A 576,716-nucleotide genomic window follows, 5' to 3' on the forward strand; every position below is an offset into this window, starting at 1 on the left:
TAGATCGGCCTCTGCACTGTCACTGAGGTCAGAATTAAGGTTTACTGTGATCTAGTACCAAGGTGAGGAATGTGATGTGTGCACATCCACATGTCACAGCTATGTGGCACATTTTGTATGGGGCCAGGTCTCAATGTTGCAAGGGTGATAAGTAGGAGTTAGGGCATACTAAAGATATAACCAAAGTATCCTCTGTGCATGCTTTTAATGCTGTCATAACTTGTCTTTATCTTTGTAGGCATTACATAGATTTTAGTATTTTCTTCCTACTTGCTACCTATTTTTTAAATAATTAAAAATATACTCAAACTACTTTATAGAAGGTAGAATTCTCATCCTGAATGTAGTGCTGAGCTACCATGAAAAGGACATCAGTTATGCACCAATCTTTTCAATAATGCATAGGGAAATACTCAAAGAGAAATCCACTCTCTCCCCCACCCCCACCCACAAAAAAGAAAATGCCAACAACTGATTGCTGACATTTAGCAGACACACACTGGCACAAAGCATTCCCCTGAATGCTCACACTGTCGAATGAAAGAACATGAGGGAAGGGAAAGAAAATTCCAATATCAATGCAGGAGCAAATCTCAAAGTGCATGTTTCAGTTCTCATTTCCATGCTACTGTAGAGTAAGACAGAGGCAGCTGCAACATCAGGAAAAATGTATAACCACACAAAGCAACAGTAAGGCTACAAAGGAAGATCAGAGAAGTAAACATGCACACACAATAGTCAGAAGTAGATAAAGGGGAACAAGTCCCACATTAAAAGAAGTTGTTTCAAGAACAACAGGCCACACTGCCCTGTGGGTCTATTGAGTTTATCAAGCAAATGCCATTGCTCCAGGATTAACTCTGAAGATTATTATAAAAAATCAACTCTCTCCCTAAAACATTTGCTTCTGATTATATATGGAGTTTCTAGTATCCATGTTTTTACCATATGAGCTTCTTTAAAAACATTTTAATCTGTACAATTTAAAGTGCTACTGGAAAGAAAGCTGTCCCACTTCAGAGACAAGATTCCACCCAAATGCCAAATTCTGTTATAACTCTACAGACTATTCGGTAATTTGAATGCAAGAAAAGAAACTTAATTTGACTACGTTTTGAGGCAATGTAATACTCATGCAGACAAGACAGACTCTGTCCTTGCTATCACTGGTAACAGTAAACAAGCCATGCAATAATACAATAATACTAATAACAGTGAGTTTAAAAAGTTCTCTTATTTTCTAAGGACACAACTTCTGTAAATTAAGCCACTGTGAAATCAAACACTTTTATATTCAACTTGAATAAAACTGCACCAAATTAAAAATACAAGGTTACTGGATATAGAGAAGAGAAAAAAAATCAAATAAAGATTAAAAATTCATGAACCACAAAAATAAAACCTCATATATACCACAGAGAAAGCAATCAGGCTGAAGGTCTTCAGTACAACACCAGGACTGCTTCAGAAAGCTAAGGAAGCAAGTCATTTCTTCTTGTAAGTGAGATCACAGGACTTTCCTTTTTCCCCAAACAGAAACAGGAACCTCTCACCAGGACCAGCACTACTTCTGATCATTTCCCTATTGGCTTATTGGCTTAGCAAAGGACTCCAGCTCCTGTCACTGACCAGTGCAGCCACCTCTGAGACTTGGACGCCCTCCAGGGCGGTTCCACAGTAGCCCCAAATGGCTGTCATAGTCTGCCTCCCTTTTCTGCACCTGGCCATGTGGCCGTGCAATCAGCAGCTCAGGGAGCTGAATAAGCTGAAAACGTCATTTTTGGTATGGGTGGTTTTTGACAGATCAGCCTCGCTCCCGGGGCAGCTGGGTGAAAACAGATAGTGGAATCACATCCCAAGGTCCATCTAGCAGGAGAACAGATAAAGAACACATTACAACAATGAAGATTTCTATCTTAATGGAGCATTTGTTTGTAAAGTTAGGCCAGAAACCCAAACTGTGAGAAGCAATTATTCCATCTCCAAAAAAATGGCAAGTGTACCTATCTCCCTTCCCTCAAATCGTTTTGCATGAATTCTACTGGCTCTGCTTCCTACAAGGTTACTCTCACTCCCATTAAAGCCCATTCGAGCTTTCCTGGTGAATAAAACTAAAAAATAAAACCCAGCCCACACCATACTGAGCCCAAATTTTCGCATGCTAATAAGATACAGAATACTCATAACAACCAAACCAATTACTTAGAAGAAGGATTGATGTGAAATTCTATTACTTGCTTGCTCCGTTAATGATTTAAACATAAATCAGTTCAGAAAGCTGAACCAGCAGAGAATTACAGTGACCTTACAAAAACAGTTAAGGTTAGCTTAAAATAACTGCTTATCAAGTCTATTCTGATGAAAAAGGGTTGAGGGCAATTTATGACTACTTCAGTCGGCAGATCCTCAAAGGTGACAAAGCTGCTCTCTGTTGCTCCCAAGGCAAAGGTTGGAGACAGAAATCTTTTTAACCCCTGCAGTAACATCCAGAAAATGCTGCATATTCTCAAGTAAGCTTTTGTAGCTGATCTATGATCTAAATTGGGGCTACCATGTGGAACCACATGATACACTACATTTACATGGTCTTCAAGCAAGTAAGTGATCTACACAGCACTTAAAGATTTGGTAAAAATATGCAGAAGAGATGTTCTAGATATACCACCTGAATTTTGTTTACTTGCTTTAATTGTTGTTATTCTGTATTACACTCTGCACTCATCACAACAAGGTTTCCCACCCACATTTAAACAGTTAAGCTAGAGACCCGAACAAGAAAGAAATACAACATGCCAAATATGGTTCATATACACTTTTAAAGTGGAGAAAACATCTAGGAGGATTTGTCCCTCACAATTCCTTACTTATACTATCCTTCCAGATTCACAGGGATTGCAGCAAACAGTTGAGCATCTATTTTAAGCAAGGAGTCTTATATCATGCAAGAATTTATCAAGCAGCAACCCAATCCTGCCAAAGTCAGGATTTGAGCCTTCACTCAGTGTCTCCACTAATCTCTCTGAAAGATACCATCATTAGGCATGGCCCCAATCAATCTTAAAAAGAATCATTAGCTAGATCCAGAAATGCTTACCAGGCAACAAAGACAGAAGATCAACCCCAACAATCTTGAATTTGCCTGGCATTTGACCATTTGAATGATTTGGCAGGATAGAGAAGGGGTGAACGTCACAGGGAAGACAGGGGAAAAGACTAAAGGCAGGCAACAGTAAGCACAATCAGTACGGCGAGTGAGTAAGAACTACCCTGTCTACAGGGCCCTTTTTAGATGATCACTGCATAGCAGGGAAATATAAACATTGCTACAGGTTTGAAATAATAGGTTTGCTAATTCCTATTTTAGACAATATGACAGTTTGAATATAACTTTCAATTATAAAGCTAACTTGACGGGATTATCAAATCTCTGCAGAGGACGACACCTTCACATGTTTTTGAACAAAGACAAAAGAATCTGACATAGACTACCCCAAAATGTTCTCAGGTCAAAGCCCTCTACAGAAAGCAATTAGTGCATTCCCGAGTACTGCCCTTTCACAGTGCCAACACAACTCTTTGTGTGATCATGCAAAATGTCCCAGGTAGCTCTACAGCACTATATCACATTTCTGAATTCCCACCAAAATTCAGGCAGTGGTCTACATCGCTCACTGCTCCCGTCATTAATGTCCTGGTCCAACCTGCCTCAAGCGCTACCTCACAGATGTGGGCAGTTTTTTGCATGGACTGTGCAACTTAAGCCACTTAAGTGACTATAGCACTAGAAAACCTACTCCTGAATTTCTTGATGGGCATTCTCAAGTGAATCTGGAGACAGCCCAGATTTTTAATTCGTAGAACTAAATTAAATCCGGGTAGCGATTAACCAGATATCACCGAGCGCCAATCTTCCTTGCAGTGTAAGGAAAGCAAATCTAATCAACTCATCACATCAATTTGTCCTGCGCCAACACAGACCTTTCCCCTTCTTAAAGCAGCGACATTTCACTTCTGTAGGCGCCTCTGGCTAGTTTTTGCATCACTGTAACTGTTACAAGACAACCCTGAGAAGCTCAGAAAGAATGTTTGAAGTAGGTAGATTTGGATAACTTCTATTTTAGATAAAATTTGCTTAGCATGAGTAGCCGCACACTTGCTTAGCATGAGTAGCTAAATTTGCTGAAGCCTTAGGCCGTGCTCCTAGTTCGGTAAGAAAGGGCCCCAGAGCTGGCGCAGGCTGGAGAAATAAGGGAGTTACAAGCAGTCTGCATTCCTGTGCCCCACTCTTCAAAAGGGAGGATATCGAGGCTCTAAAATAAGGCCTGCTTGGGCGCCAGGACCTTGGGAAGCAAAGCCTCCTCTCACTGTTGAAACAGTGTTGATTAAGGGGTCTGGATTATGTCCTTTTTGTCAGGACCTTGGGAGATAACACCTACTGACCTAGCTGGGGCAGTGTTAATTGATCAGGACCTTGAGAGGCAGGGGTGGGACCCAGGGAATGAAGAAATCACTAACCAATCAGTGTAAAAGGGAAAGTCGCAAATCTGGCAATCTGTTTGTATAAATGCTACTTGAAAAGTTGGAGGGTGGTGCTCGATTTGTGGGAAACCACCGAGCACCCAGGCTTGCGCAACTCTAAAATAAATAAACAAATGTCTCTCCTGAGTGTGTAATTATTGGCTTATTGCAGACCGGGCAACAAATCTGCTTTTCAGACAACATAACTACACACCTTCTGCTGTGCCACATGTGTGTTGGCCGATATAAAACACGCTTAATTTGGCCCGTAAAACGGTTACTAACGGTTTAAGAAGGCAGACAGGAGCGTCAGTGACTCATCACCACAGAGGCGGCAGCCCCCGGCGCGGCCCGGCCCAGCGGCAGCTCACGGCCGCCCCGGCGGGTGAGGCCGATGTGGGCGTCGGAGGCACAGGAGGGCGCCAGGGCTTGCAGGCGCCTCCCGCAGGGCGGCCGCAGCGGGTGCGGCCCGGCCCGGCCCGGCCGCCCAGCAGCACTTTCCCCCCTCCCCGCCTGCACGGGGCAGCGAGCCGGCGGTCCCCGGCGTGGGAGCGCTGCCGCCGCCGCGGGGCTGGGGGCGCGAGGGCGTGGCCTGGCTGCGGGGGAGGGGCGGGTTTGGAGCCATTGATCGGTTGGTGCTTTGAACATGCAACCCCAGAGGCCTAACGGCGGCTGGGTAGCCGGCGGCCGTTTGCACGCGTTCATAAATTGAAGTTTAATATCGTGGTACTGATGTATTTATTCCTGTTCTCCCTGTCCACCAAGAACAGCAAAAAGACACCGCTGTTTAGTTTGGGGTCTTAAGAGCCCCCACAAGTTACCTTCTTTCCCCATTTTACTTGTTTTAGGAATTAGAGCATGGAAGAAGGGAATCCCAGTCCTAACCAGCATATCTCGCTTCCCACCGTTTCCAGATTACTGTTTTGGTGTAACAGAGGAGTGCTGAATTACATGGTTACTAACCGCTGACAGCACTCCTCCTCCGGTTTATCCCTCACAAGTGTATGGAGACTATGAGGAATAATTAAGTTTTAACGCATTTCGTGACGCACGTTTTGTATTTTGTGCTAGGTATAATGACTGATCCAGTCAGTCACAGACTTTTATGTTAGGGAGTTGTGTTGGCATATTAAGCCAGATGAGTTGTGTAGGATTAATCTACATGGTAGAAATAAAATTGGCTGTCTCATAGGCCTATTTTATACACCACAAGCAGCAGTTTAACCGATTTGGCTTACATTGTCACAGACTCTTTGTGTGCAGGCTTTGCAGGCTTTTATTAAGGATGAAGTAAGTAATGCATTACTAATCCAAAATCCCACAGGGTAATTGCATTTATTTAACTCATTGAGGTTTAGGGCACACACAGGCAGTTTATCAGAATGTAGCCATTACAGTTAACAACATTACCACAGCAAACTGTTCATTACTGCCTACTGCATGTGCATTATACTTTCACATCCAGTTTAAAAAGTCATGTTAAACACTCTGTATCTGGTACAACAAGTTTAGTCTAAACCATCAATGGAAAGATGATCAATAATCTCCGTCTACAGGATGGAAATAGGGGGCCGGGAAGCTTCAACATCTGCAAGCTCCCATTGCCGTTTTTGTTGTGACAGTGTAACCGCGACATAGGTAAAAGAATTGACAAGGCCATCTCATCGGACTGCTTCATCCTGCTTTTTGTCCCTTTCTCAGCTATGGCTAATTTATGATGCCCCCCCAAAAAAGCCCAAAACACATAAGAACCTATATATATATATACTGGATATAATAATTCTAGTGACAATGGTAGAACTTTCCAAACCTAAGGATATACTTAGATTATATCCTTAGATTGGCTATCTAGTTAGTTATCCTACATTCCAGCTGATTGCCATAATCTGTGTTTTTCTGCATCACTGAATTATTTACGTAAAGTGGAGCTCCTCAGACTGAGAGACTCACTTCACATTGCCACAATGCCTCTTGGTTAGCACATAGGATACAGGAAAGCTGCACATAAATCCCTGCTTCAAATCAGGCTGAACAGGGATTTGGAAATATGCTTTATGACTCTAGGATTACAGAATGGGCTGGGATAGGGTGTGTGTGTGTGTGCGTGTGTGTGTGTGTGCCTCTCTCTCCAGGGCAAAGATTGGTAGAAACAGTGTGTAGAACACAACCACATAATGTTAAGTTTGTATGGTAAATTAATTAAATTCAACGTTTTTCAAAATAGCTAAAAAATCAGTTTCGTGATTCAGTTATAGGCAGGTATGGTGTATGTGAGAAAATGTAAGGGTTCACTGACTGAGCTTTGTTTCGCTCATTCTGTGTCTCCTAAACCTATTTTATAAATAGATCTTTTTTTTTCTGACTCTGGTGGTGTCTGAATTGCAGACTGAAGCAATGCAGCATTAAGAAAGGTGTGAAATTCTTCTGAATGTCTTAAGTGGAGTGTTAATGTCAAAACATCATTTTGCCATTAAAATGCCAATAAATTTAAGTAAATACATACCCCAAACAGCAACATCCACTTCAAGTCATTTGTATTTAATTGTACTCACTGGACAAACACAAAAAAACCAGGCTTTTTGTCTTGAAAATACAAAATACAAAGTATTGCAACTTTAGCTGATATACTGGCATATCAATATTGAGATAGGTAAATTTCATATTGCCAGTTTTAAAAAAAAGTGGATGTTCCTTTATTTCATTTCTCCATATCCATATAATTCACTACAAGGCAAAACCTTTTTTTAAAAACTGTAGTGTTAATTATTACCATGGAGAAAAAGCTTTTTCCAAAGTTTTGCCAAATTTGATTGCCTGGTTATAGTGATCCCTAAATTGGCCGTGTTCACATGGTTCAGTAGTCAAGGATAAGCAATATATCAAAATCTCCCCTTTCCCCCCACCCCCAAAAAATCTTTGCAACATTGACTGGCTCTACCAAAACCAAGAATTTAAAAAATCAGAATGGGAAATAACAACCTGCTCCCAGGCACTTTTCTACCCAGCACACAGCACTGAAGTGCTTCTGTGACATAAAGTCAGTGCTGACACATGCTGAATTTAATCTTTGTCTGACAGAAAGCAGGAAAGTTCCTTTTGAAATAATTTTTCCTTCCATAAATATACAACAACACTGTTGTATTGATATTCCCAGCCATTGTTTTCACATTTGCATTATCCTTGGGATTGTACCAAAATAGTCATGCGCAGCCAGTGCATGTAGTTGCCAGAAAAATGTATTAATAAGCTTTTATGGATGCAGTAGTATAAAAATAGGCATGCAGGCTTAAATAGGTATTTATGGACACCATAAAATCATAGCTTTGGGATCAGAATGCAACAGAACATATTAAAATTACTTTGTTTTTCTATTTGAATGAAAGAGAATAAACATTTCCCTGAGCACCCAAGAACCAATTAAAAAAACATAACTTTTCTAACTTTATACAAGTAAACTAGCTGGGATTTGTTACTGCTGTGTTTCACTTTATTGATTACTAAATATATTATTATTCAGAGATACATTGTAAGATGTTAGTAAATGTAGCTGTTAAATACAGTCTAGGCTGATATTTTTAACTGGTTTTAGCCTTTATGACACTGTGATGTGCCCACCCTCATACCAGCGTAGGCGCTCTGTGGCTGTGTGAGCCGGATCAGGGGACTGACACTAAAACCAGAGAACATGGTTAATCCTCTGTCAGGTCTGGTCCCTGTCCAGTTCATCATACAACTACACAAGTACATGTGCTGGTGAAAGGGAGGGGGTGATGCAAAAATGGAAATAAGGTACTAGAGGTTTACATAGGAAGACTTCTTCTTGGTATCAGTGTTGGCTTAAAATACCTATTGAACTACTGCCTGATTTAAATAAGCATGTAGACAAACATTCATTTGGGGAAAAGCTGCCGTCACATGAAATGTTCCCTTCAGCTGCTTGTGGGAAAGCTGTTAAACCCAAGCTGTTTGGTTGTGCTCTGATACAGATGAGGGGTGTTTGGGTGCTCCCTGGGGTCAGTTTACCTATGAGGCAGGGACTAGGAGTGCTAGCCTAAATGTTTGAGTGTTTGGCAAGGGGAGAAGGAGGAAAAGCAGGGCATCCTGCCAGTTGAGGTCTGGCGTGCCTCCGGCATCCTCTGACATTTCGTCTGCTCCATCCCGTACTGCTCCAGGAGTCCTGGGCACCGCCTGGCACCACAGATTATCCCCTTTTCCGATGGTTACATTGCTGCTGTTGTTTGCTCAGGCTCAGTCTTCTGAAAACTGGTTGTTCATCAAATTCAAATTCAGTGTGGAACAAATCCAGTCTTTAGGCTGAACTTATGATGTTGGGGCTACATTTACATGTTTGCAGCAGAAATGGCTAGGGCAGTCATTTAGGAAGCTACTGCTTCAGCTGTGCATTGCTGCTGCTTAGCAGCTTATTTCTCCCAGCCTCAGACTCAATGAAAGAAAACACATTCATTTCCCTTGGCCACTTCAATACAAATTCAGAAGCTTAAATCCCCTTTGTTAGTAGTTTAAACTAAGCTGTTGGGCGCTACTGATGTGCTAAAGGTGGGCACACAGGTTTCATTACCATTTTGATGCAGATGAGGGGGGAAGAGGGTGAGGGGGGAACAGGTGAGGGGGGAAGAGGGAAATCAGCATTACCAGGCAACCTGAATTCTTTAAGACCACTGGTATTTAGAATTCCTCATATTACACTTGCAAATCTTGTGTTGCTTTTAAGGCAGACAGATGTTTCTTTTTTTTTTTCTATATCTTCCTGCCTAAATATAGTTAGGAGTTTAGGGTCTTTAATAAGTGCCACAAAATCTCCTTGAATCTTCTTCCTGCCACAGTGTGAGGCCTGGGGTGCTGCAGTGATGGGGCTCAGCCGTGCTGGCCCGCGGCTCCATGCTGGGGCCACACAGCGCAGGGACGCAGGGCAGGATGGGTTTTCTGTGCCTGTAAAAGGGTCTATTCCTCTGCAGAATATGGGGCTGGATTGCTCTTCATCCAGCACAGTCTGTGGGTGCCACTGTTTGCCCTGCAGCTGACATGCTGGGGTCCCATGAATGCAGGGAGAGCTCAGCAGCGCCTTTGTCTGGCAGGCTGGTGCCGAGCGGGGAAGGCACAGCTGGACGAGCAGCCTTCAGCCGTGTCCTGAGAATTTGTCATGGCCTCTATTTTCATGTTGGAAATCTGGCAAGTCTAGGATTGCCTTATCTTTTAAATTGCCTCATCCCAGGTCAGCTAAAGGGTGTCCATGTTCTTAACAGCCAGTGACATACAGACGTTACGATTAGATGGTTGAATGTATCCTTCTAGCATTAAAGTTTATGAACTATCTAAAACTCAGCTATACCTTAAAGGGCTTAAAATAATCAGTGCTGACTGTTGTTACTTAGATAATTAAAAAGTGTAATTAAGGCAATCAAAGAATAGCACAGTGACTGCTAAATGAAATTTCAAATGCTACCCTACAGCAATGTTTCTATTACATTTAGTCTACCATTTTTATAAATGCTCATAAAGATATGAGGCATAGTTTCAATTCTATTTTGTGAAATTGTCTGCAACCTCAGTTTTATTCAGAGGAAATAATTAACTACATTCCAGATTTTGATCCTTAGGATGTCATGACATTAAAGAATTACACCAAACTTCCAAAAAGGTGAACAACTTTTCATTAATATTTTTATAAGGCATGCTCTGCTTTATACACAATCATACACAATCTGCTAGGATTGTGAGTATGAAAGTAAGTTCACTGCTAATTCTATTTTGCTTTAAAATACTGAGCTATAAACTGGGTTGGTTTAGGAACTGCTTCCCAACCACCTCAACTTTCCTTGCTGCACAGACAACAAAGTTTAGAAAGGGATACCTGAACATCCATCCCACTGCCTGTGTCTCTGCGCGTGTATGTAATATTGTTACATTATTATTATTAAAACCTTATTTACAGTAAGAATTTTTAGAAGTAACTGCCTATTGTTCCATATTTGGAAGGATAAAGTAAAACAATTGAAGTCAAAGGTTGTTTTGGGTGAGTGAGAACATGGAATTTGACCCTAGTCCATGGACTGAAATAATACAGACAGAAATGCTAGTGGCTGGTGGCTAAAAGGAGCTAAAAGAATGGCTCATAATGTTCAGAAGATACAAGAACAATGCATGACAACACTTTTTTTTTAAAGCTGTGTTATATCCAAGAATGTTGACATGCTGATTTGTCCCAAGCATGTCTTAAATGTATTATTAGTTTTGACCAAACAGCTATCAAATTTTATGGAATTCCAGCATAATAAAAAGTATCACAGAGCATCATAAAGTGTGGGAGCTAACAGCCTTATTCAACATAAGCAGGAGGTAACAGATTTTTTATCACAGTTTTTATTGTTAGTGAACGGTGCTAGCTGTTTTCCTCCAGTTCTGATATTGTAGAGACAAAATATGGTTGAAGGGAACCCTAATGTCTTTTGAAAATGACAGAAATAATAAACTGCTGGGCTGCACAGACTTACGAGTAAAAAAAATAGACTAGTTTTTTGTACCTGCCTGCTGGATCCTCTGCTGGCAGAAAATCACGCTTTATTTTATAAATAGTGCATAAGATAGAATGTGTAATAGCTCTGATGAAATCTTCCCTGCTACTGCCACTGCCAATTAGCAAAAATACATGCTCCACATCCAGCCTTGCTGAAGCGGAAGATGAAGCCATATACTGCTATGCTGGTTTCAGACAGGGTTGTGTTAGAGAAGGAAGCAAAGGACAGGATGTGTCATGGTAGCCCAAATATTGTCTATAGCAGACTATTCTTACCTCTTAAAAAGTACTATCATGAGCTATTTTTGATTACAGCTGAGACTTTGGATTCTAATGTGGCAAGACTGAAGTAAAACCACATAGTCTCCACGGCACAAGTAAGACTAAATCTACATTTCTGTCCCCACAGCTGTGCCTTGTGCACCTTGTGGAATAGCTCTGTATTGCCGTCGCTCTGGTTTGGCTTCTGACAGCTCCTGGGCCGCAGGCTCATGCAGCCTGGCTGTGGACCACAGTGGCGCCTGCTCAGAAATGGCCAGGTTGATTTATGCTGTTTGGTGGGAGAGGCAATGGGTGTGTGCAGGTAATAGTTGCACATGGTAGTTGATTACAAATAAAAGGACATCAGTCTTGCCTATGCAGGCAACTCTGGGTGTCGAGGGCATGTTGTCCCTGACTTCGATGTTCGTAGTTGCTAGGAAGATTGGCCGTCCCAGTTTTGGTCTTGGCACGCACTTGCCTAGGACCCCAAGACACTTCTGCAGAGGTGCATTTAGATGACATTGATCTGGAGGAAGCAAAGAAAAGAGAAGGGAAGGCTGTGGCTGCATGCTGGTCAAACTATAGGGTCTGTCTACTTGTCACAGAGGCCAGCTTTGATTCTGATTGTTGATCCATGCATTGTCCTTCCCCAAGGAGACTTTGGTGTGGGCTTCTCCAGGGTTGTAGGGAAGATGTCACTACGAGCAGGGTAGCAGTGCATGTATGCAGGCCCTGCCATGACAGACTGGGGTGACTTCCAGGGGCAGGAGATGACTAAGCTGCTCAGGGGGATGTTCTGGCTGGGCTATCCAAGTCTGGCCAGGAGCAGTATGAAGGCCAGAGGAAGGGCTCGAGGGAATGTGAGCACAATATTGCTTCTTTCAGCAGCAACGCCAGTTTCTGCTGGTTTTAAGGTTGCTGACAGTGGTCTGTGCAGATCCTGTCTTTCAATACCCAACACAATATTTTCACTGTATAGGAATCCTGGGTGCCTAGCTCAAAACTAGGGATTTTATGCCACAATAATTTGTCTGGGAGTTAAGTGTGTAACACCTTGTAGTGGTGGTGAAGTGGTTCACCTCTGGGTGACATCATGGCAGTTGCTATGAACATTTCTATGAGGAAAATTTTTCTCTCTTTTGTTTGAAAAATTCAACCCACACTAGAATAATCTGCATCAGAGCAAATCTAATCTGGCAGTGTCATAAATTTGGCACCCCTGTATCTGCAGTTTTGCCCTGATAATTACACTACTGAGTAAGCAGAGAGAAAAGATCTTTTAAAATACAGATGCTTCAAGTATTCCCAGATCAGAGCTTTCTTTTAATTTATGCTTCTCCAATAAAAGAAATCTAAGATGTTGCTTAAAAGAATGGAAAATAGTTCTATAGTTATATCAGTAGTTACAGTTAAAGCTGTATCTGTAGCAATAGCTTTAGCTATATTTTTTCATAACATACTACTGGTGGGTCATGGGAACTGGTCCAGTAGACTGGTAAAAGAAAATGTTAGCTAAGCCATTTGTCAGTTTGATAAAGCTTTGAATGCAGGACACTTGCCAGTTATCTTCTCTATGACTGACATTTTCCTAATTCCATGCAAAGTTATGCATTAACTGTGTTTGCTATAATCTCAGTGGGCTGCTATTATTCATTTATTTATTTATATGCATACCGAGGCATCAACTTCCATCAAAACAATATGTTGTTACTAGAGCATACTTCTTAATGCTCATGGGTTTTTACAGTTTTGAGTTACTAGCTTCTCAGAATTTCTGATTCACCTTCAGCCGAAGGATAGCATATTTAATAAACATTTCACAAACCTATTCCAGTAATTCTATGTGTGGAAAAAATTGTACATATGTAATGTCTTAATTAACATTTCACAAACCTATTTCAGTAATCCTATTCGTGGAAAAATTTATACATATATAATGTCTAGCCCTAAATATACCTTACGTTAAAATCAGCTGAAGGAGGAATTAAATTTATTCCAAGTCAAAAAATACATATAACTGTAAAACCCTGATGACTACTTCAGAAAATAAACTTGCAATGAAGTAGTCATTAAAAGAAGATGATCTGAAATTTGGCAGGATGATAGTCTTGGTATTTAAGATGTGCTTTTTCTGTCTCAATGACAGAATGTCTAAATTGGCAAAGTTATAAATTGCCTACAAACCTCTGCTCTTTTTTTTCCCCCCTGCTGGTAGTTTAGTTAATGTTGATAATAATCCCCTTAACATATGCATTTTAAGAAATTTATTACTAAATTAAAGCAAAAATTGTCATGAGATAAGTTGTTTTAAGCCTTGATATTTCAGTTTGCATACAGGATACTTTCTCAAATCAAACTCAGCCAGTACAGAGATACTGGGAGAGTAAATGTTTAAACCAATAGCTTTTCCTTTTCTTTATCTGATGCTGGAGACAACAATAACTATGACTCTTTTACAAATATTTTATTACAAACAGGTTTCTAAATTTACCATTTGTTTTCATAGACAATTTATCATTCTTTTGAGTTGTATTATCAGGTTTTGCCGTCTCCACTTATTGAGTTATTACCAATCTCTTGTTCAAAGTCTAAAAACCATAGCTGCAAAATATTAACCATCCAAAGATTTCCACTAGACTCACATCTTGGAAACAATTTCCGCTATTTAATATATGAGCTTTGACATCATTTTTTAGCAAAATAGATGAAGAAAGATCTTTAGAATGTAAAGCTTTGTTGTTTTTCTAATCATTTTTCATAGTTTAAATGTTCTTTAACCCATGAAGTTCAGCTCTCCTGGGCAGAGCAGAAGCAAGTATTGTTGTCCTTTGATCTGTTGAATACAGTCAGCTTCACAATTTGGATGTGACAGGAACAGCAGTGAAAATTGTAACACATGTCAAGAAGAAAATCTTTTTGTTAAAAATCAAAAAACAAGCTACTGGTTCCAGATACTTATAAACACTCTGGTCAGTGTGCTCTTAAAAATCTTTTTGATAGTTTCAACCCTCTAATTCTGTGGCACTAGTTAAGTTTATATGGCTTTTAAAATGTGGTGGTGATTTTTAAGGACAACTCTTTCACTTGAACTAGACCAATTTATGAAGACTAACAGCAGTGAGCATAATCCCTTACAAGTTCATTTTACCACTATTGGTCAATAGCTGTGAGCAACTTGCAAGAAATAAATCTGTCCAAATTAATATACTGTGGAGGAAAAAATGCATAAATAGAACCCACAACTTTCTTTCCAGGGCTCATTCACATGAGATTGTGCAGGTTATAGGTCTAGGGCAGCTTAAGCTGATCAGCTCCTGGATGTTTTTCTTCCCATTGCCCTTCCTGTGTTTTCATACTCCCTTCCATGTGTCAGCATTTCATTCTCTTGTAGACTTGTCATGTTTCAGGAACCTGATCCAGCTTAAAATCTAGCAAGAAAGTGATGATTTTTACTTCCTCCCCTTAAATGAGCTTAGCTTGTAGTTGCATGAATGGTAGTGCTGATGCAAGGAAGGCAGTGGGAATATATGTGGGGGTAGGGAGGACCATGGTAGTCTGGAGTTAGATCAGCTTAAACTGATTGGGCACAGTATCATTAGTTGCACTGAGCTCTGATTCTGCACACTGCTCATATGACACATTTGTTAGCTTCTGGGAAATACAGATTTTGTAACGTCTGTCTGAAGGCATACCAAGTTTACAGCTAAGTTCATATGCACTTCTGCTGATTTGCAGTGCCTGCTGTTTTGGCAGTCTTCTGGCTGCCATGCTGTCACTGCCTTGCATCCTCACAGGACTGGCTGGTTAGTTTATCCATGTGGCCTCTACTGTTCTAGAGTTGACTAGATGTCACCTCCTGTTGAAACAGTTTCTCTGCAGTTGAAAGTACTCTAAATTTGAGGGTACACTGCATGGCCCAGCGGCACAGCTTATATAGAGCATTATACCACCCATCTCCTTGCCTTCTGGGAAGAGGTAAGTGTTCTTTTCAACAGACTCCATAGCAATGGTCTTTACAAAGCTGTCACTATAGTGTTGGCTTAGCCAAGTCATGTCTACCTTGCAGTATACCTTGCAATGTGGGACCACAAGAAAAGATCCAATCCAGTCTTCCAAGAATGTCCAGCACTGGTTGCCTTTTGTTTACTATTATGTAGTGCTGGACCAGATCTTATTTGTCAGACACTTCTGCCTGCCTGTGGTTTGGAGAAAAGCAGAGGACTGAGGTGCTGCAGTATGGAGATGATTCCAAGATAAGCATGAACTCTGATAACAGTCACCTAAGAGCCAAAGCCTCTTTGCTAGGCAAAGCTCTGACAAGATTACAGACAAGAATCAGACATATAATACCAGACAATCCCTGGTCTGCCAGGTTTCTGGATGGGACTCCCTCCTTTTGGATGGGAATCTCTCTTTTGACTGGATCAGATTTGTTTTTGTTATAAAAATTTGGTTTACTTTCTATGATAGACTCTGGGTCTTTTTTATCCCTACCTAAAATATTGCTTATGTCAGAGGAGGGATCAGTCTTGCCCTGTGCATTTAAGGATTTACTGTACCTAACCAGGTCACCACAGAAGAACCATTCTTTCCTGTTCTATTTTTTTTTCTTTAACATCATGCTTATGGGGAGCTGAATGTAGGGGTACTTTGTACTCAGAACCATGACCCCTTCTTCCTGGCTGCCCTATGTGCAGTGCAAACTTAGAATTATGATAATTATTTTATCTCAAAACTTGGTCAATGCTCTTTTAAGACCATACATACAAGATTGTTACAGACTGCATTGTAAAGCTCGGTGAAATAGTGTGGTGAGAGCCCTTTAAGGCTTTGCAGCACAAAAGCCTAATATTTCAGCAGGACAAATGGATGGCCTTGTGTGTCTGTAGGGGCTGGTGGGTTACAAAACTAAGTGATTCAGTAGTACTGTGCTTACTGAATGCATAAAAGTGTGCACAAATACTAAGGCACTGGTAAGGTGACAGACTCAGGTCACTGCTACCATGTAAGATTTTCAAAAGTTGTTGCAACTCCATTCATTTCACTGCAAACTTTGTGCAAGTCTGCAGGGGGTACAAAAGGAAGCTTTTGTGCATAAAAGTGCTCTATTGTAATTCTAGCATCAGGAGAAGAGTAACTAACTTCTTCATTTCAGAATGGGTAGCTTTGGCCTTTTATCCTTGAAGAATGTCAGGTGGGACTATCCTGGTGAATGAAGTCAGTGTGTACCTTGCTGTTCTCCCTTTCAACTTTTTGAAATATGCATTTGGTATGATTCTTGATCAATGACATGTCTTCTGACATAAGGACTGCCTGCAGAGGTGCAAAAATGTAGCAGGTAAACTCTTTTCACTCCCACTTCACTGCCCATCCTTTGTGATGATAACGTGACCCTTATCAGGCATCCAGCATCTGGCAAATTATAGGAGAGGAAAATAAAAAGAATATTTGCTGAGCTACAGAAAGCAAGACTGGGTAGCACAGCAGTGGCTGAGGGTTCTGGAGAACGAGAAGAGCAGAGAGGCAATGTGACCACATTGCTGGCAGGATGCAATGTCCAAGGAGACTGTGGCACAGGACAGAGAGGTATGGTTAGGCTATGGAGAAATGTAATTTATGGAAATTGTGGTAGTCTGAGAACTTTCTGAAAAACATGTAATGCTTCCCCGTTGTTTCCTTTGGAACACTCCCCTGCCTTATCTGGCTGCATCTGATGTTGCATTGATCTTACCTGTGTAAGATGCAAGTTTTGCTAACCACAGCTCTTTCTAACCACAATTTTTGCTTAGATTATAGCATATCAGAGCTGCCAGAGCTGCTGTTTTCTGCCATGGCTTTCCAACTCTCAAGTGTAATCAGGGAGAAAACTTGCAATGATACCTTCCTGATTTGAATGGCCCAATGACCTTCTCACTTCTCTTTCTCTCAGGTAACAGTTGCATTGGACCCACATTATCAGGTACTCCTTCTGGCAAAAGTTGCTTTTAGGGACTCTGGCTGGACTATTTAGAAATAGCAGTATGGCCTGGATTCAGAATACATGCTTTCACCAAAGAAGGAATAGCATTCTGGCTGCCTCATTTTACCTGCGCAGCCACCTGCTCTGTGCATTTTCAGTGTAGAAAGGATTCTGTGAGGTTCGACTGACTGAGAAAGCACTCTCACATAATTGTTCTCCCTTTTCTTTCCTCTGGAGAAGCATCTGGATCTGTGCAAATATCATCCAAGTTATGTTAGTACCTAGCTATATGACTCGCATCTGCAGGGTGACAAGCATATCATTCTACTGTACTAGAATCTCCATCAAATCCTTACTGAAACTTCTCTACCACCAATCCAAACAGTTCACTGAGACAAGACTCATCTTCCTCCAGGACTTTATACTTGCAGGACTTTCCAGCAATCACTTGCTGCTGCTGCTGCTGCTGGGCTACCAGATGTTGCCCAAATGTTGTTGATTCTGGTGCTGGATCCCCACATCAGGCATCTGAAGAACAGCTAGCAGTCTTATTTTTAAGGTACAATTTAATCATGTTTTTGAAAGATTAAAAAAGAGAAGATACCAGCTTTATGCAGCAGTGTGGCTCTATTCCGTGAGAACAAAATCACTATATGTGTATCACTATATATATTTCAAGGACGACAATGATACTGGGGTCAGGTGTCCACTGTCCTTAGGAGTTATGGCACTTAGGACATGCAGGACTGGATCTGTCCTGGGAAATATCTTTATAAGACATTGCTGTTAATAAAACATCATTTTACTGTGGAAGCATTCTGAAGTAAACCATAGTCAATTGAGATATCAGTGAATGTAGAATAACTTAGGTTTCGTGCCTGGCTATTGCTGCTAATTAATACCTTTTTGAAGTACACAAGTATTTCTAAAGTCTCTCTAAAGTAGGAAATGAATGTCATACTGTATGGGATTATTATAAGCCATTTCTTTGGCTCACAGGATGAATATAATCCTACATTTAGGATTACACACCACATTCTGCTACTGACTTACCAGAAATAAAAGCAGATAATTGCCTATTGGAAAGTGGCAGGACTGGAAGAGCTTACATTATGTACTGAAGGTTCCCAGAGTGTTTGACAAACTACACAAGAATTGCTCATTCTCCTAGTCCTGCTTTTAGCTAACTTGAATAGAAGAAAGTAGTCTTTGTTCACAAGCGTCTTTCTTCAATATTTCTTAATACCATAGATATTTTTAAACAGAGATAAGGTGAAAAATAATTATTCCAGTTGAAACTTTTGGTAATAACAAATTCTAGGATATAATGATTAGTAATGTAACTCTTGCAATGCTTGCAAAAAGGAATTGCAAAGGATTTTAAAGACTACAGGTACCCATGATCTCCATTGTACATCTGATCCAGAAAATGAAATGCTCTCCAGGCTTAGGGAGATATAGGCGCAGCTTCCCATTAAGATTAATTCTAACCTTAACATTTTCTTTATGTCGAGGTTTCACAATCATGTTAGTCTGATCTCAATACAGACCAACCAGAACAGGGCATTGCCATTCCCCTCTAAATGCTCATCCTTGTAGTGTTGGCCTCCTCCCCACTCGTGCTGAATCTCCTAATGGTGAATACGGCATCGAGCCTTTGCGCTTGGGTCATGTGGTGGAAAGCTGGTCCTCACACACCCTGAAGAGCAATAGCAGGTGTAAGGGGGACCCCAGTCATTCCCAGGCCCATCTCAGGGGAGGGCTCAGTCTGAAAAGGCTCCTCTCCGCACCTGGGGGTCCCTGATGCCCCGTCGGAGCAGCAGGGCCCTGCCAGCCCCCCAGGGTGTCCTGGAGTGCCGGGCCCTGGGCTGGGGGCAGCCAACACTGCCAGCCACAGGAGAGGTTCTGTGGCACTGCCTGGACAGGGCTTTCCCCACAAGGATGGGGCTTGGCGTGGGGCAGTGATTTGGGGTGCCAGGCTTATTATGGGATGTTTGGGGGGAAAGGGGGACTGGGGGAACCAGTGTGGGAAAGCAGAGGGGCAAGGGGAGAAAAGGGGCCGGTGGTGTGTCACTGGGCCTGGTGAGCGGCCACGTCCAGCCCTGCCCTGCCCTGCACGTGCCCAGCTTCAGCATCCAAAATAGTCTATTCCTCTAAAAATCTGCACATAATGGAATGAGTTAAGTATTAAGAATTTAGGCCAGTAGGGCTACCTGCAGATAATAGAGCCCTGAAACTAAACAAACATCTCGGGTTATGTGGAAATACTTAGTTTGGTATGCTGATAATTTATTTAAGAAATAAACTGTAGAGAGTGAGAAGTATTGGGTCAGATTCTCTCCATCTGAATTTCATAAAAATTCCTATCTTTTGTAGGCTTTCAGGCTTAAATCTCAGGCTGACTTTCACTCCCCTGTTCCCAAGTGCTACCTTACTGCAAAAATGCTTACCATCAATTACTTACAGGAAGTATATATCCAATGCAAAATGTTTTTATTGTGAGCCACAGGTCTCCCTCTGCCTCTGTGCAGAAGCATGCTTTGATGATGCTTGGTCTGGGGAGCTAGGCATCTAACTCTGCCAGGTTTATGAACGGGGTAATCCAAATCTGGGCATCCAAATTTGGATTAATCCCCAGCAGTTTAGGCCTGCCTAGCTCATTCCTTGTTCATTCGGCCTGTTTTTAATTAAATGAAAAACACAGGTCAACAGTGTGCAATGATTTATACAGGAAATAAGGTGACCTCGATTTTAGACTTTTCTCAGTCTGGAGGAGGTGGGAACCAGGTTGGGGAATATCCTAGGATGAGGCCAGTCCCTGCCTCAGCTGCTGGAGCTGACTCTCCGCTGCAAAAGGGGATTGCAGAGACAAAGAGCAAGCAAGAGGCAACCCTAACTGCAGACTGGGAATGAAAAGACTGGCTCTGAAACAAATGCACATTATTCAATCAACCAAATGTCCTCATTTTTCTAGGCTTATTTTGATATTGTATAGGGAGAGTAAGTGTATAGGATGAGGAGTTTCAGGAAATAGTTCTTTATTCTTTTTGAATATGGCATTAAAATCGCACAGGTGCTATGTAATTATTCACTTACCTGGGAAAGACTGTAAATGTTAGATGACAAGGGGCTATGCCATGGATTTCTTTATGGAATGCTAATTACTGTTAGTAAGTTTGATTCTGTGGATTATCTGCTGTTGTTTCTGAGTATTAATCATCTTATTCAGCATTTTCTTGCACAACATGCAGAAAAAAAAATGACCCCTCTGAATGTGTGATTTTCTTAGATAAAATCCAAGCAATCTTTCTTTTATAAAAAAGTGTTTGCAAACAGTTGCTGTTATGCTTCTTGGACAGATGATTTCTATTAAAAACAGTTTGGCAAACATATGGATTAAGTCTTGCAGCTACCCAAGAACCCAGTTCAATTAAAGTAAATGGCAAACACATTGATTTTAGTTGTAGTGTAAGAACAAGCCCAGGACAGTAGGTAAAACAGCAACATTTTAACAATTAGAGAGAACATAATGATTGAAAACAGATGCTTATATGTACAGTGACCTTGGACTTTAGGATTATTATTTTTCAGAATTCTATACAATGAGCCTAAAAGAAAATAATACTTAATGATTAACAACATTGTCCAATCTCAAAGCACTAGCATTTTACAATAGTTTTATTTGCTATTTTAAATCAAATTTAAAAGAAAACTGTAATGTATTTCATATATTTCAAGCCTCTTATCTTATTGAAACACTTCTTAAAACACAGCTTTTTCTAGCTCAAAGCAAAAGGAAAAAAGGAGTTAAATCTCTTTATTAACAAACATACTATCAGAGACAGTACAGATTCACTAGGTGGCAGCATAGTTAGTAATTTTCTGAAAATCTACCTCATATTCCATGTATGTTTTACATACATTTCCACTATGTTGGATATGAAAACAACAAACAGAAAAGCAGCCTTCTAGAAAGCTAATATTAAAATAAAATTATTCTAAGTATCACGTTGTTTCAGAACAGGTGTTCACTTAAGGATATTCTCTGTATCTGAGATAAATTACATATGTGTGTTATGGTGTGGTAAAGATCCAGAATGTAATAAGGAAAAAGAAATTCCTAAAAAGGAGCCCTAGGCACCATAGCTCTTAATTGAGTCTGTTGCAGGTGAAAGCTGAATTGCAGCTTTAGCATGCTTAAATAAATAAATAAATAAATAAATAAAAATTAATATTCAGCTGTTAAAAGGCATTAGAGATAATATGATTTGGCCTTAATCAAGAGAGAAATTTAGTCAGGATTGCATCTCAGGAAATGTAACCACTGCCTCTGCTCTGCAGAACCTGGTACAGGGCAAACAGCACAGTGCCAAAGTGAGCAGAGAGGAAAGCTTACCTCCTTGGCTGACCATTTCCCAAGCTAAGCTGGTCCTGGGAGCTTGCAGCTGCAGTTGTCATGTTGGGAGTGAGTTTGATAATGGATCTTATCTGGTTGTAAGATCCTCACTGATTTCATGGCTTTACTGTAAATAACAGATTTGTTTTTTTCTCTTTAGAGGAGAAACTAGGTTAAAGCCTTCCCAGCAGGGAAAAATGGATGTGAAAATACACTGGTAAATGGACTGAAATAATTCAGCCTGCTTAACTTCCCAGATTCAGGTGAATCAATTGGCCCTTCTCGTCTCTATATACACCTTACAATCAACACCTGTAAATTCTGAATGGATAATGGTGATTTATTAAAATGTTCTGTGAACAAGCTATTTCCTGGTACAAATCAAGATAATTATCTAATAATCTCTGTTCTCCAATGTTTTTTTCAGTCAGTTATTCTTAGTGCTTTTCAAGCATGTTTGCACCAGTGCTGCTAGTAAGTCCTTTGGAACCCAGTCATGCAGTACTTAGTCAGGTAGCATTTTTATTGTCTGTCTATTTTCTCCTCATTAGGGACTGCAAGATCACTTACTTTATATTTTAAACTTTAGGACTAATCTTTGTTCCACTAAGTCAAGTGTTCTTTGTTATCAGTTTTTCCAAGGTAACTTTGCAGTGTACATCAGTGTTTTTGTGTGGCTTTGACAACTCTCCTTCTGTTTTAAAAGGAAGAGGTTTGGTGGATGATGGATAACAACACAGTCCTGAACTGAATTTCAATGCTGATATTTAATCAGAGGGATTGGCTACCACTCACAGACTGCTTTAGCTGTGCACTTGCTGTTTATGATTTCAGCATTATCCCCTGATGAAATTACAGTTGTGTTTAATCAGGATTGATGTGTACTTTCATACTTTTGGCAAGCAGAAAACCTATGACTCAGAAATTAGGTGCAATATGTTGAAAACATTATTGTTTATAATGAAATGGAGTAATTTTGTACCTTTATTGTACTTGTATATTTTTCAGGAGGTAGAAGTAATGGAAAAGACTGTATTCAGAGGAACTCTAGTAACTAATTCAAATTAAGCATAATACAGTTTAGTAATTAGTACCATAATTTCTGAAAGAGTTCGGTAGAGTATAAATAAAAGACCTAAATATATCTATTTATTTTTATAAACTATACATCTTACAGTATGATATATAAATAACTATCATTTATTCAATTCAGTTTTCTTAAGGAAAATTGTTACTTTCATCAACTTTTTTTGCTGAATATGAACTAGATCAGCTGTTAAAATTTCAAGCCTTGATGACAGTCTCACTGAAGTGCATGAGAGCCTTGATACTGCTACCACACTGGAATGAAGTTTGTCCAGCTTCTTTGTCTCTCCTCTCAGTAATCAGGACTTGGACACCACCTCCCCTTCTGTGACTCACAAACCAACATGCTGAGGTGTCAGAATATTACCCATGGGACTGATGTTTCTTTCCAGCAAGGGTAATAGGAATTAGGACAGAGCTAGTGGTGCACTAAGTCCGTTCCCTGTCATGCTTGGCATCAAAACTGTGTGTGCATCAAGTCAGCAGAAGCAAGTGTGCATTGACAGCCAGAAGGGAGCTGTTACTGAAGTCTTTTGTGATGAAGAAGAGAGCAGCAAGGAAGCACAGTTCCTCTCTCAGCTATTGCAAAAGCATGGTAACTGCACACCATGCAGCCTCAGAAAAGGCTTGCCAAAAGGTACAAATCTCGAAATCTCTACAAACAATTTGGATTAAGAAACATTAGACACATTCACACCTGCTTTCAAGCTCTGGAACTGTAGCCCTGCAAAATGTCAGCTGTTTAAAATAAAAGCAGTTTTTTTCCTTTCGGTAAACATCTGTTTGGAAATGATAAACTTCTTTTTCTGTTATGAACTTTCCTGTTTCCTCTATCCATTTATCTTCCTATTAGATGAAATATACATCATTGATTACCGCTGTACAATATCGATAACTTATGGTATTATTTCATTCTTAGCCTTCTCTCCTTGGCCTACAAACTGAAGGTTTTTCAAACAGCTCTAAATACAATGACTGAACTTTAAAATACAAACAAACTGAAAACCAACAAGAACCTGCTAACAGGAACTGAGAGCTGGGAAATGTATCATTCTGCTTTACCATTAAATACAAGAGACTCTTTCATTTTCAATGGAAAGCAGTCAAATTGAAAAATGTGAATGAAAGACAAATCCCTGTTTAAGTATCTTGCATGATTCAGAGACCAGTGAAAAGCAATCCACTGGACAAGAGTCTTTGAAGTGAGATTTGATTTTATGAGATATGCAGCTATAGATAAAGTATTGTATGTGCTTGATTTGGATCAATCCATAAATTAGAAGTCTCAAAGATTAGGAAAAAACAGTGTAATTCAATCAAACATTCAGATCAGGAAACTGACAGGTGTTTCTTTAGAAAACAGTGAACAGGAAATCAATGAGGAATTTACCAGTATAAACACATGTTAATGTTTGATGTGTACTTCAAACATAAGGTTATGATCCTGGCAACCAGTTCCAATTCAAGTGATATTTCTGAAGTCAAGGGAATTATTTGTATAAATAAAGGTACTTGACTGTGTCTTAGGTTCTGTATTGCTGTATATAAAACCAATGCGACTGAAAGCTACACTCAAACCTTTGTAAGGTATATTGAATGGAACATAGAATTTTCCCCATAAAGTTGCTGCAAAATCATCAATGGTGTGGAAAGTGCTATACAGTATTTCATAGTCATTCTTAAACAACTGCAGTAAGCCCTGTTACAACACAGTGAAAGTGATGAAGATGTTTTGAGGGAACCTGAGAAAACAATAAAGGTAAAGATTATAGAAGATAAGAAAAATACGATATTTAAATTTAGAAACCAAAGGAAAGTCATATAGGCATATCAGTACGGTGCTTGCAGCTGTATTGTTATAAACACATTTTATATTGATAAAGTTCACCTGGAAAGTTTCGTGTATCCATTTTGAGTACTTGCAATTAACTTAAATTGATAAAAAAATGTGTGTAGGCTAGCCTGTAGGAAGACAGACTAAGATTAACTTCAATTTACCTTCAGTGTTTTTCCGTATCTTTCACACAGGATAAATTCTGGCTTGCTAACTCAAGATGAAAAGTGTTAGCTAATATCTAAGTTAGAAAAAGTACCAACCTTGTTCTCTAATGTGCACAAAACCTAATTCTACCCTGCTCTTCTCTCAGTAATCCTCCTGTGATGAGTAAAACAAAGTTTACTAAAAGTCATAGCTCTAAAGGCACTGAATGCGTGTTTAGCAGTAGCTCTCCATGTTGACATACTACAGTAAAGTCAGAATATCCTTGTGCCATTCTTTTGGAAGAGGATTAAGCTAAACTACATAAAGATCCCAAATCCAAATAAATGTATCTATGTACAGCTTGTCTGTAAAACAGCAAATAAACCTAAAATTTGTGTCCTCCTTGTTTCACAAAAGCTTTTCTATGCAAATGTGCCCCAAGACTGGACTTTTAGTAAGTTATCTTCATACTACAGAGATAAGGCTTCAGCTGTCTCCAAAGGTCAAAAAAACAGAGCTGTTTAAGGGAGTCCAGTGCTTTAAACATCTTCCAGAACATCTTGTAACAAAAAGGCTTTCGGATTTGCAGAGTTCACGCATTTGTAGAGCTCATATGCATCATTCCAGGATTCGATGTAGGTAGTTTGCCAGTACTCCTTACATCTGCTTTCAGTACACCATGGGCCTAGTGTAAAGTCTGAAAAAGATATCTGTGAAGAATCCTTCATTATTCTAATCGGAATTTGTAAATTCTAGCTGGAATCCTTCATTATTCTAATCGGAATTTGTAAATTCTAGCTGGAACCATTGCTAGTAAAAGCAGGTACAAATGATAATGGTAGTATTTTGCACAGCTGTGAGAGACTAAGTAAGGCTGAAGGTAGTGGAATATCAAGCTTCTGTTGCCTATAGAGTTATGTTCTACAGACACAGAATAGCTCTTCTGTGCAACTGGTGTTCCAGCAAATCCCTTTTCCGCACTGCACAGCTATTTCTTATCTAAGATTTGCACTGAGAATGTCATGGGAGGCTCATTTCCCTCAAATAAATGAGTTCTATATTTATAGAGTAATTTCTACTCTAATGCACTCTCAGAGCACTTCATAAAATTGGGATATTTCCTATACTAGCATAACTTTAGCAATCCGCATTGTTCCCTATTATCCAAGAAATGGCTACTCAGAACAGCTGAGGACAAACACCGTTCTGCTGCTCCTGACGCCATTGCTATTGTAATATTTTTATGTTTAGTACTTCCATTTTTGAGTATTGTCTTTTCATCCTCTTTTATGCCACAATGCTTGTTTTCAACCCAAACCTCTCTGCTCAATAGTATGTGGGAAGACTTGGACTAAGAAACCTCTGTGTTTGATGATGAAAGTTCATTAGTCAGTATGATCCTGAGGAATTCTGGTAAGGGAGATTCCTCTGTAAGCTGATAATAAACAGCTCTAATAAAACTCACACGAATCAATCAGGCAAACGTGCACATTGCTCTTGAGAACAGGCAAAATCACCACTTGCTGCTAGTATGAATATTGCACCCATGCACTCCTATCATGGAGTAGGACCCTCTGTGCCATTGGTGGATGTTACACAAACACAGGAGAAAAAGATGCTCCTTGCAGTGGGCTCTTGAGTTCCAATGGTGCTGTCTATAGTGTCCCTGCTGCTCAGTCTTCAATCCATCGCAGCCTCCAACTCTGCAAGATCACAGTCCAAGCTTACAGCAAGAGACAACAAACAAGGAAACCATAGGGAATGTGCCTGGTGAGCATGACTGGCACCAGTCTCAGCATCGTCAAGTGTTTAAAGATATCACATTACTACTGAGAGGATTTTAGTTTAATTTAACTGGTTCATCTTATTTTACCAGCAAAGTTAGTATTATTATCTGGATGATTTTAAAATTTATTATAAATCAGAAGCAATTTTTTGCTAAAGCTATGGGTTTAGGCTTCCCTCAGTTGGAGAAACTGCGAATAGTGAGACGCTTCAGATCCCCTGGCAAATAAACTGTATAGCTGAAACACAGCTGATGACTGAATGAAAACTGGAGGTTCTCATGTTTCGATCAGCAGTGTACAGCTATGCTATGTAGCACCTATTGGTGAGAATAGGAGTGCTATGACAATTGGAAATTGCAGAAGGAATTTAAATAGATAAAATGCAATTTTTCATGCTGGAATTTAACTAGGAGAGCAAGGTTAGCATCAGTAGTTTTCTGTGTTGGAAAAAATATTAAAAATGGAATGTCGTTATCCCAAGTATTTACATGAAGGCTTTCACTGACAGATAAAATAAGTACTAGTTAGTACCTCCCTCGGCCATCCTATGCACTAAATTCACACTGAAGTCGACAAGAATTTGGGTGCAGATGGGTACATAATAAGCTGTCTCGTTATGTATAAATTACTGTAACAGAACTGCTCTCCTAAGGAAGATGCTATCCAGCTTTGGTCAATCTGTGAAGAAAAAAGATATTTTCGGAAGAGATGTTTAAATAAGCAAACAGATACTAACAAAGTTCCTTGTGCTTCATTTCAACACAGAGAATGAACTGATATTTTGGCAAACTTCTTCAATGGAGGCTTCAGCCAGCCGGCTGTGTGCTCATCTGCAGATGTGCTGAAGCAATTAACAATATGCTAAGGTAGTCAAGCTCATTCTGCACAGCATTTTGTTCCAGAATCTCTCCTTTAATTTAAATACAAGTTAGGAAAATTGATTAAAAATATCTTTAGAATATGAGTTTTTCTGAAGCACTTTTCTCTTAGCATCAGATTAACGTGTTTTGATAAGGTCCCTTTCCATCTCCAGCAGTTCAGCCAGTAAAGGTATCAATACTTTCCAGAAAATAATTCCTCTCTATTTAGGATGTCAATAGAATAAATCCTGAGAGACATATGGAAATTATAGATATCCGGCTCCTTTTTATCAAATTTATATGCTAATAGCCATTTACACAAATTTAATATTCATAAATGAATATTCATAAACAAAACCATTCATAAATGAGATTTGAGACAATATTTTGTTAAAATATGCTTACTGGTAGATTGATATGATTGTTATATAATAATTAATAATGACAATTAAAAATTAATTAATGGGTCCACTGTTATTTTTCCGTAATGTCTCATAAGCATTTTATGCTAAGAATTTTACTGGAAATAGGCAACAGATTACATGTTTGTGTCTAAATCATCCTTAACAAATATTTACATTACCTCAAGCAGAACAGAGAGGAATGTTTTAAAATAAAAAATAGCATCTTTATATAAAGGTTTGCCTTATCCCCCAATTTTTCCTTTTACATTTTAGCAGAGTAGCTACCTCCACAGTCTCTTCTAAGACAATTTTTGACACAAACTATGCTGACAGTCTGCTGTGTTCTGGGTTACTGCTTCAGAAATTAAAATGTTGTTTAAGGGCTTCTCACTCATGATTACAAAAATGACAGACAGCAGAATGAACTTTTAAACTGGGTGAAAAATTTCAAGGGTTTCTTTCTATTTAGTTTTTCAGCTAGGACATATCTTTTAGTTTGATTTGCTTTAGCATACAATCCTCTAGAAGTAACACTATTGTACCTTTACAGTATGTCTTACTTGGTTCCTGTGGGGAAACTTAATTGCTTGAGCATTGCAGACATTCTTGCCACCAATGTTATGAAAGGGTACTTTTCCTTGACACTTCCTTCAACAAAACTTTAGTATAGAATCATGGGAAAATTTTGTTCAGAAGAGACCTCTGGAGGTCATTTAGTGCAACCCTTTGCTCAAAAGGCTTCAAATAAAGTTGAGTTTTGAAAATTTCCAAGGATGGAGAGCCTACAACCTCTCTGAGCACCTGTTTCAGTGTTCAATCACCTTGGAAAATGTATTCCAAGTTTTTATCTTTAATAATGACAACAAAGCTATATAACAATAACAGCTTATCTTTTTCCTTACTATCAATAACAACAATAGGTTCAAAATACATTACTTTTCAGAACTGTTTGTTGTTCTGGACTCAAACATTAGCATGATTTTAGTGTTTCTAGATGCAAAGTGCAAGCATGTACACATTTCCCTTTAAATTATAAATAAGTACTGTAAGTATATCAAATGCATGTTTGCTGCAAAATACCTGCTACACATCAGGTCTGAATGTCCACTTTCATTTGATGAATCTGACCCTTCCCCAATTGTTAATTACCTTTAAGATATATTTTACTATTAAAAGCTGAGTTCCCAATATTTGCCTTCTGGTTTTGAGTCTGCGGAGTTACTGAAGTCACAACTTCAGGCTTTTCTTTGCAACAGCGAAGAGTCAAGTAAGTATGAAACAGATTTGTTCTCATCTTAGGGCTATATAATCATACAATCTTTTAATTCAAGCAGCTGGACTTTCAAGAAATAGAGCAAAAATCATGAAACTGGTCCCAGAACTGCAAAGGTTGGCAACACTGAAGCTGTGACTCATAAAATGACAGACAATTTTCACGCATGTCAGAGTGACTAGAAATGTAAAGACAGAAAGCAGAGGCATGCAGCTATGTGCCTGATGCAAACACTTTAAGCAATGTTTAAGATCCTTATTTTGACCATGCTTTATATTCTCCCATCAGTAAAATCAGACTGTCTTAGTTAGCTTGGGCAGATTCCCCACTGTAACCTACACCCAGCTTTGGTAACTCCCAAGAGATGCTTAGCAGCTCCAGAAAAGAGCTCCATCAAGTTCAGCCCTCTGTTTCTCAGGAATAATACAACTTAGACATTTTAATAAACAACTGTTTTAAAATGACCCTTTCCCCCCCTCCCCACAATTGTAGCAACAATAATTTGACATTCAGTATGCTGGCAATGTCTGAGATGACACAAAGTACCACGTCTCTTCTAACAGCCAGGAAACTTTATTTTTCTGAGAAGCAACTGTTCTGCTTACAGTCCTCCAGCACTGTGGAATATTGGACCTTAAACAAATTTCTGGCTGAGCATTGACTAAATATCACTCACTCAGGATACAAGAAAATTTCTGGGAAAGGAGGAAAACCCAAATGTAATGCAGACAATATAAAACTGGGTGATTATCAGAAATACTTACAGACTTTAAGTGATTAGATTAATTTGAGGATAGAATATAACTTAAATTGTCAGAATTACGATAACTACTTTTTTCAAGCAGTAGTTATTATATGTATAAAAATACACTATCAATATATATAAAACCCATATCAGAAAAAACAACACAACATTTTCTAACAAATTGTGAAAAAAGTAATCTATTATGGCATATTGCCCTGCATGTTTTGACAAGGCATATGCATACATAAGTATCTCTCATTTAGATCCAAATGAAGGGGTTGGCATGAAGTCACTCTGTCTTCTTTCCTTTAGGGCTTAGCACATTTCTGCCCTGGTTCAGAGCACCTCCTGAGGAGGGTACAACAGAACATCTGCAGACCTCACTGCTGAGCTAAACTGCATTCTGAAAATTACAAAATTGCAATTTTTTTGTAAAGCTCATATTTCAGTAGAGCTTTAATAAGGATTAAGACTCCAATGTTATTATTTATATAGCACTAAGATCACATAATCTTCATCGAGTCAGTTTAGCAGGACACTGAGAACGCTGCTCAAAAGCAAATACATCAACGTAAAATTGAGTACATGGGTTTTTCAGTTGCATTATTCACATGTTTAAAGTTAAGTATGTCTTGAAATGTCTTACTTAGTGTCAGAAAACTCAGCATTTTTAGGAGGCTCAAACAATACATGAGTAAGACAAGAAATATTTGGGATCCTGAATTTAAAGGGATTATTGCTGTTGATATCAATAGAACTGGGATCTAATTAAGAACATTGCTCTCTGACTCCATACAGTAGCTTCAAAACCACTGAAATTTAAAAAACCAGAAACACAGTAATCCCTCTTCTCCAAAAATGTAATTTAGGAATTAAGCAGTAAACTGCCAGTACCTTCTCAAATCTTCACCGGAATTAAAAAAAGGGAGAGAACAGTGGCAAAAACTGGACAGTAAGAGGACTGCTGAGATAAAATCTGCAGGGACTAATCTTTTATACAAGATTAAGTCCCTGAAATACCAAGTAAAATTGACTGTAGATTTGTGTTGTGTTGGAATCAAAATGTTGGATAAGGTATAAATACAATTCTCCTAATTATTCTCATAGTAAATGTTAATTTCCTGATGTCATCAATTATTCTGCTATAATATCACATTTGGCAGTCTTTGTTACGGAATTATTCATAGTTTTGTATTTCAGAAACAGGCATGGAAAGTAATAGAATAACAAATCACAATGTATTCTTCATAGAGCTCAGAAATCATGATTGACTTCTTACAATACGTTTCCATTAAGACCTGGTGTTTAGCATTTTGTGCACCTTATTTAACTGTTTGAATAAAAGCCAGTGCTTGTCTAGATCCTCAGTGGGACTCAGTTACTTGGGGGACCTGTGTCATCACATTACACCGGCAGACCTTTGAAATACCAGACTAGACTTGATATAAACACATATTTTTTCTAGAATACATTCCAGTGCTCCACCAACTATTATGTGGCATCCTTAAAATCTGCCTTGACAATCTTTAAGCATAACGGGAATCTAGAAAGATGACTTACTTTGTGCCAGTTTTCTATGTTGAAGCTGTTTTAGCAATTTTTCCTGGAACACCAATAATTTTTCTGAAGTATTTTCTATAAAGTAAACATTAAGATAGAGCTCTTGAATCAAGGATGGGCAATAATGGTACATAATCACAGTGGATAAAACACTAATTGCTATGGGAGAGGTGCACCTTCTTTGAGGCACTTGTCACATTGTAAATTCCTGTTTTAGCAAAACATGTATAGCTGGTCATGTCACAAAAGGCTTTTAAAACAGTCACTTTTTCTTAACGAAGCAGAACTATTGCCCAGTTCTGGTGTCTTTTTTTGTCTAGAAACAATAATATTTAGGAAGCTAATGGGTAACACTTGAAGGAAATTAATTAGATCTTTACCATGATAAGATTTAATTTATTACATGGGCATGGCTTTTTTTCTATGTAAGTGGGATATAGAAGGATTAACTGATACCTCCCTTAATGATGCATTTCAGTAGTGGTATAAATATTCATATGAGAGACATCTTAGTGCTTTTTTTTCTAAGTGTCTTAGTGCTTCATGTTTTTTTCCATAATGGTAAAGAGGAAAATTTAAGATGGCGTGAAACGGCATGAAGTCTGAACTCACTGTCTATCACCACAACTAAAATGAGCACTGATAATTACAATATCTCATGTATAAAATACTTCTGTGACATAATTTAAAATTGTGAAGAAATGATAAATTTTCTATTATTGGGATTTTCCCTCAGTACGGCAACAATACTTTTCCCAAAGATAATTCTGCTTCACTTGCTTCTAATTTCATTGGCTGATCTGTAAGTCCCCAGTGAATTTTACACAGAGACAATATGAGTAGTGCTCATGACAGCACTTGTATGTGACACTTGTTGTTATGGAACGAGGGTGTTAAATCACACAGCACATTGTTTTTCTTTTTTCTTCTTGGAAATGTATGATGAAAAGATGGCAGTTCTGCAAGCCATTTTCTCTTTTACTGGCATTACTGCTGGCATTTAAAATGTTAAAGGAATATATAAATGTACTAAATGCAGAGACAAGTCCTTATGCAAACGAGGAAATATGCTACCTGTAGTACCAGCATCCCACCTACTCATCTTAAAAGAGCCCAAACAGAAGAGCTGTGGTTTTGATTCATGATAAAGTATCAGGAAAACTTTCAATGCACTTAAAAGCAAAGAAGAAAAATTGTATTCTGAAAACAATTCAGTAACTGAATCATGTGAAAAAAGATTATGTTTTCTATATATTTGCACATCTTAAAAAATTATTCCACCAATACTTTATTTGTTGAGGACTTCTGCTATAATGGACATAAAAGCTTTGGCCTTGATTTCTTGCAAAGTTTATGTACATATTCCTGCTAAGCGTTATATCCAATGTAGGAAGCATAATACAAAATGCATATCTTATAAGTAAAATCAGGTTTAAGTAGGTGCTTGCTGGTTTTCCTTTCTCCCTCCTGTTATGCTATGTATATGTCTGTTTAATTCCAGAAATATGTAGGCTTTCAAAATTTACCAGCAGTAAGGAATTAAGCTCCTGCCATCAAAGTCCGTCTTGGCCTATAAACTTCCAGATATTATGTAGTTGATAATACCTGAAGTATAACCTTGATACTGTCTTGTGAAAGTTGAGTTCTTCACTCAGCCCTTGATTGGATCTGTACTTGATTTGAACTCTCCAAGTGGATTTCTCATCAGGCAGACAAGCTCTAGGATCAATGAAACATTGATTATTTGGCTTCCCTTCCACTCCATGACTTGATACCAGTGCTTGATACCATTGGATACCAGTGCTTTATCAAAGAAGAAATAGGTAGGACAGATTGAGGGGCTAAGTGTGTCCTGAAGCCGTATAGTAAAAAGGAACAAAAATCATTCAATAAGCAGTCTTTTTCCTTTACACGGTAATCTCCATCTTCGTTTTCCGGAGAGTACCGCAATTTAAAGATGCTAATTCAAGAAAGTCTCCCAAATTTTTGGCTAAACCTAAGCCAAAGCTCTTAAATTGCACTGAGTTAAATGATAAATTGAAAAGAAAAATCTTTATGGAAGACACTCTTTTTCTTCACTATCCCATACATTAAACAAAAGTTCCAGTTAATATATGTGTAATTTTTTTCACTTTATTCAGAGTCTCTTCAGCTCTGTGTACATAATAAATAACTGTTGTATTCTAGATTGAGGATTTCTATGTTTTTATTAGTTACCGGCATTATGTTGGTTATTCCAACATATGCAGGTATTCATAATATATAATAACACTTCTATTCAAACACTTCAAATAAAGACATAATGAAATTTTATTACTCCAGTAGAACATGTGTTTAAGAAAGCCATATTTCTGATACTGCTTCAGGAGAGATTAAAAACCTGGTAAACTCAAAACCATGTTTTATATTTAAATTGTTAACAAGACAATAGATAGTCCAATGCATTCTTATGTACAAAATGCCATACATACTCTCAGTGCTGAACAGAGAGAAAAAATTGACTTTTCTACATACAGAAACTACCAACATAAGTTTTTAAAAGGCTTATTTTTAATGTAAATACATTTTCATCACACTTGTAGAGCTGAATGTTGAACTCTGTCTATTCATTTTAAAAAAGTTAGACCATGCTAAAGTATGAAAGAATTAAGTTAAATTAGAATTCTAAAGTATTGTCGATAGCTCGCAAATCATTTGGAAGCAGAGATTTCTATCCGCATTCTCATTCCTTTCAGAAACTGTTCAAGATAAAGCTCAAACCAATAGACAGTAAATTACATAGCATTCAGTGCTATTTAATTTCCATTAATGTACACAGTGCCAAACACCAAAATCCTTTAATATGACTCTAAAAACATTTTCTTGGCCCTCTGTTTCTTGACTTACATTGCTATTACCAAATCTTTGCACTATAGTTTTGCCAAACAGGATCTCACTGTATAGGATGTTGCGCAGATGCAAACCAAAAAGATGTTGTCCGCCATGAAGAGTTTCCAGCAGAGCAAAGAGATGAATACCAGGAATCAGTACTGGTAAACCTGAACAGTAAATTGTTTGAGCACTGCAGCAACCTAGATGCTTTCACATTTTTCTAGACAATATAGAAAGAGGTTTTACATGGGTCTTGGAAGGAGACCAATGAAGTAACTGTACTAATATTTATGATGAGCTCCTGGTAGGATTAGCGTACAAGGCATCATGGAAAAAAAAGAGCTAGGTACTTGCTAAATATCTTAGCAGTCAGCTAATGGATGCTGGCATCAGGGGCCAGGAGCTGACATATCAGTGTTGCATGTGACAGGAGAAGCAGGGTAAAACATCTCTTCTAAACCTCTCAAAGTGAGGAAAGGTGTTTTTTGTTTGAAGAGACAGAGAGGGGGAGGCAGCGATAAAGTCCCAAGTTAAAACAACAGCTATGCTGCATCATTCCTGTTTAATAATAATTTTACTGTCTCAGTTCAAGGGAAAATACAGTAAAGCATGAGAGGTCTTTTTGTGTTTTCTGGAATTATAACTATAGAAATATCTACACTGTTAACTTCATTTCCTGCTGGAAAACACTGAGATGATTCACATCTTTTATTACTGAATTTTAGTTACTAGCTCATATCTTCTGATTCCATGTAACAAGTTTGTGATTTAATCTTAAGCCACTTTGTATTCTTTGTATTCTAAGTATATCTCTAAGTACTTGCTTAGGTGCAGATATGAGTTCTTAGATTTTGTATTGTTCTGGACAAGAATCCAGAGCCAGATATCTAGACATACTTTGCAGCAGAGTGTACATTCCATGTTTATTACTTATTGAATAACATGTCAGTTATTATTACCAAGGAAATCCTGACATCCTTATTCCCTGTTTAAGAAGGCCAAATTCACACTGGGAACACTGAGCACAATTGGAGTTTTGACAGATTCAAGATTTACTTTATGCCTCAGAATTAGAGAGATAACTGTTTTAGACTAATCTTTTGGTCTCATATAACGTGGAAGGTAAGCTAACATGAATGGTTCACAGTATTATATTAAGCCTCAGCAAAGTTAAAAACTTACGATGTGGTTTATTTTCACTCTGATGGCCCAGGTTTTTTTGGCCCAGTCCTTCACCTCTGGTGGGGATCCTTTCAACCTTCAATTACATTCAAGTTCCAAACTCACAATATTTCAAGTTTGTCTCCCTTAATAGCATGGGATAGTTAAATGGCACTGTTCTGTAGACAAATTTCTAGCCAAAGTTGGAGTAGAAATGAGCCTGGATCTTAGAACAGCTTCCTGTCCAAAGGGGAGAACTAAAAAACGCCAGCCTTCTCCGTAATTGCATAAAATTTACAGAAGATATGCTTATAGTTTAATCCACCCAGTGCCTTGTTTATTATAGCAAATGAATGACTTTTCATATTACGGACTGAAAGATGTAGGCTGGAAATAAAACTGGAATAATACGGCTAATATCCCTGCTTTCAAATAAAAGTATTCCTTGCCTTTAAGTAAATTAAAAGGGAGGATCTCACTCATGAGGCTAATTATTGGTTCATGCTATAATCTCAGAAGCAGCTACCTTCATAATTAACACACTACAATATTTTACTGGGCATTAGTAATATCAGTGTTGACTTTTGAAGCCTGAAATATTGGTCTTGAGTTTGGCTAACTCTCCAGAGACTTGCAGATGATTGAAATGTGAAGAGCCTTTGGGCCTTATTCTCTTCTTTTCCATCGTAAATCAGGAGTAAATCTCTTAAATCAGTGGACTTCCATCAGTATAAAACTAGTGCAAGTAAGAAAGGGAGGGCACTCTCTCTGAGAATACACTAATAGCATTTTCAAAGAATCTAGGCAACACATGTAAGAAGCAAAGCCATATGTCATCTGTTTGCAAGACATGCCTCCCAACTGTCTGTCACTAGGATGGGCAGCTCTTGTTGTACATAATCCACAGCCATCTCCCACAGATCGTGTTGCCCACGCTTTTTAAATCGCAGTTGGCATATTTTTATAAATATAACTCATGGCTCATGTATAAAAATAATAAAATCCTGTATTTCAATAGCAGTGTGGGTTGTGTGCACCTATAGCAACACGTATAGCATATGTGTGCACATATAGCATATATTGTGTGCACATATAGCAACCACAAGCAAAAGTCTATTCCAGAGATTCCTCTCATCCAGTAGCACTCCTGAAATGAATCCTCTGGCCTATTTCCTCTATCCCCCAAACCATTTTGGCTCTGATTGTTGCCTTCCTAGGATCTTATTGTGTGGGGCTATTTGAGTGCATAAGTCATCTGAGGACCTCTTTTAAATGCCAGCACTTCCAAAGGGACACAGGGTACCTGAGAAACATCCTACAGCATGACAATATGATTAGAAAAGAAAGTGTTGCAGAGAAAATGAACAGAGGTCACTCTAGTGAGAACTGGACAGATCACTTTCCTTCAAGTGTGGTGAACATAAAGATTTTACCTTTCTAGGGAGAGTGCAAAAGCAGTGGTGAAACTGGCTCTGGTCCACACCATGCCCTTGGTCCACATTCCACGAACCACTGACAGCTCAGGAGGATGAAGTTACCAAAGTTATGTCCTTCAAGGTGACATTTTCCACAAATTCCAGAGAAAATTCCTGAAATTTTATTTCACAGACATTGACTATGACAGGGTTTTGGTGGGAATATATATCATCCTTTTCTTCATCCCCACTATGATGCACAGTTGGGTTTTACAAACTCTGAGGACAGTAAAGTGCGCATCTGCCTTCAGAATAGCCTCTCACTAGCTAGTATCAAATAAATGTTACGTGTTGGATAGATCGAATTACAAATTTAGTAATGTCTGAATGAACAGACACAAATCTTCCACTTGAAAGTGATTCTGTGCTCCTTGAATCAAAACGTGCTAAACAGCTGGAAGTGCAATGTTCAAACTTCTGAAGAATATTACTTTTGCTATTTGCTATCTGGGGTTACTGGCATGTACATCTTGTTATGAGAAAAAGGTGATATCTGAGGATATATTTAAGGGAGAAGCCACTGCAGCCATCAGGCAGGAATATAATCATTAAAACATACTCACTGACACCAGACAGCATGCTCTGCACTGCACAACCACATGGACAGAAACTGCAGGCACTTAGGATTTGAAGCCCTACTGCAAGAGGCATGGAAACTTCTAAGTCACTACAATCCTGTAAAAATGTTAGTCATAGCTCCTGTCTCAAGGACAGCAGCACCTTAGATCAATTCAGACATGCAAATGCAAATTTCAGATTTTTTTCTGTCTTTTTAGGTGATATATTAGTAAAATGATGATAAGTAGTATGAAAGGCAATGGCAACTTTGAAGTCTAACCAATTTTATATAAGGAAATAAAAACAGCCTCCAACTCAAAACTTGCTTCTGAGTTCTTTTCTGTTTTTGTTGCTGTTTTACAGTTATATTTTCTCTACCAATTCTTTTCCGCCACCTTTGCTGTGTTCAGTAACAAGGGATACTCGCTAAACGACACCAAAGAATGCTGAATGATTCTCTGGTAAATATTTTCCGATCTTTCAGGTAGAAACGAGAAGAAAATGAAGAGCAATAGAAAGGCGGAATAGATCCTCTGCACTCTTATTTTCAGTCACAGTGATCCTAACTGCTTTTAGTGTGTGTAACAACAGCGGATAGCAGAAGTCAAGGCAGAAGTGCGTGGTGTTTTTTCTTTTTCTTTTTGGCAAAAGATCTGCCCGGCTCACCAACTTGGCGAGCTCCCGCGCAGGCAGCAGCCTGCCGCCGCCCCAAGCCCACCCGCTGCCTTTGCTCGCCCGACGGCGGGGCGCAAGCAGCCTACACGGGGCCGTCCCTGGCCACGGGAACAAGACAAAAAAAAAAAAAAAAAAAAAAAAAAAAAAAAAAAAAAAGCTGAATCATAAAAGTGTAATTGCCTCTGAGGCAAAAATCATTACGGTGAATCACCGCACGCTCCCAAGGCTCCCGTCTAGCTCTCGCACGAGGGGAGCGAGGCTGCCCCACATCCTAGGGCCGAGGCGGCGCCCCCTCGCCGCCCGCAGCCCCCGGCAGGCGGCTGTCCTGGCCGGAGGGGCCCTGGCGAGACGCGCCCGCGGCCACCGCCCCCGGCTCCCCCTCCGCTGACTCCTCCTTCGCGCCCGCCCCGCGGCCCCGCAGCGCGCCGGGGCGGGACCGGGCGCCGAGCGGCGCGGGCGGGCGCCCTACAAATCTCCCGCCCGCCGAGCGCCGGCGGCAGAGTGGGCGCGGGGAGGCGCTGCGGCCGCCGCGGAAGAGCGACGCCGCGTTCTGCCCCGGAGAAGCGGGCAAACTTCCTCTGCCCCGAGCTGGGCAGGGGCCGCGTCCCCGGGGCGGTTTCTGTGGCGACCGGGCGGCGGCCGTTAGGTTTCGGGGCGAAACTTTGCGAGCGGGCGTGAGGCGGGGGTTTCGCCCGGCGCGGCCGGGGGGCTCCGCGGCGACGAGCCGGGAAAGTTTTCCTGCGCCGAGGAGTCGCCGGGCGCCCACGCCCCCCTCGGCGGCTGCCTGGCGGCCCGTGACCCCTCCGCAGCTCCCGGCCGAGCCCGCTGCTATGGCACCCGCCCGTCGTCTCGGGGCGAGCCGGGGGAGGCCGCCCCCGGCCGGCAGTGACCGCCCCGGCCGCCTCGCCGTGCCGCCCTCCGCCCGAGCCTCGCCGCCGACGGAGCCGGGGAAGGGCGAGGGGCGCCGCTGCCCGGGCACCGCCTGAGCCCGCCGCCCATGCCCGGCCGGCGCCGCGCAGCCCCGTGGCTCCCTCCGCCCAGGAGCGGCTGAGACCTCGCACCTCGCCACAGGTAAGCGGGGACGGGGGGGACGGGGGTCTGCCCGCCGCCCGAGGCTGCCGCTGCCCTCCGGGGCGGCGGCTGGTGCAGCGCAGGGCCCCTCGCCCGCGGCGCGGCGGGCGCGTCCTGGCCTCACGGCGGCGTTTGGGAGGGGGCCGGGCGGCCCGCGGCGGCCGGGGCAGGGGCAGGTAGGGGGGTGTGTGTGTAGATGTGTATATTTTTATTTTCTTCCAGAAATAGACTTTCTGCCTCCCGAGCGGAGCCAGTTGGCATGTGTAGAGGCTGCCTGCCTGCGTGCAGCTGCTACACCCTCTTTTGTCTCGTCTCGGGTCTGAAATACTTTCTGTGCTGCCGTCGCCCGCCTGCCGCTGGCCGGGAGTCCTGCCTCGGCCGCAGTCTCGCCCCCCTCGCCTCTCCGGCCCCCCGGAAGTTTCCTCTTTTCCCCTATTTCCGCAGAAGTTCAGTTTTTTTTGTTTTCTTTTCTCTTAAGCTTTGTGTTTGCTTTGAGGAAAAATGGTGGTGTGTTGACTCTTTGGAAGGATGAGAGGCAGATGGGATGGACAAGAAGGATGTACTGCTCCCTTGCATGCAAGCATAACTCACTGCCGAATAAACCACTAGTCGAGTAGACGTAAGCTTGCTAGTAAGGTATACTCCGAAATAAAAGTACTGCAAGCAGCTTAGGTGCAAAGCAGATACTCCTAATTTCTTTTTAATACAGCCATTGTTAGTGTTTGCACTTGAATTTGGTATGTGTGCAGTTCTGCGGGTCTGGAATTGCAATACCTACAGCTAGTTGACACTTCAGAATAATTGTCATTAACCGTTGCTAGCCTATTTTATGCAGTGGTTATAAAAAAAAGTGTCTTCACTGCTTAAAGGCAAAGGTATTCAGACAAAAGCATTCCTTTAATATATTGTGTGTAAAACAAACTACAAAGTAACACATAGTAATGTAGTGGACCTCTACTTTATCATGCTTATGGGACATAAGGACTATATTGTTCAGTCATACTCTACTAACAAAGATTTTTGTATTTTCTGGCTTACCCTGGTTCTAGATCAATACTGGCAACTTGCTATTATTTCTGTGTAGAAAGTAGATGGCTCTTCCAATCTATGTGATGGAAATCAAATAAGTATCTAGAAACAAATAACTGGTGCATTTTTCCTTTAATTGTTTCTATAATGCTCTGTAGGAAGTAGAAAAACATTTAAAGCAGAAAATTATATTTCCATTGAATGGAAGTTGAATTATTTAGTAATGAAACTAGACAGTGTTTTAAGTTTGGAACATCTTAATGTACTTCTCGCATTGCCAGTAAATGTACTTCTAGCAAAATACTTGTTAGAATGTAATTATAAGACAATTTTTAGTAATTTGAATCATGGGTTACAATTAGATTTTTGTCTTGAGCACAGCAAAACACCCTTATGGGGAAAAAAGATATGCTGTGTATGCTAAAAGATATGTTAAATAATAATTTGGAAAATAAAAATCATATATAACTTGTATTTTGTTGGCATAAAAACATTTTACTTTTTGCTCTTTTGTTGAATTGCAAGAATTATCCAAATGAAAGTTGGAAAAAAAATAATGATGTAAGAGTTCAGCATACTAGGATTATTTTATTCCATGTATAGAAATGGTTTTGCCCAATGTAACCTCACAGGAATTAGAACAGAACTTCATTTTTATGGAAGCTCTGTAATCAGAGTATAAGAGGTGGTCTGTCTGATTATGATCTTGCAAATTATGGGCTAAGCAAGCCCTGCTCCCGCAAAGCACTGAAATGTATGCTGACCCTTCAGCAGGTAGGTAGTTTCAACCTCCATCCCTAATGATCACCTATGGTGTGAGTTAATTGCATGTAATAATAGTGCTATTAACTTTAGTGAAACTGTTTACTGGCTTAACTGCATTACTGGACCTTTGCTGGACCAAGCTCAGTTTCAGTGTGTTCTGCTTCCATTTCCTTCAATGCTGGGTATATGACACAAGATAAATGCCTGTGCCATATACAGGTATTCACATCAACCACAACTTAGTAGTCTTATGTTCTTGATTCATTCATACCCCTCTGGGGACAAAAGAGGGAAATAAGAAGTGAAAATTGCTTAAGAAGTAAAATTAATACATGGAACAGCAAGAGGAGACTGCTATTTATTGTAGCTTGTTCAGTTCCTTCACCAGTGAAAAGTCTAACTAAAATTCCTGAAACTAGACGAAGGTATGGTGTTTAAAAAAAAAAAAAAAAGAAAAGTGAAACCTAAGGTTGCCATCATGAAGAGTTTCCTATTTTTTACACAAGAATGCTGGCAGTCTTGTCTGTGATAGTGGTGGAGAATGCAATGGAAATAAGAGCTTGGATAATCCCAGCTAGTGATGATTTCTACATTTGATCTGGTGCCATTGTGTTTTATGAACAGCTCAATTACTTTTAGTTTAAAGGTGTTTGACCTTGTGACATTGAAACAAAGGGTGAATTGCAATTCGCTGTCCGATCTGCAAGATGAGACACTAAAAGTAGGATTCATTTATGAAAACATAGGCATCTTATGCCAGTTTAGACACCATACAGTGTCTGAGACATCTGCATGAGGCTGGCAAACAGGTCTAAGGAGAACCTGAACATTTGTAGACTGGCAGCTGAAGGCCAGGTAGAATATCCTATGACAATGTTTATATTACAGTTCTACACAGAAGCCCTTAAAAAGGCTTGAGTCTGTTCTCCAGAGACCTTGTAATGAAGACCTCTGATGCACAATCAGAGGATGCAGGAAGACCTCTGAATATGGCCTTAATACCAGGATTGCGGGAGGTTCATACTTGCTGCCCCTTTACCAGCAGAATCTCTGTAGTACTTCCTGTGCTACTACCTGGATGATTGCCTTTAAATAACTCATAATGATATTAATCAATAGCTTAAGAATTGGAAATCTCTCTACGAGGCTGATATGTATTTTAAAACAGAAGTGTACATTTTCCAAGCCCCCTTGAAATAAAAGGGATTTGCAGACGGTAGTTGAATTAGACTGTTTTTGCTGCAAAACAAGAATACTTAAAAGGAAATGTTTCTAGTCTCCTCCCTTATTGAGTAACACATCACCCACACAATCTTTGGGTATTCAGGTTCTTAACAACTGGATTGTAGATTGCATGGAAAGGTGAAATGCTGACAAGAGCAGTGAATGAAACTACTGAACAGATGTTTCGCACAGCTGTTATCCCACCCACTGGTTTTACTAGCTCTTGGGTGTCCACCTTTTGTGGCATTTGAGAGAATAAGCACTGTTTCAAACTTCCATATTGGGACTTCAGTCTAGCTGTACAGCAATAGATCATTATTCTAGTGCATCATTAACCATTTCCTCATGACAGATTTCAGTAACTGGATTATATGCATAACTCCTTTTCATATAAGTGAATCTTTCTGGGAGCAGCTCAAGTGTATCTGATGGCTGAATTCAGTATCAAAATATTCAGATTATATTGCTCTCTTAGTATAAATTAGATTAATTTCTCCTACCAGAAGATTATTACAGGATTAAAGAATTTAAACTTCCTGATTTCACCTGGATACTTTTCCTTAAAGATTAAGTATTCCTTTTTTGCACAGCTATCCACATTAGATGGATATCCTGTAACAAAGAACTATTTGTAACCTTTTATCTGCACCAGTGACAGAACACATTTGTATCACTCAGTATTCTTATTTTGGTCTATTCAGGGCAGAAATATTGCAAAGAGTATTTGGTGCTTTTAAAAATAATTCAGTGGCCAGAAGAGAGGAGAAAGAAGGATGTCTTTTCTCAGAGTCTCTGCTCTTCCCTCTTTCATGTTGGGGAAAGTTATTTTTCCTTTTCTCTGTGTTCCAGTGCCTAAAAACTTGTTAGAGAGGAGCAGAGTTGAGCAGAGTTACCTATCCAAAATTAGGCATCTGTGGAACAGCAGCAGTGAGATGTGATGATGTAGCAGAGAGTTCAGGAAACATAGTACTAAACTAGACCTGTGGAAAATGGAGCAAAGAATGACCTTTTGTTGTATTCAGTTTTTGAAAATTCTTATGGGGACCACAAGACAGCTGTCAGTTTACTGTCTTGTATCTGTTTATATCAATATTTCACTATTATTTATATCCCACTGGAATTTTAGTCAGTTGTTCCCTTCATTGGGAGTATGACCATTTTCCTCAAATTAAGTAGAAACCATGGACATACTTTTCTGCATTGTTTTTTAATTGTAACTCTAAATCTAACTCTAGCTAAATGATGCTCTAACTCTAGCTAAATGCTGAAACTTTCACTGAATCAGAGAAATCATGATTTCATCTCTTCAACTTCAGATGTACTAAGCAGGTTTTAAAAATCAAAGATGTAAAATATAATTTAAGTCACTTTTCATTGCAACAAGTTGCACTACACAAAAGTAGTGACAAAGAATAGAAAAATCTTTTTATATGAATTTGCTTTTTATCTTAGCTTATTTCACAAACACATTTGCTGGCTGAGCATGCTAGTGCTACCGTTCTGACATCCATCAATAAAAAGCTTTACAATTTGAGCTTGTAGAAGCTGCATCTTTCCACGAAGTCATTCTGTCTGTAAAGTAGGGAGGGCATTTCCACCGAAGGGTTGATAGTTTGAGCGTTAATAGCCTATTACTCCTAGAAATTAATTAGTGGCACTTAATTCTTTAACTCGAAGTAGCAGAGGTTTGTGCTTTGATGCCTGTGACGTATGCTGGGATCTGTTGCACTAGCTCAGAGAGTGGATATGAAATCAAAACAAGCTTTTTAGAGCTTCACAATGATAGTCACAATACTTTCTTCCGCTAAAGGGAATTCCGAATGTCATTTTAATTTTTGACAATTTAAACCACCATCAAAGCAGATTAATTAGGAGGCAATTAAAAAAACTTCACTTAGTCTATTGAATCGGGTGCGATAGTGATAATATTAATAGAATTTGATTTTTCTTCCATTTTCCATCTCAATGCCTTTGAATAAATGGTTCTGCTTATCTGTAATCAGTTGCCTATTGTTGAAGAACAAACTTGGATCCAATTAATATTATCACTTATACTTTGCTAAATGTTGAATTAAAAAAAGTGCCATTACTTGTACCATTAACTTTCCCATCCATCTAGTTGAACGTATAAAATTGCAGCCCAAAACAATGGAGTTTTCTCTCTCCTGCTTTGTGTAATACAACACAACAAGGGCATCATGTATCAAAGTATGTAAGAAATATACCAAAAGGTACGTTATAATAAAAAAAAGTTCCAGTTACTAACTTTTTGTATGCTATTGTCAAAAAGCATCTATTTATGATTTGTTAGGATTCAGTGTGTGAGAAACTGCAGATAAATGAATAGCTGTAAACCTTTTTAGTAGGATATTAAGCCATCTTCCCATGCACTGGAAAATTCATAATCAAGAACTACTTCGTAGTGGTAATATTTGCTCTGCCTCATGCAAGTTTGCAGGATTTTTAGGCAAGAGTATACTAGCCTAGTGATTGACTTGATCCCATTACTTTTCTCTGCACAGAGAGACACACATGCGCACACACACAGTCTATCTGTCTATCCTTTTCTCATGCTCAGATATGAAATACATCATGTGTTGATGCTGTAATGAGATGTACATCTGATGTGTTATGTCACGGAGAAGGCTGGGAATGGTGTCGCGTGTTGGGGCACCATGTTGCTGCAGCTAAGGAGCTTCCCTATGGAAGTGCTCCTTGGAGCACACACGAGGCTGTACCACAAGATGTGCACAATTTAGCGTTTTCAGCTTCTGTTTTTTGCATGATCTTGTGCTGGGTGCCCTTAGTTTACAAGGTATCAGGCAGCCTGCTGGACTGAGAAGAAGAGATGCTTTCTAGAACTGTGCTGTCCTTGAGACATGGATATCACAGTAGGGTTGTTTGAGGTGAGAGTCAAATGAATAAGCTTGACACAATGTGTTAGACCTGGCAGGTGTGTACTTCTTGCTATAAATTACTGTCTATTTAATAGTTGTCTTGTTTTCGCCTGAGGTATAGTTGTATTTCTGTAGAAAGGAGAAGTTAAATGACAGACAACAGGCAAAGAGGAATAAGGAAGAAGGCAGGGAAGAAGGGAAAACATGAAGGGAGAAGGAAGAAGAAAGAAGAGAAACATTAAAGAAAAAACAAAGGCAGAAAAAAAAGATACAGTAAGTTTTTCAAGCTGAATGATATTACATTCAGTGATTTAAACTATATAAACTCAAACAATAAACTGTACGTTCTGACCCAAATATGTAGTGATTCTTCTTTTTCCAGATATTCCTATCCTTTGACTCTGGAAAATGAAGAGATTAATTCTTGTCTCCTTGATATGCATTTTAAATGGTTTATTTTGTCTTTATGGTGTATCAAAATACAACAACCTGCAAAAATGATGTTTAACAGTTCTTACAGAAGATATCCTGTAAACAAATGAGTTCAAACACTGACATAGGAAGAAAGGAAGCTGGGGAGTACACTTTGCTCACCAAGATAGAAACTAATAAAAGTGTGTGTTTATTGCCTTCTGAAGTACTTTCAAGTTAGGTGAGCTATTGTTTCCTTTTACAAACAAACTAATAATCTGAAACCAAAGGTTAGCGCTACACAGATCTATCTAATCTGTTGTTGTTTCATAGAGGACTAATAAGCACAATAAGCGGAAGGGGAACTGTTCCTTCAAAATGGTGGATAATAGATACTTGATTCTGTTCAAGTGAATACTTAGCTACCATACCTGCAGAGATTTTTTTCTGGTATGTTTTTGCTATATGAGTGTTAGTAACCTAATGAGGCAAAGGCCTGTTCTCTGGCCCTGACGCTAGCTGGAATGGTCTGGCTATGTTCATATTTTAAACTCTCCTGGCGAGAAATGGTCACATCCGAAGTGCCTGACTAGAAGTATTTCCTGGACTGAAGTAGCCCCCCTGTCATGCTCGGGAGTTGCTTGAGAGGATGCTTGCAGACATGGCCACAAATGTCCCAGGTATCACTCAAATAACATAAAAGAAAAACAGTAAGCTTTCCACAGCCTAGGTCTATGCCCTGGCACTTGTTGCAATCTTTTTCTATCAGCCAAAATGATCTTATTAAAACTGTATTGATAGATGTGGAATTGAAATAGAAGTAAGATATTAAAAGTTATCTTTGGCAGCCATAGTCTGTTTTAATTACATTTATTATGTCCGGTTTCAGTTCAGTATCACAATGGTAACTTTGGTATTACAGTAACCAGAATTTGGGTCATTCTGTTTAGTTGCACCAAATATGTGGAATCAGTGGTGGAATGTACTGAAGCACTATACTCCCAAATGGATTACAAGAGATTTACCAAACAATTACAGACTCACACACAAAGTAAATCTCTAGCTGACAGTTCTTTAATGTTAAAATTATTGGCAATGTAATAGTAGCCTGGTACAAAAATCACTAGCAAATGTTAATAATAGAAATCCAGAGACCTAACTGACTCTCCAGTGGAAGTAAAGGCTTGGCCGTTATTATAGTTTACAGACTTTAGAGCAGTAGAGTCACTTCACTGCCAAACTGCTTTCCCCAAACTCCCCTTGTGACCCTACAAAATATTTGCTTTGTGCTTTGCCAGAAAGAAAAGAAAATTATTTTCAAATTACTTTGCAGACTCCTATTCTGAGTTTATTTCCATTCTTTTACTAATTCAATTTTATTCTAGGAATTGGCTCTTTAGCTGGTGACCGTGGTAGAATATCTACAAGGTCCTACATGATGTCGCTGAAATATAGTTCAGTAGGTTATATTATATTAGAAACATACAAATTACTGTTTTCCAATCCAAGCATGCAGACAGTATACATACCAATAATATTACACACAGAAGCATTTACTAGTTAAGAACAAGCAATGTCGTGTTTTACAGAATTCCAGTTTGTAGTTTTGCATTATCTTAGTTATTGGCTTTAGAGTTGAAATGGTAATATGGAAAACAGATTAGAGCTAAAACTGTGGTTCTTTTTCATTTTAGTCCTTAATATTGTTAATGTTATCATTTGGTTAGATTTTTTTTCCTGCAGCATCTGCAGATTACGACTAGATACCATTGCATACATATCTAATTCTTGTAAAAGAGGTGCACTTACCACAGAATCGGAATTGGAATATGAGGGGCTGAGCCCAGACAGAGTAGTATAGCTTTCTGTTCATATTTTCTACATATTTTTACCAACGTAAAAGGTTCTTAGGCTACCTTCATAGCACGCAAATGCATTATCATTGTGTGTTGTGATGTGACTTCATGACATATGAAGTTCATTGTTTTTCTTACCCTCTCCAAAGAATTTCGAGAATAGTTAGCAATTGTTTTTGTGGCCATTTTTGTCAGTATACATATTAGTAGGTGTTTGCTCCATGTTAGAGAAGGCAAAGTCCAAAAATGGAGCTCCTGTAGCAGAAAATGAGTAAAATCTATGTGATCCGTAGTTTCTGCAGTCATTACTTCCAGAATTTTGACCTAGTCCCAGAGAAAACTCTTATTTCTTGTGTGGGAATATTCTTAATTGTTGCTAGAAGAAGTTTCATTTTGAACAAGGCTTGTCATCTTTTTCAGGTTCGAGCCTAGGAAGAAACTTTTGGTTATTTTCAGCCCAGAATATTGAGTGCTTTGAAAATAAGGCCTGACACATTGCTTAATATTCCTTGGGAAGCCAATATCAGCACAGACCTCAGATTATATATATGTAGTTTTTGTTAGACCTTATATTTGAGGAGATGGACTTCAGAATTCAGTTCCAGGCTTCTTTTCCTAATCCAGTAATTCTTGTTGCACAGTCGAAGAAGCATCTACTAGGGAAAATGGGGAAGATAAATTAGAAAAGACAGAACGTCCAGTGCAGCAAGCTGTGAAATCAGATGGAGAGAGAGAGGTTGGTTAAAAACTGAGTCTGGAAGAGTGATGGCCCTCAGAGAGGGTGCTGATGTTATGGAAAAATTTGGATTGGAAGATTTTTGTGATGAGTCATTTGCTCTGGAATTAGTTGAGGATGTTGCCCTTCACACAGTGAGACTGTGTTTGGGAATACCCATGTTCCCAAGGGTGTGTGGCTGAAACTCTTCTAACATTTGGGAGTTTGGAGGTTTTTAGACTGGACCTCTTGCTTGGAGGTTTTAGTAATGTTAATGTGTAGATTCTTCCATTGCTTTATATTAATGATCTTGTTACTGAGTTATGCCTAACTGCCTGGATTCAATGCAGTTGCACACATTCGGTGGCTCTGTGCTGTACAGAAAACTGACAGAAACTCTAACAGAGTTTGTTACACTTTTTTTATTTAAAAATTTATGTGGGCAAATACGGTTCATTTCTTGACAACTCTTGGACTGCAAATATCATTGTTCTATGAAGACAAAATGTAGAGAAGACGATAGGCAGCAACCACAGACAGCAATTATTATGTATGTGCAAGCACCACACTTCTGCAGATAATGTCTTAGACAAGAATTAAGGAGACATATCTCTCATCTAAACAGCAGGAAGTATGACAAGTGGATCTTACCATGTTATGTGACTAGGAGCACATGTGACATTAACATCATAAACCTGTGTATTTTCTTTCTCTCCTTTCAGTAAATCCACAGGAAATGATGAGGCCAGCTGTTGACATTTGCCATGGCTACCAGTTTAGCAGAGAAGGAAGTGGCACTTGTAACAGTCAAGGCTTCAGCAGTGACAGCAGAGACTTTACAGCATTGGAAGGGCCCCAGAGAATGGGTCTGGTCTGCTTTTGTGCGTACTCTTTTCCCAGAATTTGTGTCTTTTGATACTCTTTGCAAATACTCAGCTGAAAGACTTCTCTATCCACAGCTTCCTTGCACTGAAAGATTGCCCTTGGCATGGTCACGTGCCTGTGTGTACTACTTCTTGTCAGCCTGCATTTTGGCCATGCTTCTGCCTTGCAGATAGCTTTTAAACTGTAATGTACTTGGTGATGTGCTAACAGGATGTTTTGCCCACATGTGCTGGTTCACGATATGGAAGATAGACAGGAGGAAGGGATAGTAGCAGAGGTTGTTGACATGGACACCAAGATCAGGTTTTCAAGATCTTTGTTAAAGATCTTAAAGCAGTTAGAATATCAGCTTTTAAGAACAGAGTGTGTCATCACATGATTGATTGACCTCAACCTTGAAGCTGAGGTTCTGGGCAGGTTTCTCTGATTCCTTGTGCCTAAAATCTCATCTTGGTAGGAAATCAGCTTCTCAGACAGGAACATCAGTGAGATGAATGTGATAGATATGCATCAGGTAGAATCTGTAGACATTTCATAACTGTGTTGGCTGGAGTGAGATTTTCTTTAAGAAATAAAATTTGAGACCAAAGATTTGTTCAAAACAATAGAAATGGTTTAAAAAGTATTTAAAATCACTGACACACACATCATATGTTAAGTCATGGGGCTGGGATTAAACAAGCTCATTGTCTGTGTGCAAAAGCTAGAGGATAAACTTTGTTAAGTATGACTTACTTTATACAGGTTTTTTTAGGAGACCTATCAGTCTTGGTGACCAGACTGTAAAAATGCATAATAAGAGCCACAGCAGAGATCTGAAAAAGAGCCAAAGAATCCATCCTGGATTTTCTCACCTGAAAAAACAAAAGAATATAAGAATTAATGTCATGGCTTGGGAAGAATGATAAAACTGAAGCTGATGAATGGCTTATGTTAATCATTTTGTATTTGGCTTATGTTTTAGTTTCCAGTGTACTTTATTGTCAAACTGTTTTTATTGCTCATTCTCAGCATAGGTTTTATTTGTTTTTGCTAAGACATACACTACATATTTATAGTGCAGAAACTCTCCCCCTTCTGTCCAGATAGTTCATGAAAGAGAAGCATGGAAAAAAGCATGGCTATGTAGGCAAGCTAGTGTTGCATAATTTGGATGTTTATCTGAATGTACTATGGCTCTTCTTGCTGGTCTGACAGTCATTTCTGTTTTCCTCAGGAAAACCTGTCTTTTCTTTCAATATTATCTTGGGAGGAGAGCGGATGATTTATGAAACTGTTTCCCCTCTTTGTGTACAAAATATGGGGTAGTGGATTTGCCTTGTATGTAGATTTCTAGGCCCTGGTTGTGTCCAGTGCTCCAATGAATATTACTAGAAGCACCTTAATGCTGTGTCCCTACTTTATAATGTGAACACAAGGCACCCCTTTATCATACAGATACAGACAAGATACCAGTATGTATTCCCACATTGAGAATCTTATGGGATGATGTTACCTGAAAGGTCTAGTAACAGCTCACTTCTATTTCTCTCTGAAATAGTCTTCTAAATTCTTGAGGGATTTTGTGTCCCTACCATGTCCTCTTCCCTCTTTTTCCATCTCCTAGGAGGTCCGTCCTCTCCTCTTGTGCTTGATTTCTCCCCTTTTGCTCTTTTCCTGCATCAGAGAAGTAAATGCTTAGGGAAGTAAATACTATTTAGATTAGCTTCTCTTTAGGGTTCACATAGCCAGGAACTGTGCCGACTGAATGGCTCCTACAAAATTATTTTCAAAAGCTGTTTAACTTAAGCAAGTCAGCAAAGACATAAGGGCTTGGATTCTCTGCTGTCATTGCTCACATTTTGCATCAGTATAACTCCTTGGTTTCAATGGAGTTTTAATATATATCATAAAATTGGTGGAGGATTAGATATTACAGACTAAGAATTCAATGATGCAGGCCAAAAATTCTCTTCCTACTGTAATCTCAAGAACATTGTAAATAGAGACTTTCAGTTTGCTGACTGTTGCTGTTGGAAGTGTGTTGAGGTCCTGACCACAGAGAAATCAAAGGCAGAATTCCCATTTATTTCAACAAGATTAGGATTTAATTCAGTATGCTAGCATACTAGCTAGCATGTACCTAGCAAATACAGTGTGCTGACATTTACGTGGCCCAAAAATGTCAAAGATGTTTTCTGTAAGTCATGCCTTTATTACACAGACAGGGCAAAACAACTCACAGGAGCTAAAAGGGTTTTAGTTAAAAGCTGTGACAATCAGTTTCAGTTAATAAGCTGCCATCCTGCAAACCCCCAAAGCTTTCTGGAATGTATTTTCTCCAAAAGAGACATTGTAGTTTATCTAAGCCATATTAAAGTGGGGTTTTTTGTTGTTGTTTTAAAGTCCTTAAACTCACAGTTTATCATTTGGATTTTAAAATGTCTGTTAGATAATTTCTAAATGATATATCTAACATGTCTGACTAGAATGAACTTTGAGAGCAGGAGAGATTTTTTCCATCTAATTTCTTTGGTTATATTTTAATATAATGTTACAAAAGCATATGATAGGTTAATCAAGATTTTAAAAATTTTCATTTTCAATTTTCTTATTTGTGGTATTCAAACTCTTAATGGGGAACATAATGGGGAACATGTTTCTTTCAGTCCAGGATAAATATTTTTTAAATGAAATGACTCAACACAGATATGAAATGATTTCTGAAGCCGGTAAATCTCAGAAGGTCGGATGTTCATTCTGCAAAAAGCCGACCATTCATGAAAGCCCATATCTCTCACTTCAAACAATAATAGTAAAATCTCAATAACCTTTATATCCCAATGTGCTTGAGCAATAAACTGGGAGAATTAGGAAAGGTTATATAAATGTGCTGAGAATTTACTTTTTTCTCCTTTCTGGTTGTTCAATCCCTTCTGCTGGGATGAGAAACACTGTAATTTTCTGCCACTTTGTATAGCCTGACCTGCCAATTCAAGTGAGGGTAAGAGGTGCCTAATAAGGCATCCCTCAGAATATGCTCCGATAGCTCTGTTTTGAAGAAAAACTGTTCTTTCATCTACTCAGTAAAGTTCAGTGATCCAAGAAAAAAAGAAAAAGAAAAAACTTCCTCCCAAGTTCAGATGTGAAAAGAAATAACTGAGCATGCACGCTTCCACTGGCATGGTGTCACTGGATACTGAACTGCTTGTGTGAGGTTATTGCTGTCTGTGCCGCAGGTAAGAATTTCAGTAGCTGACAGGGTGAATTTGGGCTTTCTATGAGCATCAGTGTTTGTGATTCACTAGGCTTAAAGTGTCTCATTGTAATAAATGGGTTGAGAACAACCAGTTGTTTAAGCAGTATAAAGACCTGCATTCCTATGCTGGATGGTTTATACTGTTAAGGTAATAGAAATACACTAAGTTTGTAGGGCATTTCTTAGGTGTGTTGATGCAGACTTGTATGCCTAAACCAAATACAGCAGTATCTAGATATAATATATGCAATCATAGCGGTCTTAAAGAAACACAGGCATAAGAACCTGGCGATGAGGGTTTTGTTACTGGCTCTGCCACAAATACTGTGTGACTTCGGAGAGCTTTCCTGATTCTGTCTTCCCAAAAATGCCTAGGCATCCAATTCCAATATTATTTTCCTTCCGTTGGAGGGTGTGTTCTTCAGTTTCTTTTCCCTCAGTTTGCTTATCTGCAGAATAGAGATAATTTCATAGGAGGCTTAACACTCATAAATACTCACAAGGGTTTTCTGAGATCTTTGAATGAAAGATTCTACACGAAACCAAATCAGTATTATATACCCTGAGCAAAAGAGTTCTGTGAATGTTGGTGCCTGAGCCAAATTTGATGGCAGAAGACACTTTAATATGCCAAAGTGTATTGGAAATTGAAATATTTGAACTGAAAATAAAATAACAATTGAACTTGGATACATTTTAACAGTGGAAAGAATTAATTCTTAGAGCAGCTTTTAAGAGCTGAGTTGTCTCTCCTTTACTTAAAGTCAAGACTATGTTTCTAAAATACCTACTCTAACTCAGGGAGAAGTTACAGGCTTGATGCAGAAATTAGAGGTGAGTTTCTGTGGTTATGTATGTAGCATTCAGACTACAAAGGTCTTTTCTGGCCTAAAATATCCATGGTTTTTATTGGTGGAAGAGTCATATGTTTGCAGCTAAATAGTGTTTTTCTCTAGGGAGATTTAAATTCCATCAAAGCTATTACTTTGAAATGTATAATGTAAGCTCATTATTTTGACAAACGTAATGGGCTACATGTTTATTTTAGGCAAGTATCTCCAGCTGCATTGATAAATAGATGTTGGGAAAATTGGTGCTGAAGGGAGAATGCTGTTCCCCAGCACGCAACTTCTTGGATAAAATTTAGATTGCGCGTGGTCAGTGTAGTGAATGGAACAAATGTATTTAAGTAGGTATAAAATTTCAGAGATGCTCTGTGCCTTCAGTGCGGTATTTATTCCAAATAAGGTTAGTATCAGTGAGTTTGCCTAACAAATTCAGTATGTGAGCTAATATGGGCACCATGGATGGCTGTATTTATGTGACACTCAGTGGGATTGATTAGCCTGGGTAGAACCTCATGCTGCTACAAGTATAGTCTGGATGAGCTGGTCCAGATGTCTCTCTGTGGGACTGCATAATTTAGACAAATCCTGTGAATGCAGAAGCAATTGACATGCCACCAGTTGTCATGAGCAAGGTTTCATGTACGAAGGTGCATACAAACACTTTAGTAATATTTTTGATGGCTTGAACAATGATTTGAATTGTGTCTCATATGACACACAACTGGATCATTTCAGCACTTTCTGAACTATTTTTGAATTGGAATAACAGTCTTTCTTCTTTTGTCTTCCTTTGCAGACTGTAGTAAAATTGACTTGAATTACATACTTGATCTAACTTCAGAGTTAGCCCTGCACTGAGCATGAGGTTGGACTAGATGACCTCCAGAGGTCTCTTCCCACAAAAATCATTCTATAATTCTGTGATTTAAAAATAAGTGTTTTTGATTTCCTTAGAACAATGAGTTTGCTTGCTTCAGGGCCACATAGTTGGAGAGATAGGATTAGCATGTTATTCCAAATGAGTAAGAGTCTGTAAACTCTCTTACTGACTACAGAGATGAGGTTCCTTGTCTATGTCTCACTTCTGTGAAAGCTGTGACTTCTGCTCTGTGAAAGGGAGCTGCTGCCTGAGTTCCTTGTTCTCCTCAGTTCATCTGGAAAGATGGATCCTGACTCCTCCTTGGAACTGAAGGAACAATAGCCCAAAGGTGGGCACTTCTTTTGTGTCTTAAAGACTCTTGTAAGCAGAAGAAGAGTATTTTCATGCCTAATGTTATCTAATATTGCAAGAAGTCCATCAGGACTACCTTACCCATAGCTTTTGATAGATGAAGCATCATGTGTCATCTTTGTATTACATACCCTGGCTTGATGTTTGACTGAAAAGGAAAGATATTGCTGTCAGGAGACACCTGCCAGTAAGAGGTAATAGCTACTTGCTCAGCTTGTTTAGAAAAATAATATTGGTCAGAAAAAGAGTTGGTTACTAGTGCTGGAACCACAGCATGACTAACTGCCAAACTTGCCTTTCATGAATAAATCTGTGGTGAAATACTGTAGAATGTATTTTATCATCACAGTGTCCAGCATCAGAGATTTTGGATGACAAGGTTCAGTACTTTCATGAAACCTTGGGGACAAGTCCGATTGGAAAGGCAGGGAGACGCTCTGCGTGCTGGTTCGACCTATGGCAGAGGCAGGGCAGTCAATGAGAGCTCTCCTCCTGCCCCGGGGAGATCTCCCTCTGAGCTGGCTGTGTTGCATGTGGTGAGCAGGCTAGCACCCTTGGTAGCCCTGTGCCTGGAGGGGCTCCCTGGGGGAAGGAATGTGTCACCGTAAGGGACTGCCTTTCCCCCTGCCCATGCTTCTTACAGGCTGCCTTGGTGGACTGAGTAATTATGGTTGGTTTTGTCTCCTGTTAAGCCTCAGATGTGAGGTTTGGAGATTCTGTCCCAGGTAGTGATGACTAAGGATCATATTTTTGGAGAAAGGGCGTTTATAACTTCTTGGAAGAAGGGCATTATGACGTATATGTTTTGTTCGTGGTGATTTACTGGGCTATTCCAGATGCAATTATTCTTCTTTGCGAAACTGGAAGACTCAGGAGAAGAAAGGTTAGACCTGACAGTTGTCTAAAAAGGTTCAAATTAGGTGATGATGTGATATGGATAACTATGTAATGAATGAAGTATTATTTTTAGACATATTCAGTCTCTCTAATATCTCATATAAATACTATCTTAATAAATATTTGGCTTAAACAGAAATATATACTTTTTCTAAGCAAAATAATGCTTTGGCTATTTTAACAATGAACATGTCAAGTACAAGCCAATGCTGTGATAAAATTCTTTTGTCATGTTTATGGGATAATTAGCCAGTTGAAAAAGTTTTCAGCTAGCACTTGCTGACAGTACTAAGAAAGAGAATTACTATGTTGCTTATTTGTTTGCTAGGTTGCTAGGTTAGGCTAAAGTGGAGGTAGTATCTCTTACTTCATATTCATTCACCTCACAAAATACCGCATAACATGGTGGTCTCAAAGAATCATTGAAAGTTTGGCTGTTAGTATCAATGGGACCAGAATTTTGTGTATGTAATTAACTGGGATAAATTAAATGTTCATCTTACACTCCCCTTGTTCCCCCAAACCCTCAGGGGCTTTAACAAAGCCTATGTATTCACAAGGAGTCCAGGGTCAGGCCTGAAGTCTGATTTGCATGGTTTAACATGAAGCAAACTTTGCTGTTTTTTAGATTCACAGCTCAATATAATTGAACAGTTCTTTTTCTGACATATCTTTTTTTAGAAGATAAATCTTTTGTATGGGAAATATTCACAGAATATTGTGTGAAACACTCAGAATTATCCCCATTCTTTTTTAAGTGGGTGGTTAATAATGGAGAACTTATGTGTTAGTCTGCAAAATCTGTATTGTATAAAGAAAGGTTTTGTGATCTATTTTTTCTTCTTTAAATGATAGTTTAAAATTTTGGGCAGAACAGATAATTATTCCTTTTTTGTGTGTATCCTGTTCACTCATGTTATTGTAGAGTCTGAACAAAAATTGTCATCACAGAACTCGTGTCCCAGTTATACTGACAGTGTGCATAGAATATATATGTATATAAGGACTTGTAGATTTTCAAATAACAAGTTAAAATATTAAGATCAACTTTGCTAGATATTTCCCCTGAGCCTCATTCAGAGGTCAGCCAACCTGTTTCTGGTGGAATTTTCACAAAATCTTCAGGCACAGGAATGTCTCATTCAATTTAAGCCCTAAGTTATTCCATTCTGGCAAAATTACAAACAAGAATTTACAAAGGAAATAACAAAGCAACAATACCTGTCAGCATTTTAAATGGACTTTGGAAAAGGAAATGCTTTCCTCTGTAATGATACAAAATACTATTGTGAATCGTAGAAAATCAAACAGGGAGGGACTTCGAGGGGTCATTGAATCACTCCTGTGGCCCATGGCAGAATAAGCTATACTCACTACTGGATCAGATGCTGTCAAGCCATCATGTTTTTCTCATATCCAACACATAGTTAAAAGATCAGAGCAGTTTTATGCATTAAAAGTTGTAGTTCAAGATATATTTTAAAGCAAAATACTTGAAAATAATTTAATCTGCAGCTACTTAGTTAGATCTAGATTTCATCTTTCCTATGAACTGAAGGTATCAGTAATACCATGCAGGCTGAGGTATAAGAAAAAAACCTGAAGAAGCAAAGTATCTTTGGTGAGTAATCTTGAAAAATATCAGCAGGGAGAAGACAAGAATTGCCAAAAAATGACAGATTTTCATAACTGTTTCTCCTTTATAATGCTCAGGGAAATGAAGGCAAGTTATATTCTGCATGCGTTTTTTTTCGATGAACTATGGGAGATTTCATCATGCTCAGTTTGACTTTAACTGCAAAAGCTGTTCTTCTGGAGTATGTCTAACTGTAGGTGAGTGATAACAATGGTTACATTTTAAATTAAAATGCTAATGGCAGAGAAAGCAGCAGATTTTACAGAGAGAACAACAAGCAGCCTTAATTATGGAGACTGCCAAAATTGTCACAGTGATTTAAAAATAGACATTCAAGGTTTATACTTCCGTGTAGTTTTTCTGAAAACCTAAGAATTTACATTTAATGCACATAATTTAAATGAAGGAACAGTCTACAGATTTTAAAATATTTATTTCTTAGTGTATCACTAGGCTTTGCAGTCAAAGATACTTTGACTTAATAGACTACCCCAAAATCTAAGCTAATGTCAAAACAGTACCAAATAGTAAGTGGCCTTGTTCGTACCATATTCAACTTAATAACTCATGTGTTTATGAAGAAGCAGTCCATGTCAATCACATAGAGCTATGCTAAAAGACAGCTCCCTTTGGGTGAATGTGGAGAAGCACTGGGTCTCAAAATGTGAGGATGGACAGGGAATAATTTTCTCTTGCACTTTAGAATGCAACTTCCTCAGACAAATGGCAAACCCTGATGCTAGTGCACGAAGGGCAGGGCTGTTAGCTTTCATGAGAGCCCTTCAGCTAGTAGCTGTTCAAAATATAGCTGGTTTTGTCTACACATTGCAATGACACATTTCAGTAAGTTGCTTAACCAGCATCATGCCATCTGGAGAAACTAGCACCTGTGCGAAGAGAAATATAAAAGTGATGTTGCATCCAAGCCAATAGGATCTGTTTCTGCAGTTTCAAGGCCCAAGCTAGCACCTTTGCAAGGTGCTTTGCTGTGGGTTTTATTAACATTAGCTCAGAGTTCAGCTTACTGCACTTCATTGCATGATGCAGTTATGCCCTGTGGCTGCGATTCTGGCTTGTTTTGAAAGTTGGAAACTTTCTTTATGGTCTTCTGTAAAGACCATAAATATATTTTGCAATATATTTTAGCTTTATCTAAAAAGCTTTTAGCTTTATCTGAAAGTTACAGTTTAATCATTATTTTTGTTTATTAATTGAGATATCCACATTCACTGAATATAAACATGAAGTATGAAGTAATATAAACACAAAATTTTATTTGTTTCCATTTCTGTTAAAGCTATATCACTGCTCACCTCCAGCATGCATTAATTTGGTAGAGCTGCTTTAACATTTAAAGTTAATAATGATTTCTTTTTAGCCAACCAACTGTCCAGCACAATGTGTGTGAAACTCAGGTTTTGGGACAGGTGAGGGAATCATGAAACAAAAGGCAAATTGAAGCAGGGAGAGTTAAGGAGACTAGTGAAAATCCAAACTGAGCTAGTATTTTAACTAAGTCCTTGTTCTCCCCATTATGTAATCTCCCTTAAGTTGGTAATTTTTTTTAGTGTGGTCTACTTTACACTATGTGCATATAGTGACTTCAGTGTTTTGTCTGGTTTAAGGTTGCTTTGGATGAGGCCTGTATGACCACTCTTGGACAGAAAGTATTTGTTAAGGCACATAGGCAATGTGAGGCTTTCACTAGAAAGTTAGAATATCATTCTAACAGCATTTGAGGATGATTTCAGTAAAAACTAGTGCATGAGTTTTTGTGGTTACTCTATAGAAGCAAGCAACTAACCAACCCTGTTTCCAGAGTTTGGAGATGTATGCTAGCATACAGACAGGCCTTCTGTCAAGAGAAGGCTGGGAGCAAGCCAAAATATGGCTTTTAGTTTGCAGAAACATATGACAAATGTAGGTTAAAAAATATTCAGAGAAAATATTTTGCTCTGTGGTCATACCATACTTTTGGTTTTAAGTGCAGTCAGCTCACTGAAACGAGCATCAAAATCTACCAGAGAATTCAGCTTTTCACTGATTTTAATGTCAGGAAGAACTTGTCAGGATAATCAATACATTGTAGTAGAAAGTAAAAATTTGGGAATTCAGGGGAACTACATTAAGATTCCATTGTGATAGAAGTATATACACAGATGTGCCTTGAGGAGGAAAGGGGTTTGGTCTCTCTGTAATATCCAAAGCTGGGTGGGCTAACAGCAATGGAAAGGTTCTTTTTATTGAACTGATTAGGAAAATAAAGAAATGTAAAGAAGTGAGGAAAATTAATTAGTTTAAGGTGTAAGAAACAAATACTTCTCTTTGAGACAGGGACTGTTTTGTTTTGTATGGCATTTGGTGCTGAAAGGTCCTGATTAATGAATGAGCAAATAGGTACTACTGTTACTGCATGTTACCTGCTGCTAATAATTTATTAGGTATTTTCAGAAGTTAAAGGTGAAAGAAACTTTACACAGAAAGGCTACTTTTAAAAATGACTTTACCACTTCTTGGCCATGTGCCTCCTGTTGATTGATTCTGAGTGATCAAAGTGTTGATCCTGCAAAAAAACCTAAAATACAGGCTTAGAAGTAATCATAGAGCTCAACTGTTACATTGTTAAGTAACACTGTATGAAATTACACATAAGATTAGTTGTGTCAGCTTTTGTGGAATGACACAATTTTTCCCTACGTGATGAACAGCCAGGTGAAAAGCTGTAGTGATCCTGGCTTAGTCCTAGGAATTCTTGCTAGTTTTAGCAGCCTTTAGTCACATGAAAAATTCCATTGATTTTAGTGGAGGGAATTCCGGGAACTTAGGTTCACTAAAGGCATTCCTTTTCTGTCAGTGATGGACAAGTTCTGCATTCAGTTTTCAAGATCACAGTTTTGTTCTACATGCAAGGTGCAGGACATCTGGAAAACTTATTGTAATAGTTCTGTGACCTTTAAAATGAAGAGAAAAGTTTATGCAGGTAAGTAGATGTTTACAAATTCAGCTCCCTGTAGAAGGTTTAAGCTAGATTTGCAAACATAGTATGTACTTGTATCACTATAGAAATAAGAATTTAAGTTGCTGTAATTCCTGTGGGTACACTAAAATAAGCCCTTTATTTTTTTCAGGTTTATGAAAGAATCAACATTTTAAAGTTCTATAGTAATTATCACCATATTGTTTAATAAGCCAATTTAATGCTGAAGTGTGAATGTTTAAGAATGAATAATGAGAATGAATCTTTTAAGATTTGAAATGGACAGCCTCCAAAGACTCCTCTAAGCACATAAATAATAAACCATGGTAGTAATTATTTTGAAATGGCAGCAAGACACACATCAAGTATTACCGATGAGAAAAAAAAAAGTCTGAATCACATATAACATTCTGATCCCATTTACATTAATGGCAACCTCCTGTTGCTTGAACATAAGATTTAACCTCTTATTATGCATTTTCAAAGCACATATGAGGGCATTCAGATATCTAACTGGTAAGACAGATGACCATGAAAGTTACGCTGAGCTTGACGAAATGTAGGTGAAGAACAGATAGAAAACCTGGAAAGGAAAATTAATCCTAGGACTTGCTGACTTCAATACTTCTTCCTCACTGAACTTTTTTTCTCAGATAAACGTTAATGCGTATGGTAGTCCAAAATTAGTTTGCTAAACAAAGTTTGGGCTTATCTTCAACGTGATGACATTCCTTTATGTACCTCTATCTTTCTTCTTATGATAGGATGGATTGCTCTTGTGTGTCAAATGAAACCTGTTCCAAAATCCTAGGTAGTGTTCCAGGGATCGCTGGGCTAAGCCCTGTCAATATGGATAATTTTTTTTTCCAAATGGGAGGTATAGTATAGGGCACATAAGAAGACCTTGGCATTGTGCAAGCGGTATTGGTATGACCATAGGATTGAAGGCATATCTACATTAGTTTTAAGCAAACAGGCTCTGGTATTGATAGTGATGGCAATTTGAGCTCAGCAACTGACACTCAGTCTCCCCCAAGGTTGCGTAGATATCTGGCCAATTAGCCAGTGCTTCTAGTTTCAGACCCCAGATCAGTGGTGGGTTTAGCTGTGATGGTTTAAGATGTTAGTTCTGCAACTGTCTGTCCCTGTCTTTGTCAAAGGTCTCTTCCTTTGATGGAGCAGCAGGGGCATGAACACATGACAACTTCTCAATTGGTACAGTTTATATTTTAGCATATTAGCATAAATGATTAATGAAGATAAATGAAGCATTCATATATTCCATTGCAACCTGCAGAATCTTTGGCCAAGGCACATCTGATTCTGCTGTTCTGCTGATTCTGTTCTGTTTTGGTGCTACAAGGCTGCTCTGAGAAGTTCTGGAATTGGACACAATAGGTAAAGCATTTAATCCACTGGAATTCATGCATCAGGGCACTTCCCCTGATAACAACACTCAACCTAGTTGAGCTGAATCTGGACCAGCTAAATCTAGAAGAGCTCCAGTCACTGCTCTGGTAGCCTTGTGGACCTACCCTACATATCAGTGTTTCTTAATCATCTTTATAGTTATATCTGCTTTTATTTTTTGTGGTTTTATTTAATTTTTTTAATGAATCTTCGCATGATGTCTTACAGCTTACCTGTCATGCACAGGTCACAGCGTGAGAAACATTACAGTAGTTCGAAGAGCTTGTTGATGCCAGCTCCTAGCATTTTTGGCGTAACAGACCTATTATCTCAGATCTTATAATCCTTCTAGTAAAACTGACATCCTAAATGGTTCATCTCCTAGATATGAAAGAATGAGGAAGGTTAGATAAAGTGAATGAGGAAAGCATGTAGCTCAGATAGGCTGGCAAGAATTAGAGGTATACAAACCCAAGTACAGAGAGAGTTACAGGAAAAGGGGAAGGGAAATGTGTAGACCTGCAGCTCTCCCCAGGGAGAGGACAGGGAAGCTTGGCAATATAATTTCAGGGATCCTTGGTGACCAAGTGAGAGACAGTCAGATCCTCCTTGAGGAAGGAGGGAGATGCTGGCAAGTCCTAATGGGAAGGTGACATGTAGGGAGATTAAAAGCTGGGAGTAGAGTAAGGAGAGACACCTTACTCTACAGAAGCAACAAAAGCCATTCAGAGGAAACACCTGAAAATATGCTATTATTTGTATGACCCATTCTTAAGCCTCCTCAAAGATTTGATATTCTGCAAGTATAATCTGTATCATACCACATGTTGTAAAATGTATTTTTCTTAATAAACTTAAGAGCACGTTTGCATCCTTACCCACAGTAAATAGAATCTTACTCAAGTGAGTAGCCCCACTCAATTCCACTTGAACTGTTTGTAATAGAAGTAGTAAGGCACCGCCGATTATCTGTAAGGGCCACAGAATGATTTTCTGTGAGCTATGGTAGTACTTCCATGGAGAACAGAATGTAGATCACAGCAGGATTTCTCCTGCAGCATAGTTATATCCCATGTGAGTCACAGCAACAGAATTGAGTCAGCTGAACCAGCAAAGTGCTGATTACGTCAAAGAATGGCTGCAACTATTTCAGACAAAGAAAGACAAAATCATATTTTGAATTACATAGGTGGCAAGTCTATCCCTTATTGAATAATATGTTGAAATTTCAGTTCTGTACTGATACCATGTCTGTATTAATTCCTTTATTATAGGGAAGATTTGTTCAGCACCTTCTTCTTTGCTGGGTTAGGGCTTTTTTTTTTCCGTCTCAACAGATGTCCAGAGAGAATGTAGATGGTCTGTAATGCAGCTGTGGATTTTTAAGAAGAAAGGGCTGCAGGTGCTCTATGTTTGAATTCATCTTCAGATGTTACTATTTTGATAAAGAGCATACGGACACTTTTTATATTGTTGCCTAAGTGCTTTTCCATTCCACTTTTGTGGAATCTTGAATTCTGAGACATTATTGAAGACAATAAATCAGGTATTATGGCTTAATCACTCACACAGATGCAACCAATGAGAACATTTGTACAAAAGACACACTGTTTGTGTGTGTGTGTGTGTGTGTGTGTGTGTGTGTGTGTACGTACATTTATATAAGATTTCAAAAATTCCACGAACATCAGGAAAACCATTCTATTTTCCTACTTCTAAATCGCACTGAAAAACAACCTGAACTCTAAACCTTCTGATTCTTCACACCAAATGTCCCCTGAGATTATAACTGATAAGAAAAAAAACCAACTTATTCATACTAGCTGACTGGAAAAACTTGTGAGAAATACACTGGGAGGAATGAGAAGGAAAGGGAGAGAAGCCTTGGTCTGGTGACTGAAAACTGGGGTGTAGACCGACATGTAGGATATGGTTTTGTTTGCCATCTGCACTCTGCCCAAGAGGGATGATTTCTCCTGGCATTTCATGGGGTGACAATTGCTGTCTCAGATTTTCCACAGTTATTTTGATCTGTGTAAAGACAAAATTCTGCCTTTTTGGCCAAGTGATTCTTTGCTGTGATGAGGCCACTGCCATCTTAGCCTCTTCCACATTTACATGGGTCTGAAACATGTCCTGACTGAAGGAAATCAGCTACCTCAGAAACTGCCAAGGGATTCCTAGCCAAGGGTGCAGGGAGAGCATGATTCAGGCAATGTCAGCGTGGAGGACTTGGACCTGTCTCTGAAGATCTGCTTCACGGATCAGTGTGACTATTTAATTCATCTGGCTGTTAAAATAACACTTCAGCATGAAGACTAAAGCATTTCTCAGTAGAGATATAAACGGCATGGAGAGAGATTTGGTGACTCCCTACTCCCCATTTCTGCACTCTAGAAGTCAATGAATGTGAGACTTGGCCATTGACTTTCAGTAGCAATCCACTAAGGCTCTAAGAGTTTTGGAGATCTGAACTTACTGTTACATGAGGACAATAGGGCTTGGCCATGAGAAGTTAGGAAGTTAGGGGAATTTGCTAAAATATCTGGAGACAGCTAAGCAATGTTTCTGGCATACAAACCAGAATTTTATATATATATATATATATACACACATATGCATATACATATACACACACACACCCCCCACATATATATTTTTTTCCTTCCTGTAATTTTACCTCACAGAACTGACTTCTAAAAGTGTAATCATTTTTATTTTTAAAAGACAGTCCATTTGGTTCCTGCATTTCTAATTGTGGTTTTCAGCATGTGATCTTTGGACACAAGGGGATTGGAAAGGGAGAGTCTGTGTACAATTTCTGAGAGACCCATGAAAGATGACTAAGGAAAAGAAGTTTATATGTATTAATTCTACAGGAGGTTGTACTGGAAGAATTTTAGATATCTAGAAACTGGAGAAGTTTGGAAATCACTGATCTATAATATAGCCTAATAAGAATATTTTGGTAGCTGAATAACAGGTGCTAGGGCTTGCCCTTTTCTTTGCTTTTAATTTTTCCAAGTCGTTTTGGTTCTGGAAATGGGAATTTGATCTTTGCCTTTTGGCTGGCAGTTCAATAGACTTATACTGCATCATGGAGTTATCTTAAAGTCTTTTCCTGGAAGGCAAATATGCTTTGTTTTTCCTTTCCAAGTTTTATGGCTGGATGTTAGGACTAGAGCAAATAGTTCTAAAGTGCTTCTAACTTAAATGCATGTTTTCTGTGTACTGCAGAGTATATCAGGAGACAACACGTATTAAAAATCTGTACCTAATATAGTAAGTTTCAAATGGTGGGTTTTTGAATGCTCCTGAAAACATTTTTTCCTGTCTTTTTCTGTTTTTTCTTTTTCTATGTGACAAACACAAGTTACAGAGTCTAAATGACCACATTGGCCAATATGCAAGATCCACAAAATTAAGAAAAGTAAAGTGTTTCCCTTTTCTAATTCTTCACAGTTGTTACAGCAACAAGTAAACCAAGCAGGAGATATTTAAAGAGATTTTTTTTTTACTTGGCTATATTTAATTTTTAAGTGTGGAATCAAGGCCTCATCAAAGACTTCACCTTGCTCTGAGTTAGAGGATTCTTGTGCACTTGTGTAGGTCTGAGGATTCAGTGTAGCCGGCTTCCTCTCCTGATGATGTGTCTCAGGCTAAAAATTTATTTCAGAGCACTTAGAGCCGGAGTGCTCAACACCTTGCAGTATTAATTCCTGGCAGTTTATAGGCTGATTCTGCACCAAGGAATTTGGTAATTTTGGTGCTGCTTTCACTTGGAGGTCATATGAGGTCCTTAGCAGTGAATGATACTGGCCTCAATTTTAAATGGTATTTTGTAAGTTAACATGTAGCAGATGCCAAGTATATGCAAGTACACACATATTTTATGCAAATTGAATAAAAGTAATTTTAATCTGGACATTGATCACGAAGCTGAATATTGCAACCATTGTCAGGGTTGGGAAATGGGAATGCACGAAAGTTAACAGTTACAGCTTGGATAGGTATAGAGAACTACTGCCAGTGCCAGAGGGTATTTGTGACAATATTTAGGGGTGGCTGAGGGAAAGATGGCAGCTGGAGGATCATGAATTTAAGCGTGGCCCTTCATGTCTATCTAGAGATGGCATCTGTTGTCACCATCTTTTTTGCTTCTCTGCTGATCTTCCCCAGGTGTGATCCCAGGCTGGGAGCCCCAAAAAAGGGGAGAGAGGGGGTATTTTCGTAAGAGTTCCAGGAATACTTTTCTAATGGCCCCAGGTAGCACCAGGAGCTTCACATGTGTGTGATCTTCTGACTGCCTGGGAGGAAGAGGCAACAGTGCTCCCACATACATGATTAATGTCCTGCGAGGAAGTTTTCCTGGCTGGGCTTCTATCTAGGATAAAAAATATCTTTCTGACATAAAATTGCATTGAAACTGAAGTATAAAAAATAAATAACCCCTAGAGAATATCCTTTCAAAACATCACTGTAGCTGCTGTTTGAAAGTCCATTCTTCATAAAACCCAGTGAATGAGAATATGCAAAAATTTTGGCAACCAGGAGTAGCTTTCAGTGAGAGAACAATGGGCTACATTAAGGGAAAATAACTGGTCATTGCCATAAACATCTTCAGCTCTTCTAAAATATCTGCTCTATTTGGGCAGCAGATTTTCAGCTCTTGGCAAGCTTAAAGGGTGTTCCTCAGCAAAGAGAAGAATTTGGAAAACCTCAGAGGGCAAGCTTGGCTGCATCTCTGTGACAGCTAGTAATACATGCATCTGAAAATGGAATTGTTTACATGTTGTATGAAAGTTCCTTATGAGCAGTATGATCTGTGGAGATCAAATCACGTTTCATAAAAACAGTTCATGATTTTTAACCAGAGAATGTCATTCCTCTGCGAAGTTTTTTTTTTTCTTTTGACAGCAGTTGTATGATTTATAACATGAGTCATTCTGTACATGCAATATTTTGGTTAAAAAAATCACTTCTACATGTGAAACATTTCACTCAGACTCAGTGTTGACAATACTAAGAAGAGCTGCTGCACAGTTTCTTGTTCATCATCTTTTATATATAATGACTGACAAAAATTTGAAGCAGGACTGAGCTAAAATTGAGGGTACATTACATGTGTATCAGAAAAACATTTTCCTAATGAATACTGTTTGCCAAAAATGCAGTTTAGATTCAAAAAAATAGTTTGGGAATCCTTATTGAATTTAGCAAGTGGTTTGGGCTTAAAATAAAAACAACAACAACAACAACAACAATTGAAAAACAAAAGTTGAAGCAGCCAAAGCAGTTTGTTTTGGTGTTTTTGAAATGAAACCTTGTGATTTTTTCCTCTCAAAAGGATGTTTTTACTCCAGACTTGCCCTACAAATGCGCTAAAAATAAACATTTCGAAGCTGGTAATAACACACAGAAAAAAATCTTTTGCTTGACCTAGAACTAATTTTGCTTGGTTATGATTTTGCTAAGAAAGCAGAAAGTTATTTATGTTCAAGACATTTTGCATATCATTCCATTTTTAGTATCATTGCAGGGGTACTGGGCAGAAGATTTCCCAGCATGAGGGCAACTAAAGATTATGAATGCTGAGTTTACATGTACGTTACTGAATGTATCTCTAGAGAATAGTTACAATTTTGAAAAACCAATGTATTATTATAAAAAAGTCATTCTTGCATTATGAATGTCATCTTTTCCTGTGTGGTGGTGTCCACTTTTATGTAACTTCCCTGTGTGCAAAGAAATTGCTTCAGAACATTCACAGAATAAACTTCCCATTCACGAGTGAACTTCCAGCTGGGTTAAAGTCAATGTAAATTTGACAATTGATGTTCGTAATTAGGATTTTACCCTGTAGTCTCATGGCCATCCTGATTCTTGTGATTAAGCTATCATACCTAATTTATTACTGTCAATAATGTTTTGGAAATCCAGATTCCATTCCATGTTTGTGGAATGTCTGAAAAACACCCAGGCAGGAACGTGAAATGTGAATGCCGTTTAAAACAATTAAAAAATTGAACTAAAAAAAATAAATTTGTTGTACACTGTGAGAGCACATTTGCAAATTTATATTCTCAAAATTCAAGAGATCTCACCACCAGTGTCTTTTGACTGCAGTGAAGTTACCTGGTATTCATAATCCTATTTCGTGATAGAACAACAACTTAATATCCTTTAATCTCATTTTATATTCCTTGCACATTCAAAACTTCCATAAAAGCCAATCATGATTTTATATGCACTTAGAAAAACAGGACCAAGCCTCTAATTGTGCATGAATATTTTTTCTAATTCAGTTTAAATAAATGATAGTAGAAATAATCCTAATAGACATTTCCAGATCAAATTTTACTTGCCTTACTAATGCAAAGTTCCTGTTGAGAATTGTGTAGTAATAAGAGTGGCATTTGCTTAACCGTAAATCTTTGAAAAATCTTCTGATACATGACAGGTAATTTCAGAGATAAAGAAAGAGAAAGAGAGAAAAATCGTATCTATTTACTCTGCATTCTGTTTGGAGTAAATTAATTTGAAAGGTTCTGAAACAACATTGACTGTGTTACAGGATGTCCTCCACACCAGAAAATGAGATTAATCAGTCATTGCTGCATTAAATGAAAATGAATTAGTTGCAGACAAAACACTGTACTTTCATTAGTAATGTCAAGATTGAAATGTGAAGATATATATCTTCACCTAAATGTTCACAGATAAACAAAATAATTAAATTCCCTGTTGTGCAACAGATACTCTCCTAAGTACATGATATTTGATTTACAAGAGTACACAGTAGGTTCTTTATCTGTATTTTGTCTGCGATGATAGGAGAATTTCATTTTTGCTAATCTGGGGCATCTGGATTCAGGCAGTGATTCGAGAAAACATTTGTGTTTATGCTTAGAGCAAAGAGTCCATTTAAGTCTCACTGGCTGCAAGTTTATCTTAGTTTGAAGAATGTTCCCCTGAGGAGTATAGTACACAATCTGATCTCAAAATTCGGTTAGTGTCAGTCAGGATGCTTCCACTGAGGTCACTTCTGTTCAGTGACTAGAACTGAAAGAAAAGCTTTGCTTTGTGTTTTCAAATGAATTTACTAATGAGTTTCAAAGCAAACTGAGTTCAGAGTATTTGCTTTAATTTCTGAAATGTTTTTAGCAAGAGAAAGCATTTAAAAATATCTGTTAATTCAAAATGCTTTGAAATATAATTGACTTAGGTCTTTGCTATCAACTTGAGGAAATGCAGAGTGTGAGAGAATGCCCTACCACATTAGAACGGTAGTTAGTGAAATATGTACCCTGCTGTGCGTAGGTGCCAACTCCCTCACAGCTTGGGACACCCTGCTGTGTGTAGGTGTCAAGTCCCGCACAGCTTGGGAGGCAACAGGGATGTATATACCCTGTGTAGATGTCAACTCCCTCACAGTGTGGAAGACAGCAAAGAATCATGTTCAATGTGTCTGCCCCTTGCTCTATGTAAGCCCCATAGAGCTTACAGTTTAACGTGTAGATCTTCAGCTACTCTTAGTTCATGCTGATGGCAGCTGGGAGTGGAAGAGACAAAAGACTATGAGAAACAGAATTTGGAGTGGCAAAGGGAAAGTTTTTGTAAGAATTGCTCTCATGGAGGACAAAATTCTTGGAGGAAGCTAGTCTGAAAAGATTGAACCTGAGATAAGGGATATATGATGGGAGACAGGATGAAGACAAATTAAGTATAACGAGAAGGCATGGGGGCCTTTCTCTTCACCCACATGAGAACCAAGCTGTATTAAACAAATAAAACTAATCAAAGGAAACAAAATTTCGTATTTCATGTTAGAAATCGAAAACTCTGTGTGCTTCAAAAGATTAGGTATTTACTGCTAGTATGCCTAGCTATACAAGCGGAAAACTAAACCAGTCATTTTTTGTTATGGAAAAGGCATTTAAGGAAGACTTTGTTTTCTGTGGTTGGTTTGCTGTGTAGCTGACAACACAAGGCTGTCTGCATGTATTGCAGTCAGAGGGAAGGTAACAGACTAGGCATACCACAGCCATCATTCACCAATGCAGTTTTTACAGACGGTTTCGGAAAATGATTAAGATTCTGCTTGCTTTATAACCGAGTTGGATAACTGCTACTGGCTTAATTGTCATAACTGGATAATTGTTCTGAAGCCAAATTTTGAAACAATGTTCTTTCTGTTACACAGTGGAGCACTTGTATTTATGCTTTCGTAATATTGTTATTATTGACTGACAGTCTAGAACATAAGGTGTTGCGTATTCTCTGTTACTATGGAATTACCCCTTTATGGGTAGGAAAAGACTTTGAGCCTTTCAGTGTTTGCTGAAGACATCTGTATATTCTCCCTCTTACTTATTGTGTTAGCTGTTAGTACATGGTGTCTTTAGTATTTGTGAAGAACAATCTAAAACATTTTTGGTTTATTTTTTTACAGTTGTCATACATGTAAAGAGTTTAAGAAAATCTATTGAGATGAAAGTGAGTAAAAAATAGGGCAGCTTGGGAAAAAAATCTCAACCCCCTAAACAAGCCAGAAGCAAGCACAGGGATAAAAAGTATGAAAAATGTAAGCCTTTTTCAACTGTTTTGCAGGATCAAAAACAGGGATTGCAGAAATGTCCTTATATGAATTAAAATCATCTCTCAGTAAAAAGTAAATTGTGCATCCTTCTGAAATGGCTAAAAAGCAGAAGATAGTAACAGTGCTGGACTACAGAAATCTTAAAACCTGCAGTCAATTTAAAAGAATCAGCCTGATCCTGCAATACTTACTTATGTGAGCTCCTCAGCATCTCTGTGTGAATCTTTTACATAGGAATTTCAGCAGGATTACATTTCAGGAAAGACCTACATGAATAGGAGATTATTAGGACCGAATCCCAGGTCATGCATCTGGGAAACATTCACCCCCTTGTACCACTGACTATTTGATTCTTCACTTGTTTGTCAAGACTTTAATTCTGTTCCCATGTTTCCTTGCAACTTTTGATGGGACCAAAGGCTGCAACCCACCTCTTGTTCCCATTACTATCATTATCTCAGAAATGGGGGAACATATATTTAGAACTTGAGAAAGCAGGAGCAGAAGAAATAGCCTGATACTTGAATATTTGTTTTGTGTTGCATGAATGTGTAAATGAAGTTTAATATTCAAGTGCACAATATAGGATAGAGCATTTTTTTCAGATAAACATGATGTTTCACAATTAATGTTTTTGCATTTATTCATTGTAATAGACTTCAGCTTAAAAATAGCATTGTTTGAAACAATTTAGATACTTTGCAAAGAGCAAATCCCTCAATTATTGATTGATATCAGGTGCAGTGATTTTCTCTTTTTTAATTTTTAATTCATTTGGATATTGTTAGCATCAGAGCCAAACAGCCGTGGCCCAATTCATAGCTGGAAACTGGGAAGCTCTAATGCTTAAATGCTAAAAGCTAAACCTTTGTTTAATTGCAGGTTCAGGGCCTAAGGGTAAAAGTGTCAATAACTTCTAAGTAATTTGGGAGCTCAAGTTTGATTTTGAATGAAGGTTCCAGGTAACTTCTGAAAAAGGTACTGAATCACTCTTTAAAATTTTGCCCTAAGCTTTTTTATGCATCAATTATTCCATATAGAGGAAATGGATATTCAAATTTTTAAAGTGTTTTAAACTCTACTGATGATAATCTCCTGATGACATAATTTTTATAGCTATATTCCGGACATCCTGGAACATGACTTTATTGTGATATTGACTAAGAGCAGGTTCTGGTATATTGGAGTCTGTTTATGATTTTATGGATAAGAAACATGAATCAGGAGCTCTTTGCTTGAAACAGCATATCTTACTGATCCTTTCCCTTAGCCAGTAGAGTAAATAAATATTTGTCATTAATCCACAACTAACGTCAATCCTCAGAGTTGGCACTGCATGGATGTAACCTAGTTACATTATCAGTGAAATAAAGGTTCTTAAAAATTGAGCTTTAATAGCACCACATGTGCTGTCAAAGGGAAAGGATAGGAATAAAAACGTAGGTGAATAAAATTGTTCTGAATAACATATTCCTGTTGCAGCCTATAAAAATCTAAATCTGTAAATCCCTCCTTAGTACACATGCTGAGTTCCTATGCGCCCTTCCTTCATCTTGTTCTTATTGTCCATGTCTTTTTTAAAGCGATAGGTTTCTGTGATAACTGATTCAAGGAAGTACAAGAAGCTGATGTGGGGCATATGGTTAGGCATTGCTGAATCAGGGGGTGCAAATGGAGGACAGCATTCAGTATGAAGGAATGGGGAAGAGTAAACGTTGCCTGCACTGCAGAAAATCAGAACAGGTTTGGATTAATCATTACAGTGTGTATTAGGAGGAGGCCAGGGCAAGCCAAATTCAATTGAATTTCAGCATGTCACAGCTCTCCAAGCCAGAGTGTTTGTAATTAAATTCAAAAATCAATGTTAATGCTCAGCTGGGTCACACAGCTCAAATCAGAAGATAATCAGGAAGTGCTAGAAAATTGAAGGTTTCATAGAAATATTCTGTTGGCTGTATTGCACTTCATCAATGTTCTTCAGTAATGCCTTTTCAGAACAAGTACTACACTGTAGTATAATGCAATTAGGACCATATCACACTCAGCAAGGACAGGTGTCACTACGCTTATTCATGAGTATAACAACAGTAGAATTGAATAGGAAAGGAGTAGGGTGCTGTATCGTGCATGGATTGTGAATTTCAAACGTAGAGTAAGAAGCTGCATTTATAGCTCTACTTCTGGCCACCTCTGCTGTCTAGCTGACAGAGGTCTCAGGACTTGAGGCTTGAATGTCCTAGCAGTTCTGAAAGCAGTTTAGGTGACATCATGGTCCTGCTTTAGGAATTACATGATTTATGTCATACTTCAGATGATAGAAGGAAAACTAGAATCTCCTCACATATGCTGATCCTCTGAGAGGAGGGTCACACAGTATGGTATTTAAGGCACCAGTGGATCATGGTGTCATGAACACTATTACTCCTTCCTGATGTTTCTGTAATGATTTTAGTATAAATGGGAATTTTTGGTCAAGAAGGTTCTGCATGCATGAGAGTCTTGTTTGGTATGATGTAGGAGATAGAGAAGCAATAATTCCTTCTAGGCAAATTTAAGGATTATTTAGGAATCTGTCCCACTGGTCCCAAAGCAATTTTTCCTGTTACAGAATCCACTAAGATTCTGATCTACCTCCATTACCTCAGGAATACACCAAGACACTTCCTATAAAATTGATCATATTTTTCCTTCTCGGGTGTGAGGGTTTCTGGCTGAATTTGTGGGTCTGTATATGGATTATGATCTGAAAAGTTAGGATGAGAAAGCACAGGTGAGTATCTGTTTTCTGATTCCAGTCAGCCTAAATAAAGCAGACAAATGTCAATCACAGTGGTTCTAATTCTGTCTCCCTGATTTTAGCATGGCTGGCAGCAATGACCTGACTGTTGTGCTACTGTCATGGCAAAGGCATGTAGTGGCAGCACTTCTCTTCAGAGAACAGCAGGTTCAGTATTGACATTGACTTTTCCTAGGTATATGAAAGGCTTTTTCTGTGCAAGGGGCACAAAAGGCTGCCTCATGTTATCAGTAAGTAACTAACAGAACTCTACTGTATCTTTCCATGATTTGGAAAAGTGTGATATGGAGATGGACTGTCCAAATGAAATATTTAAACACAGCTTTAAGTTGATCTGCAATGCTAGAGGTATTCATGTTTGCAATCAGCAAGTGATCAGAAGTCTTCTAAAGATACTCAATAAAGCATGATAACAAATGAGGATCTACCACAGCAACAAAAATATCCACATGTTCTATCTTATTTTCTAACAGCATTGCAACTATATTTCTGGTATGTGGTAAGTATCTTATCTTTGGATCTTTCTGTTCCAAATTTAGCTTTCAAGGGCTACAGCAGTGTGTCCTTTATTCTGACCCATTCTTTCGCCCACTCAGCAACTCAGCTGTGAAAAATTGCAAAAAACTCGTGGCAAACATTTTGTCAAAATCACAGCTATTTGAAAGGCAAAAGCATCAGAGTTGGCTGGAATTTGGAACACTCCCAGTTTGAATGTGCCCGGCGTATAACCACAGCCTGTGATATCAAGAAAGAGCAAAAGAAGCAGCATGCATATACTGGGGTAACCCAGTTTCTTTTTCAAGGGAGCCAGCTTACATAGCTGTCTGAGGCTTAGGTGCTTATGGACACTTCAGAGTGCTATGCACTTCTTTCACCAATTACTGATTATACTGAATCATTACAGGGCACTCCATGACTTCTGTGAGGACTGTAGCAAGCCCTATATTGTTGTTTTCTTGTTGGTCTTAGTGATGTTGCAGGATAATGAAAACTGAGGAAGAAATGCAAAGCCCGAAAGATGCATCTGGGAAGAGGTCATTTCAGCCTCTGAACAGATGATGGTTGTTCCTTTCTATGAAGGAAAAACAATATGATGTGGAAGGAGAAGGAGGTTCTTGTTCTGTAAAATCATATCCTCCAGCTGAAACAGGAGGATACAATCAGCTTCCAGATGTGCCAGCAGCTGCAAGTGTATCTCACTAGTTAACTCCCACAGACCCTACACATTTCCTACAAATCAAGCAATTCTCATGATGAGATGCTTCTTTTAAATTCCCTTTTGGTTTCATTCTCATCTGTCATGTTTCTTTCTCATTTGTGTAGGTCATTTGGTTCATTTGATTTTTCCTTGCCTCCTACCCTACTCTCATTTGTTATCTTCATTTTTTGGCATTTGCATTGGCTGAATTACATTCTGTCTGACATTCCAGGGTGTTTGCACATAGTTGCCTGATCTGGTTCATCTCTCTGCATGCTCTTCTGCCTCTTTATTCACTCTGGGTGGTTCTTAATGTTTGCAGCTCTATCAGCCACTATTTCAAATGTTAAGCTCTCTTCATGTTGCATGGAACTTTCTCCTTGTAATATTTGCTCTGCTAATTCTTGGGCACATTTTTGAAAAAGTAATGTTTGTTCTTTTACTACTCGATATATCTGGCTTCCTATGGCTGGATGTCGTTGCTGCAGTACTTTCATTGCTTTGAACAAGCGCTAACTATTTTCCTCACATTTTAGTCTTTTAATGAACTCACTCACATATATTTAAATACTAATCTGATTACCTAACCCATTGACTTTGCTCATGATTTTCCAGCAAGCACCTATTTTGGAGAATTAAAACCCTCAAGGTTTCTGCAAGGATATGAGTAAGCTGACTTAGTATCTGTCTTCAGAATTGGCCTGGGTTAGGACAATATCTTGCAACACTGGAGAATGGGTATACTACATGCGCTGGTTGTTAGCTACAGTAATCCTGATGATCTCAACTGTTCTGTAATATCTCTTGTATTTATTTATTGCCTCTTATTTTATACTTATGTTGGCATTGGTACTGTCTTTGCACTGGGTGGAACAGGCGTTGATTGGTTTAAAAACAAGTGTGAGACAAGTAGAACCATAAATAGGTATTTGTTAAAAAATACTCTAAATTTTTTTATAAATTCTAATAAATGTTATCAACTATGTGTGGATATTTTTCATTTTGTTTTCAGTTGTTGTTTTAGCTGTCTAAATAAATATATTAAAAGTAATTTAGTGAAGCATTGCTAGCCTGCTATTAAGAAATAATTAACTGGTGACATTGTATTTTACCCGTTCCCCTGTACTCTGAAGTGAAAGCTGTATGGTAGACTGCTGGAAGCTTCTTACTGCTCAACCTGTAGCTACATTTTCAATTTCTGTTCCTTTTCCTATTTATTCTTCTTGCTTTTCTTACACATAGTGGATAATTTTCCAGTAGTTAAGTAACCCACAATGTATCTGTTACTACACAGTAGTCTGATGAGAGAGTTTTACTGACCTTCTTTTCTCATCAGCAATACGTCTAGAAACTGGGTTAACGTTTTAGACACAAGAAACTGACCGATACCAGCAAGTGCTCTGTGATGGGCTGAAAAGACCCTAGAGCAGTAAGACCTAAATACAAATTTTACATTAACTGGAAAAAAATTGGCTCTGTATTTTCTCTTTTCTTGACTTTTAACTCCTTATAGAAACCATCTCTTCGTTGTTTATGCTATCTATATTTGCATCACAGGTCAACCAAAAGTTTTAAATGGGTGCCTTAAGTAACTTCAGTGGTGTATATTTAAAGTGCTTTATTCTGAATGTTAGGCTGGCTTTGTGTAAGTCAGGAGGATTTCGATTAAAACAAAACTGACATATATCTTTGTAATAAACAGTGACCAGACCCAGGCTAAAGAAAAGTAAGTAAAATATTAATAGCATAAGGTGCTGTAGCAATAGCATTTTAAATGAAGACCTCAAAGATCAAAAAAAAAAGTATGATTTTGCAAGTAATTTGTGAAAAAATTGCAACATATAATACATGTTAATAAAAGTTGACATCCCCTGTTTAAATTAAACTATTATCTGATATCAGTCAACGTTGACATCTGTTCTGATGATATTGGCCAACTGGGATCTTGTTTTAAATTACATGGGGTAGTGCAAGTATGTTAAAACACAAATGTGTAGACTTCCTGAATGGAGAGCATTAACTGAGCAACACACTAGATAAGCTAACATGCGATCCACAACACATCCATTAAGAGATCTATCAAGAGATCGATTAAGAGAACTAGGTCATCGGTTTTTGGCTACCAGTACCATTTGTCATTCCTTATGTATTAGGAGTATTCTCATTTTCCTCAGGCCTGCCAACCTGCTGTTCTACTAACTCTCTGTTATGGAGTCAGTGTGTCATGGACATAACTGGAATAACTGAATGGAGCTGGTTTTCTGCACATAGCAGGACAGGCACATGCTGATTCATAGATGCACAATGAAGTAATAGCAGCTCTGTCATATTTCAGTGGCCTTGATCCCAGGGCAAAGCTGTGTATATTTGAAATTTAGGCCAATAGGATGGAGTGTAGATGTCTGAGGTGAGGCAGACAGACCTTGTATGAAAGCAAGATCTTATGAAAGAAAGTTTTGTGATAAATGTGAAGTCTGTGCAAACAAAACCTGGATGTTCTGGAAGCAAGTAGAACTAAGGAGGTGGCATAGGAAGCAGTTCTTTTACTCTGTTTCCATGGCTTTAGTGATTGTTTGGTTTTAACAGAAAGGGAACTCCCACAATGTGGGAAACAGGACAAAAGCATGGGACACTTTGCTGGTCTCCTTTGCTTTCAAAGGTTCCACATTCCAGATTTCTTTTGCTGCTGATACTTTTTCTAACAATTCAAGCAGAAAGATGCTAAATTTTTAGGGATAGACTTTACTGACCTGTAAACCATTTCAGCCAATAGCTTTCCCTCCACCTTCTATTTAAGCATAAGTTGAGTTGTTTAGGGTAAAAGAAAAAAAGAAAATTGCTAAGCAAATTATGTATCTGTGCAAGTAAATTCTGCTACTAAAGCTCCAGATACAATTCTGTAAATGCAATCCACAGTGTTTCAGTGTGCCATTCTCCTAGCATCGCATTATTGATAAGTTACTTGGCTCCCAGTAGATTTTTGCTGTTTGCGGTATCCCTAGTTTTGGGCATTATAGTGCAAAGAGAGTGGTTATTATATGTCACTATAACACAAATGGCAGTGGGGATGGGTAAAGATAAAGAAGAGAGTGTTTGTGAGGGATAATTTACACACCAGAAATGAATTCAAGCCTTGATTTTGACATTGACATAATTTTATACATGTGCAATATTGGTTTGTTGTTTCTCATTACTTGAAACTGCTTCCTTTATGTGTACTTTGTAACTAGTGATTACCTGTCAACAAACTGAGTAGCAGTATGAATGCTTGTGAGTTCTAATGATGCCCCCATGTGGATGTCTGACTAGTTCACTCTAATGTGCTATTGAAGGTGTGGTGGTGTTTTACTGCATATTTAATAGTGATTTATTTCTGTGTCATCTATCAGTGGGCAAAAAAATGCCTGTTTTTGCTAAATGTGGTATTTTGTGAACTATGTTTTCCATTCTCTATGAAACAGTGCTTTACTACACTTTGTTTTTCAAGAGGCAATTCCTGTATCTAGCATTTGAAACTATTGCTGACATATTGGGAATACCATCACTAAGCAGTTTACTTCTTTTTGTGGGATTCCTGAGAATCAAGAGGATTTTCATTCTGTTATCAATGCCTTAATAATAACTATGATGTATCCTGGTTTAATTGGTTTGCTAACACAGAGTAACCTAAATGTTGTGCACAGTTACATGATTTATTCTTGCCCCTGTGGGTGAAATTAATTATATACTTATCCGAGAGTCCACCTGCACCACTGAATCACTGAAAGTTAGTGTAGAGCTGCTGGAACTGTCCTTCCAGGGTCAAGTGACAGTGGAGGCTTTCACAGTCACATTTTTGGTCCTAGGTGCTTATTTCTGGCAAGTCAGACACTTAACATCTTTTTTGTACCTCTGGTATCTGCTGAGACTTTCAAATGGGACTGAATGGTGTAGGTACCTAAGTGCTCTTCAGAGTTAGGCTGTCCTATCAGTTGGCTGTATATGAAAACTTGATCCTAGGTCTCCAATGGTAAACAGAGAACGATAGCTCCTGCAATTTTGAAGATGTATTTTTTACAGAACAAGAAGTATTTTCTAGGTCAGAAAGAAAGCTTTGCTGGGGCCCCTTAGTTGTGGAGCAATTAGCTTTGATTTCTTATCTCATATATAAATTATTTAAGCCTTCTTTTAGCTATCTATGTCACTTTGTTCCTGATATTACTTGATATTACAGTCACTGGACTGTTAGGCACTGGGAAATAGTACTTGTTAGAACGTGCTAATTAACATGATTAATTAAGCATGTACTGTAGATGAGGACATTTGTTTTATGTCGTGACAGCTGGTCACTGCCTACATTAAGTGTATGTCTAAGCTGGAGAATTTGCTTCTGACTATGTCAAGCTAACAGACTGCTAGTTGAGCTAGATAGTGTGAGTATAAACGGTAGCCCAAGCGTTGCACCATTGTTTGTGCTTATATGCCTCCACACCATGTGCCTACCACTGCTTTGCTCAAAAGTGATTTGGGATTTTGCACGCAAGAACTGAAGAACAAGCAAGCTCCAGTGCTTGTAAATGAGCATTTTGGATCATGTTTCATATTTGGTTTTTATTAGGAAACTGATTTTATCCGTCTTCTGGCACACTGAGCCCCACAGTGTTTAATCATGCCTTTTTTTTTGCAATGGATGACAGAGAACAAGCCCTTTATTCTGCTTTTACACATTCTGCCCTTCAGAAACACCTAGAATCCTTTATAATGTTTATTTTATGATTTGTGGTTGATACCTGATCTACACTCTGATCTGCATTGCGTAAGCTTGGCTCTAAATTCCTATTAGTTTTGTTCATTTTGTATTTTAGTTCTAGGGTTGCTGGGCTATAGTATTATCTTGAAGCTTTCATTTTCTTACTCCTGAAAGAAACTCCTTTTCCACATTCTTTGTAATGTCTAAAATATACAAAAAAATGAAAAAAAGGGAAACTGTAATAAATATGTACACACCCACATCCCTCTTCCACATATTTTAAATTAGATTGTGCTCCTAAAGTGATTATTTTCAATACAGAGGTTTTCTTTCAATTCATACTGCAAGCAGATAGATTGTGTGGCATAAAAGATTTAAAATAGACTGTTTCATCTATAAATGTAAATAACCCAGGAATCTTTTCTGTTTGCTAAATACAAACCAATAATGTGAGCTGACAAAGGTATCTAAAATAATTTTGAATATTTGGCTAAGTAGCCAGTGTCTTTTTCCAGTTGGAGTACTGATTTTCACTAGAAAATGGATTTATGCAAACTAAAGTCCTAAAATAGCTTAGAAACAGATTTTGTCACTTTAGTCGTAAAGGACAGCTATCACCTTACTCAAATTAGGCTAAAAAAAAAGGCTAGCTGTTTTTTAGTAGAAGAACTCAAACAAAATGGAAAATGCAAGCAAATATAAGCAAATACATGAATATATCCAGGTTTATTTTTCTGTGTGCATATTCCATTGTTTTCTTCTAGGAAAACAATGCAAGAACGTCATTGGTTATTAGCCTGCTAAAGCACCTTTTCTTGAAATGTTACAAAGCTTCTTCTCCTTTTTGTTTTCACAGTCTTTATTTAGCTCCCTTTTGATTTTTTTTCCAGTTCTATAGTGTATTTTGGAACACGACATGACACATCAGTGCATAAGAAGAGAAAATTGTATGCACAAATTGAAAAGTTCTCAGTGTACCTTTCTGTAAACAGGTTACAGTTCTCAATTTATTGATAATTTCTTACAGTGAATTCAGAAGTTTCAGTAATTATTCCAAAAATATATATCCCATGCCTGAGAACTCGTGCTTTCTTGGTGTCTCATCTAGGACATGAGCTAAGCTGATACAGCTACTTAGAGAAGAATAGCTATGAATTTTAGAAATCAGATGCAAAGATGGTGAGGCAGGTGGGTTTATGCTGGTCATGCGTGAGACAGGTGTTTTGTGGCGGGTGAAAAGAACATGTTTGGTTCATTGGATGATGATCGAGAAGTTGTTGTAGGCATAAGACCAGGTGCCAGCCTCCTATTACATCAGTTTTACATTAGTAAAATTCAGGAACTCCTGTAGACTCACACCTAATTTACTGGAGCATATCAACAGATGTAGTTGAAGGAAGCACAAATTTAAAAGTGAGTGCAACGGGGCCAGGCACAAGCCTGTAGAACAAATCTAGGCCAAGTCATGGAGCAGTGTATTGAAAGCAAAATACAGAAACTCAGGTTGCTTTCTTTACTCTTTGATGTGTGCTCTGTGCTTTTGTGAGTGGCTAAGGAGCTCTGTGTAATGCTTCCAATATTGAAAGTTGCTGATTTTGCACAGAATTACAATATCTGACCCACTGAAAGAATCAGGCTGAAGAAGTAATAGCAAAGAGAGTAAGCAGCTCAGACATTCGTCTTTATGCAGTACTGCTCAGTGTTCACCTTGCTTTTGACCCTGGAATACTAGTTGAAATAAATGATGTGTATGGCAAATAATTGAAGTGATGAAAGAATTCAAAAGGGATTTTTGGTTTGTGTGACTGAAAGAATGCAATCATGGCATTCCACAAATGTTAGTAACAGGCACCCTCACTTAACTAACTATGATATTTATCAATATTCATGAGTTTCTAATTTTTAGTTCAAATTCCATAGTTAGTTATTGGTTCACAATTTCAAGTTACTTTAAAACCAAATAAAATTGCAGGTGATTTCAGAACAGAATTTTGCATTAATAAAATGGTAGGATCGGGTCTCTTGTGGCTTGCTTCCAGTTTTGGCCCCTCTCAGTACGAGACAGACATTCGTAGACTGGAATAAGTTCTGCGGAGGTAGTTGGAGGCTGGAGCACTGGCGACATGAGGAGAGGCTCAGTGACCAGGGCTGGTTCAGCCTGGAGAAGAGACGGTTTTGGGGGCCCTAACAGCAGCCCCCAGGACCTACGAGGAGGTCATCAAGAATTTGGACCCAAGTTCTTCACAGTGGGGCATGGTGTTAGGACAAGAGACAACAGGCATAAGTTGCAATAAGAGAGGTTCAGACTGAGTATAAGGAGAAACTTTCTCCCCATGAGAATGAGCAGGCAGAGGAGCAGGTTGCCTGGTGAGATTATGCCAGCTCCGTCCTTGGAGGTTTTCTAGACATGACTAGAAAAAGCCCTGAGCAACCTGATCTGACTGCAGGGCTGACCCAGCTTGGAGCAGGAGGTTGGACCAGAGATCTCCTGAGGCCCCTTCCAGCCTGAATTATCCAGTGATCTTATGATCTTATATCCACGTTGCATAAATGAACCAGGGCTCTGACCTGCTGAGGCAGCTATCATAGAAAGTACAGTGCAAAATTTCCTTTGAAATATCTAATGGCACTCTACAAGCTCACTTCTCTATGCTTTCCAAAGGAAGGAGAGGCCTGCATTCCTGCGGATGCAAACTGATCAGCTGTGAAAGTTCAGGTAGTGATACTAAGTCCTATTCCTCCTTGGAATAAGTCCTACTTCTCCTTAAGAGGTTCGTGTAACAGTAATAAAGTGTAATTTTATAAGACTGGTGTGTTTACCAGTTTTTTTTTTTGTTGTTGTTGTTCTTAATAATAGTAGAGGAGTAGAGTTTTTTTTATCTGTAGTTTTTGTGAGCTGGAGTAATTTGGTAACCTGTCTACTGAGTCATTATGCATACACTTAGTATAACAGCTTGGGGAAGGCTAGATTAGGAAGCTGGTTTATTTGCAATCATACTTGAACTTTCCAAGCTGTGAGAGTTGTGCTTTAAGACAAGGAAGTAGACAGTCATAAAGCTCAGAACAGGAAGTGCCATGGCCCAGGCTTCCTAATTAAATATGATAAATGTGATCCCAAACAGATTTGATATATTCACTGGGAGTATAACAAATACAGGAAAATAATCACTTGATACTGTTTTTGCCGTCTGAGTGTCCCAACCTATAGTAAAAGAAGGGAGCTCCAACAGCTACTTGCCACTTTTGAAAGTTGAGTCAAAGTCACTTTCATGAAAGGGAACTGTGGCTTTTTGTACATAACAAAGGTACCTCTTTGCATATGCTCCAAGCATATGTGACGGTACAGTTACAGAAATATGTACCAAAATGAGAGCTGTTGATTTATATAACTCTCATAAAAGCCTGGATTTGTTATTTAAAAATTCTTTTTCTCTTCTTAGTGTATGTTTCAATATTCAGCTTTCTATAGTGGAACAATAAGCTCCTTACCTTTTGTTCCCAATGTGTATTTGGTTCATCCTCCAGATGCATTCTAGCTCAGTGTTTTTCTATCCCTTACAATTTACGGACCCCTGGATTCCTTAAAGCACTAAAAATTTTAACTTTATATAGAAGTGTCTATATATAATGTGCTGACATGCCTTTCCTAGTTATCTTTCCTAGATTCTTTAGAGGTAAGCGATGGACCCTTGTGGCCTTGCTTGGACCAGTACAGTACAGGCTTGAAAACCACTGCCAGACCAAGGTGCTTAGATTTTTTAGGTTAATGGGTCACAGTCAGACCACAAATTTCCTCAAAGATTTTGATGTATCCTTAATACCAAGCTTTTGTTTTCAACTTATGAGTGCAAAGCTTTTACTCTTTAATATGTTACTGTAAAGCAACTACAGACCATTTGATGCAGCTGCATGATGCACCAGTATCCAGGAAACCTCAGTTTTTAATTTCTTCTATGGACCTTCTGCTACTGCTGTCACAAGATACCCCGGTGTTCTTGCACTGCATGACCCATGCACCGCCTGCCCTTTTTATGCTGTGAAACTGTTTGCACGATTTGGCCTACTTCCATAATCTGACTGGCAACTAGTGGCGGTTAAGAGAACATGATTAGTCCCTAAGCTTATCCTTTCACAACCTAGAAGAGGCAACCTTAAAGGGAATTTGAACCCAAAGGGTTTGTTTCAGCTGGAAATTTCAAAGCTTTAATGTTTTAAACAGGCATGCAATTTTCTGTCCTTGGCTTTTGATAACATAACTTGAAAATCTCAGCTGAGGTTATGAAGCTTTTTAGTACCACATTTCATGCGCTTTCATCTCACCCATTGTCAGTTAAAGGTACACTCAAAATACCTGTAATCATGAATACAAAAGATGCCTCTTGCTTACTTCTCCTTTTTAATCTGTTCAGTCAGCTCATTTTTTGAGAAATAGATAGGAGGAGAGAAATGCATGATAAGGTAGTCCCATTGATATGTTAGGCACTTGGGGGCTGCTTGTGAAACTACTACTAAATAGAAATGTAATTTGGGATGATTTTTCTGCTTCTTGTGGAATTGCCCTCTCTTTGGCTGTTGCTGTGTTACCTCTACCAGAAAGATTAATCCCTTGGGGTCTATAAAATTGGTCTAAAAGAGCAAATTTTTGCCTTTGAGGAAGACTAAATTGCATGAAAAGGCAGCCTCTTTGCATAGATAATGCATAGAGATATATTAGACATCATTCAACAGCAAAATATAGATGTATTCTGTCAAATACAGCTTAATACTGATTTTTTTGTCCTGTTGTGTTGCCAGTTCTCTTATTACATTATCATTTGCATTCTGGATTTTAAGAAATATTTTATGGGTAAATAGTCTCTCTTATACCTCTTTCATTCTGGGTTTATCAAAGGTAAAGGAAGCTTTTCCTGATGTTAAAATTTGTCCTCTCGTTAAAATTTGGAATTGAATCTCTTAAACTATAATGAATACTAGCAAGAATGAATTCCAGCAGGAAATAAACTTCCTAGTCAGCTGAAATAATAATACAGGAGATGCTGTGGTCATATCACCCAGGTTCTGTTACACTTTATTTCTTACAGCATTTAACCTTCATTCTTGGCTGAAACACACGATTCGATCTTTGCAGTTTTACGTAAAGCTAAAGTACAGCGATATAGTATGTACAGTCCAGATAATTCCATGTAAATAAGTTTCAGTCATTTTCCAACCACTAGGTGTTCCACATATTTTTAGTAAAAGAAGTATTCATGCAAACAACAAAGTTTGTAAGTCATAAGGGACACTGAAATGTATCCGGGATAAAACAAATAATATTAAGGAAATACTCTTCTGGTATTCTTCAGGCTGTCTCCTGTCTTTGCTGCTGGTACACATTTAAAATTAAATGTAAGATCTCAGTATAATTTAAATCACTGTATTTGTGTTCAAATGACTAAGTTGTAGGTAGAACTAATATCTACAAAATACTGTACCAAAATAGTTGAAAAAATCAGATAAGGTTTCAGGCACCTGAAATAGACACATCAAGCTTCAAAGCTAACTGCAAGTTGACAACAGTTGCTGAGAGCTTAATTAGTTGCTTATCAGTTAGACAGTCTCTGAAAAGAAAAAGTTAGTTTATACCAGTACAGTTAAGTTGATGCTAGTGGTTTGAGAGAAGAGAGAGTTATTAAAGTGGTGAGCTCTTAAGGAGAAATAAATAGTTCGTAGCTTGTGGAACCAGGAGAAGTTAGCAGGAGCCATTATAAGACGCTATAAAGCCAGTTCCTTCCCCTGAATGTTTGCTCTTGTGCACACATCTTTGGTTCTCTAGGCTGCCTAGAGTAGAGCCATTGTGTTAAGAGCTGATGTTGTCTGAATTACTGTTAAAACAGAAATCTCTAGTCTGTAATAGGTTCTTGCAGTCTCTTATACCTGGGCTAATCACTGAGTGAGGCCACAGGGCAGTTTTTCAGATCCCATTGTGGTACCTCCCACCCACACTGCATCTGCTTAGCTTGGGTGGACGATTCCTACCTTTGAAAGGCCTCTGAGTGAGTCTTATCTGCCATGCCTAGCTGTGGATGTTTCTAGGCTGTTCAAGTTGCCTTGTACTCTGCAGCTGTCTGGAGACACCAGCTGCTCTGGCAGGTGCCCAGCTCACCTGCCTGCTGCCTCTTTTCCCTTCTCTAGGCTGGCAAAGTCAGATATGGGCAATGTTAGTAGCGTAAATACACCATATTTATGTCTGATCATCAGTGGTAACCTGATGTACTGATGCAAATACAGAAAATAGATAAGAGTGATTATGATCCACATGTGCTAAATTACACAGTTTGTCTATGGTAATTTACCTCCGCCTTACCTTTGTATCACACGGTGAATCTAGTGCCTCTGTTTCTTTGTCGATGTGTGAGTTGTTTGGCCTCCTGACTTGGTTAGGAAGACACTTCATTTCTTTCTAGGTAAATGCACATCTAGTGGTTACTTACAACAAACTCTTTTCTGAAAGCTGTTTTTACCCTCTCTCTTAAGTTGACAGCCTTTGCTTGAGCATTTGAGCAACATTTCCCCATATGGAAAAGTGGTAAAGGAGAATCCCTTCCACTCTCCCTGGCAGCCTTGACTTGGGTGGCCAATGTAATGGAAGAAAGAAGCAGGTTTCACTCCAAATCCCAGACTGATGCTTCTTTTATTATTATCTATTTTACATCTGGGCTCCACACTCTTTCCTGCATGACTTTTTTCCTCTGACTCCAGTATTATCTTCTTAGATGGGCACCACCTCATCTAAGCCTCTCATGGCTCCGTACCCCCCATATTTTTCTGGTCTCATCCAAATCCTTTCCTCAGGCTCCTTTTCTTTGTCCTTGCCATACTGTCCTCTGCAGGCCCTACTGAGGCTCCTGTCGGACAAATCTGTCTGTGTGGTAGTGGCTTTTGATGGGTCCTTTCTATCTTTGTATTAGGGGGCACGTAGCGACCTGTTACTCCATCTTTTATTGTTTTTTTGTATGGCCACTCCTAGAAAGCCTTCCAGATGTACAGGACTGTGCTTAGCCTACAGCCTGGATTAAAGGCAAAGCACATCTTGCTGAGGGCTATTAAAGAAGTTACAATTAAAGCATCAAGAGCCTGAGTCATTCTCTCTGTGCTAGCAATGAGGAGAGGGAGCAAGGGAGAGAGCGAGTGGGAGCTGCTTTACTGGATCTCTACTGAGATAGACTTTTCTTGGTGATGTTTGAGTGGTTGACAGAGCTAGTGTCAGGGCCACTTTGTAACAACAGCCCAACACAAAGCAGTGTTAATGTAGAGGTAAATCTGGGCCACTGTCCCTTTCAAGACTAAAACCATTTACTGTCTAGGCTTCTGGAACTGATGTTCTTGTTGAAGATGAAACAAATAGAACAGCTATAAGGTTGGAGAGTCAGAAGCTTTAAAAAAAACACTCAACATTTGTTCTTGAAAAGAAGCTTTACAACTGTGGTGCCTTTATATCAGGAAGATAATTATGTTTTATAAAATGAATTACAGTCCTATGCCTTTCTTTTTTCCTGCATTCCACATCCATTTTACCATTATTTGATTCATTTTACAGCAAGTGTGTGTCATTCGCAGTGCCACTAAAAAGAATTGTGCCTGAGCTCTTAATGTAATCTTACCTTGCTTCCAAGTCAAAGTCTTCCAAGGTTTGTTTGTTCAGATGCTTGAATTCAGATTTTTTAGTAATACTATATGCAGTTGTTACATTAAGTTCATTACTGAGAACCAACAGTTGTCACTGGTACTCATTATGGCTGTTGTATGGTGAAACTAAATAGATTTGCAAAATAATTCAGGTGTATCTACAATGTCACTTTATTCTAAATATAATGTTTTCCGGAAAAAGGTTCCCATCTTAAATGCATTTCATTGTAATGAGTTTCTGAAAAGCTGTCTGTATGAAATTGTCTTATACAAATATGTCTGTATGAATACCATTGATTTTATTACATGTAAAAGGGATCAAAATTCAGCTGTTAACTGAAGCTGTAAGGAAAGGAGATGTAATAATGTTGATGTGACCTTCACAAATACAAAAGAGACACTTTCTATGTATAAAATACACTTGCATCTTGTGCAGTCAGATTCCCTCACCTAAGTCTAAGTTCTGATACAAGTGAAGTGGGTAGAGGAACAGTGGGCTAGGGGAACAATCTGTTGTTCGCTTGAAATACCAGAAGGAAGAGAGCCAGGTGGCTTAAGGGATCTCACTTTCACTCCCACTTTAAGAGATCTCAATTTCTCTCCATCCTTAAACTTACTGGAGAACAGTTACTAATGAAACTGAGATGTGTTTCTCCTGAAATCTTTGTAAAATCTGCGAACGAAGAATTTGCTATAGAAACATACCTCAAAATGTAATTTTTAGGATTTTTTTTTTTTTGTCTATACTTTCAGGGTTAGAGGGGAATTCATACTAGAGGAGTGTTTAAAATATTTAGCAAGTGGATGTGAGCTTACTGTGCTTACCCTTTGCATCAGCTGGTGCAATCCAGGTAGCGGTGATAAGCATAGTGCTGACAGGCAGAGCTTGGATTCAGTACCTGACATTCCTGGGCTGTTTCTTGGCAGCACTGAGAATGGACAGAGTGGGTTTATGCCCACCTGTAAAATACCACGTGAACAGGGAAACCTCTTATCCCACAAAGATCTGCAAGCTGCAAAAGAATAGTGGAACCAACTAGATTATATGGTAAATGGTCTATTCATTTAGGTAAAGTGATACTATAATTCTATTAATTTATTTCATAGAGAAAATTAATTACTTTTAATTGAATCATAAAAAAATACAACAGCTTTTATGATGGATAAGTCCTATTTATTTCTGCCTGGGGATTCAAAACATTGTTTTACAGAAGAATGTTCTTTTGTTTTGGCAGAAACCCTTAAGCGCATAGGCATGAGAAAGTTTTGTTTTCATTTTTTAAAAATACCAAACTCACAATAACCTTCTTTGGCAAATTTTTAAGCTTTTGTATTTAAAAGAGTTGTCTTGGACTACTGAAATTCCCCATATAGCATAAAAATGAAAGTTAATTACAAAGCTTGAGAATTACCAAAGTGTTTAGGAATACAAAACCCCAAACTACAACTGAAGTTTCTAAGATTTTGGAATAATCCTGTGAATTTTTCTTTCAGAAATTCAGAAGATAATGTATGCATCAATACCTGAGGTCTTTACTCAAGGTCTTTCCTTTGTATCAAAACAGTTTCTCACAGAAAGAGGGGGAACATTCTGTCCTTTAATTAGGATGATGCAGGGAGGGAGTTTGGGTTGCCACTCTTTCTGCCTGTCATCTGATTTACTGCTTAACAGGTAGTAATGAACACTGGATACATTTTTTCTGGATTAGTGCTTCTACTTGGCCACATGTCTCAAACTTTCTATTAATTTCATAATGAAGTTCACAACTGGCAGGTTTGACCAATTCTGTTCTTAGATATTTCACGTGGCAGCTGCATCTTTGGGAATTTATTATAATGTCCAAATATACAGCCCGTCTGTTTCTCAGACCATAATATAGCTCATCTTTTTTGCATGTGTGTACTGCTAGAATTTTTTAAAGAGATAAATATTTTCAGATAACTGATTCAAATTACTGCCTGTAATTTGCAGGCAGTTACCAGTTTGCTTTGCCTCTGCTTTTCTGCCTTTCACTTTATTCACCCTGTCAAGCTTTGGCTTTGTCTGCCTGTTAAACCATCTCCACCTTTAAGTAGAGCCCTTTTATCTGCAACAGAAACCATTCTTTCTCTCTAAGTCTAGTAAGGCCACCAAAGAGAATGTAATTTTTTCATACCTTGCTTATAGTATCTTAACTATACTCTATAATATTATATAGCATCCATTCTAATAATCATTAATAAAAAGCTCAGAAACTCTTTTACAGCCTGATTATATGATGCTGTATAAAATAAAATTTAATAATCCTGAATTTTTTTGTTTCATTTGTTAATCCTACTCATACTGAACTATCAGATATGACCTCCTCTTTTTAAAGCCATGCTGTTTAATGTTTCCCATATAGTAGACAACTAGTTATGAAAATAAGTCTAAAATTAAAAAAATTTTTTCATAAAATGATGACGCTTTGAATTGCTGAACTTGAAATTGGTGAAAAATTGTTACCTGGTAAACTAAGCTGAGCTGCAATGTTTTATAGTCCATGAAAAGCCAAGTGGGGGTGAAGAAGGATCTAGATTTGCGTAAAGAAAGGTTGAGCTTTATTAGGAAAGGCAAGTAGTTGGGACTCAGATGAACTGAATAAGCTTAATAAAAGCTGCTTTAAATGATGGAATAAATATATATTAATGTATGCTGGATTTCTACAAGCAAAAATCTCTTAAAGAGGATATGTAGCATGATCTGTATTCACCATAATTGTATGTCATAGAAGTTTTGAAAAGTGCTACTAGCTAAAATGCCTAAATAATCTAAAGCTCATATGAGGCAATAGTATGCTATTGACTTTCTTGGAGACCCATTTAGAGGTAAGCTAGATACAATGACTTTTGAATATTTTCATCTCTAATCCTGACATACCACCACTAAGATTACTGCCTTTCTGCTAATATCTGCATCATTTATGGAAGATTTATTACTTATATTTACAGTGCTAAAAGTCTCCTGGCCAGTTTTTTCAAAAGCCATATGAAAACTGCCATTATGTGGAACAGTTAAAATGTGGTAGCTTTTTAAAAGTCACAAATATTTTACGTATCAAAAAATATTTACAGATTAACGAAGTGCTATTCATATGTCCACACGCAAGCTTGCATAAGTATTTCTGCTTTGCTTTTTTTTTTCAGGGCATAGTATAGAACTATGATAGCAACTGGAGGAGTCATAACAGGACTGGCTGCCTTAAAAAGGCAAGACTCTGCCAGATCTCAGCAACATGTAAATCTTGCCACATCACCAGCTTCTGAGGAGAAGAAACCAGTTAGACGCCGGCCCAGAGCCGATGTAGTAATTGTCAGAGGCAAAATCCGACTTTATTCCCCATCGGGATTCTTCCTTGTTTTGGGAGTGCTTATTGCATTCTTGGGAATTGCAATGGCCATCCTTGGATACTGGCCCCAAAAGGAACAGCTTCTAGGATCTGAAGATAATCTATCAATAAATGAAACTCAGGTCCTAAGAAGCCAAGGAAGCATTTTACTTCGTTTCTTTGAACAGCATGTGAACTCAGATAAGATGAAAATGTTGGGTCCTTTTACTATGGGCATTGGAATCTTCATTTTTATTTGCGCAAATGCAATTCTGCATGAAAACCGTGACAAGGAAACAAAAATCATTCACATGAGAGACATATACTCCACTGTAATAGACATCCACACCCTGAGAATCAAGGAACAAAGGCAGCTGAGTGGTGCCTTCAGTGGCTTGTTGGGGGAAGGAGAACTCAGGCCCGGTGGGAGCTCATGTGCATCACGGCTGGCCGCAAACACAATTGCGCCTTTCTCTGGCTTCAGGAGTAACTTTAGAATGGATAGTTCTGCCGAAGAAGATGAGATTACCCTAAATGAAGATAGGACCACTGCTAGCCTTCTACCACCTTTGCTGTCTGAGCAATCTGGTTCAGTCTTTGGACTTTGCCCTCACTCCAGCAAGGCTTCAAATGACAAAAACACGAGCTCTATAAAGTGCGAAACAAAATCCATTGTATCATCTTCTATTAGTGCTTTCACGCTGCCAGTAATTAAACTGAATAACTGTGTTATTGATGAACCCAGTATAGATAACATAACCGAGGACTCAGAGATCACTAGAAGTCGGTCTAGAAATCTGTCGATGGATTCTCTAGCCATTCCATTAACTGATACCAATGAATCCTACAAACCAGTCACCACCATGCTACCACGACATAATTCGTTTGTGGACACTCCATCTGATCCGTTCAAATCTTCTATGACTCTTGGACCAAGCACAGGAAAGCTTTTATCACCTGGTGCTGCCAGAAAACAGTTTGGGTCCAACACATCTTTGCATCTTCTGTCTTCACATTCGAAGTCCCTGGACCTGGACAGAGGTCCATCTACGCTCACTGTCCAAGCTGAACAAAGGAAACATCCCAGCTGGCCCAGACTGGATCGAAGTAACAGTAAAGGATATATGAAACTAGAAAACAAAGAGGACCCAATGGATAGGTTACTTGTGCCACAAGCATCAGTCAAAAAAGACTTTACTAATAAGGAAAAGCTTCTTATGATATCAAGATCTCATAATAATTTGAGTTTTGAACATGATGAGTTTTTGAGTAACAACCTAAAGCGGGGAACTTCTGAAACAAGGTTTTAATATTTAAATTACAATTTACAAGATATCATACTGTATTTTTTAAAAAAACATTTTGACAAGTGTTTCCTTTTCAGTGAAACTAGTACAAGCCTGATTTTAACTAAATGCTTGATAGCACATTAAAATTGGCTTGTGTGAGCAGAGATCTTCATCTTGGCAATGCCAAGAGTTTTTTGTCTTAGTAACATACAGCTGCAATACTGTACATTATCATTGCTCAGATAGTTTTGGTACCACTGATTCCATTTTTTTCCAAGTCACTATTCTTTCTGTTCTATATAAGCATGTTACTTTTTATCAATTTGATTCCAGAAGCCTGCATTAGAATAAAAGCTCTGTTTACCTCTAAGTTCTGTTTATTGAATGATTGCAAGATTCTAAAAATGGTGCTTGCAATCTAGAATGGGAAATGAGCACATACTGGAATTGTCAAATTCAGGCCCGTATCCTAGCTGTTGTCTTTTACCTATGATATGGTAACTACCAACCTGCCATTATCATTGTGAGAAACTTGTTTACATATTGGGTGGGTGGATAGAAAAGAGTAGGCATAATTAAAACCATTTTTGTGAATTCATTGTAATTGGTCAAGTTGAATACCAGTGTTGTGAATTATTAAGTATGCTTTGTATGATAATCTTTCTACAGTCATTATAATGTAATATTGTAATTCCAGGAAATCATATATAAAATAATCAAGGAAAAGAAATCTGAATTCTGGGATTAGTTATCTAAAGCATTTTGATTGGCAACAATTTTAAAATCCAAATATACAGATTCAATTAAAATCATAGGCACAAGATGAATGTCAGCATGATTTTAGAAACCTGGTGAATAGTAAAATGATATTATGACATGAATCTGAAGAGAATAATGGAAAATGAATATATTGCCTCTTATTACAATAGCCAGAAGTTTTATAATTAGATCTCTATGTTTGAAATAATGAAACAAAGCATACGATTCAATATTTATACTAACACAGTATGAAAGCCCCTTGACTAAATTTTGACTTAGATATTTCACATAATCATTAGCATGATGGCTTACTGGAGGCTTAGCTATGGTAATTTGCATTACAAGACTTTGTAAAAGGAAGTGACATTTAACACAATGTTTTTCTTAGTGAAGCAAGCTTTGCAGTTGGCAGTTGTAGGGTATTGCTGAAGAAAATAAGAATCTGAATGTGTGTACCAGAAAATTTTCCTGTATTTCATTAAGGCATTTAGACCGTGATACTGCCATGACAGCCATGCTGGAGAATATGACTTCTAGTTGCATGGCTCACCTACCAGGATATTGGTCTTAATTTGTCGTCTTTGATATAGTCAGTTAATCTAAATGCTCAGGAATTATTTTAATAGCTTTTCCCCAAAACAATCAAACATGTTAAAATGTTACTGTACTTCAGCTGATCATGAAAGATCAAAGATAAAAATACCCTCTCTGTTTTTTTTTTTTTTTTTTTTTTTTTTTTTTTTAATATATTCAGCTCCACATTTCAACTACGTGATGTTTGTGTGTCAGGAGCATTACCTGCTCAGTGGATTGAGGCATAGTGTTACTTGTTAGAACCTCAAGCCTATATATTGTAACAGAGTGGCTAAATATTTTGCTATGAAGCTTTTAAAAACTTTCTGGTTTGTGTTCTTAAGACATTTGCTATTTTTTGAAATAAAATCAAATGTATATGTATATATCTTTTGTAAGACATGTTTTTCCTCTGTAATCTCAGATCCTCCATATCAAAGCATAATTAGATATCATAACATTGTGTTTTTACATTTAACATAGTGTTTAACATACTAGCTTGCTGCTAGATATTTGGTTATGATAATGGATTTCAATGACAGTGATATACATGTAAAGGCTGATTTTAACATATTATTTCTAATATTAATTTTTTTGTACGTAATATGAAATGTATTCAGAAATCGTTTTGATATACAGAAACTTGCCATCTTGTTCTTGTTAAGTTTTGGCGGTAAGTATGCTTACAAAAATGGAAAAGACTATTAAAAACGAATGATGTACGTTTTTCTTTCCTGAATAGCTAAATTAAATCTTAGCTTAAAAGACTGTTTTTTGAGTACTATCATATCTGAGAGCAGTAGTCCTTTTGTAAGTATAGCAGGGCATGAGTTTTTAATTTTAACATAGATATGTGGTACTGAAAAATGTCCTCACTTTAGAAACAATTATTTTCCACTTGGGAGACCAAAGTAAAACTACTGGCTCACAGCAAAAAATCAGAATAGCACAGTACAGTACAATGAAATTCTGTGGTTGACAGACTGGCTACAGAAACCTTCCCAAGTCACCTCAAAATGGAGCATTTCATTCAGATAATAGCATTCACTGTATGTCCTGGAAATAATAAGCTCATCTATTACATTTAAAAACTATATTAAGTAACAGGATAAAACTTAAAAGTGGTAACCTAGCTTCCAGTAATTTTCAAATCTCAAAACTTTAAAGATGCATGTCAAATGGTTCATAAGGCAGAAAGCCAAAGGTGCTAATTCCACCCAGAGGTTCAATATTAAAAAAAAGTTGGCTATGACCTAATTTCTGCCCAGATATACAACCATAAGGTTAGGGATCACTCTGGAAATGTAGGACTTAGCATCCTTGCATATTCCTTGGGCATTTCCTGCTCAAGCTTGAGTCTGACAAGCTTGTAGATGTTCAAAAGGCCTGAACACTAATCTTAACATATAGAAGGCAGAAATCACATTAGGACAAAGGTGCCTGAACCCTCTGTAAAACGTGGGGAATTAAAAACCTTACAGTGGTGCAAGGTCCATGGCAGTATCTAATCCAAACAGTAGCCTTCTGAGTTGGATCCAGCTGGGCAGTAAAGACCTGGTGAAGACTGGAGTGTGTCCTAAACCTCAACTCTATCTTTAGAGCATAAATATTATCTTCAGTCTGTTGCTGAGGCAGAGGGAGAGGGCATCTCCCTTCAACTCTGAATCTCTCCTGAAGTTTAGGATTTAATTTCACCAAAAATTTTTTTGTTTGCAAAGCCAGACAAAGAAGCTCTTGCACCTCTGTGATTTAGTTCACAGACTTTTTTTTTCTTTTGAATTTGATTTATTTTTATTATAGATGCTCTATGCAGCTCCACAGTAGGTTGCTCTGGTACCACTGCAGCTTAAAAAAGAAGCTGGAGAGAAAAGTTTTAAACTAGTCTTGTCATCACAGAAAATAATTGTATAGTTACACCATAAAGCTATTTTTTGCAAAAAAAAGTTAAACCTTAAATCTAGCATGGCCAGAGGAAGATCTTGTGGTAACGCATCCTTTGTATGTATTAACTTCATCAAGAAATCATCCAAAGAGTTCAACTCCTTCCTCTCCCTAAGACTATTATAAAAGATACATTTTCTATTTCTCAGGGAAGCATCTTAATCATGAAGCTATAGCTTTGACTGATGTGATGATCTGTCCCTCCCTCCTGGCAAAACTACTTCACTGTGCTCATTTATTGGGCAAGATTTATGGTGCAATAAGGAGCATGACTCTGTAGTGATTAGTGCAGAAATGCATTGTCTCTTCCAGGATTGCTTCTGTATTTTCCATGAATTAGTCACAGGGACTGTATTCTTGCCAGGTTGATATTTTAACTCCTGCTCCAGTGAGCCTGGTTTAGTCTCCCTGTGAGCCAATGAACTGAACTCTTGCATGTGGAGCAGCCCTGAGTTCAGTGGCGGGGACCGGCGAGTACCCCAGCTGCTCAACAGCCTCTCGCTCGATGGGTGCGAAGGTGCAGGCATGGGTCTTCTCAGCAGCAAAAGGACTTTACTATGCTGGTCTCCATCCTGATGACTGCTCTAACCCTTGGGCTGTATAAAGGATGGAAAGGCGAGCTGGTACCATCAGTCTGGTTTTGAAAGAAAGTGAAATTTAATGTTGAAAACAGCACTTTTTTTGAGGATATCAGTTTTGGAGGTAGGCATCTACATCTGTCCTACATGTATTACAGAGTTAAATAGTTTTTGTGCACAATATCAGAGCACTTTTCTCTGACTGAGAGCTGATTTTACTTATATCCTCAAAATATAGCATTACTGGTCCTTAGTTTCTGCTGGGTGAAATTTGGGAAATAGTTTTAACATCCAACAGAAGTTTTTTCTCTGAATGGCTTTTTAGGTAGCTGGCTTGCAGAGTTTCTGGATTGCTTTAATCTTACACTTTTACAGACAAGTTCTTTCTTTCTAGAAGTCTTTCTCTGACACTTTCCAGAAATCTCTGCCTTCGTCTTCCCGGCACTACCTTTTTTTGTAAATTTGCTTACTAAATGGGACATTATGCTGAGCAGTATAAATGGTCTCTTACAAAGCAGGAGTGCTTCAATTAGTATAATTTAGCTATTCAAGGGCAAGTTCATGCTCTTTGTTTGAACCATTTAAATTAAACTCACAATCAAATTAATTCCAGTTATCATACCTATCACATGTTTAACTTTCAGTTCACATTTATTAACTCTTTCATCAATGCTCTATATATGGCAGTGTTAAGTTGTTTTGTATTTCAGGACTCAGTATTTCAAATTATCCTCAGTGGAGTACTTTATGCATTCAGTACACCCCAAATTTTAATAGTGTTACTTGTCTGAATGACAGCTGACAGAACTGCAATCTTCAGTCTGGTAAAGAATGGAAATCTGACAGTTACATTACTTTTTATTTTAGAATAGTTTGTTGAACTTGAAATATAAAAATCCACTGCGTTATATCAAAAGCAGTGTATCTAATATGTTCTCTTGGTTCTAATTTTGGCAGGTAATGCCAGAATCACTGTAGAAAAAGAATCACTGTAAGTATTCCATAAGAAAGAATCATAAAAACATTGTTGTCAGTTTTTATTCTGGCTAGTGTAATTATTTATGACAGCATTCATAAGAACATCTAATCCATTTCTGAATCCCACTAAGCCCTTTATTTTACTAATACTGTTTTTGCAAAGAACTGCAGCTTAATTAATTGCCAATAAATATGCTTCCCTTGTCAGTTTTAAACTTTTATCAGCACTTTAATTTCATTGCAACTGCCAATTGTTCTGCTGTTAAAAAAAAGGTATAAGGACTAACCTGATATCTATTGTAAATATATAAATATTTCTGTTTTTTTTTTTTTTTCTCTTTTTAAACAAATTCTTCCCACAGCACACTGGAGCACATCTCCCGAGTTATGTTCCTCTGGAAGGAATCCCATGTGTGCTGTGAGACTGCTCTGTGATGTGAACCATTGTGTCGTACGTGGGGACAGAAGTACACTACCGACTTGGAAAGAGCTGCTAACTTAGCTGCACCCTTAGTGTCTTCTGAGAATCACATTAGCACAAATGTACATTTTTGTTAAGTTCATTAATAAATGGTACGTGGTTAGTTCCATGTCAGAGCCTTGAAGAACTGCACTAATTACCTCCCTGAAGCCTGATACATCCCCTTCCAGCCCAGCTCGTCATGTCCCTGTTTCATGGTTAATATTCAGTTCATTTTTTCTCCTAATTCTCTTCTTCTCCAGATTAGCGAAAAATTTCACATGTGCTACCATAGCAAGTGCTTTGTTGAAGTCACAGTAGAGGAGATCTACTGCATATTATGTCTAGAAAATTATTATTTCAAAAAGAGATGTGAATTTTGTGCAGTATGATCTATCTATGGTAAATCCACACTGCATTTTATCTTATTACCCATTTTCATTCTTGTCTTTAATTCCTTGCAATTTTTTTCTGAGTCCTCCTATACTGCCTGGATCGTACTAGCAGACCTGTAAGTGGCCAGATTACTCCTCCTGTCCTTCCCTCTCCCGTTTAATAAATACATATAAAATGTTGACTATTTTTAATACATTCCCCCTTCCTGTCAGCTCTGTAGATTTATTGAAATTCCTTACTACAATATCCACTTCATGTGCCAATTTTTGCAGGATACTGTAATGGAGATTATGTGGCTTACCACTGTGCGAGCATTCAGGGCTTGAATTTAGCTTTCCCATAGGTAAGGATTTACACATCTTCCATTTTCACGATGTCTTTCTTCCATTTTCCACACTTTTCTATCTCCTATTTCCAGATTTCTTTTCCTACTAGCCATTTTGCTTTCCTACCTCCCCCCGACACCCCCCTGGACATTTCTAATGTAATTATCCTAGCTGAAAAATGAGGCAAAGTGTTCATAGAGGCTATATCTGGAATACAGCTCTCAATGTTTATGTTCTTGGGGGGAGGGGTTGTTTTGTTTTTAGTTAGGTTAAAGCGTAGCTGGGCAGGAGAGTTAATAATTCCCAGTGTATTCCCACACATAGTGCCTGCTCCGTTGCATCCCTTTCCCCAGTTTGTTACCTTGCTTGTTCTGTTTCTTTTGGTATTGCTTTAGTGAGGTTGTTATTAATCCAGCTAGGTCTGGCATTGTCCTCAAAGGCTTCCCATACTTGAAATGCGTATGTGTATGCTGTTGATTTAAAAAAACATCAGCCTTACTGGAGTCAAATCCCCAACCTTCTTGTCTTGCTGATTTTGTTAACTAGTTTCCTTCCCTTATCAAAATTTATTCTCCTGAAATCAACACCTTCCTTGAAGTCCCACGGTAGTTTATCCTTTTATTTAAAGTTAATTGGATCAGCTGATAAGTATTTGAGTTTCTAGGAGCATCTTGTCTGTGGTACACCCAGTGCTTACCAAAAGCCAGTCAGTGTTTGCTTCAGTGATTGCTTGTGGCAGACATCTGTTGGCTAATCTGTCTAGGGATATCTGTGCTCAGTTGCCACAAGCACCATTTGTTCACAGTCTTTCTTTCTGGGAAGGTATGTTTTCTACAAGGCAAAGGTAAAAATTCAAGGCAAAGACAGCGTTTATATGAAGACAATACTTACCTTTCTGGTAGTAATAATCAATATACCTCTGCTTTTTAATTCAGTCCTCTTAGGGAAAAGCATTCCTCTGCCTTTTAATTACTTATTTTGACTTTCTGGAGGCCTTAAATATTTATGCAATGAACAACTTCTGAAAACTGTGTCAAAATTGAATATCCAAGGTGAGAGCACATTAAGTTATATAAATGAATATACTATTTTCAGTGTCATTCTTTATAATTTCCTTAATATAGTACATAAAATTTCATTTTTAGTGCAACTGTGGAACATATATTTCCACTCAACTGCCCTCGCTGAGACATGGTTTGCTTGTCTGTGTAAGCACAGTTAGTTTGGAAATGATCACAGTACAGAAGCGCTTCATATAACTCCTTTCAGTGTGCACTTCTTTGCTTTTTTCAGAAATAGTTACCATTTTGACATGTTCTATTCCACTTCCAAGCAGTAGTGTTTATTGTTATTACTGTTTTATTATAGTCACAAGTTTTTCAAGGGTTTCAATACCATCAAACAAAAATATATGAATGAAAGAATACAGAGAAGATTGGCTGTTATATTACATGGAGGGTGTAATACAATTAAACTCATCTCGTTCCTACAAAGATTTCATTATCATTTCAACAGACAGGAAGCATGCAGGTATATGGTGTGGGCATATTACATTATCTCCAGCAAACAAGTGTTCATTATTACCTCTTTATGGGAACTAGGGAAAGCATTAGATTTATAACTTAATTAAAAGGCAGAACTCTTTGAACCTTGTGTAGAGGAGTCGGATGAATGGCTTAGGAGAGGTTTGGAGTTAATAAAATTGGATACATTGGATTCTCATTAAACTATACTTTTGAAATCTGTATGTGTTATAACTAACACAGAAATGGAGGATGCATATTGCCACAGAAGACAGTCCCACTCTTTCTTCTAAGGAAGCAAATATACTCGTTTCTTGTCCAGTGACTTTTTGAATGAATATTCGTATGCTTTAGAGTATTACTACCTATCTCACTGTTATCTAGACTGGCAGTTTTGCAAAGTTTTCATGCCTTGCCTTTACGCATTTACTTTATTTTAGTCTGCATTTTTATTTTGCAGGCAGAATAGGTTAGGCCATTTCTCAAAGTCATTAAGAACTCTGTGACGTTTACATCCACACCTGCTCTGCTTTACAATGATGCTTTAGTCGCTGGTCTCCTACTTGGTTTAAGTTGACTAAATCTTGTGTGCCAACATAAGGGACAGATTCTCCCTCCCTTCCTTCTTCCTTCCCCTTCCTACCTGGTCCTTAAGCAGCTGTGGTCAGCAAGATCAAGAACGTAACCAGCTGAAAACAAACGCAGCAAAAACAGCTACAGCAGTGGCAACAGCAACTATGAGATATATACGTTTTAGTTTTCAGCTGGATCAGGGAGCTGATCTGCTTCAGGGCATATCTGTGTAGGTGCAAGAATGAGCCAGACTATTCTGGCAGCAGACTGGTTTAAGCTCATTGTGAAACTCTTCATAATGTCATCGTGACTCAGATGAGTTATGATGTTGGATGGCACTATGGTCTAATGGTTTCTAGAGAAACATAACAGACTGTCTGTGGCTTCTAATATCAGTTTTGGCATTGCCTTCCTGTGAATCTGTGGAATACCTTTCTATAATTTTCTGTCTGTATTTACTCTTGTCATGTTTCAAACATCCAGTTTCTGGGTGAATGTTTATTAATGACTGCAACTTTTATAATAATCAAAATGCATTCCTGAAAATAGAAAAGAGAGCTAAATTTGCTTGATTTTTATTACTGGTGAATCATTTCTTCAGCATCACTTCTGATTCCAAAGATAGGCATGGGTGCTTCTTATGGCTGTGTGTCTACAATGGTCGGTAACTTTCTCCTCCGAGACCTGTAGAGCTTAATTAGCTAATGTTAAAAGTAGCTTTCCAAAACTAAGGCAGATGGAGAAAAATGTATCCCTGAGCCCTCGTGTATCTTACAGTTTTCCAGTAAATATTAAAAAGATTAATTTTGCATTAAATTATTTCATTTGAATCAATTGTTAAATTGTGTATATGTATATATATATAATTTTTACACATACACACCATACACACATAAATATTTATGTATATACACACATAATGCTTTCAGTAGGATCTGGAAGCTGATCTGCTTCATGGCATGCTTGCATAGGTCAGGTGTGAAAGGCATGAAGGGTCAGAGCCGTGTTAACCCATGTGTACCCTGTACTCACTGGATGTTACTTCAAATTGCGTGTTTTTGAGGGATATGGAGCTCAAAAAGGGTATAAAGCTAGATAGGTATGCTGTTACCTGAGATCTCTCTTTTCTGGTTTGGTGATCCATGACACACTCACAGGATCTCAAGGTCTGTGCAGTTCCTAAATTGGGTAAGAAATACTCAATTCTGTGCTTTTGAAGATCTTCCTAACTCAGTAGGAATAAACAGCATGGGGCACAGTGATGATACCTGTGCCCAAAATACTGGGTTGCCTTAGTCCGCCACGGGCTAAATGGAGGCAATTGCAACATAAATCATCACATGCAAAGGCTTAGAAAAATGAGAAAATTAATAACGAGATTAAAGAGACGGACAAAGGAGGCTAGCATCCTAAGTCAGAGGATGCAGGCTAACACATGATCAAATTCTCTCAGATTTTTTTAAAAATAAGGTGATGTCTGCTGATATCTCAGCAAACATAAAAAGTTACTGCATTGTATCAGAAAGAGAGCTGTTGGTGCAGGCCATCTTCAATAGCCCATTAAAAACAGTTCTGCTGTTATCACACACTATTACTAAAAACAAAAAAACCCCCACCCTTAAAAAGAATCTTTAATATGAGCTGTTAAAGATTATTAAAACACATGTTTCAACACTTGTGTAAAAGAAACAGGAGAACAAATCGTAACTCTTTCCTTTTGACCTCCTGAAGTGAAACTTCTGTGCTTGCTCAAAGACAATGAGGGCTATTGGACTCTATGACATATGTTTTCAGCATTTTTGAGGCAGGTATCTCAAAAGATCAAGAAACTCCTTGCAGAGTCCAATCTCTGCGAGAAAATACTAGATCAAGGCCTTGGAGGGGAAAGCATGGAAGTAAAATTGTTTCTGAGCTTTATGATGCAGAGGAGTCTGAGAAGGAATAAAATCAGCTGGCGTGGTGAAGTCTGTGTTCAAGCTTTTCTTCTCAAAGCCTGACAGGACACTGTCAGACCAAGTACATACAATCCAGCAGAAGGAGACCAAAACAGAAATACCTACTGAGAGAACCGTATCGAAGTCACTTTTTTAATAAAATAAGGGATGGCCTCGCAGGGCAGTGGCCCTCGGCCCGTGCAGCGCCCTGACACAGATACCCTTCTAGGCAATTTAAATAAATGAATTCCTCGTTTGCTGCAAAAAACAGATAACTCTTTACTAACAATCAAGATTTACATGCATTTTTTTGCTATATTATTCTCCCATATGCTCAAGATATCTGCGACTGAATAACTTCTGCTCTTTTTACAGTGTAACCAATCAGCTTTTTTCCATTAATATCATTTCCTTGAAGAATTTTGATTTTCCATGAAGAAGTGAATACACTTGTTAACATAATTAGTAAATGTGAAGCTTTCTGTGTGATCATACACCCTTTCCACTTTCTTTTCTTCTCTTCTCTGACATCAGAAATGCTTATCATCATAAAGAATATGTGTGTTTTCGGGCATGCTGATACTGGCTCTACCATCATAGTTAGGCTTTGGCTGCTTCAAAGGCACTTAAGTGCACCTATTATTTTATAATGAAACAATGATTTGCGAGATAAAGACCAAAAAGTCTGTAAAAAATAGCTAGATGAGCCCCAGACATAGTCCTTGCTTTCAGATATGATCAACAGATGTATCCATCTCCCTGGAAGCAAGGCAGTGAGATTGCTTGCAGAACTCCATGGCATAAAATATATTAGCCTGTCTCATGGGTAAAAACTTGGTTTGAGGAGAGAAAGACTGTGTTTTTCACTGAACTGAACAAATAATTAATCATAGTGTAACATTATGTTCCAGAACATTGTTCAAGCCGTCTTTTGATAATATTGACACTTAAAATTACTTTCACCACAGGAACTGGGATAAGCAAAGTATGCACTACTCATGGCAATACACAGGTCATAAGCATTGTTCAGCTGACATTGATTTTCATACTTGAGTATCTACAGAAAAGAAAAGAACACCATTCAGTCAGTTTAAATGTCTTTGTGTTATCTATCTAAGAATAATTTATATTTTCATAACAGTTTCAGCACAAACTGCCACATACAGTAGGAAACAGAAGGTATGAAAAGGACATTAACTTTCTTAAAAAGTGAAATTCAGTCTGCTCAAGTTGATAGATTCTCTGCATCTATTTGAGGTCATCCAGATTAAGTGCTATGGGAAGGATGAAGGGATCATTTCTAAGCTTTCAGAAACCTCAGATCAGATGTAACCAGCAAAAACATTTACTTGAATATCCTCCTAAACAGCTCAGGGAATGCTTTAGAAAAATGTTTTGCGTTTATTATCTGTAGATAGATTTCTTCCTAAATGAGAAACATTATCTGCTAGTATAAAAATTTAAGTTATAAATCAGTTTAAAACCGTACATTCTTCAAGGACAAACATAGCCAATATTTTAATTCTTTTCTCATTTCCCCTCTTAAACTAGTATAGTACTTTTTCTTTTTTTTCAAGGATGCAGAAGCAAATGGTGTCATACACGAATAAAAAATAAATGATTTTTCAAAACCAGTTTCTTTCTGATGAAGTTTTGTCACAGAACATGTAGAAATTGTCTGAAATTTTAAAGGATTCTCATCTCTTGTCAAAAAGTACAATCCCGAATGAACTCTGAATATATTGGGTAGAGTGGAAAGACATATAAATCACCAACTGAAGGAATCAGATGCATGTCATTTTAGAGAGGGGATAAATTATATGGACAAGTTTGAAATAAGGATTTCTCTGCTTTTCCTATTTATAGAACAGATGCTGTTGAAGAAATTTGTCTTGGACGACTCTTCACTGCACACAATAGCCTGAAATACATTTCTTTTTAGGTTTTTGGAGCTGGCCAGAGGAGTTAAAATGACAGTATATCTTCATAGAAGTGTAGGTTCTCCATACCTGTTCATCAATATGCATCTGCTCTATTTAAAAAGGAGTATCTCCAGGATATAAAGGCAAGTGTTTTTTTTAATTTTTTTTTCATTCCTCTCCAATAGTAGCAGAAAGCATAATAACTAAAGCTAACAATAAAACTATTGTGATAATAGAAGGGTCTAAAATAAGTTGACTACCACTTAGTTATTTCATATATTCTGCTAAGTTGCACAAGAGTAATTATATTTGGTACCTTAGAAATGTTAGGCACATTAGGAACCTTGCCACGGTGAAAGAAGCTTCTATAATAAGCTGGAATAATAAGCTTTTTATCAATATTGGGTACAGGTCTTCATGTACTCAACCATATCTCCAGCAAATCCTGTAGCTTGAGACAACAAATGATTCAGCTATTTATAAATGATGGTTAGTGTCTCTTAGCATTGATCAAAATGTGAGTTTCTTGCCTTTCTAGCTAATGACTTGGAAAAAGATGACCAACATCATAGAATGCAAGCAACAACAAGATTAGCAGGACCCAGACCCTAAAACCATCATTTCCACTTAAACGTGTCCCTCACCTTGAATCAGTGTATTTCAATTTACAATAATTTTCTTTAGGATCCTTTTGTTACTCAAGGCTGTGGACATCGTCCTAAAGCTTTGAATGCAGTATTTGCCTTTTTCAGTACGAAGAAACCATCTGTTTTCTCTCCTACACAAGTAATACTGACAAAGGACATATATAACTGCTGTAGCATTATCTAAAAGGAAAACAATATTTGCTTTCTCCGAGGAACATAAATAACATATTGAAAAGTGTATGAACATCCACAGCATATATGTAGTTGGATATAGCAGAAATTTATCTAGTTGTAGCAACAAAAATTCAGTTTTCTCTTAGTGGGAATTGAGGTTTGTATTGTCTTTTTTGTTAGCACTGTCACCACGCTGTGTTTCATGTCACAGGGAATGTTGGCTTTAGCAGAAAAGTAAGTGAGAGGGAAATATTTTGCCCAGCAGACCCTCTAAATCCTTCCTAGCTCAGCCACTTGCTATTCCAATTTATGTCCTTTAACTAAGTGACTTTCTCTCCTGACCTTGTCCACTTGGACATCCTGTTCAAACTGTGCCTGTTTTCAGCAGGAACAGCAGTGTTAGTTGCTCACTCAGGGAAAAGATTCACTGAACTGAGGGAATGCAGCCAAACCAGGGCCATGGTTATTGCATAAAACTCGCTCAGGGCAGTGTGCCTGCTAGTCTGCTTTTAACTCTCCTTCACACAGTGAAGAGCATATGACCACGTCATTCTGTTTTCTCTATTAGTTCTTCTTCCTCATTTTCATTAAAAATGTCCTCATTTCAGCCACTTACAGAATGGCACAAATAAGGGGTGGAAAAAAAGATGTGCCGTCTCTCTTAACTAGCATTTCCTATTGCACAGTGCATTCCAGCTTCTGGTTCTACTTTATGCAGATATTGGGGCTTCTATTCTACTACTACTAATATTCATGGCCTTCTTAATATCCCACCTCCCTCTTCACAGGCACATGACTGATTCATGCTTCTTTGACTTCCCTGCTGATTGCTTCTTTCCCACATCCTTTTCATCTTTTAATTACAAGGAATGGCTAAGCTAATCTTTTTCTATGTCATTCTACCTCTGTTGCTAGGATCTCTGCTTATCCTGCATACGCCTTACTGTGAGATCACAAGCTCCAAGATTTCCTTAGCTCAAAGGTGCCACAGAATGCACTTCCAGACTGGGAAATAAAATAGTCCCTGTCACAGATCTCTTTGCAGAGTCTCAAATATCGTTCCATTTTGCTCTTAGAAGACTGAACGATAGAAACAATGTGGCTTCATAGCACCTAGAAAATGTTAAACCCAGCAGTTTCTATTGGGTGCACTGAAATATATTACTGTGGACACTCATAAAACCAAGGCTTGATGTTGATGGGAATATTTCTAAGCATTCACAGAAAGAGGCCTTATGTACACACAACAGGCCATTGCTCACATGTGAGCTGAAAAGGACAGAAGACTCTTCAGTTAATTTTCAAATTTTTAACTTTCGTTTGCCTTAAATACTGCATGTGAGAGAAAAGCTGGTTTGCTTAGTATTTAGATCCCTTACAGTGACTTGCCTGGCACTGACTGACTTCCTGGGAAAAAAAAGAAAGAAACAGAAAGCAAAACTCAGTAACGGTCATGAAGAAGGTGCCCACAGAACGGCTTTCTCTCCTCCAGGGGTCCCATGGAGAGCACTGGCAGTGCAGGACAGGTGCTGCAATCTGACCTCAGTTTCATTATCAGTATTGATTATAAATGTAACAAACATCAAAGAAAAAAGGACATCTGAATGTTTGGAGTGTGACCGGAGCTCTGAAAATACTGACCTCAGGGGACAGAGAGAGGCTGGTTGCTTCAGTATTGGCTTTCCTATTTGGTACCTTCATCCTTGCTGCCTTAGTATGTGGGCTGTTGCTTCTCCTTCACTCGCTGGATGAAAATAGGACAACAGTCAGAGAAGAATAAGAGTGAAAATAAGAGAAATAAACGATAAAATCTCAGAATGGAGTAACTGAAAATTAGATGTTTCTGTGAAAATGCCTATTTTGAAATAGAGGAGGATGGGGATTCCTTTATAATTTTAGTTCCAGACTAAACTATTAAATAAAAGAATAGTTCAGCAGTTTTTTTACATTTCTTTCCCTAAGCGAAGGAGCACGGAAATCTTCACTGCTCTGGGTGTCTCGTGTCCTTCTCTTCTCCATTTCAGCCAATACATTTGCTTAACTCAATATACATTTTTCTATAAATGCCTAAGCAGGCCACAAACAGAGCTGGCCATAAAGTGCTGTGGCAGCCAGCTGAAAAGAGAGAAGCTTGTTGTGCCATGAGTGCCAGGAAAAAAGGAGGGAAAATTGCCAGAAGGGATCAGAAGTAATGGACACGTCTGCAGACTGGAGGGAACAATGTCCTTTTTTTTTCACCTAAAGGTAGGGTACATCCTTAAAGTCAGAAAACAGGTACTTGAGGAAAGAAGAAAGGAAAGAGAGCCGTTCTCCTGGCCTTTCTATCTCAGAAGCTCAGGGACAGACATCAATGACAGCTGCACGTACAGCTTGGAAACCAAGAAAGGGGCTTGAAAAGAAGTGTGCCCAATTGGCATATTCTTGCAAGTCATCAGGGTTTGGTTTGCCTTTTATATCAAAGACTGACATACATGAAATTACCTGTCACTCAGTCTGTCTGATGTTTCCTCAGCCTGCAAGGGCTGAAGCTCTGCGTGTGGCTTCAGTTCTGCACCCTACACCCCAGGTGCATGCTGCGGCTTCCCGATCAAGGCAGCGAGCCTGGGAAATCAGAGAAGCTACATCACATTATTGCAGAAGCTTGGCCTGAAAAAAATCAATGTCAGCAGACAATTTCAAACCTAGAGATAGCAGAAGTGCCTTGGGTCTAGGCTGCCCTAGATTATGAACCAGGTGGGAGGCTGGTGACAATAAACTGGACAGGTTGCTGAGCAAGCAAGAAAGCTGTCAGAGGAGTGACTTTCCAAATAAGAGGCACAAGCTGACCCAGAATAGAGCTAAAGGGACTCTGTCAAAGATAGTGGCCCAGTAGAGAAATGGAAATTACATACTTTGGGAAGCAGGGGATTGAGGGCCATTGGAAAGAGTCCTGGAAAGCAGCAGAAGCCAAATATCAATCTGCTGTAGCTGTTTTGACCATGTGGCCAATTGTCATAATTTAATTGTAAATCTTGCAATATTTGGAGCCTTCTCATGAGACTATTTTTCTCACTATTTGTGAGAATTTATATTTTCACAGCAGGAGAAAACAAACCCAAGATGACAACTCCATTCTTAAACACCTCCAGCCTTCAAAAACTCATGGAAGTGTGGCTTGAGTGTCTCCTGCATGCTCAGAAGACAGAATATAATGGAAAAAAATAAAATCCAACTAAAAATCATTTGTAAAATATTTCAAGGCTTTCTAAGGTAGTCTCTTGTGGTTTTTTTTTTTAGCCTTCACCTGGTTTTGAAGACCTTGGACTAGAAAGAATTGAGGCTAGCTACAAAAAACCCTCTGCTTGAGGAGGTTGGTTCCTTGTAGAAACAGGAAACTGCTTGTTGAGCTGTACACACTTGAAGAAAAAAATAGTCGTTATCTACTATGGAGAAAATTATAAGCATCCCAGCGTTGATGCTTTACTTTGAAGTGACAGATGACAGGATTTGGCTGCAAAGAAGACCTGTACTAAGAATGAGTTAATTCAGGGAGTGCCAGATCAAAACACAGAGCTGTTGAACAGAAGAAGGTGAAATCTGAGAATGTCCCCATTGCATAAGACTCCTCTTTCTTTGAATTATTGATCCCTTATTTATTGAACCTCTCTTTGAAATAAAATAGTGTGAAAAGTTGGCTTGCGAGCTAGGGAAAGAGAAGAGCATTCACCTCCCTGGTGTAGATCTGTCTGCACAATTGCAAAGATAAGCCGAAACATTTAAATATCTACAGACCTTTGGCCTTACGAGATTTACGAGTGGGATGGCTCAATATTTGAATTAACACTACCTGGTATGCAAGAACCCTCAGGAACCCTATAAACTAATATGGATATAGTATTTTGGGGGCTAAATTCTGCCTGAAATCAGACATGGGACCCTTAGAGGTGCTGTAACATTGGTACTTGCATTTTTCATGCACAGAGCAGATAGCCAGCCTGCAAAGAGGCCACAGCCTGAGAAACAAGGGGCTCTGCTCTGCTGCTGTCCTAGCTCAAAAGTCAAATGTCTGCTTCAGTTTGTGTTGGTGGTTGGAGGCTGATGTCAGTGGAGTAGAGATGTATTGGCTGCCATTTCTGCATGCACAGCTATGCAACCTGGCCCTCCTTTGCATTTGGCTCCTAAAAAACTGCTAGCTGAGCTGCTGAATATCATCCTTGTCCACGCAAAGTGCCATGCTGCCTTCGAATGGCAGCAGAGCCTTCAGGCCTCTGTGGGCCAGGAAAACACCACCACAATAAAAACACTTGTGGGACCCTGGGGCAGAGAGGGTTATGTACGTACTGTCTCTCGGGTGAGTGATGTTGGAATGGTTCTTACGTTAAGAGTGTAACTTATGGGATAAGTGAATTTGTATTTTGATTTTCCCTGCAAAATGAAGAATGAAAGAATGTGCTGTTTACAGAGGAATCTGCTCTCGTCGTTCGAAGGTTGTAACCGCAAATATATCCCAAAGGGAGCCACAGGATGAGGGCTGCCTTCCCACCTGGCAGAGCCCTGGCCCATGCAGCGTTTCAGGCTCCAGTGGCAAACCCCGCAGGGCAGGGTTTCACTGCGAGCAGGCTGTTAGCTGTGGCTGATTGAACTCCATCAGGCTGGTTGAAGTAAAAGTTCCAGGAAAGAGGGCAAAGCCTAATTTTTTTTTAATAAATGCAAATTTAAAGGTGAAGAGGGAGGATGCTGTAACTAACTAAAAGTGGTAGCTGCTCCATTTTAAATGTATGAAGGCCTTTGACAACTTATTGATGACTAAGAGCCTTCCCGAAGGAATAGAAAGAGAGTGTTAGGCTGTTGTTGTGCTGGCCTGCTTCGTAATATTAGAGAATTTCCCTTCCACATGTATCAATTATTGCCCCTTGTTTTAGACCAATGAGGAATTCTGGTGAGATCTTTTCAGCCTCAAGAGAAAAAACAGCTTCAGCCTGTCAGTCAAGGCAGAATTTTATTTAAAAGGTCGTGTTTGAGATCTGGGCAATGAACAGTCTGATTACCCAACCAATAGCCTATTGATCAGCAGTTCCCATGACGAAATGCCTTTCTGTCTTTTGGGAACAGAGCTATTGGGTTCCTTTCTCAAAAGCTCCCTCTCATTGCTGTTCTTCAGTGTTTGCTTTTGCTTCTGCATTGATGACCTTATAGCTTAGCTGGATGCATGTGCTGATCTGCTTTAGCTATCTAATTGCTGACCCTATTCGCTAATTCTGCTAACCATGATTAGGCAGCGTCTATAGCATCCTGACCACTAATCTCAAGCAATACACACCAAAGAAAAAGGAAAAAAAAGTGTTATTCCTCTCCTTTTCCACATTTTCTCAGACAAATGAGCATTTGCACCACTTCTGCAACCTCTCTGAATATGAGTTTTAATGGCTCAGACACAAACATTTATGCTGCTAAGATCAAGACTTGGGGCTATACTTCTGTTAATCTCAGCAGAGGCCAAAGATCTGTTCTTAGCCCCTTTGGCCCGTAGAAGGATTTTCGATGTTAAGTGTTACACCACCACTGCAACAGAATCTTTTCCATTCTATCAGCGTTTTTTATCAGAAGCCTTTCTATAGTGCTGAGCCTCTGGGAATATAGCTGGAAATCACAGCCATACCACTGGAGAAGAGCCGACGGATCTGATGTCACACAAGTGCAGGAATCAAAATTGCCTATATATAGGTGAAGTCAAATTTACATGGTTCAGTGTAATTTTTTTTAAGGCAGCAGCGAGAGCCAGGCATCTAAATACCTTCAAAAAATTGGATCTTGGTTGAATTTTGTTATTTAAACTATGCTCCAGAATTTGAGCATAAGCTTTGCATGAGCAGGTGGACACATTTCCTCTGTCTCTTTAGCCAGGATGCCTCTGTACAGTAAAGACTGTACTAACAACTCTCCTGCTCCTTGGCAAGAATTTCTTCCCTCTATATCTGACCTGTTCTACTGGCTGGAGCAACCACACAGGCCAGAGTCTGGTTTTATCTCTTTACAGTCACATCAGAGGTAACATGATCTTAATGTAGTTCTCATACCTCCAAGCAATACTGTGCATGAAGAGCAGAAAATCATTCCCCACCTTTGCTAGTTGCTACACAGTCTATTGTGCTGGAAAGACACATTTCTTTCCTGACCAGCTGCTTGGCATTTCCTATCGGCAAGAAGCTATTTTTGCTAGGGAAAGTTTGCCTTCGTTTCCCTTCTGCTCATATGAACTCTTTTATGTCTGACTATAAAAAAAGAAGGGTTAGAAGTCCTGGTTTTGGTGGTGTTTGCCAAGTGTTGTGTCGTTCTGTCTTGTAGGGCTACATATTTCTTCAGATGGTTAGTGAAGGCAAAATACAATACGGAAAGAGTGCATCATGAGAAACATCCCCCTTCTCTGCCCCAATATATCGCATGAGTTATTCCCTCTTAGGGCATCCGAGGAGCTCCTTTGTGTTCTGAGAATGTGTTTGGTTTTGTTCCATTCCTCCTCCTTGTGTTGGTGAGTAACACTACATAGTATTTAAATCGCGAGCAGTATAAGCTGCCAGTGGCCTCTCAGGCTACAAGATACAGAAATAATAATAAAGTGATATAGAACTGAGAGAGCTGCATTGGTGACTAAAATAAGGAACACTGGAACTTGCTGGCTTGCCAGTGGCGGCTTCCGATTGCTTCTGATATTAGTTCATTGTTGATAACATACTTATTAAGAAAAGAAAAGCGCCATGCTGCAGCAGAATTTTAAAGAAAGCTGGCAGGAGCATATAGTGCTAGATGGATTTTGCCACTCAAGCTACATGTGGGTAACAGTTGGCAGTGGGTAGTATGCAGCAATTGACTTTTACATAAATGAATGTTATACTAGAATGTTGATTGGTAAGAACTCTGCTTCCATAAAGCAGTAGGAACTGTTTCTTGCTGTTTTGGGCAAAAAGGTTTTGTATAATTAGAGCTGTAATTAGAAATGCCAGTCCTAATGATCTGTTGCCTACTTCAGTTTGAGGACTATGGAAAAATATTCACTTCTGACAGAAGTGTGCACCCACTAATTACTTGTGAGAAGATTTGGATGGAAAACAGAGCCTCAATCTTCTAGTGAAAGGAAAACCAATTAAATGAAAAAGTGAGCCATTATGTTATTCATTTCTCTGGATAATCTGTGCCATTATTGTGATATCACTGTTACCACTCAAACAACATTCCCTCATTAGTAGTATCTGTTCTCATTTTTATTTATTCTTGTGTCCCTGAATTAGCTCTGCCATTATAAGAATGCTGAATTGTAGGAATAAATTATACTATAATGAAAATAAGACTTGGACCCCAACTGATTAATAATACTGTCCAGCTTTTCACAAATGATCCATAGAGGTTAGGAAAGACAGATTTTAGGATTATTTTCCTTGACAAGTTTGTCATTTCCTCTTGAATCAATAGGTTTTGCTGACAACCATATAAGCTGGCTGGCATGCACTGTCATCAAAAACTATCACAACTTACTAGTTACCCAAAGAAGGAAACTGAAGCCTTTTCCTTTTCCTTCCATGCAAACATACATGCCTGCATCAGCTATACTTGAAAATAAGAACTAACTTGAAAGTGAGGTTACGTTGCCTAATGTCTTTACATTTAATAAAAAGAAACACAACTCTACAGCATATCTACAGCATACAGCATATCTAAAAACCTAACAAATTTCTGGAGGAGCCTGTTTCTTCCAACTGGTAAAAAAAGGAAACCTCTTTAAGGATTATTCCCCTTAATTTAGGTGGTGCAGGAATTTAGAACTTCTTTGATGTCAAAGGACGCATGATTGTCTTACTGCTGAGGATAGCACTGTGGCAACAGTTCTGTCCGCCCAACACAATTTCATCACCTTGGCTTTATCCATCTATAAGTGTAGCAACATAGTTTATAAGTCACAACATGGCATTTTTTACTAGAATTAGAATTACAGTGACCGACACTGCTGCACTGCCTGGGGAAGCAGACTTCATCAGCTACACTGTTGCATCTTCCATTGCTACCACTGGTTACAGCTTTATTGAAAAAAGCACCAATTTAAGCTAAATGTATATGGTAACTGATTATTATGACATAACCTTCAGCAAATATACTAAATTCAAGAATAAAATAAATGGTGATAATTTTCATTAATTTGACAAATTCTCTGACTCCTTTCCCTAAACAATAGCATTCTGATGTCTTAAAAATTAATCCTGGAAGGTAAATCTTGAATATTCACAAGAAATTATGCTCAATCCTCTCTGTTTTCCAAAAGGCGAGGGTGAGGGAGATGGATACAATTTCATATTGTGCCTCAGGCCAAATGAAGCTTTAAACTTGCTCATGGTAAAACATGATCTGTTCATCTATAGGAGCACTTCAGAGACTGAAATCATTACTTCCTTAGCTTTGTATTATTAGAGAGTGCTGGCATTTCTGTCAAGGGAGTTGCCTGAAGAGCTAGGTCCCCCGTTAGGCACATCCTACTGTGAATACTGCATAAAAGGTGAAGTAGGCAGTTGAATTCACTGGGCTGTCCGCAGTTTAATTTTTTTTTGCTTCATCAAACGGACATTCATTGTAACATAACGTTGGTCTTTGCTGAGAATAGTGAACAATGAACATTTGTGGAGAAAAGAAATCAGAATGGAAGACTGATATCTGAGCTGTCTTATTGCACATGCAGAGTATTTAATGATTTTATTTTTATTCTTAGCATGATTGCTTATTTATGGGTTAATTTTCCATTTATTACTTTTTCAGAACAATTCCACTTATGGAGCTCAAAAACCATATTCATTTTTCTTCACAGTTCTTGGATGATAAAAATACAATAGGAAAAGCAAAATTCATATTAATTTTCTGTCACTAAGAACATATGCCATATGCATAGGCCAAAGCATAGCTCTTCTTCCTCCTCCCACCAAGAACTCCATATGAGTACAAACACTACAGGCTTCATGATACTGTTTAGGTGATATTCCATTTTCTATTCCTAAATTTTCAACTTTCATCTTCAAAATCTGCTTCCTGCCATGGGGTATATATTAACTGTTTCATAAAATATGAATTTATATGGTAAGATATCGAGTTAGAAAAGAAATACTGGCCCTCCTCTACAGAAGCTTTTCTGTCTCCCAGTGCTGTATTGAGCAGATATTCACCTGCTTAGCCACTGCTAATACAGAAGGAGGCTAGTCCCAATTCAGTTCTGTTTGCACCTGTGTGTTTAGTCCCAAAAGGACTAAAAAACCCTTCAATCTGTTTTTCTTCAGCTGTTTTTTCCTTTAATTTTCTGGTTGTTACACAATGTTTGAGACATTTGATTTTTCACCTAAGCTGGTGTTCTTAACAGAGCTCATGATAGTTTGCAAATTTCTGTGTAATTTGAATGGTTAACTTTGAAATTTCATAATGATGTTTTTATTTTCTGACTGGATGACAGAAACCTTCTAAACAGGAGAGCCACAAAAAGCAAGTAGTGAATTATCTTATTCATACACAAGAGTTTTGCTGCATGTGGAGACACTGGCATTTTATGAAGGACAGTAGTTCCCAAACCTTTATGCCTTCATGCAGCCAAAACCTAATTTTTACAAATATTTGCATGATATCTGCGCATTACCCGGCAGATCAGATTTCAAACACCTATACCAGATGGTACACTTATGAAGCAGTCCTAGTTACTGCTATTCAGATGCTGCTGTAAAGTGCAGCACGCCCCACAAACTGCAGAAAGGCAAGTTGGCTGCCACTGTGGCCAGCAGAGAGAGGAAAGTGTGACTGGATGCAAAGGCTGAACTGCCCTGGTATCTTCTGTAAGGCTGCTCTCTCTCAGAGAAAATGCTGCCAGGTCCCCATGGGGAAGTTTGGCCAAGTTTGTGATCTGGTAGACAGCTCCGAAGACCCTTTCATCTGATACATTTCACAAGTAGTGAATTCCTTGTGAAAAGATGAAGCAGCTTAGCCAACATCTCCTTGACCGTAGCACATTCCCGAAGTAAATTGGGAAAAAGCTGTCCCACGTGAGTGATACGCACAAAGTGGTCATACCCTCTGGATGACTGATTAAAAAATAGTTGTGACACCAGAACCATCTTTTTTTCTGTAACTACCTCTAAGCTGGACAGAGTTGCTGCTCTTTTAAGGAACAAGAGCTAATTTCAGTCTCATCATTATTCATGTAATGCTCTCTTTCATTTTATATGAGGAAGGATATCCTCTTAAATGAGTATTGAATCTCTGTGAGTATTTTACTGAACACATGCATAAAATATGGTAGGCAGAGCAGAGACTAACCCAAATTCCTAGTTCTTATTATTGTGTGGCATCCTCTTATAGCATCTTGATAATGATATTTTTAACTTTTGCTTTGATTTATGGCTGACTAAGGATCTTAATTAACTTTGGCTTGATCATATCTACATGTCTGACTCACCTACCATATCTAAATTTAAAGTAGCTACAACTGGCCTGAAGTACTGATGTTGAGAATATGTTGATGTAAACCTCTGGCATTTCTTGGATATGTTAACTTAAGGCATGAAATATTGGTAGTGCAAAATTCAGTGAATTGTGAATATGAGCCTGACTTGTCTTTCCAAATTAAGAGTACCGAAAGGTTTAATTTGTAATATGTATGGTGACAGGTAGCATGCCAGAAAATCAGGTTAATCGTTAGGAATAGGTCGGCAATCTCAGGTTAGGTGCCTGCCTGTGTGGCTATTGTTTTTTTCTTCTTTGGAAAGCTCCTCCTCCAAGGAGCAGAACAAATTAAATCAAGCTTCTTTTGATAAAAAGTCTGTTTTAATGGGAAAGAAACAAAACCAAACATTTTATTCCCAAATATTTAATGTTATAAAATAATCTTCCTGATGAATATTTCATAGGTGTGAACAACAATCTCCATAATATGTTTCAGAGAGAATTAGAGAAGTGTAAATTATGTACTTAGAAACTCCATAGTGTTATCTGTTCCTGGTAGGAGATTTACGGCTCTGATCATAATGATTAATTTCAGTCCTTTGCAATACAATAGTCTCAGAACTCTGACGGTAATTATTGGCTTTTCAAATCACATAAAGATTTCGGCAAGCAATATTTTTGTCAATATATTCACCAACTATTTTCCCTATGTCTCAGAAATTGTAAATGATTTTGGATTTTCTGTAACACAATCAGGTTGATGTAAATATTTTCAAAGATGCTTACTGAATGCTACTTCACTTATTTTAGCATTAAAATAATCAGAAATGCTTGACACAATGGAAAGACCTTTTGTGCTAAATGTTCAATATCTGATGCTATGGCTTATTTATTCAGGATCTCATTAAGAACCTGAAAAGTTTATTCTGGATGAAAATTTCTCATTTTCATTTTCCGTTTGATTATTTCTATAGAATTATGATAAAAGCATTCTCAGATTTTCACAAGAATATTTTTATAGATATGCTTTTCGGTTTCATTTTTGAATGAGTGGGAACCTTTTTGATGTAGATCTCACTGAATATATCCCTTTTTAATTCTGTGCTATGAAACGGCTATGATAAGGTTTCTACATTGTTGTATTCAGGTGTATAGTGGAATAGAGTCATACTTTTAACAGTCACTAGCATAATGTAAATGAACCAGACCTCCTAACACCATAGTTCTGGGATTCTTGTATGTGTTTTTATTTCAGGTTAATACAGGTTGATTAGATTAATTAACCTGTTAGTATAGGTCCTCTCAGTCTTTCTTTCAGTCAGCAAATATTTGCCTGATGCCTCCTGAATATCCTTACGTCTTGAGCTCAGGTAACATTTTGGAAGACAGTACTGTTTAAAATGGAGAAGCAAACTCCTCAACACCAATTAAAACTGCCAAGGAACTTGTCCAGTTAATCTAAACCATCAGCAACAGAGTTCAGATAAAAATTTCCACTTTGCCTAGAAATGCTGTCCTCTAGAGGGCCCAGACTCTGCCTCCTAGCTTGTCCTCCCAACTCCTGTATGTTGTTCATCTATTTTTTCCCATCCTGTTTGACATCTGGATTAATTTCTAATCGTATTTGTCACTAAGGCCCCATTCCTGCAAAAAATCTTCATAGCGAGCCCCCTGAGCTGCCCTTGTTCTTGTCTCAGGTCATATGAAATGCTGCAGAAAGATTTAGATATGGATGCTGAGACAGGCCCTTTAAAGGGGGGGGGGGGGGGGGAGGGGAGAGAGAAAAAAAAAGAAGATGAGGTAGGGTGGTTGTAGCTTCTTCAGGATAAGGACGTCTTTGTAGAAAAGAAAAAGAAGAATATGACTGTGAGGTGCTTTTATACATACATACCTCACCATTATAATAAAGGTGTCTGTGAGAGTTTACGGCTTCCCAGTGAAGTGAGGTCACATTATCTGTGTGATTCAAAAGGGGCTGACTTTATAAACGCTGTCCACTTCTCTCCTGGCAAAATACAAAGGGAAGCAAAGCATGGCATCTACACAGAGGAATGACATGCGCTGAAGCAGGAAAATGAAATGCTCTCTCACTACCTTGCTGCTTTCCCTTCTCCTCTACCCATCGCATTTTCAGTAATTCGTCCAGGCTTTTTGTCAATTTTTTTTAAGCACTGAATCAGCGATCACAAGACTTTTTCCCCACTGATACATTAACGACTGCTTTTGTGGCTTCCCAGGAGTGTTCGGCTGCTTCCCCCTGCTCTTTCCCCCCAGCCCTGCTGCCCCAGGAGCAGGCGGTGCAGGTCACCTGCTGCTCTGGGTCAGGTTAGTCGAGACCCGACGAGCCTCGGGGGCTGCCCCGTGGATGGGGCGCGACAGATACCCCGAGGAGGGGGGCCTGCGCTGGGGCACCTGTGGCAGTGGGACCCATTCCGGGGGCAGGATGGCCTGGTTTCCCCCGGCTGTGTGAGGAGGGCAGCCGGGGTCCGGGAGCTCATGCCGACCTCCAGACACGCTTTCCTGAGCCGGAGCAATTCTCCAGAGCAGCTGGAGAGCAGAAAGTAATTAAACTAGGGGGAACGCTATATGTGAGTCAAGCCTCCAGTTGAGATTATCCATCTTTTTCAGTAAGTATTTCTAAAAGTCACGGGAAAAAAGGGCTGGCAAGGAGTTTACGCATTTTCAAAAAGAGAGCTTAGTGAGTAAAAAAACAATGCTTTTTTTTTTGCCTGACAGAGCCCAAAAGGGCTTAAACAGCTTGGTTACAAAAGGGCAGGTTTAGCATAGGCAACCTTTCCCTCCTGAACAGAGAATAGGATTTATTAATTAGTAATTATTCCTGTAAAGGACAGATTCATACTGACAGCAGTAATGAAAAATTCATGACAGCAACTTAGCATTTCTAATCAGCTGGATTACTATATGGAGACTGCCAAACTTCGGCGACTAGCCAGCGCTAAGAACACAAACAAATATCATCGTTCCCATAGTAACTAGGATCACCTTGGAGATGATTAATACCAGTCTGGCTTACAATGGGTGTTCCAAAGATATCAGTCTCTGCTGATTTAATTATGACCCAGTATAATGTAGCTGAGCATCTCAGAGGAAAAATAACTCTATATTTCACAAGTTCTTCCTCCTACCCCTTGATGGTGGTCCAAAAGGGATTTTCTTTTATTGTATTGCTTGCTGCTGAGAGAAAACAGAAAACCATATAACTCACATCCCAGAGTCACACATGCCACACAGAAACATAAATAGAAATACTGAGGGCCATTTACGAACTTCTTCCTTTCTTTTTCCTTTTTTTTTTTTAATCTTGAGAAAGCATATATTGCACATATCTGTGGTACTCAGAGCAAAACTAACTGTTGACACTTTTCATACTTAATCAGAATACATCAACTAGTGCTAGGAAAAATTTTACAATCCAATCCAAAAATGGATTTTTATGAATGGAAACCTATTCCAAGTTTTTACCCGAAGTAAAATGTTGTTAATTTCACAAAAGTTTTTCTGTGGAAAAATCAAGTTGACATACATTTTAAATCTGTGGCAAACACTACCACCAGAAAACTTGGGTAGTCTATGAATAAAACACTCTTTGTACCTCAACCTCATTCTAACACTTGTGAAGTCATTTAATGAAACATGAAACTTTCAGTTTCACCATGAATAAGAACTGAATATCAAATCTTACACATTGATGTGTATTCTAAAACATTTAGAAATTATCTGAAAGTGCTATAGATGTACAAAGAACTTCTGTTATCACTGAACTAGCATAAAATTCAATTTTCCTCCAATTTGTTCCTAATGATCAATTTTTCATGTACCTTCCCCATACATAAAAAGTTTTAAATTTAACAGTGACTTGTAAGAAAGGTATGTTTACCAATATGAGCTCTTACTGTATCAAACATTCTTATTGATGCCAATAGTCAATTTGGTTTGAGATGCTATAAAATTTTCTTCAGTGCTGAGTAAAATAATAAGTAGTTTTCAGTGGCTTTGTGCAAAATATTCCTGATGCATTTTGTTCTTTTCTAATGTTAAAAATGTTTCAATACCAACCTTTTTTCAGAAAACTGAAGAGAATGAAAGTATTTCTCCCCATTCATGAACTACAGTTAGAGAACATTTCCCCATTAAGAACCAGAAGTGTATCAGACTTGATTTTCCTCCATGTCTGGATATGGCCTTAAATGTGTCAATTAACCTGTGAAAAAAGAATAGAAACACTTTGAAATAGCTGAATGTCTATGTTCAGTTACTTTCAGCTTTTATTCTTTAGGAGTGAAACAACTAAATAAACCAGATTGTGGGAAACTGGCAGTTCCATAAAGTAATAATACCAAAGAGAGGAGCATGGAAAGGTATTAGAAGATTCAGCTTACTATACCAATAGGTCTGCAATGGCCTTACAGAAAAAAAGAGAAATTGTAGAGAAAGAATAACAACATCAAATTTGAAAATGCCTTTAAAAGATAAATAAATCTAGCATTAAAGAAAAAAATAAGAAAGGTAAAGGTATGAAAAGATATGCAATGAGAAAGGTTAAGAAAAGCTGAAAAAAATAGTTTTAAAGATATGTCAAGTCTTAAGAGGAAGACAAAACATTTGCCAGCTATTCAACAGTAAAAGAAAGACATTAACAGATGAAGGAAAGAAGTCTGAAGTAATTAATGTCTTTTTTGCTTCAGTTTTCACTAGAAGGATCTGCCACCAACAGCCAACTTATATAAATAATAGGAGAGTAGAAAGAGTAGAAGTTCAGGCTAGATTTGAGAGGAAAAGCTTAGAAGGTGCTCCGGTTAGTCACTTCAAGATATTTTCAAATTGTTTAGGCAGTTCTCAGATGAGTTGCACTTGTCTGAAAACTAGGCAAGACTATTTCAGGACAGAGAGTGGTTATCTGAAAAACTGTGGATGAGGGGTAAACTTGTGAAAGGATGGAAAAGTCTAGATATAGCTGTCTTTAAAAATGACAGAAAGGGGTCCAGAGGATTGCAGACTGGTCAGTTAAACTTCTCTCTTGAAAATTCTGGAATAAATAATAAAAGTGTTGGTGAAAATTAGAAGATAACTAGGAAATAGATTTTTTCGAGAACAAATCATGTCAGACTTATCTAACCTCCTTCTAAGACAAGATAATGTGTGTTGTGAGTGGGAGAAAATTAGTAGATGTCTTGTATGTTTTGACATTTTTCATTACACATTCATACAATCCATCTAAGATAATTTGTTCTCACTGAAACTACTCGAAAGCTGTATGAAAAACTGGGTGCAAGGCCATACTAAGTATTGATGGTTCAAGAGAATCATAGACCAACTAAAATGAATCCAGCAATGAGGACAATCATCGGGAAAGACTGAAGGGGTTAAGGTATTGTGAGTGAGAGTAGCATTAGAGGGCAAAACAGAAGTGTGAAAAACAAGTTACTCTACTGCTCTGGTATGTAAAACATTGTTGGATAAGAGAAGAACTGCTTGTGCTCAGCGCTAGGTAGAAGAATCAAGGCTGAAGTAGAATAATTATGTCTAGTAATTGGATGAGGTCCACTAAGGCCAGCCACTATGAACTAGATAATGAGAGAGGAGTTTGAGGAGCAAGGCTACTTGTACCAAGGTAACCATATCACCAATACCATATGAGGCCAAGATGGCCTAGGTTATGGTATCAAAAATATGAAATTTGAGTATGATGTAGCAAAACTGGGACCAATGAAGAAAAAGTAATTAGGAGCACGTTGTTTATTTGAGCGGAGTTTGGGCAGAGAAAAGGAGGTGCGCAGGTGGCAAAAAGGTGGGCCTGAGCTCAGAAAAAATGGAGAATAAAGTATGAAATCAGTAGCAGAACAACAGAGGACACCTACTTGATGGTAGGAGCACAGACACTTACAAATGATCGGAAAGCCGACCGGTGAATGCCAACTTCACTGGGATGCCAGAGGGGAACCTCTGGGACTACCTGCTGGACTCTCCATTGAGTTTATGTCCATAGACTTGATGTTGGGGAAATAATCCTGCACCTTAATAGTTGTAATTCAATTGTGGCTATATATGTGATTCATCAGATTTAAGACCAATAATTAACAGCTTAATTGTTGTACATAATAGTCTGCATAGTCATATAATTATGAATTAATATCAGTGGTATGTTTTTAGCTAGCTTCATTATTGATTAGTTTGCTGCTTTGCCAATTTCCTTGTAGTGTGTTCATTAATTAATAAACATCTTAATCAGCTGGCAGTTACATCTCAAGTCTCCAATCTATAAGGGAAATGTCAAACCTTGGCAGTAATAGGCATCATTTTACATGAGAAGAAACGACTAACAAGTGACGCAGCTATTACTGTCAAATACTTAAAAATCAGCCACAAAGGCAGCAGAACGATCTACTGCTAATGTCTGCTGTGGATGGAGTAAAAAGTAACAGGTATAAATAGAAGCAAGGAGGATTTCTATTACAGTTAAGAGAAAAAGATTGGCTAGCAATTGGAACAGATATGGTCATGAATAGCTGTCCAAAGACAGCATTTCTCCAGCTTTTTGAAAGTGTAAGTTCCTTTTGGCTCATTTGCAGCCATGTGACCCCTTGCACTGAAATCATATTCACTCCTCCTCAGGAAGGACTCCTCTATGCCAGTGTTTAGTGGTAGTTACCAGCTCTCTGCTTCCCACGAACATTTGCAGCCAGTGGTCACAGACCATTCTCACTTCCATGCCTTGGTGGAGAAGAGCTGCTGCTGACTGCCCTGTGGACTTCTCTTACCCTTTCCATGAATGTCTCACTTTCCTGTCCTCCCTACCTCTGTGCCCAAGGGGTCACTGCAGGAGAGACACTGGCCTGAAGAGTTGTAATGGAGGTTTTCTGTAAATGGAGGTTTTAAGAAAAGGATACTCAACATCTGTCAGGAGTGATATAGTTGTACCTGTTTGTACCATGGGGCAGGGAGATAGATCCCAACATTTCTGAAAATCCCTTCCACCTTTATTTTTCTGTATTTCCACGTGAACAAGATGAACTTGAGGATATCATTCTTCATTGAACTGGAAAGTTCACCGATGAATAAGTAAACACTTATCTCAGTAAAGGCTGTAGGTCCCTGATTTGTATCTTTCTTCTGCCCATCAATTTTTAAATTTAATTCTATCCAAATGCTGGATTCTCTGAGGGAGAATGAGACTGGTTTATTCCTGTATTGAAAGCGTTCTAACTTCCTAAATTCAGTTCCTATCATTAGTTCCCCTGCTCCTGCTAAAATTTCAAACTAATAAACTGTTTTTGAGCAAGAATGAGGACCAGATTCTTTCAACAGAAAAGAATATATACGCTGAAAATTTTGGTAGATGTCTACATGCTGCTATGAAGTATACCAGACTACATAAATCTTTTTCACTAACACAGCCATTGATCTAATTTTGTGATTTGGCATGGGAGGAGGGGGTTGTAGATCACATCTGATGGTCTCTGTTCACTGGTCTCGCTTCATTTATTTCAGATGACTTGCTCTGATTTAAGCTAACATGATGAGCCAGCTGTGTGCTCCATATCTGGAGCTATATTTAAACTTGTTTTTGCTAATTTAAGATTTCTAACCATGCCTTGAGGCTTGCAATTTATCCTTGAAGTGTTTAATATATTCCTAGCTATGCAATAAATGGATAGGATGCTATAACAAACTCATGATCCCACTGCAGTGATTTGTTGTCGGTGTAGAGTCAGAAAAGAAGAACACTAGTTTACTCTTACTTCTTTTAGCTTCCACTGGGACAAATCACAAACATTCTAGCTTTATAAAGACATGAACATTTGTTCCTTGAACTAAATACAGAGGAAGTAAAGCTCCTCGCAAAATCATGCTTTTACCATTTCATACTCCAGCACAGAAACCCTTCAGAAATTCTCATTCCCCCTTTTTTACAACAGAAAGAACACTTCCTTCTCTTCTCCCTCCGTGTTTTGAAAATCATGTCATTTATCTGTATAACAGTGTTTCTAAATGTTTACCTTGAGGAGATATAGAGAACACAAAGCAGTACTCAAGAGTGTTCTTACAAATACCTTTTTGAGCTGAAAGTCAGAAATGTAATTCCAAAACTATATCTGGCTAGAAAACATAATACTTTCTGACACCTGAGTTCTAAACTCATCACAAGCCCCCTTCAGTACCTGTCCACGCCCAACTGCTGGATGAATTGTTGTTATCAGTCACATATCTGTGAATGCTTAACTTTGCTGACAAGAATAGCTCCATCGGCTTCAGCGGGCCCACCCGTGGCAGTAAAATTAAGCACATGCATAAACATTTCTAAGCTTGCCACAAATCATGCTCTGCTCAATAGTGCTTAAGCAGCAAACATTTGCTTGGTTAAGAGTCTAATGATGACATGACACACTTTATCAAACTAATAAATTGCAAAATCTTGCTCATAGCTTGCATGTGCAAAGTTGGAACACAAGCAATGATTCTTTTCAACAGAGCCGACAATGGAGCTGGCAATCAAACTGGAAACACAAAGCATTTCATACTTTTATCAACTGGATCAAAACTAGAGGTCTCCTAATCAACAAAAATTCCCATTATGCCCCCCCGCCACTTGCCTCATCCAGAGATCCATTTTTGAAAAGTGGCTGTATATACACAGTGCCAATTCTTGAAAGAGCTGAGTTAGTATGTCCTTTAATGTACTACTACAGAAATGTTTTCTCTATTTTCTCCCTGCTCCAACTGACGAGACTGGTTCCTTGTCTTCTATAGCAACTATTTTCGTGAATACCTGTGCTTAGTGTCAGAAATACCACTATGCTGTGTCAGAAATACCACAGAAAAATTCAGTAGTCTGTTCACATGTTCCTGACAGCTCCCTTGCTGAGTAATGGGATGATACTGTACTGATCATAATTCAAATTATATGACAAACGGATACGTACTGTATTAAAAATAAATCAAGGCCTCTTCTTATCTTTTTTTGGATTTGTTGAATGCCATACGCTATTTTAATAAATAGAAGGAAAACTTCTTAAACAAATACACACACAGGCCAATATAAAAATGCCTCCCAATGTCTGATAAACTCTTTCCATGTAAGTATGATTTACCAACTGAATTTTGAATGATTCCTCTCTATCCCAACAATACTATCAGCTAATGCTTTGAATGCTCCAAAGAGCAGTGCCCAGCTGCTTTCAAGGGGCTTAGATAGATGCTGTGATCCACTCATGAGAAGCCTCACTGACTTAAATGAAGATAAGCTGTACTGAGGCAGATGCCAATGATCAAACTGTGGCTTCTATGGGAGGACCTTTTATCGACAGATCACTTACTTGGAGGCAGAAACAATTTGTTCACATTTTCTTTTCTCAATGAAAACCATTTCCCCATAGTATTTTGTATTCTTTTGTGTCCTGATACTGCCTACAGCAAAGCCTGTTTATTCACTGATAGAGCTGATAAGGACTAGTGGTAATCAGTAGAACATGTTTAAATGTGTGGATTTTACTATCTGAAATTTAAACATCTTATTCTAGAATATGTTTTATCCATGGATTCAAAGTTCTGTATTTAAAATGTAAACTTAACTAAGCTTCACAAAACCACAGACCAAAGTGTTACCATGCCCATAAGCCCTACTCACATACTACCTAATAATAAGGCTATATGTGAAGGATTAAAGACCTGTTCTGCAGAAGAAATTGTTGCACATGGCTCCAGGCATATCTAGTGGGATCGCACCATGAATCAATGCCACAGCAGGGAACAGAACTCACTACTCCTCTCTTCTAGCCTCCTAATTTGCCCACATTCAACTGCCATTCTAGGACAGCAAATAGAAGTAGAAGGCTAGGTATCTTAGAGATACAGTCCTACATAAATACAGTCTAGTTTCAGGCCAGGATTTTGATTATGTGCTCCTTCTTGTGGAGACACACATTGGTAATAAACTTTTGGCTTTGCTTCTTAAATAGCTGGTAACTGGTAATACCCACCCAGTATTAGAAGTGCCCTAGATCATCATATGGACTGACAAATCAAAACACAAGTGTAAGCCTGTTTCGAAGGGGGAAAATGAAGAATGATGGTTGTTTTTTCCACTCATAGAGCTGTCAAGGTACATATTGCCTTAAGCTGTCAGGGAAATTCCTTTCCTTCTGTTTTTACACAGTTCACCTGCATAAATCTCAGTGATTATAAATCTGTGCAGGGAGGTATGCATTTCAAACTGCACTGTTACTTTTATCATACATGAAACTGTACAGAAACTTTTCTGCTGATAATCAGAAGCCCCATTACAGGAGGGCTAATAAGATTTCTGAAATGTTAAAGTTATTTGCATTATTCATACAGAACAAATGGAAGCACCGAAACTCTCAGCTCACTGTGGAAGCTTTGCAGGCTCCAACAGATAGTGTGGTTATTTTTACTCAGCAGTCGCAGGATTAGGTGTGTCAAATGAAATCAGTATATTCTCACAAAATTGTGACATTGAAGGTATAAGAAAGGGGCACCACAGCAGGTTTCTCAACAAAGACTGCTTGAGTAGTTAGATCCCTGTACCCTGCACTTGGTTAACCAGATCAGCAGTGGCAGTTTTGCATGTATTTGTCTCCTTCTCCACCAATCTCCTGCTCTTCATTGACCTTAATGGTCCTTAGAGAGGAAAGCGTTCTGAATTTCTCTGCTGGAAGAAATGATTGATGGCCATGAAAACTGACAGTGCTCAGTACTTCACAGATGACATTTAGAAACTTTAAGAATTCGATCCCTTAAGAATGGTAGAAGAAAAATACCTGGTGAGAATTGAGTTGGGCTTATAGTTAAAACCTTTTCTGGGTGAAAGATGCTTGCAATACCTTTACTTTTGGGACTACCAGTTGCTTAAGCAAGTTTGGTAATCTTGGTCCCAGTTTGTATTCTCCATGTAGCCCCACTGCAGAATTGCAATGAGTATAATATAAACCTCATCACGATTCACCCCTGTTTAGCTGCTGTTTGTATTTGCTGGGCCTTGACTGAAGGATGATTACTCAAAGAGTAGTTGAGGATACCAGATTTTTGCTAGAAGGAAGATGCCAGAACTTGTCCTCCTATTTCCTGGAAGAAGTAATGCTTTTCCCATGACAAAACATGCTAACTTCTCCTGAGAGTAACCCAGTTAATCCATCACTCTGTAAGATAGTCTGTTCTGCTTCCAAACTATGTAACGTACTTCCAGAATACAGCAAGGGGAACATAATCCAGATGGTCTCTAATTCCTTCTCACTGCTTGCCAGAGCAGCAAAAATGATGGTGTCTTGTGATAAGGTCAGGCAGGCAAAGGTGACAGCCTCAGCTGCTTGGGTACAAACTGGCATCACATTGAATGTACAGAATATGCAGCCCCGGTCCTGGGCGTCAGGTATTGCCACGTGGAGGCCCCAGCAATGCTCCCAGCTCTTACTCACCCAGCTCCACCACCACTGCCTGGCAGGAGGCTACTCAGCTGCGCCGTGTCAGTGCTGGTCTTGCTCACAGGTGGCCAGACCCATGGGAGGGGGGAGAAGAGGCAGCAGGACTTGCTGGTTTGCTGGTGTCTGTGTTTTAATAAGCTATCTGTTACTTATTTATTTAGTTATTCATTCATTCATTTATTTTATTTTTTTATTATTATTCTATTGTGTTATTAATTAAAATCAATTATTTATTTAATAATTAAAAGGCTGAAGTCTCTCATTCCTAGTTCAGCCAAACCCATCTGTGTTATTACCGAGCAGAGCAAAAATGAAGTAATGCCTTCAAGACATGGTTTATTAATAGTGCCGTGCTTTATAGTGAAATGCTGGCTGACAGTGTTTGCTCTTTTACTACTATCTTTGAGTCATTTCTTTTACATCCTCCTCTCTTCTGCCTCCACTTCTCTTGCTCCACGGGAACTTGTGGATTTCCTCAAACAGAAAATTGACAGAATACTTGTCCTTCCCTTTGCCTAATCTTGTTGCCTTCCCTTACTACAACCCTCTTCTCTCACTTTCCTGACATACACAGAGATTTCTTGGCTGCTTTCCTTTGCTTGACTCTTCTTCACTTGCACAAATCATTTTCATCTCCCCCTTACTACTTGTTTTTATTTCTTTTGACGCTTTTTCCTCGCTAGTCAAACTTACCTTAAACTCTCCGGTGAGTCCAATTCCCCTCCAGTGCCTCCTGCCCTTCTCCCATGCATGGATCGGCTTTTTGGCTGTCCTGTCCACGGCGACTCCTGGTCCTCAGACCTCTCCATCTGGCTCCTGCGTCTTGAATTCTACTGAGGCTGCTCTCAATAAAGGTTACAAAAATGTTCTCCTTAAACAAAGCTGAAAACTGCAATTCTCTTTCAGTACTGTGAAGGTAGCTCCTGCATGTTGTCACCTTTCCCTCCATGTTTAAACTGGCCCGTAATACCAACCGTATTGTTATCAGTGTTGCCTGTCCTGCTTGAGAAGCAAAGTTCCCTAAAGTCACCATTAAGCCCTTCCTACAACTCTTCTTTGCTACGATGCCTGCAAAACAACGTTGGTTAGATTGCTGGTGTACTGAAATCACTATCTTCTTTGGTAACTAGTATTTTCTCATTGTTTCTGTATACTCCTCCATCACAATCTACCTGAAACCTGGTGTCTCGGCTGTCTGGGGCAAGAATTTTTATGCATTCACAAAGCATATACCACAATGGACATTCTTTAGTCCTTCACAAGGGCTATTGAGCACTACAGAAACACAGTATGCAATTAGAATAACTGGAGCAGTAATTCATGTTAGTTTTTTGTTTAATACAACTTGAGAAGGCAGATTTCATTCCTGATATTTTGTCCTATGGCTGCTTTCTTTGAACTCCTCCAAATTAAACCAAACCCAAAGTACAAACAAGAAACCCTTCAGGTTGCTTGCTCATTAGTGCAGAATCAGTTCCTTTTGAAATTTTGACATTGAGAATTTGAAGTAACTAAACACAACCCCCAAAAGGTCTAATGTGATTTCTGAAACACTACTAGCACTTGTATTGGTCACACAATAGAACAAACAGTGCTTAAGGCCTTAGTTCATTATGAAAGCCTACGAAACAGAAATATATATTCCTCCCATGTTGATTAATTAGTTTGTTTGTCAAATTTTGTAATGCTTGACTAGAAACATACAGAGCGTTTTCTCATTTATGCTTGTGTCTTGTTAACATTTGCCCAGCGCTAGTCAACGTAGTGTAAATTTATTTTTTTACTTTTTCTAGAACTTTAGCCAATTTGAGGCCATTATTTGAATTCATTTACTTTTTCAGTCGAGAGAGCAGTCACAGTACACAAATGGAAGAGAATCAGGAACTGTTTCTAAATAGTTCATGAGGCTTTGAAGTCTGCTGCTTCCTGAGAACCCAGGTCCGAAGGGGATCCAAGAGGGTGACAGATGCCTACACCTTTCCTATCCAATCTCTAGCTCAGCTTCTTGCCCACATTCCTCCTCCTGGCTACTTCCCAGCGTGGTCCCAGGCACCTCGGACAATTGCTGTGGCCGATGTGAGCGCCTGCTGCTTCCACCCCATCGCACCCACTATTGAAACAGGCAGGCCAGAATAATCCAGGTACCTGCAGGTCACTTTCTGTAACATTTGCATTTGCAACACATCAGGCCCAATCCCTCCCACTTTATAATCATAAAAGCAGACATTTCATTTTAGAAGTGAAAGGCTTTAATGTGAGCTTTGTGATTACCCTGGGAGTTAGCTGGACTGGAATGTAAAGAAATATACATTCCTTTGCCAAGCAAGTGTAAAACGCTGCTGTATCAGCATACTCATTGTACGTAATCATGTACTTTCCCAGGAACAGTTATGCTTTGGTTTGGCTTTTAAACAAACTTACTAACCAAAACTGCAGATGTAGCTTTGTTCTAATATTTAAGAGGCCTAGTACTGTAGGCAGTGTAAAATCAGGAAAAGACTGAGGAAAACTAATGACAGAGTCTAGTTAATAACTCTCCTACTGAAACAACTAAGAAATTACAGTTAGTTAGTAAAAATATTAAGTATAAGCCACTGTTAAGTAATTTCTGACATTGACCCCGTCTGAGGTAGAGACTGAATTACTGACCATTATGGTATGCTATATACAGTCTTAGCAGATATTCAGCAGCATGCAAGTGAGAGGAAGAATTATAGACTATTACTTTGATACATCTTCTGATAGTGGTTTAACTCTAACCTCATAAAATCAAACTGTTCCGGCATTAGGAACAGGGTGACACACAAGAAAAATAATATAAGGAAAATAACTCTACTTTAGAAGTTCTTCCAGTCAAGGACTGACTTCTCTGCATGTATCTTTGTAGCGTCTGCAATAACAAAGCCCTAGTCCTGAATGACAATCTGCAAACACTGCATTAATATTAATAACAACAACAACAACACCTTTGGAAAAAAGATCTAATCTTATCACTCTGTTGCATTGCTTGTGTCAGACTGTTTCCTTTCTCTCCTGAGACAACATGGCTGTAATGACTTGTTCTCTTTCCTGCCTAATAAAAAGATATACATCATGACTGCAAGGTCTTGTAATAATATAGTGTCCTATTTGGAATACTTTTTTTAAATCAGGTGAAATCTTGGAGAGTTAATGTCACATTCAGGGAAGAAACTACGGAATTCCTAGTTAATCATGTGCCTCATGTAATTAATTTAATCAACAGAGATTTCATAACATTTTAGTTATAACCAGTACCACACTAAGAACAACCTCTGATTTGACAACTTGCAGAATTTTGCCCAGGACATTTTGCTTCTGCAAAGTGCTATGTGTACATTTGACTTATATTAATTGTAATTAGAAAGTGTTATTTTCCTAACTAATAGAAATGTTCCACAAACATTGGGCTAGAAGTGCTGCAGGATGTGTTTTGCCATATACTAAAATAAGTGTCATTTTTAATTTACACTGGGTTGTCCAATCTATTTTGTTGAAAGTTTTTTTCTTTTCTGAAAATGCCCAACCTAATCCACTTCTCTGCACATTTCCCCTCATCACAACAATCTGACCTCACATACATAGCTAACTTCTCAGCACAAGGCCTCTCCCAGATAGCCAAGTGATGTGAACCATTTATTTTTTATTCCCACAGGCAATAAAGGCAATGCCTTTAAAATTTAAAAGGTACATGTACAGTTACCTAGCAAAACCTTAAACCTTATGGAGCAAGGCTGAGATCTACACTGTTTGCTGCAAGAGTAGCTGTTTCATTTTGTATCCAATTTATTCTGAGTTAATATTTAATTTTCTATTTTAGGAACTATTATCATAAGCAACTATTGGTTTTTTGTTTTCAGGATGAGGATGGATGCAAGAGATTTACAATTTTTTCATTCCTAAAAACAGCGTCAAGACTTTTTTGAAACATACTCTTCTTGCATAGGGCTATTTTCCTTGACATCAAGCAAAGTACAGTTTTAGCAACCATTACAAACTGTCATTCTGTCCCACTCAAGCAATAATTGGACACAGGCAAATACAAATGTGAACTCCATTTTTTTCTTTTCACTGATATCATTGTTGATGCAGCACAATGTATATAGCTGGCTTTTCTATAAATGTGTTTTGCTGTGGGGTATACTTTCTCACATGTGGGTGTGCATTCATGTCAAAATGGAAAAAAACCCATATTTGAATTTAGTCTGTAAATTCTTTAAAGTTAAATAACCTAAAAATTTCTCTTTGTACAACAGCAGTGAAAGAGAAAAGTACCATATTTCCTTGGACTCAGCATATGGCAGGGTCAAAACAGAGCAAAATGGGATTCATTACAACAAAACAGACCTTCCTCTTCCCTGAATTGATATGGTTACCTCCATTTCCTATAAAGCTTGCTTTGATAGTCTCCAGACATACAACCATATGTGGAGGGAACATATTATAACAGGTTACATAAACCTGGCATGAAATGTTGCTTGGCGTAGGCAGAATTTTTTCAGAATTATTTTACAACTTAAATTAGCCATTGCAACTTAGGTAAGACGTTTCTGAGATGTAGCCTTAGGATTTTTCTGAACATTATTCCTTCGTTGACCTGAGGGAGCTTGATAAAAATACACATGACCTACAAAGAGATTTATTCAATCTCTTCTGTTTGTCTGGGGGCATTCCCCCCCCCCACCCCCCCCGCAAATTCTCAGTGACAGTAAAGGCAAAAGAGTTAAATACATATTTCCTATTCCTCCTTTCCTGGTGAAGGAATTAAAGTAGGTCAAGGTGTGGAAATGAAACATATTGCTTTGATTTAGGAAGAAATATTGTGACTATGCTCTTGTTTGCTCTGCACATCAACATGCTTCAAGGCTTAGCTACACTGCAGCGCTTTCTATAACCTCCCTAGCATATCAGTGGTGACTGATTTATGATCAAGTATGAAAGCCATTACAGACTCTGAGAGTGTCATCTACATTATATAGTAGACTGTCTGGTTTTAGAAAAGGGACAAATTAATTAAATGCTCCCAATAACTTTGATATATCAAAAAATGTTTTAAAAATAAAGGCAGTCCTTAGCAGTGAGCGCAGGCAAAACACAAACGTGACCTGCTTTTTGGTGCTTACTGTAGTGTAAGAGCCTGATTCAAAGCCCATCTAAGTTCACAGACATTTTTTCTTTATCTTTAGTGCGCTCTGGCTAGGTTCTAAGTGTAGAAAATAAACTGATGACTACAACTTTTTCCCTTAAATATATTGTTACTGAGTATTCAATATCTGAAACACCCATACTTAATGTGTCCTCTGTGTCCTAAAAATAGTAATGTGTCATGTGTCCTTGCATGCTCCAGAGTGCTGATCCTTTTCACTCTTAGAGCTCCAGTTTTTTCTTGCAGGCTGCTTATTTAACACCTTGTAGTACACTTCCTAGGTACCAGCCCTTTTGCAGATGACCAAAAGCTGTGTATGCAATCTTAGGGTTGATAACATGAAAATACATCAGCATCTAGGCACTTGGTGGAATTCACAACCTTAAGTTAGGTGGTCAGACTGCTCGGTGATTAGAGAGAGAAAGGTACCTGTGAGTCAGAGTTTTAAAAACTCCATAGACCAGGTTTACCATTATTGGGGAAAATTCTGGGATGTTCGGAGAGCAGAGTTACAGTGGGTTATTTGCCTTCTGGAGCAGGGGAAGGTTTTCAGCTTGTCTGGATTCAGACCGCTGCACACCATGGATAATGAGTACATCCAGAGTACTCTTAAGACTGGTGCACACCAAAGGTCCAGTGTCCTGTTAGACAGTAATCAACAGAAAATGCCTCAGAAAGAGTACAAAAATAGAGCAAATATATAGTATTACTTCCCCAGGTCACTCTCCAAGTTTCAAACAATTCACAGCTTAGTCAGGTTTGGTGTCTTTTTATCTGGTAGCTGTTAATGGATTTCTCTCCCATGCACTTGCTCAATCAATTGTTACACCCAGTATAGCTCCTTGTGAATCCAGCCACTCCAAACAAACAGTGGAGTCTCCAAAAGGGCAATTCAGAGCACCTCAGATAGGAGCTTCTCTGTCTAATGATTAGAGAGGGATCCTAGGCTCAACTTACACAGCATAAAAGTTGGTTTCCATCTTCTCCCAAATACCTTGAACTTGACTCTATTCCATTAAAATCCATGGTAGAGGACAAAGAGCAGCTCTGACTGCTCATGCTCACCTCTGCTTCAGAGAAGACACCATGCTCTGCACTACAACCCTCTCATAAGCACACAAGTCTTCAGGCCTGAAGATCAATGAGGTGGTCCAGCAGGGACAAAAGCATAAACAACAGATTGGATCCCTGTGGGATGAGATGGGAAGGAACACCTTCCTGGTAAGAAGTCATAGCTTAAGCACGTCACTTTGTTAACATCTAGTGTAAGCAGAAGTCTGGGAGTGCTTTTGTGTGACCCAATTTCCCCACAGTGCTGGCTGTGCTTGGTGGAGAAAGAGGGTGACCTAACTACATCCAAAGTGGCACAGTATCTGAAAAGGGGTGACCATACTTTCCTGTGCCCAACAGACCAAATTTCTGTTTTGCTCAGGTACAGATTGATTTTGCTATGATGCTTCTGGATTAAGTAGGAGGACAATTCTGAGATCCAGAAATGCATAAATTTTGTTCTGAGAATCATCTTTTGAGAAATGTTACCCTCTTGAACTTGCAAAGCTGAGCCTCCTTGCTCCTTTTCTCAGAATCTTTGGCCAGGTGTTAGTTAATAACATGCTACTGATGATTTTGTCCTAATAAAACAGAAAGTCTTCCTGGTCTGCAAGGACATAAAACCCACCTCCCAGTCCATGCTTGCAGACCTGAAACCAGAAGGGAGGTGCATCAGAGCCTCTGAAAGGCAGGAGCAGCTGCAAACTCACTTGCATCTGCCCTGTCTCTCCTGCCCACTGGGAACTGCTTACCTGCGTTCAGGCTTTCTCTTAGCTGTCTTTCCACAGCTGTCACTTCTGCTTTCTATATGCTCACATGGATTAGCATGCATGATACAGGAGATACTCTGTTTTTTTTCTATTGTATTTGTATGAGTAAGAATTTGCTAATGATGCTGAGCAGAAAAGCTCTGAACCTTTTACACCTCCTCTGAAGATTCCCACTCCTTTCTTATTGTTACATTTCCCAACATGTATAATGAATTTTGATGGAGACAAAATTGCATTGACCTAAAATCATTTATTCTCTATAGAAATGTTCATCACTTACATGCCTTAATTTCAGAAGTAACTTGTGTAATATTTCTCAGAGCCTCTTTGAAATGCAACAAGTTCTTTCAATAATATCTTTGGAGAATAGATTGATTTTAATAATAAGAGATACTGATATGCACTGAGAGTCAGGTATGGCTGGTACAAATGATTTTTAGAACACAGACAAATAATTTAAGTAACACCTTGTGATAGTAGTGGCTTTGTACAAAATTATCTCACATTTGCAGCCTGTCACTAATATTAACTACTCCCGGTCACAGCTCTCCTCTGGCTTCTGTAGGGTAATTGCTATCACTGTCTTAAAGAGCAGAACATATTTTGGTATTATTACCTATCATTGTTTTCTTCATAATACATTTTTTACAAGACTGATATTGCAAGGATTTTAATGCAATGTAAATATACAATTTAAACTGTATTCAGAGATGCTACTCTTAAAACTCTTAAATTTGTTTTCCTACTGAGGTATCTTTGTTTCAGAGCTGCAGTAGGATCTCACTGCATTTCCTGGAGGAAAAACATCCACATGGTCAACGCTATTATCACAATTGGCACTAATTGGGAGCCCTTGTGAAAGTCTGAGCAGAGACCAGGGTTTTAATAAGCAACGAGTCTGAAACACCCACTCAACACCTTGTGTCAGGCTTCTCCAGGGCAGTGTTAGACACATTGTCATGGCAATTGGGAAAGTTTGCACTGCAGTGCTTTAGATAATTAGAAGACTCGAGTCCCTGCAATTGCTATTCTGGAATCTTTCACCAAACCCTTATTTTACATAGCTTTGTTTCTGAGTGAAAGACAAGCAATGTTCTTTCACCAGAGATAACTACAATACAAAATTCAGCAGCTGCAGTGCATTGGAGACTGCTAATTAAATAATTGATATCATCACTCAGTATTAATTAGTGAGTTTCCACATCTATACACACAATGAGCTTAATCAAATCTTCAGTCAACTCCTGCTGTGTCCCTCTTGTGTCCTGCAAATGGTTCAGTGTTTTCCTGCTTATTAATTCTTTTCTTTTCAATTACTTCCTAGCAAAAGATTTAAAATGTCAGAGTGCAGTGGACTCTTCAGGAGCATAGTGCACCACACAAGGATGTTCTTCTGCAGAAATGCTCTGGATAACCAACCACAGTGAGGTCTGTTGTGTTGGCTGTGTGAGTAAAACCTTTTTTTCCCAGTCCCCTACATTGAGTGTTGTTTCTTGCTACATGAAAGGGGAGTGATGTTGTCCCTGTGGATGGATCAATCCAGGAATAGGATGGAGTATGGCATTTCTAACACTGCCTGAATAGACTCAAAAGCAGAATACAAGGATAGGGAGATGTAACCAGCAGTCCTTCACTAGCCAACCCCTGCTGTGGTGTGGGAGGTCTGACTGGGGAGACAGAGGGAGCACTTAGAGCATATTTTATGAGAAATGGTGAGTACAACTGACTGGCTGAGTGATGTTGTTGGCTGTATAAATATGTTTTTTAAAGCAGTAATTCAAACACAAGCTTTGTAAAAGCATCTCTAACTATTCTTGGTTTGTTTGTGCATGTGTGTGGTTAATAGCTCTTGGCAGACAGAAAAGGAAGCAGAAGAGCCTTTTAGGAAGAGCCCCAGAGCTCCCAGCCCCAGACAATGTGCAACCTGCCCTTCTCCTCTAAGGGACGGACTTGGCATCCTCACCCTCTGGACAGGCTTGGCTACCCTCAACAAGAGCCTTTCCAGCTCCCCTGTTTCCCACACCCTATCACACTGCTGGTAGCACAGACACAGTCTGGCTCTGTTATTTGTGCGCTCACATAACTTGGGCACGGCCCCTGTCTCCGAGAGACTCTGATCCCAAAAAATGTTCCTATGCACAAGTAAACAAGAGTCTGGGAACAGCAGGGGGAAGACAGCAGTTAATAAACTGGTAACAAAAACGGGTAATATAAGCAGAGTTTTTGTTAGGGGATATTTTTAAGGAGGTTTTTTGGGGTTATATGATAAAAAGCTGGTCTACACATGTGCGCACACACACAGAGGAGTCTTGAGAAGCAATGGCAGGTGGTGATGGCAGTGGGGTGCCGTGTGCACATATATATATATTATACACGTGTTTGTGTATGCCTTTGTGCTACTGGTTAGACCTGGAGGCATGGAGTTGCGGCAGCCCTGCCTCTGTTGGGCTACTGGATCCAGCCTCACTTAACAGTATTAGTAAATTAGGCATTTTTGATTACAGTGCTCCTGTCATTTTTACCCTCTCTAAACACTGTTTCCATTCTTTGAGGGTGTGATTGTATATTTTAATGCATATGTTATAACAAGATACATAATAGAAGTGTTTTTCCCCTCACCATATGAAGAACAATGTATGGAGTAATAGTTGATCATTTTTCTGTCTGCACCTACACTCATACCTTCCACATATGTTGGCTAAAGTGAGTGCAGGAGATTTAACTATCATCAGGTACATTAAATCCAATGAGAAGTCATACATTTAGTGTGGTATGAGCCAGGCTGATTCATGTGTGCTACCTATCAGCTGACATTTGCCTTACTGGGGCTGGTCTGTGAGGAAGATTCAAGGAAGAAAGAAGCACAGACACAGCCTTTGCTCAGAACTATGTTTGGCTTCATGGTAAGGGTCACAAAGATTAGCAGGAAAGTTGGAGTGGGTATAGAAGAAGCGATACGTGCTTTCCCCTGGTATTTGAAGTTTCTCTTAGTTATCTATAGTAACCAAGTATTTTACCTCTACTTTGTCTTTAATAATAGTAATCATACATAAAATGCTGCAGTCCTTTCTAGAGCAATGCAGCAAAAAATAAGACTCTCTGATCAATCCAATTGAGTGTAAAATCAGCAGTATAGAAGCTAGATTCTGTTTCATATAAAATTAATTATAAAAGAGCTTTCTGCTGATTAAATATAAATAATGTTATTAACGTTCAGGCCCTATGCATACACAAATAAGGGCAGTCTTGGCACAGCATCAAAAACAGAGCTTAAGAAGTTTACTTCAAAATTAATTTTTCTCTTCCCAAACAGATCCTTGACTATACTGTGCAAATCAGATGGAGCAAAACTAGAACTTTTTTAGCACATCCCCTCTTCTTGTGACAGAAAGACATTAAGAGGCAAAAAGCTGATTTCTGCGTCAGGTACTTTCTCAGGTGGAATGGATCTGTCTGGGTTGAGGGAATATGGCTCTGCTGAGTTCAGCCTAATGTCTGTGACATGTTGCAATGCACAATTCACAGGTAGCTGGCGTGAGAGTGGCTCTGAGGCTGCTGTAAACATGTGCCAAAAATCTAAATCACATTAGATCATTCTCAAGATCTGCAGGACTGTACATGTGCCATAAAACCATTTTTGTCCTGCCCGTATCTTCCAGCCTTAACCTATTTATTGTCAAGTCCTGTTGTGAATCTGTTTAGGAGTTTTCTCCATGATGTTTCTCATGCTTGATCAACTTCAGTGAGTCAGTATTTTCAGAAAGAAAATGCCAGTTCCCTCAAAGTGCTGCTCTTTCATCAGAAAAATATTTTCCAGTTTCATAATTCTCCATCTCCACAGTAGCCTGTGTTATGAAAATCCAGGCCTCCAGACTCATGCTACCTGGGCAGCCCAGTCCTACTAGAGCTCTCCAGGCTGCCTGCTCTCCTGCCAGTAAATATACTGCTACCCCCATGCAGCTTGGAAGAACTGGATTTGTTTTACTAAAATTACTATTTTGACTTTTTTCCTAAACAGTTCTTTTCTCTGGCCACTGACAGACAAAATATGTCCCACTGAAATCCAACTAACTGGGCTAAATAGCCGAGGCTTAATTCACTTGCCCCTAGGAAAACTATAAAAAGACACAGAAAAACAGTGTTTATGAAGGTGCAACTTCACAGAACTTAGCCCAAGTACTGCCAGTAATCATAAATCAAAATTGTGGAAACCAAAGGAACAGCAGGAATACAATACAATACAGTGAAATACAGGAATTGGTTTTTATAATATGATATGCAGGAAACCTCAACTGCTATCTAGCCCTAGGAAAAGTCCACATGGAAAATACTGAAGAACGTGGCAAGACTGCAAAGTCATTCCATGCACTGCCCAACCAGGAAGTCAACTTATCTTAATGACGTATTGCTTTGCTGTGTCTTTCAGGTGTGCCTGAGTGCAGCCTCAAGTTCCTCATGCTATGTGACTCAGGCCACCTCTGGGAGGATGGTTTACTTAGCACATGACTTTTCCATCTGAAAAACTAGAGTGGATTGCAAGATGTATGAACTGTAGAGAAGGAACTTTAGCCTGCTGGGAGAGCATGTGTTGCTATGTTCCAGAATTTCAGCTTTGCTGGTCATTTGCACAGCTGCATTTTAAAAACTTGCAGGTATTTTTTTTTCTATATAAGTAGAACATTTTAATATCATGCTTTTATTTTGACTGTATGCTAACTCATGCCTGGACCCCTGTTCCTTTTTGACTGAATAATAATAATGAGATCTAATACAGCAAGCAATCTAGAAAAGAAATTTTTGGTTATTACACTTACCATATTAATAGAACAGCAGCTTCCTTGAAGTCCTCTAAGATATCCTTGCTGTTCTGAGACTAAAGAATAATTAACATTTATAACCCAGAGAATTTTTTTTTTTTTTTTTTTTTTTTTTTGCTTGCTTCAGGACACCTAACTTCAGCTGATATTTAACATCCTTCCAAGACATAATGAAAAACTACTTTTCTGCCATTTCCCCAAATATATGATATTGATATTTAAATAAGTAATCCAAAAAGAGTAAAAGGACTTAGCTATTAAATAGGCTTTGGGTCTTTTGAATGAATATAAGCACTGTATAGCAAACACTATTACACTCAAACAGTTGCTATCTGTGTCACTTCAAATGTTCCAGTCTGTAGCTTTCAACACCATCATAGCAAAATGAACTGGATGCTATGATTTCCTTAACAATATTTCATAAAACAGAATAAAGTCACTGTCACTAAAAGTCAGTTAACAAAAAAAAAAAAAAGTGAATATCTGAAAGGAAACATTTACTACTGGTGATAGCAGGAATACTTGCTGTGCTTGCCACCTCTCACTCTGCCCTCCTGGTGGGTGCAAACTCCATCCTCCTTCCTTGTTCTGTCTGGATTACAATAGCAGTTACCCAACTAGTATTTACAAACCCAAGGGCAATTGCAAGCCCAGAACTGCCATCATGAACATAGCAGTAGGACCCCACGTAAAACTCTGGAAAGTGCAGGATTGTTTCTTGTTGCTTTGTGTGTATGCTGTTGCTTACTCACCTACCGGGTACAACATGAGAACTTTGAGCAACAGATAAGAACTGGGTAGTTGTGGTCTTCCAGACCATGACAAATGAAGTGGATTCAGGGAAAAATTGCAGATGTTGTCAAGATAACACTTCAAGGGGTTGTTCCTGCCAGGGAGAATTAAATTTCCCTGCAGTGCTGGTAAAACAGATAGATAGCTTTAGTTTGTATTCCTGACCCAGCCAGAATGGTAGAGTGCACTTGTGACAGTTTTAACTGCTGTGCTTCAGTAAAACTGATCACAAACTGTGAGGTCATCAGTCTCTACAAAATTGCAGTTCCTGCATTTAGGCCTCCTAGACTTGCTAGGTCTGAGATGTTCGGGAATTTTTAGGACTGAGCCATTCTAAACAAGTAAAACCTGATCTGGCTCTAGTTCCCCTTGCTGCCAGGGGTGGTTGTTGTTAGGAGACCTCTTGTATCATTAAATGCTTAAGACTGAGGTCACCTGGTAACTTGGTCTTCTCCTAATTCTGTTTTCTTGTGGCCCTCTGGTTGTGGTGCTACAAAACAAATGTTAACAGCAAGTATGAAGAAAAAATCTTGTAAGAACAAAACTAAACTAATTTAGTGAGACTCTATCTGTGAAATTGCTTTCAAAAGCAGGTTAGCAGCCTTGACAATTCCCAGAGATGCAATGACTGACTTAAATCAGAACTGAAAGGCACATCCTGTGAGACACACTCAGCACTAAGATTAATTTCCCTTCAGTTGTTCCCTCAAGAATATCTGTTAAGTTTTCCAAAACATGTTTTGTTTCTTGTCTTTTGAAGGTGTGAAGTAAGGAAAGGGTTTTGAGGATTTGCAATTGTTCGTGTACTAGATTTAGGGTTATGATTTGTTCTTCTATTAGATAATTATTTGTCCTTTGAAGCGAAAGGAGAAATCTCCCAAGTTAAACCAAATGTTGTTTTATACTGGAGAATATTATACTATTGGTGACTGAAGATAGCTAGAAAATATACAGCTAATGAGAGTGGCAGAAGCACAGAAATAAAATGCTAATCTACTTGACAAAGCTCGTGCTCAGTTTCAGAGCCATATTGAAGTTTGGAAATTCCAGGGTGGCTGGGCTGGAAGTTGGTGTTGACGGCTTTTGGTATTTCTCTACTGAGTACCAAATATGAGAAATGTAAACACTAAACAGTAAATCAAGTGTTGAAAAAATAAACAAATATGGAACAGATGGCCAAAAGATGTGTCCAGCTGGCTCATGACATTGTCAATTTTTCTTATTTGAGCAATAGCCACATGCAAAGTGGGTTGTGTATTGTACTGAAAACGTATTTTCCAATGTCATACTACATCCACCTTCTCCCACAATACTAAACAGGCTTTGCAGAAAAATCAAAGGCAAAGTATCTCTAACAAGATTTTATGCAAGCAATCAAATAGATAATGCAAATCTCTACCTTTCCCTGCATCACACTTTCTTACCAGGAAGCCACTGAGTTTCAAGATGCATTGCGCCATTGGTGGACTTGCACATCCTTAATATCATTTGTGGGCTGTACAATTCTGCTCTCTGTATCATAAGCCTACGGACAGTGAATGCTTTCTGCAAAGCCTGTGATCACTTGCACGCTCTTCACTTTCAGTAGACACCACACAGACCTTCCCTGGACACATTAACAGAATAGGTGGATACACTAACCAGCTAACTAACGTTGCCAGGGTGCGTCTTTGAGGACAGATCTCTTTGTTTTCTATAACTGTTGGTGGTGCCTGCATTTCAGGGGCCAGAGGGTTCTGAAGGTGATGCCAAGCCATGGCAGCTCCCAGGAAATTACAAAATTTCTTATGAATCTTAGTATTTGTACTATTTCTGTGGTGGATTCCACAGCATTATCCAGGAAATCAAGGAACTTCCTTATAAAGACTAGCTATTTCTAGGTTCTGATATGGTACAGACTACTACCAGTTATAGATCGACTTGATTTTTTTTTTTTTCTGCCATTTTTAAAAAGGTATGATGGTACTGAAAGGCAGATTCTCATTCCAGATACAGCTAAGTAAATATGGTGTAACAGATTAACATTTGGCCTACTTCTTTTAGGAATGAATGGGATGGTCCTAGTAAGCATGTGATCTGATTTACTGACCGCAAGTATAACCACTAAGAAGTAGTTTGCTGTGCTGAAACTTGTTGCCTGTGTGCAGAAGAAGGGAAAGCAAACACTAATTGTTCCCATGACATTTGCAAATGTCACTGTATATTTTTTTCCTCAAAGAAAATACAACAGAAGATCCCTTACAGAGATCCCTTCCAACCTAAATTATTCTATTATATCATGACCTGTACATTAACAAAGTTTCTGAGGATCGATATCAAAAAAATGTAAGGTCAACAGTAAGAAAACACAGCTACAGTGTAAGTAATGGCCACTGTAGCGCCCTTCTGTGGTATGTTCAGTTCTTTTGTCTGTTACTTTAATTTAAAATGTGATTTGGGTTTGGCTTGATCAATAAATGAAAAGTGCAGTCTTCCTCAAAAGAGTTAATTGCTTACTTTTCCATTAAATTAACATCTGAGTATTTTGAGTGACTAATTTTGTTTATGATAAACAATTGCATAGAAAGACTGGGAGACAGACACAGTACATGTGATCTCAGAACAGATACAGCAAAGGCACTGGAAATACAGACATAAACAGACCACAGTGGATGTATCCAGTTTGACTTCAAGCCACTGTCTGCAGTGCTGAAGACTGTTCCTAAATCACTCCTAAAACCGCTTCCTCCTTACCATCTCCACTGAGAATGAATATGTGACAGCTGACTGATGCAAAAAACCACAAGTGTTTTCGACTTTATAAATATCCATTCTCATCTCTTTCCTATGAGCTGATAAACAGATCCAACCTTTAGCAACATATTTAAACCAGTACTCTGGATGAGGAGCCCTCAGACACTCAAACCCAGTCCCTCAGAAAATTCCTCTGGTCCATTGGTGTCTTTCCTAGTGGCTCCAGGCAGGATGCAGGACTCTGGCAAACATAACACCTTGCTCCTGGCTGTCATTTTCTCTCAGCAGCCCTCCCCCTCCCCCTATCACCCTGGTGTGTGTGCGTGTGTGCATGTGCATGCGTGCTGGGAAGGGTGGAGGGTATTACAGAACACTTGTGTACCAGTAAATCCCTGTCCTGCCCCTTGACTTGGGGAAAAGAAGTGTGTGAGTTGTTCTGGAGGTGCGAGCAGGGTCTTCTCCAAGGACAGAGACCCTGGTACTTGTTGTGGAGCATCAATCCCTGTTGCGCATGCAAAAGGTATTGGTCTGAGCACACATAGAGAATATGGCACACCCTATAAACATTGGACCCTCCAAGCTCACACGCAACAGTGTACTATAATGCCTCTATACTATCCTCCTCTTGTACCAGAAAAAGCAATATATCCAGAAGGGTTGTACTCAGATCAGTGTGTACCAGATCAGTGGCTTCCAAGCCATTCAGACTGAAGTCAACCTTCAGAATTTCTCATGGATTGCCACATACTGCCACCTCACCACTGAAAATGCTATACACTTTCGTCACTTAATACAAATCCCCAGACCGACTGTAGACCATGTACCACCACTTCGTGAGCCATTAGAGCCATGAAGATCACAGTCTGGGAATCACTTCTGCAAAGGCCAGAACCTCAGTATTGTGGAGTATGAACCCCAAATGTGTACAAGATAAAGGCAGACAGTTTCAAAAGCTATGCATCCCTAGGCTAAAACCCTGCAGTTTTCCCAGCTAATCTTTTTTCCTTGCATCTCTGTTGACTTTTTACTGGGAATCCTGTCAATATCTGTAGCTAGCTGACCAGCAAACAGACCTATCTTGATACAACGTACTGTGTTAAGCAGAAAGCTTTCAACTTTCCACTATGTATTTCATATGTTTTGGTGGCATTTAGAATACAAAAATAGGTACAGACAATACTCTAACACTCTGAAGAGAATATAGGCAGGGGAGAAAAAACAAGATGATTTGTAAATGCACCAAATCAAAATGATTCATCTCTTATTTTTTCTTGCTGATAAAAATAGTGCCTTTAAGACTTATGCTGAATACAGAAAGTGATTTCACGCTTGTGGGGTTGTCCCCCCTCCAATTTCTACTTAGTGATAAATCCCTAACTTTCAGTTTTGGTTTTTACTTTGCACTCTGAATCACTGTGCTCAGTTTTTCTCTCTGAAGGTGTGTGTAACAGTTAGAGTGAGCAACTGGTCACAAAAAAAAGACAGAAAATATCAACTTTCTGCAGAATGACTTACAGAAACTAGCTAGGCGTTATTTTGAAAAACCTACTCTCTACTCCTGCTATTTACTAGTTCAAAAGGTTATGTAAAAATTATTTTTCTATTATGTTTATGGACAAAATCATGGAGTCTTGCGTTAGCTTCTAAACTATTCAGCAATAAATGCTGCTTCATAGAGTAGAGCTTATTTTGCTGATTGAGATATCAGCTTTTACACTTCTGTTTTACATTGAAACATTTGCTTTTTGATGAGTTTGTTTCATATTTTCTCAGGCTGTTTCAACTACATTTTACAAAGCTTCTGCTGCTAGAATATCAGAAAACAGCTTCTTGCAGTGATGCAAGCTTAGCTTTCGTTCTAGTCTCAGCATGAGAAGATGTTGGCAAGACAAGTCAAATAATTCCCTGTGCATTTCTTGGAGGCTTCCATTTTTTCACAGCAGGGTAACATTGCTTTTGTCTGCAGGGATGCCTACTATGTGGCGTAGGTCTCTGCTGCCTCCGCCAGCAACTGAAATGGGGAAGACCACATTCTTCTAAATTAGCTGTGTTGATTGCACTTTACTGTATGTTCTGCACCTGAAATTTGTGTTTTGTCTCCCTCATACTTCCCAAAGGTGTTTTGCTGGCAAAGGTGGAAGACTCACAGAGGAGGGCTGCCTGCGAGGGGCTGCCTGGCTGACTGGGATCTCCGTGGGAAGAGTTAGAGGGCTCTCAGATTGTTACAGGCAGGGAACTCTCCAGTTCCTAGCGAATCTGTTCAAAAACTCATCAAAAAGAAATGGTGTAACCTCAGCAGTAATACTAGTGTCAGTGTAGTTATTCAGAGCAATTTCAGGCACACAGATGGGACTGCCTTATGAAAGACACTGATGATAGAAAGAGAAATGTGTGTGAAGAGCAGGACAGCCTCCCTGTGTGGGTGGCTGTCCGTATCCATAGGCTGCAGTAAGTCCCTGGTGAGATCAATACCAAATAGGCTTCTAATTGAGCATGAGTTATCACAAATCATGGATAGTCTTCTTGGTGGGTTGCCTAGTCCTTTGAATTATGAGGTGCCATCAGTGCTGCAAGTATATCCTTGATATCTCCACTGGAGCAGTCCTCTGGTTGTGAGGAAGTCTAGGTTTCACAAGGATCAGGCAGTGCTGAGGTGGCAGAAACTTTCAGGCTCAGATTACATCTCGCTGTGTTCAGTCCCATTGCTGTTCTCAGCACCGGGGGCACTGAGAGATGGAAGAGGTCAGTACCTGCAAGGCCACTCATGCTGCACACCTTGATGTTGTGGAATGACTACAACACAGCGTTACCCTTTTGAAAGGACCTTGAGACACAAACTGCTTACTGACAAGGCTAACTTACCTCATGATAATTCACTGAGATGAACTTCTCACTGATCGTTTGCTGGGATCTCTGTTTCCCACACATGAAATCACCTAGGAGGACGTTCATGCAGTAAGATGTCGCAGCACCATGCATCACAACAGAATGATGAGTAACATGGCTCTCATCACCTGAAATGCCCAAAACACTTTGATGTCATGTAATTACTGGATGGAATGATCAAATATCTTAATGCTGTAATTCCAGTCATTTTGTGAAATGGCTGGCATTTGTAATCATTGGGCAACATATATAGCACAATCATTTCATGAAATTGCTATTTCACTCCATTGATTCAGGCAAGCTTAATCATTTCCATGGGCTGCTAGGACATAACTCCCTACTATTAATCCTGCAGATACCATCCATACTACCACTGTGCAAAATGTGGATCCCCCATATGAGCCCAGGTGGTCCTACTGGTTTGTTCCAGTTCTAATGACTTTTAAACCAGGGTCTTTCCCTACAGTCTTCCTGAGGCTGTGAGTTGTCAATACTGGATTGCCATCCTTCTTAAAACACAGAGATTATGTACACCCACATGCTGTGTGACAAGCAGAGGTTTTTCTGGTCACAACAGGCTGTGGATGCCTGATCTCTCTGAACAACATACCTGCTTTCCAGTCGCCATGGAGATCTGTGTATTATAACAGAACCGTCTAGGTGCAGTGATGATTTTGGTAGTGGAGTATCTCAGAGGCAGTGGCTCTTAGCTTGAAGACACCAAGGTCCTTCTCCAGATAAGCTCAAGGGGATTTGCCACTTGGAATCGCCTACAGTGAAAAATGCATAAATGACTAAGTGCTCAAAGAAGAAAAGGAAGTTTGTTATCTGCCACTGACATACTTCAAGATGCATCTTTACTACTGAACCTCCTCCTCTCTGTTGGTGTGCCTGCCCTTTGATAGGGTACCAAGAGACCTGTTCAAGATAATGAAGCATCACCACAGGTATAGATGAGAATGTTCAATGTATCTAGTGTTGTGAAAAATAGAGTACTGCCAGGGCTACACTCTCAGAGTCAGTTTAGGTTCCCTGCAGTCACACACACAAAGTCTTTTGGGTTTACTGTGAAGCACAGAATCCTTAAGTACACAGGAACCAACTCTTTATTCATATAAATCCTCCAGACAGTCAGGAACTGAATGAAAGTCTCCTAGATCAATGTACCTCAGGACAGAGCCAGCTATGTGTGGAGGGATGGAGGCAGCATATCTCAGACAGATAAAAATTCTTTTTTGCTTACCTAATTGATTTGCCTATCAGTGGTGACTTTTCTGTGGTCAACAGCAAAAGAAGTCAGATCACATGATAAAGCACCTATAGTGTTACTACTTTGTTCTTTGTTTTGTGAAACTGATGACAAAAATTTAAAAACAATTTCTCCCAATTTGAACTGCTAAAGCTGTATTTGTATAAAATGCTAAATACTGGCAGAATTCCTCAGCGTTGGCTCTGTATTTGTAGTCCTCAACAGAAGAGCCATTTAGGAAGAATTTAGGAGTCTAACTAAAGATTTGAAAGGTTTAACTGGTAGACTAAGATAATACAGGTACTATGATGCTGGTGAAGCACATTTTATTCTTATAGTGCCACTCCTATAGTGTTTAGGCGAGGAAGGGAATGCTGGAAGAATAAAACATTCACTGGTATGACAAATTTGGAAGCAAATGCTTTACAGATTTAAGCAGATTTCATGCACAAAGGAGATTTTCTACGTGCAAAGTAGTTCATATACTCATACATTGGAGAAGTCAAAACTTGGAATGCTGCCAAGAGATTTCATGTTATTTTACTATTGTAATATGAAGGAGATACAAAAAGTCACATTAGTATTATACTTACGATGAGGCATTAAAGCTCTTCAAAATGCAAAGTACTGAGGGAAATTTATTTCATTTATATTAGCAGTAATATAAAGCATCACAAAAACTGTAACATGAAAAGACACTGATTTGTTCACTATATTAAATACTAAATGGCATAGCTGCATGTTTTAAATCTCAAGGTAATTTTGAGTATTTACATAAATGGGATCTGATTAAACCTACAAAACCAAGAAATCAAAAATAATGACTGAAAAGTAATCAGTAACTCATTTCCCCATGTTTAAATATTAGAGCAATACAGCTTAAGAATCTGAATCATGCAGTTAAGTGTATTTCATCTCACAGTACTGGGCCTGAGACATACAATTATCATAAACACCAAATATAATTGCACATTTAAAGAATACAGAGACACTTTGTGAAGGATCATCTATTGCAAGTACGCCTTCAGCAAGATGGTATGTATTGGATGTATATAATTTCATTCAACCCCAAAGATTGCTATGCTATTAAGTGTGTAAAAAGGCAAAGCCTCCCCACTATTCCTTCATCTACTAAACAGTTCAGCCTTTTCACAGTTTAGCTGGAAGGAAGAGACATCCTCCATCATTTGCTAATTACAGAAGTGCCTCATGTAGCTCCCAGTTTATGCTAAACATAGTAGCTGCTGTTGTGGTTAATTGAGACTGCGGTTGGAGGTGGTGAATAACTAACTGTATGTGCTGGACCTCCACACTCCCAGACCATACAGGCACTGCTGGACTTGTAGTGTGAGCATTTCCAAAGTTGTGGTAGACTGAAATTTGATACATTTTGAATTTACTCAAAGTAGAAACAAGATTTTGATTTTAAGTCAGGTATTACATACAGTCTACAGTCTATTGGGTCATGAAGGCATATACCCAGTTGAAAATATTTTAATTAAGGTTATTAGGTTTGGAAATTGGGAGGATTTTAGCACAAGAACCATTTTGGAAGAGTTTTCTAATACACAAAATATCTAAGTACATCTAGTTTTAGGATGGCACTTAAGCAGTTATTAGAAGACTGCATGATGTGACTGCCTGAGACTGCAGACAAAGCAGGGGACTGGCCTTGATGAACCAGTAGATCTGTTCCAGCTTTGTACACCCACAGGAAATATACTCTGAAATAAATCCAACATCTTGAAATTAGGCATCCTTCCTAAGAATGATAAAAGATTGAAATTCTGCCTGTAAAAGTATTGTTTCCTGTTCTTTCAGAATGGCAAAAGGAACAGTAGAGCAATACTGTTTGTACCTTTGGAGGTGCATAGCCAGCCTCAGGTTGTCTCCAGGCTTTATCAGTCATTGATAAATATATATGAGTGGACTAATTGCCATCCTATGCTAGTAATTGGAGATCGTAGCAGTTGTCTAATCTAGTAATAATGTAATATGTACAGAATCAATCCAATACTGCAAATTTGAATCTCCAGAAATCTGTGGTATGTAGATGACTATAAAAATTCCCTCTTATTTTCCCTTATTTTCTTTAGTGCAAGCCAACAAGGGAAGATTGATGCAATTATAATGCTGGAAAATGCTGAGGAATAGTAATTAGAGAAACAAGAAGGATCTGGTTGCGAACAATTGTAACACATTAAAAGAAAATCTGAATGGTTTGTTTTAGTTCTTTCTCATTAAAAAATAGTTCAGCCAGAACTGGCGCTCTAGTGAGATTGCACTTTTACAGGTGTTTTCACAGGTTAGTAGAAAAACAAAATAGATTTTAAAATCATGTCAACATGGAGGCAAATATTTGAAAGAGATAAACTAGACAAGTTAGAGAACAACTCTAATGAGTTTCTGTTTGAACAAATAGCAAACACATCTTCTACAATTTTTTTGCATGTGGATTTAGACCCAGAGTTTGATCCACAGTTAAAATGTGAGTGGTTGGATTAAAATATAAAAAATTTAAAATCTGTCTGCACTATTCTTGGTACCATTTGGTACCATTCTTGGCTTTCATTCTGCCTGTCTTAGAAGTTGGAATGCAAATTGTGAAAGCTGAAGTTGTTAGTCTGTGACAAGGTGGTTTAGTGCATACACACGTGTGTGCACACACACACATGCACATATACCCCAGGTGCATATCATTCACAGTGGTCAGCAAAGGCATACTGAATTTATCCTCACTCCTTCAGTACTATTTCATGGACAAAAATGTAGAGATGTATGGAAAACACTCACTTTGAAGAAATAAAGAGATGAGTGAGTGTCATGTGATATCATAGGACCTTTCTTTGGATTTTACGAAATGAAGGAGTTTGTAGGTTTTTAATAAACTTCAGGCTTTGAATGAGAAATAGATGAAAGACAATGTTCATAAGGTTAAAGCTGGCAAAGTCTGAATGATTATCCAGTTGGTCTAGGTTAGCTGGTGTGTCTCCAGGACTGTAGTATATTACCTAAACTCTAGGGCCTACAGATTGGCTCTACAAACTTCAAGAGACAAGCATTTCAGCTGGCATTCCCACACTTCCTCCTTTCAACCCAGCTAAATCTATGGGTGGAACTGTAAAAGAAGGAATAAAAACACAGATGTTTTTGATTTTTCATGTGGGTCAAACTCTCATCTCCCAATCAAGGAAGAACAAAGAGACTCTTTAATGGTTTTGTTCAAAGAATGGAGGGAGATTCAGATCAGTTTTTATTTTATTTGAGTTTTTTTCTGCTTCTCTACAAGCACTATCTCAATTCATTATTATATTCCTTGAAAGATTCCTATATTACTTTCTCCCTTTTAAATCCTAGTGTTTGCCCAGTCACTATCTGCCCCTAGCTAGGCTAAATGCTAAACAGTGCCACAAAACCTGCTTTGAAATGATTTGATTTGTGAAAAAGGAAAAAGTCAAAGACCAGAAATCACGGTCTAATTGCCTGGGTGTCTTTACTGGATGCAGGAAGCAGCAGAGTGGCTGTCGTGGCTTTTCTCCCAGGCTTCTCTTCATCAAATTCACCCCAGGCTCACAGCACCTCCTTGACATTCAGCTTCAGGAATTGCTGCTGAGCTGCATCTCACAGTTCAAATGAGGTTCTAGGACCAACGCATTTATCTAAAGTTGCCTGAGATAGCAAAGGTCTTCTTGGGTCTTTTAAAGAGTTTTAAGTAGGCCAGTCTACAAAAATAGCAGGGACAAAATGGATGGTTTATGCTGCAAGAGCTATGTTGAAGGATCTTCAAGACTGTAAACAACATCATGATCTGAAAGATTCTAGAAATGGTAGAAATGCTTGTGACTGAAATCACCAGAATGTGTTTGAACCAGTTAATTTTAACTGGATCATACTGTTGTGTTTTAATGTTGTTTAATCTGAAGGTCACTGAATAAAAGTAAGAAGGGAAGGCTGGAAGGAGCAAACCTTCCCACCACTGCTTAAGGGCTTTCCTTTTTCAGAATAATTTGTATGAAAGTGAAGTAGCTGGTGATGCCCTTGCAAATCATCCCATAGGATATTTCAAATAGCTCATATGAAAGAGGAAAGGAAAACAATTAAAATGAGAGAAATCTGTATGAAAGTGCTTCATCTGTGCTTTCTTTCTTTCTCCTTCCATTCTTATCTTCAATTAAAGTTGTGACAGTGGTTGTAACAATAGAAGTTGCCCTTTACGTGTTGGCACAAAATGTTGAACAAATTTTAATGTTGCAACAGTTCATTATGTTTTTCTTTGGTGGATGTGGGTGCAGAAAAGTCCTGTTTTTATTGCTAACCTGTGTATTGGAACCACATTTGATCAAGTGGTCCAGTCTGTAAACTCTCATTACAGCTTCTCGACTGTGCCATAGTCTATGGACAGGGCAAACAGCTAAGTGCTATCTCTATAGTTACCAGTGCAACAGTAGCACAAAAAATAAAGGTTTCATTATAACCAAATACTATGATTTTGTGTCATATACATTACACAGATTTGAGGAAAAAAAAGAGGATTTTAAAGATAAAGAGAAAACAAATCCTCATACTACTTTAACCCTGCTACTTGAGAGTGAGCAAGCAATATTGACAATAATCATGGGATAAAGATTGAGGAAGTCATAGAGGCAGACTCAATGTAAGTGTTCAAGTGTGAATTAACAGTTGCATTTTTGTGGTTTATCTTAAACAGGAGATCAGCATAATCATAGTACTCAAATGCCCTTAAAAATGATGACTCTGTGAAGCTTCAGATAGTATTTTTGGATGTATATCAGAACCTGCACATCAACCTTCTGAAATCTGCTGAGGATCAAGAAACTAGAAGAATTGATTTAACAATTGCTGTCTAAAATAATTCTCCATACATTTCTGTCCCGATCCAATATCGGGAGGGTTTCGTTACGATCCCAAGGACGAGATTAAGACACTAAATCTGGTCAAATATTGTACAACCTTTTAACTTTACTTTCCACTAAGTGGAGAGAAAAGGTGGGGGGAAAAGCGAAGGGGAGGCGAAGGGAAGAGGGGAACAGAACAAGGGTATGGGGAAAAGATAGAGAAAGTTGGAAAAGGAGAGAGGAAGCCAGCTACCACCACTCCGAGGCCGATGATGTTCTGCTGACTCCGCTCAAATCACAGCTCAAGCTGGGTGCCTCCGACGAGGGACGAGGAGCGAGGGACGAGAGAGGGGGCGAGAGAGGGAGCAAGAGGGGGGGCCAAACAAAGAAATCCCTCGGCAATTATAGCTTTTTCAAATTAAGTTTTCCCACCACTCACGTGGTAGTTCAGACCAATAGTAATATTTGGGTCTGGGGTCTCCTGCTCCTTATTGGGTCTCATCACTGTCCCTAGGTAGGCCGTTTACTGTTGCCGTTTGTGCTGACAGGTGTGTCTCCATTCTTGGGTCCAGCCATTAGCTCTCAAGGTCCTGACAAAGAAGGTGATAACTCCAGCAATTAGCACTGTTTCAGCAGTGCACAGGAATGCAAATTGCTGGTAATGCCCTTATCATTCCCGCCTGCACCAGCTCTGGGGCCCTTTCTCACTGTGCTAGGGAGTGCGGCCTAAGGCTTCAGCAAATTTAGCCACTCATGCCAAGCAAGTTTTATAGAAGTTGTGCTAAAAACGGACAATAATTTACAGTCCAGATCCCAAAGTCTCTGCCCGATTGTGGTCTCGTTCAGTGCAGGCTCGGTGCGTCCTGGGTGGTCGCAGGGAGACCATCTCGGGGGTCGCAGCAGCCCAGTCCTGTTTCCGCCAGGGACAGATGGCTTGTTCGGGGTTGTGGCCTGCCTGCACCCCATGCCCCAAGAAATGTTTAAGGCAAAAAATTCATTCATCTGTCCGCCACAATTTCCACGCCTCATCTCCATTTCTGTTTTTTGAAAAAAAGTTAATTCAGAAGTTTATATTTTTCAAAAGTTGGAAAAACAGAACCAAGTATTTTTCTCTGGATATTGCTGATGAGAAATAAGTGTTTTAGCCTATATTTTCTCCTTCTGCATCCAGTCCTGACTTTTTCAACAGATGTTGAGAGGGAAGGAGAGTGTTCTCTGAGAGCGCGGAGACTGGAAGAAAAACCACCAGCTCACTAAACGCCAGCTTAGACACAACATTTAGACTGTTGTAGCTGTGCTAGAAAAGATTTTTTTTAAAAAAATTATATATACATAGGAGTTACAGAGCAGACAGCTGTTGATGGGTTTGGATTTGAGTGATGCAGAGTTTGAACATCCCACAGAGCACGGGTTTTCAGCTGCAGTGAAAGAGCTTGGCGGCCCATACCGGTACACAAGCTGAGTGGCAGAGCGGAACTTGTGAGGAGTGTTGGGCTGTTTAGCAAAAAACTCCTCTCCCGAAGAGTCTCCTGGCACTTGATCTTGCCTAAGGAAGTCAACAGCTGATTCCCTGCGATGCTCAGATGAGCCTCCTCGCGGGATGCCCGCCGGGAGCTGCTGCAAATGGGTATTGGAGGAGCTGGGGCATGGCACAGGTGTGCTCTATTGGGAGGAGAGAGCTCAGACTGCGTGCAGGTCCTCCCTCCTGCAGCACCGGTAGTAAGCTATACGTTTTGCCAGCAACTTATACACTGCACATATGTGTTGCTTTAATGTTTTAGGCTCTGCTCTGCAAACACAATTGTCTTGTCCCTGTGTGCTGCAGTTAATGGTTTAATAGGTAGGAAGACAGTAAGGGCAAATGAAAAGGCATATCAATGCTCCATGACCCCTGTAGAGAGTTACATAAACATGTCCAGATGATCCCAGAAGATGCTCTCATTAGAACAGAAATTAGAACTGGGGAGACCTAAAGACTCTGTTTCTATAAACTAAAAAGTAGCTTCTAGAAATAGCTTGGATTATGTGGAATCAAGGGTTAAACTAACTATGAGGAATCTGCTAAAAAGAGTTTATGCTATTTCTACCCATTTAATCAACAGTTTCAACTGTAGTAGAGACAGACGTGCCTTTTAAAGCTCATATTTAAAATCTGATTTGGAACGGAAGGACACAGAAAAATAGCATAGCACAAGGCAGAAGGAAAGACGACTCACCTCGTGAGAAAATTGCTGTGTATGTTGTATAAAATCTTTCCAGCTCCATAGTAAATATTCTCCTTTAAATGACAGTGCAGCATATTGATCAATAGAGAATTGAAAATGCTACAGTAATAAGAGACAAAGTACAATTTAGCACAACAGGAGCAGACAGGAAATTGCAGATCTTCATAAATTGGCTAAGGAACAGCATTATTTAACTAACAGACACAGAAATCCATTGTAGTGATGAATTACAATGAATAACTTTGAGAAGTAGTAGAAAAACATAAGTATCTAGAACTTCCTAATGCTGTAAAGCTTCTGTTTTCCAGTAAGAGAAAGATAGAGGCACTTGGTTTTCTATCAGCCATATTTGCATCATGAATCAAGAGAATTAACTTGATACATTTCCTAAATCCTTCATTTAATCATGGAAATGCTTTACCGCATCTGAGATTTTTTTTTCTTATCCCAAACTATATTCATTACAATGCTGTTTTTTAAATGCAATGTACAAATCATTCTTTTACACTTGGCTCATGGACACTGAAAAAAGCCCAGTCAATGAGAGTAGCTTGCTGAATGCAAAATGTAGGATCGAATTTCTTTCATGCTTCAAAAAGTGATATTCAAATACCACATGAAGCAGTAAGCGCAATATGCCTGATGTGTCTTTCTTTAAACCTTGAATAGCTATTCTTTGGGTTATTTTGAATTTTTAACTGGATTAGGCTAGTATGCTTTGCTTTCAGTCATGTCATCAACCTTCTGTCTTGATCCATCCCTGCGAAGGTGCAGATGTGTTTTGCTATATATTTGAAAGTGTTGCTGTTGAAGCGAGTCTGCCTTAATGCCATTTTTCAAGAAAATGTCTTTTTGTTATGTAATCTGAAAGACAGATGCAAGGCAGAATTCCATTCTTCTCTCCCCAAGCACAATCTGCCTTTAAGCTACAAATCAATCCAACATGCCTCAGATGTCTACCTCCAACTGACTTCTCCCTTTAAATGTAAACTGCAGATTCCCAAGGCCTGTTACTCTGACAACCCTATAATGCCATCCTTTAGACTGTCCAAGCTCTGTAAATCTTCATTCCATCACAGGTTGAACAAGACTGGCCTGTTTTCACTGTTCAAGATTATGGGAAGCTGTAAAAACAGCTTCCATAGTAAACTAATCAGATTTTAAAATTGTTTCAGTGTGATCCCAACAACCACCCATGGCATAGACAAGCTATGGTTTTAACATCTTATTTCACTTGCAGGATAATTACTCAGGGCTGTTTCATATCACCAATTTAGGAGGAAAAAAACGGGAAAAGCCCATTAGTTTCCGCAGTGACCACAGGTAGGTACATGTACGCATATGCAACATATCAGGTTTTGGCAGATTGTCTTTCAGCATCTTTAAATATCTAGCATTATGGTGAGCAAGCACTTTCAAAGTGTGGTGGTGAGAATCACCAAATTTGGACATATGGAAAAGCATGCAGGGGAGTACATGCTTCATGAAGCCAAGTGGTTATCATTTTTAACTTGATAATGTTCCTTTTTAGACACGGTTCCAGGATTTCTGATTTGTTGCCATGAAACAGCAAGATAACTATTGTTCTTAGAAATGGTAACCTACAAAAATGCTATTACTTCTCACAATAATTAGCAACTACAGACTATATGTCCAATGGCAATTTGTGATATTTAGAGGGGAAGGAGAAGGTTTAGTAATTTGGTGTGTTTGAAAGTAGAGTGCTTCTTTCAGCTTTAAAGGCAATGCAAAGGGAACACAGTTTATTTTAAAAGGGGCTAAACACATGTCTTGCAAGCAACAAACATGATGTGCTGTTTCCATAGAAACAGAGGTTGGTATTATTAAAAGAAGTAAGCCATTCTGTAGCTGGTTCTCCTGAGGGACCCTCATTTACAGCTGGTATCAGGTAAACTGTGTATGTGAGTTTTACCACCTGTTGTGAAAGCTCATTAGATATACCTGTTTAAGGCTTTAGAATCCCTCTGACAATTCCTGAAGAAACTGTGAGGATTACCACCTACCTATAGTTTCATCTGGACTAGTTTTTACATTAAAAATTAAAATCAAAGCTTCCTTTGATAGAGCTCATCCTGAAGGGTGCTGCTTGCCACTGTCCTGAAAGAAGAGCAGAGAAATAATTGTGGGCCAGTCTCAGAGCCAGAAATATTCACCTTGTGTTGAAGCCTCAAAGGTCTCTATGCCTGAATAAGGGGAGTCAGAGAAACTTTTGAAATTGGAAGAATCATGTGGTACTAAAAACAAGAAGCATCATTTCAGAAAGATACTGCATCTTTAAAATTATGCGTATAGCTATCTACCTACTCATATCTTCTGTGGTTAATCCAGCTTTTTAATGCTGTTAAGATACTTTTAAATATAGTACTGTTCAAGTCTTTCTTTTCTGCCACATCTATGGATTTAGATGCACAAATGCTGTTAAATTCACTGCTGATCTTGGCCTTATCAGCGTTCAGTGCTGATGGACCTAATGGCACAGTGGATAAGGTATGAAAAAAAGAGTAACCACACCTCTGTGCTTGACCACAATATGTTAGGTGCTGAAAAGCCAGCTAAACATATCATGGCAGATGTAATTTGATGTGAGTGTAATTTCTCTGCATCTTCTGCGAATTGAGTAACTGAGTTGCCCAGGCTTTCACTTCCATGGGAGGCCATAGGAGTCAGCAAGCTGTGTAAACTAGACCTTTTTACAAACCGTGGACTTGATCATGGGAGGAAGCTGAGCTACTTTTGCAGACGCAAGAACTGCAGGGCCATCGTCCTATGGCAACTGTTTCAGGATCTTGATATAAAAAAACAGTGGTGGTAAAACTTTAAAAGCAGTGCGGTACACTACATGAACTGGAATACTCCTTTGATTCCCTACTTTTTGGCCAGCCTAAGCCACAGTTTTATATTAATGCCTCCAGGGCAGGAGGGGTTGGCAACACTCTGTCCACATGCTGATTATGGTGCACAGGCTTCATGTTTTGATGTTGCTTCTGGAAGCTTTTGCTCCAGTGTGTTTCGAGCAAAGGAAGAGTTGCTTTGAAGTATCTGCTGCAGATATCAAGCTTTTTCTCAGTGCAGTCACCCATCACTGTTCCTCAAGCTGCCTGGTGCAGCAGGAGTCATCTCTTATGTCCTCTGACATCAGCATGACAACCTGAAAAGGAAACCACATGGATCTCTTCAAAGTGCTAATTAAAACCGACAAAGAAGAATACAGGCTGAAGACTGGGTATGCTAATGTGAAATGGTAAAGCTTTCAGGGCAAAAGAAATTGAGCAGATAATGTAACTACTGAAAGAACCTGAGACCTGCACTTGCTCTGCATTATAATGTCTGCCTGAACTGAAGGAAGGCGGTGAGGAGTTCTGCATGGATGTTCTATGTACCTGCTGGTACCTGCCCTGAAACTGCCCGGTATGGGTCAAAGGGAATGAACAGAAAACGAAGAGAAATAAAGGTCCTTCAGGGAGCAGGAAGAGAACTAGTTTTTAGAAAACACCTCTTTACATTTTGTGAGGTATGCAATCCCAGGCCAAATCTTAAATCACACAAATACCAACCTGAAAAAACAGTATAAAATATTGTCCAAAGAGAAAAAGAAGGTGAGCAAGCAGCAACGGTTTGCAGATAAGTATGGAGAAAAACTAGGCACATAAACAGAGCTTTCAGCAGGACTGGAGAGCTAAGATGGGCTCAACTGCATGTGCTTGAGGCAGCTGGATATCTAATCTCGGAGAAACACAGGCAGGATGCAGATGAACAGACCGGGCATGTGTTTAACACATTTCCTCTGCTTGCTCTGTGTCTGTGGGTAAATGAGTAACACTTCCACCTGACAGAAGCTGGTGTGATCTGCTTTAACCAGCTGCTGGTCGCAGACGTACAGAGAGGAGAGAGTCATGCGAACATGAGGCATAGCTGGCTGAGGCACAGCTGGGCTCTCCACACTCCTGTGGAGGCAATGGAGAAAGCACCCTGCAGGGACCTGTGGGTGCCCCGGCTGCAGGCTGCATGCCTGGCAAATTATGGGTGGGTATCAGGGGTATGGCACAGGGGAGCCTGGGGACCCCGGCTAGCCCAGCGGGAACCACCAACCTTCTGCAGGGGAAATGTCTGTGCAGGTCTGCCTTTGAGAAAGGTGGCATACAAAAAGAAAGTATGAGAGAAATCGGCCCATGCTTTCAAGAGAAGGCCCTTCATGTTTAGTTTCATCTAAGAAAGTGATCTTAGGACAAGGCGAAGACAAGCTCTCTAAAGAAACACAGTTTCATTTTTCAAAGCTAAACACTGTGAATGTATATACCAGAACAAAGCTAAGAATTTAGAAAAGCGAGTATTTGACATTTAGGGGAAGCCTGCACAACATTAATTATTTCACCTAGTGCTTATAAATTATGATACATTTTTATGATATATTGTTTTTTACATCCTTCCAGTTCAGCACAAGGTTCTGATGCCACTGACAGCTTTTCAGTGTTTTGTTTTCATCTTGTTTTTCAGCAGCTCACCAAATGCTGTTTACCACACACTACCTATAACCTCCTTGAAAGTTAGAATTAGTGGTGTCTTTATAGGCTTTTCTGCACTTCCCCCCACTCTAGTATCTGAATATTTCGTAGACCTGAATGCATTTCTGCAACATCCAGGTGAGATAAGAGGGAACTGTTATTTCATGTTTAAAATTGAGAACCAAGACACAGTAATTAATTTCCAAGGAGGATTTAGGATGTAATTTCTAGCATCTACTTTTAAAATACCCTGCCATTTTGTTCCTGAGCAAAGAGCCTGGCTAGCTAGTCAAGGAAGAATGCTGACACGAGGAATGTAGATTCAGCACTGTTTTTCCAGAAGTGGGAGGCCTCCATTCCGCTCAAGATTCACAGCCATGAATCTCTGGGATTAAATGATAGAGCGCAGGAACGCTGGAGTTGGTGCCATTCTCCTTGTGCTCTGTCCAGAGGTGATACCTGTTGTCTGGATTACAGAAAACAGATTCAAATCCTTCTTCTGCCTCACTAGATTTAATTTGATCAACCCTAATTGGATCTGACAGGACTGAAATGGAAAAAAAAAAAGAAAAAAGCATATCATGAAACCACTAGGTATTGTAATGCTTGTAAAATTTTTGGAGAAGGGGTTTCGGAGAATGTCTCTTCTCTCCTCACTTACCTGCTGCTCTCCCACTGCTCTGTTCTTGCTGTGAAGCTGGGACCTGCTCTGTGGATTTTACAGAACCAGGTTTGCTATGAACCTCTGCTCTCCTTCATCTCCTCCAAGTCATGGTATTTTCAAACTGAGCAGAGACCCCTTCTAGCATCCTGACTGGTTCCCTGCACTGTGGGTTCAGGGGAAGAGAGCCAGGTGCTGTGACTGTGCAGGGAACACTCCCTTCTTTTCCAGGGTGGGATAAGTCTGGAGAAATGACGGGTTGGGGTCGGGAGCCCTGCAGGTTTGGACAGTGCTGCGCAGTGCTGGTCTGAGACCCCAAAGCAGGGCATCAGCCTAGCACTGCTGACATTTCAATGCCACAGCAGTACTGATGTGCAATAAAGCCTATCATCAACGAACACTTATACTATGGGTATTGGTATATCGTCCATCATTAATGTGAACTCCACATCTTCTACCTCAAAGTATCTCCTGCTTTAAATCATGGGATTTAAGGGATTCTTGCCTGGAGAGCTCTTATGAAGTTCACTTTGTATAAATACCCCTTCACCAGACCAGGGATTAATACCTACCTTTCCTGTCTCCCTGATGCTCAGCCTTCCTAGCCAACACCTCTCCCTGTTTTAAGAAGTTTTGAATCAGAGTTGAGCCTATTTTGTGAATGCAGCTGAGGTTAACCTATGGAGAAGGAGCTATCAAGATGTAAGTAATTCTCTGCATATATGCAATAAAAAGTAGAAGGTCTAGCTATCCATACTGGATAGATGCTATACCTCTGGATGGTTTTTTCCACATCCCCCTTATGAGTATGGGCCAGAGATTTTGAAGTCAAGAGAATGCAGTAATCCTGGATGCCCAGTCTATAATACTTAGGATCTGATTTTTTTCAGGGTGCTTGGCATTACACGTTGAAAACCAGCTCTCGTTAACATCATTTGAGCCTGATGTGCAAAGCTGGAGTAACCACAATGAAATAAGCAGAGTTACAGGTGAAGATGAAAAGAAAAACAAGCAATTGGGAGTCTCATGCAAATTCTCACAAATAATTCCATCTGATGATTTTGGAGACAAAAGTAGATGTGTGAAAAATTACTTTCAACATAAGCTAAAGCTCCCAGGTATGCAAATGGAAAATCCCATACTCCCCTGCATGATTTGTTGCATAGCAAAAATCTTGTCTATATAGTTTATTTGAGTTTTAGAACCTGTAGTGATAAAGATTCTTGAAGAAGATACTTTAAAAAGAATAAACTAAAAGTAAAAGGATATAGTACAGCATGACTACAAGTTTGAGACGAGGGACATGGTATTACGAGGTGTGTCAAGAAACTGAGAAAAAGGACCTAATTCTTAAAAGATAGTTGTAAAAAATAGAATTTGAAGATTTTCTGCAGATTATTATGTGACATGGAGTTACACTCAGCCCCTGCACAAGCCATCCTTGGGACCTTGGCTGGAAGAAGACACAAACAAACATTTTAAAATGCCCACAGTGAGGGAAATGTCACTTGCTCTGCAGTTTTCCGGTTGTCCCTTTGCATCAGTGCTTTTGGACTGGAATAAAAATAGTTTCACTGGTAGAAGTGTGCTACAACAGGTGGAGGCAGCCTCCTGGAAAAAACAAGTGGTAAAACAATGTGTTTGGAAAATGATGGTATTTCCATGACAGGGTTATGCAGCAAAAAGCGAAGTGTAACTAAAGCAGGACAGGCTCGAGTGTTTTATTTTCTAGTACAACATGGAAAGACAAACAGAGCAGATAAGCCTGGGGCAAGAGTCTTGTTAGGATGCAAAAACAGTAAAAGTGATCATCTGAAAATAGCATCTTTTTACTTCCCCAAGTTGTTCTCTGTGTGATTTCTGCTGACTTCTGTGACATTTTATAAAGTTTGTGTTTTATTTTGTTTTTCAACAATGAAGAGCACGGACAGCAACATGAGCACAAAACTGTCTCTCACTCATCTGTAATACTTAATCATGGGTGCAGACAGATGTATTTTCTACCAGCACCTGAGGAAGAGATAGATAAATAGAGATAGACAGAAAAATAACACGCTCTGGGCCCGCACTTGGCTGCTCCTGACCACTGTTGGGTCAGGAGTTGTGGTCTCCTCAGACCTGAGGTTCGCACATGATAATTGCATCAAGAGGAGCCAGGTTAATAAAACCTACTCCTTAAAATGCTCGAACTACCTTATTTTGATTGAAGCAAACTAAGGTGTGCTTACACAAGCAGTTCAGACACCAGGTCTTATGGCAATAATATTTAGTAGAGGACCAGTCATAGGAGAAATGAGGGCTAAGTGGCTCTTCCACTTTTCCTACTGCCACAGCTGGATTCGGAACAGAACATCTGCTCACAGCCAAATCACGCAGTGCAGTTTCATAATTAGTTATGTCACTTTCAGAAAGACCTGTGCCTTAACAGCCCGAGTTAGGGTTTTAAGGCTACCAATTAATCAATCTGGGGGGATATTTTTACACAATGATTCTACCTGAGTCACTGAATAACAGAAAATCCATCTCCTTATATGTCCTCATCTCCTCATATGTCATTTTTACAGCACAAATCTGCATTTCACTACCATGAGAAATACTCAGAGAGTTAATGTGGTGTGACAGTAGTCCAAATGAAATTAATCTGCAAACTGAGCTTGTAGCTTGAGGTTGACAAGAATTTCTTCCCAGCTGGAAATCTCTTAGGGAGAGTTTCACAGCTCACTGGTTCAGCTGCATGCCCCATTAAGCATCACTGACTGATATCAGTGGCTTATCAATCACCAGAGTCTCAGAGATTGTAAATAAATTAGGTATGGCACAATAATGACAAAGTCCTTGGGGGGTTTTCTATACCTTCCAGTCTGCTTTGCTTTGTAGTGAAACTTTAACAGGAGTTCAAAGAAGAAGTGTGGAGAAAAAAGAAGTCAGAGTCCAAAGGGATGAGGGTACTTTATTGTCCTTTCTCTCTACTGATTCCTTCCATAACTCTGGAGGAAAGTGCTAACACACCCAGATTATCAGAGCAACTGCTCTGTAATTGCAGCTGCTCCTATAGCAAAGACATCCTCCTTTGGTCTGAAACACACACCTTCCTTTCATACTACAGGCAGGTGTGGCTAGAAACTTGTCCTGTTTTCACATGTCTAGTTGAAAGCAGAATGTACTGCTGTGATGCCCTAGCCATTTCACTTGACCATGATTAAAGTTAACATAAACCCCTGCTATCTATTGATTGAAAATGATGAAGATGCTCTTTCTCATGCTCTCACAGATAAACTATCAACAATGACTTTGGCTTCTGTGTCAGCAACAAATTAGGACCATTTAATTTCCTAAATAAGAAGTTGTTTTCCTGCTTAAGCATGCTCGCTCGTATTGATCACTTTACTCTTTGCAAAGTATAATTTAGATAGATAAACTAAAATGAAAAGAAACCAAAAATGGAAAGTTTCACAAGTGCAAAACAAAATCTATCCTTCCACCTTTTTACTGCTTTAAAGTCTTACTTTCATGCTTCTCAGACATTTAACTGGAAGTCAAAAGCCAAAACACTTCAAATAATGAAAATATTCTAAGTGTATAGCAATGAAACATTAATTACCTGTTTAGAAAAGGTCAGAAGTCTTAACCCACCTCCCCGGATATCTAACAGTTTCTTGCTTGTAAAGGAATTTTATGGACCTTAATATAAATGAGTTTGAACCTGGGACTCTCCATTTGCATACTTACATTATGGACCTTTAATTTCAGAACATGAATAGAAATGTGAACCTCTAAGGTGCAAAAGTCGGGGCAATGCCATTCTAGATCAGTGACAATGGCTTTTTAGGGAAAATTGAGCTCTGTTGTGTGTCAGCAAGCAGAATGACCACTGACCCGTTACCAAGTTAGTTTACATGCGGACTAATGGCTAGCCAGGCTATCTATCAAGAATCACATTTAATAACTGAGAAAACATGCTGAGTGAAAGAGAGTAAATTCTGATGTCAGTAACTGATTCGGTTTATTATATATAGCTTCCCAATCACTGCTTAGGCAAGACTTTCTTATCTACAAAGTGTATGCTCTGCACACTGACATAGCTGCATATCTTTGAAGCTCAATAACATATCATTTTATCGTTCTAAAACCAAAAAAACAAGAAAGAGTCTTAAAAAAAAAAACTGACAAAAATTAGGTATGATAGAAATGGATGGACCTGAACTGGTTTAATCTTTGTATAGAGAGCAAATTTTTAATGTCATTCCTAGTTTCAGTTTGAATTTTATGCTTCAGAATATTTTTGATAATATCAATATACTCAAAATTGAAATGATTCGTAATTTAATTCAGCTGGGAGGAAAGAAATCTTAAAAAAAGGCATTTTTTCCATGGCAAAGATGAAGCATGTTTTGAAGATCAGTCTAGAAGATCTGAATAAATAAGTACCTTGAAGTACTTGAAACTTGATACTTGAAACTTGAAACTTGAAGTACTTGAAACTACTCCTTTTACCTTTAGTGTTATTTCTAAATGTATCTTCTTTCCATGAAGGAGGTATGTACGGTGAGTATTAACGCAGGTAGTATATGCGGATGCAGGTACCTGATACCATTTTTCTGTTTCCATACCGAATGTGAAAGCCCATCCATTTCAAGAGTGGACACACAGTCTCACTGTTTTAAGCATGTTACTTCTATGCTTGATATTGTGCAATGATAGCATCTGTCCCAGTGTTTTTTGATTCTAAGGCAAAGGGATGTCTCTCCTTCACAGCACACAGAAAACTGAAGAGGAACTGAACCGACTCACCGCAGGTTTTCACAGCAATAATCACTTCAGGAAGCTTTGATGAGATTTTTCGAAGCAACCTACCATGATTGTGCTTCTAACTTCAACTCCAAATGAACTCACTTCAAGAAACTATGAGCAAGTGAATAACAGAAGTTCAAATTCACATGACTGCCTGATAAAATAATGTGTGATTGCCATGAATAAAGCAGCCATTCTGAGCATTCATTTTATGTAATTTAGATACACTGTAAATGTCTTTTTAAAAGTCTCCCTTTTTTTCCTAAAAATATATAATTGAGAAATACTTAAAAATGTAGCTTCAAGTGTGACATTACATTTTGCTCCAGTTATATTTACTACTTTGCAGAGGTTCTTTCTAAAATGTGCACCTGCTTTCTGGTAAGCATTGCAGAAGCACTTAACATTTGAAAAGTTCTTCCACATAGATTTACGTTTACATTTTTTAAAGGATAATTAAATTTAAAATATTGTTAGGAACTATTTTCCCATTTTTCATGGTTATTCTCTTTAGGCAGTAGAATCTCATTTATCTATTCCCAATAAAGGCGATATAGCATTTTTACATGTAACAGTCCATTTCAGTTCATCAAGACTAGATCTCCTGGTGTACTGGAGGCATGATTTATCATAATTGAAACACAGCTATAATCTCACCTATTTCTGTCAGTTATAACTGATTTAGAAAAAGCAATTGGAAATCAATGGTTGGGTATTTGAAAAAAGGACAGGAATCATAAGCCATTGGTGTCTGGTCAGCCTAGATACACACAGGAAGCAGTAGTAGTGATGCTGCATAATCACACCTGGAAAAAAAGGCCAAGCATAAGTATTTACATATGTGATTCAGCAGAGAGAATCGAAGACATACTTCTGTGCCCACTGGGAATATTTCCAGCCTGACTAGCATGTCTGCAGTGCTCTGCTCAGGTCCCTCTTGTAGAGGAAGCAGATAGATGTAGCACATTCTTTGCCTGTTTGCTGTTAAAAATTGCAGAAATGTAGTATTTTCACTGCATTTTGGGTCACACATTTTTGTACAGGCATCCACAAATTTTGCCTTCATATGTTAAAAGTCACAGTAGAGATGTACTATTCATCTTTGCCTATCGTTCCCTCAATCCTCCTTTAAAAACTGTCCGAGAAGAAAGAGAAAAATCAAGAGCCTTTGAATTTTGCTTCAAGATGACAATAGAAATTATGAGAAGCATTTGAATTTCAGTCACTTTGGCATAAATCTGGAAAAACTTCATTGACTAATGGAATTACAGTGGATTTATATCAGCGTAATTGAGTGGAATCTGGTCCTGTGCATTGCAATGTAGGCTGATCTTTTCTTTCTAAGTAAAAAATTAAAGCTCACACAATTACACTATAACAGTATACCGAGTATTTTCCTCTTTCTAAAAAGAATTAATGGCAGGTAAACTTGCATACACTGCAAATAAATAACAGTTTATAAAAGTCTGGTACCAGAAAGTCATTCAATGTCTCTTTGGCAAATATTTGGAACTGGTTGCTAACACTAATATCAAGTGAAATATTCCAAGGTACAATCTGGGTGAAAATGTTAGGCTGTACTGAACAGAATTATTAGACTGTCCATCATTATGTCTTCAGATGGGTTTATTACATTTTGTGTATGCTTGTTTTGCAGCATTTAGCTGGAAACTTTCCTTGGGCAGTATTGATAATGGCATCCACACTGCAATGGTCTCTTAATCCTCACAGTGAATTACAGAAGTAAGAAGCTGACAGAGCAAGAGGAAGAGAAGAAAAAAGACTGGAAGTATTTCTTGATAAAGGGATGCCAAATGTTAAAACTATAATTGTTTGAACTTTATCTGTTCTGTTCCAGGGACATATTAAATATTCTGACTGAATCCTTTGCTATCCTGCATCTATAAATTATTGAATGAACTTTTAATTATTAAATATTGGCCAATATTAACTACTTAATGCAAAATAATATATGCAAGTATGGCGTATATACAAGGAAATTTAAGAAACATCAGTATTTTCACTGAGATTTATATTGCACGAAAGTATTGGTCAATTATTATACACGTGTGTATAATTTCATTAAAAGCTGCTGTGCATCTTTCCGGATAAGCACAGAAAGACCTGTTTCTGCTCTGGCTTGGAGTTTTTTCTGAAAATCTTTTATTAAACTGTTAATTATTTCTAACTGAAAGCAGCAACATGTTGTAAAACATTTATCCTTTGCTGGAGTCCAGCCTACACAATTTGTCATCCATGCAGGTGAATGAAACCTTAAAACCACTTAAGTAAGTGCAAACGCAGAGAACCGGCTCCTAAAACTTACTCTTTTACTCACTTTAAAATCAGCATTCAAAGACAGGATGTGGCTTGGTATAAGAATCATTTCATGACTACTGATCTCAAATGCACAGACGTAAGTGCACGTTGTTGAAAACATATCTGTTCAAGCTTTTTTTTCATTGACTGAGTCAAGGCATTAGCCAGTGTGTGTCACCCTAGGAAATTTTAGAATTTAGTTGGAAGAAAAAATCTCCAAATGAAAGCTCCAACTGAGAAGTGTAGCTTTTTGGATAATTTCCATCTTCCTTTCTTTTTCAGCAGAAAGTTAAAATAAAATGTGGAAATTCATCTTGGCTTCCCATTAGTTAGCAGCATGATTAACAGAAGTAGTCTCAATCCAACCTGTGTCACATCAACAGATGTATTCCCAACACCACAGGGGAGCAGAAGAAGAGACAGAATTACCTGTCTGAAATAGAAGAATATCATGATTTATGTACTTAACTATACATTCATGTACAAATATTTTAGTATATACTTTACTACACCTAGAATGGTACTTACATCAGTTGCAAGCGGGATCTAGCCCCTGCACCAGAACTTGCAGAGATGTGGTACAGGACAAACTGCAGCCTGAATTTCATTGCCCTGAATATCTGAATGCACATCTAGTCATCTCGCAAGCTCCAGTCTCAGAACTAGATGGCATTTCTAAGGCATAAAAAACCAATTCAAACAGTCCCAAAGAAAACCTCAAACCAAGGCATGATCCATTGACACTGATATCAAAGGCATGGGAATCCTGTGTGCCTGAATAATCCAGAGATCGTAAAGAACACACATATGCAAGGAACAGATTTGATAATAGACTGCAGTTCTTGGGAGCCCACACAAAACCTTAAAATTGCAAAACTTGTACAATGAGGCAACAGAAGACAGTCTTTATTTATTCATAGGAGGAACTTCTCTTCTTCTATACCTCTTTGACAAATCAAATGCAAAGGAAAAATAAGATTATCATACATTAAAAAGTATCCTGAAAGTCTTGTCAAATTACACAGTTCACAACTGGCTTCCACAGCAGTTGAACCATGAACTCCAGTTTCGGCTTCCTCTGACAGATATGTAGGGAAAGCCTCAGAAACCAGTAAGGGTCTGATCAGTGTGCCTTCACACATGCCTGCACATGCACACGCGTGCGCGCGCGTGCGCATACATACACACACACAGACACACACACAGACACACACACAGACACACACACACACACACACACACAGGGTGATCATTTCTTATAGGTGGCAGGGATGAAGATAATTCATTCTACTGAAGTTGGCTCTGCATTGTAGTCTCCAGTCTGAAAAATACACAGCAGTAATCTGCATGTCCTCAAATATCCTTGACATGCCCATTTATTAAACAACTTGTTTTCTAATAAATGTTTCTGACACACCCATGCAGTGACAGTAGCCTCTTACGTAAGAACAGTAAAAGAAAATAAATATATTTTAGATGAATTTCATCTTTTTGACAGTTACTAGGAGTAAATTAAAAAATTATTTGAGCACCAGCTGATGACACAGTATTTCAGATGTAGCTGCTGGAGCCCATGTGTCTGTTTTAGGTTTTTCATTAATGTTCATTTCTGTAGCTCACATGGCACGCTCATCTGCTGTGAATCAGAGTGATTTAGTTTTCGAAAATACTGCTCTGTGTGACTGGATACTCATGATCTTGTTTGATGATCCTGTTTAATCAGTGTCCAAATGTAACAGAAACAGGATAAATTCTAGGAGCTTTTCTAAATGTTGTGATTTGAGGAGGGATTTCACTCCTGAGTAGGACCTATACCAGCAGGCTGGCTAGCAGCTTTGTCAATCTTCTATATCCTGATACAGTGTAGGAATCATCTTGGATTAGGAAAAAGCACACCAACTGCTATTGCATGTACAGCATGCTTACTTGCTTTTCTGTAGGCATGCCTTTTTCAGGTCCTTTTTTCTTTTTTTCTTTTTTTCCTTTTTTTCAGGTGCCTTTTTCAGGTCCTTCCCTTAGGTACACCACCTAGCCAATACATGGTCTACGGAAGTTGTTCCCAGTGGCCCACAAAAGCTTGTATACCTTTCTCCTCAATTTGCTGGATCCACAGTAATCCCAATAGCATGTCAGAGATGCTGTCAAAAATTTGAGCTATAAGTGGTATCAGTTCAGGTCATAGAGATAGCACATTGGTAAATTAACAGGAAATAATAACACTGGTCTTATTATATATCACATTAAATTGAAAATGTCTGCTTCTCTAATTTTGATATCTCCCCTTTCTCATCATTCCACTCCTTTCTTCTCTTCTTCTTCATTTCCCACCCCTGCTTTTCACTATACCCTCTCGTAAGTCCTCTTCATCTTCCTTTCCCCTAATTCCTCAAAACGTAGTCCTTCTACCTACCCTTCCCTTTCTTTTGTAACAGACTTACACTTTAAACGTTGTGCCTATTCCCCTCTCATGAGCCCTTGGCATGCAGTGGTTACACTACAGCTAAACACAAAGCTTTACCTGCACTGATGAAGTTTGGCTCTGTCGAGGGCTCCATGGAGACGTTGCTGTCCCTGTCTCCATCTTGCCAAGTTTCTGGGATCTGCCATCCCTTTTTTCTTTGATAAAGCAAGACTGACAAAAAGATAGATGACTACTGGTTTAAAGGGATTTAGTGCAGGCATCTGCTTTCAGAGACCATAGCTTCTGGTACTGACTTCATTCATACAGCCAGAATTGTTATCTTATTTAGTTTACAAGAATCTCACGATACTCAAATCAGCATCAGCTAGTGGAGCTGATGACCCATCAGAAATTTAAGGTATCATCTTGCCTGCTCTTTTTCTGTATTTATATGTGGCATTTCATTCTGTGTCAAATCTACAAAAGATTGGTAGAGTTAAAAAGAAAGGCTAAATAAAATACTTAAATATTGTACAAAAAACTTTCTAAAGCCTCTTTCATGATCCTGTTAAATAGTTCTGATAACAAACCAATTTAGAAAGCAAGGCATTTGCAGTCAGATGAACTTCACCTAATCAAGTAACACAAATGTTTGAACTCCTGCAGCTATGAATCACTAAGCAGTATAGCTGTGTTCATTCAAAAAACCAATCTGTAAATGCATATGCTGCTGACTCACCTTCTGGACAGTATTTCATAGCTACACTATAACTGCAAGACAATTTTAATTACACTTCTGGGAGCCATAGGAAATGTTTAACATGTAAATCTCACTATATAATATCTATAATGCGGTTACGAAGCCCAGTGTTAATGCTTTGAGAGATCCCCAAGATACACTGATTCTGACCTCAGGTAGATAAACCAACCAGGACATTGCAGCTGCCTATAATAAGGCAAAATAAACAGCTGAGCATTTCTCTTATAGGGTCCCTGTCTAATGTAGATACCTGCCTGATCAACTCACCAGTGCAGAGGTCCCTGGACCGCTTGGCTCTGGCCAGTCCCTAACCAAGTTCTTGTAAGAAATAATTTTGGTATGAGCAAACCATGTAAAACTTCAGTTAACATATGCCCATGGCATAATAAGTGTAACTCCAGCCAGTGCTATTACAATGAACAGCTATTTTAAATAATTAAGAGCAACTGTCATATTTTCTGAACTCTCTCTCCAAAGGAGAAAAATGAACAAATGAAGCACTAGCGGTAATTAACAAGACTTCTGTTAATTAAATTCTGTTTCAGCTGCAACTCATTTTGTCCCTCCTGCAAACGGAAATTTGTTTCACAGCCAGATCTGCAGCAAGCAATACTATAGTAAACACCCTGAATTGAAATGCCAGTTGTCCTTATTGCAAAAGCACGTGTATAACTCCTGAGTATTCCAAAAGCCTATTGAGCAGCAGCTTTTCTAACACAAAGACATTTCTTCTGCAGTCATGTGAAGTTTTAGTAAGAGTAGCCCATACAGACTAAAATTCGAACCCTGCAACAATTTATGTGGAGAAAGACTTGTTTCCATGTGATTATCAGCAAATATGCATTTCCATAACTTTATCCATTAGCCTAATTATGTTACATGAACTGATCTTGTATACAAGTGTAAAATATCCTGAATATTTTTTTTTTCAGAATTCCACTTCTGGTTCCACAGAATGAATCAAGGCCACTGAATTGACTTCATTCATTATAGCTGCTCATAAAAGTGTGGGTATATTATGAAATCTGTGTGGGTTTACAAGTTATCCTTGCCTATATGTGTATATGCTATCAGCTATTCCAGAGACAAAAATAATTTCAAAAAGACTAAACAAAGTTGTTCTTGTTTGGGGAGAATTTTTGGCTTTGAATTTCTTCCAAATTGCAGCCAGGCTGTTTGCAAACTTTCTGAATACCAGAGAGGGCACATTCAAGTGAAATCAGGCATAGGAAACTTTATTTCCACCTAAATAAATTGTAGATAGGTCAAAGAGAGTATTTGCCTTGAAGTACACGAGTCAAGCCTCCTGCCACTCTCATAGCAACATAATAATGCACTTCTATAAATATCAGGAAAGCAAACTTCAGCACAAGCTCCAGCAAGCACAGAAGTTCTTATCTTTCTGCTTCCATTGCTTTTTGTAATTGTTTATTTTCACCTTTTTTTTTCTTAAGATTTTCCACACTTGGGTTCTACTGTGTGTCTTAGCAAGATGATTCCTAGAAAAGGGCTTTTCATGAACACTGCCTTCATCCGGGGGCCGCATAACTCCAGGTCATAGAGATGGTTTTAACAAAGATGTCTAATGTAGCAAAATAACTGCTAACTTAAGTGTAATAGTCGTTACTAACAGTGGACAACAACCTTGTTCAGGGAAACAAGAGAGGAGACACTTCCTGTACTGTACAGTGTTGCAGATAGACAAACTAGAATAAGCTGGTGGTGACCAGTGAACTACAAGACACCCCCCATGTCTTGTCCTTTTCACTTCCCCATCAGTCGTCTTGGACTTGTGCAAGATAGATAGATTAGCCAAAAAAATTGCCCCACAACAGAAGTGTCATCCTGGGAGCATCTGACTTCAAGACCAACACAACTGCTGCAACAACCATGAGCAGCAAAAAGCTTGAGCGTGATATGCTGAACAGCTCCTTACATCCTTCAGAGAAGATCTCTGGAAAATGTGAAAGACTTCTGACACTCTGATATTCTTCATGGATTATAAGATTTAATTTTCATAATCCTGAGCAAGCGACAGGAACACACTCGTCTTCCACGGTGCCTCACAGGCAGCTATTTTCTGTCTTCATCAGCCCTTGTTAGGAACTAATTGTGGCAGTGCTGTGGCGGTGGACTTGACAGCCAAAGCTGCCCAAGAGGCTCACTGTTGCAATCCTTCTGCCTCTCAGAGCTCCATCCTCAGCTTCCTGCCTGAGGTGCCGAAGTTTTTATCTCTTTGCAGTCCCTGACACTGCTGTTGTTAAAGGACAAGGCCTGAAATGATCATCGGAGAACTGCACTATTGCTCAGGGATATCCTGCAAGCTAGCTCTGGTGCAGTAAAAGCTACAGCATTAGTGTGATCCTCCACCTAGATATCTTCTCATCGAGGCTAATTAACCTAGGCAGATTGCTGAGTTAACATTGCTGTACTAATTTTGGTGGCCAAGGTAGCTTAGATGTGTTTTCAAGGCACTGAATTATGTTGTGGAGACATGCCCAGTGAAGGAGAAAAGAGAAAATATATGAGAAAAAAAGAATTACGAGGGATGAAGGAGCACTCTGCTTCCAAATGCCATGATCAATATCACTCAACGGGACAAAGAACAAGAAATACAGTCTTCCATTGTCAAACTCACCACACTTTTCAGGCAGATAAACAAGTGCGTGAGTCAATAGAACTGCGAACAGAGGCACTTCCTAAAGGTGGGGAAAGAATGAGTTTGGAAGGGAGAAAACATTTCAGCTTGCTGAATCAGACTAAGGGCAAGATATGACCTTCAGGAAAAGATTTTTATAAATAGGTTCTACTCTGTGTGAGAAAACAAATTAAACTTTTCTGTTACTATGGCTGAGCAGTAGATTTCTACAAAAAATAAAACTATATCTTTATACCTCTAAAATTACAATAAAAGTTGATCTTTCTTCCTAAAACTAACAACAGAATGTGACAATTGGGATTTTTCAAAAAAAGAACTAAACTGCTAGTTTTTATCTGGTCTCTATTTTTCACTTTGAGTAGGAAAAAAATTGGTCTTCAGATGGAACAATTATACCACAAGAAATAAGCAATCAATAAAAAATGCACTTCACTTTCCAGAATGATGTGTTACAGTGAAAGGGCATTCAAACTGAGTTTTGAATGGTATAATCTGTCAAAGAATTTAGGGCCTGATGATGTAACTGCTTACTCATTTTAGCAATCCCATCTGCTTTCTTAAGTGAGTACAGGCTAGCAGGACAGGGGATTTTACCTGCAGATTGAGAAGTGGGCTTTTAATTCCTGAAAATAAGATCTGAAACAAAGAAGCTCAGAGTTTTTACTAGCATTACACAGACAAAATTATTCCTTTCCTTTCTTAACATGGTCAGGCATGTGATTTGATAAAGATCTAGGGGGAAACTTTTTTCTTTCTGAAGATTCTGCCAGTAAATACTACTTAATTTGTAGAGCACTTAGCATTTTCAAGGTATTCATTTCTATAAAATAATGAATCAGATTGTGGCAGAGTAATGTCTGGGTTAGAGCAGCTATTGTGCATTAAATTACAGATTACCTGTATTCTTGGATAATATAGACTTTTTCCTCTTTTTTAACATTGTTTCAATCCACCTGAAATCCATTTGAAAACTGATTTGGAATCCATTATTTCTATCTACTCATCAGCTAGAGAACTTCATCAAATATTCTATAAAAAGCTTAACATTCCTAAGAGTCCATTTCCTTTCCATCTTAATACCGTATAAATCTTAATAATAGGACTTAAACCTTAAAAATGCTAGTAATGAATGTTGACTGTTTATTAATACAAATACCTTGCATTTCAATAACATCTTCCACTGAAAGATAACATTCCCACATTTTAAGCTCAATATTACACTTGTCATAGGGAGTAAGTGCAAAAAGGGGCTTTCAGGAGCTAACCTCTGTAAAAAAGAAAAAAAATCCACAAAACTAGAAATCATACCATTTTATTTGCAGTTCTTTGCTTCAACTGAATTGAAATGTTTTCACATTATTGTAAATGCAAACATACTCAGTCATTATTATCTGTCTTGTTACACTTGCTCTGAAATCTAAAAAGTAAGAAAAGAAAGATTTCTATACTAGTTCTGAACATGATCTTTAGTCTAAAAATGAATATGTGAACCCTCCACACTATACAGAACATTATTCTCTCTTTGTTCTGGGAAAGAGCTAATTCTTTTTTGTTTTAACTTTCATTTCATGGGCTATGATTCAAGTTTCCAACCACACCACTTCTTTAAGCTGCTTGCTTTATTAAGGCCATAGAAAGTCTTGAAAATAGAGATTGGTCATCAAAAGTGTACAGAAGTTCACTAAGCTTTGCAGTATCTTATGTAGCTTTAAGTAACGCAGCAGAAGGATTTTTTCTGCTTTTATAAAATTAAGGCGGCACACTTAAGATTCATTTAAAATACATTTTGGTTCTGGTACTTATTCCTTGGAGGTAGACCATCCCCTGTTCCAACAAGGAAATGCACTGAGTTTATTCAAAATGCCTACGGGTGTGACTACACAATTCTTTGGCAAGATGAGGGCCTTAAATGTGCTGGATAACTGAAAGTAGCCTGGAAAATGGGACATTAAATGAATATATAAAAATACCAGGATGACATATTTAGTAAGTTTGCAATAACGAAAATTACAACATGTGCTGGACTAAATAAAAACCAAGCCGTGTCACTCATCCTGTCATAAGAAACCTACTGTGGGCAAAAGCAACATCCACTCACATTGTCTAGTGCCCATATACAATTAAGGAACTCATTCCAGTTTTCAAATATTGTTTGATTTGTTGATGATTTAATCCTGAAATAAAATTTCTCTCATTTTCTCCAGGCTATAGAGAACTTCACTTGCAATTATTTCCCTCTTACAAGATGGCCACAGTTATTTATTTTGGTCTTTTGTGTCTGTCTGGGATTTTTCATAACAGTTCCATTCTGTTAGAGGAAATTCTGCCTCTGGCAAGAATGGTAAGGAGCTTACAAATGACTGTTCTTTGATCCATAATCCCCGCAGGCAAAGGATGCTGGTCAAATGCACCATTCATAGAATACATGCCAATATAAAAACTGCACAGAAGAACAGAATAGAATTTCTAGTTATAAAGAAAAATGCAGACAAAATTTCAACACAAATGACCAAACTATAAGTAACAAAACTAACAATCTGAAGAAAGCCTTCAGTGCAGACTTAAGTTTATGCAGTGTAAGTAGCTCCTGACATTAATTCCAGGTATAAGTCTTAACAGGACCAAGATCTGAAAAAATTCCTCCTTTCCTGAAGCATTGATGCTGCTTGCATTTTACATATTTACTTGTTCTACCTATTAGAGCATTCTTATATCCCTGATTAATTGCTAATTTACTGCACAAATATACCTAACTAACTGCAAACCATCTGCCTAAAAATCACACCCTGCATTCCATTCTTCCTTTGATGATTCCAGGATGTGAGTATGTCTCCCCTGCAGGTCCATAAAACATTTTAGATCAGTTTCTCTGCAAATCTTGTTGCCTTATTTATCATTCTGGCCACAGAAGTTATATCTGTAGATCGGGAGTCAGAGTCATCCCACCACAGTAGCAAAGTGATCACACATATTCAGTCATCACAAAAATTCAGAGCACGAATGTTCCCTCAGACCACACTGCTTTTAGCATGAATTAAGCTCAGTCCATAATGTGTTCATGATCACTAGAAAAAAAAAATAGGATTGATGTAGGCATACTTTAATTTTCAAAACAATTGCCTAATCAATTTTACTTTCATAAAGTAATGCACAACTCATATCAAATACTTACATAGCATTACTATAAAGACATATGCAAATATCATGCAGTGAGTGGCTGGTCAGTAATAAACAGCCTACTGGTCCCCTGAGAAACATAAAGCCATAGGAGAAGACAAAGCCTACAAAGCAGGACAAGTGCTGAGCCTACAGAGAGATGTAAGCATAAGAGCTTTAAAGTGTATTGTACAATTGGATACTCAGAAATGTCTTGACAATGAAGAGGAAAGGAAATAAGTTACTAAAGGTGGCTGTTCAGGCAAAATACGCAGTATGAAAGCAGCCATAATGAAGCCAAGGCAAAATGAGAATTGGGAAGATTTTTGAGAGGCTCAAAGAGGAATTTGGCAGTCATGTCCCACTGGTTTTCTGTAGAAGATAAATATCTTAATATGTTTTTGTTATATTGAAAGTATCCGTAGGGTTACCATACATCTGGGTTTCCCTGAATAAGTTCTCCTTTTCAACCCAGAAATTTTGTTCACATAAAAAAGTGGGCCTTGGCCTCTTGTCTGCAATTTCCTACTGCCCAGCAGCCCTGATGAAGGAGTAGCTTTGGCCAGGCTCCAGACATCTGGAGATCCCAAGAGACAGACACTACACATGCATAAATGAATAGCGAAACTGCTTCAGCGTTTTATGTGTTCTGGATGCACTGAACTCACTGCACAATGCTGTCTGGCACATGTATATTCATCTATCTTTAAGTGATATGGATAGAGACATGAAATCACTACTTCTGTATTAATGAAGTACAGTAGAGGTTTTGTTGAGGTAAACATGGGAGGATATATGTAATTTAGGGATTAAGTGATCCTCTAATGAGTAAGGAAAAGCATAAAGAAATCTGTTTGTCAACCCTGCAATTCACTGTAATACTCATAGTAAAAATGAACTGGATTTCTAAAGCACACATGAGGAAAGAGGACCGTTATCCTGCTTTGATTAAAGTCAGCAGTGAGACTCCCATTGACTTCAGCTGACTAGCTGCAGTACGAGGAACTCAGTGCTACTCTTACGACAATCAAAGGAAAAGATCATTAGTATCTGTTTCAGTGATGAAGAAGGAAGATGGGTAAGCTGAGGAAGACCATGTCTTTGCTCATGATTGCCCTGAGCATCTGTATTCATCCATCCTGTCAATCTGTCAAGCAGAACCTGTAGCATTTTCAACCACAAAGCAAAACACTTGAAAATTGTTGACTTTTGGTTGGTTGGGGTGAAGAATGGGGAGGATGGGGAAGATGAGAGCAGAAGGAGGGTAATCATCCATTAGCAACTGGCATTTGCAAACCAGGAAAATCTGACAGAAGAAAAGCAAAGGTTGGAGATGGTCAATCAAAAGAAAAGAACCACCCAAGGGAACAAAGAAAATGAGCAGAGCAGGTTATACGCAGGAGGCAGAAGAAAGCTGTGGGAAAGACAGAAATTATTCAGGGGATGAGATAGAAACAACACTCAGCCAAGCAGGGGAGTGCCTGTTCTCAAGTCTCCAAAATGTTCTTAGCAGGCCTGGAACAAGCCACCTGTTTCATTTTTTTCCCCTCTGTCTCTCTCCTTTTTTTAAAGTTTCCTTTCTATCTAGCTTTGCTGTTTTTTGTCAACATAGAGACTCATTCACACTGTTTATTTTCAATATACATTTGCAGAACACATCATTCTTTGATGTCATCCTGCAGAAACAGCTACACACACACACACACACACACACACACTTATTGCAGCCCAGTGTGTTTTAAAAATACCTTACTTCCTAACCTGGGAGCACTAGAATGAAAAGAATAGCCAGAGGGGAAACCTGGGACTTGTGTTTCAAAGGGCCGCTTATTTATCAAGAAGGATAATTGGACATTTTTCTTAAAATCCTTTCAGGTCAGGGACAGTTAGGTCATTGTGAAGAGGTAAATACAGTCAAAAGATCTCTCATATGCTATTAGTTTGGTTAGAAAGGCAATTGTAGTTTGATTCTTTGGCTCTTGGTAGAAATGCTCAGTGAAGCATGATGTAGAAATTCAAGGGATGTTTTTAGAAGATTCAATCTCAAATCTGAGAATTGCAAAAGGAGACTAATCTCAAACTCTAATGACAAGAAAACACAAACTAAGAGAAAATTTTAGTTGGTCTTGACTGCAGCCTCCTTTGAGCTTCCTCTGTAGACTTATTTCATATAGATGTATTTCCAGATCAGTTCACAAGGGGATAATGGCTTACCACTTCTCATGCTTTTCATTTAATAAATATGTTTGGGGTGCCAGAAGTGCTTTCCAAGTGGAAAAAAGAATTTATAGAAGAACAACATGTTTGAGATTGTGCCTTTGGTCAGGAAAAGGCAGAATTACAATATAACAGTGCCTTAACAATATAACAACCTTAACCACCAGGAGGTGCTGAGTTCAAAACTGGTCTTACCTGCTCTCAGGCTTCAGGACAGTTCCCTGAATCCTCTAATTTGCTCTGGCCTCAATTACACAGTATGAACCACAGTGAGAATATGGGAGCTCCAGGCTGGAGAGGGTCCATTTTGCCTTCTGTTACATCCTTTTAAATCTGGACATATTAGTAAAATTCCCCTGGCACAGGATTTGGGTAAGAAAATCATCGTCTAGTCAAGGAAACAGGGCAGAGCAAGTGGGAATAATGTGGAAGATGGCCCCACAGAACCATGGGGCACGGGTGGCAGAAACAAACCATCTTAACCAAAACAGCCCTCCGGTGCTGCCCAAATTACCCCCGAGAACCCCAGCATCCCCCGGGGCAGCACAGAAATGGGAGATGGTCGTGGTTTGGTCAGCAGCACTGCTGTGAATAGAGCAAGGCAGCATCAAAACCAGGGAAGGGAGCCAGCCCTGCCATCATGGAGGTGACCTCCCCACTGCCCCTTCCCATGTGGGGCTCACACGTGGTCCCCGACTGCCTCTGTGCACAGATCAAGCCAAATTGCCCCAAAGTGACCTGTTCCTCTGGATGTTGGAAAGGCCAGTCTGCTGCTTGCTGTGGATATTTTCATTCCAATTGGAGAAATGTACCTGTTCGTGCTCACCAGTACATCCAGTCCCTGGGTGTAGTTAAGAGTCTGTTCAAGCTTTGTTTTAAACAGTGCAATAAATTAGCACAGCTGTTTGATTCAAAACAGTCTGTTTACTTGCCCAAATGTCACTGTGTAAAGATTACAGGATATTAAAACATCTAAAAATAGAAAGCGTGTCAGGGTAGAAAACAATTAAAACGTGGTGCATGACCCTGTGCTGCCCGTTTCTATTACCTGTGAAATGTACCATGCTCATCCTGCTTCCACCTTGCCACCCTCATTGCTGAACTGCTCTCGAAGGGAAGGCTCAACATCAAAATCAACATATCCCCTTCTTGTTCTTTTGATGAGAGTAGCGAAAAAGGCGTTGGAGCCTGCCGTGCTGGGCCTCCCTGCTCGCCACAGTGGTGCTGTGTGAGGGTGAAGGGCTGATTCCCCACTCTGCAGACATCTGCTGTGTTTCAGGCACATGCAGGAAGGTTAGCCTGAAGGGTCCTGTGATCACAGGATAGAGTCGAGTTTTTCGTATTTATCACTGCAGCTCTTCAAGAAATCCGGTCGATATTAATTCTCAGCAAACCTATAACCTTTTTTCATTGCATTATGGGCAAAGTGGTTAAGTTAAAAGGAGATTAATTGAAATGAATGGTATTACTTCACGTCTGACATAAGATGCACTGTTAGGTAGAGTCTGGAATGTGTCCAGTGACTCTGAGCATTGTTCAGATCTGACACTGGATTCGGTCTCTTTAATCTAGAAAGAAGCACCGTGACTCTAGGCCCCTGAGAGGGGCTATGACGGGGCTCTGCCTTGGTAGCAATCTTCCAGCACAAAGTAAAAAACTGTGAGAGGCTCTTAACATAGGCCATAAGACAGGACCCTGACAAGGAAGGGACAAGAGCAGCAGGTTAAGGAAGGATAAGGCACCTCACTGAAGAGACTTCAAACAATGCTGCTGGCCTTACAGACCTGATGAATTTCTAAGCTAAATTCTCAGGGCTTTCAAGATTTCTCAGGCCTAGCTTAATTTCCCAGGTTTTGTCTAGATGATACCATTATTTATGTGACAGAGCACTCCCAGACTGGAAGGGTACCAAAGTAATTTAAAGGCTATTCTACCTCCTGGGCTGTGAGCTCTGAGCTAGATCTCTGACAGTCTCAGCATAGATTTCCTCTTCCATGTTTCATGTTTTACAATGCAATGCAAGAAAATGTGCAGTGTGAACTCCACTTTCTGTCTGGCTGCAGATGGCTGGCTGCAAAAAATGATTAAATAAGAAGATACCACAAATTTTGTATTTGAGAGTGGAAACTAGCAAAAAAAAAATTGTGGAAAATATTTTGTAAACAGTATATCTGGATGTTAAATTTCCCATAAAAACTCAGCACATCTACCACACTTCTGAAAAATAACACCTGTCGCAGTCATACCTTTCTTTTTTTCCTTCTAGTTTAATCACACCTTGTTCTCCCCCAGCTCATTAGCAATGCTTATCCTGTAAGAATACTTGTAATAAGCATAATCTGGGAATTTCTTCCAAGGAGAAACTTGCTCCATTATCACCATAACAGTAACCAAAACATAGAACAACAATTAAAATGACTGTCTTCCTGGGAACTCCTGGTGCAAGTAAGTGAGCAGGTTCTAATTTCCTTGAAGTCTTCTGGTTGAATTTATCTCATCTAACTGTAGCCATTCAAAAGTCAAATCATTTGTAGCAACTAATTTTCTATGGAATCCTCCTTGATCTACTAGTGGAGAGAGAGGGAGAGATATCTTAAAAGCATGATATGTTAGGCACTGATTTTAGGGATGTATGGTCCCCATTGGAGGGGTACCTGTCTCTCTCCATTGGCTATAGAGGACCTTAGAAAATAAGCAATCTAAAATGTAGGCCTTTGATCTGACCAAACCAAGAGTATTCTGGCTCAGGATCCAAATGATGGGTATATGAAGTGGTCATCCTAATAATTAACAGAGGAGAAAAACACAAATTTAGCAAAGAAGAGTCATATTTTTTAACCACAGCATACAGGTCGCCTTACGTTGCACATAAGACAAACTGAACCTCAGGTAACTTTCATAAGATTAACAGTGCAAAGATAGTAGCAAAGCCTTGTAAACACATGACGGAATCAACTATGCTAAATAAGGCAAAGCACAAGGGTGGCATAAAGTGTGCTTTGAATAGGAAACACCACCCAAAGAAAAACACAGGTCAGTCTTCAGGACACTTAAGGAAGAAAAAACAGGGTCAAGGTCAATCAGAGTAAGGGCAAGAGTTGACTAATAATGACCTTTTCTCTGTCTGGGACAGCGATACTTCCCAGCTGATATTCAGTGAGCTGAATCTACATGATAGGAGGGAGCAGCAGTAGCAAAGTCTCAGCAGTGGTATCATGAGACAACTTTGGCAACTGATCTAATCTGCATTCAGAGCAAAAGTGCCTCAGTTCACTTGTGCAGTCACTGCACTGTCAGTAACCACAGCACATGGCTCTCCATGAATTCTTCTCCGTCTTTGCATAAGCTTGGGCAGATGACGTCAGCCCTTACCTATATGTCCAAGCGCATCACATAACTCATAAGGAAAGGGACAAAGATGCTAATACAGCATTGTGACGAGGATGTAAAGGCAGTGAAACAACATTTCATGCAGAAATTTTTCTTCTACTGTTAACACTGCATTATTCTAGTTAAAAGAAAATATTAGGAAAAGATAGGAAAAGATCAACACATCTGAAAGTAACAGTGAACTTCATTTTGGACTCCTGAAGTATTTGCAAATGCTGATGAATTCAGTCTTACAGCATAGTTCTGTCAAGTCAGTACTATCCTCGTTTTACACATGAGAGAACAAAGGTAAAGAGACTACGCAGGTATTATGTTTTGCCATGCTCAAGGCTGCCTTTGAGATTTGCAGTGGATCTTGAAAGTTTTGCTACAACACACTATCAAGGCACTTTCAGTCACTGAATTCTGGCACTTAAAACTTATTTTGATACAGCAGGTAACTAAATCAATAATGGCATATGGAGGACTATCTGTGTTGAACAGAACACCCATTTTAGAAGGGACATAATTTGCATGTGGTTTCATATAAATGAAAGTGACATTTGTTTCGGAAGGTGAATTTTAGAAGGCAAAATCTGTTACTTGTGTTACCATAGAAGGTAATCCCTGCCCTCAAACCCTTTAAAATCCAGCTAGAAGACAAGATGCTGATGGAAAAGTACAAATGGGTGAGAGAAAAGAAATAATGAAGTAATGCTGATCAGCATGTCAGACAGAGACCTCAGCACATCATTCACCCACACCCTAAATCCCTAAATCTTGTGAACTGTGCATTTAACTTGACTTTGGACTCTGCACATCAACCAGAAGAACCTGCTTGGAAGCCCATAATGCTTTTTTTTCTCCACCTTTAAAAGACTTCGAGAGTCTATCATGACAGGAAAGAATCCAAACATTAGAGCAATTCATCCTTTGAAAGCTTCAGATGCTAATCATGCTTTCATTAATAGTATGTCAGTGATATGGGGATTCAATCAAAATTACTGTGATGATTTCATGTTAATGGGTATTTAAGCAAAATGTAAGACATTAATCAAAGATTAGAGAAATATATGCTAAATTATTGTGATATATGTATAACTGAAAAGAAGTGTTCAAAGGGAAAGACATTTCTTTCTTTGAAGAACAAAAATTTAAACCTAGACCAAGATAGATTCAAGATGAAAATATGTTTGAAGCTGCTAAATGACTGCTTTTGTTTTCTCTCTGTATTTTTCTTCTCCCTATGGGAAATAAGCATTTTGACTGGAACAAGTATTTGGAACCAGTAATTTGATGCTGTAAACTGCAGATCCAAATAACAGTTAGTCAGTCAGGGTAACCTTGGTACCTGCTAAAAAAGGAATTACCTTCCAAGTTAGAAGAACTTGTTATAAGTCCTCTGTATTAAGGCCTAAAACTTGTAAACATACCTGTGATGAGCAGTGCCAGTGAAACCTGACTTAAGGTTGAATTTAACTTTAAGTATCAGGTGTCTCAGGAGCAGTGCGTAAAGAAATCAGATGATGCAAAGCAGAATAATAATTTTGGACATATCCGATAGTGCCTTTGGCTGTTTCTGTACCAGGAGAAAGATCTAACTCAAACTTAAATTGTTACTCTGTGGATTCAGGTCCTTTTGCTGGAAGGGACATGAGTGGCAGTCTTTGCCCTGTGTCCCGCTGATCCCTAAGGGCCAGAATGGGCTACTGTAAAAAGCTGATGCAGAATAGAACAGCTTGAGACTTGTTCTTTCTTGTGTAAGACAAAGATCATCTTTGAATTACAGAGCCCTAAAAAACAGTTTCTACCTACTTCTGCCTTTCTTAGCTTTCTTGTCTTATGACACAGCTTATTTGGGCCCAAGGTGAAGTCACTCTAGAAAGGAAAAGCTTTGTCCTGAAGGCTCCCCATAGGCCTGAGCACTGAAAACATACTGGAAAAAGAGTAGCATGAAAGGGGAGATATTTATAGCGCTACCTTTACAAGTCTCCAAGCCTCTGCCTAAGCCTCAAACAGAGAAATGAGGTGGTGGGACATGAAGCTAACACCCTTGGCGTGCAGCCAGCTCCCACCCTGCGCCTACCAGCATGCGGGTACCCCGTGCTTTTTGGCCATCGCTTCCCATACTCACACAGGGGGAGAAACAGAAAAAGTTGCATCTTATTTTTCATGCAAGCTGTTTCATTTTTGCCACAGAAGAATGCCCTGATTGGCCATTTTTTCTTCCATGTCTGCACTTTGCTGCACTTTAAAGATTTCTGGTAGCTTTCCAGGGAAGATATTCTGGTCACAGAGGCCGTGTTTTCGCAAGTCCGGGCTCTCTCCCTGCGCTGGACACAAACACTGCTCTCCCATTCTCGTTTTTAAGGGTGCCACTTTCTTGTCAGAAATCCAGACCCACGTCCTCAGTTTTGTGATTTGATCTTCTTTTTCTAACAGGTGTTTTCCATTAAAGCCTGTGATCCGTCCCTAGTTTATTGTCTAGTGGCTTCCTGACAAATTCGCTTGCTGCCTGAGTCGAAACAGCGTGGAAGCCCCTTAGTCACTTGTGAGCCCGCTTGTGGTGAACAGCTCCAAAGCCTTTGTTAGCAAATCCATGGTCAGTGGAGAATTTGAGGCCTTACTTCTACCTTTGGGAAACATCTTCGAGAAAAACAAGATTTAGTGTCACTACTGAGAACAGGGGGTATTTTCTGAATGCTGTCTAAATTCCATTGCTAAATTCATGAATCCACTTCAGGCAAATTAATAGCTGCTATTTTGTTTACCGAGCTTGAAAGGACTGAGAGCCTGCAGTGACACACTAGATTGTGTTGATCTCATTAGCATTTCATTAGTCCTCTAGTTGTTCTCATTAAAATCTCAACCTCATGTTAATATCTCTGCCTCTTTCCTGAGAGAAGTAAGATGGCTCAGATGCAGAGAGTTAATGGAGATAGGCATTTTCCTTATTTCTGAGGTACGCTTGCTATGGGCACTTGCTGAGCCCTGTCAAGCTGATATTTTTAATAATACACTATGTTCTTATTAGTCCTCATGTCTGTGAATCACATTGAGCTGGAAGAAATTTCCAGCAGTTGTAGGCTCCATGCACAGCTTGGTATAACTTTCCTAGCAACAGGGATCTAATGTGACATGGGTTTGTGAAAAATTTATGCCTCTAAAATCCTGCCTGACCTTTCAAAACTTTTGTGTCTGTGTAAGTGTGACAAGCACAGGGGCTGCGCTGGCTCCTCAGGGGTCCATCCTGCTCACGCACGGCATTGGGAGTTTTGCCCTCCGTTTTGGCTCCGGCGACGTCAGACTTTGCATACCAGATGGCAATAGACTCTTGCTCTTCTGATTTCTGGAAGTGTACAAGAACCGTGCTTTGTTCTGATGTCCCCATGTCCCACAAATGAGGTAGTAAAGCTTGTTTTTATAACTCCTACAGCTTCTTCACCTGGACACATAACGTAAGAATATTCACAGAGGCAGTACAATTCTTCCACTGCCTGTTGTGAAGTGCACAATAGCTAAAGTCCTCCTCCTCAAAAAAAGTCATTTCAATAAACAGAAGATAAACATTTTCCAGAAAGGGAAGAAAAAATATGAGGGAAGTGGCCTTCCTGTCTTTATGATATTGTCCGAATATCTGGAAATTCAGGCAAAATTTTATAAAAGCAAGAGTATTTTGGAGTCTTTTTGCAGCAATGCAAAATGTCTGTTAAGACTGGATTTGGAAAAAGAAGCCTTTTAAAATGTTTTAAAAATGCCTAGCGGAGTCCCTTACTTTGGCAAAAATTTCTTATGGCTCATGAGCCTGCTATCTTTGCTGAATTTTCTGTGAGAAAATATAGCGGGGTATTTTGTAGGCATTATAATAAATGGCTGCCTGGTTGGTACTGAACAACAAGTTTAATGAAGAAAGATGGCTTCAGACTTCTTCTTTGGAGAAGAATGATACATTATTATCTAACATATTTCTCACCAGGAATAATTTGTGGAGTTATGAGAACAATTTTGCCTTAAATCTCTCAGAGTTGTAAGCTTTTAACCTGTAAAGAGAGCCAGTTACAAATGATCCTCCAAAATCTTGACTATAGGCTGTTTTTCTTACTTCTTATTTTGATGACCAAATGCTTGCAACCTCTACCCTGGGTCTGTCAAATGTGAACTCTCTGGAATAAAACTGTTTATATCTTGTGAGAATAGATTTTGGTACAAAAAGATCCTGATCTCTAATTGGGCTTTAAAGTGTTTCTACAATAACATTAACAAAAACAATAAACCCTTCATGGCTATGTTTGCAAATAATCACAAAAAATAGTTATTTACATTACTCAATAGGGAGTCATACCATGAACGTGTACAAGTTCAAAAGACAGGAAACTGCGAGAATAATGACATTTAACATCACATGATTAAACATCTATCAGCACTTATGGTTTTTTCTTCTTCGCTCTGCTACAAAGGATTTGGAAATGTACATGAAATTTATCTATAAACACTGAAATATTAGAATCAGTTCTAGCTGTTATTGTTTAGAAAATGGTGAACATAATTCTTCTAAGTTTCTGATAGTTGTTCCATCACTCTTTATTAGAAGGTCATTTTTCCCCCCAGTGAGTAACATTTTAATTCACAGACTTCCACTGATTTCATATTTCTGTATAAATAAAAGACATATTGCACTTGAAGGCAGAGATGAAAAAACCTGCATGACAGCATCTGACTGAATGGTATGAAAAGCCATGAATGTTTCAAAAAAGTCTGCAGCTGAAAGTGGGCAATTGAAAGGTAGTTGGAATTTTTTATATATATAGATATATATATATAGATGTATAGAAATACAAAGTGAGCCCTTTGTGGACTCCAAATTATATAGAAATGTTCCTGTAACACTGAATATAACAGCTGAGACACTGGCAAACTGATGTTCTTTGGAGCCAGCCATATATCCACTTATTTTGTCAAAAATAGCTTGTCAAATTAGTGCCAGCTGATTTTTAATTCTATAACATTTACAATGTTAATAACCATTATGGCTCTATTTGTTGGATGAGACATTCAAATCCCTTCTCATACGATATGGTAGTCCCCTACATGGAGTTGTTCCATCTATTTCAGTCAAACTACTTAGGTGCCTAGTCTCAAGTCCACTGAAGTAATTCGAAAGAATTTTTTGAATTTCAGCAGGATTCAAAACAAGCCTGCAGCAAGTAATTACCTGCAAATGGTTCATAGTCTGACCCACAGAATTCATTTAGCATTCAGCCTAACGGTTATTTAATTAAAAAGCTCCATTAAGGTGTAAAATAAGGAATATTTATCATTAACTGGCTGGATTTCATCTGAAAATACACAAACTCAAGATTTGAAGAGTATTTGACTATTGTCTCTACTGGCTGATAACTAAGCCTAAACATCATCCTTTTTCTTGATGTATGCCTACAACATTGTAAGCCTCATCAGACAGTCCAGAAATACTCATCTACATAAATCTTTTTATGTGGCATAATTTTCATGACAATCCTCAGCAATCTATTATGGTGCTTTGATTTTAGATGCTCAAAAAAAAAAAAAAAAAAAAAAAAGAAAAGATATATGGTGTGTTAAACCTTCCCTTTGGTTTTGCAAGGTTTATAAATTAGCTTTCCTGTCGATGGTGAGCTCAAATGCTACCCCAGGGAGTTCCCCTCAGTTTAAGCAGGGTGGCAGAGGTAAAAGACATACCCAGTAGACAGCAGCCTGTCTGATCAAGCCACGCATCCTTACCACCACATCTCAGCAGCCCTGCAACTGCCCAGGCTGAAGAGAAACATAAGAAAATTGGACCACACGGGCCATGGATGGAGGCAGGGTTTGCCTCCCCAGAGGTGCTGGGAGCAGGGCTGGCAATACCTTCTCTGCCAGCTCTCTCCAGTTTGCTCCATTTGGGGCAAAGTGCCCTCATGGTCTCACATGCCGCCAGGACTGGAGGGGCCATCTGAGGTCCCCATCTGCTTTCTGCTAGCCCCAGGTCTTTAATAAATTAAACTCTGGGTGTTGATGCTGGAGTTAAGACTAGATGTCCTTGTTGGGAGTGGGTAAAAAGAAAGAAATTCTGGATTCAATTAAATCCTGATCACTTTATTAACTTCATCAGTCTTAATGAAGGCAGTGGGCAAGGTCTGGATGCTCTTTATCTTAAGCTTTTAAACCCTGAAAACTGACTACCTTGTTTATTCACTGGAGTTGCTTTAGCTGAGGTAGGATAGATTTAGCAGTGCTGAAATTAAAATGTCTGCAGCATCTTTCATTCATACATGTTCATGCACGCTCAGACACTAAGGATCGATCCATAGATGGAAAGATGTGATGACCCTGAAAGTCTCCATATCTGACTTTCAGACACCTAGTTCCCTGAATTCTTGATGTTAAGAGAGGCTCCCAAACAGAAAGGGATTTCAGACAGCCATTCTGCAAGAATTAGCCAGGAAGAAAAGAGTGTTTTTGAACTCCAGCCTCTCCCAGGACTCTCAGCATCTCCATGCTGGGTACTTCTAGAAGGAAGAGTGGTTCCAGTTTAAAATGTGGGACTGAATCCCATCAGGCTAAGGACTTCCCAGGTCATGGCTGAGTGTTGTAGACACTAAGAAAACACATAAAAGCAGACCCAGGCAGTAGCACCAGCTCTTCAGGCCACATTTTGAGTGAAAATGGCAGCAGGTGACTGGCCTTAGGTGCAGATGCTGTTGATGGTGTGTGCTCTGCACATAGCTATCAGATAGGGTTTCAGGGCAGGTAGTGACCAGTTTGTCAGTCATAAATTGGCATAGGAATGAAATAAGCACTGAGAAACTCTGCAGTACCATCACAGAGGCACTTGTGGGCAGCACACTGGACTCCAAGGGAAGTTTTCCAGTATTTGCAGGGCTTAGGGAGTGAGGCATGAGTTCTTGGGTCTGTGCTCCTGCGTGTTGGACTATAACATTTGCCTATGTCCCACTTGTAGCACTCATGTACCTGAACTAGCTGCTAAATTTGAAGAATGCCTCCATTTTTTCCAAAGAACAAGGATTTTCTACCTTTCATGCTATTCTTCCTCTCTGTGCTCTGCTTGATAAATATAATTGTTCTTTGGCAAAGCTGCTACAAATCACAAAAGGCAGAAAGCTGAAAGCCTGACCATTAATGAAACCAGTTCATTGATTTCTGGTGGTACATAGTGTTCCTGAATGCAATTAATTTATATGAACAGTAAAATGGATTTTGTTCTCTAATCTTATTCTGTTGTTTCATGAAAGGCTAATGTGATAGAATAGATGGGAGCAGCGCTTGTTTGAGGAACAATGTTTCCATTTCTGAGTATTTTATATCATCACCACAGACATAATGTAGGTTCTAATAAATAGAAGAAGCTAGGCTTCATTTAAAATGTTTCTTCTGCTCCTGTGTTAGTGGCTTAATTAAGAACTAGCTTGTCTATGTTAAAATATAGTAGTTAATGGTACTTACCAAAGCTTCTATTCCTGCCATACTGAACTGGAAAGCTTGTTCAGTTAACTGGAACTCAATCAACTTGACCACTTCACTGGGAGAGCTCCTGGGGATCTGGCTTTAATCTAATGATAGCAAAATGGCAATAACAGAGGCTTAATTAAAACAGCATTGGCATAAGCTGCACTTAAACAAAATACCTATTTATACAGTGTTACCACCATAAGTGGTGCTTCAGTAAGTGTGAACTCTAAGCTTCAGTCTACACTGCCAAGTAAAGTTTTAGATCCATCTAAACAAAAGAAGATGAGAGTGTTTTTTGTTTTTTGGTTTTTTTTCCCTTTTTATTTCTTTAGTCCTCATTTGTGGCATATTAAGAGTTTTCAGATTCTATTTAAATAACCTCATTCTTAGGAGCTGTGACACAACAGCTAGTTTTAGAACAACAAGCTGTCAGCTAAAGTGACAACAAGAGAAAGGTCATATTATTGTAGTAAACTGAGGCAGCTGAGCTCATTGTTATGGGCAGGATCTCACAGTGGTTAGTCAAGGAGGGAACTCACTAATGTGAGTTTGTTTTGGTGTTGTTAAAATTCCACCCTGCTACATGTCAAAATCAGCTATTACAGCTAATACTACCATAAGATGCTACACATTTCCACTGCATAGGGAACTCAACTCTGACTACTCCAGTGTTCATTTACAGGTGTACACCCAAATCTGCAGCTTACCTCAATATTCTTGTCCATCTACAGACACAGTCCTCCTGCAAGAGCTGCCTCTACGTGAAAGATACTCTGCCAAAAGCAACACCTCCCTTTGGAAATCTCCGTGGGGCTGATGAAAAGGGATGAATCCATTTCCCTGTGTCTATCCCCCGTGGACCTCTCCTCCAGCTAGATCCCAGCCTAGCAGAGGTCTCAGAAGGACATTTCAGCAAAGGAAGCTGCCTTCTGCTTTCATGCAGTAGCCATAAATAATACTTGAAAAAGGGAATGAAGGATGCATCTTATGGCCAAGAATTTGCATCAAATAGAGGACTGGATACTCTGTTTTCTAATCCATGTTCCTTCCCCAAAGAAAGATCAATCACACCTAAACCACTCTGGACAATTGTTCATCTAACCTATTTTTTTAAATGGAGATTTTATAAACTCTCTCAGCAAATCTTTTCAGTGCTTCATTCTCCTAAAATAAAATTTAAGTTATATTATTATTACTGTAATGACTCTAATTCTCTGACCATGCAATAAGAAGTTATCTGATAATTGACCCCAGGCTAAGAACCCCCCTGGAGAGCTCACAGTGCAACAGGAAATGTACCTAGAGATTTCATTTTAAGAATTCTTCCTTTCTTGATGTCTTATACAAAAGATTAATCTAAACAAACCTTAGGGAGATTTTTATTTTTTTTTCTTACCCTCAGACATTGCTTCAGAGATTTGGAATCTCACAAGTTTCACTTCATTTGAGCAATTTTGCCACTTAGATAGGCAAACGAGTAGAAAGCAAAAGAAAGGAAAATTTTACTGACTTACACTGTGCCTGCCAAATAACTTCAAATAGAATTTAGAATTTAGCACTGACGCTTCAGTTCTCTGACAGAAAAAAGACAGAGCAGAATGAAAAAGGAATAGAAAAAGAAATATATGTCAAAAGTAAAGAGGAGGGGGCTGAGGGCAGCAAAGAATGGGATATGGGAACAAGAGAGAAACAGAAGAGTCACAACAAGAAGAGAGAAAATAAGGGAGACAAGACAGGGATCTCAAAAGCTTCATACACTACTTATGGGATTCAAAATTCCTCAGAAAACAGCTTGAGAACCAAGGATGGAAAAAATATTATAAAAATATTACTTAAATGTTTTCTGTGTAAAAGCTACACATTTTATTATTGCTGGAGAATCATGCAAAGAGGATGAGGCAAAAGGAGATTGGCAATAGGCGACTGCAGCAATCTTCGCAACCATATCTATCTTCTGGATATCTCAGTCTGATTATAGGACTCACATGCCAAACACTCAAGAGTCCTTTAATTCTCAGTGGGAGATTTTCATCTCAAAAATCAAATCATGAGCACCACAGATTCTAATATAAAGTGCTGAAGGAAAACGTCTGCAGCGTTTCTACTCAAAATGAGTCACTTCAGGACATTTAAGAGGGTCCACATTTAAGGCTGACTTTGGCTTTTTGTGCTTAGCAATGATGAGATAAATGGCAATTTAACAATGAAAAGCAGATGGAACCACAGGCAGAGGAAAGTGAATTACAGCATTACTTCCCAAGTACAGCTCACACACAGACAGTAGACATTCAGTACCACATAGGGAAGTTTGAAGCAGGTAAACAGAACAGATATAAAACTGAATGTGAAGAACTTTACCTCTTATTGAAGCTTAGAGGATAAATGCTTTTGCTCAAATGAATTAATCTTTGGAAAAGGGAGTATGACACACAAGAAATAGTTACTGAAACGACTCCAGCTAGAAAGAGAGATGAAATGTTGGAAGGGAAGAAGAGGCCCTTGTGTATAATTCCGCTCTGTTCAAATGTTCCCCCAAGCACAAAGGTTTAGACACATGGGCTGGGTCCCCTCTGCTCGCCGTAGAATTATTTTTATCTATACCCGCTGAGGATATGGCCCACACTTTTTCCCCCTTTTTTTAATAACTGCTGTTTGTTTTTTTCCTGTGGTTTCCAGCAGTGGCATACAGCTGGCTCTCAGGCTGCAATGTTCCTCAGCACTCACACCTTTTGTCGAGCCCTCAGAAAAGTTAAGAATAGGAATTCCAGTAAAGCAGCTTTGGCTACTATCTGTTAACCATTTCTGCCTTTCTAATTTACAGTGGTTACCATTAAAGGTTTTTAATAGCCAGCATTAATCTTTATGTGCACAGTTAACTTTATTAGTTCCAGAGAAGCACTTTGCAAAACGAATAAATGTTGACATTTTCATAGCGACCTCTGTGTTATTTTGGAGATTCAAATGTGCAGCTCATGATAGACTTTTATTCTCAAATATTTTTATATTTCCTTTTCCTCCTTTCTCATTCCTGGAGACCATCCTATGCAAGTTATCTAAGGGCCAGAAGAAAATTCATCGTTTTCGTTATTGGGGAAAGCAGGCTTTCTCCTGTTTTGATTTTCTTTTCCTTCTTTGTGAGATAACTTGAGAAGAGTTCACACTGGCGTCATAAGGTGAGGTAGGCAAAGTCAAGATGTGTAGGCAGTTGTCTAATTCCACAAAAAATGCCTTCAATCTACTCCCATTGTAGGCTATAGGCAAAACTCCTGTTCACCTCAAAAGAAGTGGCTTGGAAAACCAGAATCGCCAATGCTTTTATGGTCAAAATATCTAGTATGAAAAACACATCTCCTGAGCCAAAAAAGCTATTAACTGATTAATTTTTTAAATGATTTTCATTGTGTTAAAATTGATGCAATTGTCTTTGGTAATTTTATAAACCAGCTGTAAAAAGAAGAACCAGAAAATGCTCACCACTATAATGTGTTTGTAATATAATTTTCATCTTAGGTAAGTGCTTTGCAAAGTACATTTGTGCTTTCACCCAGCATAGGGGTTGGCCACAGATGTAGTTTGATGCTCCCCTAAATACAGTTATCTTGTTCTGCCAGCACTCTGAAGCATGCACCACATGCCAAAGGGAAGGATGAGAAGGGACCTCTTTTCTTCTCCAGGCCTTCACCTTCCTGTGATGCACGCAGACGCTCACCAGCAGGGTGGGATGTGCATGGAGGAAGGAAGCACCAACGATGTGCCACAGACTTCTGGTGTTGCCCAGCTGCCCTGGTTATGCTATTATCTTTTTTCTTCTTATTGCTTATAAAGAAAGCTATAAAACCATATCAAGATATTAACTAAAAAGTGAGTGAACTAGTAACTGAAAAACTGCTTTTGTCATAAAGGTCATGGCTAAATTGCTGGCAGTACTCTAAAGAGCTTAGCTTGAATCTCCACTGCCATCAGCAACACAGTTCACTAGAGTCAAAGAGAATTACTAAAACGGATCACTGAGGGTAGTCAAGGGAATAGAGTGCAGTAGGTATATATATTACCCTCCTCCTGTTCCTTGGCTCGGCCTTTGTTAGAATAGCTGCTGGCTGGTTTGGAGAGGCTTGACTAAGTATGATGAAGAATGAAAGATCAAAATTAGAATAGCAGACTATTCGTTTCCCAGGTAGGAGAGAACAAAAGGCTCTCAGAGAACATTGCCATTCGGCTGCAGATGGCTCAAGCATACATTTCCTTTTATTTTGTAATATTTGCAAGCTTAAATAGCTGTATGGTAACTTTGTCTCCTGGCATATATGTGAAAAACAGAGCAAATACCTGAATGAAGTCAGTCCACTCTCACACCCAAATATGTAAAATATAGAAGAATCACAAATGTAGGCCAGACTCTGAACAGTCGTAAATCAGTGTGATCTCACTAACATGAAGACCAGTGCCATTTTATCAGCTGCTATAAATTACCTTACTTCAGCAGACATCACTCTTCGGCCCCATTTCATATTTTCCCAGTCTGTCGGTATGTCAGTCTCTTTGCTGTTTGTTACGCTAGCCGTTCCAGGCTGATGAATATGGTGTTATAGCCAGGCAAGCAGCACCATCTTCACAGGGCCATGTCAGTGGGAAGGGAGGCCAAAGATTAATTCAGAATAAGCAACTTTATATGCCAGTCTTTTCAAACCATTCCAATGGTGTCCTGTGATCTAAGGTGTGTACGTAAAATTTTGTAGGACCCTGGAGCCATGTGTTACCATGCACATTTGCTAGATTAAATGGATTAAATCTTTGGCTACAGGCACAAACTGTGTGCACTTGTTTAGAATGAGCAAGTCTCACATGCTTTTGCATAGAGGAGGCCTACAGGACTGCTGTGTGCTTGGACAGAGGGACTGTATTCAAGTCTAGCCCAAATAGGCTGGAGGCCTCCCTGGGGCATTGGTCAATGTGCATTGCTCCCAGTAACGCTTGCCAAGGCATTGACCCAACAGTACAGTCTTGTCAGGGTGGGAAGTGAGAAACACTGGACCAGGCACAATATGATCCAGATATGGCCAGAATAAGCAGCTGTGGTGGCATATAGGGTAAAAAAGGATTCAGATGGAATGCAATATACTGCATTGTTTGATCCTAGTATAAAAGAAAATCAAGACATGACAATGACTGTAGTGGATTAAGGGAACACCATTAGGTGTTACATCAATGATGTTGTCACTGGAACATGTGCTTTAACTCCTGATCTGATAATTATTAGGATAAATGTTCTAGCTCTGGGCTTGTATGCAATAATCCTGGCTAAAATTTTGGCACCAAACCAAGCCTATGGCCATTAATTAGCAGCAGCCTAAATGATGAGATCTCTTGAGTGCAAATTTTCTTGTGTCAAAGTTCTTGAAACCTCCCATGCCTCAGCAGCACCTGACAAGGACAGCACCAACAATGATAGGGACCATGGTGATCACTGGCCTTGGTGACCACTAACAGCATGGATGATATAGGTGAATGTTCTCTGGTATGTAATGTTGCATAGTAACATGCACAGATCTAGCTGTGCATATATTTAAAGGAAATCATTACCTCATCACTGATATTTCAGGACCAGACATGGAGACTAAATGTTGCAAATTATTTATCCAGCTCTACTGCACAGCCATGAAAACAGCAATGAAATATTTGCTGAGCTAAAACTCTTCTATAATGCATCAGCAACTCTTACAGTATAACTAAAGACAAGACATTTCCTTTAAATCAGATATTTTATGGGTGGTCTTTTTTTTTCTTTTTTAAGTACCTCCTGGGATAAACATTTCCTTATGTTATCCCCTAGGAAAATTCCTTGACTAGGTGGACCATATGCGTCACTTAGTCTAGCACTGTTCACAGTGTTTGGCTATGCATCTCTCTCTCTGGGCTGACTGCGTGTGCTGTGAGCTGAAGTGAAAGCCACGGCAGCAGGCCCGCGTAAGTCATGAAGGTCAGTCCAATACATAAACATACAGGAACTTTAAAAAATCCAAAAGTATATGTGAGGAAATACCTTCCAAAACATTTTTAGGTATAAGTATGCTCATGGTCAATGAGATGTTAATAACAAAACTCAGTGCTATAAAAGAAACACACACACTGAGTACTACCATTTTGACATAGCTCACAAAAAATTACAGACCAAAATAACTCTTCATAGGTACGCTCATTTCTTGGCCTGTTAGATTGTCTTCCTTACTCAGATTTGTTTTAATAACTATGCTTTATTTTGACATTTTTAAAGATTTCTATGACATTTAGCATATTATCTGATCTTCTGCATTACAAGCTGTCACTGAAGAGATGCTGTGCAATAAAGTTAAATCTAAGGTGACAGACAGGAGTTGGGTTTTTTTACCTGTAAACTTCAGTTTTATGCAAACCCTATTTCTCACTGCATAAAACTCATGTCAACAGATTGCTGCTGTAAATGTATAGCAAATTTTTCAGGTTTTTCCCTGGGCCTATAATGGTTACCCACACGAAAAGTGTTAGTCAGAGGTGGCTTTTGCTTTCCACTAACTATCCAAGATCATCGCTGGGTTTTCCTGTCAGTTGTTTTTTTTTCCCTTGCTTAAAATACCCTTTTCACCTGAAAAAACTAACCTAAGCTTTTCTTGAATCAGCTGACTTTTATTAATATAACTTTACTGGCTAGCAAACAGATTGGGCTCCATTCTCCACATAATCACTTCCTATGATAGAAAGCTATTCCCTCTCAATTTTCCTTTCTCCATTCTAAGGTGAGCCTTTCTCAGTACAGCTGTCCTTCCCTCAAACTAATGCATCTGATTATCCAAATCTTTTATCACAGTTGTCATTCACCTGTCAAGTCTCTCCAACCTACCTGTCATTTAAGAAAAAAAGGACACTCAGTTTTGGGCAACTCATAATGAAAGAACTGATTAGAGAATAAAACTAGATCAGACAGGAAATTCCTTTCAAAAAGTTTCCAAGCATAAGGAGAAGAAAATCCTGTTGTGAATCCAAATGAAACCAAGACCGATGAAAATGCCAGAAATAACAGATTGCTTGATGTTCAAAGCACTTCTGAGAAATGTGAAGGACCCATGCTGAAGTCCCAGTCCTGCCTATTTCAGATGAGGACTTTCCAAGGTACTTACCTGAAACCTAAACCATCAAGCTTTTGTCAGTTTTAGACTGGATTTCTGTCCCTCACCAAAATCTGAACCTTACTAATTTTCCAAATAAAACCATCAGATACATTTTCATAAAATGGCTTGATGCTGTAGTATTAAAATATGAACAACAGCAACAGAGCTATCATACTAACTCTCAGGCTGTTTCTCTGAAATACCTACAACTCTCATTTAAATAGATGTTCTGAGAAGACAAAAACTCAAGGATTTGCAATGAAATTCTCTTTCATCCAGGTGACTCCCAAAACACAATCTTATGCCCTCATTTCAGGACTTAAAAGAGATTTAAGATGCTAGAAAAAGAGTCGTAGACAAGATGAAATACAGCTGTCCAGGAAGCACATTTGCCTGAACAACTCAATGTACCTTATTTTGGCAGCTACAGCTCAACAGCTGGCTGCAGCTGGCATGAGGGAGCTGGACGGTTGTGGAGGGATCAGTCTTCCCTCTTTCTTTCCCCTGTCTGTGGCAGCGAGGCATATGCAGAGGCTCTTCTTAGAGAAGCTTCAGCTGCCACTGGGATAATGGTGTATCCCCAGCTCCAGCTACTCCAGCTGCCAAGGCTGGACAGTGGCATCCTAGGATATTATATACAGGTCTCTGAAATGGGGTGAATGTCACCATTTATAGGCCATGCTGAGAGTTTTCTTTTCAGTGTCCCCATGCCTGCATCAGCTTCTTTTTATTAGTTCTTCATAGGATTTGATGAATTCTTTAGTTGAGGTGTCTGAGGTCCAAACTGATCTCCTACTGGAGACATAAAATCTCATGCCAATTTGATGAAAAAGCTTAAGAACCTGCATTATGAAAGAAAATCACTGAATCTTTAATTTCATGACGATACAGACTCAAAGTATTCAAGGTGGGGTAGGGAGAAAGACAGGGAGAAAATACGAAAGATATCCATGAAGACTGTAGCACTGCACTGCACAGCTATCAGAAGTTGAAATATGCGTCATATTTATTCAAGTACTCTCATATTTCAGGTCTTCTTCAAAAGGTGAAAAAAAGTTTGTCCTTTGTCCATCAGGCAATCCTCCAGAAAGAAATACGTGTAGCTTGAAGGGGAGCTGGCAGCAAAGGAGACCATGTCCATCACCCCCAGAAGAGCTGGAAGTGGGGGTGGCTCCCATATTCATTCAAAGCCTGATTGCCCTCAGCTCCCCCTCCTCCACGACTGTTGCCATGAATCAGGGCCTTTGACTCTAAATAGGTACAAGTATAATGTGAAGCACCTTTCAAAAGAAAGGGTTTTTTTTTTGAAAAACGGCAAAGACGGCTTGGCCTGATATTTGGATAGATGTGGTACATGAATGCCACCATCGTGAAATTAAATGACATATAGAAAGGAAAAATAAATGGATAATTATGCACAAAAGATGTACCTGGAAGATTATCATGGAAACCAAGGTTATTTTAAGAACAGAACTTCCTTGAGATCTTCTTGAGTTATTATTAAGTCTAACCACAGTAAGAAAATGCAGTTGAGAAGTAGTGTAATTGGGTACATATGGGTAGCTATGCATTCAATAGCAGTGAACTTAAATCAGCTTTCTTACCTGTGAACTTAAATCAGTTTTCTTAGTAACTCAGAGTAATTAGGGTAATTGAGTATGCAGTTTATGTATGAAAATAGGATCCAAGATGGCTGTTCCTTGTGCATTTTGAAGGAACTGCTGTAAATGAGAAGGAAGCATTCCAGGTTAGACCCGTATCTAGCTGTAATGTGCTATGTTAGTTTTTGTTTTGATTTTAGTTCCTTTTATCTGAGAAAGAATACTCTTGGGATGACTGAAGGAGCTAAAGTGTTTCTGTAAGCAAAAGAAATGTGATCATTTATATTATCAATCTTTCAGAAGGAATCACAAAATCTAGATCGACCCATTCTTTCACACTGTTTCTCTTATCTCCCCAAGATTATGTCAAGGCTGGACAAAACCTATGCACCTGTGTAAATTTTCAAAAAGAAAATATGTATTGGTATTTAATCAGTCCAACACATCACACAGCTCTTTCTGGAGCAGAGTACCAGCTTGTCACATCAGGCTATCTTTTCTTCCTTTTTTCCAGTTGCCAAAGAGCTTTACTTCCAGTTCAATGAACTTTCCTAAATTGGTAACATTAGTGATTTCCGCAGACTTTTCCCTCATTCAGTTGCTCCAGACAAAGGGATCAAACACAGTTACAAATAAGAGCCGGTTTACAAGAAACAATTTTTCTTTGAGCACTAGGGGCCAGACTACAAATAAGCTAAGCATTCCTGTTGTAATGGATTATAGGGGTAAGATTACATTGATCAGATTTTCAGAAGGCCATATATAAGGCAGACAGAACAGTCTCTGGGGCCCTTGCTTTAGAAAGCAACATTAATTAAATAATTAAAAAAAGCTCCAGTTTTTGTTTGATATTCTTTAACAATATTCCGTGTAAATAATTCACATCTGGCTGGTGGAGAAGTGTAGGTCACCAAGGATAATCTTTACTATTAGTGAAACATCCCCAGATCAATCATCCTTCAGCCTCTGTGCTTTTTCAGACAAGGATTTTCCTGAGCCTTTTGCGGTTTGTCTATTTAGTCACCTGCAATGGATTTCTTTCAACTGGTGTCCAGTCTCCCTGAGAAGCCCTGTAAACTTCTTGCATCCATACCTCCCTTGGGAAGGACTCCTTCATGGCTGCTACGTGCTGCATGAAGAACCATCTTATTTTTTTGGTTTTGAGTCTCCTTCCTGCTGGATTCATTTGGTGGCCTTTCTTGTACAGAAAAGACAGTGAACAATTGATCCCTATCGTTCTTCTCCACGGCACTCATAATTTTGCAGACCTCTTTCACGTCCTCCTCAAGTTTATCCTCCTTTTCATTCCAGTTGACTCAATCATTTCTCATATGGAAACTATTTAATTCCTCTGATCATTCTTTCTGCCTTTCTCTGAAACTTTTCTAGTTCTTCTGTATCTTTTTTGAGCTGAAGGGACCAGAGCTGCCTACATTATTTATCAAGTGAGAGAACCTTGAATTTATGCAATGGCAGAATGCTCTTCTTTGTGCACTGATTCTTTCCTAGTAATCCCCAATACTTGATTAGCTTTCTGGACAACTATTGAGCACTGAACTAATGTTTTCACAGAACAATGCACCATAATTAGTATGTTTTTCAATTCAGAGTCCCCATGAAGCTACTCCCAAGGGCTGCAAGACTATCGCACTGTCACGGGGCAATTGCTAACCCTTTCCTTTGTGGCAGATATTTTGTGAGGTCTCTTGCATTGGAGCGAGAGAGATGGAGATTTTGCATTCATGTGAATATGTGTGAAAAGTTTTTGTATGGAATGGAGTGTTCTGTCAGAAACTTACATCCTCATTCTAATACAGAGGACTGAATTCCATATTTTTCTCATTGTTCCCTGTAAGCTGTTTCTTTTTTCATCAGCTATTCTATAGACTATAGTTATATAAATTCTATTCTAATTCTGTTTTTACCTGCAATTTAAGTGAATACTATTGGAGCTAAGGAAATATCCTATCATTTGTTCTGCATTACTCAGCCATCAGGTCATGACGATCTAACTTCCTTACAAAAGGCCAATTTTCCTTCTAAAACACACAAGTTAAATCCTCATGAATATATCATAGAGCAGAATCAGCTGAAAGTATCTGTGCTGCTGACAGTAGAACGGGAAGATATTGATGTATTTGGCAGTCAGTCTTTATTTCATTCTCTAAGCTTCTTAAGGGATTCCTGTTTCTTCTCTCTGAAGAATTTTTAAGGAGATTAATGTAGGTGAAAACACTATCTCTCATTTGCAATTTTTAAGAAATATATTGAAATTGATTTAGTGATGGCATTTCCAGTTCATAATTTCTATAAATTTCCCTTGTACCATATCTTGTAAATAGTTCCCTTTCTAAAAGATACAATGATCATTTATATTCCTTAAAGAATTAAGGCAACCTTTTAGATAAAAAGCCTTCAACTTAAACATGTACTTATGACTAGACTGATGTAAATTCCCATCATGCTTTTCAGAAAAAGGACAGTAGCAGCATGACTCTTTTCTATGTATGTGGATGGTGTTTTCTAAATAAAACGTAATAGCAATGCATGCAGTGCATGCCATACTCAGTACTAGGGATTTTTAACTCCAGTCTTCATTATTTAAGTAAGGTAATTGATAAACTAGTTAAAAACAAAGCAAGACATAGAATGTCTCCAACATCACCTAGCAGTTGTGGGTACTTCAGCTGTCCACTTTTGGCTGACCTCAGGAATGAGGTCTCCCATCCAAAAGAAGTATATCCTGCTGGATCTCTTCATGCCAACTAATTATAGCTATTTGTCAAATAATCAAGCACTAAGAAACTTCAGCGGTCATCAGAAATGCCCTGAAATTCAATCCTTTCTTTCAAACAAAACAGAATATTGATGTGGGAAAACTGGGTCATTTACTATCAAAACCCTCACTTAATCTAATCTTCCCTGCCTGTATGAAGCCATGTATATAACAGATAAACTGCCAAAGTATATCAGTCCTAAAACACCATTATATCAAATATTAATAGCACCATCTTTCGGATTTCTCAAAACTCAGCAAAGATCCATACCGGGATGAGCTGGAAACAGGCAAAATAGGAGAATTTCTGAGAGGAAGGGAAACCTGTGGAACAGTTTGCCTCTTCCATGATATCCCCAGCTATCACAGGTGTCTGCATGCAGGCATACAGAAGTTTCAAAATTGATTAAAATTGGTAGCTTTCACTAATTCCTAAGAGTTATGTAATCAATACTAAAAGAGCATTTAAATCTAAGTCTTCCTGACTTCACTGGAATTTGTGTATATAGGCTTTTCAGAAACTAATGACTTTTTCAGTTGTCTAATTATCTGCATCACAAAGTAACAGAAACAAAATGTATTTCTCAAAAAGGCATATGAATTTTCAGTAGTCAAGTGCACTACGCTGCTACAGTGGGCCAAAGCAAAAGTCTGTGCATTTGCACAGAGGTCAGAAGAAACCATTGTGTCAGCTACTGTGACCACCTCTGCAGCAAATCTCATTACATTTCACTCAGTCATCACTTTGCCAAACCTCCTAATTAGTGTTTGTCTTAGCCTGTCTACCCGAGAGAAACTGAAACTCCAATATAACTTCAGCTTCTGACAAGTGGTTCTTATTAAGCTTTTCTTCAGTACATAATATAAACCTCTGGCACTCTCGATTTTCTCACGAGTAAGCCTTCCACTGTCATTAAGTTACTACTAAGTCTTATTTAAAAACCAACAAACAAACAGACTACATAGATTGGGGCCTGAGGTCCTGTTAAGGCATTTCTTTGGCTTTTAGTTAACTTTTCATAGATTGGGGCCTGAGGTCCTGTTAAGGCATTTCTTTGGCTTTTAGTTAACTTTTGTAGCTCTTCTATGTATCCTCTCCAATTTCCAAGACCTTCTTCTAGAATATCTACAACAGAAGTGAGCACTGTACTCTGGCATCAGTCTTACCAGTGCTGTTTGTGGAGGTATAATAACTTTCCTACCCTCGTCATGTTCCCTGTTTATAGATCCAAGGATCACAGTTAGACTGCATCCAGTGCTAATTTGCATTATGATTTACTTATATTCACATTATTGAACAACTTCAAGAGAGGACAAGGATCAGACCTAAGTACGTTCCTATTCCTAATCATTTGCAGCTTATAAACAAGTACCACAGATTTCACAAGGCAACTCTTTTCTTCTTCTAATCAAGCATCAAGCATCAAAAATATGAGAACAGTTACTTTACTTAAATAGGGGACAAGAAATTTCTTGTATCTTGTATTTCAGTTGTCTTCCTCAAAGCAGCCTTGCTCGCCTCTACAGACTGTTGTAGCACATTTGCTGTTAGCTGTGCAACAGCAAGTTGTCCATAAATTTCCTGCCCTAAAATTTAAACAAAGACAGGAGCTAAAAATATGTGCTGCAGTGAAGGATTAGTGTACCCCTCACTGCTTATCCCAATTGTTTTCCCATACAATAAAACTTCACCATATCAAGCAGTGGAGGAGTTTGAGGGACTGATTCACCAGGGCCCCCATCTTGCATCAAGAAAGTCAACAGAGTCACTGGTGGAGCTCAGTGGAAGAAACCCCACCGTGTCAAACACAGAAGTTTGTAAAATGCACAAAGTCATGTTTTTCCATTGAGGTTAAATTATTATAAAACAGAATGGCAACTTTTCCTTGCAGTGAGGCTCCATATCTGCCTGTGTCACAGACAATGTCACCTTCTAGCAAGATAACTGTCTCCAACAATAAGATTCAGAAATACCCCAGCTTTCAAACACATTTCAGAATTAATGGGAGGTAAAAATGTCTCCTTCCACATGGGTTTTCAGAGTAACATCCTGATTAGCATGAGAGTGGCTTTCTTTTAAGTGGAAAGTCTGCTGTTTCCCTCATTCATAGAATTTGCATTAAATAGATGTGTCCAACAGGAGATAAAAAGGCGGAAAAACAGTCAGCTTAAGACATTTGCAAACTGTGGAACAAATACTTGACAGATCCATTTGAAGGACGAGGAATGGAAAGGCAGCTTTGTAGATAAATTTCTTGACAAGTTTTATTTTTGAAATGGTTTGTAAGGAAATATGACTGTCTGTAATTTATAACATTTCATTATAAAATATTTCTGAGTGTGTAATGAATATCTGCCGTGCCTAAATATCCTCAGAGTGTCACTCCACAGTCCTCCCACACACACCATTTCAGTTCAAGGCAATAGCTTGGCAAAATTTCCATCAGCTCCAGTAGGAAAGTAGCTCACACAAGAACACAGGATTTGACCTCTAGAGTGTAAGTACTGTGAGAGCTCCAAACGATCTCTCCCATATTCCTGGACACTGCAAGTAGCCTGCAAGGGCAAACTCCAGTTATTTGCATCAAGTCCATCACAAAAGAGAACAAACTAAATGCTAAAGCATATTTTACACCATGTTTTTCCTCTTTTCTTTAGATACACCAAAATAAATTTTGTTATGGGACACCGGTTTTGAACTCTTTTCTTCGGTTCATGAAAGGGCTTCATATTTTGGTAGAATTCAGGATTTTTTTGTCTCATTTTATCAACATACATTGTAGGCTTGCACCTGTATGCAAGGTTTTGTGGTGAAAATGCAGTCTTTGGACTCCCCTGGAGCTAGTAAGGGAGAAAAGGAACAAAGACAAGGGAAACCAGGGAGATAGGGAGATAGGAGTAAACATGTGGGTTTTTTTTAAGTGGAGCTAAGAGAAAGACAGTGTTGTGACTCTGGCAGATTTTTTCTTGTCTCTTTGTCTATAAAGATTGATCACATTTGCCATGTGTCCTAAAACAAAAATGTACCATGAATTATGGAGGGGAAAAGTATAACATTTAGATAAGAGAAGATAAGGGTGAACCCAGGTTTCAAACTCCCCTGCCTACTTCTGCATAGTTTCAGATTATTTGGATTCAAGAATTATCTGTTTCTCTATAAGATAGGACCAAAGTCTGGGACTTCTTGCACCTGCTGGTTTGGGTCTTGTCCATTTAGATGCATTGAAGAGCAAAAAGCAAAGAACTTAAACATTGGTTTCAGCAATGCCCAGAGATAAAGGTTCACATTTCAGCTGTAATGATCCATCAGCATTATACACACACACACATACACAGAAACACACACACACACACACACACACACACACACACACACACACACACGCTAATAATTGCATTCTAACAAGGGCTTTAGTGTAATACCAGGCACAAATAGATAGGCTCTGATCTGAACAGTCTAGAATATAACATACAAATTGTGGGATATAAATTTCATCTCCAGTTAGAGAGAAAACTCTTTCATAAATGGAGGGGAGGCAAATACTAAGCTTTCCAGTTGTCCAAAATGTGTGTTTCTCAAAGCACTGTAAACATAAAGCTGAAATCTGCAGTTCTGTGTATGTTCAACAATAGATATGCTAGTAACATTGTGATCTAGAAAAAGTGACAAAGAATAAAAATTACCCTGAGTTCAGCCCAGCCCTAAAGCAACACAAACCTTCTCTTGGACACTATAAATGAGACATATACATATCTACTGCAACTTTAATATTTTTACAGCAAAAAAACTTAAAAAAACACAGTCTTGGAAACAACAGACACCTGAGTAGTAAGGCAATAATTACAAAATACAATAATCCCCATTTCTGAAAATCCCGGTAGCACAGTGTCCTGTTAACACAGCCTGAAATTACAAGACATGAAAACAAATATAGGTTTTATTTCTCTCTAGAAGGACTATTTCTCTTACCACCTAGATGTATAACATTACTTAAAAAGAGAAAAAAAAAACACACCAAAAAATACCAACACAAAGTTTGACACCAGCTACTCACCCTGACATAAAATAACAAGAATGGAGCTGTGTATATGACTTAACACGGAAATGACCACAGAGCAAATGCAATGTGGGAAAAGAGAAGATTTCCAAGACAAATAAATAGAAGTCAGGATTCTTGGCTACTATCAATTTTGCAGTAACTTGGCATGTCCTTGGCTAAAATACAGACTCAGGACCATACAAGCGTCCATAGTCTTTCAGTCAAAGATCTGCCTGTGGCCTATTATCGGAGGGAGAATACTGAGGAAAGTAGCATATCTTAGAGAAATAGGGTGTTTACAGAGTAATACACCCACCACTTCCAGCCTCTAGCTAGCCCCTTTCCAAGGGCTTCCTGAGTTGGAGTGGTATGATGGTTATTGTGTTTAGCAGCCTCTGACAAATCTTCTTCCATCAATTTGACTAATCTTTTTTACGAGCCCATTTAATCTCTTGGCCTCCAAAACCTCCCGGGGCAATGAGCTGGCAATTTAGTAACATTGCATGGAAAATGTTTCCTTCTCTTTCTTTTAAATTTGTTTCCAGACTCTTTAATTTAATGTTTCCTTAACTTCGTGCTGTGATGAACAGCATATAGTTGTTTCTTGTTGACATTCTTCATACCAATCTTCCCTTTCTAAAACTCTGACATATACTCTGTCATCTTTTCTAAGATGAAAAGATCAAATCTCTCCAACCACAGAAGACATGCCCTACCTCCAATCACTGTTATCACCCTCTGTATACTTTTTCTCTGTCTTCTCAGAAACAGAAGTGACTAGAATTGCACACAACACTCAAAATATGGGAAACACAAGAGATTTCTTCACTGGCAAAGAGGTGTGCTCCATTTCTGCCTCTTCTTTTCCTAATGATTAAAAGGATTGTGATTACCCTTTTGGCTACTGCTGAGTGCTGAGCTGATGCTTTCAGAAGCTTTCACAAGGCCTACAAGATCCCTTTTCTGCCTGGTAATAACCAACAAGTTCTGTCATCACAAGCACATCATTTCCCCCTTCATCTGTATCACTTTGTATTTGATCCAGCACTTTTTAACCAGTCATTCAGCATCTTGTGATTTTTCTGAGGCAGTTTACAATCAGTTTCAGTTGAGATTACTTTGATTTTTCCATCGTCAGAAAATGTTATCATGTCTCTATTCATTCCCTCTTTAAGAGCACTTACAAGTCACAGCATAGACCTGTGTGAAACTCTTAAAGTCATTATCTGATTCCTCTATGCCTCTACAAATATCTGTTCTTTATGCTATTATGGTGTCACCTAGCTTTGCTAGTATGGAATTCAGACTTACTGATCTCTACTTTCTCAGATTAGTGGCTGTTTTAAAATATTCACATATGTGCCACCTACCATTCCTTTCATATTGAAACTTCTGGTACCTTTGGAACCAGTGAAGTTTTGATTTTGGTAGGAGTGCGATTAAGGAATAAAGTTCTCCTTGTATCTTAGTTTTTCATCTGTTAATTGGATGCTCTGTAGATAATGATGTGAGGTATAATTAACGTTTGTAAGTTCACAGCAATTACTTATAACATTTACTAAGCTCATTTTAGTATTATCCTTTATGTGGCTGTCAATAGGCTGGCAAAAACGTATCTTATGTTAATGTGTTTTCTGTAGTGATTCTGTCTGGAGACTGCTCCATCCTTTCTGGCTGTAGTGATAAAGCAGGGCTACACCTGTTTCCACCTCTTGTTTGAACACACTGCAATGGAGCAAGGGTGACTAGTCTTAGTTTCCGAAGATGATACTCTGGTGCTGATATGTATTCAGTATAATGATGAATTTGGCTACAGCAGAGCAGAGGTAATCTTGTCATTTTAATTTCTTGAAACCTTTAGGAGGCAGTTTCCCTCACCGTTAGCAAAACCAAGAAATGGAGTTTGCAAGCAAAAGTCTTTTTTTGGTGGTCTACTGCCATTATCCTCTGATCATGCACCAGTTTAAACTCCTCCAACATACCAAACTGCTTGTTTTGATGTTCACACAAAGACAGTTCACACATTTGATTTCCCACATAAATGAGACTTAAATCAAATGTAAACAAGAAGCAAGTCACTGGAGAAAGTCACAGCCCGAGTATGCAAGAGGAAATTTCATGCTCAGTGAGCATCGAATGTTAGAAAGTTTTCAAATGAAATTTTTTTTGCATGAAGGATATTGCCAAACAACCATTCCCTTCAACAGCAACATGTTTTAAAGAGGAATGTGCAGTTTTAATGAGAGCCCTCCTGCTGTTTCACTGCTTTTGACTATTAAAGACAGTTTGTGCTATTAACATGGTGCTTGGAAATGTGATTGCCTCAGCTTTTGTTTATGACCACGTAAACTTGCTACTTTGTGAGCATCGTAGAGGAATAGGTTTCAGCTACTTTGCTTTTGCTGTGTGAAGAATTCTAATGGATATTTTTATTTGGATTTTGTTTTTAAAGGGTTGTTTTTACAATAAATTGGCTACTTTTCATAGTGTAAGCAATACACATTAAACTTCACATTTTAAAGGCTTTTTTTGAATGTCATTTTCTCTTAGCTGATGTTTGCTGCTGACAGTGATATAGCCTACAGCAGTAAAATTCAAAAAACTAATTTCTGGTAATATTTAAGATCCAGACACTGAGACACCAGAAATATACCTAGGAGTTGGAAGTTCATTACTATATTTTAGATATATGACTGTTTTTCTGACACTTAATTTGTTATCAGTGTTTTCAGTTACGGTGGACCATGTAAAATCCAAAAATTAATACCTTAATAAAAGTTAACCACACTAAATCTCACAAAGACACAGGAGCTCTTGTGAGAATGTTTTTCACTTGACCATTACTCATTAGAAGAATAACCAGGTTCAATTGCTTTTATTTAGCCTCAAACACCGATATTGCTGAAAAAATTTATAAGCTGCCACAGCTTTCAGCTTTCCAGGTGCTGTACAAACCAGATGATAATGACTGTTCCTGTGGAGATTCATTTGAGCCTGTACTCAGTTTATTTTCATTCCATTTGGATCACCTCTATTTTGAACTTAAGCAGTTCTTTCCACACATGTCTTTTCCTGGCCATGCATTTGTCTATCAGGGTAGAGGCCTCCCCCAGCTTTCAAACTCAGGAAGGCAAAAACTGATTTCTCTGGTTTACCTTCCCACCTATCTCCTTGCTTTCCCTTAGCTCTTTTCAAACATCACTATCCTCCTCTTCTTTTTATGCCATCTGTATCTTCCCCAGAATAGAGCCTATTTTAGAAAATGTACCAACAACCCGAGCCTTTCTGCCTGTCTCTGTCCTCCTGTGAGTCTGTCAACCAGCCAATCCCATCTCTGGCTCCTCTGATTTCCAAACAGTTTTCCAGGACATCCAAAATGCAGAAATCTGATTCACTACTTTCCTGCCTACACTGGAGTATCTTGATTTTCTCCATCCAGTTCATACATCAGACAGCCTTACCTTCAATGCACTGCACAGGGTTTTATAAATCTCTGCTACTATCTTTACAATTTCAACCTTATGAACCTGTCTTTTCACTTTCTTTCCTTCTCCTCTTCTAATTTTCATTTGTACCTCTCCACAGACTTAAAGTGGAGAGGTACAACTTGCCACATGTTCACATATTTTATATCTTTCACAGTCTCTTCAAATGCATTGCTTACTTGAAAACATCTTACGTGTATAAATTGCACTGTAATTTCATCCATTAATTCTTCCATTAGCTTGATTTTTTTTGTCTACTCACTGTTGAAGGGATGCAGGGTATTATCTTTAGCAATATCTTACTTCTGTTTTGTTTCTTGCTTCTTCTATACAGTGTTCTTTGACTTAAACTCTTCTAATTAGCAGATAACCTAAAATATACAGCATATTCATAAAAGTGCAGATCTCACCCACACTCCCCACGAATGTACTGGTCTGTGTGAAAAGGCTCCAGTTTTGTGGACTCAGTATCCCCTCCTCAGCTTTGACCCCAAGCATGAGCATCCTGCCTGGGAGCACCAGCCCGGGCTGGGATCACGGACAGCAGCACGTGCCATGCCGTATGAGAACAGCGGCCTCCTGGACTGGCGATATTAACTCAGCACGACACTGAATTATGTGCTGGTGCTAACTTTGAGTCACCACAGCTAGGTTTAAATCGCTGATGAAGAATAATTTCCCTCAGTAATAAACTCCTGGGCCAGCCCACTTCATTATCCCCTGCTAACGTATTGTGAGAGCAGCAATATAAATTCCATCGAGAAGCCGACAGCAGAAGATGCGCAGTGTGGAATTTGGGTCTTCTCTCAGAAAACAGAAGCAATTTTGCTCGGCTCAGAAGTCCACCCCTGAAGTGAATGTCCCAGTGATCCTCACTTGGCCCCCTTCAGTCCCCACAACAGGATGGACTTACCTGGCTTGCTTCCAGGCAAAAACCTCACCGGAAGATGTGCTCCAGCCTTTCATAGCTGCTCCTTCCACAGGACCAGACCAGCCACAGCCCAAGGTCTCACCCTTGGAAATGCATATGGGGTGCACATTGTGTCCTCAGCACCAACTGCTTTGCTCTATAAATCTGCTCCTATTTGGCCATAGTACTTACTAATATAGACATAGCCTGAATGCTAGTAATAAAGGGAAAATGAGCAAGTACACTGGTTTTCGGATGTTTATTCTCCTTTTGAGGCAAGAATCTTTCCAACCCTGAAAACTTCCTTCTATTTAAAAGGCTGAGACTAATTACTTTAATTTTTTTTTTGGTTTCGGCAGGAGATTTAATGGGACTCAAAGACAAGTGCATTGACATGAGTAAAAAAATCAGAAAGAAAAACAATTCTCTGTTCTGAATAAATAACCCCAGCTAGAAAAACCTTCTGCGCTGGGAGAGAGAAAAATAATATTTCAGTGCAGATCTGAAATAAGAGCTGCACCAGGGAGAGGGAATGTAACCACAAATTAAATCAGCTCCTAGGGCACTTGACCTTTACTGGGTATTATCAGCTAAGATGCAAAAGAAGCTGGATAAATGCTACGTCCAGTTCTTTCATTTTCTGTACTAGCCACAGTTATAAGGAAGGCAGCAATCAGTAGAGTCACCCCCACCCCCAGCCCCTTTGGAGCAAGTTTATTCCTTACATGGCTCTGCAGTGTCTCTTCTAACCAAGCAGACAATAATATTTACACTGCGGGGGGGGCTCCCCAGGGGGATCCTTGCATATCTCCTCGTCGGAGAGAAACTCTCCGGTGGTGCCTGAATTAAGGCATTGCAAACAAAGACTTTGAGACTTCTTCCTCCTGGACTTCCAGCAAAAACCCTCTTAGGGGCCCTGAAATGAGGAGCAAATACAAAAAAACTACAGAACAGATGCCATCAGCATCAATGGCAAGGGAAGATGCTTGTTCTTCAAGCCGAAGGGCAGATGTGCCATCCCAGCTGGCATTCTCGGTGCGGAGAACTTGCTAACATTTGCCAGCAAAACAGCCATGGGATTTCTGCTCACTTCATACCTTTCTTTTCCAGGGCCACTGGGCTCTGCTCTCACCAGCCACTCGGCCATGTTTCACGGCACTGCTTTCAAGGGCTGGTTGTGTTATTTCTTAGTGCCACCAAGTGGCAGAATTTAATAGCACTATTTTCAATCATCACTTTTGACCAATGAAGAAACCAGAGTTGACACCATTTGTATAAGCAGGAAGAACAAAAGGACCTTCAAACAGATCAAGGCTCCAAGATTTTGTGAATTAAAACAAAAAGGGGTGTTATCTGTCTTGAATGCTAAATAATGCAGTTAGGGGACAAGTTAACAACCGAGCAAAAATTTAAATGTGTGAAAATACACAAGTCTCTATGCAAACTAAAATCAAGTGCATGCTAAAAACTACTGAAAGGCAAAAGGGGGCTTGAGCACCTATTTAATTTTAAGACCATCTGTTTTATATGTCTTGCTAAACAGGTATGGATTGCTGAGCTGGAACCAGTATGAATAACCTTTATTGGTAATTAGCTCAGTGAATCAGTGTGTGGAAGCTGAAATTTCTGATAGGCTGGTGCTACTTTCCATTAGATCTTAATGGCAGAAAAAATATTCACCTGTTCCTCGTACAATGTATCTATGAAATGGTGCAAGTCAGCTCCATATTAAACAATGGCAGCAGTTTCATAAAGCACTGAACTCTTTTTTCAAGCATTTAATTTTACCAGGCCACTGGAAAAATCTCAACAGAAGATACCGAAAAGTAGCCGTATGGTGTAGCCATCTGAAGTAAATATCTTCACAACTTTTTCAGGTTTGTTTTAAACTTGCCTGTGAATACAGAGATGGTGTTATAGAGCCTAGTGCCACACCAGATACTATTTTCTGGGTGGATTTTCCTTCCATTTTTCTCTAGATCTATACAGAAGTAAACACAGGCACATTTCTGGAACATTAATTTATATTTGGAGTAGTCTGCAAGCAGAATGACCTAGAGCACAAAATTGTTGATTTCAATGCAAATGTATTATATTACATCTAGCAAGCTAATTGCAAATGTTGTAAGGATCAGACGAGGAATTTCCTAATATAAATACTGCAGTGAAGGCTTTCTTGATTGGAAGAGCCTGAGCAACCTTTGGGAACAGAAGAGTTTCTGTGTAATCTATTTTTGAGCAAGAGAGGGCAATGCAGCTAGCCCGCTGGCAGTTGGAGGAAGAGTTGGATATGTGGGCACAAACAGATAGCCTATTCTCAGGGAATTCTCAGGGAAAAAGAAGCTTCTCATTTCTGGAGAATCTGTGTAACAGCTTTCCCTCAAATCCATTCTTAATGTAAAGCATTGGGCAATTGTGTACTCAGGCTGACTGTTTATTCAGAGAGCTTGGGGGCAGCTCTCTCTTTATAAATAATGGTATAAAATGAAGTTAAAAATAGGCTAACTATCTTCCTGTTTACAAAGATGACAATAAAATGTATCACGCTATAAAACCACCACATCAGCACCATTTAAGGGTAGCTCATTGCTTGGAGAGCAGCCTGAACCCTTGCCTTAACTCCTGATGTGGGTTAGCATCTGAGCCTCCGTGTGGGATGGCCTGGGCTAAGGGATCCAGCCAGAGCAGACAGTCATCTTGGCCGCCACAGAGGGCAGCAGCAAGTACTTGCTGTGATTTTCCCGTGCTTGCTAGGCCGTTTCCCTTCTCGTATTCCTTGAAGAATACATGACGTCCATTCCCAGAGGACATGGCAGATGTGCTGTCAACCTAGGGGACCACGTAGGGGTTGGTGCTAACAGATTCTCATGCAAGATATGGCCTTTAAAAAAGCCAGTCAGATCACAGAACAGCAAACAACTGAGACATCTCAAACTGAAGGTCCTCATCAATCCCACCATTTTGTAAGGCTGGCTTTAAAGAGTGTTTAGATACCCGTTACTAAAAGATTAAACTATGTGGTTATTATGAAAATATGCTAAAGGCATAATCTCGGGAGAAAAAAAATGTTTCAATTTAATTTAAATAAGGAGGCATTAATGTTAGGAGCAGTTCATTATCTTCTTTAGGAATTTAGTGCAGAATTGCAAGACTAACACTGTGTTTACATACTCAGTCTAGCATTAGATTTTTTTTCAGTAAGTTGATGGTAGAAATAAGACTTCCCAGCTTTGTAGCAGCAGCAAGACATAACAGATGGAGAATATAGCCTCCTTTGCCTGTTATACCTCTGTTACTTCAGTGATCACATAAGAAACCAATCAGCTCCCTTGCAGAGAATGCAGAAGGGTAACAAAGGGGCTGAAAGAAGATGAAGAAGATACCCCTAAACCTTTAATAACCTACAGGGAACTCACTTATTTACTATTTTATCCATCCTAGATTAAAAGATCCATTGTAACTGCATTATATCCCTGCACATTTCCCAAGCAGATATCTTCCTACCCTTTTCCTCTTAATCCATCATGCGCCTTTATAAAAAGTGCAAACTTATCCTGGGGAAATTTTTCTGCTGAAGTGCAATCTATCCAGCTAAATCTCTGTTAACCTGACAGCTTCTTCCAATTAGTCCTTCCTATTTAAGCACATGCCCTGTGTGCGACTGCAGGCACATTCACTTAAGATGAAGAAAAAAGTGCAGTAGACAAGCTTGACACTAATATAAATACATGAGTGTCTTTTCTTCATGCATAAAGATATCACAGTTCAGCTTTCAGTTGAGCTTTCAGTTCAAGGGGATTTAAATACAGATAAACTTACACCAGTACAATGTCTGTTTGCAGTAAGTAGAGGAGAGGTGACATTAACACAAAGTAGAAATGTCTTCGAGCATCATGTACCTTTATCTGGATCACTAGAATAATAAGATTAAGAGTGATTTCAGTGTCATTCTAATGATGATAACTTTTTATACTGACACCAGTGTTAAAAAGAGACTAATAATTTGCTAACAAGCATGGACTGCATTCTTGCTCAGAGAAATACAGAGCTATAGTGAGCTTGGCCTTCTGCAAGATTAGAAGGGTGTAGCCTGCTCCCTTCCTCCCAATGCACTTTGCATCATTGGTCCAGCTCTGTGTAAAACAATAAAACCGGTTCTGTACATGAAATTCTATTAGAATAGATTCTTCTCAGTCTTTAACCATTAGCACTTCTGCTATTTATATCTCTCCCTGCCAATCTCACTCTGTTCCAAAGGTACCAACTATCTTCTCTCTCAGGTGGTCTAAGAGACAACATAATCAAGCTGAACTTGTCCTCAAATAGCATTAAACAATTACCACTACTGTTTGTTTCAGATGTCTTGTGTCATAAGAGCTTGTCTAATCTTTTATTTGATGCAACAATGTAGTTGGTGGAAAAAAACATTTCTCTTACAAACTTCAGCTGTGATATCTAAAACATTATGAGAAACTGTATCAAAGCACATAGAAATGTTATAAAACATATTTTACCCGATGACAGATTATCTCTAATTTAGCTAAATATTACTGTGACTTGTCTATTTAAAATGCACAGCTTTCCTCTGAAAGCACTGAAGCATTGCTTCCCAGTGTGAAGTATTTGCTTCACATCAAAGTCCTTGGTTGAACAGCACATAGTTCAGCTGAGAGGCCAACCCCTTAAGCAAGAGAGATTATCACCATTTCAAAGAAGGCTAGTTATGGACCTTGTTAATTAGAATCCAGTCAGAGAGAGATTCTCATAGATGTTCTTCAAGGATGAGGCTCAAGACATGAAACTTTACTCCAACTATAGTAAAGGGCAACTATTAGAAGGGTGGTTGTTCAGACCTCAGGCCAAGGAACCATATTTCTATCTTAAAATCATCACGAGCATTTAGGATACCAAAAGATGGCCATGCCTTTCCACACTTCTCTTGACAGGAAAGGAAAATGTTGGCTTTACACAAATAAAAGAGAGCATCCAACTTTCTTCATATGTTACTATATCATAATCTAATATACTAAAAACAGAAAAAAAGATTGAAGACGCATGTCAGAAGCATTATGAGTCATGTAAACATAGGTGCCAAAGATGATAAGTTTAAAGTGTCCCAAATTAGGCATTTCAGTAGTTTGTCTCAGAGCAAATCACATGTATACGGATCTAAATCAAGCACTGACCTGCTTTTCATAAACAAACACATCAGTTAAGCTTATTGCCATATGCTTACTTAGCTAATTATATCAAAATCTACTTTCATCTTTATAAGGAAATGGACTGTGTCATGATAACACGTAAAGTCAGACTTAAATTCCGTTCTGTTTACCCATGCAAGTAACAGAAAACATCTTGAAAATTGCAAAGCCAGAATAAAATTTAATTGGAGCGAGAAAAAAAGAAAAACAAAATCAAGGACGCAGAGAGGCTCACAAACTATCAATGACTTGAAATGTGCTCAGCTAGGGGCTTGGAAGTATTTCCCCTCCATTGAAAAAGTTGAAAATAAGACAAATAACTGCACTTTGGTGTTCAGGAGCAGAATGGGAAGACTTGCATTCACGACTCTAATTTATATTTTGAGTAAGTTGCCCTGCTTTTAGCAAAAATGAGAATCAAGCCAAGAACATATGTTTGACCTCATTGTTAAGCATGCAGGTAATCTCATTTTCACCAGAGGTGTGTCCTAAAAGGTCTAAGGCTCACATGAAACACTGCTCCTTGTAGAATGGCAGTGGCCCCTGTGCAACAACCAGTCCAGGAGATGGCTAGCTAAGAGCAAAACAGACTTTCCAGCTTTATCAAGGCTTTATGTTTTGATATCTTTATTTATTCTGAGATGCCACTGGATTTCAGAGAAAAACTTGAGTACCTTGAAAGCTGTTTGAAAAAGGAACGTTCCAGGAAATCAAACACAATGATAACCACACTCCCACATTGGTACCTAGTACTCCTGCAGCCTTCAGAAGTTTAACACAGACCAACTTTATCCAGACTTCTTCAGATTAGGAGGCCATTCTAAAAGATTTGCCAGGTTGTCATCTCAACACTTTTGTTGTGCGAGCTAAGTAAACCTGGACACAGACTGGAAGTCTGCTAAAGGAGGCTTGTGATTTAAAGACTGAATAATCTGTTAGCAATTTGAATATTTTTCTTGGGTGAAAACTGTTGAGCATCCCTTGGTTTGTGCAATGTTTGCTTTAATATTTTAGGCTTATTCAAAGCCATAGCACCGTGAGTGAAATTCACCTCTTGACAGTATAACCACTGTCTTGAGTGACTTCAGCTAACCCATTTCACTTCACAGCTGAGACAGGAAAAGGCATACACAGTTTGACATCACAGCTCAGCTGATGATATAGGTGAGGTGATTTTAAGTCAGTCATTTATGACCATGAGAAAGCACTCCTTGGCTCCTGTGGCGTAGGCAAACTGACATCTTCAGAGAAAGACTGTGCAAGCCAGCCTGGGCAGTGCTGCAGCTCTCTTGGAGGCAGAAGGTTGCCAGTCACTGCAGATCTAATTCAAAGTATAATGCGAACCTGCGTAAAGCAAAACAGCCAGCTTAGCATCTAGGACAGCTACATGGATTCTGGCAGAATTAGAGCCTGAACATCTTAAATACTGTGAATATCTCCTTCAGGAGTCCTTGATTTGAACTTGAGACAGTTCATCTTGAGGGGCTTTTACCCCAGAGTTGGTCTCCTGCAAGGATCTAACAGAGCTGGAGTCGAGGAGGAGACACATCAGTTTGCCTCACTGCTCATGCAGGATTTTTCCAAGGGAAACAACTAGAGAGAGGGAGCTTGTTTGGGTTGTTGCACTTGCTTGAGCTGCTCTACCACCATGGCAGCCACGTTCGTGGACTGAAGCCTTCAGGTTGCATTGAATGCATTTGAGGTGGTTTTAAACACACTTTGGAAAATCTAAACTCTCTTCTTTCTACTTTCGTCTGGCTGAGCTCCTCTGTCCGGACACCTGCACATATAGAAGTGACTTAGATTACAATTTTCTTCATGTCTTCATTTAAATAATTCACACACACTGAACAGAGGCAGTGAATATTAAGTATTTTAAAGATCTCTACAGTCCCTGAGAGAGAATTACAGGATATTTCTTGCAATCAAAGTGGGGCTGGCACTTTCCTTTGTCAAAACTCAGAAGAGGTAACGTGTGAGAACAAATGTTACAAAGGCAAAATATTTAACATAACAAACTGCACTATTCCTTAAAAATGTACTTCCTGTTTTCCACATGTACAAAAAAGGAAGGCCATGTTTTCTAGGTCTGGTATAATGCAGTGTTTTTCTGCACCTCTCCTTCTATACTGTTCACGTATAAGACACTCCATGCTGTAGAGGTTCCTATAGCAACGGAATAAAGTCTTTTACAGCAGTAGCTGTTCTACTCCCAGGTATCCTTATCAGCTGGTCATAGCTTAGCTTTAAAAATTAAGCTTCTTGTCTTTATAGAGCTGCACATAAAGAGTGAGAAGCCATATTTTCCGCTTAGCTTACATGAGTAAATAGTGATGCCTCAACTTCAATTAGCAAACGGAGAAATGAATACAGGAGTTTAGTAAGTGCCAGAGAGTGCATTACTGTGTCTGAGTGCTTCCTAAACTTTAATGTATGTATCCACATATCACTTTCCTACCCTCATATATTTATTACCCTCATTTCACAGGAGACAGGGAAAAGACAGAAGCACATGGAGAATAAGGCCCTTGACAGAATCACACAAAAAGGCTGTGGCAGAGCAGATGTTGAGTGAAGATTCCCAACTACCAGGATATTGCCCTATTTGGTATATCACCCTGTGCAACACCAATGAGATGGAAATAATCATTATTTTTCAGGTTAGACCCCTCCCAACTATGCTATAATTAAAATCAACTTCCTTTCCTCCTCCTTCATTTGATCATTCGTGCAGCCCCCAGTGCCTTGTTTCAGAGCATCAAGCTTTTCCTTCAGCACTCATTTTAAAGAATCAGCGCAACTCACTCTCACCTCTGCTGTCACCACCACTTGTTTCCTAGTCTTATTCCTTTGACTCTCTTCCCCTGCACCCAGCCCTCCACGGAAACAACTCTGCTAAACTGCTAAGTACATTCAGTCTCAGTTTTCCAGTGACTCTGTGAAGAATGCCTATTGCCTAAGATTTCACCGGTCCTTTTTCACAAATAATGCTTCTTTTTTATCCCTTACTTCAAACTGTTGTTTTGTCCTGATTCACATAATATCTCTTTAGGAGAGAGAGCAATTCAAGTTGCATTTGTTATCTGCTGCATACATTTATACTACTAAGAAAAAAATAAAAGCATAAAGGATCCAGATGTCATCATTCTTGTTTTGGGGAATGAATGTAAAAAGACAAAATTTACAATGCTCCCAAAGAAAAAATAAGTGCTTGTTCTTTGTCCTTCACTAATTTATTCCAAATTCAGACTGTTACTATAAACTAACACTTATATTCATGCAAGAAAGCAATTGTTCTGTCAAATCAGTCATTAGGAGGCAAGAGACAGAATTTCTGTTTGTTCTAATACAAAGATTTTCCAGGGCTGGAAGACTGAATACAAAATGTGCCAGCCAGCACACAAGCAAGCAGAGCTGGTCCAGCAGGAGGGAGACAGATTTTTCCCTCCCTAGAGAGCAGTGCTGTTAAAGTTCTCCTGGAGTTTATCCTAAAGAAGGCACAACTCTGCCAGGACCAACCCAGCCAGGGTCAGAGAATTTAAGTCAACATTTTGTTCCAATTTTAAATGTCTTCCTTGTTTAAAAGAACCTTTTCTAAAGCTCTTGAGGTAATACATTGTGAAGAAATGGCTCTACTTCGAGTAGAGGTGGTTTCGAAGCAACTCACTCTGTGCCGTGCAAAATATTTGGTTTCTGACCTGCAACTCTCCAGGTTAGAATTTCCCAGCTTTGAAGAATGCAGATGTGTAGTTTCAGTGAGGTGTTTTTGTGGGCCCTCACTGACCTTATAAAATGCTGAGACCTTTTATTTCCCATGAAGTCAACATACCAAAGTACCAAGCATGCCCAGTGGTTGAATTTGTGTTTCTTAGCTTCCCTGAAAACCACAGCAAAATCAGCCAAAGACCCAAGAGAGGAAAGAGGAGTCTTTAAGAATATAGATTTTATTTAATGGGCTATCAGAGCAGATACGTTCACATTAACATTTTCACCACAAATATTCACTTTAATTTAACTCAGCTGCTCTTCTGCAATTCCACAGAAGATCAGTTACCGAGCAGAACAAGGCATTGAAATGAGTAAATAAAGCAGACAGGTTCTGCTGCTGTCACATTACTTCTGTTTTGTCATGCTGCATGTGTCACCAGGGAGCAAGGATTACTTTAATTACCAACTGCTTTAATTTCAGATAGTTATTACAGAAAATTGTGAATCGCGTTAATTTACTTTGGCAGCATGACAATGGGATCACTTACAGTCCTCAGAGGTGGCTCGGGGAGGCTGCTGAGGGAGGTGAAGAGGGAAGGAATGCACTTTCACAGATTTTAATTTCAGAGGGGGTGTTGTCATTCAAAATGCTGCTAAGCTGGAAATGAGCTGAGTTTCCCAATGTAGTCTATCAGAACTTCTACACTGTTAATCAGCAATCCAAAGACATTCATTATCTTCTGTTTCAACAATTTGCAACTGATGCAGCCAGTGGGAAAAACTTTTATCCTTTGACTTCTGCATTTCAAAATGTTATTCTGAACTTTCAAAAATCTGTGTAGGCTAACTTAGAAAGCATACCCTCCCCTGCCTAAGTCATGAGAAATACCATGGAGAAATATAACTATATATGCATAGTGGTTATAGTTTTTTTCAGACTTCCATGTTTGACCCTCTCAGTGAAAAGGTATGGAGCTTAAATGGCGTGACCCAATACAGCTGCACAACGCTATGTTGCACACTTCTCTCCCCCTCCAATGCATTGCGTCTCTTTAAAGGTCAAGCGAAGTTCTAAATTCAGGCAGATACCCCTAGTTTTATGTACCCTTCCTTTATTAGCAAAACACCCTATCTCCTTTCTACTCTTTGCTGCCCAAAGTTAAATGCTAGTTGTTTCATCTCCATCAAACAGAAAAACACAGTAAAACTATCAGTTTTGATTTATTTGCTTTTTTAACTCAAATGATCTCAGCAATCCACTTTCCATTTCAGTCTCACGGACAGCTGAATCAGCTTTAGCAAGGAAATAGTGAATAAATGAATGAGGACAAAAATCTCCTTAACTGGGCTTCTGTGCTTGAGATAATGCAAGGGGAACTCTATGCTACCCCACAGAATGCTAACAAATGTCTCCTGAGATTGCAGAACATTAAGGGCCTTTCTTTGTTGACACAAGCAGCATTTATCTAGGCTAAAAACATCCTTAAACAAGAGAAGTTGCTAACAAGGATTTTTTTTTATCTTTTGGACCTTAAAGAAAGTCCAAATTTCATCCTTTTTAATTCCTCCAAGTTAATAGTTATTCTGAACCAATTCAAACACACACTGAAGCTTCTGGAGATGAAGAGACAATCAGTCATCGGAAGCACTCTCTAGCTTTCTTTTTTATTCTTGGTTGGAAACAGGAATAAAGGAGGGCACTGGCTTACAGCTCTTGGAGTAAATTTCTGTCACAGCCCAACAGATCAAGACCAGGACAGTGACTGCCACAGCCCCTTGCCTGTGAAACCAGAATTACCTTTCCATTCACTCCAAGTTCATTAGGACTCAGAAGGGACCAACCATCTCCAGGATCAGATATCAGAAAAAATCGAGCGGTGAAAGGAAACAAATATCCCTAGGTGGGATCAAGGTTGCGTGGATCCCAAGGAAGCCAACCAGCGCTGCTGAAGACAGTAAGGCAAGAACCCCTAAGAAGACAACACAGGACTTTCTCCTAGGGTAGTCTGGTCATCCTTCCCATCCCATACAAGCTCATCTTGCTCCTTCCAGTTCCCTTTCCAGATGTCCTTATACAAATTTCACTCTCTGCAAAGAATGACATGTCTCCAGTACAATAACTAGGTTTCCTGGGTGAACACAGAACAATTCAAACAGTGATGAAGGAGCCCTCCCACAGCAAGGAGCTGCATACCCTGGGTGCTGCCAACTGCCAGCTCCCACAAACCCCAGATGAATGCTGAATTTGGCAGAGCACTTGTGGCTGTAGCGCTTGCGCAGGTGGCATGTATTTTGGTAATGTGTTCCCAGTTCTTCCTTTAAAAGGAATGAATGAAATCCCCTGAGGGAAAAGGGTCGATCCTCCTCTGAGAGGCCATTGAATCTGTGCAGGAAAAGACCTAAGAGAGCCACAGCAGTGGGAGCGGTGAGGCAGTGAGAGACCTGTTTAAGCAGAGGGGCTGCTCAGAGGGACAGAGATAACGTGTCATCTTAGGAGGAGACCATAGAGGACTGCGTAGAGTTTGCAACAGCTCAGATCCACTGAGCTGGCTGAAACCAAGGCAGAAAGCATCAGTCCTGCAAAGGGCAAGGGGATGGTTGTTCATAAACATTTTATTTCTGTTTTCTCTTCCCTAGCCCCTGAGTTTTCTCTAAGTAAAATGTTAATGATCGCTACACGTTTTCTAATAGCACCTGGCTTTTTAAAGTTCGAAACTGTTTTTGTCTTTTAGGGGTGCTCACAGTATGCAAAGGTCCAGGCAGTTCCACTGCGAAGTATTCGCCAGCTCCTCACACGACTGAAATATTTGAACCCATTTGAGTGACTTATACCAGCAATATATGTTGAATGCCATCTTCACAATGCACAGCTGGTATTTTCACCTAAACACTTCCGTAAGGCAAAGCTGCTGTCTTGTCATCTCAGTCTCCGGTCTCCTCGGACAGATGCTGGAGGCAGCTGACGATGTTTCATGCGAACATACCTGGGTACCAGGTCTGCGCAGTGATGAGGGAGGCCCGGGGCGCAGATGCCTTGCTGAGGCCCAGGCACACTTGTGCTTAGCATGTCCCTGAAAGGAACATGCAGAACCAACGTGGAGTTACTAACCTGGCCCACAGACTTGGCCCTATTTCAGTATGGAGAGCCACTGTCATTTGGCAACTTGTCAAAAACACGTCCATAACCCTTAAAAGGCAGCCAGAATTTGCTGCTTCTAAATAGCTTCTATGACAATTACCTCAACTCTGCAGTCACAGAAAGGTTTTCTGGCTGGTTGGCTTGTTTCTTTCTTTCTTAAACTGTTGCTGTGAGGACAAAGAACATGTTTGCTTTCTATGTGGTTTTCTTTTTTCGAAGCAGAAATAGAAAAAAGATCAAAAGTATTTCAGAAATGATAACAAAATGCACTTCAGAAAACACATTTACATTTTAAGGCACCACTTTAGAGAGAAAATGTTTCAAAAGCAGAGGCAATATAAGTTTGATAATAACAAATGACACAGGTGCAAGCCACAGGTATGTTTACCATTTTCTGTGTAGTTTCTGAGACAGCTTTGAATGCAGGCTATTCTTTTATTTGGATTCCTCAAAATAGCTTCAGGCAGTCATAAATATAAATTGAACTCTGACTCCCCAAAAAACTAGTTGGAATTGGTAACTTAAAATATTACTCTTCCTTCAAGCAAGGGTGGATTGCATGGGAAATGTACCACATCTGCTGTGTTCATTCTATACATCTATTGTCTTCTGCAGATTTTTAAAGATTATGTCAACCAGAAATACATCCCTTGAAAGCATTTATCTTTTAATAAACACTATGATGTCTGAGAAATGTTAATTTTCTTTTTTTCCCCTCCAAGTATTCAGATGCTCTTGTACATAAGAGTCACAGAAATAATTTAATTTCAAAAATGCCTTTTTATGCTATGATTGCCAGATATCAATGTGAAAACTGGATTACAAACAGACTAAGCAGATGTGTGTATTTAATCCAAGTGCAGCTTCTATTGGCTCCAAGATATGCACTTATTTTTAAAGCATGTTTAGAAAGCTGACACCTTAGCTTCATCAGGTAGCCCTGGTCACACTGTGAGGTCTTGAAAATAAGGAAAACAGTTTGAAACACGGCTTTGTAGCTTGGCTAATCACTGATGTTGTTCCCCTGAGATCAACGAAGATTGTAAGGGTGCTGGATTGGCCTAATAGGGCCAGATCCTTTACACTGTTTAATGGCAACAGAAGCTTCCCTGCCCGCTCTGCATGATTGTGCCTTGACCCAAACATAAGGATTGTCACCAGGGAATGTACATTCAAACTGTTCATTAGTCCTTCTTTTTCAGTCAATCCACAGAACGAGAAATAAATGCCTATTTCACAATCATTTTGTAATACAGACCCCAGCCAGAAAGGCCTTCTGTGGAAACGACCCCTTCCAAATCTCAGTGCTATTGTCCCTTGATCCAAGAACAGACATTGTACTACTTTGGGACAGTATTTGATCAAGTACTTGCAGTAAATTGCCTGACTCACCCCAGCACTAAGATGTCAATGTGCTAATGCTGCCCTGAGAATTTATTTGAACTGTAAGAGTCATCCCTAAAACTTTCTGAATTGCCCTCTGTATTATGACCTGCTTGCCCAGAAGTACTACAAGAAAATTTGCAACATGATCCTTGCAAGGAAGCTATAACAGTATTTTATCCTTTTTTATTATATTTCCTATACACATAATATTGACAAACCACATAAAACCCTGACGTTACCATATCCACCAGCACACTTAGGAGACATTAAATACACTCTTCGGCATGGTAAAACTTGCAAAGTCAGAACACAAACACACTGGAAATGTACGGCAGCTTTTTAAAAACATGCCCCTTCATTTTTCGTGGAAAAAGTTAAGAGTTATCCTCATCAGTTCAAGTGGCCTTTGCTATTTTTGGCACTTGAAAGTGACAGCAGGATGATAAATTCCCCTTCCTCAGCTTTCAGGGCACAGCATGAGACTCATCTCTTCACTAAGGCAATATCCTAATGGATTGGTAAGGTTATTCTGACACCTCTCAGAGTCTCATCCTTCCTAAGTAAGAGCTTCTGAAAGGGAGCAGAGAGTTAGGGCTCACAAACATGTGCAAACACATCCCACACTGTGCCATCATAAAAAGATCACAGAGATTGCAAAGAGGAGCTTTCCCATTTTTTATGGTAGTAAATATGTCCTCACAGATTCAACTATGTGCTGCAGAGAACCATATTTTAAAAGCTGAGAGCTGCTTGGTGAACTAAAGTAAAACAAATGGGTAAACTAAGGGCAGTTTTTCCTTCACAGAATTAGTATGTCAACAGAAGGAGAGCCAAGAAAGAGGTATGAGGGAATTTCCAGGAATGCAACTACCACTGAAGAGATGAGCGACAGGCTCGTTTGTGTTGCCCTGTGGTGGATATTTTCATCCGTTGTCTCCCTAACATGACGGTTGGAATCATGTCAATGCCAGGAAGCTTCAGAGCCACCTTGCATGGGATTGCAAGCAGGGTGACTAAAACTATCACAGGAAAATGGAGAGGTCCATGTTCTAGAGACAGGCAAAAGTTTTGGGGAGCACTGACTTTGCTTTCAGCCGTCAACTTGGGCCTGGAAGCAGCTGTGGGAAGCAAGATCCTCATGGGTCTCACTATGAGAGGAACAAGTACAAAATTAGGGCAGGGTTAAAGGCAAATTTTGCCCTAAGAGCTGTGGAGTGGTAGCAGAGTCAAGTGTGGGAGGGCAGAGGGCCAGAGCTCTCTTCATGTCCACTCCTCAGGCACAGATTTCTGAAGCTGAACCTCTTTCCCCAAAACCTTTAGAGGGCTGATTTCCCAGATCTTATGTGACGTTTCACTCTCACTTGTGCACTGTGCCATTTTAAGATGTAGATTAAGTGGGTAGGGACACAGAGGTGCACAAAACAAGGAATGCCTTAAATGATAATGTGGAATTATCCACATGTACTGTATTTCTCAGTACATCTAGCAGACGAAAGTAAGAACAATCAGCACTGCTTTGAGTTCTGATAGATACCTGAAGCACATTCAAAGAGTAACGTGAACATATTTCATTATGGTGATCTAAATGTGAAATTATGTGCTGCATTCCCAGCTGATAACTTGTTAAGGAAACTTGTTCCATTATAATATTCAAATGGTTTGCTAAATTGGAGACCGTCTTTCATGTAATTACCCTGCATCTTTGTCAGCCAGCATTTCAAATACTAATGCAAATTCAAAAAGATTAAATAGAAGTTGAGTGATGTTTGCTACAAAATTATTGCTGCTAATAATGACATAATAAACCACTCGCTACAATAAATATATTTTTAAGAGCTTTATCACATAATCTTGCCAAGGCATGGGATTTCAAAGACTGACTTATCAAATAGCTTAGTTGGTAGCTGCTAGATCAGAGAATGGAGGAAGGAGTTTATCTCTTGGATAATGCAACATGTACATAAAGGTAGAGCTCCCCTTAGGAAGCTGACACACTAATTGCAGTCTTTTTAGTAGAACAGATCTCTGCAGGCCCAGAGTTTATCTACAGAGCTGATGGCTTTCAGCTTTCATTGCAGTCATGAAAAAATTGAAGGGATTATTTACTAATTCAGAAAACATGTGTCTAAAAGCAACTTATTAACCAAAATAAATCTCTTGTAAGACAAACTTTAGTCCTTGACTACTTAACTGTGTGTAAATAACCTTACTTACTCTTCAGGAGACGTACCAGAAAAATTAGATGTTAATAGTGGAATGGCTAACACCAGTGCATGGCAAAAAGCTTTAATTAAGCATTAAAAATACTATTATTTTCTTTACCTGTAAAAAATAAAAAGGTGATAGAGATGGGGAAGGTTCTGCAGCAGTTATTACTGAAGAAGGTTACACTTCCCTTTAAACATTCACCTATGAGTGATATTCATACCGTGTCCGTGGCATACATTTACTTTATTTTGTTTTGCACATACAGAAGCCATACCTGACCAAAACACTTCCTTAAGACAGGTAATAGGCCTGCAGCAAAGCTGGAAAGAGAGAGAGAAAAAATTTAAAAAAACCCCAAAATCAGAATCTAATCCCTATCTAGGAAACCACACAGCTTTCCACTAGCTGTCATATAATAATGATGCAAATGGCAAAGAGCAGTTGAAGAGGAAAAGACCTATAAAAGTTGGACAAAGCTTGAGAGAAGACAGAAAAGTGTCAGGTCAGGTGTTATCCAAAACCACAGAGAGATGTCCAACTCTTCTTGGAGCTCCACCGTGAGAGAAGGAATGCATTGCTATCATACGCCCTTGCTTAGGGAAGTCCTGCCAGGTACAGCTCAGCTCAAAAGAAGAAAAGAGGAACGGTAAATGAATGGCTAATACTGGGCAGTAACCTTTCACAGTAGATCCTAGTCTCAAATATACTAACTCACCTGGTTAAAGCCTCTCACAAGTGGCCCTTTGCTCTTTATCTTGTTCCTCTGGAGGAGCTGTCTGTCTTGGAATTACCTTCCAGAACTTTTAATGACATTTCTGATGCTTAACAAGAGGGCAAGGATGTTTTGAGACAGAGTTGGGAGGCTTGCCAACAACCTAGGGCTTTTTCTTTCTTTTGGAGCAGTAAAACAGGTTCAGCAAGTATTGTTTTCCAGTTGCTGCATCCTGCAGAAAGTGCTGCTTGCTATCTCACAGACCAGCCTGAAACCTGAGAATTTCATGGGGTGAAATGACATCCCCATCCTCAAATTTTCAGGTAATTTTTGCACAGGAGCCAGCACTTTTCTAGGGGCTAATGAAGGCAGCAGCTCACCAAAGAGGTACTGGGCTAGGAAAGTACAGAAGATTTTGGCTGGGTTCTCTTATCCATCAGGGAAAAGGATTGGATGAGGGAGGCATGCAGGCTGCCATTTGACTATACTTCAAGTCTGACATGGTTTCATGAGGCAGAGCGCAGTCTCAGTTCCTCTGCACCAAGAGTCCTTTTCCTCCCCTTTGCTGCTGCTTGTGGGCAGAAGTTGGAGAGAACCTGAGCTCTGGAGTCCAGATCTCATGTGGTCGAGGTCAAATGAGAGATAACTTTAATTCCCTTGCTTTGTTAAGTGTTTTTAGTTTTAGCCCTCATGTAAGCCATGGTGAGTAAGTCCCAGTACTCAAGTAGATGACTGGCAGTGAATGGACGAAAGAACTGGGGTATGATTCTGGGTTGGGATTTTTTTTTTCTTTTTAATACTATTGATTATTGATGAGCACATAAGCATCACTCCTTCGCTTATGTACACTACTGCCAAGCGTGCCTGTAGTTCCCAGACAAATGCTTTGAGCTGTTTTGTCCTGCTCTCTATCACACACACTGCAAAGCACAAAAAATGACAAAGATCTGCCAGGCTTTTATACTAGGCTATGTAGCACAACAAGTATTTTCCAGATGAACTTAAATTGGCATAACATCTTCCTTTAGTGTCTGCATTCCTTTTCTGTGCGTGATGTCAAGACGTAGCCTTTGAATCCCCAATAGTTTTTGCAGTTATCCAAACCATTTTATGTCAAAGCTCCAGAAACATTTAAAAGCTTCTAGCTGCTCTGACTTCTAAAGAAGAAAGCCTAATTCAATCTCACTGGGGCCCTCACTCATTCTTTCTTATGTTGCCATAACTCCAGTCCTTAGAGGCCAAGACCATGAATGGGGGGGGGGGGGGGGGTAGTAACAATGAAACCCAGAGATGGCTCATGTTTTAGTCCTGTTGAAAAGACTAAAAAAATCTCTCTCTCTCTCTCTCTCTCTCTTTTTTTTTTAATAGAGCTCTTTTCAGCCCAGACAATATCTCTTTGGTGGAAAGACCCAGCACTCAAATGCTTAACCCCAGAAACAGCAATGGGTTATTCATTCAAGTGAGGGTGCTATTTACAAGCTCTGTGACTTAATAAGGCAATAGACCAAGCACACATGCATTAATACACTGTACTGCACAGTAGAACTTTTTTGCTTCCTCATACGTACTTATGAAACAGAATTATCATATTCTGGCTAAGCACAACAGCACTTCCCTGACTCAATTTAAAAGAAAGTAGAATTTTCATGATGGTCCAATCAAGATGACTAGTGCATGTGAATGGGTTCATATCACAACTGTCTCCTCAATGATAAATACATACAACACTAATTGCCAGAGAATCGCCATATGTTCTGTAAGATTTTTCATGTCCATCACTCTAAGGAAAAATGTATTACAAGATAGAGCAGATTTTCTGCAGAGTTTCCACAAATTGCTCCCCGCAGGGGTTTCATTTTTGTAAGGTCTTTGATGTCACTCTCTAACATTGCATTTATAAATCTGAAGTTGTGGACAAATTGTTACCACCATTTAGAATTCAGCAATTGCTATTTTGCCACACACAAGTGTTCAAGACACCCTAGTGAGAGCTCTTCCTTAAAACACGCAACGACTATGATAAATATTTAATGCTTTTTGATAAATGCTGTTATCTTTTTGTTTTCCTCCCCAGAGGCACACTGACCAATTCATTGCTTCAGGTAACTATAATGTTAGCATTTCTTAAGTTTTCCTTCCAGTTTGTAAGTGCAAGGAATTCAGAGATTGTCACAAATATTAATGAATCTATAGCTAGGATCAAACCAACATGTATTTAAGTTGGACCAGAGTAGATGTCAGTACCCAACAACATATAAAAACTGCTTTTTCAATCCTATATATACACATGTAATATGCACATGCATACGTGGAAGTAGGAGACTGTCATAACCAAAGTGAGAATCTGGACTTGCTGAAACTATGGATTTATGTTCTGCTTAGAATTGTTCTTGAATAAGTCCAGATTTACTCCAGCTAAATAAATGAGGTTATTTTGGATTCCCACAAACTTGATCAAGACACAAACAGCTCTAATTGTTTCATCTGTACTGAATTTCCAGGGAACAACAAGCTCTGCAACTATGTTTTATGGCAGAAGATAGCAATTTTGGTTAATGAGAACAGTAAAACGAACAATTTTTTTGGATAGAATGCAGAGAGAAAACAAGCAGACTACTTCTAAATTAAAAGCATTGAGGATGAAATTCTTGGCATGACTGGAACAGTGGATAATTTATAGCTCTAGTAAGAAAATTCTGGCAAGAGCCTTTGCAAATATAATTTCCTAAATCTTGGTTCAATTGTAAAATATTTTGCAAAGTTTTAAAAAGTGCAACTATGACAACTTTTGTAAACACTATCACAAAAATACTGCTCAAATGTGTAAGTTTCATCAGTTAGACTATTAAGGCATGTTTAAATATGATATGCAGAAGAACAGAATCATTTTGCAATGTGCTCAGACAGAGTAAAACTATGATTATTAAAGTAGAACGAACCCCGAATTTGTTCAGTATGATAGCCTTGAAGACTGTCTAATTTCCTCCTAGATAATGTCCATTTAGTTCAGAAGCTAAACTGGATTGGTCTGGTGTATTATCTAGTTTACTAGTATTTTATCTCAAAACTTTTCCAAGTTTTCCTTTCACAACCTATATATATGTACATATATATTTGTCCCTACTCTTGGCTATGGTGCAATTGACAGGACTAGATAGTGTATACCCAGGCTAGGCACGTGAACCTACATCTAAACACTAATGCACATAAATTGCTTTTGTTTTGAAGTTCTCCTGTACTACATATTTACCCAAAAAGAATTCTACACTGGGCTTCTAGATCAAGAAGTACACTTGCACTGCTTTACCAAGCTCAGGAAGATTCAGAATTGTAACAATGTAAGAAGATTATAATAGCCACATAGGGATAAATTAAAATTCCACGGGCATTTTCCTTCTTGCACATTGGATTTTGTGACCTTTATATTCTAAGCACAGTAGCTATAGATTTTCAAAAATAAACTGAATTGCGGCGCTTCAGTCTAACTTCCAAACAGACAGGTTACCATGCACCGAACTCTGCTGCTTGAACTGATTGAGACACTAATAGTGAGAAAAGATATGTGGCCTCTCAGAGTGATACTATGCCAGGCCATGGCACAACTATTCGTGGAGCCCAGGTTTCATTCCTGGCACAGGTGAGGACTGCTCAGACGGGCAGAGGTTCTTCCACTCCTTCCACCAAAGCGCAGCTCTTGATGCTTCTCCCTCTCCTGACTTCTTGCAGACTTTTTTTCTCTCCATATCCCATTCAGCTTGAGACAGACATCCAGCACAGAAAGTTTTAGGACAATCCATTTCAGTTTTGCAAAGTTTAAGGAAGTAAAAACAAGGTTTGTGCCAAGAGAAGTCTTTGGTGACTTTAGCACTGAATAATGGCACCAGCCTATTACAACTTATCACAGAGACAGAGACTGCAAATACCTGCACTGAACCTCTGAGCACATCCAATATAAAATAAATCTTCCTGGAAACCAGAGCCAAATGAGACTGAACTAAGCATTTGTGCGGTTAATGAAATTTCTGTCTCTTTTCTACTGCTAAACCCAATCTCACCATTTCTTAAACATTACATGTGGTTTACTATATCTATTATCATAAACATAGTATTTTAAATGCTTTTAGAATGCATTCACAAACAAGTACTTGAGATACTTTAGAGATTATGGGGCCTGGAGCTCTTCGCCAGCAGTTCTTAAGGCCCACAATCCATGCAAAACATCTCCCTTCTGATAGTTTTAATTCTAGTGCGCATGGAAGTAATTGAATTTGGGGTTTTTCCAAGGCAGGAGGGAGTGAAAAAGAGGAACCAGAGTGACTTTCAGCAAAACCAGCCAGATCAAATCATACTGGGATTTGCAAGTTAATTTATTCGCTTCATGTTATCTCTCATTTTCATCCTTCTTAGAGCTTGCTTCCAACTGGAAGTAAAATTACAGAAATGCAGTTAAAGGAAAGTTCTTGCAAGACATCCATTTTGCAGGCTCAGAGAAGTCAGAGAGTTTGAGTTAGAGTGAGATAAGCACTCAGAAGAATGAATGCCTATCTGAACCAAACTTTCTGAGGTTTTTCATGTTATAAATAAGCATCTTAGCTGCAATCATAGACATAAGAAAGCAGACATAAGGGCTCCAGCCATCAGGCTTCTATTTTGGACTCCAGCACAGTCCCTCCATCTGACCTTTGGCAACTCACTTAGCCTCTCCTCCATGAGTCCACTGCATGTAAAATGGAGGTAGCAGTATTTACTTTTCCTTCAAATATTGGTCTATGCTGTCTAGTCTTAATGTAGCCAGAACAGAGACAGCAGTTAACTGCTTAATATGAAGAATTCCCTATCTCTGTTGGGCCCCAAGACGTTGTTATAACATTAAAAACATAATTAGTGAGTAGTGTTAGATATTGCAAACCTATTCCCTTCCTTGCCTGTAAAGGACTTTGTTTACAAAATGCTTTTGAGTAACAAACCATACTTAATAAAGCCATTCAGTAGAGACTTTAGAAAGATGTATTTAATTAAAAAGCTTTGGTGGAAAGAAATTCATGCATGTTGCTTTGAAGGAAAGGTTTATGTTTAAATTGTCCTAATTTGATGCAGAAAGTAAATACTAGCAGTGACTGAAAAACAAGAAAAAAAAGATAGAGGAGCCATTGCTAGCGTAACTCATGGTTTCAACATTAAGAGAAATAACACTGTGTTCATAATTGAGTGGAATATCTCACCTGCTGTCATACATTTAGGTGGAACTTCTTTGAAAAGGTCTAAAAAAAAGTGCAGAAAAGCAAAGTTGCTGTGTTTCATATATGCAAGTTCATGTCTCAAAGTGGTAGTTGCCAAAAAACTTAGAGAAGTCCAAAGATTGGCCTGAACAGCTGACCTGTGAATGCACCAGTTGGAAGAGATCTGTGCTGGATTTCTTACACTCACTGAATTCATACCAAAATGTGTTGAAACTTTTTTGTTCTAAACATTTTAACTGCTTTGGAAGTCGATACAAAGTAACTAGCAGTTAAAACTAAATGTAGCTTAACAGAAAGTTTTCAGACTTTCTCTTGATTTGACAGACTCATTAGAGGACAGAGTAATATAAAGCTCTTTAAGACAGATGTGACAATGACAGATGAAGTTGCTGTTTCAATATATGTAGCCAAAATTTCGGAGTGGGGATACCATGAAATACAGTCCTAAGTTTCAGCTCCTACTACCTGTTTTTAGACTGTATGTAAGTCAATAAGCTGAGACAGGAATCCATTCGAAAATATAAAGCTGGAAAAATTATGCCAATGCAAGTGTTCAGAAAAATCTGTTTGTTTTAAAGCCAAGACCTTAGAACATCGAAATAGATTTCCCAGCCCTTGTCACCAGTTGCATGCTTGAAGATGAAATTCTGTACTAACTGTGGTGCATTTTCCACTCAGAGGTAATGAAGTAGGTTGATGCCACTGGGATAAAGAAAAAAAAGCACATTGTCGGAGACCTGTAATTTACTGCCAGCTTCTTTCTACAGCAGTGTCAATCTCTGAAAGCAATATGCACACCTCGTGGGAGCTGACAAAATTACCAAAATAAAAACAAGAAAATGAGAACTAATAAAAGGTTCTATCTAATGTCAAATTTTATCTAGTTCTCTGGTTTTTCTTCCCAAAGCATTTTTAACAAACATTTTGTCTTCACAGAGTAAGCAGCTTCAACAAGAGAGGGTGTGCTCTGCTCCCTCCTGCTGTATGACATGGTAGCTGGTGAATTTTCATGAGAAGGGCAGTGAGGATTTGGCTGTTCTTGTTCTCAGGAGGGTCTAGAGGCCAACTAGTTACTAGACTACAGCCATAAAGCTTTTTACCTCCTGGGGGAAACTAAGTCTGCAGCACAGAAAGCTCGTGTAATCTCCACGGTTTGCTTTGCAGAACAATTTAGACATTGCCCCAGATCTACATTTTTCAAGATGTGTGTTTCTTTGTGAATCCTTTAGGATTAAGGGTAAAGTCTAAAAACCCCTAATATAAAATCTCAACTTGTTTATGCTTTTACAGCAAAGTGTAAACCTAACATTGTGAGCTCATTTTGCCCTTACTAGTCTCTCAAGTGACAGCAGTTCAATCCATAAAAGATTACTGAGACAGCTAAATCTGCACTTTAAGCCATGAAAATCTAACAAGGCAGTTGTCACTGTGTGTGCTGGATTGGAGTGAAAGGCTTTCATCTCCTTGCATCTGTTACTGCAGCATCCTCTTCCTGGCTTTGACAAACACAGTCTTGCCCTCTCCCCTGCCTGTCTCATCCATTCAGAAAGCACCTACTAGGAATGCCTTCTAGACCAACGATTTGGTATCTCATCTTGCAATCTATCTGTGCTGCTTCTTCCTATGCACTATCCAGCCTTGGCTACTTCTTTTCCTCTTTCAGGGTTCTCCATTTTCTATCCTACCTTGTGGACCTTTTTTCTAATCAGTATCAAGAGACCAATAGGCTCCCGGGGCCAGCCTGTGTCGCACACTCATGAAGTTTCCAGCTACTGCACTTCTAAGTATGAAAGGTGGCATAAGAGGGAGTGCGTAACAAATTGCCTCACTAACCCCCTTTGGATTAATTCTTAAAACTCCCCTTGCCATGATGACTACAAAAAGTCACAGTTACTGTGCTAAGTCCATTGGTTATTATGCTGACTACTGTGGTCTTTTGCTTCTTTGCACGCACCTGACTGTCAGTTATATCCTTGCATACTTGGGTTATACAGTCTCTGAAGCAGGCTCTTTTTATTTAGCTCTGTTTAAAGCTTCTGGAACAATGGTTGTATGCTCTGTAATCAGCAGTAGATTAATGCAACATAACAAAATATTTTCAACTGGCAAAGCATGCTGTGTTTATCAGTGTTTGTGTAAAAAAGCAGCGTGACCCACCTATGACATCTCTGAAAAGTAAAGGCCTTGATATTTTTCAGTAATACTTCTCTTTGTAATACTAGAGAGCAAAACCAAAATACTCCATTTTCCACAGCAGGTATTTCAAGAAGAGATTAAAATGAGAATCAAGAAGGGCATTGCTTCATGCTCAGGGAACAACCCAATAAAGAAAATTAAACAATAAAAGTGAATGTGTTACTCTGTTGCTCACAAATTTACCAGATGTTGGATATCATGACCGTGATTCGGCTCACAACTGTCTCATATGTGTTTTTAATAGAAGGGGACCATCTGTCTATATGGAAGCACATAATTGATTTATTTACAAGGAAAGGCAGTTTTTTACTTTAAGATTTAAATACACTGAACCTTGTAAGCTACACCATTTAGCTGTATTATTAGGCTCCATTTTTTTCTGTCTAATGTATTAGGAAAAAAGCCTTCTGACTTTCTGATGCATTTAAATGAATAAAGGGAGCCATGAGGGATAGCTGGAGGCCTAAAAACTAGAGAACACTTTTGTGCATACTTACATTTAATTAAAGAGCACCATATGCCATCAAAAGTACTGTTGGCTGAGTAACGTCCCCTCTAACAGATGTGAATACAGACATAGGGTAAATATTATGTAGGAAGACATAATAGTAACACAGCCCATTGGGAAAGGAGAAACCTAGTAATATGAAAACTACTCTAAGCAGCAGTGTGCTATTTGGCAAGGAAATAGGCTTGCTCTGGAAAATATCTACCCTTCAGCCTTGCAGAGAAGAGCTCACGAGCCATCCAAGGTCTACCTATTAGACTTATCTTAAAAATACACAGTCCCCCTTTAAAGCACACAAACACACTGGGCTTTGCATTTTAATCTCAGAATGAAATCAGGCAGACATACAACTGTTTGTTAGTACGAAACAACCTGTATCAGATGCTTCCAGCCCATTCACTTGCCCTTGCATCCCATGCACATGCCCAGCTGGCTCTCATATCCATCATCAATGAGAAAGCTGCCGCTAGCAACCAGCCCATGCACCAAGGATGCAGGCAGAGAAAGCTGCACCAGGCAATCACCAGCACCTTTCCCAGGCTGTCAGCAACCAAGCAGCACATAAGAGAGCATTCGGGCTTTTCCAAACTCTGCTGGGAGTGGTATAAAAACAGCCTCAATATCAGGAGAGCCATTCCTCTGATTATTGGTATTTTCCTTCCTTCCACTGCACCAGGCCACGGAAGGGACAAAAGCCAAACAATTTAACTGAAAAACAAGAGGATGAGAAAACAGTAAAGGAAAGTGAAACAAAAAAGAAAAAGGTGAATGGAAAAGAAGTGAGAATGAAATCATGCTGGGCAGTTAAGAGCTGTCTAAGTTTTAATGTTAAGTCTTATCATGTGAATTGGAGAGCCAGTGTTGTGTGGAGAAACCATGTGCTAATAGAAAACAGGAAAAAGGCATATAATGACCATTAAATCCTTGCTTATTTGTTTTTATTACTATAATATAAATAAAATAATGTATTATTTAGCTCACTTGTATTATTAGTACAGTTTAATAACATGGATAATATAGCTTTAAATCCGCCTCAGTTACTGTGAGATAAAATAACTATTAACTGAACTAATACAGGCTAAAACACGTTTGAGCTACAAGGTTCAGAGATGGTCAGTTGCAACTGCCAAGATGCAATATTGGCTGAGCATAATTATTCTTTCCTGCTGGCATGGAAACATGCTTTCAGCTGCTTTTGGCTATAGTCAGTTAGGGTCCAGGCTAATTAAGGCAGTAGTCAATCCCCCATTAATGTCAATGGGCTAGCTTACAGCTTTAGAAAATGGTTGTAGTTCAGCTAGCATATGTATTCGACAAGAAATTAAGCTGGAAGAGGATGTCAGAACTGCATCTGTCCAGAGAGATGAGTGGATAAAAGCTACTAACTTTCTATTGAGAAAGCTGATGCTCCACCATTTTGACTGATGTCATTCCAGAATTTCCAACTCTGAAAGCATCCTTCCTAAACAATACTGTATTTGTCAGAAACAAGCTGTAAGAAATCTTTTCATCTCCTTCTCTGAAAGGATGAGTAGCCTTATGTAGAGGAAAGAAAGTACTGATGCAGCATGTCTTGGCATTAGTAAGTCTTTGATACAGTCCCAGTTTCTGTGCTCACAAAAAAGCCAGGAAGAAAGCCTATATGAAAGAGTATAAGGTGGTTGCACATGAATATGTTAGCCTATCTGCTTCAAATAAGAAGGTCATTCAAGTCATATCACACAGAAGTCTGTCCCAAGACTAATTCTATTGCATATCTTTAACAATAACTTGGGTGATGGGTTAGCATATAGGTCATATCAAGATGAGAAGAATAGCATACATATGGAGGACAGGATTAGCATTTAACATGAACAATTGGAGGAATAGTCTGACAATGATAAAATCAAAATCAAAAGTACAAAGGACCATGCTAGGAAGCAAAACTCAAAGGAACCCATACTAAATGGGGAATAGTTAAGCAATGTCCCAGTGTTGGGGTTTATTGTGGCTCAAAAACTAAAAAGAGGTAGAAGACATACTGCTGCAGAAAAGGCCCTTCTGAAAATCTACCAGCATCACCTTTACCTCTCCTCGGTTATGGGGGAAGTGACAGTGGCTCTTCTTCCACTCTTTCCTACATGTTATTTCTTCTACAATCCATTCTACAGCCACATCTGAGTTTTCTCTTCTCCCAAACAATGCTCAATTATTTCTCTCTAGTGGTCTTCCTTCTAGAGGAATTCCTTCTCAAAGAGTTGTAGGAAAACCCAGACCTACCAAATCCTTCCAATCCTAGCAAGAATTTTCACAGGAATTTATACAAGTTGGACTTCTGTAAGACTCCTACTACTTCTTCAGGCTGTCTCCTTGGCCCCTTCTTGAAAATGCTGTTTTTCTTCCATTTTGCATGTGACTAGCCCAGTTACCAAGGTATTCCCCCTCTTTCTGAGGCTTCAAGACCTCCTTCTCCCACCCTCTTTTGTTGTCCCATTGCTTACACCCAGACAATTTAAGGGTATCTAGCATTTCCTTTATATCCAGGCCACTTCCTGCTTGATCCTGTGGGATCAGCCTGCCTGTTCTTCTTAGCCAGACTTCTATTACCAAGTTTGTCCCTTTTGAAGGCCAACACTTACCAGATGCAGCAGGCAGAACTAAATGAACATTTTTGTCCAGACTGAGACCTATATTAGCAAAAAATGTTGTAAGACAGAAAGAATTATTGTACTCTGCACAGTGCTTGAGGCCTCCAGCTGGAGTTTGAGTACTTCATTCTCAGAAAGATATGGAGAGTCTGGGCAGAATTCAGAGAAGAATAATCACAGCTATGAAAAGCTTGCCAACATGAGGTATACAGACAGGGCAAAAGAATTGGCTTTTTCTGAAAATGGAATGAAAGCAGATATAAAGCAGACTACAAAGTTATGGAGTCTGTCAAAAAGGGATGGTGATCGACTGCTGTTGAAAGGTAGAATAATAATTGGCTTAATTTGCAGTAAGGAAAATTTAGGGTAGATGTTAGGAAAGTCTCACTACACCACTCACTACATGGTAACCAGAGAAGGCAATAACTCAGGAGGTTATTGGATCCTCCATATTAGAGGATTTTGAGAACAGGCTATTTTGACATGTTAGGACCCAGGTGTTCCTGAGCCTGTCTGAGAGGAGGGGTATTGGCTAGATAGCTTCCTGAGAACTTTTCCAGCTCTGTATTTCTTTTATTTCATAATATAACTCACAAACACTGACAACCATGATTAAGGTGAGAATTATAGTTGTCTAGAGACTGTACCTAAGTGAACAGCAAAGCACGGTGTCCATGCAGTCTTGAGAAAGGAAGAGATAAGGGAAGAAACGTTTTTAGGCAGATAAAATAAATCATTCACCAAGTAAAAGAGCAGACATCTAAACGGAACAAGTTACCAGACAAACTGAATGTCCATCTCAACCTCTCTTCAGCAAGAAACCTGCAGAAAATGGTTGATGACAAAGAGGAAAGAACCCTTCCTCTTCACTTCAGCACAAGCAAACTAGGAATTTAAAAACAGAGAAAAGCATTCCATATTCACTGAGACAACAGGCCAAGAACAAGACAGTAAGATTACCTTCTGAGAGGGTTTTAAAATAAGCCTAGTTTTTCCTAGTAAAATTCCTCTATAAAGTATGCTGCTAGCCTGAAAGCTTCTCAGTACACTGTGATCTTTTATAAAGGTACAGCAAATTACTTCAATTAAGTCTTTTTTATCCTGACAGTGCTGACTTGGTTTTGTTAAACACAATCAACGCTGACAGGGAACATGCTATTTAGGTAAATTTCCTTAAGTTATACTGGAATGCTGCTTATATCTGAGCAGGAGCAGTCCATCTGTATTAGTTTTAGTATTACTTCTCCTTGTGAAGACAAATTGCATCCAGAGCAGGGTAGACTGAGTACTTAAAACTTGCTTTAGAAATTAACTCCGACGATTTTGGTAACTAGCATTTAAATTTGGTTTTCTTACAGCCAGCATACAGAATTAGCTTAATGCAAGCAGCAAATATATTTCTTATCCTACTACAGTAGGTTACTGCTCTTTCACCCTGTTTTCACCTGAGCTGGTAGCAAATACATCCAACCTCTGTTACTATCTGGAAAAGTAAATTATTTCTGAGAAACAGGCCTCAGTTTAGCAATCAAACAACAAAAGGACCTTTCTTTGCTTAGGACTGCAACTGCCCAACAGCCAACACTGCCACCATCTCAGGCTTTCTCTCCGGCCTGAGTCACCAAGGCTTCCACTCTTTGTCCTTGGATTACCTTCTGTCTTCATTTCTTACTTTGTCCTCACTCAGATAGACAGTCCCATTAAACTACATCCATTCCTTTCATTTGTGTCCCAGAGAAAACTCCTGATACCTCCTGGTCCCGCCTTTTCCACACTGATTTGTGATATGGCAGATGTTTCCTTATTGTTTAGCTATTACCACATAAAGAGACAATAAATTATTGTCTCCATCGCTCTGATTACATGGACTTCATCTCTGAGTCTGACCAGGTTAGGTTCAGGGAAATCTGCCCACTGCAGGCTTTCTGTGCACCCTGCATGATGGGAACCTCAGGAAATGCTTAGAAAATAAAGCTGTTTTCCTTGCTGTGAATTTGTTAACACAAGATAAAATCCTAGGTGCACAGCTGTAAAATGGGAATCACTAATCCCCACATTCCCAGGAGGCGTTGAATTCCCAACACATCTAGGAGAGTGCTTTGCAAAGTGTTTGGGGACCCTTAGACAGAAAACCCTGTTACAACTTCAAATGTTAGTATTATGACTCTTTGCCAAATGCACAAGTACTGCAGAAATATAAGAACATCTCTCTCTAATGTTGATTGTTACCCATTATCTGAGTATCCCTGAGTGCACTGTGCTTCTACAGATCTACTGATTGAAGAAGAGTGCTAGATAATAAATGCTGTTGGAAGCTATGGAAAAATCAGCAGGTTGCTGTCACATGACTAACTGTAAGTGAAGACAGATAATGCTACCAGGGTAAAAAACAGCAAGAATGGAAGGAACAGTGTGTGGGAGAGAGATCAGCGTAGGTGATGGTGGAAGAAAATGAATCAGAGAATTTAAGTGTGTGTACTTTTTGCTAATTTCTACTTTGCTTTTCAGTATACAAGAGGAGACACAGGCTGTAACATAATTATAGATGATTGTAGATCTGTAGATGCCATGTTGTTTCTGTTGCTGTAAACAGTAAAACTGTCCAGACACTCAAGACTGATAAATCATAGTCTTTGGATCCATGCACACACACATACATAGATAAAAAAAATATCACTAGGTAGACTAGGCTATGAATTTGCAACTACTCTCTGATTACTACCCAGGCATATGCACACTAGAAAAGTGACTAGCCAGCAGATGTTGACAGGGCAGGTAAAAGTTTGCACATGGGCACATATGCACAGAGTAGCCAGAGTGCTAATAGTTCATCCCCTTGCTTACTTCACATGCTGATATTTTCAGTCCATAGGAACTGAAATTTATTTGATAGCACACTGTGATTCAGAGTCCTCTGTATGTTTAGCACATTAAATATACCTGCCACTCTTCCTGCCCATCCCATTTGTTTGATCTTCATGACATATGTGACCTCTATTTCTCTGAAGAGTCAAAGTACTCAAGGTACTCTTACAATAAAGATCAGATGTCTCTAACAGGGTACACCCTGACCAGGCTACTGCAGGGAAGTTAAAAGAATTCCTCTTATAGATATTCACTGTGGAAGAAACTGGGGGGATTCTCATGCTGGAAATCTTTGGTAGGGAAGAAGAGATCAGCAGATGTCTGAAATTTTAAGTGGCTGTAGAAGAGGTTATTCAACAAACTGTCAAAAAGAACACTAGCATACCTCCAGTATCCCCCCAAAAGTTCACCTAGAACTCAAGGATGAAACAGCTGAGGTACCAACAGGAGTGTGCAACTGCTCATTTAAAACTGCCTTGGTACCTCAGAACTGGATGCTGCAAAAAGGACACCAATTTTTAAGAGATACTTTGGGAATTCTAGGGTAAAGACCTGGTAAATATGATGTATATGCTAGGCAAATTAGTAGAGATGAGAATAAAAGGAATAAAAGGACAGGATTACTCAATTCCTAGATAAATATAATCTGATTTGGAAGAGCCGACATGGCTTCTGTAAGGGGAAGTAATGTCTTAATCTTCTGAAGAGAGCAAAAGAAAATCTTTGTAGTTTCTTGAACTGCAAGTTAGCTTTTCTCAGCTTCTGGCTAGGCAACATTAAGAGATCTGCCCCAAAGTAGCGGCAGACTGCAATAATTTAGTCGAAACATTCTTTTACAGAAAATATTGATTTGTCAAAACCAACTGCAATTCAATGAAAGGTTTTCACAACGGGTTTTGAAGCCCAGGCTGAGTTTCTGTTCAAACCCCAAATGCTTCACCGCCTTGTCACAAAAGAATGCTCTTACCACCATTGGGTTAATGCTTAATTCTACTCTAAAATTTAACATTAAAAAGAGAGGAAAAGGGAGCATTTTCAAGCTCAGATTTTACAAGATAAGAAAACTCTGTCCTCACCCTCCCCTAATCTTCAGTCATTAAACATTTCGTTGCAATTTAAAGAAAAAGATATCTCATTTCCCCTCACTCTCATCCTTCAGGATCAACTATTCAATCAACCTCTTGAAGTAGACATGCAAATCTTTTCTGGTCATGTGGTCTTGCCCTCATTACAGATACATTTGCTAAACTTTTACTGATCAGCTCTTACAGCGTATACCAAAGTTTTCCATATAAATAGGGGTCACAATCAAAAAAGGCAGAGGAAAAAGTGTGGTACCAGATCCTCAAAGCAGAAGTATCTTTTTCAAAGAGGGAACATTTCTCTGAATTATTTCTGCTTCTTTCTATTCTATCAGTTTGCACCTCCTTTATGCTACTGCCCCAGGTCTATGCACTTAAATGCTCATGCTAGAGAAGCTTCTGCCTATGGGCAGTTTTCTGACAAGGATTGATTTTGTTTACCTTAACACCCTAATTAATAAAAGACCTTACAGTGCATTCCTCATTCACGAGAAATTGCAGATGTTATTCTGTTAAAACACTGCATAAACTTCCCCAAGGCTTCCTCAATAACTATTTTAACCTATCAAGCAATGCAGGATTAAAAATTATTTCTTTGGTCTTACACAGTTACAAAAGGAGTCTAATAAGTAATTTAGTATTTGTTGATGCCAATGCCAGGGAAAAGCATATGGTTTTCTGGATATGTTACAGTATAAGGAAAAACATGAAGGGCCATCTGCCTTTCTCGGGAGAGAGGGGGAGAAAAGAAAAAAGAAAAGAAAAAAGATCATTCCATGGCAGCAGATGGCTACAACTCATTACCGTGTAGATGTACAGCATGGAAAGTGGGATGATAAATTAACTAGAATTCACCAGGAAAGTGTGAAGGAGAATGATATGTGCTCACGCCATTTTATTTCATGTCACATTAATTGAGTATTAAATAACTGACAAAATGCATTAAACTAATCATAGCTTTTGCTAACAGTAGCAGATAAGCTGAAAATCCTTCTCACACAGGGAGAAAATATTTATTTCCTTATAGACACTGTGACAGAGCTTGTGGCTGTACACACACACACACACACACAGAGCTGTCTAGCATCACTTACTTGCCGTAGTATTCATTTCACTGTAAATTATTTTCATGCAAGGTTATTTTAGGCTTTAATACAATAAGTTTCTGATGAAACCAGACTTCACCCCTATCTAGCTAGTAATTTGTCCCCCTGATGTTTGGCTGCAAAGAAGCCAAACTTCTTGTTTGGGGGGACTCATGGGGGAGATAACAGGTTGTGAGCAATCCATTCAATAGGAAGGGGCCATGTACAAACTGCTACATTCAATTCACAGCTCAGTTTGTTATTAGGGCATTTGAACAGTTTAGCTTACTTCACAGGGAAAACCTACATAAAATGCTTGTCACAGTTTTAATAAATAACTATAAAAGATGTAGGTTACAGACAATACCAACACACACTTAATGTGGATTTGGGTTTTCCATGACTATCAGTTCTATGAAAACCTGGGCTTTTTTCAAGTGTGTCAGGTAAGTACCTCAAAACTGAGATACGCCAGATCCTCAGCCATTTCTGAAAAGCAGTTGAGGAATCATGGCCCATATCACTTTTATGGCACACAAGTAAACACAGACAGCTAACAGGTCTTAAAAAAGCACCCTGATACATCACTTTTTCACCTTGCAGAACCATGCTACAAATTTAACAACAGATACACATCTGTGGACATACAGCCGCTGAATAAAAGGCAGCTTTTGCATCAGTGCCACCCAGTGTTGGGGAAGAAAAGCTGTGATATTGGCAGCGTTCCCCATCATCCACGTTGGGGCTGCTGCCAGCTCCACGCAGCAGCAAACCCCCAATGGCAGGTGCCCATGCACAAGTGCAGCCCTGTGCTGGATTAGCAGGGTCTGAGTTCAATCTTCCCGAGGAGGTACAAACCTTATACAGACCTATCTGGCTGTGGCATACCCAGCTCTGCTTTACTGTTGCCTGTTGAGCTAGCGAAGCACCCCAGCTGGCTCTCCATCCTCTTTTACAAGGGGTAGGACTGTGGTTAAACTGTGACTAAAAACTGTGATGTATGATAGGGTATCAACAATGTTGCAAAGGAATATCAAGAAATATTAGCTAAACAAGAGGCAACAAACAGTATAACACATTTGAAATCAGGCAGGTTAAAAAAAACATTAGCTAAATTTTTACAGACCTTTAAAATGCAGTTCCAGCATCAGCTACAAAATGGGGTACCAGATCAATGTTGAATCTGGTCCAGTTTCTAGAAGTACATTTGAGCAAGTTCCTTGTTTTTTTTTTTTTTTTTTTTTTTTTTTTTTTTTGTTATTAGGTGAAAAATGACCTGTTAATGACAAAACTCTCATACAGTGACCTGACATCACCAGGGGCTTTATGACAAGATAGAGAACACAGCGGAACCACTGCACAACTATTCCCTGTACAACCTTGCTCTGCCTTTCTGCGATATCAGAGCAGTGCATGGTTTGTTCACCACTGCCTTATCTGCATCTTCTAAATATTGCACTGATTTCCTTTCTACTGATCAGGAAGGAGAACATGCCAGGAGACAGCCGTGAGCCATCAGGCTTGTTTTGTCGTATCGGGTTTGTTTAGAAGGGTCTATTGAAAAAAAAAGAAATAGTTCCATTCAAAACAGTGCTGCTTGAAGTCTCCTGCAGAGGGCATTAATCACGTAGTTTCTAAGGATCTATGATCTGCTAACAGAAATGAGAATCAGCTGTATGAAGTGACTGTTCTGGACTGGGTTATGCCAGCTACCGGTGAATTGATCAGTGCGCTGGAACTGGTGAAGCTGTTTACAGAGCAGTGATCAAGAACCAGCCTTATTAAAGGTGAACAGTGAGCAACTCTAACAAGAAAACACACACATACACACACGTTTATTAGAAGTAGGTTAATTTCCAAAAGCTGATGAAAATTTTACTAAAATTGGTTTGTGAAAAAAATTGAATATTTATTAACATAATAAACATCTCACATACTACGCCTCTTAACTCTCTTAGCCAACTTCAAAAAGTTACTAGGGAGAACAACCGGTGTGATTTCATAAGCCTTATTTTCTTAGGGAAAAGACAAAAAAGGAAAAAAGAATAGAATTGCAGTAATCAGCTCATTTCACCATGTAAAAAGCTGTGGTCAAAGGATCATGAAGAATCTTTTTTTTTCCTCCATTCTCTTGAAATTATACTAGAGACAAGAGAGGTCCGCTCAACACTAAAGCCTATATCTAGATGTTTTTAATTATAACATATTGGAAGTATTACTGTTCAATAAATATTTTTATTTTTACTTGGAAAGAAGGCTCATACACTGGTACCACTGTCAGATGTGGAAGAATGTGATTAACAACAGGTGAGTAGTAACTAAACAGACATTTAAATAACCTGCACTGAACAAAAATATTTTAAAAATCAGGAAGCCTGGAAGAGGGCTAAAAGTTGGCCAAGCAGGCCTTTATTTTACTGATGCTAATTTTCCATAAATCTTAAGTATAATATCCAGGAGACTAGAAACCCATTACTGTCATACCAATGTTCAAATGATCTGGCCTAGTTAGAGGTAAGAAAAATGAACGCAAGGCAGGAAAAATGCAAAGATTGTTCAAACAGATAAAGAATTGGAATATAAATAAGCTGCTTAGCATGGCTTATGCAAAATAGCTATTACTTTTTTAATGAGATTACAAGTTTGTTTGATAAAGGCAACCACAGCTTCAATATACTTAGATTTTCTAAAGCACTTGAATTAGTAACACACAATGTGCTCAGTAAAAAGTAATCACTTTTCTATGTCAATAGAGCACATGAGAAATGAATTAGAAATTGCTGCAGAGATCTTAAAAGTCGTATCCATGGGGATTCACTGCATACAGGGCTTCTATAGAAGCTATGGTTAGACTTTTGGCAGCAGAGCTCTATTAACCTGCCACCTCACTGGGTGGAAAGGGGGACCTTCGTAAAGGGGCTCATTACCACCTCTGTATGACTTAAACTGTGCCAGCATCCCCTTTTGTGTGCCCTCACATTAAACTAGATCAGAAAACTGATCCAGCTTAAAAATATTCTAGTTGCCACCTTTCCCTCAAAAGAAATAGGTGATGCAGCTTTCTCAGCTGGATCAATTACTTGCACGGATTCACCATGCTTGTACTAGAAAAGCAACAAAGTAGAAAATACACAAAGTAGAAAAAAAAGTAGAAATTCATATAAAGTCACCACTCCTAGAATGTGCAGGTGATCAAAGGCTTGGTGGTGGGCAATAAGGAGAACAAAGCAGTTATGCTCTGTGATCTCGATCATTTGTGAAAATCTGGGCTTATTACAAGAAAAAAAAAAAATCACTGCAACATCTCCAAAGCAACATTTTACATCTAAGATTAAGGATCAAGGCAAACAGGTCATCCCTACAGAGTGGAGGATTGGGTCCTGGAAAACCACAATCCTGTAGAGGACTAAGATATGGAGCAGGTAGGCAATGCAGCAATTGCTGTTGAAATGCTCCAGCAGTGATGGCTAGTAAGCCCTTCTGATGAGTGAACAGCAGAGTAGCAAGTAGGAATAAAGATGTAATTTTATGTTTATGAGTAGCCCTGGTGACAGTTACTGTATTGCAGCGTTTGGAATGTGCACATTTCCAAAGGGGTCTTTATAAACTGGAGAGCATGCAGAAGAAGCTGCAAGGATGTGTCAAGGACTGTGGAGAAGGGAAATCCTACCCTAAGGAATTTAAAGATCAATCTGTGTAGTTTAACAGAAAAGAGATTGAAAAGTGATCTGATTACAGAGTATAAGTACTTATACAGGGAAAAACATCAGGTCGCAAAAGTCTCTCTAACCCACCAAAGAATAGGTAATAACAACCAGCAGCTATAAGCTGAAGCATGGCAAATTCTAAATTAGACAGGAGGCAGGCACTTTAAATCATGAACAAGTTATGGAAGGAGACAGAGGAAACATCTCTTGATGTTTTCAAATCAAGGCTAGATACTTTTTGGGAAAACAAGCTTTAAACAATCTCATGGACTCTACAAAGGAAATGGAAAGAAATAAAGTTGCCTGTAATAAAAAGGATACCAAACTAGCTGAACTAATAGCCTTTACTGACTTTAGACTGAACGTTGAAGGGTTTTGGTGTTTCAGCAAAAAGATCCGGGAGAAAGAAAGAATTCTTTTAGCATTTAAATTTAATAAAATTAATATACTGCTCAGGAAACTTTTAGCTCAATACCTCAGGAAACTAAAGCCCTTTTGCCATTCAAAAGGTATCTATCTCTGGCGCAGCAGCCCCAGCTTACCCAGGCTCCCAGAAATATCCTGTCCCAGCAGGGCCAGGCTTTCAACCCTAGCTCAGAGAGAAACAGGACCCTACAGGACCCAGTGACCTGCTACTGTCATTACTGAGCCCTGAGCCAACCAGCTCCTTCTCTTCCTACCATAACTATAGAAATATTGATTTTAAAAAATAAGCCAAATGGGTGTAGCCAAGTTTCAGTCTTTCAGCGATCTTATTAGAGTGTTTTCCCTGAGAAAGAGCAGTCTCAAGCGTGCCAGTTCCGCTGTCATTTGGCTGACATGCGCTTTCGCAATGTGCTCTCGTGGAACGTTTTCACTTTGGTTACCACCCAAAAGGCTCTCAAACACCTGCAACAACTAGTTTCTTTTGTTTACTGTGGTTGAGTCTTCACAGGCAAATCTTACTCCTACTCCTCAGCTCCAATAGTTATTTCATCGCCTTTATATATACCTAATAAAGCTGCCTGGAAATTTTAAGAGAAAGTTTTCCTGTGGGAAATATGATTAAATCAAAATATTCTACAAGAATGTGTGCCTTTAGGCCAAAAATAACAACCCCCAAAAAAACAAAGGAAAAGAAAAACTGATGAGAGTTAATGAAAGAAATTTCTTTCAACAAGGTAGATGTTCATCAATTCTACTGTACTTTGGTTTTAGAAATAAAAGTCATTTAAAGTTTGTATGAATTCCTTTGTGTTCATGTTTTATGAACGTAATCACAATGACAGAACTGAAATAAGAGCTTTGGTGCCTCTAAAATTAATGTTCCTTAACTTCCATTTCACAGAAAATTAAGTTTTTACTTCTGATTCAAGCCAAAAGGAACATTTTGAAATGGCAGAGTTTTCCATGAACCAAAACTGAGCTTTCACCAGGTCTGCCCTGTGCCACAGGACTGGCAACACCAGCAGGGTGACAATCAGTTACTTGGTTTAGGTTGATGACAAGTCAGTGACATTTCAACAAAGCTCATGAATCCATTTATTTTCCAAAATACACCCAAGCTTCACAATCACCCAGGAAACCATCTGTTCCTGCACAACAAATCCATGCCTCGCCCAAAGCTTCCAATTTTCTTTTGGCTCTGATAGACAGAAGTGTGATGACATGGCAAAGGCACACATAGCATCATCCACTTCAGCTGGGGATCTGCATGGATGCTGAAACCCTGCTTTTTGAAACAACAGTGCACTCACAGTCACAGAGCTCCCCTCAGCTGTACATAAACCTGCCACCTACCCCAGACAACAAACCTGAGCTCAGTGCAACCGTGACAGAAAATGTTTAGTTTTATAAGCAGCAGCTTACTGCACATTAGCTGAACAGAGGCAGAGGACAAGAGAACTGTTAGTATTACTGATGCGACCCTGTCCGTTCATAGATAGCCTGACAGATTGTTTGCAATTAGCTAGTCTGACTCACTGCTGAACTGGCTTACCCAAATTCAGTCCAGTTTGGCTGGTATCTCTCAGAAATGTTATCCTGTCTCAGATTTTGAAATTGCTAGTGACAGATTCTACTACAGTCCTAGGCAGAAAATGAATTGCCTTCATTGTTTAAAAGAAAAAAAATATATAACTTTGCTTCTACCTGCATTTGTCCTGCCTCAACATAGAAACTAGTTTCACATGTACTGCACTGAACCGCCATTAACAAAGTTTTGTTCCTCACGTAGGTACTGTGATCAGAGATGTCATCTGTCATTTGACAGACAGATTGCACAAATGTGGAGGATGGAGAACTTTCTTATTCTTCAAGGCAGAAACTTCCCAGTCAAAAGCTGTCTGCTCTACAATCCATCATCTGTCTCTCCCCAGAACAATCAGGTGTGACAAGCACGGTAACTACATACTTAATTATCATCCGTGCCTCATGTTTGATAGAAAAGAATCTCAAGTGCACATGGAAAACCAATTAAAAAATCCAAATGACCGTTTTGGTCTCATACTCACATATTTAGTTCCCATTAACTTCACTGTGAGCCATGGAGGTGTATCAAAGAGAAATACTCCCCAACTCTTTCTGTAATGTCACAGAGTTTGGAATTCTGTGACAGATTTTTTTCATTCAAACAGAACTTTTTGGTTGCTCAAGGTTTTTTGTTTTTTGTTTTTTTTTTTAATAAGAACATCAGTTAAGAAGTACTTTTTAAAAGGCTCCAGAAAAGTGTTCAAAATGTTACAAGATTTCTTTGTGCACTGGAACACTAACATTCATCATAGTCTAAAAAAAATGAATTAATTTTGTATGGGCATAAAAAGTTTAAGGAGTTTATTGATCACAGCTGACAGGTATCTGTACAAGGAAGGAATTTTATGGTGACAGATGGGCATATAATAATATTAATATCCTAACCACCTGGCTTTTAATCCATGCTTTTCATCAGTATATCATAAAGCACTTTACAAATGAGGTCAAACATCTAGCGGGAAAAGGCAGAATGAGATGTAAGGGTTAGAAACTGAGGCCAAACAAATAAAAACAAGAAATAAAGCACGCTCCATTTGTTCTCCTATTAATCACAAAAACAAGATGATTAACAAAATGGGGAATTTGCCTACAAGTACAACATTCTCCATCACTTGTCACAGTGGCAGGATCTCACACCAAATACATTATAGTTCAAAGAAAATTACAAACTTAATAAAATGCTTACTAGGCAAGGTTCTTTGCCTTTTGAAACATAGCAATACTTCCTTGCCTTGAAAACCTACAAATCTACTGTACTTTTCATTATCTCCAGCCTACCCATCTACCCAGTTAGTCAGACAAATCTTGTACATCCTCGCTGGATGTTGAGAGAGAACTGCTCTCATAAGGTAGTTTGCACTTTGAGCTCATGGTCATGAAATGACGCAGACTTTTTATCCATGTCATATCAAGCAGCTGAAGCCATGCAACTGCCATGCTGGATGTTACTTGATACCTTCATTAGGAGGATTTGATAGGACTAAGAGCGGATGTTCAGGCAGACTGACCATCTCTCCAACAACGGGAAGCATGTTTGTGCTGGAATTCAAGCACACAGGCAGGTCAATCAGGGAAGTGCTCCTGTGTGCATTAAGTTTCAAGATGACAACAGTTTTCAAGACCTAACATTTTTAGAAATCTGATGGTGCAGAAAGAGGATACTGGAAGGGTAATCTTCTGTTTAAAACACTCAGTGCACCATAGACACAGTTCTGCCATAGACTGGCAGCCAGATCAGAAAAACTGAACAGCATGAATACCTCAAACCCAGTTACTTACTTGAGTTGTTTAAAAGGTACCCAAATTCCTTGGCAAGCCTGGCCCCCAAATCAACTATTTTCAACTTTGCTAAAAAAGAATAAAAATGGACCCTGAATTTCTCTCTTCTGCAGTTACTTTTTGGGGAAAAAAATGTTGTTGCTACAACATCCATTGTCTCACTTGCTGTCTCAGTGGCTCAAACTGAAAACTCTTGAGAACATATACTACGTGTATGCCTAAAAGGTGCACCTTGTATATATGACACAATTTTCATCTTGATCAAAGCACTTTAGATCTATTGTTAAAAAAAAAAATCCATAAAATGGATGCTTACTATTCAGATTGGCCTGCACAAAATTAGCAGATGAAAGAACCCCAAATGCTCAAAGTACAGCAGTCTTACATATTGCGCCCAACATATCCAAAGGTTTCAAGCCCTAGATTACTTCACTACGCACTTTTAAACTTTGTGGTTGAGTAACTTTGCAACTGAACTCCAGTCCTATTAGGAATCACAGGGCTACACAAACAAACCAAAGTCCAAAAAGTGATAATGGTCTGAGCAAAGGGCAAAATGTGGATGCAGGAAAAAAGGAAGAAAGCAAGTTAAAATAAGCTCCACACGTACAGATCTGAAGGAACTTACTCAGCAGGGTTGTTGCAGAGGAAACTGAGCATGGGTTACCTACTTTCAGTGTTTGTGAAGGAGCTACCTGGTTGCATTCTCTTTGCTGGGATTTTTGCGCCTGTGACTTTACTGCTGCTGCTGCTAATCGCCTACTTCAGGATCAAATTATTAGAAGGTAGGTCAGGCAGGACTCAGGGGCAATGAGTGGGTACAAAGACAAAACTCTGTGTTCAACAGATTACTCTTAGGCTTGGGCCAATAACTAAACAGAATAGAATTCTGATAAACAATTTTCTCAAGTTGTGCTGCATTTTAACTTACTTTTCAAATAGAAGATGGTCTATAAAAAATTGTTTAGCTTGAATCCTCACTTAAATTCCATAGTTTTACTGACTGTGCAGCATTCATTATAGAAGGGCAACAAAACTGAAAAAAAAATGGGTGGCTAAAGTAGAGATCATTTCCCTCTGTGCTTTCACTGTGCAAGTCTACAGTGTGACAGTTAACAGCAATTGCACCCTATAACTCGTTGGTTATTGAGTACATCTGTGTTTTTTCAAAGGTATATATTTGCTTTTACTTTGTATTTAAATGTACATTTGGCACATTGCTGTTTCAATTTTAAAAGCAGCTTATACTCACCTCAAAATCTATCTCCAGAGTAAAAGCAAAACAAGAAACCCACCCAGTTTCAGATATGTAAATACATGGTGAGCACAACACATTTAGATACTGTAAATCACGGCTATTCAAAAAATCTGACTGGTGCTGCACAGAAAAGACACTGGGATACAACTTTAGCATGCAGGGAATTCCTTACAGGAGGGAAACCCCTGTATCTCAGACTATGCTATTTTAATGGAATGATCTTCACGTCTTCTGGGTTTGAGTCTAGATACAGCTTGAATCTGAGGTGTAGCAACAGATTCATCATTCTCATGTCAGGTTTCCAGCCTTAAACAAGAACTGCCAAGGTCTGCCCCAGGGCACATGCAGCTCAGAGTCCTTTACATTTTTGGGGGAGGTGGGTGGGGTGGGGGGGCAGAGGGGCTGAGAAAATTATCTTCACAGAAAACAGAAGATAAATTCCCATTATCTCTGATGATACAGGGATCTGGAGGATGTGGATTAATTCATTTAAAATGCAAACACTGAGACAAAGTAATAATACAAAATATCAGAAATGAAGGGGTTAGACTGGCCTGTGAACATCAGTCTAGCCCACTGTGGTCACCCCCAACTCTTCTAAACTGAGAGTACTATGAAAGAGCAACACAGTAAGAGGAACTATTCCAGCAATCACTAAAGCCATCCAGTTTGCTCTGAATGTAAGTGCCATAATATGGCACTGAAAAGAACAACTCATGGCAAAATGCTTTTGAATTTTTGTACCTGGCCCTATCTCACTTCTGTCAGAAAGCTTTGCTCCAACTGCTTCTGACTTCACCTACATCTAAGGACATTGTCAAAATCACTGCTACACCAGTCGTGCATACCTGAATGACTGAACATGGTCAGCCCTTCCAAGACCCTTTCTTGCAGACATGACGTTAAGCTTTTTCCTGAGATTAGCTGCCTTTTGAACCTAGAAATGTTGGGAAAGCTAAGATGATATCCTAGATTGCCTCTGTAAAACCAGGTGCCTCTTGATACATCTTGATTAGATACCTGTATGGGCCAACAGCGCATAACATAGGTATTACAGGTTTCAGCTCCAGTAGTCCACCCATGATCTTAAAAACAGAGAATTGGCTAGGGCAGGCAGAAGGAAAATCCTGACCATAGGATCTGCAGATGATAAATTGAGACCTTCACCCAGTGCTGGCCCAAGATTCATCAGCCCAGCAGGAAACGGCCAGATTTACCCAAGCAACACAAGGCTGGGTTTTTATCTTGCCTTTATCTGGACGCCAGATCAAGCACTATAATTCATACATTCGTAAAGTTTGTTCTACCCTGCAGCCTTCTGAAATTCTGAAAATTGGGCAATTTAACACAGTTCTAAATGGAAGAAAGGCCACATGTATTCAGATATGTAGAATAAATCACTTTCTATTTTACGTAACATCTCCAGGCATCTAGACTTGAGGCTTTAACATGAAGGATGGGTGTTTGTTTGTTTAGCAGCACACACAAGTAAGCTTCAGGCTGCTAAACTCAAATGTTTCCTGTTCAAGATGTGCTTTTTAGATGCTGAATTAATCAATTAGGGAAGCCTGTTCTGCATTCTTAACTCAGCTCTGCCTTCACCTCCCTCTAAGGATAATTTATAACTGCTCACAGTTTTTCACACAATAGCAAACAACAACAAAAAATAATGTGGTGCCAAAACATCACACAATTCAATAAATATCAAAGAGGAGGATGCCTACGGGTTGATAGTTCCTTCCTGAAAAATGCTGTCTTGAGAAAACCAGAATGGAAGCTAATGTAATTATGGCATTAAACTTGGGATAAGAGCAGGGGTTCTCCCTTTTAGCAAATAATCATCTGTGTCTATTTGCCATAGTTAGACAGTAGCTATTATGAAATAAAACTGAGGTACTACTGAACTGATTCTTACCTGGCAATTGCTTTTCTATTCCAGCTGAGATCTAGCAAAATAGGAAAAGCAGGCAGATTACAGATCCCATGAATTCAGGTATTTTGGTAGAGGCTCAGATAATATTTTTGTTGAACCGAAAAAGAACATCCAAAAAGCCTCAAAGACGTTCACATTCATGCCGTGTGATCAACTGCTGAAACTAACTGGCCTGCCCTGTCTTAAAGTGACCGTATCCTCCTTAGCTGTGCTTTCTGTATGTCTGTGAATATTACATAAAAACGGATGTTAAAAAGTGCTTCTGATAAAGCACAGAATTTTTAATTTTGGATTTGTAATGAGTTTAAGATGATTCCCTAAATTTTCCTAGATCAGCAATCAAGGTTTTAAGAGAGAGAGGTGAACAAACCATTTAGCAGACAAATTTGTCAAAGGAATCTTTTTTCTTTCCCCCTTTCGTAGCTAAAAAGGATGACTGAGGCAGATCATGTGACTATGCAATGCCTCAGGGAAAAGATTAAATTTCCAGGCAATAGGTGTCCTGGGTGGGAGTCTCAAGAGGAAGTGAGACAAATTCCTGGCTATCTGATACTTTGGGCAACTCAGCCCCAGCTATAGCTTCAGGCCCTACCTTTGCCTGATTTGAGACTGCCAGTCAAACCCATCATTTAAGCCTCCAGCCAACGCACACAAACCATTCTGTGCAGCTCTCTCTGTACAGGCAAGCTAACATCATGTGATCCTGTCAACTGAGTCAGAATCAGTTTTTAAGATCATCAGGTGAGCCAGATAACTAAACACAGGTAAGCCTGAGAACTTAGGTCAGCACTCTTACAAAACCTCAGAAATTCAGTAGGCCTTTGGTATCTATTTCCCTTAAAAAAAAAAAATCCCAATTTACATTACTTGCATGTGTTGTTTCCTTGTCAGCCAAGCACTGTTCCTTTTTCAATGTGAAGCATGAAAAGGGTTCCACATAAACATACCAAAAGCCATCTTGTTACTGTCCTTCCAAAACCTCTTAAAAATAAAACCAAACCCAACACAACAGCAGCCTTTCCTCTGAACAACTAACAACATCAAGGGAAGCTAATATCCTGTGACAAAGCTTTTTATACAAACTGGGTGGGATTTTTTTTCCACTGTTTCCTCATCCCTCTCCAAATACTCTTCCAAGCCTCTGATGATGGTGTCCTGTTTTAAAGATGTAAAGGCTGTGGGGCAGGGATCATTCTTCTGTTCTGTTTGTATCACACCAAGCACAGGGAGGATCAGTCCAATGATCAAGGCTCTTATGGCCCTGCCACAGTAAAATAGAAGGCTAATTGCCAGTAAAAGGCTAATTGCTCTCCTTGAAATTGTTAAAGGATTTTTTTCTGATTGAAAGCTGGTGGAGGCAGATGAGAATAGAATATTTCTGTTGATGTCAACAGACCTTGTGTCAGTGCTTCAATAGGCAAAGTCATAACCCCTATTTCATACTCAGAAGACTTTCCTCTAGAAGCACAGATAAATTGTTATTAACTTGCTACTTATGCACCTTCAATTTAATTTGACCAGCTCTTACCAATGCACACCAGCTCCTTTTCTGTATGAAAATTCACTACTGGGAAGTACTGCATTCCTACTGAATTTTTTGTTGTTTGGTTTAATTTTCAGTTAACAAGGAACTGGCTATGGCGCATGACGCCAGAAACGCCCTCTTGGATTACCGTGTCCAGTGCCAGAAACCGAGAAGATCTGGAAAAACAGAGATCAAATACAAGAACTGAGTGACATTTAAGGGAATCTCATGCCTCGGGAAGCAAGCCAAAAACCAGCACTCAGCTCTGCAGGTTTAAAAATAACCAGCTGTAGATAAATGCCATGGGGAAAACAAAATGCAGAGAAGTTAGTGCTGTGCTGTACAAATGAAACAGCTGCTGCCGTTCAAAAAGGCCTTGTAAAAGTTTTGCTTTCTCACAGGAGACCCCGTAAGCAGTACTTCGTTGAACTCATCGGACACCAGAGACTTCCTGCAATGTACTGTATCAATTTGTTTACCTGACACAGCATTTGGGGCGGGGGGAGGGAAGGAAATGACCTTGCTCACTAGCCCTTCACTAGCCCACTGAGGAGAAAACTCTGTATAACAAGCTCCTGAGAGAGCTGAGCAGGCACATGCAAGGCAGACAGTCTTATTACACTGAAGACGTAGAAATAGCAAGCTCATATCAAATACTGACATCTGGGAAAAGGGTGACGGAGGGGAATGGACTTTTTACTTTAATTAGCTTTTATACTTTGGGAAAAAGTATAGGTCTTCTAAAGTATGTTTCCCACAGAATTTGGGAACAAAATACAACAGTGATATAATAGGACATCTCCCTGCTGTTAGATCATGCCACATTCTGAAACCATGAAAAGATACAATCAATATTTTGGAAAACAATTATTTTCATCTGAGTACAATCATTGAATAAATGGATGATTTTTCAAATAACAAACATAAACATGGAATTTCCTATCATTTTTTCCCATTAGCTGTAAGTGTATAATTTTCAGTGCATTTCAGAGTGGCTGAGGCAGACTGCCCAAAAAAACAGAATGCAAACTTTCTGAGTACTGTTGCATTTTGGCTTCTCTGGTTCTTACTGTCAAGTTTAAATCCAAACTGACCTGAATGTCAGGACTGTCAGCAAGTCAGTCCTTACAGGGAAGAGGGATGAGAAGTGACTGACTCCTGTCCCTAGCTGCTAGCAAGTGCTGGCTGCAATTACCATTCATTACAGTTGCTTCTCATTACCCCTTCCTGCAAGACCAGAGTGGATAATGCCTTGTCTGAGATTACCTGCATTTTTGCACAATTTAGGTTCTCATAGCCTTTTGAGAACTCCTTTGAATCATTTTGTAAACCCTAATGAGGCATGACCACAGGTTTAAGAAACACAGTAGTTTACCAAAGGCTTTGATAAGAAAACAAGAGTCAAACATCAATTATGCTTACTATACACAGCTGTTCCTCTATCACATTTTAATAATATTCTATTTTTAAAAACACTTAGTTCCATCATATAGTTCTACATCTATGCAAATAGCATACCATACGTGGCACTGAACAGCTAAAGAGCCAATTATTTATTACTTGAAAAAAGCTGCTTGAACATTTGTAAAGAAAAAGTAAAGGCTGGGATGCTGAAATTCAAGTATCATTAACTAGATGTCTAATAGTCTCTATTTAGGCTACTAAATAAACTACCCGACTTTTTAAAGTGCAGAGTACCTTGTAGTTCCACTTGAAATCAGCAAAAGGTGCTGGGTGGAGAAAGCCAGACCTCTTTTCAGAAGCCCTTGTGTTTTTGACCTGAGCAACAAAAGTTAAATACAAGACAGACATATGGACTTTGACCTCAAAGGCAGCAACCCTGTAACAGAAACATAGCAAAACATGGAACAGCAAAGACAGTAAAAAGAAGCTTATCTCAGTTGGCTGCCAGAGAAATCTATGGTTCAATTGCAGGGTTCCCCACCTCTAGCTGGAAATTCACTCAAAAAGCCCATTAACAGTTTCTCTGTGCATTTCAAGATGCCCCACCTGAACTTTGTAAGATTACGCAGGAGTTCTTTTCAGTATCTTGCAATCGAAAAAGCTGAAAAAGGCTTTTTTCTTTCTGACTTTACTCTTCACATAAACTTGTTCTTCACAGTCTGCAGTGCTTCTGTTCCTATAAACTTCACACAAAAACTTGACAAACAGAAAATAACATACATGCTGCAATTCACAGAGCAAAAGGAAAGGAGCACTCCAAAGGCAGCTCTCAAATTGGAAATCACAATAGCTGCCTATCACCTGGATGTTAAATGGATCTTACATTTCTAGCTACCCAGGCCCTTCAGGAGCACCTGCTGCCTTACCTCCTCTCAGACCTAGACACTCACATTACCTGGCTGTCCTTGTACAACACAGTCCCTAGCGGGGCACCATTTCCCTGTGCCTAGTATATCCAGACTTGCATGTAAAGGTGAAGAGTCTCAAAAGCTCTTAACAGTGGCCTAACTTCCTCTCTTAGTGAAGTCAGCTGTTGTTACCTTAAATGCTGTCACTAAGCATAGGTCAACCAGATAAAGCAGCCTTCACTGAAAGATCCATCACGATCCCATGAAAGTAGTGGTGGTGGAAAAGAATGTGATGCTTTGTTTCATTTTTAATATTTTTAAGCTTGTATGTATGTGATTATGTAAACTATTTAAGGTTCACTAAAAAAATGCTGAGTGCCAATTATTAGGTAGCATCAAGAACATATAGAATCTTAATAGTGTTAATGCATACATTTATTATTGATCATATAAACAACATATTCAATCGAGAGAGCTTACATGAAAAGTCTTTTCTCCTGGTTACACAGATAATGGCTTCTTCAGGGTCAGTATTCCTGTAAGCTGATTAAGACAGAAATTTTTAAGATCAAACATGCCTCAGATAGCACAGATCTAAAAGTTAAGGCCAGATACGATGTCTGAGGTGAGAGATCTGTAAGTTTGTTTCTAATGATCTACCTCTGCCTCCAGCTGTATCATCTGAAAAGCCAAGCTACATAATCAATCAGTCTGACCTACTGGCCTCCAGGCATGACTCTGCTCTGTTTACCATTCCACATCTATAGGCAATTTTTCTTTTCAACACAGTATGCTCCACAGATCAGCTGCCATCAATGCTTTTTCCCCTCACTCTCAACAAAGCACATAACAGAACGTACAGAGCCTGCCCTGACATGCCGAGACCATGTCTTACTATACAAGTGATGACCTCTTGCTATTTCTCTGCACTCTCCATCTATCATCAGGTCCTTTTTTTTTTTTTTTTTTTAAATATAAATTGGAGTAGCTCAACCTCGGCAACTGTGGGAGATAGATCTGGGCCTCTCTTTCCCAGCCTCTAGACTTGCCCTGCTGCATGTTTAACAAAGCTAGACTCCTGAAAAGAGAGGGAGGGAGGGAGGGAGGGGAAACAGGCCAGAAACCACCTGCTGCCTCCCCCCGGGGGAGCTAAGGTGGTATCACCATGAGGGGCAGCAAGGTAGCAAGAGAGAAGCACAGCTGCTGGGAGGGAGTGAGCTATCCAGGTTTTGGGGATCAGTCCCTGCTGTAACTTCATTCAATGTCTGTTTTATCAGGGGAAAGGTAGAATCAGGCAGAATCAGTTCATAGGCTTGATTCAGCACAGGCTGCATTTGGGATCTCACTTAGACTGTAAATTGTTTGGGTCAGGGACAGTCCTATTCTTTTTCCTGTATCTGAATGAGTAAGAATCATATCACTCCCTGGTGTCTTTGTTCAAGCCCTCTGCCCTGTCTAAAGCTCAATTTGGTACTCCTGGCAGAGAATTTTTACCTTTGGCTAAGCAAGATGGTATTTGTTTACAGAAAAAGGATATCAGAAATACAAATTACTCACTGACTTCCCTATTAGGATACTATTAGATATTAGGTTCTTTAACACTGTGTTATAATTCTTGTGGTTAATATAGTGGGGCTAAGGACTGTAGGGGCTACTGGAATAGAAATCCCTCACTGCTTGATCAGAGTTAAACATATAAATAATTGGCCCTACAGGGCAAAATCATTTCCAGAAGTATATTTTTTTAATCGTTTACTCATTTTGAGTGTCCTACAATTTCCTCAGAAGCAGCTGGTAAAGATCCTAGAAACATGCAGGACGTACTACCAACCAATTCAGTGCGCTGATTCCAAAGAACATTTCCTATTTTCCTATGTAATACTTGGATCCTAGTAATTGCAGCTTTCTAAATAGATAAGCAAGGAAAAGGTGAATTGTTTGGCCATGCCAATGAAACTATTTCTTACTTGAGTGCATTAACTGCTGTGATTATGGATCTCTTTCAATAACACCTTTAAATATTTTCTGCAATATACTCTTTCCCCTTCTTTTATTGAACAAAATCTACATAATCCATTGCAGGCAAGTTGAGACAGCTGCTACCTAGAGGAAAAAAATATTTACGTTAAAGAAACATGCTGCCAATAGAAAAGCAGTGATCTTGGATACTGATCAGATATTAAAGGAACTGTCAAACTCCCTAAAATTCCAAATGCCCACTGCCCTCCCACACCAAGAAAAGATTGGCCTCGACCACATGTCAAAACATACATACACACCTAATCAAAATTTAGCATGTCTTATTACAATGTATAATTGGTTTTGTTGATTTGACAAAATGTTTGAGAATACTGTGATTTAAAATGTTGAAAAGTAGTATTACTGTGTAACGGTATTTTAAGTAAGATAAGACATAATTAAAACAGAAAAACACTGGATGCCTTTGGCTCAACTGCTTATTGAGCTGAAATTGCTAACATGTCGAGTTATCTGGCATCCGAGATTCAGTAACACATCATGAAGATACTCAACTCCTTGCTGCGTTCATTCCCATTACTGAATATTGTCAAGAAATCTGTTTTCATGCTGCCTAGCCAAAGTTATCTTACATCATTTCCTTGATTAAGAAAAATGTATATTTAAATATCACTATTGAAGATAGTCTTGATAAACTGTAAAAGGAAGACTTTATCATTTAAGATAGAGTCTATCATTTGAAGACTTCAAGAGAAGTCTTGATAAACTGTAAAAACATTTCCTAAATATATATGGAAACAGTGATTGCCAGGAAATAGTTTATCTTCAATTATCTTTATAAGTGAAGAGTCCTCTGTCTTCCTCTTACCAGGAATCACCTAGAAAGTAGGATACTACTTCCTCCATTTACAACCAGCAAGCATGTTTAAAATGGCTATCTTCTTGCCTATCTGTGATTGCTTCCTCTTCATGTCCCAGAGCAGAATTTAATGTCTTAATCTACAGTAGAAAAGACCAAGAATGATGAAAACTCTGGAATAGCTTCTGTCTGGGGAGTATCTAAACCAAGAATGACTGCTGGGTGTCTCTTCTAGTACCTACAGTGGAGACATGAAATGAAGCTAGCAGAAGACAGGTGTGAAAGAAATGAAACGTGGTGTCTTTTCCGCAAGATAACATGAAATGGTGAAAATGCATACCACGCAAAGTTTTTAAAAAGTAGTAAGCAAATTCATAGAACAAAAATTTATCAGGCCAGAAAATACAAAAGACCACTCATGGACCAGAAGGTTTTAGAAAAATGCTGAAAGAGCATTCTGGTAAAGTAGTACTTTCTAGTACAGTATTTTGTTCTTATACACATCCCTAGGCTGTCATTAACCTCAGTCAAAGACAGAATTCTGGAAAAGTTAGTCATTTACCTTGGCCCAGTACAGCCATTGTTATATACTTACCTCCAAAACCCCTTGTATGATTTCTTTCATTGCAAACAGAATAAAGGAACACTCCAAGCATTAGCAACATTGCTAATGCTTGTAATTTAGTATTAATATTATTAATACAAGCACCTGTTTTCCCCAGTGCAATGTAAAAACCAGAACAGCCTGAAAATCAAAATGGATTCAAACCTTCCTAAGTTGTACGGTCAGGTCAATAGGGTGGTGTACCAGCTGCTCCAAGTAGTCCACTTCCACAGTAAACATGTCTAAAAGCTAAGAACTTCCCACTGATTCTGGCTAAGTGCATAGTTAAGGATCATTCTGATCTACATCAGATCTCAGACTCTGACCCTTGTCTTAATACTTCATTTCATCTAGAAGATTTCTTTCATGGCCAGGCTGAAAGTTGTCATTCTGCTCGAGCTCTCCAGTAAAAGAACATTTCAAGAAACAATTCATATTGCAGTTGCTCATAGCTTTGGGCAATAGATTTGTTGGTTTTTGAAACAATCTGTCACCTGAGTTGCTTGCTTGTCCTTTATGAAACCTTAATCCAGGAAACAATCTACGGAACATTTCCAACATTTGTTATGAACCCTCAAGTGATCACAATTAAAATCCTCCCACCATATATTAAGTATTTTTATGCAGGATCCACGACTCATTTTTCTTAAACAGTAATTTAAGCAGAATTAATTACTAAAACATCTTCTCCAGGTTTTCATTAAATGGGACTGTAATTATCTTTGAAATTGCTTACATACTGTAAGACTAGCTTATGAAGTGTCTTGACCACAATTTCTTTTGCTGCATGTGTTGCAATATTTGCTACAGATATAAAAAAAACCAAAAAAACTTATCAGATTTGCACAATATTCTAGAACATTTGCATAATTACATACAACTAGAGTCTGTAAATCTTGACTATTTTTAGGATTGGCCACGCTTGGGGGCTAGAGTTTTTCTACATGTCAAAGATGGTTTAATTAGTATGTGTTTAATTAATGGAAGTGATAGCTATGCACAAACTATGCTGACCTAAAGGCACCATTCACTTGTCCCTGACATAAGGTTCAGATTAGTATTTGAAGAAATACATCTCTCAGTGAAAGTAATAGTTTAAGAATAGTATATTTGCAATTTGAAGGATTAAATACAATTATATTAAAAACAACAGTATTGATCTAGTGTCTTACAAGTCAAAGATCCAACTCAGTACGGAACTGAAGTAATATGCTTTCTTCCCACTAAGCAAGTTCTACAACTAATACTATACCACATCAAAAACACCTCAAAGATTTTTATAGAGCCTTGTCTTACCTATTTTTGTATGAAAAATTAAGACATCCCCTTAAATGCATATATCTCCATTTTGACCTCCTCTTACCTATGCATAACATGCTACTTTCTTGACAGTCTCCCTATTCATGCAGTGTTTTTGTTCTTTTCTCGTGTTCTTAGATGGTTGGGTTCTTTTCCTTTGTTTGAAAGAGAGAATATCTTTATTTTTGAAAAGCAGATGAATTAGATTATCTGCTATTTTTCAAGTTAACATGGGATGTAATTAAGAACACCTATATGCATATATAAATCAACATCTTAGTTACTGTTGATTTATGTTATTCAACTTATATGAAGCCAAATGTAATACGAATTAGTGTTAAGCACGCATGCTGACAAATGGCAGCAAGCAAAACTGAGAACAGCACCAATAATAAATACATTGTTCAGAGGAGATAAAAAAAGTATTGAGAAGTATTATGATTTGGTGTTGCTTGAGGATCACAGTGCACCCTCACTCAGAGCTGTGAAGAACCACCTGCAGACTGAATGGCATTTTCACATGCGGAGTATTGTCCAGTGTGTTTCTGGCATCTGAAGATTTCTTTTCTGAAACACAGAAGCCAGGATGTTCACTGGAAGATGTCCAAAACACATTGATACTTTAGCAAGAGTCGGAAAGTCATGCCATCCTTCAGGTAACCCTGGAGACTGCTTTGTACCAAAACCCTACTTTTCAAGATTCTGTGGCCTCTAGAACTGCAGTTATCTGAAACTGATTTGCTCAATTGCAGTATCTTCCAAATTTATGCCTGAGTGCCAAAAGTCAAGTAGAGAATAAACAACTTTATTTTATAAACAGAATTACAGAAAGAAAAATATCACTTAATAGAACTTCAAGCTGCTATAAATCTAATTTGGCATTTTAACTATACACAGAGTCAACAGCGGGGAAAAAAAAAAGAAAAGAAAAAGATACTGCCCAAAATAAAAATATAATCCAACATCATTAACAGGTTTTCTCAATGGCAGTATGCATCAAACAATGTTACTGTCTTATTACTTTATGAATGGAATCCATCACTCAGTTTTGCTCAGCATCCTAAAAACCTGCATTAATCATTAGACAAAGTATCTGAAACGTATACCTTTTCAGTAACAGAAATGTCAATTCTAACATGTAGACAGTGATGTTTAACAGAAAGCGAGTATTCCACACGTATTCAAATAATGGAAGTGTTGAAATTTGGACACAGTAAGAAAAAAAGCACTAAGGTTTTAAGCTGCCTAGGTCATCCCTTGTTGGAAGAAGAGAAAGATACTTTGTTCTTCTTTCTTTCCTTATCTGGAATGTTGCAGACTGCAAAGTGTCTACAAAGTTGAGCATTGGCACCAAAGTGCAAAAGATTTTCAAAACACAGTGCTCAGTCAGAAGAAATTTCTGCGTGCTCCTTTTCCTCTACAGACTGCCACACTATCTCTGTCCCACAGAGAGGAGGAGATCCTTAAAACAGAAGGAGTTACAGAGATAGCAGTATAAAATTTATCCAAAGAAATATATTTTGTCAAATTTTAGGAAATGTTTTACTGTTATAAAAAACTTTGTTATGTGATACCATATATGTTATGTGATACCTGAATAATCTGAAAAAATTCTGTAAATTACTCCAGTAAGAGATTTCACTTGAAATATTTGAAAAAAAGAAAAAACTATATCTAAATTAGTTAAGATCCTCCTTTCTGCACAATTACCACCTGCTCCAGTGAACAATGCTTACCAGATTATAATTTTTGTTCACTTTCATATAATCAAGAATCAGCTTCAAAAAATGGCAAGTATCTATGCAAAAAAGATGAAACCCTCTAAAACTTCATAAAAAAAAAATCTAAGATTGTTAAGAAGTGGTTATAAAAAATAAACAAGTAAGACTGTAAGCGAATATAGACCAAAGATGTTAAATTCACGTTTGGTATTGGCATTTCAGTCTTGAATGTCTGGTCCTCACTGCTAGGCTTGGTGAATTCGGTAGAGTAGCGATGGCTTGGAATGGTCACAGTTCTTCATGGTCATGATCATGGTCAGTATTATTTTTATTTCTGGAAGAAAAAGGAGAGGGAAGATGATTCATGAGGAACAGTGTGAATTTCACATCAGATTCCAGATGTCATTTTGCCTCTAGAGGGTTGGGGGGGCAGGGGGGGCGGAAAGGGAGGGGCTCCCCTCTCAAAAATTCCCATGATGTTTTTACAGCACATCTCTCACAGTTTACTGAAAATTTTAATCCACAATCTAGTGAATAAGTAAAAATAAAATTATTCTTTCAAACAATAATCCTTGAGAATCCAAGTGTAAGATTTCTCACTCTTATTAGAGACAACAAAGCTCTACAGAGATTATTACGGTAGTTGTAGTCAGGGCAGAGTTTTCATTACTTTAGAAACAAATAATCAAGATTCATGGTATGATTCAATTGCCTAAACACAATTATCTAGAACTATTTTTGCAATCCCATCTGGCCTCCGGTTGCTGCCCCAGGAGGACAGAGGTCTCTGGATGCTCCTGTGTTACATCTGCCAACTCTGTACGCAAGTTGCAGATATCCAAGGCATTTCAGATGGCCTGTGTTTAGCCAACTAAATTTTTTCCTAGATGTTTAACTGAAATGCATCCTTCAGTCAAACAAGTCATCAGGTCTCAAGATACAAGAGTAGCATAGCAAAATGTCTTCATATTAGTCCTATTTCACTCTGATAAGCATTTCAGATCAAGAGCTGTGAAGCAACTGGCGAACTTGGATAAGAACAGCTGACAGTGGCTAACACATTGCAAACAACACTCCACAATGTATATATTTCTCCAGTGAGCAAAGCACACCCTCAACAGATGGAAAGAATTATTTGAATACCTTTCTCTGAATAAATTTTTACCAAGTAGCAAAATATTTGATGAGGGAAGAAAATCAACTTTTCAGTTAGTCACTACTGTAGAAATGTGGTGCAAACCTACCAAGATTCTTCCTCCCATGACACAGTCCCTTCATGAGAAATGTTACTTACAAAACTTACATGGGACAGATTATGCTGAACACTGATCTGAAAAACACCTTTCTTCTGGAGAAAAACCTCCAGGCCCAAATCCAAATATGCTAGAACTAAAGAATATAACAACTGAATGAGGACCAAGTAAACTGACATTCCTTCAAATACTTCTTTCAACTGATAAGAGGCTTTAAAACTTCAATTTGCAAAGCATTTAACTCCTTCTCACAGAAAATGATAAAAAGGTAAGTATTTCAAAATGCTTAAGATTGAGAATTATCTGACTGAATGAAAATGTCCAAGTGGGCCCTTTCACTACTAGGAACTGCACATAGTCTTCCCAATAAAATAAGCAAAATGTAAGGCAAGGACTGTAATTGTACCAGTACAAAAAGAAACATGACACATGCTTTTGCAGAAATAGCCCAAACTCACTTAAGATAAACTACAATAACTTGACCAAACATCACAGGAAATGCCATAATGAGAGTACGGACATAGAACTGGGAGACATTTAAAGGGAAATTTGAAATTTAAATAAAAATTAATGTGGGAGTGGACTTAAGATAAAGTTCTTACACTTAAGTGCCTATTCTATTGCACCAATTTGTGATAGCTAATACCAAAAAGCCCCAGTATTTGTCAAGCTTGATAGAATGCAGAGTACAACAGAAAATTGATGCTACTTTTTCAAACCATGTTATTTATGCATATATGTTATTAAATCTGTTTCATATTGCAGGCTTACCTGAAGTACTTGCTTGATTGCAGTTTGATTTTACTCGTCATCTTCCTCAGCAAGTTCAGTTTCTTTGTGCACCACTACTCTTGTGACAGACATGTCAGGGTGCTGTTCTTTGGCTTCTTTGATTGCCTGTGCCAGGGCCTGCAAACATATTTGAAATATGTACTTCAATGACTGCAAAAGATATTAATATGGAGCTGAAGGGTGGACGAGTTGCATTGGAAGTTTTCATAATAGTTGTTCAGAACTCTGAATTCCTGAGCTTGGAAGGTCTCAGCAAAACAAACGAACAAAAGAACAACCCAATAAAAGAAAGGTTTTGTAAATTTGCTGAAATTTCCAGAAAGTAACAAGTAACTATAAAGTCAGCCTGTAACTTTTTTTAGTTCATTCCAGGGGAAAGTACTCCTATACCACAAGTTTTAAAACTTCTGCAACAGATTTAGCACATAAAGACAGACAAAGCAGGAACATACACAGTACTAAAAGCGAAAGCTTCCCTCAGTTTCCTGAATAAAACATTCTTTGCTATCCGGTCCAAGTACGTTGCTGAAACTCTAGGAAAAGACCATAACAGAAATTTCTTTTCCAAACAAGAATCTCCTCTTCCTCCTGTTACTAGTTTAAGACAACCTCTCTTATTTTAACTCAGGGAGGTATAAAAATAAATGCCAGTCAGTTTCTTTTTAACCCTTTCTCCACTTTTTAAGAAATTTTATCCTCTTAAGAGATTTGTCAATGCATATAAGGCTTCACAGCTAACCACAGAAGTGCACCTCTGAGGCACAATATGCAAAAGAGCTCCTGTTCCTTACCTTGATCTGATATTTATTTCAGTGAGCTGTATTATGGATGGAACAACAAAAGAAATCATGAAGAAACTGGAGCTGGAAAAGGTACTACATGGCAACAGTAAACTCACAATCAGCTTAGTCTCAAGCACAACCTAAAAAAATATACTAGATGCGGGAAGAAAAATATGATGCAACAAAAAGATGCATCTTAGTTTAAAAATACGACAAGTTCCTGAGCCACAGGCGGTAAGTTAGAGAAGAAACAATGAACTCTGAAAAGAAACTGGAAGAACATCAACATTTGCCACCTAAATGATTAAAAGAGAATAAATCTGAAGATCTATTAAGGAAATGTACAGAAGAACACATAGTGCACTGGTACAATACTGATGTTTGCTCTTGTATTAATTGTAAAAATTTTTTTATTAGTTTGTGTTTTAAGGTATACCAAATATAATCTATGTAGTACAAATGAGGATTTAAAAGGAATTGGCTGTTCAGATTTAAGAATCGCTGTTTTTAATCAAACCACAAACAATGAAGAAATATTTAAGTCTCTCATCCCTAAATCACAGGAAGTGTAAGAAGCATTTGTATTCTGAAACTCAAATTAAAATCTCTCTTCTGTACTGAAAACTGGTTAGTGACATCGGAGGCAAAAAGCCAAAAAAATGAATGTTGATTATATACTCTATGAGTCTAGGAACTTCAGATCCACTGAAGAGATGGTGGCAGAGGTTTCTTAAAACTGTTAAGAGCAGCTCATTGTGTTAAACTTCGGTGATTTTTTTTTTTATAGTTTCATTTTTTATAGCTTCATTTTTTACTTCATTATCAATTAACCTTAGATTAAAGAAGGGCTAGGAGAACAGTTTTACAAAAGCAAAAGTATTGTCTGACCTTTTCAAACATCATAAATGCATTAAAGGTGTGTCAAGGCAGACACAAGACATGTCTAATGCTAAACAGCACCGTCATTTAATTACAAATTTCAAGAAGAGATTGAACTTGTCACGAGCCACTTTCAGGAGGCACATCAAAATCTGAAATTAGATTCACTGAAACTTCTCACTATATTACAACTGAGAAGTTAAATTAAACCCTGTCGATTTGTGTAGCTACCATAAAGTCAGAATTGGATTCACTACAATTTTATGCAGAAGGTAGGCTTTTTAATTTGTATTATTCCACTGACTGTTGATTGACTTTGTCACTCCGAAGAATAGCTAATTGGACTTTCTCAAATTTTTGTCTGTGTACTTCTCAAATTCAGCTAGCTTAATTGGGCAGGTAGAAGTGATATTAACTCTACGACCATAAAAAATTGCAACTGCTTTTGTGCTGATAAAGATCAAATGTACTTATGTAAAGCTGTAGTGGATCAACAATTAAATTTGTTTCATTATACACAATTTATACATACAAATCAAAAACTTATTTTTAATTCAAGTAGTTTATGCCTTAATATATTTCAAAGGTTTCACTCAAAATGAACTTTGCATTCAGATATTGCTGACACAAAGCACGAGAGACACCTGCCTATCTAGATTAATGTTTCAAAATAGATTATTGTAGTAATGCTTTTCCTCCCAAATGGAAATAAACAGCACTAAACAGGTTGGGCCCATTCCAGAAAAAGCAACCTCTTTAAAAATAGCAGGAAATCCACTCATGTGATCTGTAATGCGAAGTTACAAATGTTGTTTTTTTCCCTCAGTTATGCTCTAAAGGCTCCCCATTCACAAAACACTTTTGCTAACAACTTAGCTGCAATCAACAGCCTCAGCATCTGCCTGATTCTTCATATTCAACTTCTCCACCTTTCTCTTATTTCTGAAAGAGCTTTTAGGGGCCACTAGACTGTTAATAACACATTATAGATGTTAACAGCTTACATACTCACCTCATCATGGTCAATATCTGCATCTCCAGTAATGACAATGCGCTTCTCAATTCTTGTTTCTGATACCCCACCTTTTACCATCTACAGATGGCACAAAAACAAGAAAACATCTTTACGATTATTCCATATAGCCAGGAAGAGGATTCACAAAGCACTCCTTTCTACTGTACTGAAACAACCGAATTTCTCTGTCACTGGACTGCAGTTAGTAGTAAATATTCTTGGTCTTAAGTTAAGTCATCCTTTCTTTTTTTACTTATGCTGTTAGTCACATTCTAGTGATGGATAAGAAAAACTTGACAAAAAAACAGCAAAGAGTTCCTTCTGGTTTCAGAACTGAAGTTCGAACACATCTAGAAGGGTACACAAATGGGAGTTCCAGCCTCCTCCATCAAATAAATCTGGCAACAGATAGATTGCAGGAGTTGTCTTTGGTTTCCATCCCTCTAGCATGGACCTATTCTCAGTCTCTGAGTAATCCCATACCATCATATACAAAGACGTTCTCTTTTTCAGTTCTGGAGTTCATGCACCTTAGTGTCATATTGTCAACATATTTTACATCTCAGATGGAAATAATTGTGCTTTGTTTCTTCATATCTCACTCTAATGATTAAAACATTAGCTTAGCTTAGAGAAATATTCTAAAAAGAAACAAAATTGTATGCTTTTTTTATAGGCCTGTATGACAGAAAAAAACAAAGTAGTTCTTAAGAAACACTGACCATATTAGAAAAGTTCCAAGATGATTCTTTTAAGAACACCATTAGAAAATTTTAATTTTGTCAGGCTCCTATATCAATAATGAAAGCTCATGAAGCCTTTTACATCAGTGATCACCAGTCCATAAGAAAAGATGAAGATCTGCTACAATATAGTCATCCCAGTCATTTTTGAGAAGAAAAGACTGAAATAATTTTTTGTTAAATGTTTCCTTCCTAAAAGAAACATTTTTTCCACACCTGAACTTGACAAGAAAATTCCTCTTTTTAATTTTGAATGGTTAAAGCACAATTTAGTCAATAAAGACTTCTTAAAATGCTGGTGGCTAATAAATACAAAAGCAAGTAGGAGACGGAAGAGGAGCTGTTGATTAATGTGTCTAATAAAACATCACATTTTAAGTTCTAAGCTCAGTTTCTTTTAGGTGACTTTCATTTGACAACTTCCCAACATCATCTCTCCAATGTCCTTCTGCAAATGCAACTCTCTATCTTTAGAATGTTTGGTTGCAAAATTAATCCACTGAGCAGTGAGTTACTGTTCCATTCCGTGATGACAGGAAGTTTTCTTCTGTTGGGGGGAAAAAAAATACCCCAAACTTATACCTTACATTTCTCTTCTTTCCCTTTTCTTTACTGTAAATAATGCTTTCTGCAATCTTCTTGGAAAACTGTTAAGCGTTCAAAGACATGAGATCAAAAATGTATTGTTGGTGTATGCCTTTTAAAATTTTAGAAATACTTACGTAAACGATGAATAAAAACAACACTTGGTAGTTCTAACACACGGTGAAGGGTCATATGTGGAGGACATAATTCAGCCCCCCAAAAAATTTGTTTGCAAAAGTAATCTAGCAGCATGATCTGTTTTTAAATGTCCTTTAAAGCTCGCAGCGCAAGGAAGTACAACACCAAGGCTGAAAAACCAATTGTGTCAGTATATCCTTATGACAGATTCTATTAACAGGGCTCCTGCGGATCCCAAACAGCTCGATTTTGTTTTCAAAGATTCTACACAGTATCAGTGAATGCCAAACACCAGAAGTAAGACCTATATGAAGCACTGAAATACCTAATCACATTTTTCTACCCTTCCCGGTCCTGTTCCCAGATGTTCTCCCTTATCCAGTCAGACTTCTCTGTTCAGAATTTGCTTTTGGAAAGTCAACTCTTCTCCCCATATGCCTGGAATGAATCTAGTCCATTTTAAGTCAGCTTTGTTTAGCAGATACAGAGGTTTGAGGAGCTACATTCAAGATTTTTGGAGGGTTTTTGTTTCTTTTTTAGTTCAGAGAGATATTATCCATTTTACCTTTGTGATGTGTGTAGTTGTAGTAGTAGAAATTGATTCTGATGTAATTGTCTGTGCACTCAGCAGCATACCAGCATTGCCACCTGTACTGCCATCAAACTGCAAGAAGAAGAAAAATGGTATTTTCATATTTAGGCATTTAAAAACTTTGTTTTAACTGGAGAAACTTAATGCAGTTTTTATTACTAAACACATACTTAATTCTTCAGTTCAAATGGAAAAGTTAGAAAATAAAATCTGAATAGAAGCCATCAAGTTTACTGAGTTGTGTAGACTTGTTATGTTTTACTCTTGGACAAAATTTATGATTAAAGTTAAGTGTTCTTTTCAGGAGCAATGAGATTTAAATCAAATTCCCAACACTAAATAAGGTTTTACATTTGCAGACAAGCAATTATAAAGTAACTAAATTTTTATTAATAAAAAGGGGGTGGGTGGGCACTGCGAGAACTGTAAGAGTAACAGTTATTGCTTTTTCCTATACACACTTCAGTTCAACTAATCCAGAGTCAAAGCATAGTCTTAGCTGCCAGAAGAAAGCATACGTTTTTGAAAAGCATTTCTTGGGCATTATATCTCTTTAATTTGAGCTAGAAATGACTGGAATAAAATTCAACTTGCAAACCATATAGCAAATCACCCAGCCACTATACCTGTGGAGATTCGTATGTGATGGTTTTAGTCTCTGTTTGAACAATTGGAACTTCCTTAGTGGAGATTTCAGTTCTCTGTGCAGCATCTGAAATGGTTACCATCTCTGTTTTCACTACTGGAGGCTGTGGTGCAAGAGACAGAAATAATCAAAAGACATGAGGAAAAGGTTTGTGAAATGGACCAAGAAAATACAACCAAAAACCCAGGAAAAGCATAGCAGTATGATAAATATTTAAGACTGTTTCCCCAATCAAAAAGCAAAATAAGCAAAATAAGACTGATAAACCAGTTTTCTAGTTATCTTATCTACCTGTGGCAGGGAAATCTAATCTCCTAATAGCCTGCCATAGTTCTGTGTTTCCACTAACCACTAGCAAATATATAAGAAAGCAATTGCTAAAACTAACCTGCAACACAGGTACTTAAAATGTGTGAAACAATCTCAGTAGGAAAAATCTTAAGCTTGTGCAAAGGTTCCATCAAACAAGTTCATAGCTATTTGAGATGGATAAGCCTCACACTAGAATTCACCTGGGAAAGTATATATCTTAACTAGTCAAACTGCAAATAAGGACTAAAAATTCAAGGAAATATTGTAAAACATTTTGCTTTTAATAGCTACTACTTTCTGAACAGACAGACAACTTTGACTTCCAGTTTTTAAGCAGCCTACATTCAGTGTAATAAGTCAGGATATCAATGGCTTCTTCTGACCTTAAAAAAACATTTTACCCGTTTAGAGGTTTGCTAGTGGTGTTCTCTGCAATGTCAAAAAGGCAGTGATTAACAAGGGGTCCTTAAGCCAGTGAACTTGTGACTTATATTATTGCAGCAGATTTTCAAATATATTCAATAACTTAAAAAAAACCCCAAACACACAAGTAAAGCCTTTTCATCTTTTTCTTCTAGATGCATCAGTTGCTATCTCCCATTGATTTCAAAGGCACTTAGGAGAAACTCCTAGACACTTATCTTTATTTCACACACACACTTGCACACACAGAAGGCTTTCTCTCCTTCTAAAAGACTTCACACTAAGATAATTACATACGCATTCCCTTTAAATACAGTGCTCTTACCCATCCAGTTCCTAGCCATAGTTATTGTAGTCTCTAAACCCGTAACACTTTTTCAAAAGGGCGGGGGGGGGGGGGGGGGGGGGAGGAAAAAAAAAGAAAAAAAAAAAAAAGGAAAGCGCAGCAGCAGATAATAGAGGGGAAAAAAGTACAAAAATTTGTGACTGACATTTTCCAGTTCATTTTCTGATCACAATTACAGGTCACAGACACGTCAAAAACAATTGACAAATAGACAAGACGAGACTTAAAACATTAAAAACATGTAAATAATAAATATATATTATGTATGTGCATATAAAATAAGGGGAGATAAAAAGGAGATGGCAGTCTTCGGAAGGTTTGCTTTACTGGTGATTTGCATCCAGTTCTAGCAAAAAGCCAGAAACCATAACTGAAGGAGACAGATTTTCTCTGCTCTCAGTGGTTTCCCCTTCCAAATGATCTGAATCTTGCTGAATGCCTGAAGAACTGGAAGAATAGGAGAAGAAGAAAGCCAGGTATATTTTCACCCCGAGAAATCTCTCTGCTTAAACTAGTTGTCAAACTGTTCTACCATTTACCTCTGAACAACAAATTATTTGTGGTGCAACATCAATGTCAACATGAGACACATCTCCATTCAGTCTGAGCTGCTCTTCTTTTTCTTCACCTAAGTCTTGCTTCATGTCCTCTGAGAAATTCTTCTCTTCTGTAGCTATGGTAACTGCATTTTCCCGGACCAAAGCTTCAGCTGTAACTTGAGCTGTGTGCTCAACTGGTACATTTAGTTTACTGCCTTCTGTTGTAGCTTCTACATGCTGCATTATCTTTTCTTCATGCTCTTTTTTTCTGTTCTTATCTTCTTCTTCTTGTTCTTCCCTGATGACTTCCTCAATTGCCCTATGATGTGGCTGGTATTCTCCCACCTCTTCATCCTCACTGTCACTACTACTGCTGCTGCTACTATCTGATGGCAATGATGATGAGTCCTTTTTTGACAGGTGCTCCACCTTACATGTTTCCCCAGCATCAGTGGCAACTTGCATTTTCCCTTTGTTGGTTTCATCTATGACTACTGTTTCTTCTCTCCCAACCTCTGCCTGCTTCTTCTCCTCCACTATGTCCAGAGTCTCATCTGAACTCTGCACAAAAAACACGGATGAGGAAAAACAAAAGTATAGTATATGAATAAATTAAAATGACGGGAAAAAAGATTAACTGATGGCTGGTTCATGTCATGTAGAAGACAAAAGATGGTTGTGATGGTTAACTGAAAAGGGAAGGAAAGAAAGAATGAAGATGGATTGGAAGCATTAGAGCCAAATTTGACTACGGAAAAATCAGTAGAACCTTATCAGCATCGCTGACTCCAGTGCAAGGCCCTTCTGCTCTGGAACCATGTCTCTGTGAAACAAAAAGCAATCAAAGGACACAAATCAATGCATTTTCTAAACAGCAGGAAACACAAATACTATCCTATACAAAACACAGGCACATCCCTTTACAACAGCATAGCAGTCTCAGAGCAAGCTTTAAGAATGTATATTCATGAAACTAGACAGGTACTGTGTATTCATTGCAAGACCCACAAAGAACTATACTCTTTTCCTTCCACTTCATTAAAATATTCTACTCAAAAGCAGGCCAGGATTATGGACATTAATAATTAGGATAAAACAAGATAATTATGAAAAATGGGAAAAAAGCATGAATGCACTAGTCGGTCATGCTACTGAGGCAGTTATCTCACATCAGGAATTAATAGTAAATAATATTGCTGGAAAACAAAAACTTATTTAGCAGTCTACTATCAGGTTATCATCATACACAGTAAAAAGACTTTATTGTAAGGTTTTATTAGTTCATCTTTGGTCTGTTACTATCTGTTAAGTTTGATAAAGTAAGAGGGAGACTGTTTAGGCTGGTATGTTATTGAAATAGCAATATGTGATTACTAAGATGATCCCATTAGGATTCAGTGTGGAGCTCAAACGGTGAAGTTAAGGAAACAGTATTAGTATTTCTTCCATGACAAAATGATGCGATGGATATCCCAGAAAGCCCATCATACATTAGATCTTCAAACTACATAATTCATTTTTAGAAAATGGTTTGCAGCAAATTGCAAGTTCAAACAGTAAAAATAAAAATGAACACACCATCTGCGACTTAATCCTAGCTTTTACTGCTAGTTTACCAAGCAAAGCAGCTATGGAGTCTAAGCCAGCATTCCTGGGGAAGCTAGACCAAGAACCAATCAGTATTTCTTAACTGTTGCAAATAAAGAATTAAAACTTCTTAGCTGCATCTTTCCCCCCTAATATAAGCAAGCAGCCCACCTCCTCTGACACAACAGAAGTCATATGCCACCTTTGCGGTATTTTTAATGCTTTGTGGGTCGCTGTCTAAACCTTTAAAACAGACGGTGGTCTAATCCACAGCAATAATTCTCCTGCCCACCCGCTACTGTTTTGGGGGCTGCACAGCGCGGGAGAGGCGCGGGGGCGGATGCGCGGTGCCCCGGCCCAGAGGAGCCCGGGGGTGCCCGGGGCTGGGGGGGAGCGGACAGGCACCTGGGGCAGCGGCGCGGCGGCGGCCTCGGCCTTCCCGGCAGCGCCCTCTGCTGTCCGCACGCCGGCTGCGGCGAAGGAAAAGCCCTCTTTACTACACAAAATTGACGTTATCTCTTCTTCTAGGCTCTGGACAAGTTAAGAGAACGGAAAGCACAGATTTACACAGCGAAGGCCAAAGCAGCAGCGACCTACAAAGGAAAGGTCAGGCAAGAAAGAAAAAACGACAAGGAAAAGGCTTCAGTTCAGAGAAATGTGTGAGCACACAGGAGAAGCTGCACATACTCCAGCTAAGGCGAAAACAAGAATATGGCAAGATGACAGAAAATTACCGACTCCCAAAGAAATCACAAAACATAGCAGTAACCTAATACTGCATGCCCACCATTTGCTTTTTATTTCACGCTATAGGAATTAAAAACATTAAGTGGAGAAAAAAAGCATTAAACATTTTGTGATTTTCAAAGCACAAGTTTACTAATTCCCTATTTAATATTGGGATTATCCCCTTCTGAAAATCAATTCTTAACACCTTCTAACCCCTAATGGTTCAAACCTTCAGGCAGAGAGTAGTCAAATACATTTGCTTTGAACATTACATAGCCAGAAGGCTAAGGCAAATTTATCCATTATAACTTTTAAAGGTTGTTTTTCAAGTTACTTAAAAACAAACAACCCCCCTGCCCCCGAAATCCCACTTAAGCAAATCTGTATATATTAAAGAATAATTTTCAAAAAGCCTTGCCCATTCTATTGGGAAAATCTGCTTTATTCAATGTTACTTTAAAGCATAAGTTATATTTAGTCTCATCTACTTTCTGTAGTACTATGAATCTGTGTGGTAAAACAATAAAAAATGTAAAATTTGTGTGGGCACAACCCTCTGAAAAAGTTATAATTCTCATTTCAGTTTTCCTTCCATAAGCTCCTGTATCACACTACAAGTAGACAGTTAAAATAAAAAGCCAGTAACACAACGAATACCTAACAGAGATAAAACATACATTTTACTAATATTAAATGAAATACATTTCTATCTTAGAAAATGGTAGTGCAGACAATCAAGGCAGAAGCATATTTCAGAGGAAAGCCAAAATGCAGTGCATATAACTGCAGTACATGTAGAACTACTATGTACTAGTATTTTGGAATCTGAACACTTATTTAAGTAACACTATACTACTGTGTGCATAGTACTACATGTATGGCATGCAGAACAGACAAGAAAAAGAAAGAAGGACCTATACCTATATTTTTCCCCTACAATAAAATCTAAAGTATATTTTGAAAGTGGCTAACAAAATTTATTTGAATGCAAGTTGATAAAATCTGCCTTATGCTAAATTTGACATCCATTAGAGCAATGTGTTACCCTCACTTCTTTCCCTAGTTCACTACATCCAATAAAAGTTAATCTATTAATAGCTTACAACAACAGGCAAAAAAGTTCATAATACTTCTTCTATTGTACTCTGACACCACATTTACTCTAACCACTCAAAAGGGTTAAAAAGAAAAAAGATCTTTATTTCTGTATGTAGCCAGACTGTGTGTCTCTCACAGACAGGCACATACCCCACATCTATTTCCTTCTACACCATCAGTGTTTTCTTTTTTTTTTTTTTTCTTTCTTTCTTTTTTTTTTTTTTAAGTCTTCTGATTTAAAAAAAATTCTTTTAAAAGGAAAACACTAATAATAATTTGCCTGATAACACAACCCCTGTTCTGTGATGCAGCATTTCATATACATTATTAAATACGTAGATAGCACTGGCAGTCTTCATCAAATTACTGTATTTACAGTCATATATATGTATCATCCTCTGTAGGTCTTTAGCTTCTTAGCAAACAATCGTCAGGCACATATACACACACACTAACATGAAATACTGTTTATAAGCAGCAGCAGGTTTGAGTTGAGAAAATAAATAATATTGTTGATTCTGGATATCCAGAACATATTTCAAGTATTTATTTGTGACATCCATACCAATGTGTCACAGTTTTATCATAATTAAGTCACAGATGCTGTGCATTTAAGAGGTACGGTGGTAAAAATGAGATTTATCTAAAGTAACATTTCTCATAAACAGAAAAAAGACTTATCGGCATGTATTTTCACTGGAGAAAAAGGAAGGAAAAAAAGAAAATTAGCAGTGGTATCCTTGCATGCAGCAGCTTTACTCATGTCTGTTGTCCAACTATCTTAAAAGACAGGCATGAAAACATTGCATTCTAGCAATAAGACTGAGCAATGTCCATTACTAATAAGACTAAGACTAATAATACTAATAAGGCTGAGCAATGTCTACGAATACCAGGCAAGTTTATCATAAGTTGGGGGTAAGTAAGAACTTGAACCCCAAATTCTCCATATTCATCAACAAATAATTCCGGAAGAAAATATGCTGTTTTCCAAACCTGGTATTTATAAATGTTACTAAAAGAGGAGTAATGGCTTTACAATCTATTTTCATTCCAAATTCTAGGTGGTGGAAAACAGTTCAGAAGTGATGTCAAAAAGCAACATCAAATTGCTACCCAACATCATTATCATACTGCTAGTAACACCACTAACTTTTATACTGTGCTTTTACTACGAGAAAAGTCAAATTAGCTTATGAAGGGAGAAAACTTCCCCCTTTTCATGGGTGAAAAAAGGTACAGAAGCATGGACGTATTCAGAACCAGGCTGCATTTGAAACAAAGCTGTTTCTATTACAGCTTTATTGATTTGGATAATGACTACATAATGAATACATAATTGCAATGCAAACAAAAATTCTTGTCTGTGAAGTGTCAAATAATTTCAAAGAATGCAAACAATTATTTCCATCTGGAATGGAAATATATTTTGCTGTCATCCTAGTCACATAAAATAAATACAATAATTTTCCTGTGAAAATTTTGGGTTTTTTTCAAGTGGTAGCCATTCAGAACTTCACACCTGGTTTTGTGTTTAAGCAAAATGTTGCTGGCATTCACACATATCCAGATCTTGGTTTACAACTTAAACTTTTCCTTTCAGTACTGGCATAAGCAAGTTATTTCCATCAGGAAAAAAAAGGGAAAAGAAAGAAGTGCACCAGCTAGCCCACAGCAGATAAAGCAAAAAGGCAGTAGGTCTCAGGGCAGCCACCTTGTCAGTCTCCTCTGGTTTTGCTTCAGCAGTCCATGGCATTGCAGTCCATTGCTTCTCCTTCACAGGCAGTGTTTTCACTTGGAAAATGTAGTCTCCTTTTTTCTATTTGGTTTTCATTTTGTAAAACCAGTGTAAATCAATGCAATGAGACAGACACATACTATACATAAACATAAAACCAAACTGGTCTGAAAGCAACACAACATAGTAGATGAGAAAAATAGAGATAAGAGTGCAATACCTGGAAGGGCCTCAACTTCAACACAAAGAAATCAACATAGAAAATACACAAAACCACACAATAAAAAACAAGTTACACTTTTATATGCATGCTTATTGTAACAGAAAAAAAATTGCTATTAAATGAATCAATGTTTCTGGAACATTTGAAAGATTGACTAACATTTGTGTCTACTACACAATATATATACTACTACACTCAAAAATCTGAAGGATAATTGCTTGGCAGCAACTATATTTTTAAAAACAGTCATTAAAGAAGTAACTGTGGTATCTGCACACACATGCTCATAGTTCGGAATGCTTAAGTCTCTTGTTGAAATAAGGTCTTAAGAAGGAAAATTATTTGATACCACCAAGGAAGCTTAATCTGAAAGTACACCTCTCTGGGGCCTGAAGATAATGCTGAACAAGTATAATGAGATTAGTATAACAATACATTTTGGGGGCTGAGGGGGGTGAAGTAACAAGGAAAAAAGGATAACAAAGGATAAACTGATTGCTTTTAAAGACTGATTTGCTCTTCTACTCAAAGAACTGGCAAATAACTCCTTGTAAAACTAGAAGTTTCAGAACAGCAACAGAAATTTCTTTGAGCAGTTTTCTGGCCACAGACATTTAGGATAATATTTTTGGAAAACCGTTTTCCAAACTGTTCTTTTAAGGTTCAGTCATATAGGAGATGGCGGGGGGAGGAGCAGCTAAAGATCTTTTAAAAGAGGTTTTGAGATCAAGGTGAATAGATTTTAACTACATTAAGTGTTTCTTGAAGAAGTCAACATTGTCAAATACTGGATCACATAGAAGACCTTCTGAAAGAACATGCACCAAGCAGCTGCTTATGCACAACCTCCCTAAGAAGAGTTAAAGAGGCAAATGGAGAGAAAGTTTTACTGTCATTGTAAATTTAATTTCATAAAATCCATGTAAATCAGAGCGGATTTTAAGCTTTACTTAACAGAGCAAAATACAGCCATTGCTTCAAGTTTTTTCTAATGATTCTAGCTCACAGCTGTTCTCCAGAAGAAAAAAAATTCCACATATTACTGAAGTCAGGTCCAGTGGTGAGCAGTAAAAAGTTAACGTATACTTATCATAAACAAGTATTACATTAGCTAAAAAGGAAGTGTTAATGTACAGGACAGAGTACATTTACTAGGTCGCCTACAGGGTTGTACAGAAACGCATGCAGACAAGTGTGGGCTGTGACATACCCCGTGTGCCTGCAGGGACTGAGGTGTGATACGCCGCTTTTCCCACTCATTTGGGCGTGGTTCAGGCGTGGACTCCATGAAATTGCGCTTGAGCTCACTAATGCTAGCCTGGTGTTTCAGTAAGTCGTCCTGGGTCTTATCCAGGTCCTAGCAACCCGCAATGTAAAACAAAGTAGGACAAAACACGACAACAAAAGCAAACTTAACTGTAAAAAAGAAAAAAAAAGGAATCAAACCAAGGAAAGTGCCTTGCGTGTGAAGAGCCAGTCTTCTCTGAAGTGCCTTAAAATAAAAAAAGTTAAGGCTATAAGGGAACTAAGATTTTTTTCTTTTTATAATGAAGGGCCAGTCATACACTATTTCATCCACATTTTAATGCAAAGGAAAAATAACACTGTGAATGGTTATTTAACAGAGGGCTATTTTGTTCCAAATATGAAGCTACTAGCCCTTTGAAGCAGTAATAATTTCCAGTAGTTGCTTGGTTTCATTGAAAATTTGTAGACGTGGAAGCAAACGCACTGTGATACTGTGCAAATGACTAACATTACTGAAGGCAGTTGTAAACAAGAACAATTTAACACAAAGAGCATTACAAAAATGCATCATTTCTATTACAAGCTCCAGAAAAAAAAAAACCTTATTTCTGTGTAGACATTATTACAGGCCCAAATATGCAAGTATCTAACACCTAATTAACTTCAGAGGGACAACTTATTTTGCCTATCATGTAGGCTTATAATTGTTAGAAGAATCAGATTTAAAGACTGCTATCTGTCAGTAACACATTTAAGAACCTGACTGCAGACAGAGCAGTCAAGCAGGGATAGTCCTTGTGTATGGCAATACTAAAGAGACGTTTTCTCTAAACTGCACCTGCACAGCCAAGCACCAAAGGGGACGCCACAGTGTAAATCTCAAGTTATATTTTATGATTGCAGATTTCATTCTCTCCTTTTACCCTATCAGGTATTATGAAAAGCCTAGGTTGGGTATGTACACTCAAACACAAAAATACTTGTTGAATATCCAGTGGTGAAATTCAAGTTTAAGCCTCATATCCATTTTTAGTATGGAATTAGAAGATCCACCATTCACTGAAGTTTAAAATGCAATATCATCAATGTAATCATAATTATTGCTGAAGTTTTATGAAAAGAACGTGATTGGATATAGTAATTAAGGAAAGTATCTAGCTTTGTACAAAGATTTCATATACTTAGTAAAAGAACATTTTGAAATTTTACTTCAACAGTTTGGAGAGGATTTCTATGTTCTTCAATGTTTACAATACAAAGATGTGTATTAAATAATGGAAAACAAATTAAAAGAAAATACACACAACCCCCCTCATTTTGTAATTTCTTTTGATTGGCTTGTTCAGCACCAGTAACAGTTTGGCGCTGCAAATTTATTTCCAAATTCTGCAAATATTTACACATGCACTTAACTTTGAATGCTAAGAACCCCCCTTCTGGCAACTCAGTAGGTTTATATTGTTACAGGACCAATGCTTCACTTTTAAACTAGGACTAACACACAGGGAATGTTAAATATGTCCCCCTAAAGTACCTATTCGTTGAGTGGATTAAAAAAATATATATCAAAGAAAATCCACTACACAACTGAAGCTAGTAACAATTCTGATGACATCATTTTAAAACCTATTTTGGCTTGAGACAAGGCACGTTTCTTGGACTTGTTGAAAGCAAAGTTATGCAATACACACTTTCAGTGCTTTAGTAAGTTATACACAAGCAAAGTTTGAATAGTAATCAAAAGCTGCAAAAAGCCAAAAAATGTATTAGTTGGGTTACTGTGATCCATACATCTCCTTAGGACTAATCAAAAACAATGATTTAAAAGGACTATTCTTTTGTGACAAAGGGAATTATCTATAGCCCCATTTGGATGAATAAAATAAGCTAAAGACAGGATGCAATTTTCTGCAGTTTCTTTAGTTACTAGCTTATGTTATTAACCACAAGTTAAATGACACTGACTGTAACTACAGACAAGCTACAATAAAACTCTCCAAATTAACAGACCATATGAAAATTCTTAAAATAAAAATCTCTACTTCAGTAACAAGTAATGGCACCATACATTAAAATACTGTTCAAGGCTCTTTATTGTTGCTCATCTTCAGTGAGAACCAACCTTTAGGAAGTAAGATTTACTTCCATTTCAAAAATGAAATAAATAAAGCAGAGGTTTTATAAGTATTTAAAAATCTGATCCTAACAAAACTTTCCCAAAGCTCCTAAATCAATTAGTGTCAGAGCCAGAATTAGTTTTTCAATGCTTCTATCACTGCTTGTGCCTTATTAGCTCCATTTACTCAGGTAATGTATTTGATAATTGTTGATTAAACTAGTGGAAACGCAAAACCCTGCTCAAAAAAGATGCACATGTTTAGTAGCAATGTATAAAAATGCATTTAGGATGATGAATTGGACCACTGTGTTTGATTTATCTAAACAGGGCTATTATTCCCAGTTGTCACCTTGAAAACATCTAGCAGAAATCAACAGAATTCAACATCCAAGCTAAGGGTTTTTCTTTTTTCGCTTTTTCTAAAACTTGAAAACCAGAATTATAACATGCAACATTTGCACTTTTCCCCATGCATTTCATGCACTGTGTCCATAACAGCCTGCAAGTGACCTCCCATCCCATGCAGCCTGGCAGCCCACGAGAAGGGAAAGTTTTCCTTATATTATATACAAACCTCCAACATTAAATTGCTATGTCTGACATAAATATTTTCCCCGTCTACTCTCACGGAATTGTTCTGTGAAATTAAGCCACACAGACAAAAAAAAGAAAAAAGAAAAAAAAAGAACACAAAATGTATCACCAAGTAAATAAAAATGACCCTTAGAATCAGACAGTTAAATAAAGAAAATAAAACGGTAAGGTGAAGAGGCGCTATTCAGACAAAATCCCCAGAAACTTTAAGGTGCTAACAAGGCAGGCAGCTACAGCCAGATTTAATTGTTAAAAAAAAAAAAAAAAAAAAAAAAAAAAAAATCCACCTTCTGCTGTGCTTCCTCCTCTTCAGATTCCAGCTATGTGAGCACGTGGCAAATCATCAAGAAAAGTAACCGTTAACATATGCTTATGGAACAACAGAGGCTTCATCTCATTGTAAATGCAGCAAACTATGTACTATATTTACAGACCTTTACTTTTTCGGCCCCAGATGTTGCTGAAATTATTAAGCGACTTTGGTCTTCCTTCACCTACATTGTTGTAGAATGGCTGAAGTAATATTTGGCATAAGTGGAATGAAAAATGGAAATTTTACACCATGTCCCTTTTTTTGTTGTACTTTTCAGTGCTTTTCCCATGGACAGATGAAATTTAAGAAAGAGCAAAGAAAAAAGCTGATATGTATAATTACTACGGTAAAAGTCTTAAACCCTTTGACAAGTTGATGGGAAAATGGAATTTAATGCATGAGCTTATTTTGGTAAAACTGTCTGGGATTCAAGTCAAACAACTAACTATTGTATTTACAAACTGTCTGGATTACCTTGAGAATGTTGCTATTGGGGGGTGGGGGGAGTGCACTTTTTTTTTGGTGGCCCTCTCCCCCCGCCTTTAACGTGACTATATTCTTCCTCAAACTGCACTGCACTGTTAGAAACGACAGCTGATCTTCTCATCAGACCTACGAGGATTCTGAATGCACATTTAAGGAAAGGCATTCTTTAAAAAGCAAACCACCTCCCAACCTTCCCACAGGTACAAACATCAATTGCCAGTCTTCGAAAAGATGCATTTAGAAATCAACACTATGCAAGATCATAAATTTGAAGAGTGGTTTACTTATTATATGTATTGTTGCATTTTAGATTTTGCGTGAATGCGTAGTGTGGTACATATAACTTTTATTCATCTCTTGCTTATTTGGGTTGTTATATTTTATGCAACTCTATGTTACAGGTTATGGATTGAATCAGGTCACAGAAAAATTGAGATCTTTAAGGTCATGTTTTTTCATTACTTTAGACTTAGATTTGTGTCTTTTAATGACATCACATTCAGGAAGTATTTAATAAATACATTGTATTGATTGAATCAGTTTAACAACCTGTATTAAATATAACTTAGAACAGGGCCCCCTCTTTTCTGATTCTATAATATTTTGTTTTATATTTCCTTTGAAGATTGAACCAGCTTTTCTAGCACATGGTGTGGTTCCGATAACATGCACAGCAGACGCAAAGACAGGAGGCATTTTGTCAACCACTCCAGATGATCAGAGCAATGTATTAGTGTAGCTGAACTATCTGTAGAGCAATTTTAATGGTACATTTCAAAGAATGTTCAGACTTCAGTAATTAAAGTCTGACATGTAACCTGCAATCCAGTCTAATGAACCAAATCAGTCTCCACCTTAACTGTTGCTAGAGATTAATGAAAGCGGTTGAAAAAAGTGCTTTGGACAGATTCAACTTTGCACACACCCATGGGGAACAGAAACATCTGAAATCTGGAATTTAAAAAGCTCATTTTAAAGCGTTCACAGTTTTCTGAATTTGGACAGCTTTTAGAGTTTCAGTTTTCAGATCTAAACAGAACTTTTGAGACATGTGTTTCAAAGTCAACGTACTGAGGCGACATGCATTTTAACCCCACGAATAAGCTGCTACTGCAAGTAGCACAACAGACATAATGTTACCAGGTGTTTTATTTAGATGTCTGTTATTTCACTGCTTAACATTTTGAACTATAAAGTAACTCTACCTGGAGCTCAGTATCTCTGTAACTGGATAAAGTTATGCATGCTGCATGAATTCAGGCAAAAAAAGTTAGGTATCTGTTGACTAAAAACACCTTGATAATATTACAGGCTATTTTTGACAAATGAGAAAAGTTACCATGATACAAATACATTTGTGTCTCTGTGTGTGTATAGGCACACATGTATATATACATAAATATACACACATACACACAAGGAAGCGTGCAAGACTGAGAAATCTCTGGGAGAACTGCTTTGAAAGCTATGTGCAAGCGTGAACCTTTAAGCAACAAAACTACACACCTCCTCTTCCTCTGCTTTGTCATTCAGGTCATTGTCATAAGAGATGCTAAATGAAGTGGCCTTAGGCTCCAGGTAGCAGAGGGACAGAGCAAGAGGAAGGGAAAATGTGAGTGATAAAGGAAGAGACTGGGAAGCAGAGAAAAGCAGCACAAATATAAGGAGAAAAGAGGGGATGAAGGAAGGGGAGGTAATAGGAACATAGTGCTGGAGGCCAGGTGGGAGGAAAGAGATGCAAACATCAGGAAGGCTAGGAAAACTGATATAACCATCCTCATGAAGCAGTGAATGGAAACTAAAAGGAAAGCATCTGATAAAGCTGAATGAGACACAAAACTCGGTATTTTTGTAGTCTGTTTTATGGATCCTTCCCTCCATTACAGGAGGGCATCGACTAGCTAGGGGTCTCATAGATTCAAAAATATTATTTGGTGAAGCTATTTCTTTTTTATTATGATCTAGTGTTTCTTTCATGGAACTGCACTCCAAGATGTCTGGGATGGTAAGGATGGGCTCCCCAAAGGGATCTTCCTCTGAAATATCTGAAAGCATGTCCTTCTCAGGGATAGGTGACAGGTTTGTGAGATGGGATGACACACAAGGAATGGGTAGTGATGGTGGATGTATGTGAGTGAGCTGAAGAAATAAATTCTGTGAATGGTGGAAAATGAAAACACAACAAAATGCAAGTTTGTAGGCACAAGAAGAGGGGAAAAAAGAAATTAGTAGTTAGTGAAAATTTTTACTTAGAAACAGGGATAGCTCTAATAATGCAATAGAAACACAGAATAAAAACAGAAAATCTCCTTGTGTTTTATCAACGGCCAACCTGTTTACTTCCATGGATTATGAAACTGAACCCATTATGCATGTTTTGTTCTCAGGCTGTGAAGAACTTTGCACTTCTGAACTGTAATAGTCACTTGCAACAGACAGGAGCAGACAGACATTCAAAGCTTTGGCAGAAAGGTCAGGGGGCAGTGCAGTACACGAAAGACAAGCTGGCACTTTGATTCTTGGATTTACAACCATCTCCTCTAAGATTTAAACAGAGCCAAAAGAGAAAAGAAATATCTGCTTTACGAGGAAGAGAAAGCTGTTCATAGCATTGGCATGTGTAACAAAACCTTATTGAACAGCTTCATGGAACAACTTTCCAAAATACTGCTCTCTTGTTTCTTCTCTGGTGAAAATATTTAAAAATACCACTGCTTTGGAACCAAGGAACTATCATTATTTTACCAAGCCCAAAGAATAAAACAATAATTTGTTTAACCATCTTCCTCCCATCAAGAAAAAGTGTGCATGCGTGTGTGTGTTGTTCCCAGATTTTGAAAGAAATATATGTAGCTGCTGGTATTTGTTCCCTTCCTACACTTGAAAGAAGTGGGAGCATGTGAACTGCACTAAGAAACTGAGCAGTCCCAATTTCATCCCTAAGAATCAGATGGGTAACTGGAAAAAAAGTGTTTGAAAACAAAATTGCTTTTTAAATATGAAAGAAAAAGTTTTAGAGAACTGCCAGTAAAAAACCTCAAAGAGATTGATATCTAAGAGAGAAAAGCAGCAGATTATAACCACAGTCCAAGGTATTAGCTGGCACTTGGAAGGTAATTTTTACATGAAAGCCACACAAAATCTAAGTTTAAATTTGTGACCTATTCCCTCAGTAACTCCGACAAACAAGTAAATTGTCATTTTTGCAACAGAAACAGACCACAAAACTGCTCAACTTTCCAGAAAAATCTATACTTCAGTTCAATATGGTAATTTTTAAAGGATGAAATAGTTCTGCAATGCCTACTAAACCAGAATATTGCTATCATAATTATTTAAAAACAATCTAATATACCCAACGTTATAGAATGTACATGACTGAATATGCTAGCAATTTTTCTTTTTTTCTTTTTTCTTTTCTTTCTTTCTTTTTTTTTTTTTTTAAGTCTGAACAAACTGAGAAAGAATGGAATAAATTCTTACTTATCCTTCAGAACATTTTTTCATGAACTCATGTAACCTTACTGAGATATCATACTAAAATAGTAACAATAAAAGAGAAAACCCTAGAAAGATTCAATGCCATACAAGCTTTCATTCTCTTTCACTTGTATATACATGCATTAAGTTAACCATACAAAAAATATTTGATTTATACTTAAGTATTTAATACAGTGTTCCATACAACTGAAGTGACAGGCACCAGATAAGGACATACACGCACACTTCATTAACAAAAACTCTAGTGTGAAAGTCAGCCATACCTTTCCATCCTGAATCAATTCTAACTGTGGAGTTTTGACTGGGCTTCCACTTTCTTCTCTGCTGCCTTCTTTTAACTTGGCCTGACCAGCACCTTCAATGTCAATGACTTTATCTCCAGCAGGCTCCCCTCTGGCAGTAGAGAAGTCTCTTAGCAGACTTTGGTCTGAGATACCTATGGGAGCTATTAAAGAACAAAATAATTTTAGTTAATTGGGGTTAGTTGGCAAATTTTGTTTTCCAGACTTAACAAAATGATTTTATGGTGATGTCAGCAATGAGGAATACAGGCTAGTTACTGAGGGAAACAATGTTTTTCAGCTTCTTGTTATATAATGCTCTTGCTATATAATGTACACTTACCATGCAAGTAAGTATACATTATACCCACAATATCAGAGTCGAGTAGATATTTAACTATCAAGTTTTTGATTATTCTTGGAAGGCAACTTGAAGATATTATTCTTGTGACAGTGCAAACCACCACAGCAAAAAAGAGAAACATGCCATACATGAAAGTTTTGTGGAAATTCACTATTTTGAGAGAACTGTTTTAATGCAGTATAGAAATACCTATGCATGTAACTGGCATAGTATTTTTGCTGCAGAACCTTAGCAAAATTAGCATTGTAGAAACAACAGTTCAATGAAAGAAAGACTTTTTCCCTCTATGCTAGCAAATAATGGAAGGAGGAAATTAGGAAGGAGGAAACCACAAGACAATGAAATACCTTAAATCAGTTTTTTCTCCTGTTTGGTTCAACATAGCAAGATTCATGGCAAGACAACTTTTTTTCTGTTTTTTTTTTTTTAAATAAGAAAGGTTGGCTCAGTCAAAATAGTAGTAATAAAGTGCCAGAAAATCCATTAAATTAGAAAGTGATAATAAGTACAACTTTGACACAAACTTCATTCATTTAGCAATCTTCTGTAGTACCTCCATAGGCCCAAGAGGTCTTGACTTTACAAAGCCAAAGTGTGGAGAGTTGAGAAGGAGAGGTGTCTCTTTGAGCATCTCTGAGGGATGTCCTCTTTTAAAAATAGTACCAGACAGCTCTATGTCAGAGATTCTCACTTATGGTGCAGAGAGGCCAAGGCCAGCTAATAGCAACTGTAGGCTTCTAGATGTTAGGTTTCAGGGCTTAAGTAGTAAGTTCTGCAACTTAAGCTTCTGATCCCTTCTTGGATGGCAAATGGAGCATTTGATGGGTATATGTCCCTCTCAAGGTCCACAAGGGCAAGAATAAATTCTGATGAATCAAAGTAATTTAGGTTGGAAGGGACCTCTAGAGGTTAGCTAGTTCAACTTCCTGCCCAAAACAAGTCCAGTGAGACCAGGTTGCTCAGGTACATGCCCAGTTGAGTTTCAAGCATCTTCAGCATCTTTTGAAATAAAATTTTTCTTACTTCTAATTGAAATTTCCTGTGTTCCAAGTTGCATTCACTACCTATTGTTCTATCACTGGGAACCTCTGAGAAGAGTCTGGCTCCATCTTCTCTATACCTTCCCATTATGTAGGTGTAGACAGCAACAGTATCTCCCCTTAGCCTTCTCCTCCTAAGGCTGAACAGCCCCAGTTCCCTCAGTCTCTCATGTCATGTGCCCCCAGCCCTCTGACCAGCTTGACGGTCCTTCACTGGACTCACTCCATGTCAATGCCCGCCTTATATGGAGGGGGGATCCAAAGCTGAACACAGTACTCCAGATCTGGCCTCAAGTGCTGAACAGAGGGGGATAATCATTTATTACCAGCCCTTGATGCACTGGCTATGTTCTTGCTAATGAAGCCCAGTATACAGTTAGCTTTCCTTGCTATAAGGGCACACTATTGACTCATATTCAACTTGTCCACCAGGATCTTCAGGTCCTTGTTCTGCAAAGCTGCTCTGCAGCCAATCGGCTCCAGTCTGTCCTGGGGAGAGGGGCTATTCCCGCACAAGTGCAGGACTTTGCGCTTCCCTTTGTTGAACGTTGTAAGGGTCCTGTCAGCCCATTTCTCCAGCACTTTGAGGTCTCTCTAAAAACCAGGGGTAGGGATGGGGAAGAGAGATGAAGTAGAGAAGAGATGAAGTACTCAGCTCAGTAGACAGGAGGAACTGAAATGGCACTGGACAGGCTCTCCTTTGCGTGCCCACAAAGGAGAGGCAGGGAACAAGCACACCCTCTACAAGTTTTCTCCAGTTTCAAGTGGCAGTATGTAGGTATGCACACAGTATGAACCTACATCTGGACTACTGCCTGAAGAAAGAACAAAATAGTTAAGTTTGATTTTGAATGAATGTAATTTGAAACTGTTACGGCCTGCAGATGACAACACCACCAAGCTGCCTTAAATGCTGCTGGAAATGGCTGAGAATACCAAAGCAGTGTTTCCAGAAGAGTTAAGAGTCTGCATTTTTCCTGGGCAAGCTACTATAAGAATTATCTTCTCTTTGGACTTGCCTAGGATACTAATCTCATGTTTCCTCCCCTCAAGCATTTTAAATGAACAGCTATATTTTTCACCCGCATATAACTAGAAAAAATGATTATGCATGCCTCACCGGATACATGTAATGTACATTTGTGAAACAGAGGGACGATTATAGCAGGCATACAGCGACGTGAGAAATCTTCGGAGTTCACTATATATAAATTTTAAACACAAAATTTTTGAGAAAAGATGTCTGGGGAGTTTGAAGCAAAAAAGTTGCAACAAATGTAATATAATTCTTATTCTTCTTAGTTTGTAATACCAGGGAAAATCACTTTAGGCTGCATTAAGAACATACTTTTAAAATGAGTAGTATCATTTTGTCAGCCCCTCCGAAATCAGCTATTACAATAAGAGCAAAGGCATCACAGCACTGCTGTTATACGGAACTTTGCACATTCAGTTTGCATTTAATGTTTTACACAATGTGTCATATAGATGCAATACACAGAACATGCAATATACAGAACAAGCACCTTCCCTCAGAAAAACCCAGCACCAACCAAAAAACCCAACAAAATGGAAGAACCAATCCTTCCTAGCGCTTTGGCTCATTTGAGATGAAACCAAAGTTGATTAAGGGAAACAAACAAAACCAACCAAGACCAAAGTTTGACTTTTGCTCAAAATCATAACTGAGAATGCTCCATAAGGGTGAAAGTTCAGGCGTGAACACACACATGCAGATGATGTACAAGGGATCCCCTAAAAGACTTGCTGAGGCAATCTCCAAGAGCTGTGAAGAATTCTAAGTTACGGAGGCACAGGAACTAAAATAAACTAATGCGGACAGTAACACACTGATGTGGTGACAAGTCTTTCGGTTGACAGAAGGACCCATCACCAGCTACTAGTGAATGTACTTTGGCATCTTATTTTTACATAGGACCCCATAAGACTATTAAGGCTATGTATGTATGTTACAGTCTGCCCATTTGTCCCAGCACAGAAGAATGAAGTTTTGCAAGAATAAAACTCTTAAGTAAGAGATTTTGGGGGAAGATAAGGTAAATTTAGCAACTTAATCAGAACTAAATTCACATCACTCTCAGATTTCACTTTTATTCTAGTGAAGTCTTGTACACCTGAATCTAATGCAAGCTTCACTTAATGTTTTCTGAAGAGCTTTTCTTCCTTATATTTGTTCATACAGGTTATAGAACATGTGCTTCTACATCTCTCAACAAGCTGCTGGTACACCTGCCTTTGAAAAGCATGCCTGTGTGCCATAAGGAAAACTGGAAGGTGTTCCTGCTTAGTCAGCGAGACCAAACACCAGTAACCATACAAGAATTATAGCTATTCAAACAACTTCAACAGAAAATTTGTGAACTAAACAAAAGTAACTATTAAGTAAACTAGGACAGCAATATACTGAACAAAAGGATACAAAAATCAGAAGAAATAAGGAGACTGCTTGCTCTGCCTTATCTTCTTTGGTATAGAGGAAGCCCTCAGGCCAACCTAGAGCCCCAAAAATGCCACTGATCAAACAATTCTCTCAACAGCATATCAACTTGCCTATCTATTAAAACAGTTAGGACCAGTGAACACAGATGCTATATGTCCAATATATAATCCTCCACATTTTCATAGAAGTGCGATATAATTTAGGCAGTGACTTAACTTATTGTTCAGGTCAACTAAAATTGACATACAAGTAACAGAAGCAGTTACTTATCACATCACCCGTCAGAAACTGAAATTCACAAACTTCTGTTAATTAACATTCCAGCCATCCATAATGACATTTTTGAATGCCAGTCACATCAGAGTGACATCATGTAATGAAATCATTACACTGCATAAGTCAGTCACTGAATTTCATACCTCCATCAAGGCTTCTGGAAACACGTTTGCTTGAAGTACGCTCAAAGTGCGGAGCTGGTCTGTCTATGAGGTTGCTAGCCTGTCGCGTCTGTGCTTGTGTACGTCCACTGTAGCGGAACTTTGAACCCAAAGTTAGAAACTTTGCTTTTGGTGGCTGTTCTGGTGATATAAGTCTAAAAAGTAAATACGAAAAAAGACAGTTAAAAAGGTTTTGTTTTATGTATTTAATGAGGTACTTTAAAGCTACTTATTATATCATAACTTTACTTCAAGAGGCATGATTTGTGCACCTCAAGAAAGAATTCTGCCAGATGCACTGAGAAGAACTTCCAAAACAAAGTATACTATCTGATATTTGCATTTGGGGTTGAAGTAATGCTGAAAATCGCCCCATATTCCACATTGTGACTAAGTAACTGGGATTCTCATCTTTTGGTGCTATCTTGGTTAAATGCTATTTTTTCTGGATAGCTGAGGCCATTATAGGTCCACGTAAAGTACCTCTCAGATCTTTTTGCTTAGAACATTACTTATGGTAGTAACTACACATTCCACTTTCACTGTCCTTCCCATATTCTGAGGTACAGATAAGGTAGCTGCTATTCCTCAAAGTTTGGGAATGACATCTCGAAGCTGCACAGTAAGTTGTACCAAGTAAAAAAAGATTGGGATAGTTCCCCACAGATGATTGTTGGTGACCCAACAGTAACAAGTTTAACAAGCTAGATTCAGATTCCAGTTTCTTTACAATGTCACTTAAAGATTTATGTAAGTTGATGCTTGCTGGATATCGGGGGGAGGGGAGGAAGCATATCCTGGGGCAAGGGTGAAGAAGAGACTCAGGTATGAGCACTATGAACCCTAGGTTCTGTGCTGACTATATATGTTTGTACCCAAGTGTTGGTGTCAATGTCAGAGAAGGAACCTAGTAGCAAATTTTGCCAGACTTGTTATGGTGTACTTTGCTTCTTCCCACCAGTTTTTGAGACTACATAAATTCGAACAGAAAGGTCCTCTCTATTTCCTTATATTTCATTCAGTAAAAGGACTTCAAGCTCTTGTTCAGCCTGTCCCTCATAGTTTGTACTTTCTGTTCTAACATCCGAGTCATCAGCTTCAACACAGAGGGTACTGATTGCTCCAGTGCCATCCTAGGTGATAGCATCAACTCAGTCATCCCTGCAGGATCTTTCCCATTTCAGCTGCTCTAGAAAGGTCTTTGATGGTGCTCTCTTCATCAACATAATGCTGCAAATATATGCTTATCCAGGATGGGAGTTTCCATGTCCTATTCTCCTCTCTATAACACTGAGACAGTACTCCAGAAAGAGCTTCTTGACTTGAGGATTTGCAAAGAATGAGAAGCTCACTGAACATTGGCTTCTTTCAAGCAGAACAAGCAACTGCTGTGCCCCTTGTATTTAGGGCAGCACAGATGGACAAGCGAGACAAAGCATGCTGACTTTGTTCTACTCTTTTGAAGCATTTTGCACAGTGTCAGAGGGATCAGATCCAATACACATTAAGACAGTTTCCAAAGGTGGGTTCTGAAGAGTGACAGTCATTCTAAAGGTATTTCAGAAAAACTGAAGAATTTTCAGATATTTAGCAAAAAGAATGGTGAAGTGAGGTGGAATGCTACTTTTTTCTCTAAGAGAAGTAGTTTATGGCGTTGTCAGAGCACTAGCCAGAGCAATCCAAATCCTGCATGCCTGAGATGCATATGCATATCATAATCTGTACCAACATATTTTTAAAGAAAGCAGAATTTTGAAGTCAGACTAACCCACCCTTCTGCAGGAAGGGCACTTCTATAATAAAATTACGAAGTATCTAGAGCTTCACTTCCATTGCTTGTGTAAAACAGCCTTGTGCTGTCTCTGTGACAATTTCTGCACAGTGTTTCCAAGTATACTTGTTTCAAGTATATTATGCATTAAGAGAAAGAAGGCTTAGAGTGTTTTTCCAAGGTTCTTTCTCTTTATTTCCCAGTCTTGGCAAGGCTACAGCATTAACTGCTTTTTTTATCTTCCACCCTGCTGAGATAAACTTTTAATCTTTTAATAAGAAAAAAACAAGAGAACTAATTACTTCCTGATTAAGGGCAATGGAACAGATTTTTTGTATTACAAGCTTAATTACATAAAATAACTGAAAACTATGCTTGCACCATTTTAAGATATTCTGGAAAGACACTAAAACAATTACAAAAGTTTCAAATAGAATATCATAAACCAGTTATAAACAGGTTTCTGCTGCCATTCATTAAGATCCAAAGCTGCAGACTAAGCTTTCCTCAAAAGATTAATGTTGAAACATAGTCCAATAGTATTTCTTAAAGCAAATTGTTGCTCTTTGAAAATATTACTGGCATCTTATAAGACTGAGCCAATAAAAGCGAATCCAATGCATTTTAGTTGTCATTTTCATTATAGCTTGTGTACAAATTTGATAAATAATTTTTTATATTATTTGGGAAATCAATCCAGCATATGGAGATGGATCTTAATGTAATTATTACTTAAGGAAAAACTGAAGCACTGTGAAGGCAAAATACAATTTTTATACAGCATCTTATGATGTTGCATAAAGCATACTATGAGATCTGGAAGCTAAAAATATACATCTGGATGCATACTATTTACTGTGGTATCATATGCAAGCAATACATATAAGCTCTGAAAAAAGCTACAGTTTCTTCGACTGCAGCAACTGCTTTCTGCTGTTTATCTCTGGAGACAAATAGAGCTGGATTTATTTTACTGTTTTTAAATCGGGATGGATTCTGAGGATTTTCTGTCTGATGACATCATTGGAATATATGGATTTTACAGAGCAGCTGAAGTATTTGTTATTTCATTTCTTGTTATAATGTCATTCCTGATCAGGAAAGGCTACTTCTGATTGGAATGAAATCCAATTAATTTTGTTATTTCAGAATTTCTATGGAAAGATTACCTAATATGAATTAAAAGGTACTGAAAAATCTAATATTTGCAAATGCTAGTTCTCAATTTAGGATTTTTGACTTCCATAGGATTTTTTTCCCATTTAGGTCTATTTTGTTACTGTAAAGTTTGAAAATAAAGTTGCCTAGCAAAGCAAACTACTGCATACATTATTTCAAGAGTGCTGATTTAGCTGACTGACCTTCTATTGCAGACAGAATTGCATGCCATTTGTGGTAACAGACTTCATACTTTCCTAAAATTTGAAACCTGCTTTGGCTGGTGAAGTGGTGGACTATATCTCTTTACAAATTTAACTAATGAAGTCTATCAAAAATGAAAAAAAATCTTTGATAAACTTTTCAAAAAAAAGTGCTTCTAAATCAATTATTTAGAGATCAATTGTCAAGCTCTGTACAATTCTAACATTGCATTCGAATGTATTCTACATTTGGTGAAAAACTGAATTGTTAAAACTGTTCAGTGAGACAGTTCCACTAATGAACTGCTTTTAAAGCACACTCATAGATGGGCATGCATAAGAGTGAGTGCACAGCATATTTATAGACCTTGTTATTGAGTGTTTGATAAGGGGACTGAAGACACTGTCCAATTTTGACCTCCTTCAACAATTTTCGGAGATTATACATTGAAAATATGACCCCAACTATTATTATATATAGTATATTGTGACATTCAGTAAGACCTCACATCCAAATGTTCATTTGGAACCAAATGTACTTAGGTATAGCTATAGCTGAATTCTCCATCCAGCCCTTTCTTTCCCTAAAACTCTTTAGGTCTGTTTCACGTGAAATTTCTCTTGCAGACATCATTTGGTTCTCAGCATACCCTAGTTTTAGCTATTGTGCTGAACAAACCATATCCCACCTAACCCCAGTCAGAAATCAGAAAAGAGCTATCATGTTCCCCAAGTTTTCCAAGGGTCTCTACCTAGCAGATATGCTCAGCTCAAACCTAGTATGCACCAACAAGATTGAATCTATTGTAGAATACAATTGCTTTTTATGAATAAAAATCAGGCTACTAAAGGAGAAAACTTACTTCTAAAATATACTGTAGTTCCCAATTTGGAAATGAGAAACCCTGATTCAATGCCTATTCAATGAGTAAGAGATTCAGCCTAAATCTGTGACTCAGTCTGCACAGGGGCACACATTCCTCATTGAGGCTGTGCTATTGTAAAAGTTGAATGAAGATTTTTCAGATTTCTTCTGAATGAAGGAAGTAGAAAGAGAAACAATTTTGTAGCCTGATGATAGACTGCTCACTTGCAAGTACACCATAGTTTCCATGACCACTTCAGAGTTTCATACCTATCGGTTACCGGATAAAATGCAGGGAAAGTTATGTATTATTACATAAACAAAAGGGACTCTGTTCTTTAAAGTGATTCTCTGTTCTTTAAAGAATGAGAGTAGACTCAGCCCAGTTTATAAACAAATACAAATTCAGCTGTCAGCATTTACATACTCAGCAGAAGATTCTGAAAAGTGAATGAACGTTGCTGCCAGACCCTGAGAGCTTCTTTTGAAGGAGCATATGGGCTTTGTATATGGTCATTCTGAAGAGGTGAGCTCTTAGCAAGTACTGTATATGGTCACTAGTTTAGTTCCATATGATTATCACTCTGAAATTTTAAATGAAATGGTTAATGCAACTTGAGATCTAAGCAATTAATGATTTTGCATCAATGATTGATAGGGAGTCTTCTGTCCAAGAGGTGTTACTGGTCTGAAAAATTAGGGGGAAAGAAGAGAGAAATCCTCCCTACTTTCCTCATATCTTTTCCGAAGGCAGATATGAGCATGCTTGGCAATGGGGGAAGCAGAATATTATTGTTTACCTGAAGAAAGTATGGTGCTCCACACAAACTTTCCATAACCTTTTAGCAGCCCGATGGTTTGGCAGTTTGAACCCAATAGTGCTCTCAAACTGTTCCAGCTGGAAAGAATCCACAAATTAACACATCTCCTTAAATTTGCTATTAACAAGTAGGCAGCATTCACACAGTTCCACTATTGAAACAAACAGTAATTCTCCTTTCACAACATTTCAAAAATATCAGATTTTCCAGCCCTTTAATATAGTTATATTGCCTGGAAGGGTAATAATCACATTATCATTTCCTGTACTAATGACTCTTGAGAAAGCTAATAATACTTTAGTGTTCTTTGCTAGTTTTCTGACTAGCTGCCCAATGTATTTATTTTTAAACTGCAAGAAGTAAATGCACTGCAGGTTTTGCTACACGTTTTACCTGAATTTAATACAAGTCTGAAATCCAAACTGCAGTATTAATCTTATCTGATCTATTTCATTATATAATAATTTCTTAGCAGAAATATTACATCTGTGCACCATCAGGGAGTGCAACAACAACATATGTGTCTGAGAACTACAAAACTACATTATTTTACTAACTTGTAGCCTTCAACGTAAGTCACTTCATCTTTTGAAATGAAGGAATTATCAGTATTGATGCAGCTTCTGTCACGTCATGTAAAATCTGCCTACACTAAAATATTTTATTGACTTCTCCACTTTAATAAACCTCCTTTCTGAACAGGATCTGAAAATAGCTTTGTGCACACACAGGCAAAAAAGAAAGTGCATTGAGAAATTACGAGTTCTTTATAAAGTTGTGTGGGCTAATAATTTGTTTATTAAAACTTCAAAAAAAATTGAGAAAGTATAATTAATATACTTTTAAAAGATATCTAAAACTTGTCTCATTTTTTCTAAGTGCTACAGTTGATTTTATATCAGGATAAAGTAGCACATTCCTTTTATATAAGGCTGCAAGGGGAAAAGAAAAAATAATAATGTGACTCGCCATTTAAAATTTTCACCCATACAGATCAGAGTAGCAGACGATACATAGGCTTCCCAAAGTATTTCAGGAATAAATTTAAAACCTTTTCTCAGTCTAGCTCTGAAATGCCATTAGTTTTATTTATTCTTATAGTAAAAGCTACCTTATACATTTTTAGCATAATTTTAAGAGCATTATGCAGTTCATTATTTTGTTTTGTATAGATTTCCAGTTAAAATGTGCTCAAAATGTAACCTCCCCCTCCCTCAGTGACTCCCATAAACTTATTATGGCATCTGAAAAGCAAGATGAATTCACAATTTCCATACTGTCTAATAGAAAGAGTTAAAGTTCTACAGGACAACTCAGGCCTTTGGTTACACCCATACAGTAACTTAATGCTTTGACATTTAGTGAACAATTATAGTCAAGAAACAGAGGCTGGCTCTCCCCCGGTACTGTGGGTTTGTATAGACAGTATGACTGTGGCAGTGTAATTAGCTTTTCTTGTAAAAATAAGTTACAGGCACCTGCTAGCAAAAGAAAATAGATTTGCTGGTTGGTATGCATTCACTAACCAAAACAAGTAAGTACTAAATGTAAGTGGTAGAATCTGAAGAGGAAAATAAAACACTCATTCCCAAGCTTAAATACTGCTCAAAATCCACCATAAGCTTGTCAGGACATCTGGAAAAAATCTGAAGATGTCATCTTGTTGATGGATAGAACTGCTCTCACAAAGCAGTAAGATATGAAGAAAGGCATTACTTACTTCTGCTGGCCTGACTTTGATGTAGAAATTACTTCGCTTATAGGAAATTTTCAGAATTTTTGGCCAAGCAAAGCGGTTGATCCGGAGTCTGTCTTTGTAAATGAGCAGTCCATTAGCACATACACCTAGCATGATATCCACACCTTCGGAATCCTACCACATGAGAGAGAATTTCAGAAAAATAGGTTTAAGAACATTACAAACAAGTAATCATTTCTGGCATACCTTGAGGGAAGAATGCAGCTCAGGCTCGTTTCATATTGAGACCTGAAAGACTGTGACAACGAGGTTCTTCAAGCAGAAATAGCCAAGGAAAGGCTTAGGACTTCAGTAATGGCTTTGGGCACTCTATCAGCATATGCCACAGTTCTGGGAAACTCTTCAATATTTTGTCAATAGGGACTAAATTAACAACTTACAAGCAAGGGAAATATGGTGGTTGTGCAACTAAATACTTCAACAAATATTAAAAGGAGAAAAATTAATAAAAGGGGCTTTTCCAAATTAAAATATTCTATGAAAATCAGAGCAAGTTGGTGATCATGGTGATCTTTCACATATACTTATTATTCCAATAAGGATATAGAAAGCAACAGATAGTTGGCTGAAAATGCCAACAAAATCACTGCAATCAAGGTGCTGGCAGGCAGGGTTTCTAAGCATTCTGTTCCATTGACAGTGTTTGATCTGAGTTTAGGAGGCTACAGAACTAAGCACTTACTGAGAAGGCTTGGATACACTGTACCACCACACAGTAACACAGGAGAGCACCATGTCCTCCCAAACAAACAAATCAACCATATGAAATGCTAACATTGTATAGTCATTAAAAAGTTGCTTCACTGGCAGATCTCCAAAAGCTGCAAACTGATCCTGGCAAACAGCAGTACTAATTCTTGCAGCTACTTCACTGTAGCAAAAGAAAGTTCCAAAAAACCTCTAAAAATTGGGAATTCCTTACAGCACTTCAGACCAAGCGAATTGTCACACTGCACTTGGGTTAGAATATAAATGTTACAGACATATTTAATGTATGTGGAGAAAAATAACTGTATTTCCTTCAAATATTTCAAAGAGAACACTGGGAGAAGTCCATGTAAAATTGCAAAAACAAGTGCGCAAGAATACCTGTTTCCATACTTAGCAGAACTGAACAATGTTCTCCAGTATTTAGAAGTCTTGCTTTTCTTCTTTTTTAAATAGAGGACTGATATTTCTCATGCATGAATTTTCCTAATGACTAGAGACTCTGGGTGTGTAGGAGAGGCTGGGGGAGTTCAGGCTTTTTTTTTTTTTTAACTAGAAAAAAAATCCCACTAGAAATGCAAATTTGATTCCACCTATCAAAAGGCCCACCTCCTATCCCTTCCCTCTCCCTGTTCTTAATACTCATGGTATTACAAAAATAATTACAGATTCTTTTAGGCTTTACTTTGCGTCCCCAAGTCTCCTTGGCATCAAAAATTTGACGTTTAAATTTAGCTACGCTTATGAATAAAATATACTTTCCAGGCAGCAAGTAGAACTATGCATTAAATAAATCTAGACTGAAAATAAACCTTATGAATGTTAGATCTGTAAACTGAATAACTATTGTGACTAAGAGATAAAAGACTTATACCCAAGAATGGAGGGAGTGAAAGTTTTCAATAAACTAATCATATAGACTATGTCTTTAATAATACATATGTCTATCCTAAAACAAACAAATAAAAATCCAATACCTTGGCATGATGTAAATCCACTCCATACATGGAGAGTCTCTTGGCATTTTCTAGGAATTGAGAATCTGCCTGTGCTGGAGTCAAGCCCCTAAAACCATTGAATAAAATTTGAGTTAATTGACAAAATAATTGAGCATCATAGAACTCAGTGAAAACCTGAAATTCAGTCATGGATAAAAACTTCAGTTTGGAAGGCAGCAATAGTCTTATTGCCCTAAAGAGGGATTGTTCCTTCAAAGCATATTGTATTCCTTTAGTAGAGATTTCCAGCTACTATTTCTGAATTATTTTTTAAAAAAAACGTGAAAGAAAAAGGCTCTAGATACTTAGCAGAAGACTTCCAAAGCAACAATAAACTTCATTTTAGTAGTTTTACTTATACTTTTAAGAGAAATTTACAAAGTAAGTGCACATTTCTGCACCGAGGGAGAAATAACCCCATGCACCAGCAGAGGCCAGAGGCTGACCTGCTGGACAGCCTATCTGCAGAGAAGGACCTGGTGGTCCTGGTGGACAGGTTGACCACGAGCCAGCAGTGTGCCCTTGTTGCCAAGGCGGCCAGTGGTATCCGGAGTTGCACTAGGAAGAACATTGCCAGCAGGTAGATGGAAGTAATCCTCCCCCTCTACTCAGCCCTGGTAAGGCCGCATCTGGAGTGCTGTGTCCAGTTCTGGGCTCCCCAATACAAGAGAGACATGTTGCTCCTGGAGCGAGTCCAGCAAAGGGCTAAGATGATGAAGGGCCTGGAGCATCTCTTATATGAGGAAAGGCTAAGAAAGCTAGGACCATTCAACCTGGAGAAGAGAAGACTGAGAGGGGATCTGATCAACATGTATAAATATCTGAAGGGAGGGTATAAAGGAGAGGGAGCCAGATTCTTCTCAGTGGTGCCCAGTGATAGGATGAGAGGTGACAGGCACAAACCAGAACAAGGAAGTTCTGCCTGAATATAAGAAAACACTTTTTTACTGTGAAGGTGACTGAACACTGGAACAGGCTGCCCAAAGAGGTTGTAGGGTCTCCATCTTGGAGATATTCAAAAGCTGTTAGGATAGGGTCCTGGGCAACCTAGCTCTAGATGACCCTGATTGAGTAGGTGGGTTGGCCTAGATGATCTCCAAAGGTCCCTTCCAATCTCAGCTGTTCTGTGATTCGGTGAAATGACATAAATGTGACAAAGCATGACGATTTATTTTATTCCCACTGTATCTGACACACCTATGTGTTTTGTGTAGCTCAACTACTTTCTCTTCCATTTCTTGAGTTTGATTGGGCGCAAATTGGAATCCACTGAAATAATCACTGCGGTGCTCCTCTGGGTCATGATTGCCTAGTTCAGCTTGCAGAGTATATGAACCAAGGAGGGCATGAGTCACAAATGAACATGGCAGTCGACCGGAAGCAATATCCTGACGAAGCTGCAGGCACAAGAAATATCTGCAAGACAAAGAAAACAAGCAAACAAGAATAAAGAGTTACCAAAGGCAAGATTTATAGGAAGGATGGCAGAGTTCCTTCACATACCTGTGGTCACATAAACAGATTATAAAAAGTGAATGCATTAATAATTCATTACACCTGATTCAATTTTAGAGCATTATTGCCACATAGTAGATTGACTTCGCATTTTTAAGAGTCAGCATTATTTTCATAAATAATCTGAAGAGGAAGAATTCTGATTTCCAGTGCCAATAAAAAAACCAACCAACCAACCAAAAAATTCCAAGCATCTAGCTTGTAACAGAAGCTGACTTAGGAACTCCATCTTTTCAAATTCCAGCCTGCAGGTATCTAAAGTTTACAAATACAAGATGACTTTGTACTCCCTGCAGTTCACTAGCTAATCAAGTCGTAGAATACACACAAGAATTCTGTATTAGTGCAGCAGTTCACATTTGTTGTCTCTAAACCATGCATGTATATGTATTAGAATTTAATCTTTCAAGTACTGAATATAGCCTTCTACCACATATATCAAGTTAATCTCAACAGACAAGCTCTTCCCAACATATAAATTTAAAATTGATAAGTCTATAATTTTAAAACCTAAGAAAATTATTTTATAAGTGAAGCTAAAATTTTAAAAGGAACTTACCTTTAAGCTATAATCATAAAAATTATTTTATCAGTTGAACATGCAATTTAAAAGCCAACTGCCTCACTGAAAATGATTTTCAAGTTAAACATGGATAGCTTCTTTTAAATACCCATGACTACCAAAACATAAATGCTTTGACTTTTTGTAGTAACGTATCAACTACAGACTTGTGTAGCTATCTTATTTTATGTAGAAAACTAATCAGATGTGATGTATAATCACATATACCCTGCCACAATGGACTTAGCTAACTCTGTACCAAAACTACCTGTTTAAGTCTTCCATAACTCTTGAAAAAAAGGAACGTCTCAATTCTGTACACTCTGTCCACTGGTTATATTAGTTTTAGAATGGTACTTTAGGTGTTTACAAAGTTCTTAGCATGCAGTGGGTACCATCGAAAAGGATGGTACCTTATGTTTTAAGGATTTACTTAATGTTTATGTAAAAAACATTATTTTCAACAACCTGAATTAGATAATTACTGAAGTACCTTGGACCTTTTAAGCTTTGCTCTTAAAAACAAACCTCCACACTTCCATCTGCTATATACTGAAGCAGCAGCCCCGCAATAAACCACTGGCTTCTTTCAATAAGATCATTCTCATCTTACCTTCTCTTCCTTCCTTCCCGCCCAAAATCACATCCCAGCTTATTAAATTCCTCTTTCTATGGTTTCTTTCTGCAATTTTTAGTTTGCCTTTAGCAGCTTGCATTGACCACCTTTGTGTGTGTCCACAATCCCTTACCCGCACCCAGCAGCAGCTGCCACCACAGCTTCATCCCTTGAAAAGCTATTCAAATTCACTCAACCACACACTCAAAAAATAGGCTTATCCAGGTCATTTCTTCTAATGTTGGCAAAGGCCTCTCATTCTAACTGAATTCATTTCTGCTATCTCAAGATGCCTCTCATGCCATGGCTCTCCTCATCTCCTCATTCCAAAAAGTAGTTGATAAAAGAACATCTCTAAGTATTCTACTGTAGTACTTATGTGCTGTTATGGCATCCAGAAAAAAACAACAACAAAAAGTTCTGTCATTTGAAGGCTATTAAACTTAAAAACTGATTTTTTTTTTAAGTCATGAACTATGCATACCTGGTGATGTCTTCAGTCATCTGTGAAGGATCAGGAGGATAAAACTTCACATTAAAGGTGAATAGCCAAGGTAAACCTAAACATGGGAAATGCCTGATTGTTATTCCAAACAAGTTTAAGCAAAGAAGGAACCTTACCAAAAAAGTTAGGTAGTCACATAAATTTTGAATCATTGAACTGTTACAGAAAAAAGTTTAAAAGTTCTTTCTCCTCTTTTTACAGTTTATTAATAAGAAGCACAGATCATCTTCATTATTACATAGTAGCTCATACAGTGAAATATCAGAATGTTAAAATTAAATTTCTTATGCATATTTTACGTTAATTATGTAAATATCAAAAGTTTTTAAATTGAAAGCTACCGTATTTTAACACCTTTGAGACATCCTGTGTTCAAATACAAGTAACCGTCTGCAATGAGTTTGCACTGATTCCCAAAACTCCAAGGCTAATGGTCCCATCCTGTTTAACCTCATAGAGGTTTAAGGTACTGTACAATAACTGAACATGAGAAGGCAAAATGAGATGTGAAGAACACCTTCAGCAGCTTTAACAGCAACTGCACTTTAAATGTGCTTTTATTCCAATGTTTTGGAATTATTAGCACCACCTCTATCTTTTCAGCAAAACCATGCTTAAAACCAGAATAATAATGTGACAAAGCACAAAATGCTGCCTTCACTCATATTTCTAGTTTTAAAATAGCTCTCAAAGCTTAAAAATTAAAATCACTCATAAATAATGAAAATCAGTTCTTAGAATATTACTTTATCAGTATTGTAATTTTATGCACGAGAAGAATATTTCATTGGAAAGTACTAATAACTTGACAGATGTAGAACTTTCCAAATTCAAAACAGATTTATCACGATGTAGAGATACATACACAATGGAAAATCCTAAACTAGGAAATAAAAGGTATTTAATGGTTTGTTTTTGCATGCTGCTTCAAAGCAAACATAGCTGAGCTTTTTCGTATCTTGTCAAACAAAGAAGGTAACACTACAATGTAGTTCAACCAAAAATAGCATACACATGAGAAAAGAAACCAAAATATTATCAAAACAGTTAACTTGCTTTTTTGTCTCCCTCTCTTTCCTTCTCCTAATACAAATAATATTTCATTAAAGGACTTACTGAAAATAACCTTCTATTAAAAAAGGGTAATCATTTTATAAAGCTTGTTAATGATGAACTTTGAACAGTAAATAAGATTTTTAAAATCTGTCTTGCACACAGAAAAAGTCATGTTTTGAAAAAAAGTGCATTTTGACAAAAGATTTGACTGGTTCCATTTCCAAGATTACACTAGGGAAGAGTGCTGACATTGCTTAAGGTTATATTCTTTTAAACAAAGCTGTTCTAAAAGTCCAAGGCTGTTAAAGGTGAAAAAGTGCTTTATCTGAATCAAAATTTCTAAAGCATTTCAACACTTCAAAAATTAATTCAGACTTTCAGATTTAACTATTCACTGGAGCATTTTAAATTTCTGCAAAATTCCGCTTAAAGGTGAACCATTTTTTCTACTGGCTGCAGAGCTACTATTCTCTTTTGAGAGCTGAGGGTTCTAGTGCATCTTCATACGTCTGTCATCAATTTGTTAGAACAATGATAGCTTTGCTTAGAAAACAAGGCAGGACTCCTTGAATGAGAAAGCCTAATTTATCCAATATGCGCATAGTATTTTGCTAAAATTTGCCTCATTGCATAGTCTAATCTACTGTAAGGCAGAATTAGAACCAAAATACCTTGAAAATGTACATCTAGTAGCAACTAATACATATTACATGAACAAACAGAATTAAAGCTTTAATATTTATATTATATTTAGCATTATTTAATGAAATTCTGCTAATACTGTGTAAACAAAACTGATAAAGAAAAATAACTGGGACAAAAGAAACATCTGTGTAAACAGTGCTTCGGGAGAGCAGTCATAAAAAGTGGGGTGGGTGCGAGAGGAATGAAGGATGACTGACTAGTCCTTTCACAGAGGTACTAACCTGTCTTAACAATGTTTGCCTGAATGGTATGAAGCATTTTTCAAGCATTTTTCCTTGTGTAAGTTGCAGTTAAACTAGCCACAGAGGAATTGCTGCTTACCCTATTTCTGTTTCTTCTCAGCATTTCTACAGTTGCTTTTCAGAAAGCACAGTAAGCAGGAGACCTGGACACTGATTGAAAATCTGTATTTCCTACAAAAAGCTAAAAAGAGCATAAATCCTCTGAATCTACAGACTGAAAATTTCAGATGTCTACTCATACTAATTCCCATAACTAATCCATAGATAATATGTTGCAGTTGACTTTCTACTAAATAATCTCTGGACAGTTGGTAGACTTATATTTTACCTGATTACTAAAAGCACATTTATCCTCTGAAAATAGACTAGCAATATTACACTGTGTATAGTCTATTTTTGTATTTTTTTTTTTTTACTATAGCCATGTAACAGAAGCATGCAAAAAATAATTGTCTTGATATAATAATGCACACTATTACTGGTGCTTTGAATTGGTGGTCAAGACAAAAAATCCCACAAATCTGATATTTAAAGTGGTATTTAGCATTCTGTCCCTGATAAGGCTCTCTGTTTCGATGTTTAGTAACACGGGTTAGAGAAATGCCAGCTTCTTACCTCAAAAATGCTTCTGAGGCAACTTTAGGCACATTCTTAGAGAAGAAGAATGCAATATAACCAACTAACAGCATACAATTAACATGATTCATCCCATTCAAACTGGGAAACCAGTGGGTTGTTTTATTCCAGTAAAGCCTTTTTGTGTCCTTTATTCATGATATTTCTGTGTCTCAGCTAACATTTCTAGAGTGCTGTGTGACTAGGACAGATAAACTGCACATAGAAAGATGTAAAAATGCCCCTCAAAATTAAGTAAAATTTCAGAATTTTTTCTTAAATCACTTTTGAGAAAATAAATGACATAAGGAATATGCACATCCAGTCCACACTGTCCAATCTGTGAAACTCAGACTCCAGCCATCCTTGTATCACACTGACAAGATTCAGCTCAAACTTGGACATCTCTGCACTGCAAAAATCTTTCTTTATAATTAGTGAAGATATAGGAACTTCCAGAGGACAACTATTCTCTTAGCACATGGTGTTGCAGAATTCTCAGATCGTGTTATACTATTCTCTCATGATCTTATTTATGAATTTATCACCATTTGGTGTAATATCTAATTTGAAAATATACATACTTAATTATATCATTAGCTGTCCATATCATTCTCTTTCCTGAGCAGTAGAATGATTAGGCTGTACATCAAAGACTTATTTCAACTCCATAACATTCCTAGGACTACTTTAATTGTTGGCTATATATGTCTCAAAGTCGAGGACAGTATTGCATCAGGCTGTTTAGTCATTTGTACTGGAGAACTTAAAGATGCCCATTGACAATACGGATGTATAGAACAGTCTTCAGAGTAAACAAAGAGCAAGGTTTGAACATAGATCTCTGGATCTGCCACAAGCTGCTTTAACTATTGTACTACTATATCCTTTCCAATCCACTTTTCATAGGATTATAGATTCTCCTCATCCCCTCAACAATTAAACCGAATCAAGCAACAAGCAAGTCAAGCCTACTGTCTTCATTCCTTCAGTTGTCCATTTCTTACTAAAAAAGGAATAACTCACCCCTTTTCTATCACCATAGTTATCATCTCTTTTTCAATTCTGAAATGGATGATAGTGGACATGAATAAAATTATCTACATTAGACATTACTGGCTTCCTTTATAGTCAATGAAGGAAAACAGGCACCTGCAAAGGGTGGTTTTGTTCACCTCTCAGGCACTTATTTTAGAATGAGATCAGTTACCTCTTAGAAGTGCCTATTCCTCCAGAAAATAAGAGCAATTACCTTAGGTGGACACCGTTAGCATTAACTAGAGTATTCTGTGTACGGCAACGGGCTTCTAAAAGTCTGACTAAATAAGTATTCATTTGACAAAGGACAATGAGTGAATGTATTTTACAGCTACTTGAATAGCAAAAATAGTTAAGTGTATCTCATATCAGGTGATGGGGGGGTGGGGGGAGGAGCAGCAGTCTATTCAGCCTTCAGAACATGCAAATACTCTCCATTTCTTGTCAGATATACAACGCAGGATATGCAATATAGAAATTTTTCTTTCATAATAGAGGGTTTTTTTTTCTTTCAATAAAAACACTCATCCTGTTGCAGACTAGAAATAAATTTAACAGACTAAGATTAACTTGGATTTAAAGAACTATTCCACAAAGCATACCAATTTAATTCTTGCTTGGAAGAGCATGAAATACAGCCACACACAAAAATGAAATTATTTTTGGAACATGTCCAAGTTGGATATAATTAAAATATTTTTGTAGTACATTATATTAATATAAAAAAAAAAAAAAAGTTATGTAAGTACATCCAGAAAAGTTTCTGGCCAGTTCTCACTCTTTAGATTCATGACACTTATTTGTAAGCTACATAGCATGCAAATCACTAGAGATGACAATGATAGAAAAGAATCAACGACCCCAATCTTGTGACAAATATTAAAACCAAAAGTGTCTTTAGCCTGTATGCTTTGACAACTAATAGATGTTGACTGAAGAACTGACATTTATGCTGCTGGAGAAATTACAATGCCTGTAATTTATTAAAAGAATTGTATTTTCTATTAAAATAATATTAAAAGAATTTTAAAGGGATATTTCATTAAAAGAATATTTTTAATTATTTATTAAAAGTTTATTAAAGGAAAAGTTACAGTTGGCTTCTACTTGAATAAATGTATTAGTACCTTCAGCATTTTAATATGACTAGTTTGTTTGTTTGCCCAAACAAAAAAATACAAAAAATCAAGTCCAGTCCCCAATGAAGCTACAGTAACTTACATTTCCTTACTGAAAATATAAACCAGACCTTCCTCAAAATAATAAGGGGCTTTATCAGTTTGGAAAGGTCTAAAGAAACAGAATTAACACCACTACCATTTTTTGAAAAATGCAGGTGTTAACCATTATAAAGAATCCTGTTCTCAGTTACAGATGCTCCTGCTAGGTCATATGCCTAAAGAAACTCAAAGTCCATTTCTTAGGTAACTTACTTTTTTTTTGCGTGTGTGTTGGAAGTGCAGACACACAAATCTTATCATCATCTCTTCATAAATTTTGCATTCTCTCCCCACTTACATTTCCTATTAGGCACTAACAAAAGGATGTTTCCACCAAAAGAAAAAAAAGGCGGGGGGGGGGGGGGGGTGGATTGGCCACAGCTGAATAAAGCAATGAGAAGAATTATAGTCAGGGCTGTCCAGCACTTCTTAGTGCCCACCTTAGAACTGCTAAACCTGGGTATTTCCTAGGTTTACTTTCCATTCACTCCCCTGTCTACTACAAAAGCAATGTAGCTAGTGAAGTACTTGACAGTTTTATTTAAACAAATTCAAAACAAATTACCCATTGTATATCAAATATGGGAAGCAAGAAGAGCTCTTTCACATGGATTTAGTCTGCAAAGAGCTGTGGGGAGCAGTCTGAGGTTCCAAGATCATACTTTGTGACTTTGTAGAAATGATGGACACAAAAAAGCCAATGTTGAACTGATCAGGTTTGAAAAATATACATTTTCTGTAAGACACAGATTCTCTTTTTTATAGCTTCATATTATTCTGGTGAGTCTTTAGAAGTTAGCAGGACCTACGGTGAGGACCACAATCATCTTTGCAAGATGATGTTCTCCATTTCATAATGCCAATATCAAGACAAAAGTTGACAAACATCTGCTGCTTCAGGGAGCAAAAAGATTAACTGATCAGTCACATACAATACAGGAAGATTTTGGAGGCAGCAGCCAGTTTACTGATTAACTTCTATAGCACAATTCTGAATGATTATTTCTCTCCTTCTTAGAACAGAGAGCAAAGTTTCTATTTCTGTCCAAGGCCAAGCATGTTGCCAGATATGAGATCTTTTAATGGTGTAAGTATACAATTTAGTCATCATCCGGGCTACTAACCTTAGGAAAAGTATTTCTGTGCAAAAATGAAGGAACATAACATCTGAATACAGAAGTACTTACTTCGAATTTGTCTCTTGATTTCCTTCGAAGGATCTAGCCAGTTCTGGGGAGAAAAAAAAAAAAAATTAAAATCATTTCAGACTGAAGATAGTGACATAACTGCTTACAGCTCAGTTAAAGCTTGTATTGTTCTGACATCTGCTCTACTTTAAAACAGCCCAGAGAATCCTAAAATTAAACATGTGATTTTCTAGTCTGTCTGCCTCCACATGCACATAACTGAAACTATGTAATAGCTCACGGTCTTCTTATTACCTTAGACTATGCTCCATAATACTGAAAACTGAACAGTCTTCCAGTGAATGTCTCCCAGCAAATCACACCTGACAAATGCCATTTTCTCCTGGACTCCTTTTACTGACACAAGTAGCCATTTCCAGAAATAACTATCTAATGTCTGAAGTTACTGAAGATGTGATTTCTCTTGATGTCCACAAACGTATTTCTCCCCTCATTTGTATGTACATTTTGGCTTTGATAGCACTCAAAGGGGCTTGGAAAAAAACTAATCAAAATTCAAGTTTTTTTTTCTGACCCCCCTCAAGCAAAGTTCTCTCTGAGCAAGTATGATGTCAACACTGATACATAGCTAAGGTTCAAGTCTAGATGCTCAGCTCTACTTAAGGGAATGCAAATAAAGTTGTCTTTTTTCATATTTGTTGTTCCTTAACACCAAAAATATTTTGCTATAACTGGAAAAAAATGTTAAGTAACTTGTAGCATTTCAGTTAAAGAACCTTTTTCTTTTTGTGACTGATCATCCAAAAATATAATTTTGGGAAATGAGACTGAGAAATCAGTAAGGTATATTCATCAGTAATTCAAACAAACTTGTTTACTTTTATCTATAGATGTTACTAAAAAGACTAGGTAAAAGACTAGAAACATAGGCCTTTCAACTGCAGTTACTGAGAATTTATGCAGTTTTATGCATTTATTTCCAATAGCCAGACATATACACAAACGTACTCACGGGACACACACACATGTAGTAAGCCCTGCTTACAAACTGTATTTCAAGAACAGAGATGCAAAGCAGGGAAGAACTAGCAAGTAACTTCTATGTTTGCATCTCCACAATGTACTGCATGTATTAGCAGCTTTAAAGCCACAGGGGACCTCAGTGCCAGCACAAATGTTGCCAAATGGGAACCTCCTAACAATACGTTTCCTGCCTAACAATAGCCCGTTCCCTTATACAGGGACTCACTTTTCACTCCATGGTGCCAAACACTAGACTTTAACAACTGTTCTCCAATCTGATATCCTTAAGAGTCTTTTCCACCCAAGATTAAGTTAATTTCGAGGAGAAAAGAAAACATGCTAGGCTGCAGTTTTATGTGCCTGTATGGATTAGGAGAACATGTAACTATTTGATAGCTTTGCTCCAGTGCAAATCCGTAACATAGATCATCTCTACTGGTAAAGGATGGGGCTTTATCAATATGTCTCCACATACTAAGTTCCCTGTTGTAAACGACTTTGATCCAAGCTAATTTTGTCACTAATGCAGCATGTCTACGTTAGACAAATATTATTTACAAATTATATTAAAAATGTTTATACATGTAAGTAATAATACAAGAATAATTCCACATTTTTTGCTTTAAAAAGCCTGCAGCTTCTACATTTCATACCTATTATAAGTCTTCTACACACCTACACAGCCATAACATCATTACATAAGAAGAGATACAAAACACTTCTGAAAAAAATCTGGGTATCATTTAAGTCTACTTAAAACAGGAAAACTATCTGTTGGAAGAGCCTTGACACAGAAAGGCCTTGGAAGTCAACAGAAGTCTTCAAATAATTTTAGCTGAGACCCATTTCAACTACAGCATCATTGCAGATTTTCAATTAGAAAGCTGTAGTTAGAAAGTTCTTTCAATTACCGAGATAACTAGAAATATTTTCGTTATCTAAAATACAAAAATTTAAGGTAACTATAAAATATAGTTTGGCATGACTACAGCTGAAAACTAGGATGCATCCGTGTGTATATGTGACTTTCTGCACTTTATCATTATCAAGTAGGACAAAAGAACATACAATGCAGAACATGCTGCAAAATGAGAAGAAAAATCCTTTCTTTATAGTAGTTGCACAGCTGATTTTCTGTGTTTCTGAACCTGGAATTAGCTTATTGGAAGCAGACTTTGCCACTAACTTTCATTACTGCTCTGTCAAATAAAATCAGATATTTATATATGCATTTACATGCACAGTTACAGGGTTTTTTTTGCATCTGTGCCCTTTGTTATGGATAACACTATTGAAAGAATCTACCCTGAAGTAGATCTCTTAACTGTGGGATAGACAGGTCTGTCTTTCAGCACAGAACACAGTGTATGCACACCATTTTGCGCCAGTAGGGAAAAATCTGTTAAATCTGTAAATGGTAAGGTTAAAGGTGAGACAAAGTAAAGAATTCTCAGAGAACAACAAAATGTTCTCTAGCAGGACAAAAGTATTTTGTACAAATCCAGAAAAGTGGCATTTCCAGCTGGTGCCCAGGACATTAGAGCACAAGCCTTCCAACGCTTCTGCAGACCAAGTACAGTGTGAATGAAACATTTATGAACTTTAGTGATTTCTCCTCTCCTCCCCCCTGCCAGTTTTACAAATGCTAAAATTATTTTTTTAAAGCTTAGGTAGCAATTTCATTGCACTACACTTGCAAATGAGTAATTTCATTTAAATAGCTTTAAAATGTGTATTAAAGCTAATGAGATCAGCCTGGTTTGATGAGACAATACGTCTCTCCCAGCTGCACAGAACACTGATATGGAAAAGTTAATAGGATTCCTCCCTTCAATGGTACCCCAATGGTGCATTAGAGAACAGCTCTAATTCAGAAGTGTGCCTGGCATTCAGTTTCCACACCCCACAACTGCACTCTACTACAACAGCTGGCTTATAAACAGATGGCTGTAATGAGTGCACAAGAAGGAGGAAAAAAACCCGATATCATTCATTAGCATTCAGTACTGACTGAGCTGGAGGTCAGAGATTTGTGGCATTTTAATCTGAGAAGGCAACAGCCACAGCACAAAAAAATGCATTAGAAAACTGGTGCTGAGAGGAAAAACAATTCAAATAACCTTAATACAGAAAGGTGAACAGAGGAGAAGGCCAGCCCCTAAAACCAGCGAAAATTCCAAGTCTCCAAACGTTTTTTTGGCAGAAATTGCTCAACCCAACTAATCACCCACCTATCCATAAGGAAGAGTTATAACTGTAAACGGTTTCTACCAGCAAGATCAATTTCTTCTAATCTACTTTTTCTACTTTTCTGTCGCTTTGTGATCTTTAGAATTCTTTTAATACTGTAAGACGATAAAGTTAAGACAGACGATTGGTCCTTACAATAGAATGAATAAAAACAAAACACTAATACAAATACAACTGTCATCTTGTACATATATCTAAATTTGTAAAATACATGTCAATTGCACATGACAAGTACTGTCCTAATCACTTTGGAAATCAAATTAAAATGAAAAGCTCATTAACCATCAGCAACTGGCAAACAGACAACCCCTGTTTAACAAGCACCAACCACTGCAGATTCAAAGAACAAAATTACCTGAATTCCCCAATTTAAATGTGAAGTACCTCCTTTTTCCAATCCACAACTGACCTTTCCTTCCTTTTCCTTCTCAGACTTTGAAAGAAATCTGAGTGAATGTTCCAAGGAATGTAATAGTTTAACTTTGACAATCAATCTCTATTTCCAACCTAAGTGCCCAAAATAGACCTAGAGACCCCCTGTCAATTAAAGATCTTTCTTAGAAACCCACTGGTTGATCTGAGCTTCTTCGGAAGACTCAATGGGCAAAGATATTTCAGTAACTGCCTGTACCAAACCGCAAATGCCTCACAGGAGCTTCATTAATTTGGACAAATAACTTCACATCATTCTCAGTGTACCATATAATACCTGAATCCCACTGCATGTAGAAAATATGATACAGGCAGATATCAACGGTAACTACATATATACACATAAACACACGTTTATATTTATATAAAGATACCCAGGCAGGCACTTTGTAGGGCACGGTACTGGATTCCCTCATTCCCATGACTGAAGAATACCAAGAAATCCTTTAGTCCAACTAGAAGTGCTTTAGGAAAGAAAAAATTGACATAATTTATACAAATCCAGACTTTCCTGATCTACTTTTAAAAGTTGAAGACCCCTGACTGCATCTATTCCATCTCCTACGATCTACTGAAAGGGCTGTCTCCTGATATAGTACAAGGATCTCAGGTCAGACCTTCTCTCTCTTGCCTGTGGTCAGACTGTTTCTTTACATTGTGTTACTGCGTGCATACACCTTTAGACTTCCAAGAATACTGATTTGTACCACAAATAAAGGGACTATAAGCGATCATAACAGAGAGGAAGATTATGGTGTTACTTAGAGGGTCAACTGGGATGTTCTTCCTTGTTACACTGAATGTGGTCCTGTAAGTTTACAATAAGGAACAAAAATAAAATATGCAAGTAAAAATAGATCATATACATTTTACATAGGGAGATCTTTAACACAGAGGAATTAAGTATTTTGCTCAATGTTTCACAGCAAATTTGCAGCAAAGCAAATAACTTGGTGTGGGAAACAATTCTATTTCAATAGAAGCTGTCAAAACTTCAGATTTATTCAAATCACTAAATTAGACTTCATTTCACACATAAAAGTGGCATGAGGAAGAAAAAAACAGTAAAAAAGCAAAGCCTTCTATACCAAGTACAGTACTCATGCAATGATGTTTTCTGCTACAACAACAGAAATTTTAAAATTAAAGTATTACAATTTTTTCCACTTCAACTTGCAATTGTTAGTCTGTTTTTGCAATGATGGAAAAAGAGATGACAGCAAGTGTATCTCCAGTTTGTGGGCAGAGTGACAGGTGGTCCATAACTAACCATAGACACTGGGAAAAGTTAAATTGGCTCTAGTAATTATGGGAATGAATGCAATAAACTGACTTCAGGATTTTTCTCATGTCAGCAATCGAGGTGTGCTTGACAATCCACTTTGTAAGCAAGTGGAAAAGAAGCCAAAATATACTAACAAAAGGTACTTAAAAAGTCCTACTTGAATGTAGTCATATCAAAACACCTCTTCTAAACTAAGTCTTTCTAAAACAAGCCCCCAGTATGGGTGATGAGCTAGCTCCTGTCTCATCTTTACACGATGCCAGTATTTTCATACATGAGAAACATACATGAGAAAAGGTAGGAAAATTATTGGGAAGTCAGGTAGATCAATTTTTTTTGTATCTTTAAACACCAAAAGTGTTTTGGGTTTTTTTTTTGTTTGTTTGTTTGTTTTTTTTTAAGAAAGCATAGGTAAAAGGAAACAGTTCAGAATTTTGGGGAGTTGCCAGACTATTAAGGCAAAGATGTTAGTTAGAATTATTATTTTACCAGCACGGATGCATACTATTTTATTATTCCAAAATAAAGCCTAGCAAATGCTCAGTTTTCTCAAAACTGCAGATATTTTAAAATATTCCCCTGCTCTAAAGCAATAAATGGGCACATTGTTAGATATCTTTTCATACATGTCAGTATCTCACACACGTTGCAAGCTTACAGCAGACTAACACTGACATTTTGTGACTATTTACTCAAACATTTCTAACAGTATACATTTAATGCAGCCTCCCTAGCTAAACTATTTGAGTCACTAACAACACATAAAAATACCAAAAACAAAAAACCCAACAAACCAAACAAAAAACCAAGAACTACTCCACAGGCTTACCTTCTGATCCGAATTCTCATAAAACAACAGACCAAAATAGTCTTTTTCCAGTAAATTGAGATGTTCACATACTCTATCAAACAGCATCTGGCCTTTTGCTCTTTTCTGAAAAATGAAAAGTATTGTTAGTAAATGCTCTATTTTATGAACACATTCAGTTGACAAAACAGACTGCATAAAAGAGTGCTGTAATTACAGAATATTAGGAAAATTTTAAATAAGAAAGCTTTATAATATCTTATTGTTATGATACATTGTTTAGGATATTTTGAGTGCTATACATATATATAATTGACAAAAATAATTTTTTTTAGTGAAAACTTATCAAAAACTGCCTTGAATGCATAGGTAAAACTCTGTACCATTTTTATGCAACTCAAGTGGCAAGAAACTCACTAAATCGCATGTGTAGAACTAGAAACATGCTTCAAAACTACTTCATAAAACATCATAACTGTAAAAAATTTTATTCCTTTTATCTCAAAGGGGATATCATCCTATTCGTGTATAAACATTTATAGAGAAAAGATTATTTCCTGCCTTCAGAAGAACTGGTAAAAGGAACCTGAACAGGGAAAATGATCATCACAATATAAGCTGGTGTCAATTCTGACAGTGAGACTGCTCTATTGTAGCAGGGGGAAAATTATGTATTACGGTCTAAGCAAATTGCAATTAATCCTGAAGTTTTATCTGTCTTTCCTGTACCAGTAACTGGTAATGTAAACAAGGTTATCCCATCTCTTCTTCCTGCCGGTAATTAAAAGCAGGCCTATGTGCTATTTCTAGGTGCCAGATTTTGGGGAAAGGATTTGTTATACTGGAGAGGGCAGCTGGCAAGAGACAAAACGAAGTTTTTGACCAGACAGCTTTACGATATATAATCAGGGGTGGGGAAGACTGGAATTTCTCTCCAAAGTTAAAATACAGTCTGTTGCTGGAACATGAATGGCATGTAGTCTCACATTTTGAACCGAGTCCTACATGATGGCGCTGCTATTTGTGGCATTTATCAGTGAGGCGACAACATGGCATTTCTGGAAGCCTGGCCGTTCAAAAGAATTTTTGTATTTGCTTACCCTACAGATTTCAGGAGATGCCACACGCTACTGCAATTCCACAGAACTGCCATCTGCGGCCTGTGTGTAGGCCCTGGCCACACTGGAGTTATTGTGTCCGGCAGACAGGGACAGAGCACTCAAAATGTGCCTCGACTGCGTACTTCACCGCAGCTCAGAGTTACACTGCACAAAATATTAAGGCCGGGAGGGCAGGGAGGGAAGGGGAGAGAAAAGAAGGTACGCGCAGAGCAAATACTGAAGGCATTGGGTTTTTTTTCCTCCCTAAGAATTCAAAGCTTTATTTATTCAAGGTCACATTGTTCAGCAGACATTACCGTTTTGAAGAACAGAAAAAAATTTTCAGAAGACATATTTATAAAACAAATATGTTTAGCAGCCTAAGCATCGCAGAAAGTTACTGGAACTTAGAAGTCCAAGTCACGTTACAAAAAAGGGAGTTGGGAATCTTAAGTCTATTTGGCAGTTGCAAAAATTTTACTCTTCAGAAAGGCAGATGACCATTTCCCCATCAGTTTAAGTAATCACGTAGTTTCCTTGCTAGCCTCAACTTCAGTTGTAGAAAAATCAGCTATATAGAGAAGAACTAAGCTGAAACTGGAAATAAGCATAAGCAAGAAGAATCTTAGCCTGCTTGATTGCATGTAATATATATCATTTTTCTCCCTAAATCACTGTGCATGTCAGCGACCATTACTAGCAAAGCATGTTCCAGATAAACATATTTCAATAAAGGCAATCTACAAATTATTGCAGAAATAGCATATGCCATCATTAAATCCATCTCTGGAGTCACTTGCTAATTATGGAGCTTTTCTTATTGGAGTAAAAAAAGTTATCCACAGAACACATAATATATGTACTTAGAACTAAAAAAAATACAGATAATACCAAGTCTTTGACACAGGCAAAGCTAAAGCAGCCAGATTTAAATTAAAAACACTGAGTATAACACTATGATAATGCACAATTTTTTCTAATACTAGGCAGTCACTGACTCAACACAGAAATTAGATACACTGCCAACATCCAACTACATTTTTAAAGGTTTGGGGATTTTTTGTTTTTTGGATTTTTTTTTGAGTTTATAGCTCTTGTACATAAGTAAAAAATCCAGAATATTGGACAAATATGCCATGAAGGAGAAATTATGTCAGTCTAAAATCTAGAAAACAGCATAAAGAAACTTACAGCATCAGAAACAGACATTTAAAAACAGAACTTTTTTTGTTGTAGATTCAAAAGCATAAGCATCTCACTATCAACTGCTCTCGTAATAAATATCCCACTGGTAAAATTGAAAGACTTAGTTCTTTAGAAGAGTATGCTTTATATCATGATACAGTTAAGAAAAGTCTAGAGAACTATTTAATTTGCAAAAATAAACATTTCAAATGCAATTTCTTTGTAATCTCTTTAGGGACAGGCATTACTATACATTTTTTATTATATGATCCCAAAATTTTTCTGCAAGATGCCATGCCTTGAGGAGAGTATCTCTAAATATAACTGAAGTTGCATAGAAAAGAAGATTGTTGTGATCCAGAAGTTTCAGAAGTTAAAAAGTATTTATTAAAACAGCAGGGAACCGCAAGAATGCAACATCATGGTTAGCACAGTTCGATATTACTCTCAAACTGGATTCTACTTCTTTTTCTACCAATTGCTTGAGGTATTGAGTGATAGTTACAACCACGGTGTCAAGTGATCCTCACTAACTGTGCGAGTGCAGGTACACATATAAATATATGTATATATAGACATATATTTATACACACCTACATACATGTAGCCCAACTCGTTGTTCACTTCTGGGACCAGAATTCAAAAAGTAATATATAAAATGATTATGTATGAAAAGGTAACAAGATTACTTTAATTTAGTTTTTATTTGAATCTATAAAACTTTAGTTACAGCTTGCCTATTCTCACTAGAATATCCATATACTCATTATTATGAATAAATTTGATAGTATGGAGATTATACAATAGAAATAAAAAGAAAAAACTGTTTCGTTACCACAAGGTTTGCATGGTGTCCAAGTTGCACAGAATCAGGGAGATGCTCACTGCAGCCTAATGAAAATAGCTATTTTACAATTTGCTTTCAAAAATAAATGAAAAAGCTTTGACTATATTTGATAGTTAGAGATCAACCTATCTTCTGTGTTCATCAGCAGGTCTAACATAAACAGCCCAGACATAAACCACTTGCACTGAGTAATCTGTAACAGCGACAGGATAAACAAGCTGATCAGGTACATATGGGTTTTCACAACTGTTCTATAGCAACACCAAAACAGCAGCAGTTAGGACCAACTTCTACAGAATTGCTTTACAGAAGTCAAGAAATCAATCCAATTTTATTTCCATCTCTTCTCTGCTTCCTCTCTACGCTTTTGTCCACTTCCTCATTCTTCTTCTTTGCTTCTACTTCCTCACATTCGACTTCATCAAATCTTTTTCCTGTGTCAATCTTCTCTTTCTTCCCTTCCATGCTAAATAGCTTGCTTTCCCTGATCACAGCTCACCAAAGGTAACACCCAACACAACGAGATCTCCTCCTTCCAGTTTCTAATGCTGTAATGGCAGCAAAAGGGGAAGTCCAAACTCGGCCCCTACAATGCTAACAAGAAAGGAGCATGTACAGCCTGGCTGAACAAAGAGGCTAAGATAGGAGGATTGACTAGTATAGCCTGTAATTTGAAACAATGCAGTACTCAGCAGCAGAATTCTGTTTTGCCTCCAAATTAGCTTTTTCTTTAAGCGAGAACACAGAAGGAACATATGTAATCAAGGTTATTCCATTACCAATTTCAAGCCTGTGTTTAGACTAACAGAAATCCCCCCTGTAATACAACCACTTCAAAACAGGTGTACCTAGGTTTCCATCCTCACCTCCTTCTCAGGAGAAGAGCTAACCAATTGCAGCAGGCACACAGAATGGAAGATTTCCATCCAACTGGGAATTAAAATAGGATATCACAGACCCCCCTTGCTATAAAAGGGTTGCCATCTTCAAATACACTGTTAAGGACTACAATCAAGGAGACTAGTTCTGAAAGGCTGCACTCATGTCTGGTCTCGACACAAGCCAGCATCTCTCTTGGCTTTGAGTTGACTACACACAAACATTACTTTTAGCAGTGTCTGTTCAATCTGGAACAATGTTTAAGATGTGTCAGATCTTAAGATGCCCTCTTCCCCTCCTCGCAAAAGCCATACCACTTAGTTTCATTCAGACACTAGTCTACACATTTGAGAAGTCAGAAAATTAATATTTGCAAATAAAAACTACAATTATTTAAACATTTGTTTCTTAGCAAGTTCAGGCAGACTTTTCCTAATCCAGGGTTTTTCAAAAACTTGATCTTAACTGTGTATTAAGCAAAAGCATATTTTTACTTCAGATTAGCACACTGTAAGTAGCCATAAAACACTGATGTCAACTTCAATATATTTCAGTTGTTCATACGTGCATAAAATACATGCAGGAATCCTTTAAATGCCTTTTGTTATAAATATTTAATTAGATTATTGGCTGAGTGTAGTAAAACAAATCCAATAGGATCTTCATTTGCTTCTAACCAGTAGCCATACAGTTAACACTTACTTCATTGAAGCTGTGTTATCTTCTACTAAAACGTAGATTGTATTTCAAGGAGAAAACTGGAAAAAGCCTCTAATATAAATCCCAAATTTAATCAAGAAATTTCCTTTCAACTATTCAAGAAACAACAGAACAAGAAAAGCAAGTATTTCTTTCTTCCAAAAGAAAGAGGAACATACAGATCACCCTAGAAGAATGACACATCTCCCCTCACAGAAAATTATCAGCAAGAGAGCTGGTCAAAGTTATATAGCATTTGCTATGCTTAAAAACAGGAAAAAAAAGTTCCTAGAAATTAATCACAAGCATTGCAACATTCCGTTTACTCAAGTTACTAGAACTCCACTCTATTACATCTCACAAATACAATATTGGATCATGAAACTAAGGGTTTTTTTAATTCTTTACTGTACTGTGTTACTGTGTTTCCACTAGACATCTTTCATCCTCTCACACTTTGACAAGTCTGCTACATTTATATGTTATCCCTATAAATAAACTTAATTCACTTTCAATTACCTTTTATTACTGTCTTTAAAGTCACTAAAGGAGTTCTAGCCTGTGAAAGCTGTCATATTCCTCCAAAAGATGAACTATGGAAACAATAGTTTCTTCCTCTTTCCTCATCTCCAGTCATCCATGCGTGCGTGCTTGCGCACACACAAGCACACACACACACACACACACAAAACAATGAAGAGTTTAAGGATACATGGATGTTACCATTACTAAGAGTTGCAACAGTTCTATGGTTAAAATAAATTAAGTGAATTAATTGTTAATGTTCTCTACATATGCACATATTGTGTACACTTAACTCATCTCTTTTAGTATAATGCTTCCATAGATATTATTCTAGTATATTCTTTGGAAGTTTTAGAGCTAAGCAGCTTTGGAAATTTTTATTTTTAAATTAGAGGATTCAGAAAACCAAGTTATTTTGTTAACACGAAACCTTATGGAGCTAAAAATTATTCTCTGGGCTTAAGCAACTTTTTGCATTTTAGACTAAAAGTTAAAAGCCTTAAAAACCAACCTTTTAATGGAGGTTAGTTTGATTCCTTATGAAACTTCCCTAGTTCCCCAAAAAACAAAATAAAACAAGTTTGAAGAGTGCCTGGTATCAAAGCTTGTAATGGTAGAACACTACTCCCACAAAGTTTTGAATTTGCTAAGATGCAGAGCAACCATTAACAAGACCAGAAACACATTTTACCAATTATCCAGGATACCAGTGTGTACAGAGATGCTGGTGTTAGAAATGACTACACTTCATTTTTTGCAAAATCAAAGACCACAAATGAAGAAAACAAAACTCCTAGAAGAACACTGACAGCAAAAAATGTCTGCAAGATAAAACATCACTTTAACAATTTAAAATTTTAATGAACTGAGGAACAGATTTTGCTTGCCACAAGACTTTGCTTCATTACATTGACAGGTCATGGACCTTTCCAAATGATAGCGGAATACCTTAGATACTTTATCTACACTGGTGTTCAGACAAGCAAATCAGAAGAAATTACATAAAAGAAACGGAAGTTCTTCAAATTTGCCTCCATTTAGAAAAAAGTAATAAAAGTATAAAAATAGACAAGAATAAACAGAAGGAAAGCACCACTAAAAAAGCTGAAATATCTGTTTAAACAGTACTGTAGAAAAGGAATTCCAACTTGCCAGTTCCAACTGGCAAGTTGACACCAGTTAGAAAAACCTATTAAGGCAAAATAAAGAGTCCCAAGGGCAAGAGTACAAACAGATTCTTTTCCAACGGGATGAATTAATTTACAAAGTAACTTTCAAAAAGAAAAACATCTGAGATGTGCTTTATGTAAGAAGCCAAACATCTACCATGACAGGTATGCCCTGAGCAACTGGAAAGGCATGCAAAAACAAGCAAAAAAGTAATTTCTTTGTTAAACAGCACTAGGCAGCTACAGAGAAGAACTTACAGCAATTACCAATACACAAAACAAAGCGGCAAAGAAACAAAGACAGTACAAATGTACTCCAACGGCAACATTTAATGACAAATTCTGAACTATGAAATAACAGCATCAAATTATAGCCATTTGCAGAGATTTCTCTAGATCAGAGTACAAGCAGGCTGATTTGCCCTAAGAGTGAAATGTTTGATATTTTTTATACACAATCTCAGATATAAGCCTACTTTCTCAAAAGGTTAAAGTTATCTTTTTCTAACAAAACAACTTCCCTCAGTTTCTTCTCCATGGCATGCACCAACAGATAACATGTTAGAGACAAGGCACCATAGGAACTAGCTTTCGGAAACATATTAATTTTTTAATATGGGTGCAAAGACCAAAATCATTAGGATTTCATTTACTCTGAAATCTCTCCTGATACATTCTGCATGTCACATATAAATACACCTATGCCAAAAGAAAGTGCTTTAACTCCATATAGATGCTGAGAGAGAAATGTCATGTTATACAGAAGTTGTGCCAAATCAATTTTTATTAGGCTTTAAATTATAATATATTCTTATTTTATTTATTTAATAAAGGCTTCATTTGCATATGTACCTAATCCATTCAAAATAAACTAAAATAATCCCAAAACAAAATGCACATCCATGCAAATTTTGTACTGATTTAGCAAAGTTTATAATTGCATTTGAATTAGTGCTATTTAATCTTTGTCTAGACTGTACATAGGTTCATGAGATTTCTTTCCGAATACTTGCTCCCAAAATTCAACTCCAGTATAAAGGTACCACGAAGGTGTAGAAATGACGTGGAATAAGATATGATTTCCAAATGCAACATCTACTAAGTTTCCCTTGACAATAATGCAACATTAACACTTGCATAGAGGGGCTGGGGATGCCTAGAGCACCCCTCTTTTTACTATGGAAATAGTAGTGTATTACATTAATTAGTGTTTCGCAATGCACTTATGGAACTCCAGAATCAAACAAAATCCTAAAACTTGACGAATTGTTGCTCAGCTGCAAAGCCAAAGAACAGAAGAGCTGGCAAGACAACACAATCTAGTAACTCACTGAATATTGGTTACAGTCACAGACATATTGGATATTCACATCAGAAAATTGTATGCCTTTTATTCTAGCCCTTGAAAAGAAATCAACCTCAATTTCTGACCAACTGTACTGGTGGGGACATGCTGGGGGGGAGGGGATGGAGAATGCAAACAAAGCTGTATTGCAAACAAAGCAGTATTTTTCCCCAAGATCTAACACAAGCGTGTCTTAAAAGATTTTTTTTCCCCCTCCTTTAAAGTGCAGAAGCCATGCCCCTAAAGCAGCGAAGTCAGGCCACTCAAAAAACATTTACACTCAACTTTGTCGGTCTGGATAGCCTAGCAGCCAGCTTTTTCTTTGCTTTCTCAGCTTCTCAGGAAGGATTACTTATGATGCCATCTCCAAGCAGTGGCAACTACATTTTTAGTCAGATAGAAATTGATTTATATGCAATAGAAATACTATCTTCCAAGCATAAAACAATGAGAAGCATTCAAAGAAAGTAAGTTATAGAGGCATATCAGTCTTACCCACTCAGAACGTTAAGCACTTCAGCACTGAATCATCATCTTTGAAGGGAAAGCTTTGCAATTTACTGTTAGCACCTGGGTTATAATCCAGAAAGCTGAAATAAGTAACACCAGCAGCTCTAAGAAGTATCCTTTACCAGAGGCATAAAGGCGGCTCACAGTAACAACTAACACAGTTGATCATGTTGTAGCCCTTCAAGATGCAACAGGGTCAAGACAGATCTGAACAGTTCCTGGGGCGTTAGTATTTTTGTTTGGTTTTAAATACACTAGCATAACATGTGCAATGTATTCAGACGACTTCTGAGTCTCTTTCATATCAGAAAAAGAGGCTTTGAGCTCTTTTCTCTATATTCTAGACCCAGGGTTGCTGAGGAAATTATTTTCCACTCTCCCTCACTTACCACATCTAGCTAACATGTGCATTACCTGTCAGAGCCCCATTACTTTCTCACTTCTGAACTTACTGGATGCATACAGAAGGATGGAATGTAGGTACAGGTGGAAAATAACAGGAATAAGAAGGCGGTGTGAGTATTTGCCCAAGCAATAGACTTGATGAAATACGTAAACTTTGTTTGAGGTAATACACTTCCTGGATCAATGGCAGTGATCACTTGTTTGTCTCAAAGGAAAAAAAATGCAAGTGGTATGGATTTTTATTTTTTATACAAAGAAAACAAAATTTAAAATAGTATTTTTTTTTTCCAGAGGATGACATACGACAAGCAATACTAATCATTAAGCTGGGAACATAGCTTTTCCTCAGTCTCTGTGAACAACACACCTGCTTCACTTTTCTCATGGTTCCAGAAATAAACCAGCACTTGTGAAAGAAAAACCTGGATGTGTTCTGTTCAAACACACCAGAAAAATGCATAAGGAGACAAGCTGTTCAGTGGGAGATGTTAGGGCTTCAGAGAATATCCTTAATTCCACTGACTGCAATATAAACCTGTATTGTTCCTGCTTCTTTTTCCCCAGGACTCTAAATGTTGACAATGTCTAGGAGAAAGGAAAACCAAGAAAGGAGAGCAAAACTTTCTTGACTGGATTAACATTTCACTAATTGCACTAAAGAATTATGATCAAAGACAATGAAACAGCTCAAGTGATCAAATTTGGTATACTACAAATGCTAACAAATTATTTTGAAGACTTAATGGTAATTAAACAGATCAAGAACATAAGATGAGAGGACCCTGCAGCAAGTTGTGTCCATGCAAAAGCACAATATTTAGCTACACCGCAACTTCTGGAAACCAGTAAAGATAATGTTAAGGGAACAAAGCAACCTTGACTCTACCCTCATTGAGCTGAAGTATGTTGATAATACAAATACTTGAATACAAGTTTTTGTTTGTTTGTTTTTTTAAACACAGATGCCGCAGAACACTCTTACCAGACAGAGACACAGAAGGACAAAGCTTAATTTCTTTGTCAAGGTAACATTTGAGTTTGGTCAAGAAAAGTATTAAGAAATTATATACGGGTATCTCTCACTAGAAAAAGTAAGCCTGCTTCATGTAAACCAACCAACCAACATTTGCTAAAGATTACCATCTTCTCAATCTTGTCTTGAAAATTCTTTTCACTTGCTCCCTCAGATGAAACCAAAAACATTGCCATGCAGGTCATCAAACAACTCACATCCTCCAAGACAAAATGGACCCCTGAGCAATCTCCAGATTACTATTACTACTACTATAGTAAACAATCTGTGGTAACCAGGACAGCAAATGTATACATCTTTCAACATACACAAATTGGTTTTGCTCATATCACAGTTACAGAACTGCACCTACCTGCTTTAATTAATTCCTCCACGTATCTCAGCTTCGTGTTACAGATTTCCAGCATTAAGAGTACTGCTAAACTCTATTTTCAGCAAGATAAAACACTCATTTGTCACTTGATAAACGCCAAATTTCTATAAATGTTTAGTGAAGCATGGTGGTTAGTCCAGACCAGCTTTTGTATAGCTGTTACTGTTTAGTCTAGATATCTGAGATAACAACATACTTTTAAAAACTGATTCCAGTGGAACTTGTTTTGCGAAGTACCAATCTCAGACAAAAATTGTAACCCCTTTTACAATAACATTACTTGCCAAAAATTGGGAAATAGTAAGAGTTGGTTTTTGTATAACACTGGATAGCACCTTAGAGGTTAGTTTCTGCTCTCTTACTGAAATTACATTTATTTCCTAAGCACATAGACTATTGTCTGTACATATTTTCTTTCAAGAAAAAAAGCAAGACTGAGGAAAATGAGAATGGGAAGGAAAAAAAGAAATTGAGAAAGCCAGATAGTGACCAGTCTATACAAACATTACTTTATAAAATAAAGAAAAACAGAAGAAAATAAAAAGGTAAGTGACAGACTAAACAACTGGATAAATAGACTAAATCATGGAATTCAATAAGCAGTAAAAAAAAAAGAAGCACTTTAACAGGGAATACCAAGGATATTATGCCTGAAATGGTCTGCACCTGCCAGACAATATAAGCCTCAAAAAGTAGTCTTCCAATTGTAAAAGTGTGGTTCAAGAATAAAAAAGTTCTTCGTATTTTAGGGACTTCTGTTATTTCAAAAAAGCTAGAGAAAACTGGACACTTGGGCAACAGTGATAACAGGCTGAGATTTTAAGGAACTGCTTTTTCCTGTAAACAAAAAAGAAAAATGAGACCAGTCTTCTAAAAGGTCCTCGTATAAAACTAACACTTTTGAGAACTCACGAAAATATGAAAAACAAAATAAATAAAACCCTACGGACTTTTGATAGAAAGCAAATCTAACAAGCCTAAAAATATGAGAAATATTTCACATTGAATTTTATGCTGTTCTCACCATTTGCATTTTTCAGCAATTGCACTTTTTTTGTGAAACCGAAAATTTTTAACCTATCTTTTTAAAATGAAAAATGCAGATCATGGCTAAGTACTGCTGTCACAAGAATTAATATTCCACTGAAGTGCCCAAGCATCATCATTTCACCTCAACAAGACTGCAACATGTAGTAAACAGATGGTGCTAACCTCCCAAAACAATGGAGCTTGAGTCTATTGAAACAACGTATGGGAAAAAGGATTACTAAGCTAGCACAGCATTAGTTAGATAGCAAAATGCCAGGAGCGTCAATTCTAGTAGTGTTCTATGCGATTTATCTTTGGTATTTTGCATATAGGCACTGTGAACATTCTATTATTAGCTGTAAATCTATGAAGTTGACTATGTCATTGATTATGTTTTCTTTATCGGTGACTATATGCTAATATCATTCATGCTGTCCTCTTCCATCAATTTTTCATCAAATGTACATATAAAGTTACCCACTGTAACTATACAGTCTAAATTAAACTATTAACACAGCTAACACATGTTCAAAATAACCCCTGCATCATATTCCTCCAACAGTGAAATAGAGGTATAATCACATTTCTCATAGAACAGTTGAGGCTGGGAGGGACCTCTGGAGGTCACCTAGCAAAAACCACTTCTCCAGAGCAGGCTGCTCAAGGCCTTGTCCAGTTGGGTTTTGAGCATCTCCAAGGATGGAGACTTGACAATGTCTCTGGGCAATCCGTTCCAGTGTTCAGTAGTTGACATGTCCTCACACTCCTATGCTTAAATGGAATTCCTGGTATTGCAATTTGTGCCCATTGCCTCTGTCCCATTCTGTCACTGGGCACCACTCAGAAGAGTCTGGCTCCATCTTCTTTACTCCCCTAGCTATCATATATTTATACACATTGGTAAGATTCCCCCCGAGCCTCCTCTTCTCCAGGCTGATCAGCCTCTCCTTGCACAACAGATGCTCCGGTCTCTTGACTATCTTTGTGGCCCTTTGCTTGACCTGCTCCAGTATGTCCATGTTTCTCTTGCACTGGGAAGCCCAGAACCGGACACAGCACTCCAGATGTGGCCTCACAAGGGTGGAGTAGAGGAAAAGCATCACCTCCTTCAACCTGCTGGTGACACTGTTCCTAATGCAACCCAGGATACTGTTGGCCTTCTTTGCCGCAAGGACAACAAGTTGAACGTAAGCCAGCAGTGTGCCCACCAGGACTCCCAGGTCTTCGTCTGCAAAGCTGCTTTCCAGCAAGTTGGTCCCCAGCCTGTACTGGTGCCTGGGGTTATTCCTCCCCAGGTGTGAGACTTTTCATTTTCCTTTGTTGAACTTCATGAGATTCCTCTCTGCCCATTTCTCCAGCCTGTTGTGGTTCCTCTGCATGGCAGCACAACCATCTGGTCTAGCAACCACTGCTCCCTGTTTTGTACTGTCTACAAACTTGCTGAAGGTGCACTGTACCACCGTCCAGGTCATTAATGGTCTCAGCATCAACCCCTGGGGTAAAGCACTAGTGATTGCCTCCAGCTGGACTTCATGTCACTGAACACAAAACCCTCTGAGCACAACAGTTCAGCCAGTTTTCAATCCTCCTCACTGTATACTTATCTAGCCCATACCTCATTAGTTTCTCAGTGAGGGTGTTATGGGAAACGGTATCAAAAGCCTTGCTAAAGTTAAGGTAAGACCCACTGCTCTCCCCTCATCCACCAAGCCAGTCATCTCATTGTAGAAGGTGGCTCTCAGGTTTGTCAGGCACGATTTCCCCTTAGTAAAAAACTACTCCCAATTATCTTGCTGTCTTTCATATATTTCAAAATGGTTTCCAGAATTATTTGCTATCTTCCATTTTGTCCCCCTCCTTCATTAATTTTGCTTCTGTTCTTACAGAAAACTTTACTTACTATAAATAAGGAAACATAACTAGATTGCCAATTTAACTGAATCAGGATGGACTTAAAATATTGCAGATTAGATTATTTCAATTGTAAATACAAAATGGTATCGTTTTTTAAACACAAGGTGGCAAAGCCACAACTTCATTTATGCACTCAGTCTTACTTTTGGACAGGGGTGAAGCTAGGAAAAATCCAATATATATAATTTTTAATTTATATAGAAGTGCCATTCAGATTTAAAGCATCTTGATTTATGTCAAAACAAAAGCAGAAGTCTTGGGGTACTACACCATTTGTGTCAATTACTCCTACTTAAAAGAAAAGAGGGGGGAGGGGGGAAAAAGGTATTTCAAGAGCTTTTACATGACAAAACTCCTGCAACTTTAGAACATAAATATACACAGCCCTATGCAATTTGTTCTGGAGAGCAAATGTTCTGTAGAATAATTTTCATGTTAATGTTCTGGTTATTCTGACATAATTTTTTCCTTCTGTAAACATACCACAAAAAATTAGATACACTTCACTAACTTTACTGGAGGCTTCACCATTCCTTCTCACAGCTTACTTAATTTAGAATGAATGGTATACAACTGACACCATCAGGAAGAGATCCCTGTAGGGCTGAAATATTGTACTTTTAAGAAACATACACAAAAATGGCTAGATTTTAATAAAAGAATAGGAATTATTTAACAAATGGAGGCTTCAAGAAGCTTACGTGACTAATAGTTATAAAATACAAACTTAAATTCTGGCAACCTGCAGCAAAACATTCCCAAGGAAGATTTCATATTGTCAAACAATGAATAAGAATTTTTGAGCTATCTGATATGGAGAGAGATTTATTAGAAGACAGCTTTGAAGAAAGAGGTATATGAAAACATGAAATAAAAGACTTCGGTTTCAGTGAAACTTCCGAAGTCCGAAAACCAGATCTTTTACAGTCTCCCCTTCTATTAGTTTCACCCAAAAGATCTGAAAGAAGAGGCAGACAGCATCTGTCCACCATTATATTACAGTACACAAGAGAATTTGTACATAGTAAGCAACTAAACTGCTAGGAAGTCTAAGGAAAAGGCAGAAGATGGGAAGAAGAATGTAGCTTTTGACTATGCTGCTCAAAGGGACCCATGATCACATAGTGTAGGGATCAAGTGAAGGAAACCTTGGAAAGGGAAAAGCGCAAGAGAAGAGACAAAGTGAATGTGGGATGAGGGGAAAAGAGGAAGGTCTGCTAAGGGAAGGTATGTGACCAGACAGCACTAATATGTGTAAGCTGTACTGCAGGGAAGTGAAAGGGCAGAATAAGTGAGAAAAATGACTTAACTAGAAGACTATGGTTTTTTGGTGAATCAAAGAGATGGAGACTTTGGGGGCCTAGAATCTGAGTACTGGGAGGAAGCAGAAGACGGAGACAGACAAGAGGTTTTGATATATATAAGGTATTTGATTGAATGTGGAAGGAGGTGGCAGAGGATGAAGGTGAAAGATACAGTAGGACGTGAGAGCTAGTGTGTCAGGACACACAGCTGTAAGGCAAACAAGCCAGTAACCGTGCATGAAGGAGGGAGAAATTTGCGGAAAACCCTTTCCTACCTCTTTGACCTACCAGCAGCTTATGAACTAATGAGTCACAGGATTTCCCTAGGCTTGGAGAGATGAGAAATGTGTACTATATACATATTGATGCTTCCAATTCTTGAGGACAGAAATCTTGCTACAAAGAAGCAATTTCTCCCTAGTACTCACTGGGGCATTTTTGGTCTTCAATTGCTTTTATGTTGTCCATGTACCTAAAAGTTTTCGTACCTAATACTAAAGCACAACAGCAGAGATGCACACTGCATTATCAATACAAATGACACTTTCCCATCTAATATAAGTGATTAGAGTTGGTTTGGATAATTCGATGGTATGCTGACTTACCAATGCCAGCAAGCAATGAATGCTTAGCAAGTCCTCTCTGTTTCTCTGTACTGTATGGGAAGCAACAACAAATCCACTGAGCAGTTCATACTTAGTGTTGATAGCACAATACAGCTGAGGCATATAGCACTATTATAATCCATCAAGGGAGACACTGAAAACATGGATGCAGTACAAAAAGCAAGGTAGAGGAATACCCTCTATTACAGCTGGACATTTTGGAAAATTAGATACCACAATAAGCAGAATGCAAATCCAAAATCCTCATTTGAAAAATGTTAGCTAAGCTAATTATTAAGCTTCATCTTAACTAATACTAGTCCTATTAGAGCATGGATTTGCTCAAACTCAAAACAGTAGATAAACATATTAAAATATAAATAAATAAATTGAATTACATAATTTTTAACTTATTAGGTCAAGGACGATCCTGTGAGCTACATACACAGTGCAGGGTGTATACATCTTTTAGAGTCAAGAGGAAGAAGACTTCAGGAGCTATTCATAGGAAGGATGTCCTCAGGTACCCCTATCCTCCACGCCATGGGATAACTTCAAGCTAGGCATGCATCTGTGTCCCAGCATAACCCAAGAGTGATTGATATTATTACTGGCTCCTGTTTTCCAGCTACAGATTTCCCAGAGGCCACTCTGTTAGCACAGCCCTGCCACTGCAAGCAGTTCAAGAGCTACAGTTTGATTACTCCTACCTCAAACTGACATCTTGATGAATTGTGGGCATAGCTTAGTTCACATGGAGACTATTCCATTGCCTCAGGAGGAAAAGTACTAATTATTTTGCATTATCTGTATGTGAAAGGTAGTTATCCTGTAACTGGAGTTCTGGGCCATGCAATCCCTGCATATATAGCATATATTCCATGCTGCTAGAGACAAGAAGTTTGATTTTACCAAGATCACCTGTTTGGCTTGCCCATGAATCCTAAGATGAACGTAACTGAGTTTAGTGAAAGATGGAGGATCAGTTCTCTTCTGCAGATTTCAAGTACTTATGCATAAAGGAACCTGAAGACAACAGGACAAATAGTTAAATACACAATGGATAAGCTTGCACAGAAGCTGAGGGAATGCCCGCAACTGCAATACTCAGAATAAAACTGTAACGGCATGTCATGCATTGCAGAAAACGGTATAATGTGTAGACATGCCCGTGGCAGGTCCGTTAATCTGCTGGTAACTTCTCAAGCATTTGTTCCAGTAGGTGTACTGCAGAGAGCAACTCCTAAGCAGTCCAACAGTAAGTCCCTTTTGTTATCCTAATACCTGAAGATTACGCAATCAAAGTCATCCAGGCAGAAGCCTGCATAGGTACATGACTTGTAAAGTACGTAATACATCAAATATCAAACATGGTACACTAGACAAAAATGGGAATATTTTCAAGGAGTCATCTAGGCCTGGGAAATGCCATAACATTTCCAATGCTGGTTTTCTTTTCAGAAGAATCTAAAAGATATATCTAGATGCCTGTTTTTAGAAAATGGTGAAAATCTTATCATTCTTCATAACTCAGATATCCTGTCTAGGCATCACAGCTAAAGCAGCTACTATAGATCACCTGAAATGTAATATTTAGGTTCACAACTTTAGTCCAGAGCAACTACGAGTTAAATCTGACTGTATTTTTCTCCCCGTTCCAAAGGGACAGATACTCTAGTGCAAAGCGTAACACAGAAATGTAAAGGAGGAGCAAGACTACAGGGAGAAAAACTGTTGTCTTCTACACCAAATATTAATGCTGCCCATAACTGCCAGTGCAGTGTGTTTGTAATATCCACTTACAAGTCTATTTGCTGTGGGTATCATGTTAGATACTGTTTTGCACAACAAACTGAATAATATGGTGTTGCTTGGTCACATCTTTAACCTACTGAAGCCATAAAATGAGAACCATGATATTCTAAACGAGCAGCTTATGTGGCCATGGAAACTTCCCATCACCCAACAGCCATCCTGTACAACTAGAAGCAGCAGCAACAAGGCAGGGAATTCAAATTCATCAGTAAAAAACAACATACAGGTTTGCTGACTTTAATAGGACTCTGTCCTATTAAGGACTTAGGCTATTGCTTCATTTCACAATGACAGAAATGACCGGAAACAATAAGTAAAATTAAAACATTAGAAAACCAAACAGACTTCACAAGCTATTTAATTCACTGGACTCCTCTTTTCCTGCACCCCATAGATTGTAAGTAATGGAGTCCAGGAGGAGCTTAGAGCTCCTGTCCTGTGAAAGCAACTGCTGAAGAATGGAAGGTGGTTTAGGATTGGGACACATCTGTGCAACAGGCCAGTCCCATTCTGTTCGTCCTTGGTGTTTCTGGTCCACCAAGCAAGTGCCACATCAACAGACTCTGCCTTTGGTGCTGCTAGCTGGATAAGCTTTTGAAAATACCACCTACATAAACTTTTGAGATACAGAGCACAAATCCTCAGGTATCATGAACATGGTTTTCAAGTGTTTGCAAAGTTTATAAAAATTACAAAATAGAACTAAGCACATTTTAATCTGTCTTACAGCTAGTTCACTGGAAATATGGTTTCCAAATACATACTGCCCTGCAAGGCACATTATCTTTTTTCCAAGAGGGAACCAAACTCCAATATTAGATAAATTAGCTTACTTCTGTGGTGTCCATCAATCCAACAATAAATGGAGAGTTTCTACAGCTAAAGCAATTCACAAGCCTTTGGCAAGCGTGCCTGAAAAACTGATGCAGTTTATGATAATCAGCATTTGCCTCTTCCACTGGTGAAGCTCTCACAATCACCAGCATTTACAGTTTAACTTTCTAATACAGAACATCCTCTCACATCTTTTTACTGAAGCAACTGGCATCTTTTGGGAGACCGTATTAGCCTTAAGTGATCTGCTGATAAGGTCTACTTAATATCTTGCTCATAAGAAGCCAAACCAAAGGTCCATCTAGACCAGTACCTTGTATCTAACAGGAGCAATAGCAAATGACAAGGGAAAAGCGTAAGAACATGGGAGGCAGGAATACTTGTACAGTCTCTCAGTCTCCAGCAGTTCTAAACTCCAGGGTTTCCTGAGCCAAAGTGCCTAAACATTTTTCTTCCAAGGATTTTTATCTAATCACCTTTTAAAGCCATGCAAGCCTTTAGCCTCATAATAGGACATTTCACAGCATCAATGTGTTACACATAAAACTGGCCTTTGGTCTAAATCTACCACCTAAGAAATTAAATCAACAGTATCTATAACCTGTTCACTATTCTCATGAGAAAAACTGAAGAAGATTTAAATTTCTTCAGACTTTATCATGAGTACCAGTACACTGAAGTATGAATTTCTAATTTATTAGTAATATTTTTCTTGAAAAGAAATCCAGATGTTCAGAATCTCTGTTGAAAGGTGTCTGTGATAGTGTTTGCCTACTTCTTTCATAGCTGCCATCACCACAAGAAAATTTGAGAGGGAAATCAAGGACAGACTTCCATTCCTCCAGGTATAAGTAACTCATTTTCCTTTGCTTTTATTTTTAAACTGGAAGTTTAGCATGCACATATAAAAACCTTTTTAAAAAAAGCTGAAATGTTTTGAAAACAAAAAAAAATTTTTCTTTAAGCCACAATCTAAGCAAACTCTAGAAGAACTTGGTTTTTAAGAGGAACTGCTTCCATTGCCACAAATTACTACAAATTCTTCTGAGGATGACAGTGCATCTGCTCTATTTTTGATCATTTTCTGCATTGTCCTAAAGTAACCAAGAAAGGAAGGAGAGTCAAGCACCACTGTTTTCTCTAGTGAAAACGAAAATTAGCAGGTGGCAAGAGATCCTTCTGTTCAAATTTTTCTGATTCTCCCGCTGCTTTTGAAGAAGGATGTGGCTTTACTCTTTCTTAGATAAAACACAGGTTTTTGTACTGTTAATTCTTAAGTGCAACAACTGTTGTGTATAGACTATATAGATAGATAGATCGATCAACCAATCCTGTAGATACAAAGATGGCCATTGCTCATCACACTCAAGTAAAGGATGAGCTCTCAGGAGAGTGACCCGAGACTTGGTGCTATTTCTGAATAAAATGGAGAAGAACCTGTTATAGGAGAATAAAAATGTGCACTGTTGCTACTCAGCTAGAGGGATAGGGAACATGATACTTCAACGCTTATGACAGAAACATGAGTACACAGAAAATTTGCTAAACATTAACACAGGCTCAGAAATAGAATTAGCAAGATAGGACACCAAAGAGTTTGCAGAATGAAATGTTCTTCAAACTGTTGGCATATTCTTGGTAACACTAGGGCAGATGAACTGATATCACATATTACAGATATGAGATCACTTTCCAAAGGATTTATTTGTTGCATTTTATCTGATTTGCTAGTATATGCCAAGGTACATAATTAAGGATGAACTAAGAAGGTCTTAAAGACTCGGTTTTAAAACTGAAGTTTAACTGACCCTAAACGAAAGCTGCGTGAACGTAACATTGTAATGAACTCATTAGATTTACTAAAACAAAAATGCATTCTTTAAACTCTCCCAGCAATGAAAGCATACTGTACTCACTGCCTTCCCCCCCACACCATACAAAGAAAGATTTCTTTATATAAAAGACTTCCTGCCTTACCTCTAGATCACAACTGTATTCTGTGCCATCCAGGAGCATCACTTTACACTGCACAGTTTTAATTTTCTTGGGAGACTTCTGGAGAATGTTCTCCGTTTTAATTTCACCTGCCTGTACCTCTTTGGTCTCCCTTTCTTCTTTTTCTACTTGTTTTTCTTCCTTTTCCTCAGCAACTTTTTCAGCTTCCATTTCTTTACCATCTTCCTTGGCAGGCTGTATGAAATACAGTTAAACAATGAGCCCAACTTAAGAATGTGGATTTCAATTTCTTCATTTCTTTCATATGCCACCAATAAATAAGGCTTTAACCTTTCACTAAAGTATGGAGGTACTGGAAGCACAAAAACCAGTTCCAGCATTAAGGTTTTCCATGTGGGGACAAGATACTGAAAAATGGATTTTTTTTTCTATTTTTGCTCTCAGACCACAGATGGTGCCTTTTTTTCCTCCCCTTTTTTTTTTTGAAATGAAAATTTACGTGTTTTATTGACTCCCCTCCCGTCATTCCCACCCCCACCCCCACCCCCCGCTAACAGAAAAGAACTTAATGAGAAGCTCCAGGAATTACAGAGAATGAAAGAACACCGCTTATGAAAGTCAAGCTATATGGAATAGGAGGTTTGAGTTTAAAGATCGGACACGCAAATTTTCAAAAACCAAGACTTTGGGGCATCACAGAAGTTGGGTTTGCCTTGTGACTCAGCATTGACCTCCCAGCGTGAATCAGTAAGGATAGTAGCCACATGCATGGCTTCTAGTAGAGATAAAGTACAGCATAAAAAACTGAGAACATGAGGACTCTGGAATAACTAAAAAAAGATAACAAATGGATTAAGTTACCATGGAGGTATTTGTGTGATACACCGACTTCGGAGGCAAAGCTGACTTAAGAAGTTTCTTCCCTCATCGCTGCTCATTCCATTGCCCCTTGGACTATCCCCAAACAAGTGTTTGTGAGGTTACACTATAATTAGATTGCTAAAATGACTGCAGTCAAAAAATAATCTGTCACAGAGCAGGAACTTATAAAGCTAGCTTTACTACTCTTACAACTGTATCAACCCACCTGCAAAGAAACGAAGTAACAGTTAGCCTTCCCTGATATAATCCCTATAAAACCTTACATGTGTTACATAAACTATAGAACAGGACCCCTTAAAATTGCTCTTAAGTATTCATTAGCATTCTCATGTTTACCTGTGTTTCAGCACTGCTAACAGAGTGCTTTTCCTCTTTCTCATCTCCTTTAGCATTATGCTGATTTTCAGTTGCTGCTTCTTCTAAGCTCCTTTTTGGCTGAGCCACCTCCTCTGGAAGCTGGCATTCACTTTCTTTAGTTCCTTGGTCTTCCCCTACAGCCTTTCTCTTGGCCTCATCTTTAGGCTTGGCCTCATCTTTAGGCTCTGCCAAGGTGTAGGATTTTTGTTTCTTAAGCCATGGGGGCAGGAAACGAGAAATACCCTTGCTTTCAGACAAATCCTTTTCCTTCTTCTGGCTACTTGGGCTGCTTTGGCCAGTTGGCACTGGGACAGAGGAAGACTCTAAAGCTTCTTCAGAGGATGTTTTTCCAGACTTTTGATTTTCTGGAATATCTGATGCTTCTTCAGGCTTGTCCTTGGCTTTGTCTGCTCCCGCCTGCTCAGAAGCTTTCTTCACTTCAGTCTCTGAGCCAACTTCAGTTGTCATTGTCACAACCTACACTAAAAAGAAAAAAAAAATTTAAAAAAACCTGTTTACTGGTTCTTACATTATTTGTAGTAACAATCTACAAGGGGTGCTAAATTAAGCATATCAGGATTAAAGAACTACTCTACTGCACCTCTTCAAACTCTCTGCTAAAGCGCAAAACAAATCAGGAAGTTAAAACTTGATGCCATATAGATAACAAAGATTTGCAAAAATACTCAGTTCTGCGAGCATTACAATTACTTTTGGACACATCTGCTAAAAGAAAAGGCAAAAAGTGGTGCAGGCTCATTTTAGTAGAAAAATGGTTATGTAAACGCTCAAAGAAAAAAAAATGTAATTGCCTAATAGCTATATACTGGGAAAACTTGAGCTGGTTTTAACTACAAAAAGGTGAGAGAAACAAATACAAATGGATAAAGAGGAAGGGTGAAAAGGAAAAAAAGCAAATTAAGTACAGCATACGAGAAAGGAACTGCTTCACAGTTAAATGAAGATGACTATAGAAAGATCAAAGGGGAGAACAAAAAGTATCTAGATCCCAGGAGTTAAGAAATTTGTCTGCATTGTCTATGGCCTGATGCAGAGATTCTGCAATCCAGGGTTCTATTATCCCTATACAATCTACACACTTATGCAGGGTGGGGTAGCGGTTTATAAGATGAGACAGGTCAGAAAAAAAAATGAATGACAAAAAAATTGTCATTTGGAAAGACCAACCAATATAGCAGATATCAATGGGAAACAGTTTGGATCAAAACTGGTAACTTTTCAACCATCCTGTATATATGGAACTACAGATAAATCTGACTTAATTTTATGCTCAGTCACCTGTGCTCCTTTTACTTTGAGTCAAAGTAAACTCATCGGATAACACCTAAAGCCTCATTGTTTTTCACTTATTGTGTCCCCACGTATGGCGGAAACATGAGAGCATCTGAGAGGAACAACGATCTCATTAGAAAACCACGCAGATAACCAAGCTGCGAGTCTGAGATACTGTAGCTGCCAATCAGAAGTACCGGAATTCACTGCCTGCCCACAGAGCTATTCTGTACGGCGGCAGACTTTACCTTCCCTTATTAACAGTTGCAACAATCTTGCTTCATGCCTGAGAGCAGGGCAGAATGCTAGACTGTGCCTTCCTTCTCAGTCTTGCCTCTCAAATGTTCATATTGGCAGTTGGTTGATAAAGTTCTTCAAGTTCCTAGGATCAATTCTTGAAGTGTGGCTGTCTGAACAGAAGGATTCCTGCCACCACAGATTAGCCTTACTCCCTGACCTCCCTGAGCCATGACTAGCTAAGTGCTTTGCCGTATTACCTATGAAATCATTTGCTGATTATCATATCTCAAATATTTGCCTTAGTGACAGCACTATGTACTGTGTAAAACTTCAGAGGAGCCGGTCAGCTCCCAGAAATCAAGGGCCATGAGAATTAATTCAGATAATCAGTTTACCCGCTTAGCTGCAAAGGAACCATAACGTTGACTAGCTCATAAGAACAAAAGGCTCTCGATTTTCTTTTACCCTATATTCGAGGGACTCAGCTATTAATGTTTAAGTCCTAATCTTCAAAGATGTCTTGATTTGAAGTCTAATCTTAGAACACAGGATCCTATTTATGAAAAGATCTGTTTCACTTCCATCAAGGACCGCTTATGTTTGTCAAGGAAAGCTTCAGAGTGCAGTTGTGTTTCTCCATAGGAACCTGGCTCATATCCAGAAATGGAAAATATGCTTTGAGTATAACAAGGAGTTTAAAGAAAAACAAACCAAAAATCAAGAGAGCGCAGCTCAAAATCATGGTCAAGTATCCTGAAAAACTTACAGACATCAAGACAGAGGGGAATATGGAAGTGAAACACAAATCCTAGAAAGCTTCTTTTCACTGCAGTTGATAACCTGCATCTTAATTCACTGCTTCCATTATGGTATCTCTTATTCACCAGTATAAACAAAAAAATCCAACACTTAAGCAACTCATTTGTCCACATACTCCTGGAATTCATTTTCAAGACGAAGACCTGAGTAAATACAAGTAGCAGCAACTGACAGTCCTAAACTTGTTTCTTCTTTCTCAGTTTTTCATTTTGAAATTCATAGCAAACTGAAGAAATCAGAATTTCTTTGACAGCTATATCCCTACAGATTCTTTTACTGGGATTCTCAGACAGAAAGCATCATGTTGTAGAAGCACAAAAAAAAAAAATCCTGTTTACCGTGAAATAATGTACATCTCAGTCCACTAAAAGCCAACGTGGGTGTCTGCGCATATCATGCAATGGTTTATTAGAACTCCCTTAAGTGCAATAATTCCACTTCAGAATCATCATCTACATGAGGATTAACTAATTGCATACCTTTTCTTCCAAGAATTAAAGCTCACATGGGATACACATAAAAGGGATCGGAAAGGGTGCAAATAAAGGGTTTAAGACTTTAAAATAATTTCTGACCTCTGAAAAATACATAAGAAAAACTGAAACAAGGTCACGTGTACTTCAACTGCATATTTGAGAACTTTTTTTTTTTTAATTTGAACAATTGTTTTATTTCTTGTAGGATTATTGATTTAAAATACAGTACAAAACTAGTCTGCGCTTCACAGTTCATTAGGACAGGCCATCTACTACCAATATACTCACTGGTTTCAATACATAAAATGCTTACATCAAAACCATAAAAAAGTAAAACTCTAGCTGAAACAGTCAAATTTTACACAGCGTAAAAGGATCTATTTTAACTACTAGGTAATACCTGACAAACTTGTTACTACTCTCAAACAATTTTTTCAAAAGTGTAACCCAATGGTTTTCTGTAGAGCACAATCTCTTATCCTCATAAAAATCAGGCCAAATGCACTATCCAAAGGTTTTTTTGTTGTTGTTTTGGTTTTTAAAATATTTCTGTCAAAATTTAAAGCTTGTGTTTTATCAATAGCTACACAGAAAAATTCACGGCAGCATGTAGCTCTGTGCAACGCAACATTTTGCTGAATCATTTTGCTGAAGGCGTTGATAGAACCTACACATGTTCTATTAACAGACAAGGCAAAAACATCTAATTTCACTTCTTAGTTGTTATTTAGGTGGACTACTACAACTGTAATGGCTGAAGAAGCTCTCTGAACTCAAAGAAACAGATTAGTAACGAAAGGACACTTCTCATCTTTAAGAACCTTAAGACTGAAACAAAAACATCCCCCAAATTGGCTCAGTTAAATCAATCTACTTCATCATAATATGATGGGACCTCCAACACACCACTGATCTATAGTGAAATATCGACTTGGACACAAACCAGTTTGCACACAGAAACTTGCATCCTCCTCTGCATGCAAACATACATGCAACTGTGTACCCATACAAACATATTTTGATTATCAAATCTAATAATTCAGATTGACTTCGCATTTTAAAGAACACTCCTGGATGAGACCAGAATTAAAAATTATCAGTTTAGTGAAGTATTGAACAAGTTTTAGAAAGTTAGAACAGAACCTACATGAAAACATATTTTTACAGGTATGAAATCTAATTATCTATTTTCAAATTAAGATTATCTTTAGCGATTGAACCCAACTCTGCGTATTTATACACTGAAACTGACAATAAGCACTGGGTTTGCTCCTTCCCTGCGACTACTATGCACAAAAAAAATCAAGGTTAACTGCACAGGCTGAAAAGACAGACTGCCGACACTGCATTTTTTTTTTTTTTTTTGGTCTCAACAAGAGTCAAAGGACAAAAGCTTGTCAAAGCCAATCAGTTTCCCATGCTGTGACAAGCACACCAGAGCTGGGGCCTGGCCTGATCTCCTGCAGTCAAATCCTCCTCTTTGTAAGCTTAGAAGCTAAAGTGTTGATGGACAGAATACCAAGAACAATCCTGTAAGACACACAGTCAAACGATAAAATATGATTTCTTTTAAAGCTCCACAGTTTATAGGAAAGCCTACTCCAGGTCACTGGACAGTTAAAGCTATGTTACGATGCAGGTATTCGGCGCTGTAGTAATGTCTTCTGCTAAAAATATTTGTCCCAAACATAAGTCAACTAAAAAAAAAAAAAAAAAAATCACCTTTCTCCCTACAATTCTGTCCAAAGTACCCCCTAATGCTAAATGGGAAGCTCATTTTCAACCAAGTAACCGGGTGAGCAAACTAGCATTGCCAGTCTTTACATCGGTCAGCAGATGGTGCCATACTAGTTCTAAAAATCAGTAATATGTCCCAAGGGTCAAACTCACAACAGCAATAATCTTTCAATTTCAAGTATATTTCCCAAGTTATGACAAGTAATTTATGTTGCTAGAGAATTATTAACAAAATATTTAAAGTATATGGAGTTTCAAAGCCAGGCAGAGGTAATTCTAACCGTTAGCATTACGGAGTACTAATTCTATGTGTACATGCATGTGTATGTGTGTGTACAAGCATATACACACATGCGCGTAGCCCCTAAGCGTACCTCCAAGATCAGAAAAGACATAAAATAATGTCTTCCCAAAAGATATTATGCCTGTAAAATCATATTTCCAGAGAATTCCAAGAGCGTGCACGGTGGCTAGTAGCCCCAGAAAAAGCTTAATGGGAACTACACACATAATCATTCCTTTTCCTAGATAGCTGAAGTCACTAGTTAAAATTACATATATTTTGTTAGTCTACATAGCTACATCCATTTCATCATACACTGAATATTTGGAAGCATACAATATTTTCTTCCTAATTACAGTAGTTTGGCTGTATTATCAGGAAAATATTTTTGTTATATAAATATTGAAAGATCATTAAGTCTGTAAAACTGCACTCTGCAGCATTAGCAAATTACTTCAAATGTGCCATCATTCCTTGCAATATACAGAACTCCCAGACTCATCATAAACAAACTGGTAGAGAAGATGACATAAACTTAAAAGAGGCTCCTGAAACAATGATATTTATAAGACAAGTGCTACGGTAGTTCTTAAGATCACTGTGTAGACAAAAGAAAAAAAAAAAAACCACAAATATCCAGACAGCAAATGAAGTGAGATACAGAGAAAGATATTTCTGGCTAAAACTGCAAAATGAGTAACTGCAGTCTAGATGGAATACTTTCACAAGAAAATTATCATAATAGATTTCTGTAAACTGGCAGAAGGAAAGTTACTTCATCTCCTCTTTTTAAGGTCAAAACACAATCTGCAAATATGACTATTTGTCAGTATCTTTGACTCATTAAAGCAGCACAACTGCATGTATATACTCCCTATGATTCAAATGCTCCCAACTTTTCATATAACTTAAGTGCTGGCCATCGGTTTATTTTGTTTAGTAAATAACACCGAGTTCCTACAACTTATATACAACTTAAACTGAATTATCCTCTAAAACTAATACTTTTAAGAGGTATACTCTTCAGGAAGGAAAAAGATATTACTACTAGGAACAAAAATATATAAAGATTCTTTAAACATGTCATATCGTTAAAACGATTTGTTTGCTGACAGCATAACAGAACTATTTTCAGAATTTTAAATGCATCAAGCTCTGCATCACTTGTGTAACAGGATCCACATAATATATATCAAAGCTCATCATAAAAAAAAGAAAACTTTCAACAAAAATCAAAACAAATACCTTTAAAGTGCTACACATAGGCAAGGGCCATGCACTTTCTGAGTTATGACACCAATCAAAATTACTTTCTGAGATTAAATTTAAGCAAATGTGCATCTTTCAGCTGTCTCAATACTCTTCTCCATATCCAAAGGAATCCGATTCCTCTGGAATCCTGGAACAGAAATCTGTTTCTTCTGTATTTACAATCTACAAATACTCTATTACATCAAGGCAAACATCTCAAGTAGAGAAACTTAATTCAACTCCAGAAATCTCTTCCCCAGAATACATATGCATATCAAGTTAGTTCTGTGCTGCTCCCTCCAACTGAAAAAAAGTTACAAGCTGATGAAAACCCAACAGTGTTTTTGAAAAGCTTTAATGAACAAGAGTGACCCCACCCCAAGGCATGCTCAGTGGAAAAGCACGATTTAGTTCCATTTCATCTCATTCCGGCAGCCAGAAAACACGCATGGGTCAAAAGACAGCTCCGTTTTCCTGTTATCTGTCCAAACGTAGAACAACAATTTGAGAAAATCTCTGCACTATCTTTGAATTCAACGTTGCAAGTTTAGGGTGGTTTTTGATTGTTCATGTTACCCTCATGGTAACCATAATTTTACAGATTAAAAACAGCAATAAGTGATCATTTATTCTCAGCAGTAAGTGATCATTTATTCTGAGCAGTACTTTCTCTCCAGCCTCCATTCCCTTCCTTCACCCCCACCCCACCAAATGGCTCTGTTATACACAGCAATACATACAGCAATGGCACAATTCCAAAGCCTAGCCCAACATTTCATTTTTCCTAATTCTTAAGGAAATTTGAATAATAAAATAAAAAAATCTATTCAGGTTCTGTAATTTATTTAGCTTGTTCTGATTTGGGGGTGATTCATTTCTAGAGGTCATGATAAATTTTTAATTTTCAACTTCTGTTCTTTCCATTTATAATATATTAACAAGATTAAAAACAGTATTTAAATACTTACAACATTGTTTACTCTTACAATGAATTCTACTTCCAAAGCTTGAAGTAGAAAAAATTCTATTTCACGTACAAGAACATGGTTAAATCAAAGCATTGTTGAACTCAGGTTGAAAAAAATAACATATTAGTATCAGAGATTTTTGCCATTTAAACTGAGAGGTTCCAGTACAATAAAGCTCCTGGATGCTGGAATCCCAAACAGACAGCATTGTTTTGATAAGTATCCATTTCCTCTTCAATGGAAGTCATATAGACAATTATTACCATTTCACATGTTTAGGAAATGTACGACAGCACGCAAAAAAGGGAAATAACTGCAATACCAGAATTCAAGGTCAGGGCAGGGGCTCATAAGCAGATCTAACCATTAACTTTATTTCATCAGTGTGTCAAGGCTGAATGTCATAGATGCAGACATTGCCGAGATCACATTCAAAATGCCTATTAGCTCTTTATTTTAGTTTGTCCAGTTTATGAACGATGGCGAGAAACCAATTGGAAAATGCATTAAAACAGTTTGCTCTGTCACATGCAAGAACAGAGTTTAAGAGACCAGCCTTACTTACATAGCTTCAGCATATAAACATAGCCATAAAAGTGCCTTTTTCGAGCGGCAGCATCAGCTCTGTATTTCGACTTCCATGTACATTTATGTTGTCAAGTATGAACACTATAGAGAGAACAGTTCCCTTTGACAAATGAGTTTAATAATACAGGTTGATGTCTGCACAATAATGAGGGAGGTGGAGACAGAAAAATTTGGGAAAAAGTGACATTAAAATTGTAACTCATTTTATACAGATGACGTGTGGAAGTTTTCAGTTACTACCAATTTTGTTTAATATGTCTAAATTTTTCTGAATCAAAATGCAAGCTGAAATGTAAAACCGATGCTGCCACCACTCCCACCAATACTGAAGTCAGTTTCAAATTCTTGGTTAAATGGATCCCTGGCAATTAATCATAAACAACCTTAATAAAAAATACAAATAAGTGACAAAGCTTCAAATTTATAGTGAAATATTTCTAGATTTCTGTAGATAAATTGCAGCTGTCTCTTCTCTGGATATGTTGCTACTGATAGGTGAATTAATTGTTGAAGGAAATGCAGAAGTCTTGACACACACACAAGAAAACAAACCCAGGCTATTAATAATATAGCATAACAAAACTCAAAATACAAACAGAAAAGTAGAGTAGTTAAATGTACAGTGAATCACAAGTGCTGCTGCAATGAATAAATGCTATGCTATATCCTCTGCCAGTGCTCCAATCTCACATGTGCTAACCACCTGAGATGTCTTGTGTTGACATTTTGATTTTTATTTTGCAGCTAGCACAAAGTAGCAGTCTTTTGCATGCTACTGGAACACAAGCATACTCTAATGAACAGAACTGACTTGCTCATTGTGCTTTTTCCTGGGTTGTTAGAATGCACATAACATGATTTATGTAGGAAAAAGCCTGCAGTGTTCTGCTTTACGTATTTATATTCACTGAAGTGTATAACAAAGTTGTGAAACTACAGATAATACCACTCTTCAGGTAGTTTGTATCTACTGCTCCCGTGGGAAAATAACATTGCCAACCCCAAGCAACAAAAAAGCAATGAACGAGAGATGCCTCTTAGTTGAGCAAATAAAATTAGCAGTCAAAATTTCATTGCTCACATAAGCTCTTAATGCTCGTATTTGATTAGGAGAGTAACAACATCAGCGTCTTCCTGAAAGTTTCCCAATTCTAGTGGCAATGGCTTCACCACTAAATCAGTCATGAAAAGAATCCCACCGACATTTTAACCACTGCAACATCTCCAAGCTAGATGAAGTGAAATGATGTCCTGCAAGTCGCAAATGAATCTGCTAAGGCTGCCACATTGTTGCATAGACTGTAACTCAGAAGAGAATTTTATGCTAATAACGCTGGTTTTCAGCCTGGACTTTAGTACTTAGCATGTTTGTTAGTCATCTAAGTGCTTTAGCTGTTTTGTGCTTTTTGGAAGGACATTCCCAGCGTGAAAGCTTGTAACATAAAACAGATAACAGGATATGCAGGAAAGCCCCAAGGGAGTAACTATTTAAACAAAGTTTTCTTTGGAGAGTTAGGGAAAGAAGACAGATAAGACAGACTTACAAGAAGAATTCATTTGTGAACACCAAGAATGAGGTGGGGAGGAGTATTTAGGACAGACAGGGTGGGGGGTGGGGGGAAGATGGTGACCTTCCAAACCATGACTGCCATGACATTCCTATGTAAATATACATCACAAAATACAGTTTACCAAGGCAGCCTCACCCATTCCGAAAGGCTTTTAAAAACCACATACCAACGCAGATGGTGTGTCATTACAGTAACCTTTCAGTTCAAATTAAGTAGAGGCTTTATTCTGACTTCTTAGGTCAGATTTTTTCTGCATATATAGAACAAGAACTGAAACTTTCAAAGCTTTTTTTTAAAAAAAAAAAAAAAACTAGACATGCACATTTTCAAATCCAAGCTGACACCAACTTATCATTACGTAACAGTTTTATTCAGAAACACACATGGAGCAAGACATCATGAGCTATATGCCAAAAGATCTATTTGTATGAATAAAATTTCAAATCTACACACATTTGGATTTTGGGTTTTTTTCTCCCTTCTTTTTGGATTGCACAATTTAGGTGCTCATTTACCAAATGTTCAGCAGCATATTTAGCTTCAGGTGTACAGCTAATTCTTTGTGGAGTGTTATGCTACATTTAATCTTGGAGCCAAGACCATATTTGAGCTCACAGTTGTGGAGAGGAGACAAATATCATTTGTATTTTGAATCTGTTTACCTTTTATTAGATCTTTTGGGCATAAGTTGTATGTGGTGGACCAAGTGTCAGTACTGGGTTACATGAAAGTCTTGAGAAATAATACAAAAAGTTACAAAATTAATTTTTTGCTTTTCAAAGTCTAACCCAGAACAGAATGACTCCCAGCTCAATTCCGACTGAAATAACTATGATATAATTTAAAAGCTTGTTCTCATGAGGGAATGATGTAACATTTTCCTGTTGAACAGGCCAAGCTAATTAATGCTTGTATGACATCATTAAAAATCCGAGGTCAAGTCCCAGCCTAGGAGACAGACACCACTATCTAACTGTACATTAGAATTCGCCAGAATTATGCACAGATGAACTGAATTCTCATCTGTGTCAGGTCAAGAAAGAATTCTGTGTTGTCAGATTCCTCTCATGAGCTACCACTGTCATCACGTGATTGCCTGCAACTTCATTAAGCATCATGACTGCATGTACACAGAAACAATTTGCTACTTGAAGTAAAATGAATATGCAGTCTTTTTTCCACAAGGAAAATCTGCAGCATTTCTTATGCCAATTAAAACAATGTTTTCTTGTCTTCTTTAACAAAGGAAAGAATGGATTTTAAGACTGCACACATCTACAAAATATACTGCAACAGTTAAGATAAGAATTCTAAAGATTCAAGTAAGCTTACTGGGAAGGGGAAGCAGAGAAAAGATAACTTAGGGCATTTGTCTTAAGATGTACTGAAATACAATATAGCATGCTTGGTGTGGCATCCAAATCAGAGTTTCAAATTTTTGAAGAGGCAAAATAACTTTTAATCACAGGAATATTGGAATGATTTGGCTCATATAACCAAAATAATGGACTTTACGTAAAGTGGCAAGTATGCTAAGCTATCAAAAAATATTTCCAAGACACTTGGATGTATCAGAAGTTATTTAAACATTTCTTATTCTGAAAAGGTATTACCAATTTGTATAAACAAGCCTTTTCAGAAAATTAATGATAAAAAGGCATTTAGAAGCAAATGATGAAAAAAAGAATTATGCCGGAGCATAGTGTTCTATATTCCTAATAGGAAACAGATTCCCTAAAATTCCTGACACAACAAGCCTGGTTTTTAAGCTGTGATATTTGGGCTTCACCTTTTGCAGAACACAGATGCCCCTACTACTACATATTAGTTTTATGTATAAACATCTCTTTCATCCTCTTGTCTTCTCCCTTCTTGTACCTTCACTTAATCTTATTTACTTTTTTTAGAATCTTCCTGACTATCAATTAAGTACTATGCCTTCAACTCCTAATTCCATAACCATTGCTAGAAAGCCAGGGTGCCAAACTGTGTCAAAAGGCCGGCTGACATCCAGAGGGATTGGCATCTAACCTGTACAAAAGAAAATAAGTGATTCAATACACAAGCAGGATGATGGCTTTGGGATCATAACCACAGGAGTACAAGTCAAATAAGCTGTCTGCAAAATTACGTGAATGCTTTTACTTGCTAACTCATGGTGATCAAAATACAACACCCCCTACCTCCACTACTTAAAAGCTGTTCAACTAATCACAAGTTATGTCACAGCCAAATATTTAATATACGTGCAAGAGCGTATATACGCTAGTGTTTAATATATGTGCAAATAGCGTTTCTGCAGCTAATTTTTAAATCAGAATTGTACTATTATTTACTACAGTGGTTTTGTTTCTGTACAAAGCAACTGGAAATCAATATAGCCAATATCTCACAGAGATGTCCTGGGAGCACAAAACAAAGGGAATTCAGTTCTTCCTCCTTTTCTGTATAACATAACGTATCTTCCAGTTATAGCGTTCTCAAAGTCCCCAATAATTGGGGGAAATGACAAACATCCTCTTAAAACAAAACAATCATTAAATTGGAGAATGGCACAAATCACCAAATTATTCTGCTCTAATCTCCCAACCAAAATTTCATTTTCAAAGGTGTAAATGGATTATGTTCCTGCTTCATATTCCATGAAGATGTCTGCATTCCCTAACTGAAACGACAACAGGTATCGGAAAGCAACAGCAGAAGTACTTCGATGGAGACTCTCTTCCAGAGCAACCCCTGATTAATAGAAATGGAAGTGGAAGGCCTTAATACTTCTGAAAGGAAGACTCTGCCTGACGAAAAACCCAAGCCGAAGCTTATCTAGAAGAAAAGGATTGTATGCTCTGTTGACATTGTCAGTGACCTCCTTTAAACTGCCATGGATGGGATGAACAGCCTAAGTCACCAATCCATTTTATGACTGCTCAATCTGAGCCAGGTTTTAAGCAGCATGCTCTGCTGCACAGGCTATGTTAATCTGTCTGCAAGCTAACATACAGCATGCTGCAGTCTGCTCATGCCGAGCAGACAAATCAAGAACATCTCTCATCTTCCCTTTGCTCAAATTCTATTTGAGGATATCTATTTGATATTTTTGAGGAATGAATTTTCCAGGTCAAAGAATGAATTTAAAAGCTTCAGGGGAAAAAAAAAAAAAAAAAAAAAAACACAAAATTCTGAACTACTCTACACAGAGCAGGCCTTATTATTTGGAGTCCTCATGCAGAGGTGGTGGAAATTTCGCATTCTCTTTCCCTCAATTTTGACCATGACTCTATCCAGAAAACTAGCTCTGTGTTACTTGACCATATATAACTAATCCTTGATATATACAGTAGTAAATGAAAGTAAAGACAGCAGGAACAAAAAAAAATAAATTCGCAAATGCTATTTGCCTTTTCTTTAATTCCTATCATCTTGGGCCTGAGGAAAGAGAAAGAATATTGAAACCGCTTGGAAGCTGTGCAATATTTCTACATCTTAGTGCTTAATCCCTTCTGGAAACACAGTAAGAATTGAAGGAATGCAAACAAATTTTAAGAAACTGTGTGGGAGCAAGTTTTTCTTCCTCTAGTTTTTTTTGAGCACTTTAAGAGTGATCCAAGAAGAGCTCTTAATGTTCAAAAATTAAGCTGATGGAAAAAAAACATTTATGAATGCTGTGCAGGGAAAAAAAAATTGGTAAATTTTGTAAAGAAGTAAATGCTGTTTGTACCAAAATAAGTTATTAGGTTTATTTTTTTTAATTTTTATTTTAGGCTGCTTTCGTCACAGGTCCTCAAACAGATCTGACAGCTAACTTTAAAAAAATAAAATCTCAAAGTTCATTAATGAAGTGATCATAAGATTCTGTAAAGCTACATTCTAAAAATACTCAAAGTTGTTATTTAAGGCGTCTGGGAAGCCCTTACAAAGTAATCAGTCTAATCTTTCAGGAATAAAAATTTTCTGAAGAGAATAACCAGACACCATGAAGTTCAGTTTATGACAAAACAACAAAAACCTCAAGGTTAGATGTCAACTTTGTGATTATAAAGTTCTAGAAGAACTAGTACTGACTACCTCACAGACTGAAACAGAATTTATTCTATTATTACTTAACCTAAACAAATAGAATAATGTAAGTATTCCTATGTACTACACATCCTACTTCTAAACTGATTGCACTGTAGCCCGTATTCAGAGACTAAGCCCATCAACGGGAATATCAAGTACCTCTCCCTACTCAAGGCGAGCACAGCCTGTGGAAGGGCATTACTTCTAAGGGATGTCTAAACACACGGGGTCTATTAATGTAAAGAGATAGATTTATTTTAGGTAGTTTTATTTCCTGAATTCAATCGGTTGACAGTGATGCTATATTAAACATTTCTCTATGTGCTTGCATGTGCATATACATGTTTTAATGTTTTTTCTAAACCAATGTCCATTTCCTTTTATGTGGTTGTTGTTAGAATGGGTTTATTTCAGCAGAGCACAACATAATATTAAGTTTGGCACTGATTTTCTGATAATTATATAGTCAGTCACACATGCTCATGTACTTCAAAATATACTTATTTGGATTATTTCACTGAATGATAAAAATTATTTTTCATTTGTGATTATACATCACACGATTTAAGTTGAAACTCATTTTCAGTGCACAGCAGAGAACACTATTTTAAGCTATATCAGTTAGATAAAAGGAAGATATCCAGTTTGATTGGAGACATGATGTGTAGAGAACGCATCACTAGCCTCATAACTGATTTCAAACGTAATCATGCTTGTTAATAAATAATGACTTTTTAATTTAAATGTGTCGGGCCTAGCTTCTAAACGGGCTCTGAAGGTAGCCTGTTCCTTTTTGGCATTAAATGGCCCCATAGGTTCTCCCCGTTTTTCCCTGTTAAAACACATATTCAATCAGGTCACCTCAATCTCTTGCTGGTAAACTAGTTTTGATAAACTAAACAGGTTAGAGTCCTTAAATTCTGTTACGCAAGACCACTTTTCAACAGCTTTAAAACATTTTTCTTAGTTCTCTCCACTTTTCAGCATGCTTTTAAAGTGCCAGCACCAAAACTGCACATCACATTTTAATATTATCATTTACAGTATACATGAAAACAAATTTCTGTACTCCTGTCAACACTTCAGAACAAGCATTTGGTTCCTAAACCAGACTACATACATCTTAAGACAGATGATGCTAGATGACAATTCACAGTGCTACTGTGAAGATACATATCAGTATGTGGACACTCATATGGATTAGTACCTAATGGACAGCATCAATATTTGACATACCTTTTTTGTTGGTCTAACCATCTCTCACGAAATAGTATTGTTGAAAGTAAACAAAAAATTAGGAAAATATTTCATCCAGAGGTTTCCTCTTTTGAAATGACAGATGTCTAGAAAACTTATGTTCTCAGCTGTCTGTCTCCACTGTATCAAAGCAGTGAGTACTTTTCTGTACACACCCATACTACTTCAAAAACTAACAACAATGTCTATAAAGGAGGAGCTTTAAAACTCAGACATAACAGTTAACATTTTTGGGTGGGTAGGCTGAGTTACAGCATTTTTGGTATTTCAGCCAATTCACCTAGCTACATGAATAGCAGCTGCAGTCATTCTTTTGACAGTAGAGCAAACAGTGTAAAAATATCCAAAATCAGCATAGACATGGCCATTGGAAAGAAGCTCCCATCAAACTTTTCCTTACACAACTATGTTCCTTAACGTTGCAAAAATAAACATATCTAATCATCTTCAAAAAAAAACAGGCTGAAACTAACTCTAGGCCAAAATTCAGTACTGCCATCCAAAACTCAAATAAGAGCTACTTAGTGAACCAACATATTTCTGTACAGAATGATCAAAAAACCTAACTACTACAAGAACGACACCCCCCCCCGCCCCAGCTTTAACCTAGATATCACCAGTACTAAACTGAGTGTGCCAAAAAGACATGAGTTCTGATCCCTAAAGGATACATTATCAAATCTCCATATTGGACTAACCCAAACTTTCAACCAAGCCAGGCTCTAGTAAGGGTTATCTTTGTCATATCTCTCTAAAATCACCAAATTAGCAGCATTCCAGATTTCTTCCTTCAATATAGGGATTTCTCTTCACACTTAAATCATATACGTACTCTTAATGGGTGAAACGTACAAGAAAAAGTAATGATCAGATGATTACTGAACCAGATTCTCCATACTGAAAGTGTCTCAAAGGGCAGGGTAAAGTTTCAAAAAAATCTTTTACTTTTACTTCCTAGTTTAAAAATATTGAAAGAGAAACCACAGAATCACAGAATGGTTGAGGTTGGAAGGGACCTCTGGAGATTGTCTGTTCCAACCCCCCTGCTCAAGCAGGGTCACCTAGAGCATGTTGCACAGGATCACATCCAGGTGGCTTTTGAATATCTGCAGAGAAGGAGACTCCACAACCTCTCTGGGCAACCTGTTCCAGTGCTCAGTCACCCTCAGAGTAAAGAAGTTTTCCCTCATGTTCAGATGGACCTTCCTGTGTTTCAGTTTGTGCCTGTTACCTCTTGTCTTGTCGCTGAGCATCACTGACAATAGTCTGGCCTCATCCTCTTGACACTCTCCCTTAAGATATTTGTATACATTGGTAACATCCCCTCTCAGTCTTCTCTTCTCCAGGCTGAACAGGCCCAGCTCTCAGACTTTCCTCATAGGAGGGATGCTCTAGTCCCCTAATCATCTTCGAAGCCCTACACCGGACTCTCTCCAGTAGTGCCATGTCTCTCTTGTACTGGGGAGCCCAGCATTGGACACAGCAATCCAGGTGCAGCCTCACTAGGGCTGAGTAGAGGGGGAGGATCACCTCCCTTGACCTGCTGGCAACACTCTTCCTAAGGCAACCCAGGATACCATTGGCCTTCTTGTCCACAAGGGCACATTGCTGGCTCATGCTCAACTTGTTGTCCACCAGGACTCCCAGGTTCTTCTCTGCAGATATGCTGTCCAGCAGGCCAACCCCCTGCCTATACCAGTGCATGGGGTTATTCCTCCCTAGGTGCAGGACACTACACTTGCCTTTGTTGAACTTTATGAGGTTCCTCTCTACCAAACTCTCCAGCCTGTCCAGGTCTCTCTGAATAGCAGCACAGTCCTCTGGGGTATATCAGCCACTCCTCCCAGTTTTGTATCATCAGCAAACTTGCTGAGGAGCACTCTGTCCTTTCATACAGGTCATTCATGAATAAGCTGAACAAGACTGGACCCAGTATTGACCCTTGGGGGACATCGCCAGCTACAGGCCTCCCACTAGACTCTGCACTGCTGATAACAACCCTCTGAGCTCTGCCATTCAGCCAGTTCTCAATCTACCTCACTGGCCACTCAGCTAGCCCGCCCTTCCTGAGCTTACCTATGAGGATGTTATGGGAGACAGTGTTGAAAGCCTTGCTGAAGTCAAGGCAGACACTGCTCTCTTCTCATCTACCCAGGCAGTCATTCCCTCATAGAAGGCTTTCAGATTGGTTAAGCATGATTTCCCCTTGGTGAATTCTTGCTGACCACTTCTGATCATCATCTTTTCCTCCACATGCTTAGAGATGACATCCAGGATGAGCTGCTCCATCACCTTTCAAAGATGATTGAGAGTGGCTTAGCAGTAACATTCGCCAGCTCTCTCAGCACTGATGGGTGCATTCCGTCGGGGCCCATGGATTTGTGGGTGTCAGGTTTGCCTAAATGATCTCTAACCCGATCCTCCTCGACCAAGGGGAAGTCTTCCTTTCTCCACACTTTCTCTCTTGTCTTCAGGGTCTGGGATTCCTGAGGGCTAACCTTAGCAGTAAAGACTGAAGCAAAGAAGATATTCAGTAACTCTGCCTTCTCTGTATCCTTTGTCACCAGGGGACCCACCCCATTCAGCAGCATGCCCATTCCTAGTGTCCTTCTTGTGAATTCCACAAGAAAATACATTCAGGATGACTCTCAGGAGCCCTCCAAAAACTTTTCATAAGAAGTCTGCAGTTGAATAGCACAGGAGTACAAAAGCAGGAGAAAGTTGTCAAAATAAGTATGGTAGCTCCATCTTGCCAGTTGACTTCTCCCTTTTTTTTGCAGCAGTGTAAGTATAGGCTGAACACAGACTGAAGACCAAAAATCCTTTATTATGAGCTGGTGTTTCCTCAACTTCTCAAAAAACAGCAGTATGATGAACCAAGCCTCACCAACATTAGAGTGGCACTTGGAATAGTTCTTGAAAGAGGTGCATTAACTTTCAATACTTGATGACCCAGGGGACCTATGCTGAGCCTTTAATAGCTAGCAATTCGAATTTTCTAAATCTCACCAAAACTGAAACTAGAAATCTGTCAACTTACATTGCTGTCATAGTGCTGTCTCCTTTATGCATCATTTTACTCTTTCAGAAAAGGAACACAAAAAACGCAATGTACTTTCCCTGCTGCTTTGAAGAGACAACTTACTTTGTAGCCACTCAAAGAATGTGTTCTGCAATCTCTTATAATTTAATCGCTGTCAGTCATAACAGCCTATTGTGAAAATATAATCCACTCATTTACTTCATCATCAGTGCACTCAAGTGTGTTCAGTTTACAAGCAACATAGTCACATGTATCAGCCACGAGAGATTCACTACAGAGCTGCTGGAAAGTTTGTTCACAAACAAGTTACTTTTCTCTGAATTATCTGTAGGCTGAATCTAGGAGTCTGACAGTCTTCCATGCTATTTTCACACAAGAAACAAAGGAAAGCATTTAAGTCCTAGTCCTACTGTTTACTTCAACACATGCCTGCACAAACAGTGGGCTAATTACAAACTTCTGCATATATTATAATAAAGATTAGATTGAAGACTCAGATTATCATAGGTCTTAAAGTTTTGAAACAATTTTCCCCTGACAATAATTGCTGAAAAAATAATTTCACAGAGAGTAATTCATTCAATCCTGTCTCTTTTGTGCCATAATTCAGGATACCTGAATCCACTCCGAGAGGTCTGTCATCTCTTCCATGCTAAAAAGATGATGCAATTTCAAACTTGGAGGCAGAAAAGCCCCAATCTCCAGCGTTAAGGCTTTCAGTCAAGACATGCAGATAAAACTAGAAGTGGTCTACCACCAAGTTTTAAAAGAAATCTAACTAAAGCAGCATCTCTGAGCATGCAGCCACTGAGAGGCTCTTTGGCAAACTCTATGGAAGCCCCATCCGCCGATTGTTTTGGCAGCAGCATGATGCTACGGGATAATGTGAATGGGAGCCAGGGCAAGTTTCACAGCACATTCTGCCAAAATCTCACGTATTTAGCTGGAAAAAAATTACAAAAGAACTGCAGATGCTAACAATTTAGAACACCCTGTTAATTGTATTATGCTTCATTCTACAATTCACCTGACAAAAACAGCAATTCAATTATCACAATGTACAAAGATATGGTATTTAAAAGAAATAAAACTTTGCCAGAAAATATTCCCAGATGAATCAGATAAAGTTTATTCTGTTTACTGCAGTGAGATGTGAAGTGTGCGTTAGAGTAAGATTAATCCTCCACACAGACACTTGATCACTTAATACAGTGCATTCTGATTAGTTAATAGACCCAAAGTAGCTAACTGTTTAGTTATTTCTTGTCTTGAAGTAGATTTTTGGCTACTCTGAGAAAAATACTTTGAATAAAACTACTTTCACAATGAAAGCTATCAAGCGGCTTGCATAAGAAATCAATAATGTACCAGAGATGTCTGAGAAAGTATATATGCATAAAAACTAGCACCAAGGGGGCAATGTTTATGTCCCCATTAAAAAAAAAAAAATCTAAATTTAACCTCTAAAAGTGTTTGGTATCGTCAAATATGACTTATTCCAGTTATTTGAAAATTATATACTTCAAGTTCTTTATAAGTGAGAAAGACCAATATAGGAAAAAGTCTCCTTATTTTCTCACTAAGGTAGAAACTGCCATACTATTCAGCTTTCAGATATCAAGTCTTTAGTATGACAACTACCTTTATGAAAAAGAAACTGAAGTAATTTTAATTCAAGCCAATACTTTACAGGAAACCTTTTCAGGCTCCAAAGGTTACAATTGACTCCTTTGGAAAATGCAACAATGAGAAGCAATTTCTCAAGCAGAGATCAATTTTAAAGTCTGCTGAGAGCTTAGAAAAGGCCGAGAACAAAAGCTAGAATTTACTATCCAATTAGGTCAGACACACACCAGTGCCTCAATAACCAAAACAAACACACTAGCAAATACAGTACATCTTTGCCAGAGTTAAAATCTCTTTAATTAAAAAACATTCATATTTGGGACTTAAGCAAATCATCAGCTGATGACTGAAAATGTAATTCTGCCACTTGCAGACTAATAGATGTAAATTCTAAACAAGACAAAGTAATATAAAAAAAGAGCAATCCTCCACAAAATTAAGCTACTATCAAACTTCTCTTGAAAAACAAGGGCTTTAAAAATTTATTTTATATCCCCATTACCTCCCTGATCTACAAACTGGTTCCCACTAGAAAGGAGTGCCGGCAGCTAGACTATGTATCTCACTATATAGACCTTACACAGCTATTACCTATAACCGCCGAGAAACTGTCAGTTTCTGAAATTTCATGTAGATTTTCAGAAATACCCCTATGGATTTCAGCACAAGACAAACATAAGTCTTTATAAGACATATAAAGGCCTAAATAATTAACCCCACTTTACCTCTTGAGCAACAACGTGGTCATGGCGACCCTGCTACTCAAGCGAATGTGGCTTGCAGGAAGCCTGTAAGTGGCCCCCCTTCTGGGCTGATTCAGGTGACCATTATCAGGTCATCACATGGCAAACAGGGTCATCTGAATCCCCAGCAGTCACAGGGGCATCACAGCATCTTCCTCAGATTTAGCAATTGCCTGGTGGGTCCATGTGGAATCACTGTACCCTTCCAGCCATTAGCTACTGCTGCAGCTTCCCTTTCCCTCTTAGAAGCGATGTGTGACACCTCAATGCTTAGCCAAACAGAAGTTTTGGTGTGAAAATACAGGATCACAGAAGTTTACAAACACTTCAAAAGAGGTGCCAGCTACTTTAGGATGGTTCTAGACAACATGGAACAATTCAGTTTTCCACTGAATGTTAAAACTGACGGACAAATCTATTTCAATGCCTGTTCAAAATGATAGGTATTTCCAAAATAGTTTACCTTAATTTTCAAAATAGTTATATTAAAGGAATACCCAGAATAGGGAATGAAGAGGAAAGCTACTAAATCTTGGCTGAAAATAAGATAGACTCTCCCCATCTATTTTCAAAATTCTAATACACTGACACAGTGCAAATTTTCACACCAGACTCCACAGGGCAATGAGAAAATTATTCCACAGAATTAAAGCTTTCAAGAAATACACAGAAGCTTATTTAACAAAGACTGACTTCAAGATATCTTTAACCTCAGGGTCCCTCTGAAACATACTGTCAGTATATGATTAGTTACAGAGTTTGAAGTATACTGTATTGCTGAAATAGAATTATCCTTTTGCTGCATGGAGTGCACTACATGCATTAAAAGTTGCAGTAGATGTGTTAGATTTCAGAACTCATTCTCAAGAAGCCTCAAGATTTGCATCCAAATAAGATATGTCACACAGGAAAAATGCTAATGATAAATTCTCTTCAAATAGCTGTACCATAAAACAAGTGGAAAATGATTTTAAAGACAGCCAGTCCCTCCAGAAATGTTAGGGAAGAGCAAACTTGACAAATTAAGGTTTCAGTATTGAAAGTTTTCAATAGTCAAGATAGTTATCTTTATTCCTGTACTAAACAACCTATTCTGCATTCACTTTTGCCAGCAAATGAAGACTTCCATGTTAGTTAACATATTTACTTACTGATTTATTTATAAAATATTTGTTAAAGGAGGACTTTTCCAGAATGCTGTTTTCTTTACAGGTTTGGCTAGTGTATCTGATTCCAGGAGCAAGGTAGAACAATATCATAGGTCAGGCACTGTATTTGTTACTGAAATACTGAAGTCTTACAATATTCTTCCTTACTTTTCTCCTAGTTCTAGCATCTTGATATTCCAAAGAATTAAAAGGAAAATTAATTTTACAGGAAAATCAGGCCATCAGAAAAGATTTATGGTATCATTTACTATGAATGCATTTTTACAAGCAAATCACAAAGGCACTTTTAAACATAGCTGATATTTAATTTTTCAAGATTTGTCTATTCTGTTCAGAGACATTCAGTTGTGTAGCTAGGTTGAAGACTGTTAGCCATTCAACTCATTTGCAAGTTTAGAGCAGAACAGGGCAAATTCAAAGCATCTAGGCAGCACAGACAAGACTTTTTCCATTCCAGTGCAAGCTCCTGGTTCCATCCCTCCTGCCCCGATGGCAGCTCAGGACCCCCAAGACCTCTCCAGCCTCACTGCACAGTGACCCTGTCCTGCTGCCTTCATACCACGCTCCTGGTGCGCCTCTACACTCCTATTTCCTACCTTTGCCAGCTTTCCATAAATCTGCCAAGTTTCAGGAGAACAGAAACAAAGGTAAGGTAAGGATACTTTAAGAATCAAGCTTGCCTGTAGCTTCCCTCTGCCTCTCACAGTAAAGAGCCAATGGCAAGATATGCTGTTATCTTGTCCTCCGCTACCATTAATGAAAGCAGGTATACGATGTGGCTAGAGGCACAGGCAGAAGAGCAGGCAGGGAGCTTTGCTCAGTCTCAGCACTCTGAGCCATCCAAGCAGTCCCATGCCAATGGCAGGCACAGCATCAACCCTCTGCCCGGGGACTTTCACCTTTGTTTTAGGTGGAGATTCTACTGCCCTTCTCAGCCTTCCATCCTACACATCAATTTCATGACAAAAGCCAGTAACACCCAGCCCCCCAAGGCAATCTTGGTCTGTGGCCTTTTCCTTTCAAAAAAATGCTTATGCTTATTTAACTGAGCTGTTCAAAAAAGACAATGAAACTGCTCTTGCTTTAAAGCATATTTTAGGATCTTGTTTAGCATTCTGATCACTGAATGTTTATTTACATCATTATTTTAACAGGAAAACAGTAAAAAAAAATTAAAGGTGCTATTGTTTTTCTTTCGCATATAACTGATTTGAACAAACTGTGCTAAAGTCAGTACATTATTTACAAAATTTAAGTATATAAAGCCTGTAACTGAGAACACTCATCTTTGCCAAATAAAGAAATTATGCAATTCTAGCTTCTCCAGTGGAATAAAAAAATATTACTGAGGGAACCACAGCCAAGATCTTCTTCATTCACAAAAAGGAATCATATAACCTTGAGACTTAGTTAATTCTCCACTCATATCAAATTTTATCCACTCATATCAAATTTTACTTTGCCCCCAACATTAACATTTGGTAAAACCAAAAAAAGCCCACACAAACAAAACATAGAAGCTCTTTTTTCTTACAAACTTTTCTACAGTCATTCCTATCTGCTTTCACAATGGTTTATTTTAAACTAAGCATTTAAGTTAAACTTTACTTTTCATTAGAAAAAACAAGCTAATATTACTACTGAAACAAAGCAAGAAGAAATGCATTTGTTTCCAGCTACAGTTAAATTCACTCTGAATTATTTCATTAAGACTTCCTGAAGTGCCTCAGGAGATTTTCTTCTGTATTAAGGTTAGAATTACTATACAAGCCTACACCATACATTCTTCCTCTTTACAACTGTCCCTCCGTTTATAGCTATATTTAATCTTAATATAACTGAACTGCTGCCATCAACTCCCTGCATTCTACAGACTCAGGTATGTATGTTTTTAAAAACCATTGTATGACATCTACATTTTCCCTTCAATATTGCTCTTTGATCTGTAACATCTGTAACTTGCCAGCATCTGTCAGCTGGAGGTTCATTCTGAAGTGCTTAAAAACTGTTCTCCACTATTCTCTCCACAGTCTCTCGGTCATTAGAAGCTCTGATGTACACAAAACACCAACTTCATCTAGATATTGCTTTAAGCATCCATGTTCTTGATAATCATAAGGAAGACAGAAAATGATACCTGGAGTGTTCTTATAGCTTCTTTAGTGCCTCCCCATTAACGTTCACTACACTTAGAGAGAACTAGTTTCTACCAGCCAAAGGTCTTATGAAGTATTTCTAAACGATCATAACAGCAAGCTGTTGCAAAAATGTTGCCCTTTATATTCTTACGAATTGTCAACTGTTAAGTAACATACAAGAACAGCTTTCAAGTGGCAGTACAGATCTGTTCCTACTAAGTCACCTGCTTCTTTAGATGCTCTCACCTGTGTTTCTTCAAGTAAATAACAGGTGAGCTAAATGTGCTGGGCCAAAGTCTGAAACACCTACAAACTAGCTAACTCACTACCGTAACCCACCATCAAGGCACGTTTAATTAGTAGAAAGTTAATTCTAAGATTCTCTACATGACAACATACACAATAATCAAAGGGTAAACCTAACTGATTGTAACTGAACTGCAAACTAAAGACAAAAAAAGTGACTTAACGTGCTTAAAAAGATCTCAAATGTCAACTAAAATTCAGAAACTCCTCATTTAACCTTCTATTCAAGAAGACAACACACCAACCACCATTTTACTTTTAAAAGGTTTTGTCCATGATTAGCATGGTTATAGTCCTAGGAATTACTTCTAGATTTAAAGGATTCCTCCTCTTTCAAAAGACAAAAAAAATATCCTGTTTACTGCTAGGGTCAACAATTTTACAACAAAATCCAGAAGCTGATACGCGATACTGACTTTCTTTGTATGGATTAAGTGATAAGATTGCAAAGGTTAACTGTATGCCAGTTTGGAAAGTTTCTGACTGCTGATGTTTCAGTAGTCAACAAGATCACTGCGCAGACAAAGATTAAGAAAAAACAGATTTGCAATCAAAGCAGAACAGCATAGGGTTTTTTCATTACTTTAGAACAGAGTGCGACATGAGCAAGAACGTGATCTCAGTTAAGGGCTCTGTCATCCAGAAATCCTTACAATTCAGAAACTACATATAGCAGGTTTCAGGACAAGACAGGGTTATGCTCTTCCACTTTCCTAATTAAGAGCACAGATACTTCAGCAAACAACACTGGAAATCATTAAAAATTAAACACCATCAAATCTGCTACTGAAACTAGAACCAACTGCAAAGCCAGGCACTGTAACATTTAAATCTAGTTTATTTCTAGCTTTGCTGGAATTCTGTTCATAATCATCAAAAGACCTAGCCGGATTCTCAGAAAAATCAAGGAGAATGCTTTTTGACCATGAGTTGAAAAAAAATCTGTTTAGAGTGACATTGTGTCGTAGTTGTTGGCTTAAATGTATTTGTCTAAATAATAAAATAAAGAGCCTTAATTATACAAAGAAGGATGAGAAAAGGTTGAAAGCCCAGAATACTCATATACGGCCATCTCCCATGAAAACCTATATAATTTTTTTCTAAGGCTTTCACTTACAAGTATTTAGCTTTCGAGGGTCATTATGTTACTTTGAATTTGAACAGCATTGAAAGACTATTTCCTTCATCAAAAGTGAAGGAAAATATATATTTATATGTCTAATCTAAAAACAACTCTTGAACATAGAGGATACCCAATATCATCATTTAGTTGTATTCTAAAAAGGAAAATTAATTGCAAGACTATACAAATCTATTGGCACTCAGCTAAACAGCTGTAACAATATATGATTTCCTAACTACACAAGAAAGAAAAAAAATACATCTGCATATAAACTGCAACATTAAAAGTTAAACATTTTTTTCTAGCCTTCAAACACAAACACAAAAAGCATCATTGAAGGCTTGCAAAGTTAAGTGTGACAATTATGTCATAGGCAGAAAATAGTATTTTCAATAGTAATTAGGAAGATCCAAAAATAACTTTTTGCGAACTAACAAGTATTTTTCATTTCATTCAAAACTAACAAATAGGTATAGGATAGCACTTATTTAGCTATGGTATCCGGCCAGTGAAAACTAGCATCATCCAATACCCTTGACAAAAATGAAAGTTCTCTTTCATTCAATTTTTCATTGCAGGGCACAGCAAGTGTGCCAACTCCTGGCCACACTAAAACCTTAACAAATAATGACTGAATGAACATCAGTTCCATACATGGAAGATTGATGTTATGTACTATCTACCAAGGCTGTAATCATTCATTATCGTCTTGGCTTAAGAGATGGGCGTCTCCCTGACTGATGTCTAAAATGAACTATTTCACATACCTGGCTTAGAAGCCATGTAAACAGCTAACTGAAACCAAAAAAAGGTAGTATCTCTGTCTTCATAGGAGGTGTAGAAAAAGGTGAAGCAGCAACTTTGTATGCTGGAATGGGGAAGGGGAAGAAGGGGAAAGGTGTGTGCAGTGGCAGAAGTTTCCTAAATAAGAACTGCAGCCAATGAAGTTATAACAAATAACCAAACCTTTGTTCGTTTTTATCCTGTAAAGACAATAGATACTTAATCTGCAAAAACAGTCCCTCTCTTTTCTGCTAATTAATATCAACTTAATAGAAGGGACTATGTTGCTGCTTGCCTTCATCATATCACAGTAACCTATTTTGTCTTGCCTACAGCTAGTCACTTATCAAGTCCTCAGGAATAAGATTCAGGATTCCTGGCTCACCAGAAATACCTACAGACCAATCCTTACAAGCTATGGCACTCACTTTGGGCCTCTACTTCTTAGTGCTCTATACAGACAATCTGGTCTGGTGAATGCCTTTGGGAAGCAGCACAGACGTACCAGTGATGTCAACTTAATTTTTAGACTTCACAGTAGGTCTTCCGTGCCCTTCAAAAACCCCCCTCCTTTATCTTCATGACTAAGTAATATTCAACACCTTGAGTCTTATAAGATATCAAACATGTTCCTTATGGTAGATATAATTGGGTCTATAGGGAATTCTGTAGAGTTATTTCAACAGTCCTTCAACCAGCAGCACTTCAGGGCTCCCCTGAAGAGAAAAAAAACACATTGTTCTGTTAATGCAATTCTTTCGAAACATGGAAAGTTGTTTCTATATCCACACTAATCAAAGTTTTTCCTCTCTGTAGCTGCAGGTGTCTTTGTTGAAAACTTCAGCTACATTTGAGATCAAAACTCCAGACCAGCAGATATCTGATATATTTGAGCAAAAAGCACCAGCTCTTCTTATTGTCAGCCATTTCACACAACCAAATATGAAGATAGTGACATTAATTATATGCCAGGAAAATACACAATACATAGCTAATATCAAGTTAAAAAGGACACTGGTAGACAAGTTCCCATTTCATTTTAGATGAGGGCTTGCTTCTCTACTGCATGAACATCTTATGTTTCACAAAAAAAGATAGTATTCAAAAATCTAAATACCTCTTGAGTATTTGAGGGAACTGACTGGCTTTAAAATTTGTCTTCAAAACACATATTTTAAACAAAAAGAGAATATGTATTTAACTGTTCCATACAGGCAGTTTACAGTCAAACAAAGAAGTTTGGGGGGACTGGAGACAAATATGTAAGGAATATTACAAATAAATATTAAAGGGGATATATTAGATTTAAAGATAGAAGTTACACACATTTTAAAGTATGCTTTATATACAAGCAAATTTGCTTGAAGAATGAACTCTGAAAGAGACTTTTACATGAATCTGGTACTCTTCACATTAATTCCAGAGAGTCATAATAAAAATGTATTTGTAAGGAGAATGTATTTGTAAAATTTCAGAGCTTTATTCTTTCCAAATGACTTAGAAGAGAAACAAGTTTACATAAAATACTCAAACTGTGTTAAAGTAACACTTTAGCTACCTGAGTATATTAGTTTAATTTAGGTACAATAAGCTGTCTTTAGAGCTGTTACCTAGACAGCTAGAACCTTATTTTAACACAGTTTAAATATCTGAACAATTTGGAAATTCTTAAAAAAACTACACATAAAAAGTAGGTACCAAACCCTTTCTGAAAACCAAGGACACCCAATCCTTCCCCTCAGAATCTTTTCCCATGTAAGTGCATCTGTTCTCTTCATTTGTATCTGTTCATGCTCTCGAAGTTTTACTTTAAAATGTTTAGGTCAGATTTTAATAGCACGTTCATCATTATCACACAAAGTCTGTCCTAACAGAGAAAGTAACTATGTTTAACTGTATTTTTGCCCCTGCTCCTGTGCACATGTGGAAGCCATCCTTCTGTCAAATGGCATGGTCGTCAATAGGTGTATGATCACTGACTGAGGACTAAAGTTCATGATACCACGTTTGACCTCAGAGAAACTTCACAAAATGTTTAACCATATACTTAAAAACTGGAGAATAACGATTGATTTTGTATTTGGCCAGCAAGCAGGTACTGTCTACAAAATTTCTTGCATGCTTGTGTGGGTGATGCTATTTGTATTTCTGGGGGTTGGTGCATTCAAACCATGGTTTAAAGAATAGCTTTCGGATACCATTAGATTGCAAATCTTCGGTTCCATCACAACTAGCCTGGAACATGTTCCAAGTTAGACAAATATTCACAGGATATTCAGCTAGGATGCAGACAGGCTTGCTAGAAAAGTAACCATTGTCTTTGCTTCTCCTTTTCCTCCTTACCCTCTCTTTACTCAGTGCACTAGGAAAGGAAAATGTGCCAAGGAGACCAAATAGTGCCCATCCCCATGGAGTTTTCTCCCCTACTGCATGCACTGGGATTTATAATCAAAACTGCCTCAGACACAGACTGCTGCTAGTGTTGCCTGCAATGTTGGCAGGCTGTTAGAGCGACAAAGACATGTATGTGCCAAAATATGCACTCTTGCTTGCCAAGCATATAATCGTGATGCATACTTCCTGATAGGAAAAGGATTTAGTAAATATGAGACAATTTCCTTTTCCTCTTGCTTAGAAACTGTCGTCTTTACCACATGCTTAAGGTCAGGGAAAAAGATAGGGCACTGCTTCCACACTTAAAAGAAGCTCAGTCAATTCTCTGCATAGAATGTTCAGCTTCATTTGATCAATCATATTCCATATTTTCCTACCAATTCAGATGACAGCCACCACTTACCAGTTTTGGGGACCTAACACAGAATTTTTGTCTCCTGCTCATTTAGTGGATACGGCTCCAGTTGTTTTCCAGGCCACACTACTATGTGGTCTGCCACTAGGCTCTCTCCTGGTCTCAAACAGTTGGGGAACACCTGTGAAAAACTGTGGGTTTTGTACCTGAGTCAAGGCATGTATTTGGTTAAAATCTTCATGAGAGGGGAAGTTTTCCAGAAACTTGCCCTTGCCAGCAATTTAAATTAAACTGGAACAGCATGCATACAGAATAATGGAGGGTTTCTTATGCGTAAAAAGGCAGTGGGTGAGTAAAAGGGCAAAATACATGGGTCAGGGAACCAAATAGCAGAGAGCATTATAGCACTATAGCAAATTCGTAGTTTGCTTTATTACTGTAGTATGAGAATGTTCTGGTAATAAATTAATACTAATGCCTTATGAGCAATACTAGTAAGACAATAGCCAAACTAAGGCTAGGACTTCAAGCGAGTCCTCATTACAGCAGAACTAAGGATAACTTCACAGATCTTGGTGAAAAACAAATGTGAAGATATTCAGGCATCAGATGGTTCTTTAGATGGTTCTTTAGCTGGTATGCTAATAACAGAAATTCTCAAGCGCTGGATTTTTGTTTTAGAAGGAGGTATTGAGATCTGTGTTAAAACACTGCATCAAAATAATCTAAACAAATCTAATAAAATTCTGATTTTTGTAATACTAAGCCTTCCAGAGTAGCAGAGAATCATTTGTCACTTAGGTCTATCAGAGCAGAACTTGTCTACCTACTGAAAGACACCCATCAAATGATTTGTGTCATTAAAGTAACTTCCACGACTGTATTTTACCAACTTTGCAACATCCTTCTGCTATTTAACACATCTTTTCCTACTTGCAAAAAAGGAGGAAGTAAGACCTTTTACTCATGATAAGTTGTCACAGATTTGAGTTGCTAAATAAGACACATTCAGCTGAGTCAACTTGGGAACTTAAAAAGGATGTAGCAAAACAGTTGAAGTGTTTTTGGAACAAAAGTCAACAATGCACATAGTGAGTTTGTATAGCAGCCAGGCTTGCCTGATAGCAAAAGGCAGTTTGCAAATACTCAGTTTCAACAGAAGTATTAGCCATTTTTCAGGCTTTCTTCTGCTTTTTGCTTGAAAATTTCACGGGGGGGAGGAGAAAATGCTAGTGTAATTCAGAAATCCCAACTAAAATTGGAAATATTACTTTCTATCTTCCAATCATAAGCTTCCCATAACTGCCATAAGTCTACCAACTGTGTCTCACATTCAGAGCTTAAGCCCCAATGAACACCTCCTCAAGACATATCTGTACAAACAATGATCAAAGTGATAAAAAACAGAAGAATCTCTTGCCTTCACTCTAGAAACTAAATCATGTAATTTATTGTTTTTTTAAACGTTACAGTTTAGAAATAATGAGCTAGTCAAATAAAATGTAATTTTTTTTTAAAACACACTTTTTCCTTCCAAATCAAACCCATTTTCTGTATTGGCTTCTTTTTTTTTTGCTGATTCTCCCCACCCCCATTATTACCAGCTGAAATATGGTATACAAGCCTGGGAGCTGGACTTTAGAACCAAATACAAACTCTTTTGTTCTTATAAGGTGTGCCAAGGTAATCACTGGCAAAATGTACACAGACTGTAGAAGACAGAGCATTAAGAGATAGAAACTAGTAGAACCTCTCCCATACACAACAGATGCATACGGATTCATTGTGCAATGTTTTTTGGCATCATGACCCTGTCACATACCATACATAAAGTGTAAAGAACACATGTAAAGAACACAGAGCCAGACTCTTCTCAGTGCTACCCCATGACAGGACAAGAGGCAATACGCACAAATTGAAACACAGGAAATTCTTTCTGAAGATAAGAAAATACTTATTCACTGAGAGGGTGACTAAGCACTGGAACAAGTTGCCATGACAGGTTGTGGAGTCTGCATCCTTGGAGGCATTCAAACCCTGACTGGACAAGGTCTGAGGCAACCTGCACTATGTAGACTTATTACAGAGCAGAGGGTTGGAGTAGACCACCTCCAGAGGTTCTGTGACTACTGGCACAAATAAAATGACTAAACCTGTTCTCCAAGAGAAGCAGAAAAAAAAAAAAGATACGTAATGAAAGAATAATGGCATTCCTGTCTATGACCACAGATGCCAAGTGCTTCACAAAAGCAAAACTAGAATCCCTACCTCAAATCAGTTTATAATGTAAATGAAACTGAGACCAAGAAATATTGACCATCAGATGTTTTAGGAATAAGAGGACAAAGACTATTTTGAACTCCAACAGCAAGGCATGTTTACAGTTTTTGCCTGGTTTCCTACAGAAACAAGGCTCATGTAATCTTATTGCCTATCTGTTCATCTCTCTGTTATCTTTCCCTAAAAATTATTAAAGTTCAATAGTCAATTTTAACTGAATTTGGCAGTAGTTCAGAGATCTCAGTAATACTCAGTTCCTACAAGATTCATGAAAGCAGCTAGGCAGAAGAGAGATCCAAATCAGTTAAGAGTCTATAGTATGAATCCATAGTCATATTCTCTTTGGTTTAGTAGCTTTACAGTCAGTACCTGTTCACTGGCCAGTGACACATACTTACTTAGTAATACTTGGTAGCTAAGGGATAATGGAAGGAAAGAAGAAAAAGGTACTGACAGCACTGAAACATTTTTTGGGGACAGGAACAAAGCTGGCATTTTGTTATAAAGCAAGACAAAGCATGCTTCACTAGGTCTTTCATTAGCACTTAGTTTAAATATTTGTATTCCTGATGCTTACAAGTAAACTTCAAGTGAATACTGAGGAGGTTTACAAGAAAGACAATAACTTATTTGTCACCGCTAAATAAAAGAAGCCTGCAGACAGGAAACTTACAGCTACAGGAACTCGTGGATTCTGGTACCTAGATGGTTAGTGTACTGACAGAACAAGGATTTTAGCTTCTATTCTTAGTTTCATGTTTATAAATTTCAATATTCCATATTACTACTTCCACAACTACCACATTGTAAAGTGGAGAATCAGACAGGGAAGGGAAGAATAAGGTGAAAGAATGAGAGCAATGTTTCAAATACATGAAAAAGTAATTACCTAAAGATGCTTACTAATCTTGTCTTGCTTTTATCACACTAATACTATATTCATTAGAACAGTCCTGAAAAAAGTTAGCAGCACCAAATCTAGCCATATAAATCAGTTTCAGCTGATATTAGACAAACTTGTAGGACCTTCATGACCAGTTCTGACGTCTTTCTCTTTTTTTTTCTTTTTTTTTTCTTTTTTTTTGAAACTACATAGTTTGTGCCCTTAATCCAAGATCTTTTGCACCGAGAAACATGCGGATACAGTTAGTTGACCAACATAAAAGCAAGAAAGGAAGATTATAAAGCTCTGATTACTGCAAGTACTTCAACTGGTAATGCAGAAAGGATGATACAGATAGAAGTCTTATTTCATGAATAGCTAATCTGATAATTTTGGTCAAATAGTCACAGTATATTTGCGTGTATTGAAACTTGGTTCACAAAGAGAAAAAGTGAAGAACCTTTGGCATCTTATTACAAAAACTCAGTAGATCTGATTTAAAACTCTCATAATACCATCTCACCCTTTTCTCAAAGGTCAGGAGATCCCTCACGTTTTAATGACAACCTACTTTCTTAATACTTATGTAAACTACAGAACAAAACAGATACAGTCATCATAAGACCACAGAAAAATGTCATGTAATTTAAAAAAGTAATTTAAAGGGCTTAAAAATTACAAGTTTCAGGAGTTTATACCTAGCTTTTCACATGCATTAGAAAAGATTTCCTCACGTTTGCAATGGGTTGGGGGGGGGGGGAGGGGGGAAGATGGCACACACATCCCCCCCCCCCCAAGTCTCATTGCCATAAATCCCTCCAAAACATGGTATTTTCTATCTGCTTACCAACTGCTATATTTCAAAACCCTCCCTGGTGGGAATTCCTGGTAACAACTTCAATAAATCACTATAACTAACCATTTTGATGCTATAATTTTTTCAGCTGAAAGTCACACAGCTTAAAAATATGTTACTGGAGGCAATGGCAGTCTAGCATAAGCAGAGAAAGAACAGATTAGTTCTGCTAGTTAGTACTACTGTATTTCCTATAGATTCTTCAAATTTAAGCAACAACAGAAAGGGAAGACATTCTAGGATTATTCTAGCTTTACAGATGGAGTTAAATGTTTAGCAGTCAAAATCGCCTATGTAAAACGAGGAAATAAAACTGCCTACAGGAAACAAAGCAGCATCCTATTGATCATACATTGCTATGTTGACTCAAATGTCTTGTGAGCATGAAACCACGATAATGCAGTGTCTTTGCATTATGTCAGACTGCAAGCCCCTTACTTCTCATAACCTCTTTTTTCTGTTTCATGGTATTGAAGAACTATCTGCTGGTCAGGTCTTTGAATATCACCATTCCTACAATAATGCTAGGCAAACAGCCACAAAGCCTACTAGCTGTAGAAAGAAAAAGATTAGCAGCATATTTTCACGCACTGGAGCAAGCACACCTTATCCAAACAGCATACCAGGCCGCAGGAAAGAGAGAACAGAGCATAGGTTTGAAAAATATGGAGAAAAGAATTCTGTATGACTTTAGATTCCTCCTTTTCTCTTACTTCCCTCCCCCAAAGTTAGGCCCTCTATTAGCACCCCAAACAGAAAGGGAAGCCTAGTGGAAGTCAAAGCCTTAGGAGCTTGTGCCTGAGTATGCTCTACACATGCATTAGTGACTTTTCTCTTGCTATCACTTCCCCCTAGGCAGCAACAAGCTAAAAATTTAAAGATTAGTTTGATCCTTCTGCTTGGTTCCTCAAGCCTTCTACACTAAAATTTACAAGTGTGTTTTAAACACTAATAACAAAACAACAAAGCATAAAAGTGATTCAAAAAAGTAACTACAACCAAGTCAGCAGATCAAACTAGAAAACTGGATATAGCACTCCTTTGGCTAAAAGCACTGAATTGCTGAGAAACCTCTAGCAGAGTACTTTAGCTCTTTGCAGAATTAACAGTCCTTCAGGGTATCAGCATCAAAGGCAATTTTGTCATGTGAACAATCACATACTCTTGAGGAGTGTAGCCTATGGCAGTGCTTTTCAAGCACACAGACAGCTCAGTAAATTGAAATGCTTTTTATGCAAAGGCAGGACATACCTCAAAAAATAACAAGGCATATCCTTTTAGCCTAGCAAGGGAAAGGGAACAAGAACTGTTTCCCAAACTAAAGGATAGAAGTGCTGGAAAGGTCATCAGCTTAGTCTGATGTTGCAAGAGAAACTGTAGTCCTTTTGATATGAGAACTATTTTAGACGATCTCAGTTGCAACACTAGCTATGTTGCCATTTTTAAACAAAGAATTCTGAGATGGTTTCTACAGTTTCAGTTAAAGCCCTGAATGTGATCACCTTTATACGAAGCAACAAGAAACCTTTCATACTTGATTAGTGTAGCATTTAAAAATCCCATCTGTGGATCAGGTAACATTTTGTTACTTACAGGAGACACAAAAAGTTATGCATACTTTTGCAGCATACCACCATCAGACTACTCTCCACCCATTACAAATATGATACCTCTAACTATGAGTAGCAGACCAAAACCTGTCTTCCAGTCTCTAGCAGTCCAAGACTTCACAAACAACAATAGCATTTACTTAAGAGTTAATTCAATGGGAGAAATGAAAAAGGCAGGAGGGCAGCAGAAGAAAGAAAGAGGTGGTGAGGAAGCAGTTACACAGAGCTTGGAGCTGGGAAAACACAGGGAATCACACCTTTAGAGGATAAACCAAAACAGGGTTGGGTGGGGCAAAAAGCAAATAAAAAAACTGCATGACATCTGTTGAAGATGGAAGCCTGACCTCAGTTGCTTAAAGACTTCCTACGTAACCTCCATACACAGAGTACAGATACCCAGCTTCCTATTTTAATTGACTGCATATCATTTTAGACTAATAATGCTCTACAAAAATATGCTTAAAGAAACCAAATTTTTGTAAACTTTAAACTATGCTACTGGAAAGTGGAAATAATTGTAACTTTAATCCTGCAAAAATCTCATGGCAAAGTAGTTTGTCATCTTTTTAAAGGAACACCAGTAATACTCTTAAAATAGTAAACAAACAACTGAAAAAAAAAACTGATAAAGGTGGAATTCCCATTACAGCAGCATCTTGCTGTTTTAGTAAGAATATTTAACACTCATGAAGCTCTGTTTTGACAGCTGTCAAACTTGCATTTTGTGATTTTTTCCTCCTACATTTTACAGAATTACACACTACAAGCTTTCCCCAACTCTGTATTCATACAGAAATCAAACTAATGATGTTCCATCATGTAAGAAAAGTATTCAACCCTCTAGAACACCAAAAAAATTAAACAAGAGAAGTTCTGCACAAGTATTAAAGTACCAATTACATTTTGAAACTATCAGAGAATAATACTGTAACTGAACACATCTGGGGAAAAAAAAAGACATAAGTGCACAAAATCAGACATTTCCACATTTGTGTAACAGAGTAATCTAAGGATCGTATTCAGCATGAAACACCCTTACAATGTATGTGTATACAGAGGTCCTCTCTACCAGATCAAGATGAAATATATTCAAGAATTTAAACACTATCTGACAGCAAACCAATGCCATCCCAACACAGTGCTGTCCCGCATATTCCCACACAAATACACCAAACAGACTAGGAGGGAAGTGACTGGATCAAACACATGGTGAGAGGCAGAAACTGAAGCTAGTTAGAGAAGAGCAGCTTCTGCTAAAACAAATGAGAAACTCAATACCCAAGATAAACTTTGTTTCTCCAAATAAAAGGAATCTTCTTTATTTCATTTTATATAGGAAAGGAGGGTGAGGAAAGAACAAACAACATTTGACAAGCTACAGAAACCCTAGGCAACAGCTAACTAGTAGGGTTGATAAAGCAGGATATTCTTCTAACAGTAGCTCTAAGTGCTCAGTGTGTCACTAAGTTTCAGCTCAGCTACTTATTGCACATGAAAATTATTTAACTTCACTAAAATTCAGAAAACCATTCGACTAAAAGTTATTTTCTGAAAGAAGGAAACTGTAGAATTTAATTCAAAATGGATCCAAATTTAATTTTAAAAAAATAAGCTTCCAATTGCAGAGCATAAACCAGAATAAAAAAGAGCAAAGAAAATGTAATGAAACCCTATTAAGGAAAGAAAGTGTTCTTACTAAAGTTAGAAGGAACTGAAAAATCCCACAACAATATCATTGTGTTTTATAATACTGACTGGCACTAGCTCCTAATTTTATGTTTTATAATACTGACTGGCACTAGCTCCTAATTTTTAAAAACTTAGAGCACTTTCCCTATTACAAAAACGGAGTAACTTCTTTATATACTACACAGTACAAATGCTAACACATAGAACCTATCTTCAGTTTAAAAAAAAAAAACATTATTGTTGCTATACAACAAAATCAGAGTACTGCAGCTCTGCTGTGATTTTCATCATTGCTCAAAATACAGCAATTTCCCCTTCGAAGTGGTAGTTAATCAAGTGATCACCAAAAGCACAGTCCAGTACCAGAGGAGTGTGGTGAAAGCAAAGATTTCACCCCCAATGTGGATATATGAAGTAAAAGAAAGTATCTGTATAAAGCTTCTTATATCTTCTATAAGAAGTTTTTTTTAATCAATGCTAATTTCGTATCAGCCCGCTGCCTTTAAGTTCTTAAATGTATTAGTTATCCACCTCGCTTAATGGTGACCCAGGAAAGACACTTATTTTTTTTAGGTTTGTGTTCACACCAAACTACAGAGTATGCTCTCCCCTACATCTAGATGATTTCTTTCACTGAAATTTCTCTGACGCACCAAGAACTTTCTGAAACCTTGAGCCTTGAAATGTAACTCAAAAATTAAGTGTTCTTCAAGAGCAATGTATCCTGGAAACCAGTAATTAGGAACGGCTCTAACATAACTCTACTGTGCTCTGGGTTCATCCTTAGCTGTGGTCAAAATTATTATTTTGGGGTTTTTTTTGCAAAGAACAAAGTTACATTGAACAGGAACTCTGAAAAAACAATCAAATTATTTTCCTTTAACTCGGCTTGCCATCATAATTATGTGATCAGTTTACTAAGAGACACCTATGGATATACTGCCCTACTTTAGTCAGCAAAAGTAATGAGAAGAACCAGCCAGAGGAATAAAGCATTCTTCTGAAAGAAATGCCTATGTTTTTACTTTTTTGACATAACCAAAAGTCACAAAATATTCACTGAATACCTCTATTTGTTGTGTGTTGTGCAGTTAAATTAACTGCTCGTACACTGATTCTTCTAGCAAGCATCCTATGTCATTGTTTATCTTGGGAATGGTACAACTTTCTTTTTTTTCTTTTTCTTTCTTTTTCTTTCTTTTTTTTTTTTTTTTGCAAACTTTAACACTTGTAGAAATACCTTTTTAAGGCAGATGCATAAATGGAGTCTTAAAACTTAAATATGCTTGACAAATAGTTTTTTGTTAAAGTCAGAGGAAAAAAAAGACCTCTTTTTAAATTACTAAAATCAAAATACCCTTGTAAACTTTTGAACAGAAAGGATCCAGAGATTTTCAATGGCATTTTTAATCTTCAACCCTTTGGAAGCAAAGCAAAGATCATTCACAAATAAAAGAACAGGTTGATTTTACCTTTGATTACAGGTTTAAAGTATTTAATCTTTACATCTAAACTGTAACATGCAATTTTTTTTTAAACTTTGCCAGCCAAATTAATATTCCCACAATATTCAACAGTTTATTTATGGATATAAGATGTTTGAAGCCAGAAAACTAGGGCTCATGACAGCGACTAAGAAGTTCAGCCAATAATAACTGTTCTCATCTGGTCCCATTCCGAAATTATAACACTGCTATGCACGGCATATGTCTTGAGCTTTATCTAACACATTAGGCATACTCTAAGCAGACCTAACAACTGGGGTATTTTATGGTAAATCAACCATCTTCATGGCAGGTGTTGCCTTGGAATGCAAGTAAAGATAATGAAAATGAAACTTAAAAATCACAGCCAAAAATTCTGAGCTGTGAACAAAAGGGCTAAAAGATGCATAGAAGCCACATTTTTATAAAAAGCAGTGTATGGCTCAAATGAATCTGCTCACAACTGGTTTCATGTCTTCACATGAATTTTTAAAAACCCATTTGCAAGCAGTAAGTCAAAATGCTTTTACTCTTAGTCCAGTACTTCAAGCATAATTCCTCAAGCACTGAGATTCCTGTTCTAGGTGACCCTGCTTCACCAGGCTGGACTAGACAATCTCCAGAGGTCCCTTCCAACCTCAACTATTCTATGATTCTGTGAAGATAAAGAGCTAAATCATTTAGACTTTCCAAAAAGTCAGCACAGGCAAATAAACTTCAGCTAACAAATGTATTTTACAAAGCTTCATAAGGCATTCCAAAAATACAAGAAAGGGAAGTCCATAATACATATGGAGACAAGAAGTAATAAACCTCTAGCATCATTCTTTTGTATCAGCGCTAAAATTGCGCAAACTTTTCCTTCAGGAGGAAGCAATCTGTTTCACATGACATTTAATAATACCTGGTCTCTAATTAATACTGCAAATATTCTGTCAGGGTTATTGAGCTTGCAACTAAGGATATAGGTAAGGTATGTGGCAATATATATCTTTTACTAAATTTGCCAAAACAATTGGTGGGGGGGGATGCAGGGAGGAGAAGGGGAAATAAGCTTTTAGCTTCAACCTCTTCTGGCCTTACAATTCAAAAAGCAGCATACCCTGTATAACGAATATAATTTGGTATTCTTAAAATGGACTGTTTTAGTATATCACACTCATACTTTCCCCAATTCAAAATTTTGTCTGCTACCATGTTTCATAATAAAATTTCATTTTGCCTTTGGATAAAGTTTTTGACGCAGATCTCTCTGCCAATGTAAGTCTTTTTACAGAGCATTTTTACAGAAAAGACACCTTTTCTCCAAGAATTTTCTCACCCACAAAATAGCACTGAGGTAAAAGCTATTCCCAAATTCACTTATACAGTATCATTTTGGCTACATTTCAGGAAAAATGTACTGGTAATACTGTAAAAGTTTTTCTACAATACCTCAAGTATTCAGTCTGTTCTGTAACTCTATCATTCTATTTTGCGAATATCCCATGTAACTTAACTAGCATTCATACTTACTGAAATGACACGGGGACACAAAAAATGGTGTATATTAAACTGTGACAAAAAGTCTTAATTATTGTGCTAAGTGTTTCACCTTTTCTATTGAATGAAATTGGAAGACAGAGTACGGATTCTAGTCTTCAGAAATGTTTGCTTTGCTCATGTAAATTAAAATATTCCAATACACTTAATAAAGTTATAATGGTCTCATGTTGCAAGCAAAACCCATATTCAAGAGAGAGAAAAAAAAAAGAAAAATAAATATCTACAAGCTCATTGATCTCAACCACCTCTAAAAAATTACCTGCTTTCTACAAGACATATCTTCTAGCACACAAAGAAAAGAGAAAGCATACAGTAAAAGCGAGTCCAAATATCCAAAATCATAAGTTAATTAATGTGAGCAAATCAGAGGTCAAAAATAGGTTTAATGCTAAATCATTTGCAATTTGGGTTGTAAAGAAAGAGTACTAGCACTGATCTGTAGTAATCCTAGGCTTGATCAAGACAACTGTACTGGATCACTATGTTGTTAACCTCTTGTCAAAGATTACCGCAATACAGAAGTGGTGACTAGAGAGGGCACAAAGTAGCCTTAACACTTAGCACTGATGTAAGTATAAAGTTCATTATAACACATTTTTTGCGTCTCTTTTATAGATGTCGGGTTTGCTTCAGATGCATGGCTCCAGTAACGTAGCATCCTACCAGAAAAAGTACCCAAAAAGCTATACAACAAAAAAGAATCAAATCCTCTCAGAAAAGATTAATAAGCAGGCTTATTACCTTGCACCTTGCTGATGCAATAACAGCAGATACAGATCTATTTTAAGTACAGCTTCAAAAGAGGGAAAAAGAACAGGTGATAAAAAGACAAAAAATAAGCTTCTTTCAACCTACGAAACAGCAGAAAGTATGGTTCATATACAAATAGCATCTACAAAGTCCAAAATACTGTATTAGAAATTGAACAGGAGTTTTCATTCAAAACTGAAATGTCAAACTCAACGGAGCTTATGTTGCATTTTTCATATCTGCAGGGTATACTCAGTATATTCTAAAATGTTTACTAAAGAATCCTTGCTCTTGTGAGTAACTGGAAGTAATAGAAATTATCTGAATAAATGTGAAACACAAGTACCTATTTTTATAATCAAATTTTAATTTTGTTGTATTTTTCCTGAGGTAGTAGGAAACAGGCAGACCTTTAACTTGTGACTGACTCAGCATATTATCAATTCGAAGATTGCAATAAGAATATGTATTTTAAATCCCAAACCCAGGATAACAGAGTACTTTAAATTTGAAAAGGCTATTCTAATTTTCCATTGCGGTAAGAGATCACATCACACATTTTAAATATACACTGAAGAATGTTATTAAAAATACAAAATATATTCTTAAAATGTTGTAGTCAAATTTTTATCCAGACCACTAAAAAGAATACCACAGTTGTACTCTATACTTCTGAAGCCACAGTAATGGGATAGCAGTAATTTACAGTAAAATTTGGTGTTACATTTAGCTGTACAACACTACTAATTACAGAGTAATTTCAATAATAAATATTTGGTTAAACTCTGCTTTGTCATCAGTGCAAGTAATTTAAGCCGAAACTGATCTTTCAAAATCCAAACTTCTTTTTTAAGAGTCTATTTTTATTTTCTGGTAACTGGACTTGTTTTTCTACAGAACGCTTCTCTAGAACCAGTGCTTTGCAAACAGAAAGCCACATAGACAATGTTAGAGGCAAAAGAGAAGATTCAAAGCTAGAGCAGCAAGGCAACTCATAGTCGCCTTTAAACTGTCTTTAGTTAACCCTATTGTACTTCTTCTAATGGCCTCTTACACAGCACACAGGCTGTATAACAGTAACAGCAGGGTAAATTAAAGGCAAGCTATATCACCTTCAGAAAGAATCCAGGGTGGGGGGAAATCCTTCACAACAAGATCTCTGAAGAGCCAAGCTACCATTATTGAAATCAACTCCACAGATGAACAGCCGTAGTAGCTTATCACATCGATTAGGAGAAAAAAATATACATTATATATATATATACTGCTTGCTTCAGAGAATATTCACAGCCAGCCAATTGGTATCTATGACAGGGGCCAACTCAAAAGAAGTCAGGCTTTCTAAGCAACTATACTTTAGTCCAGTCACCAGACATCATGCCACCACCGAAGGAAGTTCTGTGATGTGCAGAATAAAGGCCAAGCATCTTAAATTCTGCCTTCCAAGACCTCACAAACATCAGCTAGATTTGAGTCTTCTGCTCTCATAAGAAAAGATCCAGCCCCAGCTTCAGTCCAGAACTAGGAGAAAAACAGGGTACATGAGTGTAGAAGGCAATAAGGTATAGGGAATTATTGGGGAAAGTAAACAGGATTTGGGAGGTGGAGGTGTTGCTAGGCTTTGAAGTTTCATATACTAATTGCATACAATTGTTCTGATTTTGTTTCTGTTTTATCTTCCAAAAAAAAACCCCTCAGGAAGTAATATGTCAGATGCAAGGAACTACATAAAGAATACAACAAGCAGAGATCAAGTCATGAGTTGTAAACTGAAATTAGAAGATGTTAAGCCTTTTTGTCAGCAATGCCTATACAGCTTGCTAGGCACATAACAGCACTTGAAGAGATGCTGTAATGCAGTGTTTTACATAGCACCACTACAAGCATCAGCCACTACTGCAGCTGAAACAGACTTTCTTTTAAATCCTGTAAAATAAGCAAGCCCATATTCCTACAGTTTTCCAATTTGCATTACATGCAACTCTAATCTCATACGACACATGGAACATGCTTTTCACATTTCACTAAGCAAGCAGAATGGCTATTGTTGCATTACCCGACAATAACTAATCCATATTCTCTTGATACGGCTTTCACATGTGCCACAACACAAAGATCCAGTCAATTTTGCAGAAGAAATAAGTCACTGGTAAAGTTACTTTCACGCAGCGGTTATACCATGAACATTTTAATTAACAATTTAAGTATTTGCTAAAAATCACAATATTTACTATATCATTAATATATTCCCTCCTATGCAATACTACAGAATTGCCAAGTTAAACCATGTAAATTTATCATATTAACAGCAAAAATGTTTATGAGAAATTGAAACAGAACACAAAACTTCTCATGTTTAGTAAGTTCCTACAGCGCATTTTCTGGTATTAAAACAAAAATCACAAGTTACCTTTAACTCCGACAAAAGTCTTGAAGACTGGTAAAATGAGATCAACTATCACAACTGGATAGCAGCACACTATCTTCTTTACCTGTAAGAGAATCTGGAATTAAATTTGTAGTCATATTACACCAAACATCAGCACTACCAACCAAGTGATTTAGAAAACCAGAAAAGTGAAATTGAACTGTACTTAAATGAGAAATATTTTTTAAGTGTGAACACTCAAATACTATAGAAAAAGCCACTGATTTATCTCTTTTTAAAAAATATGAGTGTGACAGTTTATTATAAAGTCTAACTCCCTTAAAGTCAAGAAGAATCTTTTCTTTCAATTTAGAAAGCCAGACATGACCTCTTAATATACAGTTTGACTTGTGTAATCCAGGCTGTAACAGCACAGTTTCATGGTATGCTTCACCTATCAACAGAAGGGGCAAATCCATTCTCCTGCCTCAGTTACAAACTCCCATCCCCTCTTTTGTGTCCAGCAACTGGATGAGTGTACAGTGAGTATTTTTCCAACAGTGCTTTTCTTGGGTTAATCTTCCCTGAGATGAAGAAAACTCACCCTCCCCCCCAAATACCAAGATCAGATCAGTTCTCGAATGAAACTGTCATTTCAATCAATACATCTTTTCCAAGAAAATACCCCATCTTGCTTTAAAAAAAAAAAAAAATCTAACAACGGGGAATACACTGCAAACTTTGGTAAATCATTCTTACTCTATTAATATTCAGAAGTGTTAAACTATTATGTAGAAAATTTGCTCTTTTTCAATAATTAGTGTAATACTGTATATTATAGATGTAACTATTAAAGTGTTAACTGTTTAGTTCTCTTTCTAGCTACTGAATATTTTCATAGCTTGATATCCTCCTTTCATATCCGCTTTCCTCCACATTATAGGTACAATTATCATCCTTTTATTTTGCCCTCTCCCTTTTTAATACTTGTACACATCAACCTTTTCTACTCAGACAAAGCTCCCAGTTCTTTTAACTCTTAAAATTCTTTGAAGTTATTGCAATCATATCTCTAAAGTTCTCAATACCAAAAACGAACACAGAACGCCAAAAGAAATCCCATAATTAACAACTACAGAATAGGAAGATATTATCCTGTCGTATCTTTCATATGCTGTTTAATATTCCTAGCTTGATTATTTGATCAATGACCTACAGAGAATATGTTCAAATGATTATTAATCACAATCCACAACGCCTTCTTTCAGTGTCTCTACTTCCCAGAACAGTTTCTCATCTTCTGTGTATGACCCATGTTCTTCATCCTCAAATGCATGATTCTAGAGTTGGATGCATGAAAAATGCATGTTTTGCCTATATCCAGCCTCACTAAATGATTCAGACCAGACTGAATGAAGTCTGCAATACAACTACTCTCCAGTCAACCCACTCTAAATCAGAACAATTCAGTCCATGGTGGTGTCATTGTGAAACCCCAGTAATAGGTATCAACAGCTCATAGTGCTGCCTTTATTTGCTCTTACTTATTAAGTTATATCAAGAGGAAGTGGAAATCAGAAATTTCTTATGAATTGACTGCAACTGCTATCAAATCAGAGATGGAACAGAAGGTATATTTCCAAAGTGAGGAGGCCCATAAGCCTATTCCATGTGACTCAGGCTGTTAAGAAGTTTGAACTCTCCCTCTGTTCCACTTTCAAAATGATTATACACAGAATACGCACAGTTTTGAAAGTCTTGGTTAGACAGTTCTAAATGAGCTTATTACAAAACAAGCTTGTCTGCCATGGACACAGACTGTTGATATAAACTCAGAGATCCATAACCTCCAAAAACCAGGAAAGGAAGGTCATATTCTAAGCCGAAAGAGGATCAAGCTCAGCAGAAAGCTGAAATTCAAGCAAGAGAGAACAGCTCAACTTATTACCGTTAAGGGTAATGCCAGACAGAAAGCAGCATGGCAAGCAGAAATGAAAACTTGTCAGAAAGAAGGAGAGCAGCAACTGAAGCGGAACGCTTCAGCCGAATACCCTTTCAGGCTATTACTAAGTAACACAGGGTGGCACGAAACAGGTTCCAAGCGGGGACTCTTCTGTAAGTGGTTGCCTCTATTAGTTAGTATAAAGACTGAATTTCTCTCTGCTGTTTGAGACCTAAAAGTATCATGCCAAAGGATGCAGCTTTGTTTTTTTAGGTATTTCCTATTAAACAAGTAATTTGCCATTTCAAATGCTCCAAGTCTGGAAATATGCAAGTTCATCAGAATTTGCTAAAGGCTAAGTCTGCCGAGTTCTGTGCTCGCAGCATTTTTTTCTAACACTCTGGTAGCACACATGCTAGCAGAAAGGAAAATGAGGCAGTAAAGCTAAGTGAAGTACTATACATCACTGACAAATAAAGCTATAAATTACATGTTTTTAATTAAAAATGGGTCTTAGACAGCTTTACAAGAAGAAAAAAGGGCCCAATTAAACTGTTTGCTATCTGTTACCAGTATCAAAGCATCTTAATCTAAGTTTACTCTCTAGTTGGCTATTACATGTTTCTTCCCAGTGCTTTCATTTCAGAGGCTGTTTCTGGAAATTATAACCATTAAGATGAGAAAAACCAAAACCAACTCCTTTTATGTCAATCAGAGATGATTTATAAAGTAACCTCCTTTAAGCCCATTCTGGCCATACACATGCATGCACAATACTATTAACTTCAAGAGGGATTAACTTCAACCCAGTAGGATCTTCATCTGCGGAAAAATGCTGCACTAAAGCTTGTACCACAGTGTTTATGGCTGTTCTGAGACTGTTCAGACTGTGCAGTATTGTAATCAAAGCCCTGCAAAAGAACAATAATAGGAAAAGAACTTTGGACTCGTACTCAAATTTATAAATAACATCTCAATTTGTTTAAAGAGCTTAGTGTATAATGTTCATCCAGAAGCCAGGTCATCACATCTTGAAAGGCAGACTACATTATAAAAGAGCAGATAAAGAATGAACAATAGGATTCTACCCCAATTTGCTTTTTTTTTAATCCTGAAGAGAAAGAAAGAAGTTAGGAATGTATAATCTTCCCCAATTGTATCGCCTACAGAATTACTGAAAACCAGCTTCAGTGCAGGGTCCCAGTTAGTCCATTTTTCTGCAGTTGCTAGCTTACAACTGAAAGAAAGAAAGAAAAAGTCTGAGATATGAACAGCACGAAGCTATCAGAATGAAGAATGGAAGTCCAGGAAAAAGGAAAACAAAATAAAAGCCCAAAGTCTTCTCTTCCTCCCCCAGTATTCACACTACGGGCGCAGGCTACAGCCGTTTAGCTATTGCGTGGGAAAGTGACTCACAAAAATCCGCAGTTTTTCGGGTGGAAAGAAAAAAACCAACACAGAATCCCTCTCCCGTGCCTCACACATTCAGACCAGGAAGTGGGAGACCCAAAAAAAGGCAGCAGATGCAGGAGGACCGCGACGCCAGCAGCATGTCAAGCCGCAGCCCGGCGCCCGGCGGCGGCAGTCCCGCGGCGGCGCTGGCGCGCAGCACCGCGGAGCGCAGCCAGGTCCGGCCGCGCCCGCCCGCCCCGGCCGGCAGCGGGCGCTGCCGCGGCCCCGCGAGGGAAGTTTGAAAGCGAACGGCGGCGAGCGGCGCGCCGCGCCGGGGCCGCCGGGCGGAGCGAGCGGGGCCCCGCAGAGACCCCCGCGCGGCGGGAGGGGCACAGCCCCGCCGCCCCTCAGCCCCGCCACCACTGGGGAGCGTATCCCCCCGGCCGCCGCTCCGGACTCGCTTCCCCGGGGCCGCTACCGCTCCCTGTCGTCCCCGCTCCCCCCGCGCGGCCGGGCACGGGCCCCAGACCCGCTGCCCTCCCCCCCGCCGCTGCTCGCCCGGGAGGGGCAGCTCCCCGCAGCGGACGGAGCCCCAGCTGGGGGTCGGGGGGCACCTCGCTGCCCGGCACCCCCCATCGCCGGCGGTAGGCGTCGCTCCGGGCAACGCTCCCCCGGGGCGCCCTCCGCCGCGCCGCGCCGCGCCGCGCCGGCTCTACCTGCCAGCCTAACGGCCACCTCGCGCCCGACCCGGCCCGCCACTGCCACTGCCGCTCGCGGTCACATCCGAAATTGAAGTTCCCCGACCGGAGCCGTCAGCCCAGCCCGGGAGGGACCCCGCCGGCCCCGCCCCGGCCAGTCCGCGCCCCGCCTCCGCCTCCGCTTCGGCGGCCGCTGCGGCGCCGCGCCCCCGCCGCTCCACTGCGTCAGGCCCCACCCGCGCCCCGCGCGCCGGACCGGCGCCCCGCGCCGCCGCGGCGCAGCCCTCGCCGCCATTGGCTGCGGCGCCGGTCAATCGCCGGAGCGGGCGCCGCCCCCGCCCCATCCCCTCCCCGCGCCGCGCCAAGGGCCGCTTCCCCTCGCGGGGGGTTCGGGGCTCGCCTCTGGGGGCGTGGAGGGCTCCGGCCCGGCGCGGGGCGCCGGCAGCCTCAGCCGGGCGGGGAGGTGGTGTTGGGCAGCGCTGCGGAGGGGACGCTCGCGGCGGCGGGCAGGGGCGCGCAGCCGGGCTCCGCTCCGGGCGCCGGCCGGGCGGCCGGCTGGGCGGCGGTAAAGTGCTGTCGGGCCAGCGTGCGCCACGACGGTGTCGCGGTACAGGCTCGAAATGTAATGATGTCATAGGAGAGGAGCTGTTTAATCTGCTGAGCGGCTGTGCAAGAGGCAGAGCAAAGGAGGCCGGCGGCATCCTGGGCTGCATGAGCAGGGGTCATGGCTGGGAGGCGGAGGGAAAGGGTCTGTCCCCTTCTACTCAGCACTTTTAGGCCACATCTAGGTGCTGCATCCAGTCTGGGGCCCACTAGTATGGGAGAAACATCAATAAACTAGCTGTTTAGCAGAGACCCCTCCAAGGTAGCCAAGGGCTGGAGCACTTGCCCTCTGAGGAGAGGCTGAGGGACCAGGGCTGGTTCAGCCTGGGGAAGAGATGGCTTTGGGGGGCCTAACAGCAGCCCCCAGGACCCACAAGGAGGTCATCAAGAAGACAGAGCCAGGTTCTTCACAGTGGGATGTGTTGGGAGGCCTAGAAACAACCAGCACAAATTGGAATAGAGGTCGAGGCTGGATACAAGGAAACATTCATTATGAGGACAGTGAGGTGTGGAGCAGGCTGCCCAGAGAGGTTTTGCAGTCTCTGTCCATGGATGTTTTCCAGACCTGACTGGAGACAGCCCTGAGCGACCTGGTCTGACTGCAAGGCTGACACTGCTTGGAGCAGGAGATTGGACTAGAGACCTCCTTCCAACCTGAGCTTTCCTATGAGCCTATGAACTGCAGTCTTGGTGGAAGGTTGTGTCCTCCAATTTGTTAAAGATCTTTTGATGGTTTTGTGGCTGCTTACTGCTGATGGGCTTGGAGAAGGAAAACCTGACAGAGCGCAAGGGCAGCTGCAGTGCTGTGCAGGCTGCAGGACCTTGGAGTGCTGTGGGCGGTCTGTCTGCAGCACCTTCCCCACCTAAGGGCAACTCTCTTGCCCCTAATACTCTAAACTCTGTATCCGGCTTTTCATTCTCTTTTTTATGCTTCTTCCAGCATACAAAAGATGGGTCAGGGTAAACAACAAGTGCTTTCTATCAAATGAAACAAAGGAGAAATAAGCTTCAACTTGTTATGCTGCGAAGAGGGAATGGAGGTTATGATCTGGCCTACAAATTGCGCATGCATGTACAAGAGAAAAATGAAAGGCTGGAGAAGAAATGTAGTACTAACAGGTGTAAAAATGTCTATTTAAGAAACCAAGGCCTCTTCTAGCTTTGATCTCTTTGATCTTCAAAATTATTTACATTACATATAGTCACAGTGAGTTTGCAAAATTCAGCACACAGTTTAAGTTGTCTGTACAAATTCAATTCATACCTTTCATACATTTTAACCTAAAGCTAACCAGAGACTTCCCACCTCATCCTCATATGAACACAGAAATGTGTTGTTTTGTAGTGAACAGAATAGACTTTGATTTGTAGCAGAGCTGTGTATTTTCTGTGTCTATTTTCTGTGTAATCCCTGTGCCATTTCTGGGAAAATTGGAAAGAATTTGGAAAAAAAATATGAAGAGAGAGAGTAGGATCATGACTAAGGCTGCTGAGTGTTTTTTAGAGATGTCTAAATAACTCTTAAGAACTCTAAATTCTCTTTATTGAAAATTTCTGTGTAATGTTATGTGCCATATCACTTGAATTAGATTTTTAATAGGGTTGGGGAACGCCCAGTTGTGTTTTCACAATGCCTGTCTTGAGATGCTGGGGTCTGCTTTAGGGTGGCTTACTATTGAAGCTATAGTCAACAGGCAGTGTACAGTAAATATTCTTTATATTTCATAATGCTTAAGACTCGGGAAATCAAGTCCAGTAGGCACATAGAACTGATGAATATATTTTCCTTAATCTTGGTGTTTCAGAAGTAAAAGCAACCCTGCACTTCATGGCAGTGCTGTTAAAAGAAATTAATGTAAGTACACAGAAAAGCAATGAGCCACCAATGAATAGAGAATAAGCAGTATTAGATATCCATGCTTAATTCAGCATTGTTCATTCTGCATGCAGTGAAAGAGGTTAGGGACCAATAATTAAAGACTGAATTATAATGCATGTGCACAAGCAGTTTTAATTCTGGCATTTACTAGGTATGTTGTTTAATGTTGTAATCTTAATATTTTATTATAGTGTATAATTTAAATAAATACAATTACTGATTTTTTAGCATCTCCGCCTCCACATTCAAAAATGGCATCAAAAGACATTTGACTCTTTCAAAGAGGAGATGCAGTATCATTTTTCTTTTTCAGGAAAATCAGTTACTGTGGTTCTTTGTTTTTAAACAGCAGATGCTACAATCACCATAGCACCAACTGGCTTAGGATTTTACCTCTAGATGCTCTTTATGTGCAGAATGGTCTCTAAAAGTGTATGCATGATCTTCCCCATCTTATTTCTCAGATGCTTTAATGTCTCTGAGCACAAAGGAATGATAGCAGAATATGCTGCAATTCATCAAGAAAATAATACAGCAGCCTCAGGTGCCTTCATAAAAACAGCAACTACTACCTTTAAAGGCTTAATTTACAGAGACAACAGAGACTTTCTGCAGCTTTCTAAGGCTACCTGAGCTTATGCCATCCAATTTGCTTTTTCTTATTATTGCTAGCACTTGTGTGGCTGCCAGTATTTAATACCATTGGCCTGAGTAAGTTTAATTGGCATAGTACTGAAAACAGCTGTGTCCATAACAATGTTGTCTTCAGTAAGGTTCCCAATATTGCTAAAACCAGCAGGAATGTTTGTAGTGAAATTTCCCTACGTTAGAAAATTCAGCAAGACTTTTAAAAAAGCAGCTTCAGATTTGCCTTCTTTTGCTTCTTCGGACTAAGACACTGCTCTTGCGGACCACATTTAGCAGCCCCCCAGAGAGATTTATTCACTTGGATGTTTCTTCTCATGCTGGTTTTAGACCATTTGTTTCCAGAAAAAATCTGCTGCCTTATGACAAACTGTGCTTTTTTTCTGATTTATAACCTTGGAAAAGTAAATAGCCTGTCAGTCTCATTGGTTTAAAAAGCTGTGTTGCATTTCTTTAAAAATAGAAAAATTTATAAAATATAATACGATTTTTGGTGTTTGCTTTTCCTTAACTCTTTCTGTGTGAAAAAGGACATACATGGCCTAAGGAGTGGAAGGATATAGACAATTTTGTAAGCAGAGTAATGAAACATCTGGGTAGCCAAAGGAGGACTAGGTAACTCTGTCTACAGCATGTCGGGTAGTCATTTTTCTAGGCTGCTAATTTTTAGGAAATGTGCTGCTGCAGCTGTAGCACCAGAGCAATGTCATAAATCCACTTTTAAATACTCTCCTCCACCCCCTTGTACTATCTAAATTTTGTGTAGGTGCCACAGTGATAAGAACTGTTCTGTTGTTGAACTCACTATGCAAAATTTCTTGAAAGTGCTGATATAACCAAAGCAGTGTTTAACAGAAGTAAAGATTGCAGCAGTACAGCTAAATGTAAACCTAGCAAATTTTGAACCTCATGTTGGAGCTGCCGTCTCTAGAGATCAGAACTCTGTAGTCAAAATGGCTGTTTGCTTAATTCTTTTGCCACATAAACACAATAGCAGTGAAACTGCGTAATCTGTGCCTAGTACAATAATGTAATTAATTACTGTTAAACTTAATTTGACAATAGGTGATATATTCTTTTGTTATTCAGCAGCACCACTGTACTTTTTAAGAGTAAAAACCCTGAGCGGTTTAGAAGCTGGTCCTGAAAGTGCATCTTTCCTTCTTCCATAAAGCTTTCTTATAGATGGGAATTAGCATCTAGAAGGTTGCTTTCTGGAAAGGAAATGTAGCTTTTGGAAATGTATTGTCCAAAGGTCAGTCTGTGGGCAGTTCAACAAGGTTCAACTCCTTTTCAAGGCATTGAAAAAGTGAGTGAAAATACCTTTCATAATGAATAGAAAATGTGCTACAGCATATAAATGTGGTCTAGGAAAAGTTCATTGTTCCTGAAATTTTACTGTAATCAGCTTGCACACAGTTAGGATTGAGATGCTCTTCGTGGTCAGTCTTCTCAATCTGTTGGCATATGAGGTTTTATGTGTCCAGTAATATGATTTGTATATTTGTAATATGATGCATCTCTGGGTTATGAAACTCATTCACATCTGTGAAGTCATCTGAAAGGTACCCTTCAGCATCGCAGGGGTGGATGTTGCTACTACATGTGATTGCTGGTCAGGGGTTTTAATGTGTCCCTCTGGCCTCAGATTTTGACACATCACATACTGCCCAAAACAAAAGACAAGTTAAATTGCTGTGATGTGAAGGCATGAGTTTTCTCACTCCTCAGCTGTGGTGCTGACAGGGGGACAAATGCAAAAATCTCACTGTGACCATTCTTATAGGCTGGTTATAAGCTGATAAATGTAATTGTGGGGTTTTGAAACACTAGGATTCCAATCCCGCAGATGCTACTGGTGAAGGGACTCTTTACTGTGAGTGACTCTTTTGAATTGGTAAAATTCTTTTTAGTTAGTACTATACTGATTTGAGGATTGTCCTCAAGTTATGACATGTCACCTCTATAGAGGGAGATGTTCACTGTCAGACCATACCATTAAACAAAATAAGCTTGCTTTTATCTCTGAAAGAAAAGGCATGCCTTATGGGCCTTTGCCTCCTTTATGGCAATAGGAGTTGTAGAGTTACCAGTGTTAAAGATCAAAAAAAACAAAACAAAACAAAACAAAAAAAACAGAAGAAGACCATACACGCAGTATCTGATGCAAGGTAAATACATTTCATTTAAACTCTGTACTCAACTGGAAATACGAGGGGAAAAAATATGTTAGCAGTAAAATTGTAATCTTTTATACCCACAGGTGATATTTGTCTTTTATCTCTACATTCCCCATTTGTTTAATTCTGTAGTCATGTCAAATGTCAAAATGAACTTCACAACATAAATTTTCGTGAATGGCAAAACCCAAGTAGTAGTTCAAAGCATGAAAGCATGTATTGTCTTGATGCTGCTGCTTGGCATTGCTACAGACTGGATAGTGAAGCGGATAATAAATATTGGCATGGGTAAGTGGCAAGTGTGGCTGAAGACCTAGATTTTGTATGTAGAGCAAACATCCACAACACATGGAAAGATCCAACCTGGCAGACCAACCAGGACTCAAAATCAGTTACGCCGAAAGAAATGTAGTTGAAACATTATTGTGCAGTAATGAAGCAGAGAGTGAAAGGCACCAACAAAGCAGAATAATTCACTTATTTGGCAGCTGTACCATAGTGACTAATGGACACCCCAGGAAAGAAGTAATATTAAGAATAGCAAAGGATGTGAATGTCTTTTGTAACTTAGTAAAAATATGATTGCTGCATATCTTGGATTTCTGTTGCAAAGATGGTAATTCCCAATTCAAACATAATCCCTGCTAATGTCTGACAGTTATTTTCTAAAACGTTTCTATCTAATTTATTTCAGTACTTATGAAAGCTTCTGGACTCTGATGGACAGAGCTTGTCTTCATCAAATCAAAAGCTGTGATAGATAAATTTGGCACATATACACTAGCTGCAACGTTTAAAGTGTAAAGCCATAAAGTGGAAAGCATTTGGAGTGAGAGAATCAACACCTTGTAAAGAGGGCAAAACAGCTGGCCCAGTCTTACGTAGCAGGACAAAAGAGCTGTATATAGAAAAGAGGGTTAGAAGGAAGTATTTTCTGCCTGAGACATCAATGTAAGCGTGGAAAGGACAGATAAAATGGGTACATGTGCATTCATAATAATGATATCCTAACTTGGAGAGGCACATCCTATAGGCATCCTGCTAAGATAATTCAAGGAAGCAGCCTACATGTTCTTTTTGCAGGGCCGTGAAGAGCTGCTATTGCCTATCAGATTTCTGTGTGCCTATGTGGGCTCTGATCTCCAGTCCTGCCGTAAGAATACTTCCTGTAAGAAGCCTGCAGACAACTCATGTGTTTTCCTCATGCAGGTAAAGATTTTGTTTTGAATTTTAGTTTGCAGTTTCAGAATGGTAGGTAGATGGGGTTGTGTGAGAAAGAACTCTCACTTAGCTGACAAATGCTATCAATAATTATCGCATATTTGAAGGAAGTTTTTATGCTGCTGCTAAATACAATCTTGAAAAACGTAGGCTGGAAGAGATCTTTTATAATTCTATGGGACCTCCATGAGAGCTGTACCAAGTGGGCTAATGTCCAACCTTGATCCCATTATCCTCAATGGTAAAATGGATATTGATGCCACCAGTGTAATATCTGATCATACATATTTCTAAAAAACATCTAACAAAAGAACCTGAGAGCAAGTTGTGGGCAACCTTAGCACTCAACTTCTTTCAAATAACCAAGGCTGATTATTAGTTGGTATAATGCACTTAGCACCTCTTAGGAACAGATTCCCCAGGATTCTTTAAAGTAGCTGTTTTATTGCAGTATTCTATGATAGGAAGATAAACCATTAACTAAGAAAGAGCATATTGCTCTGTGACAGACCACTCAATGAGAGAAGGTGACATTAACTAATTAGATGAGTTGTATGTTAATCCCTCAACTCTTCATGGCAGTCTTGGCCTCTTTATTCCACCAAAGACAAACAAACCAGAATACGTATCAGAATACTTGTATGAAAATAGGAGTAAAATCAAATTCCTATAAAAGCCTTGGACAGAATATCTAAGTTCTGTAATACTTCCTAAAATGTTTTAAATTTTTACTACTCACTTTATTTTCCTGCTAAGATTTTGAAATTTGCCAATGGTAAGAAATTAAAACCAGGAAAACATAGGCACCATTATTAGAGCAACTCACTCTCCCTTAGGAGGGAAAAAAAAAAGTAGCAATGGTACTTACCAATTTCTTCTCCTCAGTAGTTTTAGTAAAGAATGAAAAACACAAATCTGATACCATATCCAACCACTTACCCATATCCTGAAAGCTAAAATGTTTTTTTTTTAATTAAAAAAAACATATTCAGCTTGTGCTGTGTTTCTGTTGTTCACGATAAGTGCTGAGGATCTTCTAAAGCAGGCTTCCCCAAGGCATAGTGAGGACCACAGAATATTTTGGCTCAGGTCACCTCCCATTTCATTTGACTGGAACAAAGAGGGGCAACCACAGTAACAGCTCTAATGGAAAAGTAACATTAAAAAAGTACTTAGTCCTTCCTAACTGTTCCATCTGTGGTTCTGGCTTTCACTTCCCCTGAGAGAATAGTGCATACTAGAAGCAGCTAAGATACTTACTTCTGTGCTGTTCCAAGTGCCTAAATAAAATTCTTCACTTTTCCTGGCTACTCCTCAAGGTTTCTGGAAGCAAAGAGGCAGCACTATGTATCCTACCAATTATCTACAGACCATTAGGAAATTGTCTCCTGACCCTGCCTTGGAGTTGCTACTATGCAAAACATAAAAAAAAAAAAAAAAAAAAAAAAAAAAGGGGGCTTGTATGTAACTGTAATAATAAATCCACATCACTTGGCTACAGCATAAAACTCCTCCAATTGCTCAAGTTTATCAATATCTTTTTCCACTGCTGCAAAGATTCAGACATTTACAGATGCATCTTTTTCTTACACGAATACATCTTACACCAACAACAACCCAACTCCTTCTCCTTCATGACATGACTGGGTTTCCACATTTGTGCAAGTCCTTCACAGAGCAAAGAAAACATAATTAATAGGGAATATATTTGTACGAGATGAGGAAGATGAAAGGAATATGCAGGTGGGGGTCAGTATGTAAATATTAGCTAAGGTTTCCTGATTAGCAAGGATTTTATTTTTATTCATAAAAATGTGTCACTGGAAGTGTAGCATGTTCAGCGTATTTTGTAACACTTCATCACAACTAAGAGATTTTTTTTTCTTCCAAATAACTGTCTTTTGTCAGTACAGTCCCAGTGTTCCTGTCTTAGTTTATCCACATATTTTTCTACAATTAAGTGTGTTTTTGCAAACACACATTTCCAGTATCTCTGAACTATCGGTCAACTTGCTTCCCAGGATATGACCCAATCATTAAGGCTAAAGTAGTCAAGTGATTTACCATACAAGGATTTCAGGTAGGGTGTAACCAGAAGAGGGAATGCAGCCCACCCAAGTCTGAGCCTGTGAACGCCAAGTTTAAGTAAATTTACTAGGAGGCTTTTCCCCTTTAACCCCCTCAACAAAACATATAATCTGAAGGTGAAGAGTTCAGTTATGAAACAAACAGGACTATTTTAAAAATATGTAGCTGACTGTAGCCAAAGACAAACTATGATGTAATTGGGTGGGAACTTCCCCTCTCAAATGCAAGCAGCATTTGAGTGATGTGATGCAAGATGTGGGTAAAATCACAGGGATCATTTTAATGTTTTTTGAGTTATACTTGTTACAACTAATTTACAATATCAGCGATTTTCCATTTTATATCTTTTTTAACATTGTTCATCTGCCAGAAATTGTGGCCCACACAATTTTGCATTCCTAGCCATCCTACTCTTATAAACAGACTAAAAGCAAATCTGATTTGCAAAGCTGTCAATCACAGCATTGATTAGGTGGTAGATAATAGTGTTAATGCAATCATTAAAAGGCAAGCCACTTTTGCAATGTTTTCTTTGAATAGCTTCTAGGGCCCATCTATACTACAGTCACAGTTGATTCAGGGAACCTCACTATTGACAAGTTATCCTGTAACTGGGTTTTAACGCTTGTATTGATTGGCCCAAGGTTGCTAAGACCTCAGTACTGCAGACATTTATGTACATGGTTCAGTTTTTTCTTCACTTACAGAGCCAGAAACTAGTTTTGTCCACAAGAGATTTCCAGTGCAGCCAGTTAGTCTTAGATACATTCATAGAAAATTTCTTGAGAAAAGGCCATGTGTGCTGTTGTCAGAAAATGTGTCAGAAAATTATAACTTTAAGAAAAATTCTTATTCATGGTGATGTCTCTAATTCTTGCTATTCCACATGAGACTCTAATTGAGATAAGAGAAAAAAAGATCAAATCCTGGCTCCACTGCATCACTAAAAAACATCCTCCCTTGACAGCAGTGGAGCCAGAATTGTATCCTGTTTTAACATTGAAATATGGCTCAGGGATATGACTCAACCATTTACTTTTGAGAGCTTAGATCAAAATAATTTGAGGAAGCAAATTAGCTTGGTGATTTCTTCCTACTACTATATGGGCATTTGTTCATATCATTAAACTTCCACACAGTATTTTCTCTTCTCATGGAAAGATCAGGATTGAGGATTAGGGGTTTTATTGATCTGAGATGAATTATATTAGTACATATATCTGAGCAAGATCCAGTATAACATCTGTCTCTTTTACATTTTGCTACCCCCATGAAGGATGAGATAAACATTTCATTTTTAATCAATTTGAGTGTACGGTTTCACTTATATGAAATTGTTGTAATCATACTCAGAAAAAAGAGTGAATAATAAACAGCTTCACAACTGGCATTGACTTACAAAGAATTTGTTACCAGTTTTCAAGTACCATATTCACAAAGGTCAATACACTCAAAATCACAGATTCATTGTATGAATCCACAGAGTGCTGAGGGGAAAATGTGCATCGTGGAGGACTAATCTCTTTAAAATCATCTCTCTATCTCAAGTGTTTTCCCCAGGCCACTTTTTAGCAGAAAAAGTGCATACCATGTATAGCCATGACCTTGCCGAGACATCTGTGATGCCTTGTATCAAAAATATTGAACATTCTCATTTTCAGATAGTTTAAAATTTGCTTGACCTAAAGTCAAAAGATTCACACTCTTCTTTCTTTCAATATGAATTATTTATTTTGTTTCTTGAAAGGAAAAAATGACAGCTAATATCAATATTGGACCCAGTTTCAATTTTAAATTCTGTAATATTGCAGGTATTTATAAAGTGTTTAATTAAAATGGTTGCTGTACTGATATTTTATCATGATAATAACTTTGACTGTTATCTATATGACATTTAGCAGTAGTTCAGTTTTATACCAAAAAGAGCATCCTTCCCTGTTAAAAATATGTGGCTACTTTTATGACAGGTGGTAAACATAGTTATCCTGTATGCAATTCTAGATTCATGTGAGTTAGGTAGTGTTGTTGAGCTTTCAGGTCAGTGGAAATGGTACTTGCATAAAAAAACCCAAAGTTAATAGTCAAAAAACATATTTGTTTACTTCACAACTATTTTCCTCAGAAAATCTCCGAAACTAACTAAGGTCTGGCTTACACACATAACAAAGTATTTCCATTTCAATGCATTTATAGCAGATTAGCTTTTCTTGATAACTCCATATGCACAAAGTAACCTAACTTTAAACTGATTTCAAGTGCCTATACAGGAAGTTTGTACCAGGTGTTTGAACTAATTCAGTAGAGACCATGAGTGCAATTCTCTGTTCAAAGTAGGCCTACTACAACTTTTGAAAAAGAAGTGATAGCAGTATCAGTGTTGCTTGTAATGCCCTTTGAGACAAAGAGAACATCAGTGTCACTTGCAGCTTTTTCTACCGATTCACCATGTTACTGAGAGTAGGTGAGTGAGATATGATGGACTTCCCCTGGAATGCCCTCTCTGTCAGTAATCCACAAAACTCACTAATCTGCACTCAGGTTTCCTTGCATTAGTGTGGATTAGTGAAGTTCTGCTATATCATACAGCATATTTATGCACTTTTTGCAGAGCCTATGGAATTTAACTCATGGTAAACATTGCTCTGTAACCTCATGCACTACCAAACTTGTTCAATGCAGGTATAAAAAACAGGTAAAAATTGTTTTATGTCTACTTTATGATAGAGTTTAATACAACATCCTGCGTGCATACTTTATTGCTGAACATAGATTTTCACAAGCTAGCAAAAGGTGGATAAATATCTGATGGTGCATTCACCTGTTCCTTTGCATAATGACAGTCTCTAACAATTCTGTATAGAGGTGGTGGTGTTTAGGGAGTTTTCCTGGACTTCCCTTTACTCCACAGCCCTTACCTAGTGGCTTTGCTTCAGGCTTAGCAGGGTTAGTAATTGTTGCTCTCTCAGAAAAATGAGTAAGTCTATATCCCACAGGAATATTGACAGTGTTAGGCTCTCCACTCCTGCAGACTTCAGTCACTCAGTTTTTGTAAGGGCTACTTGTAGTCTTCTGGCAAGCATGGATCTTTTAAAAAGTGGTCCTGACTAATTCCAAAGGAAGAACATTTACCAGACCTAGTAAATTCCTTAGATCTCATGGTTGTCGGCTCCCTTCCCTACCATTAACATCATCTAGTCTGTTTTCCCTCCACCTTTCTATGCCGAGCTGGAGGGAATACAATGGATATAGGATGGAAGATCAGGAGAATCGGTAGAGTCCTTCACCGGCCTCCTAGTGCTTCTTCCTATCTTGCTGTCCAAAGCACTTGGTATCCTGAATGGTGGCAGGCTCTCTCCTCCCCACCTCACTCCATCAGTCAAGTATCATGGTGCATAGCTGTAATGGGAAACCACCATCACAAATGCAAAAATAGACCCAGGGCCAGATCTACACAAGGATGGCAGCACTGAACTGTCTTCTCTAGCTCTTTAAGAATGGCCCTGGCCAAGCAGTGGGGTGCAGGAGTGCAAGACCCAGAGAGAAGTAATGGGGTACTGTGGAAGGATGGGAAGGTGAATGTGCCAGGGAGAAAGGGGAATCAAACACCTTCACAAGAGTCTTGTATCAGCATGTGGCAACACACACAAACAGTTCTGCATACCTCATAAACATTGCTATTATAACTCCTGTTAAGTTATCCTTCTTTAAGAAGAGAAAATACTATGTCTAGATTTGTTGAGGAGAATCACGTGTGTCCGCTCCTTCAAGGCCCAGCCTGGGCACCTCTTTTGAAACAGTTTTCCTTTAAGATTTCTACCTCACTCAGAGTCAACTGTCCCACTCACAGCCTCATCTCTCTCCTTTTTTGTCACTGTCTCCGATTGTTGTAGGGCCCTGAATTCAATCCCTAATCTCCATTACATCTTTGGCAGTGATAAAATGCGTGGCACATAGCAAGTACAAGGGGAAGATTCTGAAGCAGGTAAGAAACTGCAAGCCTGAGTTGTTCAGAAGAGTATGCCTATGTGACAATGAACTGCTTATTGCAGTACATTTTTCAGCTCTGACACTAATTTCACTATTGACAGATTGTTGCTGTTCCTGTGTAATATATTCTTTACTTCTTTAGGCACTCAGGTGGCTTCCAATTTATGTACCATACTTTATTTATGGATTTAAAATATGGCCAACAAGAAGGATCTCCTCCTTTTCTAATATGGATGAAATTGTAAGTTTCCCCTTTGGTGTGTGGGGTTTTTTTTGTTTTTGTTTTTTTTACTACTATTGTCACTATTGTGAATGAACACAGGTAAGTTAAGTCAAACAAACAAGTTTTGTGTTGCATGCATCCCCAGACTCCTTCTATCAGCATGTCTGGAGATTTTATCTGTCACTCTCTTCTCCACTTCCCACTCCAACAGTTCATTGCTTTATGGTGCATAACTGTCATGGGAAACCTGCCTCACAAAACAAAAATATATCCAGGACCATCTGAATGTAAGCATGACAGCACCGAACTGTATTCTCTGCTCACTGAAAAATGCAAAAATTTATTTAGTACTGGGATAATGGTACCACTGAAAGCGAATCCAGTAGCACCTATTGAAGTTAATGACAGTTTTTCTGTTGTCTTGAAGGAACCTTGGAGAAGCTTCTCTAGCAGCCTGTTGAATTTTGTACATGATGTGGGGTTTACCAGGGTTTCTGAGTAAATTTCTAGGCAAATTGAACTGTAGCATTCAAATTGTCTATGTGGATGACTGTGGCATACTCTGAGAAATCCCATACTTCACAGAAGCTGGAGGAACACTCTTCACACAATATGCACAGAAACTCTTATGATTTAAATGTGAACAGACTATGTATCTTTGACATGTTAGTTCAGTAATCTAAACTTCTCTCAGGCAGGCTGCGTCTGTGTCTAAACAGTATACATCTGTTCTTTTCCACAACTTGTTTACATGTTCTTCCTTTTCATGTGCATGCAGCATTCTCATTTTTCTTTTCCACAACTTGTTTACATGTTCTTCCTTTTCATGTGCATGCAGCATTCTCATTTTAAAGAAAATCCTTAATGGTTTGTTTATTTCTCAAGTGTATTTCACAAATGCATGCTGTAACAGTAGTATGTGCTGAGGGCTGGTTTTACTCATTTTATGAACTAGTGTTTGTTTTCTAATATACTAGTGCATATTAGGAATAACTCCATAAAGTCATTCAAGGTTAAAAACAGGCTTTCTTGCTTCAGGCTGATTGGGCAGCATCACAAAACACCACATTGCATGGTAATGTAACTAATGAGTCTACAGTGATACATACTATAAAGTGGAGTGATTTAGAATAGGAAAAAAAAATTAAAATCAGAAACTGAATAATGGCATTCAAAACATTAATTTCATTTTACTAAGCATAATAAGAAGAAAAATACACAGTGAATTAATAGGGTAGATTTTTTAAAAAAATAATGGCTATATCTGCAGTTTGTTGTGATCAGACATTAAATGGCCTGATTTTCAGAAATTTTGAACAAATATTGGTTCATTAAAGCTGAAAAAATAATGCTGAATAAATAGATAGATTCTATGAAGTCTGCCATCTTTTCAATACTAGTACAATGTCCTACAAATATTAGGACAATGAAGATGTTCATTTTACTCTAAGGCAGTCCAGTTCTGAGAACTGGATTATAAACCTTTCTACTTTATATTATTTTGTGCTTTGTCTTTACTATTTAAAGTGTTTTGCAATTAATAAGAGTCAGATAGGCTGAAGTGGATTGTTTGTTCCTCTACTGAAATGACAGTTGACAATCAGTGCTATCACTAAATCAAAACAGAGCACTTAGCAAAGGACTTGTTTACATGTTTAGTCTGTTTGCTTATCATATTTGAATGCCGATTAGTGCTGCCTCAGTCTCTTCTTCCAGGTCCTCTAATTGCCAGCCTGGAATGGAGTCTGCAGTGTGGGTTTTTATAAAAATCTTAAAAATAAAAATAAAATTCACAAAGAAACATTTTCCCTTTTTATGTAGAAATCACAGCAATAAAGTGTATGAAAAAGTCCCTCTGACATTTCTATAAAATGTGTACAAAAGATTTGCAATGCATTGTCCAGAAAGGAAACCAAATATTTTCAAGTTATAAACACAAAAATATGTATTTCCATCTAGAAATGGATATTTCCATGCAAAAAAAGTTTCTGCTGAAATATCCATTGGAATGCAAAATCTTCCAATGGGCTGAGCGGATCTGTACAGAATTAAAAATCAATCACTTAGGAAACCATTGGAATAATTACCTGCTTCTTAAGGTCTTCTTTTCTTTATAGAATAACTTAGCTGTGCACATCTCTCTCCTGTTGGTGATATTTATAAAGAAGCAACAAATACTTTATTTTTGATGTGAATATATACTATTGCATAATGTCATGTTGATCTCTGATAATTGTACAAGCAATTATTTCCTTTGGACAAAAAACCTCTGTTCATTAGCACTGAATGGCATTTATCTGTCTTTTTCCTGCTTAGATAATTTGTTCAGTGTTGATATGTTTAAAAAGATTCAATTAGTTGGAATAGTATCTGCTGCTTCCCATCAAAAGAATGATGGTAATAGCTGTGGGTCTAAATCTGAAAGCACCACTCTGTAGACTTCCTAAGTGATTAGTACAGAGTATTAACGCTCTCAACCATCTGGCTACCTAATATAGAAACAATATTAAAGGAATCAGAAGACCTGTACATGCTTTGATACTTTGGACATTAACAATTTCACCGTGAAAATGTGGAAGCTGAGTTTAAACCAATAAGAGATATGTTTAAATATGAGAGAATTATTTCTAATTGAAAAGATGTACGTCTGTCCTTTGTTTTAATTACTTGCAAGTATATAAAGCCGTACATGTGTATACTGAGATAATACAGCTTAGCACATATAGGCAGGCTGCATGTTCAACATGCTAGCAGTGAAATCTATTTAAATTAAGAGTCTCATTCCATTTTTCATGTCACTACAATTAGTTGATGTGTTGGATGGATTTTGAGGCTTTGATTCATCTGTGCTTTAAAGATTTTGAAGTTAAATGATTAGGATAAGGCTAAATAAGGAATCACCACAAATTTCTATGTTAAAGCCTCACATTCCAATACATAAAAACTCTTGTAATTCAGTGTACTGTATATCTTTGTGTATAAAAATATCCCTTTATAAGGAAGAACAAAAGATACGCTTCTCCACTCCAGGAACATTACATGGAATAAAGAGCCTCTGAAAACCTCCAAAGCACAGAATGCAAGCTTGTGCTGGCAGACAAAAGTGAAAGCCTATCCTGTTTTCTTTCTCCCTGATGTAGTTGCTATGTCAGACGAGGGCATCAGGGCAGATTCAAAAGTCAGAATGGAAAAAGAGAAACACTACAGAAAGAGGATGAAGTACGCTGAATTCAGTCCTATGAACACCTAGGTTTTCCAGTGCAAGCCCAGATTTAGAATTTTTAATTTATTTGTTTGTTTTTCAGAAATGCAAAAAAAAAAAAAAAAAAAAAAGAATTAAAAATGGGATATCACGCTCCATTTGTTTGTAGGTGTTATTTTCCAGGGTATTGGGAGTCCAATATCCAGTACAGAATGAAGCAGAAAAAAATGGATTTTTTTCCCTGTTTCCTTCAAGCTATTTAGGAAGTTATTTATTTTTTAATTATTTTGTTTTTACTTTATAATGCAAATCAACCCATTTCTTTTCATTCCCAGAGAACTTTGAGCTAGTGGGCTTTCAACTATGCTTATGTCAGAAAAGTTCAGTAGCTGTTAATAAGGTAACAATATTTTTTTTTGTGAGCAGCACAACTAATAGAGCCTGGTTTGGTAAAGATCTGTCTTTTGTTCCTTACATGTCCTTCTCCACTGCAGTAATCTCAGGTGCTTCTCTATGTCTTCTGTGACACCTGCCCTAGACAAAAGAGAGCATGCACTGTGGCTAACCTGGAAAAAGGATAGTAGCTGAGTTCTGCCTAACCTTTCTCTCCATTAAAGAATTATTTTCCTTTCTTCTCTAGTCAGCTGCTGATTTTTCACAAAGCCTGTAAGACGTTAATTGTCTTTCACATCACTATCCTCTTTCACATATGGCTGAAATTGGTCACTGACTTCAAAAGCTAAAGGGTGATGGCTGACAGCACAGTTGCATGTGCCTTAGGAAACTAGACTACCAAGTATCTTTCAGCCCAGGTTTTTATGTTTTAAATTCGCAGTACTTTTGACATTAGAATACGTACAGTCACTGATCATTGGTTATGTGTGGATTTTTTCAGGATAGACAAAGAGTAAAATAAGTGGAAAACTAACAAGCACCATGTCCTCACCCGAAATTTCCACTTCTCATTTTTCTTCATCTATCATGAAAAGAACACAGCGTTTTTTCCCCTTGTGTACATGCTACTTAACACATTAAGACTGTAGATCCATTTAGTATTGCTTTTGGTAGCAAAGCCAGCTCAAGTCCTTCATCTGCTCCGTTCTACATGCTTGCTCCTGATCTGATCAAATCCGTGTTGTGCTTTGCATCCACATCAGTTATATGAAAAGAGCTGTCTGTTGACCCTAGCGTAAGGTGGGTCACTGAAATAAGCTAGACTAACAAAAACAAAATGAAATCCTTTAAGTTATTCTTAACCCAGATCATTCCAATGTTCTGATTCTCATGTTCTTTACCTCAGTGGTGCAGGGGCAAATGTGCACATCTGTGGTGGGAAAAGGCGGCAGCAGATGAGACTTAAACTGGATTTGGTACCAAAAGGGAAGTAACTGAACTACTGCTGAAGTGTGAAATTCTGTCCTGTTTGAAGATACTAGAAAGTTTGTCTTTTGCTGCAGAGTGGATACAATTTCATCTTGTGCAGCCACAGGGTAAGGGCAAGAATCCAGGCCCTACCGACATCAGGGGTAAAATATCCAGTGAATTCAACATCTTGGCACTGACTACAATCCAATAGTTGTGGCTCAGTTTGTGCTGGGCTAGCAGTAAAACCTGTGAAACATTATCTGTGGGTTATATCTCCCCTGCTAATACAAATTCCAGTCATAACTATGGAAGGACTTATGACAGGACCAAAAGACAAAAAGAATATTTTTCAAGGTATAATTGTCTTGATTTTTTCAGAAATAAGTTAAGGTACAAACTACCCTTTCTTTTTCTGTGCCCACATTTACATTCATAGTTTATGCAAATATTTTATGCAAGTATTTAAATATTCCTGGTGAGATTTTTTTTAAACCAGTGTAAATTAACACAATCTATGATCTGCTTTTCATAAAATTGACATTAACAGTGCAGATGGATATGAACACTAGAGATGTAAACAGTTTGGCAGTATTAAAAATAATGATTTTTAGACGCCTAAGAAAAAATTAGGTTCTGGCAAGATATACAAGGAAAGAGAAAACAAGAATTGTCAGCCTTTGTTTACAGTGTTCTGCTCAGTCAGTTCCTAATGACCTTTCATGTGCTGGTTCATAATGTACAAGACCTGCTCATGAAGTTCTTATTTTGGCAAAAATTCCTTTTCTTTCAGTAAGAAGACTCGAGCTACACTCACAGTGAAAACTTGCTAACAAGGCATGTTAAAACTAGTACAAGATAGTCTTTGTCAAGGAAAAACGTATTTTCCAAACAACTTATTTAGTTGTTTCATTTTCTGATTTATACCTGTACGTTTCAACATAGTTACAAAACTGTAATAGTTTAACTCAGGTAAATGTATTTGTGCTAAACATTTGCTTACTGTTGGATTAACTTACAGTATAGGCTGAAAGCAGGAACACATAATGGCAACAGTGTCTTTTTCTGATCCCAAGAGGACAGTATTTTTGCCAGAAATTGCCCTCGTATTCCAAAAACTGCTGTGTCTCTTTTCTGTGTCTCAGTACTTTCACAGTGACTGTTTAGTAATGATCGTGAGGATTTAACCACACTTTGCTAGCAAGAAGAGAATCACACAAGTAAATCTGTGTCCAGCATAATCACACTAAGCATGTACCCCTTTTGTCAGAAAAGGACTTACTAATTATTCTAGTGTCATCATAATGGCAGGACAATACGCATACTTCCTTTTTAATTTCTTTTTTTAATTTAAAAAGATTCAGGAATAGGTTTTTGCAGAATGACATGTCTTTTATGACATATTATTTACTGGAATTCTTTATAGGCTCATGTTTAAGTGGCGTACTAGTAATTTAGAATGAGATTTTAAAACCAAGTTTTACAAAAGGGTATTAGCTCTGTTGTCAAGGCTTGAACTGATAGTACTCATCACATGACAAGTGTTTTTGCCCACATCTTTCATTACATAGTGCGTATAGATTTTCATTGATTTATTCAGTTTTAAAGCTCCATCTGAGATAGACTAGGGTATATACTGAAATAGAAGAGAGCTATAAGTGTATAAGTGTTAAACAGCTTAGAAGATTGTCTTACTGCATTACTAGCTCAGCAGTTGCAAGGATTATTGTTGTTTGGGATTTTTTTTCTGGCGACATCATAGCAAATGAGAGTTTGAAGGAGAACAATGCAGTGTTTTTGCTGGTGCTAAGAGCAAATTTTTTTCAAACATAAGAGGGAACATAGGAAGACAGCACAATATAACAATGTGCACAGATTGAGCTGCTTCCCGGTGAGTTAACATGGCATTGGAAGCAGAACAAATTCATTAGTGCAGTGTTCTTTTTGGGCTAATTACCTGGCTAAGAAGCACAATATATTAATTTAGATATACAGGTACAGAAACACAGCCATGCTTGGCTACTTCCAGTAGCCAAGACCAGTTGTTAAGATCTGGACTGTGTTTCTCTTGAGCCCTGCAGGCATAACTAATAGCTCCTGTTTAAAAATTAAGTTGGCATTGCAGACCATTCAGGAAAAGAAATCAATCTTCTCTGTGTTAGATGAAAGACAATTTAGGTAAGCATCAGCCATAAAGACTGAAAATCATGACACCTCTGTTATGTTTGCTAGACTAGAGAAGAGTAAGCTGTGTAGAAATTTAAAGACAGGTAACATTGTCAAAATGAAATTTTAGAAAAATTACCATTCCAAAGACTTTCTGAATGACTGTATAGGCATATGAAATTGAATTTGTGAAGACCAGGAAAAAGGATGTTTCAGTACTTAAGACATAGGTGAATATCTGGACAAGAATTTCGAGTAAGGAAGTACTGTAGGGATACATTGATAAGGCCATATCTTAGATAAACAGCTAACTTCTCCATAACACCTTAAGACATAATATGGATGTAATTTGCATCTTAAGACATAATATGGATAGAAGGATTGAGAGAGAGGTTTGAGACAATCATATGCCTATGTGATAGGTACTGACAGGCAGGAAACTGTGGCCCGTAGTAACTGAGAAAAATAGATTATGTGGAGGGAGGAAGAATTCTGTTTAATAATGTAGCACTTGGGCTGAAAGCCGTATGTCCACAGGCAGATGTCAAAGAGACAGGCTGAGATATTAATTTGAATAGAAGGAAATAGATATGAAGGAGAGAGAGATCTGGGAGTGATTTTAATAAAGTTGATAACTCGTACCTTAGATGAAATAGGATAGGGCGGAAGGGTATATAGAAAGGTATGAAGGAGTGAGACAAATCCTCCAAAGGTAATGCGGAAGGAATCATTAGAAAAAGGGAAAAACCATGAGTCAATGTTGTCATAAAAAAGCAAGTGAGAGAAGACTTCATTAAGGGAAGTCTGACCATCTCATTTGAAACTAACTAACTAGTCATTGAGAATAATGATGGTGTCTTGTTTCTAGGACTTGGATCATTTGAGACTTGGATGAAAACAGTTTCAGCTGTCAGGCAGAAGCTGGACTGTAATAGGCAATTTTAGAAGAATTCAGACAGCAAATGTAAACAGCATATTCACTGAGCCTGGAGATGGAGGGATAAGCCACTCAGCAGCTAGGAAAGCAAGTGCATATTGGCTGATTATCAAAGGACAAAGGCCCCTTAGATTGCCAGTTCTCATAGGAGGTTAGTGGGCACTATCTAATTGATCTCTCTTGCTCTGAAATCTCCCTAGTTATCATTCTAATGACATGGATATGACAAGTCAGTTGTCATTAGTGGTACTTCCCATGAGTCTCTGGAGTCATCCAAATACAGTACATCACTTGTAACATCTGCAGTAGATGCCCACATTGATTTGACAGAAGTGCAGCTCAACATTTCCTTTGGCAATTCAGTTTGCTTCTCTCTTACCTTGTTTTTCTGCTGCTCCTGTTCCTCTCAAGTGGACCAACAAGTCCTGGCCATATCACATCATTGAAGGAAAACAACTTCTTTTCCTGACTGGCATCCTATTATTGCCTTCCAAACTGTCCCAAAGCATAAAGCAACCTTTTTTTCTGGGTATGATTTCACCCTTTTTGAAAGATTCATGCAGCTTACCCATCTCAGTCAGCTATGCCTTAGTGAGGATGGCTATTCTTAGGAGTGTAGTTACCATTGTGCCAAGACAGAGCAGAATGACAATAATATGTGCTATTTTCAATTTGCCTATTATTTGATTTTGATGCTTGAGATGTCTGTTTTAGTCCACATAATGAAGGTTTTAGAAACCTGTACAAAATAGAAAGAAAGAGAGCAGTCTTGTCATAATGCTATTTTACAAGGCAAGTTATCATACCGTTTGGTCAAAACTGAATGTAAGTGTATCTGATTGTGAAATATTTGGAACTGGGCATATCAAAAAATTTCATTGATTCCCTGACTCCATCCACTAAAAGTAGAGTTATTGACAGAGTGTGTTTTAATATAGCCCCTACCTCCTTCCTTTCAGCATTTTCAAAACCACTTTTTATGTATTTAAAGCTGTAATTGATTTTTTTACATAGAAGCAAGTCTGACAAATTCCACTTTTATAATGAAAATCACCCAGAAATTCAGCAAAAATAGATGATTGTCCTTTTCCTCCCCTACAGGGGTACAAGTTCTTGTGATAAGACCAGATAGGTCTTGTGGTAAGACCAAACGAACTACAGTTCTTCTGCAGGCCTGGGGAGATGTTCTCTCTGTCCTTTCCTCACTTTATGCTAACTGTATTAAACAGTTGTTAGCCCCTCATTCACAGATACATGCCAAAAGGCACAGAGCTGGCTTATAAGAGTCAGACTGGAAGCTTGACAAAATGGCCCAAATCTGGCTTTTGCAATAGGTGTGCTGAAAACATTGTTCTAACCTGGACTGAAAATCACATTTGCCAGTGGAAGTTTGATGGTGTCCTCCCTTTCAGATCTTGCAGCATATTCAGACTACTATATGGGTGCATGTGAATTGAAAATGGCTCAGAAGGAGTTTGCAGAATTGAGCAAGTATTTGTAGAGCCAGGCTTTTAGAGGCAAAAAAAATGTGTAAGGTGGGAGAATTAAAATTCCCATTCTTTTTCCATTAGCCAGAATGCAACTAGATGTTTTGGTTTAATTGTATTTCTTTCCTTAAATGTTTTTCGGGCTCCTTTGTCATACCAGAATGTGGACACAAGTAAATCTTTCACTTAATTTTGATTAAAAAAATGACTGAAAATAAGGGAACTTTAAATTGGTTCATCCCTGTGACTTGATACTTTAAAACCTTCAGCCTCATGAGGTGGGTCAGAAAACTCCACCATCAGCAAAGAGATGGTGAATACCCTCAGAGCAATACGTACAGACAGATCCAGTAACAGTAAGAGATTTCAGTGGCAGAAACTGGATGCCAGATCGCATTGCTCCAGGTGTGAGTGGTAGCTGAAACAACATTAGAAATTAGTTCTTTCATTTTTATTTAGGTCGGGGACCCTTTTTCTTCTCAGACAATAAGTTACTGTTTCCTTGAATAACTCCTTAGAAGGATATTTCAAACCTCACTTTTTCTGTTTTACATTTCTGGTTAAATATAAACAAACTTCTTAAGAAAGATTGCTGATGTGAAAGTATTGGGTGAGATTTTTTGTGCAGTTAGGCCCAGCAACACCAGGGGTAAATCAATTTTGAAATTCAGGTGAAACATAAAACAACAGCACTTAAGTATTTCTTCCTAAGTACCCTAACTTGGCAGAGCCCCAAAACCTACACTGTGTGAAGTTTTCTGAGCACTTGAGTTTTGCAACATTAGCAATAGTCATCATCAGGTTCTTCCGACTGGATGGAGGTTAGTATAACATTTGCAAGGTGCTGTTTTGACAACAGTATTTCCAGTCAGAGACTAAATGTTGAATTTAACTGTCTGGGTTCCAAGAGGCTTTGCCAGAGGCTGACATATTGGGCCAAAGCACAAAGTTTTCCTTGTAACTCCGAGCCAGGCAATTACAAAATTTAGGCCTCGATTCATTTCACCCAATTTGAGCCTTCTGACTGAGGTGCCCAAGCAGGACACAAGCCTAGCTGTCCTGCCCCGTCTCAGGTGTCAATGGAGAGAGAGCAGCAACTCTACAAGAACTCTTACTTATTATGTGAGTAAATTTTGCTCTGGAGAGGCCCCTCCCTTTACTGACTAGTGAAGGGTCATAGGGCTACTACATTCCTATCTTAGTCTAAGGTAGTGCTCATGAAATAACAGCTCAGCTGCTCTTAGGAAGAAAGAAAGGCAGGCACCAGAAATGCATGTGGAGGTAAGAATTATGATCTTACTTTGAGGAAAGACTGTACTATTTTCTGGCAAGAAGCAGCTTAGATTTGGTTATTTTATTGGACTTCATGCCATGCAAATGTGCAGGAAAGATACAGCTCCTGTGCCATAGATATCCTAACCTTACAAGCCCATAGATAAAAGAGAAAACAGATAAATGCCACAAAGCCTGCACAGTGATGATAAACACACAGCACATTTGTGTAATACTTGGAGTTTGCGAAGGTAAGGAAGCTATAGGAAAAGGGTATGGCTGAAGGGAGAGACAGGCTGAAGAGTAGAGTAAACGACAGAGGAGAGAAAGAAACAATACGCAGGCAGCTGAGATTCAAGATTTTTCAGCTTAGTCAGTAAAGACGTATTTCCCCCACCCACATCTGGAATAATATGAATTTTGGACTCAGAGCTGCATTCTTTACTTGCCTAAGTCTCACAGTAAAGTGTCTTTCAATTAAGGAATGCAGCATCTAATGTCTCAGCTGCATGACTTCTGCATCTGGTTGGCAATATTCATTAGATTTAAAATTAGAGTGTTTTTTAACTGCAGGCAATGTCTTCACTTTAAATAAAACACTTTCCCTCCTCATACTTTTATTAAACCTCTACTGCAGTCAGAAAATAAGAGAAAATAAACAAGCTGAAGTTTTCAGATCAAACTTACTTGACCTCTAGAGCTAAAAAGTCCAGTGGGTTTACTGAAGTTCCTAAAAGGGAGACATGCTTATATTCCAGTGTACAGTCTCTCATGCTGCAAATCTATAGAAGCTTCCTATCAAATTGAGCAGTGTCTTCACTTTGCAGACTGCCATTCTCAGTGGTCTCCAGAACATGCAGCTTTTTGCTTAAATCCAAATTATATTTAGAGAAACAAAATAAGAAATAAGAGAAACAAGGTGGCCTTTATCAAAATCATTCAAATCATATCAAAATCAAAATTACTTTGTTTTATACTTGTTTCTGAGTGTATGTAAATATGTTATAAAAAGAATGCTATCTGCTCACATCATATAATATAAAGTAGTAGTAGTATTCTATAATATTATTTGCAATCTAGTCACCCTATATTCTGGAAACTGAATTAATGCGTATCACATTGTGTGATGGAATATCTGAGACAAAGGTAAAGAGATCAATAGTTTCCTTCAATCTGAAGCTGGAGCAACAGAACTCGTTCTGTTGGCTACAGAAGGACGACATAATTCTGCTGCATGATGAGGAGACCTTACCCTAGATAACTTCTGGTAGTTTTTTTGTGCTGACAGGTGAAAGAATAATTAGATCAGGAGAGCATACCTTGCCCCTGCTGCCTCAAGTATTTTAGAGGATATATTTAAAACTAGCCAACAAGATACAACTTGCACAGCAAACAGGTAAAGGAAAATGTTCCTTTTTTCAGGAAGCAAAGGCTGCAGAAATCAGAAGGATGAGCAGGTTTTCTGTTCATCCTATCAATTGATAGGGGTGCTACTAGCCTTCTCTACATTCCCATCCCTTTTCCCCATCCTTGAAAGAAAATTTGTAAGTGAAGCAAAACTGTGTAGTGGAATCACCTAGAAACAGTTCCATAGGATACCTATGGACTTGGGATGTTCGACATGTCCTGAGTCAGTCTCCCTCCGCTCTATGTAAGTAACATTCTCGTTGACCTAGTCTTAGCTGTCTCAACAGTAGATACCTCCTCTTCTTCCATTTGTCTTAAGGGGTATTTGGGTCATGCCAAATACGACCCTGTGTCATTTCAGTCTGCTTCAATCAAGCAAATGTGAACAAATAAACTCCCCAAAGGATGTTTCATACAGATTTTTGCCACTTGGAGGTATTCTTCCTGCTGCTTTTGTTACTGCAGAAGCCCTGCAGGCCTCAGAAAGATTTCTGCTCTTTTAGCTCTTTGGAGCTATGCTGAAAAAAAGCTGGGAAGAGTCCAACACCTTACCCTTTAGTTTTAAACTGAGAAAGAGTCTGACTGAAGTTGTAATGCAACTTTGTATAACAGAATGACACCGTGAGGCAGAGCTACTTTCAGAAATCAACTACAGCAAGGTGATCTGGCTGAAGGAGTTCAAGCTAGAGATTACACCCTAATAGTAATATAATACCTTGCTCAGATTCAAGTTAGTAAAAAATGTCATGGACTGTGCAAAATCCTACAGGAAGTAGAAGGTATTCCAGTTCTGCAACTGTTCGCTGACTTCGCATTCCTCCTGTGTTTTGCATGCTGTGCAGGTTCTTGAGCAGGCACTTCGGATGGTCCCCCAGTGACACTGCTTTCTCAAGCAGAGTGTGACTGTCTCTGCCATTATGCTATCCTGCATGTATTTTCCATGTATCTACCACTGCCTGTCTGCTAGTATCTGGGACAAGTCTCTTCCAGCTTACGTCTCCATCCTTCAATAACTTAGTTTAGAGCCCTTCTTACGAGGCTAGGAAGCCTGTTGACAGAGACACTTGTGTCCCAGTTTGTCAGGTGAATCCTCTCTCTGCGCAGCAGTCATCATTCTTCAAAGAGTCCTATCATCATCCTAAAAGGCAAAGCCCTGCTGGCAGCACAGCTGCACAGTCTGCTCCTGCCCAAGCCTTTCCCCATGACTGGCAGAATCAAGGAGAACGACTTGGGCCCTGTTGCCTTTCGCCCTAGTCAGGGCTCCTAATCCACTTCAGATCTCCCATGGCAGTATCACCATGTGGATAACAAGCAACAAAATGTATAGATTCCCAGCCCTTGGCCTACTGGCTAAAAGCACACTCTGGGGTCAGTATCTGCTGTCCTTAGGAACAGGACATGTACGATATGACCACAGCTCCTGTGAACAAGCAGCATTTTCTCACCATTGCTTTCACTGCAGGGGACCTGTGGAGCCACAACTCCATGTCCTGTCAAATAAAGCCCTTGGATGGGAGACATGACAGTGAAGTTAAAATCCCTTTGCATCACTTGGAAAAGAAGGAACTAACTCAGCCAGGCAACAGAGAATAACAGAACAAAAAGATCATATGGTAGTGCATATATCTGCTTCTATATAGATATTCAACAAAGGAGGGATGATGGAAGAAGAGGATTGAAAAGTCAGGTAAACTTTAGTGCAGCAAATGTGGGAAGGTACTTTTGTGTTGAGATAGGTGGGAGCTACAGGAGAAGGAGAAGGATGTGTATTTGTGGGAAGGAACCTGGAAACGGCTGGAACAATGCCTTGACATTAATGGCGTTTGAGTGTCCATGCTGATCTTTAGGCAGTGGCTCTCATCCAAACAGTAGCAAGTTAAGAATTGCTGCTCTGGATAATCAATTTTTCTGCTGATTCCCCATTCTGTTCTGCCCTCCTGCAATGTAAATGAACTGCCTATGACCAACAGATTATGAAAATATGGACACACGCTAATATTTTCCACATTAATCTTCATATTCATGCTAGATGCCAATCAAAGTAGTTTCTATTCATTAACTACAACTGATAGCATCTTCATGCTCTCCTTCCGTTCATACCAGTTATTGCAAAAACCCTAGTGTATTTGCTTTTTGATATTCACACTGAATGTCAGGCACACCTTTCATTTTCCAGTATCTGTAGTTTACAGCTTACACTTCTCATTGTTCTGCAGTAAATTCTTATTATTATCAGATCATGCTCAATTCTTCTTATTCATTTGTCAGAAAACAAGTTGTGTCAGCAGTGACAGTAACAAAGCCATGTTTTGTATCAATTATGCCCTCCCTTCTTTTCACAATAACCCAAGCTTGCCCTATACTCTCCATGCCCACCTATTAGAACACCTTAACTCCCTCCCTCATCCCACAAAATATCCCAATGTCCTCTTCCAATATTTAAGTCTTCCTGTAATACATCTAGTTCCTGCCCCTTTATTTCCTAACTGCCCGCAAGTGAGTCATGTCCCAGATACCCTTAGCTCCCCCACATCTCTTGCTTGGCTGAGATAAGAGGTAATGTTTTGTGACTGCATACCTGTGACCTAAAGAGCTGACCAATACTCATGGCCAGCCACTGTTTCTTGGAACACAGACAGGCACTGCTGTTTCTCTCTACTCCCTATAAGTCTCTCTCTCCTTCCTAACCACTCATTTTCAGGAAAGGCATGAGAATATTCTGCTCTGAATCCTCTTACTCTCTGCCAAATTTGATTGAAATTAGCTGGTGTATTAAGAAACAGTAAGATGGGTGAGATGCTAGCAGGCATGCGCAGCGTGGCTGTACTAAGCAAATACATTGGTAGGGCTGGCTGTGCTTCCTCTTTCTGTTCGTGTCACTCAGCTTTCATTAAGTGAGAGTTCTGATTCTTTTCTCCTCAAAGGGACAACTGTCCCACTGAGAGCTTAAGCAGAAACTCTTCTTAATAAAGGCAAGGCCACAGTAAAACTGATGAAGTGCTGGCTTTAGTCCAAACTTAAGCAGTAATGAAAACCCCTGTGTGGTTTGCTTCAACCAGGCACCTGATCAGTGACGACTACGTAACTTGTGCTGTATTCGGGCAGGCAGAAAAATCAGTGCTTGTTATTTAGCTTTTTCATCTTCAGATTAGAACTTTTCCTCCCAGCCACTTCTATGACTTGTAGGGATAATTCATGGTAACAATTATCAGCTCCAGCTGATGTGCTTTTAATTTCTCACCTCCCCTCATCCTGGAAATGGTTTATTCAGGCATCTTATGAACCCAAAGAATACATCAACAAATTAGTGCTATGCTAGTGGGTATTGGTTAGATATAACTTTAGTTCTGCTAAGAATGCATTGTGTTTTCCTCCACTGTTATGAGGAATATAAATGCTAACTTATCTAAATATTGCATTATACTTCCCTGTCAACCATACAAACAGAAATGTTATCACTAGAGTTTGTTTGCTGAAGATTTCAGCAAAATACCTAATGATTTGACTGGGAGCAGTTTTAGATCCAAAATGATTTTCTAAATTTGTATTTCTACAAAGACACCTAATACCAAAAGAGTTTATCCCATTATTTGATCTATAACTTCCTGGAATCAAATTTTTATGAATGTATTTTACTCACCAATGCAGAGGCTAGGAAAAGGTGACCACTTACACATTTAGTTTCCTAAGGATAGCTGATATCCAAACGAAACACACAGTCTGGAAAATTGCCATCAGCCTTATCCTAACTAAAGCTTCTCTCAGATTCCACAGAACTTTGATTTCTGTGTCACGACCAGTCTTTAGGCTCCATAGGTCTGTGCAGACCAAATTAAAGTATTGTGTGAAAGACAGTGAAGGCAAATACAGTAAGAAATAGGTCATAACAGTGATAAGATACCCCCAAACAGATTGTATCTTCCAGAAGGGGAATGCGCAGACAAGCAAAATACAGAAACTCATGCATAAATGCTTGTAGCATGCAGCTTGTACATGCAGGTAGCTTCCTCCCTACTGTGTCCCCCCCGTCTTTTTTTTGCCATCCCTACTCCCTTTAAAAGTGAAAGTAAGGATTTGTATATACATGTAAACAATCAGCTCCTTCAGATCTGGTCTATATGCAGAGACTGATCTGCAAAAACACAAGGCAACATTTGGCTTCGCTTCTTCCACAGAACGTAGTAACAGAATTTGGCTTCTAAGAGGCACAAAGTCTTTATTTAAGTAGGAAAATAGTGTCTTGCATTCCTTTGCCTCAGAGAAACAGCCTCTCATGCACACCCAAGAGGTTTATTCCCACTAGGAGATTGTACAGTCACAGTAGAAGCATTATTGCCAATGGCAAGGGTGGCCCAGAGTTATGTTAAAAGGCTGCAGGACTACATAAAGAAAGGATGGACATTTAAAGCAAGACTATCTGTTCTCTCTGGACCACAGCTAAAAGGATGGAAATTATTGCACTGGTTTGTATAAAGCTCTTGGAGTAGTCCTGAAGTACAAGTGGTTATTTTGAAGAGTAATCGCCTCAAAATACTCTGATTAGTTTTGGGCATTCTGTTTAGCGGAATGTTTAGGCAGTGAAATTTTGTTTAAATTCTGCATTAAAGAGATGCATATTCCCTGTTTCAGAGTGTAATGTCTAGATGCCTTCACTGTGTAGTGGATGCCTCAGCCAAAAAAAAAAAAAAAAAGAAAAAAGGCATTACGAAGTTTAAGGTGCGAAGAGGTGGAGGGCAGGGGGCACGCCCCAGCCTTGGCGAGGACAGCGCAGCTCTGCACGGCTTTCCCACCTTTGCCCCCCGGGCGGGCCCAGCCGCATGCACAGCGGCAGCAGCGACACAGCCCCCGGTCCCGGCCGCGCCGGGGTCGGGCCCAGCCCCGAGCTCGGCCCAGCGCCGGAGAGCCCGCCCAGGGGCCGCCTTCCCGCCGTGCCCCGCGCGGGCCGCCACGCACGCGGCATGCTGGGACCTGTGGTCCTCGCGGGTCGCCCGGGCCCCGCTTCCCTCCCCGCGTTCCACCCCCCGGGCTTTCGCCGCCTGTTGCCCGAGAGGCGCCGTGGCGACTTTTGGCCCTCGTCCCGCCCCGTCGTTTCCCGGCGGGCAGGGCCTGCTCGCCGTTAGCGGGGCATGCAGCGGCTGCTCCGCCGGCTGCTCCCGGCGCTCTGCCCCGCGCGAGCGGCGGCGGTGGCTCCCGCCCTCCTCGCGCCGCCAGCTCGGCCCGGGCGTCCTCGCCCCATGGCGCTGCCGCCGCCGGCGGCAGGAGCGGGGGCCGGCGAGTCCCCGGAGCACGGTGAGGAGGCGGCGGGGCGCGGGGGAGGTGGGCAGGCGTCGGCCGCGCCCGCGAGGCCCCTTCCCCTTCCCTTCCCCGCCCCGGCGCGGCGAGGAGCCGCCCACCGCCGCGGCCCGGCGGGAGGAGAGGCCGCCGCGGGGCGTCCCGGCCCGTGGGGGCGGCGCGGCTCGGGGGCCCCTGCCGGGGCGCGGGCGCCGTGCGGGTGGCGGGGGCGGCCCGGACCTACGGTCCGGCCCTCGCGGCGCTGCCCTCGCTCAGCGGTATCGCGGCGGAGCAGGAAGTCGCGGCTGCGCGTGGCCTGCAGTCGTTTCAGCGCGTGTTGATGTTCCGTAGCCTTGGTGAAGCTAAGCACAGTTTTAAAGTCCACCGCAAGTGAAACGTGGTGCAGCGGAGCGCACCCGAAGATGTGTGTGTGTGTGTGCATATATCTGTGCACACGCACACACATGCATGTATACGTACCTAACATTGAACGCCAGGAAGAGGCAGATTTCACAGCAGAGGCTGGGGAGATCATAGGGAAAATTGACCGAGTCCAGTCGTAGGTTGTTGCTAAAAAGTGCTTCTGCTTTCATCTTCCCTGTTTGTTACAGTCTATCTCCAGGCTTGCAGTGAGTTTAAGTATCCGATCTGCCTGAGTACTAAACCTACCAAAATTTTTTTAAAGGAAGTATTTTTTTTTTTAAGATGGGTCATTTCCCTGGCTATGTGATTGCTATTGCCAGCAGCAGGAGTTCAAAATGTCTAGAAAGTAAGACCATCTATTTCTGCAGGAGCTTTCAGTTAAAATGTCTCCAAAAGATTCACTTGTTATTAAACACAAGGGAATAGTGCCTGGAGACCTAATCTCTCTGTGATTGCTAATGTGTATGTGTCAATTAATAGAAGACTATTTTATCTGAAAGTATGGAGAGAAAAAGCCTGGGAGGAAGTACAATGAAATATGTTTTAAAAAGCAAAACTGCCCTTTCTGCTGCTTGATTTTGTATTCTCTCATTTGTGAAGTAGATGTATTTTGATTCTGCTGGAACAGATGACTCAAATATTCAAGAAAGCAGCCACCATTTAAACAAATACAAATATGGCAGTACTATAGACTCCTGTTCACATACGAAATTCAGGCTAACGTAGTTAGTCATGCAATTAAAAATAAGTTTCTTATGACAGCTTTGATGCTCAGGGAATTCCTATCGAAGCTTATATCTCGGGTATGTTACTTCTCAAATTATCAGCATTATGTCAAGACTTGAAAAATCTTTTAGTTTTCAGTTTGTTTTAGTGACTGAAGTAGAATTTTTGAATTTCGTTGCTGATTAATAAACAGTTCATTTCAGAAAAGGTGAGGGATGGAGTTATTTGCTTGGGACTGTAGGATTTAGAAGTAGTACCTGTTAAATTTTGGCACTTGATTTAGGAAAGGACATTGTTAAATACTAGCTGTGTCTTTGCTATACAGATCTATTATTGTGAGCAGACAGAATTTTTCAAAGAAGACAGAGCAAAGGGAGGACACAATTGCAATATACACCCCTCAAAATTATGTGAGTCCTTATTGTGTAGCTGATGCTACATTGACAAATCTTGGTGGTTTATGACTTCAGAGGTATCATTTACATGGTTGTGGCCTAAGAAATCAGAGCTATGAGTTATCTTCTTGTAGCCTGACAGGCGATTTAGACCTTTACCAAGTTTCAGGTTTTTAAATGGTTCTCTTTAGACTTGGAGTAGATGGAAATATTTTCAAAGCCAAACTACAGTTAGAGCTGGTACACTTTGACAGTGCCTTTCCATGCTGACATGTGGCTGTTGTTGTTATTTACATGTTGGTATGGTGATGACTATGTTTGGCATCTGATCTGTATTTTACAAGTGCAAGGAATTACAAGAGGATGAAGTAAAGCTACAGAAAGATGATTCTTATAAAATCACCACAACCATGTTCCTATTTACACAAAAGGATTGATTTTTCTTTTTATGTTCTTGTAAGAGAAAAATCCAGATCAAGAATTTCTGTGCAATCTGTCTTAACATACTGGCAGACTGTATGGGATCTTTGTCAAGGAAGTTGGGTCCTTTAGTGAGAAAAATATGATAATGTTCACAAAAATTGCATGTTTTTGTGAACAAATTCCCATCTCACACTGTGTCCTCCAAAGAATTTCCTTCATTGAGTATGTAAGATGCAAGTAGCATGCAGATCTGCAAAATAAACTGTGCTGATCTAAGGGCTTGTTGTTGCCATAAAGAATGGTCCTGCTTGCCCTTTTCCTCTTACAGTTGCACATCTCTTTCCCCTCATTTCTTGTTCATCTGACTTCCCCAGTGAGCTTATTCAGCTTTCTAAGCCAGCAGAATACTAACCTAGAGCATGTGGCTGGGGTCAGGGAAAGGGAACAGGACTGCCTCCTTTGGCATTGGTGTACTAATAGATTGATACAACCCATCATGTTGAACCTCACCCTCAGTGTTGATTTCTGCTTTCAGATGGTTATGATTTTACTTTTCTGAGTCTCCTTGCTAATTTTTCTGCCCCAGACTGACTTTCTTGTTAGTCTGTTACATGGATTTTGTTGTGTCCTTCAGATCATGATCTCTTTTAAGAAAAGATTGTTATTTTCTGTATGCTTGTGGATGACCAACAGCAAAGGGATTATAATGTTTTGTGTGAGCTGTACTTTAAATGTTAAGCAATAAATATATTGTGGCTTTAACATCTCTTTGTTGTGCATGCTGCTTTAGTGTCTACAGGGGGAACTAGCAACCAGTCTGAATACTTTTTCTCTTTAATAGCCTCTGGCATAACTTAAGGTGTCAGACTACAACCACAGAATGATTTATGCTTCCCCACTTTAGACTGAAATGAATTAGCCCTTAATCAGATTGTTCTATCAATTATCTTCCCTAGCACAAAGTGATACATGCAAGAAACACTCTCCAGGGTGATAATAACCCAGACTGGGTCTGTATCATTGATTGTATACATGTAATGTAGCTTTGCATGCCACGAGAACATAATATGCACTTTTGCTGCCAGAGTTTCCTCTTGGGCCAGATTTGGAATATCCGTGCTGGTCAGAAGAGGAGCTTTGAAAGTGTGTTGTCTGTAGTAATGAGCTGTCCTGTGATAAACTGAGTTCTGATGTAAGGCTTCTTCCACTACAGTAATTCCCTTGTGGAGTTGTCCCAAAGGAATATTGCTGGATGTCTGATTATGTGTGGAGTTTTTGTTGAAGGATGCTAGAGGAGATTGTAGTTTTTTTATTTTTTAAGGTATTACTTAATACACAAGTATTAGGGTTTACTGATGCAGAAACATGAAGCAGATATGGGGAAATGACTCATGCATAGTTAATACTCTTTGGGGGAGTGGGGAAGGATTGTTAGTTAATCCATTCTTTCATTGTGGTGCTACTATGAGCTAGCCCTGTAGTATATCTATAAATCTTTATATGTGCAAAATTAGTTGTGAGTTACATTGGTTCCTTTTTTAGCTTAAATGCTAAAATTTAAGTTTTTAGAGCCGCAGGTTCAGATCGTTGTTGTTTGTAACACACTATGCTATGTGCATCTCCCAGAACAGGAGTTGAGTAATCATCTCATTCCTGAATGATACGGTCAGCTGATAACTCTTTGTTTTATGTGTAAAAAGAGGATTACCTTTCTGCTCCTTTTTGCCTCATTTTCTATGTGTTTATATTGAAAGTAATTTGTCAATGTTTATCTACACTGAATTTTATTTGTCATCACTGTACTATTATTTATAGTGAACTTTAGGTGATGGCTAACGGCTTTTCTCTGTGTCAGTTTTTTTGCATGTACTTGCCTTTACTTAGAACTGTACAAGAACGTTTGTTATCAAAAGTAGAAGGCTGAAATCCATTTCTTTCTAGTTCACACAATATTGAAGCATTTTTGCTGATGTGTTGACACAGGAAGAAGAGTAACGTTCTTAAGGGGGCTATATGTCAGTATTTGTTTGTTGACAAACAGAGACACATATGCTTTGTACTTTGCCTGTGTATAATGTCTCTTAGTTGTTTATATTGAAATCTAAGACCCAGTGTGTTATTTTAAATATATTACAGATGAGCTGGAAAATGTACTGGAAAAGAAGATCTTGAAAGAAAATGGAAAAAGCACACAACACAGAAAAGAACGATGCGCTTCTGCTGATTCTATAGACTCTCTGATGGTAGAAATGCCATTTGTCAACATAGATATTGAAGATGAATTTGCTAGTAAGTATGTTTCAACAAAAGTAGCATAAAAGCATAGATGTATCACACATTCAATTCTTGATCCTGCCTGCTGGCACATACAGGTAGGCTGTTCCTTTGGAATGAGAACTGTTCTCTCACTGAGAACAAAATCAAGTCCAGAGTCTCTGTTTTTAGTACTCAGTCCTGCAAATAGTTGAACATACTAAAATTTACCATTCTGTGGTCCATTGCAGAAATGAGTCACGGGATGGAGGCATCTCTTACGCCTGTTTATATTACTATATGTAAGCTTCTCAAATGATAATGATAGCTTTTATAAGCTGTCCTCCAAGACGTGTGTTCCCAACATGTGCTAGAAATGCACATATAATTGGACAGTGGATGCCTGCAGTCTCGTCAGCTGATGGAGTTACATCAGGCCACATGATGGAAAGGGGTCTAAAAGGTCTTGCAGAAATAAGGTGCAAGAAATTAATTCATGGAACAGTGGAAGAACTGGATACGTGCACCTTTCTTTCCCCATGTTGGAAGGAGTCTTCGGAAAAGGAGGAGGCAGAGAGTAGGTTTGGGTTGGATGAAATTTTCTTCTGGTCTGGGTTTGGTCCACAAACTGTAGGTTGGCCAGTTCTGGTCTAATACAACTTTTTTCCTTTAATAATCCTATGTATTGTCTTGCATTATATTTCAAAATGCAGTGTGCATGGGATTTTGTAACTTAGTATTGGCCCTTTTGCTATAAAGTCATGTTCATGTTCAAGCATAGACAGTATCAGACCTATTCCACTACAGCGTGAGTTGGTTATATGCCAGGAGTTGTTTGGAAACCATATGTCTACATTAGTGGCTAATAAGCCCTATTTAGAGGTATAGGCTGTTCAGGTAGAGCACTCCACTTGCATGACAATGTTAACTTCAAGTTGGAGTGGGATCCCAATCAGACAGGTCAGAGCATAGGCACATCAGATGCTGGGAAGATGTTCTCCAGTCAGCTGATTGAAGTCTAGCTCCTGTTGACATGATTTTAGGTATATCTTTGTTCCAGTTTGTCTGCATGCTGACAGTAGTTTCATTTTTTTTTTCTCTTCAGTACATTCAGCCTCTGAAGTAAATGTAAAAAACAAAAGGAAGAGGACTACTGGAAGGGAAAATGAAGAAGACAGTGAGAGAAAGAAGAAAAAGAAAAAAGAGTATCAGCCAAATTATTTCATTTCTATCCCAATTACTAATCCAGAGGTAATATTCTTGTATTAAACTAATTTAGTATAACCAAAATTATTTCAACATGTGCTTGTGTTTATAAAAAAAAGTATCTGTTCTTGAGCAAAATAAATTGTTTTCAAGTATTTTTCAAAACACAGTCTATTCAAGTAGTGACTTTTTTATTTACCTACCTTTTCTGTAAATAAAATCACTTATCCGGAAAAGATTAGAGAAAAACATTTTTTTCTTTATTCCATTTGTCAGTTTTATGGATTTTACGTCATTTTGATTGAAGTTGGTGTAAATTTCCCCTCTATACTTTGTTTCCAGTATTGGTTATTTTGTCAGTCCTTTTTATTTAAACAGGAAAATCCCTAGCAATATATTTTTAGCATTCCTTAGAGACAGGAATTTATCTTGTGTAACAACACATTCTAAGCTCTTGACATTTCATACTCTTTATATTGCTTAAAAATTGAGAATTTCACTTGACTGTATAGTTCCTAACAAAGAAATCATCTTAGTCCAAGCTGTTTATTCATTGTAAATTCCTGTTTTCCATTTTCTTGTTTTTGTTTTAGTGAAGCAGAAGGTGTGTTTTAGGGATTCATTATTTATCATAGTAAAATTTTAACTCTTCTAGTAGCAATGTCCGTTTTAGTCCTGATCCTGCAATTTTTTCTGCAGAAAGACTTTGCAGCACTGGCAGGAAACAAAAAAAAAAGCATTGTACTTTTATCCATGAGTTGTTGTTTCTTCTATCTTTGAGATAGTTGACTTGTACAAGAACTAAGTGCACCTACCCCAGGAGATGTTAAGTAGTCTTTTTACAGCAAAGGCAACATCTCAGAAGAGAAATTCACTTTTTCATCCCTTTTTCAGTTTTGTATACAAGAATAAAACATCTTTGGTTAAGAATTAAATTTGAATCCATGGCTTTTTTAACTAGGCAGTTAGTAGTTTAAAAACTTTCCAGTGAGATACATCATCTCATTTAAAATATAGAAGCGCTATGGTTTTCATCAGATGCCTTTCAAATGGATCGAAAAAGGGCAGTACACTCTTTAAGAAAATCTTTTTTCTTGTAGTTTCATTTAACGTAATAGTAGATGAGGATGATTGCTTATATGCTGTGGGACCTGTCTGATATGGCTGTTGTGATAACTTCTGTGTCTTCAGCAAGGAAAGTAGGTATATTATGTTTAAATGTTAAACCCACTAGTTTACCACCATTTTCTAATTCAGATTTGTTTTTTATTATCAGCAGATACCTCCCAGATGATTTTTAACTTATCCTACATCTATAGTATACATTCTCTGAGAAAGTCAAAGATTGAGAGAATCTGAAATGAAAATAAAAGCAAACTACATCTGAAAATTACAGTGTAGTCTTTGATTCTTTGAGAAATATTACATGAAAAAGAGATTATAGAGACTGATTTTATAATATTCCAGGAGAACCTGACCCAAATATCTTGGGAGACCTTTTAGGCTATCTTACTCTGAAATCTCTCTTCTTCCAGTCATCTCTCATGATTTAACAATTGGAAGAATAATGCAGGGGGTATATATTCTGATAATTGACAATTGCTGTTCACAGTTGTTAGTGTTTCAAGTTGTTGGCTGAGTGGAAAAGTTTTAACTATGCATGCTTTTTTATGTGTCATGTATTTAGTAATTACAATTTCCTGTCCTTTACAGAGGTAAAGGAACAAGTATATTAAATCTCAGAGCATTTGAGAATTCTAAGACTTCGCTATAATGTTTTGTTTATAATTGCCTTGGATGTAGAATTGTTCTGAAAGTAGAAAATACACATTGGAATACGTATAGGCAACATTAGCTAAAATTTAGACTTAAACACCTGGTGTCTTTATAGCCAGAGGGGAGCTGGTAATTACAAGTGGTACTTCAGTTAGTAATAAAAGACTTTTCTTTTGTGAAGATCTAATTTTATTCTAGCAAAGTATTTTAGGCACTTGTAGTCTTTCTTCATATTATAGGTAGTATCTTTAAGTTTTACACAGAGAAACATTTTGTAGTAAGGGGTATTTCTGGCAATATTTAATGAATTGTCCTTCTTGTAAATTCAACATTTTTCTTGTTTTCTTTTTTCTTGTGTTTTGAATCTTCAGATGATCTGTTAATTTTGAATTCATGCTGAACTCTCTATTATTAGTTTTATAGAAGTAGTTAAATGAATGATTATAAATGTATCCTTTTTTTGTAATTTTTTTAAAGTTATGTCTCATCTGATGTGTTATCAGTTGGTAGATTTACTCTTTAGTCTTGATCATAATTAGGTATAGTTAATCTGTTAAATATTTAAAACTTACAGCCTTTGTATTCACTTCCTAGTAGTGTTCTTGCAAGAAGCAAAACTAAGTTATTTTCTTATTCTTCAGGGTAATATATTGTAAGCAATGGGTGAGATCACCTTGAAATCGGTGTTAGGGTTCTTCTAAATATCTACACTCAGATTATTGTAATTTCAAGCACAGTAAACTTTTTCGGATACACTTTATAAAACGTGAAACCATAGGAATAATTCTGATGAAGAAAATGTAAATCAAGTGCTTTTAAAAAAAGAAAAAAAGACTGATGGTATTATAGCTGTATAAATGTTGTGCAGAAATTCCTTAAAATATATTTGAAGAGAATTATATCTCTCTCTGACAGCGTAATCAGATATAAATTATGTACTGAATAGTCCTCTGTTTCTTATAAGCCCGATCCTGCAGAGAGCTCTTTCTAGTTCCAGACACTCATCTGCACATAACAACATAAAGTTTAGCAGAGAAGGTGGAGAAAGTCCTTGAGAAAGCCTCTGATTTGGACTACTGGCAGTGCAAAACTGAATGATCCTAATCTATTCCAGGCATCTGTCAAGCTTCTGTCTACAAGCTTCTATTGAGATGTGATGAGGGGATGACCAGTTATTTACTAATCACTCTGTTTTTACTGACTTTGAGTTTACTCAGGCCGATTAGAGGCTTCATCAGACGATGAAACTTCTTTTGCTAGAATGGTTTACATAAATGTTTGATTTCAGCTTGTGTGTTGTCTTGTTCACTTGCTTTATGGGGTACAGTAACTGTCATGTGTTTCTTTCCTCACAGATTACTGGCAGTATTCAGGCTGTCCAAGACACAATAATACAAAAGGATCATAGGCTTTCCAAAGCAATGGTTCGCTGTGGCTCATTGCATGTCACGCTATTGGTGATGCGTTTATCCAGTAAAGAAGAAGTTAGCACGTAGGTATTTTGCTGTTAAACTAAGTATATACAAATGGTTTTGTTGGTGGAGTTCACAGAAAGACTAGAAGGGGTAACTGATGCTTATTTTCTGTCAACAATACATTACTAGGGTTACCGAATATTTTATTAATGTTGTTCTTAAATCGCTAGTCTCAATTACCGGCTTTTTTATGGTGAGATGTCATGAGCTCTGCACAAAACATGCTTTTTTCTTGCATTTTTCAGACCGTGTCCTGAACTTGAATGCATCAATTTCATGTTTGCTGAAGTAATTATTTCAAAACAGTCTTTTGATGTAGGGAGCGTTAAGCAGATTAACAGGGGAACTTTCAGAATTTCATAGCTTAGCAAATATTATAGGCCAAATTAGTAATTGTCACTGAAAGACTAATGAAATAAGCCTTAGCTACAAGCTATTGCCTCATGTGGTTAGAGTTGTTTTACAGTGCTAAGTGAATTTAGTATACTCAGATTAAAATATAAGTACACTAAAAAGTATGATTTTTATATTGCTTCAGTGATATAGCTGAGTTCTCGATCATACAAAAGGCAGAAAAATTGTGGAAAGGCATATGTATTATACGATCATATCATGTATGTGTATAAATGTTAGATGTGACTATTCGCTTTATAAAAAAAGTGTATCTTACTGTTTAGCACATGCCGTACTGCCATCTGATAAGCCTACTTTAATGTACATGTTCAATGGTTAATAAGATGATGTTCTTTTAAGCCTATCTATATAGCTGTAATTTATGAATGTTCATAATAATAATTTGTGTGCCCAGCTGTAATTTTTATTTGAAATGAAAACATGTTTTGCGTTTCATAGTTCTGTTTTACACAGACTTTCTCTGACCAGGTCTGCATCTTCTATTTAGATGTGGTGCCCAGTGGCCTACATGTATGACATTTCTGTAGTTGCGTACTATAGTTGTAGAATTGAGATCGCAAACACTTTTGCATAATACTCTGTAACAGCAATCAAATGCTGATGAATGGTCTGCTGGGATTAAAAGAACATCTGGGATTCCTCCATTGCTTATGTATCAATTTTGTAATGGATTGCTCATGAATCAAAATTCATCAGATCCTTGTAATGCTGTGAAAGAGAAGCCTTACTTTTTCATCTCCCTCCAGATGAGTTTTTTTTAGGATTCCCTCTGTCATATATCTTGCTGGCTTTCTCTGCAGTGGGAGGCATGCAGTCCATATACTGACTTATCCAGGCCAAATAATTAATAATTGCAGTGAGACATTGCTTTGGAGATCGTAATGCTGTTACAAAATAATGTCTCTAATAGTAAGTGCATGTGTTGAATCTTTTTTCCCCCAGGAAGTTTGGCTGTTAAACTACAGATTGCTCATAAGAAAGCCAGAATCAAAGACAGAATGTAGAAACGATCTGGTAGTCAAAGGCATACTTTTAATAAATAGGAAGTATTGTGGCTAAAAACATTTAACACAGCTAAAAATAATGACGTACCAATATATCTAACACAATTGCCCTGGTTGTTTTTCACGCCTGTTTCCCTGCATGTTGTAATACTAAATCCTTCAGGCCTCCATCCTCTTATCTCTCCATTGAGGATATCAGCAAAGAGTCTGTCAGCTTCCTCCTTCAGCACTCTGAAGGGAAAGAAACAGATAGCTGGTAAGAGAGAATAAAAAGGAAACCAAAGAATTCTGGATCGGCTGGGTTTGCTCTCTTCTCCACGTTCCTTTTGTCTCCTGAAGTGTGCGTAGCAGCTTCTTTCTGCCCTGGTTGGTGAGCGAGCAGTGGTAGCACCTGAAAGTTGGTGAGAACAACCACCAACTATGTCAGCAAGATTTCTTTTTAAAGGAGCGTAAGCATTAACTTTTTTAGAAGGAAATGAAAGGAGATCTTGAAGGCCAGTATGCCTCTTCATGAATACTTTTTAGAGTTCTAAGCAGTATATCAAAACAAATATCCTTAAATTCAGTGTCTTCTGACTCCTTGAGCTCCTTTTTGGCTCTCACTATCTGACTGTCACCCCAGCACTTACTGATGGAGTTCTTCTCTGCCTCTCCCAGCAGAACTCCACAGTCCAGGCACCCAGGAGCTGTCCTCTAGTCAGCAGCAGCTTCCCCAGTGATTCGCCCCTTCCCTGGCCAGGTGCCTCCTACAGGCATCTAGCCCAGCTATCTTCAGGTATTCTAGATTATATTTTCTGTTATTTGTGATTCTTATTTTTTCCTGATTGATGTATTCTGTTCAGTGTTTTGGGAGAACTTGAAGACTAAAACGCTGATTTTTCCTTTCTTTGCTTCACCAATTTTGGATACCAGGTTAATGGAAAGAAACCAAGATCCAGACTGACACGAGAACCTGTGTGTAATGTAGGGTTACAGTAATCCCTCAAACAAAGTACATCTAGTTAAGTAGGCGTTTGAGATGAGAGTTCACAGATGCTTAAGTTTGGATCCATTAGTTACTTATATCTACATTTTTTTCTACTGTGTATGCACAATAATGCCTTTGTCTATGCAGAAATGAAATGTGCTGAAGGTTATTTGAAGTTGCAATGTGTGAAAGAATGTTCTATACATAGTGTTGAATGTAATACAAAGTATAGCAGCAACTTCAATTCAAAAACACAGAATACAAAGTGGTGATAGTGATGGTGTTCCATTTGTGTGATATTTTGGTACATACAGCTTTGGCCCTGAGAATGGCCCCAAAGATCTGTAGTTTAGACCTCCTCCTTCAGAGGGAGTCTACACCTGCAATTCCTATGCAAGTTTCCTAGCTGATAGGCTATAGTCTAGCCTTCATGAATGCACTTTGTATCCTTTTTGTAAAACTCTATGAAATCAAGAATGTGTAATTTGAAAAATCTTGAAGAAAACAAGCAAGAAAATCAGGACAGCACTCCCTTCAAAGAAAGGAGTTCTAGTTTATGCTAGCAACCTATGTGTATTTTATTCATTTACTTTAATATAAAATGCATACACAGCCATGGGATCACGTACTAGAAATTACAAGTCTTGCCTTCCCAGTAAATAATCCCTTCATTACCAGGCTATAGTGTCACAGTTCATCTTGCTTATTATCTGTCAAAGACTCTGTGAATCTGACCTTTTCATTATATGTATGAGAGCTGAAAGGATTCAGTTTGGCTTTTTTTGTAAGGTTGCTTTTTCTAACAAGAATTCTAAGTGAACAATTTAGCTAGTTTCTAAAAAGAACTTACATAAATTTTAAGTGCTATAGTATTTACATTACAACAGCACAGAAAATAACAGGCCCTCCTTCTGCAATCCTCATTGGAATACACTTAGAATGTTTTGTTTTTTTCCTTTTGTTATTTCTTCTCCCCAGTTTGGAGTAAAATGCTCATAAACTTTGTTGTTATCCTTTGGGTTAGCGCACCCACTAGCTGAGTGCACCAATATCATGTATCTATGGTTGTGTGCTTTGGTCAGAATAAATTATTTTAGACATTGTAAATACTACTTGGGTGTGAAATGACAAGAAAATACCACTGTTCTGTTTGTTACTGTGGAGGTCAGTGGTAATGTCTGCCCTTATGAAAGGTCTGCAAGTATTGCACAAACAGAAGACAGTGGAACAGTCTTGTGTAATTGTGATGAGGGTAGGTAAATGGCAGAGACTATACCCAAAGAGAAATATGTCTTTGTCAAGGAACAAGTAATTGCCTTGTTGCTTAAAATGGCCATATAGGAGCTAAAATACTACTAGGCTGTAGATTAAAACCATTTAAAAAAATGGGAGGAGTATATTAATCAGGGAATTTTTGTCGTGTAATCAGCATTGCTTCTTTCTTACCTGGCATGTTTGTTAACTGCGTAGTTCTCATTCAAGACTCCATCTTGGTAAACACAATGGAAAACTGTGCAAAGTAGTTTATAAATATATAGGCATAAAGACTGTAATTTAGCCTGCTTCGTATGGTAGGAAAGAGATCAGAAATCATGGTGACGGCTTTCTTCCAGATACTATGGAAAGACTAAAATAAACTCTCTTGAGAGTTTTTAAGCTGTTACTGCCATCTAGCGTTTATATAGTCAGCGTCAGATTAGTGAAATAAAAAGTTTACATTCAGTTTCATTGAATAGAACTAAAAGGTTTAAGTATGTGAGAGATTGCTTTTAGAAGACACTAAATATATATATATTTGTTTAGCAGATTAATCATTTCAAAAGAAGTGCAGTTCAAAACAAGTATTTCGTGTATGTGTATTTAATCTAACTAAAATGATTATTAAAATCTTACCAGGCTTGCTCCTGTTTCTTAAGTTATATGTAGATTATGTGTGTGCTGCTTATCTCTTAAAGAAAGTAAGCATCAATTCATATCGTAATTTTTTCCCTAACAGTTCTCAGAGATTAATAGTAATTTTCTATATCATTTTATATATATGTATGTGTATGTGTGTGTATGTATGTATGTATAAGGAGTCAATAACTTGTGTTTATAATATTCAGTAACATTCTGTAGTAACTTTGAATGAAGCAGAATCTTAAACTATTCAGCTGAGATGTCAGGAGACTTTAGGCAAGTGGAGTATGAAATAGCTGACCTGGAGTTTTACCAGCACCTTATAGATTCACATTTGTTTCTTTGGAAAAATTGAGGAAAAATGTCTTCTCCCCAGTGGAACAAATATAAGGAATAAAATTCAGACTACTTTTTTGTGGGGGTAATCTTAAAAGGAAAAAAAAAAAGTTGTGGTTTGAAGCTTCCATTGTTGTCCTTAAGTGATCTGAGTGATTTTATTAGATTTCAGATGAACAAAAGTGTAAATGTTTGAGAGTGGAAGACCAAGTGCCTCCTAATAAGCAGTATATTTAAATCAGGTGCACAAAGCAATAGAGACACTGTATTCTTAATGTCTAGTCCCTTTGAGGACTGAGTTAAACTAGTTTCAGAAATTACAGCTGCTTCTTGGTCTGCCTCACTGTTTCTGTGGTTTTGCGGCAGGTTGTGCGAAGCTATTTACCTTTATAAAATGGTGAGAATAGTACAGACAGCACTGATAGGAAGTAGTATAAGAATAGTTAAGTAGATAATCAATTGATAGAGTGATTAATAGGAATGTAAACAGTATTAATATTCACTTTCACATAGATATTTTTCTTTCCTCTTGACAGAGCAGTTGGTGCTCTTTCAGACAGCAAAGATATGGTAGAAGATCTCCTAAAAGGAAAAACTGTGGATTTGTCTTTTCAAGGAATTGATCACTTCAAAAACGAAGTTGGATTTGTGAAGTTGGAAGAAAGCGATCATACAGCTATACTTATGGAAATAGCAGGTACTACTTGTCCATATAGTTTAAGTGCTTTAATGATTTTCAATAGCCTTATAAAGTTGAGTCCTACGTGATGATGGAGCGCAAAGCTGAGCATATTAGTGCCAATTCAGTCAACATTAATTTTCCTTTAACAATTAAAAGGATTAGGTGATGGATTTCCCAGCATGGTTGAAAAGGACACCGATGAATTACAAACAGTTATGTTCCCTCAGATCTTTTTATTTAGTATCTCTAAGTAACACAGCACAGATTTGTAGATGGATACAGAAACTCCACTCTGTTTTGGTCCAGGTAATGTCTCCTGCTTCTCAGCTGATATTTACACTCCTTTCAATTTGTATATTCATACTTACCGACTCTGAGAATTGTATCTTTGGATCCGTTTTGTCTAATGCAAAGTTACATAGTTCTCCTCTGTATGTTCACCTTGCTGAACAAAACTCCGAGAGACTGAGTGATATTCTTTCCCTTACTGTGGTCTGGGAAATCTTAAGCTTTGTGTTTCCTTTACTTAGTGTATATCACTCTTAAATCTCAGTGAATTAATTGTAACTTACCACACCCACATGTATATATGTTTATGTGCGTGTGCATATGTGTATGTAAATATATACACACAAGTGTGTATGTATACATATACACATATGTATTTATTTTATGCATTTATATGAGTCAAATGTACCCTTTCTCTGCAGAGCTGGTAGAATAAGGGGAAATCAGGAAAAGGACATAACTGATCTGCCAGAGAAAGGGAGTTGGATTCCATGCAGTTTTAGCTTGAAATTTTTCTTGCAGTTGTGGAACCACTGTGCGTGTCATTCAGTGAGGATTCCTTCCTCATTATCTAGTCTGTTTGTCTGGAAATTATGAAGTTACTAAAACATATAGCAGACACATGCTATTATAGAGATGCAGTCAGATGTGCTCTTCAAGAGCAAAACTCTCAATTCAGTCTTAACAGTGCAGCTAAGACCACTGTCTTTGCCAGTCGGATAAAATGTGTCCAAAGATACAGTTCTCAGAGTCCCTAGGAATATATAAATTAAAAGTAGTATAAATATCAGGTGAGAAACAGCAGATAGTAGCTAGACCCAAACAAAGTAGAATGGAGTTTTTATATCCATCTACAAATCAGTCCCTAAGCTATGTTGTTTATAGATATTAAATAAAAAGGTCTCTGAGAACAGAACTGTCTGTAATTCATCAGTGTCCTTTTAAACTATCCCAGCAATTCCAACTATTCCTTGGAAAGACTCTTTAAAAAGAGAGTTTTTCAGTATTGATGAATTATCTTTTGTGCTCTGAGGAATGTGAGGTCACACCATCTTTTAATAGTGCAATAACCCATATAGGACACTTTGCAGAGTAGCAAAGACTGCTGCTGTCATACTACCTTTTGTGCAGTCCACAGAGAAAAAATGGAAAAAAACTTACTAATATGTTGCTTTCTCTAGCAATTTATTAGTTTAGTTTCTGAAGTACTTAAAAATGTTTAAATTTTTTAACTGGCATTTTGAAAAAAGGTTGAATAGAAGAGATTGACAGAGAACTTTTCAGCTTACTAAATTGGTTATGCTGTTTTTGTGCCTTTAAGAAGCAATGCTTTTAAAAATTTTAAGAAGCTCTCGAGAGAAAATTATTTCTAAAATTCACTTTGATAGAAATGGAACAGTACTTACAGTTGCAGAGAGCCTTCAGCTGTTGAATAATATTATAATTATTTGAAATATTTCATTTACCAAGTATTTTTTCATTCTTTTGGAAGATAGGCTTCCTTATCCTTGTCTTTGAGTACATCTTTAGGTTTCTTCTAAAGATTATAGAATATTGTACATATCCTGTTTTATAAGCCAGGAGATAATTCATAAACTGAGTTTCCTTTCCATATCCCTTATGAAAGGAGATTAATGTTTTCTATTAGCGACAGTAGCTTTTGATTTTGAGACATCTATAGTAAATTATTAAGAACTTCAAAGTAATTAAAGTTGCTAGAGACAGAAAGCTAATTATCTTTTAACTGTAAGAAATAATGAAAGTTGTTATAAATTATTTTCCTATTTTAAATTAATTTTCCAGATTTTGATCAGAATGAAAGGTAAGATCAAATTTCAACCTTTGTTTTCAGTTAGACACTCATTCACAGTAGAAAAACTCATAGTAAGGTCAAAATTTTGCCAGTCTTCATGAGAAAGTGATAGGGAAAGGAGTACTAAGCCTGATTCTTTCAATTACGGCACTTGATTTCTCTATGTCTCAGTTGCCCATCTGAAAATAAAAAATAAAATTGTTTTGTTTGTAAAGCATATTTACTGATACCTACTGGTGAAAATTCTTTGCTTATAGTAAAACTTCAGCTGCATATCATTATTATTATTTATTACTGCTTTTTAGTAAAAACAATTCCTTATCATTTCAGTACTTGTTTCTGTCAGCTGCAGAGATCATTTCTTGGCCTTATGCCTGTCATTTAGTCCCTAGACTTATAGTGATGTTTGTTTCATCTGGATTTAATTCGAAAGCAGGGTAGGAAACTGAGCATTACCAGAAGAAAATGGTATGACTTCTTAACATTCTTATCAACTGTCATAACTGTGAATTCTGAATTGCTGCTGATTTCAAAGTATCTTTTTTGGCTTTCTTGGAAATGCTAGTATCATTTCATAACAGGTAACCTATTTCATGAGAGCCAATTTTTGTATCCATACCTACACAAGAAAAAGGGTTTTGCATCTGTAATTATGTGACACTGCAAATTATACAAGTGTGTTTCAAAAATTAGGTTAGTTGCATATTAAATTGGCAAGGTATGAGTTAAAAAAAAAAGTACGTCCTAAATAATTTCTGCATGTGTCTTCATTAGGTTTGATTGAAAGGACTTTGCTGTAAGTAACCTGGCAAAATAGATAGTTAATACACTGAATTCCTTCAGGGCAGTGCAGTTGAGGATGTGAAATAATCATATTCATATGATTACTTCAATACTGATGAGGCAAACAAGACAATTGTTAGGAGCTCCCTCACCCACACCAAAATATAATGACATGTATGACTTTAACATAACGTATGGAGATAATAGGAATGTTTTTTCTTTTATGATTTTCTTCATTTTCTTGAATCTGGTAATTTTCTTTGTTTCAATGGGCCTTATTTTGGGAACTGGCATGGCTCATTACCTTTAAGGTTATTGAATTTTCTAGTCATGGTTATGGACCATCAGGTGATGGGTATGAACCTGTTGGAAACAATGGATAGTATTTTCTTTTGATTATTTTAACTTCAGTGACTGATTATATTACCTTTCTTCACAACTTTGGATGCATTGGATGTTTCATCTAACTTATTACACAGCCATAAAGGTGTTAACTGCTTTTTGTTACTTACAAAGTCAGTCAGTGAGTTGAATAGAAATGATCACATCTCATCTAGTTCTACTCCTTTATAATGCAGACATATTTTGGTGTACTGGCCTGCACTTGATATGGTGAATATACCCTTCTCATCTAAAGAATCTTATTAGCAGAAATGAGCCTTTGAGTTCATTGTCTGCAATACATTGAATATATTCAAAAGAGGCTGCCTGTCAAAATTATGCTTAGTATTCTTGCTCTGTGAGTGGTATATTGAACATATATTTTTTAAAGACTGTTGTGAGAGAAAATACTGGGAACTCTTTTCTGGTGGACTGCTTATTGTAATGTATACACTGAGAGGTTTATTATATGCTTGAGAGAAATATTGTCAGAACCTTATTCTGGCTCCTTGTACAATTTGACTGTGAAATTTATATTACTTGTGTGCCTAGAAAACTTTAATTTAAAAACTGAAGCTGGCAGAAAGAAGTACAGTATTGCCTGCAGGATATTAATCTTTTGTTGCTGTTTGTAGAACACAGTAAAGAGACGTCATTTCTTTAGCTGGTTTGATTTTTGGCAAGACTGAGTTTAGTTTGTTACAGAAATACTATTTTGCTACTTTAAGCTTATGTATGGTTTCTTCTACGCTATGAGGTAATATTTATTTCACCTGCTGCCTTCTGTTCTGGCACAGTCATGACAATAAATTAAGCTTAGTTCCTTAAATTACATGGATATATTTTGTTTGAAGCTGGTAACATCTGAATGCACTACATCATTATTATAATGGTTAAGTGTATATGTATGGTACTACCAATGTAAATGGACAAGAGTTTAGAAAGGCAGAGATAATGGATTTTCTGTTTGTTTTGATTTGCTAATTATGTCAGAATTGTGAGAAGTGTTTTAATCACTTTCAGTCCAAGTCTTTTTAGAAATCCTGAGCACAAAGCAAAATACACACTTAATACTTAAATGAGGCTTCATTTCTTGTACTTTGGTGCACCACAGAATACTTTTTAAGTACTATTATTTGGCTTAGTCTTTCATTTTAATAATTAAATTATATACTATTTGGAACTGATAGAACTGAATAAGTAAATCTTGTATTTAACCCATAGGACTTGCAGATTTTTCCATGGATGATGCCAGTTATGTTCTGACCATCAGAGGGAGCCTGTTCTGTGAACAAAATAGCTGTTAGTGCCAATTTACTTTTTCTTTTCCTTTTAGTCCTTCAATTTTTAAAAAAATGATGATTTTTTTGGCTTAAACATCTTAATACAGTTAGGACTCTGCTGGAAAGGCATGTAGTATCTCCTCTAACTTAGTTTCCTAAAAGTGACAGTTAATCTAATCTTGCTAGTAGGTTTTTTTTTTTCAGCAGCAGTTTATGCAGTTCTTTAAAGATTATGAACCCACACATTTACATCTAGTGCAGGGTTGGTGTGTTGCCCTCAGAAGCTGTCTCTCTGTGTTGACTTTAGGGAGCCCAGAAAAATCTTTTAATCTAGGCATTTCAGTTCCAGACATTTCAAGGCAGAATAAAATGAATTTTGCTGCTTGTCAGTTCTTAAGTCATTTCATATGATGTATAAATTGAGAACTCAAAACAGTTGTAATTTTCCAGTAAAAGAACTGATTTGTACAAAGTGAACAAACAGCTGTTAGTCCAAATCCATAACAATTTGCATTGAAAATGTACTGCTGTGGTATAAATTATATTTTCTTTTAGTACACATTCCATTAATTATAGTTCCACCTAGTATAGGTAGCAGAACTCTAATGGCTAATGGACTGTGCAGAAGTTTGGCTCATCCCTCGCAAGAGAAGCATACTCTAAAATTGAAAATAAGCAGCAGTATGCAGCTGTCTCAAAAAGATAATCATCAACACCCACAAATCCTTATATACCAGATCCTGTCAACACATGTAACCAGGAAAAAAAAACCCCACTTTTTGATTTCATTACAAGATCAAAGATACCTACACACTGATCATATTAGACCTCAGCACTGTTCATGCTTTCTGCTAGATACTATGTAGTCTTCTGCATGCGGCCTTTTCTAATTAAGCTTTGTCCTATATGACAGTCTTCTTCATTTTGGGCCCATTCACTAGATAAATGCTAACAACAGGGGCAAACATTTTAATGAAAATAAACAATTGCCATTAAGGCTTATTTTAACACCAGAGCATTTTAGAAGTTCGTGCTTCCAGCAGGGAATAGTTGTTAAATGTAGTGTGCTCTTGAACTTAATGCACCCAGTGCAGCTAACAAACTACTAAATGCTGTGCTATTACCAAATCTCTTTGCTCACCCTTTTTTTTTTTTTTTGAGTATCCCATGGCAAGTAAAAGACCCTGAAGTAGATATGTAAGAGCATGGAGCTGGGACAAAGACCACATATTCAGACAAGGTCTTGACATTTTAATCAACAGTTTGGAAAAAGTCCAGAAGAAAGGATGGAAAAAAATCTTTTCACAGTTTAGCAAGTGAAACATGATTTGGCTCTATACTAAAGGCATTTTCAGAAGGTACAGAGAGGGCAAATTTGAAGGGAAGATTAAGAGTTTAACAGAAGTGAAGTGAGGGCAGCAGGAATTAAGTGGAGAGTCTGCCCATAAGGCAAGAGTAAAGGAAACTGTACAGGAGGATGTTGGCATTTACAGACCAGGTAATTAAAACCTGCAATTTTCTGCTGTGCAATCACATGGGATTGGAAGCAAAGCTTTAAAGCATTGCACATAAACTTGTTTAATTAATAGGGAGATTGAAATACCTTAATTTGCCATAGTATTTTGTCTTTGCATCTTGACATTCATTATGGGTTTTATTCTCACTGTAATTGTGTGTGACAGAGATAAAACAAACTAACCATGCACATGCCTGGCTTTGAATCCACAGTTTAATTTCTCCTTGTTATAAGATATTTTTGAGTGTTAATGTCCCTGTGTTTATATAGAATGCCTATGATAATGGGGAAACTTCAATCTGATTAAAGGCTGCTGAGCACTGCTGTATCATTTAATGAAACTGGACATGGTGTTCACTACCTTGATTGCCTTCATTCCTCCTCTAAAGCTCTCATTAGTGATCTCAACTTTTGTTTTTGAATGCTAAAAATGGAAAGCTCTGTGGTCCTCTGAATGCAAGGGCAGCAAGTGCTTTTGGATTTCAGTTACATTATTACTTACTGCCAAACACGGAACAACAGTAGCTATGAAAAGTACCTTATTAAAATGGAACACTAAGATGTGCTTTTGCTTTTTAAAAGAAGGTACTTTCACACTACTACTTGTGTGATAGTGGTAAACATTTAGGAAGTTTTAGAGTGAATTAAAGCTGACAATAGAACTAAGATTCATCAAGAAGTCCCACATAAGCTTCTACTTGAGCCTAATACTTTGAGTCTTCACAGCAGCATTGTTCATGTTGTAAAGCTTACTTTACATGTCTGCATCCAAGCAAAGTGGGCATTGCTTGCTCCACTGCTCCTTGGATTGGATTTTATGAATTAGCACATCTTTTTTCTATATACTTGTATGAGGCTAGAGAGTAAAGAACAGCCCACACTTACTGCTGATACATGGTTGAAATAGCCATGTATCTCACTGATACATAGTTAGTGGTATGGTACAGTGGCAAGTCACTGTACAAAAGCCTGAGCCACATATATAGCCAAATAACAGTAGAAGAACCATTGGAAAATTGTCTGGACTGTTGCCTAACCAGTAGGCACAGTGTAAACCTGACTATTTGCAGAGAAATGCTAGTAGTGGTGGGTATGTGTGTGCATTTAAAAATAGTCACTTTTCATGTGGAGAGGTGAACAAGGCCTTTTCTTTTCTTCTGTCCTGCAGAGAAACATCCCCAGCACCATGAGGTAGGGTGAATTTGGCTTAGCCACCAGTCTGTTTCATCAGAGATTGGGAATTGCTGAACTATTTAGGAATCAATTTTTTTTTTCTGTCAGGCAGCAGTCAGAGATACTCCTCAGTCTGATACTGTCCTTCATACCAATCTTACAGTAAGATGGTAGAGAGTGTGATATTTGATGCACCAGTTGATTATATATTCCAAGCATAACATGAATTCTGAAATTAGCTTTTTAATGCATTCACCTCTAGTGATTTATAATTGCAGTTATGAAAAATCTTAGCCTCTGAGATAGTTGATCTAGAGTTCTTCACTGCTTGGAAAGAGGCCTTTTGAGGTTTTGTGAGTGCTTACACTTTGTACTATTAAGTCAAGATGATCAGAAGAGCTTCTTCAGAAAACCCACACTTCAGCTAATTGATAGCCAACAAAATATTCTTTAAACTAGGCTACAAATTTTAATGTGACCTCCTCGCCGCCCTGAGGCCGGCCACCCGGAGCCAGTTTCCGTTTGTTTGAATTTTTAACCTGTTCAGTGTAGAGCTGTTCTGAGCAACTTTTGCATATCACATTTCAAGTCTAATTATGGGTAAATGGTTGTCTGATGGATTCAGCTGCATGCAGTGTAAGAGATGCAGATGACATGCAGTAATTTTGATATTATAAAAATAAGGCACAAAATGGTATTTTAGAGTACTTCAAACTGCATAAAAGATGGCCTGAAAGCAGTCCAAAAATTTGTTCCAGAAAGTCATTAAGCTTGTAAAAATAGCCTTAACTTTTTGAGGTTATACTTTGAAGCTGCAAGCACTGGTCACCCTGAGGCTAAGAGATCTTGCTTGATTTTCAGTCTAGCTAGTAATGTTTGAAGAAAAGATGTCAGATCCTCATTTGTGAAAACCTGTGGGCTTTGTCTGTCTACCACTCTTGTCACTGGCCTCTAACTTCTTTCCACTCAGGCAGTTCTCATCACAAACTTTCGCCATCACGTATTTGCTCAGTCTTCAAATCCACTTTCATGCGGTCCCTTAAGCCTGGAACTTTCCCTTGCTTGCAACAGCAATGCTTTCTTACTTCCCCAGTTCTTTTAAAACCTGTCTTGTGATTACTTCTTCAAAGGACTGTGTAGATATTAATAGCATCACAATAGTATTTAATCTTCCTTTCTTTCCTTTTTTTCCCTTTATCTCCTCATATTTGTTTTCATTTTCATTACCTTTGGAGAAAGGAATGTTGTGGTAATTATGCTGCAAGTCACCTTAACCAGTACAATGTCACACTTTCCCTAAGTGTGAAATCCTGCAAGGCTGGGGACTAGCTGTAGTGCTAGTGAGTGGGGCTGATCTCCTGAGCCTGTGATGTTTAGTAACAGTCTATGTCATGACAAAGGTGTGGCAGAAGGTCAAGTCTGACCAATATGGGAAAGTGCATGCATGCACACATAGATACAGTCAAACATGAAATCTTTCTTTAAAGTTATGTTTTCTTCCCTCTCTGATTCAGTTTTTCATTGTTTCTTTCTTGATTAGAATTGCAAGGTATTAAAAAAAAAGATTAACTTTGGAAAGTTAAATAGAAGGTGATATTAAATGAAGTCGTCTATTTATCACAAAATGAAGACATGCAGTCCATTTGCTTGCTATTGCACATTGAAAAATGTAGGTGCCGTATTCTTCCATTGTAGCACACGTCTATAGTATCATACGATCAGTCTACCCTGTTAAAAAAAATTGTTTAAAATCCTGTGATCAGATGTGCATGAGCAAACTACTGATCTAAAAGTTAACTTGTGGAGTTAGGGGGACACCCTTAGAAGTGCAGATCTCCAGCAGTACAGATCTCAATTGCAGAAGTGGGAGATAAAACATGACGGCAAAATTGAGCCTTTAGCAGAAAAATAAAGACCACAAGACTCAGTCCATGAGACTGAGTCAGAGTATCACAGGGTAGCATAAACCTGTTTTTAATGAGACTAACCCTTTGCTGAAACACTGAGTCCCCAAATAATGTGGTTGAGAACCAAGCAAAAGGAAACAGAAACTGGATTTGTTACAGCACATTTTAACTTTAAATATATGTAACACTTTATTCAGCACATTGTTTAGCCTACCAACATTATAAAGTAAGCTGGGCATTAGATGCATGGAAATACATGCATGGCATTACTAAATGACTTAATTTGAACTTCCATACCTCAGTTTGTTAGAAGCAGCAAACTTTTATTTATTTATAGTCTTCCGTTGTGATGTGTTAATCTATTGTTCAGTAGCATTTTTGTGCACACCTGCCCAATAGCTTAACAGACATTCAGAATGTAAGTTTAGAACTGTTCCCACAGACACAATTTAAAATAAGAATACAAGTGAGTAAGCTATACTTACATATAGGTATGTATATAGATGTGTAGATATGTATATATAGAGATCTGTAGATACGGATCTATATATAAGCTCTACTTGTGTATAGAAATGTGTATATATATGTATATACACTTGTATATATTATAAAGAGAGGAATAAAAGCACAGGAAGGTATAATAATTGTCCAGCATGACAGAAGAGGTTAGTTTCATGTGTGGTAAGGACGCCCAGATCAGTTGTTGATTAAGGTTTTAATGCAAACCAGAGAGAGAACCCTCACAGGTCAATTTAAAATTCTGCTATTCGCTTAATTAAATATTGGTCCCCTTCTTCTTCATCATTGTTTTCTCAATATTTATCACAAAAATTATGATTAAAATGTGGTCGTTGTTACCCCGTTGACTCTTAGAGTGTAGTATGTTACTGGGTAGTATAGTAATAATTGGAAGAAATAAATTCAGATGATGAAGGGATGGAGAGGCCAAACGCAATAGACTGAAACCAAATTTAAATGTGCTGACTGCCACAGTAGCAAGCAAATGTTTATTCCATGTTTTGAACAATGTATTACAGAATTGTCTGGATTTACTTGGCTGTGGGTAAACGTGACTCTAGTGCTGACATTTACTTTGTCGTATCCCCAAATTCTCATCTGTCCAGCTGTCCATATTTCCAGCAGAGAGCTAAGTCCAGCTTCAACAGCAGGCTGAAGAGCTTCATGGACTCTCTACAACTATTCATCTCTGTTCAAGTGAAACACATCAGCTTCACTGTTTGCAGACTTCTATTCTTATGCAGAAGGGACAAGCAAAGTTGTTTTAATGTAGTATATATTCTGCCCCAGAGATAAAAGGCAAAATTCCAACTTCTGATAGGTAATTTTTGGAATCTGTGATACCGATACGACCCCTATTACCATTGTATAAATGCATCATAGTTTTTAATGTGGCTGTACTTGGAGCATCCATATGAGCTATAAAAAAAGGATGGGCCCTTTCTTTTTTTGTTAAATGTATCAGTATCTTGCAAGTGGGGAATGAAGGTTGAAAGAGAATTCTCAAGTGAGCCTGTCTAAGAGATGGCATTTGGGTCATTAATTTCCTTGGTTTCTTTCAAAATCCCAACCTCTGTTGTGCAGACTGTGGAGCCTAAGGTTATATATAGCATGTAGTAGAGAATAAGAAGTGAATTTTGATCTTCTGGTCCCAAGTGAGTACTCTGAGCTTCTTTTAAAACTTTTTTGTTGCAAAGTAATACACGAACTTATAAAATTTCTTGCTATGTGTGATTTCAAAGTAGCTCACATAAATATTGACTATGGCAAACATGAAAGATGGTAAGAGCAAGGACTCTGGAATGATACTTCTTACCAGAGTATGGACTGGCAGACTTAGGTTAACCAGCTTTTTGTGCCAGTGTTCCACATTCTGTGGGCCTTCCCTATTTTTTCAGCCAGCTGTGCTGTTTGCTTCCCAGTGCAATGCATTTCCTTCCAGGTGGGGAAAGAAAAAACATTGGCTCTTTCTGTTACAGCTGAAATATCAAGCCAAAAAAATAATACACTTGAATGCAAATACATCATTATAGTAAGAGTTGATTAAGTTCAAGTCAGAGGATTAATTTTCTCCTATTTTGATTTTTAGCTCAAGGGTAGTATGATTCTGTTAGACTTACAGCTAATGAAAACTGGAATGTGCATTTGTAAAGAAAGAAAAGGTTTTACAGTTTTCCTCTTTCCAGTAATAGAAACATATTCTACTTATCACAGTATTAATTTTGCCACAGGTTTTATCAATTTTATCTCAATATTTTTTTCAAATTGTCAACAGAATGTTTTCATTCAGAGTGTTTCAGATAGCAGAAATAAGGAGCGTAGTTCAAATATTGAACTGAAATTTATTGCTAAGAAATGAAACTTTACATGGTTCTGGGTAGATGAGTTGGGAAATAGTAACCTAGGTCAGTATAGTAGAGTTGCTTTAGCCTTGACTAGACCTATTTCTATATAGTTTATATATTTTTGAAAGTATACTTTAAAAATAGGAAATGAGCTTGAAAGACAACAGTGAAGCTTAAAAAGATATAACAAAACCCATCCAACTTCAACATATCTGGTCTGTTCTCAAACTCTGTCATGCAAGTTCAAGGCCAGATTTTATAGCTTTCAATCAGAATTCCTTTTGTCTGAAGTGGGGGATTACCCAAATACAGATGATAGAATTTGGCGAAGAATGGTGTTTTTGAAGACAGAAGATTCTGTTGTATATTCACTTTTCCAGAAGTTCGCAAAACTCTCAATGATGATAACTCCTGAGCAATTTTAATGTGAAGTTCCTCATCTGATAGCAAAAGCAGACATTTGCACGGCCTGCTTTTTAATACCCATTGTTTTAATAAAGCCATATTTGTGACCCTTATTAACTATGAATATATGAATATTTTCACATGAACTAACATATACCTTTGAAGTTAACCAGAAATCTCTCTGCTGTTTAGTACTTATCTTGGTTTTTCATATGGAGGGGCTGTGACTCTTACTACAGTTGAAAGCCGATTTTAAAGCATTCTGTCGTATAATATCTTGGTGCCTCTATATTTTTCTTCACCCTTAGAGACTATAAAGAAGATATTTCAAGAAAAGGGCATCTTGGCAGGAGAAGACAGAGCTTTTAAACCCCATCTGACCTTCATGAAGCTGTCAAAATCACCAAAGCTGCGTAAGGAGGTGAGCTCACATTTCATACTGCTCAGCAACAATCCAGGAAGTTTAATTTGGAGACAAATAAATGAGTTGCTTATGCTGTAGCATCATAGTTTTTACTTCTTTGTAACCAGCTGAAGAGGTAAGACTTTAAAATACTAATACTTTAGAAAAAATAGTAAATTTACCACATAAACAGTGTAGTCTTGTGCTTACTGTAGGTTACTATTCTTGATATTCTCAGAAGTCAAATCATGATCTATTTTCTTTTGTGAAACTATACAAGGCCAAAGGATGAAAGTACTCTTTCATAATTAAGAAATTAATACTAGGATATAGGTTATGTACTCATAAAAGGCTGTCACAGTGTATGCAAGCAATTTGTTTGGATAATTTGCTTTTGCTACTGTATGGGAGAAAATATATAGGCAAAGAATAGAATTCATACTTGAATTATGCACAATATGCTGTGAACTGTCAGTTCTCTCTTGACTGAATAAACGCTTTGGTCAATTCCAGAGTAGCGATGAAACACATCTTCTATATTCACTCTTACAGGAAATTATTTCTTGACTATTTGTTAGCTTTGTTGGCAAGAAAAATACACAAGTAAGATATAATAACTGTAATGAGAAATATATAAAAGCAATACTAATATATCCATGTTCTAATTTCTCACTAATTTAACATATATTTTATTGTTTAATGTATGGTATATCTACATAAAATGTATTTACTGTCACTGTGTAGAATGCTTTGTGACCCTCTGCAGAATGTCAGAAGGCCAGAAAAATAATTCTCAGAAGAAATATCCTTTTTAAAAAATGAATAAATTAAAATAGATAATATAAACATTTTAAATTTAATGTTTTTCCCTTAATAACAAATATTAAAGAAAAATAATTACAAATTACATTGGAAATAACTACACTTTAAAAAAATACTAAAGGTGCAAATTTTAATTGTGAAATCGGTTGGAAGCATACAATGAGATTTGAGATGCATCAAAAGACTTTGAGGGCGTAACACATACTACTCACTCTGGAACAGAAATAAGGACCTGTCCACAAGTTGCAGATTATGTCATAGCTCTTAAGATTGTAAGCACACATAAACTTCTGCTTGTATTAAGTATTGACTTGCTTTTAAAACACCCATTTTAAAAAGCCACAGTTTTTCTTTTTTTTTTTCTTTTTCCCATTCATCTACCTTGAATGAACTGCTGGCCAGGTTATGTAGTTTTTTATGTTCTGATATTCACTGCTACTGACAGAACCAGGTCAACTGTCATTCCAAATCATCTTCCTTAGTCCTCCATAATGATGGATAATGTGAATAGTGTTCTTAAGACATAATGTATAGAAAAATATGATGTATTAAATAGCTGTAAGTTATTTAATTGGGAATATTTGCCTGCCAGTCCCTTGTCTGGGTTAAGCATCAGTCTTAACAATCATTTTTTGTTTCATTGAGTTCATGCATATAGTGAGATAGTTTCATGCATTTACTGAAAATATAATAAATAAAAGCATAAAACAAAAGGAATAACTATTTTATAGTACCTTTTAACATAATGTTTAATTGCATTTTCAGATAATACAGCAGTATGAAAAACAAAGCGAGGGAGTGGAGGAAAATTACACTAGGAAGAGCATACAAAAGAGCAAATAGAACAAAAATAGAGTATAGTTAACAGCCATAGTTTTATAACTATGATAACTTTTTAAAAATGTGAGTTTTCTAACTTGAAGCAATAGTCAGTTAAGCCACCCTCCTCATAATTACATTTAAATTCTACTATAATTTATTTTGGGGGGAAAATGAAAAAAAAATTGTTTTTCAAACCTTAATATATGTGTAAGCTTTTTTGAGATGCATATATTCTGAGAAGTTTTTACGTTCCTGAAGTATTATTGATATTTACAGAGAAGAGTTCGAGAATTCAAAATGAGCAAAAATCTCAAGAAATCACCTTTCCACTTTGAAGGCATATTAAGCTAAATATAGAAGAAATGTAAATGCAAAAAACTTGAATAGTAATTAATAAAGGATAAAAATTTGAGATAGAGTGAGTTAGAAAGCTGTCTATGAGTTATTGTTTCCCCTTCAGTTTCTTAGGTTAAGGAAAGAACTTAAACAGCTCAGAAGTGGGAGCAGCTCATTCTTCATGCTCAGTTGGACTGAGATCAAATGCATTTAGTGAAAACCTCCCCAGAATCAGAAGGTACAGTTTACCGGTAGGCATCCTCGTGGAAGGAGATAAAGTGAGATAATTTCCTTGCACACACAGCCTTTTCCACAGTCGATTGTTGGGGTTATAAGAATCTTGAGTTAGTATCATGTTTTCTATACAAAGAACGTAGTGAAACATAATTAAGGAAGTAATGTTTTTGCACTGAAAGCTAGTATTTCTATTCATGCTCCCCTCACTAGCTTGCTACATGACGGTAGATAGTCACAACACCTCTGTTTTTCATTCATCCAGGCTGTTGCTTTTTCAGGGAGTGTTGTAAAGCATACTTGATAAATGCTGTGTGACATTTTGAGATTCTCTGATACCTAGTGCTGAGAGAACTGCAAATACTATGAAACGGATTTCATAAATAGATGATGACTGACAGCTGAATTGCTCTGATGGCATCTACTTAATTAGTAAGCCATATATCTTTAGCCCAGACAGAGATTGACAAGGAAATATGCCAAAAAATATCATTTATGGATATTTAATGTATGATATTCTTCCATACAGAAGAATAGAATGCTATATGTATAATGAGTAAATGAGAATATATGAGGAGTAAGAATCTGCTTGTAATTGCAACGCTTACAAGCATTTTACAAGGCTGAATTCACTGTTACCTTTCAACTGCAATGATATTATTGTCAAGATCCTGGATATTATTGTGCAGACAGTGTTATTATAATTTAATTGGAAATAGCAGTAATTGCAAGATTCAGTAATTTATTCTTGTATTTTTATGTAAATTGTGTTAAACTGTTGTCACTGGTCTAGTTTCATATCAAGATAGCGTAAGTTACTTATTTTGTAGTATTATAGCACATCATAGAGAAGAAAATTCTACACTGAATCAAAATCAAAGCTCTGTCAGAATTAAAATCTTTTTGATGTGCAGTCAGTCATATTCATTTTTTTGCCATCATCCACTAGGCATACCAAACAGATAAGATGTTTAGTACTGATAATTGTAAAGTTAATTACTTTTTTCTCATATAAATTTTCTCTCACATTATGTGACATTAATATATTTGGCTTCTTGAAATCAAATACAGCCCAAGGAAAATGTAGCTCATGTCTTTTATTAGACATTCTGTAAGCAGTTATAGGAAGTTTTGACAGTCAGAGAGTAAGTTAGCCATCTAATGTCTGTTCTGTCTTCTTTAGACATGAAAGTTCAGGCAGTTAACCCACTGCAGGAAAGGTTATTAGTTCTATGTTAATTATAGATCTGCTCTGCTGCATCATGAATTATTCATGAATATCTGTTGCGTATTCATTCATCACATGCTGTTTTCAATAAACATCCTTTGCACTGGCAGGAGAAGTTGAAAGGGAGTCTTTACCTTCCAGTATTATTCCTCTAACCCCAAGTTTTACTTAATACTTGAAAATAGAATGTAAAATGTCAATTTCTATCTCACATCCCTACTATAGTTTTCAGTTTCCTAGACTTGTAATTTTGTTTTTTATTTATACTCATGTAGTATAGATATGTAGTCTTCGCACACAGACCTTTAATGAGAAGAGAGTGATTCTCCTCAGTAAAGCCAAAGCACTGCCCCTGTTTATCCCTCTGATTCTGACTGCCGACATTCTTTTTGTAATAATTCTTGGCATCTGCCATTTTGGACAGAAATGGGAGTATAAGAAAAGCCACAGAGATCATTTAACTTCTCTATATTTCCATTTATCATCCTCTACTTCACTGGTTTATATTGTGACAACTGTTACTTGCTGATCTGGGAGTCGGGAGCACTTACTTATCGAGAATCTTTTGATGCTGATCCTAAAATGGCTGAAACAATCACTTTGGTGATATAAAACAGTAAACATTTTGGTTTCACAATCTCATGAGAACAGTAGAAATGTTTTGTGATTTTTCTACAGTTTTTTTTTTTAATCTTAAGATCTAAACAATAAGCAGGGGCATAAACTGGTTTCAGGTGATCCAGCAATGGCAAGTGAATGAAACATCTTTGAGTTTCAGTCTTCCTGCTTTGGTAGCACTAAATGAAATACCATATCTCAGACATACATAGCTGCAGTACTTTTAAACAAGAAAAAGGAAGGACATATACTACAAACATTTTTTTACAAGCTAAATGTGCATGAGGTGTTAGCCACAGTGATTATTCTTTTAAGATACCAAGCACTCCTGCTGAGTGTGGTAGATACCATGTAATCCATGCTCATACACATACTTCTATTACAGAACTGAGGCTGCAGAAGGCAGCACCTCTTTACGCATGAACTCTTCTAAATCCACACACGGATCATCAAGGTCTAGGCAAAGAAACTTTTCCACAAGAGACTTGCATCTTTCCATCTGGTCCCCTTTTGAAGGGTGATCAATACGTTCGATAGCTTTTCCACTGCGAATCCGTTCTGATATTTCCACTCCCCTTTCAATAATTTTGACTGGCATTCCAGCTAATGCAGCAATGTTGGCAGCATGACTAACAGTGGATATGCCCTGTTTGACCTGATAGAAGAAAATCAACTCATCTCCATCTTGTTGGGTCTCCATGGTCAAGTACTGCAGAAGAGGTGTGTCAGGCAGGAGTTCTAGCTGCATTAAACTGTGAAAATTAGTAGAGACAAAGACCTGTGGACACTGGGTTCCTTGACTGATCCAGTACCTCAGTACAGCAGCTAGAAGGGAGAGGCCATCCATTGTGTTGGTCCCTTTGCCAAACTCATCAATAAGTACCAAGGACCTCTCTGTAGCATTGTTTACTGCCTTGGCAACCTGGTTGAGATCAATCATAAAAGTGGAGAGTCCTACTGAAACTGATTCCCTGCTGTGGATTCTGGTGTAAATCCCATCGATTGTTCCAATCTCAGCCTCTGCTGCGGGGACATAACTGCCAATTAGAGCCATGAATATTATAAGACCTACTTGCTTTAAGTAGACACTCTTACCAGATGAATTGGGCCCTGTGATGATCTTTATTCGTCCAGTAGCCTCGCCACTGTTCACAGAATTGGACACAAAAGTCTTTGCACATAGTTCCGTAAGTGGATGCCTTCCATCCTTGATGTGGAAGCCATGGCGGTGAGTAAAGTGTGGCCGGCAGTAGGCATTCTCCCGGGCCATCACTGCCAAAGCTAGCAGCACATCTAGGTGTGCTGTATACTCGATCACACTGTTAAGCACTTCAGACTTCTCCAGGATCTTTGTCTGTAGCTGGTGCATGATAAGTGTTTCCTGGTCCCTTATCTCACAGTGCAGGTCACCCAGCATGCTGTCTAGCTCCTTTGTCCTAGCACTTCTGTAATGCAGTTTATCCTCTGACAAGAACATGAAGTCCAAGCCTTTGATTTCAAAGTCACTCTTATCCACCATAGTTGGTAGCCGTGGAATGGAGAGAAGAAACCCAATCAATGGAATGTAGATCACACAACAGGAAGGAATATGATTGTCCAAGGTCTCCAGTTCTTTTCGGGCCACTTCTGTAAGGAAGTCTGACAGTCCCATTAGCTTTCGTTTCTTTTCATCAATGGTGGGATCCACATTTGGTCTAACAGTGAAGCGGTTCTCTGAGATGCTTCCTTCAAAGTCCACCACTTTGTTGATTAGGCTAGCAATGTAGTGCAGGTCATCAGTGAAGACACGTGAAATAGTCTGAAAGAGTTCAATAGTATTGGGTAGAGAACGACATGTATCTCTGAGGCCCACCGCACTGTACACTGTCTTATAGAGTGCTTGCCAGTCACTAATTTTTGATTGGGAAAGGGTCATTCTTTTTAGAATAAGAGGCACATTTTTTATATTCTTGAGGCAATTTTGAAGGGTGAGGACTGTTTCATGGTTCTGAGCCAGTAGGAAGAAGTGGATAACATCTAGCCGTTTGTTAAGCTCTGTCAAGTTCCGAGTAGGTCGCGTAAGCCACAGCCTCAGCAGTTTTCCTCCCCACTTGCACCTGCAACGGTTTAAAATCCCATATAAACTGAATCCTTCTTTTAATCCACTGGACAACTTGTACACAGAAGGATGGATATCACTTTTAAATATCTGCAGGACACAGTAAGTGTCTTGGTCCATATTTACAATATCTGACAGCACAAACTTTTTGAAGGCCAAAATAGGAACTGCAACAGTGCTTTCTTCTAGCTCAACTCCAACCCTTCTCCTGTCCAGGAACTTAAGGAGTCCTCCTAGTGCTCGTATCATGAGTGGGCTATCGAAAGGAATGATTGAGGACAAGTAGAGAATTTTCTCTGTTGCGGTCATATGAGATGGGATAAATGGAAATTGCCTAGATAAGATCCGTTGCTTGCTGACTTCTAGCCCAAAATCTGTATTAGGAAACAGGACAATTTCTGGTTTTCTTGTATCTTTATCATCTGCAGTATCTTTTAGGTTGGTCAGGAATTTGGCAATGTTCTGGTCCTGTTTTGCACTGGTCATTATGCATTGAGGAAGAACTTCTCCAATCACTTTCTGCAGTAGTTTGAGGTCTTCGTTATCAGGTGTGTCAGGCATGAAATAAACCGAGCAATCTTCTGTGTCATAGTAAGTGATTGCAAGCTGCCCTGCAAACCACAAAACAGACATGTGTGCCTCCGAATGCTCTTGATCCTCTTCTTGTTCAGGCACAAGCAGTGGTGGCAAGAGACAGCTGGTAGCTGATGCGGCACTCATTCTGTTGGAGAAGAATATTTTTGTTAACAGCTTATCCAAAAAGTCCTGAGAACAGGACTGTAATTAACAACAGCAGGTTAACACTTATTCTTCTGACCCTGGAGAAACTAAGGTGCTACTAGGAATTAAAGATAGTTGGATGTTACCAGTTCAAGTGAAAAGATGTAGCCAAAGCTACAGCAGCATCTTGCTTCCAAGCAAGCTGTAACTGAGCTACTACCAGCAACACTGAGATAGTTTCATAGGGTTCTTATGTATCCTTTATTTTAGTAAGTAGTGTCTTACCCTTCAAACCCTTCACAAGGCTCTTCAAATCCTTCTGTTACCACTTGGTGTTGCAACCCATAGAGTGAGAAACATAAAACCACCTTTTGCTGCTGAGCTGAAAGTTCAACCATAATAGGTCTTGTCTATCTGTAGGTTGCATAGATTGTGATTAATCTAGTCTTATACCTAATATCTAATCCAAACTGGTATCTAATATCCTGCTGGGATTGTAGTAGGCTATGGAAACAACCCTGTAAAGGTAAAAACTCACTGAGTCAGCCTTCTGCTGATGATTAAGGGATTGGAGCATCTCCCATCTGAGAGGCTGACAGAGCTGGGGTTGTTTAGCCTGAAGAAGAGAGAGCTCAGGGGGGATCTTGTCAATGTGTATAAATACCTGATGGAGGAGAGTAAAGACAGAGCCAGACTCTTCTCAGTGGTACCCAGTGAAAGGGCGTGAGACAATGGATGCAAATTGAAACACAGGAAATTTCACTTACATGTAAGAAAAGGCTTTTTTACTGTAAGTGTGTCAAACACAGGAGCACGTTGCCCAGAGAGGTTATGGAGTCTCCATCCTTGGAGTTACTCAAAACCTGATTGGGCACAGCCCTGAGCAACCTGCTCATGTGAGCAGGGAGGTTGGACTGGATGATCTCCAGAGGCCCCTACCAACTTCAACGCCTCTGATTCTTAGCTGTCGTTCAGAGAAGTGTGCTCCACAGCTTCACTGTATGTATGCCCAAATACCCATGAATACAGTCATGTACATGCACATAGACACGTGTGCATACAAAATCATTTTTCCTCAGAGGAATGGGATACCCACATGCACCAACCGCAGCTGCTCACAAAGATGCAGCGGCATAAGCTGGTTGTCCCTCCCCTCTCCTACCCCTGTATATATGCAGCACCTCTGCATAATACCAGTTTCTATACAAATATACAAAATAGTATTTCAGGGATCAACCATAATTGCCCTCACACCCCCTGCTGCTTCCCACCCTCCTCCCATTTCTTCATTCCCTCTACTCACCCTCCTCACTCACGGACTGGGCAGCTCTTCTCAGCTGCTGCTGCTACTAGCAGGCCAAAAGTTTATCTCACCCTCCTGTCCTCCTTTCCTTCTCCTGCTCATTGCTCAGTACTCCATGTGTTCAGCCCCTCACCCAGGCGAGATCCTGTCACCAGAGCACCGCGCTCGGCCCCTGTTAGCCCTGCTTTCTGCAGCCAGGACATGGTGGCCCTGCCCACACCGCTGCCTAGCAACCACTGTGGGGCAGGGGCAGGGAGACGGCCCTGGCAGCCCCGGCTGCCTCGGCCGCCTCACCGAGGGGGCCCCACCAGCCCTCCCCCAGGAGCAAACCCGTGCCTTTGTGCAGGGAATTGCCCGAAATCTCCTTTCTAGTGCAGCTGAACAGAGCTTCCCTGTCCTCAGGACTCACACTCCTCCAGGTGGGCTGCGGGCTGGGCCTGCTTCTGCCTCCTTCCCTGGGAGCTGTTCACTACCTCCATCCCCCACGGAGCCCCTTACTGAGGGGAGAGGAGGCTGCAGTCAGGCAAATAGAGGATGGAGGAGGGCCCCATGAGCAGCCCGGCCCACTGGCCAGCAAATGCTGGACGTGTGGTGCTGGCAGATGTGAATTTGCTTGGGATGGACTTTTTTGTTGTGGGTCTCTGAGGCATGGATGCTGAAGCTGCTTGCCGTCGCTGTTGGGGCACCTCACTTTGCCGTCATGTTAATGCCTGCCCATGATCCCACAAAGGGGCAAGCGCTGCCCGGCTGCCAGTTAACAGCAGCCGCAGTGACTCCGTGTAGCTGGAGGATATAGCCACAGGCCAGTGACGGCAGCCTGCATGTTCCCCAGCTGCACGCGGAGGATGTGCAGATGATGCATGTGACAGGGCTACCAGGTATCGGCTCCTTGTGCCTTGCTGCTCTTGCCAGAGTTGCACATGCAACACTGCTTTCCAGGCCTGCGCTATTGTGTCCCATTACAGGTATCTTTTTTGTTACAGCGCTTCTCCAAGGGGTAGGTGTCTTCCTTCTACCCCTTCAGCACCAAGTGTTTCCAGTAGCCTCTCAAGTGCTCTGTTTCTGACTCTCGCCCAAATTAGAGTGTATCAGCATAATCAACATCTATAGCTTTCCCATGTGGGAACAACTCTTCTGTTTCATCTCCACTCTTCCAGACCCTTCGAAATAAGAAATGAGCTGCAACCTTCCCGCACATCTGCATTGTTTCTTCCTTTTGCCATCAGCTTCTCATTGCAACCACTGCAAACAGTGCTTCATAAATTGCTCTGAGATACTAAAGATACCATCCAGTGTTCCCATGACTGCTTTTCCAAATATCTCTCAGTAGTATGTCACAAGGAGAACTTGATTCCTGAGCATTCGGGGTTCGATTCACACATTACCAGTCTGTTTTTGACAGGCAGCATCCCTGCCTTTTGTAAATGCTGTTTATTTTTGGAGCATGAAGTGGTGATCTCGGTCTTTTTCTCATCTTATTCCACAAATACTTAAGGCTTCATATCTTGACAGGTGTATTCCTGGCTGAAAAGGTCTTTTTTATTACTGATTGTTGTCTAAATGTATTTCAAAGAACTGTCATCCAAGGAACAAAGAATGATGATTGCATTTCAAAATAGCCATAGTAGTCCTTAAGGACTAATCTAGCCATGGAATATCACATTTTAGATAATGGAAGTGATTATTGGATAAATGTAGAATTCATATATACTGGAAGTTAAAAACATCAACCACTAGATGTCATCATTTTTGGAGATCAAGCAAATGGAAGAACATGTCTGATCTTAAGTAAATTATAAGTTTAGGGGACAGAGAACGAACTATTGAGGTCCTTACTCAAGCTGAGTGCTTCTAAAGTCAATGTACTTTTATCTAAGTAAAAGCTCAGTAAGGATACCATCACTGAGCACATATTGCTTGTGAGTAACTGTGAGTGAAGCATCACAAGAAATGCGTAAGCACAGTGTTGAGAAGAAGGGATACAATAACAATTTTTAAAAAGCAAATGGCATTATTTTGGGGTAGACTGAAGGAGAAATTATCTAATTGCTACAGAGATGTTCTATTGTTATTGAAATGCAGTGAGGAGCACGAAACTCTTAAAATAACTATTAAAACGATGTTTTCTGAATACAACCTAATAGTGAGTATATTTATTTTGTTTCACTTCATATATTCAGCATTATCTAATGATGCTGGTATTATAAATCATTCATGTTTGTAGTTAGGATTGAGCTGAATTTTTTTTTAATAGGGTAAGTTTAGAAATATTGGATAAGTTTTTAGATTTACTGAGATAAAATGCCTAATATTGGTTAAATAGGAACATATTTTCCTGTTTGGTGGTTTTAAAGACCCAGAAAACTGCCCTTGACAAATGTTTGAGATTTTTCAGTGTACAAACATGCCTCATGTTGACAGAGACCATAAGTTCCAGTTACACAGTCCATGAAGACTTGCAAACCATTTGAAGATAAAGCAGTTGTAGCATTGTGTAAATATATGTTGATTTGTTTCCTATGGGATTGAAGAAGGAGTGGTAGAAAGGAGGTGTAATGCCACTTTTGTTTCCTTGTTTTAGTTTTGCAGTGGATACTGCTTAACTAAAACAGAAGATTGGGTACATTATTGTTTCAGGATTCTATATGCAGCTTCAAGCAGAAGTTTCCCATTTAAACTATACCTTTGGTTAAAACAAAACCATAGAAATTAAATGTGAAAATTCAGTCTCCTAGTAGAATGCCTAACTAAATTTTATGTTGATATTTAAAGGTGAAAAAAATTGATCCAAGCCTATACGAAAAATTTAAAAGCCATTATTTTGGAAATGAAATTCTGCACCGCCTAGATCTTTGCTCCATGCTGAAAAAAAAACAGCCTAATGGTTACTACTACTGTGAGTCTTCTGTCCTTCTTGGTAAGTACATCTTCATTTTCGTTTCGTATCAATTGCATCTGTAAGTTAAATGCCTGAAAAGCCATTATTTCTGGAGTGTATGTTAGGCAATTCTTGCAATAATACCCATGGAGTCTGACATGTCTGTCATTCAGTCTTGGGGACTCCTGTCACACTGTGTAGCACTTCTTTCTGACAGCTTAAGCTTATGCTCAGCTATCTGTCCCCAGCATGAAGTTCTGCTTCCCATCCTAAAATGAGTGTTTAAGATAAGTGAGATGTATCACCCTCTGGAGCTGCATGTCTCCCTCTGTTTACTATAAAGACAGCTTGTGTAACTAAGTGAGATTAGACACACTAATTATAGATGATTAAAGCTAAGTGAAATGTCTCTGGTTTGGCAGAGATGTGCCCTCACTTGGACTGTATTTGTACAGAGAGAGAATTTCAATGATACAACAGATTTCATAGAAATTGTTCAGAATATCATCAAGGTTTCAAACATTGTATAGGTACCTTGCCGAGATCATTACAATTTTAGAAATTACAGTTGTGGCCTCCTGCTTTATCTAAACAGAAGCTTCAGATTTCCGTGATTAGTATTCTAGGCTTGTTTTCTTATTTCTGCCACAAGTCACAGATGCATCGATCTTCAGGTGGTATCCGTGAAAGTTCTGTGCATTGAGAGACTATGGGCTGATGGCTTATATGATAAACCCCTCTGTGATAGTTAGTTCCCACTAGCTGGTAATGGAGCTTCGGACTGCTATTAGTCATGTTAAGAACAAGGAGACTTCAACATGGGTTAAAACAGTCTAAGTAGAATAAATAGAGAATGCTGAGGATTTTTTAAAGATGCAAATACCCTGTTAAGCTTAGGAATTTATTGTGTGATATGCTAGGAGTATCTTTAAAGATACCATTCCTGCACCTGGAGAACTTTAAAATTAAGAAATCAGATGACGTGGGAAGGTGGGCAAGTAGTAACACAGCAAAATACAAAGTTTTTCACATTCATTGCTTTTTTACATGTCATAATGAGGCTGATTCTTTATGTGTGTCATGGTAGAGGTGGATCTCAGAGGGCAGGCTTATAGCAGGGAAGAGGTAATGGCCTTATGAATTCAGTTTGTGTGGTTTCTTCTCTGTACTCGTGCAGCTTGGCTTTCATGTGAAAATTTGCTGCAGTCACATCAAAGGTTGAATGTAGTGATCTTGGAAGACGTGGCATTTTGACATTCACACCGAAAGTCCATGTGAAGGCTTTATGTCTGTGTTCTTTAGAAATAAAAATTTAGAATAGAGCAAAACTCTATTTGGCAAGTTGTCAGTGAGCAATAGTTCCACCTCTACAAGAATATGGACAGTCTTAATAAATATAACTTTGACCTACTTAAGAAAAACCAGAATGTCTGTTTTTGTATGAATGCTCCAACAATAAGAAAGAAGTATAAAAAATTTTTTACAGCGAACCTCAGCAATAAGATGCTTGCCTAAAGACTATGACAAATTTTTTCTCATAGATCTTGCAAATTTTTCTAGATTTCTGGTAGTAAGCAGAATTTTTTTTAACATGAAAGTCAAAAATTTGAGCATTCCAACAAGCAAATCATTCAGTGGATCTATCCTTTCCCACTCCAAAGCATAGTAGTCTTATTAGTGAAAATATTCATGACCAAGGAATGATCATATCTTTAGAACGAAAGGACAAACCATGCAGTGTTGGAGATACCTTCCAAGACCACTGGTTCCATCAACTATCTGGATAGAAACATCTTCACTGCAATCTCTCCTCTTTAGACAGCTTAAAGGAAAATCATATTTGCTTCCCTAGGGGCTAAGAAATCTAAAAACAGATGAAAAATTCTGTTCATTACGAAGGTTCTTTGTCCATCTCCAAATTATGCAAAACCTTTAAAGGTATGATGAACATAAATATGGGAAACTTCTTCCGATCCAGGCACCTCATTTGAACATACTCTTCCAGTCCAGCCAATTCTGATGGAAAAATCAAACTTCCTAAGGCTTGTTAATTGACAGAAATACATATGAATAATGCATTTTTTCCTAAGCAAATATTGTTTTGCATCATCATAAAAGCTATATCTAGCTAATTTACCTTATCTGCTTTTTCTGGCCAGTCTTCAAGATCTTGTTTTTTTCCTTCTTTATGCTCTACCTGGGGACTCCTAAGACTGTTTAAGGCTGTGGTGATGACTTGCTTTGTGCCTTGTAGCAATTTCTTTCCCTATGTCATCTACAGCATGGGAGATGGAAATGCTTTTGGTCTTGAGGGACTATTTCGAGGATTTATTATTCAGTATCTCTACAATGCTTTAAACATGTCAGGCACTTTGCAAATGCTAAATATTTTTTCTGGTTCATGTTTTTGCTGGCACTTAGGTCGACCTTTATTTACATTATGTAGACTGTTACAAAACAAGTAGAAAACATTGCCTGCAGTAGAGGAGAAAAAATGTGTAGGATGTCTATGCTTGAATTAGTGACAACAATATTGCAGAATGCAGATCAGTCAAAATCGAAGCAAAATATATTTATACATATCTCTGTGTGTGTGTGTGTGTGTGTGTGTATCATATTTATTACCTTGTTATATATGTCTCGGTCTTCATATATATAATTATGTGTGTATCTCTGGGTGTGTATACATATAGATAAAAGAAGGAACTGTAATTTTTCTATATAATGTCTTATGCACATGCTTGTACATTTAAATACATATTTATAAGCATCCAAATGCTTAGAGAAAATGAAATTACCAGATTATTTAACATAGAATAAAATTTTTCTTTGGGATGAAATTGAGGCTTCGCTATTTACAAATATATTTCAAAATATTTTAGAATGTGTGTCTGATTAAGTAAATCGGTAAATAATGCATTCCAAATAAAAGCTATTTAGCAGTATATTTGGTAGACATTGGCATGTTTTTTCTAAACATTTGTTTAAATGTCTATTCTTCCTGAACTTGTCTTATTACTGACATCTCAGAATGCTAAAATGAGACAGTCAGTCTTTCAACTGTCTTTTAAAGATGAGTCTCATTAAATGATTTATAACAGCAGTCAATCAACTGGTATTCATAGCAAGAGTCAGATGCTTGTTTGGCTTTAACCCAGTTATGGTGTGACAATGCCTAAAGAATTTATGGAAAGTGTCATTTTCACAACCTGCAACAGAGCTCTTCCTGAATTATTTTTGTGTAAGTACTGCATCTGGCTTTCTGTGGCCATAATATTTGACTAGATGTTTTTCACTAATACTGCATTAAGAAAGTGTAATATTGTTATCCCCCCCCAACCCTTCTCAATGCTATATGAACATAGATGCAGTGCGCAAAAATGTATGCATTTTATTTTTCCTGGTTTTGTGCACATAAATGTATTTATCTAAGGCCAGTGGGAGAGGGAAAACAGGTGTATTGAAACAGAGTTTAAATGTCTTTCTCTTCAGAGAAGGAATAACTATTTTAATGAATTTCTAAAAACTCATTATATTTTAAAATGTTTTGAATAGAGGCTTTTATTAACTATATATTGCAAGGGTATTAAATTAACCACAGGAGGGAGCTAATGCAGTTCTATTAATACATCAGAAATTATGAATTAACTTAGTACAGACAAAGCACTGTATCTAACTCTAGTTCTTTCTATTTATACATGTACTCAGAAAGTTCTTTTTTCTCCTAAAAGTTTTGAGAAAATACAAAAATGGTGTTTGCTTTTTGTTACCTAGAGTTTGGGCCAGACTTCAGGGGTATACATGTAGTAAGATGGAAAGGTCTAAGAAGGGAATGCATCTAATATTAAAAGAGAAACAAAAATCTGTACACAATGAAGAGTTGCATACTACCATGGCTATTAAAAGCTACAACACTTACCAGCTTGGTTGCTAGGCATTTTAAAAGCATGTTTAAAAATATAGAAGGCATAAAAGCTTGATCTGGATGAGGACAGAGGTGAAACGTGCTGAGCTGCAATAAAATGAGCAACAAGTAAACAGGCTTTGACAATATGTTACAGAGAAACATCCACTGTCTTCGGCAGAGCCTGCAGACATCTACACCAGCTTCTGCCCACCAGCTCTGCAGGGTGTGTATTCAGGAGTGAAAATTTGATGTGATGGTGACAATGGGGTTGAGCCTTAATCCCCCACTCAGAGATCAGGTTGTTGTTTAAAACAAGCCAAACAGCAGTCCAACAAAGTGTTCTTCTTCAGACAGTCAGCTCATGGCAGCTAGTGTATGTCACCTCAAATCCCAAAGAAGAACAGTGAACCCTGGAATGAGTTCTCAGTATATATTCCTTTACCTGAATGCCGGATCAGTTCTTTATATCACAGTGAAGACGTTCAACAGGAAAACTGCCTATCAAAGGAAGCATATATGTAAATCTTTTTGTGTTAAGTATGCCTTTAGCATTAAGTATCCCACTTAAATATCCTCAGGAGCCATGCATTAAAATTTTTGTAGACTTCTGTTCTAAAGAAAATGTGTTTACACTAATGTAATGTATTATGAATCATACACACATGAAAGAAAACTATCACATGCCAAGCAGCATTCAGCCTTTAAACTGTGATAAGCTTTCCCTGTGTGACTAGTAAGGAGAAAGTTATGTATCAGGTTTCCTATGTGCCATCTCTGAGGCAGAAAAACTTCACAAAAGTCAGTTCCTTAGTGGAAACCACCCAGCAGCCAACTCTTTCTTGCTGCACAGCCAGAACTGACGTATCTGGAATGCGTGTCATGTTGGAGGTTGAAATGCTATTATAATTTCCACTTAACCCTTGTAATCTAGCAGTAGAAATCCTAAAATTGAAATGTCAGACTGCAAGCATCTAGTTTATCTGGAAAAAGAAGTGTAAGAATGTGGTTAATGGTTATGCTCCTTGCTGCTCAAATAATTCTTCAAACAGATTTTTAAGTAACAGAACATTTGGTGGGTCAGTTTACATTTCAGTTGAGCTATGTAGAAGTTAGGTGTTTTGCCTGACCTTGTCATCTAGGCACCTCCCAAAGTCTCTCTGAAATGGGAGAGAAAGACATCTACAGAGTGTGATTCATTCCATCCTAAAATGTTTGTCTAAGATAGGCAAGATCTGGGAAGTGTCTAAGATAGGCAAGATGTGAATTTAAGATACACAAGTTGAACAGTTCTCTTGAAATGCTTCTTTCCATTGATTAAAGAAGAAGCCAAGTCAGCTAGCTTAGAAGAGAGTCCTAACTTTTAGCTGAGTAGAATTAAGTAATCCTGTCCTTTCCCTCTATTGACTTCATCATTTAAACAATTTAAAAAAAGAAATAATGAAAAACTCTAGATCTCCACTAAGCAATAACTTGGATCCCTAAAGTGAGAGTGAAGTACACCATGGATTTCAATGGCAGGAGCAGGTGTACTTTCCAGGCAATTGCAGTTGCCAACTACTAATTACATAAGAGACAAAACATCTGTTGTAGACTGACTGGTGATTACATTTGTTAAACATTTTTCACTAGTAAATTTCTACAACTTAATTAAGAGTGAAGTATTGCTTTTGCCAGATGCACAATGCAGTAGTAGATTTTGCATGATAAAGCTTATTAATTTATATATATATATATATATGGATTTGCTGCATGTTAAGTCTCATGATCCTAAAAACCTTACTATCCATTAGGGTTTTCTATATTTGAATGATGGATTTTGTATTCTTCATTAGGTTGTAAAAATTATCTTAAAATGTTTCAAGGCAGACTTGGTAGTATATCAAAATATATTCAGTTTGTTAGTTTGTCATATCTGTTTTTGAAATTTACTAAGTCAAAATAGATTTCTGAGAGCAAAATTATTGCTTTACATTCTTATAAGTACATCTGAAGGAGAGAATATCCCTCTGAAGTGAAAAGGAAGCATATTGATGACATACTATATTCATGTGAATCTTGTTGCAAGTTAAGCATTTGACTGGAAGAGGATTTCTTTTGATTTTCATTAAAACTTTTGTACTGCTGGAAATGAATATTAAAGTTTCTGTACTTGCTCTTTCTTCTTTTTATGGTTGTCTTTATTCATCATATCAGTTACGGCCTTCTAGCAGGGGAAGGTGATCCTTCAGGTAGGAAGACATTGTTCAGGAATTAATTTTAATTGGTAAAAACCATCATCTTAATTTTCACTTTAAAGACAATATATTGTCAGTTCGTATCTTGGAGCATTGGCAAAGGGTGCTAGAAAGCTGTTCTGATTTATTATACCTGTAGATGTGTAAGTCTGATGTAGAATATGCTACAGTATAGATTCTCAACTAAATGAGAAAAGGACGCGTTGTATTTGCAAGCTTCACGTTTCTGAGGGAGAACAATAACGTTATGAACAGAACACATTACGAACTAAATATGTTCTTTGAGATTGCTGCTGTTTGGCTATTTGAATTGCTTAACTAACTTTTTTAATAACCTTGAGTTATGATTTACTGGTACAGTTTGTGCTTCCACATTACATTTTACAATGTTAGCCATGCAGCTAACACCATGCCATGCAGCACCCATGTCTCAAACAGAGAACAATATGCTCCTGGTGGTACCTGAGATAAGAGCTCTCCAGACTGAGGATAAACTTCCCAGCAATAGATTTTGGAGATACCCACCAAGAGGAAAGGAAGAAGAAAAGACTTATCTGTACCTGAAATAGAAAATGGACATGAAAATGTCACTTCCTGAACTCAAAATCATACTGAGAAAAATAGAAGACTGAAAAGAATTGGAAAGTAATTGATAGTTGGACAGATTGTTGACATCCATCAATTTGCTCTTTTAAAAACCACTTACGGTGTCAAGGAAAAAGTAGAGTAATATCTCACCTTCATCATCAAGGAAGAAAAGAGTTCAAATGCAATCTGCAATATGAACTCTGGCTTCTACCTTCTCCGCTCTATTAGATTGCGAATAACCACTCTCTAGCCAACACAGATGGGCTTTTCAGCCAACCTTCTTGTTTATTTTTCCTTTTCAACACTGTAGATCTCATAGTCTTGTATCTTTTCTTACTGCATCTTGTTATACATAGTGACTCCATCTGTAATCTTTGTTTTTGAGTTTCTTGCATACCTATGACACTTTTCTTAATTTTTAATTAATAATATGGTGGTTGTGCTTCTTTTGGATAAACATCTCTTAGGCAGCTTCCCAGGGGCTGTTTCTTCACATTTGAATTTTGGAATACATTCATTGTTTGTGATGAGTTTGTCTGCAGCTGCTGCGATTTTATGCATGCAATATGCTTAAGAACTCTTTGCGTCTACACAAAACCAACAGGTATTATGTACTAATCAATAAAATCTTTCCCTAAAGTGCTGTTTCTTTGCAGAGTCATGCAGTAAAATACTGAGTTATAAAAATGGTTTCTTTAAACATGCACTTTTTAGTTAATAATCTAGAAGCCAGCTGTTTAAGAACTGAATAGAAAGTGGTGATCCAGTGGGTTCTTAGGCACGTCGAATATCGTCCATTCACTGTTGAGAATAGAGTGGTCTCTTATTCATTCCTTTTCACTAGTCTTACATTAAAACTTACTGGATGTTCTTTTTAGCTCTAGTGACATATATCACATTATATCACTACATTAGACAGCTTATTGTGTATTTGATAATTTTCTACTATTAAAACATTAACCATTATTATAGTAGTTTTCATAATGGTATAGCATTTTTATATTAACTCTGTAATATCAGTTATAACTTAAGAGAATTGATAAATTCTGTCTGTAGATAAGGAGGAGAACAAGTTGACTGAGACGAAAATAGCCGGTGTAAATATGATTTGAAAGTGAAATTTTCATTTCAGACTAATATGTCGCTGTTTTGAGGGTAACTTCTAATTTCCCTGACTTTGAGTTTTAATGTTGGCAAATGTATAAGCAACTTGTCATTAGAAAGTGCTAGAGAGCTTTAAAGAGAGGAACATGATGTTTAATATTCAACCATGCTATTCCTAATACTGTGAGTATAATAGTCTTATTATGTTATGTATTACTTGCCTTCTTGTACAGAGTAGTTTTTGCAATTTTCTTCTAAATATATCCTATTTTAATTTTAAGGCTATTTGAAGGCTAAGTACTTGTCCTGTTGCATTTCAAGAAAAGGAATTTTGAAGTAGTTTTCATGCCAGACCTGTTGTCAATAGTTGAAAGTGAGTGAAAATAAGATTCTCCACAAATGACTTTCAGAAATATGTACAGGCAGTGGGGTAAGATCAGTGAAGGAAATCTGACAGAAAAGCACAAGAGCACATTTCAAATCAGTAAGAATGTGATTCATGATTGAAAATTTAGTTCAGTATATAAAACAGACAGAACTGATTTTTCACAACAAAGGGTAGTATGCGATAAAATACAATTTAATAACCTCCAGCAGCTTTTTTTCAGCCTTCTGCTTTAAAGACTTCTTTCCTCAAGCAGACCTTGGTTTACAAACAACTAATTTGTTCTTAAATTTCATATATTAAAAATATATTCAAAATGCATAATACATTAATTTCAAGATATGTTAATTGCAAAAAATAAACAGACTGTCTACATGGTGAGAAGTAAATTAAGTATGTAATTTTATTGAATTGATCAGTTGAAGATAATTATTTTTTATTCTTAAAATTGTCCTGGCTACTATGCTGCTCTTGTTGATCTAATTTATTTTATATTCTTAATATCAAAAAGATGCTATGTTTGATTTACCATAATTTAATACAGTTCCTCTGCAATTCCTCTGAGAAGGGTTCTTCACTCATTCAATGGACATTGAGTGAAAGGAAAAACATAGTATTCTATTGTTAAAATGTCAGTATTTTTCAATTGTTGATGGTTTGCATAGATCTCAAGCTTATGCAGTGTGCTGCATGATTACACAGAGAGATTTCTGCTATGCTAGCTGTCTAATCCCTGTGAGATATTCTAAAATAAGACATGGCTGCACAGACCAGTACTTCAGGAATAACACTGACAAAACACTGAAACAAACATTGACGTAAAAATTTAGTTGTTGAAGAAAAGTGCTTTAGTTTGCTTAATACTGTTGCTTACATTTTCTCTCTTCAAAAGAATACTTAGCAATGAACAGGAACAGACAATAATTTCATTTCCACCACTTTTCTTATTTCAGACTGTATGTAAAATACTTTTTGAAGCTTTTAATATTTGTAAAAATAGCTCCTTTTCAATGGAGACAATTTCAAGTTAAAATACAACGGTGATTTTTAAAGAAGCATTGTTAATAGGGATATAGTGTCAACTTTTGTTTCCTACAAAGTAGCTATACACTGTTTCTTAAGGAAGCAGTAGACTATAATAGCATTTCCTAAAGCAAGATTACAGCAATCACTAGCTAAAACATACCACTACTATGTTGAAGTAGTCTGCTCAATTACCTGAAGTTTTAATCTGTTCTCAAACAGACCAGAAAGGGCCATCACAGAACCTGCTGAAAACATAGATCATCTCATATTTTTGTATCAAACATTTTACGTGCAAATTAATGTTAAGATTTAATGATGGGAGTGAAATCTGAGACATCTCTGTTTGTAAGACAGTTGTACAGATTTGTTGGATGTGAAAGACTGGAGGGTGTGAGTCATAGTATACAGAACTTTCTGGGAAGGTGCAACAAACATTTTATAAACATGGTGCTTTCTTTGTACAGAACTGTTTCAAAGTGATGGTGTTTCTTCTTAGTCAGTTAAGCAGTCTGAGCCTGCATGTGTGTGTTAATGATCAGCTGTGAACAGTCCAATTTTGGGCTTTCTGCCCCTGCCCCGCAGCTTGAAAACTTACCAGAGAACTAGTCCTACAGGACTTCCACTATGCACGGAATGGTGGCAAACCTTGAAAAAAAATTAGGTTTAAAGTCAATAATGAATGGCTGAATAATGTATAAGAAATCACTTTTACACTGCCTTTCCTGTTTTGTGAACGTTCCTCATCTGTTCCACTGCAAGATAATGTGTTAACAACCCATGACGTAAGTGATCAGATTTTGCATTAGTGCTTGCTTTTCCTGTGGAACAGACAAGCAGGACTCAAGATTGGGTACAGATGACAATGCTTAACGAAGCTGTTCTTCCTGCTTCTCCAGTGTTGGTTGTTGTCTCTAAACAGATGCTATGGTGTTTAAATATGTACTAATTTGTACACAAGCACCTGGGTCCGAAGACTTACCTGGGCAGAGCTGTGGTATCAGGCCCAAGTCAAACATGTATGCGTACTCATACTGATTAGACATACTTACAGACACCTAACGTCCAGCTTCCAGTTTTGTAAGTTTCTAATCGTGTCTACACAGTATTTTGTGAGTCAGTGTGAATTTACTCCACTTGCACTCTGAGCAGATCAGCTGGGTGAACATGGTTGGCACACTGCTGAGTTTAACATGACAGCTTGAGTTGTCACCATGAGTTCACATGGATTTGCATCAGCTAAGAGTGTGGGAGAAGGGAGCCCCTCTTGTCCTCTATAGATTTCATGGATTTACATTAGGTGAATAGCTTGATTTCTGAAGTGCAGAGGCACTACAGTTGACCCTTGGCATATACTTTTAAAAACCCGTGCTGTAACTTCTTGTTTTGTAAAGACCAGATTTGTTTTACAGGATTCTGAGTAGCCATCCACAACCTACAGATTATAGCAAGAGGATAATTTCTGGCTTAGACTGTTTAAAAAGCATTTTAATTTTGAAATAATTTATTTAGGGAAACAGTGAAAATGGCACAATTGCATTTTAATATCTAGTCACTGTTTCCACAGCCTGTTTATGATTTTTTAAAATGTTTAAGTTGTTTTGAATCAGAAACCCTAGATACTGAACTTTATTGCTCTAAGCAAGAGAACAAACATACGGCTTGTTTACACGTAACACTGTTCCTGATTAACTACACTTGGAAAGTGGGTCAAGCTGAACAGGAACAAAGCACTCTTATTCCAAAATAAGAGTGTCCACATATGGAATTATTCAGAAACAGCTCTTGGTACTTTAAATTCCCAGCCAACGTTAATCTGTCTTATCTTTCAAATGCAGGCAAGCCTGATACTTCTCCTTCTCCTTTACTATCTATCCTATTGTAAACACAAAACACTTTGCATGTTAAAAATTTTCATCAGTTAATGAGGACATTCTACAACCCTTGACAAAAGAGGAGATTTATTAGTGTATCTTTAATATTACGTATGTTATTTTTAATATAGTAATACAATTGTATTGGATCAATATAGATGCGTTATTTTCAAGATGGAACCTTTGCTTTTGTATAGCTTTTTTGTCAAGAGGTACATAACCATTCTCTAGTGAAAAGATACATTAGGAAGAGTTAATATAAAATAAAGGAGCAAAAGAAAATTACAGATTGTCAAGATACAAGCATACAAACACATGAAAGCAAGGGAAAGCAATCGTATTATCTTACATGGCAAATACAGCTATTTGTCATGGATCTCCTCTTTCAGAAGTATATAATGAATTCCTTGTGATCTTTATTATTGGTGAATTCTGTTTTCTGTATATTGTCATTTCCTTTCCTGACGTATTATCCAAGATGTATACATGCTAATCTCCAAATCTCTCAATTACCATCCATAATCTGGTTTAGTTACTACCTCAGTCATCTACATCATCCAGTTCAGTCATGCAGTTATGTATGTCAGAGCTTCTCGTGTATTTTTTCTTTTCAGAAATATACAGAATATCTGTATATTCTTCCTTCGTGATTAATCTTTGTTCATGATTCATTACCTGGGCTGGTTTGGATGTACTCTGTGCATATTTATAGTCTCAGAGGTGGTTCTCCTTAATTATGAAGAATATAAAAGCATACTGTTTTTTCCACATGGAGTTTCAAATACTATTGTACAGTTCTTTCTATATAGGTATAACAAACATATATTTCAAAGTAAACTAAATTCCATAATTTGAAATACAGATTTCTAAATCCTAATGCGTCATTTATTTTAAAACTATTGTAAATAATTTCCTGATAAAGAGCCATCTAACTTTTTACTTCTGCAATGTATTATTGGGCTTTTTAAGGATATGTTGTTTGTATTACCAGTTTTCACAATGACACTACAATTATTCAAGTTGCTTTTGAGGAACAAGGAATAAAAGTTTTTTTAAAAAAGTAATTCATCCTGATTGTTTATGGGCCCTTTCAATTTTAAGCTCTCCGATCACATTCAGTCCTTTTCTTCGCGTCTTTCTCAGTTTGGCACTTCAGGTGGTACAGGGCCAGTGGTGGTGAAGCTTACATAATGAAATACTAAGGAAAAGAAAATTATGTGGGGAGAATACTCTATGGTAAGGTAGAGCTAAAGGTAAGAAGGTAGAGTGCAGTATAATTTATTTAATGTCACGGAAAAATGGAAGAAATCTGTAAGGATTTGCATTCTGTCACATGCATACATTTTTTCAATGTAAACTGGAGACAGATTGAAATGTAACGGTCCATCAGTGCAGTTAGGTTAATAATGTTATGCTATCAGTGCAATTACAATAAGAATTACTATATGTTGACCTTAATGATGACTCTCTCTGAAGAGCTATTCTTCGAGCAGATTATCAGTCCTGGTCCACAGTCTTTTGTGCCATGAAACATAGCCAATGGACAGAACCTGTGTTATCTACCTGACTAAAAAGTGCATTTGATAGGTATATTATACTGGCAAGCCCTGTTGTTCTGTATTAAAGCAGGGGTCTGTTATATGTATTGAGTGCAGTCAAATAAAGGCATTTGTGAATCTTGTAGGCGTTTGGCCCCTCAATGAGCTGCCTCCATTTCCCATTGAGTGCACAGAAAGAGTCCAGTATCTTGGAGGGATGAGCCAAGAATTTGCAGGCTGAGCTGGGTGCTGTATAGGAGCAGGACTGTGTCAACACCTCTCTCTCACACGCACTCTAAATTTTGAATTAGTTATCTCCACCTTGCTGGGATCCATAGCCCACTATCCTCTGCCAATGATACACAGATACCTAAAGCAGGTTTCACTTTTCTTATTTTAAAGAGAAAATCCTTATTACATGCAGCGTTTGGTTACAGTTCTCCCACAGGTTAGAGATCTGGGCTTTTTTCCTCTTACCGCCTGATGGAATTAAAGCCCATAGAGACTTAAAAAGCCACAACCAGCAGCCTAGCACTGAGGCAGAATATGCATCTGCACCCCTCAGTGAGGTTGGTTCAGCCAGTAGCAAAGAATTCAACATTCGTAGGGTGAAAGAAAGAGCTGCCTCACCCGCAAAATCAGATTCTATAATCATGTGGTTATCTTTTGGAGCATCCACTCTTGTGGAGGTCACAGGCACAATGTTAAAATGCCCAGCGGATTCTTACTCCTGTGGAGGATTTAGGCAAGGGAATGTCCAGCAGAGTATGTGGGTTTTATTCTGTTTTCGGATGCAAACACATCAGTCCTGTCTAAATGCTGTTTGGTGCTCAAGTCTTTTATTTGTATACATTAGAGACAAATTACCAGTATATAGGGTTGACATATTATATATATATATGTATGTATGTATATGTGTGTGGTGTACATCCATGCGTGTGCATGTCTATATAGTCCAACTCCTGACACTAACTTCACACTTGGGCAATCCAAAAGGCTTCTTTTATGCAGCTCTTTTCTTGCCGGGAACTTGATAATCAGTTTAGCCACAGAAGTGGGTGTTAGCATGAGGAGGTTAAGAAAAAAACAAACCAGAAATGCACTGAATCAGTGCATTTTTGGACAGTCTTTGATTATGGGACCTTTATGGTAGATTGACATATATCAAAGGTGCTTTCTACGATTTGCACAGTACAGATTCCTCACTGTAGGCTTTGGACTGAATACAGCCCAGATGTTCTTTTTCACATATATTGTTAATACATGATTCATTAAAATGTTCCTTTTCTTGGAAACAGTTAGGAAGGTCTCATTATACACTGACATGTTTATTAATATCCATTTAAAGGAGCATCTTTTTTGTTTGTTGCATGTTGTTATTATCTTTCGTATGTGAGCTTATTTTTCAAGCTATGGTTTCTTTTGCATTCTCATATGAAAGGTTCATTAGCACATAAATGAAACCTTCATGTTTAACATCATGATTAGAGTAACAAACATAAATCCTATTTTATCAATTAGTATAGAACAGCAATTTAGAAATAAGATACCAAAGATGGAACCAGTGATTTCTACTATCTCCAGAGCATATTTATTTTTGCTAACGGTGAATGCAAATCTCTTTCCCTTCTCTAAGAGGGAAACAGTTGTAGTTTGTACAGTACACAGAAATTTTATGCAAATAAATAAAATCCAGAACAAACAAAAAGGAACCATTTTAGCTTTTTAAAGGCCTGTTTATATACAACTACACTTTGTAAAGAAATATGTTTCAACGTATTGAGGGAGGGAGAAAGAAATTATTATTTCACTTAGTAGGTATTGTATCCTCTTCTTGTTCTGACAGCCACAGCAGAATCACGATCCCTTTTTTTGAGCTTTATAAATATCGTCCTTGGAGTAGAGAAATATGCGCACTCTGTTGCTTTTGTTGTTTAGATGGACATCTCTGTCAGACCTCCCAGTTCTTTGATTACTTTTTAAGAATGAAAATATTTTCACAAAATAGTGCAGTTTTAGTACAAATAGAATAGATGTTCAAATATGAAACTGAAATTCTAGAATTTACTACCCTCACAGATGTAAATCTTAAAAACAGAGATTCACAAATAATAAGTGTGATTCTAGGTCAAGATACAAGGAATTTTTGTAGGTGTCGTTTTGGGTTTTTTGAGAACCTTCTAGTAAATCATTGAAAGCTGTTGGCTCGGTTTGTCTCATAGGATTCTTATGCACACCTAGGACTTGGATCTTGCATTTTCTGGGTTACCAGCATTATAGTAAGTAGATATCACTTTTGCATTTTTTTTAGAGATGCGACAGAACTATCTTAATGCTCAAGTTCTGCTTTGCTTGTTCTTTTTTCTCTTCTATTTTCTCTTCTATTTTCTCTCTCTATATGTAACATTCAGATCATCAATACTTTTATACATAATCACAAAATAAGTCATTTGAATTTACATAAAAATGTATGTATTTTAATTTTAAATCTGTAAGTATATTCTGTTAAGGCTCTCAGGGAAGTATTATAAATAGCTTTACATTATTTTAATAAAGTCTTATGTCATCTCCAACTGGAGACTAATGGAAAATAGAAAACAAAGCAGAACTATTTGTTTTAAGAAATATTAAAATTAGGAGGATGATCTTTAGCAAAGGAATGGCTGCGTTCCAGCATAAGTTACTGGTAGCATTTGGGAAGGACATAATTTTTCTTCATTTTTCTGAAAGGAATGGATGAAGTGAATAACTAAAAAAAGGGTCTCTGTATGACTAACCAAAAGGAGTTCAGTTCACAATCATCTGTGGAAGAATCAAACGGGGGATATTCCATTAGATATTCTGCGTGGAATTAACTCACGCGGGTTGTCCATCTAAAGAAAGTGGAACTTCTCCTATGGGAAAGATGAAAAAAAAGGTGACTATATACCTGAGAATTGGAAGTATTTTTCCTTGCTAGTAATTCTAGCACTCATAAATTGGTTGTATTTCTGCATTCTACAAAAAAAAAAAAAAAAAAAAAAAAAAAAGCAACCTGGGACAGAGACACTTGATATGTTTTGTTCCATGTAGATCATGATAAATTTTAGCAGATTTTTTGAAAAACAGTATTAACTAGGTTAAATAATTGTTTTAAGTAAATTAGACTATCAAAAGCAAAAAGAAATGATCAGTAAGTAAAATTTGGGTTTTTTTCTATTGCCTACAATAATGGCTGTTGCTACTGTTAAAAGTAAAAGCTAGCTGGCATTCCCAGTTCTCAAAGTATTCTGATTACCATGCATTCAGAACGAGTTTTGAGCTTTGGTCTCAAGGAAACCTTAGAGCACAATATCCTAAGAAATGAATCACTGTCACAGCCTGCCGTGCTCTATTAGTAGAGACTGTCTGGCACATTTCTTAATGATAATGAATCCAATAAATAGCACAGGCAGCTGTGCCAGTGCAATACCTATTGCTTAAAATTAAGCAAACTTTCAATCATTTGGTAATATGTTTATGATTGGTACACCGTATGCTAAAGGGTCATCTGCAAAGGATAAATTCAGATTATTCACTAGGGTTGCTGCAAAGATACATTAATAATAAATGCATTTTTGGTGCCTGCCTATGAGAGTGAACTTTCCAAATTTCATGCTGTTTTCCCCTTCCTTTTCACAATTGTAATATAGACACCAAGGAAAATCATTAAAGGAAAGATACGTTTTTTTAAAATTACAACCATCAAATGGTTGCTAGACTAAATTTTTAAAATATTCTAGAATATGTGGGGTAGATCCTGAAGTAGTTTCCATTGCCCACTTTCATCCTTAATTACTCTGTCTTTTTAGAAAGTACTGGGAGTAAAGTTGTTGCTGAAATACGTTTCATTTAACCATTGTACTTGGAGTAGAGTTTAACAGCTTTGTGTGTTTGCTGCTTACCAAAGATTGTACTCAGAATATCAATTTTAGCTATTGTAAGTACTGGCTTAACCTTGTAAATGTTGCATTAAATTACGTTGTACATCTCAGATAAAAGCTGCAGTACTGTACATAAATCAGATGGTACAGTTCAAACAGGAAGATATTCTGAAGCTTCCATACTTGATCTCTGTTTAACAATCAAAATGTAAGCTGCTGAATGTCTGAAAAATAGCTGTTGAAACATAAAGTATAAAGCCAGAGATCATTCCATAATCTAGTCTGATCTCCTTTTTAGCATGGCCTATTAACCTGTGTGGCCCTTTGGTGGGCTGAATGAGTGTAAGTAGGCTGAGAAGGTTGTTCATGAGGGGTCTAACAGGTGTGTAGTACAGGCATGGAACAGGGAAGTCTAGTTGTCTCCCAATGATCAAAGCCCTGATAGTGGCAGTAAACTCATTGCTTGAAAGACTGAGCTACTTTCTCATCTCATTGAGGTTCTCATCTCAATTCCTTTGGGCATCAATCTTTGTCATTGGTTTGACCCCTTGCAAGTTTTGTATGTGTGCACCAGTCAAGCACATAAAACTGAGGATTCTCTGTACCGAATCTGGTCGCTGGTCTTCACATCCCTCTCTCTTCCTCATCCATTCACAGACCTTCTTCCAGTTATGGTTGATCTTTGATGCTTCAGAAGAAGAAGAAAAATCTAGAACATATGTGGCTAATTGCACACTGTAAAAAAGTGTTCAGCATGTTTGAATGCATCTGTTTCAATCTTAGAATATGAAATGTTATAATAGTCTCAGTTTTGAGTATTAAAGACATGCTGAGGGTAATGCAGGTAATTCTTTCCTTCCCAGTGTTCATGACAGCACGACTCAGACACTTTCACAGGTTTCCAGACCAAAAACATCCCCCTTACATTTAGGATGACTGAGCCATAGATTTTTTTTACCAGGAGCAGGAGTAAATCATATGTTTTAGAAAAGTATCTAATCTGTTGTTAAATACCCCCACTCAACAGTAGAAAGTGTCAGAATAAATATCTCTGATATTAAACTACTTGAACTGCTAGAATATAGTAGAAATTCTTTAATATTTAGAAGTAGAATAATGCACATTATAGGGCGAAAAGAACATCTGCTGGTATTAGGAGAAGGAATGAGTCCAAGAATTACAATTATAGATAACCAGGAAGATACTGAAAACGTGCTTCCTTACAGATATGTTAAAGGAAGGGAAAACTATCTTGCCACTAGTTTAGGAAACTAAGAATCATAAACTCTAATTCAAGCCCTGTGGGAGTTTGAATCACATGTACTGTCTCTGTAGAGTAAATGTTTCAGCAGTTTTGGGCAAGTCCTTTATCTTTGTGCCTCATTTGTTCATCCTTAAAATGAATGACCCAATTTTACTTCAGAGATAATAGGAATTTATTAATTAATATGAGATACCTGAGTTATATAGGCTAAAAATAGTGACTTTGTTTCTTAAAATCATTTACCAGGGACTAAATTTTATCCCAAATAGCACCTCTATCTTTTCTGTTCACAAACTGTTGTAATATCCCATCTTCATGACCACTGTTGTCTAGGAGGCATGGAAGCAGCAACTTTTTTGCAACTGTGATGCTACTTGGAATTGTCAATTTTCTATGTTTATTGCATTACTTTTATTTAAGATTCAGTATATTTCTCTTAAAAGGCAAGTTTAAAGGTGCTTCAGATGTTCAGCATTGTATTTCTACTCATCATAAAAACAGTACATAAATAGAATTTATTGTTGGCTGGCAAAAAATCATTAGGAGTGAATAAGAACTATTCCAGTAAAAACTGACATAACAAATCATCCCATTGACACTTAGTCTTTTTTTGTCTACTTCTCTTATTTACAGAGGAAGTTAATCTTCAAAATACTAGTAATGTTACATTTTAAGTGGCAATAATCCTAAAATCAGAAAAGGAACGGTCTTTCCTGCAGGTGTGTAAAATTGACTAGTTTATGGATGACATTTTTTGAAGTATATTAGCTGAGAAGAGATACTTATCCTTTTTTTCAGCATTTCTACCACTGTTCTAACTAAATTTTATCAACGTTATTCTGAAATTATTAAAAAAAGCTCATCATGACACATCTGTGACTATAAATCTGGTGTACGTGACAGCAGGATATAAAAATCTCTTCCTTTTGTAGAATTTAGTTTTTTATTTAGGAAACAGTTTTTACAGCTGATTGTAACATGGCCTTCTTAATGCAAACTGAAGCAGAGCTGGTTTTGTGAGTGCAGGTTTCGTGATACATAGAAGTGAAAATTAGAATTCATAAATCTGGTTTGGAAAATGGAGAAGGCAGATGAGTTACCATTGGACTTCCTCTTTAGTGGACAACAAAATACCACCTAACTGACTTCATTTGTAGAAGAAAAAAAGTATAACATGCTGACTCTGGACCTTTATAAAGCGTAGATAGATTTAAGGTAGTTTTTCTTAGCTGGCAGTTACTTTTCTGTATCCACGAGGGCATTTCTTGGGCTATCTCTGCAACACCCAATTGAAATGATAGGAGTAAGTACTTGAAACCTGTAGAATTCAGCTGGTGTCTGTCTTTGAAATGGAGCACTGTACCGCAGAGGCATTCAGAATCTTTAATTGCTTTTGAAAACAGCAAATTCATTTCCAAGGGACATTTGGCTGTGAAAGGAAAGAACATATTGAAGGATATATTCAAATCTACAGATTCCTTAAAAAGTCTGTGGTGCCTGTTCTGGAAATCTGTGAAGTGAACCCGTGTGTGTTAGATATTTCGAAGGAAAGGGAGTCAAGGGTTAATCCTTTTCTAACAAAGTGGCCTGCAAAATATGTTTTTTTCTTTATAATCTGAACAAACAAATTGGCTAAGGTGTGCTCCTTGGTTAGCTGTCCAATTTACTAAAGCAGCTGACAGTGCATAGGCAGATTTCAGTGAACCATATTAAGGTGCAGCAGTCTAGCAAGTGCTGTCGACTGACAGCATCAAAACTTTATTATATTAATTGTGTTTCTTTAAATGTATGTTTTACATGGATTTGTTTGCTAACTTCATGCTACCTTCCTTTATTCCTCCCATGAATCATTCAAAGCCTTTGATGCAATATTAAAAACATAGCTGTAATCCATAGTAACTTACATTCATTTCTGCTCTTTAAAGCTAGGTATTTATTTACACAGCACCAGGTATCTCATTTTCATTTATACACAGGAATAAGAGAGCAGAAGATTGAAAAGTGGCCTGAAATGTTGGGTCTTTGTTCTCACCAGTAAGAAGGCAAAAATAACCTATTACTACTGACTTCCAGAACTTAGAGAAGCCTATGGCATCTGTCTATTCAACATCAATTTTTTCTTCAAACTGTAAAAATACACATTTAAGCAGCCTTCTTATGTTCTGAGTACCTCTTGAATAAATGAAAGTTTTACAGAAAAGACTACCTTAAATCTCAACTCCATTCTGACTTGCATTCTTATGAGCTGCTTTAACAAAGAGGAGAAAATGAGCTTTGTAATATTTTTGGAAACTTAAGAAATTTGGGCTTTGGAGCTCCAAATGTAGGAGACTGGGGAAAAAGTTGCAATTCCGAGAAGTGTTGGAACAGGAATGGAAGGGGGGTTGTAATCAGGGCCTTTCCGTGCAACGATACGCTAGCTCAGTTGTGGGCACGTTCTCTGAGCCTGTTTATATGTGTGGTCCAAATCCCTGAAGAATTCTAGTAGAGAGCCTTAGTCAATAGCAACACATCAGTGATAAAACACTGGCGCTGTGAATAGACTGGCCAGGGTCAGTGGCATTAGCAGGAGTTTTAATACACACAGAACTGTGTTACAGTGTCAGTGTATTTCCCTGACTTTCTCAACAAACTTTGAAGAGAAAGAATATACAGCAGTCACCATTCACCATCTTTTTTTTTCTTTTTGAAAAGTTTATTCAGTTGTTCCAGTGGAAAATGCATTTTAACATTCTTTTAAAAAGAATTGGTCTTCTAGGCTGTGCACAACAGTCACTGTTCCAGAAGGAATGTTTTAACATTATGTGATCAATATTTTATGTGCATTGGAAAAAGCACCTCATTGTGCCTTGTTTATATGGCATTTTATTTTAAATGTAAAAATTTGACATCTTTGAATGTAGAACAAGGGAAGAAAGTACAAGAACAGACCTGTGACTTCTTTTTCTTGATAGCCAGGTTTTCTTGCTCATTAAAATAAACATTTAGAAATACTAATTGTAATCAGGAAAGTAAAGAAAACTTTAGACAAAAATTGGAAATCTTCTATAAAAAATGCAAGTAATGTGGTGATATATTGTTGGAAATTAAGGTTTACCAATTTAGATATTTGAATAGAATCTTGCCACTGATTTTCTTTCTCTTGTTTTGTTTATAGGAAACAAATTCTCATTATTTTACTATATAAAATAAGTTGAAAGTAAGGGAATGTTTTTCTGTTCTCCTTAAATCTTTTTTAGAAGCCTCACAGTCAGGTTAAGTCTCAGTAAACTGTCACTGGACAATGATAGATGTCTCTAGCCACTTACTCCTTGGCAGAATCATTGAAAGTCTGCCAAGCTATGACTTTAACTCTTTTCAGTAGTCATTGTCCTTAACTGTTCAATTCACCTTGGAAATTTTTAGAAGGAAAAAATACCATAGCTACCAATATTTTTGCCCTGAATTACATTGCACTGTATTGCACATGTGGCCTTTAATCATTTTTATAAATTTAAGATATTCAGTCTCTTTCGTGCTTTATTAGGGGTTTTTTTTTCACAGTAAATAAACTATCCTTCTATTCTTTGTCTCCCTTTTCATACATTCCTTAGTCTCTTTCTTTTCCACAACAGTAGGAACTCACTGAATATCTAAAAAAAAATGTCCTATACTAAAGGTTACCCTGCCACCGATTAGTTATTATTTAAAGATGCTGCATTATCAAGTTACAAACATAACCATCTCAATATCTGTATGCAGCCAAAGGAATAACCTCTATTGAATTAAATGAGTGCTTGATAGATCTCCTAGGCTTATGCTTGTATGTAAGGTGGCCAAGTCTTGGGAAGAACCTGAAGGGTGAGGTGTACCTTGCTACAGCTTTTCACATCCTCGTTGCCTGGGGCCTGTCTATAATCTCATATGTTAAGGAGGACGCACTCTTATATGCTGGCATTCTCTATGAAGTCCATCCTGTCACTGCAGGAGTAGATGACCTTAGGACATATATACCACAGATAGACATGTCCACTCTGGAAATACATATGGGCTGTGAGTACTCTTCAGAGCTTGAATATATTTGGGCTTTTCACCCAGATGTGCTGTATGGCTTATTCTAAACATGGCTCTGAATGAATTCCTGAGGGTAAACAGTCTGGACAGTTGGCAGATTTGGTCTTGAGCCTCGCCTTGAGGTTGCACTTAAAATAGAGTGTAGGCATATCAGTGTCTGACTTTCCAGCTTTTGCTGAAAAGGTACAGTATGTTCAGCAAGTGGAACACATAAAAATAGTAATTTTATAGTGAATAAGAGCAAGATTATCTCTCTAGAAGGCAGTGTTGTAAAACACATATTAGTGGTAAGATTTCCCTGGAAGTATTTTAATGTGGTAAGAATTGTATTCTCAGTTTAAAAAAACATAGCTAAAATATGCACTTCCATTTTAGAATGCAAATGCCACTCAGTATTGCTTTTTTGTTACAGTAGATGTTTCTATGAATATTTTTAAGCCACTGAAGAATAAGAAAATCAAATACTTGAAAATATATTTAGTCTAGTCATTTAATCTTTTCTGCAGAAGAATTCAATTGGAAGTGTTTTCTAAAGGACACACTGGAAAATTTGCTAGACTTATACACTGCATTGTAAACCAAGTATCAAAAAGAAATGGGCGGATAGTCTGCGCTGTCAAACACAGTAGGAAAATGTTTGCATTTCAGGAAGTCTAGAAGATTCATAGTTGCAGAGTTTTTCCTTGTTTATTGCTGCTTTTTCTTCATGCTGGAAATTAGAATTCTGAATTTGTAGGTGCTCCCAAAACACCACTTGTAGTGAAAGACTATCTTCTGCTCTGTGGTGTTTATAGATACATATGTATACATAGACTTGGGAACAGCTTAGGTTCGGAGTGCAGAAAATCTCTCAAGTTCAAATGAAAAGCAGCTTTTCTTCCTCACCTGCTTTTTACATAATTTGCACCACAAGCATCATCTAAAAAATGCTCTGCTAGGTTCCTTATGGATCAACTGAACAGTATTCAGAAGCATTAAGAAGGCTGAAATTCTCTTCATAGAAAATGAGTACCTTTAAATTTCTCTTATTCTTTATCTGCTCTGAAAAGAGGTACTTTCTGAGTTTAAAAACTGTAATTTTTGCTTGGTGGTGTCCAGTTCTACGTTCTGGTTTTGCAGCAGCTTAACTTAGCTGGTCTAGGCTACCATGTGTCATAAAGATTACCAGTCCTTGCCAGGAAAAATTCCACCCCTCAGCTCCAGTCCCAAGGTGCCCTCCAGCTTCTCTGTGTCCCAACAAAATTCATACCAGTGTATCTTGGGGCTTGTTCATTTTTAACAATACTTTGTCTATTCAGGCCTCATATGGCAAGAGTTATTATAATTATATATCCAGTCATATTTATGTACCTGTGACAGCTGAAAGCTTTGCCACTGTGCTATAACTTCTGTCAAAATGTACTTTGTGTATCTCACCAAAACTTCAAGATACGTCAGAACAGAACAAACTAAAGGCTTTGAGCTAGCAAAGCAGTTAAAATGTGATCAGTCCCACTTTTGTCAGTGGGTATATACCCAAATACTTAAACTAAATCTGGACCATATCCAGCTGTGTAGTGGAAGAGGAGGTTTCAGGGCTGCAAGGCCCCTGCCTTCATCATGCAAATTAGAGCACATACACTGATCTGGCCAGTGTTAAAAGGCCCCCGTGAATCCTCTGTTTCTCCTCAGTGTATCCACATCTGCGCTTATGCACTTTGCTAGTTTTGGTTAAAAGATGGTTTGTAAATGTATGAATGAGGTTTGCCACTGGTCGTGACTATTCCAGAATTGCTTAATAGGATATTGTCAACCTGACATACATGAATTGCCAAGACTGTTAGGAAGAGATGAGTAAGGAAAAGTGTGGTTGTTACTTGTTCTAACAGAAGGATATTTGGTTTTAGGTGCAACAGGACTTTGCTCATGATTCATATGCTACTTTGTATAAATTGCTTCCCAAAAGATGAGAACACTGAGAGTTTTGTGTTCACTTAGGTACTAGATGAATGTGATCTGTCTGTATAAAAGGAGACTGTGCCTACATACAACCGAAAAATATATTTTTATTGTGTAGTGTATTACTTGAATATTCCTAATTTTTTAACTTTTCTGGATCAAGAATATTCATTTTGCTTCTTGCCTAAAATGTTGCATGTGTTCTTTTTTGATCCTGAACAGAACGGAAGATAACTGTTCACTCTTAGAAATAGTCTGTAAATGCTTTGATGTCTGGCTTCACTTATGCTATGTATTCATGTTCAATTCACTCATGTTGTAGAATATGGGTCATGTTCTTTTCTTTTTGCTCTTGATTAGACTGACAGCATCTCCTTAAATAAAGCAATTTTAACTCCACAGCTGAAATGAATTTCTGTTAATATATAACTTAATAACTGTTACAGTTACTTTGGAAACTTGTGTACCATCTTGATTTTTTTCCTGTGACTGAAAGAGAGTAATTCTTGTAACAGTAGATGATTTAATTATTGCTAATAACAGAGTAGTGATGGAAAAGAATTAAAAAAAACCCCAACAACCTGGTGACCTTATTTTAATGCATTTTAGTCTTGGAATAGAACTTAAATTAAGGACCATTCAATTTTCATAAGGAACAATATCTTACAAACATTTGCTTTAAATACATTACACTTGTTCTTCTCAAATAAACTGATTTACCTCTGTAAGGAATATGAAATATTCATAGGATTCTCCAGTCTGAGATTCTTAAATCTGGGAAAACAAACATCCAATTTCATGAATCAAACAGTAGTTTGAATATGAAGCACTAGGCAATTTAGTGGAGAATTTCTGCCATTGGTTAAATTATTGGTTTTCTAGAAAGCATGTCATACTAACTGAAACACTTACAGAGTGCTGGTTAGTAGTAGCAGAATTCATATTCTTATTTCGTGGAAAATTGGTTCTTTTTTCAACCTTAAATACTAGTCTTTAGAATATCAACCAGAATGTTAAAAATATCGTTCAATCCTTATCATTTATTTGAGGGGTGTGATAAGAGAAACAAGTGCATGTTTTATCCTTTTTACATATTAATATTAAACGGTAAATACCAGTGATGTCACAGGCTTTCAGTTATACTCAGTAGGTACTCAAAATGTATTAGTGACTGCAAGTATTATCGGCAAAGGTGTGCAAGATTAGATCATTTAACTGAAAGGATTTGTGGACTCCATTTCTTCTAAAAACCTAAGTAAAAAACTGCCTTTCAAAAGCAAAGTGAATGTAGTCATGAGAGGCTGCTTTTCCAATGCACACAGATGATCTTTAGGTGGAACACCATGGGTTTTCTGGATCTCCTGGACAGAAGTTTGTGTGCAGACTTTCTAGATTGCAATCCCACAATTTCTACATATATTGGAGTTCTTCTGTTATTATCCAGGTTTCCTAATGGCAGAAGGCTTATGGGTTCATGCTTTGTTTATGTATATCTGTATGTGTTGTCTCTCTGTTACAACAATAACTTTTACAGTCATTGGCAAATTTCAGGTAAATTAAACAGAGATGTAGAAGACTTAAGATATTAAATCTTGACAAGTTCGTGGAAGTAGACATCCAGATAGAGGAGAGGAATTTTAGCAGTTCCCCCAGTGAAGGAAGAACTGTAGCATGAGTTCAACTACTATGAGACATTGGGCATCCACAGGGACAGTAGTAATGCTGAATGACTTACCATGGGTCAGTCTTCCATAGGAGTTCACTGGACACCAAAGAGTTTGTGTGCTCTGTGTTGTTTAAAAAAGAGCTTGTGATGACAGCTATTTTCAGTGAAAGCCAGGATAGTCACAATATGTTTACCCTGCAAGGATGCTTTGATAGCTCACAGTGTGTGAGCATCCTGATTGTGTTTGCCTAATTCCATTAGAAACTCAGTGAACCACAAGACAAAATACATTGGAAGCCAGGCGTTCTTACTTCTGGTGCACACAAGAATACCTAAACAAAATATATGTCTTTACATTTAGTTTTATTAACATACGTTGTGTGAATGACTTCCATGTGTCAGAGCTATGCAGGCTGCTCTTGTTTGCTGTCCTCACCTCATTGTATATGCCATTGTTCCAATCTTATGTATTTTGTTACTTATTTACTTTCAAGTAATTAATTAATTGTGTTGAGTAAGGCTGGAACTAGCACTAATCCCTGTAGAAGCCCCTTTGATCATTTTTCATCTTTAATCAGTAACTTACTCTTTCTTGATGTTGCATCTTGTTAACTTTTTATTACTTTAGAAAAGCCAAAGTTTATTACACCCACCAGATGACCTTTAACAACCACACTTGTAATATATAGCGTATTAAGAAAGAAGGTTAAACCTTGCATTTTGTCTGGAGCAAAGATGGCCAGCTTCGTTCGTACTGAAGTCAGGAGCAAATCCCTACCAAAGCGAGAGACTAATTTCAATTTGTTACTCAGCATCTCTTACTAGGACTGCTGCTTCTCCCAGAGAGCACCAGAGGCTCTGGTAGCTCTTGTCATCATTTATTCTAGTAACCTCATTTTCGCTTCTGGGGGAAGGAATGAGAGCCCATTTATTGAGCAGCGTAATCACATTTTCTCCCTTTTCTCAGTGCAGTTTTGGAGGGAGGAGTTCTGACTGCAGAGGGCACAGTGCCATAGCAATACCTCCTAATTGCCTGCTGACCGTAAGACAGCCACGCTGCGTCTATTTTCCTTTTTTTCTTTTAAGTGCCCCTTCCTTTTTCAACGTGAAGACGAGAAGCGCAGGACGGGGCTGCGGTGCTGAAGCCACCTGGCATCCCGGGCGGAGAAGCGCGTGGTGCACCGGCGGCCTCCCCCGGCGGCCGGCGCCCAGGCAGTGGCATGAGGCAGCCGGGCGAGGAGGAGGAGCCTCCCCCTTCGCCGGAGCCTCCCGTTCGCTTTCTCTCCTGCGCTCTCCTTCTCCTCCCCACTCTCCCTGTCTGAGTAGAAAAGGCAATTTCTTCGCAGACTGTAGCCTGCTCTGCAGTTTCTGTTTGGGGGGCACACGGGACGAGGAAGAAAATAAAGCAGTAGATGCCATGGGCCAGCTTTGCTGCTTTCCTTTCTCCAGAGGAGAGGAAAAAATCAGTAAGTGTGGCAGTTTTATATAGTACTGTGTGCTTCTGACTGTTATGTGCTGCTATTTTAGAGAGTTTAAAGCTGGGGAAAGCAGGCAGACATTCCTGGTTTGTTTGTTTTTTTTCCTCTTTTTGAAAATGAGCTTGCTGCTTTTAAGGAAGGGATGGGGATCGTTGGAGACAAATTGAACAATATTTCCACTAAGTAGGTTAAGGTTTCTTTGTAGAGATAAGTAAAGAAAGCCTTATGCCTGATTTTGTTAATCAGCATTCTAGGAGTCCATTCCTCTAAGCAAATGTAGCCAAGGGGAATATTTTAATTTTGCTTTTTAGCAACATTTGAAAAAGCGAGATTTAGAATAAGAGCTTAAAGGGTTTTGATGCTGAAAGCATGCTCACGTTGATAGTAATACTCATGGGCAAAAGCTAGAAAGAGTGGAGGTTTTGTTAAAGGCAGTGCTGACAGATGATGAAGGAAATCATCGGTTCATTTTCCATTTGGGTGTTGCTTGGATGTATAGCGTTAAGCTGATCAAGTAAAGTTGCACTTTATGTCTACATATTCATCCCCAGGCAGTGTCTGGAGTGACTGTGAAGCATATGTCTGGTTTTTGGTTTTAGTTAAGTAAATATAAGTCAAATTAGGGGAAACGATTCTGATTGCCTCAGCCTCTGGTACACTGAGTCAAACTAACTAATTTGACTGGAATGTTGTTTCTGTCAAATTATGAACCAAATATCGTGTTTGTCCTAAGTTTGGTTGCACAATAAAATATTTACTTTTGACTTGCTACTCAGTGAAATATTTTCAACCTTTCTCCTAGAAGATGCAGCCAAATTTCTGTCACATTGTTTCTGAAATAGTTTTAACTAGATTCACATAATTCATTAGCTGTAGCCTAGAGAATCCGATTTTATGAATCTAGTATATATTTCATTCTTGTTACTCAGGAAGCTGTCCATGCATAAATAAAATTAGAGTTTATATCATCGATTAAAAATAAATGTGTACACTATTGGATGCAATAAATCTAGAAAACATCCCCAAGAGAATGAATTGTCTATTTTAAAATATTTTTCCTTTACAGCTCAGGGTAGAAGGATAAATGGTGAAAGCTTTGTGTTGGAAAAATGGCTAGGAATATTTTGTATTTCCAAACTTTTTGCTGTATAGCCTGCACAAAATGTCTTTATGTAAAAGCAAGGAGCTAACGCACCTCACTTCTGATACTTAAAATAGGTGGAGACAGTCAACAAATGCACATTATTTTTTAAGATAATTCTGTTGACACAGAACAGAAGATACCAGATATTCTTCTTATTCCTGCTTCTCTCTATCCCTTTGCTTTTTTTTGACATTTCCTCTAGCATTACCCCTCATGCACTTTCTTAGGTGTTACTGTGAGCATTAGTGAATATAATACTTAGCATAACACAATGTGAAACCACTTATGGTTTGACAAATCATTCGGGAGATATCATTGCTTGCAAAGTGGTCATAAAGGCTTTTGAAAGAAGTGGGGTTTTAGCATGTAGTAACTGAAAGGTGCAGCACAACCCCCAGAGAATGAGAAAAGGACAAAAAAAATAGTTACAGAATGATGAGAAGTACAGGAATCAGAAGCCAGAAGGTCTCGTAATGAATGAAGTAAGAGGGTGGTGAATGAAATGGGAAAAAAAAGTAGATGTGACGCTTTTACCAGTGTTTATAGGGAAAGAAGATGCATTGAGACACCTTAGAAAAGGAAAGAGAAATGGGAGAAGTATTTGATGAGGGTGGATAAGATTGGCATGGACAGGCTGGTGAGAAGAGAGAAGAAAAGAGAAATGGTCTTCTGGTGCTGATTCACTTGTCCCATTACTTCCTTGAATCTGTTCTACCACACATACTTCTTCCTCTAAGTGCTGCGAGGAAGCGCTGCATATGGTGGCATATTTAGCATAGCCATGCCCCAGCTAAGCAGAAGGTTTGAAGCTGGAGGGAGTGACTTTCACATCCATTTTTCATCTTGCTATCGTTTTATCATGATGGCCTTTAAACTAATTGTGTTGGGAAATTAACCTGGGCTTTTTATTGCCAGTAAATTATCCCGCTTAGCAAACATTCAGGTACAAATCATCATGTGATGGTTCTATATTAGAAACAAAGGAGGCTTTCACTAAAGGCAAGCATCTGTGGTACACAGCAGCTCACCATATTACTTCAATCACAGTGAAAATGAAAGTGTGCAAACTTCGTTAATGTCTTCCTTTAAGTTGCTTTCAGCTGAAGTACCTCAATTTAAACGCAAATGACAAAAGTCAGTCATTAAATGGCTGTCACTTCATTACTTACTAAGTAAGGAAATGTTTGCATTTCATGTATAGATCAGTTTCAAAAGGTGTTGTAAATTATATTTTGCAGTGCTCTTTTATATAAGTTTTTGTGTTTTTGAGAGGGAGGTGAAAGCTCACTACTTTCACAGTGCCTTTTCCAGAATTGGAGTTTAGACTAATTTATATCAAGTCTGATTTGAATATAGCTTCCTGTTGCCTAGTCTGCTTTGTAAAAGAACAGAGAAAACTAGCCTTAGAAATTAAGAGATGCCTGTGACTGAAATGCCCCAAAGTAATGACAAGTGAAAGCTAAGCTGCATTATTAAATTTGAACAACCATCTTATACTTACATACTTACATCTTGTACACCCACAGTATGTATTTCATGTCACATCCCCATGCCCCCCCATCCGTCTTCAAAGACAGATATAACCCTGCAAAACATTTAGCCAAGTTTTATAGTTATGGTAAGCATCATATCTTTAACAGGGTGCCTGGTAAGAGCATAGAAAAGGGCAAGCATAAGAAGATGCTTCCACAAAATATAGCTCCACTGCTCCAGCAGTTTGAGGCTTGTGGACTTCCTGAAACAGAGTGGCTGCCTTAATGTTTAAAAATCCATAAGAGATTTTCGTTTCAGGAATTTTTACACTCATCTTTTGAATCTATGTGAACTTTTAGTATTTATACTATCTTCTGGCCAGAAGCTTTACAGCTTAAATGCATGTTGTGTGAAGAACCATATTCGCTATGCCAACAAATATGATTGGTTTACTGAATACTTTCTAAATAAAGAGTTTTCCTGCCACACTTGGTGGAAATCAGTGCCCACAGCCTACCCTACGGAGCAGACCAAGAGCTAGCATATTCTTCAGAGAAGAGAAGCAAGGAAATATATGTCCTTACCACTGATTGTGGGACAGATATAAGTAGAGCATCAGTTGAACCTGTTGTAACTTTTTGTCCTTCACAACCTATTCTTTCAGTTGTCTCGGTGAATAAGCATGTAAAAAAACACTATAAAGTGGGCAGACTCTCTTTCGGATACAGACACCAGATTCAGCATCTCTAAATTCAGCCTTTGTGTGTATTTATGTTTGCATCCTATGTTGAATCCTTTACCAGACAACCCTTTAAATAACCTGGGGATTAAGTAATTTTTCATGATTTTAGATACATAAAATGAGACCATATTCATACTACTATCCTAATCTTGTACAAGAGAACCCTCAGGTTCCTACAAATTTGAAGGAAGTTGTGCTCATGAACGGAAATAGGCATTTTAGGAATTGCATTTTTTGTTTTGATTTTACAAAACTTTTTTCTAAATAAAAATTAATGGAGTGGAAAGTACTTGATAAAAAAATAAAATAAAACAGTTAATTTCTGCCCTCAGCCAACTCTATTAAGTCCCAGTGAAGTTGGTGGCACTTTCAGAATTTGGCTTGCTATATTTAAAGAGGGACTTCTGAAAGAGTGTAAATTCTAACAAAAGGCTATGGCATAGTCTAATGAATCCATGAAAACCATCTTAATACAGCTGCAGCATTAAACTGCATTGTGGAAAGGAATTGTACTTCAGACAGCTAAGAAAATGCTCTAGCTAAACTATTGCATACAGTTAATTGTCTTAATTTAAATGGAAGACTTTTACAGTGAGACTTCTTCTACAAGCAGTAGGATAGTCCTCACAGCTTCGTATTTCCCAGATCATGAAGAAATTGATAACACTGGAGTTAGACCTTGTATTGATTTGCTTATGTCAATGCTAAATGTTTTCCTTTTCCTCCCTCATTCCATGCTCTTTTTGCCATTAGAAATTAATCACAACAGATGCATGAAGCCAAAGGAGCCCATGATGTAAACAAAAGTAACTCATTGTTTTCAATACAGTTGTGCCTTCTTTACTTTATGACTGAATTTGACTTGAAGTGTATATCTGATGTATGCTGAAAAGCTCCTTAATTGTGTGTATGTATTTAATACATACATGTAGATGCACACATACTATATGTAAAACATATATAACATTGCGGTGGCTACATATATTATCACAATTATACACCTGTGTGTGTATATGTATATTTCTTTTGTATGTTACACAAAAACGTCTGTAACGTAGATTTGCCTCTGCTTTTTGAAATCATCTCATTGGAAGCCTATTTTTGGTCTAAAGGAACAAGTTTTTTTTAATTTGATACAGTGTGACACTTCTTCATGTGACATAAAAGAATATATTTTACAAGATAAGATTGTTATACTTCATGCACCATGTACGTTAGCTGTATTAGCTGTATATGTTTTAGCCTGTTTGCTATGTGCTTCCAGATAGGAAACCAAGGCTTGGAGTCTTTGTTGTACAGGCCTGAAATTGTGAAAAAAGGATATTAAGTGTTGAATGTATACAAAATCACTGGGTCAGACAGTTACTGAATAAGTAAGTAATAATAAGTAATATGATAATAAATAATATGATTACTGATATAAATAATAGTGAAACAAGGCTGATCATATCAAAATAGAACATGAAACTCACTTGCTTTCTGAAAGAGGTAATTTACAACTTAGAGGAGAGGGCTGAGCATAACAATTTGAGCACTCTTACATGTTTTGATTTAATGAGATTAAGCATTTCATTTGTTGTTTGATGGCTATTTTACACTATTACTTATTGTGCCTGTTGAATATGATACATGCAAATGCTTGTAGAAATAAGAGAATGAACACAGTGACTGGAGCTATATACCACGTAGACAGGAACCAGGAAAACTCAAACAAGCAGCTATGCTAGGGAAATTTAATCCGGATCTTGCTGTTATGTGCCTGACCAAAAATTGTCAAACTGCATCGAAGTAGGTGCTGATTTTGGAGGCTGTCCAGTGAACAGAATTTAATCATTTACTTTAGGTCTTGAACTAGTTTTGAAAATCTTAAAAGTTACATTTGTAAATGGAGGACTTGCTCAACATTTGCAAGTTGTACTGGGTTAATCTGAGTTATTTTGCATTGATACTATATGTACATAAAAGATGCATTATCTGTCTTTTCTACATGGGAGAGAGGATAATCACAAATAGCAAGATGATACCCATTGTTAAACAGTCCTTGTATATTTGCCAAGCTGTCTAACTAGAGTGCAATATTGATTGCTCCCTGTCCAGCTGATTCTGTGTCCTTTTCAATTCTGTTTTGTGGGATTTTAACTATAGCATGTTGTTGCTCAGAAAGATACATGTTCTCGTACCATAAAAACACCATCCTTTTCCCTTCTTCCCTAAATGTGAAAACACATACTCATCAGCTTAGCTAGGTAAATTCTGTATACACTCCATTTTCCAGTGGAAAATTGTATGTTTTCCTGTCTTGCCAATCTCCCTGCATAATATATATAATATAATATTGTTTCTTCACTGCTACACCCACATTCACAGATGCACATGAGATGTACAGATAACATGGTGCATGATGTGGATGAAAAAACAGATTTGAAGGAAAGGTACATCCCTGGAAATTGCATTCTGAATAATAACTCATTATTTTTCTCTTTCTTCATAGGAAAAGGAGTTGATAGACTGAGCGACCGTGCATGACGTTGTTAACATTGAATTTAATATTTGTCCAATTTATATTGGAAGAAAAGCAGGTCAAGATAGAACAGTCCCACAGACTTTGACACATTATAAAGAAGTATGGTGCAAGGTCAAAAAAACAGGACACGATCTCCTCACCCTCCTTTACAATTTAGGGGTCCCAGCCAAAGCTAAAATTTCAATACTTACCATGACAAAGCTGACAAAAGTTCTGTAAGTCTCTGTCTTACTGCAACCAATGATATTAGGTTTAATTGCCAAAGATGTTAGGCACTAAGCCTAAGCAAGGATGCTAGGCTTAATGACAACCAAGACTGCCATCAGTGTTTGTGAAGCACAAGTATGTCTACATGCATGTCCATTCTTGATACTGACATTGGCTGTTGAAAATAAGCCCTCAGGAATGGGGCTAGATTGCTAGAAGAATTTTACATGCCAATGAAGCAGAATAGAAAGCAGAGATTTAGAGAAAATCTGGGAGAGAAAATAGGGATTTTAGGTGAACTGTGTTAAGTTCAAGTTCATGGCAAGCTTTTCAGGAGGGGATGATGGAGGAACAGGCTTTCAAATGGGAGGAAGTAGAGTTAAAAAACCTCAGGAGTGGATAGCTATTTATAGCCTTAAAAAATGGAGTAATACAGTCATTTTGAAATGCAGAAAATAAAAATAATGGTGACTGAAATCATTTTATTTTTGTAATGATATTAGATGTATCCATGTGCCTTAGGCAAGCCTCCTTGACACTGAAATGTTACTGTCTCTACATGCTATTTTTTGTATTAAAATTACTTAATGCTTTTAAAAAACAGTTCTACGTGATATCAACATACATTGCTGAATTTCCTCAGTGTCTAATCTACAGTCATTTCAGATGACATTTGACTTTTAATTGAAAAGTGAAATTCAGATTTTTTTTTTCTCCCTTTATATTTAATGCAAGTTACATAAATCAAAATTGAAATCTTATCAGTGTATATGGCACATGGAAAGAAATTAGACTAGCTTCTTGAATTTAAATTTTGTACCAATTTTTATTTGTGTATAAAGAATTTTGAAGCACATAATTGAGTCATTTTTAAAACTAGGCTACATTTTACTATTTCATGAAAGTCTCTTCTAAATGCAAATAAGACAGCAGTACAAAATGGAATTGGTATGCAGTAGACTATCTTGCTCCAAGATCGCAGGTTGCAGATGTTAGGCATCTTTCCACCTTCCTGGCAGGATGTTTTATGTAAAATTAATTGCAACTAGAAATTCTGCAGATGAGTCAAATCAAACGTTATTGCTTTGCCATTAAGTTACATTACTGATGGGGAAAAAGAGCACTGTTTATTGTATAATTTATTTAGGGATATGGCAGAACTACTTTTTTCCTCAAAGGAAACACGAGCAAAGGCAGGAAGTTCTTTGGAACATAATCAACAGAAGCTCGTGTTAATTTGCGACTGCTCTAAATCAGTGAAAATTGTAGATTCAATTAAAAGTTTAATCTGTACGTAACATGGATTTATGTGTGATGGGAAGACATATGTGGAGCTTCAGGCTGTATTTGACAGTGCTTTCGACCTAGGTGTTCCATAGCTAATGAGCACTGAGAAACTTCTGCAAAGCTTTTAACCAAAGCTGTTTGTACTAAAGGAAATGAAAAATTAGAAAAGGAGAAGTTGGGAGGAGATTTCAGTTCAGTTTAGTTCAGTTGTAGCAACAAAAAGACCAGGACAAGCTAATTAGTATGGGTGGCTAGTTAGCAGTGATGAGTCCTTCATAATGGCACAGGTACCCTTGTTTCTCCTCGATCACACTGGGAAGAAGGGAGGAGGAAAAAAAAACAGTAATTAAAAAGATCAGAAGAACCTGATGAAAAACTTTGAGAGGGAGATGAGATTGCTAAAACGGCACATAAATGGAGTTGAAAATTTATGAATGTCATGACCACTTTTTAAAAGGTATGTTGGGAGAGAACCAGCCTCCAATGATTTGTGGCTTTGTAGCAAGATGAGGCTGAAAGAACTGCCTAGGTCCCTGAGCGCTGCCTGCTGTTACTGCGATGTATTGGTTGTTTTCATTTTTCCACTGATAAAAATGGGAGCTAGTTCTAGGAAATCTCTGCACTGATGTTTAACTTATAACTTCCTCCCTTATTACTCTTACAATTTCCTTCCAAAAATTATTTGTAGGCAGTTGGTTTCTGTTGTTGTACCAGCACTCTCCATTATCTTAAGTATCTACAGGTAAATAGCTTTTCTCTATCCCTAATATTTAATGTCCATCTTATATGCAGCGTAATTGCCAAATCATTACTTTGATTAAGTGGAAAAAATACTGGAAATGAGGACTTATTTGGCTTTCAGGTGACACACAATATTTGCAGGAGTATTTATATAGATTCCTCCTATATCGTTGAAATATATGTGTGTTTTACATACTGAGGCTAAGTGTGGCATGCTGAATTCACATGCTGCTGTTACTTGCCTGAGTACCTCCACACCTATGTCAGGTTCCAAACACGTTAGGAGAGAGTATTGTATATATATTTTTGTAACCATTTAAATGACTGGCAGAGGGGGGTGTAAGACAACTCTATCTTTTGCTCTAACCTTCTCTATGATCACATTCATGTTCACCCCTTCTGTGGGAATTATGTGATATTTGGCACGCCTTCCTTCCTGAAAAGACTTATCAAGCTGAGAACTTGCCACAGTTGTGGTAATCCTGCCTGACAGAGGAATGCCTGTACTTTGTGCTGGTTTGCTACAAACTGCCTTCCATCCTAGTGATTCTAGAGAGAAAAATGTGGTCGTAGACAATACTAGTTAATCTCAGGTGTTACGAATTAATGTTGCTACAAACAAAGTTATTACGCTTGCAGTTATTAGATAACCAAAACAATAATTGCTCTAAGATCATAAAGAAACATCCTCTTCTAGAGCCAAAAATGCTGACAGAAGAGGTTACTGATCCCAGATAGTCATCGTCACCACCGTCATTGGTCATGTACACTGTACACCATGTACATCCATAGCAGAGCAGGTTATATGAGCACTCCTTTCAGGCAAAATCCTCCCAGTGAGGTTAAACAATTTTTCATTGTTGGTTGAAACTAACCTGGCTAATTTTGTTTGAAGTGAATTAAGGCATTCTCAAAAAACATGGGGCAGATGACAGTAAGAAGCAGCTAAGCACAATAACTTTTTCCACTGTAGGACTGGATCTAGTAAAGAATATCTGTTTATTGCCTCAAAAATATATGGGCTTAGTCTTGCAGTGCTGAGCAGCCTCAATACCTTGTGAACATGTGCACACATGGATAACTCTGTCTTTCCTCTGTCAGTAGATGGAGTGGCAAACAGCTGAAACTCTCCTTGCAAGAGGGAAGAAGTAGCAGTGCCAAGGGGAGGGAAGAGCCTAGGCTGATAAGTGTCTTTCTCAACAGACTGTTAGCAACATTTATTTTGAGGTAATGTTAAAGTAGAACTGTACTCCCTTGGGGGTGCAGTGAAGGGATTTTACTGCATCAAAAGTAATAAGCTCTGTTTCTGTGCAAATAGATCCTCTGATACTTGTGGATCAAATAGTAAGACAACCGATGGGTCAGTCTTTCCAGAAGGCTCAGCATTCTTAGAGCAGTGAAGTGGTATCTCCGTATCTGCCTTGGACTCTGGTGGAAGGAACATTTAGGACCTGGCTGTAGTCATAATGCATTTGGGGAACTGCAACAAGAAGTTGGAGGGGCTAAGGTCTTAGAGCTCTATAGAACTACATATCTCCCTTTTGCCATCCCTCCCAGTTGTCTTACCTCATGTGGCTGCTGCCTCACAAGATAAAGTGCTGTACTTTACATTGGTTGGCTAACTTCCAAGGTGCTGAACCATTCATCATTCTTATACTTCACAAGAAGGTTATGCTGATATTTGTATGCTTCCCTATCCTCTTCTGACCTGGGAATGTTAAGAGCCGTGCAAGAAAATGAAACAATTAATGCAAGTGTATATTCCATTTTCTGCTGTGAACGGCTTTGTATGACCCATTTATATTTTTTTAGATAAAAGAATTATTTAATTATGACAAAGCAGATACTTCACTGTTTAGACATGTTAATGCTGTAGTGGGTAACTTGGTTTTGGAATTTTTCATTGAGCAAAGATGAGAGAGAACATTAAGATTCTTTTGTTTACAGCTAAAGTCTTCTTTGTAGATTATGGGAACTGAGCTGATGATCTCAGTGAGCCAACACAAAGGTCACCACTGCTGGAACAAGCCAGCATGTTTGTCAGTCTAACAGAGGCTGGTGATTGAGTGGGTTGAGATAAATGTACTATTTGTTATACCATGGTTATACAATTCTTTATGGGCAGAAATAAAGCCCAAGAAAGAGACCATGATCAGTAACATGCAGTACTGCTGCCAAAATAGGTATAACACTGTCCATTTAAAGCAAAGAAAAAATCTTCTGTCAAGGAAAAGGACCTTCCTTAAATTACTTAGTTTGACACAGGTTGCTGCACTGAATTATTTCCTTCTTTTGGTTCTTGCTTTTGCTATCTATTTCAGAATTTATGGCCATGTAGATTTTAACCACACTTTGCTACAAGATCAGGCAGTCCATGCGGAGAAGTAATGCACTAGAAACTTACGTGGAGAGGCTTCCAACCATGACATTAGCCAGACATTTTACTCATTGTTTTTGGTAGGTATTTCATTCAAAGGACTGTGGCAATAAAAGAGCAGATTCCAAATTCTTGATCTCTTTACTGAGCATGCTGATTCTGCTTCAATTAAATGGATTGGCAAATGTTTGGGGAGACAGGAGGCTTCAGCAGATACAGAATTAAACCTTATATTCCTTAGATTATATAGATATCATTTTAAATTCCATCCACCACAGGTCACTTCCTTTTCCTGTTAAGGCAAAAAGAGCCCCGCAATTATATCCAAAATATTCTGTGTGACAATTTAGGAAGAAGGAAGCTTTACAACGATTTGGAATAAGAGCAAGTTCTGCTAGAATATAATTCTAACAGCCCTGAGCAGTTCTGTGGACCAGTGTGGCAGTGGCAGATTACAGCTGAAAATTGCACTTAATATTCCAAATTATGGTTCTGCTCTGTTCAAGAAACCAAAACAGTAGCACAGACCAAAGCATGGTGAATACCGTTTCTCATGGGACCTAATCTTTCAATTGCAATTAGTTTATGTTTTGTAAATCTCTAACATAAAGTTACAAGAAAACACTGGAATAGAAATGAATCTCTTTTTAAATATCCTATAATAGGTAATAGCTTTTTCATCTTTTGTAAAGAGGAAATAATTCACTGTTAACTATTATCAATCAGTTTGGAACATAATATAAGGAACGATTCACAGTGCTTTTGCCCACACATTTATTTCTATATAATAAAAATGGTACTTTTGTGTTAGTGATAAAATATGAGACATTTCCAATATATGCTAACTGAACTCTGAATTTTAATAATGATAAAGAATTAAAATGGAACCACACTTAGGTATTGTGGTGCTTAGAAGCTGCCTAAAAGGACGCCTCAGTTGAAATATTAAATTAGAAGCAAGTTAGCTGTGTTTAAAGTTTTTTGCTAAACACACAAATAAAATCGTGGAAGTGAAACAGATTATCTGGGTCACGACTCAAGTGCTGGTGCAAATGTCAAGTGAAATCCTTAGCAGCTGTAGGCAAGAATAGTGCTGATTTATACCAGCTAAGGATCTGGCCTGCCAAGTGTCATGGCTGTGACAGTCCACTGGCAGTCCCTGGAGTCAAGGGCTGCAGAGATGGATGAGAATATCAGCTAACCCATTTAATAGCAGACTGTCTATAAATAATATCATAGATACTGGTTCAAATGGCGAGCCAGCAGATTGCCAGCCCCCTCTGGAATCCTCTTCATAAATGCATGAGAAGGAAAGGAGTTCAGGTAAAATAATGTTCTCACAGCCCTGGGCAGAAAAAATCAGGCTCTCCTGGAAGGAGGTTGGTATTCAGCTCCCACTGCTATTACAAGAGACTTCAGGATTTCATATGGGGAGGAGAGTGAGCCTGGGAGGAGAGTAAGATCATTTAAAAGTTTCTGCATTTATACTAGTTAGGTTCCTTGGGGCGGTTGGTCTGCTGCTATCCCGTTATCCTCTCAGGATTGAAAGGGAGGATAGAGGATAAAAGACAAACATATATAAATGTTTTGAGTGAACTGAAGAGAATAACTTCACTAATTGTTCTATATGCAGGTGATAGATTTAAGAAAAGAAAGGGTTTTATTGGATTTCTCATAGTTTTTAAATATGCAGGTCAAACATTATTGCCCGTTAGCAAATAAATGTTTTATATTTACCCCAAATACACCTAGATATGACATTTTCTTTTTTTAAGCTCACCTAGGCTAAGCTTTTAAAGATAACCTTAGTAACAACATTGCTATAGCAAAAGAAAAAAAAGGCAAGACTGGGTTCTTAAAGGAACTCTCTTCGCTTTACACTAACAAACTATTGAATAGAGCAAAGCTATAACATTCTGTTTTTATTGATTTTCCTGAACTGTGTATTACAGGTGGTTGCTATCATGGATAGTATTAAAAGTTGTCTTATATCCACTGTGAACATACTAGAAAAACATCCAAATATCTCATTCTATCCAAGAGAAATCCACTTGCTTAGTACAGTTTCTCATTTTCATGTTCATTCTCATATGCCTAATAACATACCCAGACTGTGCATTCCACTTACACAGCTCAGACTCCTGTGCAGTAAATTAAACACTGACAGGCGATGCACCTGGGCACTGGAACTCAATTGCCTCTGCTCATAAATTATTACTGGGGACCCTTGCACAGTTTGAGCCCTGGCAAACTAGCACGTTCTGAAACAATTGCTGGGTGCTGTTCAGGAGTTAGTATCAACCACAGTCCAGTCCCAATAGGCAGTTTGGATGCAGCCACCCTATTTCAGAGGTTAGCAGAATTTGATAGTATGGACCTGCACCATCCTCTGTTAGTTGGCCTCATTGCCAAAAAATAAATACTGGCACTGCATGGCTCACCTGTAGAAACATAGCCATGTGTGTTTGAGTGAAGCACTGGATTTCAGAAATTCTTTTCATGTTACTGTAAGGAACTAAGTAGGACAAACGTTTTGTCTAATGACAGAAGAGCACGTCAGCTGAATTTTCCTTGTCTGCACAAAAGTGAAAGGTGTGCAAATCCATATGACAGCCAAATAAGACATGACATGCTAAACAAAAATACTCTTCTCTGTTACTCGATACAAACAAATACCCCAATTTAGGTGCTTATTTTCTTCAATCTATTGTATTGCCATATGACAAGTCATACTGTAACCAACAATGAATCATAATGTAAAAACCAACACCTATGGAAAAAAATGTGTTATAGAAATACAATAGCCACACTTGGGAAGGGAAAAGACACAACCAAAATGTAGGAGTTGTCTACTCCTTCCTTCCCTGGTGTTTTAAATGTTTTTTTTTCCCTTCTTATACTGTCCTAATTGTAACACTTAATGCTAGCTAATTGTGTGCTTTGTCTTCTAATGAAAAGTGATATTCTTGGAAGCAGGGCATATTTTAACCTTTATTCCAGAAGCCTTTAAAATGTTAAAATATAAAATATAAAATTGGTCTGCACAGCCTTTCTTAAAGATACCATACATGAAGAAAAAAGTTATTTTATTTCATCTCATTAGAGGTCTCCAGTAGCTGAAATCTAGACATATAATTAGGTTGTCAAATTTGACATTTTCATACTGACCTGGAATGATCAGAAAGCTGTACTCTGTCCCCTTTGAAAAAGGGGAGAAAACAGATCTCATCTGCAGAAAAGATTCACCTTCTGGGAGAAAAAAACCTCAGACCCTATCTCTTCTTCCCCTCCAGCAAGATAATGTGCTGCCAGACCTGTTATGTCTGGCATATAATATGGTGCCTACAACTTATTAGCAGAAATGACACACATGTGGTGCCAGTTAAATTTGCACTGGGAAGATCAGTGTGATTTTGTCCTAGAAATTCAAGAGGCACAAGAGCTCCAGCCAGATGTTGCCCTGAGAGTACTGGAATTGAGGACATCTCAGCATTATGGGTGATCACTTGGAAGAAGTTTGAAGGAAGGGTTACCTTTTTAAAAGTATATAATGCTCCAAAAGCAATTTAGGAACCCAGATTGCAATTTCAGAAAATGGTTTAGGAAGTGTGGGACCTACATCTTGGGGACAGTCGAGGTGTTCTGGGAGTGGGAGTTAGCTGGGTTTGAAAAAAGCTACAAAGCTGAAAGGCGGGAGGAGGGATTGGTTACTGGAAAGATTAGAAATATAGCATGATTAAGTAATTGTGAAGATAGCACGGGATTACTTCTATTACATCATACAAAATAAGAACAAGGGAGAACATTTTGTATATATTTCAGGGAAAACTTCCTGTCAGTGACAGATGCTGGACTGCAGAACAGTCTCTCTGTCTTGCAATATTGAGACTGAGATTTTCAGATGAATGCAGATAAACAAAGCAAGCAAGGCAAACAAAAGTCCTCGGTCCTGTGAGTGGCTGCCCTTTAGATAACACTGGTCTGTTATTATTTGTCAAATACTAGGCAAAATGGAAAATAAGATACCTTGAAAAGTACCAAAATACACTTTGTTCAGCAGCAGATATCACTGGTTTAGTAATGCTTCATACCTAATAATTTTTGCTGTTCCTAAAAATTGTGTAAAACTGTCTTTCTGTTTCCATAAGCTTGTATTGTGGAATCGACAGAGGAAACAGATTTAGAGGTGTTTTTGGTGCTGAAGGGGGTGGTATATGCTATGGAAGTCAAATTTAAATCTTGACTGGAGAAATAAATAGGAATTTATGCATTACTAACAAAAGAAAAATGGACTGGATGCCACAAGCATTGTTTACAACCTCGATACCTTCCACTGGTAGAAGCATATAGATATAACCTAATACTTTGGGCCTGGACTAGCTAAAAGTGCACCATACTGGTGATAGATTTGACACTGCCAAACTTTTGCAATAGTCAGTGCTTTTAGGCTTGTAATCCTGATGTTAGCATGCACAGCTGAATTTTGCCAGTCTCATGACCCTGCCTCTGACTCTCATGAACCTTAGGGATTGCTGTTTTAAATTGACATAGGGAAAATTCACTCCGTATTAGATACCAAACCTGGATCCCAGTCCCCAAAGTCTCAAAATCCACTATTAACTGTATCTTTCCTGCTGGTGACTTAATCCCTTTGAATATCAGCCAACCTCAGGTAGAATTCACCTGGACACTAGCTTAATTTCATGTGAATTAAAATATTTATGCATGAGATAATTTATTTGCTCTTGCTTGACAGCTTGTATCCTTCTGCTAAGAGGACAAATGTATTATGCCATGGTCTATTATTGTGTTACTTTTCTGTTTCACATAACAACAATAATGTTTTAAATGGCATTTTATTCAATTTTCCACTTTAGTACAAAACACAAGGATTGAACAAAAACATGTATCAGTCATGTTTTCTGCAGCACTTACTGTGGCTCAGGAGAATCAGCAAATGAGTAATATATTTTGCTGACTTAAAAATCCATTCACATGCAGTATAGCCTAATGCAATCAAAAAAATTTCTCTTTCTTCCTCTCTTCTCTGAGCTCCCATTTTGCTTTTCACATACACATTCTTAATAGAATTTGTCAGTTTCTTTCAGTACACGATAAAAAGTTTGTTCTGTAGTTCTACAAAATACAATCTTTTAATAAGGTGAGTTCTAGTAACCAAGCACCTTCCTAAAGTCTGGGATTATCTTTCTCTTGTTAAAATTTGAGATAATGTCTACATATTTTGAGATACTGTTGATCCTCTGATTTAGTAAAATAAATGTTGCTTTGTGTCAACCCCAGCTGTATGCCCTGCTCACCCATTGATGTTCTCTTCTGCAATTGGACTGAAACATTTGGGCCAGCTGTTGGGACACAGGGCCTGATCATTGAGGAATTGCCTGTAATGCTTGCTTCAGTGCGAGTGAATGATAATACTAAATTCTAACTGAAGCTCATCATTTTGCTTTGAAAGATGAATTTCATTACTTTGGTCCTTTTTTAGGCATAATCTCCATAGAAGGCATAAAGTAAGAAGAGATTACAGGATTGGACTTTGAGTAAAAACACACTGTGTACAGGCTAATTAGCAAATGCTGTAGGTTAGTGCTTCTGGTGCCCTGCATAGCAACATTGCATAACCTTCTGATGTGCGAAAATACTTGTGCTCTTGCAGTTAAAACCAGATTGCACTGTGCCATGCAAATATAATGTGAGTTTACCCATCTCAGAACAGTGAATGATGTAACTGGCTCTTACGAGGAATCATTGCCCATCTCCTCTCTTCTCCCCATCCTACTGAACTTTTCTTGACCCTTCTAGCCAAAAACAGAAGTGGGGGAGCTTTTCTATGTGAAAAACATAAAGGCAAAGGGAACTGTGGGATCAAATGCATTGCTGTTCAGGTGGAGTGAAGAAAAAAACATGTGCTTTTGATTCCAAGACTGGTTCTGAAAGCAGTGAAGAGAAATGCAAACATTATCTTCGGCTTGAATAACAAACGTTTACTCCTTTATTCTGAGTTGGAGAAAGATTAAGAAAAATATTATTCAAAATAAGAGAAGATGAAGAGGCAAAGATGAAACGCCAAATCAGAACTGTTTAGCCTAATAGTAATAAAGAACCAGAAGAACAGCTGGTGTAAAGGAGCAGTTCTCCACTGATGTTAAGGAGAATTAACGCTGCTGGGAATGCAGTTCCAGATTTATAATACGTTGGTAACTTATTTGTGTGGTCTGAAGGTCTATACACTATTAGAATTGTTAGGATGATAGAGAGGAAGGAAGAGAGTTGAAAATACTGTGAAGGCAGAGATAAATTTTGTGAATGAAGAATGGAAAAAGGAGTAAAAAGATAACAGACCCGTAAGTTTCAAGGTATGGTCACTTGAGTGGTCACTTACGCTACAAAATGTAGGCTGATAAAAGTTGTGAGGTTTAGGTCAGTTTTAGACATAGCAACCAAATGTATTTTTATGGACTGGTTTCATTGAAGTGATACTAGAATAGGTTTTGACACACTTAATTTGAGGAAGTAGCAATATGGGGGACGATAGAGAATTATTCTTTTGCGAGAGTGCTTTATAAGAGCTGTAGGGAAATATTCTCATGAAAGAAGTGTTGCTGTTAGGCAGAAGAATGTTGGTCATGCTTTTATGGAGTTTTGTGTTGTTTTACAAAGAAAATACTTGGACTATTTGATTTTTAGCAAAGGAATGATGTGAACAGTAAGGCCCACTGCATTAAATAATCAGAATTCAGTGCTTCTTGATTTCTAATAGTGAAGCGGACTGGAGAATAATGTTAATTTTGATTATTAAGTGCTTGTTCATCAATTTAGGATATAAGCACTGTTCATACAAGAAATAGGAAGAAAAAAGGAAAAAATGAGTGCATTTTAGAGTCTATTTATATTCTTTGAAGGACTAGATTACATTAAGTTTAGTTTTATGACAACATAAGGTTTCAGTTTTTTTCATCCTCAGATTTCATTATGTGATCTGGCTTTACACTGTGCTCTGTTGAGCTGAATGGTAGTGTTTGTGTTCCATATTATATTCAGGGCCTAATTAAGTTTGATCAAAGAGACACTAAAAACACCTTGCAAATGACATTTTTCCATAAAAAGTTCATCTTATTATGGTATTTTGTGGACGCTGTTGGACATCCTCTTGAACAGCAATTAGACTTATGTCTACAAATATATGTATATTTTTTGGACAAGATTCATCTTTCTTTTACAATTCAGGCAGTATGCAGCTGTGTTTCACAACTCATTTTACTGTAATTGAAATAATTATGTGAAAATGCTTGTTGATTAAAATTTGACTTTTCTCTCCATAATTTACAAATATATTCAAAATTGCATACCCTGAGGAAAGACTACTTGATAGCATGAGTCCATATTGAAGAGTCTTCTCAGGAGAAGCAACCTGATGCTAAGCAATGCAGGATCAGTTTAAGTGCACTTATTAACACTTGTTAAAATCCATCCTAGACAAAAAAATGTGTTTTTTTAAATCTACTTTATGGTAGCATTAAGACGTCCCAACCAAAATGGAGTCCCATTGCGTTGGAAGCTGTACAGTAAACATGGATGCATCCTAAAGAAATGAAACCAAAGCTTACAGAGACTATGAGAAGGTTAGGAAACAGTAAACAAAGCTGAATGCATATTAAATGACTTCCTTCGTTGACGCTTGGTTTTCTGGATTGAATGGCCCATAAGCAGGGGCTTTTAGGATCCGGTGTTTAGACTTGGCAATTAAAATCTGTGTGTAGTGTATTTTGTTAGGCATGTCACTTACTGGGCCTCGACCCCATTCAGCTTAGCATCTTAGCAATTTTCTATGTTCAAGACCATCTAATTCTATCTGTGGTCATTTGCAGCCTAGGTTGATGGGGGAGCAACAGTGCATTACCCTAGTGCATTACCTTCTCAGTATGATTTCTTGAGGGCCACTGAAGATTGGGGACTACTGGACTAACCTGTTCCAGATTTCGGCTTCTGACAAGCTATGTTTCCTATAAAGCCAAGAAGTCCTGGTCTGTCTCAGGCTCTGAGAGAAGCGGGAGTCCCTTCCTTCACTATCTGCTCTAACGGAAAGGGCCTCTCCTGCTCTTGCCACTAGCCCTGCTCAGAAGGCAGAAGACTCTCCATTTTCATGGAGTTCCCAGTAGCTAGACATCACTATGAGTGGTGAAGAGGGTGAATAATTCTGTCTGGGTGTTTGCTATTATAATCTGTCTGGCTGCTTTAGTTCTCCCATTGTCAGTGTGCACAGTGTTTGCTCCTGCAGTTATGTAAAACCTCTTCTGTGACTTGGGCTGTTTTCTCTGCCTCAATATCCATGAGAAAATCAAGTAGAAATCGCAGCTTTTTAAAGCTGTCATCCTTCCTTCAGCCATTATGCTATCATCTCCTTTTATAGTAGACTTCTCGTAACTTAATTAAGTGTAAGCATTTCAAACTGCATTAGGAGTGTAAGGAAATTTTTCTGTCAGCAAATCTCTTTTAATAGGAAAATAAAAACAAGATATTTAACAGAACTCCCAGTGTGCCAGGAGACGGTGTCTTAGTCATCTTTCTTTTTCTTTTTTTTCAGAAGGCTCACAACTATGGCTTCACAGCCTTCAGTGCTCGTAGAACAAGAGTAGGTTTAGCCAAGCACACGTTATGTTTGTCCACTTAGAGGTAGAGGTGGTCAGAAAATTTTAGTTCACTGCGCTTCAAAGTGTGTTGGCTGAAATGCTTTAGGTTTGACAGTTTTGCCAAGTTTGCCAAGCCTTCAACACAGAGGGAGCGTGCAGGTATTCTTGCTGTCATCACTGAGACTGGCAACAACATCAGGGTCACTAAACAGCTGCAACACCCTGAGTTTCCTGTTCACTAGAAATTTGTGTTTTTGTTGGGTTTGTTCCATGATGGACCAAATAAAATAAATAAATAAATCCAGCAAACTAAAAACTCAGGTTTTCAGCTCAAAGTAAAGATACTATACTGCCTTGTTAGGCAATCCTGTATGAACAGAACAATTCACTTAAAACCAAAGAAGTTTTTATAACTCCAAGAGGATGATTACCCTTTTTTCATACTCTGCTTAGCATAGGGTGTGATCACTCAGCAAATCAAATGCCTTCACCACAAAGTCATAATAAGATTGTAATTTCACTTCTCCGTAAGTACTTCATTTGTGCCAATTCCTTAAGTGACCACTCAACAGACTTTTCATGGAAGTCCTCCCTAATTACCAAGGAAATGTTTAGAGTTGTAATCTTCCTGTCTATGTTTATTATGTTGATTAGACTTGGATACATGCGTATATTTCTGTAGAACATTCTTTACTTAAAAACCATGATCTTGCCCATACTGGCTTATTCGCAGTCTGTTGCAAGGGTGGGAAGCATACAGTCTGGTGATTAATTACAGCTTGTAATTAGTTTGTTATGGACTGTGGACTCACTGTTCTTGCAGAGTGAGGGGATGATATTTGTATAATGTTACAATTTTGAAAGTCCTCACTAAAGAAAATGTTCCACGCATCAGTCCAATATATAGGACATTGCAGTTATGGGAACCTCATCTAATTCCCACTGAAGTCAATGAATTTAATTTAATTTTGAATCAGGTTCTGTAGACACACAGGTCTACTGTAGTAGAAACTAGGTATTTTCACAGGGTACAGCAGGGCAGGACAGGCTTACAGTAGTCTACATTTGTCTGGATGTTGTGAGTATAAATAATGTCTGCACTGTTAGGTCTTTTCCTGATAACATAGAGATAGTGAACCATAACAAAAGCACAGCCACTAGAGTCACAAACTCTATGAATTCACATGGCTGAAATCCGTGTGGCATTTATTTTATTTGCCTTTCTTTGTTCAGCTCTACCTTATCCAGTAATTATTGATAGTTATCTGCTGGACAGGAAGGTTTCTCAGTCCTGCAGTAATCGTTAGGTTAGTTGTCTCCTTCCTTCCAGTCCCACTGTACTGCACACCAGCAAAGCTTTTGCCTCTGGACAGAGGGAATAACCACCAATTGCCTTATAATGAGTGATTATTATGTCTCAAAGAGCGGACTCCTCAGTCACGGAGGCTGAACCTCGTGGTGAAATACACAGTTTTATGTTCATGCAACGGTGACTTGGCAGTATCTTGGTGTCAGTAGGAGGCATAGTGTAAGTAGGAAAATGAAGTTTTCTAGCATTGAGAAGGAATTTGATAAGGGCAAGGTTTTGAAAGATTACCTGAGCCCCTTGTGGGTTTTCGTTTCTAGATTTTGTAAAAACAGTGCTAGGAAACTGATGAACTGAAGTGGGGACAGAGTCATGTCTGTTACCACAGCACTCCCCAGAGTACTGACTGTAACCTCTGCTTTCGAAATATACTTTCCAGCTGCTCTTATTCACCTGTTTAAAATACCAAGAGTCTCCTTTATGATTTGCCCCACGTTGGCATCGTTTTGTTGTGATGAAAGGTTGTTGGGAGCAAAAACAACACCCAGTATAATGAGGCCATGAGACAAGTATTGCAGAAGTCTGTCTTAGAAGTATAGCTGGATTATAAAACCTGCTTTTCTTGTGAAAGGTATGTGCTGTTAGTTCTTTCAGCTAAAGCACCCACAGAAATGGACTGGTAATGTAAGCAGGAGAGGCATATAGGTAACAGTCCTTCCTCTTTCCAAACCTTAGATATCCACCTGAATTCTAAACCAAGCTGAACCAGGACCAGGAAGAGGCTGTACCAGGATCACCAAATTTCCAACACAGTATTTCAAAATCCAGATCAGTCTTATTTGTAAAATGTAAGGGATTGAATTACAGTATAAACCCATCCCAGAGAGATACAACAGTGAATCTGAATCCAAACTTGGGTCAGGTTTCAGGGATTTGATTCATGTCCATAACTAATAGCAGCATGCTGGAAGATTATAAATCCCCTTTTGAATAATTGTCTGCATTTGATAGTTCCCTTTTGAAAAAAAATTATGGGCATTTCAGGACTACAAGTATGCTTCAGTTCCAGTAAATAATAAAAAGCACTGCTTAGCATGAATGTATTGAGATCTATTTCACATAGTATGAATTTGTTTTCATATTTTGAAAATTGTAGAAGGGGATAAGCAAAAGGAAGGAATTTTTCTTTTTTATTCTGAGCCACATGCAGGAGAAAGCAGTGGAAATTTTTTTTCACAGGCACAAAAATAAAGTGTTGGCGTAATCCATACTAATAGGCATACTATAGATGCAAATACAGTGCACATGACATATCTGTTCACTTTCTCAGAACAGAGTTTACAGAGTAGTTCTGAATTTTTTAAACCTCCCTTTTTAATCTGGAGCATCTCTATGTATTCCGATAATTCCTATATGTAGGACAGTCTGCACAAAGAAGTGTTTGCCTGCTGCAAAGGTATTATACATCTAAGAAGCAGGCAAGCAGCAGATACAGCATGGGGAGAGAGATATAGACAGGACATATATATGTTGAATATTTTAGTAAGTATAGATGATCAGTATCTGTTATTATAAACTGACCTACTTCAGCAGTCATGAATAGGAATAATACTAGAGTAATGTACAGCTGCTTTGCCGATATAACATTACACAGACACTCACAGAAGTGCTATTTAGGGAGTCTGAGAATACAAACAGAGCATGAGTGAATCATATAGCCAGTCTACCAAGGTGGCTGGACAGATAAATCCAGTGGTGTTCTTCATACAGGGATCTACATTTTGTCACATTCACATGCAGAGCCCATGTTAGTCTTCCCAGTGATAAAGCAGAACTTATGAGGTACTACAGACTTGAGGATGTTGGTGAGCCATGGGTGTCTCACAATATGAGAAAAAGAGGACTTCTTTTGTAGCTGTATGAATTGTACTTTATTAAGGCTCTTCATTTCAAGTAGTCTGATTTTTTCATGCTTGGGAAATTACTTATTCAGCAAACTGTCAATGTGAAGTTTTTAAATGCAATAATAGGTGTACAGATATTATACATATATACACAAATGACAACTGATGTTTTATAAGAATGCAAAAGATATTTGTGAGAGAAGAGCTTTGTCTTTTCTCACAATGTAAGAATAATACACAATGTATTACAAGTAAAATGACATTCTGAATAAGTATAATCACTACCTTTTTGTGGTATCTGGAGGCCTCTGTGACTGATTAGTCATATTCTGCATATTAATTACTAAAGGGTCAAGCATCGGCATTGCTGAGTACTTTATACCCCACTGATTTTATTCAGAGTTGCATGTACAGATCATTAGAGCTGTGTGAATAACAAGTTCTTTGCTTCACTGGCAATTCTGAAAAATAAGAAACTTTTCAACTGGAAACCATTTTGAGGTTTGGGTTTTTCTTCTGTTGAATGAATAGACTGGGTCAACCAAGACATTTTATTTCAATTGTGAGTGTCTTTAATAAAAGCAAAGAAAAAAATGGAATCAAAGGGTTATGTTCACAGAAGGATATGGAATCAACTCATAAAAGCTGGGAGAAGATGCTGCTCATATATATCTCAGGTCTCCTAAGAGATAAGAGCCTGAATTAAGTCCCTTCTCTAAAGAAGTCAAAGAATAGACTTAAACCCAGGATTTGCAGATAGTGGAGAAACATGGTAAGCAGTGGGTGAGAAAGTATGTAGCTGATTGAGTGGCTTTGGGAATAGTGTCTGCATCTCCCTCTGACTCATGTAAGAGTCTGCAGTGTTTCTTCTTGGAAATGCTAGACCCGTTTTTGATATTTTCTGTTATTTATATTTTTTAATTTTAGTTTAATGAAAACTATTCCCAAATATGCATTTTTCAGTATTTTCCAGAATCTTTTTCCAAATTTTTTCCAGAATATAATGAAACACTTTACCCAGGTGTATTCTGATAACATCTTCAGTTCAAGAGTATAGTTCTTTCTATCCCACAGTAATAGGACTGTAGAGGACTAGAACTGGAAGTTTGGTCTATCTTGCTGTTCCAGAATAGGATACTCTTACTCTGCTTTCCCTTTCCCTGTCCCTGTCCCTCTCCCTCTCTGGGTTGAAAATGGAGCATGAATTATGTTTTATTAGTGAAATTGTTTCACAGATTGTACAATCCACTAGGAAGATTAATACAGGTCTTTTATAACTATAATCTGTGCTGCAAATGAATAAATTTACATATATGAAAAAGAGCAAATGTAGATAATTGAGCAGTGCAAAGCTTTGTGCTAGGAACATACAATAGTATCTGTTTCACCAGATGTGCATGACTAAGCAGTGTCTTGTTACTTGTTACAGAATGTTAACTCCAGAAAGGGACATTAAAAGTATGACCTTTAAATGTATACAGAGAGAAACAGTTATTTACCAAGTGCAAGAAATTGCAAAGCTTCAAGTGCAAATTACATGGCCAGTGGAAATCAGACCCTAGAAGCTGAGCTGCACATAAAGTCATGCAGACAATAAAATACACTTTTCTTGGCTTATATTCTTCATGGAAGGAGGATGCTGTAGCAGACTGTATAATTCATTATGAAACTGATTCATGGAAAAGTACAATTTCTAAATACATTTAATGATATATGAGAATCTTCATTATTAGGCAGTTATTTAGTTGTATATGTTTCCTCCTGTAAACGCTGAACAAAGCAGTGAAATGCCAGCTTCTTGCTTTTATCAGCAGGTACCTATGAATAGACTGTAGGCACTTGCATTCCTTCCATGTCAGAGCATTAATTAGAAGACAGAGGGGAGAGGGGGATAGAGTACATGACTTTTCCAAGTTTAATATGTTGGTAAACAACTTCTAACCTGCTCTTAGATGGATTTTTTTAGCCATGTTTTTTTTTTCCTGTGAGAAGTTCTTGCATCATAAGCAATGAATAGGTAGCAGATTATATATTTATTAAGCAAAATCACAAAACGAGAGCAGCCAGATTTAAGAATGCTTCTGAAATGTAAATTCATTGTGTGGTTTTCTTCGTCTTTGCCTAGATGGCACAAATTATTGTTGACCAGAAGAAATGAAATTTGCACACTCTTCCAACAGCTAAAGTGGGTGCTTATGTTAGCCAATGGCTTGTTGAAGTGTTACAATAAAGATGAGAAGTGAAATTCTTTCAGTCTGATACACTGTATACACCTCTTCAGGAATCACTTTTGGTTCAGAGCTTGTGAAACGGGAAATTATTTTTACATTTAGGAAAAGGCAGGCTGAGATGTCCAGCTCAGCCAGAGGCTCAGGATACAATTAGGACTGCTGTCTTTCCACGGCAATGAACTCCTTCTCTTGTCTGTTGTGACACATAGGTGAAAAACATGCAGCAGAGCCAGATGATGCAGAGCTGGTGAGCCTCAGCAAAAGGCTGGTGGAGAATGCAGTGCTCAAGGCTGTACAGCAGTATTTAGAAGAAACTCAAAACAAAAACAGACAGACTGATGGAAGCCCTGTGAAAACTGAAGAAGCAGGTAGTGGCAGTAAGAATGAAAATGACAATGATAGCAGCAAGTGAACGCTGTGTGAAAGCCCAGGAGCAAATAGCCCACCAAGAATAACCACAAAAACATGTTCCAGCTCCCTGCTGCAATTTGCTAAGTGGTGCTGGCTGACAGGCATTCTGCTTTGTGAATCTCTTATCAAAAGTTTGTTCTGAACCGAAGGACACTGCCTACCAGTTTAATTAAAGTGTTTGCATTGCTGAAAATCTGCTGAATGCTGGGAGAGATGAACGGTGGAAAAAGACAGGAATGTTGAAACAGACAGCTCCAATGTTCACTGGCTCTTACTACCGAGTCGCTTCCTTGCTTTTGGAGAGAAACCGAACCCTTTGTGTTTGCCTTTTGGACTGTAATGAATGGCCATGGAAGAGGCCTTGCCATAAGTGGAAACATTGCCGTCTGCGTTGTTTGGCACTGCCACAGGGCTGCTCGCTCAATGTGAGAGCACGTTCTGTTTCAAAGTCAACAGCAGTCAATCCTAAGCTAAAAATTACCTCTACAGATATTCATCGCAGATACTATTACACAGTATGTAATATAGCAGGAGTTTCTCTTAAATGTGACACTGTACTGTTCTTTACTTTTTGGTAACATTTGTTCAAATAAATTATATTTTTTTGACAAAGTATGAACTTTTTATACGTAATAAATGTGGGCAAAATTCTTAGCAATTAATACTGTCCAAAACAAATATGTTCTCTTTATATCCATACATTGATGATTCTAAATGATATTAGTTATTGTAAAATGTATGATGTTGTTCTTTTCCTCTAGGAAAGAATCATGAAGCAGACTTAGTAAAGGAAGCTTTGCACAGAGAAACACAGGCCCTGTTATCCAAACTGAATCAGATAAAGAAGCTGTTATCCAGTCCTGAGATCCACATGAAAATTAGCAAAGAACTGTTTGAAGACAGGCACAACTATACCAGTAAAGGGAAAAGTTGCGTTGACTCTGGATATTCACATGCATGGTTGTAAATTGCCATGGTGTAAAATGTCATCGGGTTGTTTAAAGACAAGAAGAGATTTTCTTTCCTCTGTTTCTTTTTTACTGAAAATATAAATGGGTGTAAATGGTTCATGAGATATGATACTGAAATACTTGCACAGAAAGAGTATATTTCATAATGATGAACTACAGTTACTCCTCAGCACAGCTTTGAAATGTGCTTGAATGTGCAGGTATATGTCATGATTCCAAAGTGGAAAAATACTGGTTTCAAATAAATCTGAGCAAACACTGTGCCCTTCCATTATCATTGCAAATAATTCACATTTTTCTTACAGATTGTTTCTGTAGCAGTGACACACAAATATTTAAAAAATGGATACTTTTAAATACTTTAAAATGAATATTTGAAAAAAAGCTCTTTTATCTGCCTTTTGTATGTGTACTGGCATTTTGGGTTAGCACTGTCTTATTTTTTATTTTTGTTTTTAAACAGCACTTGAATACATGTATAGATGCTGATATGTAATTTCTGTTTACATTAAAGCAAGAATGTGTAAATTTTCAAATGAAATTCTGGCTCCACTGATCTCAATGGCAAAACTTTCATTGGCTTTAATGGAGTCAGGATGCTGCCCTCAAGATTTCTCATGAAAGTAATATTCCTTAGGATGATATTTGCCTTTTCATTTTTAAAGAAAAACAGTGGATTTTGTCTTTTGCTTTTGATGTTTCCTCCATCTCTGCCTTCTGCTGTCTCAGCTTGCATTAATTGTTCCCCTCACACACCCACAGGCGTCAGTGACACTTTGGATGCACAACCCTGCAGGATAACAACAAGTATTGGGCAGTGCAGTCCAGTACTTGTCCATTTGCACTCTTTATAAACTTTTCTTCAAAACTGCCTGACTGTAAAAGCTATATAATATATGTCGTGATTGGTATCAAATTTGTGCTGATAGAAAAGCTGTGTGCGTATTCTTCATTGACCTTAAGCGCTGGTCATTTATCTCATGCTTCATACTTCACAATTTTTTCTTATTTGATATATAACAGTATATTCTTAAATGCATCTCATACATTTCTGAGTACACGTTCCTAATAAAGATTTTTTTCTTTGCACTGTATGTAGGTTTTCACCCCTTTCCAAGTGGATTTTAATAAAATGAAGTACTTTCCAAGTAACAAAATTGACTGGAACAGTGCTTGTATAAATCACTCCATTAAATTGACTGTGGGTTTTGTGCCAAGATACTGATCTAGAACTTGGGTCCTGAAATCATGTGAATAAATTCTTGCAGATAAGCTAGTCCAAAGTCCTTATCATTTTAAGGAAGGCACCAGTTAGTACATTCCCTCCTTTCAGTGTTAACTTCATTGAAAGGTTCTCCAAGTAAAAAATTTAAATGACCTAAATTTGAAACTGTTTAGAAATTAATTTATGCTCTGGGTTGTATGGCTTTAGAAAGAAGTTACTGGTACAGCTTACTAGGATCCATACCCACCCTTCATCCTTTAAATTGAGTTTGACTTTAGGAAGTAGCCTCAAATTTGGTGTAGAAGAAAAATATTTGTCTGAATTTGCCATCATTACTGGAGATAGATAGAAATCCAAACTTTCACAAGCAGATCTGTAAATTCCTGTACAGTAGCTTCCACTCTCTGCACCCAATTTGTTCCCTTATTCCATAGGATGGCCCAAGGCAGAGGAGAGAAGCTGAAATTATTGTGTCCTTATATAAAGTAAGTTTCTTTGTCATATCAAACATTACTCAGTACTTGTTCATTCAGAGATAGCTATTCATCATGATATCAAGCAATTTAAATCCAATTTACAAATGACAATACAAAGTGAGACAATCGGGTATAAAAACAGGAAAAACAGTTACTGTATTATCTCTGAATCTCAGGTTGTCATTTCCCTTTCTTCCATACAAATCATTACTCTGAATAAGTGCTTTTTGTCATTATCCAGCTCATAACAGTCATAATCCACAAGTTTCAAGTAAAGCCCTAGAAATTAATCACTGAATTTGTGTGCAGACACTTTAATAGGTGACATGATCAGACTCTGCTCATTCACAGTTCTTCTGGATGAAAAGCAGCCAGCTGCCTGGACACATGGAAAGGGGACTTAGTAGTCTGAACATAGGCATCTAGTATCATAGTATCATCATCTATATCTAGATGCCTTAGAGTATCTGACAACTACATGGTCCTGAAAAAAATGACAGAAACCATACAGGAGGCACATTCTTCTGGATCAGGAACTGCAGGTTAGAGAATACCCCAGAGCCTCTAAAAAGATACTAGATGCCTATGTTCAGTTTAAGCAACTTAATCCCACCCTTGATTTTTGGATATTTCAGCCCATGAAAATCAATGAGACTTCTGTCTCTAAATCATTCAGCTTCTTTCAGAATGCCAGTCACAGCCTTAATTTCTGGTTTTGACATGACCTCACTACTAGTTTACTCAAAATTGACCACAAAATCAGCTAAAATAAATCCTGCATCTAGATTCATTCTCTTACAACAACCTTCTTTTTCCTTTGTCTATTTTCTTGCCTCTGGTAGTGTGCAGAGAGCATACCTAGCTTATAAAGAAGACAGAACAAGCCTGGCTACCAAATTATAGCAGAAAACTATTGTATGGAGATGTGAAATGAGCTTTTAAGAATGCAGGTACACAGAAACTAAACCTAATATAGAAAGGTGCGAAGCAGCACACACCAGAACAAATATCTTGCCTTCCTCATAAGACACTGTCAGGCAACAACTCATGTTTTTAATTAAACGGTCCTTTTGGGGGATTTCTTGAGGCAGTGATGCACAGGTTATCCTGGGAAAGTGTTGGCATTTAAAAGCAGATGGCAAGAGCTTGTTCAGGTTTTCTTTTTAGTTCTACCTTCCAGCTCACTTATACTCAAGAGTATTTCTACACTGTTGATCATGAAAAAGCAGTAGCTCAGCTTCCAGAAGCAGTTTAGCTGGAACTCTTTGGACTGCTGTGACCCATCTGAGAAACTTTCTGAAACCTATACTCGGTCTGCATATAGATCCCATAAGTTGCAGGAGCCATATGTTTGATATCTAAGCACCCTTTGCCATACATAGTCTCCTATGTTGAGATGTGAACTCAAGAGGTGTTCAGGAGTTATAGAATAACCAGAGAGATCTGTAAATCCCAGTAAATCCTGACCAATAAAGACACTAATTCTCTGATGTAGGAAGAGAGACTGTTTTAGAAGCAGATGATTTTAAGCATAGGAGAACACGGAGTTAGTATGCTCAAACTGATAGCTAGATAGCAACACAGTAGATGGATGTGCATCAAGCTCTTAGTAAAAAGAAAACCAAACAATAGCTCTGTGTTGACTGAAGGTGATACAAAGCTAAACAGGGATTGGAACTCAAGGTCAAATCCAGATATTGTATATCCACATATACAGATATTGATATCCACACTGGGTAATATCCTAAATCAGCAAATAATTCTACTGAAATAAATATGATGCCTTGAGCGGTAAAATATCATTTAATGTCAATATTGGAACACAGACTTCAAGAGGCTTCATGTTCTGTTTATAGAAGTTTCTGATTATCACTGTGCACACTTTCTGTTTACTATTGTATCCTAAAGGCCAAGTGTATCTCCATCATGGATCAAAGTGTGTCAGCCATGCTTCATTCAGGTGACAAGAATGATACCATTTGATTTTTACGTTAGTCTAGACATGACATATATATTCTTCTTGGAATTCCAATTTTATAAAGAACTTGAGACATATCTTAAGCTGCTTGCTGATTTATGTGATCAGCAAGTAGGAAAAATAGGTGAAAAATAACAAAGTCACTGCATTCAGCAGAGCTTGCAAGTTGAAGTTTAGTAGAAATACATGTTCACTTGTTAAATTCAATTACTTTGTAGAGTTCTTTAGTGAAATTAAGTGTAAATTGAAAAACTTTCATTGCAGATGAATTACAGCCAATAAAATACACTGTCTGCAGAGCCAAATCCACTGCTAAAGAAGCCAGTGAGTGAATTCCGATTCTGCTGATTCCAGGGGAGACTGGTAACCAGACACCTGAGGCTTGTTTCATTTTCTTTCTAGCATGAGGTTTTATTTTACACAGTCTTTTTTCAAAGCAATGTTTTATGTGCGAACTCTCTCAGGCGCTGTTCAACTCTTAATAATGTATTGTTATAGCCTTGGAAAATATGTGTCTAAACTGGTAGTGTAGCTCGGAGCAGTTTCTTTCTAGTGCGCCCTTTCAGAGGAGGGGGAAAGTTGTCACCGACTTCCCAAAGAAGACAACAGCCTTGCAGAGAAACTTCTGGTCTTACTCCGTAGTGTAAGAGACCTCAGGAAGGCTGCATGGCTACTCGCTGAAGTCGTGATCTACAGGTGACTACTGTCTGATCGTCAGACAGCTAAGGCCACTTAAAACTGCTCGACAAATACAGTCCCTGGTGGATATGTCCTCCTAGAAGCAAGATGGTAAGTGGTGAAGCTACATGATTAGCAGACAGTCGGATAAAGCATGTGTTGGTTTAGCCTTATGAAAATTGTTCTGAGCCAAGGTCATGTAGTAATTAAATTTGTGAACACCTTTTAGAATTTCAGTTCTTTCATAAGTTTTCACATAATGATAAAGTATAATCACTGAGGTTGATGGAGACTGCCTTTGCCTTCAAAGGACTAATTAGTGCCATACGATAATGTTCTATAGAAATGAATTGCATTTTTTATTTCAGTTAAGCAAAACTGGCATGGTTTCAGAGGCAAGAAGTCATACCATTCTTATGGAAAGGGGACTGTTTGAACCCAGGAAATAGGAGCACATTAATGCTGACGTGTTTTACTCCACTGTTCCTTTGATCAATACAATTTCTGTACAAGCAAGTTCTTACTGTGCACTCATCTTCTCATTTATATTCTCCTCATGGTAAGTCCTTATAATGAGAACATTTGTACTGAATGAAAATCAGTCCCGAGAGACGCCTGGCTGAACACAATCATAGTGGAGCAATAATTAGAACAGTACATAGGAAAACAAAAAGTGATATGCTTGCCATTCCTGGCATAGCAAAAGGGCCACTCCAGCACTGATAGGCAAATGCTTTTACAGCAAGGGGCTGGAATTTGACTGCTGTGACTGATGGCACAATAAGACTCCTGGGTTCTGGTCTTTGCTCCAACTGCTGTTTATGTGCTTTATATAGTTCCTCTTGGATGCAAAATGCAGTCTGGGACAAGAGACATATTTCTGCCAGGGGACTATCCTCATTACTGGAAAGTAAAGTCCCCTTTTGCTCTTGGTGATTAAGGATTAAACCAATCAAAAATGGAGAATTGCAGTAGTTAAAAGGAATTGATTAAGAAATGACACATGAGGATTTCAGCAAAAGCTTATTTGAAATAAAAGTTCTCCTTTCAGATAAGAAAAGAGGAGATGTTTTGGGGTCAGGATTGACTCTACGGATTCTGTTTTGTGAACAAAATTACAATCTGAATTGAAGTCAGGGAAATTGTTACATTTTCAGAATCCTTTTTTTTTCTTTTTTTTTTTTCCAGCTGTACGGAGGAGTTCAGAGGCTGAAATACCTAGAAGAAGAAAACAGAAACTAATATAATTAAACTCCAGTCCTAACTCAGACAACCAAAATATAACAGGAAAGCAAAGCAAAGAAGAAATGACAGCAGCTACTGGTAAATTTAGAATGTAGCAGCCAGTAAGACAGATTTAATAAGTCAAAATGTTTGGAAGAATACATGAATAAAAGTGGTAGTGTTCTCTGCATCTGCTCAGTCCAATGGTGTACACCTGTGTTTGTCACTCAGCTGCTGCTCTATGGGCAAATGTCACATTTTCCAGTCACATTTTCCGATCGAACACTTTGGAGATGAAAGGCTGAATGATCATGTTGCTGTGAAATAGCGCTCTGGCAGAGCGCTGACATAAAATGATACAAGAAATATTGCAGAGTAGAGGTTAAGTGACGAGCAAGTGATCTGAGATTGAATCTGCACGCTCAAGCGGATGATCTTTAGAGAAGCTGGGAGAAGCAAAGAAACAGAACATACATTTGAGACTCCTTTTATAACTAGATTACACCATTTATAGGTCCACTGGATTTCTATGAGTAAAGGCAATGAAATGTGTATTCTCTGTGTAGGTGTCAACAAACGTATTTATACTAATTACCAACGCTGACCCACTGCAAAATCAGGCAGAATCATCAAGAAAATATGATAATTAGAAAAATTAAAAGCAGCTTTACCATTATGCGCTAAAATAAGATGTATCGCTGCATCAGTATGGTTACTCTTGTTTACAGAATGATTGCTAGGAAAGGGAATATATCAAGAACTGCTAAACCAACATACTAAATGAGTTACACTGGGAAGGTAAGGAAGAAGTTTCAAAAGAGAAAGTTCAAAAAGGAAAGAGAAGGTCAGTTTTTGAGTAAACTGAGGTATTCATAACTCCACCCTTGGCTTAACTTCACCTGGCAGGTCAAGTCTTCAAAATGTATAGGTCCACTATGCTAAAACCATAAAAAAATCTCTAGTGTGTTAATCAAGGAAATACAAAACTGAAACTGCCTTTAGTATTAAATCCTGCAGACATATAGAAATAGATTCATTATTCATAAATCTAGCATTTATTATAAATGATATGGCATTTTTATTACACAGGAATTCTTCTGTATCTTTCTGTGCAGACACAGTAATAATTTTTCTAGAAATACAGGAAAGGGGCTGAAATACATAGAACATCCATTTAATTTGTACCTCAAAAGATTAAGAAAAAGGAAGCAAGATTATACACCTTTTAAAGTGACTTGAAATTAACTTAATTAGTTAAGTACTAGACACTTCCATTTTCAGTATATGAGGATTTATTAGCTTCAAAATAATATAGATTAAACACATTACTGGACATCAAAGGGTTTAGTGAGTCACACAAAAGATATGCACAGAGAAGCCACAGATCAATTTGTCTCATTTTGTCTTGCTGCCACCATCTTAACTTCAGCCAATTAAAAGACTACTTTCATCTGTGTAAGTGCGGAGATGTTTCTTTGTAATTATTTATTGAGCCCCCAGCTCTTTTACTACTGTGGCATTTCTGGACCATTGATGGGGATTAATAATTTACATAAATTAATAATTTACAGTAGGGGGCCTGATTGGGTAACAGAGCCTGGAGGCCATGGGATCAAAGGGAAGATGATCTTCACGGTAGCTGTTGAACTAACGTAGCAGGATCGTGAAGAGAGAATAGAAGACCATATATGGAGACTCTCCTGTCTTTGCCAAGAAAAGCAATATGCTCTAATAAGCTCAGTGAACAACCTACCCCACCAGCACAGGAAAATCTAGGCTGGGCAAGTAGGTCCTAACTCAAACAGTGTTACGGCCTCTCTTTCAGGTCAGTTTGTTTGAGCATCTTTAACTGGGTGCAAAGACACTGCAAACAGGACGTACACAAGTCAAAAGCAGAAAGCAATTATTTGTTGCCTAACACGCAAAAAAGATAGCTAGGATTTGAGAAATGAGGAAGATATGCATTAACACGCTCACCACCCCAAAGACTCTTTGCTGGCCAGGTGGGCATACGGCAGAAGGGGAAACCTCGGTCCCTATGGCTCCCACGAATAGATCCTCTGTGGTGGTGGGTTGCCGTTGGCCACCACCTTTGCCAACGCTGAAGTGCTGACGGCTTGACCCTACGATTCTCAGCTAGGCCTCATCAGGCCAGATCACCCTCCCTGATTTTGTCCACCCTCCTTTTTGCTCTTTCCACACTGGTATTTTTCCTCTTGGCTCCGTGATCTACTAATGCTCCTGTCTCAACTGTCCAGCCTCTACGTGAAGGTTTACATTTGTTATCTTTCTACAGACTGTCTCACAGCTCTTTCACAGTGGTCTGAGTCAAAGTTGCATAGTAGAGCAATGTCAGAGCAGAGCCTTGGCTTCTCAGTGTGAGGGCAGCTGAACCCCTGGCTGGCTGGAGGCTCGCAGAAGGGGCTGCAGAGAGAGAGGGTTGCAGAGGATGGTCTGTCTTTGCAGTAAGCCAAACATTAAATTGCAGAAAGGGAAGAGAAACTGAGATGTGACCTAGTCCATTCTTCTGACCAAATGTGCGCAAAAATGTGTGCGGAGACATTGTAGAATGGTCTCAATACTAAATAAAGATACTTTGATCACATGAGGGCTGAGGGAAAGGCCTGTGAGTGCACAAACACCAGGTGAACCTGCAGGTTGGCTGTAGGTGGCCTGTATCAAGCAGGATAGCTAAGTCCTGGCTGAACCGTTCCACTCCCAGAAAAGTAAGTGAAAACACTCACGTCAATGAACACCGACCATGTCTGTACTGTACACTCAGGCGTCCACTCTCAGGCTGTGGGCTCAGTGTATGTTCAGCTGATCTCTGTGTAGCGCAGGGGACCATGAGTGTGCAGGTCAGAAAGGAGCCATGGCATGATTGAGTTGGGATATTCCTGCCCTACATGACATCCATAGCCACAAGGCAACAAGAGATCTAGCTAGATCCACAATTATAATGTGAGTTGTTCCCAGTACCAGCAGATATTTCCATCTATTACTACATTAGCTTATGCATGAGTGGATTAATGTTACCTATTAATATTCCAGATTCAAACTGCCCTTCCCAGAACTAGAAAAAGGAAGTTTCAGAAAGACATCAGCTAACTCTTGTTAATCATTATTCTTTAAAGAAATCTCTTAGCAATTTGCTAAGCCAAAATGTTAGGCAAACATTTTCTCACCCCATCTCCTTTTCTCACTCTAGACAAATCCAAAGAGAAGTTTCCTTTAGCCATGGCTGGTCCCAGAAAGATCTGGCACAATGGCACAAGTGGGATATGCCCAAAATTAAAAGGAAACCTAGAGAGAAGGACACAACACATACCTACATAAAATCTCCCTTCTTAAGTCTCTGTATTGTATCTAGATTTTTTCTTCCCTGTTTTGTCCAGGAGTCATCTTGCAGGGCTCCTCTGATGAGGGCTACATGGTGTCATGGAAATGCTCATGTTCAACAATTTTACATAATTCATCCTTGACTGTCTGTACTATTTATGTTTGCAGGTTTGTATAAGACCAGTTTAAAAATAAACACGAGCCAAGCAGAGACCCTGCACAGTCTGGAACAAACACTGCAGTGACTAAGCTGCACTTCCCCCAATACTAAAGAAGCTTCATAACTTCTCAACACTTACCTTGGAAATTATACAAATAAATTAAGAAGTTTTCAAAAGAAACCGTTTCCTAAACCAGAGAGAGAGAGAAGCCTGCTAATGAGTTAGCTCTTAGCCAGACATTTTTATGAGGGGTGTATTAGGACAGTGTATACAGCAGAGGCCAAAGACTCTCATCTTATGGCTCCTGTTGAAACTCATGCGTGGTGACACATGAGCCCAGGTTCACATAATCTGCTTTCTACTGCAGCTACAGATGTCCACACCAGATAAGCTGCTTATATGAGGAAGAGGGTTTTGCCCATACATGTGAGCACCATAAGGTCTTCCTCCCCACCCTCAGTTGCTTTACTAGAGAGAAAAGAAGCTGGGATTGGCAGCACCCCTAAAAGCTAAACAAACCCAGGCTAGGAAAGATCGGTGAAACTGATTTCTAAGTAACCTTCATAGGAGTCTTTCATCACAGATTTCCGTATTGAGAGAAAGGATGCAGAAGTCGAATCTGTGATGAAGATTATTCCACTACTTGATATATGCATATGGTTTATATTACACTGCATTGAACATGAAATCAGAGGCTAATTTTTCTGTTTCAGTGAATATATTTTTTTAAACAGTTGTTTATAGGCTGGGGTGCTAGCATGATGTGTAAAGTAGCCTTTTTTTTTTTTTATTATTCAGACTATTTTAGAGTCATATTTAAAAACTGAAAATGCTATTGCTACCTGCCTGAGGTCAATTCACCTAACAGTCTACAGAAGAAAAGTACCCAGGATGGGACACTTACATTAACAGACGTGAGAGCAGACTTAGGCCAACAGGGAATACTTTTGAAACTCTTCTTCTGAATCTGTGGGATAAACCCAGCCAGGGAATGGAAAAGTAGACCTGTGAACATACTTACAAATTAATTACACAAGTTACATTATTGCTTTTTGTGGGTTCATAAATCATTATGCATGAAATTATGCATGAATAATTAGCCCAACTTCTACAATAAACAAAACATTAGAAAATCTTGATAATCTGTTCAAGGAATTAATTTTTTTTCTCTATTTTTCACTGTTTCTCTGCTTATAGCATTTCAGACCCAAATGAGAACAGGAAATTTATCTCCTGACTGAACAGGCATTACACATACCAAATTGAAGTCTACACAAAAAACCACATTTTTTCAAACCAAAAATGTTCTCCTTATATTTTACTCATGTGAACATAAGCATTGAGTTAGGGCAAAGATCCATTTTGTTGGCTTTGTAACCGCAGCCAGCAGAAGCTGCTTAAATAGAGGGAGTTGAGTGTTTTTTTCCTCTGGCAGATCCTCCTAGTTTCCAGCAATCAACTCTTTAGGGATTTTGTAAGTAGGAGCTTGTCTGTAACTGAAGGCTTTGATTACCATCCTGATTACCAAAAGCAAAAATGATTTCTAAAGGGCAGTGAGGAGACATAAGAAGAAAATAAGAAGAGACAACTGGAGGCATAAGTGAATTAATGAGCTATGGAGAAACTCAGTTCTATTTAACAATAATGAATTGCATATCATTTGGCATAGTCCCAACTTCCAGAGAAGTAAAGGTGGATTCCAAAATGCTGAGGGGTTGGCTTTACTAACATATACTACCTTTATCAGCTATAAATCTCCACCCATAGAGTGCACAGGGAATGGAAAGGCACATATTACCCAGCAGTTCTTTGCATTATGTCGTAAGCCTTGCTCAAAGCACATAAATAGTCAGATTGAGAGCTGTAGCACCACAGACACCCTTTGAATCAGAAATGTTTGGCTATTGCAAGGAAAGGAGGATGCTCCCAGAGATAAGGTCTGTTTTTCAGCGACAGCTTTGTTTTTCAGACAGGACTATCTGAATGCCAACCATCTGGAAGTCCCAGAGGCATGACCAGAGCCCAGGAGTAGTCATGCAGTTCTGTATGTCATGGACGCAGTGCCATTAATAGGATCTCCTTTTCACAGGTAAGTAATTTGGGTAATTTCATCCTTTGCAGAGAAAAATGTATTTCAACCAGACTAGAGGATCAAATCCATTATATTAGACAAAATAACCTAATATAAGATAGAATTATGGCTGCAGAAAATAATGGCATACTTTTTTAAAAAATGGTCTTATTGTGCTGTTAGGTCAGAAAGAATGTGACCTGGAAAATAATCACAGTTGAAATTCAGGCCTGAGGCACTTTCATTTTTCCACTTAGTTTTGGGTGTGAAATAGCATTGCCAGAGCTAGCAGGAGAGTTTGATTCTTCTCAATGCACCAAATCTGCTAACTGGAGAGAAAGTATTATTCAGACTCCCCTTCTGTTACATTCCTTTCCTCTTTGTGTTCTTTTAAATTATGGTCCTTTTCAAATACATGGTAACAGGCTAGGTGCATATTATTACTTAGCGCTTCAAGGAGCCAGGATCCTAAGGGATTGGTGCAATATGCAAGGTATTGCACTAAGCGGTATCAGAAGGTAGGAATGAGGCTCAAAACAAACAAAAAAGGGGTTGTCATGCTGCTGGTAATAAACCTGTGCAACCTATCACCAAAGGATCTTGTGAATGGAAAAACTACATGGCTCAGTGGTGTGACTGGGTGAGGTTTGTAAGGGAAACCCACTGAGGATTGATACGGAAACCATATCCAGTTCAGGAAAGCCCCAGCACTAGAACTAGTTGGAGGTCTGGAGAATACTGGGAGAAGAAAAATACCTCATACTCTTGTCCCTACTCCTTTCTGGGCATCTGCCTGCACTGGAAAGAGGGATATTAACTCTCTAAACCCCTGGTCTCACTGTTCTTACATTCTTATTCCTTTGAAGAAGTCACAAGTGGCCTTCTTGAAGAACAGAATATGCAGCTTTTTATTTCTGTCTTTTAAAATAGTAAATTATTTAAGCTTTCAATTCAGCCACTCTGTGAAAGCTGTGAGCTCTATTTCCAAAGCCCCTTGGGCTTTGGAAAGCTGCTGTACAGGAAAAATGTTGTCACCAAACTGCAATCAGATTACCAGTCAAAATAATCATAGACTCAGCAAATTCAGGACAGCCTATTGGAGGTGATAAGATGTGCAGTCTGCTCTGTTATAGCCTGAAGGGATTTTCACACTTCAGCACTATCTTTCCCAAGGTTGGTGCAGAGAATTATCTGCCCTCCTCCTTGGTCCCTTCCCACTTGGGTCAATTTAGAGCTCATTACTAACACAAGTAACCTATTTGCTATTCCTCTTTTATTTTGGAGTGTGCCTGTGTATGTCAATGAGGAGGGCTCCATGTCCTGAGGAGGCTTCTCCTTTCCTTCTCCTCTTCCCCACTCCCCACTCTCAGTTTGTGAGACAAATGGGATGAGCAGAGCCCTCCACCCCAGCTCTCATTTTCGGTGACCAACCTTCCTCCGTTTGTGTTTTATTTTTCTGGCAATCTGAAGATTGTTGAATCTGAATTGTGGAATAGCTGTGCTTTCTTAGCCATTTAGGTCAGTTCCTTTCTACCCTTCTGTCCTTTTCTTCTGCCTTTGCTTACCAGCATTTTTCCCTCTACAGGGCAGCTCCACAGGAGCTCTCAAACATGTGATGACAAAAGTACTGCCAACATCAGAGACTTATTATGTGACTGAATGTCATGATGACAGGTTCCAAACCAGGTCAGCTCCAAGATCTTGCCTCTTTTTAGCTTATCTTTTCTAAGAGCTCCAAAGACTGCTGACATGTAATCGTACCGTATGCAGAGAAAATATAATGGCTCAGAAATGCCTTCTGACATGCCAGCCCAGCAAGGGATAAATTCTATGCACAAGGTGATTGGTACCTGCCCATTAGGAATCACCCTTTTGAATAGTAGTTTTACAAGTTACCTGCACTCTTAAGCAGAGTGCTTTCTTTGGTGAAGTAGCAGTTACTCAGTACAAAAGATTCTGCTCTTTGGGTATATCCATGTGCAGGTTCAGATAGACCCTTTACAAAAGTGGGTTATTAGAAGAAAAGGAAAGGGAGGAGACAAAAATGGCTCCTTGAGAGTGTCAGGCTTCATTCAGAAACCAAAAGGTCTGCCTTGGCACCTGGGGAAACCTCTATGGGATGATGTAAATGTAACCAACATAACTTTGGTTAGAATTGCAGCAAGCCAGATGTACTGTCTGAAGCATGAATTACCGCATTTATTTGAGTGCATGCAAGTGCTGAAGCTAGTATGATATTTTCAAAGACTACATTGATTGCTTGAACAAATTAAAAATTTCAAGACACAAAATAGGAGCGGAAGGGCTCTCTTTGGTCATCAATGCCTGATAATTTCACTTGGCAATCCACTTTTAGTATTATGGGAAACCATAAACAACTATTCCCACTTTGCTTTTTCCAGGTCCTGCTTTTACAGACCATTTATTCTATACAGTCCCTCAATTAGTTTCTTCTCATGTAGGAACTATACCGTATCTCTGTATTTTCATCCTTGCTGGCATTTGCTATATCTTTCTAGCTCTAATATAGCGCCTCTGGGGATGATGTGACCAGAACTGAATACACTGCTTGCATACCAGTGACTTAAACAGGGTGGCACGATGATATTTTCTGATGATATTCCCTATTTCTTTCCTAACAATTCCTAACTTTCAGTTTAGCTTTTTGTTCACTGGCCTGTACTAAATTAAAATTTTTTAGAGAAATATCCACAGTGATTCCAAGATCTTTTTCTAGGTACTAATAGCTAATTTAGAGACCATTATTGTGAATGTGTAATTAGGGTTGCTTTTCCTTCATGTGTTACTTTGTATTTATCAGTATTGAATTCCATCAGCTATTGCATTATCTACTGACTCAGTCCCATGAAATCCTTTTGCAGCTCTGCTTGGTCTTAGGTTTGACTATTGTGAATAATTCAGTATCATCAGCAAACATTGTCTTTTAATTCTCCACCTTCTTTTCACGATGATTTATGAACATATATGGAGTTCTACAGCTAGACCCATTCCACTTCCTATTTGCAGCCTGTTATTATTCCCCCTAATTGCTTAGTTTCTTTAAGATTCTTTAATGAGAGACATTTTTCAAATGATTTAGTGATTAGATCATCCTTAATTGTATGTTTGGTGACATCTTCAAATAACTGTAACAGATTTTAGTCTAAAAGCCATGTTGATTCATCCCTGTATATAACATGTTTACGTACAAAAGTGCTAATTATAATTTTTAATATTGTTTCCATTAATCTGCCCAGTATATAAACCAAATTTCTCTCTCTGTACTTCTCAAATTTCCCTAAGGGTCTTATTAAATATCAATGTTACATTTCCCATTTTCCAGTCCCTGGGATCTGAGGTAATTTTAAGAAACCAAGTACAGATAACAGTTGACAGTTTGGTCATGTCAAACCATTCTAAGATTGGGTCAAGTAGAGATTATTCATGGTCAGGTAGCAGGACTGCACCTTATCTGAATGTCTTTTGCTGCATTGCATAGGAAATTTCAGAGGAGAAGCAATGCCATTACCACCTCATCCATCTTCAGATGAGCACACCTTTCAGTTATACCAGTTGCTTCAACTCAAGGACTTTGGGAATTTGTTAAACTACTTATGGTTGACAGAAGATAATAACAAAAACAAGCACCTGTTGGTAGCAGCCTTATTTGAGAATACAATGCACTTCCACGAGGAAGTTTTTACAGGTCTTCGTGTCAAAATGTGCTGTGGAAATTGGGTTAGATCCTTTATCAATACGTGTGTAACAAAAGTGGCATGGTTTGGTTAATGTGCTGCGTGAGAAGCATATACAACTCTTACACAACTAGCTACTTCTCAAATCAAAAATATCCAAGACAATCTTGGGCCATATATGGCCTTGCAAACAATATGACCATTTCTTCTGGTTCAGATGATTAGGCTGGCTAACGAGAGCTCACAAGCAAGGTTAGCCTACACTACTCACCTTGGGGCAGAAAATGGGGATACCAGTAGACGTAAAATTGGATGAGATTCCACACTCATCCTTTCACCAAGACTCATGCAGGTGAAATTAGGCTCCAAACTCAGAAAACACATTATTGTAGGAGGGAGAAGATGGGAGATCTTCCAAGAACTTACAATAGATTTGGACTAGACTCATTTCCCCTTGACTGTATTTATATTTAGGTGGTTTGAGTGGTAAAAAATGAGGGGGAGAGAGAGAGAGAGAATTTAACAGAAGGAACCCCCGCACATATTGAAGGTACATAGCTAGTATTATTCCATATAAGAAAGTTTATTCTTGGCTTTCAAAACAGAAAGCTGCTTTCAATTTTCTGTCATGCTCAAGCCATTTTGCACCATCTGGACTTCCGTTCCGCTTTTCAGGCAGGAAATCTTTTCATTTCTGTATAAGCTTCATGTCTTAGTTGCAATGATCTCTAAAACACAGTTACAATAATAATATTGCTGTTAGAATAAATACTGAGCTTCAAATACTAGACTGATTATGTCTTCAAAGCTTCCACTTTTTTAATGTACAAGTTGTTAGGTCCTTGCAAGGAGTGTTACAGAACATTCCCTTCTGTTAGCTGTACAAGCAGAATCAGTATTCACCCCATACCTTGATCCTGAACCTGTTAAATAAAGTGGCAATGCTGCCAGTTATTTTAGCAGTACAAAAAGCAAGCTTGAAAGACCAAAAGGCTCATCAGCTTTCTGAAGGACATGACAAGAGTAACAGATGCAAGAATCCAACTGAAGCTTTCATTTTAGAGTGCAAAACCCAGCACTGAGGCAGATCTTTGATATATGTCAGCATAGTTTTACTGAGTTGAATTTATTCTACATCGATACAAACCTACCTGGAAAATGTACTGTTAGGATTATGTTTCCACACCCACCAAGAAACTGATCTATCCCCACAAAAATTTTCTTGTATATTCAGACACAGTCCACAGTGTACATCTCCTCATTTGCAAGAGTAAATGTACTTGAACTTTGGCTCATAGGGTGTGTCGTCTTAATATTTAAAATGGAGAGAGGAAAAATCATAAAACAAATTTAACAGCTTCATGGCCACAAATATCACAACTGCTGGAAAATCTGCTTAGAATTAACAACAGGTGTTTAGCTAAGCAACTAAACAAGCACCTAAACCTTGTGGCTGGATTAGAACGAAGTTTTGCTTATAGTTAAGGGGGCTTTCATTTGGGTTGGAAATACTTGGGGAACGGTTTAACACAACTATATAGAACTTCCAGTCCTAGTAGCATCTGTGAAATAGAAGACAAAACACTAAAATAAAAATTTTCAAAAGTCTAAACAGTTCTATAATTTGTTTGATATCGTGTTTGTTTGACACTAGTTATTTTTTTGAAATGAAAATCTGAGATGGAAGCATTTGTTCTAGGAAAACCTGTTCACTCCTTTCCTTTCTTGGAATGATCTTTCTCCCTGCAGAAGAAATGATAAAAAAAAAAGCACAAAACAAAGAGCCTTCATAGGTTTTCTAGTTGGGAGACTCTGTTCAGTTAAAAAATTCCTAATCTCTTCAGTGTGATCCCATGTTTCTTCTCTGTAAGCTGCATGAGTCCTCTTCTGACCTTGTAAATCGAGTTTTAGATGTAGAAGACTACAGTCCTCATTTGTAATGCCAGAGGCAATTTAACTGTTCAATACTATCATTAGTCCCCTATTGATTGGTGCTTTTTCTTCCCTGCTGTGCAAAGAAAGGTACATTTCCTTTTACCATTTGCTATTTTGCAAAACCCTCTTACTGCTTCTTTGGCATTTTGATGATATTTGATGTTAATCTTGCCCAGTGGCAGTTAAAGCAAAACATTTTTAATTAAAGTGACTTTCTAAACACAGGGTGGAAAATGGGTATAGAATTTTACCTGGCACTGGAACATCTTTTACTTCAAGCGCCTAGTAAATCACTTATCCTGTCTGCCTTCATCTATTATCCTCCCAGCATCTATTAAACAGAGTAAACACCAGTCTGAGAGTGGGAGGCTTTCCTCATAGTAGCTGAAGGCATTCATTAATTAATGTTGTGGCATGCCCTCTAAAGATAATATCTATTGTATACTAGTAAATACAGCCTTCATAACACATTGCATTTGTCTTTAAACATGACATCATGGGCCTCTAGACTTTTAGAGAAAAGTGTGCGACCGTCATGCTCTGAGGCAGACCTTGTCGGAGCCAGGTGAGACACCTGCAGTAGAATAGAGCTGACCTGGTCTTACTCCAACCAGAGGGATGTTACACACGATCACTGCAATACGCTAATTTAAAATACAGTTGCACATTTTTATACAAGACCTGGGCTTTCATTCATACTGTAAAGTCAGAGCTCTCCCATCCAAGTACATTAATTTCTGCAGCAGGCGCCTCCTCTCTATTTTTAGAGCATTTGCTGACCCCTTGGGAAAAGCTGTTTCCAGCTCAATGAAGAAAATTCAGGTGTTTGGAGACTGCACACGCATGGCGTGCTGGGGTTGCACCAGGCTCCCTGGTTTCCCACAGGAACAGTGGGATATTCCTGCATGTTATTTTGGGCGTTTGCAGTTTTGCGATCTTTGGAGAATATGATTTTCTGTGTTCAGTTTTCAAATTAGAAAATTCATTCACTTCAGCAGTTTTTCTGGCTTTTTTTTTTTTTGTTTCGTTTTGGTTTGGTTGGGGTTTTGAGCTTTTAAAACAGCTTGGACAGTTAAAAGCCTGGGGGAACTTGTTTAGGTGCTCACCACTACAGAGGAAAAATTAAAAATCTCTTTCACATTTTTCAGAGTAAAACCCAACAAATTCATACTGTGTCATCTAAAAACATACTTTTAAAATCACTCACACTCAAATTTAAGAGCACTTAGGTGAGTTACTGGAGAAGTGTCCAGTTGTAAGATGGGAGCTGAATGTGGTCCCGAAACCCGTGTAAATACTGAGAGAGCAACTTGTCCCCTTAGACCAGATTATCCCCTGAAGACCAGGCATTTAATGGTGTTTTCACTGTCCATCCTCAAGGTCTCTCTGTTATTGGTGGTGAAAAGAGGCAGATGGCTCCGGAGACCTCGGGTGTTCGCAGGGCACTGCTCTCTCCGTTGAGAGGAGTTAAGAGCCTATGGCCACGGCACTTCTCACTGAAGAAACTCTTCGCAAAATTACATGGGCTGAATGTAGTGTTGAAAGAAACAGAGCAGTGGGAATAGTGAGTGTGAATAAATAGAGATTTATTTTTCCAAACTGCCTTAAAAGAGCTAAAGACACATACATGCATATACATCATTTGGTGTCTACCCCCTCCAAGTACTGCAAATGGTACCTATGGGACATTGCCTGCACATTTCCTGCAGTGGCTTCCTAAAAAGACAGGTTCTGCTGCTGCCCGATACAGCAAATCCCCATTGTAAGCCGGACACACGTTTAAAGGATTGCCATGACAGGGCCAGTTTTTACCCATAGTTGCTAAAGCCTGATACTACAGACGCTTCACAGGACAGTAAGCAGCTGTAGGATGTCACTGTATGGCAACTGCCAGCAAATAAAAGGGCTGTAGTGGCTTGACAGCATCACGGTCTTCAGGCTATTTTGCAGATTTATTTATTTATTTATTAGTTTTTAATAATAGGGAATAGTTGGCCTTGCTAGTAAGGAAAAACTAGGCTGAACTGCCACTGTCTGTGTTTTCGTATTTCCTTCTGGCCTGCATAATACTGGCCTGAAACTTACTGGAAGTGGCAACACACCTGTTCATCACTGTTGAGTCCTTCTGCTGGAATGAGTCAGCTTCAGCCAGATGTTATTTAGGAAAAAAATTGAATAAGCACCGACATTGATTTTTGGTATGAAATAACCATATCCCAAAATTTATTTATTTTTATTAAAGAAGTGATTTTATATATATATATATATATATACACACACACAAATATATAAAGATGTATTCAACTTATCCATTTCGCCTTTCCTGACTGGCTAATGGCAACTTTAAATTGTGTTTTCACACCAATCCAGCAGAGAAGTCCCTTTCAAAGTGTCAGGTTCCAGTGCAGCAATCCTGTGTTTCAAGCAGATCTATTGCTTGAATATGCAATATTGAATATGCAATATTCAAGCAATACGGAAACTCCGTTGACCTGGGGTTTTTTGAGTTCTGGCCCTTGTCGGCTTCTTAGACCTTAGCGTTGATCCACATGAGGTTTGTTTCCTCTGGCTTTTCTCTGTCTCCTCCCTGTTTTGGTTCAGTGTAAGGCAGGCAGGCAGACACACAGTGCTTTCCTTTGCCAACCCACAAACACGTGCTGGGGCATGAAGCTCCCACTCCGCAAACGCTTTTAATGTGCCGGCTTACAAAAGAAACAACATTTCCCAGTACCAGTATTGACACAGCTACTGCCTGCTGCCTGTCTTCCTGCAAAACACATCTGCAACCAGGATCCATCTCATGTTACAATAACTTTGGTGCAAGGCGGGTGGCAGACAGCTGGAAATAGTCCTGCTGCATCTCATTTTTGTAACAGTTATTCCTGCCAATAAGGAGGATTGAGCACTTAGGAAAAGGAGAAAATATGAGAGTAAACAAAAGAAGATGTTAGGGTGGGGAAAGATAGCAGCGTGCAGGCTCCAGACCCCAGCTATAACCCAAGTCATTCCTACCAAAGGTTTTTGCACACCAGGAGCAGCTTTGCTTCTGTGGTGTCCTCACGAATGCTTTACATGTGCCAGAAGTGAGGGTCTGAGAAGCAAGAAGGTGACAAAGCGAGGATGGTGGGCTGGCCCTTTGGCGGGCAAGACTGCGGGGTCAGCAGGGGAACCTACCCAAAGGCAGACAGTGGGGTCAGTAGAGCTCTTTAGCTCCATCCCGTGGGAACAAAGTGACACCAGTAATCCCCAGAAACCAAGCACTTAATGGCCTCTGGGGCTCTTGTGTCTCTGTGTTGCAGCTTGCGTAAATGAGGAAGTTTTAATGGTTTTTCAGAGCAAAAATGTTCTTAATCCCCGGAGCCTTATGAGCTCTCAGGTTTTTTACAGTGCAAACCATTTCACCGGCCTGTCCAGAGCAGGGTTGTGTGTACTGCTTCACAGGGCTGCTCTGGGCTCCTCCAGCTTCTTTCATCCACAGAGCTCCCTGCACTTCACGAAACAAAGGCTCAAAATCACCTGCAGATGAAGGCTAACCAAGAGGCAGCTTGCTCGGGACTTGCCAGACACCTGACGCTGAGCGCAGCAATTGTTTCATGTCGCACAGTTGGTTTAGGAAGCAACCAACGTGCCTGTCGGTGACTAACTAAGCAGAAGAAATTACCAGCTCTAACTTGGCACTGGATGAACACCGCAGCTCTTACATGAGGTGTTATTAGATCCTAAATGGCTGCAGATGGTGATGGTTATGCTCCCCCCCTCCCCCCCCCGAGGTTAACCATTTCTGTTCAGTCCACATGACAGCCTGCTGGAAGTGGGAAGACAAAAGCAGCTAAGCCAAACAAGAAAAACAAATAATCAACTTCTTGAGAGCAAGCACTGAAAGGCAGCTTGAAAACTGTCTGTTTTCAAACAGGCAGAAGCAACAGTGAAAACACAATGCTGCAGTCGCTGTGCACAAGCACTGGCTTTTTGGGAGCACTGAACTGCAAGGGACCAGCTTGCAAACAGGTAATGGGTGTCTAGAGGGGAAAATCCAAGAGCATTTACTGAAGCCATTTCCAGCACTGTGTAGCAAACTTAAACCTGTAGTAAAATCTCAAAACAGCAATTATGTTGTGCTGGAGAGGGGAGCAGAGGATCACAGGTGTTAGCCATGTCCTAGGTTCACTGCTTCAGGAAATAAAACTCCTGGATGATCACAGAAGATGGATCATGCACCATGCTACAGAGAAAGGTGAAAACCAAACCCAGGACAGTAAATGCAATGATCCCTGTCACACTGGCACATGGGGAAAACTCCCCAAATAGAACCCGTGTAATTCTGAGCATTCAGACTGGATGTGCAGATCTGGCACATGAGAAATGCTTCTCCCAGGAGCACCACAATGGATGGCTGTACCCTGCCTCTGGCTGTGTAGCCTCTGAGGAAGGGAAAATCCCCCCTACTCTCACAAGCCAACTTGTGCACATTATCTGCAGTAAAATCCAGGTCACCAAAATAACCACCTGCAGCTCTCTCAGACATATATGCATTTCAACCAACGCCTGGACCACAGCATCTGAGCCAAAAGGCATTAGATCAGATCTTAGGAAGCAATGATTTTTCCCTCTCGTAAGAAAAGGGAGGAAGGCTCTTACAGAGAAGCTCCAGCAAACGTTTCGCCAGGGTGGCTTGTCAGGTAATGTGGTGAAAAAGGACCCTGGACATCAGGGCTGCCTGCTCGCCCCTCATAGTCTCGGTCGTTTCACACAGTTAATACTTACTGTAGGTCTAAACCCTATCCTGAAGAAATGCATCCAGCTGTCACTGAAAGACATCAAAAGATGACAAATGCCCCACTTCTCTAAGTAACTCATCCCCCTGAGTGCTCTTACTGGTAAGAATGTGATCCTAATTGCTAATTGAATTCATCTGGATTTACCTTCCAGGCAGTTTTTTGTTCTTTCGTTCTTTTGTTCTTTTTCTGATAGACTTAAAAAGCTTTTGGTATCTTTTATTTTCTCCCTAGAAAGATACATATATGCCATAATCAGGGCACTGTTTGTCTTCTGATAACTGAAATGGACTGAACAAATTATATCAGCAATGATTCTCCCATCACTGACAAAAATACAGAAGAACAGTAGGCCAGGAAATTACCTCTGCAAGAACCTATTAGAAACATCTCCAGCTATTTCTTCTGTCCCTAAAAATGTACCTTAAGAATGTGTGCAAGGTAACTTTTTTTTGTGAGAATTTCAGAGAGTACTAAGTGAAATATCTTACAAAAGTCCAAATATATAATAGCTCTGCAGGGAATGCTGTCAACTTCACGTGTCACATAAAAATGGTAAAAACAGTTTAATCTGATAAAAAATAAACAATTGTTATTGCAGATTGACTAGCATTATTTATACTTTCATCCTTTATTCATCTGTTGCATCCAAATCTGTTTTTCCATTATTATTTTTCCTAGAATTCATGTCAGGCAGTTGTATAACTACATTGTCCACACTGCTAGTCTTTTAAAAAATACTAGCACTAAATTATCACTCTTCCAAGTCTTCTGGAACTCCTAGGCTGTTCATGGACAAAGTCTCTTAGCAGAATCTTTTAGGAATTGGGAGTAGATTAGTTGGATAGTAGATTAGTTATTTCCTGAATTTCCTTGGCCTCCCCTTCAGTTACTAGTGGCATCGTGACAGGCTGCAAGTAGCTTCCCCTATTTCCAAATACAGAACAAAAGCTGTATTGAGCATGCAGGATTCTTATATTATTCTTAGAAATGAAATGGTTAATTAATTGTTCTTGGGCTTCACAGGCACATTGCAATCACTTTTGTTACTTAGTCCCTCTAGTTTTTAGTATTAACTTAGGGTAGAAATTTCAAACACAGCCAGAGAGCTTAAAATCACTAATGTTATCAAACACCATCAATGGGTTTTGTGTTACTTCATGAAACAAAGCCAGCACAACTCTCTTTCCTGGGAAAGTAAGCAGAAGTGATGTTATTGTAGCTGAGAGAGCCTAAGGGATGCAAGCACAATGCGGTCAGAAGGGAGAAAAAGCTCATTTAGAGCAACATGCCTCTTGGAAATGAGACATGCTGCTGGCCTGCAGACAGCATCCCTTGCCAGCAAAATAGTCCTACTGTAGCAGCTGAGCCAAATACTGGCCATTTCTAAGACACTGGATTTCAGTTGTGCAGTGCACAATTGCAATGATCAGGTATTATACAGCGGTGGGGTAAGTGCATCAAATGTTGGAGGGATGATCCGTGGGGCAAGGATAGCTATGAGAGGCATGAGAAATGTTTATTATAGTGAGAACTGTCTGCTGGTTCTCAGCTACAGAAAAAACAGATTTGTAGGTCTCGTAGCCAGCAGCTCTGCGTGAGATGGTATCTGTGGCTATTGATGTGGTGGTTGCTCTGCGAAGTATGTTCTGAGAACAGTATAAAAGGGGAAAAAAAATCTCATTTGAAGAAAGGCTGAGCTGGTTGCACACACAGAAAGACGGGATCACCAAACCAGAGTGCGCACAGCAGCCTGACTGCGGTAGGTGGCATTCGGGTGGCTCAAGAGCCACCTCCCTGGCTGGGCCATGAAGCCTCTCAGCTTCCCCAGGACGCAGCCTTGCCAAACTGTTTTAGCCAGCCGCTTGCATAGCAGGGCAGGCAGCTGTCAACCAAAGGGCTTGTTTTCAGGACAAAATCCGTGTCAAAAAAAAAAAAAAAAAAAGAAAAAAAGAAAGGAAAGGAAAAAGGGGAGAGAGAGAAAATAAAAGAAAGAAAATAGGCAGGAAGGAGGGAGGGGGAGGAGGAAGGAGGAAAGGAAGAGAAAGGAAAAGAAAGAAAAATAAATTAAAAATAACCATCAAGCAGAGCTAGTTTCCAAAACTATGACTTTAATGAATAATTGTATACTACTGGTAATAAATTTTGAATGCAGTGAGACAATTTGTTTCTAATAAATTTTCTTTGACAGACAGATCTTTGAATATGCAGAATTCCGTTAGATCAAACCATTGCTTCAGGCGTCAGAAGGAAAATACTGCACGCACAAGAAGTTTCAGGAACACTGTACAGGTAGCTTCCTTTGGATTTTTTTTTCATGGTCTGTTTTACACATTTGGGAACCCAAACTGGGCTTCCCCAAATATGCCCAACTGCATTAGTTGAGTAGTATATGCAGTAATCATCTATATACACAGGAAGGGAAGGCTTCTTCGCTTGTTATGGGTACCATATAATCTAAACGCACAGCAGTCAGATTTTGGTAATCTTTTTTCTATCTTGAACATTAAAAAGAAAACACATTTTGTTGGGAATGCTCCCAGCTTGTTCTGAGAGCAAATGATGCCAAAGACAGAGAAAACACTCAGAATTTCCTAGGAGAAGTCCTAATATTAGAGTCATCTTCCTGTGCTTGTCTGTTGTCCCTGTATGCTTTATGCCTCACAAAGATGTGTAAAGTTCAAATGCAGGAAGACAGACACACCAGGGGTGGTTCAATATACCCAGCAGGAAGAGGCAACAGATGCCTGTTTTCTTGGCAAGCAGAGAGGGAATGCCAGGAAGGACCCAGTAACAGGAGCAAATTGTGGCACCCAGCATCTCTGTTAGACATTGGGAGTGTAGGCATAAGAGACACAGTTGTGTTTTTTTCCAGTTGACTTCTGACGTTTCAGTAGTCTAGTCTCACAGCATGATTAGCTCTGTTGGGCCAGATTTGTAAAGTGCTCTGGATGATCTAATTAGCATTCAGATTATTTCTGCCTCGTACCGTCATTGCAATGCCATAAACATGTCAATTTAAAGAGTTTGCTCTGACAGGATTCCTGCTGTTAACAATTCAATTGCTCCTATTGCAAAGAAAACTATCTCCATGGTAGCCCAGAGGAGACTGTGGAAGAAAAGTTTGGTAAGGCTCCCCTGGTCTGGAAGCCGAGGAATTTCTCTTCTTGTCCCATATTTGGGTGTCACAGAGAGGGAGGGGTGTTACACGGCCAAGGCCCCTCTTTTGAGTGGCGAACCATTCACCTGAGTGAAAGAGTCCAGCTGAGGTTGTTCTTGGGAGCCTGCAGACTCCTGAGGATTTTGGGGAAGTGCCCAGCACCCTGGTCTTGTCTTCCACTGCTCTAGCTAGATCGGCTTGGTGCCTCGGGCCATACCCAAGCCTGCTATCCCAGCAGAGATTTATTTAGGAGAGCTGTGTTGTCACCGGCTGGAAAGGGCACTTCCCAGCTCCAGAATAACTGGTCTATTGCTTACTTAGCTGGGACTTTCTTCCAGCTCTCCAGACGCAGCTTCTACCCTGGGACTTCAAACTGGGCCCTTTTCCTATCAAGCCCTATCTCCAACTGAGATTTGCTGACCAGTTCATTTTCCCATACACTCCAGTTGCATGTTGCAAAGTTGCAGGCGTACTATAACCCTGGAGTTCAGTGTGCTCGCAGGACTTAACCAAGAACAGCATTTGGTCTTCAAACTTTATATTTTGGGGGGGAAACTGAGGCCTCTAGACTGAAAAGTCACAACCGTATTTCCTGAGAGCAGTAAAAAGGTCAACCTTTGTAATCTACTGTGGCACAGTAATACATTAAAATGCAGTAACGCAATTAAAACATTATGGACTCTGAAATATTTATGTAAATAAATGTGGATATGTGAATAGCTTGCTGACCACCTACTAGGCTTTTCAAGAACTGAAGAACATTTTCAAATACAGTTTTTGCTAGGTTTGCAGGTAAGCTTCAGATCTGAGCTCTGACCTTGAGATTATGAAATATTAAAGCTTTTCCATCAGTCATAACACCTCAGGAATATTTTGTGTGGCTTAACTATGATTTTGATAATTTGCAAAACCAAATGCAGGGTGGAACTCTTACGTTCTGAATATGCCATTTATTTGCATCAAATATATATTTCTCCTAAAGCTTGCTAGGAGTTTTCATATGGAGCCTGCAGATTGGGTGGATCTTTTTCCTAATGCCTGAAAACTGTGAAATTTGTAAAGAAATTTTCAGATATTAGCATTACATGGCTGACCCCTAAACACAAATTTCAAAAAGTGATGTCCTATAAAAGAGGTGGCTGCTCTAGCCAAGGGAGGTCTGTGCTGCAGGCCACCTGCTTGGCGTGGCAGGACTTGCTACACCTGGTTAAGCTGATGCCTTGCTTGTTCATTGACCCAGCACAGGAGTTCACCCTTGCACAATTTTGTCCATCCTGCTTGAAATCCTCAGGAACCCAGTGCTTCTACATCTGGGATACATGGGTCATGTTTGCAACTTAAAGAGGGCTCCCTTCTATCATCTTGCCTCTCCCTGCAAACCTTCTTCTCTGCCTTTGGTCATTTTCCTTGTGCTCAGAATCAGTCCACTTTCATATTTGGTGCCTCTGCTCTTTTTCATGCACTATGTTATGCCAAAGTGATAGTGGAACATGAACCCAAGGTTAGAACAAACCTGTCTGGTTGTGTTGCTCCCTGTTCCTCTGCATGCTGCAGGCCTGGGCCTTTCAGCCCAGCTGCACCTTGCACCACTGCATCATGTTATCCTGTAGGATGGCATGGGGGAAGCCTTTGTTTCAGTAGTTGCTTTTGCTGCTAGCATTAGATGCAACAGGAGCCATCAGTGGCTGCCTCATACTTGCTGTATTATTAATGCTGGAGGGTATAATCTCTACTGCTCGCTGATACCAGAAGCATCTGAGGGAGAAGGGTAGGTGCAGATGAGTTGAGAACATCAAGCAGTGGTGGAGGAGGACACTGACAACAGGTGTAGCAGGGACATCACAACTGCAGCTGAGATAAAGAAAAATATTTCCTTATCTTTGCCATGAAAGTCATAATCACAGGAAAAAATCCAGGTATGAAAATAGCAAAATAGTAAATTCCAAGTTGGAAAATATAAAGTACAAAAGGATACTGTGTAGCACCCCTAGTATGTGCTCATTTGACTTTCACACTCTTCTTCCTGAAACCTAAGAGGGAGGAACTGTTTTACTGAGATGGAGTCCGCAGAGTCTTTCTGTCACAAGCTGCAGGTTCCCAGGGCACTTTTTGTCCCAGGAAAGGCATCATTAAAAGAAAAAAAAACCCCTTATTCATATACATGAAGATCTTCTACTAGTCTTCAGAAGAAGAGCAGGAACATCTATACACAGACACCTTGAACATCTCCAGTTTTGTTAATAGGTTCATTTCCACTGTGAACATGACCTGCAGTGCGAGTCAGGACTGAAGTCAGTGTCTGTAAAATTACTTTTGCATTCATCATGGCCCAAAGGGAAAAAAATGTAGCTCAGGCCACTTTGAAAGTCAGGTTTAAAAGTTATTTTAAAAACTGCCACTTTAATTTAAGTAATCAGCAGAGAATTAACATTTTTTGAGACACATCTACAGCTTTCACAGGCCTTTTTGCTTAAGGGTGTCTATTACAGTGTTATATATCCTCATGGTTTGAGCATTTCCCTTCACATCAAAGGTGGCTGCAGACAACTGTTAATAAAAGGAAGAAGGGAGGGAGAGAGCAGAAGCTGAGGAAGCCACAATAGCTGGAAATGTCTGTCACCTCGCCTGGCAATTTTACTTGCCAGCCATAAAGTTTAGTTACAAACACGTTGCTGCGAAGACTGCTGGAGGTGAATGTGTTTGAAAGAGATAAGAGATGTAACCATAAATTCTGAAGAAAAGAAAAGAAAAAAAAAAAAAAAAAAAAAGCACTTTCAGGGTAGCTGCTAGAAACACAGCCACAGCTGTGCATGTTCTTCCTAAAGGGAAAGGCAGGTCTATCACAGCCGGCTTGCAGGAGCATCTCATGTGTGATGTACATACAGTAGGATGCAATGTATCCCAGCAGAGCAGCCTCACACAGTGCTCAGGGCCAGGCTGATGATGCAGTGGGACTGTGCTACATCTCTAATGATAGGCTGTTGAGGAGTATGAACCTATGGAGTCTAATTACTGCTAATTTATTGTACTGATCATATTAAATCAAATGGTGAAAGTGGGAAAAATACAACTTTTTCTGCAAGTAGGGAAGTATTGAATTAAACAGGTCCAGGCTCTAATCATTACTCTCTAATTGCATTATTTCTTCAGTGGCTGCTATGTAGGTTTAGCTAGAAGCATTTTCTAGAGGCAGGGAGATGATGAGATGAGCATCTATGAAAAAATCTTTTTTTTTTGGTCCCGTCCTAGAGTGCCACATGTTATGGTTTTTATTTGTGCTGCATTGGAAGAAGAGCACAAACAACATGTTCTGAAAACAAAAATATGCACTGCAAGGCGAGCAATTAGCTCAGAATTAAATATTCAAGACTCAGAATCAAAAAGCTGACTCCTTCACTCAGATACTATCCAGATGTCAGACAACACTGAGTACTTTCTCAAAGAAGTGAATGCAATTTGTAGTAGGCAAGTACTCTTCAGGGGTGAATGGCTTTCCAAATACAACCCATCCGCTTCAGAAGGCAGAGCCTCAACATTTCATGAGGTCCTAATTGAGATCTTAACACAGAGCAAAGTGTCATTGCCCCTTCTCTTTTCTCACTTACTGCATTGTAAATATTAAAGAGCATCTGCTTACTGCTTATCTGACAATCCTCAGCACTGGAGCGGGGCAGGTGGCCAGAGCCAATGCCTCTTTTCTCTCTTGCCTGCTCTCCTTTGGAACTGTAAAATTTCCTTTAAAAGTGAGATCTCAGTACTTTCATTGGTGACACCAGCTCTATCCCTCCCACACCAGCTGCATTCAGTGTGACCACAATTTCACAGCAAGCAACCAAGAAAAAAAATGTATTAGTGGCTCTCCACTCAGAAGGCAGTGGTGAGGTATTGGAAGGGCAATGCTGTAAAATGGCAAATTGCAGAAAGCAGGCCTGTTGAGTTACAAATGGTGAACATGAGACTCATTTCTTGTACCTTTCCCTCACACTTCTTTGTTGCGGTGCTTGTGTATTTGATCCCAGCTGTGCTAATGCAGAGATTTTAGTGGAAGGACAGATGGGGTGGGGGCAAGGAGCTCATGCTGGACAAACCCTGTAGGAAGATTTACCTTTCAGCAAGGTACTTCTGCATTCATTTGTTCAGGTCAGGCCGCTTGGCATGATACCCTGACCCTGAATACAGGATTCCAAAACCTGCAGATTAAGGTATTCTTTGTCCTGACTAGACCTTTCCACAGAGAAAGCAATTTGTATTTCAATCAGAGTAGAAAATATAGTGTATATGCAACAAAGCTACTGGAGATAGGCTGAGAAAACATAAATGAGCTTCATTTTTGTTGCTTTCAAGTTGCTTCTATACAGCCTCTTCAGTTCTTATTTCCTGTAATCAACATCCATCTGATGGCAATCTGTAGGTAATTGTGCAGTACATTTTGTTTAATATTCACATAAAAACTGCATGTTTCTGAGGCATGAAGTAAAACCCTGCAAAAGCTAGAATTCCAGGTGGAAGATGAAAAGGTCTTAGACCAGGATGCTCATTGTTCTGCTCTGGAAAAAAATACAGTGGAAGAACAAATGGGCACAATGAGTTCAAAGCAACTTTTCACATCGTTATTCCAAAGACAAAAAAGTTCGAAACAGATTCAGTGCTACTGCTCTTTTGGCCCTGATGGCTATCCCAGGCTAAATTGCATGGTTTCAGCATTGCCACACACGGGGGTGACAGTCACCCCTTTGAGAGACATTTGAGAGGTTTTACATTGAACCCCTTCCTCTTGCCCAGCCACCCCTCCTGGAGGGTGCAGTGTAAATCAGGATCACATCCATCCCTTGGGACCTGTCAGTTTTGTGACTGCTGTGTGCATCTGGCCTCCACAGGGGATAGTGGTATGTTAGCCCCACAGGTAGCCCCAAGGCAAGCCTGTCAGAATCGTGTTCATGATGAAATGGTGAATATTCTCCCACTTCGATTAAAAGAGTAGCTCTACCAGACTGTGGCGTCAAAGAATCATCTGCTAATGACATTTTGTACAATTCTCCCCAGAAGTCCCCCGGGAAGAGTCGTGTTTGTGCCTGGCTGCCCAGATCATGGGGTGCCTGAGAAACCTGTTCTCCTGCGGGCACGTGTGACATGAGGAGGGCAGGTAGCACCAATGGATGTGCAGGAGCCTCAGTGAGCAGGGAGAAATGAAATAACACAAGACTCTAAACCAGGATGCTCTGCTACAGATGCAGTGGAAAGTCCCTCGCTTTACCTCAGTATTTCTGTCTACCCTGATATTGTGCAGCCTCCTGCCTGCAAAGCCAGCTTTCACTGCAGGAAGGGCGAGAGCAGAGCTGGAAAATGTTTGTCGTTTAATGCTCTGTTGTTTCAAAGTTACTGCCATTTCAGGTGCTGAACTGGCTTTTATTCCTGCTGATAGTAGGTGAGAGTGGCATTAATTTGAGCTCTGCCAGGCTGAGATCAACAAAATCACCTATGTGGTTTCTCTCAGATCATACCTAAATAGCTCATTAACCTTGATTCAACTTTCCCCCTGATACAGCACTTTTTAAACTGATACAGGACTTCTTTGGAACAGGAATGATGTATTTCTATTTGTAAAGCATTGTGTAAATTTATAGTGCTATCTAAGTGGCGAACAATAATGAATGTATCAAAGGTCAGCTCAGCTGCCAGACTCAGGGTGGCTGTGAGTGATAAGCACAATATGAAACATCTATTGGTGTTATACAGTGATAACATGAACCACTCAGGCAAATCCAGTGAGATGCTATCTCAGGAAAGAAATGGAGCAGCCAGTGTGAAAAATAGCAATTTATAGGGACCATATTGCATATGCACATCTTAGGCAGTGGCTGCAATTCAAAAAGGGCATTCTCCCTGCAGCTGCTGTCATTGCTGAAAATTTTAATGGATTCAGCTGGTTTAAGATCTTGGGACGAGCTGTGATCTAACTGTTTCCTGCCTCCCTGTAAAACGTACTTAGCTTTTGTGCACAATCTTTATCCTTGAATGCAGGCTGTCCTTCAGATTTAGGAGATGGTCAAGGAGAGCACTCTTTGTGATAAGCCTTGAGCGTGACTGATTTAACTTTGAATAAATCATGCCTATCAGGGAGATCAGCGATTGCCTCTGCCCTGGTCTGATGATCAGGGTGTATTAGTTTGCAGCCAATAATCTTTAAAGCTCTTTTAACACCTAAAACTCATAGATCCTTGCATAAATAAACCAACGAAGTTAGCAACTGAGAAGCCAAATTCTCCATAGAGGTCTAAATATTGTGCAGCTGAGAGAGACTTGTGTGAAAACTGCTTTAGAATAGCTAAAGCCATTTAAATCCATTAAAAAGCTTCATAACTACATTTGCATGAAGACAGAGACTGCTCAGTCTTCCCTGAGTGACAGTGGAGTTAGCAATCTGGAGAAAATCATGGTCCATTTTCACTAGCTTAATCTCATTCACATTGGCCTCCACCAGTTGGCTTGGGAGAGCAAGCATTATTGCTCCCAAGTGCTGTTTTCCCACAAAACCAGCCTCTCCATCAGAAGAGGGCTCCAGCCACAAGGCTGCTCCAGCTATTTCAGAGGATGCTCACTGGCTGCCCAGCAAGGGGAATCCCTGGGGGTTTGGCTCTGCCAAATGAATCCCCAAGCCTGGAGTTTTGTGTTTGGTCATTTTCTTCCTCAAAAGGTGACAGGATCTGAATTCCTTTTGTGAGAGACTCTCTTCCAGATAGACTGTGGGAAGAAGGCAGTGTTGCTGGAGCAGGCTGGTGGGAAGTTGTCAGGGAAAATTCAAAGCAAGCAAGGAACAGACAAAAAAAGGGAGGAGGGGTTTAAAAAGCAGTGTGAGCTAAATAACCTCTCCCTTCAAGTGGTGAACTGCGGGGTGAATGATGCTAGAGGTCAGACATGGCCTTGCCGGTGCAGGGAGCACATGGTCTCTATCCCAGCCCAAATTAGTGGTTGGCGTGCCCGCAGTGCTGGTGGGCACCAGGCACGTCTGGGTGCTGCCACTCAGCAGGCAACATGGTGCTGACAGAAGGAAGAGGGTTTGTTGAGGCAGGATCAGCATGTATGATTGGAGAAGGCAGCAGGTGAAGTACTGAAGAGCAGAGCTTTGCCCGTGAGCAGCTGCACTAGTTCAGGGAGAGTAAAGGCCAGATGTTCACTGAGCTCTCACAGAACCATAGCAGTCACTGTGCCTCATTAAAGTGCTAATGACTGGTCAGCAGTGCCAGGGGTGTCACTTGGCAGCTGTCTGTCTTAAGAGACAGAGGGGAAACATTAGCTTTGCCACGTGAACTTATGGTCCCACCTGTCTCTGGGTCGAGATGCTCCTTGTTGAAAAGGACAGCTGCTGCGGGTGAGTAAATGGCCAAGGGCTTGCCTGACAGGGTTAGAAAAAGCACCACTTCCCACAGCCACACAGAAATCCTGGGGCTGGTTAAACAGGCATTTGTGTCTGCTTCCAAATATGGGCCAGTACCATGTGCAATGGCAGCTGTGTGTTCCCAAAACATTTCCTTGCAATTAGGTTGCAGGGATACAAAAACAGGCAGCCCGACTCCGATCTCACTCATTCTGCTCTAGCCTCAGGGAGTCCCTCCGTAATGACACCAGCCTCAGCAAACAGAGATGCTGCCTCTGAGGCTTTAATCATTTTCTGATTGAACCTTGTGTCCTAACTCCTGGAGCAGGGAAAGGATACCCCCTCCTTTCGCCACGAGTGAGTCATAATCAGGGGGACATAGAGACAGGGGTTTTTTCCAGCATATTCCAGAAGCATATTCATAGTAGGTGATTCTGGGTCTTATTCAGAGAGAAAAAATAAAGCACTGTTTCTATATGAAAAATAATCATGAGTAAGGAAAGCTCAGTACACAGTCTGTATCCCCAAAAACCTGTGAATTTTAAAAGTTGTTTTTGCAAGATCAAAATGTAACAAGTCTTTTTTTTTCAGAAATGGGACTGATCCCACCTTGACCCATCTGGTATGTGTCAGAAACCTTTTTTTGCTTTTATCCGAGGACAGCAAAGTGTTGCTGCGCTCTGAAAGGTACACAGTATTCCCTTCAATCTTTTAAATGCCCTTTGTCCCCCCCTTACTGCATGTCCTGCTGCTCCAAATAGATGTGAGCTGATCTGTAGAGCCTGCCATTAAATGGGACTGATATGTGCCTTACTGACAATTTGTACAGCAAAAATACTGTTTTCTTTACAGAGTTTTTGCTTTTACTGGCTTTACACAGTTCTCTCCCTGCTCTCTTTTGTCCCATGGCCATTCCAATCTTCCAGGAGAAGGACTGCTTGAGAGAGGATCATGGAGGAGGAAATGAGGACTAGGAGATCTTGGTGACACTCACTGTCAACAGTTGATGGCCCTTGGTGAGCTGAGAGCAGCTAAAGGGAAAGAGGAGCAAAACCACTGAATATAAATGGCCTCAAAAGCTTAGTTCATTGCAGGTGCTGAAGGCTGGTACCACTGGAAAAAGTGTAGGACTTTAGCTGGCTTTGAATATGATCAGCCTGGTATATCTTTTCCCACTGTAGGAGGGAATTATGTCTATCTTGGCCTTTTTAGGCAGTTCAGTATTTTCAAATAGTCATAAGTGATCCTTTAAGAGTTTTTTCTTTCAAGAGGGTTAGAAATATTCACATCTACCTGGATCTTTTGGTCTCTGTTTCCTGCCCACTTCTTCTTTCAGAAGAGCATAGAGGGCTTCTTTTGGTGGTTGCAGTGAAGTATAATACTGAAGCATGTTCATTCACAGAGTTTATAATGCACATTGCTGCAGAGAAAGATTCAGTGGTGAAGGTGTTAAATTTCCTTCAATAAACTAGAGAAATGATTATTAATCCTCCAGCTGTTTGGAGAGTTTCTCAACATAAAGCCTTAGGAGAAGAGAGCAGAGAAAGAGAGTGCCTGCAAGCATGTTTGCAAGGCTTTTTCCTTCCACTTCTCCAGGCATGAAAATCTTACATGCATAATGATGTGGGAATTACAAAAGCAACAGTCCATATTAGTTCCCTTGGCACTAATGTTATTTCTAGGTCACTTTCATCCTACTGGTTGCATACTCCATTGAAATTCAAGGTGAAATTCTGAAGTTTTCCCACTGACTTCAAAGAAATCAGGATTGCAACGAAGCCACATCAAGGATGAATGCTGTGCACCAATCTCCGAAAGGCTGCATGTTTAACTGCCTCTTCAGTAGTAGTAACACTTTCACTGCAGACACAATTTGTAGACTATATTACCAAAGTAATGTGAAAAGAAATACTCTTAGGTTCTGCAAATTGATATGCTAGAGCTTTGAGCTGGGATGGGAAGGAGTCAATTTACACTTCAAAAAGACAAAGTGTGCTCTCAGATATATTTGCCAAGCTCCTTCAGAAGTTAATAAGGACCGTGCAAATTTAAGAAGATACAATTTAGCTTACCTGTGTCTTTCTAACTACACTATTTAGATGGCTAATCCCTTTTATTGCGCGTATTTTACATCTTTCACAACCCAGTGTTTCAAATAAATTTCTGAATGTTCAAGCTGAGACATCTTATGGAGAGGAGGCAGTCTGGAGGTTTTTTCAAAAGTCTTCTAAAAATAGTAACTTAGATATGAATGAAATTAAATAAGCCCCAAATCTCCAGATTCTGCAGAAACCGAAAGGAGGGCTTTTGTATCCAAAAACTTATTTTTTCCAGTTAAGCTACTTCATTTAATAAAAGATCATCTCTTCCTACAAATCTTGTCTTATCTGCATGTCTAAGTCTAAACTTTTTCTCTTTTCTCTCTGAAATGTTCCTGATCCAAGGTTACTAGTTTTTTGTGAAGTAAAACAGAAGGAAGGTTTTCTCTCTGTGTCTTACTGCTTCCTTTCTTTTAAAGCAATATTTTGACTGAGAACAAAAACTCTCTATTGTTAACAGACTGGCAAGATTTTTAAGCGCATCAACCCAAATTAAAGTAAGGTAAATACTGTAATTCATCTTGTCAGACCAAGAACAAGAGCAATGGAAGAAGGTGATGGAAGTATTTATTTTTCATTTCAACCCTTTCCATACACTGAAGTGATTTAGGGCAGTATTTCTAAAATACTGGAATCCATGTGTCAGGTTGTGCCCAGCTGTGAAACAGGGAGAATAGGTTTCTAATCTAAAGACACTTAATGCCAATGAAGGACATTCTAGAGCAGCTGCAGGTTTAACCTTATTTAAAAAAAAAATTACAGGGTACTTATTAAGAAGTCTGTCTTAAGACAATTACGCTGGCTTGTATGGGCACACTAAATACACTGATGTCAGTTTAGCTTTGTCCACACTAATCAAATACAATAGTCTACATTAAAAGAAATCAATCTGATGATCTGATATACACTGAAAAAGTGCAGGAATACTCCAAGGCAAAATCACCATGTTAAATTGCTTTGTCTTGACTAGTTCTTGAAACAGGCACCTGTGATATCAGCACAGGCATTTTGGAAGCTTCTGTAATGCATGGAGGGATTACCATGCATCTGAAACAGGAGCAGGAGCTAAATTTCCACTATTTGTTCAACATATCAGATCAGATATGTGACTCTAGTTATGTGATATATTCCAGGACAGCCCAAAAGAAAGGGAGCAGATTTTGGTTATTGAACAGTATAAAAGCAAATAGTTTAATACCAGGAACAGAACAGGAGAGGAAATGTTTTGCACAGTTTGTAAGCAGGTCGGAAATTCACACTTCTTGCTGAAGATGAGTGACAAATGTTACCACCAAACTGCAGATGAATAAGTGTGAATGTATGCTTGAAAATGTCTTAAGTAGGAAAAATGCTCTTCATCTATATCTCAGAAGACATCTCATCATTGATTATTTAATTTTTGAGTGCAACAACATGGCCCACACTGGATCTTGTCTTCATTGGGCCAGTTCCTGCACATACACCCATGAAAGTATTGTGTCCACCCCGTGCAGCTTGCAGGCTCAGCCCATGGTCATGCAGTTGCCTTGCAGTGCTTTTTCTCTGGGGAAGGTCAATAGAATTTCATCAGCTCTCTAAAGCCCCCAAGGCTAAATGTGCATATACATTTTAAAAAGAAAAACAATATGGGCAGCTGGAATATGTAAAGTGTGTAAAACAACCTTTGGCAAACAACAAGAAAGCACCTCAGGAATCCAGCATGAACCTGGTGGATCCTGATGTTGCTGCATGATAGCCAAGCCATGAACTATCCTTAGAAGCACTGAAGGAAAATCATGACCTGTTTTGTCAAATAGTGAGAGAAGTCTAGAACAGTACTATTGCTTAATTAGACTAAAAGAACTGTTGCCTTTCCCCTAAGAAAATAGTTTTCCAGCAAATCAATATGCTGAGCTCCTTGATTGGCTGTTGTCTTGCCAAAATACTATTCACTTTTACTTACTCTAGTATAACAGTACCCAGTGTTCATCTCAATGAAGAGCCATAAAAGGTACACATAGGAAAATGTGGACAAGAACTGATTTCCTTAGAGGAAAGCAGTATAATGTGTCTTTTTAGAATGCCAAACTGTGAAGTTTTCCTTTTTATGGTGTTGCTAACTGACAGATGCTTTCTAGAAGTAGGAACCCTGTCACCTTTCAGCATTCACATCAGCATCTAGAGCCACAGAGACTATAATGTTCCCTTGCAGATAAGCAATCTGTTATCCTGAGCTATAGGATCATATAATAATTTAAGTTGGAAGGGGCCTCTGGAGCAGAGCTAACTTAGATCAGGTTGTTCAAGGCTTTGTCTAGTCTAGATGTGAAGGTCTCCAAGGATGGAGAGTCTACAGCCCCTCTAGGCAACAGATAACTGATGCTCAGAGTCTAAAGGGGACTGGATTTAATTTTCTGTTGCTATATACCATTTACCCTCCACACCTTCAGCTGCGCCCTGCCTGGTCCCATAGCCTTGTCTATGGGACATGCAGTAATACACTAATCTGTATTAGCTTTCCTCAGTGGCCCTATAACCCAGGGCTTGTAAAACCCCCTGCATACTTTTGGCATCCCAGGGTGTTTTCACTGTTTTCCATCCTCTTCCTCACTCTTTTAGTGCATATATGCCATTGGATACAATGGATGCCAAGGCAATGGGCATTAGCCAGGACTAGCTGGAGCAAAGAGACTGGCCAGGTCTGTTCCCTCATCATGTTTCTGTGCTAACCTGAGTGGCTTCCAAAGGGAAAGGGAAGGTGCTGATGCTTCAGGCAGGACAGTAGAATGTTTTCCAGGCTGTAAGAAAACATGACCTTATTTTTAGCATCTCAGTATCACAATCTACTTCTCAGCCTTGCTAGACCCCGGGCTGCAAATCTAAGCTGTGCTTTGCAATTACGATCACGTGGTCCAGCATGCTCCAGCCAGGAGGAATAGCTCCTCCTGTGTTGCTGGCAACATTGGACAGCTGTAGGAAGTAAATCTATTGTTGCTGCCGAATGTTTGCTTCCTGAATAATATGGCAAAAGATAGGAGAAATCCCACTGTGCTTTGATAATCCTGTGGTTCAAAAAAGCCACCTGGATCTTACGATTAAAATACAGATGAGCCTGGTGAATTAATGCTGTGATAGTACAGCATTGCCTTTCAGCATTTAGCTTGACTGCTGTGCCTGGTGTCTTTACAGTGAGTTAATCCCCAGACTTACAAATGAAAATCAATTCCCTGAAGGGGAGGGGTTGAGTTTTTAATGAGAGATGCTGAATGTGATGGAAACAGCAGTCTATAGACTGGGGAGACACACAGTGCTTTTATTTACTTCTCCAGCCGTGAGCAGCTTGAAGCCAGCGTGGCCAGCAGGGTCCTTGTTAGCTGACATCCCTTGTTATGCTTTATGAATATTATGATGGAGGAAGCTTCAGTACATTCGAAACTTGAATCAACACCAGCCTGAAGCCAAGCTGTGTTGGTGTCTCTGGTATGGGAAAGCTGACTTCTCAGGGGAGAGCTGGACCTCTTCCAAGAGAGGCTTCAGTAACACACGGAAATGGAAGGAACGGTAAGAAATAAAACAGTGCCGCGAGCAACATCGAAGACAGATCATCAGATAGTGTAAATTCTGCTGGCACCACTGATGTTAATGGCTCATCACAATTTTTTCCTCCTCCAGACCTAGCTAGAAGAGAATATTGATTACTTTACAGTAAATACTTGTTTACTGCAGGCTAGATTCAATCACAGAGCTGAGAGATAATGTGGAAGTTGAGTTAGAAGCTTTTTAGATTTTTTTTTTCCATAGGCTCCAACTGCTCAAATTCAGGCAGCCCATAAAGTACTCCACTTTTAGGCATAGACCAGAGCAAAGAAAAGAAAGAAACATGATGCCCTTTTTTACCAATAACCCTAGCTTACTCCTGGATGCACAATGGTGAAAATGGCCATAGATCTTACACAGGACACAAATAGTTCTGGGAAAAATCTTCAAAATTATCACTACTTTATCCCCTTGCCTCTCCCCCCCAAAAAAGAAAAGCACTTCAGAAAACTACTGAGATCTCTGGTGCTTGTGTCATCACATACTCTCAAAGATATCCCTTTACGTTAAAAGATCCAGAGGCTGGCGCGCTGTAACTTCAGGAGCAGATCAACAAAACTTGCATTGTGTCACACACATCAGACAGTTCAAAATGCACCAGTCTGTGTATCTGGCAGCACATGATGGTTGTCAGAACCAACATGTGTGGCTACGAGTTGCATTTTCCATTTGTTTTTTTCGTATCCGAATGGATGAGTAGAACACGAGCTAGAATTCAGCCCAGGGGACTCAGGACAGTGGCTTTAGCATAGAGCAAGGGCAAATGCCTAAGTTTCCCCATCTTGATGTGCAGATAAGCAAAGTCTTGCTACTTCACAGCAGTATTGTAAGCATTTGTACATTTCTGGATGTAAGGTGACATTGACAAACCATTCATCGATAGCATTCACCATCAGCGCTCATCCACTTTTCTGATAACAGGCCTGTGCATAATGAAAATGATCCCAAAACATCCTGGATAGCAGAGCATCCCCTGCTGTGTACTACCTGACTTGCCGACAGGCAAATTCTGTTCTTCTGAGGAATGATATGCCCTTCAATTTGTTGTTTCTGTTTTTTCCCTGCTGAATTTTCAGCTGGCTTAGGGCACTTCAAGGTTATCCATAGTCACACAAACAAGAAGCAGTGCTATGAATCACAACTCAACATTCAACAAAACATATGGATAAGCCAAAAAAAAAAAAAAAATGGAGGGAAAAGCCTTTAGAAAGGTCAATAAGCTGCTTTTAGGCAGCTAGGAGTAGAATTTTAACCATGATGACTTTTCCCCCATGAATTATTAACGTGTGTCATAAAAACGCTATCAGCAAAGGACAAACAGGACACACTGAGAGAATTTCACAGTTTGATATTTTCACCTAGGAACTGAAAAAAATCCTCAGAAATACAGCTAATAAAATAAGGTCCACCATAAAAGCTGTGAAACACACAGTTTTATTCCCTTACTGTGACATCAAAAGCCCTCAGATGTAGAGACTGAAACATGCCTGCTCTTTATGCACTGATGACAAAGGTTAGCATTTTACCACAGTGACCAAGAAATTAAGATGACTATGCAGGGAAATAATCAAACTGCTTTGTTATATAAACATCTTAGCCTGAAACTAATTTTCTAAGATACTTAGAGAATTCAGCTGTGCCAGGGAACCTCATTTTTCTTTTTACAAAATTAATTCCCATGATAAGTATTTCTCAGAAAAAAAAATAATGGGGCCTTTCCTAGAAAAGTGTTTCAGTGCATATTTTCTGAACTTCAGACTCAGCAGCAGACATCTTACCTGGCCTTGTTATTGTCCAATAGGCTGGTTAAACAGCTGTTGGCTTCATATGGGTACAGAAATTAGTTTAAAGAGGTCACGTACGGAAGATTGATGTGTTCTGTAATGTTTCCAAGTTTTCCTGAATCCAGGGCAAAATATAAGTAACTCTAACTCTAACCTGAAGTAATTAATGAGGGAACTAGTCTTTACTCTGACACATGAAGGATCCTGGTCCCCACAAATAACACTGGGAATCTTCTGGCCAGCCACTGCCCAGGGGCAATCTGGATTCCCGAGGATGCAGCTTTCCTAACTCCTAAGTTAAAAGAAAACCTAAATTATCCTGAATAATACATAGGGAAACAGTAAAGGAAGAGACCAAAAGCCTTGGCTAATATTGCGAGCTCCTTTCTTCCTGTACATTCCAGTTTCTCTAAATGCCAGCAATGACTTCAGTTCTTGAAGCCATTGATTTTCCAGCACTAATCAGCGCCCTGCCCTTATGTCTATTCAGGCAGAGCATTACACTTAAGAAAAGGAGAGAAAAGATGGGGTATAACTGAAGATAACCTTCTTCATAACCCCTCAAATGCTGCTGACCTCAGCAAACATCCTGGGTTAGATACTAGATTTTAGAGGAGCTGAAAGCTCTGAGGAGTGCAGGAGTGGCTATCTGGTGAGGCTGTTAGTTCTCTTTCCCCACAGGGCTCAATCCTAAATTTGCGATCAGTGTGCAGAACCACCCTCTGAGGTACACCCAGGGTTCCAGGCTGCAAAAGGTGGGAAAATACCAGCCTTCGTCCTGACTCAGATTCCCTGCATAATAAGGTCCCCAGCTGGCAGACTGGAGGCTTTGGATTTCTTAATTCAAACACCAGGTATAAACCTAACCCTAAGCTGAATAACAGCCTGTAGACCCATCCAAGCATGCACATAACAAAAACTCTCAGTTATTACCATCAGCCATACTCTCAATGGCATTCAAAGTCCTACTAAACTCAAGAAAAATTTCTGAGCATTGAGTCACTTTTTTATAACCCTCACAGAAACCATAACCTGATGCAATCTCTACTGAGAAAGAAAAGCAAAGCCTTTGGCCCCTGGGATAACCATCCGCTTCTCACTCCAAGGGCGTGGGAGACTGCAGCCAGCAGAGTGTGTCCCACATGGTGCAGGCTGCCCTCTCTGGGGCCTTGTGGATGGGGCACAGCCCTGGTAATGACCAGAGCCAAACACCTTCAACATCTTGAAGGGGCAAAACTCTTCACCAGGGAATAGCTGTGGTTAGGTGTCCCATGAAGCCTAGACAAGAAATACCCTCAAACAGGAAAAAAAAAAAAAGAAAAAAAAAGAAAAAAAAAGAAGAAAAAAAAGAGGTGGCTAACACTGCGGATTAGACTGCGGCCAGGTGTCTGGTCTGCCCAGGTTGTGTTTGGAGTTGGGGGTTGGTCTGCTTTTTCAGGATATAGTGAATGATGAAGAGGTCTGGTATTTTTAACCCAAAGGTCATTGCCTTAGCACTGGTCATACAAAAAGCCAAAGAATATACCTTTACATTTTTCTCACTGTTTTGAATCAAATCCTTCAGAATAATTAGAATTGATGGGTTTATCTAGTACATACCATGGGTTTAATTAACATTACAAACCATGGATGTAATTAAAAGCTCAGCACCTGCTGCTTTGGCGATTGCATTAACCTGATGCACGCCACGGTAGGGTGGTAAAGGCTGGAAGCCAGGGTGGGGGGTTGCTGAAGGTGCTCACTGTGCTCTTGCTCGGGATACTGATAGGTGCGAGGCAGCTTTGCCCTGCGCCGTGCAGGGTGTGGGAAAGCAGCATGCCAGACCCAACACAAACTCCCACGTCTTCACAGGGGGAAGGGGGAAAATCTGCTTTTGAGGGTGGGTTTCAGAGCACCCCGAGCATGAAGCTGTTTAAATCATGTGCTAAAAAATCCAGGGGAGGGCAAGGGTCCCTAAATCCTCCCTCTCATCCAAAATAAGGTGCCTAACTTTGCCCTGCATTAGAAGCTACTGTGAAACTGAAACCCTTACCTTCGTTCGGGTCCTAGCTTGTTCCCTTGGCTACAGCTCCCACGCTGATCCCTATCAAATGTCCTCTGTCAAGCCATCATCTTCTGTTTAATTGTATGGGGTAGTATGAAAGTGGCTAAAAAAAGGACATAATTTTCTGTTCAGTTCAGTTCTTCTCTCAGTCTTTTCCCCTTTGTGGTATGGGCAGTTCCTGGCTGGCTATTCAGTTCTCTCTCTCACAAGAGCAACTCTGACAGGAAACTTAAAATATGAGGTCCTTGTCATGGCATGAGCAGTGTTCATATTTTACATTAAATGTTATAGAAACAGGCATCTGACTTGCTGAGGCCAATTCTAGCAGTATCCATAACAGGTATTGCAATGGGTCATTATTTCCGTGATTTATACCCTCCGAAAACTCCTTGTAAGGTGATGGAGAGAGTGAATGGACTCTGTGTGTTTGTGTGAGGAATACAGGAAAGCCAAAGCCAACAAGAGTTGCATGTCAAAACTTGAAAGACCCTTGAGAACAAAAATTCTAGCTAACATCTGAGATTTATAACTGATAGATGTATAGTCAGGGGAGCAGGATCAGAGGCTGCTTTCTGGCAGAGGACTGATGTGCCTGCTCACTGGCATGAGCTGGTTGCAACTGCAGAAACTGCAGCTGGGAGAGGCCAGCTGCTGGGAACTGCTCCATGGAGCGGCAAGTCATGATCAGAGCTTGCTCAAAATGACAGTGGCAGTGGAAAAACAACAGCTATGTTTTTATATTTCTATAGATAACCATGGCAGTAGGGCTCGGTTATGAAGTGCTACTTGCGGCATCACAGCATTTTGTCTTCCTGGCCCTTCCGCTACCATTTCAAAAAGTCCATTATCATTTCCTACAGGAAAATTGGGAAGATTCATTCAGTTATCTGTGGTATGTCTGTCTTTGCCAGGAATTCTCTCCTGAATGAGAAAAACTGACTGCAAGCTTTTCTCTTGCTTCTTTCATAGTCATCAGCTCAATATCTGCCTTTCTGAGAAATACACTTTCACAGATTCTAATGAAAACTCCTCACTTCACCTTTCTGCTCTTCAGGTGGAAAAAATGAGGGCAATTCCAGGAACTTCCGTGAAATTAAGCCAACTGTCACTAGTTCATGAGTTAGTCAGGTGTAATTTTTTTACTCCACATGGCACTCCCCATCTCACAATTGCTGCCATCACACAAGCATCTCATTTATAATTTTGTTATCGATTGAATCTCTACATGGCCTTCCTCACTTCTATCCCCTTTCCCAGAAGATGAAATGCAGACAAACTTCAATATCTGATTTATGCCTCTTATTCTGTTTATGGAGCCAGAAAACAGTGATCACATATATGAATCTTTCAAGATGGTACCGGAGAATCAAAAATGTGCTGCCCGATTTAATAGGATTTAAAATCTTTAGTTGCTATGTTTAATTTGAGAAATAAATAGCTTTTACCTAGCTTTCTTCTGTTCGTAATAGAAACCGCAGAAGCATCTCACAGTCGTGTCTAGAAAAGTTAAATTAAATCTTTTCAGTTGCAGCAGATGATGCTTACAGTACAGAAATAGACTGTTTCTATTCAGCAGGATTAAACAGAAAAAAAAGCTCAGCAAGAATGAGGCTGTATTGCAGAGCTATCTCTTTCTAGGCTGCAGACTCTAATTTCCATAAACCTAGGGAAAAAAATCTCTTCTCATCACTGTTATGCAGGTTGAAGACCCATTTTGAACTTCACTTATCTTCTCTTTCTTTTCCTTAATTCCCTCACTTCCTAATCTTCAGTGTTTTGTTTTGTGCCCTGGTCTGTTTGGGAATCAAAGGGCAGTGAAGCATATAAAAACAGACTCTCTGATGCTATGGTGCATTTGATTGTCTGTATCATATTGTATTTTGCAGAATCAAATGTAACAGAGCGTGAAGAGAGGGGAAATGCCCTTTAACAGCCCTACCCATTGCAAGCCGTGTGCTGCAAGGGCATTATCATCCTGTGGTCACTTTAAGTCAATATGTGAGGAGGTTTTTGCTGGAACAGTTGTCCCAAGCCCCTCAATACCTTCTCCCTCTCCTTACTGCCTCCCTTGAACCAATGCTACCAGTTGCCCTTCCAACTGCTGAAAGTTAACCTGGCAATGGAAGTTACACAAGTAAAGATGAATTGTCTGATCCAGCTCATTGCGTGGCCATGTGAACACTGGTATCAAACTGAGGGACACAGCAACAACATGTAGCCAGTAGTAGGGTGAAGTTGACTGAGGGAGGAAAAACACACCATGACACCAACGCGCCCATAAGGCAGTTTTAAGACATGGCAGAGAAAAACCTTGAGTAAAGCAACCTGAGAACAGTCAGGGAGCTTCCTGATCAAAGCCGCAGGTTGCACTGGGCCATTTCCTATATAGTGTATTGCAATAGGGGTCTGATCTAATCTGGGAAATTACTTGTTCTGAATACAGTAAGAGAAGAGAGCATCATTAATGCAATGCTGAAATTGAACAATAGTGCCACTGGTTTCTTTATTCTTTGTTTTAAAATCTAAAGACTAGGAAATGTAAAAGTTAAAGGCTGAAATCCTGCCTCTCTTGCAGTCTATGGAAGTGCCAAGACAGAGTCAGGTTTCTACCCCTACTTTCAATAGTGGCATGAGCATGGGCATTGTAAGGTATGATGGTTATGGCTTGTCAGAAATCAATCAAAACTAACCAGAAACATAGAAGAAACTCTGAGAGGTGAATCATTTCTCCCAAAGTCAAATTGTAGGAGAAGATCCTGGTAAAGCAAACCGTCACTGGCTCCCTTCCCCTTGCAAAGCAGCCATGCAACATGGGCTGGTGCTCCCTGGGGTGAGAGGCAGCACCCTCCCACAGCACTGCGGGGGTCCCCGGGAAGTCCACCCCTCTCTGCCATTTGCTTACACTGTATTTTTCACATCTCAGTCCTCAGTAAGAGTTATTAAATAGTATCTTTGCCAACTTTTGAACATAAGTTCAAAAGAACAAAACCAGGAGATACTTGTTTCTCTTTTTCAATAATTAAAAAATCTGAGGTCTTTCTATTTATTCCTTCAAGAACATCAACATTGCAGCTGTGAGCATTTTTTTATGGAAAAGATGTTGCAGAATAACTACAGTGGGTGCATACTTAGTATCTTAGAATCTAATTGCACATACTCCCCCAAAATGCAGACAGATATCTAAATATATAAGAAGTTAACTATAATGTGTACAGATATCTATGTAGAGATATGAACAAGCCAGGAGAGATATATATGCACAGAATATAATGAATAACATATCTTCTAAAATCTTGTTCAGTAATAAATCTATTTATCCACATGCCTTGCTATCCAAATAGCTTATTTAATTAATATACTATTGGCTTGTCAAGCTGGCATGTGTTTAAACTAAATTGACAGCGGAGTTTATGGACGCTGCTTCATTAATCTATTTAGTGATGGCACTTAGCACCAAGGAAAAGTGAAAAAGAGAAACTCATCCAAGCAATCTCCAAGGCCAACTGTTGCATTCCTCGCCTGGCTCCGGCTTGGGCAGCTGCCATGCAGACCCCTAGCTGAGCTCCAAAGCAGCCAAGCAAGTTTCCAAACCGGAATGTTGGGTACAGTAAAGTGATGATCCAGGTTAATGACAACACATGTTTTTGCACATCTGTCTACATCATGGGAGGGGGCAGAGCCACCCAGGAGGAGTAGCTGCACTTTTTCAAGCCCTACATGGGGCTTCGCTCATGGGCTGATGTGTGGCAGGTATCGGGGACCAGCTCACTGCAAGCCCTTATGGCTGCAAGGAAAGACTAGTTTTGCTTACACTGGTGCTATGTTTAACATTGAAACAATAAAAGAAACTGAAAATGGAAAAACAAAACATTGCAGTAATGAATGGAAGGAGAGGAGAAAACCTGAGCATCTTCTATACCAATGAAGGCTGGTTGGGGAATTCCTTCACATTCACCAGAAATTTTTAAACATATAAAATATTTTATTGTGATTTGTATATAATGCCTGAACTGCACATATGTACAGTTTTTACACAGTGCCTGTAATGAAATTCCAGCAAGGTTATGTAGGACTTTCTATGCATATTCAGCTGTGATTGACTCACAGCTCATTGGAGTCCAAAAAAAAAAATGCATGGCAGTTTTCTTAGTTCTTCACTTAAAGTGCAGTTACAGACTCCTCTGCATGTTTGCATCTGTGTGATTGAAGATGAATGCAAAAAAAGACTTTATTCCTGTGCTAGATCTCACTGCTGTAAAGACATCACACATTTGTTCTGCAATGAAAAGGAGGAATATATGGCACATCTGTAGGTAAAGTCCTGAGCAAAAAGTTCGTTTGACATAGGTTTACTCATAACTGCTGTTCATTCTGTTTTATGTCTATTAATTTTGACTCTGTTTTCAAGTGTACATAAATCCCAATGGTGCATCTGAATCCTTACATACTGACATGATTTGCTAATAGCGGAATACTTTGTAAGGTTGACCATGTTGCCTAGGTGACGAATAACAGACACTTGCGCTGCCTAGTGTATTCTCCATCAAAACCTCCTCCCTGAAACCCTTCTGAGTCCCATTACAGACATTGTATTACTCATGTTAAGGAATTTTCACAAGGTCACACAGTTAATCAGACACAAATTCGGGCAAAGAGCTGGGGGAGCCCTGGTCCCATTCCTCCCTGACATTGCTATGCATCTCCTGGGACAGAAGCAGATGTGTCCTTCAGGCTTTCTGCAGTGAAGGGTGGCTGTTTCCGAAGCCAGTCTTAGCTTCTTTCTGGCTTCCAGGGAAAAGGAAAGCAAAATTTCAGAGCTGCCTTCTGCTCTTTTCAAGTCAGTGAGCAGATTCCCGGCAGCCTGGCTGTGAGCGGTGCGCAGCCCACCAGCCATTCCCTCCCTTCACAAAATTTTTGCCTTAGCCCACAGTTTTGACAAGAGAGCCCTGGAGTTTCAAAACGGCAAGTGTCCAGGGTCAGGGTTAGATCCTATTAATAACCACATAATATTCGGTTTCAGCCTTCCCCCCCCCCCCCCCCCCCAATCCATCACGTTGACTTTCAAAGAGCAGCTGTCACTTGCTGCTGGAGTGGGTGTGAGCATGAGGCAGGAATGGGAAGAAGAGCAGTACAGAACAGACTCAGAGAGAAAAAAAACCCATGAAAACACAGAAGGCAGGTAACAGAGAAAAGTTGGAAGAGTAAAGGTCAGTACCGTAAGGAGGAAGATATGAAGGAAATTGGTGTGATATGTAACTCTGTAATGCTATTGGTTGACTATGTTGATTCAGGCAGATATACTGTTATTCAAACCTTATTCAGGGTTTAGAGATCTCTTCTGCACCATCCCCCAGAGATTTCTTCTGTTCCCCCTGGAAAAAAAACCCTTTAAATATCCACTTCTCCATGCACAAAAGCTGGACTTGCTGCTCTATGTTATGTTTTTCGGGCTGGCATGAGGCCTTTAGAGCTGTAATTTCTTCAGACACAGAGTCAATGGCTTCTCTTTGGTCTCTGCAGAGGGGTAGTGTGAGAGCAACAAATAGCAGTGGGACAGCTACCCCAAAATCTTCTATAAGGCACCTTCTGAGGCACACAATGTAGGCTGACAAGCCTTCAAAACATGTTGTGTTGTGGCTCTAAGCAGTTGTAAAATATTTAGGGGCTGGGATGTTACTGGAATAGCAGGACAACTAAAGGCACTGCTCTAACCCCAAAAGGGAGAATTCAGACCTCCGTCCAGGCTCATCCCTGGCAGCCCAAGGGAAGTGGGGACTGGCACTGGCACCAGCGATGGGACAAGACCGGCAGGTCCCTGCAGCACCCCAGGAGCTTCCTGCACTTAAAGGGCAAGGACAATTTTTTATGAGGTTCCTAATCTCTATTCAGAGAACGTGCATTTGTGTGCATTTATGCAAAAACGAATTATGCCACAAAAATACCATTCACCGTCACATAGAATCACCCTGACAGTAGGGACTGTCTTATCAGCAGGGGTGCAATGCCATACAAGACTGGACAGTCTAAGTCTTAGCCTGGGCCTGAACTGATACTGGCTGCACTGAGCTGGTTCTGTACAAATATACCCAGAACAGCATGTTCTGGGAAGACTGCTGGGCAGCTATGTGATACAGTGCTTTTCCTGAGCCAATATACCTCATATAGCCATGTAAGTCTGGGTTGTAGGAGCAGGAGTGTCAGAAGCAGCAATACCCGCGTTTTCCAATTTTTTCCATTGCCTAGGGTAACCCAGAGCCCTTTGACATCAGACTTTGCATTCCCTTGTAAGGCTCAAGCTGGGAGATGGGCCAGTCAAACCAATAGCTTGCCGTTTCCTAGAATTTAAAATATATGAGGCAATACTGCTTCAGAGCCTGCTTTTTGGGTGGCTGTGATCAGCCCAAACACCCGAGCCATGCATGTGTATGCCAGTAAAGGCAGCCTGGCACCTACAACAGCTTCAGTACCATGGCCCCTGTTTACCAAGCGCTTATCTGAATAGGAAATAGGAATAAATGTGTCACTCAAAACATTAAATAACCTCTTGGCATGTGCTGCCCGAAGGGTGGACGGCACTCCCAGGGAGGAGCTCTGTGCAAACCAGCGCTCACCTCTCCCCGCAGCAGCAGGAGCAGTGGCGCTCAGCTCCCCCCCAGCACTCGGGACTGCTCCCTCCTTATGTAGAAATGGGCTTTTGAAGTGAAATGTTCAGGATAAATGAAATGCACTGGGGAGAAAATCTTGCTTACAGCATACAAGACTCTCATAAGGTATGGCCACACAACGCTTAAAGGTGTGACTGCAGTTGCTGTAACTATATTGGAGTTGGCTTTAAAAATGCTGAAGCAGCTGAGTTCAGCCTGGGCTTACTGCCTGAGGCTGCAAATTGCATTCGGTTGTGGGTTCGGCTCACAGGGGTGTTGTGCAGGTGTTTCATCAGGCTTTGCTCTGTCTCCTGCATCCCCAACAGCTTGTTCCTGCCCTCGCATCACCTGCTGTTTAGTCCTGGCGCAGTCGCCTGTGCGGTTGCACAGTGACCCAGATCTAGCTGCGGAATAAGCGAGCCCAGAAAAAAGTGGAGAGGCCAGTTTTTGGCTGGCTGGTGGTTCTCCCTAGCTTCCCCCATGTTGCCATCATGGTGTGGAGCAGTGGCGGCAGCAGGGTGTGAGTGCGTGCCCTGGGGCAGGTGAGTGGGCAGAGGCTGCCTGAGCTCCCTTAGTCTGTGCTACTGCTCACTGCATAGTCACAGCCTGAGGCAAAATGGCTAATGGCCCAGCTGACCATCCAAAAGTTACTGCCCTAGCAGCCAGCACAGCTGGACCCAAACGTAGCCCCACTCGAGGAGGTGCCGTTTCCAGCCCAGGAAATTGCATGTAGATTGGAGCCAGCAGCAGAGCCCGTGACTGCCCAGGGCTGCAGCCTGTGATGCTGGTGAGGGAAAGGTGGCCCTGCCGAGCTGCTGTGCTGGCTGCATGGCAGAGGGCTGCGGATGATGCCCAGGACAGGAACCATTGCCACTCCAGCTACTTCATTTCTGCCACGTGTGAGTCAGCACCCGTGGCCACCTCTTTAATGTCCCTTTTTAGGCCCATTCACACAAGCTCTGAATAGTCACTGTGGAGAACAGGGCAAAGTCAGACCCAGGTGGCAGTTGCTAAATCAGAGTGAGACATTTGAACTCCTTATTTTTCTGTGACATGGCTCTTTCCCTTGGACAAACTGCCTAAGTTGCTTTTTTGCTTTCTTCACAGGCTTCATTTTTATAAGAAGTCAAATGGTCATGGATTCAGAGGCTGTAGGAGCAGAAAGGCTACTGTGGGCACCTAGGCTGAGTGCACTCCTCTGATTCTCCATGTAGTGCTCTTGCCCAGACTTTTAGAAAAATCTAATACAAGCCAGATAGGACATGGATTGCCTGACTGGCCAGTGTGTGTGTGTGCGTGTGTGTGTGTGTGTGCTGACCGGCCACTAGTGCTTGCCGCTAGGAGGGATCAAGCCTGAATCCCACCGGCCTTCTCCTGCATAAGAGCCTAAGTCTACACATCTGTCTTCTACCCAGTTGTTTGCTGTCAGGACACTTATAGACACTTTGTACCTTTGAGATTACTATTCCCCCACTGCCTGACCCCAGTAACTTTGGTTGAAACTGGACAAATATGCTGGAGATGTGTTAAACTTGCTTGCACAGGAGAGGAAGAGGAGGAAAAACAAAGAATGGAACCAAAAGATGAACACGCTCAACATACTTTTGAATAAACTAAATAGGTTAAATCCCTTGAATTCTCTCTTGAGAGGCATGTTTTCCAGTCCTTAATAATTTCTGTGGCTCTTTCTGGAATCTTCTCCAATTTTCTCAGTGTCCTCCTTGAAATATGTAGGCCTCAAACTGCAAAAACATTTTAACAGCCGCTTCCCTGTGGGCATAACACAACCTCTCTGTTCCTTTGGTTTTTCTTTTTATAACCAGGATACGGGAAAGATAACATCAAAGGTTTTGGCCATCACCATTCTGGAGCTCATGTTCAGCACATGAGGCACCAAGATCACCAACTCCCACTACAGTCCTCCCTAGGTGTTAACTTGCAATTTTTGTAGATGCATACCTTTATCATTGGCCACTCTCAAATTTGTGTTGCTCACTTGTGTCTCATTTACTAACAGATACATATTGTTCTGTATCAGAGACCTGTTTGCTTCATAATTGATTAGCCCCATATTTTCTTCACATCTGCAAACTACTGCATTTTTCTAAACCATTAATGAACATATATAATATGTTTTATTATTTATATTATTTATATATAATGATTTAAATACAATAATGCTAAAAATTCATCTCTGTGGGAAACAGTAGAAATACAAACATTAAAAGGAAAATTCCCATTACGTTCTGAGACCTACCAGCCAGTTTTTAATCTACTATTTCTCTTAATCAAAATGCCATGCTGTACTGTATCGAACACCCTGCAGAGTCTATTACAACAGCCACAGTTAGGTTTTGCAATTGATCTTGTAATATTATCAACAAAGATAACAAGTTAGCTTTTTAAGATTTTGTTCATAATTGCACTCTGTTCAGCATTAAATATATCACTTCCTTTAAATTTTTTATTAACTGTCTCTCATATCTGCTATTCCAGTATTTTACCTGGGATTAATTTCAGGCTGTCAGACCTATAAATTACATGGATTCTTCTATTTGCTTTGTTGCGATCTTGTTTTAGAAGATTGGCAAGATATGACTGGTTACTTCTTTTTCCATGGGGGTAGCAGTAGATGTTTATTGAAATTCTAATATGACCTCGCTTGGACTGTTTTTGGAATCTTTGAACTACAAAATCAGTGCATGAGACATCAGCCTTTTGGCTTGGAAATTGCTGGGTTCTGCTCTACTGCACAACTCCTTTGCTTTTCCATGCTGAAAAATTTAGAAACAGCACATACCAACCTCCAAGTTCAGACAAGGCTTGCTCAGGAGGAAATGAGTGGGAGAATGCTCGGGTCTGATGCCAGAAGAGCAGGGGGAGAGTGTGCAGGGGAGGCTGGGAGGGTGCTGGGAGTGCTGCCAGGAGGTCCCACAGTGGCAGGCACTCCTCCACTGAGGGAAGAAGCCAGATGCACTTCAAGTTTAAATGTGAAGAAGCTGACGTTGATAAGGCTACAAAACCATCCCTAGTGTGAACGTTGTTAATGCCCCATGTGTTTCTTCCATGTGAACCTGTAAATGCCTTTCTTTCCCTCCTGTGGTCAGATGGGTTCCTCTGGGCGGGGATGGATGGCAGGGCAGCCCTGGCCAACCCCTACCGTGGACACTGTTTGTGAGCTCAACCCCTTTCCCCATTGTGCTCCAAATGGCATCGTTATCAAACGACTGCACCAGGCCCATGGGTGGTAAATGTGGAGGGGAGGTGGAAGGTAAGAGGAAGCCCTGCCAAGGAAGCTGGACACATGGGTCCATTTCCTCCCTTGCACAAAGGCCCTGACCAAACTGGTGTGTTTAGGACGTAGATTAATAATCCACAGGAAGCCCCAAATTCCTTATGTCAGGGTTGCCTATGCTGCTTCCCTGTGTCTCTGTCCTTTGTGATTCTGACCTCTTTGGGGGATATAAAAGTCCTGGGCATATCTTTATATTCTGTTCCTTTGCATCCCATCTTAGCTTTTCATTCACAAATGCTGAAAAGGATAGAAACTACAGCCTGCTGTGCTTCTGTTTCTGACTCCAGCTCTGACAAAAAAGATCTTCCATCTGCCTAAGAGTACAAGTGCTACACAGCTTTCTTGCAAAAACTTTCTGTACCTGACAGCCATGGAGAGTGGATGTTGCCTGCTTGAGGTTTGTCTGCAGTGACAGTGCTGCTTTTATATGTTGTCTTTCAGTTTCCTCAAAAGGATTTTGACATGCATCAGAACTGCCTAGGATGGGACTTCTAACAAGAGCCTAAAGCCACAAACAATAGCTTTGTTGAAGCTGTAAGCCTGTATTCATTTTCATTAACAAAGTGTGGACTAGATCCTCAGCTGATACAAATCAGGACAGCTGGTGTGTCTTCAATGGATCTGTCCCTAGTGACATCTATTTTGGGTCTGACTCTAAAATGAAAGGACATGCTGCGCAAGCAAATATGGGAGCAATTATTTTTTTCTGATTAATCCAAAATACACGAAGGATGGGATAAGTCCTTTATAAGGAAACAATCAAATAAAATAGCTGAAATAATAAATGTGTCCTTTTGCCCTTCACATGCAAGTAGAAAATAAAATCAGCTGTTTCATAAAAACTATTTGGCACTATCATTGGCTCTGTTTGGTCCTTGTAGTTATGCCCAAAACCTTGTCCCAGTTTCCTCCTTTCCCCCTCCACTTGTTCCTTTAGTAGCTGGCTGAATAGCTGTAACAGAAAGACAGTACTGGAAATCAGATGCATTTTTTCATAAAGCAGCAATTTAAAATTCCCTGCATGAATAAATAATCCATATGTTGCCTAAATCTTTTATGACATGAATCCCAAAAAACATTTTAAAAAGCTTGCTATGTTGTTTTGGAACTGGGTCAGGAAACTCGCACAGGGAATTTTTAATGGGCTAGGTAGCCTTCCAGCTCTAGGTTACTGGTTCAAACATGAATCAGGTTAGTAGGCGCCAGAATTTGTTGCTGCAGCTGGAGATTTTAGATCCACTCCTCATCCCAGACACCCATGTCACCACTGGCAATAAAGTCATGTTGAGCACAAAAGCCTGGGAAAGAGTGGAAGTAGAGCCTGGATTATGGCAAACATATAGTGACTGAATCACCTTTCTCTCAACACCTGCCCTTCAGCCCAGGCCCTAGCTCAGATGTTGCCCACGGAGCATTAGCCATTGGTCCTTAGTTTCTTTTAAAATCCCCTCCAATACCTCCAGCAGTAAGGGGACCATTTACCTTGGACAGCTTACACATAATGAAAGAAATGCTTGTCTCCAGGGAGAGCCTAACACCATTTGATTAATATCAGTTAGCAGAAGTTAAAAATACATCTTCTCCTGGAGTTGTGACTCAGCACTGTTGACTACTATGCTTGATGTGTTTTTAACCAATACCCAAAGCCCACCTGTGACCCTTTATCTTTGATAGGTCCTGTTCTTTGCTGTGCCTGAATTTTTCAGTGTTTTTTCCAATACTGTTACTAAGATTTACCATTTCTCCCTCCCTCTTCTCCTCCCTTCCTTCTTTCTTTCCATTCTTCCATCCTTCCCTCCGTCCTCCCTTCTCTCCTCTACCTTTGTCTCTCTTCCCTCTTTCTTTCTCTCTCAGCCATTCTTATTCTGCCCCTTTTCCTCTTTTTCAGATCTTCTTTCCTTTTCTCTGATTCTTCCAAGTCTCACATGAAAACACTGCTACCATGGTCACACTTCTTTTGTCCATTGCTTGACTCCAAACTCTTTCTTCCTAACTTTCAGGCTTGACTGCTGTCAGCCTCACTGCCTCCATCGTCCACCCCCCGCCTTTTAATCTGTAACTATGCCAGGCTTCCCATGCTAATGCTCCCATGCCAGCTGCCACACCACTCATGTCCTACATGGCCCCAACTGAGGGAGGGTGGGAAGGATCAGAGCCAAATGGAGGTACACTACGGCACAGCTCTGCCTCAGCATCCCGGCCATCCTGCCTGGGCCTGCCACGGTGTGTGGGATCCCTGGCTGACCTCCACTTTCTTATTTTCTTCATCCCTTTTTCTGGGAAGCGATGCACAGGCATGGATGCTGTGTGCTAGAATCTGTTGCAATACAGAGCCCGCGATGTGGGCAGCGCCCCTGGGTCACACAGCTTCGACACAGCCAGAAGCCTTTTCCCATTTTGCCTATGAACCCGTGGGTGAGTATAACTGATAAAACCAGGAGGGGAGCGTGGGTCCTGTGTGGGGCTCCCTCATCAAACCAAATGTTTTACGTGGTCTGTGTGTCCTCTTTGAAATGCTTCCTCCAGCACTTCTGTGCCCATAAAGAAGAGATTACTTAAGGGTCAGGGGGGAATCAACACACTTTATACAGTTATGCATTTTCACTAGGAAGGATCGATAAATATGTAAAAGCTTATCTTTCACACATTAGAGGAAAACAAGCAGGAATTAAACAGCACTGCAGTTGAAAAATGACCTTTTCTTTGTATCTCCTCCAAATTAACAACTACTATTTTATATCCCTGTGCTGCTCTACCAATGTTAATGGCAGTAGCAGAGCCTTAAGGAAAAGGGGGGAATGGGTGAGGAAGAGGAGGACTGTTGCATTTGGCCAAATTTATTTGATCAGATTTGTACTTTTTGATTTTTTAAACACATCTACAAGCATACACAGATCAGCTTTTTAGGGCTGTACCTCATTCTGTCTAACTGAAATACACTTGTTATAAAATCCAATAAGAATCAACAGCAAAACTTTTAGGCTGTAGTAGACAGTATCACTACCTGCTCATAGATCTCTCATGTTCCAGTTGTCCAGTTGTTGGGAATAAGATGATCTCCAAAGAAAACAGTAACTGTCAGGTTTAATCCCTTCAGATTTAATCACTTCCATTAGCTGTATTTGTGGAACCAGCAGAATGAAACCAATTAATATAGTGGGATGTCTTTTTCCAGAATGGCAAAGGAAGCAAGGTATTATTCAAACAGCACAGGAAGAGGGAGGCGCTGCCTAGGGAACCTAGCCTGGTCATTAAGAAGCCAGCGGAATGACTTTTCACATATATGTCAATGGAAAGTGTGATCATGCCTTAAATAGCCAAGCAGAGCATTTTTTTTATGCTGAAGGGGAGCTGTGAATTGCACTACAGAAATTTTACCAAGTTATTACATAAGAGAATTATCAATAAGAATAGAAAATAGAAATAAGAATAGAAAATAATTAATGGTTTGTTTTACCCATTTATTTTGTTAGTCGAAGAGAAAAGGTAGATGAACTTACAGAAGAGTTTTTTCTGAACACTCTAGTTAATGCCAGAATATACACTCTAGGTGCAGTGGCCTGTTTGCCTTAAGTTGAGCCCATGAGGGCTTGCTGATACCAAATTCGATATTAATAAAACTCAGGAAAAAACGTACAATAACTTGCTTAGAGATACCAAAGATGGTTAGTAACAATCAAACAGCTGTTTGTAGAGACCTGGAAATAATACAAGAGTGAAGGAGACTGCCAAGGTGCCTGAACAGCAGATCCCAGCAATTGCATTGGGGATCCTCTTCATAAATTCATTGTTTTAATCCTAGTTAGATTCAAGACAAATATGCACGTTGGCCATTTCCCTGTTTATTGTCCCTCTGTGAGTTCTAGGCAAAATTTAAATATGGGAAAAACATTTACACAGATGAAACACTCTCAATTCTTATCTATGTAATGGTTTGGCATGCTAGGCTATTTTGCTTTGAAGCGTGTGACCTCAGCATTATGTCTGAAGTGGCGGGAGGGGAATTACCCAGAACTGGCCTTTGGCAACTTCCTCTGAGGTCCTTGGCATGAAATGATGTAAGGGAGGGCACTGGTCTAGTCTCATTCTGAGTTGCAATTCCTATTTCTTTGGTTCGTATCTGCCTTGCTAATACGGAGAAATGTGTTTTTAGGGGTTAAGGGTTAGTACTTCAGGTACGTATTTAACAGTGAAAGATTTGCCTTCCTCGAGCTCAAATCTCTGGATGTGTGTCACCCCAGCTCTATAGTACTTAGCTATACAACTGGGTTTGAAACAGTAGCTAGTGAAACTTCACAATTATATGGTGCTCTCTCGCTTTATTTTGATTCGTCTGAACACTGATATTTTCATTGCTTTTTTTTTCTTTGTGTTTCCGAGGACTCCAGGTTTCTGTTCCCAGAAAAGGCCCTGCAATCTGGTAAATACAAGTGATTTGTTCCAGTGCTGATCAGGCTAAACATGCCCATTTTGTTCTTTATGTTTGAACAATAAAGGCATTGTAGTAACAAATGGCTCGCTGCCACTGAGAAAAGGAAGAACAGAGGGAGCTCTTAGACCTGGTGCGGGCATGTGGCTGAATGCCACTTTGGTCAGCACTTTCCAGGCACTCTGGAGCACGTCACTATGCCAGACATCGACACACATGGCACCATTAAATCCATAAATACTACCTCTGGCATAGAAAGATAACTCATCAGTTTTCAACAGTTTGAAGTGTGATAGACTTCTTCACAGAAGATTTTTAGTTTAAGGAAATGCAAGTGGACACTGAGAAATCTTGTGCCATCCTTGCCGACTTCCAGTCAGTCTGTAATCCCTTGGGGAGGACAGCAGGCTCCAGAACAGAAAGGTAGCTACATTTGGGGGTTGCATTTGCAGCCAAAGCTGGGAGGGAAGATTAGTGCCCCAGACACTGCTGTGTCTGCTTCTTCATGGAGAATTTTTAGCAAGCGTTTGTGTGAGGAGAACAAGTCATTCCTTCTCAGACAGGAAGGGCAAATGCAATGACAGTAAGGGATTCATGGGGCTTTCCCAGGTAAACTCCTGCCATGTAAACTTATTTTGAAAAAGAGAGAATTCATCCCAAAGCTTCTTAGTATAGTTCTGAGACTCAAAAATCAAAAACCCCATACCCCAGACCCCGGGACCGAAACATCAAAAACAAAGTACTGAAAGGTAATATTTAATCACTTCTATTAAGTGCTTTGTTCATCTTTCCATATTTCTACTTATTCTTCTCACTCCTCTTTCTCACCTTCCTCAAGTCAGGTAAATTCCTGACTCTTGGGGAGGAAATAAGGGATAAAAAGTGATAAACAGTCAGGCTGGGATGAAGAGAAATGGAGCAAAAGGAAAGATGAGGAGGAAGGAAGCAAAAAAGTGAAGGAAATGGATCTTCATCTATGGACTTATACCTCTCTTTCTCCATGGCATGTAGGACTGGGAGGATCTTCCTGAGCCATAGAGTGTGGGTGCTGCTACGGCAGCCCTACACGCTGTGTGATTATTTCCTCAAAGTATTCAAGTGCTGTCTTTAAGCAGAATATGTGTTTTATTCCTCAGTATTCCTGTGGGAAGGAGTATCAGCACCTTGCTGCTCTGACGCTTAGAAATCTTCCAGTTTCCAGATTGTAGTTTAAAATGGCTGGTTCATATCTGTATGTTCTTGTGCCAACACTGTCCTTTAGCCTAAATAACTGCTTTCATGGCTATATCACATTATATCTCATAATCCAGCCATAAGTAATGAATACACCCAGGTCTTGGTTTTGTTAAAGATAACATGCAGTGGAGACATATATCATCAGCTTTAAACTTGTGTAGCTGAATAGTAGGAGTGACATTTTAGGTACTAATGGATGAGAGTTCTATCAATAGTTCTGGGGTGAGACATCTCAGGATAGGCACAATTAGCTGAAAATACCATATGGTATCTTACAAACATACGCTCTATTTTATTAAGAATCCTCCATCTGAAAACGAGAATTTTTCTCTTCTTCTTTTCTTGCATTCTCTCTTCCAATCTGAGCGTTTCATAGGCATTGTATCCCTTTGTTAGTGTTCATTTGTATTTCTTCTGTCAACGCATCTACAGTAGAGGACTATACAGACTGACAACAGCAGCAGCAAAGCTGAAAATTAAGAAACAGCAGATACAGACAAGAAAGAAGGTGGAGAATGGATATGGCAGGAAGCAAAACCAAAAGATCTCTGCAAGGATCATTAGGGAACAGAAAAATATAAATCTCTCATAAAAGAAAATAACCAAAAATACATAAAAAGAATGGCTCTATACCCAAGAAAATCAAGGCATTTTCATTCCTCAGTGCAGAAACTATGAGCTCTGTTGAAGTTTCCAGTTTTTCATTTAAAATATTGCGACGGTTGTGCTCATTCAGAAATTTAAGCAGAATTTGTGCCAAAAAACCCCATACAGTTAATGGTCAACAATTCAGGGTACTGCAACTCTTTTATGAGGCAGAATTGCACAGTAAAGGTCTAACCAAACAATAGCTGAGAATTTGGACTGTAAAGGACTGAAATACGTACTAAAGAGAGTTTTTTGCTGCACAACCCTTCATCTCCACTTCTATCATATAGCCTTTTAAACAGGATCATGACCTATTTTCAGTCACTCCAGGGGTGCCAGGGATGTTGCTATCCAGCCACAAATGACCAGCAGAAAAGTCCTTTGGTCTCAGAGTCCATTCACTGACACCTCTGTTGTACCCCTGCCCCAATCCTTCTATTTTAGGAATTTGTCATGAGAGATCAGAGTTAAGGCCAGGTTTGGATAAAATCCTGTATGGATTTTGTCAGTGTAAGGAGTGTAGAATTGATTAGCTCTCTGAGGTCTTTGAAGTTCTTTTTTTTTTGTTCCCCTCTTTTGACCAGTAAGCTTGTTTTGTAGATTTTAAACTACAGGCTGACTAGACCTTACTGAGTAAAAATTCATTTTGACATCAATGGATTTTTTTTCCTTGAATCAATGCTGCAGGATTGGCCTGGCATTAGGATATGTGGAAACTCCAAAGAGCAGAGTTATCTGTCTTCCCCTCCTGACAGCTATTTGTAGCATTTTCTTTTTCTGGAGAACCAGCAGTTTAACTTAGTAGGACATGGCGCTGGATTCTGCAAGATGTGCATTAGCCACAGGGTATTAGAAAAGAAGCTTCAAAAACCATCTCTGTATCATCAAACCAGTCACAAGAACATTTCTTCCCTAGAGAATTTTGCAATGGCCTTCTTTTGCCTTTCAGCAGAGAAGTTACACATCCTTCTTGGCCGAACTCCATCATTGCTAGGTTTCTCTCTCTCTGAATTCATAGCATTGCAAAGATGCCATTTCACCTTCTGCTCTAAAGGTGCCTTAAGAAACATGTTTGTAAGATTAAATGTTACATAATGAAATCATCCACCTTTCTGTGTAACAGCCGCTGTGAGTGACGTGCTGCTGACTTCTTTCTCAGAGGGGACCAAATAGCCTATTTATTTACAACTCTGGCATATGACTCAATCAGTCACTCTTCTATGTTGTTCTCTTGACTATTCATTAGTTCTAATTAGGAATAAAAGCTTAGAAGACCAAACTGACTATGCTCAGTTAGTTTATTGATTATGAAAATTAAAACAATAATCAATAAAGACATAAGTTGTTGTTATTTCTAAAGATCCAAGATGCTTCATTGCTCCTGAGGGAGACTACTCTATATGGTTGTTCAATATCCCGGACTCACAGCTCTCTTCTCTAATATGCTAAATGCCCTAATTCCCTATTACTCAGGGCAATGGTAGGTTGTGAGAGCCCAAATGATGAAAAACTCTGTATGATTTGTGCTGGCAAGGATGGCACGGCAACACCGAATAGCCTTTACTGAGTCAGTTCAGGACTGCAAGGGTTTATCCCAGTGTCTGATGTGATTGCATTCTGTGCTGCTGTGTACATGCCAGCTAGGAAAACAGCAGAATCACACAGTGTGTCCTTTCTAGGGTGTATCTCCACTTCTACCTACTGCCGGGGAGTACTCAACCCAGACCTCTAACTGGCAGTGGGTGGCTGAGATCTGAGGGTTACTAACATAATATTCTATACTTCTGCCTCCCAACCAAGTTTCTGATCTGAGTTTGGTGCTAGTTTAACATAAATAAAAGAAGCATTCTAGAATCATGACTAAACACTTACAGTGTTTTGTTTAAATATAGAAAAAAGGTTTTTGTTCCAGAGAGCACTCCAGGAGCAGGAAGCTCAGGGCAAATGTACTGCTAGTTCTGCCCTCTTTTCCCCAGGACAAACCTGACTTAGGGAAACAAACCTGCATTTTCCCTTCTTGGTGCCTTTGCCAGTTGTCTTTGCAGACCTTGTGTGTTGCAGTCCTTTAAAAACACAACAAGAAATTAGGTCATTTTTGTGGCCAATTCCGTAGCTCTGGGAGGGTCTAACTTACTCTTTTTGAATCTTGAATAATACAGTATTGCTATTTTACAGTATTGTAGCAGATGTTTTCTACCACTGTTATAGCTCATGGTCTGCCTGATGGTGCTGATTTGCCCTCAGCTCTCCAATTCTAATCTGTCCCCTTCTTCACCCTCTACACTTTTTACTCGAGCAGGCTTTCATGTAGCCTCTGCACCACTCCTGCCACATTGGACCCCACACCAAGTTTGTCACCCTAACATCACAATTCAGTATCTCAGCCTTTTACGGCTGTACATCTCTACATGCCCTCTTGCCCTACTCCAATACTAGTGCAGGCAGATCCCTAGACTTCTCCCCTCCTCTATTCAGTACGGAAAACAGATTTCAGGGCTGTCCACTGCTCTTGGGAATAGCTGCTAGTTTCTTTTAGATGTTGAAGAGAAATCAGTGGCTTCCACATTCCCAAAGTTTTCTGAAGGTGCTTGGAGCCTGGCTGGGTGCTCTCCTCTACACAGTGGAGAGGTTTTTCTTTACACATGTTATTCGGAGGTGAGCCTTTGAAGGCCTTGGTAGCAGATGTAAAGTGAGAGGGAGGCTTCCTTCCAGATGTCCTGCAGCCAGTTTAATTTTCCAGGGTCTTCTGGCCATCAACCCCCCCTTAGCACTCATGGGAAGTGTATTGGTCATGTGTGTGCCTGCCTGCCCAGGCACAGGACAGCTTGCTAGCTGAAACCACATCCGTCAGTTGTACCAGCCCTCACTGTGCGAGGGGAGAGTGAAAGAGAAGATGTAATTCAGAGACCTGTAGAGGAGAAACGTGTTCCTGTTTTGCTGCAGGGACTGTGTAGTTCCCAGTCCAGCCCGCAGCAAGGGCTCTGCCTCAAGGTGGACCCAGCTTACAGCAGATTTCAAATTTGAATGGCAAAAAAGTAGAAGGCGAAGAAGCAAATGCATTAAGAAGATACTTGTTTCAAATGGCTGGTCTGGTGAGATGGTTTATGACATCCAATTTTTTCGAACATTTACCACTAAAAAATAAGTGAGGGGAAGGAAAATGTGGAAACATTTTAATGTCAGGACTTTCTGTCCACAGAGAGGAACATCAGCCCTTACTGAGCTTTGAGCTCAGGATCAGAAAAATTATTGGTTGCTTGAGTTTTCCTACTGGAAAACCCAAAACCTTGTAGTACACAGGGAGCCCTCCCCCACCTGCCATCTTGGCAAGGCTGAGACTTGCACAGAACAACAGCAGAGCAGGGTAAATACATTTTCAAAAAGGCTCTTAATTAAAGAAAAAAGAAAAAGAAAAAGGCTTGTATATTTCATCCACATGACACTGACACTTTCACATTTGTATTACATGGCACATACTTTGAATATGTACATGACTGATAAGCATATAAATAAGCCCAGCTCTCACAGGAAAATGTATTTCAAAGCTTGGATTTCTTCGACACAGAATTCTTCCATGCTGGAGATAATTAGTGCTGCCTGCTCTCCTCTTGTTCACAGGAGAATTTTTTTCCTGACTACAAAGATTAGTCAGAGCTCTTAAAAATCTTGTTCAGTTAAATCCAACTAGTAAAGAATGGTACAGCACGTGTCAAATACAAAATCAAAAGAGAAATCAAAATGCAACGTGATTAATTTAAGGAATCTTTTGAAAATCAGCTCTGCGTTTTGTTTTGAGTATGAAATAGCTCATCATGAATGTTGATTTTGAAGACTATTTTCACTATTTTTGTGAGACTGTAAACTGTATCCAATGTTCACCTCTGAACAGGAATGAGCAAACCAGTTTGGAAAAAAAATGTATTTGCTGCTCCAAGCAGTCTCTGAATCTTTGCTTATTTACAAGATGAAAGCCAGACTGCATCCTGCCTGAGGCTCTGAACTTCAGCATTCATGGGAACTTGTTTGTTTCCGTGTCTCTATAACCTAACCCATGCCTGCTCTTGCATGGTGGCCCCTTCATTGTAGCAGCTAAGCATCACTGTAACAGCGTGCCTGTGCTGCAATAAAGGTGGGACCACAACATGTGCTGGTATTTTTACTATATCTCTAATCCAGTTGGTGCTGCAGGATGTGCTAATTATGTTTAGGGACCAAGATGGAATAGCACCAGCATCTATCGTCTTCTCTCTGATGGTCATGGAGGCGTCCCACCTTTAGCATTACTCTTCTCTATTGCAGCATTGTTGTGCAGTGGGACAAACTTAGAAGAGGTCAAACCTCTCACTCTGTTATTACTTTTGCAGTGCAATCACTCCAAAATTATTGTCACAGACTTTTTGGCTTCTTCTCTGCAGTACAGACTAGAGGGGCCTGCGCCTGGGTTGTTGTGCAAATCCCAAACAGATTGTGACAGGAGACAAATATATGTCTAGAAATGTTTGTGTGGGTCCAGCTGGGAGTAGGTGCAACTAACAGAAACTCTGTGGCAGAAATCAGCAATGAGCTGGGGAATCTGGCTGGGAAAAAAAGAGCCATTCTTTATTAGTAACTTATATCAAGCCAGCTTAATATATTATGAATTTTAACAAGTATGAGCACCAATTTAGTATACTGCCAGCAGTGCTGAAATACATAGTTGGTACTTATTAAACCATCCATATCTTTATGATGTGGTTTCCGTTGTGTGTAATGGAGTACTATACTTTATTCTGCTGAACACAGAGACTATATGTATGTATTTATATATAATAAACTGACAGGGAGATATGGTTTCTTTTATCAAACCTGAACTTCCATGCTTTAGAAACTTTGCTGGTGATTTGAATGTGTATAATGCTTTCCTTATCACAGGGTACAGCCATTTTTTATGGAAAATGAATAACCACCAGCATTTGTTCACAGCTGCAGTGTCCCATTAGCATTCTATATTCTTACAGCTATTTTCCGTTTCTCTGATTGGCTCTTCTTCCAGGCGCATGCTGTGTAACGGCTTCTGGAAGGAACACCTGAGGCCCCCCACTTTAGCTGGCTTCAGCCCAGACTGATCAATCTCCTTTCCCCAAACTTTCCCCTGACCTCTTTCTTCTTAGGAGTCAATTCTCTGATTTATCTTTGCTTATCTGAATAACACAATAAAATAAATAAAGCCTAGGCAAACCTGTGGACAAATAACATCTCTCAGGCTTGCCTTTCCCCAGAAAGGCCACGCAGCAGAGCGTGCTGTGGCCTGCTCCCAGCTGAACCGTGTGGTTAGCAAGCTCTTCCTCAGTGGACAGAAAATGAGTAGGCACCACCCGCAGTGGCAGGCCACCCATATAGGCATGAATCTCCTATCTTTCTAAAGCAGACTGAAATAAAATCCCAGTTAGGTCACCAATAGCCAGAGTAACATTTCAGGATTGCATCTTTTTTTAAAGCAAACTCTAGTGTAACAGAAAATGATAAAATTTTAGGTTTGCAGGACAATTCAGTTTGGAAGGCACCTCAGGAGGTCTCTGGTCTCTGGTCCAGCCTCCTGCCTGTCTGGTAACTTACTCCCCTGCACGACTGTCCTCATGGTGAAAAAAGTGTTTTCAATTTATGCCTATTTTCTCTCTCAGCTTCCTGCCTTGCACCACTGTGAACATCATTAATCCCTCCTTCCAGTGACCTCCCTGTAGGTCCTGGAGGCTGCTGTTAGGTCTCCTGCAGCCACCTCTTCCCCAGGCTGAACCAGCCGCAGTCCCTCAGCCTCTCCTTGCAGGGCAAGTGCTCCAGCCCTCGGCCACCTTGTGGGCTCTGCTAAACCCTCTCCAGTTTGTCAATGTCTTTCCTGTATTGGGGAGGCCAAAACTGGACACTGTATTCAGATATGGTTTAATAAGTGCTGAGTAGTGCTGTTGTCCCCAGTTTGGTGTCATCTGCAATCTAATGGGAGTGCACTCAGAAGTCTCTCCTAGGTCACTGTTGAAAATGTTAAACAGGACATGTCCTAGGATAGACCACTGTGGTACTCCACTTGTCACCCACCTCCAGGTAGAGTACAACTCATTAATCACTGCCTTCTGAGCTGGATTATCCAATCATTTTTTTACCCAGTTAGTTGTCCGCCCACCCAGACTATAGCATCCTAACTTGGATATAAGACTACTGTTGAAGACAGTGTTGAAAGCCTTGCTAAGGTTGAGGTAAAAGACATCCACAGTTCTCCCCTCATCCACAAGGCAATTAGGTTGGTCAGGCATGACTTACTGTTGGCAAATCCATGCTGATTGTTCTCCATCATCTCCTTCTCCTTCATGTCCCCAGAAATGTTTTCCAAAATTAAATAAGTCTAATGAGCCACGCTACCTTCCACAAGAAGTAAATGTCTCTCTCTCTCTTCAAGAAAGCCTTCTAGGAATCCACCAGGTCCATCAGCCACTGTTGGGAAAGCATGGGTAGCAAAGTACCAGTCACATCATGATTTTTCAGCTTAGCTTGTTACTGATTGCAACTTATCTGACTCTTTAAACCTCATCCCTTGGGTAGTCTCTAGACTGACCAGGAGGAGCATGCTTTTGCATGTCTTGGGATCTTCTCCAAAATCAAAATCAAGGACTTGGCAGGAACATCTCAGCTATAGCCAAGTTTTATTCTCATGGGAACCAAGGTGCAGAATGGCAGATGGAGGCTGGAACATGCCCAGTTCTTGCTCCAGCACAGGTCAGAAATACGGTCAAGCTGAGTGACAGAAGCTGGATGTCCACAAACCCTTTGGAGTCTACCAATGTAGATGTAGATCTTGCAAAGCCAAATAGCTGGAAAAAATTCTATACTGTTGCCTGAGTGACAGAGATGGTTCAGAATAGCGCTCCACTCTGAAGGAAAACTAGCAGGCCTTACACTTCTGGCGACAGAAAGAGTCCATGCACAATGCATAAGGTGTTCCTATTCTGGGGACTGACAGCACAATTTTGGTAGAACCAAACCTCATATACTGTTAGCTAGTCTTTGCCAGGTGAGAGAGTGGGATATTATAGGTACATGAAGTAAACAAGACAAAATGGGACTTGGCCTGGACACAAGTGTTAGTATTAAATTTGTAAAATCAGCCAGTGAAACAAAGAGCACAGCAAGCAGTGGTGGCACAAGAGGTAGAAGAACTGTGGCTTTAAATCAGATATGAAATATGGCACTTAGGTCATCAGCGGTATGAGCTGTGACTTCATCAAAAGGGAAGAGCACCACCTACTGAAAGACCAAGGCAAGTTTTACTCTTTTTACTCTTTCAGTGGAGGTTACTCATTCACACACAGCAGTTACTGGGGAGTTACCAGTGAATGGGGAACTTAACCCGCATTAATTATGGGCTGGGTTATGCCATGGAGAACAAAGGATTATCTCCCTTTCAAACCCTTAAGCCCTTCCTAGAACTCTGACATTCCCATTAGCCATAAATAACATCTGAATCCTTTCTTCACCCTGCGGTGTCTATTAACTATATGCTTATCTAGTTAATCTAATTCATTAAACTTTAAGAATAGTTTAATATAAAAACAAAGCCAGAAGAGGATTTATCAAAGATTAATCAATGATCCTATTAAAGTGATAGATTGCGAGTCAGCCAGGAAACCACTTATTCAGGTTGACCTTCTTTCTTACGATCATAGCAGCATGCTCCTCCTCCCTTTCCCCAGCCCCTTTCTCTCCACTTAGATATGCTCTTAGAATAAAATAATATTCTCAGTTTTATATTCACAGACTTTTTTTTGTCATGGTTCTACTGATGTTATTTCTTGTGTTGTTTTTTTAAAGCACTTGCTAAATTTGCTTGTAATATAAGGCTACACTAATCCACCATCCTCCTACACTGCAGTCTGTTCTAGCCTACAACACAGAAAGACTCCTTTGCTGTCACAGGATGGTAACTGTGCACTGAGGCTCCTAAAATAGACTCAAAAGGAAAAGAAGAGCTACAAAGAAAATGGGAAGTCATTCTGAGAACTCAATTCTGCTCGAAGGTCACACTGCACATTCACATTGCCATGTCTCTTGACAAAATTGCCCTTTATCTTTACAAGGCAACTCAAGGTCACCTCTCAATTCTCATTTAATTTTTGGAAGATCTAACCTTCCTGAAGACCCACTTCTGAACCCTAGCTAGCTCACAAAGCACAGCTTTATCAGCTCTGAAAAAAGCAATAGCAGGTCTTAAGCCAAAGATGCAGTAGTTTTATTAAAAAAATCTGTTTTGCATGTGTTATTTACACAGTGGGAGGTGCCAATCTCCACAACACAGCCATTGCCAAAGACAGCATAATCCTCCAGAACGCCCCACCTCCATGCTTCCTTAGCATCTGGTACTTCACTAAACATTTCACAAAATTACATCGTGACTTCTGATTCACTCAGACTATTATCCAAATGAAATCAATGCATGATATGCTAAAATTATTTTTCTCTTGGAAAATTGCCTGAACATAATTTTTATTTAAAACTGAAGAATTCACGAATAGCTGTTTTGCCAACTTTGCGAATATAAAACATACCAGGAAGAGACAATAGACTCAAGTCAAAGTTCTGACTTTGTGAAATATCTTTTTTATAGATACAGAAACATATAACCTTAAGTTTTATAGACAAACTAGGAATAATGCCTAATCAACTGGTGAGTTCATGTATGAATAACTTATGGATTTTCCAGTTCACAAAGATTGCCACAAAGTAAGAACACAATTCTGATCTGAGGTGGCATAAACTCCCATCAATCAACATTTCCCAAGAAATGACATTTCAAAAAAATGAGGTTAAATGACATTTCAAAAAAATGAGGTCAATCAGTAATTTCATTTTATTTTTAACAAGATATTCCATTTCAGTTTTGCCTACCAAATACATAGCATTTTAAAAACTGTAATGAAAATTTGTTTTGACAGAAAAAACAAATTGTTTTTGAATCATTCTTATTTTTTGTTGAAACCAATGCAGTGCAAAATACTTTAGTTTTGAGAAATTATGATTTTTTGACAGAGATGCAACCTTCTCAGAAGCTTTCTGACTATAATTGGCCATGATGTCCCCTGTCACAACCTGTTGGGTACCACCCATTCCAACAGCAACACATGCACAAAGCAAAACCACAGGCAAGGTAATTGTGAACATGTGAGAACTATCAGGAAGAGAAAAGCTCTGGTGTGGACAAGCTCTCTGAGGTGCACCCATGCACAAACCCCATCCTAACTTACAAATTGCTGCTGATGGCTCTAGCATCACATTTTTCTCCAGATCAGATTAGCAAAGTTTATCTTCACAGTGTAGCACATCTTTTGTCTGTGGGATCTCTGGACATGCTGGACCCCTGCCCTTATAGGTGCCCTTGGGCACTGATACCATCTGGTCTCTCTGGCTCTTAACTTGGCACATACCGTTTTGGCTTTGGAGGACTGAAACGTCTGTTACAGGTCATGCTTCTGAGCTTCTGAGGATTGTGATCTGCAGAAGGTCATGATGCAGATGTAGACATCTCTCCTGACTTTGATTTTCCACAAGAATATTTCATGTGTCAGTTAAGAGAGATTTTTTGCAACAGCAAAATGTGGAGGCAGAAGAATGGTATAACCTATGCTTTGTAACCTATGAAGTTCTTCAGTGGTCTTTATTCTCTTAGGCTCACCTACAATCTTCTGCTCACCAGATCCCCAAAGTCTTATTTGCTTCAAACTCCTGATGCTTTATAAACCCTCTGTACACATGTAAGTGGCAAATGGTAGGTGTCAGATTGGCAATTTTGCGGTATTTTTGTATGAATGTACTTGTGATTCTGTTTTCTTCTAATTATGCATCATTGCCTGGCTGAATGCCTAGAACTGAGTCCATAGAGGCTATGAAAGAATGAGGAAGAACAAGCAGGAAAAATAAGAAAAAGGAAATTTAGTCTCAGGTAAACAGCTTCGAAGGAATTAACGTAACAATGGTTGGCTGTGTTCAGGCTAGGACAAAATATACTTCCCTAGTCTAGCTCTAGGATCAAAGGAGACCTAATACTTCAAAGAGCTGAGAGGGCAGCAAGCATATGTCAATGCAAACACTGACAAACTGGGTGAAGATCAGCATAGGGGAAGGGGGGCACCGTGCAGCAGTGCAACATGTTCCTGGCAGAGGGGGCAGGCACAGCTGAGCTACTGTGGAGAGGTTATACTTAGTGAAATATCTAATTTCATATGAGGGCTCTATACGTTTTGCATTCCTGGAAGACCATTGTATTCTTTCTTCAGAAAAGCTGCGGAGTCATTTTGCCTTTAACTATTTGCCGCCACAGGTTTCCAAGGGAAACCTTTGCAAGATCAAATGCTTGTTGATATCACTGTTGAAGCTCATGGCTAGAAATGACAAGTAGCTCCCAGCCTGGGACTTGGCAACTAGCACATCTCCACCTCAGAGGAAAGGCCAAAGGCCTGACACTTGGTGGTTACACTCAAGAGAATGGCCCACTGACTCTGACCTTTCTGTACTGGCATCCGCACCAGCTGTCCTCACTCATGGGAAGCGAAGCACAGCTCTCTCTAGCAAGCCCAGTCTCTTTGTAGTCTTCTGGCAACCTGCACAGTGCCCTGAGCTCTCCATGCTCATAGGAAACTTCTGGCAGAGTGAAATATTTGACTAGATGATGGGAGAGAGATAGAAACCCCAACACAGGGAGAACTGAAACATACTGGAGGATAAGAGTAAAATTGAAATGAACTCAACAAATTGGAGATAGTTTGGAAAAACAAAAATGATTGCAATTTAAGAAGTGAAAAACTCTACACTAGAAAGCAATTGCCCAAGTACAGGATAGGAGACATCTGGTTAGTAGTTGCCCTGCAGAAAGCAAGGTGTCCTACAGTTGATCAGAAACTCAACTATAAGTTAAAAAAACAGTAACGATACTGGAAAAGAAAGGGAACATCTTCCTGAGATGCAAAAAGGGAGTGTCACTTATACTACACTAGTACATAATTCTTTTTATTTACTCAGTATTGCTGTGACCCAGCTACAGAAACATGTCGTTTTAGTACTTCAGGAAAGCCATCAACCAATGGGAGAAGGTGCACAAAAGACCAATATGAATTATTGGTGGTCTAGAAAGCATGACCTACAGGGAAAGTTAAAAGGAGGATGTGTACTGTTCACAACATTCGCTATAGAGAAGACAAGTAGTAAGTTGTGTCAAAGGAGATTCACATTAACCATCTACTGAGGATTCTATAGCTCTGAAATAGATAAGGTAATCCTATCTTGGCACAAAGGGATGGACTTAGATGAACTCCTGGGGTCCCTTACAGTCCTGTTTTCTTGGGTTCTAAAGTAAATATATATATATGTATAAATGTGTATATGTGTATATGTATATATATATTTATATTTATATTCTCATTCATATCTGTACTATGTGCCTTCACAGGCATAGCAGGTCTCTGCTGAAATGTCTTCTGCAAGATTACCTTCCATGTCTTCTACTGACTGGTACACTGAATGGGTGCTGGATCATATAACCAAAGAAAACTAAATCTATTTCTGATGAGTTAGTGTTGTCCTTCGATATCTAACTAGGTTAAGCTAGAAACAGCAATGAAATTCTTAACAATGGGATGTTCTCCTTTCTATTTTGATTTTGTTAAATGCACATCGACAAACTAGACAGACACAGATGGATATAGCATATCACTGCTAATGTTGCCACTATTCTTAAAGGCAATTGCCAAGAAAAATTCAATGAAGTGAGTAATTTGCTTACTGTGTAAGGAAAACTGTCACCTTTCAAGCCCGAATCTGGAAAAGGAGGCAAATGCCTTCTCTGTTATATCTCTCTACGAAAGAGGTAGTGATTAACATCTATGTTCAGAAGTGTATACTAGTGCAGAATAAACAGAGGGTGCTAATTGATAGGTACGATAGCTACATTTGCTCTAGCATCCATCCCCATTACGTCACAGTCAGCTTTGCTTTTAAACCTTGGTTTAGCTGCAGCTGTTCTTTGTGATTAAAAAGTGGCTTGGAAAAAGTCAGGAACTCCCTGTTATAATTAAGGAATTTACAAGCTTTCTTTCATTGCCAGTGACCTGAAATAGCATAAGTGTGGTAGAGCCAGCATGAACGCTATAGAATTATATTCCCCTAGATCACCCTAGATGCAAAGGTAGTGCAGGCCTCTCACTCACGCAACTGGTGACCCTAGGAAGTAGAGTGGGTGTGAACCACCATCCTGAGCTCAGTGCTGAACACACAACACTCATCTGAGCTGGAAACCTGGGACACCCTCCTGGAGCGAGTAACACACCCTTGCCCAAAGCCATTTCCCTCTGAAGGAAGAGCTGAACTGTGCCAGCGAGCGCCTCAGGAGTCTGAACTCACAAAATACATTTCAGCAGCAGGAGTTGGTGAAAGAGAATTTCTACCTGTTCCCCATAAATAATGTTGGAAGTACAAGTTCTAGAAATCTAGCTAATTTGTCTGAGTAGGATATAGCCCACAAATTCTGCTCGTACTTATTTAAAAAGCCCTGCATGCACACAGGCATAGAGGAAACAAGGCAACCGAGCAAAGTGCTGTTGAAGCAGTGTGCTGGCCTCAGTGAAGCCAGCAGGGCCATGCCACCAGCAGCGCTGGGAGCAAGGACCTCTTCACCCATATCCCACATTCTGCAGAGCTTGCAAGTACAATGAGGAAATAACTTGATGAGACAGGGACCTGAATCTAAAGTAGTAACAGCACAAGTGATTCCGTAAAAGCTATGTTTTCCTTCTAGAGCAGAAAAAATGTTCTTTGTGAGGAAAGAATCAATACACATGCTACTAGGCTGTGTTTTGAGGACTCTCTGAAAGATGCTAATCTTAGGGAGGGTCTCAGGTGACCCTCCTTAATGTGGCTTCTTCATGGATGCCTCCCAGCATTAGGGTCCTCAGGCAGAGCAAAGCATGAGGAGGAGATTGTGGTCAGCTAGCAAGTCCACCCTTAAAGCAACCTTTTGTTCTGTTCATATATTATACACAAGCCCCGTGCAAAGTTTGCGCAAGACTAAGTGGTATGAACCTTAAAAGAAGCCTGGACCTTTACTACTTTTCATGGCATACAATTTACATAGATACATCACTGTGCTTTACTGTACATCAGAAAAGAGAGGTCAACATGAAATCCCAAGTCTGGAACACACTACCTAAGATAGAAAATATACGAATGAAGATTTAGATTAGAAATGTTAATTTCTGACTTTACAGAGGAGTGAGGTTTGAAATGACATTGCTTTGCACTACCATGTGATATATAGTGTCTGGCCATAAAGAGAGGAAAAAATCTATCTATCTTGGAGAAGCAAATGCTTTATCTAGGACAGATGCTATGGTTGTTCCTTTAATAACAGAAACAGGAAAACTGAGGCTCTAAAAACACTCCAGACAGGCCAGCACTGTGGTAAGTTGTAGAGGCTAATTACCCTGGTCACAGGCTGAGATACTTGAACACCTGATGAAAATCACTTTTGCAAAATATAAATTCAGTGACAGCTATGCTTTACCATTTCGTAGAATTTTGTCTTTAAGTAAACAGATTCTTTGACCTTTAATTCTTCCCTCATGATGCACCTGGACTACGTCTAATTCTTGTGTTGGGGTGGAAAGACTAAAAACCTGGGTACCAGGCACTGTCACAGTAACTAGCATCCCCACACCTATTTTCCTAGATATTCTGAGGGCTTGGGAGGTGCCTCTGTGTTGCTGTACAGCCTAATTTGGCAGCTGTTAACTCAGCAACTGAGAGGAAGCAGTCCCTTTTGTTTGCTTGTGTTAGACAGGAAAGATCTCTGCTCTGATAATATAGTGGGGAGCATAATTGAACCTTGAGGATATCAAGAAAAAAAAAAGCATGTACTTCTACTTTTGTCCTCTGGGTAAGTCCTTATGAGGTGCTTCTTACAGACCAAAAGATAGTTGTCCTTTACAGAGTTGTGGCGGAGCTGTAACCTGGGTCAGCTCTCACTAATATGCTTTTTTTAAAGGACTTTCCTATAAAATTAAAATAGCATACTAAATTATGTACTTCCAAATGCAGTGATGTACCATTAAAGTGGGTAGCACATTTGCCCCAGAACCTGACCTCAATCTGTATCTGCTGCAGTGAATATATTGCATTGCAGACATATCTTTGATTATTCCTGAAACACATTATTGTGGCTGTGCAAAACTCAAGCTGTTTTTTAAGGACCCAAGGCTGCAGGAAGCTGAAGGATTTGCTGCTTTAAACTTCCACTGAAATCAGAGGGCCTCTTGCATCTTTCAGAATCTGGCTCTTGATAGGTCTTTTTTTCCATTCTAGTAATCCCTAAATGCTGCTAATCCCTCCAACAAAGGCATTGAACCCTAAAATATGGATGCAACATCTCTTGCAGAATGGACTTTGAACAACAACTCTTTCACGGAAGTCCTTAATGGACATGAGAGATTCAATAATGATTTTCACTCTGCAACAGAAGTATGAAGTTTGCAGCTGAACTTGTGGGCTCTGAACAGGTCTCCGTAGATAAGCCATCACCAGCTGATTAGCCAAATATTCCCCCTTTCCCTCCTTATCAGGAGCATTAGGTATGGATGAAAGGATGATCATAGTTGTGGTAGCAGCTGTGACAATTACGAAAAACGAAGGCCGTGCCTCCTCATTGCTAATTCTACCGCTGTGCCTGTACTCTCAGTCAAAGGTTTCCCTTCATTTCAGAAGCTGATCATCACCCAATAGCTAAAGAATAATTAGAGCCTTTACTACTATCCCATGCACAGTGAAATGATTTAAACTGAAATCCTTGTGATCATTGTTTCATTTAAGGCTTTTGACCAAATGTCATCTGAAAGGGCTAGGCAAAGAGCCAGGTTACTAAAGGTGGTATTTGGAAGAAGCAATATGTCACTATGTATACAGAGAATTTAATTCAGATCGTCAGCTAACAATGTCTTTAATAACGTCCTCACAGCACTTAGAGTCAAGTTGCTTTTTAAAAAAACATTTTTGCCATTCTGTCAAGTGATTTTTATATCTTGGAAATGAGTCAGATTTCTACTTAACTGGAAATAACATGGAGGAGGCCAACACACTTGAATTAACATGTGAGATTTCTGCTTACTGACTCTGACCTCTAGAGCCCTTTCCAGTTCCTTTTGGTGCACCTGCCCTATCAGCTTAATTTCAGTCACTGGGTTTCTGTCCAAATGTCAAGCTGGTTTGCAGATGGGCTGCCCTGCAGGTATCTCCACAGGCTTCTCGGAAAGCTCAGGCCACTTTTTTTCATAGCAGCACAGGTTAATACAAAGCATGTGCCTCTAGTTCATATAGTCCTAGAACTTTTTAACCATACTTTATCTCTGAGATTTCTGCTGAGAAATACAAGGTCCATCTCGTGCAATCATCAGTGATAGTCACATTTCTTTGGAAATGATATTCTGGAAGAGAAACTCAAAGATCTCCATGTTATGCACTGCGGCAGGACATCTGCAGCTGATGTAAGATAGTATTGTAAGGGAAAGAAAGGTCTGCAGCCAGAATGCACCAATTTGAACTGCTATCTGATTAAATGTACTCTCAGCCGAAGAGCCCAGAAACTCTGGAAAACCTTGGGGACCTTAACTCTCTTAAAATAGTTTGGCAAATAAATGTAATGCAGTTAAGATTTCTCCCTGACAATTAGTGTCTGGCTAACATCAATAACTATTTCCATAATCCCCAACCCCCAAATGTGCGGACAGCCAACACTGACAACCTGACAGGGGTGTACTTTCTGGCAGTATGGCCAAGTTCGTCAGTACTGAGAGACATTTTTTACCAGCAGATCTGAAAAATATAAATAAATGAGTCATGACCACACTTCAAGTTAACCCCTCTGGCCCCAGCTCCCCTCTCTGTCTCTTAGCACCACAAACATGACTAGCCATATGTAAGAACTGATGATGGAAAAACAGCCACTGCGTTCGCACAAATAATCATGGAGAATTCCTTATGTAGCACTTGGGGGCTCATCTCTAGGGCAGGGCAAAAATATCCCTGACGAAATCTCTTCAGGTCAGAGCCTGAAAGCCCAGCTCATGCTAAAATGACTCCGCATGTCCCTCCTGTTGCCTGTAAGACACCTGTGGGTGGTGTCCACACTGCTCTGAGAGTAGTCCAAAATCCCAGCTGTACTTGAGGCACATGATGTCAGGAATTTTTTCATACCTAGAAAATAACATCCCATAGTCAGAAAAGGTGCTGCAGAGTCTGAGGAGGTTCATGGTGGCCACGGTCTGTATTAAAGGTAGCAGGTGCTCCAACTGGTGCAGTCATGCAGTGTGGATGTACTCACTCATCTCGGAGCTATCCTCAGGTTGGGAAAATAAAGTAACCAGCAGCAGAGGGGTCTTTATGGTGTTCAGTCCCAGCAACCTGGCAATAAGATGCTGTGTTAATACACATGGCGCTGATACAGATCAAGCTCCTCCTTGAGTTAAATCAGAGCTGGGAGAGTTGCTTTGGGGATGAGTACCCTGGGCACTCAGTTTGGAGGGCCCCAGAGGGAAAACCCTAGGAGCTCCTAATGTCACTGGGAGACCTGTAGTTGGGCCCCCAAGAGTACAAGCATAGGGTCATGGCAGAGGCCTTGAGAGTGCAGGCAGGGGATGATAGCAGAGGGCCTGAGCATATAAATACAAATCACAAATGGACAAGTACTTGTCACTGAACAGATGCAACCTGGAGAGCTGGGTAGAACTAGCTTTAGGGAAAAAGAAACAACATGAATCAAATGCATGTATGTAAAACATCCCTATATGGTGCAAATGCAAAGGAGATAACAAGAAGGTATCAAAGACAGCCACAGCCTCTCTAAGAATGGGAACAAAAGGAGAGGGATAGCTTCAGTAGTGTCTCCCCTCTTAAGGTCTCCATTCCTGATCAATGCTACTCTTATCTGCAGCAGGTCTCTCGCACCTTCAGTAGAGAAAGTGCTGCTTTCTAAATTGCCATTCACTGTATTTTGCTACTGCATTTCAGCAGTTGTGTGTAAAGTATTATTTTTGCTATATAACTGGGTTTAAGTGAATTAGAATTTTAATTCTAAATTCTAATTAAAAGAATGCAGCAGCGTGTGTGTGCATGCATGTACATGTGTGCATCCATGTTCATGTGTTTTCTGCCCCAATCTTTTAATGCAGCATAGAGTCAGAGTACTCTTGGATGTGACAGACTTGACTGGGCTGAAGGAAGACTGGTTTCAGTACTGAAAAGATAACCTTGTTTTTCCTATTATGAAGGTGGGTAATAAATAAGGAGGGGGTATAAAAGTAAATACAGTGCCTTTAGGCATTGTGATAGATGGAATTCACTCTGAAAAGGAACCATCTATTTCCAGGACTGGCCTGAGAAGTCCTGAGCGAGGCCTTGGCCCCAAAGACTGGAATACCCGCACCTTTCTCACCAAAGCTGCAAACAGAGAGAAGGCTGCACAGTGCAGCACAAACTAAAGTTTCTCTCTCTAAAGATGCCCTTTCTTTCCAGTTTCTCAACTCCAGGTTTGGCTTTGCTCTGCTCGGGACAGTGGAAGAAAATAGCCACGCTGCACGGGAAGTACCTGAGGCAAATACAGTCAGTATCAAGGCTAGAAAAAGTCAGATAACAGCAAGCTTTCACCAAGCGTGACATCCCATTTACTATAGATGAAACACAGCCATTTAAAAATAATTCTTACTAAGTCCACAAATACTTCAATCTGTTGAAGGGCCTCAGCCCTTAGGAAGAATTTGCCTCTGTGCAAAGAGAAAACTAATGCATTTGTCTCACATCAATACCTTCCTAATGGCCATGTCCATGGTCCACTGAAACCAATAGACTGAGCGTTACTGGGTGTGGTGATCTCTGGATCAGGCTGGTAGCTACTGAAGTCTAAGTAATTTATTGGAAGAACGAACATCTGAGCCCCTCAAAGCTGCTTTCATAAAATTTTTGAAATTAAACCATCGTATATGTCACTTCCTACTTTGCATTTGACATCTGCACTTCTCATCACCATGACAACATAGTGATGTGACCCCATCATAGTTTCTTATAAAAATTTATAGCAGCATATTTTATCAGCTTGTTAATTCTGGACTAAATCTTTCTGAACAAAGAGAACAGCAAGACTTCCGTTTGCTAAACTGAAATGCAACTGCACAGGGTTTCTGGGGTTCATGGTAACCAGAATTCTGCAACAGTTTCAGATAAAATGATAATCAGTTTGGATTACTTTCACGCTCAGGGTGGAAGTGATGAACTGTTTTTAACTTCATTTCCCATTCTCTCAATCATTGCTTTTGGTACTTAATGATTTTGGTTTTTTCTTACATCAAAAATATAAAAAAGAACTAAATGATAACATGTTGGAAAATATCCATCAATTGAAAAGACAAACATGCAATTAAATGATTAATGGATTTTAATATGATTCAACTAAAATTATACAAATTTCTAAGACTATAAAACAGATTATTCTTTTTTCCACTACATGCAATGCAGTGTAATTTAAGGATCGTATGTTGTTTAGTTCTCTGTTGATTTATATAAAAAAGAGGTCCCATTCCAAACAAGGGGACTAACTTCACAGACAGATTTAACCACCCACTTGTTTTGAAAATGTGTATGCTCAAAAAACCCACGCACAATGACATCCAAAGTATTCAACACTCTTGGCCATCAGTGTTCCCACTGACAGGTTCCTTAGGTTCCTGCTTGCTGCGGCGCTGGCCAGAGTGGGTCCAGTGCCCCATGGCCAGTGTCGATGATGCATGGGGATGCACAAAGATGGAACTTCTCTCCCATCCCATGTATGGGACCTGCTGTGGTAGGTACCGAGAGCCTATCACATGTTGCCTCCAGAGAACAAAAATGATGCCACTACTGGGCTGCCATCCTATTTACTATCCTACTCACTTATTAGAGAGCTCAGCTGGCATGGGAAGGTCTGAGTTATTTTCTTTGCTGCTTGCATGGTGCTAGACCCACACCTCTGATGTACTAATGGATGAGAAAGCCAAGAGATATTCTATGATAGGGTTCCTCAAGCCTTCTGGTTGCAATTGTACCATTTTGCATGGGATAAGGAATGATGGGAAGTATAAGTCATTAGCCATTTTAGATAGCTCCCTTCCTACTTGCTATATTTTGTTGAACTACTTCTTAGACATTTAATTTTCCCTCTGAATATAGTAAGGAAATTAATAGCCTAGAGAGAAACATGACTAAAAATTAGGTATTGCAATGGCCCATTGGCCAAAGACCCTTGTAAATATTTAAGTGCCTACCTTCACTGAGTTAGGTTCCTACACAGAACTGTTCCTAAAAGCACGATATTGCTGCTTTCTGAAAGATTAATCATATGGATTTGGATGTTGGATCAGATATGAAACCCTAGGAGAACTTTTCTGGTAACATCTTTGAATCCTAGCTCTAGTGTTGCCGAGTTATGGAAAAATCTCAGCTAGAGAGTAGAGAAAAGAATCTTAAACTTTAGTCTGGCAAATCAGAAAGTCACAGAACAATTTAGGTTGGTAGGGTCCTTCTGAGGTCATCTGGTCCAACCTCCTGCTCAAGCCTTGGCTACTTGTCATGTAATGCCAACATGTGCAGCATCAGGAAGAAGTTCCTAAGGCATATTTATCCTGCACAGTAAAGGGCAGCCTGGAGGTCCCCAAGCTGCTGCTACCCTCGTATGGTGCAGTGACTCAGTTCAGCTGTGTCAGCCCAGGCCTGAAGTGTCAAAGTGACACTGTGTCATTCTGACATTGACGATGCTGCTTTAAGGCCCCACCTGGTATGCATGAATCCTGCTTGGCATGTTACTATACCACCCTTAACCCAAGCCCACAGAGGCCCTAAAAAGAGTATTAAACTGGAATATAACCATGAGTAAAAGTGAATTCCCCCCTTTTTTATTTTTGTGTTTTGTGTTGGCCCCTAAAAAAAATGTTGAGATGTAAGTAATACATCTTCAGTGCTGAGATTTCACCACATAAAATTTCACATAGCTGGGTAGCTAATATTTGGGACTTTTGGTAGGTAGAGTGGAGGTAACTTTGAGATTTTACCCAAGTCACTCCCATCTGCAGACAAATCCCTATGCCTAATGTTTCCTGTCAAGTTTACTGACAGGCCAGAATGAGCCGACAGGAAACTCTTGACCCAGGGATTTACATGGATTTTACATGGATTTTTCTTAAAGCTGCACCTAAAGGACTGAACTCAAATCCCACTGAAGTTTGCAGGAGTCCTTCCATGGACTTTAACTCAGTGTGCACAGGAGCAGAACACCCCATCACAGAGGAGTGTAACAGGAGCACAGTGGGCACAACTAATTTATGCTTTTCTTAGTTGCTGCCATGCTTTCCAATGGATAGTGAGAGGTATGTTAGCAACTAGATTACAAGCCATGATTCCCTTAAAATCATATTTCTGAAAGAGACTGGATAGCTGGTAAAAACAAAGGAGAAAAGTGGATAGAAATGAGAAATGTCCCAATTTGGCTACCAACAGCTGATGCCCTGATGTTAGGCAGCAGTTTAGAGACTGAATCTGTAGGTGACGAATACACCAAACTTCTCTTTTAAAGACTTGGAAGAAGAGCAGGCTCAGAGGAGACCATGCTGCTGTGTACGGCTACCTGATCAAAGGATCCAAGAAGATGGAAGACATAGGAAACTGATTAGATACTGCGAAATTTTTTTTGCCACAAGAATGGTCCAGTACTGGAAGGGGGCCCAGGGAGGCTGGAGAATGTCCATCCTTGAAGGAATCCAAGACCTGACTGGACACAGCCCTGAACAACTTCATCTGACTAGACCTGCAGTAAGTGGGAGGTTGGAGTAGATGACCACTGCAGGTCTCTTCCAACCTAAATTATTCTGTGATTTTCTGATTCTGTGATTCAAGATATGCAGGACATTGCAACGCTGGGTCTTTGACTTTTGCTCAGTCATTGTTATGACCGCTCTCTGGATACGTCGAACAAGCAAGTCATTTTCAGTGTCCATCGGTACAAGCAGTGACAATCTAGGCAGAATGATGCTTTATTTCATTTAAATATCCTCAGTGGAATTAGCCAGGAATATCTGTATTTCTGAACTGTTGTAGGTTGCTCCTGCACAGAACCTCAGAACACCAATTCAGGGTTTGTACATTTTTGAGAAAAAATTCCTTTGTCAGTCCCAGACTTGTAGCCTGACATACACCTCATTGATTGCAATATATCTGGTTCATCTTTAATTTCAGTGGCTTTTGCCTCAGGACTTCCTGGACCTTATCACAACACAAATATACTCAAAATAGTCCTGAATGATCACTACATTAGAGATGAAGTCCTGGATCTGCTGAAATTAAGAGCAAAATTCCTCCCTTGACTTGCAGAGTTGTAGAATTTTACTCTCTCTTTTGTTTATTACTGGTAAATATTCTTTAGGATTCTATAGAGAATAAATTACATTGAACGAGATAAAATTGCCACTTTTTGAGGACTGCTCATTGTCCATATTGGCATGCTGTAAACAGCTGATATAGAAGTAGGCACTAATGCAGAGGAGGCTGGTACTCATTTGTCCCACAGCCTGTACAGTCAACGGTTTCCATGAAGCATCCTCTCCTGCCAAAAGTGGCCATGGTGCTTCTGATTTACTGGAGTCTTTCTTTAGGGTTACCAGCCTCACTAGAGCTGATGTGAACACACAAACTTCATGCTCTCATCTGTTCCCATTCTAAATTAATAAAACCTGAATTATAGGAGGAGGGGAGCAGTAACTATTTTTGGATAAATTAAAATACTCCATCATTTACTTTGTGCTTTTTTTTAATCAACGGTCTTTTCTTCTCCTCCTCAGGAATGCTTTTCTCAGAGGATGCTAATGACTCACACAGTAATGATGCCCTTGTTTTCAGTTAATCTGCGCATTAGCAGTCACTGATGTCATCAAAGCAAAAACCAACATTGTCTTCCGTAGAGTACAATTCACACAGTGAATGCTAAGCACTGAAAGCATTTACAGCAAAAGCTGTGTTGCAAGGTAGCTCTTTTACCAGATGCCTTTCTGTTGCAACCACTGTACCAAATTCATGATGAACTATTAATATCTTTTCTCCATAAATAATAAATTACTCTGCATTTTCTTCTCATCTGCAGAGGTGAACAGTTATACAATTGAAAAGGAGTCTAAATCAATCAAAACTTCCATAAAATGGAAAAGAAAAGTTCTCAGTTGAATAACTTAAAGATTATATAGGACACGTAAGGAAAA

The 576,716-nt window shown here is 38.6% G+C and overlaps 5 protein-coding genes and 4 long non-coding RNA genes across 25 annotated transcripts; 4 read left to right on the forward strand and 5 right to left on the reverse strand.

Moving 5' to 3' along the window:
• Nucleotides 1–38,505: 38,505 nt before the first annotated feature.
• TMEM200A (transmembrane protein 200A) lies at nt 38,506–92,876 on the forward strand. 2 transcript variants are annotated; one of them, XM_064508977.1, is made up of 3 exons: nt 38,506–39,176; nt 45,227–45,364; nt 89,352–92,876. In XM_064508977.1, the coding sequence occupies exon 3, from the start codon at nt 89,368–89,370 to the stop codon at nt 90,841–90,843; it is 1,476 nt and encodes a 491-aa protein (XP_064365047.1). In that variant the 5' UTR covers nt 38,506–39,176; nt 45,227–45,364; nt 89,352–89,367; the 3' UTR covers nt 90,844–92,876. The 2 variants fall into 2 exon arrangements, with proteins under 2 accessions (XP_064365047.1, XP_025976856.1); XM_026121071.2 differs by lacking the exon at nt 45,227–45,364 and having other exon boundaries at nt 38,507–39,176.
• Nucleotides 92,877–105,212: 12,336 nt separating this feature from the next.
• On the reverse strand, nt 105,213–144,477 carry LOC112995999 (uncharacterized). Of its 2 annotated transcripts, XR_010388368.1 has the most exons (6): nt 144,328–144,477; nt 143,694–143,845; nt 118,124–118,268; nt 115,938–117,241; nt 106,088–106,207; nt 105,213–105,350 (listed from the first exon to the last, which is right to left on the reverse strand). It is a non-coding gene; the product is annotated as an uncharacterized LOC112995999 (long non-coding RNA). The 2 variants fall into 2 exon arrangements; XR_003262318.2 differs by lacking the exons at nt 143,694–143,845; nt 144,328–144,477 and adding an exon at nt 125,500–125,624.
• Nucleotides 144,478–145,586: 1,109 nt separating this feature from the next.
• Nucleotides 145,587–249,437, reverse strand: LOC112995989 (uncharacterized). The gene is made up of 4 exons (XR_003262313.2): nt 248,972–249,437; nt 186,386–186,492; nt 152,039–155,216; nt 145,587–150,859 (listed from the first exon to the last, which is right to left on the reverse strand). It is a non-coding gene; the product is annotated as an uncharacterized LOC112995989 (long non-coding RNA).
• Nucleotides 155,211–164,210, forward strand: LOC135327873 (uncharacterized). The gene is made up of 2 exons (XR_010388369.1): nt 155,211–157,933; nt 161,987–164,210. It is a non-coding gene; the product is annotated as an uncharacterized LOC135327873 (long non-coding RNA).
• An 8,912-nt stretch (nt 249,438–258,349) lies between the features above and the next one.
• On the reverse strand, nt 258,350–376,571 carry EPB41L2 (erythrocyte membrane protein band 4.1 like 2). Of its 12 annotated transcripts, none has more exons than XM_026119585.2 (24): nt 376,354–376,571; nt 372,346–372,427; nt 330,599–331,096; nt 329,402–329,614; nt 309,875–309,979; nt 304,095–304,137; nt 298,011–298,086; nt 296,031–296,249; nt 294,813–294,900; nt 293,089–293,241; nt 291,348–291,445; nt 286,533–286,705; nt 282,231–282,412; nt 277,648–277,710; nt 274,917–275,063; nt 273,460–273,564; nt 270,324–270,449; nt 269,101–269,154; nt 268,332–268,892; nt 266,692–266,814; nt 266,039–266,137; nt 264,005–264,085; nt 261,311–261,448; nt 258,350–259,620 (listed from the first exon to the last, which is right to left on the reverse strand). In XM_026119585.2, the coding sequence occupies exons 3-23, from the start codon at nt 331,085–331,087 to the stop codon at nt 261,341–261,343; spliced, it is 3,306 nt and encodes a 1,101-aa protein (XP_025975370.2). In that variant the 5' UTR covers nt 331,088–331,096; nt 372,346–372,427; nt 376,354–376,571; the 3' UTR covers nt 258,350–259,620; nt 261,311–261,340. The 12 variants fall into 12 exon arrangements, with proteins under 12 accessions (XP_025975370.2, XP_025975360.2, XP_064365048.1 ...); XM_026119575.2 differs by having other exon boundaries at nt 330,599–331,101; XM_064508978.1 differs by lacking the exon at nt 376,354–376,571 and adding an exon at nt 375,662–375,799.
• LOC135327872 (uncharacterized) lies at nt 278,730–280,683 on the reverse strand (the record flags this gene model as incomplete). The annotated part of the gene is made up of 1 exon (XM_064508982.1): nt 278,730–280,683. A coding segment is annotated over one exon (732 nt), but the record flags the coding sequence as incomplete, so codon positions are not given.
• Nucleotides 376,572–405,910: 29,339 nt separating the features above from the next.
• Nucleotides 405,911–497,695, forward strand: AKAP7 (A-kinase anchoring protein 7). Of its 4 annotated transcripts, none has more exons than XR_003262229.2 (9): nt 405,911–406,283; nt 410,369–410,521; nt 411,591–411,736; nt 414,823–414,959; nt 420,099–420,259; nt 432,465–432,577; nt 443,513–443,657; nt 495,366–496,082; nt 496,329–496,468. XR_003262229.2 is itself a non-coding variant. In XM_064508983.1 (9 exons), exons 1-9 carry the CDS (start codon nt 406,121–406,123, stop codon nt 496,532–496,534), a joined length of 1,383 nt encoding a protein of 460 aa, XP_064365053.1. In that variant the 5' UTR covers nt 405,911–406,120; the 3' UTR covers nt 496,535–497,695. The 4 variants fall into 4 exon arrangements, 3 of the variants coding, with proteins under 3 accessions (XP_064365053.1, XP_064365054.1, XP_064365055.1); XM_064508983.1 differs by having other exon boundaries at nt 495,366–495,524; nt 496,329–497,695; XM_064508984.1 differs by lacking the exon at nt 495,366–496,082 and having other exon boundaries at nt 496,329–497,695.
• MSH5 (mutS homolog 5) lies at nt 436,956–439,437 on the reverse strand. Its single transcript, XM_026120856.2, has one exon. The coding sequence runs from the start codon at nt 439,435–439,437 to the stop codon at nt 436,999–437,001; it is 2,439 nt and encodes an 812-aa protein (XP_025976641.2). The 3' UTR covers nt 436,956–436,998.
• A 9,729-nt stretch (nt 497,696–507,424) lies between the features above and the next one.
• Nucleotides 507,425–529,311, forward strand: LOC112995925 (uncharacterized). Its single transcript, XR_003262299.2, has 3 exons — nt 507,425–507,708; nt 520,287–520,387; nt 529,222–529,311. It is a non-coding gene; the product is annotated as an uncharacterized LOC112995925 (long non-coding RNA).
• The last annotated feature ends 47,405 nt before the right edge of the window (nt 529,312–576,716 follow it).

Source organism: Dromaius novaehollandiae, chromosome 3 (assembly GCF_036370855.1).
Source record: "Dromaius novaehollandiae isolate bDroNov1 chromosome 3, bDroNov1.hap1, whole genome shotgun sequence".
Lineage (NCBI taxonomy): Eukaryota > Metazoa > Chordata > Aves > Casuariiformes > Dromaiidae > Dromaius > Dromaius novaehollandiae.

Excerpts from the sequence above, each read along its gene's own strand:
- TMEM200A (XM_064508977.1), top strand. The coding sequence starts at position 89,368 with ATGATAGCAACTGGAGGAGTCATAACAGGACTGGCTGCCTTAAAAAGG.
- EPB41L2 (XM_026119585.2), bottom strand. The coding sequence starts at position 331,087 with ATGACAACTGAAGTTGGCTCAGAGACTGAAGTGAAGAAAGCTTCTGAG. Across the intron at positions 269,155-270,323 it reads CCGCCGCGCCGCTGCCCCAG|AGACATGGTTCCAGAGCAGA; the intron begins GTGCCTGTCCGC and ends TTTGTTTCACAG. Across the intron at positions 266,138-266,691 it reads TCACATACGAATCTCCACAG|TTTGATGGCAGTACAGGTGG; the intron begins GTATAGTGGCTG and ends TTCTTCTTGCAG.
- AKAP7 (XM_064508983.1), top strand. The coding sequence starts at position 406,121 with ATGCAGCGGCTGCTCCGCCGGCTGCTCCCGGCGCTCTGCCCCGCGCGA. Across the intron at positions 411,737-414,822 it reads TCCCAATTACTAATCCAGAG|ATTACTGGCAGTATTCAGGC; the intron begins GTAATATTCTTG and ends CTTTCCTCACAG. Across the intron at positions 420,260-432,464 it reads TATACTTATGGAAATAGCAG|AGACTATAAAGAAGATATTT; the intron begins GTACTACTTGTC and ends CTTCACCCTTAG.
- MSH5 (XM_026120856.2), bottom strand. The coding sequence starts at position 439,437 with ATGAGTGCCGCATCAGCTACCAGCTGTCTCTTGCCACCACTGCTTGTG.